Source organism: Manis pentadactyla, chromosome 9 (assembly GCF_030020395.1).
Source record: "Manis pentadactyla isolate mManPen7 chromosome 9, mManPen7.hap1, whole genome shotgun sequence".
NCBI lineage: Eukaryota > Metazoa > Chordata > Mammalia > Pholidota > Manidae > Manis > Manis pentadactyla.
Genome location: NC_080027.1, coordinates 93,864,333 through 94,441,048, shown reverse-complemented (window position 1 = coordinate 94,441,048; position 576,716 = coordinate 93,864,333). Strand labels below are relative to the sequence as shown.

At 40.7% G+C, this 576,716-nt stretch overlaps 3 protein-coding genes, 1 long non-coding RNA gene and 1 pseudogene across 10 annotated transcripts; 3 read left to right on the top strand and 2 right to left on the bottom strand.

Moving 5' to 3' along the window:
* The first annotated feature begins 112,118 nt into the window (after positions 1-112,118).
* Positions 112,119-519,082, top strand: PLD5 (phospholipase D family member 5). 7 transcript variants are annotated; one of them, XM_057507827.1, is made up of 13 exons: positions 163,929-168,924; positions 267,245-267,381; positions 324,319-324,487; positions 338,794-338,905; positions 385,966-386,093; positions 465,098-465,295; positions 471,580-471,716; positions 483,444-483,612; positions 502,612-502,726; positions 511,002-511,246; positions 515,767-515,830; positions 516,089-516,379; positions 517,715-519,082. In XM_057507827.1, the coding sequence occupies exons 1-11, from the start codon at positions 168,664-168,666 to the stop codon at positions 515,827-515,829; spliced, it is 1,734 nt and encodes a 577-aa protein (XP_057363810.1). In that variant the 5' UTR covers positions 163,929-168,663; the 3' UTR covers position 515,830; positions 516,089-516,379; positions 517,715-519,082. The 7 variants fall into 7 exon arrangements, with proteins under 7 accessions (XP_057363811.1, XP_036772590.2, XP_057363810.1 ...); XM_057507828.1 differs by lacking the exon at positions 163,929-168,924 and adding an exon at positions 112,119-112,587 and having other exon boundaries at positions 515,767-516,379; XM_057507830.1 differs by lacking the exon at positions 511,002-511,246.
* LOC130684936 (uncharacterized) lies at positions 192,281-196,695 on the bottom strand. The gene is made up of 2 exons (XR_008999316.1): positions 196,396-196,695; positions 192,281-195,752 (listed from the first exon to the last, which is right to left on the bottom strand). It is a non-coding gene; the product is annotated as an uncharacterized LOC130684936 (long non-coding RNA).
* LOC118929952 (poly(A) polymerase alpha-like) lies at positions 487,161-490,081 on the top strand (annotated as a pseudogene).
* Positions 519,083-548,711: 29,629 nt separating the features above from the next.
* MAP1LC3C (microtubule associated protein 1 light chain 3 gamma) lies at positions 548,712-551,426 on the top strand. The gene is made up of 4 exons (XM_057508222.1): positions 548,712-548,774; positions 548,879-548,926; positions 549,095-549,201; positions 551,180-551,426. The coding sequence occupies exons 1-4, from the start codon at positions 548,712-548,714 to the stop codon at positions 551,424-551,426; spliced, it is 465 nt and encodes a 154-aa protein (XP_057364205.1).
* A 21,425-nt stretch (positions 551,427-572,851) lies between these two features.
* Positions 572,852-574,054, bottom strand: BECN2 (beclin 2). The gene is given in 1 exon segment (XM_036907551.2): positions 572,852-574,054. A coding segment is annotated over 1 exon segment (1,167 nt). The 3' UTR covers positions 572,852-572,887.
* Between the last annotated feature and the right edge of the window lie 2,662 nt (positions 574,055-576,716).

Genomic DNA, 576,716 nt, shown 5'->3' with positions numbered 1-576,716 from the left:
TGATACTTACAGGCTGTGTTCTAGCCAGAAGGACATTTGAAGAAGATTTGGGGAGAGTTTGGAATAAATGTATGCATAGAAGGTTGAGACCATTTAGGGTTTGTCTGGAGTTGTAAATAAAAGGAATTGTATTGAGCTTCTGGATCAAGACCTTCTCTGGTGCTGTGGTTCTCTTGTCCTCTTGTCCTTCCTGCGGGTATGGTCATACAGTGGATAAACCGAGAGTTCAAGGAGTCACATTGCCTCCACTACCCTAGCGGGGTCTGCACCTCCGGAGAAGGAAACTTGCAGAAGATGGAGAGTGCACTCTCCTGGCACAGGGGCTTTTTGTGAATTGGCTTGAGTGTCTTGCAGTCCTAGCTGGTAATAGCTTAGTTACTAGAGTAACAAAATCTTATTTCACTCCTATGTGGTATCATGACTTGAGAAAAATTTTAAAGCTTAAGGCAAAGTCAATGAGGAGACTTTTTTGGCATATTTGAATAAAATATAAATGAATGATCTATGTAGTAGCTGTGAGCATGTCAAAGAAATGTGTAAAATAAGATGAAAGCCCCAGCTCCATAGACAATTTTTTGTTTCTCTTGAATTTTCTAGACAAACAGGACATAATAAGAAATTAGCTGAATTCTGTAAACTTGCCCTCTCTTATTTATTACTCATTATTATTTATTATTTGTGAATACTAATAGTATTTTCAAATATACAACTTACATACTCTTTTGAAAAAAATCAGAAAATATAGGAAAGAAAAAGAAAGAAAATAAATACCAATTGAATACAATTCAGTGGCATTTATAAAACTAAATAAATATCACTCATAATTTTTCACCTCAGAGATACTGAACCGTTTTTTAAAAAATCTTAACATACACACTTTTTTATAACCTTGATAACTGTAAAACAAATGGTAAAATATTTACTTTGTGTTTATATCATATGGTTTTGATCATATATAACAGGCACATCTGAAAGACACTAAAAAACCAAGAATAAATCAGTGAAAATAACCATTAAAAAGGGGTATTGTTTGAGTAAAACTATGAACCTTTTAGAAGAAAATATTGTTAGAGGCAAAATTTTCTTAAGTAAAACACAAAAAGCATGAATCAAACCAAACAACAGTAGACATCATCAAAACTAAGAACTTCTGTAAAATAGACATCTGACAAATGACTTTCATCCAAAATACATTTTGAAAACCAATCACAAGAAGACAAACAATCCCTCTATCCTATGAAGAAATGGACAAAATATTTGAACAGGAGACATATGAATAGCAATCAAGTACATGAAACAGCCTTAGTCATCAGTGAAATAGAAATGAACACCACAAAGTGATGCCACTGTATGAAAACTAGAATGACCACAGTCAAAACTACTGTGCATATTAAGTGTTGACAAGGCTGTGGAGCAACTGGAATTCTCATACACTTCTATGAGAAGGTAAGATGGTACAGCTTTGGAAAATAATCTGGCACTATTTTATTGTGTTAACATATACTAATTATACAACTGCACAATCTCACTCCCAGGCATTTACCCAAGAGAGAAATCATGTTTATAAGAAGACCCGTACCTGAATGTTCATGGCCAAAACATCAAAATAATCCAAATCTCTATCAATTGATGAATGAGTAAACAAATTGTGGAATATTCTTAGAACCAAGGAATAAGATGTTGAATACCCAGCAACATGAATAAATCCAAAAGACTTTGTGCTAAGTGAAAGATGTCAAATCCAAAAAGTACATTGCATGACTGCATTTATATGAAATACCAGCAAAGGTAGGTTGGCTGCATGATTGGAAACAGTAGTTGTGGAAGGGGCTAGTGGTTACATGACTGTCTACAAACTGTATGCTTACAAAAGATGAGTTTTATTGTTTATTAGCTATACCTGCATAAGCTAGAAAAATGTGGCGATAGATACACGAAAATTACCAAAGTGAAAAGAGCTATTGTTCGGATGCCTTGGCCATACCAAAGCCACAGACTCACAGGGAGGTTTCCTCACCCTTTCCCTTTAGAAGCAATATCACTTCTGATAGATAATGACATTTAGAAAAGCCACTTCTTTACTTTAATCCATCATTGTTGATTTGTCTTTTGTATTTACATAGCCAATATTCTATGGAGCGTTCAAGTCTTTTGCCTAAAACCTGAACCTTGTCTATTTCCAATATTTGTGAAATGAAAACAACAAAAGAAATAGGGATGGGGATAAAGGAATGAGGCTGCACAATAAGCATTATGAAATCAAGAATTTGTAACAAGAATCTAAAATGTAATAAAATCTGTAACTGTCTCTTAGCTGAAAACCTTGTGAGTCATTATATGCCTTAGAGATGTACCGATTGCTGTTTACATAATGGGAACAACTATGTGATTCAATTCAACTAACATTTACTGACTCTACAAAGTACTATATCTTTTGTGAAGTCTAGTTCAAAAGTATTAGACCTTTTGCTGGAGGTTCAATTATTGGAAGACACATGATTCCTGTCCTCAGAAGATCTAGTGGAGAGACAAGCATTCTGGCAAATATCTACAATTCAAAGATTGGTATAGTAGATCTATATCTAAATGCAATGGCAACCGGACTGAAGTAATTAACTGTGCCTAAGAATTTCAGTGATGGCCTCACAAGTGTGACAGGGGAGCTTGCATTTTACAGGTGAGCAGGAGGGAGGTCTGTGCAGAAGGAACAACAGGAACGAAAGAATGGGGTATGAATATACATAGGAGATCCAGCCTAGTATGTAGGGAAATTTTCAGAGAATTTTGAATTTTCAGGGCATAATCAAATGAGAATGGCAGGAAGAGGAGAGAATGGTGAGATACAAAGCTGGCAGGGGTCAAGCAGAGGAGGACCAGGCTGAGTGGTGCTGATTTCCTTCTACTTGAATGGAGAGCTAAAAGAGACATTTGAAAATGATGTAGTAGCTGGTCAGGGTCACCTTTCTGAGCCAGTGCTCACCCCCTCCAGCTGGGGTGCTGGCTGCTGAAGATGTACACCTGCATGGCCTCTTTGGAGAACTGTCCTTGGCCAACAGGACCTGCTTTGGTTGGGAGGTTCCTCCTCTTCCCCCACCAACATCTCAGGCCACCCACAGTCAACGTGAGGTTATGGGAAGCTACATGGCCATCCCCTTTACCTTTAGGGGAACAACCCTGTGGTTTATGCCCACAGGTCATTTCCCTGAGGATGGAGCCAGGGTAGACTTCACCCGATATCAGCCTGTCCTTCCCCAGCCCCTTCACTCCCTCCCTTGCAGGTTTTCCTGAGAGGACCCCCTCAGTAAATCACAAGCACCGCACGATTTGTCCTAGCTCCTGCTTCTAGACAACTTGACTTAAGATTCTGGGGAAGAAAGTGACCAGCTTTGTGTTTTAGAATGAGGTCTCAGCAGCATGGAAGTGGGACAGATTATAGCAGGGAGTGGGGGAAGTGCAGGGGCAATAGATTTGCGGGATGGTGAGGGCCTCGAAGGATGGGGACGGGGTGAGGGATGCCATTATCTCTTGAGCCAGGAAGTGCTCCAAGGGTGTCAAAAAGTCTAGGATGACCCTCAGGCTTTGAGAGCAATTGTGTGGATGATAAGCACTGAAGATAGATGATAAAAAAGAAGAAACACAGCTGAGAGTCAAGATGCAGACAGTTAAGCTCCATACATAAATACCTCGTGGGGCACCCAGGAGATAATGTTCAGTAATTAGTGTGAAATAAGATTCCAGAAGATTCTCAGGAGAGAGGGCTGGGATAGAACTGCAGGTGTGGGATCCATCACCATTTCATTGCTCACCAAAAGCGTAACCATGGTGGAGGAAAAGTAGGCCATGGCCCACATCTGGAGAACGAGCCCTTAAGAAACTAATGAAAGAGGGGAAGTGGCTGGAGAGATCGTGAAGGGCTCCCACATCTGCATGGAAAGAGGGAAAGAGCAGATCCGGAAAGACAGGTAATGTCCAAATAAGAGGAAAGAGGCTTTAAGGAGGAGTGAGTAATCAGCAATATTAACAACAGTGAAGAGTTGAAGGACGTGACACTAGGAGCAAGTCAGGGAGCTGGCAGTCTGGAGGCTCCAAATGACCGACACAGAACTGCTTCTCATGGTAGAGATGTTGAGCAGGGGAGTGAATGGAACACGAGATGGGAGAGGTCAGACGCTCTCAGCACAGCTTGTTCACACTGTAATTTATTTCTTTGTACTAAATACTCAGGCTACTTTTGTTCCATGGGCATAGCCAGTTTTCTCTTTGGAAGTGAACTGTGCCTGGGTCAGACAGCAGAAGCATCTCCGAGCTGGGAGGCACAAGAGGCCTAGAAGCATTTGAAAACAGTGATAAAGTAAGATCTTAGCCAGTCTATCAACCTTCCTGCTCACCCACATCTCTGCATACAGTGGCTCAAACTCTCCAAGGCCCTCGCAGTGTCCACCTGCAACAGGCATGTGGCTTACAGGCTGCCATCCTGGAACCGCAGCCAGCCTCCCTGGTGGAGGCCTAGGGTGCTGCTCTCCATCTCCAGGAATTAAAGGTCATGGGCACCCTGGGACCTGGAAAATGCATTTCCCCTGGATTGTGACAGTCCTGGGTGGATGGGGAAGAATGAAGAGAAAGCATTCAGATAAAACTGTAGTTCCAAAACTGATTTTTATTTTAAATCTTTATCTGTGTCTATCTTACAACCATCTTTCTTTTCAGCATTTCTTTATTTGTGTTTGGTTAATTCATTCATTGCTTTTCTCATTTCTGCTTCCAATTCTACAATGTACTGCCCAAGTTCAGGAAAAAGCTCAAATTCAGGAGAGTCTGTGTTGGAAATGGGGACTAAGACAGACAGGATATGCTGCTGGACCTGGATCGTGTGTCTCCTCGCTCTGCTGGCCCAGAGTATGGCCGTTGCTCAGTGGAGAGTCCTGATTGCTGCCACCTAGCTTAGCCTCCTAACACCTCTGGCTTTGCAGCTGCCCTTGGGGCTCAGGGCCAGAACAGACAAAGGATCTCACCCAGGCAGAGGGCAATGGCTCCCCAATAACGTCTAGATGCAGATAAAGAACTGCATTAGATTTCCAGCAGCCGTTCCAAACGGCCAGACAGCACAAATCAGAACTGCCGGATGGTCATGTTCCATAGGACGAATTTCCTCAGTAAGAACCAGGAGGTGGGAAGAAGCCAGTAATTTCCTGTCCCTCCCGCCCCGCATCAGAGTGCAGCAAGGTGTGGTGTTTCTGCCCAGCTTGTCTGGAAGACATTCCAGCTGCTCAAGCCCCAGCCATGTTTCTTGTGAAGCTGTGGCCAGTGGGGTAGGGCACTGCTTTCCCCTCTTCCTTGTATTATATCCCCTCTTCCTTCTCACTGGCTGCCCTGAAAATGCACCTTCCATTAAAGCCATGGCAAATAAGCTTTGTCTCAGCCTTTGTTTTCTATGGAGCCCTGGCTCTGCCTGAGATATAAACTTAGAAGAGAGAAGAGTCTTTAAAGATCATCAAGCTGAAACTCCCACCCAGCAGAGGAAGCTTTCTTTGACTTGAATGGCAATAACCTCCCAGGGAGTCAGTCCATCCATTCAATTGTGGAGAACAGTCTATGGAGATTTCTTTCTTACACTGGGACAAAAATCAGCTGTTTTTGTAACTTCTGCCCATTGGTTCTAGAGTTTACTTCTATTTGGATGTCAGGCTTTAAAGAAAAACATGATCCCACAGCTACCCATCTGAAGACACTGATCCTGAAAAATGAGACACAGAAATATACTCTGAATTCATGGAAACATGTATGAGTAAGGAAATGTGTTTTATCTATTTCTATCCAATTGCAAAAAATATAGGTGATATAACCAAAATCATGAGATTACTTTGTGAACTCTCCCCCAGTTAATCAACTGGCAATCCATGCAGTTCATGTCTTGCCTCTTTACATTGAGCTTCCCTCTCAGTGTTCCCAGCACAATTTTGGTTGAATAAAAGGAGGCCATGCTGTTACCTAATGCTTCTCTAGAGGGTGCACGTCCAGCCTGATTGCTCACTGAAGCACCTGTCACTTTCCTGCAGATCCCCTGTTCTTCCCCTGGTTTCCCACTTGTGTTCTACTGTCCTTACCACGACACTCACTGCACTGTTAGTCTATCCCTCCCAGTTTGATCGTGGCTCCTCAAAAGTGAGGGTGGTCTTCTTCATATTTCTAGTTTGCCCCCTGCCTTGGATCCCTGTGATAAAGCCCACTCCATCTACACTGTGGGCTTCAAAAACTATTCCCAGTTTCTCATCTGTAAGCTAAGACTATAAATGCAGGTAGACCTGCTTCTCTGTCGGGGTGATTATTGCTGCACGGCTGAGATAAAATATGTGCCTGATGTTTATATGAGTTTCTCTGGACTAGTGAAAGGAAATATAAAGGATAAATATTTTGACATTCCCAGGGGCCTTTGGGTAAGTGGCTTAAATTCAATTTGTGGAAAGAATGTTGTTTCTTAATTCTCTTCTTTTTAATCTTAATTCTGTGCCTCTTCTTCATTTTCTGGACAATGAAGTTCTTTTTCCTCCACAGAGAGCTCTTCGATTCCTGTCCTGGTGCCCTAAAGGTGGCCCCTGGGTTAGCGTATTTGTGTCATGTTGTAACACATCACTTCCACAAGTGGTGCTTTTTAGAAGGCAACCTGGCAATGCAAGCACAATCATGGTCTTATTTTCAACATTGTTTATTTTGCCATGTTTTCCAGAACTAAAAAATGGCATATTTATTATTTTCCCTCTATTTCTTCTGAGGATTAGTGAAGAGATACGTTTACATATGGAGATCATGCCAGTAACGTGCTCACAGCAGCCTGTGCTTCAGTTTCATTTTCTCTCAGTAGTGATGGATTTGTGCTGCTTCATCCACCTTTCGTGAGAAACAGTATGCATTGTAGAATAGCTAGCTTAATTTCAGGTTATGGTCTGCAGCCTGGAAGTAAAGTTAAGGTGCTGACCTACTTACTCCAGGATGCCTTTCAGCTGACTGGCAGGAGGACAGCGACCTGGTATGATCTGATGGACATTATGCTGTCCCCCTGAGGACAACTTGCTCTTCTTCATCCAGAACCCCATTTTGGTAGCTCAGCTTTCTCACTTCTAAAAGCTACAAGCATTCTATAAAAATATACAGAATTACCTGAAAATGTTAGTTTAGGTCATTCCAAGCTATATCATCTCTATTCTATTTTCTTTATCAAATTGATTAGCCAGTAATGGGGTGGGTCCCTAGGAGAAGATTTTGATGGGGCAGGAGCAGGAAATGAGATTCCCTGTGGGGCCTGGGATACGATAAGTGAGTAGTGCCCAGCAGGACCCCCCAGTGAGGCTAGTAGGTATAAAACAACAGAAGGTGGTGGGAGCCAGAGGTTTTGAAGGGAAGCCAGGGCCTCTGAAGGAACTTTACAGAGATATTTATGCTGTTTCACAGATTTGCCCAGAGCCAATCCTGTCAGAGAACAACATTGCTTGAAACCAAACCTCAGGAAACAGGGATTGGAATAGGGCGAGCAAAGGGCAATATCAATTTCAGCGTGGAACTCTGGCCTAGCTGTGTTCATTAGGTACAGTGTTTGTTAGAGCTGCCTGGGATATACCATGGAAACCAACCAAATAAACAACACACACACACAAACACTGCCTGAAAAGGAACCCGCTCAAATCATGTGTTTAATATTTAATGCTATCTGCAGTTGGCTGTACTTATTTCCTCTGCAGTGAGCTGGACTAAAGCAGTAGCTTCCCATCTTTAGGTAGACTGCAGAGTGTGCTGTCTTTCAACCTATGAAGTAATACTGTGCAGAGCTCTCCACATTTTCATATGAAATGACAGTGAGCCTGTATGAATGCATGAGGCTTGCTCTGCTTTCTTTAGCAGCAAGTAAAAGGCACAGGGAAAAAAATACTTTTCTCTCTGTATCTACTAGTCAGCACAGAGCTGCACTTGGCTGCAGACCTGAGCCTAGTCACAAAGGTGGGGTGACGGGAGTAATAGATATGGTCACCTTCCTCCTGTCCATAAAGGCAGTCTCTGTTTAGTACAAATCTGTGTGTACAAAGCCAGAGGACCTGAGGGTTGTGGAAAATATAGCCTTATGGTGGTGGGGAACATAGCCACCAAATAAAGGTAGAACTTAGCTGCCAACTTAAATTAAGATCTGCTTCTCAAAGAAAATCCTTCATGTTTTCTTTTGAATAAGACAGTGGACACTGTGGACAGACAGCACTGGGAAGAATCAAGGGGAGAAAGTCCCAACCAGCCTCTGCCTTCTATACAGATGGTGAGAAGACTTCCCATTGCAGCTCCTGATACTGTTTAGGATCAGTCTAAAGAGTTGTAATATAATTGCAGAGTTGTCTGTAATCAGTTTTCATTAGTGGCACAATGGTAAAAATGATAATACCAGTGAGTGATAGTCACTTGAGCTATGAAAGTAATAATAATAATAAAAGTATTAATATCCCACTTTAAAAGGAACATACCAAGAGGAACATATTTATAGATAATTAACTAGAATATGTATCTATGTATAGATATATACATCTATATATATATATATATATATATATGTGTGTGTGTGTGTGTGTGTGAATCTATCTATATATGTTTCTTCATCTCTTAAATCATGGAATTGTTCTCAGGATTAAATGTGACAATTCACTTAAAGCACTTTGAGTCTGTCATATAAATGCCTATTTTCCTTCTATAAGCATCACTGAAGAAACTGGGCAGTTAAATCTGAACAAGAAAATGAATAGAGAGCCTTCCCCTCCAAATATAACTTCCTCAAGATACCATAATCCTTTGGGGGGTAATTTAAAGTTACTCTGAGCCCCTGAGTGGGACCAATAGAATGGTTTGGATGAAGCTCAACATCTCAGGACATGCTGTGAGCCATCTCCTAGCCATGTATAGACATCCATTGATGACAGTTTGTTCCTAGTAAGCTCAAAGTAACCACTCCTCATGGTTGGTGTGTACAGGAGGTTAATCCAATGTCAGTCCGTGACTTCAAGTACTATGCCTTTTGATAACCAGTCATCCCACTATGGTGCTCAGTTGATGTTTACTGTAGTCTTCATTTCTCTCCATGTGGTCCTTCCAGATCTAGTTCTCTGATTTCTGCCCCTCTCCAACCTCTTCCAAGAATTTACGCCATCACCATCACTTTCTCATACAATGCTAATGGTATAAACTGTGTTTCCTGATCCCTTCAGAACCTTCCATTTTGAATCTCAAGAATCAATTCTGGAGGTCAAAAAATTGGAACAATAATTTTGAAATTACTTTTGCCTTCCAGCTTTAACAATGATGATTCTCCTCAAGGTTACATGCCTTCCTCTGCCTGACTAGAAAAGTAGTAAAAGGAATGGTGAAAAAATCAGGAACAAGATAAGGATGCCCACTTTCACCAATTTTATTCAACAAACTTCTGGAAGTTCTAGAAATAAAAGAGAATCAAATTGTTAAGGAAAAGGTAAATCTGTCACTATTTGCAGATGATATGACACTATATATAGAAAACTCTAAAGATTCCACCAAGAAACTATTACAACTGATTTAAATAAGGGTTCAGGATCCAAAATTAATACATAGAAATCTGTTGTATTTCTTTACACTAATAATGAACTGGCAGAAATAGAAATTAAGAAAACAATCCCATTTACAACTGCATCAAAAAGAATAAAATACCTAGCAATAAATTCAATGAAGGAGGTAAAAGATCTGTACTATGAAAGTACAAGGAATTGATGAAAGAAACTGAAGATGACACAAATAAATGGAAAGATACCCTATGCTTATGGAATGGAAGAATTAACATTGTTAAAATGTCTCTATAGAAATCTCTATAGACTCAATGCAATCCCTATCAAAATATCAATAGCATTTGTCACAGAGCTAGAACATGTGATCCTAAAATTTGTATGGAACCACAAAAGACCCCAGATAGTCAAAGCAATGTTGAGAAAGAAGGACAAAGCTGGAAGTATCACACTTCCAGGTTTCAAGCTATGCTACAAAGCTTTAGGCTGCAAGATACCACATCCACAAACAAAAATAAAGAATATTTCTATGAAGTAGTTATAAACACTTGGGAACTAAAATTTTTAACATATCATCTACAGTAACATTTAAAAACCACAAATGTATAGAGTTAAATTTAACACAAATAGGTGTAAGACCTGCCTAGTGAAAACTACAAAACATTGTTGAGAGAAATTAAAGAAGATAGGTATACCATGTTTTTGCATAAGGAGATTCAATAGTGTTAAGATAACAATTCTTTCCAAATTCATCTATAAATTCAAAGCAATCACAATAAAAACAGCAGGCATTCTTGTAGCAATTGCTTAGCTGATTCTAAAATGTATATGGTGGCTATAATAGCCAAAATATCTTCCTAAAAAAAGACCAAAGTTGGACACTTATCCTTCCTGATTTAAAGACTTACTGTAAGGTGATAGTAATCAAGATTATGTACTGGTACTGGTGTAAGAATGGACACACAGACCATTAGAACATAACAAAATCAAGCAATAGACACCTTCACATATAAAGCCAATTGATTCTGGAACAAGGGTGTCAAGATGATAAATATGGAAAGGATAGTTTTCAAAAAATAGTGCTGGAAAACTGGAAAAACATAAGGGACAAAAAGAGACCCTAACTCTTACCTCATATTATCTAGAAAACTAAACTGAAAATAGATCTGAGACCTATGTGTATAAGCTAAAACTATAAAGTATATAGAGAAAACATGAAGTGTTTGTGAGGTTAGGTAAAGTTTTCTTAGAGAGAACACAAAAAGTATGAACCATGAGAGAAGTAAATTGATGTGCTGAAATTCCTAAGATTTTTAAACTCTTCCTCTTCAAAAAGGCATTTTTAAGAAAATGAAAAGACAAACACAAGAAGAGAAAATGTTCTCAATACATAGTCCTTACAATTCTTACAAGTCAATAATAATCATTTGAATAATCCAACTAAAAATGGGCAGAATATATCAATAGACACTTCTTATCAAATGGAGAGATGGTCATCATTAATCAGCACAGAAATGCAAATTAAAACCACAATGAGATATAAATAGCTACTTTGGAAAATAGTTGAGCGATTTATTTAAAAGTTAAATACATATTTTCCATATGACCCAGCAATTTTACTCCTAGCTACTTACCCAAAAGAAATGAAAACATGCCCATGCAAAAATAAGCAAAGGGAATGTTCATAGTAACTTTATTTGTAATAGACTAAAAAACTGGAAAGAACCTAACTCCTCTTTAATAGGAAATGGCTTATTTCATAGAAACAAATAGTAGAAATTCAAAATAAAATTAGGAAAATTTTTAGAAATTTAAAATTTTGAAAAAAAGTTTGTCTTTAATAGAAAAATATGATGATATATCCATACCATGGAACACTATTCAGCAATAAAAAGGAGTGAGTTACGAATGTACGCAATGACATGAATGGATCTCAAAAGTGTATTATGTTAAATGAAAGAAGCCAGACAGAAAAGTCTATGGACTGATTCCTTTTCTGTGACATTCCCACAAAAGCCAAATTATCACAACAGGAGGCAGCAGAGTAGTAAGGCTGGCAGGAGGGTATTAGTTATGAGGAAACTTTTGAGGGTGTCAAAAATGTTTTATCTCTTGATAATGATGGGAGTTAGACAACTATATACATTTGTCAAAGTTCATTAGACTGTACACTTAAAATTACCTAGTAAATTGTATTTCAATAGACCTGATTTTAAAATGCTGGGTATATAATCTCTAATGTCTCTGTACTGTAATTAAACTCTGTTTTTTAAAATGAAACCTTTTTATTCAAACACTATCTCTGTCAGAAATTTAGAAGAAGGAGGGTAGGAGGGTGGGAGAGAGAGAGGAAGGACAGAAGGGAAGGAAGAGAGGGAGGGAGGAAGAGTGGCCGCAGCGTTTCAGAGTGAAGAGCAGTTTGAAGCCTGAAGCCCTGTCCTCAGCTCCCTGTCCCCTTCCTCTGCTGAGGGTCACCCCGAGGTCTGCTCAGACAATTGCAGAGCTGAAAGGCACACAGTCTGAGAACCACTGTTTCCAAGGATCTCTCTCAGTTCAGGAGCAGACTAGAATCTGGAAGGAGAGTGAGTGATCAAGCCATTTGAACTGAGCTTTAATATTTAATTTCTAGGTAAGTCTTCCTCAATCTAAAAACCCAGAGAGTTTGAAAGTGAAAATGCCTTTACCAGTCTGTCTAGTACGACTAAGTACCCTAAGTACCTATGAAGAAATGCCCATGTAGTAAGCCAAAGTTAAATGATAAAAGCCATAGTCATCCCATATGTCTACTAACTTAACTTCTCTAGGTGACACTTGATGATGCCATTCATGGTCTGAGACTTGGTTCTACGGTAAAACTGTTCATTACTTGAATTTATTACTAAGCTACAACCTTAGAGTACAGCAGTGGGGATATGCAGATAACTCTACAAAGTCATGGGGAGCATTTATTTCCAGCATGACTGAACCCCAGATATCTGAAGCAATAAAATGGAAACAATCATACTGTAAAACTTTAGGAACAAAACACTGGGCCAATTAACTGTGCACACGAGCGGAAGCAATTCTATCCACACAGAAAGATGAAGCCTGCTGAGCACGACTCTTTAAGACACTGAGAGGTAAAGTACCAAGTAAACCTCAGTCTTTGCTAAAACTCCAGATGCACAAGACATTAACTTTATACAAATGAAGTATTATTAACCTGTTTTTCTGAAGCTCTGTGGTAGATCTTGAAATGGCAATAAATCTGATATATTTTCTGCTCATTTTATTTTCCTCACTAAATGTGCCATAGCAACAAGGAGCTGAACTGGGAATACAAGACAATGGATTTCTCTCCTTCTCCAGCAACCATTCTCTCCATGAGAATGATCTTGGGCAGGTTATTTGAAGTCCCTGAACTTCAGCTGCCTTATTTGTAAAATGAGGTTATTGGACTAGATAACCATTGCTATTTTTGCTAGAAACAGTGCCCTCTAAAACTCTGCCAAGGTCAGTCCCACCCACGTCCACCTTCTCTTTGACACTGGCCTCACTGCATTTTAGAGACAGAAAATGCTGTGAGATGGGGTGGGGAGAAGAATGGAAGATGAAACTAAGCCCAAGACTGGTTTACAACACTCAATAAAAATTAGAACAGCAGCTGGCTTCATTTCATTTCTCCTCCCTTCCTGCCCAGGTCATATTCAGATCTGAAAGAAGCACAGAAATATTTAAGGCAGAAGAAGTCGCTTCTTCCCCACCACCAGATGTCCTCCTCTGTGAGTCTCATTGACTGCTTGAAGAGCCATGGTGAAGATGATTCTTTAGGAAGGAGAAATACTAAAAGTTCTATCCAGAAGATATTAATTGATTATCTGCTCTGTCCTAGGCACATGGCACTCATAGTCTAGAAAGGAAGGTAGGCATGCACAGGACCAGCTAATCCCTAAGCCAGCCAGCAGCCAGGGCCCAGTGGTGGGCACCCCAGCACTGGGGGCTAGGAAAGGGAAAGAACACTCAGCCCAGCCTTTCCCCCTCTCACATCTGGAACAGCATAGCTTTTCCCATTATCTGCTGGATTTTATGAAATGAAATATCTCTTTTCCAGAATTTGGGTCATTTGTCTTTGTCTTTCCATACTCAGTCATTGCCAAGCAACCTGTGAATAATCAATAAAGGCAGAATTGACTGACTGTCCTTTCTAGTTACAGATGAGATTGGGTTAGCCTTCCCAGTCACAGAGAATGTGACAGTCAGGGAGAGGATGGGACCACTCTCCACTGTAGCCTTATGTCGGTCCTGCTTTCCAACTGGCATCAACCGGGTACAGGTCATGTCCTCTTCCTGGCTCCTGATCAATATCTGTGCCCCCAGGCCACAGAATTTTCTTATCATTTCAGAAGTAGGCCTGAAAACATATGAAAGTGCATTAAAGCCCTTTCAGAAAAATAATTAGCTACCCTTTTGGGGAGGTGGCTTGTGGATTCAGGGAGAAGAAAAGGTAGAAGACAGTATGTGTAGAAAAAGTGATATTCAAATTTCTTAGGTGATTCTCTTTAGCCTAATTGTTACAACCATGAAGTTACCTTTAATGTAATCCAAATTACAATCCCTTGATCAAAACTGTGTCTACTGCCCTACCTTCAGTGGAAAGGGGAAAGCTTGGAGGGGGCCCTTGTCAATCACTGGTATCTCTAGTAAGTATGCTGGGATTAAATGTAGTCCACCTGGGCTTGAGTCACAGTGCCACTAACAGTGTGTCACTTTCTTGTCTGAACCTCTGTTCCTTTGTCTAACAGTTTTCATCTATAAAATGAAGATAATAATTGCACCTATTTCATAGGGTTATTATGAGGATTTGAGAAGATAATCCATTTAAAAATCCATTTAGTCCATTTAAAACACTTGGAACAGTAACCTGGTACATAGGAAACACTCAGAGAAAGTTAGCTGTTGTTACAGAATTTACTTGCAGTGTGTGCTCAGAGGCCATGAGGACATCTCTTCTCTTCTCTTTTAGACAATACAGATTTTTACCTTCAGAAAAACACTTGGGCTATTAAACTAGGGGCTTTGGGGACATTAAAAGTATAATCATCTCTATTGGAATACTTTTTTGCCACTTGCAAGCTGCATGATTGAGGCTTAATCTTGTTAAGCCTAAATTTCTCTCTCTACAAAGTGAGGATAATAACATCTACCCCATATGTTTGTTGGGAGGATTAAGTGAGCTAATGTATGCAACTTTCTCAGCAAGATATTTAAATAAATTGGTTGATCATGAATTCTGCTTTGCTAAGGAAAATGGTTCTTCTTGCCATCCCTGTGGATGAATTTGTCTTAAGAAGCCAAGTGGTACACACCTTATAAAACAATGTCTTCATTGGCTGTGGCTCCTGGGATTATGAGGAGGAACCTGACTCTAGGTACAGACAAATTAATTTGCTGTAAAAAGAAACATGCCTAGAAGAAATGGAAAACTTTCTAGAAAAATAAAACCTTCCAAGGCTGACCCAGGAATAAACAGAAAATCTGAATAGACCAATTACCAGAAAAGAAATTGAATTGGTAATCAAAACAACAACCTAAGAACAAAACCCCTGGACCAGATGGTTTTACTGCTGAATTTTATCAAACATTTAGTGAAGACCTAATACCCATCCTCCTTAAAGTTTTCCAAAAAGGAGAAGAGGAGGGAATACTCCTAAACTCATCAATTCAAATGCTAAAATGAGGCAAAGACACACAAAAACAGAAATTTACAGACCGATATCTCTGATGAACATAGATGCAAAAATAGTCAACAAAATATTAGCAAACTGAATTCAAAAATACATCAAAAAGATTATCCATCATGATAAAGTGGGATTCATCCCAGAGATGCAAGGATGGTACAACATTAAAAAATCCACCACCATCACCCACCACATCAACAAAAAGAAGGACTAAAACAACATGATCATTTCCAAAGATGGTGAAAAAGCATTTGACAAAACTCAACAAACATTCATGTTAAAAACTCACAAGAAAATGGGTATAGAGGGCAAGTACCTCAACATAAGAAAGGCATAAATGACAAACCTGCAATCAACATCATACTTAAGAGAAAGAAACTGAAAGTCCTTTAAGACTGGGTACAAGACAAAGATGCCCACTCTCCAAACTTTTATTCAATGTACTACTGGAATTCAAGGCCATGGCAATCAGACAACACAAAGAAATAAAAGGCATCCAGATTGGTAAAGAAGTTAAACTGTCACTGTTTGCAGATGACATGATATTGTACATAAAAAATCCCTAAAGAATCCAGTTTAAAACTACCAGATCTAATATCTGAATTCAAAAAAGTGGTAAGATACAAAATTAATACACGGAAATCTGTTGAATTCCTATACACTAATGATGAACTAGCAGAAAGAGAAATCAGGAAAACAATTCCATTCACAATTGCATGAAAAAAAGAATAAAATACATAGGAATAAACCAAACCAAGGAACTGAAAGACCTATTCTCTGAAAACTACAAGACACTCATGAGAAAAATTAAAGAAGATACCAATAAATGGAAACACATTCCATGCTTTCAGATAGGAAGAATTAATATTGTCAAAATGGCCATCCTGCCTAAAGCAATCTAGAGATTCAAAGCAATCCCTATCAAAATAACAATAACATTCTTCAACAAACTACAGAAAATAGGTCTAAAATTCATATGGAACCACGAAAGACCCCTAATAGCCAAAGCAATCCTGAGAAGGAAGAATAAAGCAGAGAGAATTACGCTTCCTGAACTTGGTATTGGCACAAGAACAGATCCAAAGACCAATGGAACAGACTGGAGAGCTCAGATATAAACCCAAGCAAATATGGTCAATTAATATATGATAAAGGAGCCATGAATATACAATGGGGAAATGACAGTCTCTTCAACAGCTGGTGTTGGCAAAACTGGACAGCTACATGTAAGAGAATGAAACTGGATTATTGTCTAACCCCATACAAAAAAGTAAACTCAAAATGGATCAAAGGCCCGAATGTAAGCCATGAAACGATAAAACTCTTAGAAAAAACATAGGCAAAAATCTCTTGGACATAAACATGAGTGACTTCTTCATGAGCATATTTCCCCAGGCAAGGGAAACAAAAGCAAAAATGAACAACTGGGACTACATCAAGCTGAAAAGCTTCTGTACAGCAAAGGACAGCACCAATAGAACAAAAAGGAATCCTACAGTATGGGAGAATATATTCATAAATGACAGATCTGATAAAGGGTTGACATCCAAAATATATAAAGAGCTCACACACCTCAAAATACAAAAAGCAAATAATCCAATCAAGAAATGGTCAGAGGAACAGAATAGACAGTTCTCCAAAGAAGAAATTCAGATGGCCAGCAGATACATGAAAAGATGCTCCACATCACTAGTCCTCAGAGAAATGCAAATTAAAACCACAATGAGATATCACCTCACACCAATAAGGATTACCACTATCCAAAAGACAAACAACAAATGTTGGTGAGGATGTGGAGAAAGGGGAACCCTCCTACACTGCTGGTGGGAATGTAAATTAGTTCAACCATTATGGAAAGCAGTATGGAGGTTCCTCAAAAAGCTTAAAATAGAAATACCATTTGACCCAGGAATTCCACTTCTAGGAATTCCCCCTAAGAATGCAGCAGCCCAGTTTGAAAAAGACAGATGCACCCCTGTGTTGATCGCAGCACTATTTACAATAGCCAAGAAATGGAAACAACCTGAGTGTACATCAGTAGATGAATGGATAAAGAAGATGTGGTACATATACACAATGGGATATTATTCAGCCATAAGAAGAAAACAAATCCTACCATTTGCAACAACATGGATGGAGCTTGAAGTATTATGCTCAGGGAAATAAGCCAGGCGGAGAAAGACAAGTACCAAATGATTTCACTCGTATGTGTAGTATAAGAACAAAGAAAAAACTGAAGGAGCAAAACAGCAGCAGAATCACAGAACCCAATAATGGACTAACAGTTACCAAAGGGAAAGGTACTGGGGAGGAAGGGTGGGCAGGGAGGAATGGGGCTGGAAGTAAGGGGGCATTAGTATGCATAATGTGGGGGGGTGCATGGGGAGGGCTGTACAACACAGAGAAGACAAGTAGTGATTCCACAGCATCTTACTATGCTGATGGACAGTGACTGCAATGGGGTATGTGGGGGAAACTTGGTGATGGGGCAAGTTTAGTAAACATAATGTCCCTCGTGTAATTGTAGATTAATGATACCAAAAAAAAGAAGAAGAACAAGTGGGACTATATCAACCTGAAAAGCTTCTGTACAGCAAAGGATACCATCAAAAGAACAAAAAGGCATCCTACAGTATGGGAGAATATATTCATAAATGACATATCTGATAAAGGGTTGACATCCAAAATATACAAAGAGTTCACACACCTCAACAAACAAAAAGCAAATAATCCAGTTAAAAAATGGGCAGAGTATCTGAACAGATACTTCTCAAAAGAAGAAATTCAGAAGGCCAACAGGCACATGAAAAGATGCTCCACATCGCTAATAATCAGAGAAATGCAAATTGAAACCACAATGAGATATCACCTCACACCAGTTAGGATGGCCTACATCCAGAAGACAAACAACAACAAATGTTGGTGAGGATGTGGAGAAAGGGAAACCCTTCTACATTGCTGGTAGGAATGTAAATTATTCAACCATTGTGGAAAGCAGTATGGAGGTTCCTCAAAAAACTCAAAATAGAAATACCATTTGACCCAGGAATTCCACTTCTAGGAATTTATCCTAAGAATGCAGCAGGCCAGTTTGAAAAAGACAGATGCACCCCTATGTTTATTGCAGCATTATTCACAATAGGCAAGAAATGGAAGCAACCTAAGTGTCCATCAGTAGATGAATGGATAAAGAAGATGTGGTACATATACACAATGGGATATTATTCAACCATAAGAAGAAAACAAATCCTACCATTTGCAACAACATCGATGGAGCTAGAGGGTATTATGTTCAGTGAAATAAGCCAGGTGGAGAAAGACAAGTACCAAATGATTTCACTCATCTGTGGAGTATAAGAACAAAGAAAAAAATGAAGGAACAGGAGAATTAATGAGAAGATGGTGGCATGAGTAGTTCAGTGGAAGTCTCCCCAAAACATTTATATTTATGAAAATACAATAAATACAACTATTCCTAAAAGAGACACCAGTGGATGCAGTACAACAGCCAGGATACATCTACATCTGCGAGAACTCAACATCACACAAAGGGGGTAAGATACAAGCCATGGCCAGGCGGGACCTGAACACTCCCCCACCCCAGAACCCAGCAGGAAGAAAGGAGTTGGAATGCTGAGGGACTGAAAGCCCAGGACTGCTAAACAACCAGCTCTAGAAATCCACACCCTGAGCACAGACACAAGGTGAACGGTTTGCTGGATATTAGAGAAACGGAAAAGCAAAACCTGCGGGCAGGTTCCCGCAACCAGCGCCCCTGAGAGAAAAGAAAAGCAAGTGCTTTTTGCAAGTCTTAAAGAGACAGGGACCCCACAGCTGGACAAAGTTGTCCCGGCACACTTAGCCAGCAGCTGGGAATCCCGGGGAACTTTAGGTGCTCTAAACCCCTGGGCAGCAGCGCAGCTCTGAAGCCCCTCATGGTACTAAGCAGCCTGCCAGCCGTTCCCCCAACTGGCGCAGACCCTGACAACAGGCCCAGTAGTGGGAGAGTGACAGTGCGCACTGGAGGGGACCGGGAGAGGCCCACGTGCACCGGCGGTGCCAGAGGGTACTGGGAGCAGGTCGTGAAAGCCTGCTGTGGCAGCAATTGAACAACCCAGGAGCGGCCCACGTGGGCAGGCAGCAGTGGTGCCAGAGGAGCCCAGGAGAGGTCCGTGGGGGAGAGGCCTGCACGCACCTGCAGCAGTGCCAGAGGGAGCAGCCGTGCTCCCAGCAGCCGAATGGAATCCCAGCCCGACACACACCACCCAGGCCAGACCCAAAGGCCACTGCTGGCACACAGCTGCCTGGCATGGACACCGCTATTGCAGAGGAGTGCACCTGGCGTGCCTGCCACTCCCCGCAGGGCTCTGCACTGCTCTGATGGAGACCCTGCCCACAGCAGCTTAAGGGATTAACCCCGTGGCTGCTCCAGGAGTGCGGGTAATGCACACAGGCAGCAGAGAAGGGCAAGGCATCCAGCAAGCAGGAAAGGACTTTCTTCTCCCAGCTGACACACCCACAACCTGCCTACAGCCACCGCTATCACCATTAAAAAGGCAAAAAAATTTAGTCCAATCCAAAATAGTTCAGACAACACCTGAGAGAGGATCTTCAGAGACAGACCTAACCACTCTCCCTGAAAAAGAATTCAAAATAACAATCATAAACATGCTGACAGAGCTGCAGAGAAATATACAAGAGCTAAGGGATTAAGTCCGGAGGGAGAGTACAGAAATGAAATAATCTCTGGAAAGATTTATAAGCAGAATGGATAAGATGCAAGAGGCCACTGATGGAATAGAAACCAGAGAACAGGAACACATAGAAGCTGATGCAGAGAGAGATAAAAGTATATCCAGGAATGAAACAATATTAAGAGAACTGTGTGACCAATCCAAAAGGAACAACATGCGCATTATAGGGGTACCAGAAGAAGAAGAGAGAGAAAAAGGGATAGAAAGTGTCTTTGAAGAAATAATTGCTGACACCTTCTCCAAACTGGGGGAGGAAATAGTTGCTCGGACTATGGAAGCACACAGAACTCCCAATAGAAGGGACCCAAAGAGGACAACACCAACACACATAAGAATTAAAATGGCAAAGAATAAGGGACAAGGACAGAGTATTAAAGGCAGCCAGAGAGAGAAAAAAGGTCACCTACAAGGGAAAACCCATCAGGCTATCATCAGACTTCTCAACAGAAACCTTACAGGCCAGAAGAGAATGGCATGACATATTTAATGCAATGAAACAGAAGGGCCTTGAACCAAGGATACTGTATCCAGCACGATTATCATTTAAATACGAAGGAGGGATTAAACAATTCCAAGACAAGCAAAAGTTGAGGGAATTTGCCTCCCACAAACCACCTCTACAGTGTATTTTAGAGGGACTGCTCTAGATGGGAGCACTCCTAAAAAGATCACAGAACAAAACACCCAACATATGAAGAATGGAGGATGAGGAATAAGAAGGGACAGAAATAATCATCAGACTGTGTTTATAATAGCTCAATAAACGAGTTAAGTTAGACAGTAAAGTAGTAAAGAAGCTAATCTTGAAACTTTGGTAACCATGAATCTAATGCCTCCAATGGCAATAAGTACATATCTTTCAATAATCACCCTAAATGTAAATGGACTGAATGCACCAATCAAAAGATACAGAGTAATAGAATGGATAAAAAAGCAAGACCCATCTATATGCTGCTTACAAGAGACTCACCTCAAACCCAAAGACAGACTAAAAGTCAAGGGATGGAAATAGATATTTCATGCAAACAACAGGAAGAAAAAAGGAGGTGTTGCAATACTAGTATCAGACAAAATAGACTTCAAAACAAAGAAAGTAACAAGAGATAAAGAAGGACATTACATAATGATAAAGGGCTCAGTCCAACAAGAGGATATAACCATTATAAACATATATGCACCCAATACAGGAGCACCAATATATGTGAAACAAATACTAACAGAATTAAAGGAGGAAATACAATGCAATGCATTCATTTTGGGAGACTTTAACACACCACTCACTCCAAAGGACAGATCCACCAGACAGAAAATAAGTAAGGACACGGAGGCACTGAACAACACCAATCTGGATACAGATCGGGAACAAGACAGGGATGCCCACTCTCCCCACTGTTATTCAACATAGTACTGGAGGTCCTAGCCATGGCAATTAGACAAAACAAAGAAATACAAGGAATTCAGATTGGTAAAGAAGTCAAACTGTCACTATTTGCAGATGACATGATATTGTACATAAAAAACCCTAAGGACTCTACTCCAAAACTGCTAGAACTAATATCGGAATTCAGCAAAGTTGCAGGATACAAAATTAACACCCAGAAATCTGTGCTTTCCTATACACTAACAATGAGCTAATAGAAAGAGAAATCAGGAAAACAATTCCATTCACAATAGCATCAAAAAGAATAAAATACCTAGGAATAAACCTAACCAAGGAAGTGAAAGACCTATACCCTGAAAACTACAAGACACTCTTAAGAGATATTATTAAAGAGGTCACTAACAAACGGAAACTCATCCCATGTTCCTGGCTAGGAAGAATTAATATTGCCAAAATGGCCATCCTGCCCAAAGCAATATACAGATTCGATGCAATCCCTATCAAATTACCAACAGCATTCTTCAACAAACTGGAAGAAATAGTTCAAAAATTCATATGGAACCACCAAAGACTCCGAATAGCCTAAGCAATCCTGAGAAGGAAGAATAAAGTGGGGGGGGATCTTGCTCCCCAACTTCATGCTCTACTACAAAGCCACAGTAATCAAGACAATTTGGTACTGGCACAAGAATAGAGCCACAGACCAGTAGAACAGAATAGAGACTCCAGACATTAATTCAAACATATATGGTCAATTAATATATGATAAGGGAGCCATGGACATACATTGGGGAAATGACAGTCTCTTCAACAGATGGTGCTGGCAAAACTGGACAGCTACATGTAAGAGAATGAAACTGAATCACTGTCTAACCCCATACACAAAAGTAAATTCATAATGGATCAAAGACCTGAATGTAAGTCATGAAACAATAAAACTATTAGAAAAAAACATAGGCAAAAATCTCATGGACATAAACATGAGTGACTTCTTCATGAACATATCTCCCTGGGCAAGGGAAACAAAAGGAAAAATGAACAAGTGGGACTATATCAAGCTGAAAAGCTTTGGTACAGCAAAGGACACTATCAATAGAACAAAAAGGCATCCTACAATATGGGAGAACATATTCATAAATGACAGATCTGATAAAGGGTTGACATCCAAAATATATAAAGAGCTCACACACCTCAACAAACAAAAAGCAAATAATCCATTTAAAAATGGGCAGAGGAGCTGAATAGACAGTTCTCTAAAGAAGAAATTCACATGGCTAAACAGGCACATGAAAAGATGTTCCACATCACTAGTCATCAGAGAAATGCAAATTAAAACCACAATGAGATATCACCTCACACCAGTAAGGATTGTCATCATCGAAAAGACAAACAACAACAAATATTGGCGAGGTTGTGGAGAAAGGGGAACCCTCCTACATTGCTGGTGGGAATGTAAATTAGTTCAACCATTGTGGAAAGCAATATGGAGGTTCCTCAAAATGCTCAAAATAGAAATACCATTTGACCCAGGAATTCCACTTCTAGGAATTCCCCCTAAGAATGCAGCAGCCCAGTTTGAAAAAGACAGATGCACCCCTATGTTTATCACAGCACTATTTACAATAGCCAAGAATTGGAAGCAACCTAAGTGTCCATCAGTAGATGAATGGATAAAGAAGAAGTGGTACATATACACAGTGGAATACTATTCAGCCATAAGAAGAAAACAGATCCTACCATTTGCAACAACATGGATGGAGCTAGAGGGTATTATACGCAGTGAAATAAGCCAGGTGGAGAAAGACAAGTACCAGATGATTTCACTCATCTGTGGAGTACAAGAACAAAGAAAAACTGAAGGAACCAAACATCAGCAGACTCACAGACTCCAAGAATGGACTAACAGTTACCAAAGGGAAAAGGACTGGGGAGGATGGGTGGGAAGGGAGGGATAAGGGCAGGGAAAAAGAAAGGGGGCATTACGATTAGCATGTATAGTGTGGGGGTGCACGTGGAGGGCTGTGCAACAGAGAGAAGACAAGTAGTGATTTTACAGCATCTTACTATGCTGATGGGCAGTGACTGTGAAGGTGTATGTGGGGGGGACTTGGTGAAGGGGGGAGCCTAGTAAACATAATGTTCTTCATGTAATTGTAGATTAATTACACCAAAGTAAAAAAAAAAAAAAATGAAGGAACAAAACAGCAACAGTTTCACAGAACACAAGAATGGACTAACAGTTACCAAAGGGAAAGGGACTAGGGAGGATGAGTGGGAAGGGAGGGATAAGGGGGGAAAAGGGGCATTATGATTAGTACACATAATGTGGGGGTGGGGACATGGGGAAGGCGGAATAACACAGAGAAGACAAGTAGTGATTCTATAGCATCTTACTATGCTGATGGACAGTGACTGTAATGGGGTATGTGGTGGGGACTTGATAATGGGGGAAATCTAGTAAACATAATGTTGCTCATGTAACTGTACATTAATGATACCAAAATAAAAAATAAAAAAAGAAAGAACCATGCCTGTGAAAGATGAATTGAACCAATCAAATACTTGGTTCTGGAAATTTTAATTGGGAAAATACCAAGAGAATTAACTGTCAGGAGTGGAATAACATAATGGGAGAGAGAATCAGATACAGTCCAGACCATGAGGGAACATGACAAATTCAAATTATGAATGAGCAAAAGCTACAGTCATGAGAAAAGATATGAAATAGAAGACAAAGAGGCCAGTAAGAGGAGACTAGGAAAAACACTTGAATATACTAGAGTACTTTTAATGATGGGATACTTGAGAGAAGATTCATAGAATTCTGCTACCTAGCTCCCTAGAATATCTTCTTTCTGAGACTGTGTCAAACTGGTTTTCATCCTTGGCTTCCCAAGCAGCCCTCCCAACCCTTATCACCAGTACCCCTTCTCCTCTGTCCATCCCCCTTCCTTTCTTGAGCTATTCTATATAAGTTCCTTGCAGCTGAGAGAATCTAACTGAAATACAGGCATGTAATCGATGTTTATTATTAGTAACTGGGAAATGTGAGTTAACCTAGTAGAACCCACAAGTAGCAGATATTGTTAGACAACTGAAGGGGAACTCTAAGAGACTGTGTTTAAATACATAGTTTAAGAGTTAGGAACACTCAAAACTCCGAAGTGAGTGGGGTGAAATCTCTGGGAAATAGTGCTAGAAATAAGACTGAATTTCTTTATCAGAAACACCAGTTATAAAGTACCCTGTTGGGAGAGTGTATGAATGGAAGGTGTGGCTGGTCACAATGGGATAAAGTCCAAAAGCCTGACCTGCCAGTGTTTATTTACTACCACCTAGGAAGAAAGACAATAAAGCCTGCACACACAAGTTTCCCAGTCACTGGGGAAATGCACTCTGCTATCAGGAGGAGAGGAGACTCTCTGCATCTCACCAGAACCAGGCAGAATATGACTTAATTAAGGCTATCTACTTAGCTCATTTCATGCTCACAAAGTAATCTTTTGATTGCTGTTTTGGCTTTCCATGTATTCTGACATGGTAAGATGGTATCAGTATGGAAGGTATGTACATTCAAATGACAGAAAAAGACAACTTTCTTCTGTAAATTAATATGTGGCTGGTCTAGTTTGGATACTCCTGTCTTTCTGAATGGACCATATCTACAGCACTGAAAAGGCTGAAAGACAAAGTTTTTAGATTTTTTTCAACAAGAAAATGCCCTTCTGAGCAATATGTTGGTAGAAGTCTTATACTCATGTGGTATGATGAAAACATATATCTGGTCTTTATTCAGACAATGAAGTCTGAAAGAGCAGATAGGATGGAAGAGCTTAGCCAAGAAGCGTCTGCTTCAGGGAAAGAGAAGCTATGGGTTTGGTGTTATGCAGTAACAAAAAATAAATATTTGGTTTTGTCTCTGGTCCCTGGCATAGAGCTCCTAAAACTGATGGAATCTCCTGAGTGATAATAGTGTCTGTTATATGCTAATGAGATGGCTCTTGGCAGGGCTCCCAGATAGCTTCTGGTTGGTGGCTGGTCACCAGAAAGACTATGCCAAGATTAGAGGGTGAGAACTTTATACCCTATCCCTTGACCTCCAAGAAAGGGAGAAAGGCTGGAGACTGAAATCAGTCTCCAAAGGCCAATGATTTAATAGACATGCCTCCTAGTGAAACCTCCATAAAGATCCCTGGACAATGAGGTGTGGGGAGCTTCAGGGTGCCCTGAGAGGGCATGGAAGCTATGTGCCCACCTCCCACCATCTGATACCCTGCCCTCTGCATCTCTTCCATTTGGCTGTTCTTGAGTTGTGTTCTTTATAATAAACTGGTAACTGTAGGTAAAGTGTTTTCCTGAGTTCTGTGAACTATTCTAGCAAATTATCAAACTTGAGATCAGGAGGGTCATGGGGCTCCCCGGACTTGTAATTGGCAGGGCAGAGGTGTGGGTAGCTTGGGCATCTAAAGAGGAGGCAGTCTCTGAGGGACTGAGCCCTTTAAAACCTGGGGGATCTGACAGTAACGTCAGGTAGATAGTGTCAGACTTAAATTGAGTTGTTGGTATCAAATACTTGAAGAATTGGCTTCTGGTAAGGAAATAACCTCAAAGCACATTATCTTTCTCTGTATCCTCTTTTTTTAACTTTCAGCACTTGGTTATTGAATGAATAGACTTTGACTCCTAGTCTAACAACACGTGTTGGGTAAACGTATGTGTGTGTTTGAGGAGAAAAGCTTCCCATTCATAACCTCAGCCATATGGATTATTGCTCCATTAGAAGAATGCAAGACAGTTTCCTGAGCTTGGGCATCAGTAGCTATTGATTATGAATTTGCCACTGCATTAGATTGCTCCAGGCTGCCATTTCTTTAGTAGTTACTGGTAGGAAAAGTGCCCAGAGAGAGATTAAGGTAAAATTAACTTATTAAAGATAAACATTTTAACAATACCACCATGTATTTGTGGTATAATTTGTAAAGAGCCTACATTTATTTTACAGTAAATGTACACTAATTTTATTTTCACAATTCTGTGAATTATGACCATACTAGACTGGGGAAGTGAAAGTTTAGGTCATAAAGCTGTTAAAAGATAAGCTAAGGCATATTAAAATTTTTTAGAGCTTTTTCTGGGCGTAAATTGATTGGAATTGGGCAGTGCTAAAACAGAAATAGTTCTGAGTGCTCAGGAGCTGGGAAAGGACTCATACAGAGAAGAGATGGAAACAAAGCAAAGAAATTATGATTGGCTATAGCATAAGTGGTTGCCTTATTTGGGAAAGCCTAGCTGGCTGTGATTCATTGTTCTCAGGTTTCTTAACCTTGAGGCATTACAGACTTAGGTTTTGGGTTGTTACACAAGCTACTGAGACATTAAAAGTCATCTCAGTTTAGTGTCCTCCTTGTTTAATTAAATTCACAAAGCTAGTAAGCTGTAGTGATCCATTTCTCCTAATGCAAATCCATTTCTCGTAATGCTGCTCCAGTATTTTCTTCCAGTAGGTGACAAAACCCCCAAACAATCATGAATCAGAGTAACCCTCCTAAACCAAGAAAGGGGTGTCATCTGTTCAGGAGTGTTGAGGACACATTCGGGAGTGTGGGCAGCAGATGAAGGACCTTATTCCAGGGTGGAGTCAAGAATAGAATAGAGCTTGGGATCCACGCATCTGCGTGGGAATATGACCATGCTATGTCTATCCCGACCCTCCTTTGCCTCAATTGTGAAGCAATCTAGAAGTCACTGAGAATGCAAAATGTGCAGTGTACAGATTGTCAACTGGAGAAAACATAATCTCTCCAGTTAAGTTTGGTTGAATGACCAGAAATAGAAAAGGAATAGAACAATATGTCTCCCTTTGAGGAAAGACAGAATGTAGATGTGTGCGTGTGTATATATATACATACATATACACACACAAAGAACTAGAATGTATATGAAAGTTCCCTGGCTCCTTCCAAAACCTATTAATATATTCCTATATCTTTAGCCATGGATTTATCCTTACCCAGAGTTCTCCTTTTCACATTTAATCTCTCCTCTATGTTCTAAAAAACCACTATTGGCTACCATTTTTTATTTCTATTTTTTTATATTCTAATAAATGAACAGCTGCTATTTATTTAGGGCTTACTATATTCCAGGCACTGAGCTTCTTATTTTTCATGTATTATCTCAATGTCTTTCCCCCAACTCTGTGAAGTAGGTATTATTATTATCCAACCTGACAAATGAGTAAACTGAGGCTTGGTGAGAATTAGCTAAAGCTTGACTCCAGATTGTCGGTCTCTGAAGCCTGTCCACTGACCACAGAGCTACACTGCCTCCAACTCAGGCCCTTTTTGCTCTCATGAGCACTGTTATTTCCTACTCCCAATAATCTCTCCCTCTCTGTGTTTCCTTCCTCTCCCTGACTTACTTCCTTCAGAAACACTGTTGCTTCTCTGTGCTCAAGAACCATCCTGTGGCTGCAGGTCTAAGTTCCAAGGAGCTCAGTGAGGTATCTCTGCTCAGATCCTTTTGCATCTCTTTAATCCTACACCTTGAACAAATCTCTCACTGAAATGTCCCCCTGCACTTTTAAAGCTGACAAGTCTAAAACAGTGCTTATTACCAATTCCTCCTTTCTAATTTCCCCATCATCAGGGATGACACTCCCATTTTTTGGGCTTCAAACCTGGGAATAGCACTGGGACCACAGGCCAACCAGTGGTAGCCTGGTGGCTTCCTCCTCCACATGCAAACCAGTAGATTGGCCAGAAATATGGCAGGGGTCAAGAGCCACAGCTTTTCCCAACAGCCTTTCTATCACCTCTAGGAAAAGCACTAAAGTGCCCTCCACAGCTTCAGCTTCTCTTTGGGACTCTCTCTTGTCCATTTGGTGTACGTTACCCCCCACCCTCCCCACCCCACATTGCTGGTGTGGCAACTTTCCGCTCCCATTCATCCCCATTTCTACAGTGCTTCCTGTGGCTGGCACTGGATGGTGTAGTGCACGATCATTACCAGTGTGTGGTAGCAGCCTGTTTGCATTCTTGGCTATTACCCTGTGGTTGCCAGTTGGGCTACCAGCATGACCCAGGGTGAGATAACCAATGGTGTGGGCCTGTGGCCTGGCTGCCCAGCCCCTGCGGGCATAAGCACCAGCTGCACAGGGCAGAGATTCCCTCTTCAGAAGCTCCTGCGTCACTGTGAGCAGCTCGGTGATGTTTTGATTATCAGGGCCTGCTTCTGCCGCATCTGGCTGCTCAAGGCACATTAGGCATTCTCATCAGACCCGCAGCGTTTCCAGTTCTGTTCGCTGGCCAGTCACAGGTTGTCTGCTAAATGTGGTAGGAGGCCAAGTTGTGGGCACTGACGTGGAAAGGGCTCCTGAAAGCAGCAGTTTGCTGAAAAAATGTTCACAGCCACACACCAGGGTAAGGAGGTGGGTTTCATTATAAATTCCCATTTCTTCAGATGCTCCATTGAGTGAGACCTTGAGAGAAAACAGGACAAGCCCTTTATCTTTTAGAAGGTTCTCAAGAAATGCACTAGCACTGAATATTTACCCAGAGGGCAAGAAGAAAAGGAGTCTTGCAAAACTGCACTCTCTCAAATGCAAATGAAGCTAAATCCCTTAAGGAAATTAAGATAGGGTGTGCTGTGTATATAAAAACTAAGAGGATCTTGCTTTGTGTTAACATCCAAAAGCCCAGTCTGGCATGCTCTCTGCGTCCTCTTAAGCATCTAAACCCCCCTCAGTGGTTTCAGACCCCCTTAGCTGGTTTCAGACATCTCCCTTCACACGAAAGCACTCGGACAAATGCCTATCTGACATCTTTTATCTTCAAACTACCCTGCAGTCCTGGCTCCTAATAATACAATCTGCTTCTTCCACAGATAACTCAGGATATTATGCATCTCAGCTTAATGCATCTGAACTCAGTGTATGAACATAGGAAACTGACCTCCTTCAGAATCAGGAAGATGCATGCATGTACCTAGGAATGGGCAAAAAGACCAGCAAATAAACATATGAACTACAACAACATTATTCCAAAGTTAGTAGGTGATATTTCCATTTCTCAAATAGAGGACAGACAATCCTTGAACAGCAAAGTAATGCTTTCCATGCGTGTTTGTACAAGAATATTCAGAAGTTATTTCCTCTGCAATGACTAGCCTTATGTATATATTGTTTCTTTCTTTCTTTTTGGCCAATGTGACTGGGGAGATTCCTAGAAATAGGATTGCTAAATTGGGAGGTAAATGAATATAATTTTTGCTAGATATTGCCTAATTCTCACTGTATGTGGTAAAAGATTAAACCTAATAGCTCAGTGACTTAACATAGAGCTGTTTTTGTTATGTCATTCAAGCTTTAGCTTCAAAACAGATCAGATGGGAGGTAGGCATGCTCAGCTGTGTAGTCACTTGGGGACCAGGCTGATGGGGGCCTCAGGCTTTATGCTGTCACCATCGCACATTCCAGCTTTACCAGGTGAGGGAGAGAGATCATGGAGAACTCAGCCAGTCTTCTATGCTGTCCACAGAGTGACATAGATCACATCTGCTCATGGCCCATTGGCCAGAACTTGCTCATGAACCTGTTGAACAGCAAAGGGTCAGGATTTGGAAGATAACATATCCTGGGTATTTGGTGAGCTCTTGCTACTCAGTCATTTGATCTTTGGGGTCATGTGCCAAGATTTTGCTACACAGATGCTCATGAAAGAGCTGTTTACAATAGAAAGAAAGGGAGGTAGAGAGAGAGGGAGGGGAGAGAAGAAGAAAAAAGAAATAATTTAGAGGTCTAACATAGGGAAGGGTGAAATATATTGTGGATTGTACACACAAAAGAAAAGCTGAGTGATGATTTGGGGCATAAACTCTTGGAGTTAGAGTGCACAGGTTACATTCTGTTTCTCTTATTTCCTAGATATGAGTACTTGGATATAATACATAAGCTAGATTTTGGTTTCTTCAGCTATATAGTGAGGTTAATAATTATGTTGATCTTTCAGGGTTATTATGAATATCAAATTTTAAAAAGAGAATTAAGTCATCATGTAAGTATAGATTAGTGATACCAAAAACAAAGCAAAAAAAAAAAAAAAAGGGCAGTTCCTGTGTGGTAACCTCCAACGAGTTCTACACAAGGGTATAAAGGGCATATAAAAGTGTAGGCAAAGGGTCTGTTTGTGTTTATACAGAGGATCAAAGCCTAATTGGGCTACCCCGAAAATGAACTAAGATACGATATGAAAAAGAACTTCCAACATCTGCACTCTCTGGAAGACTCATGCCAGAAGATGATCATCAAAAAACCCCAACAAAGATCCACGCAGTGCTACAGCTGTAGATGCACTCATCCCACCAGTTCCTGGACTTGCCATGGGAATGAGGAAGGAGATATCTAAGCTGACCTGTGCATACAGTAAAACAACAAATTTGACTGGATCTATACTGTTGGAACTCAACCAAGAATTTGGAGAAGTGCAAATTGTAGCGCTCCAAAGTCTTACAACTACAGACTATTTACTGTTAAAAGAACATATGGCATGTGAACAGTCCCCAGGAATGGGTTGTTTTAATTTGTCTGATTTCTCTCAGACTGTTCAAGTTTAGTTGGACAATATCCACCATATCATAGATAAGTTTTCACAAATGCCTAAGGTGCCTAACTGGTTTTCTTGGTTTCACTGGAGATGGCTGGTAATTACAGATATGCTTTGGTTATGTAACTATACTCCTATTATGTTAATGTGTGTGCGCAATTTAAGTAGTAGCTTAAAACCTATACATGCTGAAGTACTCTACAAGAAGATATGTCAAAGAAATAATCAATCTTCCCATGTTTTCTTCTGCCTGCTACTTCTATAGCTTTTCTTCTTCCTTCCTAATTACAACCCTTAAATAGAATTCGTGCCTCATATCAAATTTACCGAGTATCATAATTCTTCCAAGTGGTAAAGATACCTCAAGACAAATGCTGGGCATAGAAGCCACAGGGCATAAATATGCAAAGAAGTAAAAAGCTAACCTTTTCAAACGATAAGGCTTCTCTCTCACTTACCAACTTAACATTTCCCTGTATGGCCCCGGAAGATGACTGGTTAGCCAGAGACGGGTAAGATTCCTCAAGGGAGGAACAACCTAAGACAGGCACAGTCGCAGGGGGGCCATCAGGTGAGAAATTGGGGATCAACAGAGGTGAGACTTAGAACCTCACCCCCCCTGTTCTGAGAGAAATCTTCTGCATACGTGGATGTTTTATTGCCCTGGTCTAGCTTGGATTAACACATAGTCTACAGGCACACACCTGATCATCTACATGTGCTCTCTTACAACACTAAACTATGTTTTCTACCTTTATCTTGTATCTACCTACCACTTCAGCATTTTATTAAAAATAATAATAATAAAGAGAGAAATGTGGTATCCACATATAAATCAAGTATAAAAACCAAATGAGTATTCATATTTGAACTGACTGTTTATAGTTCATAATGCATGAGCAAAACCGAAAGTTTCTGTGATGACTGCCCTTGTACTGTTCACTATGTAACTTATTCATTATGTAAGTATTTGTTCTACATGTAAGAACTTGTTTGTTATGCCTCAGAAGATTGGAGACTGACGAAAATTAGGCTTGGGGTGGATTAATGATTGTGCATTGAGCACTGACTCCCCTATACAGAATTTTATTGTCGTTAACAACCACTTGATCAATAAATATGAGAGATGCCCTCACAAAAAAAAAAAAAAAAAAAAAAAAGGACAGACTTCCAATGGTAAAATAAATAAGTAACCGGGATGTAATGTATAGCATAAGGAATATAGTCAAGATATTGTAACAGCTTGGTAGGGTGATAGCTGGAACCTAGAATTATGTATATAAATGTTTTAACACTGTGTTGTACACTTGAAACTAATTAATGTAATACTGTGCGTCAACTACCCTTCAATAAAAAATAATTATTTAAAAAAAAAAAAAAGAGAATTAAAAATACTTAGTCATGAATGGTTCTAGCAAACACTATTTTTTTGCTATTATATGATGCATAAAAATATTTACTGATATGTAAGGTGTTCTCCTTATGATTTTGAAAGAAAAAGAAGCCTCAAAACTCTTTGCTTGGTATAATAATAGTTTGTTATTTAAAAATTACAGACATATGCATAAACAAAATCTGGAAGGTACACCAAAATGTAGATAACAATAACCTTCACTTTATGCTTTTCTGGATTTTGGTGTAATAAAATAGAATTCTATCAAGAAAAAGATTAAATTTAGATTAGATGTACAATATGAACCAAATTGCTTGTAGATCATGAATGTCTCCCCAACATTTTATGTTCCTATAGCTCATTGAGTAGACTGAAACTATGTCTTCAGTTACAGTTACAAAAATGTGAAATTTTATGTTTTAAGAAACTAGGCTTCCATGTAAGCAAATATACATACTGCTCATGCCCAGAGGCCTCTGGCAAGTCTCATGGATTTTTAAAGGGGAAAAAAGTGTACTTGTAAGATGGAATTGAGACCATCTTTCTTTTTTAATTGCAATGTCACTCTGGAACCCTGCTGCCTCTTCTTGCCAACATCTTCCTGAGAACAGTTGCTGTAGACACATCCCGTCACTGTGGGGTACCCTGCCTTCAGGGAATTGTCTGCCTCTAAGGATCTAAGAGAAAAATATTTCAGCAGTCCACGTGACATTTGTGTTCCAGTTGTCCTGTGACTGCCACTGCTAAGAGTTAAAACCCTGCATTCGTGCCATGAGATGTGATTTGGGGTTCCCCACAGAGTGCTGGGCTCTGAGACTTTTACCTGTAAATTGAGAGGCACTTCTGTCTTTACCAAAACATTCATTAACTGCCCAATTGGCAATTTTAGTATTTTCATTGAATGAAGATAATTTAGTATTTGATATGCCCACTAGTAATAATGACTTGTTTGTCAGTAGCTAAAGTGAATGTCAGACAATCGTGCCCATTTTTCAGATGTCATTTGTTGTATGAGATAATTGGTAAAAAAAAGAAAAGAAAAAAGAAAACTATTTTCCCTGTTTTGAAAAAGGGAGTTTCCATAGAACTCTACAGATGTTTCAACTTACCAGCTCTACCTTCCCTATTAGCTCATCATAATTCTTTCCATACAAAATCAATAAAATACTGTAGTACTTATTATCCACTAGAAAGATTCACATGTTGACTTCTATTTGTTTCTTATCTTTTCTGTATATGTCTTCTTCACTATCTGAGAAGTACCTTTGATGCAAGCCATTTATTCTCCTTCTCTTTATCACCGTCTACTAAAAAACTCATATTTTTGGATGATCAAGAAAATTATCCAATGATCAAGAGAAAGCCAGTCCACATTTTACAATTTCAAGTTTGGAAGGAATCCCAAGAAAGATCAGTTGGTTCTGGTCTTCAAGTCTAAATAACATTATCTTCCATTTTTTAAATTATGGTGTAGCAAGGAGGACACTAACCTGGTCAGTCTCCAGCACTACAAGAAACTAGCTGTATGATCTTGTGTCTGATATATCTGTGTCTCAGTTTTTTTAATGATTAAAACTAGAGAAGTAAAAAAGACCATTAGGATTCTTCCAAGTTCTAAAATTCTATGGTTCAACATACATTTGGGTTCCCAAAGATCAGCTCTGAAAACCAAATTTTTGAAATTTGCATAGTAAAATCTGATCTGAACTGACATAGCCCACTTATAGTCTAACTATTCTACTTATGGTTGGTATTTATATGCTTCACTGCCAAAAATATTAATATTAGTTATAGGAGTTGCCGTGGACACTACTGGGATTGTTATAGAATATATGGTACATGTGCCACATTACTTCTCTTAAATAGGGAAAATCCTGAATTCCAAAATATATTTTGCTTCAGGATTTGAATAAGGGATAAAGACTTGATTATTATTCTTCTGAAGATGAGAAATGGAAGTGAAGAGAAGTTAGTTAATTTGTCCAAGATCACACAGGTAGCAGATAAGGATTCAAACTCAGTCAGCATGACTTTAACTGCTCTTCATGGTTGTATTACTATATTTAATTGCCATACTAATGCTCCTATTACAAAGATGAGAAAAACAATGGTTACTTCTATTTTAAAATGTATTCTCAGCATTTAATATAACCTTCGTTCATTAAACCTGTTTACTGAATAACTGTTTTGTAGAGTTTTGTGCAAGGCTTCATGCTAATTTCTGGAGAAACAGTCACAGTTCTCAAAGTGTACATTCTAGTGGTAAGGGAAAGATAATATATCAGCAAAAAATAATAATCAAATAATTACCGACTTTGATAAGTTTATCAAGGAAGTAAACAGAGTGATAGAGAATAATAAGTTGAGGTGGAAGGAATGAGCTAGATAGTAGGTTTCCCCTTGAGGAAGTCATCTCTCACTGAGATCTAGAAGATGAGTTAGAATAAGCCATTCAAGAAGCCAAGGATGAATTTTAGGTAGAGGGAGGAGAAGGAAGGCTTGCTCTGGAAACAGAAGCTCCCTAAATCAGGAAAAACTGAAAAATGTAATGAGGTTGAAGAAGTTATTTTAACAATGAATAGAATTTAGATTTTAGTCAAAGTTCCATGAGGAGCCATTGGGAAGAGTCAAAGTGGGAAGTGATAAGATTAGAATTATGCCTTTAAAAGATCACTCTTGTACCTTCTCTTCCAATAATAGCAGTCTAAGTAATTTGGACAAACTTCTTGAACTACAAATAAACCAGCCCTTCATTTATCCTAGTCCTTACATTTTTCTTTCAAATAAAATTGCAATAAGTATACTTAGGCCATAACAAAACATTACCAGGCACATTAAAACAACATACATACACACACTCATACTTACACATCACACACACACATCAAAAAAAAGAAAAGAACTAGGGGACCTCCAGTGTTGGAACCATATTTCATAGATTTTTAATAATACTTACTATGTTCTTGTCTAGGTAGACAATTTTTAGCCAAGAGATAAAAACAATAAAAAGTGACATAGATTTGAAAGAGAATCAGATAGAAACTTTAGAATTAAAAAAACACAATAACAGAAATAAAAAACTTGATGGATGGATTTAACAGCAGATTATACATGGCTGAAGAGAGAATTAATTGGCTCAAAGTTGAAATGAAATCTTTAAAATGGTGGGAGAATATAATTGCTAACTTAGGAGATGTAACTTTAGACCATGCAGTTATGATAAAGAGTAAGAGGATATTGTTATGAGCAGCTTTGTGCCAATGCATTTGAAACTTTAATTAAAAGTAACAAATATGGACAAAAAAGCACTGATTTGACAGAAGCAACATAAAAGGAAATTCAGGGTTGGATTAAAGATGGCAGCATGAGAGGAGAGACAGAGGCTTCCTCCTAAAACTGAATATAATTAGAAAATAGAGTTGGCACAACTAATCCTGAGAGAGCAACAGGAAAGAGGACAGCACCAGACTGCACACACCTGGAGAAAAGAGCAGACCTCACTGAACGGGTAACGTACCAAAGCTGTGGCTTGGCAGGACCCGAGCCCTTCCCCCACCCCAGCTCACTGGCGGGAGGAAGAGAAACGGAGCAGGGAGGGAGTGGAAAGCTTGCGATTGCTGAATACCTAGCTCTGGAGATCTGCGCTGGGAGCACAAACCTACATTTCATGGTGCTTTCATCATACTCTTCTGATTACGGGGTTGGAAAGCTGGGACAAGTGGAATTCCTGGGGAGACTGGGATTCCGGCCACTGGTGGAAAGCAGGGATCCATGTCTGGCTGCTCTGGGACAAAAGGTTATATCTGTGTGCTCGGCCCACTGGTTCAGGCAGTGGAGACAGGCACAGCAGCCGGGAGGTGGGGAAGAGCTCTTTCCTTCCCGCAGGTACAAATACTGCTCCCCTGCGACCCCTGACATTGCTTCAGGGGCTGAGCAGCTCCAGAATAGAGCTTCTGAACAATAGAGGGCACCATAAACAAATATGAAATGCCAAAGAAACCTGGTCTAGAGTAAAATTATTAATACAACTCCCAAGAAAGATTTAAATGATATGGACCTCATGAATCTTCCTGAAAGGGAGTTCAAAATAAAAATCATCAACATGCTAATGGAGGTACAGAAAGACATCCAAGAACTCAGGAATGAATTCAGGTTGGAGACCCAATTGTTGAAGAGCACGATGGAGGGTATTAAAAGCAGGTTGGATACAGTGGAGGAGATGATAAATGAAATAGAAACTAGAGAAGAGGAAAACAAAGAAGATGAGGCACAGAGAGAAAAAAGGATCTCTAAGAATGACAGAATATTGAGAGAACTGTGTGACCAATCCAAACGGAACAATATTCACATTATAGGGAAATCAGAAGAAGAAGAGAGAGAAAGGGATAGAAAGTGTCTTTGAGGAAGTAGTTGCTGAAAACGTTCCCAGTCTGGGGAAGGAGAAAGTCTCTCAAGCCATGGAGATCCACAGATCTCCCAACACAAGGGACCCAAGGAAGACAACAGCAAGGCATATAGTAATTAAAATGACAAAGATCAAAGAGAAGGACAGACTGTTAAAAGCAGCCAGAGACAGAAATAAGATCACATACAAAGGAAAGCCCATCAGGCTAACATCAGACTTCTCAGCAGAAACCTTACAGGCCAGAAGGGAGTGCCATGATGTATTTAATGCAATGAAGCAGAAAGGCCTGGACCCAAGATTACTTTATCTGGCAAGATTATCATTTAAATTTGAAGGAGGGATTAAACAATTTCAAGATAAGCAAAAGCTGAGAGAGTTTACCTCCCACAAACCATCTCTACAGTCTATTTTGGAGGTACTGCTAAAGATGGAAGTGTTTCTAAGGTTGAATAGCTATCACCAGAGGTAATAAAACCACAGTAAAGAAAGTATAACAGTTAATTACTAAACAAATGCAAAATTAAAATAACTATCGCCGAAGTCAATCAAGGGATAGACAAAAAGTACAGAATATGATACCTAATATATAAAGAATGGAGGAAGAAGAAAAAGGAGGAGAAACAGAAAAGAACCTATAGATTGTGTTTGTAACAGCATACTAAGTGAGTTAAGTTAGACTCTTAGATAGTAAAGAAATTAACCTTGAACCTTTGGTAGCCACAAATCTAAAGCCTGTAATGGCAATAAGTACATACCTATCAATAATCACCATAAATGTAAATGGACTGAATGCACCAATTAAAAGACATAGAGTCACTGAATGGATGAAAAAACAAGACCCATCTATATGCTGCTTACAAGAGACTCACCTCAAACCCAAAGATATGCACAGACTAAAAGTCAAGGGATGGAAAAAGTTATTTCATGCAAACAACAGGGATAAAAAAGCAGGTGTTGCAGTACTAGTATCAGACAAAATAGACTTCAAAACAAAGAAAGTAACAAGAGATAAAGAAGGACACTACATAAGGATAAAGGGCTCAGTCCAACAAGAGGATATAACCATTATAAATATATATATGTACCCCAAACAGGAGCACCAGCATATGTGAAACAAATACTAACAGAACTAAAGGAGGAAATACAATGCAATACATTCATTTTAGGAGACTTCAACACACCATTCTCTCTAAAGGACAGACCCACCAGACAGAAAATAAGTCAAGACACAGAGGCACTGAACAATACACTAGAACAGATGGACCTAATAGACTCTACATCCAAAAGCAGCAGGATACACATTCTTCTCAAGTGCACATGGAACATTCTACAGAATAGACCACATACTAGGCCACAAAAAGAGCCTCAGTAAATTCCAAAAGATTGAAACTCTACCAACCAAGTTTTCAGACCACAAAGGTATAAAACTAGAAATAATTTGTACAAAGAAAACAAAAAGGCTCACAAATACATGGAGGCTTAACAACATGCTCCTAAATAATCAACGGATCAATGACCAACTTAAAATAGAGATCAAGCAATATATGGAAACAAATGACAACAACAACACAAAGCCCCAACTTCTGTGGGATGCAGCGAAAGCTGGTCCCCTGATAGGTATGTACTTACTGCCATTTCCTTAAGAGGAAAGTATATAGCAATCCAGGCATATTTAAAAAAGGAAGAACAAACCCAAATGAATAGTCTAACATCACAATTATTGAAATTGGAAACAGAAAAACAATTGAGGCCTAAGGTCAGCAGAAGAAGGGACATAACAAAGACCAGAGAAGAAATAAATAAAATTGAGAAGAATAAAACAATAGGAAAAATCGATGAAACCAAGAGCTGGTTCTTTGAGAAAATAAACAAAATAGATAAGCCTCTAGCCAGACTTATTAAGAGAAAAAGAGAATCTACACGTATCAACAGAATGAGAAACGAGAAAGGAAATATCATGACAGATCCCACAGAAATACAAAGAATTCTTAGAGACTACTATGAAAACCTATATGCTAACAAGCTGGAAAACCTAGAAGAAATGGACCATCCAAGACTGACCAAGGAAGAAACACAAAATCTAAACAAACCAATTATCAGCAAAGAAATTGAAGCGGTAATCAAAAAACTACCCAAGAACAAAAACCCTGGGCGAGATGGATTTACCTCTGAATTTTATCAGACATACAGAGAAGCTATAATATCCATTCTCCTTAAAGCTTTCCAAAAAATAGAAGAGGAGGGAATACTCCCAAACTCATTCTATCAAGCCAACATCACCCTAATACCAAAACCAGGCAAAGAACCCACCAAAAAAGAAAATTACAGACCAATATCCCTAATAAACGTATATGCAAAAATACTCAGCAAAATATTATCAAACCGAATTCAAAAATACATCAAAAGGATCATACACCATGACCAAGTAGGGTTCATCCCAGGGAAGCACGAATGGTACAACATTCGAAAATCCATCAACCTCATCCACCACATAAACAAAAAGAAGGACAAAAACCACATGATCATCTCCATAGATGCTGAAGAAGCATTTGACAGAATTCAACATCCATTCATGATGAAAACTCTCAACAAAATGGTCAGAGGGCAAGTACCTCAACATAATAAAGGCCATATATGATAAACCCACAGCCAACATCATACTGAACAGTGAGAAGCTGAAAGCTTTTCATCTGAGATCAGGAACAAGACAGGGATGCCCACTCTCCCCACTGTTATTCAACATAGTACTGAAGGTCCTAGCCACGGCAATTAGACAAAAAAAGAAATACAAGGAATCCAGATTGGTAAAGAAGAAGTTAAACTGTCACTATTTGTAGATGACATGACATTGTACATAAAAAACCCTAAAGACTCCACTCCAAAATGACTAGAACTGATATTGGAATACAGCAAAGTTGCAGGATACAAAATCAACACACAGAAATCTGTGGCTTTCCTATACACTAACAATGAACCAATAGAAAAAGAAATCAGGAAAATAATTCCATTCACAATTGCATCAAAAAGAATAAAATACTTAGGAATAAACCTAACCAAGGAAGTGAAAGACCTATACCCTGAAATCTATAAGATACTCTTAAGAGAAATTAAAGAAGACACCAACAAATGGAAACTCATCCCATGCTCTTGGCTAGGAAGAATTAATGTGAAAATGGCCATCCTGCCAAAAGCAATGTACAGATTTGATGCAATCCCTATCAAATTACCAACAGCATTCTTCAACAAACTGGAAGAAATAGTTCAAAAATTCATATGAAAACACCAAAGATCCCGAATAGCCAAAGCAATCCTTAGAAGGAAGAATAAAGTGGAGAGGATCTTGCTCCCCAACTTCAAGCTCTACTACAAAGCCACAGTAGTCAAGACAATTTGGTACTGGCACAAGAACAGAGCCACAGACCAGTGGAACAGAATAGAGACTCCAGACCTTAACCCAAACATATATGGTCAATTAATATATGATAAAAGAGCCATGGACATATAATGGGGAAATGACAGCCTCTTCAACAGATGGTGCTGGCAAAACTGGACAGCTACATGTAGGAGAATGAAACTGGATCACTGTCTAACCCCATACACAAAAGTAAATTCGAAATGGATCAAAGACCTGAATGTAAGTCATGAAACCATAAAACTCATAGAAAAAAACATAGGCAAAAATCTTTTAGACATAAACATGAGCGACTTCTTCATGAACATATCTCCCCGGGCAAGGGAAACAAAAGCAAAAATGAAGAAGTGGAACTATATCAAGCTGTAAAGCTTCTGTACAGCAAAGGACACCATCAATAGAACAAAAAGGTATCCTACAGTATGGGAGAATATATTCATAAATGACAGATCCAATAAAGGGTTGAGATGGCCAACAGACACATGAAAAGATGCTCCACATTGCTAGTCATCAGAGAAATGCAAATTAAAACCACAATGAGATATCACCTCACACCAGTAAGGAGCATCATCATCGAAAAGACAAACAACAACAAATGCTGGCGAAGTTGTGGAGAAAGGGGAACCCTCCTGCACTGCTGGTGGGAATGTAAATTAGTTCAACCATTGTGGAAAGCAATATGGAGGTTCCTCAAAATGCTCAAAATAGAAATACCATTTGACCCAGGAATTCCACTTCTAGGAATTCCCCCTAAGAATGCAGCAGCCCAGTTTGAAAAAGACAGATGCACCCCTATGTTTATCACAGCGCTATTCCGAATAGCCAAGAAATGGAAGCAACCTAAGTGTCCGTCAGTAGATGAATGGATAAAGAAGAAGTGGTACATATACACAATGGAATATCATTCAGCCATAAGAAGAAAACAGATCCTACCATTTGCAACAACATGGATGGAGCTAGAGGGTATTATACGCAGTGAAATAAGCCAGGTGGAGAAAGACAAGTACCAAATGATTTCACTCATTTGTGGAGTACAAGAACAAAGAAAAACTGAAGGAAGAAAACAGCAGCAGACTCACAGACTCCAAGAATGGACTAACAGTTACCAAAGGGAAAGGGACTGGGGAGGATGGGTGGGAAGGGAGGGATAAGGGCGGGCAAAAAAAGGGGGCATGTGTCATGTTGGGGGGGCCATAGGATGGCGTGTACAACACAGAGGAGACAAGTAGTGATTCTACAGCATCTAACTACGCTGATGGACAGTGACTGTAATGGGGTATGTGGGGGTGATTTGGTGAAAGGGGGAGTCTAGTAAACATAATGTTCTTTATGTAATTGTAGATGAATGATAACAAAATGAATTAAAAGAAGGAAATTCAGAGTCTGTGCATTCCTATAATGATGAAAGACATTGAGTCCATAATGGGAGTTTGGTTCAGATAATTTCTCTAGGGAATTCTGCCAAGCATTTCAAGATCAAATAATGCCAATAATAAAAAATTCTCCCAGAAAACAAAAAGAGGAAAAATTCCCAAACTTGTGCTTTGAAACCGGCATAACTTGGCTTTCAAAACCTGAAAAATACATTACAAAAATTCCAGAAAAAGTGTTATTCATGAATGAAATGGGGAAAAATATCAGCAAATTGAATTTTTTAACATATAAGAAGAATAAATCATGACCCAGCTGTGTTTATTCTATGAATGCATACCCTTTTGACATTAGAAAATCAATGTAATTTTCCATATTGACAGAATAAAGGAGAACTGTATGACTACCTCATTGGATGCAAATAAAGTGAAAAAAGTATATTCTGGCTTTGACAAAAATGCCTATTCTTTACAAAGTAGGAATGAACAGGAGTTTTCTAATCTGATAAAGGATATCCATTAAAAAAAAAGCTTACACCAAACATAACCTTAATGGTGGTGTGGAAAACATTCTTTCTGATATCTAAACAAAACACTAATACCCACAATTAGCACCACTGTTCTACAGCATACTGGAATTCATATTAGGGCAGTGTATCAAGATAGATAAATAAACAAGACTAAAGATGGGGAAGAAAGGAGAAAACATTTATGTAATAAGGAATTTGTCCTCTAAAGAGAGGTCTGGTCTGGCCTTTGCTCAGACTCTTGAGAGGTAACCACCAAACGCTTGGGGTCTCCTGAGTGGTAGGAGTGTCTTTGTTATTCATGGTGAGCCCCTCAGACCCCACATGATAGTTTGTGCTAATAAGGCAATTCCTGATGGTCTCCTTGGGCCATGTCATGTCAGTCTGAGCTCTGGGGTAGGGTGGCCAGAGACTGAGTTCAACCCCATGGGGAATGATTCAATCAATCATTTCTAAGCATTGAGGAACCCAGCAAAAGTTCTGGACACAGAGGCCTATGTGAGCTTCTCTGGTCCACAGGGAGAGGACGCTGGAAGCTCCATGCCTTCCCAGACCTGGACCTGAGTGTCTCTTCCTCTGAATGGTTCTAATTTGGTGGAACAATCAAACGTCCATCTAGACCTCTACTTCACTCCCAACATCAGTTCATGACTCAAGGGTGAGAAGCAAAACAATAAAATTTTGGGAGGATAATATAGAAGAATAGCCCAATATAGGAGCATATAGGAGAGCCTCATGATCAGGAGATATTTTTTAAACAACAACGAAAATAAACTAAACATAATGGAAAAATTAATTGAATACATTAAAAGAAGGGACTTCTATCCATCAAAAGTAATCATAAAGAGAAAAGGCAAGCCTGCTGAATGAGAGAATATTTGTAACAAATATAACCAACTACGGAGCTAATGTCCTGAACACATAAACAACTAAAAATCAGTAAGAAAATTCATGCATTCCAAGAGAAAATTAGGAAGAAATTTGAATAGAAAAGGGGATATTCACATGGCCAACAACCATATGGTCAAGGGTCAACTTTCTTACTCTCAGGAAAATGTGAATAAGAACCACTGTAAGTTACATGAAATGGCAAAAAGAAAGTGGAAAATATCCACACTGTCAGCAAAGATGTGGAGTAGCTGGGACTGTCACACTGTGATGGAAGGAGGGTGACTGGGTGCACTGACCTTGCAAACAGTAGTATAGAGTTAAATAGACCCTTGATCGAGCAGTTCACTCTGAGGGACACACCCAAGATGAACAGTTGCACAAATGCTGCAGACACCTGTGTGCTGAAGCTAACATGTACCAATTCAGTAGAGTCACAGATGCACCTCTTTCCAGGGCCACACTCAGCAACTTCACTTGGCACCTTGAAGCTGGTCATGGTGTAAGTATTTACACCAGGGAAATAGGCAGATGTTACCAATCAAGGCTTTTATCTGTGGAGAGCCAGTTGTCAAATATTTACCAACATACTACTGGCTTCAGAAAAATGTACTAGAACGTTATTCAAAGCATTATTTATAATATGCCAGGACAGAAGCCATCCAAGTACCATTCAAGGGAGCATGGTAAATAATTTCTAAAATGAATGCAGTGGAATATTATATGCAATAAAATGGACTAACTAGAGCTGTCATAGCATAGTAACTGTTCTAAACATAATATTGAACAGCAACAATAAAAATGGCCAAACACAGAAGCATTTCCATGGTATGATTTCACTTACATAAAGTTAAAAATTAGTTAAAGCTGAACTATAGTTTGTATGAATGCGAACTGAGGAGAAAGGTTTGAAAAAAAGCAGGGCAATGGGTACGTGATAGTCTCTTCAACAGATGGTGCTGGCAGAACTGGACAGCTACATGTAAGAGAATGAAACTGAATCACTGTCTAACCCCATACACAAAAGTAAATTCAAAATGGATCAAAGACCTGTATGTAAGTCATGAAACCATAAAACTCTTAGAAAAAAACATAGGCAAAAATCTCTTGGATGTGAACATTAGTGACTTCTTCATGAATATATCTCCCCGAGCAAGGAAAACAAAAGCAAAAATGAACAAGTGGGACTATATCAAGCTGAAAAGCTTCTGTACAGCAAAGGACACCATCAATAGAACAAAAAGGTACCCTACAGTACGGGAGAATATATTCATAAATGACAGATCCGATGAAGGGTTGACATCCAAAATATATAAAGAGGTCACGCACCTCAACAAATAAAAAGCAAATAACCCAATTAAAAAATGGGCTGAGGAGCTGAATAGACAGTTCTCTAAAGAAGAAATTCAGATGGCCAACAGACACATGAAAAGATGCTCCACATCCCTAGTTATCAGAGAAATGCAAATTAAAACCACAATGAGATATCACCTCACACCAGGAAGGATGGCCACCATCCAAAAGACAAACAACAACAAATGTTGGTGAGGTTGTGGAGAAAGCGGAACCGTTCTTCAAAAAAATAAAAATAAATAAATTTTTTAAAAAATGAATGGGGTCAGAATGTGGGTTATTATTTCCCCCAAGACCCTCGATCTACATAATTAAAAAAAGTTTCTTGAGAGCATACCCTAAGCCTCAATCAAATTGTTCCTGTTATTTTTATCAACAGACACAGCAGCTTTTAATATTTGGAGAGGACAATGTTAAAAGGATTCCTTTCATCACAGTACAAAATCTTAAGCTACCAACAATGAAACTGCCTAACTACTTAGAATATTGATTCAAAGAAATAAACTCTTCCTCTATCTCTAATTTTTCCATCTCTAATTTTTCACTGGCTCCACCTCACCAGCATTTAAGATGGCAGGCACAGAGATTAATAAAAAAAAGTAATGAATGGCTGATAAGCCATCATTCTTTCTCTTCAAGAGCATTAGAAAGATCTTCCTCACGCAGTTACAATCTGGCCTCCTGTGATTTTCACCAAGTTGCCCCCATATTGCTCTCTGGGGACACTGAGGGTCTATAGCTCAGATGATGGCCTTCAGATATTGGAGGTGGGCCTTCATGTTCCTCCTTATTCTTTCCTCCTCTAAATAAATACATCCACCTTCTTCACCTTTCCCTGGTATCACATGTTTTTCTGACTGTGTGGACCTTCTCCTGCCTCCCCTGGCTCCTCTGGTGCCACTACGCATCACACCTGGTGTTCAGACATGTGTCCTTGAGTCGTAGAAAAAAAAAGTGGGGCAGTGACAACCATGGATATTGGGGGAGTAGTTATATTCAGAGGGGAGAAAAGGGTTGTAGTTAGGAACAGCAATGGGTGGGAGAGGGTGTGACTGTGGTGCAAACAATGGTCTATTTCTTGACATTGGCTGTGGTTACACAGGTGTTTATATTACATTAAGCTGAATATTTGGTTTTCTGATAATTGTATATAAGGCATTGTGGTCAGTAACTGAATCTGCCTCTCAGGATGAAAATAAATAAGTTAATACTTGAAAAGCTCTTTGAAACACATTTGGAAGAGAAAAGCACTGATTACAAATGAATAAGTGGTGGTGGTATAAAAATAAGATTTTAAAATGGGATCTGTTCAAAGAAATGGTAATTTTGGTGTAAAAGAGTTAGAATGACATTCCACTTGGGTACAAAAATAATAGTACATACATTTTATATTAACTTAAGTCACTTTCTTTTATTCCCAAATGTAGACCAGGTCCAGTGCTAGGAACTGGTGATACCAAAGGGATAAGACATAGCCCCCATCCTTTGCAGCTAATCCAGTGAGGAAGACAATTCATTCACTCAGTTATTCATTTAATGAACATTTGTTTGGACTCTACTATGTGCCAGGAACTGGAGACTAAGAAACTTTTTCAAGAAAATACATACATCCTGGAAAGACAGAAAATGGAAACATGAGTTTTCATTTACTAGAATTCACTGGAATGAAGAAGTTTATAGCCTCATTGTAACTGCCACTGAGATAATGTCTGTTGTTTTAACTACCATTGTTCCTTAAGAAATAGTATATGCAAGTCAACCGTACAAATGGACTACCAAAGGTGAAGACAACACGTGCAAATACGTATTTCCCCAAGAATATTCTTTAATAATACTTGGTCTATAGAAATGCGGCTTTCTTATTGCAGAAAATACTTTTTCTTTGTTGAAGTTGAATAGTGATGTGTGCTAGATGTGTCAAAAAATGCTCATGCTAAATATTTTACTTCTTGGAAACTCCTGGCACCAAAGGGTAAGTTGGTTTAAACAAATAGGTAAAAAATAAGCTGATGCATTTTCATACTCATTTTCAAGGATGAGAGATTAAATAGATAAGTAGGAAATACACACACACACACACACACATACACCACCACCACCACCACCACCACTACTACTATTGGTTTGTTCAAGGAATTCTAAGCATTACACTGGAAATTTCCTAGAAGAAATCTGTTACTTCAATTCCCAAGACCTGCAAATAAAGTAAATTGGCATATGCTGATTCAACACATCTCCTTGAAGAAAATGGTCTCCCTGAGCATGATAAAAACCCACCCAGGCAGAATCTACTCCTGAACAGGGAAAAACATATTTCACCTGATAACAAGGCATTGGGAGTCTTATGTTCTCCACAGAGCTTCCTTATGTGGAGGGTCCCTTTACTATCCATTTTTTTCTTCCTTCCTGTGCCCCTTGGGCAGGATTCAGGGGAGAAAAATAAAGTACAGAGCCCTTGTACACATGAGGCTCTCAGAGAACATTAGCCATGACCAAAAATGCCAGCCAGCCAGTTGCCAGCTTCTCTGAAAGGACTGGAATGGTCCTGGTCTATCAGCCTGTGCCCGTACTTCAGGGACACGGGGCTCATTCAGCTCTCACAGACACCCCGCAACATGGGTTTGATTGTTACTCCCAGTTTACAGATAAGGAAACGTAGGCTCAGAAAGTGATTTTGCTCAGTCACATAACTTAGAGGTTAGAGCCAGGAGTGTAAACAAGGGTTGACTTCCTTTGGATACTACAGGGCCGACTGTGGGCACAAAACACCACAGATGTGACTTTACACCAGCATGTGGCTGTGTACAGTGCTACACCCCATGCTCAACTTCTCTCACAGTTCCTTCCCAGATTCTCCTAAAAACTCGGAACAGTCAGTGACCACAGACCACTATTGGCAACAGAATGCATTTTTTCGGCAGAACAAGTCTAAAGCCTAACTTGTTTGCTTATTGTTTCTTTTAGAAATCTGCGTTACAGGGGCACATGTATATGGGGCCTGACTGTGGGACTGTGGCCAGTGCATCAGGTTTAATGTGAACTCCAATAAATTTCAAAAATGAAAAACCATTATGCTAATGTCAATTAAAAGGTAGGTAACAGCAAAGGTTAATCAGTTACATCAATGTACCCCTATTTTGATTTCCCTTTCTTTCCTTTTGGACACACAAAACACAACTCTGAAATTTCAAAGTATAATGTGGAAAGAATTTTAATAGTCTAGTGAATTGCATCAGATACCATAAGTCAAATTAAGACTTTCCAAGGAGCTGTGCTATTGTAGCTCACGACTTACACCCCACTTACCTGAACTGGGAAAAAGCATTATGGATCCATGCACGCACCCAGCAATCAGTTCTTATTAACTCAACATCTGCCACATATCAGCACTGTTTTGAAGCTGAGTCACCATACAGGAGAGCATTTGTTGAACTGTAGGCAAAATAAAGATTTCATGGACGTTACTCAAGATCCATTGTGATACTTCTAAAAATAATACCACAATATACTTGAGTTTTTATTTAATGCTTGTGTTTTTTAGTATCTCCCAGAATTGAATGAGAGTAAGGGCAAAGCATGGTGAGCTCTGACTCCAACATTTGTATCCAGGTGAAATTAGTCTAACTTGCTCTGTTGTAAGGTCATCATTCTGGGCTCTTTGTTAAACTGTGAAGGTCTGGAGCTTCAAATGCTGCAGGATTTACCAGTGTTACAAGCTACCCAGAACCAGCCTAAAGTCTCTGATTATTTAGCAGGCTCTTCCCTCTTCCTGGTTGATATGGGATTATTTCTGTCTTGTGTTGCTGGATGTGGGGGAAGAACCAAGTGCCAGGTGGCTGAGTTTTGGTTTTGGGGCAGAGATGCCAGAAGCCCAGCACCCCAACATTTCCTAGAACAAAGACTGAGGGGTGCAGCACTGAGTCATCTCTCCTTTTCATTTTCCCTTCAGACCCTCTGAGATGCACAGGATTTACTATGGTATTTGGGAGTGGACTCCAAGTAAGTCTAATAGTAGGTTGGAGAATGGTTTCCATAGCCTATAGGTTTGGGCTAAAACTGTTCACCTTTGTGACAGGTTTGGGCCACAATTTTGCTTATTCCTAGTCATTTTTCTTTGGTTGGCTAAAAATAAAGCCTCCAAAATTATGGCAAGGCAAGCTGGACTTTGTCTTTTTGTGAATTCCTTCAAGAGCTCAAAGGGGAGCAGCAATTATGAAAGGCTCCCTGAACCCCAACCCCCAAATACGTAAACATTTCAACTCTGCAAAAGAGAAGGAGTTATTTAAAGATGCCCCCTGATAGAGAACATGGGTTGGGGGCAGAATAACTCAGTGGGTTGAGCCCTTGGCACTTGCTTTTCTTCCATGAGTGCCCCAACCTTCAGTCCCCTTTCCCATCTGCCCCTGGAGCCACATCCTGACTAGACTATCACAGAGCAGATCCCAGGTGATTGCTCGTCGTAGCAGTGATGCTGAGGGTATTGATGTCAGTGCTTTAATATGACTTAGCACCACTGCCTCCACCAGTCAGGCAACTCTACTTCCTCCCCCATTCGAGCAGATATCCAAGGAGCTACAAAGAGGGAGTCTGGCCTTGTCTGGATGTCATCCAGTGGCCAGGTCACTAGTAGCTTTCATCAGCTCATCAGCACTCATAGTAGAAAAAAGTTGACCTGGAATTGGGTTTGCATTTAAGTTCCACCTCTTACACTAGGTCTGGGACCTTGGAAAATTATAATTATTTTGTGAACATCTATGAGACTATGTTCCCATCACCATGTTCTTCTGGGTCTTTGTGCCCCCAGACAGGCTTCCTTTACCCACATGGCTGCAAGGATGCTGTGTTCTTATGTACTGTCTGTCCTCTGGCTACAGATGAGTGGAATGGAGGTGAAGGTAGGGTCTCTTGACCCCAGGTCAGGATCTGGATCTGGAGAGTTAAGCCCTAATTCTATTCAGTGGTAGAGGATAGCTATCAGAGACCATAATTTACCACCCCATGAAAGAACTAATAAAGAATGAAAATTACATCCAGAGAAAAACTGAGAGAAATGATGAAGTGCTGTTCCAGCCTCTTTCATATTGTTGATAATAATTCCTAAGACCCAGTTGCATCTCTACTGTTACTACAGTTTGGCTAAGATAATAAATAAATAATTTGTGTCAGAATTTGGTCACTTGAAGTCAAGAATCCTGACAAATTAAAACAAGATCTACTATTTATTGCATACCTTCTTTGATGTGCCCAGGAGGATATTTCACATACACCTATTATCTTACACATATTAACAAAAAACACTGAAAGCTGGAAAGTATAATCCCTATTTTGCACCTAGGAAAATGAGGTCTTGAAAAGTTAGTAAGTCACCCAGGGTCAAACAGTAATAACTGTCATGCTGTGCCAGGATGGGAACCCATCTGTCCAATGCATGGTTCATGCTTTATCTTGTGTGAGGTCTTGTGCCTCACTGACATGATCATTTTTCCTGGAAAATAACTTGAAACATTGACCCTAGAAAAGTTGTTCAGTCTGCCTGAGTCTAGAAATAAGATAGAGATGATGGTCCTATTCACTTTTAGGAAGAGTAAATGAGATAAAGTACATTAAAATTCTTTGTAAACTAGGAAAGTACATAAGTAAATCAGTTACTATTCTCTTGACATGAACCATTATTTTGGAGATAAGAACATGGCTCTAGGAGGACCCATCAGAAAGGTCATTCTTCTAAAAAACAAAATAAACACATGCTCTTCCTCACAGTGCTTCTCATTACCTAACTGTAAAGTGTTCTATAGTTCACAGCAAAGTCACTGTGTTTCTACATCAAAGAAAGGGAAGAACCTCTTTCTAGGCAGAAGCAATTTTGCCTTTATCATTTTTCCACTTGCCTCCTTTTTCAAGATTATTAGTCTAAGGTCTTTGCTGAGTCATAATATTTGCATTTCTCTCTTTGGGGAAGTAGTGTACAGAAAAATCCATATTAATTTGTGTTCCTTTAATTTGGAATTTATAATAATTACAAGTAGTGCTTGGCTGTAGTTTGCCTTTGCTCTATCTATGAGGAATGATGGTTTCTTAAAAGATAATCACATAATAAATATTACCTAGTAATAGTTTAAAATATGTAAATGAATAAGTATTTTTGCATATTTTTCACAGGTAACTTAGAAAATGTCTTTAATAATAACAGCTGGTACTATGTGATGAGCATGATTTATAAATGCTTTAAACAAATACATTACCTAAAAATAATTGACATGGTGATTTCAAAGCATTCTCACTTAGTCATTTAATAGCAAGAGAAATTTGTTCAGATAAATAAAAGTAAATGCACATCTAGGCACACCATAGCCAAACTGCTGAAAATCAGAGATAAAGGAAATGTCTTGAAATCATCTGGAGAAACAACACTAGGAATGACTGCTGACTTCTGGTCAAAAACAATGGAAGACAGAAAACAGGGGAATGGTATCTTTCATGCATTGAGAAAGAATTGCCAACCCAGAATTTTAAATCCAACAATATATCTTTCAAAAATGAAGGTGGGAGGCAGATTAAAGATGGCAGTGTGAGAGGTGAGACAGAGGCTAATCCTGAGAGAGCAACAGGAAAAAGGACTGCGCCAGACTGCATACACCTGGAGAAAAGAGCAGACCTCATGGAACAGGGTAACATAACAAAGCTGTGGCCCAGCGGGACCCAATCCCTTCCCCCACCCTGGCTCACTGGTGAGAGGAAGAGAAATAGAGCTGGGAGGGAGTGGAGGCCTGGGACTGCTGAATACCTAACTCTGGAAATCTGCTCTGGGAGCACAAACCTACATTTCATGGTGCTTTCATGATACTCCCGTGATTACGGGGTTGGAAAGCTAAGACAGGCAGAATTCCTGGAGAGTCTGAGACTCTAGCCACTTGTGGAAAGCAGAGATCCATATCCGGTTGCTCTGGAACAAAAGCTTATACTTGTGTGCTCGGCCCACTGGTTGAGGGAGTGGAGACAGGCATAGCAGCTGGGAAGCAGGAAACAGCTGTTTCCTCCCTGCAGGCACCAATACACTCCCCTGTGACAAACATTGCTTCAGGGGCTGAGAAGCTCCAGGGAGTAGAGCTTCTGGGCAATAGAGGGCGCCATATACAAATATGAAATGCTAAGGGAACCTAGTTCAAAATAAAATTATTAATATAACTCCTGAGAAACATTTAAATGACATTGACCTCATGAATCTTCCTGAAAGGGATTTCAAAATAAAAATCATTAACATGCTAATGGAAGTATGGAAATATATTCAAGAACTCAGGAATGAATTCTGGTAGGAAATTCCATCGCTGAAGAGCACAATGGAGGGTATTAAAAGCAGATTGGATATGGTGGAGAAGACGATAATTGAAATAGAAACTAGAGAAAAGGAATACAAAAGTTGAGGCACACAGAGAAAAAAGGATCTCTAAGAATGAAAGAATATTGAGAGAACTGGGTGACCAATCCAAACAGAACAATATTTGCATTATAGGGGTACCAGAAGAGGAAGAGAGAGAAAAAGGGATTGAAAGTGTCTTTGAGGAAGTAATTACTGAAAACTTTCCCAGTCTGGGGAAGGAGGTGGTCTCTCAGGCCATGGAGATCCACAGATCTCCCAACACAAGGGACCCAAGGAAGACAACACCAAAACATATAGTAATTAAAATGGCAAAGATAAAGGATAAGGACAGACTGTTAAAAGCAGCCAGAGACAGAAATAAGATCACATACAAAGGAAAGCCCATCAGGCTAACATCAGACTTCTCAGCAGAAACTTTACAGGCCAGAAGCGAGTGGCATGATGTATTAACGCAATGAAGCAGAAGGGCCTGGAACCAATATTACTTTGTCTGGCAAGATTATCATTTAAATTTGAAGGAGGGATTAAACAATTTCCAGATAAGCATTAGCTGAGAGAATTTATCTCCCACAAACCATCTCGACAGTCTATTTTGGAGGGACTGATATAGATAGAAGTGTTCCTAAGGTTGAATAGCTGTCACCAGAGGTAATAAAACCACAGTAAAGAAAATAGAACAGCTAATCACTAGGAAAATGCAAAATTAAATTAACTATCCCCAAAGTCAATCAAGGGATAGACAAACAGTACAGAATATGATACCTAACATATAAAGAATGGAGGAGGAAGAAAAAGGAGGAGAAACAGAAAAGAACCCTTAGATTATCCTTGTAATAGCATACTAAATGAGTTAAGTTAGACTCTTAGATAGTAAGGAAGTTAACCTTGAACCTTTGGTAGCCACGAATCTAAAGCCTGCAATGGCAATAACTACATACCTATCGATAATCACCCTAAATGTAAATGGGCTGAGTACACCAATCAAAAAACACAGAGTCACTGAATGGATAAAAAAACAAGACACATCTATATGCCGCCTACAAGAGACTCACTTTAAACCCAAACACCTACACAGGCTAAAAGTGAAGGGATGGAAAAAGATACTTCATTCAACTAATAAAAAAAAGGAGGAGTTGCAGTACTTGTATCAGACAAAATAGACTTCAAAACAACAAAAGTCACAAAAGACAAAGAAGGACATCACATAATGATAAAGGGGTCAATCCAACAAGAAGATATAACCATTATAAATATCTATGCTCCCAATACAGGAGCACCGACATATGTGAAACAAATACTAACAGAATTAAAAGGGGAAATAGAATGCAATGCATTCATTTGAGGAGAATTCAACACTCCACCCATTCTGAAGGACACATCAACCAGACAGAAAATAAGTAAGGACACAGAGGCACTGAACAACATATTAGAACAGATGGAGGTGGAGCCAAGATGGCGGTGTGAGTAGAGCAGTGGAAATCTCCTCCCAAAACCACATATATTTATGAAAATATAACAAAGACAACTCTTCCTAGAATAGAGACCAGAGGACACAGGACAACATCCAGACCACATCCACACCTGCAAGAACCCAGCACATTGTGAAGGGGGTAAGATACAAGCCCCAGCCCAGCGGGACCCGAGTGCCCCACCCCCAGCTCCCGGCGGGAGGAGAGGAGTTGGAGCGGGGAGGGAGAGGGAGCCCAGGACTGCTGAACACCCAGCCCCAGACATCCGGACCAGAGAGCAGACACAGTGCATGCATGGGGTCCTGGATACTAGGGAAGCAGGACAGCAAGACTGGTGAGCAGGTCCCTGAGGCTGGCTCCATAGGACAAAGAAAAGTGAGCATTTTTTTAAAATTATTTATTTAATTTTTTGTTTTGTTTTGTTTTTGTTATTTTTTTGCCAAGTGCTTTTTGGAAGTCTTAAAGGGACAGGGACCGCAAAACCAGACGAAAGCGCCCCAGGACACTTAGTCCAGAGGCAGGGAATCTGGGGATCTCTGGGCACTCTAACCCCCTGAGAAGCAGATAGCACAGAGGCCTCTCACGGAGATAAATAGCCTCCCAGCCGCTCCCCCTCCAAAAAGGCTCCATCATTTTGGAGCAGCGGCCCAAACCAGGCCACGCCCACAGCAACAGTGGAGATTAACTCCATAGCAGCCAGGCAGGAATCAGAAGCCCTGTCTGTGTGCAGCTGCCCAGCACAAGCCACTAGAGGTCGCTATTCTCCCAGGAGAGGAAGGCCACAAACCAACAACAAAGGAAGTTCTTCCAGCCGTCACTCGTCCCAGCTCTGCAAACTATTTCTATCACCATGAAAAGGCAAAATTACAGGCAAACAAATATCAAGGAGACAACACCAGAGAAGGAGACAGACCTAACCAGTATTCCTGAAAAAGAATTCAAAATAAAAATCATAAACATGCTGATGGAGATGAAGAGAAATATGCAAGAGCTAAGGGATGAAGTCCAGAGGGATATCACAGATGCCAGGAAGGTGATTACAGAAGTAAAATAAACTATGGAAGGATTTATAAGCAGAATGGATAAGATGCAAGAGGCCATTGATGGAATAGAAACCAGAGAACAGAAATGCATAGAAGCTGACATAGAGAGAGATAAAAGTATCTCCAGGAATGAAACAATATTAAGAGAACTGTGTGACCAATCCAAAAGGAACAATATCTGTATTATAGGGGTTCCAGAAGAAGAAGAGAGAGAAAAAGGGATAGAAAGTGTCTTTGAAGAAATAATTGCTGAAAACTTCCCCAAACTGGGGGAGGAAATAATTGAACAGACCATGGAAATACACAGAACGCCAAACAGAAAGGACCCAAGGAGGACAATGCCAAGACACATAATAACTAAAATGGCAAAGATCAAGGACAAGGAAAGAGATTTAAAGGCAGCTAGAGAGAAAATGGTCACCTATAAAGGAAAACCCATCAGGCTGTCATCAGACTTCTCAACATAAACCTTACAGGCCAGAAGAGAATGGCATTATATATTTAATGCAATGACACAGAAGGGCCTTGAACCTAGGATACTCTATCCAGCACGATTATCATTTAAATATGATGGAGGGATTAAACAATTCCCAGACAAGCAAAAGTTGAGGTAATTTGCCTCCCACAAACCACCTCTACAGGGCATCTTACAGGGACTGCTCTAGATGGGAGCACTCCTAAAAAGAGCACAGAACAAAACACCCAACATATGAAGAATGGAGGATGAGGAATAAGAAGGGAGACAAGAAAAGAATCTCCAGACAGTGTATACAACAGCTCAATAAGCGAGCTAAGTTAGGCATTAATATACTAAAGAGGCTAACCTTGAACCGTTGTTAACCACGAATTTAAAGCCTGCAATGGCAATAAGTACATATCTTTCAATAGTCACCCTAAATGTAAATGGACTTAATGCACCAATCAAAAGACACAGAGTAATAGAATGGATAAAAAAGCAAGACCCATCTATATGCTGCTTAAAGAAACTCACCTCAAACCCAAAGACATGCACAGACTAAAAGTCAAGGGATGGAAAAACATATTTCAGGTAAACAACAGAGAGAAGAAAGCAGGGGTTGCAGTACTAATATCAGACAAAATAGACTTCAAAACAAAGAAAGTAACAAGAGATAAAGAAGGACACTACATAATGATAAAGGGCTCAGTCCAACAAGAGGATATAACCATTCTAAATATATATGCACCCAACACAGGAGCACCAGCATATGTGAAACAAATACTAACAGAATTAAAGGGGGAAATAGACTTCAATGCATTCATTTTAGGAGACTGCAACACGCCACTCACCCCAAAGGATAGATCCACTGAGCAGAAAATAAGTAAGGACACGGAGGCACTGAACAACACAGTAGAACAGATGGACCTAATAGACATCTATAGAACTCTACATCCAAAAGCAACAGGATATACATTCTTCTCAAGTGCACATGGAACATTCTCCAGAATAGATCACATACTAGCCCACAAAAAGAGCCTCAGTAAATTCCAAAATATTGAAATTCTACCAACCAACTTTTCAGACCACAAAGGTATAAAACTAGAAATAAATTCTACAAAGAAAACAAAAAGGCTCACAAACACATGGAGGCTTAACAACATGCTCCTAAATAATCAATGGGTCAATGACCAAATTAAAATGGAGATCCAGCAATATATGGAAACATATGACAACAACACAAAGCCTCAAGTAATGTGGGACGCAGCAAAAGCAGTCTTAAGAGGAAAGTATATAGCAATCCAGGCATATTTAAAGAAGGAAGAAGAATCCCAAATGAATAGTCTAATGGCACAATTATCGAAACTGGAAAAAGAAGAACAAATGAGGCCTAAAGTCAGCAGAAGGAGGGACATAATAAAGATCAGAGAAGAAATAAAAAAAATTGAGAATAAAACAATAGCAAAAATCAGTGAAACCAAGAGCTGGTTCATTGAGAAAATAAACAAAATAGATAAACCTCTAACCAAACTTATTAAGACAAAAAGAGAATCAACACAAATCAAGAGAATCAGAAATGAGAATGGAAAAATCATGACAGACTCCATAGAAATACAAAGAATTATTAAAGACTACTATGAAAACCAATATGCAAACATGCTGGAAAACCTAGAAGAAATGGACAACTTCCTAGAAAAATACAACCTTCCAAGACTGACCAAGGAAGAAACACAAAAGTTAAACAAACCAATTACGAGCAAAGAAATTGAAATGGTAATCAAAAAACTACCCAAGAACAAAACCCCCAGGCTGGACGGTTTTACCTCGGAATTTTATCAGACATACAGAGAAGACATAATACCCATTCTCCTTAAACTCTTCCAAAAAATACAAGAGGAGGGAATACTCCCAAACTCATTCTATGAAGCCAACATCACCCTAATACCAAAACCAGGCAAAGACCCCACCAAAAAAGAAAATTACAGACCAATATCCCTGATGAATGTAGATGCAAAAATACTCAATAAGATATTAGCAAACCGAATTCAAAAATATATCAAAAGGATCATACACCATGAACAAGTGGGATTCATCCCAGTGATGCAAGGATGGTACAACATTCGAAATCGATCAACATCATCCACCACATAAACAAAAAGAAGTACAAAAACCACATGATCATCTCCATAGATGCTGAAAAAGCATTTGACAAAATTCAACATCCATTCATGTTAAAAACTCTCAGCAAAATGGGAATAGAGGGCAAGTACGTCAACATAATAAAGGCCATATATGATATACCCGCAGCCAGCATTATACTGAACAGTGAGAAGCTGAAAGCTTTTCCTCTGAGATCGAGAACAAGACAGACATGCCCACTCTCCCCACTGTTATTTAACATAGTACTGGAGGTCCTAGCCATGGCAACCAGACAAAACAAAGAAATACAATGAATCCAGATTGGTAAAGAAGAGGTTAAACTGTCACTATTTGCAGATGACATGATATTGTACATAAAAAACCCTAAAGACTCCACTCCAAAACTACTAGAACTGATATTGGAATTCAACAAAGTTGCAGGATACAAAATTAACACACAGAAATCTGTGGCTTTCCTATGTACTAACAGTGAAGTAATAGAAAGAGAAATCAGGAAAACAACTCCATTCACAATTGCATCAGAAAGAATAAAATGCCTGGAATAAACCTAACCAAAGAAGTTAAAGACCTATACCCTGAAAACTACAAGTCATTCTTAAGAGAAATTAAAGGGGACACTAACAAATGGAAACTCATCCCATGCTCATGGCTAGGAAGAATTAATATCGTCAAAATGGCCATCCTGCCCATAGCACTATACAGATTCGATGCAATCCCTATCAAATTACCAGCAACATTCTTCAACGAACTGGAACAAATAGTTCAAAAATTCATATGGAAACACCAAAGACCCTGAATAACTAAATCAATCCTGAGAAAGAAGAATAAGGTAGGGGGAATCTCACTCCCCAACTTCAAGCTCTACTACAAAGCCATAGTCATCAAGACAATTTGGTACTGTCATAAGAACAGAGCCACAGACCAGTGGAACAGATTAGAGACTCTAGACATTAACCCAAACATATATGGTCAATTAATATTTGATAAAGGGGCCATGGACATGCAATGGGGAAATGACAGTCTCTTCAACCAATGGTGCTGGCAAAACTGGACAGCTACATGTAGGAGAATGAAACTGGACCATTGTCTAACCCCATACACAAAAGTAAATTCAAAATGGATCAAAGACCTGAATGTAAGTCATGAAACCATAAAACTCTTAGAAAAAAACATAGGCAAAAACCTCTTAGACATAAACATGAGTGACCTCTTCTTGAACATATCTCCCTGGGCAAGGAAAACAACTGCAAAAATGAACAAGTGGGACTATATTAAGCTGAAAAGCTTCTGTACAGCAAAAGAAAACATCAATAGAACAAAAAAGTACCCTACAGTATGGGAGAATATATTTGTAAATGACAGATCTGATAAAGGCTTAACGTCCAAAATATATGAAGAGCTCACCCACCTCAACAAACAAAAAACAAATAATCCAATTAAAAAATGGGCTGAGGAACTGAACAGACAGTTATCCAAAAAAGAAATACAGATGGCCAACAGACACATGAAAAGATGCTCCACATCGCTAATTATCAGAGAAATGCAAATTAAAACCACAATGAGATACCACCTCACACCAGTAAGGATGGCTACCATCCAAAAGACAAACAACAACAAAGGTTGGCGAGGTTGTGGAGAAAGGGGAACCCTCCTACACTGCTGGTGGGAATGTAAATTAGTTCAACCATTGTGGAAAGAAGTATAGAGGTTCCTCAAATTGCTCAAAATAGACTTACCATTTGACCCAGGAATTCCACTCCTAGGAATTTATGCAGCACTCTAGTTTGAAAAAGACAGATGCACCCCTATGTTTATCGCAGCACTATTTACAATAGCCAAGAACTGGAAGCAACCTAAGTGTCCATCAGTAGATGAATGGATAAAGAAGATGTGGTACATATACACAATGGAATATTGCTCAGCCATAAGAAGAAAACAAATCCTACCTTTTGCAACAACATGGATGGAGCTAGAGGGTATTATGCTCAGTGAAATAAGCCAGGCGGAGAAAGAGAAATACCAAATGATTTCACTCATCTGTGGACTATAAGAACAAAGGAAAAACTGAAGGAACAAAACAGCAGCAGAATCACAGAACCCAAGAATGGACTACCAGGTACCAAAGGGAAAGGGACTGGGGAGGATGGGTGGGTAGGGAGGGATAAGTGGGGGGAAGAAGAAAGGAGGTATTATGATTAGCATGCATAATGGGGGGTGGGAGAAAGGGAGGGCTGTACAATACAGAGAAGACAAATAGTGATTCTACAACATTTTGCTATGCTGATGGACAGTGACTATAAAGGGGTTTGTGGGGGGAACCTGGTATAGGGGAGAGCCTAGTAAACATAATATTCTTCATGTAATTGTAGATTAATGATAACAAAAAAAAGAAAGAAAAGGGGGATTACTCCCTGATAGGATAAAACTAACTGTAAATCAACGATTAATGCATGCTTTAAATATCCTTCATTTTGATCATTTAAAGGGTGTCATATGATCAGCTATGTAAATACATTTTTCTGATAATATTCCTTTCTCTTAAAAAAAAAAGCCATTCCTGTGTGGTGATCTCCAATAAGTTCTTCACAATGGTATAAAGGGCATATCAAAGTGTGGGCAAAGGGTTTGTTTGTGTTTATACAGAGGATCAAAGCCTAATTTGGCTACCCAGAAAAAGAATTAAGATACGATATGAAGAAGAACTTCCAACATCAACATTCTCTGGAAGAGTCATTCCAGAAGATGAACATCAAAAAACTTCAACAAAGATCCTGGCGCTGTTGCAGTTGTAGCTGCATTCATCCCACCGGTTCCTCGACTTGCCATTGGAATGAAGAAGGAGATATCTAAGCTGGCCTGTGCATACAGTAAAACAACAAATTTGACTGGATCTACACTGTTGAAACTCAACCAATAATTAGAAGTGCAAGTTGCAGGGCTCCAAAATCTTGCGACTATAGACTATCTACTATTAAAAGGACATATGGGATGTGAACAGTTCCCAGGAATGTGTTGTTTTAATTTGTCTGATTTTCCTCAAACTATTCAAATTCAGTTAGACAATATCCATCATATCATTGATAAGTTTTCACAAATTCCTAGGGTGCCTAACTGGTTTTTTTGGTTTCACTGGAGATGGCTGGTAACTGTAGGTCTGCTTTGGTTATGTAGCTCTATTCCTATTATGTTAATATGTGTACACAATTTAATTAGTAGTTTAAAACCTATACATGCTTATGTTACTCTACAAAAAGATATGTCAAAGAAATAATCAATCTTCCCATGTTTTCTTCCGTCTGCTACTTCTATAGCTTTTCTTCCTCCTTCCTAATTACAACCCTTAAGTAGAATTTGTGCCTCATATCGAAATTACCGAGTATGATAATTCTTCCAAGTGGTAAAGATACCTCAAGACAAATGCTGGGCATAGAAGCCACAGGGCATAAATATGCAAAGAAGTAAAAAGCTAACCCTTTCAAACAATATTGCTTCTCTCTCACTTACCAAGTTTACATTTCCCTGTATGGCCCCGGAAGATGACTGGTTAGCCAGAGACAGGTAAGATTCCTCAAGAGAGGAACAAACTAAGAGAGGCACAGTCACAGGGGGGCCATCAGGTGAGAAATTGGGGATCAACAGAGGTGAGGCTTAGAACCTCACCCCCCTGTTTTGAGAGAAATCTTCTGCATCCGTGGATGTTTTGTTGCCCTTGTCTAGCTTGGATTAATACTTAGTCTATAGGCACACACCTGATCATCTACATTTGCCCTCTTACAGCACTAAACTATGTTTTCTACCTTTATCTTGCATCTACCTACCACTTCAGCATTTTATTAAAATAATAATAATAATAATAATAATAATAAGGTAGAAATGTGGGATTCACATATAAATCAAGTATAAAAATCAAACAAATATTCATATTTGACATGATTGTTTATAGTTCATAATGTATGATCAAAACCAAAAGTTTCTGTGATGACTGCCCTTGCACTGTTCACCCTGTAAGAACTTATTCACTATGTAAGAATTTGTTCACCATGTAAGAACTTGTTCGTTATGCTTCAGAAGATTGGAGACTGTTGAGAGTTAGGCTTGGGGTTGATTAATGATTGTGCATTGAGTCCCCTATACAGAATTTTATTGTTGTTAACAACCACTTGATCAATAAATATGAGAGATGCCCTCTCAAAAAAAAAAATATTACAGGAAAGTTTAATTGTAACCTTAAAAAAAAAAAAAAAAGAACAGATGAACCTAACAGGCATCTACAGAACTCTACACCCAAAAGCACTAGAATACACATTCTTCTCAAGTGCACACGGAACATTTTCAAGAATAGATCATATACTAGGCCACAAAAAGAGCCTCAGTAAATTTAAAAAGATTGAAATTGTACCAACCAGTTTCTTAGACCACAAAGGTATGAAACTAGAAATAAATTACATAGAGAAAATGAAATATCCCTCAAACACATGGAGGCTTCACAACATGCTCCTAAATAACCAATGGATCAATGACCAAATAAAAACAGAGATTAAGCAATATATGGAGACAAATGACAACAATAATTCAACACCACAACATCTGTGGGATGCAGCCAAGGCCGTGCTAAGAGGAAAGTACATTGCAATACAGGCCTACCACGTGAAAGAAAAACAATCCCATATAAGGAGTCTAAACTCACAATTAATGAAATTAAATAAAGAAGAACAAACTCAGTAGAAGGAGGAATATAATAAAGATTAGAGTAGAAATAAATAAAATCGAAAAGAATAAAAAAAATAGAAAGAATCAATGAAAGCAAGAGCTGGTTGTTCAAGTAAATATGCAAAATAGATAAACCCCTAGCCAGACTTATCAAGAAAAAGAGAGAGTCTACACACATAAAAAGAATCAGAAATGAGAAAGGAAAAATCATGATGGACACCACAGAAATACAAAGAACTATTAGAGAATACTATGAAAAATTATATGCTAACATACTGGATAACCAAGAAGAAATGGACAACTTTCTAGAAAAATACAACCTTCCAAGGCTGACCAAGGTAGAAACAGAAAATCTGAACAGACCAATTGCCAGCAACAAAAATGAATGAGTAATAAAAAAACTACCTAAGAAAAAAACTCCTGACCCAGATGGCTTCACTGCTGAATTTTATCAAACATTTAGTGAAGACTTAATACTAATCCCCCTTAAAGTTTTCCAAAGAGTGGAAGAAGTGGGAATACTTCCAAATGCATTCTATGAGGCCAGCATCATTCTAATACCAAAACTAGGCAAGGACACCACAAAAAAGAAAATTACAGACTAATATCCCTGATGAACATAGATGCAAAAATACTCAACAAAATATTAGCAAACTGAATTCAAAAATACATCACAAAGATCATCCATCATGATCAAGTAGGATTTATTCCAGGGATGGAAGGATGGTACAACATTTGAAAATCCATCAACATCATCCACCACATCAACAAAAAGAAGGACAAAAGCCACATGATCATCTCCATACATGCTGAAAAAGCATTTGACAAAATTCAACATCCCTTCATGATAAAAACTCTCAACAAAATGGGTAGAGAGGGCAAGTACCTTAAGTTAATAAAGGCCATGTATGACTAACCCACAGCCAGCATCATTCTTAACAGTGAGAAGCTGAAAGCTTCTCCTTTAAGATCAGAAACAAGATAAGGATGCCCACTTTCTCCACCTCTATTCAACATAATACTGGAGGTCCTAGCTATGGCAATTACACAACAAAAAGAAATAAAAGGCATCCAGATAGGCAAGGAAGAAGTTAAAATGTCCCTGTTTGCAGATGACATGATATTGCACATAAAAAACCCTAAACAATCCACTCCAAAACTACTAGATCTAATATCTGAATTCAGCAAAGTTGCAGGATACAAAATTAATACACAGAAATCTGTGGCATTCCTATACACTAACAATGAACTAGCAGAGAGAGAAATCAGGAAAACCATTCCATTCACAGTTGCATCAAAAAGAATAAAATACCTAGGAATAAACCTAACCAAGAAAGTGAAAGACCTATACCCTGTAAACTACAAGATACTCTTAAGAGAAATTAAAGAGGACACTAATAAATGGAACTTCATCCCATGCTCATGGATAGGAAGAATTAATATTGTCAAAATGGCCATCCTGTCTAAAGCCATCTATAGATTCAATGCAATTCCTATGAAAATACCAACAGCATTCTTCAACAAACTAGAGAAAATCATTCTAAAATTCATATGGAAGCACAAAAGACCTTGAATAGCCAAAACAATTCTGAGAAGGAAGAATAAAGCTGGGGACATTATGCTCCCCAACTTCAAGCTCTACTACAAAGCCACAGTAATCAAAGAATTTGGTACTGGCACAAGAACAGACCCATAGACCAATGGAACAGACTAGAGAGCCCTGATATAAACCCAACAATATTTGGTCAATTTATATACGATTAAGGAGCCATGGATATACAATGGGGGAAATGACAGCCTCTTCAACAGCTGGTGTTGGCAAAACTGGACAGCTACATGCAAGAGAATGAAACTGGATTATTGTTTAACCCCATACACAAAAGTAAACTCAAAATGAATTAAAGACTTGAATATAAGTCATGAAACCATAAAACTCTTAGAAGACAACACAGGCCAACATCTCCTGAATATAAGCATGAGCACCTTCTTCCTGAATGCATCTCCTTGAGCAGGGGAAACAAAAGCAAAAATGAACCCATGGAACTACATCAAACTAAAAAGTTTCTGTGCTTCACAGGACACCATCAACAGAACAAAAAGGCATCCTACAGTATGGGAGAATATATTTGTAAATGACATATCTGACAAGGGGTTAACATCCAAAATATATAAAGAACTTATATTCCTCAACACCCAAAAGCAAATAACTCGATTAACAAATGGGCAGAGGATACGAAGAGACAGTTCACCAAAGAAGAAATTCGGATGGTGAACAGACACATGAAAAAATGCTCCACATCACTAATCATCAGGGAAATACAAATTAAAACCACAATGAAATATCACCTCACACCAGTAAGGATGGCCAGCATTGAAAAGACTAAGAACAACAAATGCTGGTGAGGATGCAGAGAACGGGGAACCCTCCTACACTGCTGGTGGGAATGTAAGCTAGTTCATCCATTGTGGAAAGCAATATGGAGGTTCCTCAAAAAACTATAAATAGAAATATCATTTGACCTGGGAATCCCACTCCTTGTAATTTACCCAAAGAATACAAGTTCTCAGATTCAAAATGACATATGCACCACTATGCTTATCATAGCACTTTTTACAACAGCCAAGAAATGGGAGCAACCTAAGTATGCATCAGTAGATGAATGGATAAAGAAGATGTGATACATATACACAATGGAATACTATCCAGCCATAAGAAAAAAACAAATCCTACCATTTGCAACAACATGGTTGGAGCTGGAGGACATTATGCTCAGTGAAATAAGCCAGGTGGAGAAAGACAAATGCCAAATGATTTCCCTCATTTGTGGAGTAAAACAATGAAGCAAAACTGAAGGAACAAAATAGCAGCAGCCTCAGAGACTCCAAGAATGAACTAGTGGTTACCAAAGGGGAGGGGTGTGGGAGGGCAGGTGGGGAGGGAGGGAGAAGGGGATTGAGGGGTGTTGTTTAGTACACATGGTGTGGGGGATCACGGGGAGAACAGTGTAGCACAGAGAAGGCACATAGTGGATCTGTGGCATCTTGCTGCACTGATGGACAGTGACTGCATTGGGGTATGGGTGGGGACTTGATAATATGGGTAAATGTAGTAACCACATTGTTTTTTCATGTGAAACCTTCATTAGAGTGTATATCAATCATACCTTAATAAAAAAAATTTTAATCTGTATTTGCTAAAATTGCCAAATGAAGCTACTGCATCCAGCAAAAAAAAAAGAAAAATGAAAGTGATTATTGCTGCTAGAATGCAAAATGGTACAGTCTATTTGGAAGACAGCTTGGAGGTTTCTTACAAAACTAAACATACTCTTATCATATGATCCACTAATCACACTCCTTGGTATTTACCCAAAGGAGTTGAAAACTTATGTCCACACAAAACCTGCACACAGATGTTTCCAGCAGTTTTACTCATAATTGTTAAAACTTGGAAGCAACCAAATAGATGCCCTTAAGTAGATGAGTGGTACAGCAGTGATACATCCAGACAGTGGAATATTAATTAAGGATAAAATGAGCTCTTAAGCCGTTCTCAAGAGGAGTCTTTTTGCATGTTGCTAAGTGAAAGAAGCCAATCTGAAAAAGCCATATGTTATATGTATTAGTCAGGGTTCTCCAAAGAAACATAATCAACAGGACATGTATAAGGGATAGAGACAGAGCTATAGAGAGATTTATCTAGATATAGAGAGGTTTATTATAATGAATTATGACTCACACAATTATGGAGGCTAATAGGTTCCAAGATCTGTAGTCAGCAAGCTGGAGACCCAGGAAGGATAATAATGTAAGTTCTGGTCTGAACCCAAGTCCAAAGGCAGGACAGTGAGACAAAGAGCACACGTCCCCCTCACTCAGCTTCTGTTCTATTCAGACTTTCAAAGGATTGGATGAGTCCCGCTCACATTGGGAAGGGCAACCTGCTTTACTTGGTCTACTGATTTAAATGTAATCTCATCTAGAAACACCCTCACACACACCCAGAATAATGTTTAAGTATCTGGGCACCCTGTGGCCCAGTCAAGTTGACACATAAAATTAAGCACCACACTGCAATTCCACCTAGACAACATCCTGGAAAAGGTAAAACTATAGAGACAATAAAAAGATTAGGGTTGTCGGGGCTTCAGGGGAATAGGGAGAGGGATGAATAGGTAGAGCGTAGGGTATATTTAGGGCAGTGAAAATACTCCATATGACTCTGTAATGTAATACACACGAATACTCTGTAATGACATATAATGTATAACAAGTCATTATGCATCTGTTCAAAACCATGGAATGTACAACACAGAGAGAACACTAATATAAACTATGGGCTTAGTTAACAATACAGTATCAATATTGACTCATCAACAGTAACAAATATATTGAACTAACCTAAGATGCTAGTAACAGATTAGGAGGGGTTTATGGGAAATCCTTGTATTTTCTGCTCAATTTTCGTGTAAACCTAAAACCTTCTGTAAAAATTAATGTCTGCTAATTTCAAAACAAAATGAAGGTGAAATAAAACATTTTAAGGTTAAGGAAGTGGTAAAATTCCTCAAGCTAATTAGAAATGGCACCACATAGGCACTCAGATTTTTTGAAAGGAATGAAGAGTCCTGGAATAAACGTGGGTAAATGTAAAAGACTGTATTTTCCTCTAATTTTCTTCTTAATCATCCCTATTAGTCAACATAATATTACCCTGAGGTTAGTTCATGTGAATATGATGGAAAGAGACAAATTAATTTCTCAAAAATAGTGAATAATTTATATATTTTTTATTTTAAAAAGTCTCTCATCCCAACTAAGTTAAATTTATGGGAGAGTAAATTAGAAAATATGTATAATTTCTAAAAGAAAAAAGTTAGATTGTCAAATATCCATTGTTGATTTGAGTTTGATGAATTCAGCCTGGCCTATTTTGGTAGCCATGCAGGTGGGCCACTCAGACCCTCTGCAAGAGAGAAACTGTTGAAAGAATTGAAATTAGCTAACAGCCTCTAGTGCAGTACCTTCAGGATCCATTAGAGTACTCTGGCTAAGGACATGAGATCATGCTTTCCCAGGCAGCTACAGCCAATAATGGGGGTAGAGGGTTGCAGGAACAAGGTAATGCAGGGCCTTGTAGGCCACAGAAAGGGCTTTGGATTTATTGTGACTAAGATGCATAGCCAGGGGAAGGCTGGGAGCAGAGGGGAGAGACCCTGACATTTAAACAGGATCTCTTTGGCTGCTGAGAGAATGGAGTGCGGGTGAGCAAAGGCAGGCACCCTCAGGGCCTCTGTCCTCCCAATTTCTTCTGTTGAATACCTTCCTCCAGACATCAGCATCTCTAATCCACATTATTTTGAGGAATTGATTCCAAAATTGTTCCCGTTTCAAGTAAAGGTCCACTTTGCCCCATTCATGTGTGTTTATTTGGCACTTAGAGTGTTTCCTTACATCCCACAAACATTTTTATTAAAAAGCCTCCCATGCCACACACCTAGCTGTTCCATGGGATCGGCTGTACTCCTAGAAGCAGAATCCCCCTGGAATTTGTTCTTTCTGAATTTAAGAATTGAAATAAGTCATGAAATGGCCAATTAGGAAATTGGCATTGGAAAAGCAAGTCAAGATTGGGACTTGGAGACTTACTCAGTTAGGCTTTCACCAGGATGGATGCAGATAGTAAAGCGAAAGGTGGAACCAAGCTGTTCAGAGGGCAACTTCCAGGTCAGAATTGAGGAGCAGAATTTCTGGGTCAAAATTATAGGTTGAGTGTAACCTTGAGCATCACTTGACCTGTTGTTGTTTCAGTTTCTTCATCTATAAACTTGAGATGATGATAATAGCATACCCTAAAGGATGGGAGGACTGAAGGAGATGGGTTCAGTAATTTCACAACTTAGCACAGTGACATGGTACAATGACTGTTAAATTCTATCACCTTTTAAAATGTAACATATGCTCTCTCTTAGATGATAGTGCTCAAATTTTATACTTTCAGTAGATGTAATTAATTTTTGCTATATACATATATATATATATATATATATATATATATATATAAAATACATGTAATTATGTTAATTTTTAAATTCTTACTGTCTTTACCTAAAAGCTATAGACCTTCCTTTATCTAAGAGCAACTGGTATTTCTATAAGGATGGCAGGGCATGTGGAAGTCTGGGTGCATGGGTGTCTTAATCTTACTGATGTCAGAGAAAGGTTCATGCTCTATGCCTGCTGTACAACCCAAAAGAGTCTTCCCTTCATCTTGGTGTGTTAGCCCAGATGCCATCGTGGGAGTAACTGTGCAGGGATGTTATTAGGGAAAATACCTGTGGGAGGAAAAATAGGAAGCGGTAAGGCAAGCTGGAAGAAATGTCATTCTGATCCCAAGTGAAGGAGAGAGGATGGGAAGACGGAGGTAGAACGCCATCCTTCTGTCTAAGGAAGGCTCAGCAAAACCTCTGGGAAGCGACCAAGCCAAAGTGAGCCACGCGAGGAGTCCCTGACCTCAGTCTGCAAGTTTCTTCCTCTGAGCTCCAGTTCCCCAGGCACCCGGGCATGCACTGAAACGGCCGGTGGGCCACAGCTTCCAGATGACGTCCAAGTGCAATGTGGCCAACCAGGGTCAGGGGGGCTTTTTCCTGGCACACCTGAGCAGGGGGATGAGCAAGAATCAGACAGCAAAATTGCCTCATGTGGAGATTGATGCGATGTGCTTGTTAAGACTGTGGTGCATCCATGTACCAGAGTTTGTTAGCTCTGTTTATCCTGATTTTAACTGGGAGAGTTAATTCTCAAGCTTAATATTTTTCCTCCGCTTGAGTGGAATGCCAGCCTAATGAAGCGAGAACTTATCGATAAAACCTGACATGTTCCCTGTTTGTGGAGCCTTTCATGATTTATTAAGTCCTTGAACTTGTCTATTTCATAGCCATGCACAGGGCGCCTCCTGGGTGTAAGGGTAAATGAGGCAGTAGATCTGCCCTCAAAATTGATATTCTTAGGTACTTTCTGGAATGGCTACAGTTTCTCTCTTGGGGTGCGACCTGTTGGAATTCCCAAGACGAATCCCTCTAAAGGCAAGCTTGAAAGACTATACTATTATATATACGGAGAGAGAATTTAAAAATTGTTCCCGTACATTTAAAGATTTTATTTTTTTCTCCTCACTGAGAAATCTTGCAGAGGTGAGACTATACTGACCACTCAGCTTTGTCAGCCTCAGGCCCTCCCTGAGCTGCCCACTTCTCTGCTAGAAATCAGCTTCTCGGGCTTCCCATTTCATGTACTGACAGGTTCAATGTGCCTTACAATAACATTTACATCCTTCATGTCAAGCCCTGTGCTGCCTGATTGAAACTCTGGTCACATTTTGATTAAGTTTAGCCTTATTTATTCTGTGTACTCCTGCAGTGGAATTAATTATTTCTGGGGCTCCCAATGCCAGGACTGGCAGCACAATTGATGGGCACTACCTGGAGTCACACAGGAGCTGAGTATTGCTTTCCTGTGGGCCACTCCTCGAGGGATGTATTTGTCAACAAGGTTGGAAATTTCTCCACCAGATTTATACACAAGTGATCCTGAGTAGTGCAGAACATACTGAGTGCCATAAATCTAGGAAAAACTTTGCATGTTTCTCCACCCCAGGGCCCTTAATATCCTCACCCCTTCTGCTCACTAACAGCATTCCTCCTAGAAGGAAAATCTGAGTTACATTCAGAATCCATAATATTGGTAGAGTGGGAGATGTGGTTACCAAGTGTTTGAATCTGGGAATCAAGGTCTTGGAAACTTAGATTCCATTTGATACCAAGACAGATTTATTTTTCTTAGGTGTAGAAATCAAGGCCACTGTGAACATGGTAGAACTGAGACCTCATTATCACCACTTCTGGTAACAGCCCACATACTGGAAACTTGATCAGAAGTACACATTAAGTCAAGATCCCACGGAAGGTTTTCTCTCTCTAAGCAGGTCCTGTATTAATCATTCTGAGTGGTGAGCTTTACCTCTTAACAAATCCCTTACCACCATGAAGTCTCTGAATATACTCACCTATGGTGAAACCAATTAGCTTAAAGGTCAAACCAATTATCTTAAACCAATTCTCTTAAATTTCTTTTCCCCCACCTCCATTCATAGGTCTTTCAGCTTACTAGACATTCCACTTTTAGTATATGTGAGAGTCCTCTGTCATAAGTGAAGTCTGAACTTCTGGGGCTTCCATTTTCATTAGGTGGCTCTAGGTCAGACTAACTCCATGAACCAACACTGTATTATCCTATCAAGATCATATATGATAACTGACAGGTTTATTCAACCTTTGGCCTTTGCTCAGTGGACAGGAGCTGGTTGAAGGCTTATCTATCTGGGCTCAGTTACAGATGCCAGCTTCTAAATACTTATGGAAAGATTCAGGATCACTAAGAACATCCCTGATAGATCCAGTAACACTTCCAGAGACAGGCATCAGAGGGAAGCTGCAGGAGAGAAAAAGGGGTCAGCATAGCTGCAGATCTGTGACAGAGGAGGAAAGCCGGTTAGAGACATTCCAGAGGGGAAGGGTTAGTGGAGGAAATGTCCAGAAATGCAGTGTCTGGAATTTAAGCTGTCTGCTGGCCTGGACCTTGCCTAGCTGAGACCTCCAAGCCTGACACATATTCCAGCCTTGTAAGGGAGAAGCTAAAGGACAGGCAGTAAAGGGAGGTGCGATCTTCTCCCCATCATCCTGCCAGCACCTTGAAATATCTTCTACGTGCCAGAACATCAAGGGTGGTAACCCATCCTCTCTTTAGGCAGATCCAGAAGATTAAGCTGATGTTTGAGCCAGTCAGCCCCCCACGTAAAGGTCTTAAAAGGCAAGGGGCTCTGGGTAGACCTGAGCCAGGTGGGTGCTCAGCAAGATGTGGGTATGTTTCCTCCACATCTGTGGCTCCAGAACTCTGTCTGCTCAGGCTCCATCCCAACCTGCATGCCTCTGGAGAAACTGGGATCAAGAGCATCGAGGTTTATTTATCTGTAATCCGCTTTTCCTTTCCAGTACACCCCTACCTCTCCAACTCATATCCCCTAAGGTCTGAGGACATTGGCATGATTGAAGGGCCCACCTATTCCCCTCAAATCCTGCTCATTCACTGATGCCTAACATTCCTAGGTGGGGGTTAACAAATATGTGTTAGGTGGCTGTTGAAATTCACAATTTGACAAATATAACTTAAATGATGGTGCCTGTCGGGGTATCACATGGATCTTAAAGTAGATTCAGACATGGACCAGTCAACATGACTGATTGATATCAGTTAATTCTTATCTTGCTGGGGCAATGAGTTAGGGAGCAAGGACTTAAATTCCAGACGGTTGTCTCAGCAGAGGAGATGCATGAAAGGAGCTGGTATTATTTACCCATTTCTGGGTAAATAATACCATTTATCCAAGTGAAATGAAATCAGGATCTCAAAGAGACATGGGTGTGAAATCAGGATCCCGAACACATATGTGCACTCCCACAGTCCCTGCAGCATTATCTGCAGAAGACCAAGTCAAGAAGGCATTTTAGAAATCATGAGATTAGCCTCCCACACATCAAAGGGAGGTGTGTAAACCCCTCTCTACAAATAACCCAGGATGGGGAGCCCACGGCCTCATAAGCTAGTCCACTCTACTTCAGGGCAAGTCTCGTTACTCATTACAACATTTGTAGCAAGTGTTATTATTTTTATAGGCTCTGTTACTGTCCTGGCTTTGTCTCATTAAATCCTCACTGCACTCTTGAGAGGAAAGCAGGGCAGGAATTACTTCATCCACGTAGTAAGTGTTGACTGTAGAAACTCTGGACTATTGACTCCCGAACCATCGCCTGGGGCCCCACACCACTCTCTCTCATTCTATGCTACCTTCCCCACCTTCTTCCCGTATGCCTTCTTTTGAAAGGGATGAACTGTGTCCTGTCTAAGCCAACCCTTTCATATGGTCATGAGCTCCCCTTCTTTCCTGCCTTATCCATATTTCTCCTTCTGAACTGGAAAACAGCATGCAAACCTGCTCTTCTGTGTGCAAACGTTAAATTTCCTCCTGGGCCCCACACCATGATCCAGCTACTTTCTCACTTCCTAGCTCTTTTTTAAGAATACTCCAACAGTTGCTGATACTCACTGGCTCTAATCCCTTATTACCTACTGTTTCTTTCATACCTTTCTTAAAGATTTTTTAAAAATGAAAGTAAAGTGTACATAAAGGCAGTTTTTGGTATTTACCCATAGAGCCCAATCAAGATAAAGAACATTCCCCCCACCCCCAAAATTCTCCTGAGCATCTTTCTAGTTACTCTTTCCTGTCCTAGAGGCAACTACAAGTCTGAATTATTCCAGTATAAATCTCTTCCACCTATTATTTCAATGTTTTGAATTTTATATGTAAGCAATTACATGGTACCACCTCTTTTGTGTCTGGCTTCTTTGCCCAATATGGTGTGTTTGAGATTCATCTACATTGTTGCATGTATCAATAGTACATCACTTTTTTATGGTTGAGTATTGTTTCAGTTACTTTCATCCATGTTCTTATTGATGGATATTTGAATTTCCTTCCAGTTTTACACTTTTGTGAATAAAGCATCTATGAACGTTTGTGTACAAATCCTTTTGTGGACCTGTATTTTCATTTATCTCAGGTAAATATACCCAGGAGTGGAAATGCCTGATCATAGAACTGGTAAAGTTTAATTCTATCAGAAACCATCAAATCATTATCCAGTATGATTGTAACATTTTTATCTGCCCATCAGAAATGCATGCATTTCCAGTTAATTTGGTATCGTGTGAGTGTGTAATAATACGTAATTGTTGTTTGATTCTGATTTCTCTGAAGCCTAGTGATACGGAGCATCTTCTCATGTTATAGACTGTTTGTCGCCTTTTGTAAAGTATCTGTTAAATCTTTTGCTGATTTTTAAAAGATAGAGTTGTTTGTCTTATTTCTGTAATAAAAGATGTATTCATTTTCCAGTGCTCTATAACAAATTACCATAAATTCCTTACTTTACAAATAACAATAAAATACCTCCTATTTATTGGAAAATGGCCATCCTGCCTAGAGCAATCTACAGAGTCAATGCAATCCCTATCAAAATATCAACATCACTCTTCAGTGAACTAGAGAAAATAGTTCTAAATTCATATGGAACCACAAAAGACCCCAGATAGCCAAAGCAATCCTGAGAAGGAAGAAAAAAGCAGGGGGGATTATGCTCCCCGACTTCAAGCTCTACTACAAATGCACAGTAATCAGGACAATTTGGTACTGACACAAGAACAGATCCATAGACCAATGGAACAGACTAGAGAGCCTTGATATAAACCCAAGCATATATGGTCAATTAATATATGATATAGGAGCCATGGATATACAATGGGGAAATGACAGCCTCTTGAACAGCTGGTGTTGGCAAAACTGGACAGCTACATGTAAGAGAATGAAACTGGATTATTGTTTTACCCCATATACAAAAGTTAACTCAAAATGGATCAAAGACCTGAATGTAAGTCATGAACCCATAAAACTCTTAGAATACAACATAGGCAAAAATCTCTTGAATATAAACATGAGCAAGTTTTTCCTGAACGCATCTCCTCGGGCAAGGGAAACAAAATAAAAAATGAACAAATAGGACCACATCAAACTAAAAAGCTTCTATACAGCAAAGGACACCGTCAGCAGAACAAAAAGGCATCCTACAGTATGGGAGAATGTATTTGTAAATGACATCTCCAACAAGGGGTTAACATCCAAAATATACAAAGAACTCATATGCCACCACACCCAAAAGGCAAATAATCCTATTAAAAAAATAGACAGAGGATATGAACAGACACTTCTCCAAAGAAGAAATTCAAATGGCCAACAGGCACAGAAAAGATGCTCCACATCGCTAATTATCAAGAAAATGCAAGTTAAAACCACAATGAGATATCACCTCATACCAGTTAGGATGGCCAACATAGGAAAGACTAGAAACAACAAATGCTGGTGAGGATGCAGAGAAAGAGGAACCCTCGTACACTGCTGGTGGGAATGCAAATTAGTTCAGCCATTGTGGAAAGCAATATGGGTTCCTCAAAGAACTAAAAACAGAAATACCATTTGACCCAGGAATTCCACTCCAAAGAAAACAACTTCTCAGATTCAAAAAGACATATGCACCCTTATGTTTATTGCAGCACTATTTACAATAGCCAAGATATGGAAGCAACCTACTTGTCCATCAGTAAATGAATGGATAAAGAAGATGTGATACATATACATAATGAAATACTATTTGCCATAAGAAAGAAACAAATCCTACCATTTACAACAACATGGATGGAGCTAGAGGGTATTATGCTCAGTGAAATAAGTCAGGCAGAGAAAGACAAATACCAAATGATTTCCCTCATTTTGGAGTATAACAACGAAGTAAAACTGAAGGAACACAATAACAGCAGACTCATAGACTCCAAGAAGGGACTAGTGGTTACCAAAGGGGAGGGGTGGCAGAGGGTAGGGGGAGGGAGGGAGAAGGGGATTGTGGGGTATCATGATTGGTGCACATGGTGTTGGGGGGGTCACAAAGAAGACAGTGTAGCTCAGAGAAGACAAATAGGGACTCTGTGGCATCTTACTACACTGATGGACAGTGATTGCAATGGGGTATGGGCGGACTCAATAATAAAGGTGAATGTAATAACCATACTGTTTTGTTGTGAAACTTTCATAAGAGTGTATATCAATGATACCTTAATAATAATAAAAAAAGAATGTACATTTATTATCACACAGTTTCTGTAGCTCAGGAGCCTGAGCACAGGCTGTAGCTGGGTTTTCTGCCTGGAGTTGCACAAGGCCACACACAAAGGGATAATGGGCTGGCTTCTCATCTGGGACTCACTGTCGCCTTCCAAGTTCAGTCTAGCTGCTGGCAGAATTCAATTCCTTGTGGTTGCAGGACTGGGGCCCTCAGCTCCTAGAGGCCACCTCTGTCTATAGCAAATCACAACATGACAACTTGCTTCTTCAAGGTCAGCAGGAGAGCGTCTCTCCTGCTTTGAGTCTCTTTTGAAAAGCTCACCAGACAGAATAATTTCCTTAATGATTAATAGGCTTTTGTTACATCTGCAAAATCTTTCACCTTTGAGATATACTTTAACCTAATTATAGAAGTAACATCCATCATATTCACAGAGCCTGCTCATAAGTAAGGATAGCAGATTATAGTAGGCCTATACAACAGTGGATGGGAATCTGGGGACCATATTAGAATTATACCAAATAAGAATGAATATATACTAGATATAATTCCTTTGTCAGATGTATTGCAATTATTTTCTCTGAAACTATTAAGTATTTATTTGCTTCATCATACTTTTGCATGAGCAAATTTTTTAATTTTAATAAACAGTAATCCATCAAAATTTTTATTTTATGCTCAGTTATTTTTATCTCATATCTAAGAAATATTTGCCTTCCCATGTGTTATGAATATAATCTACATTTTTTTATAGAAACTGTAGTTTTAGCTTCATATTCATGTCTATGATCCATATAAAATTATTTGTATAGGGGGGGCACATGTGTATAATGTGAGTTTGGGGTGAGGTTCTCTTTCTGTCCCTATACAGATATCCATTCATTCCAGTACAACTTATTAAGAAGATTTTTATTTTTCCACTGAGTTGCTTTAATGGCTTTGCCAGAGAGCAGTCTTTGGGCCCTTTATTTTGTTCCACTGATCTATGTGTCAGTTCTAATGTGAATGGCATGTTCTCTTGATTAGTGTCACTGCAGTGCAAATCTTGCAATCAGAGAGCGTAAGTGCTCCACCAACATTCACCCTTTGAAGGATTGTTTTGACAATATCCTGCCTGGTTCCAAGTTTTCTCAGGCATATCAGAGGAGGTCCATGAAGATGAGCCTAGGAAGGGCTCGGAGCTTTTCTGTGACTGTGGCTCCCAAGGGTTCTGTACTCTCCTGCTAGTCCACACTTGCCCTTTAATCATTCACCGGAAGGGTTAACTGAATTCCTTTTTCCCACTTGTATGGTGCCCACTGGCTTTTCCTCCTACATAGATGATGAGCTGGCTCACTTCTGTCTCCAAGAAGACAGGGACATTCTTTTCTTCTGTTCCAGACTACCTTGTGACCACAGGTCTGATGGGTTCCTTAAAAATTATGACCATGTAGTTTATCTTGTTATGATGGGAGCAGTGCTCATGTGGTCTGTTGTAATATCTTCTCTTTCATTCCTGATGGAGTGATTAATCCTGATATGGTCACCCTGGTATCAGTGTGTTCTACTTTCTCTTGATCAGTCTTACCAAAGGTTCCTCTTTTTCAGTTATATTGACTTTCCTCTGTTGCTTGTATATTTTCTATTTCACTGAATTCCACTCTTACCTTTGTTGGGGGAGCATTGTGTATTTTCTTCAGTCCTTGTCCCTGCTGTGACAAAGAATTGAAAAGCAGAGACACAGTAGTGAAACAGAGTAAAAGTTTTATTTAAAGTTATTGCAAGACCGGAGGTACCAGAGGAAGGGACGGGTCTCACTGGAGGAACCCGACTAGAGTCAAATAAGGAAGAGAACGGCGAATGTCACTCAAATGATTCAATGGAAGGTCCCTAGCCACAGGTCCCGCCTAGAACATGCATCACAGTACTCTCTCCCCAGCAACCCAGCATGACCAATCATCGGTGATCACAACACCAACACCGGCCAATTAGTTCTGTCCACGTGTAAGTCCAGGGAAAGGAAATTCTGGGGCAAAATACCTCTAAAAACTAAAATCAGTCAAAGGGAGAAATAAAGTTTAAAATCCATTTATTGCTTACAAAACTGCAGTCTGGCCCATCTCTCTCTTACTCAAGCAGCCACAACACCGACCCTCCCCCTCACCTCTCAGGTACAGATAAGCCCTCAGTTGCCCAGGTAATTATCCACTGATATGGAGATGAACTTCTCCACCCCTGAAGAGAGATGCAAATGCACTAAAGCCATACTTCTTTCCACCTCTGAACGCCTATTGATATGCAGATATACTAAAGACAGGCAAGATATTCTGGAAATATTTCAATTTTACCCACACCACGATTCCCTCTGAGCTCTCCCGGCATCTTTGATAAACCTGTCACCCCTCCTGCTGCTGCTGGATCAACTTCCCTAGCCTGTGGATACGCGGACCGGTGAACCTCGCCCGGAATTGCGCTAATAAACTTTTTTGGCTCCTTTGTTGCCGCTTGCCTGGTCTGGTTTCGTTTACCTTACAGTTATTTAAAGAGGAAAAAGTAAGGCCACCTCAGCAAGGAGAGGTGCCCTGAAAGGTTGGAGAGGGAAAGTTTAAGATTAAAAGCGTAAGATAAATTCTAGCCAAAATAAGCAGGTGACGAGAGGCAACAATGGGCCAGGCAGTGTATTTGAGCACAATTCCCAGGTGAGATTCACCAGTCTGCTGGGATGCAGGCTGGGGAAGTTGCGCCCAGGAGGGGAGGTGGGGAGTTTTTAAGAAAACAGGGAAGGGAGGGGGAAGTGGGCCACGCTAGGGGTATGTGGGGGAATTTTATTTGGCTCAGGGTCGGGTGATGGGCAGCCAGAGGTCTCCTCCTTCCCGATGGAGGGGGTCTGCATCCGGGGTTTGTCAGCACGTCATGGGACTAGAATCCAGGAAGAGCTGTTCATTCCTTCCCCATACAGCACAGAGTTACTTGGTGCTGTCTCTGCTCTCCCTGCATTGTCCACGCCCTTCTCCCTCCGGTACCTCCAGCCTTACAAAAAGGTTACGCACTTAGAAAGTGTGGGCGACCCCAGAGAGAGGAGCACCCCCTGAGAGGTTTAAAAGAGAGTTTAAAGTTAAAAGGTTACACACTTAGAAAGCACAGGCGACCTCAGAAGAGCACCCCAAAAGGTTGGGGGTTCCCCCTTTTAAGGATTCCTCAGGAATGTGACTAAGGTCAGTGGGTGCAGACCTGCTAAGTGGTCTTTGAATACTTAGAACTAACTTAACACAAGGAAGTTTCTGCTCTAATTTCTCCCTGGGATTCCTGCATCTTAGTCTGGGAGCATATCAAACAGACTGCCTGCCCAGCCCCCAAGGTGGGCTGAGTTACCATCTGTTTGCTAAAGAGTAAGTTACATTTTTAACTTTCTGGGTATTAAAATACAATCTTTAAGATGGAATCCTCCCTGCCTTTTACTGTGTTGTTTACAGCTGGGCCTGCATGCTAAATTAGTTGCCTAGGTTACAAACTACTTAATTAGGGCTGCAAGGAGAAAAAAACAGCATATAGGTAAAGATTAAAAAATAACCTGGGCCTGCGTGATTAACACAATAAAGACATAGGCTCTGCTGAGGTACCCTCCTTTACCTGGGGAATATTCAAACATTCCAAGCCAAGTTACTCCTGGCTTAATTTATTAACTTTGGGTCTTTTTAGTGTACTTACCTGGCCTTTTTCTCTTTCCACTTTGCTCATATCTATTTTCCTGCCTAACACCTTGATCATTTCTTAACTTCTACTTGGATTTTGTTTTTCCTTTTTGGGCGTCTTAGCATGAAAGCTTAATCATTGATTTTAGATGGATAAAACTGAAACATTTCCAGAATATCTCGCCTGGCTTTAGTATAAAAAAATCATTGATCCTGATATTTTAGATATTTTCCTCTTATTTTAACATTTACAGTTAAAGGGTTCTAAGGACTGCTTTAGCTGATTCCACAGAATTTGATATTTTGTTTTTATCATCATTCAACTATTTTTAAGTAGTTTCTAAATCCACTTATTATTTCTTCTTTGACCTATAAATACTTTAGAGGTGAGTTCTTAATTTCCAAATATTAAAAGATTTCCCAGATACCTTGTTGTTATTCCTTTCTAATTTAGTCCTCTTTTAGTCCAAGAAGGTACTTTTTAAAGATTTCAGTCATTTGAAATCTGAGACCTTCATGACCCAGAATACAGTACCTACAGTGAATGTTCCCTGTGCACCTGAAAATAATATGCATGTGTATTTGTTTGGTATATTGTATAGTGTTAGTTAGGTTACATTTGCTGATAGTAGTTCAAATCTGCTGTACCCTTGCTGGAGTTTTTGCCCCCTTTTCCTCCTCTTTCTCCTGTTCTTTCTTCTTTTGCCTACTTGTTTTGAGAGATAAATGTTAAAGTCTCCAATTATAATTGTGGTCTTGTCTGTTTTCAGTAATGCCAGTTTGGGTTTCTTGTATTTTGAAGCTCTGTGCTCAGTGACATAGACATTCAGGGTTGTCATACCATCCTGATAAAGTGACATTTTATCATTATGAAATATCTTGCTTTATGTCTCGTATTAATATTACCACATCAGCTTTCTTATTTAGAGGTTACAGGTGTGTCTTCCACATCCTCTTATTTTTACCTGCCTGTGCTACTATATTTAAAGTACATCTTCTGCAAGCAGCATGTCGTTGTTCTTGCTTTTTAAAAATGCTTTCCAACAAATGCTGCCTTTCAATTGCGTTGTTTTAGTTTAATGCTCTGTTAATATGGTGAAGTCTAAACTACACCATCCAGTTCTTTGCTGCTGTTTGTTTATTTTCAAGAGAGCCCCAGCCATTCCTTTCATCTGGCAGTTAAACGGAGGGAGTAGCCATTCAGGTTCCTCCTGAGTTGCTTTGGGCTATAGATGTACCACAGGTTTCTTCAGATTGAGATCATCTGGGTCAGCTGCATCTCCAGCCTCCCTCATGCCACCAGTGACTTTTTAATGTTACCAGTTTTTGAGCTGAGAGAGGACTGGGCAACAGCTTCAGATATTTTTTACTCACCTTTAGATTCAACCCCAACAAGTCCCGGAACCCAAGCAATGTGATAAAGCTCTGCACTGTGTGGCCTCTGCCTCCCTTCTCGGGCTAAGCAACTGTTTTGCAGTTGTGTCAGTCTGGTTTGGTTTTTGCGTTTGAGACACTTAGAGATTCCAATCTGCCCAGCAGCCTGCTCTGCAGTCTGGGGCCTGGCTGGCTCTCTCTTGCCTCTGATAGGAGTGTCCCTTATGGTAGACCTGCTGTGCTTGCTCAGCGTGACTCTTTGGCCTTCTTTGAATGGAATCTCTCTTTAGAATTCACTCCTCAGGGCTCCTTGGCTTCCAAAGAACCTTCCCTGCTTGGCCCATAGAAAAATGGGGTTATTACTTTTCCAGGATCTTCTTGCTACAATGGAGCAAAGGTCTTTCTTACCCTTTCATGTTGGAACTGGAACCTCTCAGTGTTCTTTTCCTTTCGTGCACATGCCTCATCTTGCTTGCTTTCCCAATACTTAACCAGCACCTCTTTGCTAAGGTCAGCAATGACCTCCCTGCTGTGAACCCAATGGCCAGTCCTTAGTCTGTGTTATTTTATCTGTTTGACCACATGACAGCATTCCTCACATACCTCTTCTTTAAACACTGAGGCTGGCTCCTGGAATGTGACTCTCTACTGATTCTCCTCTAATCACCATGACTCCTTCTTTTCTCATGCCCTCTTTGCCCACATTTCCCTGCTCCTAACTGGTGGAGTGCCCCAGAGCCAGTCCTCTTTTCCGTGGGTGTTCACTCAGCTAGCTTCATGGTTTTAAGCTGCACTTTTATGTTGACAGCTTCTTCATTTACATTTAGAGCCCAGACTGGTTCCTGAACTCCAGACTTCCGTATCCAGCCACCAACTTCATATTACATGCTGATATATCATTTCACACAGCATAGTCAAAATAAACTCCTGGTTATGCCTCCAAAATCTACTCTTTCTGCATTCTTCTTCAAAAGCAAACAGCAGCTTCATTCTTTCAGTTGCTCAGGTCAAATGGCCTTGAATTCATGCTGCTGTTTTGCCCTCTCTAACAGGCACACGACCCATTAGCAAATCCTGTGTAGTGACCTTCAAATTATACCCAGAATCCAAACACCAACTTCACTGGTGTCACCCTGGCTCAACCTATGACCCTCTCTTCCCTGGAGCATTGCAGTCACTTCCTAGCCAGTCCCCTGCAGAGAGTCCCACCTACTGCCACCTCCCAGCTCCTGCTCCACCATCCGTCCCACAGAGCAGTGATGAAACTGTTAGCCCTCCTTCAGATCATCTGACTACTCTATGGAGAGCTCTCCAATGGCTTCCTCTGGCACCCAGAGTGGAGGCTAAAGACTTGCAATGGCCTACAGACCTTATTCGATTTTGCGTCCTGCCACATCCCTATCTGCTATGTTCTCTTTGCCCATTTTTTTCCAGCCACATGGGTCTTCTGGTCATTCTTCACACACAAGAAACATATTCTTGCTTCATATCTTACTCATGTTATTCTCTGTTTAAAACACTTCCTTGCCAGAAAACTCATGTTTATCCTTAATTTACATTGAGCCTTTTTGTTCCTATTGCCATGTTTAAAAGAAAAGACTTTATTTTTTGGAACAGTTTTAGGTAAACAGCAAAATTAAGAGGAAAGTACAGAAATGTCCCATATGCACCTGTTTCCACACATGCATAGCCTCCTGCACTACCAATGTCTTCCACCAGAGCAGGAGGTTTGTTACAATTGATGAGCTGACACTGACATATCATCACTCAGAATCCATAGTTTACATTATGGTTCCCTCTTGATGTACTTTCTGTGGGTTTGGGCAGATGTAAAAGACATGTTACCTGTGTCATTACAGTACCATACAGAGTATTTTCACTGCTCTAAAAATCCTCTGCACTCTGCCAATTCATCCCTCCCTCCCCAGACCCTGGCAACCACCGATTTTTTTTCCTGTCTCCACAGTTTCACCTTTTCCAGAATGTTACACAGTTGGAATCATACAGTATGCCGCCTTTTCAGAGCGACTTCTTTCACTTAGGAATAGGCATTTAAGTTTCCTCCGTGTCCTTCATGGCTGAATAGCTCATTTCTTTCTAGCACTGAATAATATTCCACCATAGGGATGTACCACTGTTTTTTTTATCCATTCATCTACTGAAGGACATCTTGTTTGCATCCAAGTTTGGCAATGAATAGAGCTGCTTAAACATCCACTTGTAGCTTTTTTCATATAGACTCAAGTTGTCAACCCCTTTGGGTAAATATCAAGGAGAGCAATTGTTGGATCCTATGGTAAGAGTAATTTAGTTTTGTAAGGAACTGCCATACTCTGTCCCACAGTAGCTGTGCCATTTTGCATTCCCACCAGCAATAAATGAGAGTCGCCATCGCTCCACATCTTCATCAGCATTCACCTTTGCCAGTGTCTGAATTTTTACCATTCTGCTGTGCATGTAGTGGCATCTCGTTGTTCCAGTTTTCTTCTCCCTGATGACATATGATGTGGAGCATTTTTCATATGCCTGTTTGCCATCTGTACATCTTCTTTGGTGGGGCATCTTCAGGTCTTTGGTCCATTTTTTAATTGGGTGGTTTGTTTTCTCATGCTTGAGTTTTAAGAGTTCTTGGCATATTTTGGATAATGGTCCTTTATCAGATAATGTGTTTTGCAAATACTTTCTCCCAGTCTGTGGCTTGCCTTCTCATCCTCTTGACATTGTCTTTCAGAGAGTCGAAGTTTTTAATTGTAATGAAATCCAGCTTATCAGTTATTTCTTTCATGGATCATGCTTTTAATCTAAAAAGACATCACCCTCTCACTCTGCCTTTCCTCCTTCCTGCCTTCCTGCTCTCCATGGCTCTGATCTTTTTGTGACATATGATGTACTTATTCATTTATTGTCCTTTCCCTCCTAGAAAGTATGCTCAGTTATGGCAAGAATTTTGTCTGTTCTGTTCACCACTGGATCACAGTGTCTAAAACAGTGATCTAGACTAACATATAATAGGGGCTCGAAAAATAATTAGTTAATAGATGAATGTGTGCCTTTTCACTATTGCTATTACATTCCATGACTCAGTCTCTCATTTATGCCTTCTAAGTGCTATGAAACTTTGAACTATAATGACATCATTTGAGGGAAACATTTCCCATATTGTTCTCATGGATTTTCCTTTCCTAGAAGCTGGTGATTAGGATTTAAGGCAGAGATAGGGGTCATACCTAACCTGGCTGGGTGTGCCTTGCTACCTCTTTGCCCCTACCCCTACTTCTGGTGCCCCTCTAATCTATTCTTTTCACTAGAGCTCTGCTTCCAGGGCATCTTTAAATATTTTGCTTCTCTGACTCAAGCCACATAGGTCCCAGGAGTAGCACAAAACCTTCTCAGCAGATGCTACATCATCTATAGAATAATAGCCACATACTTTTCCATTGTGCAAGTGCTATTATAAAAATGTCCCTGGGATAATTTGTAGTTAGGAATATGTATCAGAAATTAAAATACAATCAAACTATGCCTTTGTCCTACACAGTACTATGAAGATAAAAATAAACATAACAAATCTCATAAAATATGTATAATAAAAATTCCTGATATATAAACACTGCTATTAGCAACCTTCCTACTCTTTCCAGCCTGAAGGTGCAGGACCACTAACCTGGCAGGCAGGAAACATGTGTCCTACCTTCCGTCATTGATTATGTCACCATAGTTGTGTGACCTTAGTTATGCCACTTCCACTCTCAATTACTTGAGTCAAAACCCTTGAATTCATTTTGCCTCTTGTCTTTCTACAGTAAAGTACGTACAACACACTAGCGAACTCTGTGTGTGCAGCTTCAGCAAACCCTGTGTGGGGATGGAAGCAACGACTTCACTGTCCTCCTTTCTTGGGCTTCTGTGTGTGTTCTCTTTTCCAAGCTTAGATAATCCTGAGATCACATCCATCTCCAGAATTAGATGAGTCTATGGATTTTGTGAATCTGAGGTTCCAGAGCTTTGATTCACTATCCCAAATAATAGCATGATGTCATTCTATGCTACCACAGAAAAAGTGCGTATGTGGGCCACTTCTAACAAGCAAGGGAGGAATTTCCACTCATAATATACTCTAGTAGCTCAGACCCAGGAGCCAGAATGTGTGGAAATTTGTAAGGCCTGCTGGCTGGTGCTTCCTGAGCAGCTTTTACCTTAAATTTTTCCCCCACATTCTGCCGCAGTTTTCCAGTAATCCAGACACCAGCGGGGTGTCCTACAGTTCCACTCAATCATGACACTAATGACCCAGAGTCTGCATCAGCTGCCCACACTTCTATGCAACTTGACTAAAGCTGGGGGTTCCCGCAATTCCACCCTTTCAGTTTCTGTAATTTACTAGAATGGCTCACAGAACTCAGGAAAGCACTTTACTTTCTATTAGTGATTTATTATAAAGGATGCAACTCAGTAACAGACAAATGGAGGAGATGGATAAGGCAAGGTCTAGGGCTGGGAGAGGGTCAGAGAGCTTCCATGGTCTCTCTGGGTGCTCTGCTTTGCAGCATGTGATACATTTACCAGCCAGGGCTCTCTGCACAGAGGGATTTTTATGGAAGTTCCATTACATAGGCATGATTGATTGAATCATAGGCCATTAGTGACTAACTCAATCTTCAGCCTTTTCCTCCCTGTAGGTCTGGAAGTTTCAACCCTGTAATTATGCCTTGCTCTTTCTGGTGACCAGCCCCAATCCTGAAGCTGTCTAGGAGCCCACAGCCACCAGTTATTTCATTAGTATACAAAAGATAGTCTTATCACTCCAGAGACTCCAGGTTTTAGTAGCTGTGTACCAGAAACCCAGGCCCAAAACCCAGGACCTAAGGACAAACAGCCAATACTTATTTTTCATTTTATCACATCACCAAATCCACAGCTTCTCTTTCCCTGAGAGGGACTTTCTGGCTAGACCATTCAGTTCAATCTGTTCTTTCAAACGTCATTGTTCCTTTGTGACAAAATGGAGCCAAATTAAAAAAAAAATTTTTTTTAATCATGTTGGAAGTCAAATACAATATGAAGCCAAAAATTGTTGTAAAGGTGAGTTTCCTGTAATCATAGGCAGAAATACAAAATCTTAGCCTGATACATGGGTGAGTCTTATGCCTTCAAATAAGGCTGCACATGGTCTCAGACTGAAATCTTTGTTTGAGAAGTTAGCTGGCTTGATTAGTTAAAGCTATTTTCATTGTATGCCAATCAGAATACATTAATTTATGCTACATTAGATAGCTACCTCAAAAACATGGTAGCTTATGTTCATTTATTGTTCGTGTTATACATTCCTCTTGAGTCGGCTGGGATTTCTGCTCCTCGCCATCTCAGGGCTGGCTGGGACTCAGACTGACAGAGCAGCAACCCTGCAAAAAAGCTGCCAGTCTCCACAGTGGAGGGAAACAGCTCTGAGTAGCCGCGAGCTCTATCCTGGAATAAAATGTTTTGTCCTGTAAGTGACACCTGTAACTGCAGCACACAACTCATTGTCCAGAACTAGTCACAGGACTCCACAACCAAAACGACAGGGAGGGGGGGTGGACAGGAAGTACAGTGCTATTAGATGTCCAGAAGGTACAGAGGGGAAATATTTGATGAACAGCGTTAACAAGTACTACATGTAGCAAGTGACAGAAACACAGCGTAAACTATTTAAGAAGAAAGAATAAAACAGCTCACTCTTTATATGTAATTGATATATAATGTTATATTAGTTTCAGGTGTGCAGCAATAATGATTCAATATTTATAAACATACACTGCAAATGATCAGCACAGTAAGTCTAGTTAACATCATCATACATAGTTACAAACATTTTTTCTTCTGATAAGATCTTCTAAGATCTACTGTCTCAGCAATTTTCAAATATCTAATGCAATATCATTAACTATAGTCATTATGCTATACATTACAGCCCCAGGACTTATTTATCTTATAACTGGAAGTTTGGATCTTCAGACCACCTTCACTCATTTGGCCCACCTCCCAATGCCTGCCTCTGGCAACTGCCAATCTGTTCTCTGTATTTATGAGTTTGGAGTTTTTGTTTTAGATTCCACATGTGAGATCACGGCATTTGTCTTTCTCTGATTCATTTCACTTAGCATCATTCCTGCAAGATCCATCCATATAGTCAAAAATAGTAAGATTTCATTCTTTTATATGGCTACATAATATTCCATTGTGTATATAGACCATATTTTCTTATCCACTCATCTGTGGTTGGACAGTTAAATTGTTTCCATGTCTTGGCTATTGTAATAATGCTGTAATGAAACAGTATTTGGAGTGAAAGGTGATATGTAATTGTAGAAGTTGCAGACATTAAAAAGATGGAAGAGAATAATATGAGCAATTATATGTTAACTTATTTAACTGAAATGAATAGAGCTTAGAAAAATATATAAATGACACAAAAAGGAATAGAAACCTTACACATTCTACAATCTTTAAAGAAATTGAATTAGTAGTCAAAAATCTGCCCACAAAGAAATATCCACCACTATATGGCACTACCAATGAGGTCTGCAGGGAAAAAGATGGTAATTCTAATCTGGACAAACTCTTCCAGAAAACATTCCAGAAAAAGAGGAAAAATTCCCTAACCCATTTAATAAGGCTAGACCAATCTCAATACCAAAATCAAACCTGAACAAATATGGGAAAGAGAAATTACATACAAATCTTACTATGAAGACAGATGAGAAAACCATCATAAAAAATTAGCACACAATCCAGCAATTAGAAAAGATACTATACAATGTAGTAGCATTTAATTTATCATAGGAATGTAAGATTTATTAACAATAATAAAATTAACCTAAATCACCACATTATCTGAATAAAGGGGAAAAGATAAACCTCAATAAATGCAGAGAGATTACTGGAGAATATTCAACATCCACTCATGTTTTAAAATACTCCTAAAAATATGAAAAAGAGGGAAATTCCTTATGGTGATAAAAACATGAATGTGAGGAAACACTACACTGACTGGTGAAGCATTTACAGCATTCTCTTCAAGATCAGGCAGCGCACCAGAATGCCCACTATCATATACCAGCACTGAACACTATCCTGGGGATTCTAGTCAGCAGCACAGTTGGAAGAGAAGAAAAAACAGGGTATAAAAATCAGAAATGGTATGATGAGGAACAGAACATCCCAGTAACCTGCAAATTATTAGAATGAATAAGAATATTTGGCAAATTTATACATAATCACTATACAAAAATATCATTGCATTTTTATATGCTAGTAATAAATAGGAAATGAATAGAAAGATACTATTTATAGTAGCATCAAGGGTATGAAGTAGCCATGGACAAAGCCTAATACAACATGGCTCACATAAAGACAAATTGTATCACTTTATTGAACATGATAAATACATAAATATGATATGGTTTTATATTAAGGAGGGGTATTTTAAAGTTGTCTCCTCCAATGGGTGTATAAATTCAGTGCCATGTCCCTCAGTCAGAGCACCAGTGGGGCTTTTGGTGTAGTTCTTTCTGGCCTTTAGGATATACTGTCAGTGGGCATGCAGTCAGAATGCTAGTGTAAGTTATTTGGGTTAACAGTTTTCTTCTCAGTATTAAAAATTGATTCAGTTACATTCATTTGTTTCTGTTGACATGAAATTTAAGTGTTCTTTGAAATAATTTTTATTTCTTGTTGAATTATTTTTATTTCTTGAACATGTAATATATGAACATGGTTCCAAGGCAAAAAATATGATTAAAAGGTCTTTCTTTCCTACTCACCCCCTGAGTAGCTAATTTCACTACTTTCTGGCTTATCTTTCAGTGTGTCCTGTTGCCATATCATGCAGATACACACTGAAAAAAGGAAATGTCTTAATGGAGGTCTGAGTGAAGAAATTGTGATGCCCTCCTGCAACAGAGGGTTATAAACAGTGCAAATGGAGAGATCACAGCAAGATGTGAACATGGATGAATATCACAGGCATATAATGAAGGAAGAAGTAGTATGTTCATAAATCAGCAAAACTAAATGTTTGTTTGAGGATGCACAGATAAATGACAAAACCATAGAGTAAAGCCAGTGATAATCGTATAAGTCAGGCTAATGGTTGTCTTGGGTTTGGAGGAGAGATATGTGGTTTGGTTGAGGAAGACAGGTGGGCTGATCTGTGGTTACATGGGTGTTTTTATTCTTTATATTTGTACACAGATATATGTTATATAGTCCTCTCTTTGAAAGACATATTTGCCCATTAAAAAAAAGAATTATAGCCCAATATAATGTTTTTGACTCAAAAAAACTAGATTTTTTGAGTTTTCTTCCTAAAAATTAAACTTCAAAAGCTAGTGTTTTCTATCCAATTACCATTTTCTATATGATTACCTCTACAAATTATAATGTATTTATTGACTATTAACTCCCTGTGTCAATGTGAAACTTGTATTTAATGTTAAAATGACAAGAAGGGAAATGAAAAGTTTATTTACGTCTCTTTGTTGCCCACTGGGAAGATAATGAAGCGTGGGTTCTTTTCAGTTGTGGGATAAAGGGAATAAACCAATTATCGGATAAGGTTGCAAATTTTTCACTATGGCATTTAGGACCTGGCTAGTCTCATTATTTCAGCCAATATACCCAAGAAGGGGTAGAAAGATAAGAGAAGAAAAAAATGTCTCCTCCTTTGCTCATTTCAATTCAAAGTCTAACAAAGTCATTTTAATGGAAAGAAACCTAGAGATATTCCATATAAGGTAAGCAGTCCATCACTTTAATAGTCCTGGGATGTGGTTTTCATTCTCAGTCCTTTATATCTCTGATGCATCATATTCTAGAAGTTGTATTCCTTGCAGGCCCTGAGTCAGCTTGAGTACTTAAGTGATTTCATTAGTGGGAAGAGGAACCCTGAACTCAGTACAGTATGACTTCAACAGTAACACAATCATCTGAAGTAAGTGACCCTGGCACTTTGGAGGATCTATCGCTCATGGCATGAGTGCAAAAGGGATTAGGCACAGAGGCCAGCCCATCACCTAATGATGATCAGTGCCTGGAGATACAGCCTCCACCTGTCTAGCCTCCACTGACCATCTTAGGGAGTTAGCATGCAGGTGGGGGCAGTGCCCACTGCAGAGACCCTGTGGCTTCCCACAGAGCTTCCCTGTGGAGCTGTTATGCAGTCTTTGCCTCTGTACCTGTAGCAGCCTCCCTTAGCACTGAGAGAGGGTACATGGCAGTGTTAGGTAGAAAGATAGATGGAGCAGCCAGGGAAGAGGAAGATTAGGTTCAAGGAAAAAATTGCCCAAACTCTGCCCAGGTAAGGGGTCCCATGTGAAGACAACAAAAGCTTTGCAGGGAGATAACTTCCTTGCCTATCAGAACCAGGCCAAACCACTCCCAGCCAGATCCCAACACAGGCACAATCGAACAGAACCAAGAACTGCCCCAAACACACCTCATCATGGAAAAGGACATGTGCTGAAAGGGATGGTGATATAAATGGACCTGTCAATCAAATGACCCCACCTTGTCAATCAAAGAGGTGCCTCCTAGACTGACGAAAATTAGGCTTGGGGTGGATTAATGATTGTGCATTGAGCATTGACTCCCCTATACAGAATTTTATTGTTGTTAACAACCATTTGATCAATAAATATGAGAGATGCCCTCACAAAAAAAAAAAAAAAAAAAAAAAAACAGACTTCCAATGGTAAAATAAATAAGTAACCGGGATGTAATGTATAGCATAAGGAATATAGTCAAGTTATTGTAACGGCTTGGTAGGGTGATAGCTGGAACCTAGAATTATGTATATAAATGTTTTATCACTGTGTTGTACACTTGAAACTAATGTAATGTAATACTGTACGTCAACTACCCTTCAATAAAAAAAATAATTATCTTAAAAAAAAAAACAAAGAGGTGCCTCCTAGCCAGAATGTGATACAAAGGCTTTCTGCCTATTGGATGGGGCCTTTGTCTACCTTGTCTCTGGTCTGCTCCTCCCTTGGATTGTATTCAAATAAAACATTCGCTCTGTTTAGCTATTGTGTCTCTGCCTTTCAATTATTGTTTCGGTGGGGACAAGGACTGAGAAGGACAAACTCAACCCACAACAGCAGGACCCAGCACTTCATAAGTACATGTTAGGTACAGGATTGGAGGTATTGACATCTCTTAAAAAAAAATTCTTCAAGTTTCATCCTCTTAAATTTTCAAAGTAATTTTTTATCATTTAATGCTCTATTTTGACGTTCACAACAACCTTGCTCTCAGTAGATTGTCATGCCAATGGACAGGAAGGACTTACAGAAGCCAGAGACTTGTATTTGGGGTCCCTGGAGCAAAGAAAGAAGAATTTTGGTATATGTTAGAGTATGGCTTTCAAAATGGACTTTACTAACCTTATGAAAAATCTGTATCCAATAACTTCAGTTTTGGTTCTAGTTACCCAAAGATTAAAATTTTGCAAGGCCACCCTCTCTCCTCTCTTTATATTGATAAGCATAAATCCTCACCTTGAAGTACAGGTCTTTTGACAAGGAGAAAATGAGATCAAACTACTGCAGAGTCCTCCTTGAGCCCTAAGCCAGCCAATTCTGGCATCATTTTTTGCTCACAAGGCCGTTCTGCCCATATTCCTCTGGAATGCAGCAGCATTGGATTGATACCCTTGGTCTTTCACTCATTAACGATCCCTCCTGGAGAGGGTTACTTGGTTCTCAGAACCTTAATTCCACATCTGCAAAAGGAAGAAACAAAAGCTGACTGGGAGGACTCTCATGAGTACTAAGTACAGTGGTGGAGGTAAGGACCCTGCCTATCACAGACCTTTGGCAAGTTGCTATTTTTGTCTCTACCCTACCTGTGGGGTGCCCATGCCTTGAAAACACCCTCTGTAAGTAGCTGCAGCAGGTGGCTGAGTTATGAAGGGTTGGAAGTTGGTGGACAAGCACAGTATTTGGAGTTCGAGTATGTGGGTCTCAAAGTCTTCATCTACATGGGTGTGGAGAGGGAAGGGCTACAACTCCCAAAACTTTCCTAAAGGTCCAGAGAGGTCAAAATACTTCTCAGTGTTTTTTTTCCATCCCTAACCCAGGCGACTAACTGGCCTTTACTTGCATCAGCAAAGGTGGGACTGGCCCCTCCATGCCTCCCCGAGAATATTCAGGCAGGGTGCTGAGGGAATTCCTTACACTCAGGGAGGGAGAAGTACAGAGTGGGAGGGTTAAGGTCAGACCTCAAAACTAAGGATCACTATCAGGTCTTATTTCCTCTCCAGCACAGCTGTTAGTATCCATTAAAGTGGGAGTTGGATGGTTCCTGCCTTTGCAATCACTGGAATAATAATGGAGCCAAGGAACAAAAACCAAAACCCCCATCCTTAGCCCATGAACACTGTAGTGCTGGCTATGAATATGTGTATGTATGGGTGCATATGTGCACATACCCATACATGTGTGAAGTGGATGTATGTGTGTTTTGCAAGCAACTGTACATCCATTTAGGTAGGCATCTGTGTATGTATATGCAAAGAGCCAGATGGAGGCCATTGTTTTTGTGAATTCTATTCACATTGATGTTGATTTTGACTTTATATTTTCTTGTTCCTAAAAGCAAATTCTTATACTAAAGACATAATAGCTATGTTTTTAGGAAGCAAGAAAATATTCTAGAAGAATTTAAAAATTTTAATGTGTGTTCATGCATAATAAAGAATTATAATCTTATTAAAGAAAATGTGGAAACAACAAAAGAATAATGAATCCCTTTGAATCTCAGTGCCCTAACAATGACCATGAGCATTTTGATGTCTTTCCTTCCAAATTCCTTCCTTAAGGAATTTTCCCTTCAAAAGTCTTTTCTTTACACCTCTTGGTTATTAAAGGATGTTAAGTCAAAACATAACTCAATAATTTAACTGATAATATTAGCCATTACTTTCCCTCCCAGATTTTAAATTCTTTTAGGAATCATGTTTTATTCAACTTTGTATTTCTGATTTTCCTCTTTTTCCCCCAAGGCCTACACAGTGCCATGTACCTAACAAGTATGCAAGGAGTCCTGCTGAATCATATTTTGCATGAAAATCGTAGAAGACTTAAGAAGCTTTGGGAATAAAATTCAAGTGTCAAATGAGAGATGGGTTTTAAACTGAAGACATAATATTACAACATCTATACTATTCCCAAGAGGCAGCCTGATTCTAAGTATGCACTCAGCATTGGGATTTCCATTTTCTCACAGTTAAGATGTTCCAGCTAATTGGCTCCATTCACAGTTTGGGCAGATTCCTGTCATTCAAATCAAGTTGGCCTACAGCAATGGACTCATACAAAAGGAACATGCAAAGTAGATTTTTGTTAATAAATGTCTCTGCTTAGTCTTCAAAGGAAATGTGCTACTGGTTTTTGCATGATAAAGAGGATTACCTAAATGAAGGACTGTAGTTCACTTCTGAGTTTGCTCTGATCTGGACTGCTCTTTTGAAAAATAAAATTGGAAGGTCTTGGTTTCACTGGAGTTGTTCATCACTGCGCCTTTATTCAGTCTGCCAAAGGAGTTCCAAGTGTGCATGAATGTGCATGTGTGTGTGTGTGTGTGTGTGTGTGTGTGTGTGAGAGAGAGAGAGACAGACTGTCCCATTTTTGTCTAAAATTTTTGAACTTTATTATAATCATGATGCTAAAATAATATGAAATTCTAATAAAATCATGGTATCTTGGGTTTGATCATCTCACTGATTCCTCCTCCCAATATTAAATCTGTACAGTAGTGGTCTGTCAGCCTGCGCTGAAAGTTTTCAGTGTCGTGGAATTTTTCTACCTTCCCCTCACACTCTGCCTAAAAAAATCCATTATTGTAGAAATTTCTGAAAACTGTCTCCCTGTACCTTCTACTCACTGACATTTCTAAGGGAAAAAGCTGATGAGTTATGACTTTCCATGAAAGTCCACTTGACTTGGGGCCTATTTCCCGCCACATCCAGATCCACCTGTCCCCTCGGGCTGACCCAGGAGGCTTAGATGCTGGAACTTGGCTGAGGGGTGGCACACACACATTTGGAGATGTTCAGTGGTAGATAAAACATATTTTTCCTGGAAGGGTGGGAGAGGTATTTTAAAACCATGTAGAAGTGTGAGGATAGAGGACAGAGTGGGGTGACCTGGGTATGTGTACGGGCAATGCAGGGAGGAGAATTATAGGGCAGAGAAGGAAGACAATACCAAAACAGAGGGGCCTCTGGGAACCAGGAGGGGGCATGGAATGTGAGCATGAAAACGATTTTGAATTCAGCTTTTGAAGGCCCTGGATTTTCTGCTGGATCCCCAACACCATCATTCCTCATCCCTTAGTCTGTAGCACTGAGGTGAGGGCACCGGAAAGTGGGTTGTTCCCAGTGAGCTGGCTGCTCAGAGAAACTTACTAAAAATACTGCTGACAACAGTTACCAATGATAAGGACATGCTGAGACTTTTACCTACATCATCTCTTCCAGTGCCTGCAGCCACCCCATTAGCTTTTCTCATTTTACAGATGAGAAACTGAGAGAAGTAAAACCCTTGTTGAAAGTAAAACAAATTACTGACCGAGCCATGATGCAAACAAGATCATTTGACCTGGGAGCCCATGAGGCCGAACCGTTCCACCAGTCACTGCTTCTGTGCTGAGCACTCAGCAGCCAAGAGGTGGCGGAAGTGGTGGTGGGAGTAGCCGAGGGCTCCGTGTGTGCTCAGTACCTCCTGCCTAGCCTGCCTGTGGCTCCAGGAAGTAAGGCGGCCCCAGGAATGGCTGACATCACAGAGCAAATCCGACTAAATAATCTGAGTCCACTAGGGAAATGGAAAGAGAGGAACATTTGTTGAGAATCAGCTATATGCCCAGCTAAGTGCTGGGAGCTGAAGACAATAGCAAACCATAGAATGGATATAATAAACTGAATAATAAATAAACTCTTGGAAAACTAAAAATTGCCCATCAGAGGACCTACAGCAAAAGGATTTTATTGAATTCAATGCAAACATAGGTCTCATTCTAATTCTATGTATTAATAAGAGATGGATAAACGTCTCCAAAAACAGGCAAAAGGATTACATTAGCACTGCTCACAAGCGCCCAGCAGGCTCCTGTGCAAGTGGGACTGGACATAGAAAATGAACATGGCAGCCTTGTCCCCTCACACACATCAGACAAGATAAAGGCAAGACGGCATGTGCCACATGACACACATGAGTAGACAAACTAGAAAGAAGAGGAGAGATGCAGGTTTTATAGGAAGGAGGTGAACAGATGAGAACCATTTCACTGCCCTTGAATTGCAAGGCTCTGCTTTGCAAAACTGAAAAAAGAAAATCTTTTGTTCTTGCAGTGAAACAAGTTTCAAGCTACCTACTACAATGACTAATGATGACTGAGCTGGGGACGTGCTCTGGGAGCCATCTGTGAAGACACACTGCTTGCACTTATTTCCAGTGAGATTTACAGGGTGGAGAGCTGTTTGTTGAGCTTCAGACAAAGCGTATGTGAGACATCAGATCTTCCTTCACTGATAACTGCCTTTTGACCAAATCATCCTCCATTGTGGGTCTCCCCATGGCCTCCACTCCATCACGGGCCCTCAGCTTACCTAGTCTCTCCCTCCAAAGGCAATTCGTTTAACTCTTGGAAGCCAAATACAATTGTATTTCCAATTTTTTTTTTTTTTTTTTTTTTACAGATAATTCTTAAAAGCACCAGTGAATTCTGATTTACATGTTTTGGCCATTGCATCCTGAAAGGAAAGGAGCGACACACAGCAGCAATTCACCGGAAAATTCCGCTTTATTAGGGAAAGGTGCTGGGTTATATAGGAAGGGGCATGGGGTGATTGTGGTGTTACTTCTACGGGGCTGGTGGCTATTGGCTAGGTGCTAGGATTAAGGGGGCAAGGGGTGATTGGGCTTCAGGTGGCGCCAGTGGGAACCGAGGACCCGGAAGAGAAGCAGGAGGTTCGCCATCTTATGGGTGGGGGCCCTTCACATCCCAAGATCCTGAGCTTTGTCTCTGTAATTTCTGAATGACTTCGGATTTTTGTGTGAGAAAGCTAAAAGATTGAGGCCCAAGGGCATTGCTGAAAATTGCTAATGAGTTATATGCTAACAAGATAGAGGCACATCTGTGAGTCTCTGAGACATTTATTTTCAAAGAAAATGGAAGTGACAAAAACCGAGGTGCTAATAGTATGGAGTTAAATGGGCAACATAGCGACATGGACTCTTGAGAAGAGGCGTCTTGTGCACACAGGGATGGGGTTCCACTGTGTGGTGCCCACATGCTCTCAGGAAGCAAAGTTGATGCTGGTTGCAAGGGTTACATATCTTCCTCTCTTTTGCTGAGTCCTCTGCATAGGGACAGGCATGATAAAGCCACTTAATATCCTTATCAATAGGATAACATCCCAGAGAGTATCTGTTCTCTTGTTCATTTTCATTAGGACAAAATCCTTTAGCCAGATAAACAACGTGCTGATTTTCAGCGACATCTGTGCAAAACATGAACTAATATTTTGATGAAATAGGACTGTTGCATTATAAGGAGGTAGGGAAATGAGCCACATTTATCTCTTCTTTATTCTGTGATAAGCCATGGTGTCTGGAGAATGTTTAACAACCAGAACCTGGATGGAGGAGGTAGTGGGGAGCCCTAATTTGTAGTGTTTGCTAATTCCTATGGTGTAAATACTCTCATCATTGCTGATTCCAAGTTACTAACCTGAAGTCACTAAACACAGATCTGGGAAGAGATGTGCACAGCTGGTACTCCCCAGCCCATAGGCACCAGCTCTGGCCTGAAACGGCCTATGCAACAAACTGAGTAAGATTCTACAAGTAAAACTCAGCCCCAGAGTTAGGACTCTAATATTCTTTAAGATTGAGTCCTGAGTTAGAGAATTATTACATTTCAACTAAGATAATTGAGTTACTATAATATCATTACAGTAAGTATTGAATTTTTCATATACATTTCCTGTCCAAGTGGACCACGACACTACAACTGAGTCTAAAATAAGTACTGGCACTTAAAGCTGACTTTACACTGCCCGTATTTACATCCTGCTCTGTGCTTTCCTGGCAAGTCATAATATTCAATGCTTTGTGTAACCTCTTTTGGTAAATGATGGTAATTTCCTAGGTGAAATTTGTATTCCCAGGGGGACACTAGGAAGCAAGAGATATAATCTAGCAAGGAATCCCTTTTGAAGTATTTTTACTAGAGGATTGCTGTTGAGCCTCTCAAAATAACTCCATCCCCTTTTCCCTGGACAGTTTTTCCATGGAGTTCAAATTGCTTCACCAGAAGGTCTGGGAAAAGGGATGAGAAGACAGGCAGAGACAAACAAAAAGAAATGATTTATAAATGAAAGGAAAGATTGTTAAAAATTATTCTAAGTTTTCAGCTTTGGGACTTGAAGGAAGCAGTGAAAGTCTTGAGGTTTGAAGTCCACAGATACTAGATTAGTTCTAATAATGCAGGAAAAGGAAGAGGAGGGAGGCAGAGGAAGGGGAGAAGGTGAGGAGGGAGGGAGGGAGGGAGGGAAGGAGGGAGGGAGGAAAGGTTAAGCATCTTTCAAGCTTATACCAGGCATACAGTGTTTGCTGTCTTTTCATTTTACCCTTAGGCAGCCATCCTAATCCCCTGGCTATTTCTAGGAAATAGAAATAAAATATGTCACTCCCTTTGGTCAGCATAACATAATGTAAGACATACATTTCATGGCCACTCATGAAATTCCATCTGCTCTTCTTACCGTCTTCTGTCTTTCCCCTACTCCAGCAGGTTTTACCTTCTATGGGGAAAAGGATATACAACAAGAACTAATCTTCACAGTGAGTCATGATTTATGCAACTATTGAAAATAGAAGTATTGACTCTCAACCAATCCCACCAGCTGTGAGCTTTCCCTTCCCTCTCTGTTAGGCAAGTTAGCTCTCATGATTGTTTTCTTAGCTCTAAGAGTACAGGAGGTACAGTGTGGACGTAAAGAGCGCTAACACTCTGCCCAGTGCGCTTATCTCATGGGAGAAAGGAGGTGGTACTGGCAGAAGAAGACCGTGTGGTGGGGCGGGGGCCGCGAGCTCCTGGAGCTCTCTGTAAGGCTCCCAATGCCTGTATGAAAGGGAGTGATGTCATGGCGTTCTCAGTCACATTCTGGGACAGGCAAATTCATCATCCTGTCTCTCCGAGGGCCGCTGCTATAAGCATAGAAAGGGAATGGCACTTCATCCACCAGTTTCTGGGTACATTCTCGATTCAGATAATTTTATTGCACCCCGTGGGAACAATAAAAATCCTTCCCTTGAAAGAGCACAGAAGGCAATATTCACTATTTTTTCTCTTCCTGGCCAATTCATACTTTAAAGAAATATGATAGGAAGTGGGTCAATTGGAGACAGAGGCAAAGAAGAGAATTCCCAAGCTTCTTGTGCCTTACAGCACCATGAGATCCTTGGGGTCTTGCACAGAGCTGCTACTCAGTAAAAATTTTACTTCCTAAATAAACGAATAAATGAATGCTCAATAAAGTGGTCCAGCCTTGCCACCTGGCATCAGTCACTTGGCTGCCACACACAGAGATTTCCTCTGTATGCGAGAAGAGCAGGCAGAGGATGGGATCTGCCCTCCCATGACTTTCAGATAGTGGTTATTATTTGAATGTGGTCAGCACTTGTGACTATAGTTGCTCTTTGGTTTTATTTTTTAAGAAGTAGGGGTATTTGGCAATTAGAAAGCATTTAATTGCCTCCTCACCTTACCCATCCATTGCCCTGGGTTGGTTGTGCACACTTCCTCCTTACTTTGTCATTTTTTATTTCCTGATGGCCCAGAAAATGGAGTGATAAAAATACCTGTGTGTTTGTGAGCAAGGCTGGTGTAACAAATGGAAGCTTCAGTCAAGGGAATGACTAATTCCTGCTGATGGATGAGCAAGAAGCTGCAGTAGGAGAGACCTGGGCTCCCCTGCCTAGGTTTGGGTTCTTTGGATCGGATCAGTGGCAGTCGACACTTTTTCCAGTTGCACATAGTGGAGCTAGTTGCCTCTACATACTCTGCCCAATAATTCATTTATTAATGGGCATGGGGTTTTTAGCATAACCATGCAGCTTCCCAATCATGCATTGTGATGTGACATGTAAAAGCTATTAGAAAATCTGAAGTGCTTCCAACATACAGTATTATTACCTACACTATTTCTAATAATGATGATTATAATACAGTATGTCTTATACCTCAGTTAAGGACTTTTCTAATATATAGAAGATATTGCCCAATATCTTTCTTGGCTTTACACCTACTTAAGGCAGAAGACTGGGGACAGTGCCTTAGGGGTTCTTAACACACTGATTCACAGAGTGAGAATTGTACCAATTCTCTGCTAAATCACAGAGGAATTATTAAAATAGAACGGAGACTACAAAAACACAGGTACTCCTTGGTAACAGTAATAGGTGCTTGGTATTCAAAGCTATTTTCTCCCTTACCACTTGGTGGATTGACACTCCCGCTAGTATATTTTAAGATTTATGTATCTGAACAGGGATATGTTGATTATACTGACCTTGTATGGACTGTGTAACCTTGTGAAAATTGGCCGTCACAATTGGGAAAAGAACAGATCTCAAAGGTTCTCAAAATGCATAAGTGAGGGGAGAGTGCAGATAGTTGGGGACAAAATCATCGGGGCAAAAGAAAACATAAATATATTCGGTCAGAGAGATCATTCAGGCTCTCATTTTCAAAGTCTGACGTAAAAATAAAGAGAATGTTATTTTGAAGAGATAGGAAGGTAGACGTACTCAACATAAAGATTATATGGTACTCATCCTATACAACCCCTTATCATTTTCTCAGAAAAGATGGTTCCCTGTGCCTGCCCCCACAATAGGGGGTGCTTGCATGACTGTCACCTTTACCATGGATTCCCTCAAGGTTTCTAAAAGCAAGCAATTCTTGGCCAGAAAATTGAAAGCATTCCTTAGTGGATTCGGATGAAAAATGAGAACATAACCAGGTTCAATCCAAAAGGAGACATTGGAGGAGAATGGGACTGGGCTCACATGATTGCACATGTATTTATGCTACATAAAATCCAAGCTCCTCATTTTAAGCCAAAAATATCAGTGTCAGAATATTTCAACATAGTTTATTGGAAAAGCGGACTCTGACACTTTTTTTTCTTTATTGAATTAATGGGTCATAAAAATGTGAAACCATTTGTGATATATAAAATAAAGATTACATGGGGATTAATTCCCAAACCCAATACTCAAGGCCAGCAGTTGAGTGAAGTGTGATATTTGCAGGAACTTCTGTCAGACCTGTGTTTTAAGCAAACTAGAAATTTGGGACTGTCTTTGACAGCTGGAGTCCATTGTAAGTCAAATAAGTGATGACATGGTACAGGTGGAATACATTCAGCATGGAACATTCAGGTTATGCCTTACTGGTCATTATTTTGCTAAGATTCTGTTGGTAATGGCATATAATGTCAGTCTTGGCAGGGACAATACTTGGGAGAAATCTGCCCCTTGGGGATGTATTTTCCCCACTTATCATGTATGCCTGCCTACCTTCATTCCTACAGGCAATCTTTAAACACTTCTTGCTTAGAGCCAAAGAGGGTTTTCAGACCAGTGTGGGCAGGTGAGACGTAGTCTAATAAGACTGTATGCTAAAGGCTTCCTTAATGTATCAGAACTTCAACAATGATTGATAATAATGCCATAGTGCCAAGCATTCCCAAGGTACTGGGCCAGCCTTGCAACAGCCTACTTCAAAACCAGTTCTTATTAGCCTGTCACCTACTTCTAAGCTAGAACAGAGAAGGCAGAAAATTCATTGAGAGGGTAAAGAGGCCAGTTGGTGAGGATTTCTCAGGGGAAGGGATGTGTTCTCTGGCCACCTCAGCCAAGAAAGGGGTCTTCCAGAGAACCAGTTTGGAAACCTGAGGGGTGACTTCTGGAGTTTGGGGAACACTGGATCTAGTACCCAATCCCTTCCCGGAAATGTCTAAGATTGAAGATCATTCTTCTTGAAGAATACAAAGTCAGGGCAACACTTAAAAGGCCTGCACATCTAGGATGCCTGCTCTGATGGGCATTGATCATCCTTGAAAGATCTGTCGGGGGCGGAGCCAACATGGCGGCGTGAGTAGGACAGTGGGAATCTCCTCCCAAAAACATATATACTTTTGAAAATACAACAAACACAACTAGCCCTAAAAGAGAGACCAGAAGACGCAGGACAGTGGCCAGACTGCAGCTACACCAGCGAGAACCCAGCGCCCGGTGAAAGGGGTAAGATACAAGCCCCGGCCCGGCGGGAACCGAGCGCCCCTCCCCCCAGCTCCCGGCGGGAGAAGAATAGGCAGAGCGGGAGGGAGACGGAGCCCAGGACCGTCGAACACCCAGCCCCAGCCATCCGGGCCAGAGTGCAGACACAGTACGTGCCCAGGGGGCCCTGGATACTGGGGAAACAGGGAGTAAGACCTCTGAGCTGGTGCCGAAGCTGATGACCCTGTGACAAAGAAAAGCGGGGGCTTTTAGAAAGTCTTAAAGGGACAGGGACTTAAAAGCTTGACGGAAACAACCCAGGTCACAGTACAGCAGCTGGAAATCACAGGGAAAACCGGGTGCACTAACCCCCTGGGCAACAGCTCTGAGACCCCTCACGGAGGCAAACAGTCAAGCAGCCCCCCCATCCATTACCCTACCGGGCGCTGCGAAAGCAGAGAAGCAGCCTGAGACAAATTCCGCCCACAGAAAGGGAAATTTCTCCCTCCCGGCCAAGCAAGACACAAAGACCCACTCTACACGCAATTACCCAACACAAGCCACTAGGGGTCGCAGTTGCCCCAGTAAAGAAAGGCCAGTAGTAAGTGAAAATTTTGGCCCTCCCAGCTGACAGTCAATAGCACCTGTCAACATGAAAAGGCAAAAAAATATGATTCAGACAAGACTAACCCAGACAGCTTCGGCATCTGCTACATCTTCCCCTGAGAAAGAATCTGGGGAGATAGATTTAGCCAGTCTACCTGAAAAAGAATTCAAAACAAAAGTCATAACCATGCTGATGGACTTGCAGAGAAATATGCAAGAACTAAGGAAGGAGAATTCAGAAATAAAACAAGCTCTGGAAGGACTTCAAAACAGAATGGACGAGATGCAAGAGACCATTAATGGACTAGAAAACAGAGAACAGGAACGCAGAGAAGCTGATGCAGAGAGAGATAAAAGGATCTCCAGGAATGAAAGAATTTTAAGAGAGCTGAGTGATCAATATAAAAGAAATAATATAAGAATCATAGGCATTCCAGAAGAAGTAGAGAGAGAAAAGGGGATAGAAAATGTCTTTGAAGAAATAATTGCTGAAAATTTCCCCAAACTAGGGGAAGAAATGGCCTCTCAGACCACAGAGGTACACAGAACTCCCATGACAAGGGATCCAAGGAGGGCAACACCAAGACACATAATAATTAAAATGGCAAAGATCAAAGACAAGGACAAAGTATTACAAGCAGCCAGAGAGAAAAAAAAGGTCACCTACAAAGGAAAACCCATCAGGCTATCATCAGACTTCTCAACAGAAACCCTACAGGCCAGAAGAGAATGGCGTGATATACTTAATGCAATGAAACAGAAGGGCCTCGAACCAAGACTACTGTATCCAGCATGAATATCATTTAAATATGAAGGAGGGATTAAACAATTCCCAGACAAGCAAAAGTTGAGGGAATTTGCCTCCCACAAACCACCTCTACAGGGCATCCTACAGGGACTGCTCTAGATGGGAGCACTCCTAAAAAGAGCACACAACAAAACACCCAACATATGAAGAAGGGAGGAGGAGGAATAAGAAGGGAGAGAAATAAAGAATCATCAGATTGTGTTTATAATAGCTCAACAAGCGAGTTAAGTTAGACAGTAAGACAGTAAAGAAGCTAACCCTAAACCCTTGGTAACCACAAACTTAAAGCCTGCAATGGCAATAAATTCATACCTTTCAATAATCACCCTAAATGTAAATGGACTGAATGCAACAATCAAAAGACACAGAGTAATAGAATGGATAAAAAAGCAAGATCCATCCATATGCTGCTTACAAGAGACTCACCTCAAACCCAAAGACGCACACAGACTTAAAGTCAAGGGATGGAAAAAGATATTTCAAGCAAACAACAGAGAGAAGAAAGCAGGTGTTGCAATTCTGGTATCAGACAAAACAGACTTCAAAATAAAGAAAGTAACAAAAGACAAAGAAGGACATTACATAATGATAAAGGGCTCAGTCCATCAAGAGGATATAACCATTATAAATATATATGCACCCAATACAGGAGCACCAACATACCTGAAACAAATATTAACAGAACTTAAGGAGGAAATAGAATGCAATGCATTTATTCTAGGAGACTTCAACACACCACTCACTCCAAAGGACAGATCCACCAGACAGAAAATAAGTAAGGACACAGAGGCACTGAACAACACACTAGAACAAATGGACCTAATAGACATCTACAGAACTCTACATCCAAAAGCAACAGGATACACGTTCTTCTCAAGTGCACATGGAACATTCTCCAGAATAGACCACATACTAGGACACAAAAAGAGCCTCAGTAAATTCCAAAAGATTGAAATCCTACCAACCAACTTTTCAGACCACAAAGGCATTAAACTAGAAATAAACTGTTCAAAGAAAGCAAAAAGGCTCACAAACACATGGAGGCTAAACAACACGCTCCTAAATAATCAATGGATCAATGACCAAATCAAAATGGAGATCCAGCAATATATGGAAACAAATGACAACAACAACACTAAGCCCCAACTTCTGTGGGACGCAGCAAAAGCAGTCTTAAGAGGAAAGTATATAGCACTCCAAGCATATTTAAAAAAGGAAGAGCAATCCCAAATGAACGGTCTAATGTCACAACTATCAAAATTGGAAAAAGAAGAACAAATGAGGCCTAAGGTCAGCAGAAGGAGGGACATAATAAAGATCAGAGAAGAAATAAATAAAATTGAGAAGAATAAAACAATAGCAAAAATCAATGAAACCAAGAGCTGGTTCTTCGAGAAAATAAACAAAATAGATAAGCCTCTAGCCAGACTTATTAAGAGGAAAAGAGAGTCAACACAAATCAACAGTATCAGAAATGAGAAAGGAAAAATCACAACAGATCCCGCAGAAATACAAAGAATTATTAGAGACTACTATGAAAACCTATATGCTAACAAGCTGGGAAACCTAGGAGAAATGGACAACTTCCTAGAAAAATACAACCTTCCAAGACTGACCCAAAAAGAAACAGAAAATCTAAACAGACCAATTACCAGCAACGAAATTGAAGCGGTAATCAAAAAACTACCAAAGAACAAAACCCCCGGGCCAGATGGATTTACCTCGGAATTTTATCAGACATACAGGGAAGACATAATACCCATTCTCCTTAAAGTTTTCCAAGAAATAGAAGAGGAGGGGATACTCCCAAACTCATTCTATGAAGCTAACATCACCCTAATACGAAAACCAGGCAAAGACACCACCAAAAAAGAAAACTATAGACCAATATCCCTGATGAACGTAGACGCAAAAATACTCAACAAAATTTTAGCAAACCGAATTCAAAAATACATCAAAACCATCGTACACCATGACCAAGTGGGATTCATCCCAGGGATGCAAGGATGGCACAACATTCGAAAGTCCATCAATATCATCCACCACATCAACAAAAAGAAAGACGAAAACCACATGATCATCTCCATAGATGCTGAAAAAGCATTTGACAAAGTTCAACATCCATTCATGATAAAAACTCTCAGCAAAATGGGAATAGAGGGCAAGTACCTCAACATAATAAAGGCCATCTATGAAAAACCCACAGCCAACATTATATTGAATAGCGAGAAGCTGAAAGCATTTCCGCTGAGATCGGGAACTAGACAGGGATGCCCACTCTCCCCACTGTTATTTAACATTGTACTAGAGGTCCTAGCCACGGCAATCAGACAAAACAAAAAAATACAAGGAATCCAGATTGGCAAAGAAGAAGTCAAACTGTCACTATTTGCAGATGACATGATACTGTACATAAAAAACCCTAAAGACTCCACCCCAGAACTACTAGAACTGATATCGGAATACAGCAAAGTTGCAGGATACAAAATCAACACACAGAAATCTGTGGCTTTCCTATATACCAACAATGAACCAACAGAAAGAGAAATCAGGAAAACAACTCCATTCACAATTGCATCAAAAAAAATAAAATACCTAGGAATAAACCTAACCAAAGAAGTGAAAGACTTATATTCTGAAAACTATAAGTCACTCTTAAAAGAAATTAAAGGGGACACTAACAGATGGAAACGCATCCCATGCTCATGGCTAGGAAGAATTAATATCGTCAAAATGGCCATCCTGCCCAAAGCAATATACAGATTTGATGCAATCCCTATGAAACTACCAGCAACATTCTTCAATGAACTGGATCAAATAATTCAAAAATTCATATGGAACCACCAAAGACCCCGAATAGCCAAAGCAATCCTGAGAAAGAAGAATAAAGTAGGGGGGATCTCACTCCCCAACTTCAAGCTCTATTATAAAGCCATAGTAATCAAGACAATTTGGTACTGGCACAAGAACAGAGCCACAGACCAATGGAACAGACTAGAGAATCCAGACATTAACTCAGACATATATGGTCAATTAATATTTGATAAAGGAGCCATGGACATACAATGGCGAAATGACAGTCTCTTCAACAGATGGTGCTGGCAAAACTGGACAGCTACATGTAGGAGAATGAAACTGGACCATCGTCTAACCCCATATACAAAAGTAAACTCAAAATGGATCAAAGACCTGAATGTAAGTCATGAAACCATTAAACTCTTGGAAGAAAACATAGGCACAAACCTCTTAGACATAAACATGAGTGACCTCTTCTTGAACATATCTCCCCGGGCAAGGAAAACAACAGCAAAAATGAACAAGTGGGACTATATTAAGCTGAAAAGCTTCTGTACAGCAAAAGACACCATCAATAGAACAAAAAGAAACCCTACAGTATGGGAGAATATCTTTGAAAATGACACATCCGATAAAGGCTTGACGTCCAGAATATATAAAGAGCTCACACGCCTCAACAAACAAAAAACAAATAACCCAATTAAAAAATGGGCAAAGGAACTGAACAGACGGTTCTCCAAAAAAGAAATACAGATGGCCAACAGACACATGAAAAGATGCTCCACATCGCTAATTATCAGAGAAATGCAAATTAAAACTACAATGAGGTATCACCTCACACCAGTAAGGATGACTGCCATCCAAAAGACAAACAACAAGAAATGTTGGCGAGGCTGTGGAGAAAGGGGAACCCTCCTACACTGCTGGTGGGAATGTAAACTTGTTCAACCATTGTGGAAAGCAGTATGGAGGTACATCAAAATGCTCAAAACAGACTTACCATTTGACCCAGGAATTGCACTCCTAGGAATTTACCCTAAGAATGCAGCAATCAAGTATGAGAAAGATCAGTGCACCCCTATGTTTATCGCAGCACTATTTACAATAGCCAAGAATTGGAAGCAACCTAAATGTCCATCGATAGATGAATGGATAAAGAAGATGTGGTACATATACACAATGGAATACTACTCAGCCATAAGAAAAGGGCAAATCCAACCATTTGCAGCAACATGGATGGAGCTGGAGGGTATTTTGCTCAGTGAAACAAGCCAAGCAGAGAAAGAGAAATACCAAATGATTTCACTCATCTGTGGAATATAAGAACAAAGGAAAAACTGAAGAAACAAAACAGCAGCAGAATCACAGAACTCAAGAATGGACTAACAGGTACCAAAGGGAAAGGGACTGGGGAGGATGGGTGGGTAGGGAGGGATAAGGGGGGGAGAAGTAGGGGGGTATTAAGATTAGCATCCATAGCGGGGTGGGAGAAAGGGGAGGGCTGTACAACACAGAGAAGACAAGTAGTGATTCTACAACAGGTTGCTACGCTGATGGACAGTGACTGTAAAGGAGTATATAGGGGGGACCTGGTATAGGGGAGAGCCTAGTAAACAAAGTATTCGTCATGTAAGTGTAGATTAATGATTAAAAAAAAAAAATGCAGTTCCTATGTGGTGACCTCTAATGAGTTCTACACAATGATATAAAGGACATATAAAAGTGTAGGCAAAGGGTCTGTTTGTGTTTATACAGAGGATCAAAGCCTAATTTGGCTACCCCGAAAATGAACTAAGAAACGATATGAAAGAGAACTTCCAACATCAGCACTCTCGGGAAGACTCATGCCAGAAGATGATCATCATCAAAAAACCCCAACAAAGATCCACGCACTGCTACAGCTGTAGATGCACTCATCCCACCAGCTCCTGGACTTGCCATGGGAATGAAGGAGATATCTAAGCTGGCCTGTGCATACAGTAAAACAACAAATTTGACTGGATCTATACTGTTGGAACTCAACCAAGAATTAGGAGAAGTGCAAATTGTAGCGCTCCAAAATCTTACAACTACAGACTATTTACTGTTAAAAGAACATATGGGATGTGAACAGTGCCCGGGAATGGGTTGTTTTAATTTGTCTGATTTTTCTCAAACTATTCAAATTCAGTTAGATAATAACCATCATGTCATTGATAAGTTTTCACAAATGCCTAAGGTGCCTAACTGGTTTTCTTGGTTTCACTGGAGATGGCTGGTAATTACAGGTATGCTTTGGTTATGTAACTATACTCCTATTATGTTAATGTGTGTGCGCAATTTAAGTAGTAGCTTAAAATCTATACATGCTGAAGTTACTCTACAAGAAGATATGTCAAAGAAATAATCAATCTTCCCATGTTTTCTCCCGCCTGCTACTTCTATAGCTTTTCTTCTTCCTTCCTAATTACAACGAATTCTTAAATAGAATTCGTGCCTCATATCAAATTTACCGAGTATCATAACTCCTCCAAGTGGTAAAGATACCTCAAGACAAATGCTGGGCATAGAAGCCACAGGGCATAAATATGCAAAGAAATAAAAAGCTAACCATTTCAAACAATAAGGCTTCTCTCTCACTTACCAACTTAACATTTCCCTGTATGTCCCCGGAAGATGACTGGTTAGCCAGAGACAGGTAAGATTCCTCAAGGGAGGAACAACCTAAGACAGGCACAGTCGCAGGGGGGTCATCAGGTGAGAAATTGGGGATCAACAGAGGTGAGGCTTAGAACCTCACCCCCCCTGTTCTGAGAGAAATCTTCTGCATATGTGGATGTTTTATTGCCCTGGTCTAGCTTGGATTAACACATGGTCTACAGGCACACACCTGATCATCTGTATTTGCTCTCTTGCAGCACTAAACTATGTTTTCTGCCTTTATGTTGTATCTACCTGCCGCTTCAGCATCTTATTAAAAATAATAAAGAGAGAAATGTGGTATCCACATATAGATCGGGTATAGGAGTCAAATGTGTATTCATGTTTGGGCTGACTGTTTGTGGTTCATGATGCGTGAGCAAAACCAAAAGTTTCTGTGATGACTGCCCTTGTGCTGTTCACCATGTAACTTATTCACTATGTAAGAATTTGTTCTCCATGTAAGAACTTGTTCGTTGTGCTTCGGAGGATTGGAGACTGACGAGGGTTGGGCTTGGGGTGGATTAATGATTGTGCATTGAGCATTGACTCCCCTATACAGAATTTTATTGTTGTTAACAACCATTTGATCAATAAATATGAGAGATGCCCTAACAACAACAACCAAGAAAAAGTACACACTTCCAATTGTAAAATAAATAAGCAACCGGGATGTAATGTATAGCATAAGGAATATAGTCAAAATATTGTAACAACTTGGTATGGTGATAGCTGGTACTTAGAATTATCATGTATATAAATGTTGAATCACTGTGTTGTACACCTGAAACTAATGTAATGTAATACTGTGTGTCAACTACCCTTCAATAAAAAATAATTATCTAAAAAAAATAAAAATAAAAATAAAAAAAAAGAAAAGAAAGATCTGTCATGTTTGCAAGAAGCCTGCTTGGGCCATGAAGTGGTCCAGGAGAGGGATGCGCTTGAGGTCCCCAGCATAAAAGGGTCCTGGGAGAGAAGCTATAAGCAGCTGGCCTGAGCACACATCAGTAACAAAAAAACTGCAGAAGAGATTTCCTCTGTGAGAGAAAGACTTGGAAAGAACCCTCAAAAGTAGCCCAAGAGGGAAGAACAATTGGCATTTGGCATCTATTATACTCAGAGCATCTGGGCCAGATGACCATCGGGTCAAGAAGACTTTCTTTCCACTTCAAGCCCTTGTTCCTGATGATGGATGCAGTGCTGTACCCCGGAGATACCCCCTTTAGCAGACGTACCCCTCATCTTCCAGAGGGCTGCCCAAAGGTGGCATTCAGCTGTCACTTTCTTTGGGGATTGTGTCCGCTGAAGAAAATGGCTTTTCCCATGGTGACTATGACACATACCAGAAGTGTCCTCCACGAGCAGGGAGAGAACAGGGAGACAACTCTTTCCAGAGAAGCAGCCCATCCATGACCAGCATGGGGCACAGATGAATTCCTAGCCCCTAGCTTCATGTCTGGCCAACTCTGAAGGGCCTCCCCAAAGCTTTCCTTGCACACTAATCTTCATCTCAGAGTGCGCTTCCCTGGAAAGCTACCTGGCAACACTCCTTATCCTAGGCCTGACCTGGAGGGGCCACAAGCAGCAGTCAGTAAATGTGGAGATGAGCCATGAGCCACTTTCTCCACAGCAGGCAGGTTTCCTAGAAGAGGGGAGGACCTTTCATGCCCATTTGAAGTTATGGGATTCTTAGAATGAATCCTCTTAAAATTAAAAAATGACAAAGATAAACTATGACACATACCAGAAGTGTCCTCCACAAGCAGGGAGAGAACAGGCCCTCAGCTTGAGTTAACCAGGAGAAAGTGCACAGCTACTTTCTGCTTATTTAATGAAACTAATTACAGTAAAATACATATTAAGAACCTGGATTTTGAAATCCTTGGTGGTTTGAATTCTAAGTTCTGTCATTTATTTTTATGTGACCTTGAGCAGTAACTTAAACACTCTGAAGCCACAGTTTCTAGACTATGAAATGGAGGTAACAGTAGATTGCTGGGAGGATTAAATGAGAATGTATGCAAATCTCTTTGCACAGCCCACTCAGCACAGAGTAAACATTGAAACTTGCTCTCCTCCTGAGTAGATTCTGGGGTTTCAGCCTGTGACAAGATCTCTTAGGACAGAGAGCATGTGGAAAGTGATGTGTCAGCCAGCTCTGTCTCTTCTCACATACAAGGAGTGTGACAGAGTGAATCACAGTTTGTATAAATCACATCCCGTTTTATTTCCCATAAAAATGTAAATAGAAGCAATGATTCTTTGCACTTCAATTAGCCCGTTGCAATCACATCTTTTTCTAAATGGTTTCATGACAAATTACATTCAGTTTGTTAGACCCACTTATCAGCAAAACCAGTTATTCTCCTGCATGTGCTCAGCAGGTTCTTACGTAGTTGCTGATCCCTTTTTTTGTTATAACTTGTTTCCAGTCCTCCATTCCCTTCCTGTTTGCATTCCTGGTCTGGAGATGTGTGAATCCTCCTCTCTCTCCTGCATTGAATTCCTCAGCCAGATTTTCCAGTTAAAACTTGTTCCTACCCCTGCCCACCTGTGATTATGATTCCCCTGCAAGAATTTATAGCCTCCCTCATCCACCATTTGCAGGCAGGTGAATGTTGTGATTTCTGATGTGTGAGGTGGAGCTTTCTTCTTTGAGAACTCAAGAGTTTTGATTGCCTTTCCCCCATATTGTATACATTGACTTGAAGTTCTCTGTCAAAACTTAACGAAGTGCACATATTCAGGGGGTAACTGTTGATTTTTAGCTAATAGTTTACAATAATTCCATTTTTTCTGTCCATAAAATTTTAGTTACACAGTTATTTGGAATAATCCTAAGTACACTGATAGTTTATGCTATTAAAATTGTTATTTATGCATCTATAGTAGTGAAATAAATAATCAGACAATTCGTTGAGAGGATTGAAAGGGGGGTAGGTGCATGCATCTGTTACTGTGATGTTAACAAACTCCTCACATGTCTATGTGTAATAATGAGATTGAAGCCTGCACAGCTCATGTTATCATTCCAAAGCTGGGAATACTATCAAGTTATAACAGTAGGTCCAGGTGAGTATCAGACCCAGCCTGTGAGCTATTGGAAGATGCCCTGAGCATGTACCTTATTCCACAGTGATACCTTAGGTACATCAAATAAATTAGTATCTGTCTTAGAAAGAAGGCCTTTCTATTTTATATTTAACCCTGTTAACCCTAAGAACAAGCTTCCAGCCTCTAACCTTCTGGCTTTTTCCAACCACTCGAATCTGCCTTCTCGAAGCAGGTTGTATACCTCACGCTGTGGGAATGTATATTTTCTAACAGCACAAATTACTGTCTCATTTGGGAGCTATGATTTAGCATTTATTTTCCTGACATTTGATTATTTCTTAACATTTCCTATAAACTTATGTTATTTGTGGTTTCATTGGAGTTTACTTTTTAAGGTTGTAAATTCATTTACATCAGGGATTATGATTTCTCAGAATTTTTAATCCCCATGTTGCATATCAAACTCTAAGTACACATGAGAATTCAATACAAGTTTGTCAAGTTGAAATTCTGAGCTCAATTTAGAAAAGCCAAATTCTGTCTCTTTGCTAAGACATCCAAATACATAACCATGTTTTCTTTTTAGCATCTTATCCCCATTTGGGTCATTTTCTCCCATACATTTCCCTGAACTCACCCTCTACCTGTTACTTCCCTTGCACCTGTAGCTGTGTTACAATATTCACCTGTCTGCTTCTCTAACCCCACCAAAGTTTAAATACTTTTTAAACTTGTTCTGTTTTATTTATCTTGTGTCTCCATAGCCTAGCACACATCAGTTGTTAAAATGAATACTTTTGGAAAGAACAGGAGTGGCTTGAGCCTAATTAGAATAGAAATGTTACAAGGGGGAAATGGAAGATATTTAATATGCCCGTCCATCCTTGTATATCAATTTAATAGTTCTTATAACTTGAAACCAATCCATCAGGTTGACAAGTTGACAGGCACTCTCGGTTCATGACAGATTAACTAATTCTTCATCTATTATTTATACTCTGCCTACATCTTAAAAAGCCATTAGTAAAAAACAAAGACCAGAAAAATAACATCATTAAGACAAGGGCTTAGAAAGAACTAGAACCATGTAACAGGAAGGGAGAAGGACATCACTGGCCTGGAAACCTAAGTCCCATGAAAGCTCTAGTAATTGAGGATGAAAATTAGCTCTGAGCTTTCTGGATTTCATTGCTGGGAACTGGCTGAGTATGCTACATCCTACCTTCTAGAGACACTGTGTACTGTATAGAATTCCGCTCTCAACAGTGGACTTCGATAAGCATTGGGATGGGACACCTCGGCTTGTAATTGTCAGGAATACAAGATCTAAGAAGTCAGTAAATTCTTCTTTAGCATAAGTGAACAAATGGGGGACATCAGAGTTGTCCAAACAGTTTTATGACATTTACGAATTCCATATTGTTGGTCAATCGGAGTTCCTTGAGAGAACAAAAAGAAAAGAAAGCCAGGACCACCCCCAGGGTGGAATAAAAATATAGGAAGACACACAAAGTCCATTCTTTATGGGTGCCCAAAGGCAATAAATATGCATCATTCTCACACCACTTAATTTATGGTTTAGATTTCAGCTTTAAGAATCTAGGGATGAGTAAGAATCATGGGGTGGCTTATATCACTTAGATACTTACTTCTTTACTGTTGAACTGGGCATACTTTATATTGGATACCATGATGCATAAGGGATTTTCTCAGTTAATCTTAGTGAAGTTTACACTATCAGGGTGATTTTAAAGTATTAATTCAGTTTGAGGCTGTTAGCAAGATGTCCAAATTAAGTCACAGTTTAAGCAATTGTCTGATGGATTCAATCCATCCACACTGAGTTAGGATAATTAAGACTTTTTTCCTGCTAGAAGTTTTTAGTTGTCCTATGTGTTCAGCGAATTATTTCAACTACCGTCTTTATTTTTTTCTCAGTATAGACATTGGCTAAGTCTTTCTAACACAGTTACATATGTTGATGTGATGGATCGTCCAGAAGCCCAACTTTGTGATTAAACAAACCATAGCAACTTGACAAACGATCAGGCAAAGCAGTTTGACCAAGTCCTCTCGCTGGCTAGTCATCAACCGAGCGGACACTAGAACCTAGGTTTCTAACTCAGAAATGTCAGTGTCATCTGATGTGGCTCTCCTTGGGAGAATAAAAGGGAGCGTCTGTGTCACAGGGTAAACTGTCACCGTCGTCGCACCCTCAGATGAAAGTATGTGCAAGGCTCAAGACAACTCCCGTCCTGTGGTCAGCCTCTGGAGGGTACGGGGCGTCCTGCGCTCTGGGTCCGAGGGGCGGGAAGTTACTGAACTTCGGGCGCGGGGACGCCCAGACCGGGCGGGCCGGGGGCGGGGTCTCGGGGGAGGCGTCCCTGCGCTGGGCGAGCGGGGAGGAGCGCCGGCCAGGCGCGCACTCCTGCGGTGGTGGCCGCGTCCCGGCCGGGGCGCGGGAGGCGCGGCAGGCGCGGGTGGCAGGCCGGGAGGCGGCTCCTCACTGCGCCACCCTGCGGCCCGGCCCCTCCCACCGCACCGCCGCCGCGCGCCCGGCCGTCCGGCCCCACTCGGCGCCGCTTGGAGCCGGCGAGCGCAGCGCCCACGCGCGGCACTTGTCCTCCGAGCAGGCCCCTCGGCCCGGCTCACCCGGCCTCCCGCGCCCTGCGAGCCCCCGCGCGCCGCCGCGCCTGGTCATGTCAGCATGAACATCCGGCAGCACGAGTGGCTCTCGGCCTCCCCCCAAGAGGGCTTCGAGCAGATGAGGCTCAAAAGCCGCCCCAAGGAGCCCTCGCCGAGCCTGACCCGAGTGGGCGCGAACTTCTACAGCAGCGTCAAGCAGCAGGACTACAGCGCCAGCGTCTGGCTCCGGAGGAAAGACAAGCTGGAGCACGTAAGAGCGGCTCGCCCCGGGGCCTCGGCCCACCCGGCCCGGCCCAGCTGCACGCGCGCCTCCCCCGAGCTGGCCCGAGCGTGCAGGGACCCCGCGGTGGCCCGGCCCGGGGACAAGGGCGTCCGCGCCCTGCGTCCCACCCGGGCGCCTCCCGCACTTTACCGTCGCCAAGGACCGGAGAGCAGGGGAGGGGGGCGGGAGGGAGGTTCTTCCCGGGGCCGCCGGGCCCGCACCCCGTCCTCCGCGCGGCGCCTCGCGGTAGGGCGGTTTGCACCGTCTCTCCGTGCCTGTACGGGGCGCGCAAGAAGTGGGACGGCCGCAAGCGCGGCTCCGAGGAACCCGGCGTAGCACGGCAGTGGGCTTTAGAGGGGCGTTTTAGGGACTCTTCTGGGCTCTTCGAGTCCCTCGAGAAACTACCAAATTGACGAATCCGTGAAGTTGTCGCTGCGCGACCCAGCCCGGGTCCGCGCGCACGCCGTCAGAGTTTTCTGCAGCGTTATCCTCTGGGATGAGCAGTTGCCGATCCGCTCTACTTGTGCCCAACTAGGCGGGGATTTGCGCGTTGCCAGGAGAGAGGCTAGAGCCGGAGCGGGACACCATGCACCCCGGGACCCACCACTCTGGAGGGTGGGAGCTGCGGGCCAGACCTCCACCCGCAGAGCGCGCGCCTCCCCGGAGCGTAATGGGCGTTGGGGCTGGGCCCCTAAAGCCTCCTCTGCTGGAAGGAAAAAGTCCCTCCAAAAAGGCATTTAGTGTACGCACAGTTTAAACCAAATGTTAAAGTGAAACTCAGAGAATTATCTCGAGAATGCAGCCCAACTAGCTAAGGAGAGGAAGCTGTTTCTTCCCGCGGAGCTGCATAATCCAAATTGAGTCTGTTAATGGAATGTGGAGATTTCCTTGTATTTGGGTCACATCGCATATTATGACAGGAAGATAAGGAGAACTTCTGAAACACATCGCCTACTGCTGCACCCACCTGACTCCCATCTGCCCCCCATGCGCTTCCTCTCCTCCCGTGCTTTGCAGCAACTACCAGTTCCCAGGGGGAAACGCTCAAGGGAGTATTTCCCTCAAAATCTAAAAGGAAGATCTATGCCTCTTCTCCGAGAGCCTGATTAAATCCCTGAAAGCTCGAGTTTAAAGCTTTGAGTTAGGGAACAGGCTGTCTCGTGTGTAAAGAACCGTTTCCTATTAGCAAAAGGATGCCTCACATCCTTAAGACCAATAAAGTAACTGAAGGAGATTGCCAGGAGGGCAAGTTGTTTGAAAGGCTGCAGTATCCACTTAATGCAAACTCCAGCATTTAGCGGAGGAATGGGCGGTGATTAGTTTAAAGGGGCGGATTGCATCTTCCTGTCATTTGGCTCTGGGCTCCTGATGTTATCTGATTTTAGTACCAGGGAGAATGGATTAGCCTTAGAATGGTGGTAGGATGTATCTCATTTCAGTTTCACTCCCAATGTGTGTTCCTTTGCATCTTGTGCTTTTAGCTGATGTTTCCTTTATTCTCTTACTGGAAACCAGTAGTACGACAGCCTTCTATGATTTTGTCTCATTGAGTTCACAGAAGCTCACACTTTCTACTCACATGACTTCTCACTTTAGGTTTTCATTGAAAGTGTCTAGTCCCACCAGGGTGGGCCATGGCAGCCTCGCCTTTCTGGATGATAAAGGATGCTTGGCCCCTCCCGAGGGTTAAAGAGACCAAAGGAAGGAAGATCTGGTGGTATGAAAGCATGTGAGGATGGATACTTTTTTTTTCTTACAGTCAGATGATCCAAGAGAGCATTGCATTCATTTAAAAAAAAAATCAATCACCTCATTTGTTATTTAAATCAGTGTAGTATGCTTGTTTGCCTTCTCAAATACACCACTAGACATATATGCTGTTCTGATGTTTTCTTCTACACCTGCTTTCAATTAGGAAGGAGGCTTCTGATGAAATTTTTTGTGACATTGTCTTGCTCCTTTGAAGTATCTATATTTTAATGAAATAATATTTATGATAGTGCTATGAAAAAACTTAAATGAGCATAAAAACGTCAATTTTATTTGCATTCAAGCTCTGGGTGTTTATAACATATGTGTTGTGTACACTATGATGTTTCAGGTAGTTTGATGTGATTTCTAATTAGATACTTGAAATTTAAAAGCCTGTAACAAATGTAACCTAGTATATGATTGCCACACAAAGCATGAAAATTGACTTTATTATAGACAATATTTTGAACATATGTAGCATTTTCTGATTTACATGTTCCAGAGATTAGCCTGAGCGTGTCATGTGAAATTCAAAGGTGATATATGGTAACTAATAAAAAAACACTTCTTTGATCTGTCTGATCAATGGATGACCACTATTTTTTTAGGTTAAAAAAAAATTATGATGAAGATCATATGCATAAAAACAGTTTACTGTTACTTTGCTGGTGCTTTAAAAGCCAGTCTAGCATTAAGGGCATAAATAAGTTACAGCTTCAAATGACAGATGTATTGAGTCATTGCAGTAAGGGAATTCCCTGAAATGAAATGTGGCAATGTGTGGACTCTGTCCAGAATTCAGAGGCATTGCTTAGTCAATAACAGGGTGTAAAATGACAGCTAAAGAATATACTTCCACCCACTTAGCTGAAAGTGAGAATAATTTCTCTCTCCTTTTCTGGTTTAAAGGCTACAGAAATAATCCCCAGGTTGGACAAGAGAAAAGTGAGCTGAATTGGTCGAGGACTGGAATACTTTCAACCTATCTTTAAGTTTGATTCCTGTCATGGGTCGGTCGATACTTAAGATGAACACCATTAAGAAATTCATGTATGTGAGGGAATTCTTCCATTCTTAAGTCATGATTAGAAGCTACAAGGAACTTGTGTTCTCGGCTTTGAAACTCTACTTGGAAATTCTAGGAGAAAGTAAAATTGCTGACCATACATAAAATGTTGTCTTACTGACTACAAACAGTGCTCTTGGTTCTTATACTGTCTTGCTTCCTGTTCTGCTTCATGAGGCCTATGGCTTCTGAAGGCACTGGGTTTGGGAAATAGTGGAAATCTTTTAGAGTACCGATTCAATGTGTTGACCACCCCAGAAAACAGCGTCCCCTTAGGCTGGCATCTTTGGTGGTATATGCCCAGTTTGCACTTTTTAATTTTTTTACAGAGTGGGAAAGTGGCAGAGGCTGCTTTGCTCAGTTGCCTGCTTTTATGCCAGTCATGTGTGTAGAAGTTTCCTGATGCCATTTATGGGTATGGGGATACCTTATTTTCTCTCCTGCTTATTCAGTTAGATCTTGCCCAAGTGTGGTTAACAATAGGGTTCTGGATAGAGACCACCTCTTATTAACTCAGTGACCTTAGGCAAAGGACTCAGTCACTGTTTCATACATTCACATTCCTCCTTAAAGGGGTCACAGGTTTGCTGGGATGATTTAAAGGGACAAGTCGCATACAGACTGCAGTGACACACAGTTCCCTAATGGCAGGGGCACAACACCACAAAAGGGTCTTTTTACCTCCCACTTCTCATCTGCGCAGGTTGGCAGATACTTGGTCCATGTGGGCTGCTGTAACAGACCAGGTGGCTTGTAAACAACAGACATTGCTTTCTTACAGTTCTGAGGCTGGTCAGTCAAGATCACCGTGCCAACAGATTCCGTGTCCCGTGAGGGCCACTTCCTGTCTCATTGAGAGCTGTCTTTTTGCTGCATCCCCTCAGGAGACTTCTTTCCTAAGGGCCCTGTCCTGCCCATGAAGGCTCTAGCTTCCTGGCCTAATCACCTCCCAGAGGCCCCATTTCCAACTGCCAGCATACCAGGGGCTGGGCTTCAACCTATGAATTGTGGGTGAACACAAGCCTCCCGTCTACAGTAGCTGTGGACTTCCCTCGTCTCAGTCACCGGCCTGAGGGAAGCTCCGTCTGGATACATGTTCTCATGAATGTCAAGCAGCTAAAGGGAAGCTGGCAAATCATGTTGTGTCTCTCAGTGCCTCCACCCAGAAGTGATACATCCATTTGAGTCCTGTTTATTGGCCAAAGAAAGTTTCATGGCCCAGGCTTGCTTCAGAGGAGATGAGGCAAGGGGATGCAACTCAGAAGGAAGAGGAGGAGGACATCCGTGAGCAGTTCCTGAGGACCATCCCAACACATAAAGCACTTAGCACGGTGTGTGGCCTTAATGTGTTCAACACACAGTACCTATATGGTAATTGCTCCTTAAGTGTGGCCATGGAGTCTGGATGCTTACACCTCACCCCGAGAGCTGCCAGCCATCCCATTTGAGATCCATCCTGCACCCAGAGTGGATAGGCATTTTTTTCCAGCAAGGCCAGCTCACCATCTGGGCCTGGTAGGCTGCCTCTTTGCCTGGCTTCCAGTCTGTCCTCTGGGGGCCTGGCTCTGCCCTGGGCTGGTGGACCCTTGTGTGCACCCTGCCCAGCCATTCTGAGTCTGCCTCTGCTAGCAGAGACCAGCTCCTCACCCCATCCCCAGTCCCTGCTTTCCTTCCCAGCTCTGTGCTGGTGGAATTAACTCAAGCTATGTTTCATTTATCTGCGTGGTGGCTTAGAAAGCCTATTTACAGTTGAAAGAGAAGGAAGAAGAGATAATTTCTAAAGAATAAAGGACAGACTTTAATGTTCACACTTGTAGTGAGCCTTAATATCTTGCTTAGGGTAGTTAAATGCCTCACTTAAAAAGAAAAAAATTGTCTCCTAAGCATGAATTAGCACCTGCTTAAATAGAGCTTATGTTACCGGTGAAAAGTAGATAAATGCCAAGTGCGTCCTGGAATAAATTATTCACTTGATGAGCAAAGAACTAATGGATTGTAGCAAACGTGGTCACCATGATCTAGACTCATATTATGTAATGCCGTTTGTGTCCCACAGAGCAGATTTATGAACGTTTATATCCCACAGAACAGGTCAGTAGAGCGCCAAAGACAGAGTTCAACCTAAGGAAGTGAATCTTTAAAATGTTCCATTAGAAATCAAACAAACAAACAAGCAGGAAATATCCTCTTCTATGTTTATGTGTTATTGGCTAGACTGGATGATTCTAGTCTGACAAGTGTTTAAGAACATTATTTACCAGGATTATTTCCTGTGATTTTAAACTAGGCCCAGGAAGGATTCTCTGCCTCTCTAACTCACTGGTCAAGAAATGGAAGTTGAGATGTCTCTTGAGTGTGTTCTAATGGATCTTAGTGTGTGCATTACCGTATCGGTCTCCACTGTAGGTAGCATACATTAATTCCACTAATGGACTTCTCTTACTGTGGGTTGACATTTCAGTTTGTTTTTGAAGAAACTTTGACTTCTTTGAACTCTGTTGGGTGTGGCTTATTGACTTATTTCAGTATAATCATAGTCTATGATGTATCATATGTAATATATTTGAGAAGCTTAAAACTATTGGACTTAAGATTTCCTTTCCTCCCCTCTTCTATATAACAACCATGTACTAATTTCTGGCTAGTCTTTCTAGAAGTTTTCACTGCTCTTTACAGACTGCTGTACATATCTCGGGTTTACACCTATATAACGGATTCCAGTTCTTCTATTTTAGCATCAAAGATCAAGAAATCTGATGAATCTTCTGAACTTCTGGGACAAGGCAGTAGCTGTAATAAGTTATATTTTCATACTGAATTGATTGGTAGATGGCATAGTTAGGCAGAGGGAGAGTTTTGGGAAAGATAATCCAGAAATATTTCTTGCAGTGTATATACTAGGGACATTTAAAATAAAGAAATTGCCTGTGATTCATACTTTCACAGACTGTACAGAACAGTTCAGAATACAACATAAATTTTGAGGTACAGTGAAATGCCAAATGGTGGTTGTTAAGAGACAGACCTTTTTACCAAAAAGTACATTTTTATTTTTATCAGAAATAGAGAAAATAAGCCCAGTTTCTAAAATCACAAATTAAGCCCTTAAACAGGACTAATGGAGAATAATAAAGAACTTGGCAGAGTGCACCAGGTAGGTTTAGCTACAATGGAAAATCTCACTGTTGCCTAATATATGAGGTGGGTCCAAGCTGAACTACCTGACTTGGTATCAGGACTGGGTATCAGAGCCATCAGGTGATAATATGATTCTTTATTCTCTAAAGTACACTGTGAGCCTTGTAACTATATTGTTTTCTCTGAGTTGAGCTATTATTGTGCTCCTTCCAATAAGCTTTTAGGTCTCATTCTGCAGTAACATGAGGAGTTGAGAAGATGAGATTCATTGAAATAAAAGCACTAATTGGCAAACTCATCATCAACAGATATTGATGGAGAGTGTCTTCTATGCAAAAGACATTTTGTTAGGAGATTATGAGGACTTTGATGCAAAAATCATATATGTCCCATATACTCTGTTCCAAATGGTGGGGGATATACAAAGACTAGAGCAGAGCCCCTCTCTCAAAATGTTTACAGTTTTATAATTATAGATATAATATGATTACAGTGTGATGAATAATACAGAAAAATACAAAATAGCATAAGAACACTGTCTTCAAAGGACTTGCTTAAACAAAGTACAGTTAGAAAAATAAGTAATGTATCCTGTCTTATGTAGTAGTAATGTATTATCACAAAGTTGACTTTATTCCAGTAATGCAAAGTGGATATAAAATTTGAAAAGCAATTAGTGTAACTTATCACATTAACAGAAGGAAAGAGTAGACCCATATGATTATTTCAAAAGAAGAAGAAAAAGCATTTGATGAAATTCTATACCCACGCATGATAACATTCTCAACAAACAAGAAATAAAAGAAAACTTCATTATTCTAATAGAGAATTTCTTTAAAAGGAATCACAGATTGTCGTGAAATGTTGAAAAATTATTGCATGGATTGTGAGACAGAGATATCATCTATCATCATTTGTGTTTGACATTGTACAGGAGGTCATATCCAATGCAAGAAGGCAAGAAAAGGAAATAAAAATGTAGTAATTGAAAAGGAAGTAGTAAAATTATTGGCAGAAGGCATGAGCATGTACATTTGAAAATCCAAAATAAACTACAGATATATTTAGTGAATTAATAATATCACTGGATTTACCACAGCCACTGGAGGCAGGCAATAGGAAAAAATAATTCTACAATAAAACTAAAAACCTTTTTCCTTTACATTAGCACAAAAATATTAAATACTTAAAGAGACTGGCAAGACCTTTTTAAAATTCTCCAGATCTATAGAGTAGATACAATTCCAATTAAGTCCCAACAGGTATGCTTGGTGTGTTTGTGTGTTGTGTGTGTGTGTGTGTGTGTGTGTGTGTGTGTGTGTGTGTGTGTTAAGCTAATTCTAAAATTTACATGGAAATGCAAAGGGCCATGAATAGCCAAGAAAATCTTGATGAATAGGAACAAAGTTAGCAAACTGCTTCCAGATACCAAAATTTATAAAATTAGATGAATTAAAGCAGTGTGGAGCAAGAATAAATGGATCAATTAACAGGATAGAGAGTGTGACAGAAAGTATGTAGGATAAGTGTGTACTTTATGATTGACAGGTACTTGATTTATGTCAAAAGTGGCATGCACAGAAATGTAGTGGGAAAGAGATGGTCTCTTAAAAAATGGGGCTAAGTTAGTTGTATATCTGTATTAAAAAAAATGGATCTTGATTTCTCTTTCACACCATACCTCAAAATCATTTTAATGTGGGTTATAGATTAATTTAGAAATTGAAACAGTGAGGCTCCCAGAAAATATAATTTTAAAAAAGTCTTCATCAACTTGATCTAGCAAGAAATGAATTCTTACGCAGTTTTAATAATCCCAATCTATTATTAGTAATAGACTGGGCTACATTAAAATCAAGTAATTTTGTCTATAAAAGATTCCGTTAAGAGAGTGATAAGGTAAATTACAAAGCCAGATATATTTGTAACATATACTGTATGACAAAGAGTTTTTATCCAAAAAATATAAAAAGCATGTACAAATCAATAACAAAAACAGACAATCCAAAAGAAAAGTTATCAAGACATTTGAACAAGAAATTCACAAGGATATATCCAAATAGCCATCAAATGTATGAGAAGTTGCTTGATTTCATCTGTCATCAACAGTTAAAACAAAATTGTACACCATTATATAACTACCACAATGGCTGAAATAATATGATTGACAACAAGTGTTGTTGAAAATAAGGAACATCTGTAACTCTCATAACTTGTTGTAGGACTATAATAAATAGAACCACTATGGAAAACTGCATGCATTTACTAATTTGAACATATGTATATCTTATGACTAAGCAATTTAAATTCCAAGTATATATCAAATAAATGTGTGCACCAAATGAATGTTTATCGAAGCATTATTTTAGTAGTCTCCAATAGGATGCCTGCCTCCCTCATACCCAGTATAGTTGAATATCCTATATTCCTGTATCTTATATTCTAATAGCCAATATAGTTGAATAACAATGCATTCTAATTACTCATACAATATAATACATTAAGCAATGAAAAGACACTATATACTTATAGGTCTCTATGCAATAATGTGGCTGAGGCAGATACAGTAAGAAGTGAAAGAAGACAGATGTATACTGTATTGTTCCATTTATGTGAAGAAACAGGTGAAGCTATATTATGGATATAGAAATTAGAATTATTGATTAGTTTTGAGGGTGAAATGGGAACTAGGGAGGCTTCTGGGGTGCTGATAGTGTCTCCTTTTTTAGGAAGTGGTTATTGAGGAACATTTATTGAACTATACACTGAAGAGTTGCACACTTTATGTATATTATATTCAATGACTATTTTTAAAAAAAAGAAAAATGTATATAGTGCCCTTCTCCTTGCTTGCTGCTGATTTCTGGCTATACCTCCTCAGACTCTGTGCCTCTCCCATCCTGTTTTCTTGAGCCTTGGGCTGTGATGCTCTTTGTCACTGCTCTGTTCCTGTGGGTGACTTCCTTGTCATCCCTTGGGTGTGGCCTCTTTTCTCTCCACACCATCACCAGCTGCTTCAGGCAGCCTTCCAGGCCATCCATTGCCCATACCATGCTGTATTCTAATGGTGTGTTTATTTGCCTTCCCACTGCCTATTCACTTTTTAATGAATTCCTGTGGAGCTCTTTCAAGAGAAATTGTTCAGCGCATTGTAACCTTCTGGGTTGAGGAGCCTAGGAAGAGCTCTTGGTAGGACTGGTCTGAATCAAGGCTTTTGAATGGAATTTGGGCAGCAAATAGCCTGCTTGGAAGACCAGTGGGTTAACAAGTATGACTAGAGGACAGTGTTTATTTACAGGGAGGAATGTTGGATGTGAAACATCCACAAAGGTAGAATAGGACCAGACCTGGAAGCTTGAAGATTGAACAATAAGCCTTAGAGGTTGGGGTTTATTCTGTAAGCAAGGGAAAGTATTTGAATAGGCACCTTATTTAGCAAGTTCAGGTTTCAGAAAACCTGCTGGTGGCATGCATTGTTGAGGAACTAGTACCTGAAATTGGGGAGATCAGTGTCAAGTCCCTTAGTGGTAGAGATGGGATGTAACAAAAGGGTGTAGTAGACATAGAAAAATTGAGGAGGGACAGATGCAAGAAGTACTGTGAAATAAGCATTCATGGGACTTGGTGCCTGATTGGATGTGAGGAGTCTGAGAATGCTCATCCATTCAGCAAACATGTATTGGGTGCCAGAGATGTCCCTGCAATTGTTGGCATGATGGATACAAGGGTGAGCAAGGAAAATACCAAAAACTCCTTGAGAGTTGGATTTATGCCTTGTTCATCTTTGTATCTTGGATCCCAGCCATTTGATTATCTTAATCCTTATTATCAATGTTATTATAATCATAAATGAGCAAACATTCCAATTTCTTCTCTCTATAAGGAACTAAGCCCCAGGGTTGGAAAGATTCAAATGTACATGATTGGGCCTCTGACTTCAGATTGCTTATGGTCTAGTCCTTCAGAGCTCACCTTTAATGTCACCTCTAAAGCTAAAGCCTCGTTAGGTTCCACGCCCACGTGGTGCCATGACATCTTGGGCAGGCATTTGTTACGCTCTTAACATACCATTCTTTTAATTGCCTGATTATTTGTATTTTTCCCTCAATGGAATGTGTGAGGACAATAACAGTGTCTTATTCATAACAATGTACCTTTAATACCCAACACAGTGCCTGGTAGACATCCAAGACATCCAACATTTGTTGACTTGACCATTGGAAGAGTGAAGAGGTGAATGTATGAATATGTACTTAGAGAGGCAGGACTTAATATACATGAGTGAAAGAACAAGGTGGCATATGCTACTTGCTAGGTAAGTGCTACAGACATTAAATGCAACAAGAATTCGGGGGAAGGAACCATCAGAAACTCCATGGGGAACTACTGAAAAGGGTTATGGTCAGCATGAAATGGAGAAGATCACAGATGAGGCTGCATCTAAATCAAGTGCAGGTTGAGATTCCATCTATGTTTTTTTTAACACTTGGGAAATGGGGGTTTCATGGCCACTTTAGTGACCTATTCCAATACCTAATGCTATTGTCTACAGTGATTTTTTTGTTGTCTTAACTTTTATATATCACAGTTTTAATTAGAGTGAGAACATTAACTTTTTAATTTTCCCCAAGTACTTTCGTTTGGACTTGTTGCCATGCCTAAATCTGCCAGTTCATTATTTAGCCTTCGGCCTGCTCTGGCAGAGTGTGCTTGATCAGAGATGGTAAGACACTGCAGCAGGGAACGTGTCAGAACTGCCAAAATCCCCTCAAAGAACTCCCGGTCTTGATCATTAAGGAATTCTACAATGATTAACTGACTTGTCTGTTTCCAAACCTTTTTAATTCCCTAAGATACTGCTTTAAATCCATGACAAGTGCACACATTGCTTAAAACCTGTCCTAGAAGATTCCTAATACATCTTAAAAAAAAAACAACTTATTTTAGAATAACTTTGGATTTACAGAAACATTGTGAAGAGAGTAAAAGCATTTCCTGTACGTTCCTCACCCACTTTCAGTTTCCCTTAAATCCCAAACTCCAGACTTTATTAGAATTTCACCATTTTCAAATTAGTGTCCTTTTTCTATCCCAGGATCTAATCCAAGATAATGCATTGCATTTCATTGTCATGCATCCTTAGTCAGTCTTGATCTGTGACAGTATCTTACCCTTTCCTCGTTTTTCATGACTTTGACATTTTTTTCCAGCTTTATTGAAGTATGATTGACTTCTAAAATTTTAAGATATTTAATATGAATATTGTGATCATTTGATATATGTACACTTTGTGAAAGGATTACCACCCTCAAGTTAGTGAAAATATCCATCTCATATATTTATCTTTTTCTTTGTGTGAGAACATTTGAGTTCTATTCTCTTAGCAGATTTCAGTTATGTAACACAGTGTTATCAACAACTATAGTCACCATGTTCACCGTAGATTTTCAGACTTTATTCATCTTATAGCTGAAAGGCTATACCCTTTACCAAACTCTCCCTGTTTCCCCAAGCCCACCGCCCCTGGCCACTGCTTTTCTACATTCTGTTTTTATGAGTTTGGATTTTCTTTTTTAAGTGATACATTGGAGTATTTATTTTTCTCTATCTGGCTTTTTCACCTAGTCTAATGCCCTCCAGGTCCATCCACGTATTAGCAAATGGCAAGATTTCCTTTGTTCTCATGGCTCTGTAATATTCATATGTATCCATATATGTATGTCACATCTTCTTTATATATTGATTCACTGATGGAAACTTAGGTTGTTTCTATGTCTTGGCTGTTGAAAATGATGCTGCAGTGAACATGGGAGGGCAGGCTTCTCTCCGAGTTCCTGTCTTCATTTCCTGTGGATAGACAACCAGAATTGTGATTGCTGGACATTTGGTACTTCTATTTTTAATTTCTTGAGGACCCTCCATACTGTCCATGGGGGCGGCACTAATTCACATCCCCACCAACAGAGCATAGGGTTCCCTTTCCTTCACATCTTTGCTAATACTTGTTTCATGTCCTTTTCATAATGGCCATTCCAGCAAGTGTGAGGTAACATCTCATTGTGGCTTTGAGTTCATTTCCTTCATGATCAATGATGTTAGCACCTTTTCATGTACCTGTTGGCCATCTGTATGTTCTCCTTGGAAAATGTCTGTTCATTTTCTCATTTTTTAATAAGATTTTTTTTTGCTATTGATTCGTATGAATTTTTTATATAGTGTGGATATAAACCCCTATTGAATATATGATTTGCAAATATATTCTCTCATGGAGTAGGTTGCCTTTTCATTTTGTTGATGGTGTCCTTTACTGTGCTTTTTTTAGTTTGATATAATCCCATGTGTTTATCATTGCTTTGATTTCATTTGCTTTTGGTGTCAATTCCTGAAAGCATTGCCAAGAGAGACATCAAGGACTTACTCCTCTGTATTCTTCTAGGAGTGTGTTTTGGTCTTAGGTCTTCAATTTAAGTCTTTAATCCACTTTGAGTTGACTTTTATAATAGGTGCAAGATAAGGGTCCAGTGAAATTTGTCCAGTTTTGTGTGTAGCTCTCCAGTTTTCCCAGCATCATTCATTGTGGATACTATCCTTTCCCATTGTGTATTCTTGACTACTTTGTTGCAGATTAATTGACCATATATGCATAGGTTTATTTCTGGGCTTTCTATTCTGTCCCACTGATTTCTATGTCTGTTTTTCTGCCAATACTCTACTATTTTGTTCACTATAGCTTTGTAATATAGTTTGAAGTCAGGAAGTGTGATGCCTCCAGCATTGTTCTTTTTCAAGATTGCTTTGGCTATTAGGGGTCTTTTGTGTCCCATGCAAATTTTAGGATCATTTGTTCTACTTCTGTGAAAGTACAAAAAATCAAAATGGAATTTTGATAGGGATTGCATTGAATTTGTAGTTTGCTTTGGATTCTATGGGCATTGTAGCAACATTAATTCCTTCAATCCTTGAGCATAGAATATCTTTCCATTTACTGGTGTCTTTAGTTTCTTTTAGTGTTCAGTACAAATCTTTTACCTCTGGTTAAATATTTTCCTGGGTATTTCATTTTATTTCTTTCAATTGCAAATGGGTTTTTTTCTTAAATTCTCTTTCAGATAGTTTGTGTTAGTGTACAAAAGTGGAACTTATTTTTGTATATAGATTTCGTATCATTAAAATTTACTGAATTTGTTTATTATCCTAACAATATTTTGGTGGAATAGTTAGGGTTTTCTGTGTATATCATGTCATCAAGAAATAGAGGCAGTTTTACTTCTTCCTTTCTGATTTGGACATGCCTTTTATTTCTTTTATTCCCTAATTTTCTTTGGCTAGGATTTCCAGTATTGTGTTGAATAGAAGTGGGGAGAGTGGGCATCTTTTTCCTGTTCCTGATCTTAGAGGAAAAGTGTTCAGGTTTTCACCATTGGGTATGACATTACTGTATTCTTGTCATACATAGCCTTGGTTATGTTGAGATAGTGTTGAGAGTTCTTATCATGAACGGATGTTGAATTTTATTAGATGATTTTTCTGTATCTATTGAGATGAACATACGATTTTTATCCTTAATTTTGTTAATGTGGTGTATCATATTAATTTGTAGGTGTTAAACCAGCCTTGCATCTCTGGAATAAATCACACTTGATCACGGTATTTGATCATTTTAATGTATTGCTGAATTCAGTTTGCTAATATTTTGTTGAGGATTTTTGCATCAATGTTCATCAGAGATATTGGCCTATAATTTTTGTTTCTTGTAGTTTCCTTGTCTGGTTTTCATGCTATGGTAATGCTGGTTCATAAACTGAGTCTTGAAATGTCCCTGCCTCTTCTATTGTTTGGAAGAGTTTCAGAGGATTGGCACTAATTGTTCTTTAAATGTTTGGTAGAATTCACCAGCGAAGCTATCTTGTATGGGACTATTTTTGTTGGAAGGTTTTCAATTACTGATTCAGTCTTCTTACAAATAATCAGTCTGTCCAGGTTTCTATTTGTTCATTAGTCAGTCTTCGCAGGTTGAATGTTTCTTGGAATTTATCCATTTCTTATATGTTGTCCAGTTTGTTGGTACAGATATCCACATCTTTTTGGAATTTTGTGTTACTCCACTTCACTTTTACAAAAGACCTATATTTGTGCTCATTTTTGCTAAACAAAAAAAAATTTTCAAAGAAGATTTTCTCTTTAAAAAAAAAAAAAGGAGAAAAGAAAAAATAGTGTTCAGTGTTTGTTTTGCAGTGAGCCATTATAGAGGCAGTGTGCACCCCAAACAGCAAGACTGGCCCTGCCAAGTAACCTCCCCATGAATTATACACATCGTCTGATCATCAAGTTGCCATAGCTTTGAACTGTGTCTGTGAGCATCTGTGCTTTATCTCAATTTATTTTTTACATCTGTTAGCAAGATGTGTCCTAAGGTATCAGAAAAGACTAAGGTTTTTTTTTTTTGGTGTGGCAACACTCAAAAGTTTTTCCACATAAATTAATGCTAATTGCTTTTTCACTTTATACCATTTTGACTTAGGAAAGTTTTCATAGGCACACTCTACTTTTGAATATTGGGGGAAAATGGTACATAATTGTTCATACTGGTCTCTTATGATCCTTTGTGCTTTTTGGTGTCAGTTGTTGTGTCTCCTCTTTCATTTCTACTTGAACTCTTTCTTGTTTCTCAATGTAGGCATTTATCACTGTGAACTTCTCTCTTAAAACTGCTTTTGCCTCATTCTGTAAGTTTTGGTATGTTATATTTCCATCTTCATTTGTCTCAAGATATTTTTTTATTTCTCTTTTTATTTCTTTTTTTGACCCATTGATTGTTCATTAGCATCTTGTTTTCATCCCCTCATATTTGTGAATTTTCATTTTCTTCTTGTAATTGATTTCTAGCCATACCATTATGGTTGGAAAAGATATTGATATGTTATCAATTTCCCTAAACATATGAAGACTTTTCTTGTGGCTTAACATATGATCTTTCCTAGAGAATGTTCCATGTGTGCTTGAGAAGATTATGTTTGCTGCTGATGGATGGAATGTTCTATAGATATCTTTTAGGTTCTTCTGGTCTAATGTGTAGTTGAAGTCCAATGTTTCCTTATTGATTTTCTGTTTGGATGATCTATCCATTTTGAAAGTGGAGTATTAATGTTCCCTGCTGTTATTGTATTGCTATCTGTTTCTTCCTTCAGGTTATATTTGTTCCCTTTGTTAATATTTGATTTATATACTCAGATGCTTTTATGTTGCCTACCTGAATATTTACAAATATTATATCCTTTTGTTGGATTGACCCATTTATTACGTAATGCCATTCTTTGCCTCTTATTACAGTCTTTGTCTTAAAGTCTATTTTGTCTGGTATATTGCTACCCCAGCTTTCTTTGGGTATCCCTTTGCATGGAATATCATTTTCCCTTCCTTCACTTTCAGTTTGCATGTGTCCTTAAAACTGAAGTGAGTTTCTTGTAGGCAGCATACCTTGTGTTTTGAATCCATTCAACCATCATGTCTTTGGTTGGAGAAGTTGGTCCATTTATATTTAATTATTGATAGGTATAGACTTACTATTGCCATTTCTTAATTGTTTTCTGGCTGTTTTTTAATTCTTTCATTCCCTCTTACGCTCTCTTCCTTTGTGATTAATGATTTTCTGTAATGGTATACTGAAATTCTTTGTTTATATTTTGTGTATCTACTATAGGTTTTTGCTTTGTGGTTACCATGAGGCTTATATAAAGCATATTATATCATAACAATCTATTTTAAACTAACAACTTAGATTTGAACTGCATACTAGAGCTCTGTATTTTTACTCCCTTCCCTCATTCTTTATGTTTTTGATGCCACAATTTTTCCTTGTGTAGCTATTAAGAAATTATTATAGTTATAGTTATTTTTACTATTTTTGTCTTTTCTTACCTTCATACTGGATTTGTAAGTGATTTACCCACTACCATTTCAACACTAGAGTATTCTCATTTTAAGAAAAAGTTAACCTTTACTGGTGAGTTTTATGCTTCTATATGTTTTCCTGTTTTTAGTGTCCTTTCATTTCAGTTTGAAGAAGTCCCTTTAACACTTCTTGTATGGCTGGTCTAGTAGTAATGAACTTCTTTAGCTTTTGCTTGTCTGGAAAACTATCTCTGCTTCATTTCTGAAGGATAGCTTTGCAGGGTTGGTTGGCAGTTTCTTCCTTTAAACACTTTAAATGTGTCATGCCACTCTCTTCTGGCCTGCATAGTTTCTGCTACAAAGTCTGCTGTTAATCTTATGGGTGTTTTCTTTTACATAACAAGTTGTTTTCTTTTGGTGCTTTTAAGTTCTTTCCTTGTCTTTAATTTTTGACAATTTGTTTATAATGTGTTTCAGTGTGGGTCTTTTTGGATTTATCTTTTTGGAACCCTATAAGCTAACTGGATTTGGACAACTGTTTCTTTCCCAAGATTAGGAACATTTTTAGCCATTACTTATATGAATAAGCTTTCTGTCCTTTCCTCTCTCTCTTCTCCTTCTGGGACCCTCAATATGAATATTGAACTTGATGGTATCCTATAAGTCCCTTAAACTATCTTTGCTCTTTTTCATTTATTTTATTTTTGCTCCTCTGATTGATTGAATTCTACTGCCCTGTCTTTGTGTTTACTTACTCTTTGTTCTACTTGCTTTCTATTGTTGATGCCCTCTATTGAATTTTTTCAGTTCACTTATTGTATTCTTTAGCTCTGTGGTTTCTGTTTTGTTTTCTTCCTATATATTCTCTTTGTTGAAATCTCACTTTATTCATACATTGTTCTCCTGATCTCAGTGAGCATCTCAGTGACCAATACTTTGCACTCTCTGTCAGGTACATCATTTATCTCCATTTCATTAAGGTCTGTTCCTGGAGTTTTAGCTTGTCCTTTTGTTTGGAATATATCCCTCTGTTTCTTCATTTTTCTAGACTCTGTGTAGGATTGTGCCAGCTTTCCCATCTTGAAGGAGTGGTTTCATGTATGAGATGATCCTTATCATTCAACCCTGCCCTAGTTTTTGGTTGTCTCTCAAACGTTTGTGACTGTCCAAGCTACCTCCTTTGTTCTTAGTGGCTCAGAGTAGCTGAGGATGTGCCAAGACCTGTCAGTGTCCAAAAAGGGAGAAACTCACTCAGTCCCTAAATGCAGGCTGATTGGAAGCCAGATCCTCATCTATCAACTTTTAAAGTGGGCAAATAGACCTCTCTGGGAAAGACTTGGAGATGGGCTTTTCTGTTAGATGGGCTGTCTCTGTGTTGAGCTTTGGGGAGATAGCTTGTTAAAAACTGTTTTTTTGTCTGCTACAGTCCTGTGAAACCTGTGAACTCAAGCCCTCCTGGCCACCAGAGCCAAGCAGCCAGGAGTTCATCTGCTGGAAAGCAGCCACAAAAGTCAGGTGTTTACACAAACTCTTTTTAGCGAGACATCAGCAGTCTGGAGTGGGGACAAGGAGGAATACAAAGATGGTGCCTCCAAGTCTCTTGGGTCTCCAGAAATGATTGCAGTAAGACCCTAGATATATGTTAAATTAGAAGCCTGCCCTTCAGGCTGTAGCTTTTAATATATGTAAATTAACCTCTTTCAGGGAAAAACTGGGAGATAGGCCTTTCTATCTGTTACCTATACTCTGAGCCTTGGGGGAATAGTCATGGTGATTCCTCATGAACCCCTTAAGAACTGTTTCTTTGTTTACTGTGGGTCTTATGGGTTTTATGGATGTGAGCCCTGTTGACTTTCAAAGCTAGGTGTTTTGGGGGCCCATCTCTCAGGTGGAGTTCTTGAAAGTTGTGGTGCTCTACACTAGGTCCCTGCTCTTTGCTCCTCAGGTTGTAGCTGGGAGTTGGGAGTTCCCTCCTGACTGTATGGTGCCATGCCAGGGGTGGGGTTTATGATAAGAGTGTGTCTCAGCCTTTCCTACCATTTGAATGTGGGTTTTATCTCATTTGCCTGATATGTAGTAATAATTCATCTAGTTTCTGGATTTCCTTTAAAGGAAATAGTTCCATGAGTAGCTATAGATTTGGTATGTCCCTGGAGATTAGAGGTGACTTCAGGAGCCTCATATGTCACTATCTGGGACCAGAATCCATGACCTTTACAGTTTAAGGAGTACTACTTAGATATTTTGTAGATTGTCCCTCATTTTGTGTTTCTCTGATTTTTTTTTTTTCATTATTAGAGTAATTATGGGTTTTTGGAAAGCTATCACAGAGGTGAAGGTGAGATTTGGTCAAAATAGTGTTTGCCAGATTTCTTTCCACTTTACAGTTATTGTTCTTCCCTTTCCACAGACTATTTTTTTAAGTAAGACATTAAGTACTAAATCCCCATACTCAACAACTCCTGAACTGGGGAGTAGCTGCATTTATTATTTGGCATTTTTCTCTAAGGAAAATGTATTGTTGTACAATCACCTCTTTATGTCAGTAGATCTCTTGGATATTTATTTCATACTGAGGGTGTAAATTCTATGTTATTTGTTCCTTAAATTGTTCCCACCCTGCGTATTAGGAACACTTTCAGATTTCACCCATATTCCTTGGAAATGCCTTCATCCTTTTATTTTTTTGAACATTTCTTTACCTTCTGGTATTGCAGAATGCTCCAGGCTCACCTGGCACTTTTTCTGCCCCTCCCTAATATATTCTTAAAGATATTTTTTTTCATACAAATATTTAAAAAGGAGATATTTCATTTTCAGCCCCAACTGAGTCTACTCTCAAAAGGCTCCAGTAAGAGAAATGCTTAGTGTCATATATCCAGTGGAAGTTCAATACACATATTTTTACAAAGATGAACACCTTCATCTGAACTTTTATAAAATTCCTGAAATATCCTTAATTATAACCCATAACCCCAGCCTATGAACTCTCATTCAGGTAATGAAAAGAAGTCTGCTACTAAACAAATAACAACACATGCTGAGAGGTGCAGGATTTTATATCACATCTATTATAATGTGTGCATATATGTGTATATAGATACTCTCTTTTCTTTTTCTCCAGTATCCATGGTCTGTTGTCTGAGAATCAGTTTCTGCCCTAGGGCATTAATAACTCTCTTCATATCCCCTGGTATTATTTTACAATGCCTTTTTTCATGCTTAGAATACTTGGCCTCTGCATGGGGAGGGGAAGTCATTCACTGTCAGCCAGCACGGCTCTTCTTTTCGGAGCTAAGATACTACCCTCTGATATTTTAAATCCCCTTTGAAAACTAACTTGGAAACTTTTCAACACCAGCCCATTCATACTAAGAAAATATCTTGAAGAAGAATGAAGAAAAGGTGGGTGAAAAGAGGAAGAAATATAGTGAGATGGGCATTGAAATCATTGGAACATGTAGGGTGGGAGACACAACTTGGGGTGACATTTCAGGAGTGGGAAAGGGTAAGGAGTGTCTCCCACCTCTCACTTCAGGATGTTTCCTCCCCCTCTAGTCAGCCTGCATACCTGTGCTGCTCCTAAACATCTACCAAGGAATTCCAGCTTCATTGTTCTTCCAACTTGCTAGTTACACCATCAATGTAGGCGTATTGGGTGCTGGTTCATAAGGATACCCTTGCACACCAAAAGATTAATGTAATTACATTATGGCTGTAGCTTTTCACACACAAGGAAATATTTTTAAAAATGGAACAATGGCCAGGCAACAGTTCCCAGGACTTTTCTGTAAGTGACTTGTAAAAGGCATGCTTTACTCTTATTCTGTCTATTTTCTTTAAACAAAAACAAAGATAAATTGGGAGCCCATATCCTTTGAGTGTAAAAAAGGAAGAAAGAAAAGTGGATGCCCAGGGGCCATGTGAGCATGTGCAGTAAATCTTCTGATGCCTGGTATTAATACTTACAGAGCATGTGGGGAGGCAGTCACAAGAGGCAGGCCCTTTCCCTCTGTAACTTTTATACAGTTGCCTTTCTTATTGTATTAGGATAATTGCTTCCTATTTGGATACATCACTTAACCTGATTTTGTACTGGGTTTATTTAGACTAACTCACAGAATTGGTATTGAGATCAAGGAAAGTAACTCAGTATGCTTGGGTAAAATGTGAATGTTAGGGTATTCAGGCAAAAAAGTTTGTAGATAGAGATGAACTAAAAGGGATGGAGAAGATGTTCACCTTCATTGGTCCTTCACCTCCTTCCTGTCTTTAAATGGTGGAAGGGTAGAATGTGCTTGTGGAGGCCACAGAACATGGTGAAAAGCTTGCTGATATGGCAACTTTTAAAGGGTCTCTGGGTTTCTGATACAGTTGTATCAGTATGCTTATGATACAGCTTCATTTTCATTTGCTCATATAATAAAAGGTTTGTAAGAATGAACATATATTTCTTTGGCTTCATGCTATTGGTGACAAACTTTGAATATGATTACTATCAACAATAAAAAATAGATTTAAAATTCTTTATTGATAAAACTACTTAAAAGAAAAATTAAATGTCTTTCGTGGAGAGAGAATAATGACACCTTATATCCATTCATTAAATTTAATTCCCACCAAAATAAGTGACCAGTACCTAGCCTAGCATGTATTCTGGATCTCTTGCTTGCATGTTTTACACTACAGCACAAGAAGATAAACAGGCTCTAGAATAAAATTGTAGGGTGTCTGTGCTGTTAATACTGAAAGATAGTTCCTTTCTGGTATGAGCAGGGTAGGTTTCTAGTTAAATTTAACATTGTGTTGTTTTAACCAAAGGACTTTGTTTGTAGGAGAAGGAAATTTAATATAATCTGTGCCAGATGTAATTCCAAGATTAGCTGTCCAGTCTGAGGAGGATACCAGGTGGATTGGTTTATCATTGCATCAACATCTGTTTCTGTAGCTTGGGGTAGTTATCAGTGTGGCATAGAAAAACCAAATGGATAATTTAAAATCTAATTTACTGCCACCCATCTCTATAGCAAAAGGACTACCATTCTAACATGGAAGGGTCTTCCTCATGCAGCACCTTCCTAAAGAGAGGTGAGGGTTCCAGGAAAGCTGTGTTGAAATTAGAGGCCAGGTGGCCAGCTAGCCTTGCTCACTTTGTACAATCCCCACAATTCAGATTTACGTCCCAGAAGTTTCTAGATTACTACTTTAAATTGAACTTAAGGGTCGCTTGTAAAAACTTCAGACCAAAGTCAGACAGAGAAAGGCAGATACCATGCTATTTCATTTATATGTGGAATCTGAAAAAAAAACCCAAACAGACAAAAAAGAAATAGACCCATAAATACCGACAACAGACTGTTGGTTAACATGGGGCAGTTTGGGGGAGAGTGAAATACGTGAAGGGGGTAAAGAGGTACAAACTTCCAATTATAAGATAAATTAGTTACAGGAATGGAAGTACAACATAGGGGATATACCAATTATATTGCAATATCTTGCCATGGTAACAGGGTAACTACACTTCCCATAGTGAGCATTTAGTAATGTATATAATTATCAAATTACTATGTTATCCATATGAAACCAATATAATGTTGCACATCAGCTGTATTTCCAATAAAAACAGCAAAAATTCCTGTTGTTTACTAAAAAGGAAATGAGACCTTTGAGCTTTTTCTCCTTTCTGTGCAAATAGGTAACAAAGTTATTAAAATATTCTGCTTATTCCTATTACATTAAAAAAAATGTAGACCAAAGATATTAAATTCCTAAATGCCAAAGTCCTGCCATTCTTACAGCTTTTATAACCAGAAATAAAATTTTGAGTCTCATCACTTGAAGTGATCACAGGTTAACAGAATTTCTAGACATTAGCTTTGCTAAAGATGGCTCTTCTAAGTAGCTTAGCTGTCTGGGGGGAGATAATGAACTGCAGAGGTGGACTGTGATGTCTGGGAGATAGTACCCGTGTTGACGGTACTGGCTTCCCACTGCCCACACAACCCCCCACCCTTGGCATGGCCCTGTTGCTGCTGAGGGTGGTGGCCCCCACTGAGGTCCCCTTTCCTACTATGAGGCTGCTCTGCTGCTGTCAGTCACGTCCAGATGCTGCAGCTGGGGCTGGCACAGAGGCTGGCATCCCCTTAGCTAATGTTCCTTCCTCCTCAGTGCCATAATGTGCCAGTGTGTGCTGAAGCCACTGTTCAAGTGGGAAAGATCTCTTCCCCCGAGAGTTGTGCTCCTGCTGACCCTTTGTTACAAAGTAGTGCTGCTGTATGCTTCTAATGCCTTTGAGATTTTCTGTGAAACATCGACTTTGCTTTTTCTACCCTCACACCCCCTGGGATCCCCCAGTATTTTATGGAGACAAAACTTTAAGGCAGAACTAAGGGATAGGAGATGTGTCTTCTTCACACTGCCCCTCTCCTCCAGTGCCTGGGGCATGTCCTGATTTCTTATTCTCTTTTAGGGTAAATTCCTTCTTGGGAAGCTCACAGTTAGCTCATGCTTCAGCCCTTCCCTCATATCTGAACACTATAGGACTTGCCTGGGCTGAGTCTCGAAGCCACCTTCAGGCACCTGTCTTGGAAGTTTATCTCCTTCCTTGCAGTTAACTCTTCATGAGTGACAACATGGATGACTCAGTAAAGTGAGAGATACCACAGTCAGATAGCCCTTCCAGCCAGGATTTTCCAAAGAGAGAACAGAGAGCTTCATACAGTGCAAAGTAGAGGATTATTATTAACTTGCCAAAGAACAGCACTGAACCCTTAGAGGTTCCTCTCAGAGTTAAAATTCTGTTTGTAAAAAAATGCTTGCCCTGGATGATGTTAACAATTGATTATAATGTGTACCAGAGCTATACTATTTTTGTATGAATGGTAATAGCATCTTCATGAGTTGTGCAAACAAAATAGGAACTTTTGTGCTGTCTTAAGCAAGTGCAATATATTTGTTTTTCGTTTATTGTTTTTTACTGAAGCCTCTTTATTTTTTTGATTCCTTGTGTTTGCACCACTTTTATTGCGCCATTATTCTATTCGATGTGCTGGCAGCGGGAGGGCAAGAAAGGTAATGATTTCTCAGCAACTGGGTGGTGTGTGGGTGTGGGAGTGATCAGGCTTTGTAATCAGAAGAGAACCTGTCACCTTGTCTTTCATCTTGAGGTGTGATGGTGCTGTTTTCAATGCACAGGATCCAAAGAGATGATGACCTAGAATATTTCCATGATGTCTGGGAAATACAGTAAGATCATAAACAAAAACAAAAACAAGCAAACTAAACTACAAAAAAAGAACATCTTAAAAGAAAAAAAGGTAAAAAAATTGGCAGAAAGAAAAGGCCAGAAGGTATAGCCATGTAGATATAGATGTGAAGATAAATACAGGTAATATTTAGAACATTATTAGCATAGCTTTTTATTATTAGATTTTGCTTCCAAATTCTTTATAACCCCAAGTCTGCTTAGTTAAGCCCTTTGCTAATTTTTCTCTGCTAATTTTTGTTTCTCCAAGGAGCCTACTTGAAGCATATTGGAACCTGAGAAAAGAAGGAAATGTGTCCACAATTTTCCCTTAATTTTCTTTGCTCAGATATTAATGCACAGTAAACACATGCAAATAACTCATTTCACTAGCAATCCAAAGTATAGTACAATTTTTAACTCCTTGGGGAGGGTAAATTGTAAAAACCTTTTTTCTAGTAAGTTGAGAACATACATCCAAAGATTTAACACTGTTAAAACCGTTTCACTGGAATTTTTTTCTTTAATATATTTATTTTAAGGAAATTGTTATATATGCTTACATTTTTCTTTGAAGATGTTACTGCAACCACTTTCATTCATTTAGTGAACAAATATCTATTGACATGATGATTCTGACACCAATTTTGATGTGTGTGTCAAAAAATTCCCCTATACTGCCTGGGAGTCTTACAGTCAGCTCAATCCTGACACTAGCTGGAGATGGCATCAGATCCCACAGGTTAAGGGCTCAGCCCTGCAAGACTGTGTCCATTTCAGATACCAGTCGAAAGTCCATGTTGTTATCTGCTATGACCCATGAGAATCAGAGGTTCCCACCCTCCTTGTGTTTGGTTAGTTTTCTAGAATGGCTCACAGAACTCAGAGAAACATTTTACTTACTAGATCACCAGTTCATTATAAAAGGATATAACCTAGGAACAGCCAGATGGCAGAGCTGCCCCTGCCAGCAAGCCACTCTCCCAGAACCTCCACGCATTCACCACCTGGAAGCTCTCCTGACCCTCCCCTGTTGGGTTTTATGGAGGTGTCATTACATAGGCATGATTGATTAAACCATTGGCCCCTAGTGATTGATTCAACCTCCAGCCTCTCTTCCCTCCTTGGAGGTTGGGGGCAGGGCAGTGGTGGGTGAGGCAGACTGAAAGTTCCAACCTCCAATCACAAGCTTGGCTTCCCTGGCCACCAGCCCCCATCCTTAGGTGCTTTCCAAAGGTCAGCTCATTAATACAACAAAGGACACCTTTACTGCTCTCATCACTGGAAATTCCAAAGGTTTTAGGAGTTCCGTGCCAGGAAAGGGTATGACTAAATATATATTCCCTATTATAAATCACAGTATCTTAGACACCTACTCCATGCCAGCAGAGTTCTTGACCTGGGAGATACTCCAGGGAAGAAGCTGAAGTCAGTGGTTGTGTTGGGCTTTAATTCTGGTGGGGGAAGGGGTGATAAACTAATCCGCACCTTTAAAATTGGAAGTGCAATTGAAGACAAATAAAGCTAGGAACAGTTGTGGGGAGTGGGCGCCATTTTAATTAGGGGCATCAGGGAAAGCCTCTCCAAGAAGGTGTCATCTTAGCAGAGCTGATTTTAATGGGAAAAAGAAAAAAAATCAACAAAGGGGCCCAAAGAAACTTGGGGAGGGATTGGATATGCGTATGTCCATAGTCATCCATTGACTATCCATGAAATGTATGCAGTACTTTGTACATCTGACCCCTCAACAACTTGGAGGTTCACAGCACCAACATTTGCATGGTCAAAAATCCACTGATAACTTTTGACTGTCCCAAACTTCACCACTAATAGCCTACTGTTAACTGGAAGCCTTATGGATAACACAGTTGATTAACACGTTTGGTATGTTACATGTATTATATACTGTATTCTTACAATAAAGTTAGCTAGAGGAAAGAAAGAGATTTTTCAAATTGTTGCAAATCTCTGAAAATTTTTCCAATATAGCCATAGAAAAAAATTTTCATATAAATGGACCCATGCAATTCAAACCTGTGTTGTTTAGGGGTCAACTGTTTATCAGTAGTGCCTCAATAAAGCCGTTAAAAAAAAACTTAAATACCCCAAAACAGAGACTGTTAGATGACTTCCGATACACCCAGGCAAAGGAATGCCATACAGCAATTGGTATGGTACCGCTATAACACTTTTTCATGAATTTCAAGTGAGAAAAGAAGTTAAAAAAGCTACTTGAAATATACTTTCTGTATCTTTATGACCAGTATATTTATAATAGAGGACTATGTGCCACATAGATGGAATGAAAGATAGGGAATTATAACAGTGGTTATTTCTGGGTTGTGGGATCATGCGTAATTTTTATTCTCTACTTTTTCTTATCTGTTTTCCCCAAAAACTCTACCATCAGCAGGCATTGCCTCATACAAAGGAACTAAGAGCATTTAAAAAACCCATTCCTTCAAACTGCCTTCCTTTTGCCCCATAGGTTTGTTAGTCATCCACCAGGCAAGCGCTATGAGGGTGGTTGTCCTCTCTGAATCATTTACTTCATGTCCCCAGCATCTAGCTTAGTGCCTGATACGTGGTATATGCGTACTTTATAATAATTCTTGAATGAGTAAATACACAGAGACATGATGGAAAGCAAAGAATTACATTGTGAGCACTTCCTATATGCCAAGCCAGTGCTAGGTGCCATAAATACACCATTCCAGGCCATTCCTGCAGCAGGGGGGTGGGGGAGAATGGGATGCCCTTTAAAACTAGAACAGCTCACAGAAGCCAAGAGGCTGGACTGTGTAGAGCTGGGCTGAGACCCACATGAGTTTCCATTTTGCTGCCTCCCTGCTTCAATCCCCTGACCTGTCCCCATCCAGTGGACCTGGCCAGAAATAAAGACAATTCAGAGGTTGAGAGGTCATTTTTTCCTTCATTAGCTAAGGATAGAAGCTAGAAAGAATGAGGCCCAACTGGACTTTCATAAAACATTAAGGTATTGTTAATAGTTTTTTAAAATGTGGAGACAACATTTGATGAGATAGGCTGGCAGAGGTGAAAGAATCCTGGGTGTTGTGTGATTGGCCGGTCTGGGCTTTTGTTCTGGTTCTGTTTCCTCCGCTGTGATGTCTCTGTGTATTATATACAGTTTTGGCTGTGTGTAACAGAGTTCATGAATTGGCATGAGAGAACACTTCATTTTACATGAGTCCAGACATGGGCAGCCCACAGGCACATGGGAAGGCTGCACAACCTCCAGTTTCCCCAAGCTTCCTGCCCTGACCTCCCTCCTGTGAAGCCCTCCTTCTCAGGATCCAAGGAGGAGCACCCATATCCACACTCACTTTCTCCACCTTGGAATGGAGGAGCCAGAGAAGGGGCATGCACCCTCCCCTTTGGGAACATAACTTAGAAATGGCACCATCACATTCCCGGCCATCTCCATAGTCACATACCACACCTAGCTGCAAGGGAGGCAGACATGCAGTCCTGATTCTGGGCAGCCAGGTGTCCCGCTGCCATATAGAGGTTCTCTGAGAGCAGATTCTGGAGGAGACTTAGAGAATTCATGTCACAGTCCCTTAAGGGCTGTTATAGCATTCTGTGTGTCTTTAGGTATCCCTAAAACAAAAAAAGTATGTAAGTTATGTCGTATATACAGGGGAAAATGAAAGAGAATTACAAATGACAGCATTGATCATTTTTAAACTGCCATGTCACTTAGGCCTTTTATAGGAGCTATCTCTCAAAGTCTGATGAAGTAAAAGAAAGTGACTATATCCAGAAATGCTTCTTAAAAAACCTCCAGTGAGAACATAATCAAGGGATTGATAAAGCTGCAGCAGAAGCTTTTCAGTCCTTACCTTATGTGACATTAAATAGCAAAAACCCCATTTAAAGAAATTGTTGAAAGGGATGTGTGTGTGCCTGTGCCTACTGAAGTTGAACTGACTTTTTCAAGAGGAATTGTGTAGAGTGTTATTTTCTTCAAAGCTGCCTTCCATCTTAGTAGAGCAAAAATTCAAGCAAGGCAGGTGTTTTTCTGGCTTTATCTCCCTTCTGCAATTTAAAGGAGAATTAAGCATATGTTAGTTCTCTGATTTCTTTTGCCCATTGCAGAAATTTTCTAGTTAGAATGTAATCTGACATGTTACTGTAGCCTGTGACGTCTTCCTGGCTGTACCACGGAGACATTAAAGAATGCGCTACTTTCCCTTTAATGATAATTACAACAACAAAATAGAACATTAGAATGTAAACACTGGTAATAATTTCTTCTCTAATTTTTCATTACACCAATATGATGCCAAAATTAATAGGGGTATTGAAAGTGTATGATTAAACAAAACAACATAATGTGTGATCTGAAGACCTTTGGTAATTTCTAACATTTGAATAAATAGTGTTGAATTAAATCAATGTTCTTTATGTCACAAGACTTAACCCCAGATGAGGTTGTATTTGATTTTAAACTGGTGATTGTTCAAGATTGGAAATCCAGCTAATCACATCCTATCTTACAGGTTTTTCTTGTTAACATTCTCATTTTTTTTCCATTTTTTCTCTTCACTCACTTGTTCACTCAGTAATTTTCCATGAACACTAATATCTCTGTAAAAAAATTATGTTAAATTAATGCTAAAATAGAAATAACATCTCAGTAATATTGAAAATATTTCTCTTCAAATTTTTAGAATGTCTCTGTCTTTGCTTGTGTTTCTCTCTGGGATATTGCTTCCAATTTATGTCTTCAGTGATGTTTTCATTTATGAACTTGTTTGGAATCCAGTTCTTCTAAAAACTTTCTTTCTCTGTGCCTAGGAGAAAAGGCAACGGACCCTGCTGGGGGAAGTTGAGTGAGCATAGCCTAGGCCTCGCCCCTTCCCCAGGCCCTTGGGTGCTGGGTGCTGGTGAACAGGATCTGTGGAGCACATGCTAGGTTAACAGCCAGGGACTGGTGTGGGGAGCCCAGAAAGGGCGTTGGCAGTTAAGTAACAAAGAGATTTGGTGCCTGTCTCCAGAAGTGAGGGACTGAGTCCCATTCATATAATTTTCTGCTGAGTCTAGGTTTCAGCCAGACAGAACTGTGTGACTTGGTGAAGTGATGTGGTTTGGGAGCATTAGCATTGCATAAATAAGATGGAGTAATAGCATTATTTCCTGCTGCCTCTTAGGAATGAGGTCACTTAGAGGACAATACAGGCTCCCACTCTCAGGGGGGTCTGCAGGGGGCCAGCTGCAGGACGCGAGTCACCGACAAGGCACTGACATTAGGCAGGAGGGTTCATGGGTGGCCCAGGGAGGCAGCCATGTGGCGAGGGACTGGTGGGAGCAGGGACAGCAACTGGGTCGCTTCCCTGGGGCTGCCTCCTTACTTCCAGCTGAGCCTCGGTGGGAAGCAAAACAGTTCAGGGCGAGTTAATATGGGGAAAGATAAAAAAAAAAGATTGGGAGAATGAAAATAGGAAGGCAAGGAAGGGCAACTTGCATTTCTTTATCCATAAAGGCCAAGAAAAGTTATGTAAATTGATGGTTGTGTTAGCTGACTTTCAAGTAGTCTGATAAAAGGGTGTGGAAAGCAAACAGAGACTGTGAGACATTTTGAGATGGTTACGTAAGAACCCCGTAAAGAAATAATTGGTGATGATAGGGTGGTGTTCTCTTTCAGTTATAGAGAATCCATGGATGGGAGAGCCAGACATGACTCTGGGACAGTTTCTGGTCATTTTGGAACATAAAGTAAGCCTTGGCCAGGGTTGAGGTTGCATGCACCAGACAGGTATTTGTTTATGGAAGCCTGGTGCAGGGACTCCCTGCAGGCTGGAGATGTGATGTGCGGTGACTTGAGGCATGCAGGGGGACAGCAAAGTGGTGGGAGGCCTTGTCCGTGGAGATGGGGGTGAGCCATCTGAGCATGGCAGGAGGCTGCAGCAGAACTGCAGAGCATTTAAAGAGGCTGTCACCCGTCCAGGTGTGGCTGGTGTACAGAACAGGGGCTCTGCAGGGCACGGGCAGAAAGTGCATCATGCATGACCTATGGGAAGGTATACATGAGTGCCATTTGGCCAGAGTTAAACTGGGAAGGAAGAAAAGTTGGAGGGACACTTAATCTCAGCATCCAGTAAGGGTTGCAGGAGGGCATGGCTGCCAGGATAAATGTAATCATTAAATATGATGAAAGATAAAAAAGGGTCTTCTGAGGTGCCTGGGCTCACACTTAAGAACCACATTTTAAGGTAGAATAACTCATTGCTCAAGTCCCTTTTGGGAAAGCTTAACTCTTTACAGCCAGGTGGGCTAAGAAGGCAGCCATGGGAGATTTGTTGGAAGTTCTTCACATTATGGGTCCCTCCCTGCTGAAGTATTGCTCCAGGGGCTGGCCCCAGGAGCTGATCCCTGCCTTGCATGGAAGCCAGGAGCTCCCTCCTCGCCAGGGGAGGTGAGCATGAATAGTCTGTACTGTCCTCTGCTGAGGCCCAGGGGGAGTCTGTGGGGGAGAGGGCCAGCTTTGGTCTCCCATGTGGCCATGCAGTCCAGTTTTCTCAGGCAGGCCAATCCTCCATCTACCCCCAGATGGCTGTGGGCGTGGAGGCAGAGAGGGGAGTCTGACTTCTCCTACCTGGCTTCTGCCAATAAACCTGCCTATGATTTCTCACTGGTTCTGGGCCCATCAGTGCACTGACCAGAAGTGTGACCCTGTGCTCACCTCTTCCTCCTTCCACTCTGAGTCTTGCATGTGGATGGCTGGCCTGAGCTGGATTTAGTGCAGGTCCCTTGCACTTGTGACATTGGACGGGAACATCAGGGAAAGCATGGCTCCAGCCCCTTCATCCCTGTGGGGTTCCCTAGCCAAGACCCCAGGTTGCTCATCCCTCTATAAGAAGAGGGTGGGGATGTGACCAGGGTAAAAGCATGTATCATGGTCACAGTAAATGGCCACAGAAGACATTCTGCATAAACTTTGGAAAATTGCTTTTTCAAATCCTAAAGATAATAGTGAGGGAGTCTAAGATAGTAAGAATTGAAGTATTTGTAACTTCTCAAGTGAGCTTGAGCTAGAAATTTATGTATATGTGGTATGTTTCTTGTTTTTTCTTCTGTCATATATTTTTAAAGACAGTGTTATGGGCTGAATGTTTGTATCCCTTCCAAAGTTCATATGTTGAAATCCTAGCCCCCAGTGTGATGGTGTGAGGAGGGGGGCCTAGTGGGATGATTAGGTATGAGGATGATTAGGTATGGATCTCGCATGAATGGGCTTACTGCCCTTGTAAGAAGACGCATGAGACAGATGGTAATGGCAGATGAAACCAGAAGATGTTGAGAGCAAAATAGAACAGTGGGCTATCTGGAAAATTTTCCATGTGGAACAGAGCCCAATTCATGGAGTGATTTAATATCAGAAGTGTTTAGATATAATACATGATTACTACTTTTTTTCCTATCATTTTATGGAGTTGGGTTTTGAGCCCAGCAGAGCTAGACTGTATCCAGTATGTTTGTCTTTTCAATCTGAATGAGGCACACAGTAAACATGTAGGTGGTTTTGCACACTCATCAGCTAGATGAGGTTTCTATACTATGTCATTCTTTAGCAATGCTGTAGTGTGCATACTATTACTGCACTGTGTGTTCACATCAGTGGCTGGGCAGGAGAGACAAAGCATCGACGTAGAGTAGAGGTATTCATGGAATTCTCAGCTGTATGCCTTGGCATCAGACATCCTCATAAGAAACTATTTGGTATATTGAAAATCAGCAGACTGTGAGGTGATAAGAAAGAAATATAAGCATGATAGGCTGCTTACACAGATCAAAATGATAGTGACTAGCCAAGAGATGGATTCTGAATTTCCAACCCATGATGATCTAGAGAGCTCTTGAGCTCCAAAGCCTGTAAAAGTTTTGGTAATAGCAGATCTATATCAATGGAGGTGGAAAGGGAAGGTATAAACAAGCCAGATTTTAAGACTGTGCATGGAAATCAACTCCTCCTAACAGGATCATGGAGACAAAGTCCAACTAACATTGTGGGAAGTATTGGATCACCAAAGGATGGCTTGAAGTGAACTTTCAAAATGGAAAACATGACATGTGGAACCCTGAAAGCAGAATTTCAAGGGGAAGAGTGAGGCTCCATCAACTGGCAGATGAGACCAGAGGATGTTGAGAGCAAAATAGAACAGTGGGCTATCTGAAAAATTTTCCATGTGGAACAGACCCCAATTCATGGAGTGATTTAATATCAGAAGTGTTTAGATATAATACACAATTACTACTTTTTTTCCTACCATTTTATGGAGTTGGATTTTGAGCCCAGCAGAGCTAGACTATATCCAGTATTTTTGCCTTTTCAAGGCTTGGCAATCTTTGGAGTTTGATTTTTCCTAAGCAGGCCAATGTGTATAAATATGTATCTATACCTATATATCTCTTTCTATACCTATATTTGTCTGTCCATAAATAAGATAGAAGAGAGGAGGGTATTTGCACTTTCTCATCTAGAATCATGATGAACAACTCAGAGAGGAAAGATTTAAATTTTTTAAAAGACCTAAAAAGATTAATGAGTGTGGGTTTGGATCGTTTAATATAGAAAAGAAGAGTCTAGGAAGCATACTGAAGTAAGAATGTGAAAGGGACGAATATTCTTGTTAAGGAAAAGGAGGATGCCAAGGAGGTTTAAGCAGGCAGGGTTACTGGTGAGAATTAGGTTATATTGTTGAAGATGGTAGTAGTTTATTCCTTTTGTTTTTTAAAGAGGTTTACTTTAACAAATATTTTATTGCTTCCATGTTTATTGTTATTACTGGGATTCATTTTCAAATTTTTATCATCAATACTACTTAAATTTTTTATCAATAGACTTTTTAGATTACTTTTAGGTTTATAGAAAATCAAGCAGAAAGTATAGAAAATTTCCATTGAGTTCCTTACTCTCCCCAGTACAGTTTCCTGCTTTTAACATCTTGCATTAGTGTGGTACACTCATTCTAACTGATGAGCCAATATTGATATAGTATTATTACCTGAAGTCCATAGTTTACATTAGGGTTCACTCACTGTGGTGTATGTTCTGCGGTTTTGACAAATGTATAATGGCTTGTATCCACCATTACAACATCACACATCATAGTTTCATGACCCGAACGATCCCTGTGCTCTGCCTTCCTTCCATCTCTCTTACCCTCCCCCCAACCACAAGCCCCTAACAACCACTAATCTTTTCATTGTCTACATAGATTTGCCTTTTCCAGAATATCTTAACAGTTGGAATCATATGTAGCCTTTTCAGATTGGCTTCTTTCATTGAGCAGTATGCATTTAAGGTGCCCCCATGTCTTTTTGTGGCGTGATAGCTCACTTCCTTTTAGGAGTGAGTAATATTCCATGTGTGGATGGTACCAGATGTTTTATCTATTCATCTATTGAAGGACATGTTTGCTTCCAAGTTTGGGCACTTATAAATAAGGCTGCCATAAACATCCCTGTCTGGGTTTTTGTGTGGATGTGAGTCTTTAATTCATCTGGGTAAATACCAAAGGGTGCAACTGATGGATCACATGGTAGGAGAATGTTTAATTTTGTTAAGAACTGGCCAATCTGTCTTCCTAAGTGGCTGTGTCATTTGCATTCCCTCCAGCAAATGAATGTGAGTTCTCTTTGCTCCATATCTTCATTAGCATTCAGTGTTGGTATTGTCATTCTTTTGGATTATAGCCATTCTAATGGGTGTGTAGTGGTATTTCATTGTTTTATTTGCACTTCCCTATGACATACGGTGTTAAACATCTTTTCATATGCTTATTTACCATCTCAGTATCTTCTTTAGTGAGTTGTCTATTCAGACCTTTTTCCAATTTTTGAATTGAGTTGTTTTCTTATTGTATGCTGAATTTCAAGAGTTTGTTATATATTTTAGGTACCAGTCCTCCATCAGATGTGTGTTTGGCAAAGAATTTCTCCCAGTCTATGGCTTATCTTTTCATTCTCTTAACATTGTTTTCTACAGAAAAGAACTTCAGTGAAGTCTAGCTTGTCATTTATTTCATAGATTGTGCCTTTGGTGTTGTTTCTAAAAAGTCATTGCCAAACCAAGTTCATCTAGATTTTCTCCTATATTATCTTCTAGAAGTTTTATAGTTTTGTGTTTTACATTTAGGTCTGTGATCCATTTTGAGTTAATTGTGAAAGATGTAGATTCCTTTTGTTAGGCTGGAGGAAGGAAAAACAAGGACATGAAAACAGAACAGAGAGATGCCATAGGGGGAGAACAGACCAGACCCCAAGGTCCATACCTTATATGGAAAGGGGACAGCTCTTCCTGAATTCCATCCTTCTGATGTGCCAACTAAGACCCGAATGTCAGCCTCCTCCCTCTTGGAAGGAAAAAAAGTTTCTAGTTTTCTATTATGTCACCTTTGGCCAATCATACCTCTCCACACCCCCGAGGATAGCTTGCCCACTCCTCCCCCTCCTAATCCCTTATAAGCCCCCACCTCCCTTACTGGGTGTGACTTCCCCAGCCTGTAGTACCCAGACCGCAGAACATCACCCAGGAGTGGCATTCAAATAAACTACCTGGCCCTTTGTTGCCTCTCTTCGCCTGCTTATTTCGGCTAAAATTTATCTTACACTTTTTAAATTTTTTGTATGTAGAGTTTATCTGTTTTTTTGATTAAAAGTATAACCAATAGTATATTCTGTTGTGAAAATACTACATTTTGTTTATCATCTACCTGCTGGTAGACATTCCCGTTGTTTTTTGGCAGTTGTGATAAAGCTGTTGTGGACATTCCTAGAGAAGTCTTTATATGGACATATATTTTTATTTCTCCTAGGTAAATACCTAGAATTAGAATGACTGGGTTATTTGCTAAGTGAATATTCTTTTATTAAAAAACAGAATCCTGCCAAACTGTTTTTCAAAGTGGTGGTAACTTTTTATAAATCTACCTTCAGTGTATGAAAGTTTTATTTTCTCCTCATCTTCGCCTGCACTTCATATATTCAATCCTTCATTAATTTTAGACATTGTAGTAAGTGTGTAGTTTTAGCTCATTGTAGTTTTAGTTTGCATTTGCCTAATTACTAATGATTTTGAGCATTTTTTCGTGTTATTGACCATTTTGTATCTACTTTTGTGAAGTGTCTGTTTAGATCTTTCATACATTTTCTGACTTTTTATCTTCTTATTAATTTTAAAAGCTCTTTCTATATTTAGATATAAATATTTTGCCAGCTATGAGTAATGCACATATTTTCTCCAGATCTGTAGTTTGTGTATTTATTTTCTTAGTGATGTCTTTTATAGAGCAGCAGTTTTCAATTTTGACATTCAATTAATCTTTTTTTTCCTTTTATTATTAATGCTGCTTGTATCCTTAGACTGTTTTGCATCCCAAGAGTTATTTTTGTGTATGATATATGTAGGAGACAGTATTCATTTCTTTTTTTCCATATTGCTATCCATTTATTCCTTTTGGAAGGGCTATCCATACCCCATTGATTTTTTTTTTTTTGGCCACTATTATAAATCAATTGACCACATTTATGTTGATTGATCATTTCTGGGCTCTCTTCTATTTATTCTGTGTCACTGATCTATGTTTTATCCTTATGCCAGTACCACATTAACTTGATTACTACAGTTTTATAGTAAGTTTTGAAATTGGGGTGTATAAGCTTTGCATCTACTCATCTTCAAAGTTGTTTTGTCTATTTTAGGTCATTTTCATTTTTGTACATTTTAGAATCAACTTGTTAATTTCTACAAAAACTTTGATGGGATTTTCAGTAGGACTGCATTGAATCTATAAAATAACATAGGGACAATTAAAGCCTGAATATCCACTCCAATCTATTAATATAGTATATTTCTCCCTTTATTTAGATTTTCTTTCTTTCAGCAATATAGTTTACAGTGAACAGCCCTTATGTATGTCTTGTTAAATTTATCCTAAATCATGTATATTTCAGTGTTCTTGTAAGTTGTATTTTAAGTTATATTTGTCATTTTTTCATTGCATTTGTGAATTGTTCATTGTTCTATATACAACTGTCAATTCTCTATAAAAATACAATTCACTTTTGTATATTGATATGAGCTTATTGATCATTATTAGCTGCCAATGATAAATAACATTTCCTGTGTAGTCCATTGTCTGAATTTTTTAATATATATTTTGTTCAGTTTCCTATCTATTAACAGTGGGTGGGCAGTCTTGGTATAGCATTTCATCAGAGCCAGAAGAGGGAATTTTATGAATTTTGTTTTCCCAGAATTTATCTTATTCCACATATCCTGTTTCATATGCTACTTTTTCATTTAACTTCATCAATAAAATTTATTCATATCATTAAACTCTTCACATAAACTTCCATATATCAACTGTTTAGTCTTGTATCATAGGTATGTTCTGTACTTTGTTCAAGTATTTGTTTATTACTGAACTACTAGGTTGTTTACAGGCTTAAATACTATTACAGTAAACCTTTATGTCAGGTTTTTGTATTTTATACTTTTGTGCTTGATACTTTTTTCTAAGATAGTGATTCTCTCATAGTATTATGTTTTTTTCATGAGCATCTCTGTGAGAAGAACAAAGGATTACAATTTTGCACATCTGCCCCAATGCCTAGCCATCCATGCATGTAATAGACAAGAGTAAATTTCCCATGAACAAGCAGGACTTGGACTTCTTGAGAAATTATCAAGCTTGGTAAATAATACCTTTCATTTCTGTAAGCCTGGAACTTTTCAAGAAGCACCTATGTTGTCCTTTGGTCTCCCTGTTACTGGTTGGTTAGTAGGTTAAACAGGAAAACTGCCATGTGATGCAAAGTTAGAGGTAAGAGAGGGTTGGGTTTAGGTGCAGGGGCCTTGCTAAGAGCCCACCAGTGGTGGTGGCTGACCTGACCTTGAGGTTGTCCCAGCCCTCTGTTCCATCGTGTTCCATTTGGCAGTGTGCCCAGATTTAATGGCATTCTACAAGGTTGCTTTGAAATGGGCTTTAAAGAACATATTCTTAATATGGAGTTTTTGCACAGTAAATATTCCCAAGCCTCACCAGCTGTGGATGACAGTAGGGATACCTTTACACTTAAAACTCAATATCCAGAGCTCTGTTGGCCTATGTGCTGGAAGGAACTCAGACCACACGTTAACATTCCCAACATCTTTTAATGGAGCTCAGCGCTCAGGGTGCGGCTCCTATGCTCTTGCGGGTTCTTCTAAGGCTGGGTTCCCACTGCTGTCCCTTTGCTCCAGGCTATTCTTAATGTTCCACCTGGGCCACCACTTTCAGCAGCACCACTCTTGGCTTGTCCTAAACCTGATGACCTTGAGAGCTGGCTTACCCTGCCACAGCCACTCTTGACCACCAGTTAATGCTGCGCTTACCAGTTAAGCCTGGCCTGTCTTTGGCACTCAGCTGCTTCATCACGCTGCCCCCCACCCGCCCCACCATGCCCCTTACCTCTGAGCTGCTACTGATCTTCTCCAGGACGCCGCCCTACTCCTCTGTCATCTGTGGATATAACTCAGGACTTCAGTGGGTATTGGTGCCCAACGCACTTGCTCTAAGTTATTAGGAAATGTTCTTCTGCTGTCCTCCTTGCTTTAGAGTGGTCAAATGCCGTATTGTTAGGCCCAGAAGTGTGCAGAGTTTCGGAGGACTGCTTTGCTTGTATCCTGCTCTTCTCATGACATACACAGGGCCAGTGAGGAGCCCCGTGTTCAGTCAGGTGAGCCAGCTGCCCCCATGCAGAACCAGAAACGGCACCTCCCTCTCTCTTTGGCCCCGATTGGGATGTCTCTCTCAGGGACTCCTCACTCCCTGATCAGAGCACCTCCTCTCTCGTTCCTCCCACGCATCCCACACCAGGTCTTCATGCATGTCTGAATAGCTGTGAGCCCCAGCAGTGGACAGCTTTGCATTCCTTTCCCAGCAGTCCTACAACCTGCCTGTCAATCAACAGAGGAAACAAAATCTGCATGTCAGGGGCCGGTGGGGAGGTCCATGAGGTGTAACAGATGCATCTGAATGCCAGGTTTGGCCTAGCCTCAATCCTTGCCATGCCTGATATTTTAGGTGAAATAGCACATAAAATCCTAGCCATTTATGGGAGTGTTTTGATCTCTTGCAAGGCAGAGCTTCGTCCTGACAGTAACTGAACATCCTTTTAAGAGAGATGTCTTTTGTAATGACCATAGACCGTCAGGACTAGACGGTATCTTTAAGGTTCATGCATCCTGTTATTTGTCCTTCCTTACTCTGAGCTGGCATGCAGTAATCCCGGAAAACATGACAGTGATGTTTGCTACCTGCTGGCCTTTCAGATACTTGAAGGCGGCCCTGAGGTCTCACGGTTTCCTCTTTTCCTGAGCCCCCTCACAGGGCATGTGTCATAGTTCCCTGGGGCCGCCAGAGCCAAACACCGGCAGAGTCCCCTAACTAACAGGAAGTCGGGCCCTCACACGTGTGGGGCCTGGAGACTTCCTCAGCTGCATTCCCGGCCTCTCTCCTTGGCCTCCAACTGCCCCTCACAAGGCCCGGGGCCCTGTGTCTCTTCCTCTTCCTGTGAGGACACCAGCCATCAGTGAGGGTTTCCCCCCTGCAGGTTCCATGTAAAAACCTCATCTCCCAAGACGGTTGCTTCCTTAGGGCTGGGATTTTGAATTTGGGGGCACAGTTCAGCCCATCACACTATGGTTATCCAGCCTCCCTGATGTTTTGTTTCTTCTGCTGAAGATGCTCCAGTGAACTTGGCCAGGCAGGATACTTCTACAAACAAGCCTAGGGGAGCTTGGTTGCAGGTTTTGTTTGAAAAATTGTTGATAGCTGTTTACATTTGCTCTCAGTGTGAAGCCTTTCTTTCACTGCTCTCTCTATCTTCCTTCTTCCCCTCTTTTCTTTACTTGTTTTGCACTTCCCTGATTGTTACTGGGCCTTACCAGTAGGTCTCTTCATGATGCAGAGGAGACAGCTTAGGGTCTGTGGCTTTGCAGCATCCATTTCTCCAGCACCGTTCTTACCAGGCACTGTGTTAAATATGAGAGATTAGGAATGACCAAGAAACCACTCTGCTCTCTGAGAGCTCATGAATGAGGGGACATTGTACATATAAAGCCCTACTTATGTTGCAGAGCAATTAAGTACAGCTATCAGCAAACTGTAGAGGTAGTACAGGGAGGGTGGAATGAATGGGGCAGGCAGAGAAGACCACAGAGAGGGAGATTCAGCTGTGGGGTGTGAAAGATGATTAGGCACTTGATGGATGCAGTGGGAACTACGTGCATTTCGAGAACAACAGTATTGATGGATATAAAGGGAGAATGAGGAGTAGCAGAAGTGATGATACTGCGGTTAACAGGAGGAACTGGGCAGATGCGGGCCCTGCTTTCACTAGAGAATTTGAAGCAGAGGTATAGCTAGGCAGGTTCCACATTGGGAAGGTAGCTCTTTTGGTGAAGTGGACAGGGATGTAGAGAAAACCACTGGAAGACCACTTGAGACTCTGTTGAAGTATTCTAGGTAAGGAATCATGAGAAGCTGAATTAAAACTATGGCAGTGGACATAGAAAAGGACACAACTGAAGACTAAGTGAGACTGGAGAGACTTGGTAACACTGAATATGGACAGTGATAGTTGGTGATCTGGGTGTGTGACTTGAGTCCTGGAATGTGGTGATATTATCAGCTGAGCATAGAAAACAGTGGAGGAGCAGCTTTAAGGATGATGATCAATTCTGTCTTACCCACAGTGACCTTCGGGCTCTGTAGGAATCCAGGTGGAAAAGGCCAGTGGCAGCTAAGTAGAGACTGAGGCTTGTGTCTTTCCTTGTTTTCTCAGTTTAGACTTACCTTCCTGAAAATGCTAATTCTAGGAGGGTGTCTCCTTGGAATGAGTTCAGTACTACCTAAAGCATGAAGCTCTTATCACAGGGGTTAACAGTCCACTTGGTGCCAGGCTTATTTGTATTTGTAACTCAACAGGTTCACAGGTAATTATGTTCCACAAAATTATTGTCTTCAGAAATGGAATGTTCCCCAGTAGCTGAAATTCATTTAAAAAACTAAGCAGCACTCATTAGTTTCTATACTTGCCTCTTTCAAATTATTACTATTGTGTGGAGGTGTTTCTCAGCACTTGGAGAGAACACCAGCTCATATAAGCCCTGTGATTCCTTTTAATGCACACAACCAATGTTCTCTTTTCTTCCCTTGATGTTCTCAGGAAGATTATAGGCATTCTTGCTGGTATCCTAATTACTAGAGTTAATCTATGGCTTTTAGTGCCACTCCTTCACATATATACTTTGCAAGATTATTTTACCTTTGGGGAGAAAGACTTTTATAAAAGTTCTTTCTTAGCCATGAGGGATACATTCCAAGGCCTGAATGACTGACATTCAGTCAATGCCTGAAACCAACAATCAGTGCCAAACCCTATATATACTATGTTTTTTTGCCTGTACATACATATCTGTGATAAAGTTTACTTTATAAATTAGGCAGAGTAAGAGATTAACAACAATAATGAATAGTAAAATAGAACAATTATAACAATATATTGGCAACAAAAGTTGTATGAATGTGGTCTCTCTCTCTCAAAATGCCTGTTGTACTGCACTCACTCTTCTTGTGATTTGAGATGGTACAAGGCCGGTGTGATTGGACAAAGGGAGGTGATGTCGCTTAGGCTGCTGCTGATCTGCCGATACATCAAGGGACTCATCTGCTTTCTGAATGTGGTAATCGAAACCCCAAAAAGTTAACCTGTGGATAAGGGAAACTATTGAATATGGTTTTTATCTTCTTTTTTCCAATAGATGCTATGCTATGTTATAGTTATACTCTTATTTGATAAGCCTGGAAATAAAAAACAAATTTTTTGTGTCTAATAGCATTAGTACTGCAGCTGGCCTGTGTGACATTGATCTTTTACATTCTTTGTCCATATTGTGTGTTATCTTATTTATCTTCACTCTGGCCTTGTGTGAGGGAATAAGTACCATTTACTATTTGTAAACTGAACCAAGTGGGAGTTGTTGCATTTTACTCAAGGACATACTCAAGCAAATTTGTATTGAAACAGAGCCTGGCCTACTCTTTCTTTCTCTTCCCAATTCTGTTTCTATTTACATATTTACTTCAAATTCCTCAATCATTTTTGATGATTTTTAACCCAAAAGAATGAAATTTTACTCTTTAAATCTAGACTTGGAACTCCACCAGCGTGGAGATGTACTGCTCATTGAAATATCCTTTTGGGGCTCTTATTAAACATCATGACACTCCTGCATGCATGTAACATGCAGTTTTAGACTTAGACTTTAGCTTATACTTGAACATTCTTACTCATTTTTTTTTTTTGTAGATAATTATTTTTTATTGAAGGGTAGTTGACACACAGTATTACATTACATTAGTTTCAGGTGTACAACATAGTGATTCAACATTTATATACATGACAATTCTAGGTACCAGCTATCACCATACGAAGCTGTTACAATATCTTGACTATATTCATTACATCCCGGTTACTTATTATTTTACCATTGGAAGTGTGTACTTTTTTTTTTGTTTGTTTGTTTGTTTGTTTGTGAGGGCATCTCTCATATTTATTGATCAAATGGTTGTTAACAACAATGAAATTCTGTATAGGGGAGTCAATGCTCAATGCACAATCATTAATCCACCCCAAGCCTAATTTTCGTCAGTCTCCAATCTTCTGAGGCATAACAAACAAGTTCTTACATGGAGAACAAATTCTTACATAGTGAATAAGTTCTTACGTGGTGAACAGTACAAGGGCAGCCATCACAGAAACCTTCGGTTTTGCTCATGCATTATGACCTATAAACAGTCAGTTCAAATATGAATACTCATTTGATTTTTATACTTGATTTATATGTGGATACCACATTTCTCTCTTTATTATTATTATTTTTAATAAAATGCTGAAGTGGTAGGTAGATACAAGATAAAGGTAGAAAACATAGTTTAGTGTTGTCTTACTCATTTTTTTATATTCTCTTTGTTTCTCTTTTCTCTTTTGTATTCTTGTCTTTCTTTTTTCACATAAGATCTCAAGATACTTGGAAATAAAGAAAATAAAATTTCCTTTTTCTCTGAATTTCTCTTTTAAAATAGTCTTTAAAACTCAAATGATTCTACTGTTTTGTTTAAATAGTGGTCAAGCCTGGATTTAGTCTTGGGTACATCAAAGTTGTTTGTTTGATGGGCTCTGTAATGTGGAAAACATTCATGTTTGGAACATACATATTTTGTAAAATGGAGACTTTAAACAATGAAAAATGTCTCAGACTTTAAAAAAAATACTTATATAGAGAGAGAGTTTATTTAACTTTATTTTTGTCAAAATATAGTTTCAGGTTAGTCATTTGATCAAAGAAAATCACTGAGCAGCAGGAGACTGCTGCATTTAACAGATGATATCAGTCTCTAAGTGAGGCTCTCAACTAGACAGCTTCATATTTTGGATCTAGGTTTACACAGCTAAAAGCAGGGCTCCCTCTTAATTCCTGGAGGCTTGTGAAGGAGAACACACTTCTGCCCAGCATTTGGCCCCAGGGCTGGGCTGACAGAGTAGTTCTAGAATCCGTACCCAAACTCAAAGGGATGAAGGGCAGGTTTGCTTTCTGCCCCTTCAGCCTGCCTGGACATTAAACCACCTGCCTGTTTATTCAGACACATCTGAAAACATCCAAGCAAAGCGTATTCCTTCTTTACACATCTGCCATCTGGGAATATCTGAAAATGTGAGGTTATCCAGCCCATATATCCTCAACACATACAAACCTGGGATCACTCAGTCCCAGGCTGTTCGGCAGCAGGAAATGAGTGCAGGCTCCATTTTCCATTTGTTGCTCTTTGAACACATCCCATTTAAGTATGAATGCCTTCCATGAATGTACCACCAATGCTCTCATTTCTTTTCCTGCAATTTTAAGTGCGGTGTGCTTAGATATTTTCGCCACACTGAGGGAAATGCACAATCTTGAGGATTCCTGGAACCCAATCAACTGGTCTCTTAGAGTCCTTTAATTTCAAAAACTATGACCTGCAAAAGAGCTCAGTAAATAAGTCATTTCAACCAGTTTCTGTCACTTCACTGACTTAATTAAAGCAAACTGCTTCCAAAGACTGCACACACTAGGACAGCTAAGGTGAGAAATTGAAGAAAATCATATCGTGGTTTTTCTGCAGCCCTTTATGTAACAAACTTGATTGGCTTTAGAGTTCAGAACACAAACTTTTCCCAGTGAATGTCCCCCCCCAACAGTCATAGTTCATATAAAACTCTTGTTTCAGAAATCCACCACTGTCACTGTTTATTGTGTATGGGTAGCATTTAGCGTTCCAGCTAGGTAGGGGATATCTTTTATATCCGGTTTGTTCAGGAGTGGACTTCATGAGTTCCAAGGGGAATCAGCCATACATACTCTTTGCTTCCCACTGCCTGAAGCAGCCAGAATGGGACTGAGCCCTGAAGAACTGCCTAGGGCTGAGGAAGGTCCCCAGTAAAGTGATAAGAGTACAAGATACCCTTGAGTGACCAGCATTATTTTTTCCTGAAATAATCTCTTGCATTCTGCAACAGAAAAAGGACAGTGGGCTAGGGAAGAGGTTGAGGGACCAGCAGCAGGTTGAGGACAAGAGCTGAGAGGTCTAAGGGGCAGATGCTTCTGGGTGGGTGAGGAGGCAGAGGGACCCTGGGTGAGGAAGGCAGTCTGGGAAAGCGGCGTCTGGAAGTCTCAGGAAGTGAGACGGTGAGAGTCCCAGCCAGCTCCAGCAGAGAGTCCTGTGTGGGGATGGTGCTCAGACTCCCACGCTGCCCTTAGAGCCAGGGTGGCTTCGAAGGGCATCTGCACTGCTGAGGGTACCAGAGGCCTGGCCACTTCATCTTGCACAGACTGTCAGTGGAGGAGCCCCAGACTTAAAGGGGAATGATGCCTGTGTCTCGTGCCAGCCCTGCAAGATAGGAACAAGCACGGTTGCTCTCCTGAGCACAGCTGAGATCCTGGGCATGGAAAGAGAAGAGAAGGGCAGGAAGGAAAGACAGATTTCCTACTCATTGGGTAAGTGGAGGTGGAGGTGAGTTATAATTTGCAAAGTAAAAGAATATCACAGGGTTTTATCCATAGCTAAGCTAGCAAGGCCTGTCATGTCAATGCTACATGGCAAATCAGAACATTTGCCTCTCCTTAACCTCACTGGCCTCTCCTTATATTATTCCATCAATAACACTAGTATTATTAATAGTGAATACTATTATTCAGTATTAATAACTGGATACCTATTATGTGACCAGATTCTATAATAGGTGCTTATAGACATTTTCCTATTCTTAGAACTCTGCATGGTGAATTTTATGATTTTTGTTCTATGGAGCCTTAGATGCTAGGAGAAATTAATCAGCTTGCCCAAAGCCATCCAGGTAGGTAAGTGATGGCTCCAGGATTCAAACCGAGGTCTGTCCAATCCCATTCTCCCTTCTGGATGTTCTCATTTGCTTTCCTAATGCATCAGTTCGATCATAGGAAAGATTTTATGGGCAGATCATGAACTACAGCCTCTGAAAAACCTTGCTATCTCTTGCCTGCGCAGGCAGCATTGCTGTGGGGAAGCAGCTGTGGCTTCATGAGTTCACTTCTCAGTGCTCTGCCTCTGGACCTCCCCCATGAGCCTGTGCTCAGCGCACAGCAGCTGCTCCCTGTGCTAGTTGGGTCTCTAGCCGGGTGAGTGCATGCTCACTGCGGGGCTAGTGTGTTGAGTAAAGAGTTTCTACAAATCCATAAGAAAAGAGACAGCTCAGTAGAAAAATCAGCCAGAATGCAAGATGACATTCATAAAACAATCAATACAAATAGGCAATAAACAGTTGAAATGCTGTTCAAACTCAAAGTGTTCAAGGCCATACAAATGCAAGCACCACCATGACTGGGTCAGCTTACTGAAAAAGAGTGATTGGTAACATTGGGAGTCAGTGAGGGGCTGGAATCCAGCTGCTTGGGAGGATATAGGTAGGTGTAGCTTTTCCAGAGGTCAACTAGGCATTGCCTACCAAAATCTTAAATCCCTATGCAAGCAATCCCTCTTTTAGAAATGATCTTCAAGAGATACTGATAGATACTTTCTAGGATCATTATTGTGGCATTGTTTAAAAGAGTAAATCATCTGGATGTCCATTTCCAGGGCGGTTGTGAATCTGCTGCCATCATGATCAGTCCAGTGTGCTGGTTAAGACCATGGGCTTTGGAACCAGATTGCTTCAGTTTGAATCACAGCGCCACCTCTTACCAGCTCTATGACCTTGAGCAAGCTATTTATCATCTATATGCCTCCGTTTTCTCCTCTGTAAAAGGAATAATAAATAGTACCTATCTTACAGAGTTGTCATTAGTGACTTAGTTTAAATGTGTAAAGCACTTAGAGTCCGACACATAGTTAGCATTGTAGAAGTGTTTTCTGTTATTCTATTATTGTTTTTGCTGCTATTGTTACTATTAATTATTATTATCCTGATAAATACAATTCAGTCACTAAAGACAATGAATATTCTGACCTCAAATATTCCACCATAAAAGTGTTAAGTGAATAAAAGGATGTTGCAGAACAGTGTGTAAATGGTAGAATCCCATTTACTAAAATAAAAAATAAAATCGTGTTTTTACAAGTCTGCAAATCTATGCACAAAACTGTTAACAGTAATTAAGTAATTTGAGGAGCAGGGCAAGAGTGTAGTGAATGGGCAAAGGAAGGCTATTGTTTTATTTTATATGCCTCTAACACTCGAACTTTATTCCACGCTTATATCACTTTTGCAATGAAAAAAATAAGGGTGTTTCACCTGTGTGTGAGCATATTATGAGCATATTACAGATAGCTTGTATGCTTATTGGGTATTGATCTAATTACAGTATTAGAAAGGTTATCCAGGCAGAGCATAAACATTGCTGTGTTTGAAATTTGGTTAAATTAGAACCCCACAAATGCCTGAAATCAATAAATCACTATGAAAACTCAGCCATTTGTGGGATGTGAGTTGTTATGGAACAGCAAACACTTTGGCTAAGTGAAGAAACCTTATTATGAAAATAACAGATTTTCATTTCCTCTCTAATTTTATAACTCTTGGCAATACAACCTTTGTTGTGCTGTGAAATGATTGGAAAGTGAAATGAATGTACGCACTGAATTTCATTTTCAAAAATAAAGACATTTAGATATTGCCTAGAGACTGCAGGGCGCTGCAGCCCCCGGAAGTCACTTGCAAGGGGTGTTGCAGGGGAATATGGGGAGAGGGGTTTGCTTCAGAGCACTAGACTTGAGCACAGGTATCGCACACATGCTGAAGCCGCTCTACCACTCTCTGTAAGAGGACCTTTTGAGACGGGTGTGTCTTTGGGAATGCCTGGGAGCCCTCCTTCAGCCGGCCTGATGTCCACACACGCACACCCCCTGGTGGGCCCTGGCGGTAATAACTTCAGTGAGTGGGGCTTCCCCGTTCTGTTGCAGTTCGGACTGTCCCCGATCATCCCACGTTGTGGAGGAGGTCCAGTGCATGAAGAACATATGTCTGTATTCGTAACTCTGCTAGTTCCTTTCTCCCGTGATAAGAGATGTATGGGGCAGTTGCCAAATGACTATATTTGGTCAAGGAAGGACATTGTTTCAGGAATTCTAAGAAGACTACTCTTAATCATTTGGCAGAGCAAAGGAATTCTTCACTATAAAAACCCATATTTTCTGAGAAATTTAAACAGTACGAAAAGGTACACAGAATCCTATAACCAGTACCCACAGAATATCCAGTGTTAACATTTTGCAGTACTGAATATGCATCATTATTTTTAACTAAGGAGAAACAAGATACTCCATGTAAAAGTGCAGTCCCTTTTGTACCCATGTCCTAACAGCATACCTCTTCCTAATCGCCCACTGACAACCACTACTATCAATCTGGCTTTATGATCCAGTTTTATACTTTGAAGATCTGTTCAATGCAGTAAATATTACTGACCACTTAATGTGTGCAGGGCACTGTTCTGCACACCTGGGATACATCAAGGAACAAAATGGATGCAAGTCTTTCCCTTCATGGAACTTACATGCTGACTACGGGAGGCAACACTTTTTTTCAATTAGAGCAGCATAAGGGGGATCAGTTATGTGTATGGGGTGGGCAGGATAAGCCTCTTTTGACTAGGTGAGATTAGAACAACATTTTGAATTAGGCAAGTGGCTACTGCACCATCGGTAAGATTTTGGCCTAAGAAATAAATAGGAGTCTTCTGCAGGGTTCTGAGTGGGCAAGGGACATGGTCACTGACTGCATGTTGTGCCAAGAAGAGTTGGAGAGGGGCAGTGGTAGGATTACAGGTACTGTAGTCATCCAGAGGGCAGCGGGGCTGGCCCTGGCTGGCATGGGAGCAGGGCAGGGTGAGGAATGGTTGGATTCTGGATGTATTTTGAAAGTAGAGCCAGATGATTTATAACAGGTTTAATTTGGAGTATCAGAAAGGAGTCAAGGAAGATTCCATTTTTTTAAATTGAGGTTAAATTCACATAATCAAAATGAGCCATTTTTAAGTACAATTGAGCAGCATTTGGTACATTCACCAAATTGTGCAAAGCTGCCCTCTGTCTGGTTCATCACCCATTAGTAGTCACTCTTCATTCTCGACTTTCCCAGCTCCTGGCAGCCAGTATCTACTTCTATCTCCATGGATTTACTTGTTCTGGACATTTAATTAAATGGAATCCCATAATATGTGACCTTTTGTGTCTGGCTTCTTTCACTTAGCATAGTGTTTTCAGAGTTCATCTACATTGTAGCATGTATTAACACTTCATTCCATTGTATGGCTATACCACATTTTGCTTATCTACCCATCCACTGATGGACGTTTGGGTTTTTTCTAGCTTTTAGCTATTGTAATAATGTTGCCATGATACTCATGTACAGGTATTTGTTTGAACACCTATCTTCATTTCTTTAGGGTATATACCTTGGAGTGGGTATGCTGGCTCATATGGCTGCTGGCTTCTATGTTAAACTTTGTGAGGAACTGCCGAATTGTTTTCAAAGGTGGCTGCACCATTTTACATTCCCACCAGCAATGTAGGGGGGGTTCTAATTTCTCACATGTTTGCCGACATTTGTTATTTTCTATTACTTAAAAAAGAATATAGCTATCCCAGTGAGTGTGATTCTAAAGTTTTGGCCTACAGAAATAAAGTTGCCGTTACTGATAGAGTTGATATTCGGAAGGCTATGGGTAAAAGAGGATGAGATGGAATGATCAGTGTTCCCTGTGGTCAGGTTGACTTTGAAATGCGTCTTAGAAACTCAGGTGGCATTGTGGCATAGGTACTGGTTAAGTATGGAGTTAGAAAAGAACGGGAGGTTTGGTCTGGAGTTATAAATTGGGAGTCACTGGCATTTAATTGCTATTTAAAGCTATGGAAATAGAATATATAGAGAGAAAACCAAGGATCAAGCCCAAAGGCACTCAAATGAATAGGTTGGGTAGAGAAGGAAGGGGGCCATGCAAAGTAGACTAAGAAGGAATAGCAAGTGAGATAGATAGAAAATCAGGAGTTTGATAGACTGAAAGGCCAAGTGAAAAAAAGTGTATCAAGGAGGAGGAATGATTGGCGGCACAGTGGCTTTCAAAGGCCAGGTGTCACTGGAATGAGAATCGGATGTTAGATTTGGTGACATGGAGGTCATGGGCCACCTTCACGATAGCAGGGTCAGTGGAGTGATGGGGAATGGAGGCAGTCAGTCTAGATATTCTAGATGTTCTAGTCATTCTCCAGATTTTACTGCAGGAAAAAAAGAAATGGCACAGTGGCTGGAGGGGAAAATGGGAAGAGGGCAGGTCTTTTTTGTTTCTTCTTAGGGTGGGAGGGATAAATAGTGTCTTGTTGCTCATAGAAGTGATTCAGTATAGAGAAAAAACTGATTTTTTTTCTTGCAGAAGAGGAGATAATTACTGAAGAGGTGTCCTTGTGCAAATAGGAGGGGATGGTCTGTTGTGTCCACGTAGAGAGGCTGCCTCCAGTAGGAGCTTGGCCGGTTTGTACTTGGTAATAGGTGGAAGGCAAGTTCAGAATATTCAGATTCTGGAAGGTGGGAAGGTAAGGTTTGTGGAGTCTGCGGACGTGAAGTAAGGACAAAGATCATGAGTCGAGAGTGACAATGAGGAAGATGTTGGAAGTCTGTGGAGAGAGAAGAAAATGTGCAGTTGCCCTTTGAGAGAGTGGAGGAGCGATTGCTTGGGAACATCAGGAAGCCCTGGAAACGCAGGCATCACTGTGAGGATTGTCTCTCTGATAGGGCCCAGCTGTGCAGGTATGAGAGCAGAGACTCGCAGGTTCTAAGGCCCCGATGGCAAGCAGGGACAACAGGAGAAGGGCAGGGGAATAGAGGGCATACATGGGAGCGAATGTTTGCTGATGGGTTCTGATTTCAAGCTGGATGATGGGAAAGAGAAGACTTTAAGGGCTGAGGTTTGGGGACACAGTGCCGTGGAATATGGATGGCTCATCCTAGTGGGGCCAAAGACCATCGAAGTCAGAGAAGCAGAGAAAGTGGGAGGAGAAGATGGAGGCTGTGGGCAGAGAGTGGGATGCATGAAGTTGAGATTATGGTATGTTTGCCACTAATGGCAGAAGACTAGAGGGAGGGCAGTTACTGAAAGGGATGGTTCAAGGAAATGTGCCACCAGAACCTTGGGGAGGTCATTGACATGTATATTTAAATGTTCAAGGTTAAGACACAGGTAGTGACAGATGTCCCATCACAGTGAGCAAGAGGGAAGGGAGAATGGCCTGGAACCAGTAGGTGACGGGGCACTTGGGGCATTTAGTACAGGGGCTCTGGTCTGATGCCTTGAGATCCAAATCTGGGCCATTCTGGGGGGAAGGGAGGGAGAATGAGTAGCCTCAATGTGGCCATGAGGAGCAGAGAGGACATCACTCCCACGAGCACATGGAGCAAAAGCAGCTGCCCCTGGAGAGGACTGCTGGGGAGGCCGTGGCCCCGGGGAGAACCAGGTCTCTACTGGGGCGGGGCAGAGAGGTTGAGGAGCAGATGATGTAATAATGTAATAGATGTAGATGATATAATAAATATTTTATGAAAATAGCTAAAGAGAATATAATAACTTATATAGTAGTGTAATAGGTAGAATACAGTAGATATTATACTGCACAAATCACAGTATCATGCCATGTGTATCAGCTTTCTAAAAAGGCAATGTAGTAATTCAAAATCAGATTCTTCTGAAAGGATTGCAGTTTCCTTCCTAACATATGACCTATGACTTAGAGAATAAACAGCTGCAGACTAAAATAACTCCCACAGAGTCCCAGCACATAAAAGGCTTTCAGGAACTGTTGAATAAATTAATATAAATATCATTATGTTAGTTGAGATCAAGGGGAATATGTGGCAAAGGCTTTGCATTTCTGAGGAGATGTTCTGTTCCCTGGGAGGATTCTCATATTCCATTTAACAAATATTTGTTGGGAACTGAGCACCTGCTATGTGCTGGTATTGAACAAGACAGATAAAGTCCCTGCTTTAATGGAGCTTCAATTTAAACAAGCACAAGTCCTGAGCATACGACTAGAGTTTTGAATGAAGAGACTTCTGCCTGATTGAGATGCTTTTCCATTAGGCTCCCAAATACTAAAATCTATTTGGAAGTGAGTTCATTTTTATTTATGCATAACTAGACATTTTTGTAGCCCTACACACCTGAGGGACACAGGTGTGTTTGTGTTGTGTGTGAGGGGGGGCATTATGTTGTGTACTGTGTGTGTATGTGGGGTGTTGTGTGTTGCGTGTATAGGTGTAGGAGCAGGGGCAATGGAAAAGGGTGGGAAGAATCACATCGCTATCATCTCTCCCCTCTTCTTGACTCCTCCGCCCATCAAGCTTGACAGCCTTGAGTGTTGAGTATGAAATTCAGGGGAATTAGGAAGTTTACCTGAACCTTCCTATTTGGGAATTCACTCATCCTCTTTCTATAGATTGTAGAGTACCATTTAGATAAGTGAGTGGAATTTACTTATTAATAAAAACATGGAGAGGATCGCCAACAGTGTTCAGATATCTTTTATAGTGTTTTCTTGTCGATAGTTCCCTTTTTTGCAACACTAGAGATGTTATTTTTGTTGCCATTCAAATGTACCTACAGCAGGAATTAGAAAGACGCACCCTTGGATGCAGCAGCCAGTGGGGATTTGGGTGACCTGAACTCAGAGTGGGCCCTCGATCCCAGGTCTGTGTGCCACTGTGGAGATGTAGCCCAGAGGGCCAGATCTGCCAGTTTTTCAAGATAAAAAAAAACAAGCTAGATTTTCATGAGTTACCATTTTTTAAATGTTGGGCACTAATTCTACCATGTTTACAATATGAAGGAAGCCAGAGAAAATATTCATTCCCCAGGTGGCCAATTTGAGACCTCTGATTTAGACCATCACCAAACAAATGATATTATTTATTTATAATGTCTAATAACACCCACAGTCACTACAGGCTGTAGTTCCAAATATGCAGACTTACTGGCGGATTCATGTAGTGTGTGTAGATGCCCCCATCTTCCTCATTTTATGTTTTCCCTACTCAGGGTTCCCTAGGGCTGCACTGTCCAGTGGGACGTTCTGCAGTGATGGAAATGTTCTGAATATGTGTGTCTGACACAGTAGCCAGTAGGCACATGGCACTGTTGAACACTGGAAATGAAGCTAATGTGACCAAGGAATTGAGTTTTTATTTACTTTTAATTAATATAAACTTTAAGTTAGGTAGCCACATGTGGCCAGTGGTGACCAAGCCTTACCTTCTGGTCTCTGTACAACTTTCCTCCCCATAGAAATCCAAATTTTAGATACTGCGTTGAACTAAAGCAAGATATGCCTTTGACTTGTGAAATGGAGTAAGGAGAGAAGGGAACAGACTCACCCCAACATTGGTGGGGACCAGGGCAAAGTTTTAAACCTTGAAATATGTTAAATTTATAATTCCAGCTGACACCTTTAAATAAAATATGTCCCATCCTCTTACCTAGACAAGTATTCCTTTGTAATGGCCAGGTTCCAGTTTAGAATGCCTGGACTCCTAGGGCTTCTTCTCTGAGCATAGTGGCATGGGGAGAGCTGGCCCCTCTGTCCCCCATACCCCAGTTCCACCCTGAACCACAACTGACCTGACCAGCAACCCTGGATAGAGAGGAACTTGATCCAAGTGGGGCTCAAGGAACATCTTTGGGACACTTCTGTTCCTATGGCATGTTCCACCTATTCTCCCTTTTGGCTCTAGGCACATTTGACTTGAAGACATGTACACAGCCTTATAGAATTGCCATATAAAATAAATTCCTGTATTGATTCTGGCATAGATCCACTCTGAGACAAGCAATTGATCAGATGGGTGTCTTTCGAGACTCCACATAAGCACCCACCTCACTGCAAATTGAGGCATAATCACTTTTCTAAACAGGCTTGTGCTGAATTCTTCAGAGGCAAATTAGCACTGAGCTTGACTGCTGCTTTGAAAGAGTGTTTGAGTTGAAAAAGGGAATAGGTACAGATCCGACTGGCCAAAGGTTAATAAGGAGAGTTCACTCATTAAGCTGCTTATTTACCATCACTTAATCGTCTTTGGCAATTAACTTCCAAAGACTTTTTACTGAGGTAATCACTTATGCCAAAGGATTGGGTGGTGGGAGATAAATTACAGATTGTTTTTATTCCATTTATAGATCAATCCAGTGAGTTCCATGTGATTAAAGTCATTAGTTAAAAAATCAAGTATATTAATGCTTAGGATGTGTACCATCTAACATTTTCAGATGGTTTATACATTTTGGTAATAAGGTCTATATGCACACATATACGTGTGTGAAGAACTTGAGCAGTTTCAATTGGAGGATAGCTTTGGAAGCTGAATTTGAACAACTGATTGGTCACATTCTTTGCTAGCTGGAGGCATTTACACCCGTGTTGTAACTGGTAATAAAAGTCAGAACCCTGGAGAGCTCCACCCTTATTAGGCTGCAGCTCCCCCCTGTGGTGAAAGGAAGAAGGGCTCTTGATCCAGGACACTTGGAAAGCCAAGTGATTCCCAGGCATGGAACCAGAAGGGTAGGTAGACGGTGTGCAGAGATTTGGGGCCTCTGGTCAGCTGTCACGATTGTCTAGGACACAGACTCTATAACTTCGCTAGATAGTTTAGACTCTGTAAAGGACTCTAATATTATGATAGCTGCTACCCTCCCCAAAGGCACTCACAGTTTATTGCTGTCTTTCTAATTTTCTCCCTATTGTATCCACTTTTCATGATTAGAAACTACCTTGTATGATTTTATACATCATAAATAATACTGTAATTGAAATTAATGTGAATATCTTACTACTGAAATATGTTTACCCCTGTTTAATTAACTGTTTTTATAATATAAACATTTGGCAATATTGGGATTGGTTTTAGGAAGGGAGGGTTTCTTTCTCAGTGCTTTGACCTAATTTTTTCCTCAGCCAACTTCAATTTCAGTCTATTGAGACAGAAACCTTTGAAACATTATTGGAAACTGAAAGGCATCCCTTTTCATGCTTTATGATTCTAAGTAGATTTGCTTGAGATGAAATTTGAAAGCACATGTGATTGTTTCTAAGGGATTCTGGAATCCCAGATCCATGCTGAGCTGTCTTAGCCCCGCCACCCAAATTGCAGTGTGGGGCTGGGAAGGGGTGTCTGGGTGAGGCTAAACTTATCCAGTGACAGAGCAGAACATTGAAGCAATACAGGAAGCAAGGATTTGGAGTTAAGACAGGGAATGGGAGAATCAGGGGAAGATAAGAGTTCCCCACATGTCTCTCTATTCTTCTGAGGGGTGGACTGGCATGATTCTGCTGCTGTGGAATAATTCAGAGCCTACAGGTCTTCATTTCCTCTGGATTCTTGCCACAGGGGAACCCTAGATTGTGGTAGCAGGGAATGGGTTGCACAGCCATAGGGAGCTTCCAGTCTCTACTGACTACCTTTTGTGAAATGCCAAATAAACTTGTTAATGCAGGATCAACATTTTGAAATACTGAGAAGATAAATGATGAGAACACTTTGGAGGAAGGTAATAATGTCTTAGGCTTCTCAAATACATTTTAAGTATCTTTTAAAGGTGCAATGAAGATTTCACTAAAAAGACAATACGGGTTTGCTTTATGAGACAACGCTGAGTGAAATAGGTGCTATTTGTACATATTTGTAGACGAATTTCTCTTTCCTTATATCCTTCCAGGTTCAAAGATAGGGGGCCTTTTGCCCCAGTGTCTGAGACCCTTCATTGCTGTGCTTGGATCCTCTAGCTGGAAGGGGGTGTGGGGGAGAATGGTACCTGAGAGCTTCAAGGAAAAAGCTCTAGCTTTCTGGATGTCCACATTTTTTAAAGAAAATATACAGACTACCATTTTATAGAAAATCCCAATTTTTTTCCACTTCTCACTCTACAGATATTTCAAATATCCCTGCTGATAGTGTCTAGGGCTGGGTGTCAGTGATTCAGTGGTTCAGTGTGTTCTGACAAAATCAAGCTGAGAAGTCTTAACAATTTCCATTAACATAAGTGTCCAGGCAATTCTTGACATCAACAGAATCCTGCTTCAGTCAACAAGACAGACAATTATTCAGAAATCCTTCACATTCCCTTGTGGTTTCTGCCAAATGGCAATCAGTTTGAGAAAAAGTCCACCTTTCTTTGGGAAAAATAATGTCAAAATGCTGACCACTTCTCACTGCAGAGAAAGCACAGATTCTGCATCTGCTTAGGTTTGTGTGAGGCTCTGACACACACATAAGATGGTTCATGCTGACTTTTAATGCACCCCATTGTGAGGGCCAGATGAGAGGGCACAGCCAGGGCTGCAGGGTGCAGAAGCTGCCCTGAAGTCTGGAATGGAGCACAGTGACTTGAGGGAACTGTGAAGAATTCTTTCTGAGGGAGGTGGAAGGTGCTGTAGGAGCGTGTGGGGCCGGGAACTTCAAAGGTCCATTCATGAGCCCCTAAAGTGCCATGGTATGTGGTCTTCATTTCATCTCATAGTCATTAAGATGCCACTCCTGGGTTTTTTATGGGAATAACATGTTTACCATCTGGTTAGAAGATATACTCCTCTCCCCACAAAATAAATACAATTGATGGTGTCCAAGAAATGTCAGAAGACAGGATATGATTAAGTGTAAAGGGTTGACACAGAGGTGAATGCCAGTCACTGGAGAAATTGGTAATGAGTTGTGGCCATCAGGGCATCTTCCTGACGGAGGAAACAGTGACATTGCACTTTGAGGAACAAGTAGAAGAAAAGGAATATGTTTCACTGATGCTAGAGTAGGGGGTTTCCATTGTGTACAGACTTGGGCTGGTGGACAGGGAGGACAGGGCTCTTCTACAGGTCCCACTGCAGTCAGTGCCACCGCCTCACTCCATTCGAGGACAAGTGTAGCTGGGTCCAGTGCAGGGAACAGTGGACGCAGTGGGGTGGAGTGTCCTAGGGGGAAGACCTAGAGAGGGGCCGTGACCTGAGGCTCCAAAGGAGGTGTTGTTGGGTCCTCTCAGCTTGAGGACAGGTGTCTGATACTGCAGAGTTCAGGCCAGTCCTCTGTGGGTTTAGATGAATTCAGTAAGTATCTAAAACCTTCTGTGTGCAAGCAAGGCACTAAAACTTGGCCTCTGAAGTGGGCTTTGTGATCTGCCTACCCTATCTGCTTTTCTGTTGTAAAAGACAGCAGTTTACAGGGAGTGCGAGTGAAAGTGGTTTTCTTGGGCACTGTTGATTCAGAGCACCTTCTTGATACAGTCAGGCTTGATAAATGCCATGGACTCTTCTTAAAAATGAGAATGCTTGGCTATCAACATAAATTTTTTCCCTTGGCTTGAATTGGCTCTGGAACAAAGTTTTAGCTTTGCTGTCCTTTCTTGGACTAGCCATCCTGGGGTACAGGATCCTTTACTTTTCAGCAAGAGGAAAAGCAATCGTGAAAGGAACCCAGCCCAAGCCTGAACACATCAGGCTCTAAGCAAAAAAAATTTTACTAGTTTGTGTGACTGCCAATATTTTCAGCAATTATGGAAAACTATTTAATCTGCTAATCCATATCCAACAGTGGAGTAAGATGCTGTGCAAGGGTGCAGAAATGAACAGTGTGAACAGAGCATCTGCCCTACTGGAGTTTACAAGTGGGGAAGGAAAGGCAGGTAAACAGTCTGGCAATTAATTGGTGTTCTTGCTTACGTGCACTGTCATTTCAAAGCGTCCTGTCCTGAACTTCCATGGAGGTCCCACCTCTGCTGTATGCCAGTTGTATGATTGAATCCTTCTGAGATACTACAACTTTTGAGCAATAAAATGTCAAAACATAGGAAGAGCAAAGAGCCTAGTAGTTTAATATGGTCACATGGCCCCAGCTAGATTTAAAGCATCTGAACAGGTAGGGACCCTGTATCTGAAGAACTTCTGGTTTATTCTTCAAGTAAGGCTGTGTACCATAGACTCCTTTGATGAGCAAAGAACTTTTCTTCCCACCTGTCTGAATTTCATGGCACAACACCAAAAGACTTAGCCCACACCTAGGTACTGGGAGCACTTTGCAGTCTCCCAGCCTTTGTAGAGCAGCGGTTACCCTGGCGTGCAGGAGTGTTCCCAGCATTGCCCGTCTTCCTTCCTCTCTGTCTAGGCAGGGCTCTCCTCACTGATTGGAACAGTAGCTGTCTCTGGTCAGGTTGGAGGGATGTGAAGTCGGCACAGCGCCCGCAACCCCTAGGTCAGCTCCAGCTCTTGCTATAATTTCATCCCACAAGGCAACACAACCCCTCTCTGTTTAAAAGCAAAAGAGAGAAACAGGATTGAGTGTAGCAGCCCTCAGTAATGCTAAAATGCTAAATGAGGGGCCCGTGTTTTTAAGAGCATGGTCTAGGGGAAATTGTGAAATTGCAAGCTGCAGCCCTTTCTCTTTGAGCTTGGTTTGGCTGATTTCCAAAGCATCCAGGCCGGCAGTTGAGGGACTGAAATATAATCGGTGGCGATCCATTTGCACCACAGGAAACATTCTCTGCCTCCCTAGCTGTGGGGAACAGAACACCAGCAACAGCGCCTGGCTGCCGGACTCCGCAGGGAGGGAAGACTGGATCACAATGGTAAGAAACTCGGGAGTTTTCTACAGACCTAGTTGGTTACCTGGGAACAAATACTTAGCATCTGCTGGGAAAATGGCTGTTGGTAGCATGAGTCTGAACAGTGACTTGAGCTCTGGGGCACTGTCAGTTTTTTTCCTAGAAGGGCAGAAGCACCTTTGCACCAGAGCACTGATTTTTTGAAAAATTAGGTTCCTTTCTTATCAGGAGTAACACTGCCTCATAATTAATAAGGACTGTTTGCTGGGCTCTACCAGGGAAGGGCAGTCTCACGGTGACCTCAAATCCAAGCCCTGATTAATGCAATCTCTGAAGTGTCCTCTTTCCTTGGAATGTAATTGTAATTTCCAGGAGACTTCTTCAAAGAAATAATTGCTTGTTTTCTTGCTATTTTCCTGTGGCAGTACCAACTCATTCATACTCAGCTTTCTTTTCTCACTAGTAAATTGCCACAGCTCAGCGAGCGTCATTGTTGATTGGCGGCATTTTGGCACATTAAATATGACTCGGGCAAACTTCTAAGGGATTATTTATCTCTTAAAATTGTCATATGCAGGCAGCGACAGAAAAGCCTGTGTTTTAAAGACAGCGTTATGTGACTTTGTTGGGAGGAAGTTGGTCTGATTCACTCCAGCTAAGTGAGCATTCCCAGGGTGAGGTGTGCCTCTGTGGGAACGGGTCTTCCAAGCAGGCGCTGGAATGGGTGGTGAGAATGGCTGGGTGCTGTGTCCCCCCACACACCGTCTCTGCCATCTGGGAGCCTTCTTCAGGTGCCTCTTCCCCATCGCGTGATACAGGGACTGCAGAGGGAAGAGCGGTGTGACAGTGAAGCCCCTAACTGTTTTCTTTAAAGAATCAAGGCATGAAGGACATTGGTCATAATAAGATTGTATAACATTTAGGAGAAAATAAAACCTATTACTGTATAGAAAGAATGCCTGAAATACATTCATTTGACTGCACAGCTGATGTGTGGGAAATGATTATTCCATTTATAATCCAGATGAATGAAGACAGTGCTGATGAAGAGAATGTGGGAATTTTTAGAAGGAAGTCTGCCTTTCGAACAACTCAGAAAGGGGAATGTGCAATCCAACTTTATGAGAAATCATTTCACTTCCTCCCCTCATCATCCATCCTGGGTCACTCACTTTTAAGCAAACAGTCTGTAGAAATAGGGCTGCAAAGACCAGGCTCAGATTTTTACCTCCTTAATTAATATCTGGTACCATTTACGTTTCATCCACTTTAGAAGCTCTTCTATTCATGGAGAAGTCACAGTAAAGACTCACCTCGTTCTCCTTGACCAGTAGGATGGGTAAATATCAGCATATCCAGTGCAAAGGGGGTTAAATGAAATTAAATGGGATTCCTTAATGCTTTGGAAGGTTTTGCCTCAATTCTTGAGGCATAATATTACTTTTCTTCCCTTTATTAGCCTGTGAACGTACCTTTAAGGATTAAAAAGGACCAGCTGAAATGCAGATAGATGTCCTGCCAGCACATTTGGAACATGGGCTTGAAGCTAAACATATTGACAATCTTGTACAGGATTCAGGGAGAAGACAAGGAGCTGGTCAGGAGCTGAGATCACTTAGATGCTATAGTATGACCTAATGGAAGTATACAGACCTCCAAAGGGGTGAACTTGCCTTTGAAGTCAGGGGAAGGGACAGTGGGAGCTAAAGAGTGATTACACCAAAAAAGAGAGAGAGAGAGAGAGACTACAAGCTGTTTGCATACAGGTCATTCTCTTATTATTTTGATTAATTGCTATTTAGAGAGTTGGAAAAATTACTCAATTTTACATTAAATAAAAGCTTTGGTCTAATTAAGCTCTTCTTAACTGCAGACAGTGAAACAGTAACACTTGTAGGGATCACATCCTAACCAGCTAGCTTTTGGAAAGGGAACCTTATTTCACTTTTCCTTTTGATGAGAGTTTTTTCTCAGAGATCAGGGGGTTGGAAAACCAGTCTTTCATTGTAAGGGGAGCAAACCTGTAGATTGATTTTCATTAAGTCCCTTCCATGATGACAAGCACACCAATCATGCTTCTCATCATGCAGCTGTGACTTGTTATCTTACTATCCAAGAGAAAAGACACACGCTGTGTTTAAATCCTGCTCTTTGACCTCATTACAATCAGGAGCATGTCGGAGCTTGCTTGAGTGTTACACCAAATAAAGTCAGCCTGGCTTAGGCTCTGGCCTCTGATTTTTGTTTTACTTACAAATTTAAAAGAAATGCATATAATTAAATCCACACTACATAGTTGCAAACAAGTTTAAGTTATTTCACAACAAAGGAAACATGATTGTTTTTGAATAATATTTTACAAATATTGAGGACATGTGCTGTTCACCAAGTGTTTTGAGCGCTCAGGAAGCCTCATCATTCCTTATAAGCAGGTGTTGTTTTTATTAATTATTACTGTTCCCATTGTGCTGAGGTAAGGCACAGAGAAGTTAAGTATTTTCCTGGACACACAGCTGGAAAGAGGTAGTACCAGGGTGGGTACAAATGCAGAGCCCCAACATCTTAAACCACTTCATCATATAACCATCTAAGATATACGGGAAGGGAAGCAGTCTGAACCTTCAGCCATCCAGCCTCTAAAAATGTCAATAATTTTTTATGTTTCTCTTTTCACCTCATATCCAATCTGCTTCCAAGACAGGTCTGTTCTTCCCTGGCCTTTTTGGGTTCCCTGTCTTTTGCATCCCAACACCGTAATTCATACCTTATGTTCCCACTCTGGCCAACCTCCTTTAAACATGGAAGGAAGGCTTGAATGGCCCCAGACCTGGAGTTAAATCTCTATGTTACCCAACCATCTGTTGTGTGATTTTGGACAGTATTTTTCTAACTTTTTAACAGTTAGTGGGAATTATGATTCTTACCTGCATTGGGTCATTGGGATAATTACATAAATATGTTTGTGTAAAGTAGGAAGTTTGGTCAGGCTGCAAACCATGGCAGACAGAGGAACTGGAAGGAAGCTTTTGAAACTATTTAGGTAAAGATGATAAGGACTTAGATGAAGATGGTGGGGAGAAACTGAAATCAAAGTAGGAGAGGATGTGAATAGAAAATTCACCCTCACTGGCCACTGATTGGATGTGAAATGTGAAAAAGAAAAGCAAGGGCTCTGGCACTGAAATCTAGTAGCTCAGCAGTGAATAAAGGTCTCCAGGCTGCAATTTCTACATTACCTGGCATAATGCCTCATACATAGTAGGTTCTGTGTGTTGCCAGATGAATAAAAAAAGACATCAAAGTAGAAAAATTCTGCCTGCCAGAATACATAACAGATGACTTCTGTAGACTGTTACCCAAAGTCCAATAAGGTATTCAGAAGTGAGTGACAACAAAGTGTGTTTTGGGAATGTAGAGACTCAGTGAGGACATAAAGTGGTCTTTTGGTTATGTTCCTGAGGAGAAGGTGGATTCTGAAGATCAAAGGAGGTCATATGTGTCTCCAACCAGATTTTAGAAATTTGGAGGTGACATGTAGAGGACAAATTGGATATAATGAGAAATATGAATGGCTGCAGTGCAATTTTCTTGCTAATTAATTACCTATAGACTCATTGATCAGATAAATGGAATTGATATGAACCCTTCTCCCCTAAAAGTAAAAGCACATAGAATAAAATAAATATGGGTAATTTTATTAATTAGGATAGTCAAGGAAGGGGATCTTGTGGTGGCAAATTTTAGGGAATTGAATGTATTTGTTGGCTTTGAGTTCCTCCTTGAAGATGGTGTCAAGGGCATTAAAAAAGATAAGTTGCCCATATCAACAACCTAACGAAGATGAATAGTCTCTCTCATTTTTCCTGTGCTCTTCTGTGAGAGAACCTCACTTGATGGGCTTAAAGGAAGTACATAGCTGAAAATAAACAAATACAAACTTGGCTCACATTTTCATCCTGCTTGTCAGCCTCACGGGTACAGATGATCCATGAGGGTTACTGTACAGGTCCTGTTTGGTGAGATGCATGAGGATGTACATATGGGATGGTGGATAAAATCCCATCAAAGCTGTAGGTGGTGGAGCCTAACAATTGTAAAATCAGTGTGATAGATGAAAGACCCAACATGCAGGTGTGGGAGGGCATCCTGCAGTTTTCTTAAAGATCTCAAAAGCAGAGAGGATCTGTACTTACTGCCCCAAATGACTTTACATTGATTTTGTGCCTTTTGATGCCCTTAAAGATCAAAGGAAAAATATCATTGACTTGTCCAAGGGACTTCAATAAAGGTGGCAGCTATTATTTTTCAGTCTGAATTAACCCTTGTGAAGTGGAAATTTGGAATAGAGAGAGGTAATTCTGTCTCATCTTAATCCCTCATGACCTGATGACATCAGGACTTAAGCTTTTTGTTGGAATTACAAACTTAGTTATGTTAGAGTTTAGAATCTCAATCACAGAGTTAACTTTTTGTATCCAAGACACAAAAACATACTCAAGCTGACTCCAGTTAAGGGTAGATTTCTTACTGACACTGAAGGTATCCTAAAGCCCCATCAGGAAGTACATCCAGGTTTCTTGTGATCCTCCCCGTGATTGCAGAGAGAAATCAGGGGGCTTCTTCCCTTTCTCCCTCACTTTCTGGCCATATCTCTGCTTTTACAATGCCTACTCCATTCTCCAAAAACTCCTGCCTTTAGGTCATTCATTAACCTATCAATACACAGGACTGTCCCTCACTGGATATGCTCCCAATGGCAGCCTCAGCCCAGAGACTGAGATGCCTGGGCCCTAATTCAAATTTCCAACCATGACCCCAGAAGGCACACCCCTACACCATCTCTCAGTTGTGCACCCTGGTCCAAGCAGCAAGTCCAGAGAGCATGTTAAATGGTCCAGCTCACTTAACATAGGCCAGGTGGAGAGTGTCTGAGAAAGAACAGCATCAGTATGGACATGAAGAATGACATACCTGCTGCCTTCCATGCTGAGACTAGCACTTAAAACACCCTTCTTCCTATGCACTCTATCCTCAAGACACTCTTGTAGCCTACTCCTAGTGATGTCCAAACAATCATAAATACTACCACACTGGAGATATCCGACGAGATTATGATAGTGGACCACGCATACCTAGTGCATCCAGAGGGGAAGTTGGGGCCTTTAAAAAGGTGTGTCAGACTCCACTGATAGTATCCACAGACACCTTAGTGCTCCAAAACCCTGGTCCCCCTCCTATCTTGCAATCAGGATTAAATGATAACTTAAATACCACTAAAATGCGAAGAAAGTTTTAAAAAAAAACACAGAAAGGGGAAAAACAAGTGCAGTTTTGAAGAGTCTTTCCTTTTTAACATGAAGAAAGAGGAATACTGCTTCAGGATAGCACTATTTATCAGTCAGCAAGTCCAGAGCTTACAGTCACCTGATGGTTAGAGCATGGCCCCCAGGTCTGAATCCCAGCTCTGCTCATCACCTGATGTGTGACCTTGAGCAAGTGGCCTAACTCCTCTGTGCCTCAGTTTAGCATCCTGATGTCCCAGGCTCTCTTGTTTCAGCCATATGTTTTCTAGTAGTTCCACTTTGTAACCCAGTGAGGCTTCTCTTCTTTGTTCTTTCAAATAAATCCCTGGACTAATTTTTTTGAAAATCTCTTAGAATACATATTAAATGTAATAGAAATATATACCCATGTGGTGGTGGGTAGAACATGGTATAACCTCCTGGTGGCCCAAATTATCAGAAATAACTTTTTCCAAGAGCTGAAAATTACAGCAATGACAAGATGCATTATTGGTACCTAAGCTTATACCCAAATCCCCGTGCCCCAAGGTAGACATGTTCTATGGGTCAATAAAACATTAAATCTCTTTATAATTAACTTGATTTATAGGCTGACTGTCTTCTGTGTTACTTTGACTTTGTTTTCTTTTGGATAAAAAGCTTTCTGCACTTGAGCTTTTGTCTTTAATAATTAACACGGTTTCATTGTAAAGAAATTTTATAATACAAAAATGGTGACTCCTTAAGTAGAAGGATCAGAAAAAGTTACATATTAAAACAGTTGCTAATGGTGATCTTAATAGGAAATTACCTTACCAGTTAAACACTTAGGATGGATACATGGAAGCTGCTGGCAATGAGATGAAAATTGCAGTTCATTATTTAACAGGGCAAAAAGCTAGACATGATTGTCCATGTTTTGGAGCAGAATGAGTGCCATTCAGATGATTACAGGACAAAATAAAATCTAAGAAAAACATTTTGAAGTCAATAGGATTATTCTGCTTAGAGAATGGAAAAGCATGGGGCAACTTAATATATATATTTGAGTGTGCAAAGGACAGTGGTAGTGGAAGCTCAGGGTCAACAAGTTTCCATTTCTACCACAAACAGTGGATGGTTTTAAACAGCAGAGGGAACTTGGGTAGACATGAGGGTACTTACCTGACAAGGAGGCTATTAGACACTCTAAGGGGTTTTAAAAATTGTCACTAACATTTCTTGAGAGAACCCCGAGCACAGATCATTGTACTTACTGAATTTTTTATTGTTTTGTATTTCTTTTCTATGAATTTTTTTTAAATTAAGTCATTATTGATATACAATCCTTCGATGGTTTCACATGAGCAACATTGTGGTTACTGCATTCACCATATTATCAAGTGCCCCCCACATACCCCATCACAGTCACTGTCCAGCGTAGTAAGATGCTATAGAGTCACTACTTTTCTTTTCTGTGCTATACTGCCTTCCCTGTTCCTCCCCCTACATTATGTGTACTAATCATAATACCCTCAATCCCCTTCTCCCTCCCTTCCCATACGCCCTCCCCAACCCCTTTCCCTTTGGTAACCACTAGTCCATTCCTGGAGTTTGTGAGTCTGCTGCTGTTTTGTTCCTTCATTTTTTTCTTTGTTCTTATACTCCACAGATGACTGAAATCATTTGGTACTTGTCTTTCTCTGCCTGGCTTATTTCACTGAGCATAATACCATCCAGCTCCATCCATATTGTTGCAAATGGTACGATATGTTTTCTTATAGCCAAATAGTACTCCATTGTGTACATATACCATATCTTCTTTATCCATTCATCTACTGAGGGACATGTAGGTTGCTTCCATGTCTTGGCTTTTGTAAATAGTGCTGCGATAAACATAGGGGTGTATGTCTTTTTGAAACTGGGCTCCTGCATTCTTAGGATAACTGCCTAGTAGTGGAATTCCTAGGTCAAATGATATTTCTATTTTTAGTTTTTTGAGGAACCTCCATAATGCTTTCCATAACAGTTCAACTAATTTACATTCCCACCAACAGTGTGTGAGGATTCCCCTTTCTCTACATCCTCACCAGCATTTATTGTTTCTTGTCTTATGGATGTTGGCCATCCTAACTGATAGGAGGTGATATCTCATTGTGGTTTTAATTTGCATTTCCCTGATGAATAGTGATGTGTTGCATCTTTTCATGTGCCTATTGGCCATCTGAATTTCTTCTTTGGAGAAGTGTCTGTTCATATCCTCTGCCCATTTCTTAATAGGGTTATTTGTTTTTTGGGTGTTGAGGCATGTGAGTTCTTTATATATTTTGGATGTTAACCCCTTGTCAGATATGTCGTTTATGAATATATTCTCCCATACTAAAGGATGCCTTTTTGTTCTGCTGATGGTGTCCTTTGCTGTACAGAAGGTTTTTAGTTTGATGTAGTCCCATTTGTTCATTTTTGCTTTTGTTTTCCTTGCCCAAGGAGATGCGTTCAGGAAAAAGTTGCTCATGTTTATATTCAAGAGAGTTTGGGCTATGTTTTTTTCTAGGAGTTTTATGGTTTCATGACTTACATTCAGGCCTTTGATCCATTTCGAGTTCACTTTTGTGTATGGAGTTAGACAATAATCCAATTTCATTCTCTTACATGTGTTGCTGTCCAGTTTTGCCAACACCAGTTGTTGAAGAGGTTGTCATTTCCCCATTGTCTATCCATGGCTCCTTTATCATATATTAATTGACATATGTGTGTGGGTTTCTATCTGGACTCTTATCCTATTCCATTGATCTATGGGTCTGTTCTTGTGCCAGTACCAAATTGTCATGATTACTGTGGCTTTCTAGTAGAGCTTGAAGTCAGGGAACATAATCCCCCCGTTTTATTCTTCCTTCTCAGGATTGCTTTGGCTTTTCGGGGTTCTTTTGTGGTTCCATATGAGTTTTAGAACTATTTACTCTAGTTCGTTGAAGACTGCTGTTGGAATTTTGATAGGGATTGCACTGAATCTGTAGATTGCTTTAAGGAGGATGGCCATTTTGACAATATTAATTTTTCCTATCTATGAGCATGTTACGTTTTTCCATTTATTGGTGTCTTCTTTAATTTCTCTCATAAGTGTCTCATAGTTTTCAGAGTGCAGGTCTTTCACTTCCTTGGTTAGGCTTATTCCTAGGTATTTTATTCTTTTTGATGCAATTGTGAATGGAATTGTTTTCCTTATTTCTCTTTCTGCTACTTCATCATTAGAGTATAGGAAAGCAACAGATTCCTGTGTATCAATTTTGTATCATGCAAGTTTGATGAATTCAATTATTAGTTCTAGTAGTTTTGGGGTGGATTCTTTAGGGTTTTTTATGTACAATATCATGTCATCTGCAAACAGTGACAGTTTAACTTCTTCCTTACCAATTTGGATGCCTTTTATTTCTTTGTGTTGTCTGATTGCTGTGGCTAGGACCTCCAGAACTATGTTGAATAAAAGTGGGGAGAGTGAGCATCTTTGTCTTCTTTCTGATTGTAGAGAAAAGCTTTCAGCTTTTCACTGTTAAGTATAATGTTGGCTGTGGGTTTGTCATATATCACCTTTATTAGGTTGAGGTACTTGCCCTCTATACCCATTTTGTTAAGAGTTTTTGTCACAAATGGATGTTGAATTTTGTCAAATGCTTTTTCAGCATCTATGAAGATGATCATGTGATTTTTGTTCTTTTTCTTGATGTGGTTTATGATGTTGATGGATTTTGGAATATTGTACCATCCTTGCATCCCTGGAATAAATCCCACTTGGTCATGATGGATGATCTTTTTGATGTATTTTTTTATTTGGTTTGCTAACATTTTGTTGAGTATTTTTGCATTTATGTTCATCAGGGATATTGGTATGTAATTTTGTTTTTTTGTGATGTCTTTGTCTGGTTTTGGTAGTAGAGTAATGCTGGCCTCATAGAATGAGTTTGGAAGTGTTCCCTTCTCTTCTACTTTTTGGAAAACTTTGAGGAGTATGAGTTTTAGGTCTTCTCTAAGTGTTTGATAAAATTCAGTGGTGAAGCCGTCTGGTGTGAGGGTTTTGTTCTTAGGTAGTTTTTTCATTACCAATTCAATTTCATTGCTGGTAATTGGTCTGTTCAGATTTTCTGTTTCTGCATGGGTCAGTCTCAGAAGGTTGTATTTTTCTAGAAAGTTGTCCATTTCTTATAGGTTATCCAATTTGTTGGAATATAATTTTTCATAGTATTCTCTAGTAATTCTTTGTATTTCTTTGGTGTCTGTAGTGATTTTTCCTTTCTCATTTCTGATTGTTTATGTGTGTAAACTTTCTTTTTTTCTTGATAAGTCTGGCTAGGGGTTGATCTATTTTGTTTATTTTCTCAATGTACCAGCTCTTGATTTCATTAATTTTTTCTATTGTTTTATTCTTCTCAATTTTATTTATTTATTCTCTGATCTTTATTATGTCCCTCCTTCTACTGACTTTGGGCCTCATTCTTTATTCTTTTTCTAGTTTCAGTAAGTGTGAGTTTAGACTGTTCATTTGGGATTGTTCTTCTTTTTTGAGATACAACTGTATTGCTATATACTTTCCTCTTAGAACTGCCATCAGTGGGTCCCAAAGAAGCTATGGTGTTGAGCTGTTGTTTTCATTTGTCTCCATGTACTGCTTGATCTCTGTTTTAATTTGGTCATTGATCCATTGCTTATTTAGGAGCATGTTGTTAAGCTTCCATGTGTTTGTGTGCTTTTTTGTTTTCTTTGCACAATTTATTTCTAGTTTAATACCTTTGTGGCCTTAGAAGTTGTTTGGTACAATTTCAATCTTTTTAAGTTTACTGAGGCTTTTCTTATGGCCTAGTATGGGATCTGTTCTGGAAAATGTTCCTTGTGAACTTGAGAAGAATGTGTATCCTACTGCTTTTGAGTGGAGTGTTCTGTAAATATCTGTTAGGTCCCTTTGTTCTAATGTGTTCAGTGCCTCTGTCTCCTTACCCTTCTCTACTACTTCTTAAAAATAGGTCACAGCCCCATCTTTCTGCATTGGTGCCATGAAGTTCTACCTTAATGGGTAGAGTAGTTGTAGATGATGATGTGGTAACTTCAGTCCTATGATACCCATGTCAAGGACAGAAAAGACATAAATCAAATAATTTGATTCTTGTTTTTTGCAGCAATCATGTCCTATGAAGTCAGCAGGAATACTGAGTCATGAATCCTGACCTGTTGCTCCTAGAGGAAATGTAGGGTTAGGTTCCTGCAGACCACTGGCCACAGCATCTTCTTCCATCAATACATAACTTTGGTCTATGTGTGTTTCTGTTTAAACACACCTGCAAGTTCAGTGGCACTGGATTCATCATGCCAGCAGCACTGTAACACATGCCTGAGAAAAGCTTGTCTAACACACATTTTCCTCCATAAGGCATGTGACAACCTTCTTGTGTTTAGGAACATAAAACATCACTGCAGCACTATGCAGGGGCAATTTTCAATAGCAAAATCACCAACAAAAAGCACAAAATGCCAAAAAAAGTAAGGCTCTAAATAGATCATGGGAAGATTCTTCTTTATAGTATGAAAACTGAAACAAGAGGACAGAGCGCCACCTTGTTCAGTCTCAGCTGGGAATGTGTGTGGGGAGACTCAGTTTTCACTGCTCTGTGAACAGCTTTGAAAGCCCTCCAAGTATTCTTAAATTTTAGGCAAATTTGCAAATATGGAATTGATAAATAATAAAGACCAACCGTACTGTGTATTCTGACTTTTTCTCTGAGCAGTGATTCATCTTAACTTCAGTTTAGTATAAAAAACTCCCTGTCATGCGGCTGTTTAGAAAGAGCAAAGTCTAAAGAGATTATATGTAACGTGTATAACAGATACATGCCGCAGAACCCTTTCCATATGCTGAGAGTGCCCACTTCTCCTTCTCCATCCCCTGCTGCTCCATCATCTCACATATCCTATGTCCTCCTTGACATTTTTGCCTGGAGACTTGGAGGTCTTGGTCATTTTGAGCCTGCTGTGTCTAAAATCAATGTCTCGATCACCTCTCCTTTCCAAGCCTTGCTCTTCCCACAGCCCTCCCATGCCAGAAAAGCCCCTCCATCTTTTCAGTTGCTGAGGCTCAAACTCAGCCACGCTTGGCACTTCTCTTTTTCCACTCCACATCCAATGTATCAGCAAAGGCATCCAGAGTCTGGCCACCACCCACTGTTTCCACTGCTCCACCCTGGTCCATGCCAGGTTCACCTTCTGCTTGGGCTATGGTCATAGTCTCGTAACTTGTTCTCCTGTTTCCAGCCTTTCTACCTGCAGCTTCTCAGCATGGCAGCAGATGACCATTCTGAATTATATGCCTAGCTGGTCACTCCTCTGCCACCTAATCTGGCTGTCCTCCTCATTCTGTAACCCCATTTCCTATCACTCTCACCCTTGCTTACTCTGCCTCAGCTGTGGTGACCTCTTTGCTGCTCTTCCATTGTGATAATCACACACCTGTCTCAGGACCTTTGCAGACTCTTCCATCTGAACAGATATCCTTCTGACATCCACGTGATCTTTTCTTAAGGTCACTACTGAAATGTCACCACATAAAGCAAGCCTTCCTCCTCCCTGACTGTTACTATATCCCATCACCCTGCTGTATTTTTAAATTATTATTACCATCTGACATAATATATATTTATTAGACATTGATTGGTGGTATGATTCCCTCTACTTGATATATAAGCTACCTCATTGCAAGGACATTATTAGTTTGTTTGCTTTTGAATCAAGCATTTAGATCAGTCTGCAGATAGTAAGTGTTCAATAAATATTTGTTGAACGAATAAGTGAAAAAACAGAGAAAAACATCCTCAATATCTTAACTGGAAAGTGTAAAGTGTAGAACAATATGTTTAGATCACTCTAACAGCATAAAAATGGGGGCAACACAAACACAGATCTGTATCTTTGGGTTAACTATGAATTCCTGGGGGCACATAAAAACCCAGTAAGAATGGCTGCTTCTAGAAATGGTACTCTCAGGGTGAGAGATAGAGATGCCTGTGCGTGTGTGTTTTTTATAAAGTGTATGTAACGTCTTCCCTCCTAAACAAACCAACCAAAAGCACTACAGTAAACATTTCACCCTAATGCCCTGTGTATTTTGTGGATGAATTAAGACTTGGGGACCAGTCTGTGTTGACCCGTCCTTATAGAATAGGAGAGCTCAGGTCGTTGCTCTGTGCCTTTTTTCTCAGCTGTTTGTGTATTTTTGATAGCTTCTCTTTTTCATAAGAAGAAAAAGGATTGACATTTTGGGGTCATTCTGCTCCTTGCCATCTGCTACAGAAACTTTGGCGTGGAGATGGGATAGGCACACTGTCAAGTTGGCAGCCCTCATAGTGTGGATCCTTTAATCTGAAAAATTCCAAGTCTGTATCTGTCTTATTTTAAATGGCCACATTTTCCTGTCAAAGTCTGCCTTTTGTCCCTGGTTCTTTTCCCCCTGTGTCTTTTCCATTTGAGTTTCTTGCACCACAGATCCAACTGGGAAAACTGGATGAAAATGCCCAGGAGATGGCCTCTGTCCACCTTGTCCCTCCTTTGCATGGCCCTCTTGTGGTGCCTGCCCCTGGGACCCAGCCTGAAACACCTGACAGCCCACTAAGCTTTACACCAGGGAGCTTTCCTGGGGATCATCTTGGAAAATGCATTTCATGTGCTCCTGTGTAGTTGAACTTGAACCTCCATGTCTTATGGATAAAGATCTCAGCCATCTATTGGGGGTCTTAACCTTCAGCTCTGGATGACAGATTTCTAAACACACACCCTCCACTTATGAGCACCAAACAGGGGCAGAGGCCACACAGAGGTGTGGGTGTAGGCCCCCTCCTGTAGTATTATATGGCCCCTTACCTTTTGGATTCTGGTCTCAACTCTGGAAAGGGGCAGAGGTACGATACACTTTGATAGAAAAACAGCTGGCTGCCGTGTATCACACCTTGCTGGCTGCAGAACCCATCACTGGAATAGCCCCAATAAAGGTAATAACCACATATCTCATCTTAGGGTAGGTACAGGACAGGACCTAAAAGCCAAGGAGTGGTGGGGCACAAATGCCCACACTGGCCAAGTGGGGTGCTTACCTACAGCAGTGTAGTGCCCTCTCTAGTAGCCCCTTGAGTGAAGAACTTCAACACTTACTGAGGCCAGTGATATATACTAGTGAAAAGCAGGAAGAACTTGCTTTTGAACCATTAGTAGCAGAGAGTCCTTATCAGGAGGGAAGAGCCCCTATACCCTAAGATGCCTGATACACAGATGGCTCCAGCCATGGGCAGCCCCCAGAGTGGAGGGCCATAGCTTTCCATCCTAAGACTGAGACAATGTGGATGGAAGATGTTGAGGGGAAGAGCAGCCAATGGGCAAAGTTGCAGGCTGTGTGGCTTATGTTCAGCCAGGAGACTTCCCCCATAGTTGTCTTCACTAATTGTTGGGCTGTTTATCAGGGCTTGACTCTGTGGCTACTGACATGGTACCATGCATGCCAACTGGATGGTTGGTCACTGACCCCCTGGGGACAAGAATTGTGGCAAGACTTATGGGCCTGTGGTCAGACTGAAAGAGTTACAGTATATCATGTGACAGGTCATTTGCCACTAGCATCCCCAGGAAATGATGAAACAGATAAATTGGCCCAGATACATTTGTTAGAAGGAAAGCCTGCCTCTGATGTAGCCCAATGGTTACATCAGCATTTGTTGCATGTGGGGCAAAAGACAATGTGGGCTGTAGCCCATCAGTGGGGTTTGCTTTTGACCTTTGAAGAAGTTAGTAAAGCCCAGCAGGAGTGTGTCATATGCTCTAAATGGGACTTACACCAAGCTCCACAGCAACACGGGACAATAGCTAAGGGGTCAATACCCCTCATCAGGTGACAGATAGACTATATTGGGCCTCTACCTGTGTCAGAAGGATATCAGTATGCCATGACTTGTGTGGGCACAGCTACTAGACTTCTGGTTGCTTTTCCTACCCATTGTGCAGACCAGCAGATGACCAAAAGAGGCCTGGAGCATCTCTTTGCTGCCTATGGCCAACCAGTGTTTGGCCACCAGGATAACATCTTGCTGCCAGCACCAACTGCACTGAACCCCGGAGACTCCATTGAGTGGACGTGGCCTTGGACCTTTCAACACATGACCAATGATGGCTGGCTCTCCTGGCACCTTGGGGAGAAGGCCTGGAAGCTGGCCTCCTGTATATTCCTGGAATAACAGTAGAGTGGCCTGCAAAGGTCACAGTAGTATATCCTGAATGGCCAGAAGGTAGGAGCATCTTACCAGCGAGTTTTGTTTTATCATTATGGCCAGTGTATGTACCTCCAGTAGCATTATATATAGACCCTTCAGTAACCCCCATGGGGAAAAGAGTAAAAATGTGGAATACTAGACCTGGAAGGGACCCCCTTCCTGCTACAGTTCTATTACACGACCACTCTCTTGCATGCATCCTACCTGATGGACAAGATTTGCCTATGTTGGTGTCATTAAAACTTGTGTCTTACCACCCCTAAGGTCTTTGTGGACTGGGAACCTCCGCTAGGTTGAGGATTTTATTATAATTTTTGTTACCTGTATCAAAATCTTGTATCTTAATTTTTGTGATTATCTCAAGTTGTTAGCCTTTGTTGCTGTTGTGGAATCTGGTTACAGTGCTCCAGCTTTCTTGCACAGGGACCATTGCGGAAGATTGAGAACATGTAGATTGTAAGGCGAGAATCCTGGAGGGGTGGAGTGTGAGGAAGTTGGGGTTCCTATGGCCATGATCCTCACTGAACTTAAACCACTTGATGATGTACCTGGCCTGTTGCTAGGCTATACCCGTAGGCAATAAACTATTATTGCACTATGTATAGAGCTTGGCCCAGTGCTCTGAGCAGAGGCAGAGACACTAGTGCTCAACCTACCACAAGTAGAACAAGCCCGGTAATAAACCCTTTAACCCCAAGAACATTTTACTTTCATTTTCTTTGGTCACACTGAATCCGCAGTGAACTTGCCCAGTGCTGAAACCCATTGACAAGACAATGGCCAAATCTTCATGATGATTTACCTGCAGAAGCAATGATGAATCATGAATATAGTAAGGATATGATGATTTAGATGCCACTGGGAATATCCTTATGATAATAAGAAAAAATGGTAGTCAGTCCAAAAGCCAGTGAAAATATTTTATATAATTATCTTGGGTTGTTACTGATACCTGGAGCCATGTTGATAAATGATGAAGAATATTTCCATTCCTGTTCATAGTCCCTGCAGTTAAACGAAGGCTGCTGATTTGCTTTTCAGTGAGTTAAACTATTTCCAGAAAGCTAGTGTTCTCAAGTCAAGTGCAAGTTTTCTGCCAAACTGAAGTTAAACTGCTTTTGGCCAACATTAAAGTTGCATCCACATTAAAGGAAATTTTGTTTGGTTTTGAGGATTATTTGAACTTTTCCAAGATCAAGTTCTCCTTTTCATTTTAATATTTGTGACATCTTGTTTCCATTGGATGACTTTTTCATGGATTCACCTTTGAACTGTAGCTTGATGTTCACAGAACCAAGGCATCATAAGGCTGGAAGGGGTCGTGATGTGTCATCTTGCCAGGAGAACCACATCCATCTTCTCCGGAGAGTGGCCGCCTCTGCCTGGAACAGAGTGAGAACCTTTGCCTGGAAGCCTGGATGTCCATCACAGCCTGAGTCCGGCTGACTGAACGAACAGTCTTGTCATTTCTTCTGTTGTACTCACGAGCGCTCCGCCTGCTTTACCAGCATAAATTTTTATTATCATGGCTTTCCCCCCTCTGTTCCTCTTGGACAACTTTTTTTCCCATCGTGGAACTACAATATGAGATTATAAAGCACCAGGAATGTACAGGATAGTAGTCATGGGTTCTGGGAGCAGCTGCTTAGGTTAAATAGGACATTAAACAGATACCTGCAGCTGAGAGCTGAGCTAATTAGGGCCATGTGTTATGCTTCCAGATTTTAAAGATAACGTGACATTTTGCACAGGTAGACATCCCTGATTAACAGCTGTAAGGAGTTTCTAAACTAGGGCAGGAACAGCCATTGCTTTTCCTAACCACTGTTCACTGGTGACTCTGTACCTAGTGAAATAATTTTTGTTTTATAATAAATATTGGAAGAGTAGTTGAGCTATTTTTCTAGCTAGGGAGTAAATATGTCCTCATTTAGAACAAAACCGTGAGTCTCTGCAATTGGTTTATAAGCCAAGGCAGTTTGAAAGCAAAATAGGAAGTGATCTTGGCTTTCATTTCTGTCATCCACCAGATTTCAACAAAGTGCATTTTCATTTACTTTCAACATTTGCTGTATCAAACTGTCTAAAATAGTTATTCCTTGGAGGAGTTTTTGCTGGAACTCTACTCTTTCCTAACAGTGTGTTAGAATTCAGTGTGTCTGCTTAAAATGGAGACAATAGAAGAAAAGTATTTGCAACTTGCAGCAATTTTTTTCTGGGATGAAACTGCCATTAGCTCTGGAGAAGTTCCTCCTGTAGAATGAAGAAGGATTCAGCCCCATTTTGGTCTGATTACAGTCATTTTCTTCCCTGGTACTCCTATCTTCACAGCTCCTGTTTTTCAGACTGAAGACAGACTATTTATCAAGAACATTGAAGAATGTCCGTTAATCAGGTTTGCTCATTAAAATGGGGGCCATGAATGGGGGAACCAACAGCTGTTTTTAAAGCACACATCTGTTTCTGGTGTGGAAAAGCAGTTAAATTCATCTTTCAAGGCTCTCTGCTTTCCACTGGTTCTAGGAGGCAAGATAGAGCTGTTTTGTCAGCTGACCATCAAGCTGCTCAAAAGGATGCCTAGACTAGTCTAAGAATATATTAAAAAGCAAAGCAGTTCACTTTCCATATGGGATGATCGAGTGTCTGCTTTGTAAATGTCCAGGAGTTCAAGACCTGTGGGATCCCAAAGTACTAGGATGACTTGGAAAATCTTTCATGTCCCCATCTGCCATCGTTGTGATTTTCACTCTTCTTACAGTCAGCGTGGTATGAAAGTACTTTAATCACTGTGGAATGAACCTTTACAAGATTTCTCTGCTTGTGAATGATACATAATAGCTGGGTTAGTTTGGAAGACAGGATGCTTCCTCCTGGTGCAAGTGTAAAGAAAGTACTCAGGTGACAGTATTTCTTGGTAACGTTAATAACTGGACTATTAGTAATTTTGACAATATCCTCTGGAGTTAAACTCTGGAAACTTTCTATAGTATCCTTGTGACTTTTGATCCCCCAAATGAATGACTTAATGTACTGGGTCATACTGCTGCAGTTGATAAGTTTGTGTTACTTAGGGTAATTCTACGCTGTTGTAACAGATAAAACTCAAAATCTCAGTGAGTTTATGGAGTCAAAGTTTATTTCTTTAATTCCCCAAAGTTAATTAGTTTATTATCATGCTGAAAGACAATGCAAGGGTTTTGTTTAAACTTTGTCATATTGAAGCAGTTATAGATGCACAGGAAAGAAGTTTATTTCTTGCCAGTCAGAATCAGTTTCCTGATTGGCAAGCGGCTTTCCTCTGAGCAGAGATTCAAGGATTCGGGCTTCCTCCTTGTTGCTCTGTGTCCTTCACCAGGTGCTTTAAGGTGTTGAACTGCATCAACCCCTCAAAGGGTAACAAGCAGGGAGGGTCATGCATGAAGAGTTTTTATCTGCCAGGCCTGGCCATAGTGCCCATCACATCTCACATTCCACTGCCTGGAACCCAGACATGGGGGCACACTTACCTACCAGAAGGGCTGGGAAATGCAGCCCAACTGTGTTCCCAGGAAGAGGAGGAAACAACAATTTGTTGCTGTTCAACAATTAGTCTCTGACCTCATAGTCAAAGAATAGAGTTATGCTACTTGTTTTATTGCATTTCCTGAGTTTTAAATGGTAGAGATTGGCCTCATATTTATAGTTATTTAAAAATACTAGGAAATGTTTGCTCTATGAGGCTTTTATTTCTATGCGCGAAAGAGATTGAAAATGATCTGTCTCTGAACTGATATACAGCATCCTGAAGCAACGATCTTACTCTGCAGCCTTTGAAGAGCAATTAGCAACTTGAGTCTCCACACTAAGGCCATAGCAGTGGGTCTGCAAGAGGGGACCTGATTTAAGAGAAATTTCTCAGGTAAAATGGACAGGACTTGATGTCCCAGTGGATTTGATTTGTCACAGAGAGAGAAGAGTCCAAGATCCTTGTGAATTGTTCCCCTGAATGAGCAAAGAAATCTGGATTAAGTTTGGAAAAGAGAAGGCAGGTTAGTGACCTCTGGTTCACATATATGAAATCTAAGGTTGCTGGAGGAGATACTCTGGGAACATTTGGAAGTCACACCTGTAATCATGGTGGAGAAAGGGCTTGGGTCATCCAAATGCCAGGTGTCAAGGTCATAGGATAAACTCAGTTCACCCAGGGGACTGTGAGAAGGGGACCATGCTCTGGAGACCTCAGGCAGACTGTGACTAATAAAAGCCATTGGATTTAGCATTTAGAGGAAACCCAGCGATATCAATACAGCTGCAGGGGCAGCAGCCAGATCAAGGGGGATTGTAAAATAAATGGAAAATAAAGAGGTTGCAAAAGGAGACAGTAGTTGTGGGCAAGGGAATATAAACACGTATTTTCATTCTTAGGATCAGCACCAAGGCATAGCTAAGCAGAATACAGCCACTGGTGTTTGACAGTGCTATTATTGTATTACTGTTTTTATTGATAATTTCTTCTCTACCTTTTACATATAAAGTCCCATGATGTAAGGAATGTGTTGGCATTGATTCCACCCTGGGGAGGAATGTTTAAATTGTATCTGCCTAGGTCCAATTTTAGTAGACGATGATGGGCATGGAAGAACCAATCTCACTTGTGTGATAGAAAGCCTTTTCTGGCCCCATTTCATCTGTATGAATTCACATGCACTGTGCGCTGACTCTGCTGGGCAGTGGGAGTGCAGCAATGAACACAACAATGGCTAGCATCCCAGGCAACAGTGGGTCAGCCTGTGCCGGAGGTGACTTTCTGATCAGGCATTTACAGGGTGCCTGTGACATAATCACCTGATGGGTGAATCTCATTTTATAGATAAAGAAACTGAGGACCACATAACCTATGTGACTTGTCCAAGGTCACCAGTTAGACTCGAGTGTCTGACTATTATACCAGTACATTTAATCTCTCAGATACCTGACTATGTTATCCTGTCCTCTCAGATATGAAAAACATGCATCCCCTGCCTGCCTGGACTGTCACCTCATTGTGAGCAGGAACGTCAGCCCTTGATTCTTTTGTTCATAGTGCTTAGTACCAGAATGCAGAAACTGGGATCATGCTTTATATTTAGATTTTCTGTAGTCAAAAACTGTGTTCTCTGTCCTGTTCTGTGGGTGCCAGGTGTCCAGACTGTACTGTAACCTGTCATCGCAAAAATATTTCCAAGAGTATAAGGTAATTTGGAGGAAAATTCAACTCCATTTTTCCTAAATAAATTCCATTATTTCTTAATGAAGTATTGTGGTTACAGTTTAGAGGTCATTACATATAATAAGTAAATTTTATATATATTTGAAGTACACTTTGAAGATCCTGTCATTACTATGAAATTTTCCTTATCATAATTTGCTATGCTTATGCATTTTTTATAAAAACATATTTCAAATTATCTTGAATCGAGCCATGCGCTACATTTTCTTTTCCCTTGCCCTGGGAAGATGAACCTGATGGTGAGGTGCAAGAGACAGCTTTTTGACAAACGGGACACACCGGCCAAATGCTCCTTGTCATCATTTGGTAGCTTGCTTTGCAACAGATGTTCTCTTGCTATGCATGCTTTGCTTTGTTCCTCTGCCCTCCTTCCACCAGGCAAATATGTAGGGAGCAGAATGTACATATTTAGTGCTTACCACTTACCTGGGACAAGACTAGTTATAGTTAGTGCCTTGCTTGAGAACTAAGTGTCTCTAGCAAGAAGGGATAGAATTTTCCAGAAGAATACTTATGAAGAGGACTGAAAAGTGAGGACCATCTAGAAAATGGTGTGACAATTGGTGGATGGCGAATCTTTTGAATCAGTACAATTGCTTCCCCTCTTCAGCAGAATTTCACTGTGCTTTTGGAGACAGAATGGGGTGTGCCTTGCTTTGGGAACATGTGCTATCTCCTAAGTAAAAACTGCTGTAACACACTCACTGAAAAAAAAATTTTCATTTCTTAAGGATTCTTCATTTCCTCAGAAGGTATAGCTTGTTTTCTTCAAAGCTCAGTTCCTTTAATACACTCAAAATATATCTAAATTTACTGAAAACAACATCCTCAACAAAATTACTTACCAATGACCTTTGAAGAAACTTGCATTTGAGCAGCACTAAATCCTCCAGACATTGCTATATAAAAGCTTCCCCTGGGAACTTCCTGAAGTCCTCCCTTATTTAGTACATCAGGGACTACATGATTGTTCTCATTCCTGCTGTCCCTGCCCTATGAATGCCTGCACCCCATGGCCAGGGGTGACCCTGTGATTTGCTGTGGCAAGTAGAGCCTAATGGTGTGTGTCACAGCCCCCTTTTGAGCAGGACCATCCAAAATGATTACCAAGTTTAAATCAAAATCCCCAGTGCTCCTGTGCTTTTCTGTCATGAGAGGCCATATCTGGACAGAAGCATTCTTTCAACCTTGACACCAGAATAAGAAGATGCTTGTAACAGACCCAAACCTAACCTGCAGCCTGGACCATCAATTATTTATTTGTTTATTTATTCAGTGAGTCTTTAGGAAATGCCTAGGCCCTCATAATGCAGTGAGGGACAAAGAGATATGGTCTTCATTTTTGTTCAGCTTAAAATTAATTTAAAACCTCTTTTTTAATACTAAAAATAACTATGAATAAATTACAGGATGCAAGTTTGACATGCATTTTTTAAAAGGTAAAGTATTGTAATGCTAAGAATGTTTACAGTTCAGATGGCCCATGTCAGACAAACCACTGAGATACACACCACTGTGACCATTTCAGCACGAGAGTTTGGGAAGCATTAACTGGGAGTTGTAGGTGTGAAAGGAACTGGATAGATAGTGGGCCCAGAACCAGAAGTAGAAAGAGGGAAATTGGAGGCATTCAAGTATATATATTCAGTCCTTCCAAATAATAGATGTTTTATTGACTTTTTTTTGTTTGTTTTTGTTTGTTTGTTTTTGTTTTATTGACTTTTAAAACTTACCTTCCCATCTCCAGGAGGAGAGAGTAGAAATTTGTTTGTTTTGCTCACTGCTATATATTCATTGTCTGACTTATAACTGGGGCTCCCATAGGTGTTTGTTGAATGAATGAATGAATGAATGAATGAATGGATATACATAACATTGATGGCAAGTTGCCCTGTACTAATGGGGCTGCCATTTTGGTTTCAAGAGTGAAGTGTTCTTCACCAAAGAAGTTATCAGGAGAATCTATTGAATCAATACCTTTGTTCACAAATGGGAATTTTTGTTTTCAACCAGTGTAACAGATTGTTGCTTGTTAAAAATTGAACTGAAGGTTTTTTGTTTTTTGTTTTCAGCTGAAGGTGTTTGTTTTCATGGCTGCCAAAACTGTAGCTAATTAAGAAGACATTTAGGAATTTACTCAGAGAAGAAAGGATACATTATTGACTTGTTTCAAATTGTTAGATACAAATGAGCTCATATAGATATATCCAGAATTGTCTCCAACTCAAGAATCACTTCATGGTATGGATTTTTGTGTTGTAATAACAAAGATCATTAGTACAAGTAAAATAGCATTTTTCAACCTGCCAGTGACCAGGAACCAAAAAGTTGCTCTTTGTAGCAGAAGGTGGGGAAATTATTTCCAATAGTAATTACATTTGTCTTGTATCCTTTCTGGTTCATGTTATTAAATGAATGTGTTGACTGCTTGCAGTCTCAATGATCGATACTGATCATAGACTCATAAAACTGAGAAATCCTAGCCTTCCTGCAGCCTTCTTTGAAAGGGTCCTATTTACATATTATTTGTCAAGTAATTATACCTGAATCCTTTTCTTAAGTTACCTGTAGGAAATTATACTTCCTCCACTGAGGCTAGTCTCTTTTCTATTCTTTTCTTTTTCTTTAACATTTTATAGAGAAAATTTCAAACACATACCAAAGTAGGTAGGAGAGCATAATAAAGCTTCCACATATCCATAATGTGGCTTTAAGTTTATGGATACATGGTCATCTAATTTCCCCTGTACCTTTGCTTAAAATCTCCTATCTACTTTCTTCCACACTGAGAATCTTAGTTCTCCACAACACTGGAAATGATATGATTGGAATATTATAAACTAACTGATTTTCTCTATCACACATATATACCCAAAACAGTATCAGAAAACAGCATTTGACAGTACAGCAATACAATTACTGAAAGTATGAGTTGCAATTCTGTTCCTCCTTAGGATATATCCCACTAGGGATGCTAAGACTATTTACAGTTCAGATGGCCCATGTCAGACAAATCACTGATATACACACCACTGTGACCATTTCAGCAGGAGAGACAAAATTAGTGTTTCAGCATCATTTGTAATAGTTGTTCTTAGTGTGGTTGTACAGTGTATACACATTTATGTTAACTTCTTTTGACTCCTTTGAATTGTTTAGGTGCTGATTTTTAAAATTTAATTTTGCCTTTAATTATATCAAATATTTACACAGATCCAAAGTCAAGTCTACTAAATAAGATACTTTCAAAGAAATGTAGCTTCTAATCTTGACGCCTGTATCTGTAACTTTCTTCCTCCTTAATAAAATTTTTTTTGTTTTACCTTATGGTTTACTCCCCCATTGTTTACTTTTTTTTCATTCCTTTTTCTTTTTTAATAACTGTGTAATGTTTGATGGGATGGGAAGTCAGTGATATAGTTGATTATTTTGATTAAGGGTAAATGTTCCATAATTAACTGGCCCTCTGCCATTGGACTTCCTGGTCTTTTGATTCAGATTCCCATAATACATTCATCTTTTTATATTTGCTTACGGTAAGATAAGTTCTAACCAAAATAAGCAGGTGACGAGAGGCAACAAAGGGCCAGGCAGTTTATTTGAGCACAATTCCCGGGTGATATTCTCCAATCCGGTTATCACAGGCTGGGGAAGTCACACTCAGCAGAGCAGGCAGTGAGTTTTTAAAGAAGGTAGGGGAGGCAGAGCTTAGATTTACAGTGGCGTGAGGACTGGCTAGCCTGAGGCACATTTTTCAGGTTGGGAGGGGGCAGCAGCCGGGGACTTTGGCATGTCATCAGTATCTGATGTGCTCACCCCTCCCCCCAGTGCCTCCAAACTTACATTCCAGACTTTTGGTCATAATGGGCAATGACTTGATCTGGCTACTTCTGGCTGACAAGGGGCGTCGTGGGGGGGAGGTTTCTTAGCATGTAGTTACATTGCTCTGACTGCAAATATCTTGCCTTGCTTCCTCCAGAGGCTCTTACTTTATTCTGTCCAAGCTTATGGTCTCTGTCTCATTTTCTCCTCTACAGATAGAGACTCTAGCTGCTGCTAGGGAAAAGGGGCAATGACCGCTCTGACTGCTTCATGCTGAGAGGGGGCACATAAAGGGTGCAGTTAGGTCTCCATCAGTGGTCAGTTGAGAGGGCCTCGGAAGGTTGGCGCTTCTATTCTGGAAGGACAAACTTGATGAGATTAAGAATGCATGGCTGAATATGAGAACTAGAAATATGAAGAGTCTAATTGAGAATCATAGCCAGGTATCATGGGGAAAACAGAATTCTGGATCGAGTTTACATCTCAATGACTAGTATTAGGATTTAGTATAGATAAGACTGCATTATTGAAACAATACTTTTCTCTAAAATCACCCTTATTTTTATTAGAAGTAGCCAGATTAAGAAAATGATTAACAGTTGGCTTGATTATTTGCATAAGTGCAGCAAGAAGAGCAATTGATTACATAGGCTCTTTTAAATATGCTTTGCTGGAACTTTTTGTAAGGAATTTCAGATTGAACTTTTAGAGGCCTCTTGAGGCCAGACAGCCAAGCCAGACTTGCCATCAGGTTTTGCCTGCAGTACCTATAGATTTGGGTGAATTCCTCTCTTCTCGAGGTCTCCAAGACATCCTGAGGTTCCTGCACCTGCCAGGAATTGACCTTCCTTACTCACCTGGTAAGGCTGCTGGGAACCCTGTAAGCAAGGTACCAGGCCAGTTCTTCTAAGGGGCTTTGTTGGCTTCATATAGTCAACCTTAGTTCTTTAAAGCTGTTCATATCTGAGTTTATGCACGTTTCTCTCAGGTATGACGTCCCATTCAAAGCCTTGGTAGTAGTATAACCTGTGTTTTTAATTGGTCTTCTTACAAGGAAAGCAGATTCTTATTGAACTTGTGCAAATAAACATACTGCCATGAAATATAAAAATAGTCACTGAGAGTTTTTAAATTTTGGAGGGATCAGGTAGAGAGAAAGATAAAGTTTCAATTCTGCTTATAAAGGCAGTCATTTACTAAACTGTTGTCAGCTTAAGAGAAAAAGCTTAAAACACTTTATCAATAACATTTGAAACAAAAAGCTACAAAATCATCTTCCTTAGTTTACTTATTAATCTTATGTAACTAATACCTGTTCTGCTGAAATCTAGTTCTTTACTATTTTAGGAGTAATAAAACAGTGACTATAAATGACAAAAGACTTACAAATGACAATGGTTAAAGATATGATGAGAGCTTACTGTAAGACAGTTGACATAAGGAAATTCTGATATTTCTGTAACACAAAACATTCCGTAACAAAGTTTAGCATCATTCTCTTTGACGGTGCTTTCCAGGTAATTAAGCAGGTAATTATATATCAGATAAATAAGCTAAATTAGCCAAATACTTTCTCTAATGAGAAAAAGGTTTTCTGACATGTTCTAGGGGCTTTCTGGAAAATATCAGAGTTAACTAGAGGTAAAAGTACTTTTTTGAATTTGATTTTCAGAAGCTGTTAAAAGTTTTAAGGCACTTGCTTAAATAGCCTAAAAGAATTATAAGTCACTGTGAAACAATACTTATCTATTTTAACTAGAATGACAACAAAATACTTCAAAGGCGAATAAAGAAGGTTACACAGTTGTTAGCAAACTTTAGCTTTTAGTCCTTTTAATATTAAGATCTCATTTTCTTAAATACAACAACTCACTGAGACTTTAAGCATGAGAAACTGCTTTGATAAAACAATTAGAGAACTCATTGCAGTCTTTTAATATTAAGAGCAGACTAACTGTTAAAAAAACTTTGTCCTTTTTAACTGAAAACAAAATTCTAATTTTGCAGTGTACTTGATACCAAGACTCATTTGCTTTAATTTTATATAGCATGACCATATTAAATTCTTCTACAACCTTTCTACAACTTTTTTACATTTAGAGTTCTCCCTCTAAATAAACAGCTATACTTTAGAACAAAGTTACTTTCTTTTATCAAAAGACACATTCTTTAGCATGCAGAAATGTTTTCCTTATTACTTTAAGTAGTTTTAAATTAGAAATTAAAACCATTTCTTTCACCTTCAGTGAACACTGAAAAATAGGCCACTGTAAACTGTTACACTAGCATTCTTCAGATTGATACATCTATGAACATATATTATCATTTTTGGAAATGTGTTTTACAGTACAATTTCTCATTAGGCACAAAATATGTCCATATAACTTAGCAAACTTTAAGAATTTTGGTTACCACAAAAATTCTCAGGCTGTTTGCATATATATACACTGTTATACATTAATACAGTATTATTATTACGATGTTTATTTGCTACACTTGTTTACTTATTTTTAGCAACCATGCTAGATTACTTATAAAACTTTTACTAAACATTAGACAAAGTCAAGCTTTTCTTTAAGCATTTTCTTGAAATGTTTAACAGATAACAACTTAAATGACTTTAAGTAAATTTTGGCAGCTGATAACTATAAGGACATGTCCGTTTCAGTTCAACTTAAGTTAGCATTAATGCTTAATATTTCCTATTAGAATTTTCTGGAAATTTTATAATGTCCAATTTTCACAAGCACTTGTTTTTAAATCAATTTTTATTAATACCATCTGGAGATAGGAAAATATTTTTAATTTACACACTTAGACACACAAACATACAAACTGAGATATAACGACTAAAGTTAGCAACACTTTTTATATAAAAACATATACACAGAAAGACAAACTGATAGAAAGATTTGAGTTACTGATATTTAATTGCTTCCTTTCTTTTTAGCTTCTTGTCCATGGCTTCTGTAACCAGAGGGCGGGAGGAGCGTGTTCTGGTGAGGGAAGAGGGCGGTGAAGGCAGAAGGAGAGGGGGAGGGGGTGGTGCAGCCACCAGAAGAGGAGAGGAGCAGGAAGGCGGCGTGGCTGGGAACAAAGGACCTGAAGATGGTAGTGACACGGGATGGTAGTGACACGGTAGTGACAAAGAACTTAAAGATGATGGCAGAGAGGGGTGGGGGTAGCGAGCTGAGAGAGGTGGGAGACTAACGTCCTCTGGTGGATCTGAAAAGGAAGAAGTACTGGGCAGAGTAAGAGGCTGACAATCTAACTGGAGATTGGGCCAGGAGAACTTGGGTTGTTGAACACTTAACGTAAAGGTTTGGGTGGGAGCACAATGTCCAAAAAGCCTGCACATATGGGATTTCACTCCACTCTCCGCTCTGGTGGCAATAATTAGTCAAGTTGGTGAGGAGGCCAAAATTGAAAGTTCCCTCAGGGGGCCAGTGAGATTGATTGTCCAAGGGATACTAAGGCCCAGCCTCAGAGCAAAGAAAGACTAGCTTCTATTTGTGAACTTCCCGGGACAAATATAAAGTAGCCAAATTAGAAATGAGACACCGCAGTGGGGTCTGAGCCTCTACTTTTGAGGGCTGGTTCCCCATGTCTGCGTCACTCCCCAACTAATCCTGCTGAGAGGAGCACCCAGCGTCCCAGGCACACCAAGTCAGGGGAGACATCCTGGGAGCCTGGGTGAGGGACCTCTCCCCCATCACAGGGCCAGGGGCGGGTATCCCAGGTACCCGCAGTGGATGGGCTGGATGCCCAGGGGCTGAATGCCCTAACCTGGACGTAGCTATAATTTTGTATGGACCAGGTGAAATGGAGTTAGGAAGGGAAACAGACCAGGGGAAACTGAGAGACTCACCAGAAAATAGTCCATGCATTGGAGAGCAGGCTGAGGTTCTGGGTCGGGGAAGGAGGGGGCAGGGCCTCCGATGGCCGGTCGGGGCCCTGTGCTCACGCTCCTTCCTGGGTTTCAGCACCAAATGTAAGATAAGTTCTAACCGAAATAAGCAGGAGACGAGAGGCAACAAAGGGCCATGCAGTTTATTTGAGCGCAATTCCCGGGTGATGTTCCCCAGTCTGGCTAGTCACAGGCTGGGGAAGTCACACTCAGCAGGGCAGGCAGTGAGTTTTTAAAGAAGGTGGGGGGAGGCAGAGCTTAGATTTAACAGCGGTGCGAGGATTGGCTAGCCTAAGGCACATTATTCAGGTTGGGAGGGTGCAGCAGCCGGGGACTTTGGCACGTCATCAGTGTCCCACGTGCTCCTCCCTCCCCCCAGTGCCTCCAACCTTTCGCTTACCAGTGAATCTTTGGCATTGAATTTCCTAGAAGAGGGATTACTGGGTGGAAGCCTAAATGCATGTGTGTAAGTTTTGTTTGCCAGCTCTCCTCCATAGTAATTGTGCCATTCTACATTCCCACCAACAGGATATAGGAAAGACTGCTCCCTTAGCCCCACTAACACATCATGTCACCAGACTGGAGTTTTTGTCTGTCTAAAAGGTGAAAAAAAACTTTACCTCACTGTAGTTCTCATTTGAATTTCTCTTAATTTGAGTGAAATTTTCCTAATGTGCTAAAGAGATGTTTGCATTTCTTTGCTTCTGGAACTGTTTCCTCCAGCCTGTTTTTCTATTGAGGGATTGGTCTTTTTTTCCTTTTCTGTTTTATTAATCCTTTAACTGTGATATAAAATAGCAAATATTCCCCCCAACTTCTGCCAACAGGATAATTTCTGCCAACAAGAGTTTGTTATTTTTGTGTAATTAAATTAATCTACCATTCTTCTTATTCCATTTGGATTTTGAGTTGTCCCTAGAGAAGTTGTTCCTACTCCCAGATTCACACACATTTTCTTCTAGCTCCTGTATAGTTTAATTTATTTACATCAGACTGTTTGATCTGGTTGGAATTTATCCTGCTGTATCTGGTAAGGAAAAGGACCAATTATTTTTTTTTTCTATACAGCAATCCTGTTTCCCCAATACAAATTATAATGTCTTTCTCTTTCCCCAAACTGATTTGAGATGCAGCATTTATTGTATCCGAAATTATCATTTGGAATTTGGTAGTCCTTCTCATACTTATTATCTTGAAAACTATTCACGGGCCTGACCTATATTATTTATGCTTCTGTATGAGCCCTTTCCTCTGGGAAAAGTGAAGGAAGAAGTGGCTACAATCCTCAATCTGAAATTTCTCCATAGGAGTGAAGGTCAGAGTCAAAATGCCCTTTAGCTTTAATAGCTCAAATTTTAATGTTTCCTTCTAAAATCTCTTTCTTCTTTTCCCATAGCCCTTAAACATTTGAAAATTCCATGCTTTCACATTTCCCAAATCATATTTTCTTGTTAATCTTAACTCGCTTTTCCTAATTTCTCATACTTAAAGAGCACACCAATGCGATGTTTGCCTCCTGCATGTCCAAACCTTCCCGTCCTTTCTGTTCTTACTTCCAGTACTGTAGCTCCCTCCCTATGCACATCTCAATGGACAATTTTAATAGCTTTCTACCTGGCACTGTGATTTGCAATCTCGTCCCTTTTAGATTCATCTTCATAGCTGCCTGAGGAACCTACTTCAAACAGCTACCTGATCTGTCCTTCCTTTAATACCCTATCCTGTGCAGGACAGAATCCTGTTTCCTTAACAAGTCCTGTGAGGCCTCCCCATTCCCTCTCCTACCTTGTTCTCTGCCCTTTGTCCCTCAGAATTAGGCTTCAGCCATCCCATGCCACTCCTAGTTTATCGAATACCTCAGATTGCTTCAAATCACTTCAAGCCTCCCTCTTTGATTAAGACTATCTTCTCTGCCTGGGCTGCCTGCTTCTTCCCATATCTGCATCCTAAAGTGTCACTTCTTCCACAAAGCTATCCCTTCCCCAACACCCTCCCTCCACTCCAGCCCTGCCCCATGCTTTCACACTGTATTGAAGTTATGCTGATGCATTTATCCTTCATCTTATGGAAGTCTTGTGAGTGGGAACTAAATCTTCATGAATGGTAATGTTGGTCTTCAACACGCCAATGGAGAATAGAGTAATTATTCTTGGTGTACATCTTTATAACACTGTGTTGTATAGTGTACCTAGTGATTTATATATTTGTCCCCCTAGTTGATTATGAATATTTTGAGACATGGAATCTTTTTTTTTTTTTTCTTTTTTTTTTTTTCCTTTTTTTTTTTTTTTTTATTATTGAAGGGTAGTTGACAACAGTATTGCATTACATTAGTTTCAGGTGAACAACACAGTGATTCAACACTTATATACATGATAATTCTAGGTACCAGGTATCACCATACCAGGTTGTTACAATATTTTGACTATATTCCTTATGCTATACATTACATCCCGGTTACTTATTTATTTTACAATTGGAAGTGTGTGTATATATATATATATGTATATATGTATTTTGTGAGGGCATCTCTCATATTTATTGATCAAATAGTTGTTAACCACAATAAATTTCTGTATAGGGGGGTCAATACTCAATGCACAATCATTAATCCACCCCAAGCCTAATTTTCGTCAGTCTCCAATCTTCTGATGCATAACGAACAAATTCTTACATGGAGCACAAATTCTTACATAGTGAATAAGTTACATGGTGAACAGTGCAAGGGCAGTCATCACAGAAGCTTTCGGTTTTGTTCATGCATTATGAACTATACACAGTCAGTTCAAATATGAATATTCATTTGATTTTTAAACTTGATTTATATGTGGATACCACATTTCTCTATTATTATTATTTTTAATAAAATGCTGAAGTAGGTAGATACGAGATAAAGGTAGAAAACAGAGTTTAGTGTTGTAAGAGACCAAATGTAGATGATCAGGTGTGTGCCTGTAGACTATGTGTTAATCCGAGCTAGACGCGGGCAATAAAACATCCACGTATGCAGAAGATTTCTCTCAGAACAGGGGGGGTGAGGTTCTAAGCCTCACCTCTGCTGCTCCCCATTTTCTCACTACATGGCCCCCTGCGACTGTGCCTGTCTTAGGTTGTTCCTCCCTTGAGGAATCTTACCCGTCTCTGGCTAACCAGTCATCTTCCGGGGCCATACAGGGAAATGTTAAGTTGGTAAGTGAGAGAGAAGCCTTATTGTTTGAAAAGGTTAGCTTTTTACTTCTTTGCATATTTATGCCCTGTGGCTTCTATGCCCAGCATTTGTCTTGAGGTGTCTTTACCACTTGGAAGAATTATGATACTCGGTAAATTCGACATGTGGCACGAGTTCTATTTAAAGGTTGTGATTAGGTAGGAAGAAGAAAAGCTATAGAAGTAGCAGGCAGAAGAAAACCTGGGAAGATTGATTATTTCTTTGACATATCTTCTTGTAGAGTAACTTCAGCATGGATAGGTTTTAAACTACTAATTAAATTGTGCACACACATTAACATAATAGGAATATAGTTTCCTAACCAAAGCATACCTGTAATTACCAGCCATCTCCAGTGAAACCAAGAAAACCAGTTAGGCACCTTAGGCATTTGTGAAAACTTATCTATGATATGGTGGATATTGTCCAACTGAACTTAAACAGTCTGAGAGAATTCAGATAAACTAGAACACCCCATTCCTGGGGACTGTTCATATCCCATATGTTCTTTTAACGATAAATAGTCTGTAGTTGTAAGATTTTGGAGTGCTACAATTTGCACTTCTCCTAATTCTTGGTTGAGTTCCAACAGTATAGATCCAGTCCAATTTTTGTTTTACTGTATGCACAGGCCAGCTTAGATATCTCCTTCCTCATTCCCATGGCAAGTCCAGGAACTGGTGGGATGAGTGCATCTACACCTGTGACAGTGCATGGATCTTTGTTGGAGTTTTTTTTTTTTTTTTTTTGCTGATCATCTTCTGTCATGAGTCTTCCCGAGAGTGCTGATGTTGGAAGTTCTTTTTCATATCGTATCTTAGTTCATTTTTGGGGTAGCCAAATTAGGCTTTCATCCTCTGTATAAACACAAACAGACCCTTTGCCTACACTTTTATATGCCCTTTATATCATTGTGTAGAACTCATTAGAGGTCACCACATAGGAACTGCTTTTTTTTTTTTTTTTAATCATTAATCTACACTTACATGACGAATACTTTGTTTACTAGGCTCTCCCCTATACCAGGTCCCCCCTATATACTCCTTTACAGTCACTGTCCATCAGCGTAACAAACTGTTGTAGAATCACTACTTGTCTTCTCTGTGTTGTACAGCCCTCCCCTTTCTCCCACCCCGCTATGGATACTAATCTTAATACCCCTCTTTTTCTGCCCCCCCTTATCCCTCCCTACCCACCCATCCTCCCCAGTCCCTTTCCCTTTGGTACCTGTTAGTCCATTCTTGAGTTCTATGATTCTGTTGCTGTTTTGTTCCTTCAGTTTTTCCTTTGTTCTTATATTCCACAGATGAGTGAAATCATTTGGTATTTCTCTTTCTCTGCTTGGCTTGTTTCACTGAGCATAATACCCTCCAGCTCCATCCATGTTGCTGCAAATGGTTGGATTTGCCCTTTTCTTATGGCTGAGTAGTATTCCATTGTGTATATGTACCACATCTTCTTTATCCATTCATCTATCGATGGACATTTAGGTTGCTTCCAATTCTTGGCTATTGTAAATAGTGCTGCGATAAACATAGGGGTGCATTGGTCTTTCTCATACTTGATTGCTGCATTCTTAGGGTAAATTCCTAGGAGTGCAATTCCTGGGTCATATGGTATGTCTGTTTTGAGCATTTTGATGTACCTCCATACTGCTTTCCACAATGGTTGAACAAGTTTACATTCCCACCAGCAGTGTAGGAGGGTTCCCCTTTCTCCACAGCCTCGCCAACATTTGTTGTTGTTTGTCTTTTGGATGGCAGCCATCCTTACTGGTGTGAGGTGATACCTCATTGTAGTTTTAATTTGCATTTCTCTGATAATTAGCGATGTGGAGCATCTTTTCATGTGTCTGTTGGCCATCTGTATTTCTTTTTTGGAGAACCGTCTGTTCAGTTCCTTTGCCCATTTTTTAATTGGGTTATTTGTTTTTTGTTTGTTGAGGCATGTGAGCTCTTTATATATTCTGGACGTCAAGCCTTTATCGGATGTGTCATTTTCAAATATATTCTCCCATACTGTAGGGTTCCTTTTTGTTCTATTGATGGTGTCTTTTGCTGTACAGAAGCTTTTCAGCTTAATATAGTCCCACTTGTTCATTTTTGCTGTTGTTTTCCTTGCCCGGGGAGATATGTTCAAGAAGAGGTCACTCATGTTTATGTCTAAGAGGTTCGTGCCTATGTTTTCTTCCAAGAGTTTAATGGTTTCGTGACTTACATTCAGGTCTTTGATCCATTTTGAGTTTACTTTTGTATATGGGGTTAGACAATGGTCCAGTTTCATTCTCCTACATGTAGCTGTCCAGTTTTGCCAGCACCATCTGTTGAAGAGACTGTCATTTCGCCATTGTATGTCCATGGCTCCTTTATCAAATATTAATTGGCCATATATGTCTGGGTTAATGTCTGGATTGTCTAGTCTGTTCCATTGGTCTGTGGCTCTGTTCTTGTGCCAGTACCAAATTGTCTTGATTACTATGGCTTTATAATAGAGCTTGAAGTTGGGGAGTGAGATCCCCCCTACTTTATTCTTCTTTCTCAGGATTGCTTTGGCTATTCGGGGTCTTTGGTGGTTACATATGAATTTTTGAATTATTTGTTCCAGTTCATTGAAGAATGTTGCTGGTAGTTTCATAGGGATTGCATCAAATCTGTATGTTGCTTTGGGCAGGATGGCCATTTTGATGATATTAATTCTTCCTAGCCACGAGCATGGGATGAGTTTCCATCTGTTAGTGTCCCCTTTAATTTATCTTAAGAGTGACTTGTAGTTTTCAGAATATAAGTCTTTCACTTCTTTGGTTAGGTTTATTCCTAGGTATTTTATTTTTTTTGATGCAATTGTGAATGGAGTTGTTTTCCTGATTTCTCTTTCTGTTGGTTCATTGTTGGTATATAGGAAAGCCACAGATTTCTGTGTGTTGATTTTGTATCCTGCAATTTTGCTGTATTCTGATATCAGTTCTAGTAGTTCTGGGGTGGAGTCTTTAGGGATTTTTATGTACAGTATCATGTCATCTGCAAATAGTGACAGTTTGACTTCTTCTTTGCCAATCTGGATTCCTTGTATTTTTTTGTTTTGTCTGATTGCCGTGGCTAGGACCTCCAGTACTATGTTAAATAACAGTGGAGAGAGTGGGCATCCCTGTCTAGTTCCCGATCTCAGCGGAAATGCTTTCAGCTTCTCGCTATTCAATATAATGTTGGCTGTGGGTTTTTCATAGATGGCCTTTATTATGTTGAGGTACTTGCCCTCTATTCCCATTTTGCTGAGAGTTTTTATCATGAATGGATGTTGAACTTTGTCAAATGCTTTTTCAGCATCTATGCAGATGATCATGTGATTTTTGTCTTTCTTTTTGTTGATGTGGTGGATGATATTGATGGACTTTCGAATGTTGTGCCATCCTTGCATCCCTGGGATGAATCCCACTTGGTCATGGTGTACGATGGTTTTGATGTATTTTTGAATTCGGTTTGCTAAAATTTTGTTGAGTATTTTTGCGTCTACGTTCATCAGGGATATTGGTCTGTAGTTTTCTTTTTTGGTGGTGTCTTTGCCTGGTTTTGGTATTAGGGTGATGTTAGCTTCATAGAATGAGTTTGGGAGTATCCCCTCCTCTTCTATTTCTTGGAAAACTTTAAGGAGAATGGGTATTATGTCTTCTCTGTATGTCTGATAAAATTCCGAGGTAAATCCATCTGGCCCAGGGGTTTTGTTCTTTGGTAGTTTTTTGATTACCGCTTCAATTTCGTTGCTGGTAATTGGTCTGTTTAGATTTTCTGTTTCTTTTTGGGTCAGTCTTGGAAGGTTGTATTTTTCTAGGAAGTTGTCCATTTCTCCTAGGTTTCCCAGCTTGTTAGCATATAGGTTTTCATAGTAGTCTCTAATAATTCTTTGTATTTCTGCGGGGTCTGTCGTGATATTTCCTTTCTCATTTCTGATACTGTTGATTTGTGTTGACTCTCTTTTCCTCTTAATAAGTCTGGCTAGAGGCTTATCTATTTTGTTTATTTTCTCGAAGAACCAGCTCTTGGTTTCATTGATTTTTGCTATTGTTTTATTCTTCTCAATTTTATTTATTTCTTCTCTGATCTTTATTATGTCCCTCCTTCTGCTGACCTTAGGCCTCATTTGTTCTTCTTTTTCCAATTTCGATAGTTGTGACATTAGACCGTTCATTTGGGATTGCTCTTCCTTTTTTAAATATGCTTGGATTGCTATATACTTTCCTCTTAAGACTGCTTTTGCTGTGTCCCACAGAAGTTGGGGCTTAGTGTTGTTGTTGTCATTTGTTTCCATATATTGCTGGATCTCCATTTTGATTTGGTCATTGATCCACTGATTATTTAGGAGCGTGTTGTTTAGCCTCCATGTGTTTGTGAGCCTTTTTGCTTTCTTTGAACAGTTTATTTCTAGTTTAATGCCTTTGTGGTCTGAAAAGTTGGTTGGTAGGGTTTCAATCTTTTGGAATTTACTGAGGCTCTTTTTGTGGCCTAGTATGTGGTCTATTCTGGAGAATGTTCCATGTGCACTTGAGAAGAATGTGTATCCTGTTGCTTTTGGATGTAGAGTTCTGTAGATGTCTATTAGGTCCATCTGTTCTAATGTGTTGTTCAGTGCCTCTGTGTCCTTACTTATTTTCTGTCTGGTGGATCTGTCCTTTGGAGTGAGTGGTGTGTTGAAGTCTCCCAGAATGAATACATTGCATTCTATTTCCTCCTTTAATTCTGTTAGTATTTGTTTCACATATGTTGGTGCTCCTGTATTGGGTGCATATATATTTATAATGGTTATATCCTCTTGTTGGACTGAGCCCTTTATCATTATGTAATGTCCTTCTTTGTCTTTTGTTACTTTCTTTATTTTGAAGTCTGTTTTGTCTGATACCAGAATTGCAACACCTGCTTTCTTCTCTCTGTTGTTTGCTTGAAATATCTTTTTCCATCCCTTGACTTTAAGTCTGTGCGCGTCTTTGGGTTTGAGGTGAGTCTCTTGTAAGCAGCATATGGATGGATCATGCTTTTTTATCCATTCTATTACTCTGTGTCTTTTGATTTGTGCATTCAGTCCATTTACATTTAGGGTGATTATTGAAAGGTATGAATTTATTGCCATTGCAGGCTTTAAGTTTGTGGTTACCAAAGGTTTAGGGTTAGCTTCTTTACTATCTTACTGTCTAACTTAACTCGCTTGTTGAGCTATTATAAACACAGTCTGATGATTCTTTATTTCTCTCCCTTCTTATTCGTCCTCCTCCCTTCTTCATATGTTGGGTGTTTTGTTGTGTGCTCTTTTTAGGAGTGCTCCCATCTAGAGCAGTCCCTGTAGGATGCCCTGTAGAGGTGGTTTGTGGTAGGCAAATTCCCTCAACTTTTGCTTGTCTGGGAATTGTTTAATCCCTCCTTCATATTTAAATGATATTCGTGCTGGATACAGTAGTCTTGGTTCGAGGCCCTTCTGTTTCATTGCATTAAGTATATCATGCCATTCTCTTCTGGCCTGTAGGGTTTCTGTTGAGAAGTCTGATGATAGCCTGATGGGTTTTCCTTTGTAGATAACCTTTTTTTTCTCTCTGGCTGCCTGTAATACTTTGTCCTTGTCTTTGATCTTTGCCATTTTAATTATTATGTGTCTTGGTGTTGCCCTCCTTGGATCCCTTGTCATGGGAGTTCTGTGTACCTCTGTGGTCTGAGAGGCCATTTCTTCCCCTAGTTTGGGGAAATTTTCAGCAATTATTTCTTCAAAGACATTTTCTATCCCCTCTTCTCTCTCTACTTCTTCTGGAATACCTATGATTCTTATATTGTTCCTTTTCGTTTGATCACTCAGCTCTCTTAAAATTCTTTCATTCCTGGAGATCCTTTTATCTCTCTCTGCATCAGCTTCTCTGCGTTCCTGTTCTCTGTTTTCTAGTCCATTAATGGTCTCTTGCATCTCGTCCATTCTGTTTTGAAGTCCTTCCAGAGCTTGTTTTATTTCTGAATTCTCCTTCCTTAGTTCTTGCATATTTTTCTGCAAGTCCATCAGCATGGTTATGACTTTTGTTTTGAATTCTTTTTCAGGAAGACTGGCTAAATCTATCTCCCCAGATTCCTTCTCAGGGGAAGATGTAGCAGATGCCGAAGCTGTCTGGGTTAGTCTTGTCTGGATCATATTTTTTTGCCTTTTCATGTTGACAGGTGCTATTGACTGTCAGCTGGGAGGGCCAAAATTTTCACTTGCTACTGGCCTTTCTTTACTGGGACAACTGCGACCCCTAGTGGCTTGTGTTGGGTAATTGCGTGTAGAGTGGGTCTTTGTGTCTTGCCTGGCCGGAAGGGAGAAATTTCCCTTTCTGTGGGCGGAATTTGTCTCAGGCTGCTTCTCTGCTTTCGCAGCGCCCGGTGGGGTAATGGATGGGGGCGCTGCTTGACTGTTTGCCTCCGTGAGGGGTCTCAGAGCTGTTGCCCAGGGGGTTAGTGCACCCGGTTTTCCCTGTAATTTCCAGCTGCTGTACTGTGACCTGGGTTGTTTCCGTCAAGCTTTTAAGTCCCTGTCCCTTTAAGACTTTCAAAAAGCCCCCGCTTTTCTTTGTCACAGGGGCATCAGCTTCGGCACCCGCTCAGAGGTCTTTCTCCCTGTTTCCCCAGTATCCAGGGCCCCCTGGGCATGTACTGTGTCTGCGCTCTGGCCCGGATGGCTGGGGCTGGGTGTTCGACGGTCCTGGGCTCCGTCTCCCTCCCGCTCTGCCTATTCTTCTCCCGCCGGGAGCTGGGGGGAGGGGCGCTCGGGTCCCGCCGGGCCGGGGCTTGTATCTTACCCCTTTCACCGGGCGCTGGGTTCTCGCTGGTGTAGCTGCAGTCTGGCCACTGTCCTGCGTCTTCTGGTCTCTCTTTTAGGGCTAGTTGTGTTTGTTGTATTTTCAAAAGTATATATGTTTTTGGGAGGAGATTCCCAGTGTCCTACTCACGCCGCCATGTTGGCTCCGCCTCTCCGAGAGATGGAATCTTATTTTCCACATATCCCTAAGCCAGGGATGGAGTCTGTTACACAGAAAAGGGACTCAAGAAATGAGTGTTGTGGAGTGAAAGAACAAGAGAGACAGACCACAGCAGCAAAAGCCTTACAAAACATGACTAGGGTCAGTGCAGGGAAGTGGCAGAGGGACAGATTCAACCTTGTGTAGAGTAGGTAGAAGCTCTTGTGGGACTCATGAGGCTCGTACTATGGGGGGTTTCAGAAAAGGCTGGTCAAAAGTCCCAATGAGAAATCACTACACACCCACCAGAGTGTCTAAAATAACAGGCAGTGGTAACACAGTGCTGGTGAGGATGCAGAGACACTGGATCGCTTATACATTGCTGGTGGGAATGTGAAATGGAAAGTAGTTTGACAGTTTCTTATAAAACTATGCGTGCAGTTACCATGCAGCCAGCAACTGCACACCTGGGTGTTTATCCCAGAAAAGTAAAGACATATATTCATATAGAAACCTGTGCACAAAGGTTTAAAGTAACTTTATGTGTAATAGCCAAAAATGGGAATCAGCCCCAAACAGGTGAATGGTTAAAAAATGATGGTACATCCATTTGTATCAGTCAAGGTTCTCCAATGAAACTGAACCAAGAAAGAGATTTAGTATAAGTGATTGGCTTATGTGATTATGGAGGCTGAGAAGCCCCAAGACTTAACATTGGCAAAGTGGAAGCCCCGGAGAACTGAAGGTGTCATTCTAGACTGCAACCCGCAGGCTTGAGACCCAAGAAGAGCTGATGCTTCAGTTTCTTCATTTCAAGGCCAAAAGACAGGAAAAGGACCAATATCCCAGCTCAAGTCAAATAGAAGAAGCTACCTCTTATTCAACCATTTTTTTCTATTCAAGACTTCACCTGATTGGATGAGGCCCACCCACATTCTGGAGAGCAATCTGCTTTTCTCAGTCTATGGATTCCAATGTTAATTTCATTCAAAAATACCTACACAGACATACCCAGAATAATGTTTGACCAAATGTCAGGTACTCTGTGGCCCATTTTAGTTGATATGTACCCATCACACCATGGAATAATGCTCAGGAAAAATATAAAAACACTTGAAATAAGCAATAACATGGAAAATCTTGAGGGATTATGCTGAGAGGAAAAAACCCAACCCCAAAAGATTGCATACTGCAGGATTCCACTTATATAATATTTTTGAAATGACAAAATTAGGAACTGTTCAATATCTTGACTGTGATGGTAAATACATGCATCTACAAAAGTGATAAAATTGTAATACACATGCACACACAAATGAGTACAAGTAAAACTGGGGAAAATCTAAACATTATTGGTGGATTACATTAATGCCAGTGTTCTGGTTATAGTATTATATTATGATTTTACAAGATGTTGCCAATGGAGGACACTAGCCAAAGCGTATAAGGAATGTCTCTGTGTTACTTCTCACAACTGCATGCAAATTTGCAGCTATATCAATAAAATTTTTAATTAAAACATTGCAAATAGTCTAACTTATCCTGTAAAATCCCTAAAATAATTCATAAAATGTATTATATGGCATGTATGCTCCACCCTAATGGCTGAAATTCAGCCTTGCATTAAGGCACAAAATGTTCAATGTTCAAAAACCCAGAGCAAATCCTGGGGTAGACGTTTTCAGGGATTTTTGTAGGGAGCTCATGGGAGAGTTATGGTGGAGTGTATGATGTCCTCCCATTTGAAGAACCCATTATTATTATTATTATTATTATTATTATTATGTTTAATTATGTATTTCCCTTATCAAAGTTATCCTGGATTGTTATTTTATCTCCCAAAATGCTGGCCTGCCCCATTTCATATTAAAGTAATTGCCTCCTTATGTAGCCTTTTTAAAGTTTTTGACTTTAGTTGGATTATTGAAAAGAAGAGCACTGGGCACAGAACAAAACACTGTGCAGTACTCCAACTCTGATCCATTGGTTTCTGTTCCCTGCTAGTGTAATGTTTGGTCACCCACGCCTGTGACATAGAATCAGCACTGAGGACATTAGTAGTCCATAGGTACAGCCCCTTACAAACCTCTGAGTGCGCCAGGCATCTGAATCAGGGTTTGGTAATTTTACTGCTGAATATTTAGTGGTTCATTTGCCTCCTCTTAGTTCCTGAGTGAAAAAAGAAAGAAAATTATGTTTTAAAATGACAGTTTAAAAAACCCTAGACAGTAGTTTCCTTAACTCCTTTCATTCCGGCATGCCAATGCGTTGTGAGGTTTTTTCCTTTGAAATTTGGATTAAGGTAAAAGCAGTGTCTCTTGAAATTTGGAAGTGATGAAATAATCTTACAGGTAATAAAATTCAGAAAGGAAGCAGGTGTTCTGGTGTCTGTCCAGGCTGACCTGGTACGGTCACAGAGTCCCTGCCCTGTCCTCTGCGAGAGCCCTCAGGGAGGCAGCCATGTGTCCTGAGGGGGTTCTGTGTTTCAGCTTTGCCTGCCTGCCAGTTGCTTTCAGCTTCTGCTTGCACCAAAGAAGCCATTTTTTCCTTATGTGATAAATGAGAATGAGAGAAATTTCTTCCTCTCTAATTAGTGCTGGGATTTGCTACCATGTTAATGAAATGGACCATCTAGTTCGATTTCCTGTCCCCAAATGTTAAGCAGGTATGAGGACTTCATTTTTTCAAAGTGTTTATTGGACTCGCTATGTAGAAAACTGCTAAGATGAAAACAGGCATGGAGAGGTTGTTTTACCCCAGGGCCAATAAACCAGTAGTGAGAAAGCTGATCTGGAACCCAGGGCTGGGACTCCATCCATACAAGTCTGGGCTGAAAGGTACTTTCGCAAAAATTTTCAGGAGATGGAAACTGCCATTTTTCTGACTAGTCTCCATACAAATTAGTCCTTCTCTGGCATAAAAATCATCTTGACTTCAGAACTTAATCCAGTCTTCACTCCTCTTTCTTCAGAACCTGGCTGAGCACAATTGCTCTAAATCATCCCCCACCAAGACATGTTAATCCTCCTAGTAAGAATGGCGGGATTGGAGCTTCCACACAATTAGGGTTTTAAGTCAGTTTGCAAGATTCATTGGAAAATGTTTGTTTTTAAATGCTTTGATCTTTTAAAAGAAATTGTGAAGATCCATTCTACTCTGAAGTACTTTTCAGGTATTAAAATAATTAAGAATAGCTGTGTGTACTGATGTAGAAGAATCTTTGTAAGTTAAAAAACAAGTAACAAAAATATGTATGGTTTCATTCCCTTTTGTTTAAAAAAGATAAAAGCAAGATCCAAGCAAAACTGTATATTTGCTTGGGTACATAAAGAGATAAAAATGCCTGGAGATCTCTACAGAAATAATAGCAAACTTAACTGTGACCATCTCTGGAAAGGATGGAGACAGACAGAGGTAGGAGGAATTTGGGTGTAGGCGAATGTTAGTAGACTATTTCAGTCCTGTGTTTAAAAATAGAAATGTAGGATATATTAATTTGAGAAAGTTTACAAAAATCATTTGTAGGACCAAAAAGTAGACAAAGAAGCTGATAACAACTTTTTACAATAGCCAAGTAACCTAAGGGTCCATCAGTAGATGAATGGATAAAGAAGGGGTGGTACATATACACAATGGAATACTATTCAGCCATAAGAAAGAAACAAATCCTACCATTTGCAACAACATGGATGGAGCTGGAAGATATTATGCTCAGTGAAATAAGCCAGGTGGAGAAAGACAAATGCCAAATGATTTCCCTCATTTGTGGAGTATGACAACAAAGCAGAGCTGAAGGAACAAAATAGCAGCAGACTCAGAGACTCCAAGAATGAACTAGTGGTTACCAAAGGGGAGGGGTGTGGGAGGGTGAGTGAGGAGGGAGGGAGAAGGGGATTGAGGGGTATTATGTTTAGTACACATGGTGTGGGGGATCATGGGGAGAACAGTGTAGTACAGAGAAGGCACATAGTGGATCTGTGGCACCTTGCTGCACCGATGGATAGTGACTGCATTGGGGTATGGGCGGGGACTTGATAATATGGGTAAATGTAGTAACCATGTTGTTTTTTCATGTGAAACCTTCATAAGAGTGTATATCAATAATCTCTTAATAAAAAATTTTTTTAAAAAGCTGCTAACAACAAAAATCCGACTATAGCTTATGTTACACATACCTTCTGCTAAATGCTATTTCAGTTTGGAAGTCCTCTTGATGCCGGGGTTCTTGTTCATGAAGCTGAAGAATGAGCTTCACAAACACTCAAGGTAGGAGAGCAAGATACAGGCTTTTATTTAGAAATAAAGTGAGAGGACAGAACTCCTGGCTCACCCAGGAGGGGACAAGAGAGTCAGGGATGGTGCCTTGTCTAGGGGTTTTATAGGCAGTTGAGGATTTTTGAGAACATGAAAAAAGTTTAGGGGTATGGACTTGTTAGTTAGTCCCTGAATATTTAGAATTAATTTAACACTATCAACTTCCTGCTCTGATGATTTCTCCCTGAGATACCAGCATCTTGGTCTGGGGGCATAGGAAACAAGGCCACCTGCTCAGCCCCCAAGGTGGGCTGAGGTATTGTTTACTAAAATGTGAGTTGAGAATTTCTAACATCTTAACTTACTGGGTATTAAAATGCAATCTTATCTTTAAGGTGGAATCCTTCTTGCCTTTTACTGTGTTGTTTATGCCTGGGCCTGCATGTGAAATTAGTTTGCCCAGTTTATAAAATCACTTCATCAGATCTGAAGGAGGGAAGACAGCACATAGGCCTGGACTTCTAGCATGTTAAATTGAATCTTATACATGATTATAAATGATAAGCATAATATAAACATGTGCTGCTCTTCTTTATCTGGGGTATATTAACTGATCTCACTGAAGAATGACTCTAGAGCTGAATGCTTAACACAGAGTTTTGGTATGGCATTTCCTTGCATGTAGTTACATTGCTCTAACTGCAAATATCCTGCCTTGCTTTTTCCGGAGGCCTCACCCTACTCTAACTACACCCATGGTCCCTGTCTCACTCTTAGGGCCCCCTCACAGTGAATTGACAGCTCTTTTATTTCCTAGCCAACCTGAAAGGTCTTCCACATTTTTTGTTCCTTTTTTAATCCTAGTTCAGCATCTGTGGTTAAATTTCATTAAGTAAATCTTATTTTTAAATTGCATTAATTTCTCAGTTTAGAAATAGTGTTGAATGCTGTCCTGGAAGCTGTTAAGTGTTTGTCCAAAATCTTGATGAAGTGGAACATGTCTCTCAAAACTACTGCCAGAGCTGGCGTCTCTGAACTTTTCCCAGGTTTCTCTAAGCTTTTTGTCAAGAGCTTTCTTGGCAGCCTGCAAGAAACCTGGACCACAAACAGATAATTTTACTCTTATTTAACGCATACCATGTGCTGAATCAGCCTTTAGGGACCGAGGACATTGCTAGATGTGCATAGAAAGTAAATTTTTCATTAGCATGTGGAAAATTTTAGTTATTTTGCTCAACTGTCATTATGGTGGGAGGCAATTTTTGTTGGTAGTGCTACATGGGAGCCGGAAGACTCCTTCCAGAGAGGGAAATCCAGAAGACGGGTGCTTCTTCAGACATGCTTACCATGTAATTACAAAACAGTTCCTAGATGCCAGGCATGGCACTGAGTACCTAGAGAAAACTAAGAGGTGAATCCTTTACCATTCTGGCCAGCATTCAGCCAGCTCCAGGAGAGTGCCATGGTAAGGAGAGGTTCCTAAAAGCACAGAGGGCAGGCATGGATGTCATGCTTACAACTCAAGGTCAAATGTTGGGAATGTGAAACTCCGTCTGGATTTGGAAGATCTGTAGGAGGAAGCAATGAGAGCAGAGTACATTTCAGAGACAGGAAACCCAGGGGTGCTCAAGAAGCTACCAACGTTATCTTAAATCTTGAAATTATGAAATTGCTGGGTTTTAGGTCAGAACTGTCAAATATTGGCAAGTTCATGTGGTATGACCTACTAGTTCTTTATGACTGGAGCAAAGAGTCTTGGGGTGAGGTAAGGGGAGGTGAATTGAGAATGGTGGTGGACATGGGTGACTGGTGAAGGCAGGGCCTCTCAGCCTTCATGCTGTTGACATTTCAGGCCAGATACTTCCACGATGTGGGAGATTGTTCTGTGCTTTCTAGGGTGTTTAGAGCATCCTTGGCCTCCACCAAGTAGAGGCCAGTAGCTTCCTACCCCAATTATGAGAACTGAAAATGCTTCAGACTTTGCCAAATGTGGCGGGGGGGTAGGGGGGGAGAATCACCCAGCTGGGAAACACTGAGATAAGGGATTTGAACATAATCTTGAAACCATGGGAAAGCATTGAAGCCCATTCCTAGAGATTTGCTCTGAAATAAAATGGTTGAGCAGCAAGCAGGAAGGAAAGACAAGGGGTCCATATGGAGCAGCAGCAAAAATCAGGCAAAGGTGTAATGGAGGAAGGGAGAGACACAGGAATGTGAAGAAGAGTGGAGACTTGCAGGTTTGGGAGCTGAATCCTGTGAGTGTGTGTGTGAGTGCATGTGTATGAGTGAGAGTGTGTGAGTGTGTGTATTAGTGCATGTGTATGAGTGAGTGTGTGTCTGTATGAGAATGTGTGTGAGTGAGAGTGTGTGTATGGGTGAGAGTGTGTGTATGAGTGTGTATGAGTGTATGAGAGTGAGTGAGTGAGTGTGAGTGTGTGTGTGTGTGTGAATGTGGGGGGGCGGGTGAGTAGAAAGGAGTCTGTCCTGATGCCAGAACCGAGAGTGAGAGGCTGACAGGGTGGCGAGCGCAGTGCTGGTTGGCAGGGGTCGGGAGGCACCGTGGGCATGTGAGTGTCCAAGGAAACCATATGCAGGAGTAGCATGTGAGCAAGACCAGGGAAGCCAGGGTCAGCCCCCACCCTCTCCTTACCCCTGTCATGACATAGAAACCAATGACAGAGATTCAATCCTCTAGTCAATCTCTGACACAATTGGCTTCTGCATATTTGATGAGAATCGAGAAAATTCAATTCCTGGTACCTTGAACTTGCTGCGCTCTTTCCCATTAGAGGCTGTCTGCTGCTAATCCTGCCACCTGCTCAGTTCACACCACTCTCCATTCACCCTGTTTCTTAAAGTCCTAAACTAAGTTTGTCAGGGAAGCATGGTGGCCTTGCTGCACTCTGGATGGCTTTGGTCCCTTTCATCTCCTGCCACTGTGGGGCCTTGGCAGTGCTGTTCAGTGCTCTGGGTTCACCTCCCTGCCTCTTTGCTGTCTGACACCCCTCTCGCTGTGAGCTCCCTCGGGCAATGCCTGTCTGTGGCCCTTACCTGTCTCCAGCCTCCAGCTCTGTGCTCACTGTTTACAGTCACCCAGAAAGAGGTCAGGCCAACTATTCCCTTCTGGTGCTGATAGGGAAAGATTTACAAGGACAGCAATTTAGCCCAGGTGGCTCCTCTCTGGCTCAACCCCTCCTCAACATAAACAACAAAAAGCACTCCCTTGGTTTCCTGCTCCCCGCTCTGCTGAGCACTGGTTCCCAAGGTTCACTCCCTAAACTCCGTCCCCCTTGCCTGCTTGCTTGCTGTGCATGAAGGAATGTTACAGATACAGAAGCAGAAAGATATATATTGCTCCCTTTGCCTTTCTTCTGGGCTCAGACTTTTGGGAGATTACTCCCCTCTGAGCCTGCCGGTGTGAAATAAAGCCTCAACTTTCCAAGACCTCCGAGTGCCGCTTGGTTCTTCCATCAGTGATCCAGTCCAGGGTTTTCAGTATTTTCCATAACATTTTGTTCCCTGACCGGGAAATCCAACCACGCTGACTCCTTCTTGCCACCGGTTTGGGGCAACTGCAGGGCGGTGATGGAACAGGAGATCACAACGGAGAAGGCGCACCATGCCTGATCTTTCAGCAGTCTCCTGCCCGGTCGCCCTGGGCCAGCCCCGCTCCACTGTTCCCGCCGCCGGACTCAAGGAGGCTTGGTAGGTGAGGACCTAGTTCTAACACTGAATGCGGTAAGGCCCCGGGGCCCCTGACCCAGCCAGTCCCACCCATTGGGGTTGAAGGGGAACCTGATCACCTCCCAGAGACTTATTAGAAGTCTCACAGGTAGACATTCCCGGGGGGGAATATTTAAACTCTGGTCTGTGTGTGTGTGTGTGTGTGTGTGTGTGTGTGTGTGTGTGTGTGTGAGTGTGCAGGGCAGCTGAAGTCATTCATTCTGCACTGAATCTGTGATTCCATGGCCTGCGCTACGGAATCTGCATGGGCCCTCACCCGCTTTCACGGTCAGCCATCACAGCATATCAGTGATTCAGCTCCAGCTGACCTGGCCTGGGACTTATACAGGTGCACCTTAGTCAAGGCTGGCCAAAGTCTCCGCGAGGAGTGTGAACGGACGGGCATCTGACTGGTCTCCTCTCTAGAGGAGGCACCCGTCCCTTGTCTGTTGTTGTGGCACTGTCCTCAGACACGTCATGGGGGCAGGGCACAGTAACCCCACAGTCCTTGACACTATGATCAAGAATTTCAGGAAGGGATTTTCAGAAAACAACAGAATAAAATAACTCCTGGCAGGTTGAAAACTCTGTGTGAATCTGTATTGCCCACCTTTAGTATAGGGTGGCCTCTAGAAGGAACCCTAGATGACCCCAAAATCCGCTGAGCCTGGCGGGTCATCACTAGAGATCCAGGTCATCCTAATCAGTTCCCATACTTTAACTCCTGGTTACAAATTGCCCAGACTCTTCTCCTTTGGGTGCGATTTGCTTGCAATGGGCAAGGACGGGTAGGGTCTTAGTTGCCTCAACAAACAAACCTGCAAAGAATCAATGGAAGCCTGAGCCTCCACAAATTTTAACTGGTGACCCGGAGGAAGAGCTAATATTGCCCCTGACTTATGTGCCTCCAAGGCCATCAGCCCCCAGCCCCCTGGTCCCTGATAGCCCACCACTGTCAGCCTCCCGGCCAACTCCAGAACCAGTGAACCCACTCTTCCCCAGACCAGCAGCCAGACTGTACCCTCAGCTGGGAACAGGTGCCCTTCAGATGCCAGTGCAAGAGATGCAGGAGCCTGAAAGACATAATAAGTATGGGACCATCCAGCCCAGCCAGTCTATGTTTTACTATCAACTCTTCTCCACAACTGACACCCCATCAGAAAAGCCACAAGCCCTGGTTGATCTTATGTAATCCCTCTTCCAAATCCATCAGCCAACCTAAAAAAAACTGTCAACATCTTCTCTGTGCCCTGTTCACAATGGAAGAGAGGAGGCAGCTGGGGTCCTTGGTTGGGGTGCATAGGTTGAAATTGCTGTCCCTGAAGAGCACCCCAAGAGAGACTTCACCACCCCTGAGAGACAGCACCAGATCCACCAGTATCAGGATGCCCTCCCCCAGGGGATCAAAGCTGGGTCCAAAAAGCCTGTGAACATGACTAAAGTTTCTTCAGTCACTAAACAACCAGGAGAGTTTCCTGGGGACTATTATGAAAGACTATGTTGAACTTATCACATCTACACCCCTTTCGACCCTGAGTCACCAGGCAGCCAGCAGATGGTAAACACCTCATTTGTAGCCCAAGCTGCCCCAGACATCAGAAGAAAGCTCCAAAAGCTTGAAGGGCTTCGCTGGGATGAATATCACTCAACTGATTGAAATTGCCAACAAAGTATACATGAACAGAGAAGTTCAAGCTGACAGGGATGCTGAAAGAAGAATGAAGAAAAAGGCCAGTCTCCTGGCAGCTGCTCTTTGAAAGAGAGAGATGGGCAGAAGGCAGAGAGAAGCCAGCCACCAATACGAGGAAAGCCCAGGACCCCCTTAGCCAAAGACCAGTGTGCTTACTGTAAAGAAAAAGGGCATTAGAAGAATGAATGCCCCAACCGAGGCAAAGCCCTGAGGCCCACTCGCTGCCCGGAGGAGCCCCACAGGGAAAGGCTCACTGGCCTGGCAGGAACAGATTCAGATTGACAAGGACCAGGCTCTCTTGCACTCGGCCCCCATGAGCCCACGGTCAAAATAAAAGTAGGGTTCAAAACATGACATTTATAGTTGACACAGGGGCAGAACACTCTGTGGTCACTCTCCCTGTAGCCCCCTTCAGTGAAAAAGACTGCAACTATTCTCAGAGCCACAAAGACAGCGGCAGTACCTCTCTCACAAAAGGCGAGAGCAGGCGTCCAGGAACACCTGATCCAACTCAGAGAGGCAGGCATTCTGAGTGTCAGTCGCCCTGGAACACCCTGCTTCTACCAGTCAAAAAGCCAGGAGGAGAGTACTGGCCTGTTCAAGACCTGCGAGCCATTAACAGACTGTTTATTTACACCTGGTGGTCCCAAACCCATACACCCTCCTCAGCCAGATCCCAGAGTCTGCCAAATAGTTCACTTGCCCAGATTTAAAGATGCCTTTCTCCGCCTCAGGCTGGCCCCCCAAAGCCAGCTCTTATTTACCTTTGAATGGATTGAACTGGATACGAGGTGGCAGATGCAGTTCACATGGACGCGGCTTCCACAAGAGTTCAAGAACTCACACACTCTCTTTGGAGAGTCATTGGCTGCAGACCTTGCCAGCTTTCTGAGAGATGCCACATGCTGCACCCTCCTGCGGTATGTAGATAACCTCCTCTTTGCCAGTGACACCCAGGAAAATTGTGTAAAAGGCACAAAGGCCCTCCTGCAACTCCTGTCAGACTCAGGATACTGAGCCTCATAAAAAAAGGCACAAATCTGCCAACAGCAAGTCTGGTACTTAGGCTTCCTCTTCACCCAGGGAGAAAGGGCGCTAGGGCCAGAGAAGAAAAAGGTCATTAACTCCTTGCCCCAGCCCAGGACGAGGGGGGCATGCGAGAATTCCTAGGGGCCGCTGGGTTCTGCAGAAATCTGGATTCTGAGATTCTCAGCAATGGCAAGGCCCCTCTGCCACCTCCTGGGGGGACCAGACTGAAAGCCCCTGTCTGGACAAAAGAGGCAAGAGCCACCTTCCTGGAAATAAAAACTGCTTCAGAACAGGCACCACCCCTAGGCCTGCCAGATATAAAAAGGCCCTTCAATTTCTTCGTACATAATAAGGATAACAATTCTGCATTGCAAAGAACATCAAAAGGAAAATAACCCTATGGCACAGGAGAATTGAATGGCAGATGAAGCTGCCAAAGCAGCAGCCGGTAAGGAGGCAGGGAGAGCTCCTTCCCTCACTATGGCCCTAACACCCCGGGTAGAGGCCCCTCCACCCAGGTACACTGAAAAGGAGAAAGAGTGGGCCATAACTGAAGGAGCCACTTTAACTGAAAACGGATGGTGGATGTTGCCAGACAGACGTATCTTTGTCCCAACTGCAACTGGGAGGCAACTAGTCAGCAAATACCGCCAGCTCACCCACCTGGGAAAAACTGCACTGGAGGCCCTCCTCAAAAGCAATACTACATCAGCCAGTTGCCAGCACTATGCCGAGCAGTGAGTAGACAGTGTGTAACTTGTGCCAGAAATAATGCCTGATCTGCGCCACAACTCCCACCTGGTGTCCAAAGAATGGGAGTGGCCCCCTTTGAAGACCTTGAGATAGACTTCACGGATGTCCAGCCAAGCAGGGGACTCAGATACCTCCCAGTAATAGTGTGTACATACTCTGGCTGGGTCAAAGCCTTCCCAACCAGAACAGAACAGAGCCAGGAGGTAGCCAAAGTCCTCCTGAGAGAAATTGTGCCCTGGTTTGGCCTACCGTCCACAATCCACAGTGACAATGGGCCTGCCTTTGTAGCAGATGTAGTGCAAATATTAACTAAATCCCTCAATATTACCTGGAAATTTCACACTGCATACAGGCCACAGAGTTCAGGGAAAGTAGAGTGAATGAATCATACCCTCAAATGAACTACAGCTAAATTTTGCCAAGAAACTATCCTCCCGTGGCCAGACCTACCGCCCCTGGCTCTCCTGCAAGCTCACTGCATACCTGGAACTCAACGTTTTTCCCCTTTTGAATTAGTGTATGGACGCCCTCCCCCATGTCTAGGAAGCATCCCAGGGAACCTACACCAAATAGGAGATAAGGGAGCAAGAGAACAGCTCCAAGCCTTGGAAGCCACCCTAAATAAACAAAAGTACACCATAGAAAGAGCCCTAATCTCTCTAAGAACCCCAGTACATTCCTTCCAGGCTGGGGACTCAGTCTGAGTTAAAGCTTGGAAAAAGGACCCCCTCAAACGTCAGTGGACTGGCCCCCACATTGTTGTTCTAACTACTCCTACTGCCCTCAAGGTTGCAGGCATCACTCCGTGGGTTCATCATTCCAGAGTGAAAAGGGCCCATCATCCTGATGGAAGCATATCAGTGGGAGGCCCAGGCAGACCTCCAGATCCTCTCCACCTCTGCACCTGACGATCACCCTCTGTCTAATGGACACCTGCACACCATAGATCCTGGCTCTCATCAGAGTGGTGTCTTTTATTCTGGGCATTGGACTCTGTGCTGTTGCACCCCTGGACTGGACTATTCCTCAACAAGTTGCCCTTTCTATTGTCTATTGAGTAATCGTTAAGTTGTTTTGCCGTGCTTACCTGTCTCTCCTAGCTGAACTCAAGTCTCAGCCAGCATTTCCAAAGTACCTCTCTGTGATGTTTAACTGTACAAAAGTTATAAAGTGCATAGTGGGCCTGAAGGGAGCTACCTCCTTTCCCCCGGTGAGATTTCCTAGGCAGAACAGGCTGGCCCTTTGCTGATCCCTGCTCTAGTTGAGCTTATCAAAGAATATGTTTCCTCCATACAGCTCATGTATATGCAGAACCACTATGACCCTGTCATAAACCAGGGAGATGATGCCCCCTAAAACATAGTGTTTAAAGGAGCATCAGAGTGGGGAGTGTTGGGGGAAAATTTACGAGAACAGCAGTCCAGCCCAGGTGGCTCCCCTCTGTCTCACCCCCTCCTCAACACAAACAACAAAAAAAACACTCCCTTGGTTTCCCTCTGCTGAGCACCAGTTCCCAAGGTTCACTCCCTAAACTCCCTACCCCTTACCTGCACGCTTGCTGTGCATGTAGGAATGTTATAGATGCAGAAGTAGAAAGATAGATATTGTTCCCTTTGCCTTTGTTCGGGGCTCAAACTTTTTTGGAGATTACTCCCCTCTGAGCCCACTGGCGTGAAATAAAACTTCAAAACTCCAAGACCTCCGAGTGCTGCTTGGTTCTTCCATCAGTGATCCAGTCCAGGCTTTTTTCAGTATTTTCTGTAACAGTGCTTTTCAGAAGCATGAGTTGGAGACACTGGATTCCACATCTGGAATGTGGCTCCCGTGTTTTCTTTAATAACATAGAGTTGGAAAGAACCTCACACTTCATCTAGTTCAGCCTTCCACCAAGCGAGGACCGAGGAGAAGGAGAAAGGGAGGAAAAGTCCATCTCGGTCCCTGAGTCTCCCCTGTGGGCAAGCAGGACCCATTCCCCCCGGGGCACCCAGGCACGGATGCCTCTCAGATGAGCCCATCCATGATGGGGAGAAGCATGAAGCCCTGCTGCCTGCCTCATGGGTGGAGAGCTGCCCTTGGGGCATTAACGCCCCTCACTTCTGGGCATCCCTGCCTGTTGCAGGGCAGACTCAGGACAGAGAGCAGAAGACCTTTCGTGTGCTTGGGGGGAGATGGGAGTCCAAGAGCAGTCCAGCCGGGCCTCAGCCGCACAGCCAAAATCAGACATGACAGCTAGTGGGCCAGGGCTCCAGAGGCATAAGGTGAGCTAGTCTCCCCTGCCCAGGATGATGGCCCCTGACCTGGGAGCTCTCAGGCTTGGCACGTACCAAAGATGTTGCCTCACTCACCCTGAAGGGACATTGCACATCTTGCAGAGAGACACCCTCCTCCCCATGTCTTCCGGTTTTCAGTCCGGTGCTAGAGACATTGGATAGGTAGGCCGAGAAGCGGTTTCTAAGACTCTGCTCTAGAAATGGTGGGATAAATGGAGCCCTAATGTTCTCTCCTGTATGTGTACTCATCACTATGAAATTTATGACTGTCATAAATTGCTTGGAACTCCTGGCATCATTTGTGGCTCTTTAAAGGACTCTACCTCCACTTGCTAATCATAATAGAACTTTATTAATTCATGGAACAGGAATTAGACTCACCCCCACAGTTTCCAACCTTCTCTGTATTCGCTGCTTACTATGTGCAGTGCTATTTTTCACTTTTAAGGGAAACTGCCTCTTGTGCACATTCATGTTAGAAGTAATAAATGAGCTTGGATATTAAAAAACGAAATGTACTGGTTTATGGAAAAAATTATCTCGTGTGGGCATAGTAAACAAAAGTCTACCTTTAATCAACACATTAAATCCATATTTTATAGAATTGTACCAACAAAAATTCTATTTTTATCTATAGCCAGCTGAATAATAAATACTAAAGCTTCCAATAAATTAGTGGTATGTAAAGCAGGCAACCATATAATTTGTCTAATTATTCACATTTTAAATAATTTTCCTTTGTGTTACATAGAGCCACCATGACATCTATAATCATCTTTCTTATAGAACTCTATTTTTCCATCTTTTACAATGTACAAGAAGTCTTAAATTCAAAAAGAGCTCTTTCAAAAACTTTGATTAAGGTAGTGAAGGTCAGTGTGGTGAATGAAGATTTGTGCAAAAATGTATCTTATTTGTATTGTTCTGTTTTTATTTATGGGAACTATAAAACTGAATAATCCTGTTTGTTCCATTTATTTTCAAGTTTTCATAAATTGTATCCTACAGTTATCCTGTCACAAATGTAATTGACTAACCTTGCTCCTGAAATGTATTCTGTAGCATTTTCTCTGAACAAATGAACTTGAACTCTCTTAGTCATTTTCTCAGCAACATTGATGGTACAGAGATTGCTGGAGCATAGGAAAAAAACAAATACAAAATAAGCTGATGTTTGTGTCAGAGAACATTCTACGTGGAAAACAAATATGTTCTTTTCCCTTGACCTGAAGCATGACTCTAATCGGATCCATTCATTCACTCAACAAATGTTTACTGAACACTTCTATGTGCCAGGACCTACCCTGTCCATTTGGGGTGCAGTTGTGAGCAGGACAAGCAGGGTTCCTGCCCCCATGGGACCTACAAGCAAGAGAGTGGTGTGGGACCAAGAGTTTGATCAATAGCAGTAATGGAGGAAATAGAGCAGGTCAGGGGTACAGACCCAGGATGGAACCTTCTTCCTTCGGGATTGGACTTTCAGGGCAACCTCTCTGCGAAGTGACATGGAGTGGAGATCAGGATGATGACATGCCAGGATCTGGAAGGACAGCCTTCCAGAGTGAGGGACAGGAAGTGCAGATGGCCAGAAGGAATAACATGATGTCAACACCCATCTGGCCAGAGAAATTTGAGGTGGGAAACATAATAGGACATGGGATTGAAGAGTACGGATTCTGGTGGCTCACAGAGGCCATAGGAAAGAGGCTAGGTTTTATCCCAGGTGGAATGGGAAGTCTGTGGAGGAGGAGAGAGGTCAATATGATCCTATTTCTGGTTGCAGAAGACCACTTGTGCTTCTGAGTAGACAGTCAGCCATGGGGGCAGGAATGGGCACAGAAGGTGTTGAAGACATCTGAGCAAGAGGTGAGGGTGGCTTGGATGAGGCTGCCAGTCATGAATGTATAGAGGAAAGTGGACCAATTTTGGAATACATCTTGGAGGTCCTGTTGGGATCAATGTGGGTGGAAGTGACAGGAAAGAAGGATGGCACCCAGGGTTGGGACTCAAGCAGGATGAAAGGTGGCTCCATGAGCTGTGAGGGCAGGCTTTAGGGTGGGGTGTCAAGACTTGTGCTTTGCCCATGTATTTGAGTGGTTACCGGACAGTAGAGTAGTGGTGTTGGGTAGGTAGGTAAAGATAACAGTATGGAGCTCAGTGACGGGGGCAGGACCAGAAATAAGAATGTCAGCATCACTGCCAGGTAGATGATAGTAAAAGTACAGGGTTGGTTCTCTGCACTTTAATTATACTTTGTAGCTTCTGCTAAGTTCAGGATTTCCTTCTGGCTCCATGAATGTGGGTTCCCACTGGGCTTTCTCCCCATACTACCTGCATACGAGGCTTATGCTCATGGAGACATATTGGCAGGAGGGTCTCAGGACCTGGAAGAGCAACCTGCTGCTGGGGAAAGATCCTGGGATTTGGAATCAGGGAATGTCAGCTTCAGGTCCATGATGAGCCTCTCTTGCCTTGAGCCTCAAGTTCTTTCTCTAAAAAATAGGGGTAATAATAGGATTCAACTCATTTGATGACATTAGACTTTTTGTGTATACTTACCTGGACATAAAGACTCAATACATAGTGGATACTTCATAAATGTAGTTAAAACTGAATATTATTTTTAACCTTCTTATCTAGTGTGTAGGAACTATACATGTTCACTCCACAGCTGAGGCCTGTTGACAAGCTTGTTTTTCATCAGAGGAAGCCACCCTGGGTCTCTTCATTAAGCCTCAGTGTTTGGACAATCAGCACACCTGGACAAACCAAGCCATTATGGTCAATATGTTTTTTTAACTATTTGAGCTTTCATTGCCCAGCTCATCAGGCCCAGAGACGATAGTTAAAGCTAACAGGTCAGGGAGGATTCTTTGTTCTATGATTGCCGAGAAAATGTTTTAGAGATAAAAAGGCTTTATTCCATACTAGTTTAGCATCTACTTCCAGGGAAGAGTGGTTAGGCCCTGCTAATTTGACTTATCCAGTGCTTTTTCATTGTGTCATGTGTCTTTGTCCAGAATGCATTTAATTTGGAAGCATTCCCAAGATATGTTAAAAATGAGTGCCAACAAGAACAGACCCCACGGACCAGTGGAACAGAATAGAGACCTCAGACATTAACCCAAACATATATGGTCAATTAATATACGATAAAGGAGCCATGGACATACAATGGGGAAATGACAGCCTCTTCAACAGTTGGTGCTGGCAAAACTGGACAGCTACATGTAAGAGAATGAAACTGGATCATTATCTAACCCCACACACAAAAGTAAATTTGAAATGGATCAAAGACCTGAATGTAAGTCATGAAACCATACAACACTTAGAAAAAAACACAGGCAAAAATCTCTTGGACATAAACATGAGTGATTTCTTCATGAACGTATCTCCCCGGGCAAGGGAAACAAAAGCAAAAATGAAGAAGTGGGACTATATCAAGCTGAAAAGCTTCTGTACAGCAAAGGACACCATCAATAGAACAAAAAGGCATCCTACAGTATGGGAGAATATATTCATAAATGACAGATCCGATAAAGGATTGACATCCAAAATATATAAAGAGCTCATGCACCCCAACAAACAAAAAGCAAATAACCCAATTAAAAAATAAGCAGAGGAGCTGAACAGTTCTCCAAAGAAGAAATTTAGATGGCGAAGAGACACATGAAAAGATGCTCCACATCGCTAGTCATCAGAGAAATGCAAATTAAAACCACAATGAGATGTCACCTTACACCAGTAACAAACACCACCATCCAAAAGACAAACAACAACAAATGTTGGCAAGGTTGTGGATAAAGGGGAACCCTCCTACACTGCTGGTGGGAATGTAAGTTAGTTCAACCATTGTGGAAAGGAGTATGGACGTTCCTCAAAAAACTCAAAATAGAAATACCATTTGACCCAGGAATTCCACTTCTAGGAATTTACCCTAAGGATGCAGCACTCCAGTTTGAAAAAGGTGCACCCCTATGTTTATAGCAGCACTATTTACAATAGCCAAGAAATGGAAGCAACCTAAGTGTCCATCAGTAGATGAATGGATAAAGAAGATGTGGTACATAAACACAATGGAATATTACTCAGCCATAAGAAAAAAACAGATCCTACCATTTGCAACAAAATGGATGGAACTAGAGGGTGTTATGCTCAGTGAAATAAGCCAGGCAGAGAAAGACAAGTACCAAATGATTTCACTCATATGTGGAGTATAAGAACAAAGAAAAAACTGAAGGAACAAAACAGCATCAGACTCACAGAACCGAAGAATGGACTAACAGTTACCAAAGGGAAAGGAACTGGGTAGGATGGGTGGGAAGGGAGGGATAAGGCGGGGGGGGGAAGAAAAGGGCCATTAAGATTAGCATGTATAATGTGGAGGGAGGTACGTGGAGGGCTATGCAACAAAGAGAAGACAAGTAGTGACTCTATGACATCTTACTATGCTGATGGACAGTGACGGTACTTGCTGAAAGGGTAGTCTAGTAAACATAAAGTTCCTGATATAATTGTAGATTAATACCAAAAAAAAAATTTTTAGAAAAATTACCAATATCTTTTTCAAACACAAATCAGATTTGATAATGTTTATGTTGGATGCATGGTAATTTAGTTATTTCTTTTCACGTAACTTCTCTACTCATGGTGAGAAAACCTCCGGAACAGTTACACTTATTATAGCTTTTCTCAAGCAATTACCAAATATTTACTGAGCCCCTACTATGTGTAGAATACACCACTAAGCATGTGAGGAATGCAAATAAGTGTCATGCATATTCTTGTTCTCCAGCTCGGGAATTAATTCTTGAGAGATGGTTTAGCTCTGTGAGAAAAGAAAATTCTCCCAGAAACTTAAAATGGAAGAAACCCTATAATGCTGTCACTCCACCTCTGCCCAAAGAGATGCCCCTTCCACAGTACTTCCAATGGTGTCATCTCCCTTAGTTGACCCCTGCTAGTAAGGAGACCCACCACCTTCCTAGGTTTCCTGTTGAATTTTGGGTAACTTTGATCCTTAAAATTTTGCCCTGATAATATATATTGATCTTCTCTGTGGCTTCCCCCTGATCTTTCTGTCCCATGCCATGCCTAAAGAAAGCTGATCTGGAAAGGGCCTTATGTTTTGATAACTTGCATTTGTGCAATCCTGGAAGTTTGCCAAGGGCTTTTGCGTATTTGCTCTGTACAATAATTATGAGGAATAGGCATTATGCTCCCCATTTGAGAGAAATGGAAAATGAATCTTAGAGTTAAGTGACTAAGCCCAAGATCACACAGCTAGCATAACAAAAATTTAAAGCTTGAAGTTGAAACTCCAAAATTTATGTTCTTTCCACCAAAAAGCAGTCCCTATGGTTATAATACAAGAAATTCCAGAAAACATTTAGTGATTGATAGCCAAACACATGGTGTAAAGAGAATGTGGAGTAACATATCAGCATTCACTGGAGGTGGCTGAGGTTTTGTGGAAGAGGGTAAGCATGTTCTCTCATGCAGTGGGCTGAGTGATCACATTGGAGGTGATTTCAATAAGATGCTAGTTTCTTCAGCAGAGAAAAGCATGTTCCTGCTGTGAAATGCTTCCTGTTATTAGTTGAGCAAGAGAAACTTCCTGGAGAAATGCAGCCCTTAAGAGTTTCATAATATGTGAGCTGAATTAAGTTGTGAAATGGAATGCTAATTTGTCCCTTGGCCTACATATAATAATCTGTAATACTGGGTTGCAAAATAAGTGTTGTATTACTGGGTCCTGTGTGCACCTATGAGATGAATACATAATGTTTTCAGCTGGTCTTTTCTCTCCACATCTCATTTAAATATCCTTCATATGGCCTTTATTTGCCCCTGTTTCTTTTGAATCCATCTTTGGTTTCTGCAATTAACAGGGAAGTCCTAGTTTTGGAAAATATTTCTAAATGTTTTCTCAGGGAAGGTGCTTGAGTTTAAATATATTTAGAACTAGAACTTTTTTCTTTCATTTTACTAATTTGTGTTTTCAAGCTGTTGTCAAGTCTCTAGACTGACTTGAAGTGAACATCTGAATCTTTGGTTAACTCCTATTTCTTAATGTGTTTATTCTTTCTTTTAGTAAATTTTTGTGTACATTCCTGATCTATTCTAGGAACTCTGCAACATGTTGAGGATACAAATAAAAAAAAATGGCAAAGAAGTAGTTATAGGAAAAGTGATGTTGATATTAGAATGGCCTTAAAGGATGTGGGCAAGGAATATATTGCTATGCAAAGGTTTTCTGTTCCTAAGCCTTGGCCCCTCCTACTAGTTGTGTTTCTATTCTTGTCTTATACCTATTGAAAGAGCACATATGATGGAGTAATTGCTAGTCTTGACCCTGATCGGCATTGCTGTTCATAGTTTTTCAGTCCATCAGACATAGTCCACAGCTTGCTTGGTTTCATGTTTCTTCTCTACTAATGGGGCCTGGGAGACGGGTGGTGCCACTGGAGATAAAGAAAAGTGATTGGGTCATAGATGTGTTTTGATGTTAAAATAGACCGGACCTGGGGCACAGCCAAGACAGCGGCATGAGTAGAGCAGCGGAAATCTCCTCCCAAAACCATATATATTTTTGAAAATACAACAAATAAAACTATTCCTAAAAGAGAGACTAGAAGACACAGGAGAACAGCCAGACTACATCCACAACTGTGAGAACCCAGCGCCTCACGAAGGGGGGAAGATACAAGCTGCGGCCTGGCGGGACCCGAGCGCCCCTCACCCCAGCTCCCGGCAGGAGGAGAGGAGTCGGAGCGGGGAGGGAGAGGGAGCCCAGGACTGCTAAATACCCAGCCCTAGCCATCCGGACCAGAGCGCAGACACACAGTGCATGGTGTACTGGATACTAGGAAAACAGGACAGTAACACCTGTGAGCAGGTCCCTGCAGCCGGCGCCCCTGGGACAAAAGAAAAGCAAGTGCCCTTGGAAAATCTTAAAGGGATGGGGCCTCACAACTAGATGAAAGTGCCCCGGCGCAATCAGCCCAATAACGGGGAATCCCAGGGAACTCTGGGCACCCCAACCTCATGGAGGTCAGCGCAACTCGGAGGAGCCTCATGGTGATAAGCAGCCTCCTGCATGTTCCCCCTCCGGTGTGATTCTGCCATAGCGGCAGTGGCCACACCCACAGCAACCAGGCAGAGCTTCTTCCACAGTGGACGGGCAAGAATCAGACACCCTGTCTGCATGCAGCTGCCCAGCACAAGCTGCTAGGGGTTGCTATTCTCCCAGGACAGGAAGGCCAAAACTAGCAAGAAGGGACGTTCTCCCAGCCGACACGAGCACCAGCTCCCCACAACTACCTCTATCGCCATGAAAAGGCAGGAGAATTTGATCAAGACCAAAATCACACAGTCAACCTTTCAGAAGGAGATAGACCTAACCAATCTTCCTGAAAAAGAATTCAAAATAAAGGTTATAACCATGCTGATGGAGCTGCAGAGAAATATGCAAGAGCAAAGGGATGAAGTCCAGAGGAGACAACAGAAATGAAACAGTCTCTGGAAGGACTTAAGAACAGACTGGATGAGGTGCAAGAGGCCATTAATGAAATAGAAATCAGAGAACAGGAACACAGAGAAGCTAACACAGAGAGAGAAAAAAGGATCTCCAGGAAAGAAAAAATATAAAGAGAACTGTGTGACCAATCCAAAAGGGAAAATATCCACATTATAGGGGTACCAGAAGAAGAAGAGAGAGAAAAAGGGATACAAAGGGTATTTGAAGAAATAATTGGTGAAAACTTCCCCAAACTGGGGGAGGAAATAATCAATCAGACCACGGAAGTACACAGAACTCCCAACAGAAGGGACCCAAGGAGGACAACACCAAGACACATAATAATTAAAATGGCAAAGATCAAGGACAAGGACAGAGTTTTAAAGGCAGCCAGAGAGAGAAAAAAGGTCAACTACAAAGGAAAACCCATCAGGCTATCATCAGACTTCTCAACAGAAACCTTACAGGCCAGAAGAGAATGGCATGATACATTTAATGCAATGAAACAGAAGGGCCTTGAACCAAGGATACTGTATCCAGCACGATTATCATTTAAATATGAAGGAGGGATTAAACAATTCCCAGACAAGCAAAAGTTGAGGGAATTTGCCTCCCACAAACCACTTCTACAGGGTATTTTAGAGGGACTGCTCTAGATGGGAGCACACCTAAGGCTAAATAGATGTCACCAGAGAAAAAAATCACAGCAAAGAAAGCAGACCAACCAAATACTAACTAAAGGCAAAAAATAAAATCAACTACCCACAAAAGCAGTTAAAGGAAACACAAAAGAGCACAGAATAAAAAACCCAATATATAAAGAATGGAAGAGGAGGAATAAGAAGGGAGAGAAATAAAGAATCACCAGACAGTGTTTATAACAGCTCAATAAGCGAATTAAGTTAAGCAGTAAGATACTAAAGAACATAACCTTGAACCTCTGGTAAACACGAATCTAAAGCCTACAATGGCAATAAATACTTTCAATAGTCACCATAAATGTAAATGGACTGTGCACCAATCAAAAGACACAGAGTAATAGAATGGATAAAAAAGCAAGATCCGTTTATATGCTGCTTACAAGATACTCACCTCAAACCCAAAGACATGCACAGACTAAAAGTCAAAGGATGGAAAAACATATTTCATGCAAACAACAGGGAGAAAAAAGGAGGTGTTGCAGAACGAATATCAGACAAAATAGACTTCAAAACAAAGAAAGTAACAAGAGATAAAGAAGGACATTACATAATGATAAAAGGGTCAGTCCAACAAGAGGATATAATCATTATAAATATATATGAACCCAACACAAGAGCACCAGCATATGTGAAACAAATACTAAAAGAACTAAAGGGGGAAATAGAATGCAATGCATTCATTTTAGGAGACTTCAACACACCACTCACCCCAAAGGATACATCCACCAGACAGAAAATAAGTAAGGACACAGAGGCACTGAACAACACACTAGAACAGATGGACCTAATAGACATCTATAGAACTCTACATCCAAAACTAACAGGACACACATTCTTCTCAAGTACACATGGAACATTCTCCAGAATAGACCAAATACTAGGCCACATAAAGAGCCTCAGTAAATTTAAAAAGATTGAAATTCTACCAACCAACTTCTCAGACCACAGAGGTATAAAACTAGAAATAAATTGTACAAAGAAAGCAAAAGGCCCACAAACACATGGAGGCTTAACAACATCCTCCTATATAATCAATGGATGAATGACCAAATTAAAATAGAGATCAAGCAATATATGGAAACAAAGGACAACAGCAACACAAAGCCCCAACTACTGTGGGACACAACGGAAGCAATCTTAAGAGGAAAGTATATAGCAATCCAGGCATAGTTAAAGAAGGAAGAACAATCCCAAATGAATAGTGTAATGTCACAATTATCAAAATTGGAAAAAGAAGAAAAAATGAGGCCTAAAGACAGCAGAAGGAGGGACATAATAAAGATCAGAGAAGAAATAAAATTGAGAAGAATCAAACAATAGAAAAAATCAATGAAACCAAGAGCTGGTTCTTTGAGAAAATAAACAAAATAGATAATCCTCTAGCCAAACTTATTAAGAGAGAAAGAGTATCAACACACATCAACAGAATCAGAAATGAGAAAGGAAAAATCATGACAGACCCCAGAGAAATACAAAGAACTATTAGAGAATACTATGAAAACCTATATGCTAACAAGCTGGAAACCCTAGAAGAAATGGGCAACTTCCTAGAAAAATATAACTTTCCAAGACTGACCAAGGAAGAAACACAAAATTTAAACAAACCAATTACAAGCAAAGTAATTGAAGCAGCAATCAAAAAATTACCCAAGAACAAAACTCCTAGGCCAGATGGATTTACCTTGAAATTTTATCAGACATACAGAGAAGACATAATACCCATTCTCCTTAAAGTTTTCCAAAAAATAGAAGAGGAGGGAATATTCCCAAACTCATTCTATGAAGCCAACATCACCCTAATACCAAAACCAGGCAAAGACCCCACCAAAAAAGAAAATTACAGACCAATATCCCAGATGAACATAGATGCAAAAATACTCAACAAAATATTAGCAAACCAAATTCAAAAATACATCCAAAGGATGATACACCATGACCAAGTGGAATTCATTCCAGGGATGCAAGGATGGTACAATATTCAAAAATCCATCAACATCATATAACACATAAACAAAAAGAAGGACAAAAACCACATGATCATCTGATGAAAAAGCATTCGACAAAATTCAACATCCATTCATGATAAAAACTCTCAACAAAATGGGTATAGAGGGCAAGTACCTCAACATAGTAAAGGCCATATATGATAAACCCATAGCCAACATCATACTGAACAGCGAGAAGCTGAAAGATTTTCCTCTGAGATCAGGAACAACACAGGGATGCCTACTCTCCCCTGTTATTCAACATAGTCCTGGAGGTCCTAGCCACGGCAATTAGAAAAAAACAAAGAAATACAAAGAATCCAGATGGGAAAACAAGAAGTTAAACTGTCACTGTTTGCAGATGACATGATATTGTACATAAAAAACCCTAAAAACTCCACTCCAAAACTACTAGAACTGATATAGGAATACAGCAAAGTTGCAGGATACAAAATTAACACACAGAAACCTGTGGCTTTCCTATACACTAACAATGAACCAATGGAAAGAAATATCAGGAAAACAATTCCATTCACAATTGCAGCAAAAAGAATTAAATACCTAGGAATAAACCTAACCAAGGAAGTGAAAGACCTATACCCTGAAAAATGTAAGACACTCTTAAGAGAAATTAAAGAGGACACTAACAAATGGAAACTCATCCCATGCTCTTGGCTAGGAAGAATTAGTATCATCAAAATGGCCATCCTGCCCAAAGCAATACACAGATTTGATGCAATCCCTATCAAATTACCAACAGCATTCTTCAATGAACCAAAACAAATAGTTCAAAAATTTATATGGAAACACCAAAGACCCCAAATAGCCAAAGCAATCCTGAGAAGGAAGAATAAACTGGGGGGGATCTTGCTCCCCAAATTCAAGCTCTAGTACAAAGCCACTGTAATCAAGACAATTTGGTACTGGCACAAGAACAGAGCCACAGACCAGTGGAACAGAATAGAGACTCCAGACATTAACCCAAACAAATATGGTCAATTAATATTTCATAAAGGAGCCATGGACATACAATGGGGAAATGACAGTCTCTTCAACAGTTGGTGCTGGCAAAACTGGACAGCTACATGTAAGAGAATGAAACTGGATCACTGTCTAACCCCATATACAAAAGGAAATTCAAAATGGATCAAAGACCTGAATGTAAGTCATGAAACCATACAACTCTTAGAAAAAAACGTAGGCAAAAATCTCTTGGACATAAACATGAGCATCTTCTTCATGAACAGATCTCCCCAGGCAAGGGAAACAAAAGCAAAAATGAACAAGTGGAACTACATCAAGCTGAAAAGCTTCTGTACAGCAAAGGACACAATCAATAGAACAAAAAGGTACCCTACAGTATGGGAGAATATATTCATAAATGACAGATCCAATAAAGGCTTGACACCCAAAATATATAAAGAGCTCGTGCACCTCAACAAACAAAAAGCAAATAATCCAATTAAAAAATGGGCAGAGGAGCTGAACAGACAGTTCTCCAAAGAAGAAATTCAGATGGCCAACAGACACATGAAAAGATGCTCCACATCGCTAGTTATCAGAGAAATGCAAATTAAAACCACAATGAGATATCCTCACACCAGTAAGGATGGCTACCATCCAAAAGACAAACAGCAACAAATGTTGGCGAGGTTGTGGAGAAAGGGGAACCCTCCTACACTGCTGGTGGGAATGTAAATTAGTTCAACCATTGTGGAAAGCAATATGGAGGTTCCTCAAAAATCTCAAAATAGAAATACCATTTGTCCCAGGAATTTCACTCTTAGGAATTTACCCTTAGAATGCAGCAGCCCATTTTGAAAAAGACAGATACACCCCTATGTTTAATGCAGCACTATTTACAATAGCCAAGAACTGGAAGCAACCTAAGTGTCCATCAGTAGATGAATGGATAAAGAAGATGTGGTACATATACACAATGGAATATTATTCAGCCATAAGAAGAAAACAAATCCTACCATTTGCAACAACATAGATGAAGCTAGATGGTATTATGCTGAGTGAAATAAACCAAGCGGAGAAAGACAAATACCAAATGATTTCACTTCTATGTGGACTATAAGAGCAAAGAAAAACTGAAGGAACTAAACAGCAGAAGAACTGCAGAACCCAAGAATGGACTAACAGTTACCAAAGGGAAAGGGACTTGGGAGGATGGGAGGGAAGGGAGGGAAAGGGTAGGGAAAAAGAAAGAGGGTATTCTGATTAGCATGTATAATGTGGGGGGGCATGGGTAGGGCTGTGCAACACAGAGAAGACAAATAGTGATTCTACAACATCTTACTACACTGATGGACAGTGATTGTAATGGGGTTTTTGGTGGGGAACTTGGTGAAGGGCAGACCCTAGTGAACATAATGTTCTTCTTGTAATTGTAGATTAATGATAACAACAACAACAAAAAAAAAATAGAGAGGACCTGACTAATGAATATAAGGAAAAAAAAGTGAAGGATGGTTCCAGCAAAGCAAGACACTGGAATCACCATTAACTTACATGACCACAGAAGGAACTGACATGCTAAGTTTGAGGTATCTAGTAGATATTCATTTGGCTATTTGAGTCTAGACTTTGAGGGGGAAAGTTCCTCCTAGGTCCAAATAGACATATAAATGTCAAATTTTCAGGGGTTAGTAGTATTTGAAGTACTGAAGTTGGATAGGACCATCAGTGGAGCCAGCAAAAAAAGGAGGTCCAAAGCCTGATTTGCTAACATTTAGAAATGTGAATTATGCATGGGAACTGATAAAGGAGCCTAAGAAAGAGGGGTTGGACAAGCAGGAAGGAAAGCCAAAGAGTTCTCTCCTCAAAACTAAAGACAAAGACTCGAGGAGAGAAAGTGATGCTCTTGGCAGGTTGACTAAGTCGGGGACTGATTGCTGATTTAGCAGCATGGAGGTCATTGGCAACTTTGACAAGGAACTTTTCTATGGTCAAGTGGTAGGAATTGGGGGCAGTGAAGACAGACAAACACTTTTGAAGTACTCACTGTGAAAGCCAAAAAAGTGATGAGATGGTAGCTGGAATGGAAAGTGAAGTTGGAAGGATTTTTTTAAAAAGAACCATTGTCTGTATTGACATTTTGTTAGTAACTCTTCAGTATCCAACTGCTCTTTTTCCCCATCTATTGCAAATTTTTTTATTATGGTTATTGTAGTAAGTTTTTCTCTTACCCGCCTTGCTTGCTGTGTGAACCATAATTAGCCTCCTTTCTCTGGGTCCCCAGGTCGCCTCTCTGTGCTCTGGCCTTCTTGTCCTGTCGTCCTGGAGCTTCAGCACTGCCCCCTCCCTTTCCCAGCCCTCTCAGCCTTGCCGCATCTCATGCTCACTGATAGTCAGCTGTCCCTTTGTTCTTGTCTCTGTTGACTCTGGGCTTGTCTCCTTCATTTTGTTTCTTAATCCTCTAACAATTCCTCAGAAAAAAATTGCAAGTAACTATTCATTATGACAAAACTCAGTGTAAATCTCTAACTTGTCTGTGGTTCTGGCCAATGTCAGATTTTATTTAGCATGTACCTCAGGCAAAACAAAATAGAATCCACTTATCGAGCAAAAAGCAAACAAATTCTCTGTAAAGGTAGTGCCTGAATGCCAAGTTGTGCTGAAGTCCAGCTCCAGCAAGTCCAGGAGTCCCTGAAGGATGAACAGCGTCGGCAACTGAATGAGTGAGTGAGGACACAGACACTAGCAAAAGCTGAGCCTGGCCTTTAATGAAAAGTTGCAGTTTGATTATATACTCTTTGATTACATAAAGTAAAGTACAGATATTAATCATATCATTGACACATAGCACGGTTACATGAGTTTGGAGAATGAGATTACATCATTTGGCAGGTCTTAGAAGTTAACTTGATTCTAAGTAAGCTTTGTTTTTAGTTATTGCAGCCAGAAAACCTCACAAAGGTTAGGTAGGTGCCAGACTCTTGGTTTCTTTATAGATGACTATCTAAAGTTCACTATGCTATTGTTTTTATGTAGGGCCCTCATTCTTTAATAGCTGTGCTCCCATTCTTCATCTCCAGTAGGAAAGAAAGAGGCTCTCTCTAAAAGAATATGATGACATTTTGGCAGGCAGGGACAAATTTTATGGACTGTGCCTTGGACCCATTTTCACTAAGACTTGCAATGGAGATTTTTCTAATCTGGAGTTAGGTAATGTCCTGTTCTCATTTGTTTTATAGTTTGCCAGGCTGTTCTTTGGCGGGCTAGCCAAAGAGTATCATTTGTTCTCTGTTCCCACCTGTCACCATTAATCATTGAATGTTATTTGGAGGCCACGTAGGGGCAGGGGAAGGAACCTCGACCCGGTAAATTTTCCATATCTTTTTTCCCATAAACTTGGGTCCAGTTCTCATGGGGTCTCACTTTCCCATCATCAGGGGTTGACACAAGGGCAGTAGTGGTTTTTTCCATTTTCCTTTAGGGCCAGTACCTAAAGTTTTCAGGGATAATTGGATACGGCCTTTTCCCTGAAGGGGCAGCTTGAATTGAAACTGAAATAAGCAAATTTATTAGGAGGGGCTTTCTCAGCAGGAGGGATCTCAGGGTTGCTCCTCTGGGAAGGCCGCTGTGCAGTCCCTTCCATCCGACTGCCCGGACTGTGTCATCAGGCTGGTGGTTCGGACTGGCTCCTGACAAAGTTGAGCATAAGGAAAGCTAGTTGTTGCCTATGAAGTCAAACTTTTTTTTCCATTTTATTTTCATTAATCTACAATTACATGAAGAACATTGTGGTTACTAGATTCCCCCCTATACCACGTCCCTCCCCACAAACCCCATTACAGTCACTGTTCATCAGTGTAGGAAGATGCTGTAGACTCACTACTTGTCTTCTCTGTGTTGCACATCCCTCCCTATGCCCCCCCGCACACTATACATGCTAATCGTAAGGCCCCCTTTCGTTTTCCCTGCCCTTATCCCTCCCTTCCCACCCCTCCTGCCCAGTCCCTTTCCCTTTAGAAACCGTTAGTCCATTCTTGGGTTCTGTGAGTCTGCTGCTGTTTTGTTCCTTCAGTTTTTCTTTGTTCTTATACTCCACATATGAGTGAAATCATTTGGTACTTGTCTTTCTCTGCCTGCCTTATTTCACTGAGCATAATACCCTCTAGCTCCATCCATGTTGTTGCAAATGGTAGGATCTGTTTTTTTCTTATGGCTGAATAATATTCCATTGTGTATATGTACCACTTCTTCTTTATTCATTCATCTGCTGATGGACATTTAGGTTGCTTCCATTTCTTGACTATTGTAAATAGTGCTGCGGTAAACATAGGGGTGCACCTGTCTTCTTCAAACTGGAATGCTGCATTCTTAGGGTAAATTCCTATAAGTGAAATTCCTGGATCAAATGGTATGTCTATTTTGAGCATTTTGAGGAACTTCCATGCTGCTTTCCACAATGGTTGAACTAATTTACATTCCCACCAGCAGTGTAGGAGGGTTCCCCTTTCTCCACATCCTCGCCAACATTTGTTGTTGTTTGTCTTTTGGATGGTGGCCATCCTTACTGGTGGAGGTGATATCTCATTGTGGTTTTAATTTGCATTTCTGTGATGACAAGCTATGTGGAGCATCTTTTCATGTGTCTGTTGGCCATCTGAATTTCTTCTTTAGAGAACTGTCTATTCAGCTCCTCTGCCCATTTTTTAATTGGGTAATTTGCTTTTTGTTTGTTGAGGTGTGTGAGCTCTTTATATATTTTGGATGTCAACCCTTTATCAGATCTGTCATTTACGAATATATTCTCCCATACTGTAGGATACCTTTTTGTTTTCTTGATGGTGTCCTTTGCTGTACAGAAGCTTTTCAGCTTGATATAGTCCCATTTGTTCAGTTTTGCATTTGTTTCCCTTGACCAGGGAGATATGTTCAAGAAGAGGTCACTCATGTTTATGTCTAAGAGATTTTTGACTGTTTTTTTCTAAGAGTTTTATGGTTTCATGACTTACATTCAGGTCTTTGATCCATTTTGAATTTACATTTGTGTATGGGGTTAGACAATGATCTCTTTCTCTTACATGTAGCTGTCCAGTTTTGCCAGCACCATCTGTTGAAGAGACTGTCATTTCCCCATTGTATGTCCATGGCCCCTTTATCGAATATTAGTTGACCACATATGTTTGGGTTAATGTTTGGAGTCTCTCTTCTGTTCCATTGGTCTGTGGCTCTGTTCTTGTGCCAGTACCAAATTGTCTTGATTACTGTGGCTTTGTAGTAGAGCTTGAAGTTGGGGAGTGAGATTCCCCCCCCCACTTTATTCTTCCTTCTCAGGATTGCTTTAGCTATTTGGGGTCTTTGGTATTTCCAGATGAATTTTTGAACTACTTGTTCCAGTTCATTGAAGAATGCTGTTGGTAGTTTGATAGGGATTGCATCGAATCTATGTATTGCTTTGGGCAGGATGGCCATTTTGATGATATTAATTCTTCCTAGTCAGGAGCATGGGATGAGTTTCCATTTGTTAGTGACCTCTTTAATTTCTCTTAAGAGTGTCTTATAGTTTTCAGGGTATAGGTCTTTCACTTCCTTGGTGGTTTATTCCTAGGTGTTTTATTCTTTTTGATGCTATTGTGAATGGAATTGTCTTCCTGATTTCTCTTTCTATTAGTTTATTGTTAGTGTATAGGAAAGCCACAGATTTCTGTGTGTTAATTTTGTATACTGCAACTTTGCTGAATTCCTCTATTAGCTCTAGTAGTTTCGGAGTGGAGTCTTTAGGGTTTTTTATGTACAATATCATGTCATCTGCAAATAGTGACAGTTTAACTTCTTGTTTACCAATCTGGATTCCTTGTATTTCTTTGTTTTGTCTGATTGCTGTGGCTAGGACCTCCAGCACCACGTGGAATAACAGTGGGAATAGTAGGCATCCCTGTCTTGTTCCCGATATCAGAGGAAATGCTTTCAGCTTCTCGCTGTTCAGTATGATGTTGGCGGTGGGTTTATCATATATGGCCTTTTATTATGTTGAGGTACTTGCCCTCTATACCCATTTTGTTGAGAGTTTTTATCATGAATGGATGTTGAATTTTGTCAAATGCTTTTTCAGCATCTATGGAGATGATCATGTGGTTTTTGTCTTTCTTTTTGTTGATGTGGTGGATGATGTTGATGGATTTTTGAATGTTGTACTGTCCTTGCATCTCTGGGATGAATCCCACTTGTTCATGGTCTTTGATCCTTTTGATGTATTTTTGAATTCGGTTTGCTAATATTTTGTTGAGTATTTTTGCATCTACGTTCATCAGGGATATTGGTCTTTACTTTTCTTTTTTGGTGGGGTCTTTGCCTGGTTTTGGTATTCGGGTGATATTGGCTTCATAGAATGAGTTTGGGAGTATTCCCTCCTCTTCTATTTTTCGGAAAACTTTAAGGAGAATGGGTATTATATCTTCTCTGTATGTCTGATAAAATTTGGGGGTAAATCCATCTGGCCCGGGGGTTTTGTTCTTTGGTAGTTTTTTGATTACTGCTTCAATTTCGTTGCTGGTTATTGGTCTGTTTAGATTTTCTGTTTCTTTCTGGATAAGTCTTGGAAGGTTGTATTTTTCTAGGAAGTAGTCCATTTCTCCTAGCTTTCCCAGCTTGTTAGCATATAGGTTTTCATAGTACTCTCTAATAAATCTTTGTATTTCTGTGGGGTCTGCTGTGATTTTTCCTTTCTAGTTTCTCATTCTGTTCATTTGTGTTGACTCTCTTTTCCTCTTATAAGTCTGGCTAGAGGCTCATCTATTTTGTTTATTTTCTCAAAGAACCAGCTCTGGTTTCATTGATTTTTGCTATTGTTTTATTCTTCTCAATTTTATTTACTTCTTCTCTGATCTTTATTATGTCCCTCCTTCTGCTGTCCTTAGGCCTCATCTGTTCTTCTTTTTCCAATTTCGATAATTGTGACATTAGACCATTCATTTGGGATAGTTCTTCCTTCTTTAAATATGCCTGGATGGCTCTATACTTTCCTCTTAAGACTGCTTTTGCTGTATCCCACAGTAGTTGGGGCTTTGTGTTGTTGTTGTCGTTTGGTTCCATATATTGCTGGATCTCCATTTTGATTTGGTCATTGATCCATTGATTATTTAGGAGCGTGTTGTTAAGCGTCCGTGTGTTTTTGAGCCTTTTTGCTTTCCTTGTACAATTCATTTCTAGTTTTATGCCTTTGTGGTCTGAAAAGTTGGTTGGTAGGATTTCAATTTTTGGAATTTACTGAGGCTCTTTTTGTGGCCTAGTATGTGGTCTATTCTGGAGAATGTTCCATGTGCACTTGAGAAGAATGTGTATCCTGTTGCTTTTGGATGTAGAGTTCTGTAGATGTCTATTAGGTCCATCTATTCTAGTGTGTTGTTCAGTGCCTCCGTGTCCTTACTTATTTTCTGTCTGGTGTATCTGTTCTTTGGAGTGAGTGGTGTGTTGAAGTCTCCCAGAATGAATACATTGCATTCTATTTCCTCCTTTAATTCTGTTAGTATTTGTTTCACATATGTTGGTGCTCCTGTATTGGGTGCATATATATTTATAATGGTTATATCCTCTTGTTGGACTGAGCCCTTTATCATTATGTAATGTCCTTCTTTATCTCTTGTTACTTTCTTTATTTTGAAGTCTATTTTGTCTGATACTAGTATTGCAACACCTGCTTTTTTCTCTCTGTTTTTTGCATGAAGTATCTTTTTCCATCCCTTGACTTTAAGTCTGTGCATGTCTTTGGGTTTGAGGTGAGTCTCTTGTAAGCAACATATAGATGGATCTTGCTTTTTTATCCATTCTATTACTCTGTGTCTTTTGATTTGTGCATTCAGTCCATTTACATTTAGGGTGATTATTGAAAGATATGTACTTACTGCCATTGCAGGCTTTAAGTTTGTGGTTACCAAAGGTTCAAGGTTAACTTCTTTACTATCTTACTGTCTAACTTAAGTCACTTATTGAGCTATTATAAACACTGTCTGATGATTCTTTATTTCTCTCCTGTCTTATTCCTTCTCCTCCCTTCTTCATATGTTGGGTGTTTTGTTCTGTACTCTTTTTAGGAGTGCTCCCATCTAGAGCAGTTCCTGTAAGATGCCCTGTAGAGGTGTTTTGTGGGAGGCAAATTCCCTCAACTTTTGCTTGTCTGGGAATTGTTTAATCCCTCCTTCATATTTAAATGATAATCGTGCTGGATACAGTATTCTTGGTTCGAGATCCTTCTGTTTCATTGCTTTAAGTATATCATGCCATTGTCTTCTGGCCTGTAGTGTTTCTGTTGAGAAGTCTGATGGTTGCCTGATGGGTTTTCCTTTGTAGTTGACCTTTTTTTTCTCTCTGGTTGCCTTTAATACTTTGTCCTTGTCTTTGATCTTTGCCATTTTAATTACTATGAGTCTTGGTGTTGCCCTCATTGGATCCCTTTTCATGGGAGTTCTGTGTACCTCTGGTCTGAGAGGCCATTTCCTCCCCTAGTTTGGGGAAGTTTTCAGCAATTATTTCTTCAAAGACACTTTCTATCCCTTTTTCTCTCTCTTCTTCTTCTGGTACAGATATTGTACCATTTTGATTGCAGATATTGTTCCGTTTTGATTGATCACTCAGCTCTCTTAAAATTCTTTCATTCCTGGAGATCCTTTTCTCTCTCTCTGCATCAGCTCCTCTGCGTTCCTGTTCTCTGTTTTCTAGTCCATTAATGGTCTCTTGCATCTTGTCCATTCTGTTTTGAAGTCCTTCCAGATCTTGTTTTATTTCTGTATTCTCCCTCCTTAGTTCTTGCATATTTCTCTGCAAGTCCATCAGCATGGTTATGACTTTTGTTTTGAATTTTTTTTCAGGAAGACTGGTTAAATCTATCTCCCCAGGTTCCTTCTCAGGGGAAGATGTCAAAGATGTCAAGGCTGTCTGGGTTAGTCTTGTCTGGATCAAATTTTTTTGCCTTTTCATGTTGATAGGTGCAGTGTAGTGCTATTGACGCATCTTTCAGCTGGGAGAGTCAAGCCTCTTTCCCTTGGCTCCTGGCCTTTCTTTACTGGGACAAATGCGACCCCTAGTGGCTTGTGTTGGGCAATTGCACGTAGACTGGGTCTCTGTATCTTGCCAGGCCAGTATGGAGGAAGCTACCTTGCTGTGGGTGTGGGCAGCCTCAGGCTGCTGCTGTGCTATGGTGGGGTCCCGGAGGGGTAATGCACCGGGGCCTGTTTGGGTGTTTACCTCCGTGAGGGGTATCAGAGCTGTTGCCCAGGGGGTTAGTGCGCCCAGAGTTCCCTGGAATTTCCAGCTGCTGGATTGTGACCCGGGATGCTTCCGTCCAGCTGTGGGGTCCCTGTCCCTTTAAGACTTTCAAAAAGCACTCGCTTTTCTTTGTCACAGGGGCGCCAGCTTCGGAACCCACTCAAAGGTCTTACTGTCCTGTTTCCCTAGTATCCAGCACCCCACGCACGCAATGTGTCTGCGCTCTGGTCCAGATGGCTGGGGCTGGGTGTTTAGCAGTCCTGGGCTCCCTCTCCCTCCCCACTCCGACTCCTCTCCTCCTGCTGGGAGCTGGGGTGAGGGTTCTCGGGTCCCGCTGGGCTGTGGCTTGTATCTAACTCCTTTCTCCAGGTGCTGGGTTCTCGCAGGTGTGGATGTGGTCTGGCTGTTGTCATGTGTCTTCTGGTCTCTCTTTTAGGGATAGTTGTATTTGTTGTATTTTCAAAAATATATGTTTTTGGTAGGAGATTCCCACTGTCCTACTCATGCCGCCATCTTGGCTCCACCCCGAGACCACATTTCTTAACAGGATGTTTTTATTTTGAAAATATTTCTGTAAGAGAACACTTAATTGCTACATTGTACAGGTATTTAATTTCTTCATTGTGAATCTCAGATTAGAGAAAACAGAAGTGAAATGTTCCAGAAGTTTCTATTTTCAGATTTCCCTGACAGAATTCTTACTTAGCAAAGCCCCCAAGGTGACTTCCTATTTTTTTCTCTGCCTCCCTGGCCTCCTTTCCACTGAGCCACGGCCTCAGTGCTATGAGGAGAGGTCACATCAGAGAGAGCCATTTAAGTGGCAGGCTGCCTAGAATGCTGAACCCATGAGTCACCGAGAAGCCATCTGCCTTGTCCCAGTCAGACCCTGGATGGTCTCGCACTGAGCAGCAGGTGAGACCCTGGGTTTCCTCATTGCGGACAGAGCTCTGTGACCCAGGGTGGCAGAAACAGCATGGTCAGCACATACAGGGCACGTTGAAGGCTCCCATTTATTTCTAAATGGTTTGTTTTAGATTCCTTTGCATGGCTTTGCCTGTTGACAGGAAGACTATTCCTCCCTAGCTCTCCCCAGAACATTCCCCAAGGCAGAGCTAAATCTGCCGTGTGCCCCTGCCTCTGATTACTGTTGGCTTTATTTGCATTAAACTTCCCTTCTCAGAAGGTGGATGTCCCCTTTCAGAACAACCAGATGTCCAGCAGGTTCTGGGAACCCTTGTGGAAACCTTTATTGGGTCAGATCGGTTTTTGGTTTTTAGTTGCCTTTGCTCATGTGGTTAAAAGAATGTAGACCTTTCTGCCACTAACTTCTTGATGTCTTCCTCTCCTCCTGTAATCCAAACTCCCTCTCTAAATAATACTTTCCTTTAACTTTAATATCTCCCATGCCTTGTTTTTCAAAATCAGTTTTAAAAATTCCCCATTGGGCCTTCTTTTTCTTTTTATTACTTTCATGCATTTCAGTGATGCTAAAATAATGGTCACCCTTTTATGATAAACCCCCAAACTAAACCATAAAAAAATCTTCTTTTATGAGTTGATATTCCTGTAACCAGACATGAATACTCTAGCCAGAGCCATGACCTTGACCACTACAGAAACTTTGGCCTAATTCTTGGCTCCTCACTCTACGTACTGCCTGTTTCCCTGCCATTTCTCAGGGGCTTGTACGTGAGGAATGGAGATCATCTGCTATTAGGAAGAACATAATTTGCCTGCAGGCTAAGTCAGGCATACTTCTTAGTTGGCCTGATTGAAAACTGATTTGGTGGCAGACTGCATGTTGAAATGCAGAAATTCTACATTTTCACTGTGACAGCACAAATGTGGAATACGATATCTTTATTCTGTTATTTTATCCTTCAGTTGTGAACACATCCTCTCTATCATTTTCAATCTTTCCATAATTGGAGAATAAATGGTCACATCAGGGTCATTTTGACCTTGGCTTCACATAACTGATGCTTTGCAGGCTTTTGCTCATGAAAATTTTTTTAAAGTGTATTCTTTTATTTGCCAGCAGCATAAGGTAGCTGTAAAGTTTAAATCTTAGAATCAAGTGAGAGTTAAAAAGTTCAAGCAGAGAATAAGTAAAGACATAGCATTTGAGTGTATTTCTCCTTGTTTCTAACTCCAACTCAAGTACCACCATGCTGAGGTGTTTTCCAGTTGACCACAGTGCGTCCCTATCTGGGCAGGTTACTCATAGTGGGAACTGTCATAATTTATATAATAATTTATATCATCATTCCAAGCAGAGAACATCAACCTTGTATACACTTCACCTATAGCATACAGCAATTCTAAGCATCCTGCAGAGCACCAAACCCCTAGTTCAGATGAGATTATATGGCCTCTGCAGCTCATGAAGTAGAAGGGTAGGCACCAGCCAAGGTTAGCATGTTCAACATAAGTCCAAGGAGCTCTGAAGGGATGTTATGTATGTTAGGGGCTCAGGGTTTGTCTTAATCTCCCATGAAACAACTCTGGTCAGTGTAGAGAGACTTCTGGAATAGTGTCTGTTATTCAAGCCAGTTTGGCCTGAGTCCCATATCATTTTATATTGTTGAAGGCATAAAAGGTCTAAGTAGCATATTTGTTACTTTGTCTGCCTGCTTAGATATAGCTCAAGAAATCTTAAACAGATATTTTTTCCCTCAAAGAGCATTTGAGAGATTTTTTCGCTTGCACAGTGAGGTATTCATTACTTTTTTGATGCTTTATTAGACATTGTTTTAGATACCTTGTGTTACCATGGTAGTATCATAAATAATATCTAAACATAGTCTTTGGAAGATATACATCACATTATATTGATGACCCAGTTTGTGATGACCCAGTTGGTGTAAGTAAGTAAAACCTGTTCAGAGTGTAAGCAGTTGTAAGATGTTCATTAAATTGCGAATGCTCTTTTTATAAAGTTAGCCATAATGTAGCACGTACACCAGGGGTCAAGAATTTAAAATGTGTGAATAATTATATTTTAACAGTTTAAAAAGTATTGGTTTACTTACAAGATTAGGACATTAGTTACTACTAAAATTTGCAAAGAGGCTTGTGGTTTCTCCCAATGTCCTCTTTTCCCAGACTCCTGGTATCATTCCTGTGACCCCCAACTTCAGTTTGGAGACCCCATGCAACTCCCTGACTTCTTAATGACTATTTATTAATATTTTTAATATTATTACACCTTAACCTCTAAGGTGATTGCTTGGTTGAATCGTGTCTCCATCCAGAAAGGATAATGTGGGAGTACTACCCCCAGTACTTCAAAATGTGACTTATTTGGAGATAAGGTCTTTACAGAAGTCATCAAGTTAGAATGAGGTCGGTAGGGTGAACCCTAATCTAACATGACTGGTGTCTGTACACAAAGGGGAAATTTGGACAGAGAGACAGGCTTGCATATAGGGAAGAAACTGAAGAGAGAGGCAGAAGAGAGCTGGGGAGAGATGCCTACAGCAGCCTCCCTTGCTTCTTCAGAGGGAGCACAGCCCTGCCTACACCTTGAATTTGGGCTTCCAGCCACCAGACCTGTGAGACAAGCCACCCCAGTGTGTGGTGCTTAGTCATGGCAGCCCTAAGCTAACATACTGATACTAGCCACCATGCAAATGTCTCACTGGCCATCATTTTCTGATTCTGGCTCTTCGACATTTATTATTTTGATATTCTCCTATGAAAAGCTTTCCCTCATTATCTGGACATACAGGCATTTCTTCCTATTCCCCCTAAAAGGTAGGGCAAATGCTTGCTTTTTCCCTTGAACTATCTGTCAGTTTCTGGAACAAGGAATTAATATAACAGTTACATTTGGTGATAGAAAATTAATAGTATTCTTTTCCCTTTCTCTTTTTTTATTACCAATGGACTTACAGATTTTTAAAATTTATCTAATATTTGCAGTAAGTTATAGTTACTATTGTTTTTGCTCCTCAATGTGTCCCAAATTTGGTAGTGGAAACTTTTTTAAGAATGTTCTTGGGCCCGTTGGCCATCCAGGGCCACAGCATGTGCCAGGCTCAGTGCATTCTTTCCCTGCCTCACACCCAGAATCAGCCATTTGTCCAGGTACAATAGGAAAGGGCTTTAGGCATTTTCATTGGATAAGAGGAAGTATATATATTTTTAAAACTCATGAGTTCATTTTAATATCCTATTTCAAATTTAACATTGCAAGAATGTTTCTTAAATTATTTGGTTTTATACTTTGCTTTTCTCTTATACTTAAAATCTTGGTTCTTAATAAATGTAACTAATATCATTTTTTGCTGTATCTTACAATGTTATGGATAGTTTCAGAATTATAGTACAATATCATGCTTCTATCCATTATTCTTCTGCTTCTCATGCACAAAAGGTAACATATCATAGTCATGTCCAGGCCATTGCCTTTTTTCATATTATATTATCCTGGAGATCTCTCCAACTCAGTGCAGAGAAATCTTCTTTTTCAAGCTGTATAGTATTACACCAGTCCCCTATTGATAGGTGTTTCTTCTTCAATATCTTACTACTAAAAAGAACCCCATAAGAACAGTCTGTGTGTGTTATTTCTTTTTGTAAAGGCATATTTTCAAGGTAGATTCCTAGGGGGAATATTTCTGGGTCAGAGGGTAACTCGCATTTTTTAAATTTCCATCCTGGAAATTCCTTTAAGACAAAGGATGTTAAAGAAAAACAGGTTGTAGCCCAGATAATCATACTCACAAGAAAACTGGCTGTTCACACAGACCGGGTGATTGCCATCATTTGCTTAGATTGTTTGTCCTGGAGGGAACACTGTAAGATGAAAGGGCATGTTCTGAAGGAAGACTGAGGGGCTTGGTTTAGCCAGTGGATAGAATCCTTTGATGTCCTGGCGTTTGATGAAGCAGAAAGACTTTTGGACATGAAATCTGAAGTGGGTATAAATACTATTCTGGGGATTTTGTGGAAGCAAATGGAACAAATCTTTCTCCAGCTGCTCAGGACCGGAATGGAGAATCTGGGATCTACTCTGGACCTCTGTGAGGAGAAGGGGCCTGCAACCAGCAGTATATGGAACCCCCCACCCACCTGTAGTTTCTCTTACTAAACGATGTAGATGGGAGAAGAGAACATGATTCAATGGTGTATTTTCTTCAAAATCAGAACCGGGAAAAGTACTGTGTTATCTTGCAGCACATACAACTGGTTGGAATATTGTGCAAAGACTCTGGAGTTTCTGGAAAGATTGCAAAGGTAATACAGAAAACAAGCATGCATTTTAGAAGTTGAAAAGTGGAATTTTAAAGTCCCCTGGTAAGGTGGCTACTGAAATCGGCTTCCTGAAATAAAGTTTGCAGTGGGTTCCACGAGCAGTGTAAGAGCTTGTGTGGTGCACCCCTCTGGCTGGACAGCCCTCCGTGGCAGTGGAAGCCAAGCTTTGGGACTTTTCCTGTCCAGAAAAGGTCATACATCAGTTTCCTTATTTTAACAAACAGGTAAATAAACAGGCAGGTACATGGAAGAAACCTCAGAAAAACACAGTGGACCATTTCACAACACCTTGCCATTCCATGGCTCTGGGACACAGAGCTGTATTTAAAAAGGGGGTAAAAGCTTTTTGTGGCATATATTTAAGATTATGCATAGCACGAATACAACCTCCTTTTCAATTTAAAAAGTCTTGAGTTTTCTTGTGTTGGCAAGGATGCCCCAAATGCTAGAACTCAAGGGAAAGTACCTCGCAGATTTTGTGTTTATGAAAATCGGTACAGTTTCCACTTAAAGATTAAACTGGACACAAGCAGGGGCAGAAGCTTCTGGAGCACTAAAGGAAAGAAAAAATAAACAGAAGTGAAGGGAGGAAGAAATGTATCAATATGTAGCTTGGTCCAAGCAGAATCCCTCAAAAGGGAAAAGATGGGGGGTTGGGAAAAGGGGGAGAATGAATGATGGAAAACAAAGAAAAGGGAAAAGATCAGGACAGCGAGCAACTTCTTAAAGATACAAAAATCTTGAAAGTTAAAAGGAAATAGAATTAGTGATGATAAAAACTGAGAAGCGCTTGCTAACTAGTGGCATAAGAAAATTCAAGATAATGGACGGAGACTCCGAGGACTAGACCACCGTGGATTTCAGCAGCATGAGACAGGAAAAGAGCGAGGGAGCGACGTGCCAGACTCGGACTTAGTGGACAGCTCGCCTTTGTTTCCACTGCAAGTCAGACTCTTCTGAGGAAGCTAATTCTGCCCTCAGAACTCTCACCTCAGGTCTAAGAGAAATGATTCTACATCTGTGAATGTTTTGCTAAAAACATACCAGTCCTTGAAGAAACTTAATGAAGGAGATGTAAAATCTGTTTGAATGTAATTTAAAAATCTCAGTATTTATTTAATGGACACATATAATGAAACGTCTTACTTTCCTGGGGATAAATTATATCTATGTTTAAAGATGCTAACATATAGTAAATAAATATTTCATTAACAATTTTACATGCTTTCTATCAGGAAGGTTTCTGCTGATAACTGATTCTCCCTATTGCTAGAAAGACACTGTTCATTCACTTTTCAACACCGTGTAGCCATCCTTACTACAGTAGTCAAAGTACATTCATCCAGGTCCACTGACAATTTCCATGGACCCAAGTCCATGAGGCACTTCCCTTTCCTGATGTAGTGGACATGTCAGGACCTTCTGAGCTCCAACCCATCAACCAATTCTCCAAACCTAACTCAAACATGTTTTGGATTTTTCCACTTATTTTTATCTAAAGTCATGTGTGTCTTGATTAAACTGGTGAGTAGGTGACCTCCTGTTTTCCCTGATATTCTTTCTACTCTTGCCCTCTTAAAATCTCTTCCCCGCCAGCAGACATGGAAATCATTTTGAAGAGGTAAAGCAACCCTCTGCATTTTTACTTCCCCAATACATTTGGAGGCAACAGCAGGTTTGGAGCTAAGTGAGGAAGCTGTCAGAGAGGCAGTGGTCCAGCAGTGGGAGATTGGTTCTACATAGGGGAATTGGACAAATATGTACACATATTGAAGATAGTGGGCACCAGATTCCTTACTGTCAGCGACGGGAGTTACAAATATAAAAGGGAAAGTGTGAATGAATCTGGGATGTGATTGACATTGAGGAGATGAGTGAACTCAGGTTTTTAACATAGAGAGACACATTTCAAAATAGTGTCTCTGTGTGCTTGTGCACTGGGAGGTCCTGGGAGAAGCAATATCCCAATAACATCATGCTTAGTACTTAGATCTAAGTTTCTGATTAGTATTCTCCACTAAAACAAAATAGAAATTCTTAGAGGAAAACCTATTTCTAGGGACGGGCAGAGATATACAGCATGTGCCTGGAACATTTGGTTATGCATAAAATAGGGAAGCCCTCAAATAAAAATTAGGACAATCAAGAGGACAAAGAGGCCTGCTTGGAGGTGCTCCCAGTGGCCACAGCTGGTGACATTTAAACATCAAAATAAGTACTAACAATAACAGATAACATTGAAAAACATAGGAATCTATAGTGTGTACTAGTTAAGTGAATGAATGAATATAGGAGAGGAGAAGCTCTTCCTTTCAGTACCTTGCCAACTAATAAATCTAGAAGGAATGATAGATCAGAAAACCACCTTTTGGAAACCATAAAAGTAATAACTGATTCAAGTAAGAGTTATCACTAAAAGCTAAAACTAGCAGGTAGAAGTTTGAAGAGCAGTGTATTTATATAGTCTCAAAATATATTCCTATTAAATACTTCTTAGTTATAGCAGGGAAGTTGTGACTTTATAGTGGAGATGCCTGATGGATACCACCTTGATCAAAGACTAAACATCCTCAGTAATGGGGCAAATCTGAATTGGGCACCTCCTGGTAGAACACAACGAGAGCTCAGCATCCCTTCTCTGGTACTTCTGCCAAAAATGCATAACCTGGCTTTAATTATGAGGAGGCCATAGACAAACCCATGTTGAGGGGCATTCTTATAAATAGTTGGCCTCCAAAAATAACAAGGTTTTGAAGGTCAAGGAAGGGTCAAGAGATTAAAGGAGGCTGGGGAGATATGAAACTCAGGGTCAGTACATGCTTGCCAGCTGAATCCACTTGTAAATTGGTGAAATTTGAAAGGGGTCTGTGAGTTGGGTGGTAACACTATGTAAGTGTTAATTTCCTAATTTTGATGGTTGTTATTGTTATGCACTGTGGTTATGGAGGAGAGTGTTCTTGTTTTGGGGAAATAGGCAGCAAAGTTTTCAAGAGTAAAGTTTTCAGAGAAAAGAAGTTCAGTTACATCATGCCAGTTTCCTGCCTTATATCCTTGATGTGTTTCTGTTTTACTAAGGATAAAATGCTCATCATTAGCCATTGTTTACCAGGCCCTTAGGAGTTGTCCCTGCTTCCTGTATAATCAGTCTAATCTCCTGATTCTAACCTAGTGCATTTCCAGCTGAAGCAACAGCAAACATACAACTCATGATGTTCCCAGCCCCTGGAATCTTTCTCCTCTGACTTCACTTGGTGAGCTCCTTTGGTTCTCAGATAAAATGTCACTTCTTCCAGGAGCCCTTCCCTAACCACCCCACCCACTGGGGTGCCAGCCCCCCATCACCGTTGCAGCAGCCTGTTCTTTTTCTACACGGTGGTTTTCAACATTGCACATTACTTTGCTTATTTATTTGTTTTCTCATTTATTAGTTGTCTCTCCTATTAAAATGGGAGCTCTCAGAGGAGGGACCGTATTGGTTTTCTTTGCCCCTAACTCTCCAGGGCCTAGGATGGTGTTGAGAGAAGCTCTGAATGAAGAGAAGGGTTCATGAATGAATTTTGCTCAGCTGTGCATTGTCATCATCAGGCAATCAGGTTAGTGCAAAACCTTCCTGCAAAGTGTTTCTTTGTCAAATATCCTACTATGTGTGACAATTCATTTTTAGTTTGGGGAACTGAAGTATAGCCAAATGTATTTCACTGATTCATTTATTGTTTCTGCTGAGGTTAAGTTCTTACCTAAGGACTCAGTGATTATTGTGAAATGATAGATAATGTCATTTAACATCTTGGTTTCCTCTGCTGGAACCTTTCACTGGACCTGGGCTTTAGAGGAGGGTTTCCCCACATTTGTGACCCTTTCTGTTTCTTATACCATCTTACATATATCTGTATCTGAGACACATCCCCAGATTCCACTGTCCAAAAGTAGACTAATAGTTTTAATATCAGTCCTAAAAGAGCCTTTCTTTTGTTAAATAATTATTTCTCAATATAGTACCATTATAGAAAACCCTTTTAATAATGAGTGTATTACTCAATATTAAGCATTGCATATAAGAAAACAGAATGCCCTGTTGTTGAACAAGAGAATATATCATTTACACCTCTGGGCTTGGCCATTTCATCATTGAAAGGGTATCTCACCGCAACCCTCCTTACCGGCCCATGCAAGAGATTTTATTATCTGAAAGAGAAAATGGCTGCCCCCAGAGAGAGGGAGCAGCAGCTCGTGGGTGAGGAAGCACGCTTTTAAGGAGTAGGGGTAGGGTGTGTTCTGAGTTCGTGATTGGATCTTAAGGGGTGGGTGACCATCTGGTCGGTGGTGATTGGATCTTAAGGGATGGGGGTCTTAGCGTGCCAGAATTTGCCTTCAATCATAAATATGGCATAGAGCATGATGTCATTCCATGTCAAATGGATTTCAACTCCAGTGTGGTTTTTCATGTTAAGAAGAGGCAGCTTTTGGTTTATGAAGATGTAGTATCCCTCGGTGGGAGTGGGCAGGGCTGTGGGTTCACAGGTCACAAACAATGGGACTGTGGGCTCACTAGCACTGGTTAGTTTCCAGATCCTCCTTTGTTTATAACATTTCTGGGTTGCAGTTGGTAAGTAGGCTGTTGCATTGTTATTAATCATGTTTTTAAAACTTTCTGTACTTTATGATGATTTGACGTTTTAGGAGACTTGCTAATCCCTGAGAGCCTGCCCATCCCAGAGCTAGCTAATTCTTAGAGCAAACAACTTGCCTGAGGGCATGACTTTCAGATGTAAACCAACCATCCAGAAGCCCACCCAACCACCTCTTTTATCTAATTTTCATACACTAAGCCAATGTTTCTCTCTCCAGACCCAGGTAACAAACAACTAGAGACCATGCTGATAGCCCAGAGCCCACCAAAATTAATCAACCCATCCAATCCTAACTATGCAATTCTTGTTTAAACTCAGCTACTCTGCCTTGCCCATTCCTTCCCTCAGAGACCACAATAAAGGCTGATGCCTCCTCTTGGGAAATGTAAGTAATAAACTATTTTTTGAAGCCAATTGTCTCTTTGTCTGTCACCTTACCATACCTGAAAGAAACAAATCCCGGGTACACTTTTAAACAGCTGTACAGCACAGAAAGAAAATATGCTTTTCATCCAATCTTCAGAATCCCCAAGGATATCTGGTCTTTTTGTTTGACACATCTGGCAGCAGACACAAACTTTCTCTTACTCTTTTTAGTTCTCTCTCTCTCTTCTCTCTCTCTCTCTCTCTCTCCCTGCGAATTCATTCATAGCAGTGAGCTTTGCCTGGAGGTAGGATATGATTGTACTGTAACCTCCAGAGGAAGGCATTTTCTTCAGTTCACATGTATCTAGAAAGTTGATGTGTACAACACAGAAGGCAGGCTTTTGCACACAAGCAAGCACCAGACTATCACAAGGTCATAGCACGTCATTTGTGTTGGACAGAAAGCAAAGCCATGGAGGTACAGGATGTGTCGCCTTCCCCAAGGCAGCAGGAACACAGGCCCTTGGATGAATATGATGATGGAAAGTGGATGGTCACAAAAGTTTTGATTGAAAACTTTGATTGAAAGGTGATGTGGAATATCAGAAAGCAGAAGGGCAGAAATGAGTTAATTTAAAAGGCTTCCCAAGGGATGGTCTTACAGATGTGCTGAAGTTCGAAAATAAAGCACCTAAGATCCAAACTATTCAAAAGTTAGCGGGTCATTAGTGAGCAATTTAGAACTGAAATGAAGAAAGGGATAGACTGGAGCAGGGCTCTGGGAAGAGAGAAACTTCCAGGAAGGGAATTCGGGATGAAGGAGATTCCTTAGTGCACCCAGGATATTGCAGCTTAGTGTGGTTTGGTGAGCTTGCTCTGGTGGGTTGCATTCAAGGTCTGTTTACCAGATGCTTGTCTGAGCAAATGACTCATCGCTTGTTAATCTCCTCATCTCTAAGAAGGATAATAGTGATGCTTGTTGTTCAAAGGAGGCTTTCCAATGAAACTCCAAAGGCAGAAAAGAACACATATTTCTCCCAGGGGTGTGAGAGCATACCCACTGAAAGTGAGACATTTCTTAGTAATCTCAGGTATTAAAATACGTATGAAAACTTCTCCCTGTACTGTATTTGGAAGAGTGAAGAACTTCCTTAATGTTAGTTTCCTTTCATCTCTTGCCTAGAAATGTTTGGCTTGCTGTAGAACCCAAAGGGCCTTAGTGTTGTACAGGCTCCTCAAGAAAGCCACAGAGAGTAAATGAAGCATGTTGTTTAAACTGGGTAGCATTCATTAATATATTAGCATGGATTTATCTGTATGTTTCATTGGAAATTAAAGAAAGGTGGATCTGCTAAAAGGCAACTTGGGTGGTAGAATTTAAAAAATAGGTGTTTTAGGCAATAATCAGAGCAGAATTCAAGGGTCTCAGTCTTTGAGCATGCCCTTGTGCATGCCCAAGTGGAAAGTGGGTTGGGGACAAGCACCATCCTTAAAGTCACCACAGGGGAAAACAACTGAACTGTTGAAAGGTAAACCTGTCAGAAAAAAAAAATTGCAGCTACAAAAAATATGAAACATGAGATGTGTTTCTATTTGATCTAAGACATTGTAAAACTCAATTTTTTTTATGAAAGTAAAAAAAAAAAAGCAAAGAAACAAAGAGTTTTGCTGTAATTTAGCTATTAATTTATATTGTTATGTTTCTTGGAACACATTTCCCTCTTCACCAGCACCTGATAATTTAGCAATGACTGGTTTTGTCTCTAGCTCCTGCCCTGTGCAAACCTACACACATGGTTTTATTTGCACAATCCCTGGATATTAGGGAAATGGGCTGAAATTTATTTGAGAGGGAGCCAATACCATGTATATGCAGAGAGGAATCTGCTGAGAGGGGAGGGGAAGCAATCAAGTGCCCTGTATTTGGGTTGCACTGTATTTGGGCAGTAGGGCCATCTGAAGGGCAGCTAGGAAGGTTATGGTTAGAACACAGACTTCACCTGGAAGCAGACTGTGTGCATGTGGGTGAACTCAGTGACAGCTGTATACAAAGTGGCAAAACCAAAGTGGCTGCTCCTCTTACCTGCTATAGTGGAAGCCTTTCATCTCGATCTTTCTCTGTTGGACTACTGTCCAGCTTGTTTTCTCCTCGGCAGGAGAAGCAAGGAATGCCTTCTAAGCTCTTTATGTGTTGACTTCTTGGAATGTGGAAGAAAGTTTCTGAAGCGTGGAAGACCCAAGAGTGAGATGAGAGGGAGCCAGGGACCAAGATCTTGGACTATTAAGGGGGTTTTAAATTCGGCGGTTTTGAAGACTATTTAGGGAGAGACCTAAGTAGGGAAGCAAAGCTGATGAAGTCCAAACTCAGCAGGTGTTGGTTGTTGGGGTTTTTATTTTGAATGTTTTATCATGGTAAAATATGCATAACATAAAATTCACATGTTAGCCATTTTGAAGTGTACAGTTTGGTGGTATTAAGTGTACATTCACCTTGTGCAGCCAGCACCACCATCTGTCCTTAGGACCCTTCTCATATTGCAAAACTGAAACTCAGTGCCCTTTACACCACGGCTCCCACTCTCCCCTCCCCCCAGGCCCTGGCAACCCCATTTTCCTTTCTGTCTCTATGAATATGACTACTCTAAGGACCTCATATAAGTGGAATCATACAGTATTTGTTCTTTTTTGTTGGGCTGATTTCACTTAGCATAATGTTTTCAGGGTTCATCTGTTACTGTGGCATGTGTCATAATTTCCATTCTTTTTCAGACTGAATAATATTTCATTGTATGTCTATTTCAAAATCAATATATATATCCAAGTGGATGGATATAATTAAATATGTATGTGTTTTATCCATTCGTTGGTTGATTTGGATTGTTTTCACCTTTTGGTTATTGTGAATCATGCTGCTAATAATATGGATATATACATCTGTTAGTTCCAGCTTTCCATTCTTTTGGATATATGCCTACAAGTTGCACTGCTAGCTCATATGTGATTCTATTTTTAATTTTGGGGGAACTATCACACCATTTCCACAGTGGCTGTACCACTTTACCACCAGCAAAGCACAAGAGTTCCAGTTTCTCCACATCCCTACCAACACTGTTTTCTTCCCATTGTTTTGATACTAGCCATCCTAATGAGTATGAAGTGGTATCTCATTTTGGTTTTGATTTGTATCTCTACAGTGATGATGAGCACCAGTTGTATATCTTCTTCAGAGAAATGTCTATCCAAGTCATGTTTAATTGATTTGTTTACCTGTCTGCTGTTTGAAGGCAAATTCTGGTGCACTAAGACCCCACCCCTTAAGATCCAATCACCACAGACCAGATGATCACCCACCCCTTAAGATCCAATCACCACAGACCGGATGGTCACCCACTCCTTAAGATCCAATCACCAACGCAGAACACACCCTACCCTACTCCTTAAAAATGCTTCCTCATCCACGAGCTGCTGCTCCCTCTCTCCAGGGGCAGCCATTTTCTCTTTCAGATAATAAAATCTCTTGTGTGGGCCTGTGTCTCCTGAATGGTTCTGGGGTAAGGAGGGTCACGGCGAGATACCCTTTCATTGGTGCCGTGACTTTGGATGAGGTTCTCCCATTGACCTTGCTCTTCCTCTGGGAACCCTCACTGCCCGATCCGCCTCCACGGGCTCACTGTCCATTTCCCCGGTCACTCATCTTCTCGCCCAACACCAGCCTTCAATTTGGTAAGTCTCCCCTTCATGGTCGACTTAAATGTCCCTTTGGAACCTGGGAAGTGACCACTGAGTGTCTGGCACCCCCAAAGTCTCCTCCGGGAGAGGGGCACCCCCAACCATGACTTTAAGAGTCACGGTTGATCCCCATAGTTGACCCTTCTCTGCCTCCCCATGGTGAGAATCCTCATTCACTGAGGCCCAGTCTCCTTTTATCTGCTTGTAAACTCCTGATACCAGGTACCGAGCCTCCTCGGCGTTTTCACCTCAACTGCTTGGTTAGAGGTGGTGACAACCCCCTAACTGTGTCTGGTCTTCTCCATGACTTCTCAATCGCTCTGGGATGCCTCAGTGACTTGTGAATGGTTTAATTCTCACCATGGGATCTGGACCCTCCATTATCACAGATTCACTGCTAGGGTGCTTACTCAATAATATAAAACCCCTCCACCACACTCCAGACCTCAAACCTTTTAAGCTTATTTGCTACTGTAATGAGATCTGGCCACAATATTCCTTGGACAGTCAGCCTAAGTGGCCTCCCAATGGCTCTTTAGATCCTAAAATTCTCCGCAACTTATACAACTTCTGTGAGCACATGGGCAAATTGAAAGAGATCCCATACATACAGGCTTTCTCCTACCTCCAAACCAAGCCCCCTCTCTGTCTCCCTTGCAATCCTAAACATCTTCTCCTCTCTCTAAAAAACTTCACCCCATCACCCATCAATTCCCACCACATCCTCTGACTTTGACCCTCCTGATAACTTCTCCCTACCAATCTCAAACCCTTACAGCTCACCCTCAACCACCAGTTCCTCTCCCACCCCAACCTCCTCTGCAAGATCAAAATCCCAACCCTCCCAGCTCCCCTAATGCTGTCGCAGGAGCCGAAGTACCTCCTCCTCCTCCACAACCAGTTCCCCTTCCCTCACCCAGTCTGGCACCAAGCCCTCCAGTCACTCACTCTCAAACCCAGATCCTAGCCCCACTACGGGAAGTAGCAGGTACAGAGGGCATCGTCCAGGTCCATGTCCCTTTTTCTCTCTCCGACCTATCTCAAATTGAGAAAAGATTAGGCTCTTTCACCTCCAACCCAGCTACTTACATAAAAGAGTTCCAGTACTTAACTCAGTCATATGATCTTACCTTTCATGATATTCACATGATCCTATCCAACACACTTTTGCCCGAGGAGTGTAGGCGAGTCTGGGAACAGGCCAGAACTCACACCAATGAGGTTCACCAAACTACTCCAGCTCATCCAATTGGTGCTGAAGCGGTTCCTGACCAAGACCCTAACTGGGACTATACGGCAGGGGGAGTCACCAGTCGGGATCAATTCATCACCTGCCTTGTGGTGGGTCTCGGGAAGTCAGCCAATAAGGCCATTAACTATGAAAAACTCCAAGAGGTTATTCAGGATAAAAATGAGAATCCCTCTATGTTCCTAGACCACCTCACCAAAGCTCTTTTACAATATACAAATCTAGACTCTGAGACCCCAGATGGGAGACAATTATTAATGACCTACTTCTTCACCCAGAGTTTCCCCGACATTAAGGCTAAACTTAAACATCTAGAGAAGGGACCCTTAACCCCTCAGGCAGAAGTCCTGGCAGTGGCCTTCAAAGTATATAATGGAAGAGATGAAAAGGCCCGTAAACAAAAACATCAGATGCTGGCTAAGGCCTTTCAACCTATCCCAACCACTGGTGCTCGGGTATCCTCACTCCCTAGGAAGCAGCCAGGAGGACCTCCTGGTCCATGCTTCAAATGTGGTCAAATGGGTCATTGGGCTAGAGCCTGCCCAAATCCCCAGAAGCCCCCCGGTCCATGCCCTAAGTGCCATCAGGAGGGAAACTGGGCTGTTGACTGTCCTCACACACCGAGAGGTGCCAGGCCATCCAGCTCTAACACTTCACACACAGACCTTCTGGGTCTGGCAACTGATGATTGAGGGGGCCCAGGACTCCTCCACCCAACCACCCAACCACTACCATCACTATACAGGAGCCCAGGATAACCACTGTGGTAGTGGGTAGGCCCATCTCTTTTCTTTTGGACACCGGGGCCACCTACTCAGTCCTGAAGGAGTTTTGGGGACCTACCTCCCTCTCACAGTCCTCTATAGTCGGGGTAGAGAGCACACCTCATCAACCTTTACAAACTCCCATGCTTCACTGCATCTTTAGAGGCATTGCCCTCTCTCACTCCTTTTTGGTGATTCCCCATTGTCCCATCCCCCTTATAGGAAGAGACCTATTACACAAGGTTGGAGCTTCCATTACTTTCACTCCCGGACTGCGCCTCAACCCTGACTCGCCTTCAATCCCACTTTTACTTGCCCTCCAACCCACTGCGAACCCATCTCCCTCTCCTTTTCCTCTGCCACCCCACCTGGTCAACCCTGTAGTCTGGGATACCCTCATCCCTTCTATCGCCACCTGCCCCCCAGTAATTATCAGACCTAAGGACCCCACTCTTTTCCCTCTCAACCTCAGTACCTACTGCCCCTCAAGAGTTTATACTGGGCCTGCAGCCAATTATCCAGGAACTTTTACTCAAACAGCTCCTACGACCAGCCAAATCCCCTTACAACACCCTAATACTGACTATCAAAAAACCTAATGGCTCTTAGAGGCTACTTCAAGATTTAGGAATTATCAGTGCAGCTGTTATTCCAATCCATCCAGTAGTCCCTAACTCCTATAATTTATTATCCACTATCCCCACCTCTTCTACTTACTTCTCCGTACTTGACCTCAAAAATGCATTCTTCACGATTCTCCTTCGTCCCAATGGGACCACTTACACCTTCAACTCCACAGACTACAAATCCTCCAGTAATCTACTTTACAACCAAAACAGGACCTCCTGCATAAGGTGGCATATGTGCCCTACTCCAATAACAATGTTGCTTCTACACCAACAATTCTGGTCTCATCTGGGATGGTGCAAAACACCTCCATGAACAAGCCTCCAAACTCCTAGAAAACTCTCCTAAGAATCCGTTCCCTTACCCCTTCAATTGGCTCCTGCCCCTCCTAGCCCCTATTACCTTTATTATTATTCTCCTTTCGTTCCCTCCTTCATTAACCTATTCAAAAAATTCACTCAAAATCAAATTTTGAAAATTTCTAACCATACTGTCAACCAGTTACTCCTCCAGGGCTATCAAGGCCTTCTCATGAAGAATAATGAAACCAGCTAGATGACATCACGAATCATCTCAGGATGCCCACCCTTCCCCAACTCTACAGCAATGGCCTCGCTAACCCCAGAATCTGTGCCCCCTTCCAACAGGAAGTAGCTAGGGAATGAGATTCTATGCCCAGTGCCCCAGAGGCCCAATTAAGAAAAGAAAAAGATGGCAATGAAGGCAAATTCTGGTGCACTAAGACCCCCACCCCTTAAGATCCAATCACTAATGCAGAACACACCCTACCCCTACTCCTTAAAAATGCACTTCCTCACCCACGAGCTGCTGCTCCCTCTCTCTGGGGGCAGCTATTTTCTCTTTCAGATAATAAAATCTCTTGCATGGGCCCGTGTCTCCTGAGCCGTTCTGGGGGTAAGGAAGGTCGTGGCGAGGTACCCTTTCACTGTTGAGTAATCTATCTATGTGAGGTTGTCCTGGGCCTGGAGTCCTGTCCCTAATCTAGAATGTGAGATTCTATTGTTTAGAATGAAATGAGTGCAGCCATGCTTAGATGCTTTTGTTGGGAGAAGCTGTGTTTACTGTGAAAGAATGAGCTCTCCTCTGTGAGGCGGACAGTTGTGGAATCCCTGATTTGATGTCCTTGCAGTTCAAGTAATGCTACTTAGATGTTACAGAAGACTGGATGGCTCAGCTCCTAGGGCTGGGACCCATGTCACCTCTGAGAATGGGGGAGCATTACCCTTAGGCAAATAACTCAGCTGCCTGCACAGTGGCATCTGAGATAGAGGACAAAAGGATACCACTTTCTGTCCAGAAAGAGCCCTGAAAAAGCCACTAACCTGAGTCCCCTGCGTGCAGACTCGGCGGGGAAGGCCAGGATGCGCTTGGTAGGGATAGCCTGGGTCATCAGGCAGCTTGGGAACATTGATCCAAGGAAGAGGGTCAGGAAAGGGGAGAGCAGGAATGACAGGTATTATGCAGGTGGCTTTGTAACCTGAAAAGCCATAGTAATGGGCGCCATTAATAAGTGCACGTGTAACCCTGGTGCCAAAGTGTTGGGGTGGAGGCGTTGTTTATTTTCCTCAGTTCTTGTACCTGCCGCGACAAAGAATTGAAGGACAGAGACAGTAGTGAAGCAAAGTAAAAGTTTTATTTAAAGTTTAGTTAGAGAGAAAGAAGTGCAGGCGACCTGAGAGAGAGAGGAGTGCCCTGAAAGGTTGGAGAAAAAAGTTCAAGATTAAAAGGTTACCCACATAGCAGGTGTGGGTGACCTGAAAGAGAGGAGCGCCCTGAAAGGTTGGGGGTTTCCTCTTTAAATAATTTTTTGGAAATGTGACAAAGGGCTAGTGTGTGGGCTTGTTAAGTGGTCTCAAGTATCTTTGATGAGACATTAAGTTTCTTATCAGTCAGCCCTCTAGGTAATTGTGCAAAATTAGCTTCTCAATTGAGACTGTCTGCCCTTCCTCCAAGGTGGGCAGAGTTATTTGTTTGCTAAAGAGTATGTTAAGAATCTTTCTTCTCAAACTTCCTGTTTTTTTTCAAAATGCAATTTTGGCTTTAAGGTGGGATCACCCTGTCTTTATTATACTGTTTATAGGTGGGCCTTTTTAGCAGGCTAGAGTAAATCTTATAATGATCTAATTGACCCAATGAAGACATGGGCTGTGCTCAGAAACTTTTCTTTTTGGGGAAATATTCAAACCTTCAAGGCCAAGTTTCTCTTGACCTTTTGAGCTTTAACTGATTAACTGAGTCTTTTCTGGCTTTCTGAGTCCTTTCTACGGGACGTAACTGACCTTGTTCTCTTTCCAACCTGCTTACATCTATTTTCCTGACTAACAGAAGCAGAATCCACATCAGCCTCTGAGGAATGGAAGAATCGCAGTAGCAATGCTCCAAGGAAAGAATGTGGAAACCATGCTTATTCTTTTTCTCTTCTTTGTTCCGTGATATTCTAACATAGCTTGTGATTTTGGAGTTTGTATGGTGGTTTGTTTTGCTTTTAACGGAGTGACAAATATGTCATGGAAGGAAGAGATGAAGGATTGAAGAGCAACTGCTATTAATGACTGAGCCAAAAGAAGGTGTGTGAATGGCTTGACAGTTACTAGCGCAGCTTCCTTTCCACCTGAGACCACAGTCAATGGCATTCTCCTGGTGGAAACCGAATGCTCTGTGGCCCAGTGCTCTTGGCTCAAATATCCTTGTACTCAACCCAGCTCCCCAAAGCAGTGTGCTTATAGAGTGTCCTCCCCAAGTGGGGAAGTACCTCTACTGTGTGCCTGGCTCGTGGTGGGATTTTACCTGAGTCTTTGAAAAAGGAGATTGATAAATAAATTAATGGTAAGGAGGAGGGCCATGTGGACATGTACTCAAGCAGTAGGCAGCATTTTCCCCTATAGAGCTGTAATTAGACAAGATTTGAATTCTGTTAAATGTCTGTTAAAATCTCTACTAAAATGTGTAGCCTCTGCCCTCCCCCTCCTATTAGTGTTCTCATTCTGCTACATTATAAAATTGCATTTCTTTATCCACTGCCTCAGGATGTTGTCATTTGCATTTTTGTAGAGCCCTAGTGATGGGGCAAAGGGAAAGGCATTTCCTATGGGAAAACCCCACAGGAGCCCAGGAATTGGGGGCTGGGGGCAGAGGACCTAGAGGAGGGTGGGGGGGAACACTGCTCTGCGGGTCTGGTATTCAGCAGTGTACTCTTGGTTGGTAATATACATGGGGAGTATATATGTTACGGAAAATACTGAAAAAAAAAACCTGGACTGCATCACTGACAGAAGAACCAAACAGCACTCGGAGGTCTTGGAGTGTTGAGGCTTTATTTCATGCCCGGCGGGCCCAGAGGGGAGTAATCTACTATAAGTCTGAGCCCTGAACAAAGGCAAAGGGAGCAATCTGTATCTTTCTGCTTCCTTATCTGTAACATTCGTTCGTGCACAGCAATCGAGCAGGCAAAGGGAGGGAGTTTAGGGAGTGAATTCAGGGAGTGAACCTTGGGAACCAGTGCTCGGCAGAGCAGGAAACCAAGGGAGTGTTTTTTTTTCTGTTGTGTTGAGGGGGGCGAGACAGAAGGAGCCACTGGCTAGTCCTTGTAAATTGCTGTCCTTGTAAATCTTTCCCTATCATATATATTGGTGTATATATATTATCATATATATTGGTGTATATATATATTTTATATATATATACACACACACACACACATATATATATATATATATGAAAATATGAAACTCCGGAGGGAAAAATATGTTCCCAGCCTGGGGCAAATAAACTTTTAAAGTTGAAATCAGTCAAAAGGAGAAATAAAGTGGGGAAACCTGTTTATTGCTTACAACCAGTCATCCCCTTCTGTTCTCCCTTGTCTCTGGCAACCCAGCTGCAGAAAAAGAGATCCCACCCAACCTCTCCTGTCCAGATATGCCCTCGCTTGCCCTGTAATTACCTATTGATATGGAGATTGTAAGACCCAATGGCCTTATTCCGGTCTGCGCTTCCCCCCAGTGAGGAGACGAAGGCCACGGCAGATCGATGCAACAAGCAAGAGGTTTATCGTTATTCCAGCTAGCTGGGGTCCAAGTGTCTGCCCGACACAGCGGGTTTCAACAAGGACCCCGAGCACTCAGAGCCAAGGGTTTATATAGCATTTTCAAAGCACTTAACTCACAGTAATTTCCCACAGCTATACATTATTCTTGCAAGATATACATCATACATCCTGGGGTTAGTCAGGATAAAACCATTCTTCAATTGTCAGGGCGGACATACATCCTGGGGTTAAGCAAGAGGTCAGGGTGGACATACATCCTGGGGTTAGGCAAGAGCAGGATAAGACCATCCCTCAATTGTCAGGGTGGTTCCGCACGATAAGCTTGGTATGTAGGATTTACTGACCAAGGTTAGCTGACCAAGGGTCACCACTGCCTTATTCCGGTGTTCATGATTGATTATCTTGTTTTTCTCAGCCTTACCCAGACCCAGTTCACACATACTCATGAAATGGCTTTTAGGCCCTTAAGATGGCTACTCTTACGCTAACCTATTTCTATTCTTACAAGATGACTACTCCTCTCCACCCCTTGGAAACACCTTTTGATATGGAGATACACTAAGGCCAGGTGAGAGATTCTGGAATTACTGCAATTTTACCCACAATATACATAGCCCCTATATACTACATATAGCCACGGAAGACTTGGGAGTAAATTAGAGTCTGTCAGGGAGGGGAAGGGTGCAGAGTGAGAAGATAAAAATTCTAAGATAGCACCCTAAATATGTATGTGGGAAGTGAAACTGATGAAACTTCTTTAAAAAAGGATTTTCAAAGCAAAGCCCTTATGCAACTTCCAGTCTAGATTTTCTGATGTGGTTCCAGAATGTGGCCGTTTTTCAGGAGCTTGATAAGTCATTAGCTGAGGTAACTCTGGATCTTATGTGGGTGACCTGTTTTCTCTGGCAATGTGTCCAGGAACTCAAGATAGGAACACATTTAGATTCCTAGGAAAGTCCTACAGGCCCAGGAATGCCATCTCCGCAGCTTACAGCCAAATGTTTAACATTCATTTCTACATTAATGGACAATCGTGAGAATTTGTTAACTAAAAATTAATAATAATACCGATAATATTTTAAACTAATATTACTTGTTAACTAATAAATAATAAAATAAGCATAGCTAAAATTAAGTAGAAAACAAGGTCAAGAAACCGAAAAAGAAAAAAGTTTAGATCTATAAAACAGAACTAGAGATGTTAGATTTAGTGACCTAAATTAAATCCCTAGGCTGTCTCCAGCTGGCTGGGTCACCTGGGACAGCTCAGTAACTCAGTGTCGTTGGTCCTAAGTTCCCATCTTTCACATGGAGAGTATTTGTACCAGAACTTCTGGCTCTGTAGGCTCAACACAGAAAAATTATTATTAAGACTTGGCCCTGATTTTGTTTAAAAAAAAACTTGTCATGGTCAGTTAATTAAAAATGTGAATAATTTTAATTTATGGTTAATTATTGCATATTTACATATTACCTCTGTGGGGTGCAGATTCCCTTTAAGAGCTTATCAAATGGTACCAAAGTCCAAGTTGGAAACATATAGTACTTCTAATTTTCAAGTTTAATATTCTTTCTGTGGGTAAAATTGTAGTATTTCCAGAATATCTCACCTGGCTTTGGTACATTTGCAATACCAACAGGCGTTCAGAGGTGGAGAGAAGTATGGCTTTAGTGCATTTTCATCTTTCCTCAGGGGTGGAGAAGTTCATCTCCATATCAATGGGTGATTACCTGGGCAACAGAGGGCTTATCTGTACCTAAGAGGTGAGGGGGAGGGCGGTGTGGTTGCTGCTTGAGCAGAGAAGACAGCCTGGGACTGCAGTTTGTGAGCAATAAATGGGTTTTAAACTTTATTTCTCCCTTTGACTGATATTGGTTTTTAGAGGTCTTTTGCCCCGGGATTTCCTTTCCCTGGACTTACGCTTTCCCCAACTAAAGGTCCTGTATCCCTTTTTCTGTATTAAGATGAAATGGATTTGGTAAGGATATGATATATTTTCAATGTTACCGTAGGTAGATTTGTTTTTTGACCAAGCAAGCAATTCTTTTCAAAATAAACTGTAATGAAAACTATAGACTGACCGATGCTGATGGTAGCCCTCAGATTTTGTTCTCTCTTAATGGGTCGAATGCCTCGGCAGAGCTTAGACTATAAGCATATTCATGGGCTCTCCTTAAAGCTGCTTCTGTTGGTTCAGTTTAATGAAGACAGAGGTGTGTTCCGAGTTGGTTCCTGAGCGATCTGAAATAGTCTGTTAAGGATTTGAAAATGAATGAATCTCTTGGTAATCTGGTGTTTGGTCTCATTTATGAGGCTTCTGTGCTACCATGTAAATAGCCTTTCACTTTTGATGAGGTGAAAAATAAACAGGACTAGGGGTAGTAGTAGGATGGCCTTACATTGTTATAGTGCACTGTTTCAAAGAGACATTTAGAAATGAGTATCAGAGCCTGAAATTCTCTTGTTTGACAAATTAAAATGAAAATAACTACCTCAATTTTTCTTTTTAATAGAATTTGATAACAGAATAAATTAATAGAAGTTAATAGAAATCTGAATGTTATTACATCAAAATACTTCCAATAGCACACAAATTAACTAGAATTGCTATTTATAATTTTATCATAAAGTTCAGAGTAAAGTGAAACAAATCAATGTTGTAGATGGAGCATTTAGTATTAACTTACTAGGATCCATTCATAGTACTTGACATGGTATATTTATGCTGCTCTCTTCAGGATTGTTTTTGATGTTTAGCTATATTGTCCCAAGTTAGAGTTTCTTCTAGACTGGATTAATGTGACTATGATTGCATTACTTTAAACTTCTCTCAAAGCTTCTTTGTTTCTATTTCTGACTTACAAGGAAAATGGACAAAATGCAAAAATGTTCAATCATTTTTTCTGTTGTAAAATGAGTGACTTTAAAAAGTTTCTTAAAGGAGAGAATGATGTATCCACACAATGAAATATTATGCAACAATTTTAAATTATGCTCTAAAAGAATATTTAAAAGCTTTAAAACATGATCAAGTACCAAAAGTAGAATATAAAGCTATATATAGCATGATACCAGTATTATCAGATTGCTAGATAGGTAGATTTAGTAAAAGAAAAAACTAGAACAAAATGTTAAGTGGCAGTCATGTCTGAGTGTGACTGAATGATTTCTTTTTGTATAATATGTGTTTTTCAAAATAGTTAATAGCAAAGATTTTCTGAGTCTTCAAGTAATGAGTATCATTAAAAAGTAAAGGGCAGAAGAAAACTCAAAATCAAAAAAAATTGTTTAAAATTACTTTTAAACCCCCACAAAGAAAATAATTTACAAGATTCATATTTAAATTAATAGGATGTATTTATCATGATCCCTTTATTGTCTGAAGATGAACTAAAGGTGAGTTTGAAGAATGAACATGTATTAAGTGGGATTTAGTGTAGATGATATCTTGATTCCTCAAAGTGTGCACTCTGGACCGGGAGCACCAACATTTTCTGGGAACATGTTGCAAATGCATATTTTGGGGCCCCACCCCAGTCCTATTGAACCAGAAACTCTGGAAATGGGATCAGCATTGTGTGGTTTAACAAGCCCTCTAGGTGATTTTGATGTATGCTTGAGTTTGAGAGACACTGCTTTAGAGCTCTGAGTTCTAAGACTGACCTAGAACAATTTCTCAAAAATTGTATCCTAAAATATTTCCATTTTGCATTTCTCTCCTCCTTCTTTGTCTCATTCCTTCCTGTCCTTCCTCTGTACCTCTCTGCCTCTCCTTTACACATACTTACAGTTTTTCTTGTATTTTGTTTGTTTGCTCATATCTTTCTCTCATTTTCCCAAAATATTTGAGGCAGCTCAGAGAGGTGCATATGCAACAATATGCTGGCAACAGTGAACACTCATTTCCTGCCCTTTATTTTTCAGGTACTGTTCTAAGTACTTTACATATAGGATCTCATTTAACTTAACTATTAGCAACAACCCAATAAGACAGTTATTATTGTTGCTGGTGTTGTGGTATTACCTCCTTTTTATGGGCCAAGAAGCTGAAGCACGAAGGCTACATTAACTTGCCCAAAGGCATAAACCAGTAAGTAGAATCTAAGGTAGCTGGTTTCAAAGTCTGAGCCCTCAACCAGTTCACTATGCTGGTTCTTCAAAATCAAATTAGTGAGGAACTGGGGGTGATGGAAAATAAAGGAACAAGATAAATGCACAGTCTATTCCATAGAGTTTTATATACTTAGTAAACATGGCCAGGGATTTGCCTCTAACTCACGCAGAGAGAGAAAAAGCATGTGCTGCAAGATTTACAGTCACTAAAATATGGGTGCAAACTAATTTTCAGGAAGGCCACCATGGAGTCTGGAGAGAAGCACCTCATGTCACTGTACATCCTCAGACGTATGCCATTGTGATTTCCATTTCATTCATTCACTTTATATTTGTTTGTACGGTAATTACTTCTTCAGCACTGTCTCTTTGTTTGGCACTGTGCTCTGGCTTGAGGTAATCCCCACCTGGTGTACAAGAACAATGGTGTGTCCACCCTGGGCTTTCTGCACTTCCTCTCTGAGTGTGGAGTAGAAGACCTTAATGACAGGCAGGGAAGGACATGGATCGAGGCTCTCTTGGGGATTGAGATCTGAGGGAGGGTTAAGAGACACTGAAAGGAAACAGCCATTTGACCTGATAGTGCCTGGTCACAGAGGCACCCTTTATTCCTTAGCAACATCATTCTCTGTAATCTCAGGCTGCCCCTGGACAAACTGCACCCTGAGCTTTGAAAATTTCCTTGGTTCTTTGGAGACTATGTGGCTGTAGGAATAAAGGGCAGGAGAATGGTAGGAGAGGCACAGCCAGCTGGTTTGGACAAGGCTCTGAAGTATGTATGTCTGTACACATATGTATCTCCAAGGGAGTATGGCTGCCTGCCTGGTCAAAGATCACCCTTCACCTTCTCGAAATAAGACCGAAAAGCTGCACAAAGACTTTTAAAAATTGTTCTTTCTCTATTCTTCCCCATTCAGATTTATATAATAAATGGAGCCCAGGCAAAATTGCTTGTCCCAGTGGCCATGGCTCCTGCCCAGTAATCATGGCTGTATCTTCTACCACCTTTGGCCATGAACGCCTGGAGACAGGAGTGTCTCTAATTATACTTGGGCCTCGAAATAAGGATGTGAGTGGCTAGACTTTCAGCTTGTGTTTCTAAGTGGAAATCGTATCAAGACTATGAATGTTATGATTGTGTTTTATGTTTTGAAATGAACTATGCCAGTTAAATGGCCCATAATGCCAATATCTGATAGATCCAATAATGTGATCAATGTGCCAGAACGCAAATGAGCACCCAAGGACATCTCTCCTGAAACCATCACTGTAAAGGTCTTAGGGCAAGAGGATATAGAGTTTGATACAATATGCATAGTCTGGAAGGTGGTGGTAGTACAGGAAACAGAGAATAATCATGGAGCCACCCCATGTGCCATTTTTAATTTGCAATAATTGGTCTTGTAGTGATCTTTCCTGGACTGCTTTTGATGTGAAAGAAGAGCAGACTTGGTCACCAGTCTTGATATGGCACTTGAACTACTTAACAGGTTCTACCATAGTTAGTGGGGGTTTCAGGGCTGTGTTGAAGAATAAGCACAAATGCCCTAGACAGACAGCAGCCCTTCTCAGGCCTTGACAAAAGTAATCATTTCCCAATGGACTTCCATGGAAGCTTGAAACACTGTCAGGTCTTGAGTTTCCTAAGCAAAAGCGTTCCACTTACTCTCCTTTTTATTCTCTCTCTCCTGCAGTCCCAACAGAAGTGTATTGTGATCTTTGCCCTGGTGTGCTGCTTCGCCATTCTCGTTGCATTGATATTTTCAGCTGTGGATATCATGGGAGAGGATGAGGATGGACTCTCAGAAAAAAATTGTCAAAATAAATGTCGGTAAGAGGTAACAAACAAAAATTCTCTTTTAGGGGTGGGCAAGAATGCAAAGAGAGCCCTAGACAGCAGGGAGAAAGATGTGGTAAACACACATGCTCACCCAGCTCCCCCTTGGGTTAGGAGGACCAAGGGAATAAGAATGAATAATGATTTAATGCACTTGACACTTTGGGCATATTCTGTGCAAAGGGGTGTTTAACAAAATGCAATTCTGTAAAAAATGAAATTTCTGTAGCCCTCCATATGTGTAATTTACTTCATGACAGCCTGGCAAATCAGTGCCCCAAATGGACAGTGGACATTGGGCTAGTTGTCACATCAAATGGAAATTAAAAAGCACACACCTCAGGAAAATTTCCAGTTTAAAATTAAGGATTAAATAAATAAGTATGTCTCTGAGAAGACACAGGCCTCCTCAATGTCCCAATATAGTACATGGCTTATTTTTAATCTAGAAATTATAACGGCTTTACCATTTTATTTATGTATTATGTGTCTTCAGTTACATTAGCTAACATTTCCCTAGGGTCATTTCTGACTGGCAGAACCATCAGAGTATGGTTTTATCCCCATAAATCTCCTCATCCAACTCTTCTCTGAGCTGCTACTTTTTTTTTTCTGAGATCGAGGTCATAGGGAGGGTATAGAAAAGTACCAAAGGCTGGGGGGCAGATAGATAAGAAGTCTGTTTTTATATACATGTTGCTGCAAAGCTGATGTGAGGCCACAAAGTTATAATCATTATGAATTAAAGCTTATAACAAACTTTAATTGTGACTTTTCTCATGGACAGTGTTAGGCTAAGTGCCTCCTCTTTTCTAGCTTAAACTCAACAACAACCTGGTAATGTGTATGTGAGTTTTATCCTAGGTATTTTACCTTGAGGATTGAATGTGTGGCACAAAAAATATATGTGTGGAAAAGACAACTGAAATTTGTTTTTTGAACCCATGATGCAATATAGTCTAGTTACCGGGCAACAGTACTATATACAGAACAAAGGATCTGGGAGAAATTAGTATACATTTTAGATTTATTCCTTCATGTTCGAAAGTTGTACCTAAATACATTTCCTTTCCAGACTGGATTTGGGAGAAAAGTTGTATTGGGATTGTTAGGGAAGCAAATAGAACAATAGCAGGTTGCCATCATTTTCCTCCTGAACACTCCGTCTGCAATTCCTCGTCTAATCTTATTACATGACAGATAGAAACGTTCTGTGGGCAAGGGGCCAGTGACTCAGCCTTACCCAGTGGAATGGCTCTTCCTGTCTCCTCACCTCACTCTGTAGTGAAGACTGCTGGGTACTTTAGATGGCAAATGCCAGCCCCTAGAAAGTGACTTTATAGAAGTCGAACTATAACAACTTTCTTAAGATGAAATACTGAGGATCTTTTAACACACATTACCAGGTATTGGTATGTTGAACAAAAAAGAGCCTTAGAAATATGCCTCTTTTCATTTGGGGGGGAGTGATACTCAATTTTTAGTTTCAGTCTGTAGACCTGAATTTGGGTCTATTTCTTCCATCTCAGTAGCTAAATCCTAATGACTCAACATGGCTTCTCCCTCTATCCAGAAAATGTCCTTCCAGTTATCAATTATCCTCCTGCTTCCTTTCCCCTGGGTTGCTGGAATCGCTATCCTGGTTGCTGCATCCTGTTCTGTATGCAGCCATGTCTTCCAGAACTTGCAGCCTCTCTGGATCTTCCTGTGTGTTCTACATTCTCAGCCATGCAGTGGGCACTTCCTTATGTCTGCCCTGGTGCTATCTGGCTCCCCCAACCTCATCCTGGGGAGCTTCTACTTTTGCATCTCTCTCCAACACACAGGACAGAAGCAGGGCAACTGTGAGTCTTTCTACCCCAGCCAGTCCTGATCTCCAGTGAGACAATCCATTGTGGTACCACCTTGGCTTGGTTATCTTCATCTTGGTTTGATGGAATGTTCTTTCATCATCCACTCTCTCCTTATCATAGGCAACACCACCTTCTAACTCCCAGGACTCTCCCATCTCCTTTTGTACCTGGCCAACAGACATCCTGACCATCAGAGCCATCCCTTCCTGGGGCTCCAGGAGGAAGGCAATTCCCCGCTAGGGGCAAGTTCCCTAAGACCTGATGAAACTGAAGGAAGACAAAGGAAAGGGTAGTTTGGGAATTGAAGGTTTATTTCTCATGGCTCAGTCTCTCTCCTCCCGATCCCAGTTGCGCTGCTCTCTCTCTCCCTGCACGCTCCCAAGTCCTTTCTCTCCAGCCTGCGTGCACTGTCCTTCCCCCATCCCTTCCTGGAGGAACTCCATGGGTGGGTCCTTGGTGACTGACAGGCTCCTGACCAATTTTGTACCAGGAATGGAGGGGAGGAGAGAATGGCTGCTACTCTCTACCCATTACCCCAATGGGCAATCCCCTGAGGGACCTGTGGTTCTGCTGGGGTAAACATACTGATGTGTAAACAGGCCCTTATATGCATATCACTATCAAGGCCTGGCAGGGAGTCTTACTGAAAACTTCCAGTTACCCTATACTTGCCATCATCCTTAGTAACTCTAGAATTTATTTCCCAACACCCTGGCCTTACTGTGTTTCACCACCTTGAATCAATAGTTGTAATGTTGTCTTCACCATGGCACCTAGCAGCTCCACTTCTATCTTAACCTAATGCAGTGAACAACCACAGACTCTGAAATCAGAAAAATCTGAATTCAAACCTATATTCTACCACTTACTGGCTTGGGAAACTTGACCAAGATACTAAATATTTCATCCAATGTCTATTGACAGAGCACCAAGGACTGAACGAGGAGTTACAATGCAGTTAACAAGGCAGTTGTGGAAATACACTGTGGCTGGAACTGCAGTGGGCATGTCAGGGCGGGCTTGGGGGAGCTGCCTGACCGTGAAAGGAGGACATCTGGTCCTGGACCCCACTCCACCCTGAGGGGTTATGAAGGCTCTTTTCATTTTATTTCCCTTGAAAGTAGTAGATTAAACAGGGTCTCTCACAAGGTTTTATGAGGATTCAGTATAAGTTATAGAGACCTGGAACAAAGCATCAGGGAACTCATAACAAGCAATATATGAATATTAATCATCTCCATTTCCTTCCAAGGACTCAGAAATCCCCCACATCTCTTCATGACTAGCTTCCTTTTTCTCTCACTTCCTCACTTACTGTAAATCTTCTCTTTCTCCTGATTTAGTCTTGGGTTCTGTGAGAGTAAATAAAAACGAACTCCATGAGATGGAGTCTGTTGATTCAGGGATGGTTACAGCAAAGTGGTCAGCCACCAGCACTTGCATTTGGCAGAGACTCAAAGTCAGGCAGGCCTTGGCAGGCTTGATAGGGAAGAAGGGATGGCTTTAGGAGACTCAGTAGGAGTGTGGGTGGAGAAGCTAGAGGCTGGCTCAAGGGAATCAGGGCATCCTCTGTAGTTGGCTTTCTTCATTTGGTTCTAAGTTGGAAGTGAGGATAAAAATTAGGGAAGCGGGTAGTTGTTAATGAAGTCCTGGTCATTTGGGACCAATGGTTATAGCAGTTTTGTTTGGTTTCATGAATGGTTACTAGAGAGAGCAGCCCGATATCCTACACATCTGATGGAGAGCAGGCAGGCTCCTGGGCTGGGTGTAGTAGGTAAGAGGTTGGTTTCCAGGGCTGGTGCTGCAGGCTGTGGGTCAGAGTCCTCTTTTTTATATAGATGGCCTGGCCTTTGCCATTTGGATATTCAGTCCTCCAGGTCCCTGCACCTCCTCTGGTACTGCCAGTCATTCTGTTTCAGTTTCCTTCTTATCCACATGTAGACCATGGCAGTGTGTCCGTGATGTCTCCCACAGCATCTCAGGGACTTGCCTCTGGGATCTTTGGCCTCAGCCATGCTGCCAGTTCTGCAAGTAGGTTGACTCCTGATCCCCCATCCTGGTCTGTGGGGCAGCCTCAGCCATCACTCTAGTCCCCTTACAGCCTGCAGAGGAGTGTGAGATCCACTGTTCTTCAGTCTGGGGATGCCCCTGGTTAGAGGTCAGGCAGGTTGAGAGTGTCCCCAAGGACATCAGCACTGGTCACAGAACCTCTTGACCATGCCAGTCTCAACTCATCTGTACAGAATTCCAGCTCTCCCTCCCCTGACCTCGTCTTTTTCCACCCATGACTGCCTCAGACACTACCTCAATGTGGCACTTCCCAGATCACATGATGCTCCGCTGGCAATTATTGTTTGCCTCACTCACATCCCGTTTCCTCTTTATGCTTTCTCCTTATGGTGCCATTATCACAGAGACTGCTGCTTCCTCAGTTCACCCTTTGCTGAGAACTTATTACTTTGAAATTAAACTCCCCCTGGGTCTGTAGCTCTCCTCCCTGCTGATAGCTTCAGGAATGCATGACGTTCTGTGGCCAGCAGTTCTCCCTGTTTCGGCAGCCTTTCCCCAGAATCTCATCCCAGCACTCCTTTCGAAGCATATTGCTTTAATTCTCCTTTTCTCTGCTGACTAGCCTAGATAACTTGGTTCCCACTCTGAATCATGCTGTCCACTCTGTTTCCTCAAGTTTACATGACTTTCAGAAAATGTGTATCTCCCTATAAAAAAATACCCTATTGATAACTTTTTCTGACTTCTTGTTCTATGTATTTTCTTTTATTACTTTGCTGCTATAATACTGTACTAATAGTAATGATACCCTTGATTATCATAATTGTCCACATTCTACAATCCATAAAATAACAACTGCTCTTAACTTACCTTCCAAAGTACCTTTTAACCAACCTCAGTTGTTATGCCAAGACCCAAGATCTTTGACCTCAGTAAATGACTTTGACCCATTTCTTCCTCCCTTTGTACTGAATTTCAGGGTAGTTTACAACATTTCTCAGAACATTTTAATTGCTGATTTAGTCGCTATAAACATAAACCTCCATGTCTCTTGACTACCATTAAAACCCACATGTCAGTGGGCTGGGGGCATCTCTGGAGAGTTAAGAATGGCTTAGCTGCCAGTTCAGACTGCACACATCCTGTGGCTGGGCTATTTTATAGTGTCTCTAATTATCATTTTATACCATTCTTTTAAGAGGTAACTGATCACTGTGAAGTTCCCCACACATCACATCCCCAGGGACCAAGAGAGCCCAGTACTTCCCTCCAGATGGTCTGTGTTACAGAACATCTGCTCACCTGCCAAATGGCTGCCCTTTCAAAGGAAAAGCCTGCATTTTGTATTTTGGAGCTGCATCTGTTTCACCTCTCCTGGAGCAATCCTACTTCAGGTGCTATGGGTCATTTCTTGTCCACTTATTAGAGATGCTATTAGACTCTTGATGGAAGAGGACTTGTCTTTACCACATCTCCCTGATAAATGCACCCAGCACCTGTTCACACCCTGCTGCTCCTGCACCTCAGGCCTGATTCCCATAACAATTGGGAGATTAAGTTCTGTAGGCTGTCATTATAAAAGCTAAATAAACACAATTTTGGGTGTGTTATCACAGTTTTCTAATTTGGACATTCGCTGCCTACTATATCGAGGTTATTCTGGCAGCCCTTGCTCCAGGTCCTCCTCACGCTTGCCCCCACCCCTACCTCCTGAATCAGCCGGTGTCTGTGCAGCTACTGGCCTGGTTCTCTCTCAACCAGGGCTGTGCATATCCATTTACTGATGCCCAGTGGGTCTGAAGCATGAAGGGAATAAACCAACTCAGTTTACATACCTGATCCCTACTATTCCTGAACCCAGGAATTTTCTCTCACCCTGAAGTAAATAGACTTGAGTCTGTACAGCACGGGACCCATGTAATACTTCAGGCTGGGTAACCAATGTATAAGTTACCATCGTGGTTCTCCAGTAAGTAGTGGCCTAGGCCACCACAAAATGTATAGCTGTGGCTAGACTCACATTATAGTGGCCTCCCCTATACACATATACTTTTTACATGTACTTTCTAAATTTTTTTGATTTTTCTATGAAAAAGCTGACTTCTCTATTTCACACATTTTGTTTTCTGAATCTCCTTCTGATCCATTATTTTCTTACCTAAAATAATAAACTTTATCTACAGACATATCTATACCTGTTATATCTCCAGAGCAGGTCATACCTAATCTGGTTCATCAGTATATAACATTTCTAGAAGATGGTATTGGGAGACCTCTTTCTGCAGTGACATTACCTGCTAGTATTTGCACTTCTCATTTACTATCATGACCTCAGAGCCCCCCTGTCAGACTACTTGCTCCAGTATACTGCAAGCACTGTTTTTCCTTTTAGTGCCCAATTTGTCATTCCTTGGTGAGTGGGAGCTGTCTTTTGTACTTTGTGCCATGATCGCAGATATCTCTAAGATCTTTCTGGCAATAAGCTGTTCTAGCCCCACTTTTAATTTTCTTGCTCTAAGACATGGTATTATTTACTCGCCAATGAGCCCCTGTTCCTTTCATGGAGAATTCCACTGAAAAGCAAAATCTACATTCTAGGGTGTCATTAGATGTCCCCCAAGGGTATTGGTGATAGATACAATGACACCAGAGGAAAGACGCTTGAAATTACTTTTGTGACTTAATCTCCTATCACCTGTCTTTCCTTTCCTCCATTTCACATTATAAACATAAGAACACAGACTGTAGGGCCAAGTTACCTGTGTTTGAATCTGGCTATACCACTTAGGAGATTTGCAACCATGGGCAAGTTTCTTATTTTACTATGCCACATTTTTTCATCTGTATAAGGAAAATGATTACTATGTCTTACTTGAAAGGTTTCTGCAAGGATTAAATATATTAATGCAAGTACCTTTCATACACTAGTATCTGTCATATAACAAATACTCAGTAAATGTTGGCTCATATTCTTTTAATTAATGGACATGAAGGGACCTAAGTTCATTTCAGGTGTTCATAGTCCCTTTTAAGTTCATCTTTGCCTCAAAATGAGGACATGTTTATTTATAATCCATTTTCATTCTTTCCTCAATGTGTAAGTTTTTCCCTTTATCTACATTAACTTTCTTCTACCATACTTTATCTTGACAAAACCACCATGTTTTTAAAGTAGTGTTGCTCCCAACTTTAGAAGGCTCTGTTTGGTTTTTGACTTCTTCCTTGACATCTGAGTGCTTTTGATTGTCTAAAGAGCAAAAGAAACTTTAATCTCCACCTCCCCCCCCAGGGGAACACCAAAGAATTTAGAATCCTGGAGCACCTGGTCCCATAACCAGATCTCCAAGCGACTTCACTCTATACCCTGTTCTGGGGTCTCCATTCGAACACCCAATGAACCTACTTCCTTTCTGATTTTCTTGGTGTATTTTCCTTTTATGGTATGAGTGTCCATTTCTTACAGAATCTTCTGGGATCTCAAGAAAGAGAGGAACTACATTAAGAAGATAAGATGTTTAACTCACAAGATTAAACGGAAGTCAAGCATACGATCCATTTCTGCTTGGCCCCTCTTGTCTTTCCTTGGCTCTCAACTCCTGTCACTTTCCTACAGCCTAACCTTACTCTTCCTGAGTCCGTTCAGAGACCCCCTTAACTGAGAAGGGGGCTCCCACCTGATTGAACTGCTGCTTTCCAGCCAGCTCAGTCCCCACGTGTCTTCATTTAGCCTTCCCTCCTCCCACTTTTTCTCATAAAGAGGAGGTTTCTCTTGTCCTTTCTAAAGCTAACCTCTCTGTTGCTGCACGTAATGGACCTGTGGAAATAGATAGGGACCAAACACATAAGAAGAGCAAAGGCTGTTTATTCAGGGCTGGCTATAGCAAGAGACTCAGCCCCCAGCACTTGATTTGGCCAGACTCAAAAGTAGGCAGAGGCATGACAGGCTTGGCAGTGGAGAAAGGGCAGCTTCAGGGGCGCTGTTAGGGGGCTGCCACCCTTGGGAAGCCCAAGGTAGACTAACTAGGAGTGGGGCATCCTGTGTGATTGGTTAGGGGAGCATATTTGGCTCTGTCTTGTTGGTCCTAGGTTGGGAACAGGGGCAGCAATTGGGGAAGTTACCCAATATGAGGTCCTGGTCCTTCCAGTTACAGAAGTAATTCTTGGTTTCCTGGATTGTTGCTAGAGGTAGTAGTCTGACTTCTACATGCCTGGCTTAGAGCAGGCTGGCTTCCTGGGCTGGTTAGTGTAGATAAGAGGTTGGTTTCTTGCTCAGGTTGCTGCAGGTTGGGGTCAGAATCCTACTTTTTATATAGACGGCCTAGCTTTGTCATTTGCATATTCAGCCTCTCCTAACCTTCCCACTGTCCACTGTCCACTGTCCACTTCCAATACCTAACCCTGGTTATTCAAATCTTGTTCTCATTTCCCACTCTCCACCTTGGCAATTTCTAACTCATTCCTAGGATTCCACATCTGCCCCTCATCAGGTGTTGCTCAGGCCATGATTCCTCTCTTCCCCCTTCTGTCCTTTGCACCATCTAGTCTAGCTCCTCCTCCCAATGCAATGCTAATGTAGAGAATTCAGGGCCCTGTGGATATTGGCCAGGAGCTTATTTACTTTGCAGCTTCGCATCTGTTTGAGCCTCTCCTCACAATCAGGCACCTGCATTCTCCCAGAGACTTGGGCAGACATATCCCACCCACTTTCATGTTTCACTTCTTTGCTGCCCTCCCCACAATGCAAGGCCATTTCATTCTATGGTGGCTGTGCTGGCCTCCTGGTTGTGGTATCAGCATTTCTATCTTTCCATCATCTCCTTGGCTATGAGGCCTCTGAGCACGAGGGACTGCACCTGTTTCTCCTGCATCTTATACAGTAGCTCACACATCAAGACTGAGCAATTACTCTTTTTTTTTTTATATGAAAACAAGTATCAAATACAGGAGTAATTCTGTTCATTGAGATAATGTGTATTATTTAGAGCAATTTATTATCCCTCCATGGTAGAATTGCTTTTGGAAATAACTGGAGATTATGAGAGGAGAGCATGAAGTTTATAGATTACATTCAAGACAATATCAAGGATATGGGTTAGAACAAGAAACAGGAGTTGCTAGAATGAAATAGAATAACCTTTTTCCAACTAGCATTGAATAAATAACTTTTAGTAATAATTTGGAATGGATACTTAATTTTATTTAAGTATTTAAATAAATACTTGATTTTAAATGAAGGAAAAGAGAAGTCCTCAGACATTTAAATACAGGTGTTTTGTGCTTCTGAACCTTATTCTCACATGAAATGGCACGTTTTCATTTTAATTGCACCATAGAGTCACATAAAATTCAAATTTCCTGAATTATTGATGAGCCTAATATGCTGAGAGTACTGTTTATATTCCCATAGCTAAAATTTCAAAGATTATTTTAAAAATAATCTTTTATCTGTAGTGTTTAATGTTTAAAGGAGGAGATTCGAGAGAGCATGTTTCCTGATGGTCTGTAATTACCACTTTGGGAAGCAGCAGAAGCTAATTATTTCAAAGTTTTAATTATAATGAAACTTAATAAATGATTAACGATGTTGGCATTTCCTGTTGCCAGGTTTGTCCTCCAAAAAGATTATTTGAATGTGGTTTATATTTTTCAAAAAGTTCACAGAACCCTTATAGGCACAGCCGTGATAACTATGAGCAATACTGGGGGCAGAGCACACAGCTCTTCTTCCCACAGAGAGCACGTTTCCATTGTCTTTGCAGGAAGGACCTCTCTTAGTGACAGTAAAGAGCTCAACCCTTAACCCTGGGCAAGAGGAGCAGTGACCGAAGGCATGGGGAGGAAAATAGAACACCTAGGTGGGTGTTCCTGATGGCTGTTCTTACATTTTGCCTATATATCTGTAATTAGAAAAACTTTATAATCAGAACTTTCAATTAAAGTAATTGCCATGGTTACAAAGACTATCTTGATAAAAACCAAGTTTTCAACAGAAAATCTGTGTAAGAATTCACTGGAACTCAGCTTCCAAAGTTGTAGAACTTGTGGAATTTAGAACAGCTTAGATTTGGAATGCAATGTTTAGGAGTGGGGTCATGTTTCAGAGTAAAAACTTTGAACTGTGAGTCTAGAAGACATGGCTGCCAGAAATAAAAGATTCTGCAATTAAACATCCACTGCAAACCGGAAACTAGTTTTCAGATAATACTTACACCTGACAGAGCAATGTGTTTGGAGCCAGAGGACCTGGGGTTTGTTCCACTCCTGCCTCTTCAAGCAGACAAGTCACCTAAATGAAGCCTCACTGTTCTCACTTTTAAATTAATGACAACTGTCCTTCCACACTGTCTTGAGATAAAGATATGTTTGTGCATGTGTAGAAGATGGCAAAGTGTTATACCAAGTGAGGGGTAATATCATTCACTTTTTATTTTGAGTCACGCTTACAAAGACAGATAGCACCTAGTGCCAGAAATGTTGTATCTTGATATAAACCACAGCCTTATGAGGCTTTGACTTTTACAAAAGTAGAAACTGTAGTTTGCTAAAGCTGTATCAAGCCATTGAGAGGCTTCAGAGCCCTGGCCCTCATTGGGCAGTAGAGGTCAAGGGGCAGCGTCTGTGCAATGCCCACAGGCATGCTTGGCTTGGTGGCCTGGAGACCTGACTGCATCACAGCTTGGCCATCCCTATGTCACCTTGGTCATTTAATCTGCCTGCTTCATCTGGTGACAATAATAGTACACATGTGCCATAGAGTGTTTTTTGGGGGGTTTTTTTTTTAATACACAATAAACAAGTAGAGATGTTCACTTGTTTGAGGGGAGAATCCCCTAATGTTGGAGATCTTGTCCCTTGAGTTCAATCTATAGAGCACATCATCGTCAGCTTTGCTTGTTTATAACACCTGTATTTCCAAGCTATTCCATTAAATCCTTGAGTATATAAGAAGTTTACTGTTTATGCAGTTGGAAAATGAATATATACAGATGACAAAAAAAGACAAATGCAGTCTTACAATAAAACAGTATTTCCCTCCCACTGCAGACCCTGGGTCTCCTTACCCAGAGGCAAATACTACTAACATTTTTGTATGTCCTTCCAGAAATATGATTTTATGTATGCATGTGTGTCTATATATGTGTATAAATATGTATATATATGTATAAATACTGTGTATATCTCTGAATATCTGTCCCCTTTTTTCTCACCAATGGGAGCATATAGACATGTTTTTTCTGGTTTTTACCTACTAAGATGTATAGATCCATGGCTATATAGTGCTCATTGTATTCATTGTATAGATGTAATATAATAAGATCTTTATTTATTTAAAGAACGTTTACATTCTTGGGGGTTTTGTTGTTAGGGTAACAAGTGATGCCACAGAGGAGATATATATGTATATGTAGGAAAATATCTTTAATTTTCTCATACTGGAATTGCTAGGTCAAAGGGCATATACATTTTAAATTTGGATGGATACAAAGGGCTGTATCATTCAGAAGTAATATTGCTTGTTTTCTCCACTCTTGCCAACACTGTATATTATCAGATTCTTTATCTTTGCCAACCTGATGAAGGGACAACTGTGATGTTGTTTGTTTGTTTGTAAATTATGAGTCAGGTTGAAAATCTTTATATGTTTATGAGCCACATCTGCTTCTTCATCTGTGTCTTGGAGGTCCCTGTCCTTTGTATAACATGGTTAGGAAAAGTGTGGCTTGACAGCAGACCCAGTAAAACTGGTAAAATACCTCAGACCAATACAATGATCATCATAATGATAGTATCATTACCCAAATAAATGACATCATACACAGAGCAGATCTGTTTTATCAGAGAGGTAACGTATAATGAGATTTTTGAGCCTCTCTTTTTCATCAGATTAGAAATACCAAGCTGTAGGAGATATTCACAGTTATTATGTCTTATAGAGCATTGAAAATTGATCATTTGTGCATCTATAAAATTGATCACTATGACCTTTTTGCTTCAGTAATCATGACATTTACTGCATACAATGGACCAACCCTGTCCTCTATTGTAAATGAAGTACTCTATTCTGAGGGCTCTTGGAAATTTTGCAGGTGGAGCGTTCAGTTATCTGTCTATTAGGAAGATGCTGTCTTGTGTTTGGCATGCCATTCTCAGTGATGCTGTTGCCTGGTAACAAGAATAGAGTCAGGTATCATTTTCTTTTGTGATTGTCACGTTATCCTAGTAGTCAGGTCTTATCACACAAAGGGTCTAGAACTAGATTTCCAGGTGATGGTGGACTGTGACTGTCACAAATGACCATTTTTTCAGATATTATGTATGTGGTTTTAGTATTGCAGTGATCACTTCTTATGTACCTATGATATGCCAACTACTTTGTGATTCATACAGTAAAGCAGATACTAGTAGTATTTTGTTTTTTATGGATGAAAATGTTTATAGCTCAAAATTATTAAATTATCCACCCATTTAGTGAGGGTCAAGCTGAGTACAAATCCAGGTCTGGCTGACTCTTCAATTGTTGTTAGGCTCCAGTGGCCAAGGCAGAGCTATGTGATGAGGGCTACCCACTAGAGGTGGGCGGGGTGCCAGGCCATGACACTGCTCCGCCTTGTCCAGCACCTTGTGCCTTCCACAGGACAGGGGAGCTTGCATCACTGTGCTCTCCAGTGCTCACCTTGCGATCAGCCTCTGCCTCCACACTCTGCCGTCATTTTACCCAGCAACTCAGGTATCTTCAGTCCCTAGGCTTCAGCTGTTGATAACAGTCCCACCTTCACTTCCTGTACCTGCTGGGACAGGCCAGGAATGCTTAGGTGAAAATCTACAGTAAATTGGGGGAGGAGCCAAACTGGTGGCGTGAGTAGAGCAGCAGAAATCTCCTCCCAAAATGATACATATTTTTGAAAATACAACAAATACAACTGTTCCTAAAAGAGAGAAGAGAACATACAGTACAACACCCAGGCTACATCTACACCTGCGAGAACCCAGTGCCTCACGAAGTGGGTAAGATACAAGCTGTGGCCTGGCGGGACCCGAGTGTACCCCACAGCTCCTCAGTGGGAGGAGAGGAGTCAGAATGGGCATGGAGAGTTAGCCCAGGACTGCTAAATACTCAGCCCTAGCCGTCCGTACAGGGAGTGCAGACACACAGTGCATGGGGTGCTGGATAATAGGGAAAAGGGACAGTAAAATCTGTGAGTTGGCCCCTGTGGCCAGTGCCCCTAGGACAAAAGAATAGCAAGTGCTCTTTGAAAGTCTTAAAGGGACAGGAGCCTCACAGTTGGACAGAAGCATCCTGGTGCACTCAGCCCAGCAGCTGGGAATCCTGGGGAACTCTGGGCGCCCTAACCCCCTGGGTGGCAGAGCAGCTCTGAGGCCCCTCATGGTGATAAACAACCTCCTGCACGTTCCCCCTATGGTGCAGCACTGCCATAGAGGAGGAGCAACCTGAGGCTGGCCATGCCCACAGGAGCTGCCGAGGCGATACTTAGAAGCCCGGTCTCCGCACAGCTGCCCAGCACAAGCCATAGGGATTGCCGTTCTCACAGGAGAGGATGGCCACAAACTAGCAAGAAGGGACATTCTTCCACCTGACACATGCACCAACTCCCGACAACTACCTCTATTGCCTGGAAAAGGCACAAGAATTTCATCCAGACAAGACTAACAGAGACAACCCCTGAGAGGGAGCCTGGGGAGATAGACCTAACCAATCTTACTGAAAAAGAATTCAAAATAAAGGTCATAACCATGCAGATGGACCTGCAGAGAAAAATGCAAGAAGTAAGGGACAAAGTAGGGAGGGAGACTACATAAATAAAACAATCTCTGGAAGGGCTTAAAAGCAGAATGGACAAGATGCAAGAGGTGATTAATGGAATAGAAACCAGATAACAGGAATGCAGAGAAGCTGACGCAGAGAGAGATAAAAGGACCTCCAGGAATGAAACAATATTAAGAGAACTGTGTGACCAATCCAAAAGGAACAATATATGCATTATAGGGGTACCAGGAGAAGAAGAGAGAGAAAAAGGGATAGAAAATGTATTTGAAGAAATAATTGCTGAAAACTTCCCCAAACAGGAGGAGGAAGTAGTCACTCATACCACAGAAGCACACAGAACTCCCAACAGAAGGGACCCAAGGAGAACAACACCAAGACACATGATAATTAAAATGGCAGAGATCAAGGACTAGGAAAGAGTATTAAAGGCAGCCGGAGACAGAGAAAAGGTCACCTACAAAGGAAAATCCATCAGGCTATCATCAGACTTCTCAACAAAAACCTTGCAGGCCAGAAGAGAATAGCATGATATATTTAATAAAATGAAACAGAAAGGCCTTGAACCAAGAACACTGCATCCACCACAATTATCATTTAAATATGAAGGAGGGATTAAACAATCCCAGACAAGCAAAAGTTGAGAGAATTTGCCTCCCACAAACCACCTCTACAGGGTATTTTAGAGGGACTGCTCTAGATGGGAACACTCCTAAGACTAAATAGATGTCACCAGAGAAAATAAAATGACAGCAAAGAAAGCAGACCAACCAAATACTAACTAAAGGCAAAAAATAAAATCAACAACCCACAAAAGCAGTCAAGGAAAACACAAAAGAGCACAGAATATAACACTCAACATATAAAGAATGGAGGAGGTGGAATAAGAAGGAGAGAAATAAAGAATCTCCAGACAGTGTATATAACAGCTCAATAAGTGAGTTAAGTTAGACAGTAAGATAGTAAAGAAGCTACCCTTGAACCTTTGGTAACCACAAATCTAAAGCCTGCAATGGCAGTAAGTACATATCTTTCAAAAATCACCCTAAATGTAAATGCACTGAATGCACCAATCAAAAGACACAGAGTAATAGAATGGATAAAAAAGCAAGACCCATCTACATGATGCTTACAAGAAACTCACCTCAAACCCAAAGACATGCACAGACTAAAAGTCAAGGGATGGAAAAAGATATTTCATGTAAACAACAGGGAAAAAAAGCAAGTGTTTCAGTATTAGTATCAGACAAAATAGACTTCAAAACAAAGAAAATGACAAGAGATAAAGAAGGACATTACATAATAGTAAAGGGGTGAGTACAACAAGAAGATATAACCATTATAAATATATATGCACCAAATAGAGGAGCACCAACATATGCGAAACAAATACTAACAGAATTAAAGGAGGAAATAGAATGCAATGCATTCATTGTAGGAGCCTTCAACACACCACTCACTCCAAAGGAGAGATTTACCAGACAGAAAATAAGTAAGGACACAGAGGCACTGAACAACACACTAGAACACATGGACCTAATAGAAAGCTCTAGAACTCTACATCCAAAAGCAACAGGATACACATTCTTCTCAAGTGCACATGGAACATTCTCCAGAATACACCACATACTAGGCCGCAAAAAGAGCCTCACTAAATTCAAAAAGATTGAAATTCTACCAACCAACTTTTCATACCTCAAAGGTGTAAAACTAGAAAGAAAGTAAAAAGGCCCACAAACACATGGAGGCTCAACAACATGCTCCTAAATAATCAATGGATCAACGACCAAATTAAAATACAGATCAAGCAATATGTGGAAACAAATGACAACAAGAACACAAAGCCCCATCTTCTGTGGGACGCAGTGGAAGCAGTCTTAAAAGGAAACTATATAGCAATCCAAGCATAGTTAAAGAAGGATGAACAATCCCAAATGAATAGTCTAACGTCACAATTATCGAAATTGAAAAAAGAAGAACAAATGAGGCCTAAAGTCAGCGGAAGGAGGGACATAATAAAGATCAGAGAGGAAATAAATAAAATTGTGAAGGATAAAACAATAGAAAAAAATCAATGAAAACAAGAGCTAGTTCTTTGAGAAAATAAAGTAGAGAAGCCTCTAGACAGACTTACTAAAAGAAAAAGAGAATCAATGCACATCAACAGAATCAACCCACATCAACAGAATCAGAAATGAGAAAGGAAACATCCCAACAGACCCAACAGAAATACAAAGAATTATTAGAGACTACTATGAAAACCTATATGCTAACAAGCTGGAAAACCTAGAAGAAATGGACAACTTCCTAGAAAAATACAACCTTCCAAAACTGACCAAGGAAGAAATAGAAAATCTAAACTGGCCAATAACCAGTAACGAAATTGAAGCGGTAATCAAAAAACTACCCAAGAACAAAACCATCATGCCAGGTGGATTTACCTCAGAATTTTATAAGACATGGAGAGAAGACATAATAGCTATTCTCCTTAAAGTTTTCCAAAAAATAAAAGAGGAGAGCAAACTCCCAAACTGATTCTGTGAAGCCAACATCACCCTAATACCAAAACCAAGCAAACACCCCACCAAAAAAGAAAATTATAGACCAATATCCCTGATGAACGTAGATGCAAAAATACTCAACAAAATATTAGCAAACCAAATTCAAAAATACATCAAAATGATCATACACCATGACCAAGTGGAATTCATTCCAGGGATGCTAGGATGGCCAAAATCCATCAACATCATCCACCACATAAACAAAAAGATGGACAAAAAACACATGATCATCTGCTGAAAAAGCATTCGACAAAATTCAACATCCATTCATGATAAAAACTCTCAACAAAATGGGTATAGAGAGCAAGTACCTCAACATAATAGAGGCCATATATGATAAACCCACAGCCAACATCATACTGAACAGCGAGAAGCTGAAAGCTTTTCGTCTGAGATCGGGAACAACACAGTGATGCCTATTCTCCCCACTGTTATTCAACATAGTACTGGAGGTCCTAGCCACAGCAATCAGACAAAACAAAGAAATAGAAGGAATCGAGATTGGTAAAGAAGAAGGCAAACTGTCACTATTTGCAGATGACATGATGTTGTACATAAAAAATCCTAAAGACTGCACTGCAAAACTAGTAGAACTAATATCAGAATTCAGCAAAGTTGCAGGATACAAAATTAATACACAGAAATCTGTGGCTTTCCTATACACTAACAATGAACTAATAGAAAGAGGAATCAGGAAAACAATTCCATTCACAATAGCATCAAAAAGAATAAAATATCTAGGAATAAGCCTAACAAAGGAAGTGAAAGACCTGTACCCTGAAAACTATAAGATATACTTAAGAGACATTAAAGGGGACACTAACAAATGGAAACTGATACCATGGACTTGACTAGGAAGAACTAATATCGTCAAAATGGCCATTCTGCCCAAAGCAATATAGAGACTCGATGCAATCCCTATCAAATTACCAACAGTATTCTTCAATGAACTGGGTAGTTCAAAAATTCATATGGACTCACTAAAGACCCCGTATAGCCAAAGCACTCCTCAGAAGGATGAATAAAGTCGGGGGATCTCACTCCCCTACTTCAAGCTCTACTACAAAGCCACAGTAATCAAGGCAATTTGGTACTGGCACAGGAACAGAGGCACAGACCAGTGGAACAGAATAGAGACTCCAGACCTTAACCCAAACATATATGGTCAATTAATATATGATTAAAGAGCCATGGACATATAATGGGGAAATGACAGTCTCTTCAACAGATGGTGCTGGCAAAACTGGACAGCTACATGTAAGAGAATGAACCTGAATCACTGTCTAACCCCATACACAAAAGTAAATTTGAAATGGATCAAAGACCTGAATATAAGTCATGAAACCATAAAACTCTTAGAAAAAAGCATAGGCAGAAATCTCATGGACATAGACATGAGTGACTTCTTCATGAACATATCTCCCCTTGCAAGGGAAACAAAAGCAAAAATGAACAAGTGAGACTATATCAATCTGAGAAGCTTCTGTACAGCTAAGGACACCATCAATAGAACAAACAGGTATCCTACAGTATGGGAGAATGTATTCATAAATGACAGATCTGTTAAAGAGTTGACATCCAAAATATATAAAGAGCTCATGCACCTCAACAAACATAAAGCAAATAATCCAGTTTAAAAATGGGCAGAGGAGCTGAACAGACAGTTCTCTAAAGAGGAAATTCAGATGGCCAACAGACACATGAAAAGTTACTCCACGTCGCTAGTCTAAAGAGAAATGCAAGTCCAAACCACACTGAGATATCAGCTCACACCAGTAAGGATCACCACCATCCAAAAGAGAAACAAGAACAAATGTTGGCGAGGTTGTGGAGAAAGGGGAACCCCCCTACACTGCTGGTGGGAATGTAAATTAGTTCAACCATTGTGGAAAGCAGTATGGATGTTCCTCAAAAAGCTCTAAATAGAAATACCATTTGTCCCAGGAATTCCACTTCTAGGAATTTACCCTAAGAATGCAGCAGCCCAGTTTGAAAAAGACAGATGCACCCCTATGTTTATTGCAGCGCTATTTACAATAGCCAAGAAATGGAAGCAACCTAAGTGTCTATCCGTAGATGAATGGGAAAAAAAGGGGTCCTACATATACATAATTGAATATTATTCAGCCTAAAAAGAAAACAAATCCTACCATTTGCAACATGGATGGAGCTAGAGGGTATTATGCTCAGTGAAATAAGCCAGGTGGAGAAAGACAAGTGCCAAATGATTTCACTCATATGTGGAGTACAAGAACAAAGAAAAACTGAAGGAACAAAACAGCAGCAGACTCACAGAACCCAAGAATGGACTAACAGTTACCAAAGGGAAAGGAACTGGGGAGGATGGGTGGGAAGGGAGGGATAAGGGCGGGGAAACAGAAAGGGGACATTACAATTAGCATGTATAATGTGGGATGGGGGTACGGGGAGGCATGTACTGCACAGAGAAGTCAAGTAGTGATTCTACAGCATCTTACTCTGCGGATGGACAGTGACTGTAATGGGGTTTGTGGGGTGGACTTGGTGAAAGGGGGAGCCTAGCAAACATAATGTTCTTCATGTAATTTTAGATTAATGAAACCTAAATAAATGAATGAGTGAATTAATAATTGATTAAGTAATTAATGAATTAATTAATTAATTTGAAAAAATTTGCAGTAAATGGATACAGTAGACTAAGCTTCCCATGTCCCAGAAAGGAGCTCCAGGAAGACACATAGAGTCTGAATGACCATAGCCCCTCACAGAGCTTGCCCGTCTAATTCTTGGTCCTGTCCAAAGCTCTGGGATTCTCTCTAGATTTCCCCACTTCAAAACTTTCCTGCAGCTGGACCCTGGTCCATACCTGTCCTCCTACTCTCGGGAGGCTCTGGTCCTGAGGTCTCAGTATGCTTGCCCTGGACCCAGAGCCTTGCACAGAGGAGGATCACTTGACAGTGAGGGAATGCTGACTGTTGAAGCCTCCCCATGGATTTTGCTCCTCAAAAAAACATCTGCAGGGGATCACAGGAAGATGGCGGTCTCAGTAGTTCAGAGGAAATCTCCCAAAAACATATATATTTCTGAAAATACAATAAATACAACAACTCCTAAAAGAGACACCAGTGGATGCAGTACAACAGCCAGGATACATCTACATCTGTGAGAACTCAACATCACACGAAAGGGGTAAGATACAAGCTATGGTCAGGGAGGACCCAAACGCTCCCCCACCCCAGAAACCGGCGGGAAGAAAGGAGTCGGAAAGGGCAGGGAGTGAAAGCCCAGGACTGCTAAACAACCAGCTCTAGAAATCTGAACCTGGAGCGTGGACAGAAGGTGCACGGGATGCTGGATATTAGAAAAACGGAAAAGCAAAACCTGTGGGCAGGTCCCCGCAACCAGCACCCCTGAGACAAAAGAAAAGTGCTTTCTGCAAGTCTTAAAGAGACAGGGACCTCATAGCTGGACAAAGTCATCCCAGCACACTTAGCCAGCAGTTGGGAATCCTGGGGAACTTTAGGCACCCTAAGCCCCAGGAAGGCAGTGCAGCTCTGAAGCCCCTCACGATACTAAGCAGACTGCCAGTCGTTCCTCCAACTAGCGTGGACCCCAACACACCAACCCAGTACCGGGAGAGTGGCAGCATGTGCCAGGGGTGATGGCGCCGGAAGGGACTTGTAGCAGATTGCATGTGCCAATGGCACCAGAGGGGACCAGGAGAGGCTTGTGCGAGCCCACAGTGGTGAAGACCGAACAGCCTGGGTACAGCTCACATGCACTGGTGTCAGTGGAGCCAGAGGAGGCCAGGAGAGGTCCACGTGGGAAAGCCCTGCACACAACTGCAGCGGAGCCAGAGAGAGGAGGCGCGCTCCCAGCAGCTGACTGGAATCCCAGCCCAATGCACAGCCACCCAGGCCTGACCCAAAGGCCGCTGCTGGCACCCAGCTGACTGGCAGGGGCACCGCTATCACAGAGGAACACACGTGGCATGCCTGCCACTCCCTGCAGGGTTCCGCACTGCTCTGACAGAGACCCCACCCATAGCAGCTTAGGGGACTAACCAGGTGGCTGCTCCAGGAGTGCAGGTAACCGACACAGGCAGCGGAGAAGTGCAAGGCATCCAGCAAGCAGGAAAGGACTTTCTTCTCCCAGCTGACACACCCATAACCTGCCTACAGCCACCACTATCACCATGAGAAGGCAAAAAAATTGAGTCTAGTCCAAGATAGTTCAGACAAACCTGAGAGGATCTGCTGAGACAGACCTAACCAGTCTCCCTGAAAAAGAATGCAAAATAAAAATCATAAACATGCTGACAGAGCCGCAGAGAAATACGTAAGAGCTAAGGGATGACGTACGGAAGGAGATTACAGATGTCCAGAGGGAGATAACAGAAGTGAAACAAACTCTAGAAGGATTTATAAGCAGAATGGATAAGATGCAAGAGGCCATTGATGGAATAGAATCCAGAGAACAGGAATGCATAGAAGATGATGCAGAGAGAGATAAAAGGATCTCCAGGAATGAAACAATATTAAGAGAACTGTGTGGCCAATCCAAAAGAACAATATCCACATTATAGGGGTACAAGAAGAAGAAGAGAGAAAAAGGGATAGAAAGGGTATTTGAAGAAATAATTCCTGAAAACTTCCCCAAACAGGGGGAGGAAATAATCGATCAGACCACGGAAATACACAGAACTCCCAACAGAAGGGACCCAAGGAGGACAACACCAAGACACATAATAATTAAAATGACAAAGTTCAAGGACAAGGACAGAGTATTAAAGGCAGCCAGGAGAGAAAAAAGGTCACCTACAAAGGAAAACCCTTCAGGCTATCATCAGACTTCTCAACAGAAACCTTACAGGCCAGAAGAGAATGGCATGATATATTTAATGCAATGAAACAGAAGGGCCTTGACCCAAGGATACTGTATCCAGCACGATTATCATTTAAATATGAAGGAGGGATTAAACAATTCCCAGACAAGCAAAAGTTGAGGGAATTTGCCTCCCACAAACCACATCTGCAGGGTATCTTAGAGGGACTGCTCTAGATGGGAGCACTCCTAAAAAGAGCACAGAACAAAACACCCAACATGTGAAGAATGGAGGAGGAGGAAAAAGAAGGGAAAGAAATAATCATCAGACTGTGTTTATAATACCTCAATAAGCGAGGTAAGTTAGACAGTAAGGTAGTAAGCTAACCTTGAACCTTTGGTAACCACGAATCTAAGGCCTGCAATAGCAATAAGTACATAACTTTCAATAATCACCCTAAATGTAAATGGACTGAATGCACAAATCAAAAGACACAGAGTAATAGAATGGATAAAAAAGCAAGATCCATCTATATGCTGCTTACAAGAGACTCACCTCAAACCCAAAGACATGCGCAGACTTAAAGTCAAGGGATGGAAAAAGATATTTCATGCAAAAAACAGAGAGAAAAAAGCAGGTGTTGCAATACTAGTATCAGACAAAATAGACTTCAAAATAAAGAAAGTAACAAGAGATAAAGAAGGACATTACATAATGATAAAGGGCTCAGTCCAACAAGAGGATATAACCATTATAAATATATATGTACCCAATACAGGAGCACCAACATATGTGAAACAAATACTAACAGAATTAAAGGAGGAAATAGAAGGCAATGCATTCATTCTGGCAGACTTCAACACACCACTCACTCCAAAGGACAGATACACCAGACAGAAAATAAGTAAGGACACGGAAGCACTGAACAACACAGTAGAGCAGATGGACCTAATAGACATCTACAGAACTCTACATCCAAAAGCAACAGGATACACATTCTTCTCAAGTGCACATGGAACATTCTCCAGAATAGACCACATACTAGGCCACAAAAAGAACCTCAGTAAATTCCAAAAGATTGAAATCCTACCAACCAACTTTTCAGACAACAAAGTTATAAAACTAGAAATAAATTTTACAGAGAAAGCAAAAAAAATTTTACAGAGAAATTTTACACAAACACATGGAGGCTTAACAACATGCTCCTAAATAATCAATGGATCAGTAACCATATTAAAATGGAGATCCAGCAATATATGGAAACAAATGACAACAACAACACAAAGCCCCAACTACTGTGGGACACAGGGAAAGCAGTCTTAAGAGGAAAGTATATAGCAATCCAGGCATATTTAAAGAAGGATGAACAATCCCAAATGATAGTCTACGTCACAATTATCGAAATCGGTAAAAGAAGAACAAATGTGGCCCAAAGTAAGCAGAAGGAGGGACATAATAAAGATCAGAGAAGAAATAAATAAAATTGAGAAGAATAAAACAATAGAAAAAAATCAATGAAACCAAGAGCTAGTTCTTAGAGAGAATAAAGAAAATAGATAAGCCTCTAGCCAGGTTTATTAAGAGAAAAAGAGAGTCAACACACATCAACAGAATCAGAAACGAGAAAGGAAAAATCACGATGGACCCCACAGTAATACAAAGAATTATTAGAGAGTACTATGAAAACCTATATGCTAAGAAGCTGGAAAACCTAGAAGAAATGGACAACTTCCTAGAAAAATACAACCTTCCAAGACTGACTGAGAAAGAAACAAAATCTTAACAGACCAATAACCAGCAATGAAATTGAAGCAGTAATAAAAAAACTACCCAAGAAAAAACACCAGGGCCACCTGGGAATTTTATCAGACATACAGAGAAGACATAATACCCATTCTCCTTAAAGTTTTCCAAAAAGTAGAAGAAGAGGGAATTCTCCCAAACTCATTCTATGAAGCCAACATCACCCTTACACCAAAACCAGGCAAAGACCCCACCAAAAAAGAAAACTACAGACCTATATCCCTGATGAATGTAAAAATACTCAACAAAATATTAGCAAACCAAATTCAAAAATACCTCAAGAGGATCATACACCATGACCAAGTGGGATTCATCTCAGCGGTGCACGATAGTACAACATTCAAAAATCCATCAAGATCATCCACCACATAAATAAGGAGAAGGATAAAAACCACATATCATCTCCATAGATGCTGAAAAACCATTTGACAAAATTCAACATCCATTCACGATAAAAATTCTCAACAAAATGGGCATAGAGGGCAAGTACCTCAACATAATAAAGACCATGTATGATAAACACACAGCTAACATCATACTGAACAGCAAGAGGCTGAAAGCTTTCCCCTGAGATCAGGAACAAGACAAGGATGCCCACTCTCCCCACTGTTATTCAACATAGTACTGGAGGTCCTAGGCAGGGCAATTAGACAAAACAAAGAAATACCAGGAATCCAAATTGGTAAAGAAGAAGTCAAACTGTCACTCTTTGCAGAAGACATGACATTGCACATAAAAAACCCTAAAGATTCCACTGCAAAACTACTATAACTCATATTGGAATTCAGCAAATTTGCAGGATATTAAATTAACACAAAGATATCTGTAGCTTTCCTATACACTAACAATGAACTGATATAAAGAGAAATCAGGAAAACAATTCCATTCACAATAGCATCAAAAAGAATAAAACACCTAGGAATAAACCTAACCAAGGAAGTGAAAGACCTATACCCTGAAAACTACAAGACACTCTTAAGAGATATTATTAAAGAGGTCACCTGCAGGTGGTGCGCCTTGTCCACCTAGGTCCCCGGGAGGGGACCACACTGGGTGCTGCTATAGTGTCCAGAGCTGACTGCTCTTACCTTACTCGTTATCTGCCTGGGAACACCAAGTATCAGTTGTTCCAGTAATTTAATGAATCTCCACAGGAACTTTGCGTTATAAAATTAGCATCTTGACTTCATTAAAAATTCCCATTGAGTGTGTTAATAAGAACACTTCAATGTTACCTCTGTCCACTATGGAGAGTTGAGCTGCTTTAAATAAGGCTTTTTGTGAGTTTGATTGTCTTTTCTTCTGTATTTTTATTTTTGAAAAAAGGTAAGAGCTATAGCTAAGACGGACTGTCTCCCCATGTTTTAACATATTGCACATGTTGGACATGGGGCATTAGATTTCCCAAAGTATAAACACTGATGTCCTGTATCTCTCTGAATAGTTCTCAGTGAATGAGTACTGAGTTTGGACTTTGGTTCAAGATAGAGAGTTAATGAAACCTGAGGCAAGGGATCTTTTTAATAATCTAAGGTAGTCTCAATTTATGTGTAAATCAATCTAGTCTGGAAGGGTGATATTAAAGGTTGATTACATTGCTTTGTGTATGTTGTGTCCGTTTGTAGGCACAGGCATTAATTATTGTGTTCTTAGAAGTCTCAGTTTTTTTCTGCCTTGGGAATCACGGGATATTAAAAGGTCCTCAGAGGGCACATTTCTGGCAATTCTAGGACAGTGAACTAGGGCGAGATTTCTCAGGTGTATGTTTCATTTGTTTTTATTCTAATTTGTCTTTTGGTCCTTATTATAAATTTGGTAAAGAAGGGAGCAGTACATGTAAGAAAACAACTATTTCACTCCACATTTAGTCCCAGGGATGTCTGGAGTGGCCATCGGGTCAGGCTGGTCACGCAGACACCTCAGAGCTGACGTAATCGCTGCACATTTCTCTGTCTTTTCTTCTGGACTGGACACTTGTTGAGGAGGGGGACTGTGTCTTATGAATGTTCCTATTTGTGGAAGCTGGCACAGTGCCAGTGCATGTCCGATGCCCAGTGTGGACGATGGAAGGGGTGAAGAAATGCAATGCTGAGATAGCATGTGCCTCAGACAGAGTGGGAGCTTGAAAAAGTATTAAGTCCTGGCAAAGGAGAAAAATGGAAGAAAGAGAAGAAAAATTGGGATGCAGGGTAGTGAAAGCGAACCAGCTCAGGGGAATAAAATCTTGCAGTGTCCATTGAATGCACTGAGTAAACTTGGGAAAGCCACTTAATTCTTTTTGGTTTCTAATTCCCATCTAGAAACCGGGGAGATCATTTAACATGACCTCCAGAACCCCATTTTCCTCTAAGAATTATATGAGTTATGAAATGCCAAATAATTGATATGGCTGACCATCTATTTCACTAACATGTATAAAAAATGCCCAAATATACCCAATGAATTATTAAGCTTTTAAGATTATCTGCCAAAGTTCAATTGATTGATTTTTTTCCATCCACCAAATATTCAATCAGGGCCTATTTTCTGAAGATACAGAGGATAGTTAACAGTTTCTTTCCCCAAGAGTATGGTGAGAAGAGGTGGTCAAGCTAGAAACGAGTGCTTTGGAGCACCCAAATGCTGACATGAGCAATGCCCTTAGTGTTAAGGGATCATGGGCAGAAGCAGCTAACTCTGGGGAAACAATAGACCAGGTAACTAAATTTGAACAATTAGAGGCTTTGCCAATAAGGGTCCCAGCACATGCAAAGACTTGAAAAGGCACAGCTTTGTCACTAAAGAGCAAGCACTTGGTTCCCCAGGACTGGGGGGCAGACTGCCAGTGAGGGAGACGCAGGAGATGAGGCAAATAAGACTGACCAGAGGCAAATTGACTGACTGCCCTGTGAAGGTCAAGGTCATATGCACTATGCTGAGGAATTTGCGCTTTATTGTGATTAATTGAGAGCCCTTTAAGGGTTCACAGGAAAGTTGACAAAATTCTATTTACAGGAAAGTTGACAAAATTCTATTTGCATTTCAGGATTCATATTGTATATTAATAATAATAAGTCTGAAGTAGCGAATTTTTACATCACACTAGATGCCTGTTTTCAAATCCCCTGGATGCTTGCTAAAATGCATGTTTCCAAGTTTGAATTGAACCCTATAAAATCAGCATTTCTGTGGGTTTGGCTTAGACACCCGCATTTAAAAAACAACAAACCCTCTTACAACCTCCTCAACTTAAAGAGTAGGAACTACCCAGTAAGTGAGTGGAGACAAAGTGGCAGGGGGATCAGAAGAGCACAGAGTTTGAAGTCAGATCAACATTAATCTCAGCTCTGTCACTTAGTAGCTGTCTCATCTTAGCCAGGTTACATAGCATCTCTGAGGCTGAGGTTTCTCTTTCTATAAATGGGCTTAAATACCTGCCTCACGGAGTTCGGGTCAAGTACAACTGAGATGACATGTCGAACACCTAACGTGGTTAGAGGCATGTTGGAATCACCAGGAGAGGTCATTCAAGCCCTGGGCTCCCTAAGGTTCTGGCATGGGGTATACAGGACTCAAGAAACCCCCCAGATGATTTTGATTAGGAACCAGTAGGAATCACATAGCATATGTTAGCTCTCTGCCCCCTAAGGCAGCTATAGTGGAAATATAAGAAGAGGATACATTGAAGAGATTTTTAGAAGAGGTAATATGTAGGATGTGAAGGAATTGCCTATGTGAACCTTTAATTTTTAATTTGGGAGGTTTGTGGTGCCTAGACAGAGCTGGAGGATCTGTTCTGCTTTGAACATGGTCTCATTTTGGCCCACCTAAGTGGGGATGTCCAGAAGCTAGTGCCCACTAGGGAACAAAGGTCTCAGGAAGAAGGGGGGATGGTGATAAGGGGTGGGCTGTCAGTGGGTGGCTGAAAAGCACATGGTCACCCAGAAATGGAACAGAGAATAAAAAGAGGCCTCATACCTCACCTCCATGTCTACATCATTTTAAAGGGTTGCAGAAAAAAAAAAAAATCAAATGAACAAAATTGAAGAGAAATGGGAGTAGGAAGAGAGACAACAGGTTTTGTTTTAGAAGTACACAGTACAGAGCTTGGCAAATGCCATGGTGAAATAAGGTAAGACTGAAAGTTTCTCTAAGGGGGAGTCCTCTCTTACCAAAGGTGGGCACTCAAGTCCTGGTAGGTGGTCACGTCACAGGTGGGTCGTATAGAAACGTTGGTGAAAGGGAAAGGGGGTAGATTAAAGAAAAAAGAGGGGATGTGAACTCAACAGTGCAAGTAGGTTTATTGCTGAACCTGAGAGGGCCCCCTCTGTCTTGGCCAGCAGAACAAAGAAAAGGGGTCTCCAACATGTCAAGAGGCTTTTTATGGCCAGGGCTTTGGGTAGGCTTTTGAGGGGAGGGGTCAGGGAAAAGGTAGGCTTGGGGCTTGTCCTCTGGGGAATGCTTAGCCTCGGTAAGATGACACCTAGGTCTCTCTGAGATGGTGGGTAGGGCTTATTCGAAAGGTGGTACTCGGGTTCTATCACTTGGTATCTTGGGCTTTATACTCGTACCTGAATACTCCTTGAAGCCTTAGAGACAGAAACTGGCTGCTTGTTGCTCCTTGAGAAGGAAAAATACCTCAAGCACGTTTTGTTCTCAAGAACTATTTTATACAAAGAGGTGATGTCATAATCTAGATAAATCTGTGTCCTCTGGAGACTCAAAATGATAGTTTTTAGTACAAAAACAATAGCCACTCCTAATGGTTTCCTCTGTAGTTGGTCACGAATAATTGGCTATCCAGTTACATCTTTATTCCTTGATAGAGTAAGAATATTTTGAGATAAAGAAATTCGCATTAGAAAAGTTAAAATTCCAAGTGTGCTGAGCTGCACACAGCAGCTCATAATAATAATAGTGCATGCTAACTCTTCCTTGTACCTTAAGGATGATGGTCCTTTTGCCTCATGTATAAATTTGAAATGTGTAGTTCTGATGTTACTATTTTCAAAGAGTCACAGCCTACTTGAAATTCCCTGTCTTGAGTTTTATTATTCTGAGTTAACACCATTAACAAATACTGAGAGATCATTAGAACATTGTGCAGTTCAAATGCTAATACAAAGAATTACAGCTCACTATATTGCAAGTTTGAAACACTAGATAACAAAGAAACCTAATTTACATTGTTAAAAGATTATTTGATTCACTCACTTATTAAAATATTGATACCTATTAATTGAATGAGCTATGCACATATTTTTTTAAGACTTCAAGATGGAAAGATATCTAATAACTAAAAAAGAATATACGCAAATGCAAGTTTTTTTAATGATAACAAAGTTTCAAATAGAGAATGGGCTATACTTTTTAGATGTTTTTCTCTCCCAAGCCAGAAGAAATGGGGAAGGATCTAATGTTAAATTAACATTGGTGTATGCCAGGGATTTTAAATAATATGTTTTCACGCTTTATTAGGCTGAGAGAATTCAAGAATATCCACACACAACCAGGGGATTAGATGCCGCTCTGGGAATCCAGTCCCCACCATTAGGACTGCAATACAACCTCCTGTTCCACCCAAGGGAAGAACGGTTTTGAGCTAACATACTCTTACCTTTAGTTTGAAAATACTTACCAGATAGTTTTTGACTTTTAGAAACTAGTAAAAGTCTTTTCCAGCAAACACTTTTGAAAAAGAAAGGCATGAGCAATATAAATAATTTGATTTCTCATCAAAAATGCTATGTGACTATAACGTAATTAAGACTTTCGGCCTTATAATTGGCTCTCAGAGTAATTATGAAAGAGCTCCCAGTAAGTTCTGAGAGCTACGGCACTGGCAGGTACTGGGGCAGCTCCCCAAAGTGTAGATGTGTATTCTGCGGTTTGGTCTCTCTCTTGCTGTGGTTACTCCCAAACACAAAGCCCTTGAGTCCTGGTGTGAGAAAATGTGTAAACTACAGCAAATGGTAGAGGGGGGTGGGGGGGCGGTTTGCCAAGAACCAAAGTCCACGCTTGCCAGCCAGCATAAAAGAATTCAAAATGACCATGCAGGCTGAACCATCCTCTAGGATGGAGTCCACCCTCTGGTCTCCCCTCCCCTCCCCCGCCCCGTGGATCCCTGCGTCCCCATCAGAGCAAGTTCGTCTGTAAAGGACATTAATTTAGAATGTAGAGAAGTTTGGAAGATAATAAGCTAGAGTTTCTGCCGTTTTATAGAGAGTTTTTAGGAAGACTTTTTAGATGTGTAGGAAACTTCTAGCTTTATGCTCAGTAAGTGTTTCACAGCACAAAGTATGCACTCTGCAAATTCACTTATTTTGTTTTTAGCAAAGCATAATTTGAATCTCTTTGACTTAGCATTTTAGCTTTTAGCTTAGCTAATCTCCAAGAGCATTAGTTTCTTTAATGGAAATGTACTGCTTTTGATCATTACAATGAAGCCATCTTTCTTTTTATCCACTTTATCTGACATTATCTAGATTTATTCCCACATCGTTGATTGTATCTACAGCTATTGCTTTATTGGGGGCAGTGGTGAAACTGACATTGGTCAGTTTACCTTTTTCTGTCAAATTTTATTTTTTACTTTATGCATCTGGTGAAGATAATGATTTTAATGCTTGAGTGCAAAGATCTGACTGCAGGGAGGTACTTACTCTCTGTTGAAAATACAACGGTTTCACAGGACCCCGCCTCAGCACACCGCCTTGTCAACTTTACTTCTTTGTTCACCATGTCCTCTATGACTTTTCTGCTCCCTCCCCGCCTTCCATAATCATCTCTGACCATCTGGGAAGCCTCTGATCTTTTGTGCAGCATCCATTTAAATATTTTAATACTAGAAGAGTGGAAACCTTGTAAAAATGTAAATTTTTTTTCTACTGTTACACTGGGAGCAAAAATAAACATTGTAATGTGCTTTCCTGCTGAGTAAGGATTTTAGAAGTTTACAGGCTTGTGTGCAGAATTGTGAATGGGCTCAGCAGCACCCACACACTTGGAAGGACTTAAGCAAGGCTGCAGGTGCTGTCAGAGGGGGCCAGAGCAAAATGCATGTGCTGGTGATCATCCAGATAACCCTTGGAGAAGGTCAGGGAGACACGTTTACCCTTCCATGCAGGGGCTGCCCGCAGAGCCTGCATTATCACAGCAAGTCTGGGAACTTAAAGATGTGCCATTAGCCTTGGGATGGCAGATTCCGGTGGATAAGCCAAGGGAGGTGACTCTCAGATGCCACCTATGGAAACTACTCAATTGAAGGCAGGGCCATAATGATAACTGAAGATAGCTATCAACCAGCTTCTGTTTTGCACGCCGCATATGCCTTTATATCTGTGGGAAGTTGAAAGCCTGTAATCTTGTGATGGCACCAGTGTCATTGACAGCCAGCTAAAGTGTCTGTTCCTCCTCCCTCTGTTCAGTTTCCTCCTTTTTCCTCTGTTTTGTTTCCTTTCTCTTAAAGAGTAAAGCATTTCTCTTTAGCACACAAAAGTGTTTCTGTTAATCCAAGTAATAATAACCATAAATAATTTACTGTAGTGTTACCAAATCTTTTACTTATTTAGCAGTTATTTATTGCATACTTGCCAAATGGCAGGGATGGATAGGCATTTTTCAGTGGAGACAGAGAAGGAGACACAGAGACAGGCCAGCCTTGGGGGCTTGGGCTCTAGAGGGAGGATAGGTCCCTATGGTCATCCGGATACAAACAATAGATGATAGATGACAGATAGATAGATGATAGATAGATGATAGATAGATAGATAGATAGATAGATAGATAGATAGATAGATAGATAGATAGATAGATAGATGTTAGAAAGTGATAAATGCTGTAGAAAGAAGGGAACATGCCGTGTGAAAGTGACTGGGATCAGGGAGGGAGGGTCTGGTAAGCAACTTGCTCAGGCAGCCCCCACAGATTAGGTGAACACTGGACAACGATTTGAAGGAGGTGGATATCAGGGGCAGAGGGTTCCAGGTGGCAGGAAAGGGCGGGAGCATGCCTGGCATGTTTGAGTAGTAATAGCGGGACAGTGTGGTCAGAGCAGAGTGAACAAACCTGGCCGCTAAAGGAGATCATTTTCATGAGTGGGTGGGAGAGCCTGACACATAATCAAAGTCGGGGTTCCAAAGGCATGAAAACTTCACCCCACTCCCACCCAGCAGAGGTGTAGACACTTTCTAAAGTAACCAGGTGCTCTGTTGTTCTTTCAGGTGGTTTGTGGCATCTCTGTGACATTGGCACTTGTTATGACAATGTCTGTGTTCTGTGGCTCTAGTAACATTTTACATTTTACAGTCTCACTGATAATTTGAAGAGCAAAGGGTCTTTCTGGCTGTTAACCACAGTGAGGTTTTACAGTTAAGAAAGAGAACCCCTAAATGGTTGATCGTGGAATATTTGTCCTACTCCAAGTAGTTTGCAGCTAGATCAGTTTGCGAATCTCTGATGAGAGGGAGTTTTTCCTGCAGCCTTTTGTCAGCCCTTTAGGCAGTGGTTCTAACTTAGCTGCAGACTAGAACCATCTGGAGAACTTAAAAAAAAAAAAATACTGCTACCCAGGCCCCACCCCAAACCACTTAAATCCCAGTCAGTTATTTTATTTTAAGCTTTCCAGGTGGGTCTAATGGGCCACCAGGGACAAGAACTCCTGCTCAAGTGACCTGCCTTAAAATGATCACCAAGTTCCTATAGGTTGGTGCCAAGACTGTTTGTGTCTTATACACACTGGTTTCTGCCTCTTGATATGATCCTGCATCCCAGGGTCAGGCAGCCTTGAAAAGTTTCTTTCTGCACCTCTTCTCAGTCCTCTCACCCCAGCCAAACTTATAACTGGCTCACAGACTTCAGGTATTGAGCCAGAGCTGGTTCATGACTGAGCCCTCATCCACTGTGGCATCCTTGACAGGTCCTCCACTTGGGTGACAGCTCTGGGAAGTCAAAGAGTTGCTGGCCATTGACACCCCCTTGCCTGGAGGCCTGGCCAGCTCCGCCCAGCCACCTCCACCACTTCCTTCCCACAGTTAAATTTAGGACTTCCATCTTCATCAGCAGGTTTGTGTATAAGTGTGTCTTTAAAATGTGCTTCAAAATTGTCCTCAGGTTAGATGTTAGAGCTTTACTTTGTGTTGCACTGTTCAGCATGAACCCACAATTGCATTTAAAATAAAAAATGATCACCTACAATGTAATATGCCATAAATAAATGGTATATTAAATTTTTTGTACTTACATTTTAAATAAAAACTTCCATACAGATCAGTGTGTGCATATATGTTTGTATATGCATACATATATACACACATATATGTATTAGTGTGTATTTATCTTACTACATTAATTATTATAATCACTACAGGTAGAACCCGTGTAAGGTCACTTGACCTTGCTTGAGAAATACTCTTTTTATTGGGTGGAAAGGGATGTTAAAATGATGTTATATTGCAGTTGCAGGATAGTTTTCCTTGGTGAAATAAAAAGTAGGTTGTCCCACGGTTATTTGTCTTTAATATTACTGGTGCACAATATGAGAAAACCTAGTAACTACAAGTGAGGGCTGGAAACTCCTATAATTCACGAAGGTTTCTCCAAAGCCCCTCCAACCCTCCTTGGTTCAGGCTCAAGACCGGTCTCCAGGCTCCCAGAGGATTTGGCTCCACAGGACAGATTCATGTCCACCTCTGTCCCCGCCCATGTTGCAAGCCTAGCGTGATTTTACTTCTTAATCTCTCCTAACTCTGTGCTGAAAAACATTACTTTTCTCTGCTCCTTCCCTTTTCTCTTTTTGACACCTATTTTTCCCATTTTCTAATGAAACCCAACATTCCCATTATTTAAAAAAACAACTCTTTTTTCTCTTTAAGAGCATTTAATGTTTCCTATGGCAGGTATCCCACCAGCCCACTTGGGGGATCAATAAGGTACAAAGTTTGTTCCATGTAAAGTAAAATGCAAAATTAAACAATTTGCCTAGTAAAGCATGCAAGCCATCTGAAGGTAGAAGCCTCTTTCTTTCAGCCCCTCAAGCACACTTGCTTGGGAACTGGCCCATGAGTACCCAGGTCCTGGCAGTGCCTGCTGGCAACATCTGGCAGATGTGGCAGCAGAGGAGTCTGAAAAATAGCAAAGCAAAGTTCTTCTCCCCCTAAAGGAACACTGTGGGTGGGACTCAAGGTCCCAGTGCAGTAAAAGCACACACTCCCGGTGGATCACCTTTCTGACCTCTTTTTCCCCTGGGCAAAGGAGTGTGGTTGAACCCAGACTGCCTTGGCAGTACCCTTTCTTTGCTCACACTTGCCTTCACAGACCCAGGACACCTCCTTTCATCCCAGATAGTGCCACTCTAACATCCTTTCATATTTTTCTTCTCCTTAGGCAAAACACTTTTCAAGAATATTCCACTGTCCCAATTCCAAAGCCCCTCTTTCAGGCTGCAGATAAAAGCACCAGTAAAGCGAGCTGTTTTCTATTTCCCTGAGTAGGTCCACGAGACCTCATTCCCATCAACAATACTGTGTCAGAAGCATTGAGAAACAGGTGGAGAGTGACTTGTCATTGGTCCCCCATCAAAAGCGGTGGCATAGCCATCAGGTGGACAGGCTCTTAGCCCTAATTCTCTCCATGGTACATTTTCTTGGCTTGTATTCATGATGAAACTTTTCTCAGAAACATCTCATGATTGCCCCAGAATAGAGAAAAGAGTTTATTTTGAACACGAAACATGGCCAAGTGTTGTTTTTATGAAATGAGATTCTTAGCTATGGACTTTTTTTTTTTAACTAACTTGTGACCTAGTTCATAAGATTATCACCAGAAGCAGAGCTAACAGAACGTGGTTCTTGCTTTGCAAGGTGGAAAAATGAACAGGACATGCAAATTTTACAAGAAAATCACTCTGAGGTGCGATAGCTGACTGATTGAAGCTACTTTTTGTAATTGTTAGAATAAGAAGAGATGGAGGATGGACTTACATTTTTCTGGAAAATAATTTTGGACAAATTTTTGAATATTTCCCAACTATAAGTTCTCTATGAGAATAGTTTAAACCTTGTATGTTACATCATTGTTAATAATAGTAGTATTTGTAACCGGAGATAAATATGAGTCAAAATGAGAAAAACTAAAGTTGAGAAGCTTAGATGTCATCTCATCCAAGAGCCTCCCAGTGCAGGAGACCTTTCTCAGCCTTGACTGAAAGCCAGGAATGTTTGGTCATCTCTAGTAATATGAGCACGCTATTTCCTGAGGCAGCCAACTCCACTGTTGAACATCTCTGTTATAAATTATATTGAAAACAAAATGGCATCAGAGGCACTGATTTTAAGTGTGCTAAATGCTTAAAATATAGTTGAATGAGAACTGGTATTTAATGTGTGGTTACCATATGCTGGACACTGTGCTAAGCACTTTATATCCATTATGTGATTTACTTCTCACATCAGTCCTATAGAGGATCGTTTTTTCCACCTTTCTACACATAAGGAAATAGGCATAGAGGAGTCAAGGAATTTACCAAGATAATCCTGGCAGAAAGTGACTGAAACAGGCCTCTGTAACTTCAGAACCCAAGCTCTTAGCCATTGGCTGGACTTTTTTCCTTCAGTCCTTTTAGGTATATGTTAAATTCCTACTTCCAAAGAAGAATGAGGCTCACTTGTCAGAGAAATTTTCCCAGAGTAAGTGGAATCCTACAGCAACTCTCTGATCCTAAGCCTACGATTTATGCCAGTGTAATTCAACATGAAAGCAGCAGAGAGAATAAAAAAGTTAAATGATACATGCAATAAATTGTCAGTACAGCTGGCATCGAGGATCTGAGTGTCTTGGTGCCTGCTAGAACTGTGTTGTTTCAGTATTAGAAGTATCAAATCCCAGAGCCACAAGGTGTATGGAAGACTCCACGTGGTCAGTATGTGAACAAGCCTGAAGGAAGAACTATATTTTTTTATCTGTATTTCCTCAACATCTAGCACAGTTCTTGATCCATGGTAGGCACTCAGTGAATGTTGAGTCACTAAATACCTCTACCAAGGAATTTACAATTAATCAGGCAATTATCTTTTCTAATATTATTTATTGATATAGGTTCCATCTATTTCCAAAAGGAATTTAAGGGGTTATCCTTTACAATGTCATTTTTATTTGACTCTTTGGTTTTAACTAATAATAGTTGAGTTTTAACTAACTAGTTTTACCTTATAGACTTTCATTTTCTCTGTAAGAATACCATGGCAACATAGAGCCCCAGCTGCAGGGGTTGAAAGTCAGACTGTGAGCAGGCAAAGGCATCATCCCTGGGGTTTTTGGTCATCCAGAGCAGTCGTGGCAAGGCATATGATTATTAGCATATGCAAATCCTCAAGTAGGTAACTGCTTGACCAAAGACATGTGGCATGATAAAGAAAATCCACAGCTCTTCTATGTGTTATTGTGGGATGCAGTTAATTTACAGAAATTATGATGCATTTCTGCAAAAGAGTGTCAATGTTTTGATTTATTTAATTATTAGATTTTAAAATGTGTTTTTGTGTCTGTTGGTATGCAATAGGGGCTAACAAAGTTACTCTCCCAATGTAGGAAAAAAGTTTGTGATCAGAGATAAATAAGTATAACAATCACAATTAGGAACTTTCTGTGGAAGGGAGCCACAAGATCAATCTGTAAATACATCCAAACATCCAGAACTTCAATCGTAGTGATCTGGATATACTTTCAGCCAAGTAGAGCTGTTATATGATTCAAATTTCCAATAGGGAATTCTATCTTTTTTTGAGGAAAAATAAGGAAAGCAATAAGAAGGGAGTCAATCTGCAGTGAAAACAGAAGAAAGGGCACAAAGACAAGTCTGGTGTGGAGGAAAGGGATTTTTGTCAAGGGAACTAGAGTCCTCTTTGGCAAGTTAGTGCCTATAGTGGATGAGATGATTCAAGCTATATTGGATGAGAGACATTTCTGAAGACTAATAATTTCTCCCGTTTATTGGCTGCATTCTTACATAAGCTGTTAACTCTGAGCTTCTGTGCACCTTGTCACCAGTAAGAATATATGCTAGCTAGGACGTCTGTTCATTCCGGGCTATGGAAGATTAATATGAGGTCATCTGACTTGTATCTCTTTAAGCTTGGGTAATGCAGTACCAGATTGGAAGGCATTCCAATTTCAGTGTGCTGACCAAATCAGGTTTCTGGGTTGCAAATCTAAAAATCCAGTCCCTGAGATGGTGAATTCACGAGGTATGCCTGGATAGTCAATTGACCTCTGAGGTAGGAGTTTCCTTAGAGCAGGAGCAGGAGCCTAGGCCAAAAGGCTAATGTTCCTGTTCTCTTGCTGGTTGCTTCTTGAGCACCAGGTGATCACTAATTCTATGAAATATGCTTTTGATATCTGGCTTGGACAATTTCTGTAAGTTATGGCCATCACTGTCATCTCCTTCCCCCAGGCTATATTATCCCAACATGTTCTCAAAGATATCTTTGCAACTCATGGGCTTGTAGTGTCTTCCCAGCACAAGACCAGTGAAGCATGTTATCTAGAAAGATAGCTAAAGTCTTCTGCAAAAGTTATTGTGTCTGTTCCTCAAAATGGCAGATAGGCAAAAGTAAAGGAAGATTGATTACCTGATTGAAAATATAGAAGAACCAGTTTCAGTATTTGGCCAAACTGTGGAAAATGAGGGAGCCAAATAAGGGGCATGTGTTAATATACAGAGTTTCAAAGAGAAAAATGGTGACTTTACTCTTCTGTCTATTATGCATGAGTGTGTTAAAATTAAGCCTGATCAGACCTATATTAAAAATGAAAGTTTGTCTATATGTGCCTTCTCACATTGCCACTAGAAAAACTTCTTTAAACCTGTGGACAGGTAATGGGAATGGAATCTTCTCTTAAAAGTTGTGAATAAGCATGGCTTAGAAAACCTAAAACATAAGCGCAAAACTCTGCTTCAGATATTCAATAACATCTTCCCTTTATGGATAATGGATACCAAATAACACTGTAGAGGAAATTGGGCATAGATTAGGCAACTAGTATTTGTGGGAGTACTGGAAGTAGGTACTTTGTGTAAAGCCCAATTTAGGTAGCACTCTGCTACTCACATTAAAGTCTCCCAGTAACAGAGATAAGACAAAGATGATAATGGTCAAATTTTATTGAACTTTTATTATATGCAGAGTTTTTTACTAAATATTTTAGTATATTATCTCATTTAATCATCTCAACAACACTTTGAAGTAGGTACTATAAGAACTGAAGCTTAAGGAATTATGTAATGAAGACATCTGCCATCTTGCTGAAGACTGGGAAATGCCAGGTCTTCCAGTTGCCATAGGAAAGTCCCATGGAAACTAAATAAACAATTAGAGAATGGCTAAAATAATTTTACAAGCACTCTAAGAAATCGAAGATCTACATCAACCCAGTGAATGCCCAATCAAGAATATCCACATTCAGAACACTAGGACATTTTTTGGTATTTTTAACTCGGTTTTGTTCTTCCCTTTCCCTGGCATGGCATGGTGTAGTTTAGGGGGAGTGATAGCCAAGTTTCCAGTTCCCTTACATGAACCAGAGAGAGCAGAATGGACTGAATTTGCCATGTTCTAATCTGTCTGAGGGCTGCCTAAGGGATTGGTCTCTGTGTTGTCTAACTACAAGTTCAGACAGCCAAAAGCAGTACAGCTCAGATCCCAGGCTAGAGGAAGCCACAGGAAGCAGCAAGCATGGCTCATGGAAACCACTAAGGGACTGCAGACCTGCAGACACCCTGGGGCAAGAGATTATTGAAAAATACTATAGGACATCTAAGGCCCCAGGAATAAGCAGGGATGAGACTCATAGGGAAATTGAGACTTTTGAAACCAGCCATGAATAAAGGAGAATCAGGAAAAATAGCATACATACGGGCCCAGGGAAAATACATGTCCAGAAAACACATGAGATAATGTTAAGTCTGCACTCAAACTGATTAGTAAATGTCTTCCCTTGCCTGGAGTCTTCAAAGACTGAGAGAGGTAGATATCTTCTCAAATGTCCAATTTTCAACAAGATATCATAAGGCATGCAAAGAAATAGGACAACAGTGTCCTAAAAGGAACAAAGTACATTTTCAAAAACCATCCCTGAAGAAGCATTAGACTTACTGGACAAAGACATTAAAACAACTTTCTTAAGTATGCACAAAGAACTAAAGGGAATCAGAAAAATTATATATGAACAAAATGAAAATATCAGTAAGAAGATATAAATTATAAAATAGAACCAAACATAAATTCTGGATCTGAATAATACATTAAGTGATTTGAAAAGTTCACTAGAAGGGTTCCACATCATACTTGAGCAGGCAGAAGAAAGAATATTTGAACCTGAATACAGGTCATTTGAAGTTACTGAGTCTGAGAAGCAAAAAGAATGAAGACAGTGGACAGAACCCAAGGGACTTGTGGGACATCATCAAGTGGACCGATATGTGCATTATGGGAATCTGAGAGGGGGAAGAGAGAAAGAAAGGAGCAGAGAGATTGTTTGAAACATAGTGGCTGAAAACATCCTTAATTTGAGATATGAATATACAAATACAAGATGCTTAATGAACTCCAAGTAGGATAAAGAGACGCATCAAGAAACATATTCAAACTGTTGAAAGCTAAAGAGAGAATCTCAAAAACAACAAGAGAAAAGCCAACTTCTCACATAGAAGGGATCCCCAAAAGGATTATCAGTGGATTTCTCAGCAGGAAGTACGTAATTTGCCTGAAAATACAACTAAGAAATGGTAGACTTGAACATTTGTCCATTAGTACAAGGCTCATGTTCTTAATCAGTGGTTGTCAACGTGTGGTCCTAGATCAGAGCACCTGCATCACCCAGAAAAGGCCTGAGAAACAAAATTAATCTTCAGAAACTGGTTAGAAATGAAAATTCTCTGGCCTCACCCAGACCTCCTGAACCAGAAACCATGGAGGTGGGATGCAGCAATCTATCTTTTAATTAGGCCTCTAGATGTTTGAACTGCGCTTAATATTGTACTATAGTGGATATGCTGCTTTTAAATGCTTGAGGGTTTTTTTCTATCCTTCTTTTAAGGGATTTATATAGGACCACAATCCATTACCTGCAACTCTGAACACCAAAATAAAATTTTCCTTAGTAGTTTGTGCTGGTGATATCTTGCCTAAACTAACAATTGTCTACTTGAGGTCCATATCCTGCTTTGTATGAGTACATATATTCAGCATAAAGACATTAATATGTTTTAGTACAGGCTATTGCCACACACTCTGCTTGGGGTGTTTTGTTTACAGTGAATATACTATAAACACATGTGGCCCTAGGAATTTCATATAAAAGATTATGGATCAATTTGATGAATAAAGAACATTGGGCAGCAATTCTAGAAGCCTGAGTTCAAACGAGCCCCAGGTCTTCATTGGTTGGCGCTGCTACCTTGAAAAGCAGTGAGATCTTTTCTCTGCCTTGGCTTCTTCCTTATTAAACTAAATACTGAAGTGGCAAATCTCACAGTCCCTTCCATCACTAATCCTTAGTGGGGGCTGTCTGTGGAGCACAGATTTATGTATGGTATTTACTGGATCCTTATATTTCAGTTGCATATTATTATTCTCTTTATACTAAGATGTTATCCACCTCCCTCCTTGTCTGGGTGCGCAGAAGCTAAGTATTCTGATCACATTTATTCATATGAATTAAAAAGGAAACATTTCCCCCTTAGAAACCCAGTCATTATTGTTTGTGTTATGGAGGAGGCTAAGAAACAGGTGTAACTTCTTTTGTTTTAAGGCAGTGTTCCTAAACACTAAATTCAGGAGGATTTGGTTTCATGAAGAATGCTGGGAAAGAAGTGGAAGATTCTCATTGGGCTTTCTGGGAAGATAGCCAAGAGACAGGAGTCACATATGTCTATTCACCATTTGTAGAAGAAAGACTGTGAGGCAGATGCCAAAATTATGGACTGTCTGCTCACAGCATGTGTGCTTAGGAAACATGAGACCAGGCTGACACTGCCTGCAATGGCAACTCTAATACTTGGCAACATCCTTCTATGGTTACTGCTGTTGACTTATGTCCCAGTCACACTGGAATGCTTTTGGTTTAGAGCCTCTGCTGAGGGTGACTTTTTGCTGAAAAAACCAATCCTATAACCAAGTGAGCTTTGGCATTTAAGCATGGACACTAAAATAACTGTTGAGTGTACTGTTATCCTGATTCAAATTTTGCATGGTACATTTTGCCTTTTACAATGACAAGATGTTCTCTCTGATCTTCTTCAGGTAAAATACTTTTCCAAACTGTAAGAATACAAAAGAAAAATATTTATTCCCCTTAGACAGGACCTTGTTCAAAATACCCATATTGAGCAATAATAAAAGCCTTGGAAATTTCCACTTTCAGCCTCAATCTTGCCCATAAATGATCGATTGAATTCCAATTAGAGAATTTTTCCCATGGAGAGAAAAAAGGGGGAGGAGGTATTTTCAATGATAAAGTCTGAATTCTAGAAAAACAATCTACATGCTTCCTATAAGAAGTAACTTCTGCTTCTTGAGTGTATCCCTTTTCTCAGCTTCCATGTGCTAAGTGTTTTCTCTCCTCTCATGGAAATGCCACTGTTCCCTTGATTGCTCACAAGTTTTTACCCTTTTCTGTTTGTGCCTTAGGCATAATTTTATACCTTCTCTTCTCACTTGTCCCTTCCATTCTTCCCCCACACCCCAGATCCCAAAATAACAAATGCAGAAGGTACATGGCATGTGCAAGCCTGGGAGTGGTGGCCAGCATTCAGCCAGAGAGGAGGACAGGCATCCTTTTATTTTTCTAAACTTGAGTGACTAGGCTGTTATTATTTTCCTATAGGAAAAAGATTAAGGCCTATCTTAAAAGGTTTTAAATCCTTTAAAAATGACTAATTGCATAAGTGACTCCCACTAGTTATAGCTTGGAGGCATTAATATGTTTAGAATTTAATGTTCTTTTTTCTCATTTGACGTATTTTAAGCTGGAAGCATATTGCTGGCATTTAACTGGTTTCATTTTTATGAAAATTATTTCTGATACTATTTATAATATATACACACACATTGAGACAATTTGTAATATTTTTAATGAATTTAAATACTTTTCCAAGTTTAAAAATGTGTAATCTAGAATCTTAACTCTGGAAGGGCCTTACGGAATACCAGCAGGACCCTCATTTTATAGGTGAGTAAAATTGTTTTCAAAAAAGTGACTTGAGTAGGAGACAGACTTGGGCCTAGAACTAAGCTCCTGTGAGTCCTTGTTCAGCATTCATTCCTTTTACCGAACGCTAATCTCCTATACAGATTCTAATTATATCTCATGAATTTTTAAACTTCCAAGATTAAAGAATTACAAGATTAAAGTCTTTCATAGACTAGTTGTAATGAAAGCAAATATAAATTAGAAAGTGAATGGAAGTGAATCAGAAGCCCAAATTTATAGCTTCTAGGATGCTACTTAAATTAAAAAGTTAATTATAATATGATTATGAATGAAAGGTTTATTGCTCATTATTTAAAATATTTACATACTAATAAGCAACTTCATAGAAAGTGCCTTGATGTTCATTTTTCTTGTGTCTATAATACCTAATAACTCTATCATACTTTATAATAGGGTTCATAAGTTTTAAAATGTATCAAACTTCATCAAGAGTTCAAGTAGAGAAATTATACCCCTCAGAGCACTGAGCTCTTTTTTTAAAGGATTGGTAACAGCTGCTGGAGAAAACTGAAGCTAGATTTGGCTAATTAATGTGGCCTTTTCAGGATTAAAAGTCCATCAATGTATGAATGGAGTATGGGCAATTATTGGTAGAGGTAAGAATTATGTTTTGTTACATAGCAAAAGGAGAGCGAAGGAGAAGCCCGGCCTGCCCGTGTTTATTGGTGTCCGTGCTCACACCGCATCAGCAGCAATGCTGGGTGTGCACTTTGTACAGTCATGTGCACACACAAGAGAGGCCTCTGAGCAGGATGTGTTAAACGGGACAGATTTTGGTGCCAGACAAAATAAGATGGGAAACTGATTCTGCTACTAACCTGTGACTTTGGGCCTCTTACATCACACTGTTTCTCCAAGCCTCATGGTCTTCATCTTAAAAGTGGAAATACTAATAACTGTGCCACGAGGTGTATGATCGTGTCTGCAATGTACTTGGCACATGTGCATACCCAATAAATGTCAGCCATTGCTATCACTTGTTATCATCATTTTTGCTACTTTTCAGTCTATGGATATATTAGGGGGAAAAAACAACAGTGTTTCTCCTTTTCTATTCATAAAGAACATATGACACTTCTGGTCACCAAACATGGGAGGGTTTCCCCACACCAAGCCATTCACCGTGATACCAGCTAAGTGTCTACAATTTAACTCAATTCTGACACTGTCTGCCTGGAGATAGTGTCAGATCCCATAGATTAAGGGCTCTGTTCCACAAGACTGCCTCCCACTTCAGATGCCAATTGCATAGTAGGTCCCTGGATTACCCACAACTTCTGCCCAACTTAGCTACAAACTGGGGGTTCCCATGACCTTATATTTCATTATATTATTTGCTAAAGAATCTTACAGAACTCAGGGAAACATGTTTACCAGTTTGTCAAAGGATATGATAAAGGAGACAGATGAACAGCCAAATGAAGAGGCACATGGTGTGATGTCTGGGTGGGTCCTGAGCCCAGGAAATTCCATCCTGTGGTGTTGGGTTGGGTCCCCCTCCTGCTGTGAATGTGTTCACCCACCTGGAAGCTATGCAAACCCATATTATTTGTATTTTATGAAGGCTTCATCACATAGACATGATCATCATCATCTCCGTTTTCAGCCCCTGTGCTCTCTCTGGAGAATGGGGCGTGGGGCTGAGAATTCCAAGCTTCTCATTACGGCCTGGTCTTTCTGGTGGCCAGCCCCCACCTGGAGGCCAACCAGAGTTGTCTTATGAGAACAATAGTCACTCTCATCTCCCAGGGAATTCTAAGGATTTCAGGAGCCCTGTCAGGAACAAGGACAGAGACAATATATATTATTTCTGTTTTTTCACCATGGATAGATGGGTATTCATGTACATTTTTTCCAGGATTCATTTCCAATGTTCATGATTTTGCCCATTTCCTAATTTCACCCTATTCTGAGTGGATAGCATCCTTTTGACAGTGAAAGATCAGTTATACAAACTAGCTATTTATTCAGCTCCAAGGGAAATGCAGGCTGTTAAAATAGTACAACATAGGAGAATTTGGCTTAATATTCTGTGTCCAGACTCAATGTCACATTTGGGTGGTGGGTACACATCTCAGCTTCCAAACTCAGATTTAAAGGAATGCCACGATCATGTCACTTAATCAGACACCAAATACTCACTGGCCTGCCAAACTGATGGCTGACAGGAATCCATTCTTAGCACCAACTACCACAGGATGTACACAGACCCACGGCAGACTGTCCAGAGCCTCTCTGGTAATTTTTTTTTTTTATTGCATGTGGGTGCGTTTGTTTGGGGAACATGTTGAATTTTAATTTTGCACGTTCTTCTCTTTGATATAGAACAGAGCAAATGCTTATTTGTGCAAGCAGACATGCAAGGTTACCTTCAGAGTAGCACCTGGAGTTTCCTTTTCAATGTCATTTTAAATCTCTTGCCAGGAATGAATAAGCCCTTGAACGAACTGTGCCCTACAAACTGATTATGAGAAAGAGCAAATGGCAGCTTAGACCAGAACCCATGAGCTCCTTATTTCCTCCTCTGGGGAGCTTAGTGTGGTTTCTCATCAAAAATTAATAGAAAATGACAATTCCCGACCAGGGAGTGGGTCTCTAGGTTTTTTCGGATGACTTAAGCTTTACATGGCCTTCCTGTTTTTAGTCTGTTCCTAAAAAGAACTTGTGTGCACAGATATATGTGTGTTTTAACAAACTCACTTGCCCTTGGTAAATGATGGTTTTGTTTTGTTTTTATTGCATGTGGGTGCGTTTGTTTGGGGAACATGTTGAATTTTAATTTTGCACATTCTTCTTTTTGATGTAGAGCAGAGCAAATGCTTATTTGTGCAAGCAGACAGGCAGGGTTACCTTCAGAATAGCCCTGGTCAGGGACCACCACTTTCCAGCACAGTTTTACAGTGTGGCTGCTGATCCCTGCCAGAATGAGCCAGGTGCAGCCACAGGATGTTCTCTGAGAACCACAAGAAATTCCTTGAACATAAGCATGGGACTGGATCACAGTCGGGCCCATCCTGATGACTCAATGTCACGTTTGGGTGGTGGGTACACATCTCAGCTTCCAAACTCAGATTTAAAGGAATGCCACAATCATGTTACTAAATCGGACACCAAATCCACACTGGCCTGCCAAGCTGATGGCTGACAGGAATCCATTCTTAGCACCAACTACCACAGGATGTACACAGTCCCACGGCAGATCGTCCAGAGCCCCTCTGGTAATGCATGTTTATCAATGCCAGTTACTGCTAGAATCCATGGGCACAGCCCTGTGTCCCTTCCATTCCTGGTACAGATCAAGGTGGAGCCCCACGGCCTATGGTCCAGCCTCCCTGGTGCAGCACATGACCTCTGACCACTGGGAATTTGCCATCCGCCCAGCAGGCCTGGGCCCAGTGGAGGGTCCTGTCCTGCTGGCAAGGGTCTGCACCTGTCATAATGGGGCCTCTCCCCTCATATCCTTGTTGCTTCTCAGAGTCACTGCTCTATCCTCTACCCCTTGGTGACACACAGTGTCATACCTTCAACAGCTCAGGAATTTGGATAGCAAAATATAGAAAGGAAAAATAGTTTGTGGGCAACCTCTGCTTTCGGCCCTGAACTAAACCTCTTCTGAGGTCCTGACTTCCTCCAGATGAATCACCAAAGGAAATGCATACCTTCACACTTTGCATGCTTTGAAAGGACCATAGAAACTGGTCAAATTAATGAATGTTTGTACAGGAAAAAGCAACTGGTAACTATGGTCCACCTCGGGGCAGGGAACTAGAAGACAAAGCCACCAGGAGTGAGGGCAGAATTTGACTTGACCCTAGCGTCATCTGCATTGTTTGAATTCTCTTAACCTGTGAATGTGATGCCTTGTAAAAAAGTTTTGCTGAATCTCAATGAAATAGATTAATATATTTAAGTCCCCATCACTGAAGTGGGTCTATGGCCCTAGACTATTGCAGTGGCCTTCTGCTCCATCTCCTGCTGTGGCTCTTGTGCCCCTGCATTCCCTTTCCCCACAAAAGTCATTATAAAACTGTCTCATCAACTTTAGCATCTCAACTCAGAAGAAGCTTAAACCATATTCAGACTGTGAAAAGATGCATTTAGAAAAACTATTTTAAACCTCTGGAAATGGCACGTGTTCTGCCAAATGATGCTGACTGCCCTTGCGGGACTCGAAATATAGCAGCCAAAATTGTCTGCTGTGCTGAGTGGCCACACTGCAGCCACCAGGCCCCCTGGAGAGGCTCATGATTTAAGATTGTGATTTACGACTGCTGTGCTCCAAATGGACCACTTAGCTGACACTTTCCCTTCTTTTGAAAAATCATTCTTTGGTTCTGGAAGATGTGTCCATTGTATACAACTTCCCTAAGCAAGAAGCTGCTGGGTTCCTCTGGCCTTCCCAGCTGCTGTTTTCAAGGTTTATAAGTCTCATTGAGGCATATAAAGAATTTACCCCAAATAAGATGGGAGGCTCTTCCATAGCCAGCAGGCAGCTCCCCATTTAGCTGGTGTCAGTGGGGTGCACCTCAATCTGACACAGCCCATGATGCAGAAAAGAATTTGCCAAATGATGGGATTTATTAAAGTGTCCTCAAATTCTAAGAACTGCTGAGATGCAAGATAGAAGAGAAAGGAAGGGGAAAAAAATATATGTTGTCTCCCTTTCATGGAAAAACATTTACCACTAGCCCTGAGCAATGATAGAGCAAAGCTTAGCCTCTTTGTAGTTACCAGGTAAAATCTCATATTAAGACAATGACTCTTGCGTCTTTTTCTGGGGCTTTGTACTGGAAATGACTGATGGTAAGTCTTCAATTATTAAAAACTTCATGATGCTTTAAATTAGAGATAAGTTGAATCCAAAAGATGTGTGAGTCAAGAACTTATTTTGAAATAATAAATCCAGGGATAAATCCTGAGTTAGACCAATATCCTGTACCTCCCACCAGGTAGTGTTCAGGGGTCCTAAGGCAAAATTTGAGATCATAAAGATTCATTCAGTGTATTTTGATTTTAGAGAATAGTATTTATACATTTTAAAAATATTTTCAACCAAATTTGAAATGAAAATAATTTCCTGGATAAGTTCGGGTTAAGCAGAATATCTAATTAGCTTCGTTTCCTAATTTGCCTTGAAGTGGTCAGTTGAATTCCATCCCATCTGCAATCAGAGCTGGTAGCTTCCTGGAACGCTAGCCTGAGAGAAATCTTAAGGCCAAGGCCAGGCTCAGGAAGGAACATCGGGATTGATTATCGGTGCTTGGACTGGGCATGGGAGTGGGGAGGGGATTCATGCCTTTGTCATGCTAGCCACAACCTCTCTGTGAAGTAAGGAAGAGAACTGGGGTTCGTGGGCCATTGGGTCAGGCATTGACTAGCAGCACTGCCTGCTGTGTGATCATTTCCTCAACCTGTTCTGTCCATTGCAGTGGTTCATCCTAGATTCTGACCTGGGGTCCCTAATCCCATCAAAATATTCAGGATAATTTAATATATTAGAATCCCAACTTATGTCCAGACTCTACTTCCAGGATCTGTGAGGGGTCTTGATAAATAGCCACCTTCTCCCCGTATTGGCAGTGCTGACAAGGCATGGAGGCCGAGTAGTCACCTTTTGAGGAAGGCTACATTGGGAGATGTGCCTTCATGTGAGAACAAATGGTCTTCAGAATTGAACCACAGGATTTGGCAGGCTTGGCACCCAGCTAGAGCGAGTGCTGGATGAGGGCAAGCTTGGACATGAAGGGTTGTCCAGGCAAGACTGGTGGTGTGAGGCCATGGGTGGGAAAGTCCTCCTGAGTGGAGGAAGTTCGGAACCAAGCCTAATGTTCTTCCTCAATCTCCTAATCAGGTAATTCCCATCTCCTCCCCTGGGGCAGGATGAGTGCAGGTGAATGGGCAGAAAGGCAACATTGTGTCATACTGCTGGAGCACCCTTGAACCTGAAGATGAAATCAGGAATGGGGCAGAATTTCCCTCACTAGCACCCCTATGCTTTACCTTACGAGTATGTCCGTGTCTCCACTTTTCTCCATCTGCAGGACTCACACCCTTGTTCAAGCTCCCGTTATGTTTCACTGAAAACCTATACTATCAAAGTGACTTCTAATCTGTCTTCTGCTTGACTCTTATCTCCCTGAAACTCTGGTTTTTATGGGTAAACCATAAGAGTCAAGATAATCCTTTGTAAAAGGCCAGTCAGATCATGTCCCACATATGCTTGAGCCATTCCCTGCCCTCCATCACAACAGCATGTCTACATGTGTGCCTGTTGCAATTCAGGACATGCCACCCCATAGGGCATCTTGGCACACCTGCCGTTTTAAGCTGGGGGAGTTTGAGGATAGTAGTGCTGGATTTCAGCTCTGGAATCACTCTGGATTCAACGAGACCTGAAAATGATAACAGAGCATTGGGAAAAGAGCTCATACCCAGCTTTATTCGTGCTGTGGCTGGTGGAACACTTAGATTACATCAGCTGCATCCACATGCAGTAAGCCTGCAATTCACAGTCCACCTGGAGTACTGGGTGGAGGTCTTTATGTAGCAACACAGGCAATAATGGCTCATTGCCAACACGTGTGTAAGCATTCGCCTACACAGGCCAAGTATTACATAAGCACAAAGGACTTTGCCCTTCCCCTGAAGCAGGTCATAAATCCCTGCCATGAGAGGTGCCTTCTCAGAAAAAAGGACAGCCTTCTCTCCAAAGACAGAAGGACACACAGAGGAACCCCCAGGGCACTTCTTTTAACCTCATAGCCTTCGTGTTATCATATGGTCCAAAGACTGTCCACTCTTCGTCAAACCTAACATAGAAATGTTCAGGTTCAGCCATTTCTTTGGCTCTTCATTTCCTTGCGAAGGCTCCTGTGTCATGTGAAATTTTATTTATACTAAATACATTTGTATGCTTTGTTCTTGTAAATCTGCCTTTTGTAGCAGGGTTCCAAGAACTGAGAAGGATAGAGGAAAAAGATATTTTTCCCTTCCTACGTAATCTAGCTATGCTCAGCACCTTTGACCTTCATTCTGCCCTTTTCACCTCACCTCTTGGATTTCACCACACTGGCCTCCCAGCTGTTCTGTCCATGCTCCGACCTCATTCCTGCCTGGCTTCTTTCTCTGCTGTTGGTCCTTCCTGCCCTGCTTACTGCTTCCCCAGTTTTTGCCTCTCAGCTCAGTGTTACAGCCTCAGAAAGGCCATTTCTGGCTCTCAGTGTAAGAAAGCAGCCCACATCTGCATCTCCATGACTTCCTGCTGGTGACTTCCTGCTGGTGATTTCCCTAATACGCTCCATCTTTCTCGTGTCTGTTTGCTCACTTATGACCTGTGCCCACACCACAATGAATATAAGCCTCACGAAAGCAGAGCCTAGCCTGGTGTGCTTTACAGCACTTAGAACGGAGCTCATTGCAAATTTGGCTCTGTGTAAAGATCAGTTGAATAGAGGACAAATCCATGACCTGGAATTGTTGGACAGATTATGTCCTGAATTTTGATTTGAACAATATGGTTAAGCAGTGATTGCATCTTTTGTGAAAAACTGAATGTGAGAAAATAATTCCTACAGAAGGAGACTCTTGTTAGTCTACCTCATATTTATTGTCATGGATATCATGCTCCCTGTGGTTCATTAACCTGATTCATTGAAGGTATACTGAGCATGTGGGAAGGAAGCTGCAGTGTGTCCTCTGTCTGGATGTTTTGCTTTGAAAGTTGGAAGAGGCAATGGAGCATAGTGACTAAGAGGATATTGTCCGCAGTCACACTTCCAGGGCCTGGGTCTGGGCTCCATCATGGTTGTGCGCCCCTGGACAATGATTTCAAATTCCTTGTGGCTCAGTTTCCTCATCCATAAAACGGGAATGGTAACAGTACCTACTTCGAGAATTATTGGTACTATGAATTAATATAGTCAGTAAATGTACTTAATACAATGCTTGACACAAAAGCACTCTGTCAATTGTTCAATTAAAGTAGTAGTGGTAATAGTATAATTACTATTTTGCAAATTTCAAAGGGTATAAACTGCCTTGAATGCAAATCTGTTCTTCCACTAGACCTTGGACATTTTAACCGTTTTGCTTTCAATTCTCTGTCTTCCTACTGTGTGTCTTAGCTCTTTGAGGACAGTGTCGGTCTTTTCCTCACAAACTCCTTGATTCTTTGTTCACATCTTGGTGAAATATCGAAGGGCAGGTGCATTGAATTCCATCTTTTCTTTCTTCTTTTGACTTCAGCCTCTCTGAGCTTCTTTTTCCCCTCATAGTTCCTTCTTTTCTGGGCCAAGATCTGGAATTATGGAGCCAAGGAAAAGTGTGTCTTCCTGTCATTGTAAGTTTCATTGTCAGCATTGATGAACAAGTGGGTGGACAGAGTGAAGAGGACCTGGGAAAGCTGTCCCCTCTTCTCTGGACAAGACTGGGATCTCAATCCAAGCTGACCTTCCCTCCCAGGCAGCAGTCTTTACTGTTCAACATTATACCACTTTTTCCCTCCATAGAGCCTAAGTAAGCTGTGGCAAGCCTTCTAGGATAAGCCCCGGACCTAATCTAGTGTTATGAAATGCACTTGAGCTTGGAGGAACCTGAGTTTAAACACCAGCTCTGTAGCATTCTGTCTGGCTGGATGACACCTGGCAGCTGGGAGCCTCACTTTCTTCATCTCCAAAACTCAGATAATACCTGTCTCATGGGGCTGCTTGTTAATGATGATGTACAGTATCACTTGTGAAATTATTTTTAAACTGCAATGTGCAAACAAAGGATAATAGCTACAATTATACTGCTTCCTCTACTGCCATCCTGCCTCTCTCCAGAAAGAAAACTGTAGTGGTTCTTCACTTAATGCAATTATAGGTCTGAAATTAATGAGGCTCTTGTCTGAACTTTCTGGATTTCTGGAAACAGGGCTCTGCTATTGCCAACTTAAATTCACCATTGTGCTGTCCACAGCTGTTGTCTTCTAAAGTCAATTTAAAAGTTCATGCAAATGAGACATCTGTTGACATTAAATATGAAAGTATTCAAAAACTGAAAGAGACCTATCTCTTTCACAGGAGACAATTTGCAGGAGCCTCCATGGGCAATGTATGCAGTAATTTGAATCATAATGAATAATGACAGAATAGGTTGTAACACTTTGATTTTTAAAAATGAATCCATGAGTCCATACTCATTTCATAAAAATGAACATTTTTTTAAAATATGAAGAGGGTACTAAGAGAAAGAGCTTTGTCTTACAGAAGAATACCAACTAACAAATACAGAAGACATGATAGAAAATTATCAGCAATATAGTAAAAATAGGATATTTTCGCCATCTAAAGATGCCCTGAAGAAGTTATTTATTATTATAGAGGGAGGAAAGGGACTGTTTAGTGGAGAAATCTGGCAGATACCTCTTAACTGAGCAAACTTAACATCACCAGAAGTGACAACCAGTATCATGCAACACCTCGCATGATGCACTTTGAAAGACACAGTGTCTAGGTAGTGTTCCTGTCAAAAATACTTCACCTAAATGCAATTATGAGGCAACTGTCAAGCAAATCAAATCCAGGAATATTCAGCAAAACAACAGACCTGGGTTCTTCTAGATTATCAACATCATTGAAAACAAAACAAAGGTGAGAGAACTCTCCTAGACCAAAGAGAGGTGACAGCTGAATGCAATGAGCTACAAACAAAAAACAAAAATGAATGAAGACAAAGGACATTATTGGGACAGCTGGGAAAATTGGCATAGTAAATAATAGGACCATGTTCGTCTTAAATTTACTGTGTGATCATTGTATTTCACTTTAGAAACATGGCTTCCTTCTTAGAAATGCATGTGGAAGAATCAGAGATAAACCATTACAATATCTATAACTTACTCTTGAATTAAAGCAAACTTACATAGGTCTGTATCAACTATTTCCATGTCCAGAAGTGGCCAGTGAATCTGCCACGTGGGTAGCAAGGTATCTTCTCCTTCAGTGTCAGAGGTTCCAGTAGTTCTTTGGGAGGGTTAACTTTCGCATCGTCTATCCTGGGCTTTAATTACGGCCAGATGGCCCACAATGAGCATACAGGATCTGCATCATTTTACTTTAAGTGCAAACCTAATTGTATTGATGAATTAAAGCCGTCTGTTCAGCTTCATTGATTAATGCCATCAGATAGCCAAGATTTAAGGAATTCACTGCCCAACACCTAACATCAAGTCCCTATAACCAACCCATTGCACTAGGCTCTCTGTCCCTGTATGCACTAGGTTGTAAGTCCCTATAACCAACCCGTTGCACATTCACTCTGACAATGTCATGTAGGTCCCAGTTTATAAGACTCCTTTTAGCCAATATATGTAGAATCTTTTTAGTAACTGGGTTATTTCATTTTGAGAACTTGGAGAATTTTTTTAAATTGTAACTTTTCAGACTGTAACTTACTTTTAAAAATATCTGTCTTTGATTTAGTCCTTACAATGAAGCAGGCACTGAGCAAAGAATTTCTCATAGATTATGTCCTCTAATCTTTATAAGAACTGTTTTCTCAAAAGTGGCAACAGACTTAAAGAGGTTAGTGGTTTGTCTAAAGTTACACAGCTAATAATTGGCAGATGTGGGTTTTGGCCACCTTATTCCAAATCCTTTACTCTTAAGCATCTTTCTACAATATTATCAAAATCAACTGTGAAAATATAATATTTTATAAAGATTCTTGTGCTTGCTAAAAAAAGACCCCCACACACATCACTTTTTAAAGCTAGCAAATGGAAGGACTACATTTTTTAGTAGCTTATTAGGGGGGAACTAAAGATATTTAAGAAGGTAAACTATTGTCCCTGGATTGAAAGAGAAATTTTGATGATCCCATTAAGTTTGGCAAATAAGTACATACTATTAATAAGAACAGCTAGAAGTCTATTTTAAAATCTGAACAACGTAAAATGCTTTTTTATATTTATTTCACCTAAGCTCCCTGGACTCACAGCTCAAATCATTTGTAATCTGTCTCCAAGTACCATGACAAGAGGCATAAAAAGATTTTTGCGGTATTGTGTGTCTTTGTATAGTCAGCTTTCCCCTAGTTATTAGGTGTCAGAAAAAGTGCTACAGCCCCATGGGGCACAGTTCTTTCAGAGGTGGTAAGCAGGCATTCCAGGGATTTGCCCAAAGGTGAATTTTAATGAGGTCTGCCTACATCTTTTCTTGCTGTTGAAGTAAGATGATAACCCGGGCTGTTGCTGCATGGAAATGAGTTCTGTGTGTATGCTAATCAGATCGGGGCCCTGGAGGGTAGCCAGCTGTTGGTTGTCAAAGGATATAAAATGATAGGTCACAGAAATAAAGCAAATCATTTCAAAGCTGATTTCTGGAGGCCGTTTCTAGCAGGGCAGAAGAAGCAAGCACGGTGCCTCAGAAGGGCAGTGAAGATCTCCAGCTCATCTGGAGGCAGGGGAGGTGAGGGAGCAGGGTCGTCATTCCAGGGCTTCTCCGGGAATTCTTTACCCAAATTTAAGCATGGTCCCCAGACCTTGAGTGGTGTCTCTATTTTTATTTGTAGTATAAATTCATAATTTATTTTGGTATTTAGTAAAAACCAAATAGTGATAGATTTGGTCTGCTTTAGCTTCCAAGGAAAAAAGGAAAAAATGATGCATTGTCCATCTGATGAGTATTTCATAACCCTTCTTGCGCCATAGACCCCTTTAGCACTCTGATAAAGCATACAGACCCCTTCTTGAATACTGTCTATAAATTCATATATTAAAATACATAGAATTACAAAGGAAACCAATAATGTTAAAATAAAGTTACCAAACTATTAAAAAGACAAATTTTGATATAGTAATACCTATTTGTAAGTCCGGGGAAAGGAAATCCTGGGGCGAAATACCTCTAAAAACTGAAATCAGTCAGGGAGAAATAAAGTTTAAAATACATTCATTGCTTACAAACTGCAGTCTGGGGCCCTCTCTCTTTCCTGCTCCAGCAAAAGCAAAACCAGCCCTCCCCCTCACCTCTCAGGTACAGATAAGCCTTCTCTTGCCCAGGTAATTACCCAGTGATAGGGAGATGAACTTCTCTCCACCCCTGAGTAATGATGCAAATGCACTAAAGCCATACTTCTTGCCACCTCTGAACACGTATTGATGTGCAGATGTACTAAAGCCAAGCAAGATATTCTGGAAATATTAGGATTTTACCCACACTATTCCATACTATTTATATAATTTCTAACTAGTGTGGCAATAACTGTACCATGGTATAAAAATCCTTAATGGTGACAGAGTCACAGATTCTACTGATAGGCCGATGTTTTTTTATGCCTATGTTCCTTCCTAAAGGGAATGCTAATTTTCAGTTGGAGATTAGAGAAAATAAAGATCAGGCTCATAGATTCCCCCTGAATTCTATCCATAGATCCAGGATTTAGAACATCCATTCTAAAGATTTCTAGAAGGGATTGGGCATCCTTATTTGTATGGGGTCAGAAGCCACAGGGGGTGAAGAAATGGGTGGTGCAGTATCATTTCCAAGGGTACAAATCCTCTACCTCCCTCATCTCATGTGTTCCGTTATACCTGGGCTTCTCACCCTCTTTCTTCCTCAGCATCTTTCATACTGAAGTAAAATAAAAACTAGTCAGTTCTATCTGTTAGCAATTGTGGTACTTCAGTTTTGTTTGTTGGGGGGATTCTTTTTTTGTTTGATTTTTAAATAGATTCATTAATTGTAGGGGGAGCTGCAACTACTGAGTATCCAGGGTCATTCCTTCATGTTATATGTAGTTTCTGATAACATAGATAATGAGGCTTAAAATGTGGATAAAATTAAAACATCCAACTTCAGCCTTTGTCTGTTGCCTTCAAAGGTTTTGAAGCAGATTTTATTAACCCCTCTGCCTTTTTGACCGCCTTGCACCTTGGCTTCAGGAACACTGCCTCTCTTGCATCTCTCTTGTCTCCCTGCCTCTCTGTGGTCCCTTCTGAACCTCCTTTTCATCTGCCTCACACTCTGTCCCCAGACGGATGTACCCATTCCCCTCACATTAGGCTTGGAGCTTGTTTTTCTCTTCACTTTTTCCCTTGGCAGCCTCTCCCAATCCTCTCTCTTCCTTTCCCATGCGCCTTGTCAAATTTGTGACCCATCTTCCCTGACTTTAATGAAGCTTAGTGAATCTCCTTTGGACACTTACTGTGCTCTGGGTCGTATCTTAGTCACTGAAGCTGTAATACCAGTCCAGTGGAGCAGGTCCCTGCCTTCATACACCATCCGATCCATCAAGGCAAGTCAGCCCCGAACAAGTAATTTCAAGACAGGTGAGCAGGATGAAAGGGAAGTAACAGGACACTCTGGAGGTTGATAATAAGGGGTATCTAGCCTTGTTTGGGGCATAGGGAAGGCTGTGAGAAGAAGCAATGCTTAAATTAGGACTTGGAAGGTACTTGACGGACAGCTCAATGACTAGTGCAGGAACAGGATTGGGAGGACGGACACGAAATGTCTAGAGAGGAGAACAGGGGAGGAGAAAAGGCTATCTAGTATGGCTTTGGTGTAAAATGCAAAGAGGGCACTTGAGTCTAGTGAGGCTGTGAGAGGCAGAGCCAGACTGGTAACACTTGTCACCCATGTTGGTGGTAGGAGGGGGCACCATCCTAAGGACAGTGGGGAAGCTCAGAGGAAGTTAGCCAGGCAGCAGAGTGTTTAGATTTATATTTTTAAATGATTAGTCCAACTGTAGTATGGAAAATGGTTTGAAGGGACAAGAATGCATGTAGGGAAACCATGGGAGGTTGGTGTAGTAGCCCCAGTAAGAGAAGATATGGTGGTTCTGCAAGAAAGTCTGTCATCACTGACTCCTATCTGTCTCTCCCTCACCTTCTCCTCATACTCATTAAACATTAATCTTTTTAAAGATTTGGTTTCTAAAATCTCCACTACATGCATGCCTCTTTTTATTCCCACTGACCTAATTCAAACTTTCGTGTTCTCCTTTCCTGAGCTTTTTTTTTTTTTTTTTTTTCTTTCCTGAGCTTTTGCAACAGCCTCTGGTCTCTATCCTTCCTATCTGTCATTTGCTCCCTTCCAGGAGAACACAGGTGTGCTGTCAGAGTTTAGCCCCTGAAACAGACTTGGCTGTGCTCAAGTGCATCAAATCAAGACCAAGCTCCTCTTCCTGATTCATTGCCTCCAGCGTGGTGCCTATGGATGCCACAGCAAGCTCCTGCCCTCCTCTCCTGTCTGATGTTCCCTGTGGGTCACCAAATCACAAATACCCCAGTAGCTGTTTTACAAACTCCTCCCTCTACCTAGAATGTCTGTCCCTTCCAACTCACCCCTAGAAGTTATATCTTTGAAAACTTATTCCCACTTCCTCCCATTCCAGATGGCCTCCCAATGGGATGAGTTTTTCTTCCTGCTCGTGCTCCAGTGGTACTCATGTGATGTGCTACCCATCCAGTGAAGCTTCTTACTCTTGTCTCCCCACTTCTAAGAGTCTACCTCCTACCGGAATCATTATGCATGAGTCAGGCTTTTTCACTACATTATAGGCTCCAGAGGACTCAGGAGATGTGTCACAGGCATTTCTGTGTTGTGTACAGTGAGTTGCTTGTCCTGTGTGTATAAAGGGCTTAGCAAATGTTTGATTCAGTTGTGGGGTTCAGAGGCTGATTGGATTCCCAAATTATGAATGTTTTTGGGTCACACCCCCAAACCCATTCTGACTGTGATAGTCATCTTACATAATCATATTTTATTAAGTGTATTGTGTTTGGTTCTAAAATGGAGGTAAATTCAAAAAAATTTTTTTTCTTTAATTTAAAAATATTCATTCTAAATGGAACAAGCCTCATGAAGAGAAACAGTAATAGTTTTATTGAGAAGCACTGGATTCTCTGTGGAAACAGAAATTCATTCTATTAAGTATTTCTTGGGCCTTAATTATGTATCCAGCACCAGGGATGTCAAAACAAAAGGTCTCTGTCCTGGAGGTACTTAACATATATCTTCATAAGATTTTGGAGTTTCCCATCAAGATTTGCAGGAAAATTTACATCTCTCTGGGAAAAAACAAAAAACTGTCATTCCTTTGTTAAAACATTATGTGTCACCTGGCTAACTCAGAATTAAAAACTACACAGCCTACCCACAATGCCAAGGAGAGCCAGGCACGGTGTATATGTTGTCAATATATAAGAAAGTATCAAAAGAGAAAACACATTCATTAGGATATTGCTGATTATAGTTTATTTAGGGATTGATTATCACTTATTTTATACATTCTTTATCTCCCACTTTAGTAAAACCCTGCAACAATCAGGTTTTTAAATTTTCTTCTCAGTATCATTTTATGCCTCATGATGGGAAGCAGCAATGGAGGTGTTAAGCAATAGTAGTAGCATTTGTTATTTTTATTTTCTAGTAGTAATAAAAATAATATATTTTTAGTTTCTGAACTAGTTTTAGTATATGCCCAACCTTGTACTAGAGATATGTGGCCTTAATTTATGGCCTCAAGTACCTCACAGAAGTGATATCTTATGTAAGAGTTGCATTGCTGTAGGAAGAAAAAAAGAATACATTACTAGAGAAAAATGCTTGTGTAGGAAGCTCTGATTTTTTTTCAAGGCTTTTAAAACTGGACATGATAATCCTGAAATATGAGTGCTAACTGGGGAAAACAGAGCATAAATGCTCAGAACACAGTGGATTAGGATAGGGGAAATAGAAGAGGCCTTTGATGGAAAATATAAAATATGAGGAACATATATTCAGAAAGCATGAAGAGTATTTTTCAGATGTCTCTGTATGCATGTATAAAGTCTTCAAATTTGACTAGGTTTTGTTTCTTTGTTTTTCCACAATCTTTTCTAAGAATTGCCCTGGTGGAAAATATTCCAGAAGGCCTTAACTATTCAGAAAATGCACCATTTCACTTACCACTTTTCCAAGGCTGGATGAACTTACTCAACATGGCCAAAAAGTCTGTTGACATAGTGTCTTCCCATTGGGATCTCAACCACAGCCATCCATCAGCATGCCAGGTAAGCTGCATCCTGTGTGTGTGTGTGATGATTTTACTTAGTGCACTTTACTCTCTGTGGTATTGCCTCCACTCCTCAAGTTCAGTGAGTTTGTCCACCTTCCCCCATAGTCCACGCGCATCATCACACCTGTATGTACGTGCTATTGTTCATCACATCACTCAGGTCCTACTAGAACACCAGGCTCACAAGGGCAACCTCAGGTTCATCTGTGCACCCAGTAAACTCTGCAGCCTCACATCCAGCTATCTGCTGGGCACGCCCCACAATTCTGCTTTGCACACCTGCATGTTTGTAGTGCTTGCTCCTTACTGCCTTCCTGAGCATCTTCACCCTGGCCCTGCGCCAGGGGCTGTCTGCATATGCCGACCAGAGCGACAGGGTTTGGCCTGCCTGGAGATTAAGTGGAGTCATGTGGGCTGGGAGACTGACCTCGTAAACAGTCCCCCACACCTGCTTGCTCTTGGCCTCGCCGGTGGGCAACACCAGCATCTGGAAGGAGCTGGTTGGCCCTGGTGGGGGCGGGTGTGCCCTCAGAAAGATGGGGAACGTGCTCCTCTGCCTCCAGCCCATTGATGGCCAAGTGACAGCTGCGAATCCCACGCCCCTGGACCCCCTGGGGGCACCAGGCCAGGACTGTGATCTTCAGAGAGCGAGTGTGCCCACAGAACAGGGCGGCAGGAACCCCCTTGCTCCACTTCCCATCTCCACCCACACAGCTCTCAACCCCACAGCAGTAGTCACAGCAGGAGAACAGCGGTAGGGCTTGTCTACCACATGTCTTGGACTTTTATAGATTATATTTACAGCACCTGTTCCCAGCCTTCTTCCCCTGTCCCCATGCCAGTTGGGACATAATTGTGCAGAGATGAGGGATGGCGGGTGGAAAGCAGGTCCTTGCTGGAATTTTCCTCTTCAGGGTACAGTCTAAGGACCCCATGTCCCATCTTTCTCAGGCCATCGAGTTGTACCCTTCCGAAAAAAGAAGGTCTTGGGTGAAAGCCTACTTGACCTAAATTTTTCCTGATCTTATCTTTCAAATGGAGTAGGAAATTCAAGACTCTCCCTAACATTTCAAACTTGGGTAGCCTATCTTTGGATTTGTGAGCATGCTTTTATTTTTTACTGAGACCTTATAAACTCTGGGATATGGTCATTGATGTATTGTGTGCACACACACAAAAATGCTAAGAAAAAATAAATTCACACCCGAAGTACTCAGGTGAGCTAATTTAAATTTCTTTATGATGTGCCTGTAAAATAAAAAGTGGCTTGGGTTCACAGCTTCTTTTCTATTAATATTCCAAGGGAAATCATTATTCTGCTATAAACTCGTAAGCACTGGGATTAGCAAGAGGTTAACCTCTTTGATTCTTTTAAAATGCAGTCATGTAGACATGCATAAACCATGAACCCAGACATTATTCCCAATTATTTGGATTAAATAATGACTTTTCTTTAAAGTTATCTTACCTTAGTTTTGTTTACCTGTGTACTTCATTGTTTTCTCTCCAGATCTTCATTGCTGTGTTTCTTATTTCCCTATGGTCAATTTATGTTTTGGAGAACTTTCTTTTAAAAAGAGGATTTTTTTTCCTCATTATAATAGTATGAACTTTTTGCTATAAAAAATTTGGAAACTACAGAGAAATGGAAGAGGTACAAAATCATCCATGTGACCATCAACAAAATTTATTTTATAATCCTTTGGTACTTTATGCATTATTACATACACATGTCCATATCATAGAAAGAAATTCATATCTTAATTTTAAACTGTATACCATAAGCATCTTTCCATGTTATGACAACACTGGTAAACATTATTTTTAATTGGTTGCATCACATATAACATAGTGGATGCACCAGATTAAATTTTTATAATCATTTCTCTATTATTTCACATTTAAGCTCTTTATTTTCCTTTTTCTGAATAAGTTCCTCTGCAGTAAGTGCCTTTGTGCAAGACATGTTTTCTTTTTGCTGATTCATTCAGGATCAGTTCTCAGAGGTGGGATTAGAGGGAATCTAGGCTGCTTTTGTAAGACCATGGGACTTTCAGGGAGCGTGTAGAAACCCTTGTGTTTGGGTTTTGTTTTGGGCCAGAAGTTTGTAAAAATTCCTCTTACCCTTGGGGTTGATTAAATTTACAGAATGTGCCTTGATGTGTCTTTCCACATTACGTTAGCTTCCATCTTCAAATATCTTTCCAATATGTAGATTGAGATCTTTCTTCAAGTAGGACAGGATTTTCTTCTTCTATCTGCAGACATTTTTGCCTTTTTCCTCTTCCAGCGCAGCCATTAGCCTTGTGGCATATATCTCCTAGGTACCTGCCACCCGTTCCTCCCCTTACCCCCTCCTGTTTCTGTGTGCGCTTTAAGATGGTTCTTCCATTCAGCCTTCAGGCCATTTACTGGGGCCTCACAGGGGGCCACGTCATTCTTTAATTACTCTTCTAACTTAGTTCTCGAATTATGGGTCCTGGCTGCCCTGGGGAGCTCACACCTGTGTCAGCTCCCGTCCCGTCTCTCAGTGGCCTGTGTGCTCAGGTGCCCGCTGTGCTCAAGCACATGCTCTTGTGTTGGATCCCCTTAAATGTGCTGGTGTTTAACTTTATCAGATTATTAGTGGCTTCTTACTGTCAGTAGTGGGGCAGTATAGCTAGACCCAGTGAGGCAGCTGGAGAGCACCTCCCCCACTGATACTCCCCTGACTCCAGCCCCAGGCCCTGGGAAGCTGCCTCGGCTCCTGCCCAGCCCCATGGGGTCAGGGAGCAGAGACACCTGTGTGGGGCTGAGAAGTGCTCTTGGCCACTGGGCTCCTCAGAACCCACCTCTGCTAGAAACTGGGTGGCAGCCAGCCTCAGAACTGCTAAGTTCTCTGGGAGAATCCCGGAGCTGGGAGTAGAAGTGACTTGGGGTCACTTTCTTCCCAGAATATCCCTTCCCTTCCCAAATAAACGTAACAAAATGGTCGTGTAGAGAAAAGTGCATTGAGCAACTATCACTTCATTTCTTGGGCTTCAGTGTCCTTATGTTAGGGGAGGCATTGTGTATTTTCCTTGGTTCTTGTCCCTGCCACAACAAAGAATTGAAGGGCAGAGACACAGTAATGAAGCAGAGTGAAAGCTTTATTTAAAGTTACTTAAAGAGAGAAAAGGTATGGATGACCTCAGGGAGGAGAGGTGCCCTGAAAGGTTTAAGCTTTATTTAAAGAGAGCAAGTGCACACTTGGAGAAAGAGGAGTGTGAGCTACCTCATAGAAGAGGCGCACTGAAAGGTTGAGATAAAGTTTTAAGGCTACACACTTAGAAAGTGCAGGTGACCTCAGAGAGAGTTGCTCACTGAAAGGTTTAGGGTCTGGGGTTTTGTAGATGGTTGAAGATTTTCAGGAATGCGACACAGGGCCAGGTGCAGACCAGCCAAATTGTCCCAGAATGTTCATCTTTGTTAAGATATTTTCCTTTTTTTAACTTAACATAAGAAATATATTGCTTTGACTCCTTTCCAGGATATCAGCTTCTGTCTGGAAGTATATCTACCAAGACTGTCTGCCCTGCCTCCAAGGTGGGCTGAGCCACTGTCCGTTTGATTAAAATGCAACCTTAGCTTTAAGATAGAATTCTTCCTGAATAAGCTGGGCTTTTTAGCAGGTGCTAAAGTAAATCTTACAATGGTAGGTTCTAATTGACACAGTGAAAACATAGGCTATGCTGAGGTACATTTCTTTATCCGGGGAGTATTCAAACTTCTAGGCCAAGTTGCTCCTGACCTTCTGAGCTTTCTATCTTTAACTGGTTAACTCTCTGAGTCCCTTCTAGTGGGTTTTACTGGCCTTACTCTCTTTCCACCCTGCTCATACCTGTTTTCCTGCCTAACACTTACTTTACAAAATGAAGATATTGGCAGACTGTTGGCCTCAGAGGTACCTCCCAGCTCCAACATTCCCAGCCCCAGTGTCCTGAGGGTCCTACATCATGCCTCAGCATGAGCAAGGGAAGCAGTCAGTGTGGTTTCCAGCTGTGTGCTGTGGGGTCCTGGGGATTCTGTCCAGGAGGCAGAGAGGGATTGGAGGACAATTGGCGGGATCCTGAGGTTTTCATTTGAATGAAGTTCAGCTGCGAAAACAAGTTTGAAAACTACTGCTGTGTTCAACACACTCCTCAGAATTAGTCTTACAGAGCATGATCTCCTGATTTCCCTTTGGCATTTTAGATTTTTCCCTTCACGTTATATTTTGGCAATACAGCCTATCCACCTGTCATTCTGCATCAACAGAAACAGGCGCTACTGATAACCCCCACTCTCTGGGGATGAAAGGGTCTCCTGTGTGAAGCACCTTCGAAGTCACCTCTTCGAAGTCACCAAGGGGCTGAGCTGTGTGTCTGTCCTTAGGCCTTTCCACAGCTTCCTCCAGGCCTGTACTGCCTATCATAAAGTTTTTGCAGACATCAGAAGAAATTGGCTTAAAATAGGTCAACGTGCCTATCTTAACTATCTCTGCTGACTATCGCCAGGATGCTTTATTTGACTTTGAAACGTTGGCTAATGTTGCACACCAGAAAGGGAAAGTTTTTAAATTGCTGATGTTAAAAAGCCTAGGGGAGTTTGTTATTCCTTTAAGAAAGCATGATGAGTGAATTTAACTCCGGATGCAGTAATCCTCCCTGTAGATCTCTACATAGAGTAGGTGTTTCCTACCTTCAGAAATTAGTACTTTGAATATCTTAGCAAAAAAATGTTCTGACAGAGGGGTAAGACACTGAAAATGAGATTTTATAGAAGTTCCACACCCAAGCCCCAGTTCATTACAGTAAGCACTATAATTAAAAAATTTAAGAATCCATGGTATAGGTAATCAGCACATACTAAAAGTAAAAATATGCTTTATTTAATGACAGTCTGCCAGTAGATTGTGGAGTTTCTATTTTTATTCATGTTTGAGAATCTGGTCTTCTTCATTTTAAATCTCATAAAAATAACACAGTGGGAATCAATTGAAGGAAAAGAGCCAGAAATACAGATAGGTTAGAAGATCTCTTATGTTTCATTTGTGCTAAATATATTGTTAACCAAGAGCAAAAAAAAGCGTTTGTTTAAAAATCTGTTTAAAAAACACATCAAGCACATTAGTCCTTTCTCTGTGCAGAAGGCTTTGCTCTCAGGCTTCCCTCTTCTCTGAGGCTGAATTGCAGGAACCACTGCTCTGCATGATCTCCATTCCCTCTTCTCAGTCTCCAAATCCCTTCCATACAATCATCATCTGCAGTCCCTTCTTATCAAAGTAGAAGACTTGGCCACTCGGGGACCATTAAGACCAAAGCCTATTGCCTATCTGACCTAAGCTCTGTGGACACTATTCTGAGCCTCGCTGGCATTAAAATTTATCACAAAAATTATACACTTAGGAAAATCTTATAAGGAAAACCTTTATTTTTTTAATTTTTATTTTAGCTGTTTTTTTTCTTAATTTTTATTTTTATTTGGTTATCATTAATCTACAATTACATGAAGAACCATTATGTTTACTAGGCTCTCCCCTACCCCAAGTCCCCCCCACAAACCCCAGTACAGTCACTGTCCATCAGCATAGTAAGATGTTGTAGAATTACTACTTGTCTTCTCTGTGTTGCAAAGCCCTCCCTTTTCCCCCACCCCCCACATTATACATGCTAATCATAATACCCCCTTTCGTCTTCCCCACCCTTATCCCTCCCTACCCTCCCATTCTCCCCAGTCTCTCTCCCTTTGGTAACTGTTAGTCCATTCTTGGGTTCTGTGATTCTGCTGCAGTTTTGTTTCTTTAGTTTTTTTTTGTTCTTTTTTTCTTTTTTTTTTTTTGAAAGGGCATCTCTCATGTTTATTGATCAAATGGTTGTTAACAACAATAAAAATCTGTATAGGGGAGTCAATGCTCAATGCACAATCATTAATCCACACCAAGCCTAATTCTCGTCAGTCTCCAATCTTCTGAAGCATAATGAACAAGTTCTTACATGGTGAACAAATTCTTACATAGTGAATAAGTTCTTACATGGTGAACAGTACAAGCGCAGTCATCACAGAAACTTTCGGTTTTGATCACGCATTATGAACTATAAATAATCAGGTCAAATATGAATATTCGTTTGATTTTTATACTTGATTTATATGTGAATCCCACATTTCTCCCTTATTATTATTATTATTATTTTTTAATAAAATGCTGAAGTGGTAGGTATATGCAAGATAAAGGTAGAAAACATAGTTTAGTGCTGTAAGAGGGCAAATGTAGATGATCAGGACTGGGCCTATAGACTAAGTATTAATCCAAGCTAGACAAGGGCAATAAAACATCCACGGATGCAGAAGATTTCTCTCAAAACAGCGGGGGTGAGGTTCTAAGCCTCACCTCTGTTGATCCCCAATTTCTCACCTGATGGCCCCCCTGCAACTGTGCCTGTCTTAGGTTGTTCCTCCCTTGAGGAATCTTACCCGTCTCTGGCTAACCAGTCATCTTCCAAGGCCATACAGGGAAATGTAAAGTTGGTAAGTGAGAGAGAAGCAATATTGTTTCAAAAGGTTAGCTTTTTACTTCTTTGCATATTTATGCCCTGTGGCTTCTATGCCCAGCATTTGTCTTGAGGTATCTTTACCACTTGGAGGAATTATGATACTTGGTAAATTCGATATGAGGCACGAATTCTATTTAAGGGTTGTAATTAGGAAGGAAGAAGAAAAGCTATAGAAGTAGCAGACGGAGGAAAACATGGGAAGATTGATTATTTCTTTGACATATCTTCTTGTAGAGTAACGTAAGCATGTATAGGTTTTAAACTACTAATTAAATTGCACACACACATTAACATAATAGGAATACAGTTACATAACCAAAGCAGACCTATAATTACCAGCCATCTCCAGTGAAACCAAGAAAGCCAGCTAGGCACCCTAGGCATTTGTGAAAATTTATCTATGATATGATGGATATTGTCCAACTGAACTTGAACAGTCTGAGAGAAATCAGACAAATTAAAACAACCCATTCCTGGGAACTGTTCACATCCCTTATGTTCTTTTAACAGTAGATAGTCTGTAGTTGTAAGATTTCGGAGCACTACAACTTGCACTTCTCCTAATTCTTGGTTGAGTTCCAACAGTATAGATCCAGTCAAATTTGTTGTTTCACTGTATGCACAGGCCAGCTTAGATATCTCCTTCTTCATTCCCATGGCAAGTACAGGAACCAGTGGGATGAATGCAGCTACAACTGTAGCAGCACCTGGATCTTTGTTGAGGTTTTTTGATGATCACCTTCTGGTATGACTCTTCCAGAGAGTGCTGATGTTGGAAGTTCTTCATATCGTATCTTAGTTCATTTTCTGGGTAGCCAAATTAGGGTTTGATCCTCTGTATAAACACAAACAGACCCTTTGCCCACACTTTGATATGACCTTTATACCATTGTGTAGAACTCATTGGAGGTCACCACACAGGAACTGCTTTTTTTTTTTTTTAAAGAGAAAGGAATATTATCAGAAAAATATACCTCCATAGCCAATCATCTGACACCCTTTAAGTGATCAAAATTAAGTATATTTAAAGCATGCATTAATCATTGATTTACAGTTAGTTTTATCCTATCAGGGAGTAATCCCCCTTTTCTTTCTTTCTTTTTTTTTTTTTTTTTTGTGTGTGTGTGTGTTTCTTTTTTTGTTATCATTAATCTACACTTACATGAAGAATATTATGTTTACTAGGCTCTCCCCTATACCAGGTCCCCCCTATAAACCCCTTTACAGTCACTGTCCTTCAGCATAGCAAAATGTTATAGAATCACTACTTGTCTTCTCTGTGTTGTACAGCCCTCCCCTTTATCCCACCCCCCCATTATGCATGCTAATCTTAATACCCCCCTTCTTCTTCCCCCCCTATCCCTCCCTACCCACCCATCCTCCCCAGTCCCTTTCCCTTTGGTACCTGTTAGTCCATTCTTGGGTTCTCTGATTCCGCTGCTGTTTTGTTCCTTCAGTTTTTCCTTTGTTCTTATACTCCACAGATGAGTGAAATCATTTGATATTTGTCTTTCTCCACATGGCTTATTTCACTGAGCATAATACCCTCTAGCTCCATCTATGTTGTTACAGATGGTAGGATTTGTTTTCTTCTTATGGCTGAATAATATTCCATTGTGTATATGTACCACCTCTTCTTTATCCATTCATCTACTGATGGACATTTAGGTTGCTTCCATTTTGGCTATTGTAAATAGTGCTGCGATAAACATAGGGGTGCATCTGTCTTTTTCAAACTGGGCTGCTGCATTCTTAGGGTAAATTCCTAGAAGTGGAATTCCTGCGTCAAATGGTATTTCTATTTTGAGCATTTTGAGGAACCTCCATACAGCTTTCCACTATGGTTGAACCAGTTTACATTCCCACCAGCAGTGTAGGAGGATTCCACTTTCTCCACAACCTCGTCAGCATTTGTTGTTGTTTGTCTTTTGGATGGTAGCCATCCTTACTGGTGTGAGGTGATATCTCATTGTGGTTTTAATTTGCATTTCTCTGATAACTAGCGATGTGGAGCATCTTTTCATGTGTCTGTTGGCCATCTGAATTTCTTCTTTAGAGAACTGTCTATTCAGCTCCTTTGCCCATTTTTTAATTGGATTATTTGCTTTTTGTTTGTTGAGGTGCATGAGCTCTTTACATATTTTGGATGTCAACCCTTTATCGGATCTGTCATTTATGAATATATTCTCCCATACTGTAGGGTACCTTTTTGTTCTATTGATGGTGTCCTTTGCTGTACCAAAGCTTTTCAGCTTGATATAGTCCCACTTGTTCATTTTTGCTTTTGTTTTCCTTGCCCGGGGAGATATATTCATGAAGAAGTCACTCATGTTTATGTCCATGAGATTTTTGCCTATGTTTTTTCCTAAGAGTTTTATGGTTTCATGACTTACATTCAGCTCTTTGATCTATCTCAAATTTACTTTTGTGTATGGGGTTAGACAGTGATCCAGTTTCATTCTGTTACATGTAGGTGTCCAGTATTGCCAGCACCATCTGTTGAAGAGACTGTCATTTCCCCATTGTATGTCCATGGCTGCTTTATTGAATATTAATTGACCATATATGTTTGGGTTAATGTCTGGAGTCTCTAATCGGTTCCACTGGTCTGTGGCTCTGTTCTTGTGCCAGTACCAAATTGTCTTGATTACTGTGGCTTTGTAGTAGAGCTTGAAGTTGGGGAGTGAGATCCCCACCACTTTATTCGTCTTTCTCAGGATTGCTTTGGCTATTCAGGGTCTTTGGTGTTTCCATATGAATTTTTGAACTATTTGTTCCAGTTCGTTGAAGAATGTTGTTGGTAGTTTGATAGGGATTGCATCAAATCTGTATATTGCTTTGTGCAGGAAAACCATTTTGACAATATTAATTCTCCCTAGCCAAGAGCATGGGGTGAGTTTCCATTTGTTAGTGTCCTCTTTAATTTCTCTTAAGAGTGTCTTATAGTTTTCAGGGTATAGGTCTTTGACTTCTTTGGTTAGGTTTATTCCTAGATATTTTATTCTTTTTGATGCACTTGTGAATGGAATTGTTTTCCTGATTTCTCTTTCTATTGGTTTGTTGTTAGTGTATAGGAAAACCACAGATTTCTGTGTGTTAATTTTGTATCCTGCAACTTTGCTGTATTCCGTTATCAGTTCTAGTAGTTTTGGAGTGGATTCTTTAGGGTTTTTTATGTACAATATCAAGTCATCTGCAAATAGTGACAGTTTAACTTCTTCTTTACCAATCTGGATTCCTTGTATTGCTTTGTTTTGTGTAATTTCCATGGCTAGGACCTCCAGTACTATGTTAAATAACAGTGGGGAAAGTGGGCATCCCTGTCTTGTTCCGACCACAGAGGAAAAGCTTTCAGCTTCTCACTGTTCAGTATGATGTTGACTGTGTGTTTATCATATATGGCCTTTATTTTGTTGAGGTACTTGCCCTCTATACCCATTTTGTTGAGAGTTTTTATCATGAATGGATGTTGAATTTTATCGAATGCTTTTATACCATCTATGGAGATGATCATGTGGTTTTTGTCTTTCTTTTTGTTTATGTGGTAGATGATGTTGATGGATTTTCAAATGTTTTACCAGCCTTGCATCCCTGGGATGAATCCCACTTGGTCGTGGTGTATGATCCTTTTGATATATTTTTGAATTTGGTTTGCTAATATTTTATTGAGTATTTTCGCATCTACATTCATCAGGGATATTGGTCTGTAATTTTCTTTTTTGGTGGGGTCTTTGCCTGGTTTTGGTATTAGGGTGATGTTGGCTTCATAGAATGAGTTTGGGAGTATTCCCTCCTCTTCTGTTTTTTAAAAAACTTTAAGGAGAATGGGTAGTATATCTTCTCTGTATGTCTGATAAAATTCCGAGGTAAATCCGTCTGGCCCCGGTGTTTTTTTCTTGGGTAGTTTTTTGATTACCTCTTCAATTTCTTTGCTGGTAATTGGTTTGTTTGGATTTTGTGTTCCTTCCTTGGTCAGTTTTGGAAGGTTGTATTTTTCTAGGAAGTTGTCCATTTCTTCTAGTTTTTCCAGCTTGTTAGCATATAGGTTTTCATAGTATTCTCTAATAATTCTTTGTATTTCTGTGGGGTCTGTCGTGATTTTTCCTTTCTCGTTTCTGATTCTGTTGATGTGTGTTGATTCTCTTTTTCTATTAATAAGTCTGGCTAGAGGCTTATCTATTTTGTTTACTTTCTTAAAGAAACAGCTCTTGGTTTCACTGATTTTTTCCTATTGCTTTATTCTTCTCAATTTTGTTTATTTCTTCTCTGGTCTTTATTATGTCCCTCCTTCTGCTGACTTTAGGCCTCATTTGTTCTTCTCTTTCCAATTTTGATAATTGTGATGTTAGACTATTCATTTGGGTTTGTTCTTCCTTCTTTAAATATGCCTGGATTGCTATATACTTTCCTCTTACGACTGCTTTTGCTGCGTCCCACAGAAGTTGGGGCTTTGTGTTGTTGTTGTCATTTATTTCCATATATTGCTGGATCTTCATTTTAATTTGGTCGTTGATCCATTGACTATTTAGAAGCGTGTTGTTAAGCCTCCATGTGTTTGTGAGCCTTTTTTCCTTCTTGGTACAATTTATTTCTAGTTTTATACCTTTGTGGTCTGAGAAGTTGGTTGGTAGGATTTCAATCTTTTTGAATTTACTGAGGCTCATTCTGTGGCCTAGTATGTGAATGTTCCATGTGCACTTGAGAAGAATGTGTATCCTGTTGCTTTTGGGTGTAGAGTTCTGTAGATGTCTATTAGATCCATCTGTTCTAGTGTGTTGTTTAGTGCCTCTGTGTCCTTACTTATTTTCTGTGTGGTGGATCTGTCCTTTGGAGTGAATGGTGTGTTGAAGTCTCCTAAAATGAATGCATTGCAGTCTATTTCCTCCTTTAGTTCTGTTAGTATTTGTTTCACCTATGCTGGTGCTCCTGTGTTGGGTGCATATATATTTATAATGGTTATATCCTCTTGTTGGACTGAGCCCTTTATCATTATGTAATGTCCTTCTTTATCTCTTATTACTTTCTTTGTTTTGAAGTCTATTTTGTCTGATGCTAGTAGTGCAACACCTGCTGCTTTTTCCCTATTGTTTACATGAAATATCTTTTTCCATCCCTTGACTTTTAGTCTGTGCATGTCTTTGGGTTTGACGTGAGTCTCTTGTAAGCAGCATATAGATGGGTCTTGTTTTTTTATCCATTCAGTTACTCTATGTCTTTTCATTGGTGCATTCAGTCCATTTACATTTAGGGTGATTATCGATAGGTATGTACTTATTGCCATTTCAGGCTTTAGTTTCGTGGTTACCCAAGGTTCCAGATTACTTTCCTTAGTATCTAAGAGTCTAACTTAATTCACTGAGTTTGCTGTTTCAAACACAATCTAAAGGTTCTTTTCTATTTCTCCTCCTTTTTCTTCCTCCTTCATTCTTTATGTATTAGGTATCAAATTCTGTACTTACTGTCTATCCCTTGATTGACTTTGGGGATTGTCAATTTAATTTTGCATTTGCCTCACAATCAGTGGCTCCACCCTCCCTACCGTGGTTTTACTACCTCTGGTGACAGCTATCCAACCCTAGGAACACTTCCATCTATAGCAGTCCCTCCAAAATAGACTGCAGAGATGGTTTTTCAGAGGTAAACTCTCTCAGCTTTTGCTTATCTGGAAATTGTTTAATCCCTCCTTCAAATTTAAATGATAGTCTTGCTGGATAAAGTAATCTTGATTCCAGGCCCTTCTGCTTCATGGCATTTAATACATCATGCCACTCCCTTCTGGCCTGTGAGGTTTCTGCTGCGAAGTGTGATGTTAGCCTGATGGGCTTTCCTTTGTATGTGATCTTATTTCTGCCTCTGGCTGCTTTTAACAGTCTGTCCTTATCCTTGATCTTTCCCATTTTAATTACTATGTGTCTTGGTGTTGTCTTCCTTGGGTCCCTTGTGTTGGGAGATCTGTGGATCTCCATGGCCTGAGAGACCATCTCGTTCCGCAGATTGGGGAAGTTTTCAGCAACTACCTCCTCAAAGACACTTTCTGTCTCTTTCTCTCTCTCCTCTTCTTCTGGTATCCCTGTAATGCAAATATTGTTCTGCTTGGATTGGTCACACAGTTCTCTCAGTATTCTTTCATTTCTAGAGATCCTTTTTTCTCTCTGTGCCTCAGCTTCTTTGTATTCCTCTTCTCTAGTTTCTAGTTCATTTATCGTCTCCTCCACCAGATCCAACCTGCTTTTAATACCCTCCATCATGTTCTTTAATGATTGGATCTCTGACCTGAATTCATTCCTGAGTTCTTGGATGTCTTTCTGTACCTTCATTAGAATGATGATTTTTGTTTTGAACCCCCTTTCAGGAAGAGTCACGAGGTCCATATCATTTAAATCTTTCTCGGGAGTTGTATTAACAGTTTTACTCTGAACAAGGTTCCTTTGGCATTTCATGTTTGTATATGATGCCCTCTAGTGTCCAGAAGCTCAATTCCGGAGCTGCTGAGCCCCTGAAGCAATGTCGGGGGTCGCAGGGGAGCGGTACTGGTGCCTGGGCGTAGGAAAGAGCTGTTCCCCGCCTCCTGGCTGCTGTGCCTGTCTCCACTGCCTGAGCCAGTGGGCCGGTCACACAGGTATAAGTTTTTGTCCCAGAGCAGCCAGATATGAATCCCTGCTTTCCACAAGCAGCCGGAATCCCAGGCTCCCCAGAAACTCTTCCTGTATTAATTTTCCAGCCCGGTAGTCATGCGAGTCTGATGAAAGCACCATGAAATGTAGGTTTGTGCTCCCAGCGCAGATCTCTGGAGCTAGGTATTCAGCAGTCCCAAGCTTTCCACTCCCTCCCTGCTTCGTTTCTTTTCTTCCAGTGAGCTGGGGGTGCGGGGCTTGGGTCCCGCGGAGCCACAGCTCTGGTACGTTACCCCGTTCACTGAGGTCTGCTCTTTTCTCCAGGTGTGTGCAGTCTGATGCCCTCCTCTTTCCTGTTGCTCTCTCAGGATTAGTTGCACCAATTAAATTTTCTAATTGTATCCAGTTTTAGGAGGATGCCTCTGTCTCTCCTCTCATGCCGCCATCTTTAATCCCTTTAATCCCTGGAAAACCTTTATTTTTTATTTTGTTTTCTTCAGTTATTTTTAGACCCTACTAATAATTATCGATTGCTCAGCAGAGCCTTAGTTAAATTCAATAAAACATGTTTTAAACAAGAAGGTGAGTTTGTGCAAGTCACTTAGTTGCTGTGACCACCCCTGTAATAGCTAACACTAACGGGATGATTACCTACTACTAATGCCTTTCATCCTCACAGAAATGTTCTACAGTAAATACTAATATTATCTACATTTCACTGAGGAAGAAATTGGAGAGTACTGAGATTAAGAAATACAGCTTGGAAATTGGGAGACCTGCTGGTATCTGGATCTCATGGGGCCGAAATGGAACTGTGGAGTATTCTCTGCTCCCTCTTCACATGTACATAAATTCAGAGTTAATGAAAAAGTAAAGGAAGGATAGATTTGCACTGTAGCATTGAAATTATTGCAAGTCCACAATACTCAAAACAAATCATGTCATCTCTGTTCAAGCTACTACTCTGTTTATATAATCTCTTCTGAAAAAATTTTCCATGAATACCAATTGCTGAAGTGATTGCCTTTTAAATTTTGAATGAATGGTTTTGATTTTTGATAGGTGTATTTATGCCAATCTAAAATAGCATATTTTTGGGTTTTCTGACTTTCTTTGTCTCTGAATATTTTTTCTAGGGTCAACGTCTTTTCGAAAAGCTGCTCCACCTGACTTCGCAAAATATTGAAATCAAGCTAGTGAGTGATGTGACAGCTGATTCAAAGGTATTAGAAGCCTTGAAATTAAAGGGTAAGGCCAAGGTTGCTATGCTACTCTACCACTGGATATTCTGTTAAGATACCTTTTATTTCATTTGAAATTATACATATTTTCTTTATAATCAACAGGTTTCACTTAATACACTTTTTATTTCTCCTTTGAAAAATAGCCTGATTAAAGCCTTTAAATGAGAGAACTAATTAATCAATACCACTGGGATTTTGTAAGTAGTGTCATTGCATATTAGCTTATGCAAAATAACCCACTGACCATTAATTGATAATTAACTAGAAGAAAGAATCTTTCTCTCTGTGAAACACTTCCACGGTGTGATTAAAGAGCCACTTCTCATCAGAACAAACATTGGAGTTCTATTCTTCTCTTATCCTTCAAATGGAAGTCCTCCTCATGCTGCATGTCCTTTAAAATAATATAGTCCAATGTAAGTTTCTGCAAAACACAGCTGAATTCACAACTTGTAAGGTTTTTCCATGGGAGAATGTCATTTATGCAGCCACTTCGCTGTTGGTCTCACAGTCCCATGAAGACGGAGAATAACTATGCAATGACTTTCATTATTGTGCAGTATCTTCATGTAACTCCAGGGAGAGGAAATCCCGGGGCCAAATACCTAGCTGAAACTGAAATCAGTCAAAGGGAGAAATAAAGTTTAAAACCCATTTATGGCTTACAAACTGCCATTCGGGGGCCGCCTCTCTTCTGCTCCAGCAGAAGCAAGCCAAGCCCCCACCCAACCTCTCAAGTTCAGATAAACCCTAGGTCACCTAGGTGATTACCCATTGATATGGAGATGAACTATGGCTCTCCACCCCTGAGGAACACCTGTTGATATGGAGATGCACTAAAGCCAGGCAAGAGATTCTAGAAATACTGCAATTTTGCCCATACTCCACTAACTCAATTCTTACTTCCAAACAGATTTTATTGATTTATAAACATTTTTACCCTGAATTTACTCTCTGAACTGTAAGCTGCCAGGAGGAATTGGCAAGTGTGAGCTGGTGAACATGTTGGAGCTGCCAGGGATCCCCAGGAGAGGAGGAAGCACTGGCCCTGCAGAGTCTCCTTGTTTGACCTGTTGGCCTTGTGTCTCATGGTGTACTGTTCAGACACATGGGGTGTTTTTGCTTGTCATGTTCCATGTTATTAAGTGAAAATAACTTCTAAAATATGGAGCAGACCAGGAAGCAAATAAGTGAACCCAAGTGGCCTTTCCCTCTGCCCAAGTAAAACTAGAAGTGATAAAGCCTGCGGAAAGACATAAACATATAGAAGACGTCAGGTTGGCCAGGCACATGGACCTGTCCCAAGCCATATGGTTTTTTTCTGTGCATAACAAAACTTAGGAAATATTGCTAGGTCTGGAAAGAATTACTATGCTACTTGAGCGCTTCATAATATTTTTGAAAACTAGAAAATTCCTAGTTCAGGGGATTAACAGACACAATCCACATGGATAGGAAATGGATTATTAGTTTTCCCTGTTTAAAAAATGTGAAACTGGGTTCCTGCTGTCTGAAAATTCATTTTCTGAGACACATTTTCAGGAATGGATGACTTTGGGCTAACATGGATGCCTGCATTTGTAATTTCTCACGGAGTCTACCTGTGTGTTCTTTGCATTTGATTATCCCAGAAGCTAAAAAGCAGATGAGTTTGGAAAGGAGGGAGGCACCTGAGAGTTCTGTGACTCTTTTTATAGCCACAGAATGGCTCCTTGCCACAGTCCAGGCTAAATCTTGCAAACTCAACCAGAAGTTAAAACTAGACAGTAGTAGGGGGCCTAATGGTCTTGGGCGCTGCTACCCTAAGAGGGACTGGCTATTATTGGATTTATGGATCAAGTCCTTGTTTGCATTGCTATTATGAACTATAAATTAAAGTTTCATTGTAGCCATTGCTACTCACAAAAAAGGAAATGTTTGAATTTCACAAGCATGTGTATATATGTATGACGCAGGTCTGTTCATGTATAATAGGAGGTCTTATCACAATAAGAAAATTAATGACTTTCCTTTATAACAGGAGAACAATGAATAGGACCCTAATTTCCCATAGGTATTTTCTATGCAGGTGCAATAGGCCTTGCTGGCTTGTATTAATGTACACAGTACAACATATATACATCTTTAAAATACAGTTAATATATTTCTCTACTCTCATCCTTTGGCAGAGAATACTAAATAATAGAAGTGCATTTTACAAATGTGTTTTGTGAAACGTTTTTAAATCTGTGTTTGAATACTTTGCTTTGGGTAATCTCTTTATTTTTTTAGAGGGGGAGTTCTTGGTCTTTAGGCAAAGTTCCAGGAAGGTTTGTCCAGAAACAATCCCCAAAGGACAGATAAGCATGAGACTAGCCATGAGCAAGTTCAGCTGTGAGGACATTATTAAATGTAGAAGCTAATCTGATATATTGTGAAAAAGATTAAGAGTGGGCCTTCTGCAGGAAATCTTCACATTGTTGGTCAGAGAATATACTCTTCATGATTTCAAATACCTGAAATTTGCAGAAATTTACTGTTTAAATGTTTATGCACCAAACTAAACTTGCCTTATAAATCCTGAGGCCTTTTCATGCCTTCATAGCTTTTGGGTTTTCTTTTTACATTTCACCAGCTCTTATAGATGTCTTGACCAAAGAGAGCATCTAGAAGCTACTGTATAGTAGCTGGAAGTGGGCCAGATGTGAAATGGCATCTCACTGCCTAATGCACAAAAGGCCTCAAAGCAAGCTAAATAAGATATAGGATTGTCACTGAGTCCCCTACATATTCCTCCATATCTGTCTTCAAGTGGAGTGTGCCATCTGCTGCCAACATTTAGCTGGAAGAGTTGTGACATTTCTCTCAAGCCTATGCTCCCTGCTCATGTCTCCAGAACATGCCTTTTATGTTGCACCTCTCACCAGTCCTGCCAGTGGTCATATCACAGCAATACTAGTGAAATTTTATACTGTGGAATTTTTATTTCTGATTGTGTTTTTCAGTCATAAGCAACATATTATTTCCCAATAATACTACTGTATTTTTTAAGGCTTTATTTTTTAGAACAGTTTAAAGTTGACAACAAAATCAACAGGTAGGTCCATATACCCCCTCCCCCACACATGCAAAGCCTCCCGTTATCAACATCACTCACTCGAAAGGTACATTTTTTACCAAGGATGAACCTATATTGACACATCGTAATCACCTAAAGTTCATGGTTTGTCTTAGGATTCATTTTTGGTGTTATACATTCTGTGAATTTGGAAAATTTATAATAACAAATGCCTGTCATTATAATATCTAGAGTATTTTCATGACTCTAAAAATCCTCTGTCTAGTCATTCCCCCTACAGATCATGTTTTTAATCCTTGTATTTTATCACTTCTGTTAAAATGAAATTTATAATTAAGAATTATTTTGTGTTTGCCATTTAAAACCATAGCAATTCAGTGTACATTCTCGAATATGACAAATATTTGCCCTAGCAGTCTACCAAAAATTAAGAATAAAACAATGTAAAGTCAGAAAATATAAATTTCCTTTTGGTAAAAACCAAGCTTTTACTTGTTCATTGTCAGATAATAACTTTTTAATATAATGAGTAGTGAAATAAAACTCATAAAGGATTAGAATAAATAACCTATAAAGTCTACACTTGTTAAAAAAAAAAGCCCTTGAAACCATTCAGAATCTGAATCTCCCTTCTTAATCTCATTCTTAGTATTTCCTGTTTTGACTTCCCAAATATCCGAAAGGTAATTGTGATTTCCAAAATACAGCCGCTATTCCAGGCTGTTTCCTTGGGACTGAAACACCCTCACCCCCCTTGTCAATATGCAGGCCTTCAAGCTTCATTATAAGTCTTACCCATAATATGTCCCTTTAGACATTTCCTTTTGTCCCCAGTTGGTCTTACTACCTTCTTTTTCTCATTACTCATTCGTTATCTGGCAACCATTCCTTGAGTACCTGACTTGTGCCAGTAAGCTGGACTTTAAAGACAGACAATTGAACATGAGTGCCCCCCACCCCAACTGGCCCTGCCAACTTCAAAGAGCTCACAATTTTCTAGAGAATGCTGATAAAAGGTAAACTGAGTAAGGAGTTCTTAAAACACTGACCCAGAGTCCAGTTTTCCTGAGTCACTTTTTGCATCTAAGTCGTTGAGGCCCATGTTTTACACTTGACATCATCTCTGCCCAGTCAGGGTGTTGCTGGAACCCTGTAGCTCTGTAAGAATTCTGGAATTCCAAGAACAGATTCTTCCCTATTGTCCATTTTTTTCTAAGACCACTTCCACTCTGCTCGTTTTTTTGAAGCATACCAGAAAATGTCAAAGAAAGATTCTGACAGTAACCAGGCCTCACAATCCTTCCTCAAAGGGTCCTTAAATGGTTTGTTGACTGAATATTGAGGAGCTGTATCAGGCCACCAAGACCATGAAGTAACAACTCTGTCACAGCTGCCACCCTGTCCATAGCAGTCCTAAGAGGCATCCCAATGTCAGAGGTGCTCAGATGTGACAACGGCATGTTTTAGAATCAGGGACATATGTTATTGAGGGCTATTTTAACATTCAGCAGTAAATTAGGAAAGCCAACTTAGAAACCTTAACTTTAATAATTAAGTTAAATTAGAGTTGCTTATCCTTAATAGTGCACTGATGGAGGGAGATTCTAAAGAAGACCTGCTGCAATAGGGCTTCAGTGACCCTCAGCAAGTAGAAGTTTGGAGAATTGTGGTTGTGCTGGTTCTTAAGAAACAGAGACATCTTAACAGAACTCTTGATAGCTAATGCATTCAGTGATAGCAAGTATTCCTATTAAAACAAAGGAAAAACACTGCCAGCTTACCTGAAATAGCAAAGAGGTTACACAAATCAGTTTTCTACATGAAAGTTCTATAGGAAAACAATATAATGAAATCAGAAATTGGAAATACATTGACGAAGAGACAATCTCTAAGGGTAGGCAAAGAAGGTATCAGAAATCCTGTTCCTAGATCTATGGCATGAAGAAACTGGAGCCCACATAAAAAGAGAAGAGGTAGTCATGGAAGCATGGTTTTGAAAAGGAGAGTAACCTAAAACACTCCATGTTAAAAGTAACAACATAAAAATACAGGCAAATGATTGTACAGATGTCATCACTAAGAGGGATTGACTGCATGAATAATGTCACTCAATGCTGTTGGGACGTGGCTCATTTCTGGTGATCAGCCCAGCCACACAGAGACCCATCCTAGGGCTTGAGGGACCTCCCTACTGAACCTCCACCATGTGTCTCTCTCTTCTAGTGGGGCAGGTCACGTAGGCTCGGGAATGTTGGCCCAGCCTGTCTCATCTGGCGCATCAAGCTTCCAGTTTGTTAGAATAAACGTGTCTTTTCCTCCCAGTCCCTTTTTTCCTGCATGCAAACCTACGGTCTTTAAACCTGCCCCCAGATGACGCTGCCTGCAGACGCCTGTGACATCTTTAAGGAGCTGATGCCTGAACTATTTTATGGGGTTGTGTTTTGGTTAGCCAGAGTATTAATGTCAAGGATTGTCCTTCCTCTTTGGTCTCTTTAGATAGATAGATAAGTAAGACAGATAGACAGATATAGATGATAGGTAGATAGGTAGATGCCTGGATGGATGATAGATAATATGTAGGTAGATAGGTGATAGGCAGGTAAATACATAGAGAGATGATAGATAAATCAATCTTCTCTATATGATATTTAAAAATTAAAGATCTAGGTTTCTCAGTTTTTTTTATCTACATTGTTTCATTTCTATGATTCTTTGTTTGTGAAGGCAAAACATAGCATGTGCTCTGAGTGCACTCGCAGCTCTCCCCATCCCCTCACCTGCTCCCTTTGTGAATAAAATCATACATGTGCCAGGTGAATGGCTCAGATTTGATTTGTGGTTTGAGTAAACTAATCCCAACCTTATGCCATAGCCTTACCTACGTTGGTGAATAAAAAATAGCAAGGGGACCCTGCTGTGCCCTGGTTGGAAACCTTCAGCTCATTTCAGCTTGCCCTCTACAAAGCATTGAACAAACAGCAAATATTTCATTAGGTTTTACCTGTCACTAAATCTTACTCATTTAAGTCAGAGTTTTAATATTTGAAATAAGACTAAAGCCCTTTTACTCTCCTTAAGAACAACTCTATCTTTTTAATAAAACATCAATTATTTTTTATTTCTCCACAATTCTTTAATAACCTCTTTGAGAACAAGAAATAGACATTAGCAATTACATATATTAAATATGTAATTTATACTTTTCAAAACTATTTAGATGTTAGGATTGGCAAGCTTTTTATTGTAACTTCTCTCATAAAACTCTATAATATTGCTCGTAAAATAAAATATGGCTCTAACCAAGAGAAAATACTTTCAGATTTATGAGTCTGTGAAATGTAGAGGTTGTATCACATCAGAAGGGGAGCAAATAGCTTTGATATTAAACATGTTATTATTCCACTAATGCTTGACTTTTTTGCTGTTGTTATCATTAATCTACAATTACATGAAGAACGTTATGTTTACTAGGCTCTCCCCTTCACCAAGTCTCCCGCACAAACCCCATTACAGTCACTGTCCATCAGCATAGTAAGATGTTGTAAAATCACTACTTGTGTTCTCTGTGTTGCACAGCCCTCCCCTTTTTCCCCCACCCCCCACATTATACATGCTAATCATAATACCCCCTTTCGTCTTCCCCACCTTTATCCCTCCCTACCCTCCCATTCTCCCCAGTCCCTTTCCCTTTGGTAACTGTTAGTCCCTTCTTGGGTTCTGTGATTCCACTGCTGTTTTGTTCCTTAACTTTTTCCTTGTTCTTATACTCCACATATGAGTGAAATCATTTGATATTTGTCTTTCTCCACATGGCTTATTTCACTGAGCATAATACCCTCTACCTCCATCCATGTTGTTGCAAATGGTACGATTTGTTTTCTTCTTATAGCTGAATAATATTCCATTGTGTATATGTACCATTTCTTCTTTATCCATTCATCTACTGATGGACACTTAGGTTGCTTTCATTTCTTGGCTATTGTAAATAGTGCTATGATAAACATAGGGGTGCATCTGTCTTTTTCAAACTGGGCTGCTGCATTCTTAGGGTAATTTCCTAGAAGTGGAATTCCTGGGTCAAATGGTAAGTCTATTTTGAGGAACGTCCATACTGCTTTCCACAATAGTTGAACTAATTTACATTCCCACCAGTAGTGAAGGAGGGTTCCCCTTTCTGCACAACCTCCTCAGCATTTGTTGTTGTTTGTCTTTTGGATGGTAGCCATCCTTGCTGGTGTGAGGTGGTATCTCATTGTGGTTTTAATTTGCATTTCTCTGATAACTAGCGATGTGGAGCATCTTTTCATGTGTCTGTTTACCATCTGAATTTCTTCTTTGGAGAACTGTCTGTTCAGCTTCTCTGCCCATTTTTTAATTGGATTATTTGCTTTTTGTTTGTTGAGGTACGTGAGCTCTTTATATATTTTGGATGTCAAGCCTTTATCAGATCTGTCATTTACGAATATATTCTCCCATACTGTAGGGTACCTTTTTGTTCTATTGATGGTGTCCTTTGCTGTACCAAAGCTTTTCAGCTTGATATAGTCCCACTTGTTCATTTTTGCTTTTCTTTCCCTTCCCCGGGGAGATATGTTTATGTACAAGAGATTTTTGCCTATGTTTTTTTCTAAGAGTTTTATGGTTTCATGACTTACATTCAGGTCTTTGATCCATTTTGTATTTATTTTTGTGTATGGGGTTAGACAGTGATCCAGTTTCATTCTGTTACATGTAGGTGTCCAGTATTGCCAGCACCATCTGTTGAAGAGACTGTCATTTCCCCATTGTATGTCCATGGCTCCTCTATCGAATATTAATTGACCATATATGTTTGGGTTAATGTCTGGAGTATCTAATCTGTTCCACTGGTCTGTGGCTCTGTTCTTGTGCCAGTACCAAATTGTCTTGATTACTATGGCATTGTAGTAGAGCTTGAAGTTGGGGAGCAAGATCCCCCCACTTTATTCTTCCTTCTCAGGATTGCTTTGGCTATTCAGGGTCTTTGGTGTGTCCATATGAATTTTTGAACTATTTGTTCCAGTTTGTTGAAGAATGCTGTTGGTAAATTGATAGGGATTGCATCAAATCTGTATATTGCTTTGGGCAGGATGGCCATTTTGATGATATTAATTCTTCCTAGCCAGGAGCATGGGATGAGTTTCCATTTGTTAGTGTTCTCTTTAATTTCTCTTAAGAGTGTCTTATAGTTTTTAGGGTATAGGTCTTTCACTTCCTTGGTTAGGTTTATTCCTAGGTATTTTATTCTTTTTGATGCAATTGTGAATGGAGTTGTTTTCCTGATTTCTCTTTCTATTGGTTCATTTTTAGTGTATAGGAAAGCCACAGATTTCTGTGTGTTGATTTTGTATCCTGCAACTTTGCTGTATTCCGATATCAGTTCTAGTAGTTTTGGAGTGGAGTCTTTAGGGTTTTTTATCTACAATATCAAGTCATCTGCAAATAGTGACAGTTTAACTTCTTTTCCTATCTGGACTCCTTGTATTTCTTTGTTTTGTGTAAATGCCATGGCTAGGACCTCCAGTACTATGTTAAATAACAGTGGGGAGAATGGGCATCCCTGTTTTGTTCCCGATCTCAGAGGAAAAGCTTTCAGCTTCTCGCTGTTCAGTATGATGTTAGCTGTGGGTTTATCATATATGGCCTTTATTATGTTGAGGTACTTGCCCTCTATACCCATTTTGCTGTGAGTTTTTTTCATGAATGGATGTTGAATTTTGTTGAGTGCTTTTTCAGCATCTATGGAGATGATCATGTGGTTTTTGTCCTTCTTTTTGTTTATGTGGTGTATGATGTTGATGGATTTTCAAATGTTGTACCATCCTTGCATCCCTGGAATGAATCCCGCTTGGTCATGGTGTATGACCCTTTTGATATATTTTTGAATTTGGTTTGCTAATATTTTATTGAGTATTTTCGCATCTACGTTCATCAGGGATATTGGTCTGTAATTTTCTTTTTTGGTGGGGTCTTTGCCTGGTTTTGGTATTAGGGTGATGTTAGCTTCATAGAATGAGTTTGGGAGTATTCCCTCCTCTTCTATTTCTTGGAAAACTTTAAGGAGAATGGGTATTACGTCTTCTCTGTATGTCTGATAAAATTCCGAGGTAAATCCATCTGGCCTGGGGGTTTTGTTCTTGGGTAGTTTTTTGATTACCGCTTCAATTTCTTTGCTCGTAATTGGTTTGTTTAACTTTTGTGTTTCTTCCTTGGTCAGTCTTGGAAGGTTGTATTTTTCTAGGAAGTTGTCCATTTCTTCTAGGTTTTCCAGCATGTTGGCATATAGGTTTTCACAGTAGTCTTTAATAATTCTTTGTATTTGTGTGGAGTCTGTCGTGATTTTTCAATTCTGGTTTCTGATTCTGTTGATGTGTGTTGATTCTCTTTTTCTCTTAAAAAGTCTGGCTAGAGGCTTATCTATTGTCTTAATTTTCTCAAAGAACCAGTTCTTGGTTTTATTGATTTTTTTCTATTGTTTTATTCTTCTCAATTTTGTTTATTTCTTTTCTGGTCTTTATTATGTCCCTCCTTATGCTGACTTTAGGCTTCTTTTATTCTTCTTTTTCTTGTTTCAATAACTGTGATGTTAGACTATTCATTTGGGATTGTTCTTCCTTCTTTAAGTGTGCCTGGATTGCTATATACTTTCCTCTTAAGACTGCTTTCACTGCGTCCCACAGAAGTTGGGGCTTTGTATTGTTGTTGTCATTTGTTTCCATATATTCCTTGATCTCTATTTTAATTTGTTCGTTGATCCATTGATTATTTAGGAGCATGTTGTTAAGCCTCCATGTGTTTGTGAGCCTTTTTGTTTTCTTTGTACAATTTATTTCTAGTTTTATACCTTTGTGGTCTGAAAAGTTGGTTGGTAGAATTTCAGTCTTTTTTAATTTACTGAGGCTCTTTTTGTGGCCTAGTATGTGGTCTATTCTGGAGAGTGTTTCATGTGCACTTGAGAAGAATGTGTATCCTGTTACTTTTGGATGTAGAGTTCTATAGGTGTCTATTAGGTCCATCTGTTCTAGTGTGTTGTTCAGTGCCTCTGTGTCCTTACTTATTTTCTGTCCAGTGCATCTACACTTTGGGGTGAGTGGTGTGTTGAAGTCTCCAAAAATGAATGCATTGCATTCTATTTCCTCCTTTAGTTCTGTTAGTATTTGTTTCACATATGCTGGTGCTCCTGTGTTGGGTGCGTATATATTTATAATGGTTATATTCTCTTGTTGGACTGACCCCTTTATCATTTTCTAATGTCCTTCTTTATCTCTTGTTACTTTCTTTGTTTTAAAGTCTATTTTGTCTGATATTCTTTCTGTAACACCTGCTTTTTTCTCCCTGTTGTTTGCCTGAAATATCTTTTTCCATCCCTTGACTTTTAGTCTGTGCATGTCTTTGGGTTTGACGTTTGTTTCTTGCAAGCAGCATATAGATGGGTCTTGCTTTTTTATCCATTCTATTACTCTGTGTCTTTTGATTGGTGCATTCAGTCCATTTACATTTAGGGTGACTATTGAAAGAAAAGGACTTATTGCCATTGCAGGCTTTAGATTCGTGGTTACCAAAGGTTCAAGGTTAGCTTCCTTAGTATCTTACTGTCTAACTTAATTCGCTTATTGAGCTGTTATAAACACTGTCTGGTGATTCTTTATTTCTCTCCCTTCTTATTCCTCCTTCTCCATTCTTTATATGTTGGTTGTTTTATTCTGTGCTCTTTTGTGTTTCCTTTAACTGCTTTTGTGGGTAGTTGATTTTATTTTTTGCCTTTAGTTAGTATTTGGTTGGTCTGCTTTCTTTGCTGTGATTTCATTTTCTCTGGTGACATCTGTTTAGTCTTAGGAGTGCTCCCGTCTAGAACAGTCCCTCTAAAATACCCTGTAGAGGTGGTTTATGGGAGGCAAATTCCCTCGACTTTTGCTTGTCTGGGAATTGTTTAATCCCTCCTTCATATTTAAATGATAATCGTGCTGGATACAGTATTCTTGGTTCAAGGCCCTTCTGTTTTATTGCATTAAATATATAATGCCATTCTCTTCTGGCCTGTAGGGTTTCTGTTGAGAAGTCTGATGATAGCCTGATGGGTTTTCCTTTGTAGGTGACTTTTTCCTCTCTCTAGCTGCCTTTAATACTCTGTCCTTGTCCTTGATCTTTGCCATTTTAATTATTATGTGTCTTGGTGTTGTCCTCCTTGGGTCCCTTCTGTTGGGAGTTCTGTGTATTTCCGTGGTCTGATCGACTATTTCCTCCCCCTGTTTGGGGAAGTTTACAGGAATTATTTCTTCAAATACCCTTTCTATCCCTTTTTCTCTCTTCTTCTTCTTCTTGTACCCCTATAATGTGGATATTGTTCTTTTGGATTGGCCACACAGTTCTCTTAATATTGTTTCATTCCTGGATATCCTTTTATCTCTCTCTGCGTCAGCTTCTATGCGTTCCTGTTCTCTGGTTTTTATTCCATCAATGGTCTCTTGCATCTTATCCATTCTGCTTATAAATCCTTCCAGAGATTGTTTCATTTCTGTAATCTCCCTCTGGGCATCATCCCTTAGCTCTTGTATATTTCTCTACAGCTCTGTCAGCATGGTTATGACCTTTATTTTGAATTCTTTTTCAGGAAAACTGGTTAGGTCTATCTCCTCAGGGATTGACTCTGTGATTTTGGTCTGTATCAAATTCTTCTGCCTTTTTATGGCAATAGACATAGTTTGCAGAGCTGGCTCATGTGACAGCTGGGAGAACGTCCTTTCTTGCTGGTTTGTGGTCTTCCTCTCCTGGGAGAACAGCGACCTCTAGCGGCTTATGCTGGGCAGCTGCGCTCAGACGGGGCTTCTGATTCTTGCCCGGCCACTATGGAATGTAGCTCCGCGGTTGCTGTGGGCGTGGCCTGCCTCAGGCTGCTACTCTGATATGGCGGAGCCACGTCAGAGGGGAATCAGTCGGGAGGCTGTTTATCTCCATGAGGGGCTCCGAGCTGCACTGCTGCCCAGGGGGTTAGGGTGCCCCGAGTTCCCCGTGATTCCCCACTGCTGGGCCAAGTGTCCCGGGATGCTTCTGTTCAGCCATGAGGTCCCTGTCCCTTTAAGACTTTCAAAAAGCACTCGCTTTTCTTTGTCCAGGGCGCCAGCCACAGGGACCCGCTCACAGGTCTTACTGTCCTGTTTCCCTAGTTTTCAGCACCCTACGCATGCACTGTGTGTCTGCGCTCTGGTGCAGATGGCTAGGGCTGGGTGTTTAGCAGTCCTGGGCTCCCTCTCCCTCTCCGCTCTGACTCTTCTCTTCCCAGGGACCTGGGGGGAGGGGCGCTCAGATTCCCCCTTGGCTGTGGCTCATATCTTACCCCCTTTAAGAGGCGCTGGGTTCTCACAGGTGTGGGTGTGGTCTGGCTGTTGTCCTGTGTCTTCTGGTCTCTCTTTTAGGAAGAGTTGTATTTGTTGTATTTTCAAAAATATATATGGCTTTGGGAGGAGATTTCCACTGCTCTAGTCACGCCACCATCTTGGCTCCGGATCCATTAATGCTTGATTTTAATTTCCAACTACCTGCTCAAAATTTTACAAAAAATATTACCACAGGGTAGTTTAATAGTGAGATAGAGGCACACCTGGGTGATTCTAATTATTTTTCTCATTTCCAAATGCTAGCTATGGAGATGTCACCTGAACTCATAGGGATACAATGCATTTTAAATACTTGGCAAGCAGTGCCTATTTCTTATTACTCATCAATGTGTTCATAGAATACTTCATAGTGCAAGCTGGCCTATGGAGAAAAAAATATGCAAAGATTTCTATTTTCAGTAAAAGCTATTTCTTGTTTCTCCAGCTTTATTGAGGCATAACTGTCAAATAAAATTGTATATCTTTAAAGTGTACAACATGATGATTAAATATACATCGACTTTGTGAAATGATTACCACAATCAGGTTAATTAACATATTCATCCCCTCACATAGTTACCATTTTTTTTAATGTGGTGAGAACGTTTAAGATTGACTTTCTTAGCACATTTCAAGTACAGCAATAGTATTGTTAACTAGAGTCACCATGCTGTATATTAGATCCCCAGAACTTGTTCATCTTATAAGTGAAGGCTTGTACTCTTTGTCTAGCATCTCCCCATCTCCTCCACCCCCAGCCTCTGACAACCACTATTCTATTGTCTAAGAGTTTAAGTTTTTAAATTTCTTATATTGCAGATGTATATGAGGTAACACAGTACTTGTCTTTTCTTTGTCTGGCTTATTATGTGTCCATTATATATATAATGTCAAAGGAGACACTTAGAATAATGTCTTCTAGGTTCATCCATGTTGTTGCCAGTGTTAGGACTTCCTTCTTTCTCATGGTTGAATAATAGTCCATCATGTGCGAGTGTGCAAATATTTGTACCACAGTGGACTCTTAGGTTGTTTCCGTATCTTCACTATTGTGAATAATGGGAGTCAGGCAACTCTTCTAGATATGGATTTTGTTTCTTTTGGATATGTACCCAGAACTGGGATTTCCAGACTTTTTCCTTAGTGGCTACACCACACAAGTGTTCCCTTTTCTCCACATCCTCACCAACATTTGTTATATCTTGTCTTTTTGATAATAGCCATTCTGACTGGTGCGAGGTGATATCTCATTGTGGTTTTGCTTTGCATTTCAGTGATGATCAGTGAAATGGAGCATCTTTGCATGTGCCTGTTGGCCATCTGTCTGTCTTTGGAAAATGTCTATTCAGGTCCTTTGCCCATTTTCTAATTGGATTATTTATTTGCAATTGAGTTGGATAAGTTCCTTATATTTTTTTAGATATTAACCCCTTATCAGATATATGGTTTGCAAATATCTTCTGCCATTCTGTAGGCTGCCTTTTCATTTCATTCGTTTCCTTTTGTGTGCAGAAGTTTTTTAGTTTGATGTTATCCCACTTGTTTATTTTTACTTTTGTTGCCTAGGCTTTTTATGTATCCAGAAAAATCATTGCCAGACTAATGTCAAGGTGACTTTTTCCCTATGTTTTCTTCCTGACATTTTACAGTTGCAGGTCTTACATTTAAGTCTTTAATCAATTTCAGATTAGCTTTTGTGGGTGGTGTAAGGGGTCTAGTTTCATTCTTTTGATGATACTCTATTTTTTAATTATCATATTCTGATTTTCTTTTAGTTACATTATTTTAAAAAGGAGGAAGGGATGCTGAATTCTTTCTGTCAAATTATAAATGTGATCTTTGCCATTGCTTATTAGAATTCAAGAAGGAGATATTCATTATTGATAATCCATATTTTTATTCTCATGTTCATAGATTAGTCTACACTAAATCTTAAGGAATATATATCTTAATCTGAGACTAGGGGCAGGGGCACATATAAATTTTTAAATTAATACAAGCTGCCCCAATTTTCAACTTTGTAATTTTATAAGGTACTTTTTGAAGTGCTTGTTCCAAATAAGTGTAGCATAATTTGACATTTTTTATACTTGTTGAAGCTCTTTTACTTAGGTCTTACCTATTCATAATTTTTCCAAACACTAACTACAAATCAGTGTGGTTAAATGTGTTAATTTAAGGTAACATTAGCAAGTATATTTTAGTGATTTCCCAAGAGTAAACTTTATATTATCCTGGCTTTCATTTCCACCATTTGAGAGATTGCCATTACTAAGGAAACTGAACATTTCATAAGATCTTCGGTGTCCACGAAGGATTGTCCTCATGACTGTCTGAGGGGTCCTTGGGCAGGAGAGCAGGTTGGACTGCCCTTTATCAAGGTGCTCTGGTAGCAGCCCAGACAAAAGCTAGGCTGCCTTGCTGTCACCCAGACATGCTCTCCATTAGACTCTGCTTTCCTTTCTCACCTTCCCAGAGTGGATGCCATTTGGGCTCCTGTGGAGAACATGAAGGCTGGTGCCTTTGTTCTACTGACAGCAGTCAAACCCATTGCTAGGAATGCTGTCTTCTGCCAGTCTTTAGAGAATACCAGATATGTGGTAGCAAGGCAGGAGCTTCTTTGGACATATTATCCTTAGCACAGTAATCAGAATAACATTTAGGAGCACATACTCTGGGGTTGTATAGTCTTGAGCTGAATCTGGACCTGTCATTTACTACATGATGCAGCCCTTGGGCAAGTTACTCACTTTTTCTGAACTTCAGTGTCTTTTTTCATTAAAATGCAGATAATAACTCCTCGAGGGCTATGAGAATTAGATTAGATAATGTATAAAAAGCATCTGGTGCTGGTGCATAACTCAAGATAAACTGTTAATAAATGATAACCACCACAGCTGCTCACTCTTACCCATGTGTTTTATTTTTGCATTTGATCTGTCAGCCCCTCTTAGTCGAGACTGAATTCATTTTGGCCCCTACAGAACACACCCAGCCCTGTGATTTCTACTGAATGGAAGGCTCCTGTTCTAAACATGTCACAGATAATCCTTGAGCATGAGCTGGTACATTCACCTTACGGCTGTGCAGTGAGTCGAGCTGGTTCAGTTTGTGATGGGGATTTTGCAGCTGGCGACTCCAATGCCTCTCCATCTGTACTTTTAGGTACAGATTAGGCTGCAATTCACTGTGAACAGAGGGGTTCACTTGGTACAAATAATACAGTCACATCAGTCATACACTTACTCTGCAATACAGCATCTTGTGCTAGGAGTTTTATTTTTATCCCTAATACATGAGATGTTGGCAGGCCTGGCATTTTTCGAGGGAAATTGTATGCATATTCAGCCTTGTGACATTACAGAAGTAAGGAGAGTTTTATCTGTTCAGTCTTATGATGACTCAAGGCATTTCTATTGCACAGATAGTAAAATTTGGAGAGGGCATCCTTTAAGAGGCAAAGAGGAACACAGGTATAAACGTAAGTAAAGGAGTAAGTTAAAGTGTTCTGAAAGCCTCATGATTGCTGGGGACCCTAAGACCATCATTTTTAGCTACTAGTTTCCTGTTTGGTGATGCCAGGGTTCTTGTTCACAGAATCGAAGAATGAGCTTCACAAACACTCAAGGTAGGAGAGCAAGGCAGAGGCTTTTATTTAGAGATAAAGAAAGAGGACAGAGCTCCTGGCTCAGGCCAAGAGAGCACAAGAGAGCCCCAGGGTGGTGCATTGTCTAGGGGTTTTATAGGCGGTTGAGAGACAAAGGGCTAGGGATGTACATCTGCTAAGTGGTCCCAAAATGTTTATCGTTGCAGAGACATTAAGTTTCTTATTAGTGTTCTTGGTTATTTACAAGAATTTTACTGCTCTGATTTCCTCCTAGGATAGCAGCTTCCTGGTCTGGGAGCATATCACTCAAGACTGCCTGCTTTGCTCCCAAGGTGGGCTGAGTTATAAGAAACTTACTTTTTAACTAATTGGGTTATAAGATGCAATCTTATTTTCAAGATGGAATCCTTCCTGTTTTTACTAAGTTGTTTTGGGCTTGCTTGCTACATTGCCCAGGTTGCAAAGCATTTGTTTACGGCTGGAAGAAGAAAAGCACCACCTGGGTAAAGTCACAAAAACAAGCTGGGCCCCCCAGCAGGCCAAAGCAAATCCCACAATGGATTATTTTGCTTTTTTTTCCGGAGGCCCTCACCCAACTCTAAGTCCATGGTCCCTGTCTCATTGGGATGCCTGTTAGGCTCTGTAGGCCTCACACACCTGTGCTCTGAAGGAAAAGGACGGTTTTCCTCTTGGGTTGCTACTCGCTGCCTTTGAGCAGTTTGCGTCTTGGTGAAGTAGCCACATAGAGAATAGTCATTGCCTGCATTTGGGAGTGAGATCTTTTACTTCTGTGACTTTGTGTCTGTTTTAAAGTTCCTCACCCTGCTTTTTTTTTTATCAATGCCATAAAAACTGGAGTGAGTTAAGTTGCAAAGCTCTGTGTCTATTTTGGTTGTTTCCAGCCTGCTGCTCAGCATGAACCATCACAACTGTCTACTCTTTCAGTGCCCTCCGTCTTTGCACCATATTTTATCTTTTGTTCCATTGGGTTTCTTAACTACTCTCTTCCTATGCCTTCCTCATGAACTGGGGATGCTACCAAGTTTCTCCTCTCATCCACGGCTGGGTATTTCACAGATTGAGGTTCCTTCATGTCTCCTAACCAAATCTTCCCTCCTCATGAGCTCTTGTCTCTCTTATTAAACAAGCAGACAAACCCGAGGCTGTCAAATTGGGTCTTTCCCAACCAAAACTTTAGGCCAGTGGACTCACCACTACCCATGGCCACCTTCATCTGCTCCTGCAGCCTCAGAGGAGAGGGTGCACCTCTTCCAGGGCAGCCCTTCCACCTGTGGCATCTGGTCCCACCTTCTCAGGGATTTCATTCTGTCCTTTCCCCCCTCTTGCCTTTCGAGTTACCCTCTGCCTTATCAGCGGTGCTCTCCACTCAAGTCAGCTGGGGGAAAAGGACAAAGGAGAACTCAGTAGCATCCTCCAGACCCCTCTGCCTGCAGGCCCGCTCCTCCACGTTCAAGTGTATGCCTCTGTCTCTTCTCGTGCCCCCACACCCAGTGGCCCTCCAAGTGCAGCAGTGGCCTCTGCAGCAGGAACTCCTGTGAAACTCCTTGTCAACGTCACCAGGGGCGCTGCATGTCAGGCTCCTTGGGACGCAGTCGACCTTGCACTATGTGGCCTTTCTGCAGCTCTGAATGCCTCTGTTCCTTGGGGCTGTCTCGTCTTAGGTCCCCATGACACTCTTGGCTCCTCTTCTCTCCCATGTCTCTGGCTAGTCCTTCTCAGGCTCTTGCTGATTTTGAACATTTGATCTTTTCCTTAAATATTTGCCTTTTCTCTTTTCTTCTTCCCTGCCTTCCCTTTCCACTCTCTTCCTATATCGGTTGCTTCCCCTTCTGCAGCTCCATCATCACCCCTAGGCTGGTGGTGCATACATTGTTTCTCCCAGATGCAAATATTCAACTACAAACTCAATATGTCTTCTCAGAGAGCCTTTAAATATTTCCAAATCAACGTATCAGAATTAAACAGATTTGGCACTCCTACCCTGCCCTTGGTGTTCTTCCCTCTCTGTTGCATCTCAGAAAATGGCATGGCCATCCTTCCCCTGGTCCCAAAAAGAAGCCGAGAGACACCCCTGGCTCCCCCTTTCCCAGCCTCTACAATCAGATCAGCCCACCTTGCAGACGGGTTCTCACAGACACACTGCCTTAGCATCCCTGAAAACAGCCCTTTCCTCTCTGCACAACCACTTTATCGTTCCCCTCTTTAACGACAGCTCTCACACCCCAGCAGTGTTTCCTGCCTCCAGTCTCACTATGCCCCATTCTCCACACAGAGCTTTAAAAGATAAACTAGTTTTAAGAGATTTTAATTTAAGATTAAAAGGCTTGAGAGTTTATTGGCTCAGAAATCAATAGGAATCAGGCATCTCCAAACCAAAAGTGGGTGAGCAGTGCTCCAGCAGGAGCCAGGGGAAAAGGCTCAGAGAGAGTGCCAGAGCAAAGAAAGGAACTTGTTTGGTTGGCTAAGGCTCACAGCCTGGTTGTCTGTTTGTGGTCGGTTGTTCTTAGGTTTCACCTTCTTAACCTTGACTCATCACAGGCTTGGGTGGTTTATGTAAGCCACATGGCATTAGAAACACCTTAGTCTAACAGCCTTCTTGTCCAATTAGTTTAGCAGAATGATGCTCCTAAAAACCAGCAAACCCTGCCCTTTGATTGCCCTCACATTTGTCAGTGGCTGGCCCTCACCCTGAGTGATGCGTTCCAACATGCGGCTCACACACCATCAGTGATGTTGTTGAGGAGGTTGAGTTTATTTTCCTCATTTCTTGTCCCCACTGCAAGAAATAATTGAAGGGCAGAGACACAGCAGTGAAGCTGAGTTAAGGTTTTATTTGAAGACACTCCAGACAAGGAGTGGACCAGAGTTAATGTAGAATAAAGGCAGGTTTATTTGATTACACTCCAAGGGAGGAGTGGGATAGAGTCAAGATAGACAAAGGAAGGTTTACTTGAATAAAGCAGAGAGAAAGGAAAAATAGAGGGAGGCTCATTGAACTCCTGCTCAGCATAAGGGCACCCTTGCCAACTCCTAAGTCTGGTGTCACCTGGCATCCAGTGTCCACTTGAATCTACATGGCATGGGAACTAAGTCCCTACCACAGCAGGATTTGGGGGAGCCGCAGAGCACTGTATGGAGTGAGATTATGTTCTGAGAACTTCCCAAAGGCAAAGAAAAGAGATTCTTCCAGGCAGGCTACTTAGGAGCAGTCATACAGCTGCAGTCCTGTCCGGGTCACCCAGGTGACAGGAACTTGCAAGCCCAAATCAGAGCTCTCAGCAGCTCCTCCCTACTTACCTGAAGTAGGACAGAGAGAGTGACACACTTAAAGAAAGGCGACCGTGGGCAACCTCAGAGAGGAGGCACTTAAGGGTTTGAGGTCTATGGTTTTGTAGGGCTTTTTGGGTAAAGCCGAGAAATGTATATAAATAAATATACTAAAGGGTCAGCATAAGCTTGATGTATACAGGTGATTCATAATTCCTTTGAAGTTTTGTCTTAAGAATAGGCTTATTTAGGGGACTGTGTTTCTCTGGATTTCAGCATTCTGTATCCACATAGGTTTATTTACACTTCTGAGGTCTGTCTCCTGCCCTGGTTACAAAGTTACTTGATTAGGGGATGGAGGAAGAGGGAAAACCAGCATACAGGTTAAGTCAAAGAATAAGGTGGGCCTTTTATCAGGGTAAGTAGATTCTAATTGATACATGATGTAATTGATACAATGAAGACACAGGCTGTGCTCAGATACTTTCTCTGGGGAATATCCAATCATTCTAAATTACTCCTGGCCTTTAGAACTCAACTAATTAACTCATTAATTCTGTGAGTCCTTTCTGGCTCTCTAGTTTTACTGGTTAACTCTCTGAGTCCCTTTTAGTGGGCTTTACTGGCCTTATTCTCCCTCCACCCTGCTCATATCTATCTACTCTTCTGCCTAACAGTATGTTAGATGATTTTAGGATTTCCCAGATTTTAATGTATTTTTTAATATGTTAGGATAATAACTATTACATCAGACCCATTATTTTATGGCTATTAATACTTAGAGCAAAGAGAAGTTTTAAAAAATGGGCAATTAAAATTTGATTTCAATATAACCGAGTAAATAATAGCACAGGTAAGGTACAGACTTGGTTAAAAAGGAAAAAAGAGACAATCTTGAAATCCAGTGGCAGCTTAGAAACAGACCCTCCAGACCCGCAGCAGGGTCTCCCCAGAGGACTCTGCACAGCCTGCTATGTGAGCAGGACCACCTCCCAGGGTCAGGCATTGCCACCCTGTCATGCACATTTCTATTCTCCAGGCTTTACCCTCAGCTAGGGCCAGATGCAGTGTTACTGCCTGGCATACAAAGGCAATAAACTCATGTTTGTCAAATAAACAACCCAAGCTTTGTTGTGTGAAGCATCTCCTAGAGCATCTTTCAGATTTTCCAGTTTTAGATTAAGTCTTAAACTTCTTATTCTGTTTTTCTGTGGAAGAGACAAGGCATTGGGGTAAGTTGCTAAATTTAAAATTGGAAGATAAAGAAAAGCTGAACAATTTCATCTGGCATGATAAAAGACCTGGAGGTGAGGGTATAGCTTTCTGTGTACTAAGAGAACTATACTAAAAAGGAATTTCCCTTGTGTTTAAAGCTATGGTGGTTCTCAAATATTATGCTAATTAGTAAATGATGGTACAAGCATTTAAAAATATTAAATGCTATATATATGCTAATTTTCATAGAAATTTACATAATACCTTTCTTGTGATAGGCAATTGTAAAAATGGCATTTAATATAGTTAAATGAAGGGTTGATATAATTCAAACTACTTTGGTTTGCATTTCACTTCCTTTAATAATCTCTTGTGGAAATCAGAGGTAGGAACATTATTTTAAGGGTTCTTTTCCACATAGTCATTTGCCCAGCCGGAGGGTGAGATAGACTCATACTAAGAAGAGCATATGCAGCTTGCTGACATGTTCCAAACTCTTCATTCATTCCATGAGACTGATTAACCCCAACTTGGCCAAAGGCATGAAGTGATTTCTTCTCCACCAAAAGCTCAGTGTTAATGTGATTACCCACTCATCATTTTTTGCTATTTTTCAGCTCTCCTTGGAAAAGGGTTTAAGGGAGTGCAGAGATACATGGTTTTGTAGAATTAAGGAAACTGATAAACTAGGGATCCCCTTAAAGAAAGGGTACACGTGAAATAACTATGTAACAAATAAAACAATGAATAAATATGAAATAACTGCAAAATGACCACGTAACTATATAGAACTAGAGGCAACAGTAGTTGAGTAAGTGCTTTCACAGCGGCTATAACAACTTGATAAAAGGGCAAGGCTAAAGGGGCTGTGTCTGGTGGTGGGATTGTTGCCATTGGATGGCCCAGCCTTGGCGGACCTGAGATGGCTGAGGGTGGAGTCCTCTGCAGCCCACCCCTGCTTCTCCAGGCCTGCTTCCCCCAGGTTGCCCCAGAGGCTGCTCAGGGCTAGATTCACCAAGATCATGTACAAATATGTACATAGTAACACAGTTGTTAAATTTAGAGAGATTGGGTGAGTAACCCTCAGGGCATCCATGAGATGGAATACCACCAACCTGCAAAAATCACACAGAGGGGGAATAGCTACTGACACAGTAAAAGCATTCAGATTCTAGTGCCAAGGCAAGAGGAGCAGCCTACAGAACAGAAGCCACTGTGCTATTTCATTTTCACTCAAGGACCATCTAGTTTTTATATATATCAAGGATGTACGCTGAAGTGTTCGCTGGGGTTTCCTTTGTGTGATGACATGGCAGGTGATTTTGTTAAGGGTGTGTGTGTTGGGGGGGGTGTCTTCTGTCCAAGAATAGGGGATAGGCAAAATGCTCAGATTCTGGGACGGGGATCTGTCCCTGACCCTGCTTCTGGGGTGACTTCTGTGAGTTATTCAACCTCTCCAAACTTCAGTCTCCTGATTTCTGCAATAGGCTTATCATAATAGCTACTGCCAAAGTGGTTCTGAGCATTAATGAAATAATCCAGATAGAGTACCTGGCACACATTTTTCAACATTTTTCAAAGAACTCAGTACATTTTGTTAAGGGAGAAATGCTGTCAAGGGAGGAAAGGAAGGAAAGTGAAAGGAAGGTGGGGTGGAGAGGAAGCAGGTTCATTCTGTAGGTGCTGCCTTAGATACAAACCGGCAGCCAGGCCTGTGTGACGAGGGGCCAGCGCCACAGCCCCAGGGCCAGAGTTCTCTGCTGGGCAAGTCTCCTCTCGTGGCACGAGGCCTGAGAAACTACTCCCCCATGGCCAGCACTAGTCTCCCAAGGAAATTCCCTCATTTATATTCTAAAGGGCTTGTCAACTGAAAATGCCAATAGTTATTAATATTGGATGAGACTGAGTTAAAATTATCAGCAGGGGCTAAATTGTTCCTGTGGCTTTGAGGAGAACGTGTGCAGAGACAGGATTTAACTCATCCTGACAGACTGGAGAAGGGGTCTGTGCTTCCTCAGGAAGCCGGACTACATGCTTTCCCCGAGGAACCCACACGCCACCACCGTGCTGAGCAGGCAGCCCTTGGGTGGAGGCCACTGCATTTGACAAAGAGGCTGGGGAGTGTAATTATTCACATAGCAAAGATGATTAGAAGGCAAATGCCAACCTGTGAAAATAAAGAGTCATGCTGTTGTGTGCCTGTAAGTGAATTTCTTATAATTCCGCCTACATAGTTTGTTCAGGTTTCAGTTTGGCAAAGGCATTATGGGAAGAGCTTCTGTAGCACCTTTACTCTGGTTTTATTTTTCCTTGAATGCAAATCATGTTTATCTTTCAAATTAATCTTCTCTAAAAAGTGTGTTTTTTTTTAATTTTCCTAATTCACCCAAGTCAATAGCAGAGTTATTCAAGTTTGAAAAACAGGAGTGTCTTGTATGCACTGGAAAAATAACAGCCTGAAAATGTACTTGAAACAATTTTTGAGACTCCTGGCATAATAATCAGTAATGGCAAAATTTGTTCATAAGCTGAGTGGAGTTTTATGTGATTAAGACAGTAAAATGACTCAGTGACATTTTGGAAATAATATGGGGTTAATTAAGGTTCTGAGTTCCTTTTGAATTTCTGAGTTTGGTGTTCATCTTACTCTGATTTGGAAATTGATTTAGAACTTTATGTTCTGATTGTTGTCAGGCAGCTGCATCTAGAGAGGGTCTCTCCCTGAGCAGTAGGTAAAATTTCAACCTGTGGGGAGAATTCTTGACTCTGATTGAGAAATAATTCTTGAGCAGGTCAGACTAGTATAGGTAAGGAAGGAATTAGAGAGTACCAGGGAATGGCAGCTTCTTTGCAGGCAGCAGAGAGCAAGGCAGAAGAGAGGGAAGAAAGGGGAAAGGGAAGCTCATTGAACTTCTGTTTCTCATAGGGCAGATCCCTTGCCAACTCCTAAAGCCAGAGTCATCTGCCCTCCAGCACTGGCTTGAACCTGCATAGTATTCAGAACTAAGGCCCTGCCACCCCAGGATTTGGGGTTGCTGCAGAGCACTGGATGGAGTGAGATTATGTTCTGAAAACTTCCCTAAGGCAAAGAAAGGAGATTTTGGGGCAGGCTACAAAAGAGCATGACTGTGCAGCTGCCATCTTGTCCAGGTCACCCAGGTGATAGGAACTTACAAACCCTAATCAGAGATCTCAGTAGCCCTTTCTACTTGTCTGGAGTAGGACAGAGAGAGTGAACACTTAATGCTTAAGTCTAGAAAATAGAATGAAATAATGAAGTCAACAAAGATACATACTACTGGAAAAGCCCAGAGACAAAACACAGTAAGTTGAGCAGTAAGAAGGCTTAATTTAAGGCAAAAGTACACACTTGAAGAAAGAAGAGTGTGGGCAACCTCAGGAGGCATACCTAAGGGCTTAGGATTCTATCTTCTAAGGCTCTCAAGAATAGGACAAAGAGTAGAGGGGTGTGTGTAGGCTTGCCATATGATCTCATGATGTCTGTCTCCAGTGAGACATTGTGTCATCACCTATAGTCAGTCCTATAAGATTTACTTAACACAAGGAATTTCTTGATCCTGTTCTTCTCTAAAACAGTGATTACCCTCAAGCAGTGGGAACATATCATTTAGGACTGTTTGCCCTGCCTTAAGATAGGGTTGGTTATTGGTTGATTGCCATAAAATATGCTAGGACTTTTACCTCCTAACTCCATGGTTTTTAAAATTGAATCTTAGCCTTAAGATTGAGTTCCTTCTGTTCTCACTTTATTATTTATATCTTGGCAGTTTTTCATCGTAGGCAGGAAAAGTTAATCATGATGCTTTTCCCATGTCCCTGCCCTACCTCTTGATTGGTTGTTACTAAAACCACATTTGGAAAAAGACACCTTTGTCCAGGACTGCTTATAGCTCAAAAGTTTATATGCATTCAACAGAGTGGCTGGCCACCTACTACAGCATCATTAGAAATTGAAGTCTTCAACCCTGAATTCTCAGAACAATGGTGAACAATGCTGAGACTTCAGTAGCCCTTTCTCCAAAAGGAAGCAATGCTTTCTTTCAATGCTTTAGTCCCTAACAGCAGGTGGAAACTGCACTCTGGTTACACTCACGCCCTCAGTGGTCTCCAAACCAATGATTCTGCAAGAGATGCATATGGAAGTGCCTTCATTTAAAGCCAACACTTGGCTGGGTGAATCTGTTTCATTGTAGCTTAAGTGACCTGAGAGTTTTCACTATGTATGAATTCCTATCAATATCTAGTCTATGTCACATATTCTAATTAATTCAACTTAATGAGGCACTGTGTTGTTTGTGTCTAGTTGTCCCCCTGTGTGCTTCCTGCTTCTTGATCAGTGACCACACCTCCCTGGGTCCCCCTGCCTGATCATCAGTACTTTGTGGCAGCTCAGGTGCCTGCTGGTGGAGCTCCCCTGCAGGGGCACATTACCATACTGAGATACCGGTTAGGCGTGTAAAAATGCATCCCCTAATTTCCCATGCTGTCATAAAAAAATAAGCATTTTTCTCCATCCTGAGACATTCCCTGCTCAGCGATGGCTGACACAGCATATCAAGTGATATATACCTATCTCTCATCCCCAAAGGAAAATATACTCATTCTAAATCTGTTGTGAGACTAGAAAATGATCCAGAAAATTCAGGAGCTATAAGGAACAGAAAAGAGCTGCTGCTATGCTTCTATTACATGATGACCAGGAATTGGAAATACCAAAAAATCATGTTCTTCCAAGAAATCATAGTTTGAGGAATGTATATGCTAGTTTTACAGTCCAAGAGGTACATGGGATGTGAACAGACATGATACCACAATGTTTCAGGTAAAAAAGCAAACACTCTATTGAGCCTTTTACAGAATACTGCTAAGTGTTCTCAGTGATGCCTCAGGCAGGGAGCGATGCCCACGAGCCCTGACATGTGCCCCCTGACTTCTGTTTTTGTGCACAGCAGAGAACCATCCATCTAGAGAAGATCCAGAATAGATGGAAGCTGGCCCGGGTAGGGTTCCCAAACCCAAATGTCCCTCTTCCACATGCCTTCCATACTTCCTGGAACCAGAAGGCCCTCAGCTGGTTGAATTGAATTGAATTCCCTGCTATGTATATAGAACTCCCAGTGCTCAATAAGTCTTTAGTGGCTTGAACTTCTGGACAAGACTGGATCCTAGCTCTGCTACACTGACAGTGGGCTTCTCTGGTAATAAACATGTCTCTCTGAATTATGCATTTATTTGCCCTCTGGTTCAGCTCTGAGCTCTTCCCAGTGTACACCTCATTTTAATTTCCCCTTAGGAGAAACAGAATGTCATCCATTTCTGGGTCACAGAAAGAAGTTGTACATACTCTATTCCCTTCTCTGACCATGTTGGTCACAGATTCTTGTAAAACCACCTTTTCCAAGCCTTCTAAAGCCACAGATTCTTCTAAAACCACCCGAGCCTACCCATACCCTATACCCCCTATCCTCATCACCCCTCCCTGATCTTACACCTCTAAGTCTCCAGCAGGCCCTGGCATACCTGTCTGGAGTGTGCCAACCCACCACTGTGACACAGTAAGCAGTCTATTTGGCAGCTTCAGATGCCTCCTTTCCTTTTATGGTTCCAGGACAGTTTAGCTCGTCAGGTCAAATTGCCTGAGAAGCCATGTTTGTCACATTTATGTTGCTTCTTTGCTAGGTGATGAGTGGGGAATGAGCTTACAGTGGCTAAAGAGAGGGGTGAGGCCCAGACATTCAGTAACAATGACCTGCCCATAATCATCTGGGGGTGGAAATGTGTTCTATTCCAGATGTGCTATAAAACCTCCAGATTAGGGTAATAGCAGGATTTACTAAAAGTCCTTTGACTTATCAAAACATTTACCAACAAAAATAATACAAAAATGTCTTCAGCAATTTGCAATATAATTGTAGTTACAATAATAGTTGCATCTAACACTTAGGTATTGTTCTGTGTACTTGCCCTGCATTCTCATTCAACTTTAAGGCATCCCTAAGAGATAAATATTGCTATGATTTCCAATTTATACATAAGGAAACTGAGGCCTAGAAAGGTGAAATCATGTCCCTGAGGTCCCATGGTTAGTGGGTGATCCATTCTGTTGTGCTAATTCTTGACAGGATGACCCATGTATGTGATTTTAGTCAATATTCCTGGATCTTTTAAAATTTACTTAACATTTAGCAGAGACCTTAGAAACTTATAAAAACATACATCCTCCTCAGTTTAGCTCCTATGCCTCCTAAATTAAATGAAAAAATTAAATGGGAAAAAATTCTGAAAAATCCAGCTGTGGTCCCAAGGTATGGCAGGGACATGGAACATGCATCATGATTAACTTTTCATGCCTATGATGAAAAGTGCCAAGATACAAACAATATAGTAAGAGGAGCAGGGACTCCATCTGATGGCTAAGATTCCATTTTAAAAACCAGGGAGTTAGGAGGTAAGATTCCTAACATATTCTTTGGAAATCAATCAATAACCCACCCTATCTTAAGGCCGGTCAAGCAGTCTTAATTGATATGTTCCCAGTGCTTGAGGGAAACCACTATCTTGGAGAGTAACCAGATCATTAAATCCCTTATGTTAAATTTATCTTACAGAATTTTCTAGGTGACTGACTGTGGATAGTGATATAATGTCTCTCAACAGAGAGAGACATCATGAGACCACAAGTCAAGCCTATGCCCAACAACCCCACTGCCATATTTCCCCCATTCTTAAAAGCCTTAAAAGACAGAATCCTAAGCCTCTAAGTGAGCCTCCTTTCTGAGGTTGCCCGCACTCCTCTTTCTTTGAGTGTGTACTTTTTTGCCTTAATAAAACTTCTCACTGTTCAACTTACTGCATTTTTTCTCTTCACTCTTCCAGTGATAAGCGTCTTTGTTACTTCACTATTTTATTCTATTTTCTATACTTAAGCACAAGTCTTCACTCTCTGTTCTACTTCAAACAGGTAGTGAGGGCTACTGAGATCTCTGATTTGGGCTTGCAAGTTGCCTGGGTAATCCAGGCAGGACTGCAGCTGCACTATCATGCTCGTCAGTAGCCTGCCCAAAAATGTCCATTCTTTGCCTTTGGGAAGTTCTCAGAACATAATCTCACTTCATCCAGTGCTCTGTGGCTCCCCCAAATCCTGAGATGGTAGGGGCTTAGTTTCCATGTCATTCAGATTTAAGCAGATATTGGATGCCATGTCTCCCTGGCTTTAGGATTTTGCAAGAGATTTGTACTATGCCAAGCAGATCAGTGATCTTGCCTTTCCTGCCTCTGTTCTTCCTTGCTCTCTGCTGCCTGCAAAGCAGATGCGATTCCCTATTATTCCACTTCAATGAATCCCTTCCTTACCTACACTAGTCAGACCTGCTCAAGAATTGTTTCTCATTCAGGGTCAAGAACCCTCCCAGTCCAGGTTGAGGTTTCATCTAGTGCACAGGGAGAGACCTCCCCAGACACAGCTGCTTGACAACAGTACTGCTTTGCATGAAATGTAACTATTTTATAATATCTATTTTGAAATTTTGCAAAGCTCAGTTGTTTTCAGGAAGACAGGTTGAAGAGTAAGGACTAGCACCACTCCTAATTCCCCTGGGTAAAGGCGTGTATTGTGATGAAATAAGACAGACTTAGGTCTCAGTTCTAGCTCTGGGAACTTGACCAAATTATTTTCTGAATCATTTATCTATTGGTTTATTCTTTCTTTTGACAAATATTTATTGTGCTCTCACAATTCACCAGTGGTGAAGCACTGATGGAAATGACTTGATCCAGTTTGGATTTTTTTAAATATCATCTGGCCATTGTGCAGAAAATGGGTTACCCCCAGGCAAGAGGTAAAGGTGGCTCTGGTAGTGAAGATAGAAAGAAATAAACATATTCAAGCTGCATTTTGGAAATAGAAGACAGACTTGGAATTTGCATTGCCTTTGGGATGGGACTGAGGGAAAGAAAGAAATCAAAGATGGCCCCCAGGGTTTTAGTCAGAGCAATGGAATGAAAGGTGTTATCGTTTACTGAGATGAGAAAGATAATAGGAAAGATAATAGGAAAAAAAAACAGGCTTAGCATTTGGGATAAATACAGAGCTCTGTTTTGAGCATAGTCAACTCTGTTTTGTGTGTATTAAATATGCAAGTAGAGAGATTAATTTAGATCTGACCTCTCTTATGAAGCTAGAGCTGTAGGAAGAGCCAAGCTTACAGATACAATGTGGGGACCCGTCAGTATACAGATGGCAGTTACAGCCACAGAGGGCTAAGATTATCACTGGAGTGAGTGAAGCCATAAAGTGGGCTCAGGACCAAGCCAAAGTGGTAACATTTAAAGGCTATGTAGAACTGGAGGGACTAGTGAGAGAGACTGAGAAGGAGGAACAAGTGAAGTAGGAGAAAGAAGGGGAGAAAGGTTTTGTCTACCCTTGCTGAGAAGTACAGTTAGAGCTAAGAATAGAGATGGAGCCATTAGCTTTGGCAGCATGGAGTTCTTTGGTGAACTTAAGGGCATCCTTAACCAGACTGAAGTGGATTAAAAAATGAGTGGTTAGGTAAAGAAGTAGAGATGAGGAAGTGAACAAGTATTGATAACTCAATCCAAACATTTTGCTATGAAGAAGAACAAAGAAATGGAAGTAACCATAGGAGGAGATAGAAACCAAACTCATTAGGGAAACTAAAAGGATACTCTGGTAGCATTGAGTGCATTCAAGGTCTGTGATCATAATTTTAAATTGAAATGGATCACAAGGATTAAAGATGGTGGTGTGAGAGGTGAGACAGAGGCTTCCTTCTAAAACCGCATATAATATGAAAATATAGTTGGTGCAACTAATCTTGAGAGAGCAACAGGAAAGAGGACTGCACTGGACTGCATACACCTGGAGAAAAGAGCAGACCTCATGGAACAGGGTAACGTACCAAAGCTGTGGCCTGGTGGGACCCAAGCCCTTCCCCCACCAGAGCTCACCGGTGGGAGGAAGAGAAACGGAGCAGTAAGGGAGTGGAAGGCTTGTGACTGCTGAATACCCAGCTCTGGAGATCTGCTCTGGGAGCACAAACGTACATTTCAGGGTGCTTTCATGATATTCACATAATTACAGGGTTGGAAAGCTAATACAGGCAGAATTCCTGGAGAGACTGAGATTCCAGCCACATGTGGAAAGCAGGGATCCATATTTGGCTGCACTGGGACAAAAACTCATACCTGTGTGCTCGGCCCACTGGTTCAGGCAGTGGAGACAGGCATAGCAGCTGGGAAGCAGGAAACAGCTCTTTCCTCCCCCCAGGCACTAGTACCACTCCCCTGCGACCCCCGACATTGCTTCAGGGGCTGAGCAGCTCCATAGAGTACAGCTTCTGGACACTAGAGAGTGCCATATACAAATACGAAATGCCAAAGGAACCTAGTCCAGAGTAAAATTAATATAACTCTGGAGAAATATTTAAATGACATGGACCTTATGACTCTTTCTGAAATGGAGTTCAAAATAAAATTCATCAACATGCTAATGTAGGTACGGAAAGATATCTAAGAACTCAGGGATGAATTCCGGTCGGAGATCCAATCGTTGAAGAGCACAATGGAGGATATTAAAAACAGGTTGGATACGGTGGAAGAGATGATAAATGAAATAGAAACTAGAGAAGAGGAATACAAAGAAGCTGAGGCACAGAGAGAAAAAAAGATCTCTAAGAATGAAAGAATATTGAGAGAACTGTGTGACCAATCCAAACGGAGCAATATTCGCATATAGGGATACCAGAAGAGAAAGAGAGAGAGAAAGGGATAGAAAGTGTCTTTGAGGAGGTAATTGCTGAAAACTTCCCCAATCTGGGGAAGGAGATAGTCTCTCAGGCCATGGAGATCCACGGATCTCCCAACACAAAGGACCCATGGAAGACAACACAAAGACATATAGTAATAAAACTGGCAAAGATCAAGGGTAAGGACAAACTATTAAAAGCAGCCAGAGAAAGAAATAAAATCACATACAAAGGAAAGCCCATCAGGCTAACATTAGATTTCTCAGCGGAAACCTTACAGGCCAGAAGGGAGTGTCATGATGTATTTAATGCAATGAAGCAGAAGGGCTTGGAACAAAGATTACTTTATCTGGCAAGATTATCATTTAATTTGAAAGAGGGATTGAACAATTTCCAGATAAGCAAAAGCTGAGAGAGTTTACCTCCCACAAACCATCTCTACAGTGTATTTTGGAGGGACTGCTATAGATGGAAGTGTTCCTAAGGTTTAATAGCTGTCACCAGAGGAAATAAAACCACGGTAAAGAAAGAAGAACAGCTAATTAATAAGCAAATGCAAAATCAAATTAACTATCACCAAAGTCAATCAAGTGATAGACAAAGAATACAGAATCTGATACCTAATATATAAAGAATGGAGGAGGAAGAAAAAGGTGGAGAAAAAGAAAAGAACCGTCAGATTGTGTTTGTAACAGCATATTAAGTGAGTTAAGGTAAACTCTTAGATAAGGAAGGTAACCTTGAACCTTTGGTAACCATGAATCTAAAGCCTGCAATGGCAATAAGTACATACCTATCAATGATCATCCCAAATGTAAGTGGAATGAATGCACCAATCAGAAGACATAGAGTCACTGAATGGATAAAAAAACAAGATCCATTTATATGCTGCCTACAAGAGACTCACTTTAAACCCAAAAACATACACATACTAAAAGTGAAGGGATGGAAAAAGATATTTCATGCAACTAACAGAGAGAAAAAAGCAGGAGTTACAGTACTTGTATCAGACAAAATACACTACAAAATAAAGTAAGCACATTACATAATGATAAAGGGGTCAACCCAACAAGAAGATATAACCATTATAAATATCTATGCTCCGAACACAGGAGCACCCACATATGTGAAACAAATACTAACAGAATTAAAAGGGGAAATAGAATGCAATGCATTCATTCTAGGAGACTTCAATTCTCCACTCACTCTGAAGGACAGATCAACCAAACAGAAGATAAGTAAGGAGGCAGAGGCACTGAACAACACAATAGAACAGAGAGACCTAACAGACATCTACAGAACTCTACACTCAAAAGCAGTAGAATACACATTATTCTCAAGTGCACATGGAGGATTTTCAAGAATAGATTATATACAAGCCCACAAAAAAGAGCCTTGGTAAATTCAAAAAGACTGAAATTGTACCAACCACTTTCTCAGACCACAAAGATATGAAACTAGAAATATGCAAAGAAAATAAAAAATCCCACAAACACATGGAGGCTTCACAACATGCTCCTAAATAACCAATGGATCAATGACCAAATAAAAGCAGAGACCAAGCAATATATGGAGACAAATGACAATAATAATTCAACACCGGAAAATCTGTGGGACCCAGCCAAGGCTGTACTAAGAGGAAAGTATATTGCAATACAAGCCTACCTCAAGAAAGAAGAACAATCCCATATAAGCAGTCTAAACTCACAATTAATGAAACTAGAAATGAATAGCAAATGAGGCCCAAAGTCAGTAGAAGGAGGTACATAATAAAGATTAGAGGAGAAATAAATAAAATTAAGAAGAATAAAACAACAGAAAGAATCAATGAAAGCAAGAGCTGATTCCTTGAGAAAAAAACAAAATAGATAAACCCCTAGCCAAACTTATCAAGAAAAAAAGAGAGTCTACTCACATAAACAGAATCAGAAATGAAAAAGGAAAAATCACTATGGACACCACAGAAATACAAAGAATTAAGAGTATACTATGAAAATTTATATGCTAACAAACTGGATAACCTAGAAGAAATGGACAACTTTCTAGAAAAATACAACCTTCCAAGGCTGACCAAGGAAGAAACAGAAAATCTGAACAGACCAATTACCAGCAATGAAATTGAATTGGTAATCAAAAACCTACCTAAGAACAAAATACCTGGATCAGATGTCTTCACTGATTAATTTTATCAAACATTTAGTGAAGACCTAATAGCCATTCTCCTTAAAGTTTTCCAAAATAGAAGAGGAGGGAATCCCAAACTCATTCTATAAGGCCAGCATCACTCTAATACCAAAACCAGGCAAAAACACCATAAAAAAAGAAAATTACAGACCAATATCCCTGATGAACATAGATGCCAAAATACTCAACGAAATATTAGCAAACCGAATTAAAAAATACATCAAAAAGATCATCCATCATGATCAAGTAAGATTTATTCCAGGGATGCAAGGATGATACAACATTTGAAAATCCATCAACATCATCCACCACATCAAAAAAAAAAAGGAGAAAAACCACTTAATCATCTCCATAGATGCTGAAAAAGCATTCAACAAAATTCAACATCATTCATGATAAAATCTCTCAACAAAATGGGTATAGAGGGCAAGTACCTCAACATAATAAAGACCATATATGACATACCCACAGCCAACATTATACGTGACAGTGAGAAACTGAAAGCTTTTCTTTTAAGATCAGGAACAAGACAAGGTTGCCCACTCTCCCCACTGTTACTTAACACAGTACTGGAGGTCCTAGCCATGGCAATCAGACAACACAAAGAAATAAAAGGCATCCAGATTGGCAAGGAAGAAGTTAAACTGTCCCTGTTTGCAGAAGACATGATATTGTACATAAAAAACCCTAAAGAATCCACTCCAAAACTATTAGATCTAATATCTGAATTCAGCAAAGTTGCAGTATACAAAATTAATACACAGAAATCTGTGGCATTCCTATGCACTAACAGTGAACTAGTAGAGAGAGAAATCAGGAAAACAATTCCATTCACAGTTGCATCAAAAAGAATGAAATACCTAGGAATAAACCTAACCAAGAAAGTGAAACACTTATACTCTGAAAACTACAAGACACTCTTAAGAGAAATTAAAGAAGATACCAATAAATGGAAACACATCCTGTGCTCATGGATAGGAAGAATTAATATTTTCAAATGGTCATCCTACCTAAAGCAATCTATAGATGTAATGCAATTCCTATCAAAATACCAGCAGTATTCTTCAACTAACTAGAGAAAATTCTCCTAAAATTTATATGGAACCATAAAAGACCTCGAATAGCCAAAGCAATCCTGGGAAGGAAGAATAAAGCAGGGGGAATTACACTCCCCAACTTCAAGCTCTACTACAAAGCCACAGTAATCAAGACAATTTGTACTGGCACAAGAACAGACCCATAGACCAATGGAACAGACTAGAAAGCCCTGATATAAACCCAACCATATATGGTCAATTAATATATGATAAAGGAGCCATGGACATACAATGGGGAAATGAAGTCTCTTCAACAGCTGGTGTTGCCAAAACTGGACAGCTACATGCACAAAAATGAAACGATTATTGTTTAACCCCATACACAAAAGTAAACTAGAAACGGATTAAAGACTTGAATGTGAGGGGCGGAAGATGGCGGCGTGAGTAGAGCATCGGAAATCTCCACCCAAAACAACATACATCTATGAAAATATAACAAAGACAACCCTTCCTAGAATAAAGACCAGAGGACACAGGACAATATCCAGACCACATCCGCACCTGAGATAACCCAGCAACTCGCAAAGGGGGTAAGATACAAGCCCCGGCCCGGCGGGAGCCGAGCGCGCCTCCCCCCAACTCCCGGTGGGAGAAGAATAGGCAGAGCAGGAGGGAGACGGAGCCCAGGACTGCCAAACACCCAGCCCCCGCCATCCGGGCCAGAGTGCAGGGCCCTCGATACGAGGAAAACAGGGCAGCAAGAACAGTGAGCGGGCACTGGAGGCCGGGTGTCGGAGGACATAAGAAAAGCGCGCGACCTTTTTTTTTTTTTTTGCTTTTTTGCTGTTTTGTTTTGGCGAGCGCTTTTTGGAAGTCTTAAAGGGATAGGGACCCCAATACTAGGGAAACAGGGCAGCAAGAACGGTGAGCAGAGGCCTGAAGCTGGCACCGTAGAATAAAGAAAAACGAGCGACCACCTTTTTTTTTTTAATTAAAAAAAATTTTTTTTTTTAATTAAAAAAAATTTTTTTTTCTTTTTTTTTGGTGGTCGTTGTTTTGTTTTGGCAGGTGCTTTTTGGAAGTCTTAAAGGAGCAGGGCGGGACACTTAATCCAGAGCTAGGGAATCCGGGTATCTCTGGGCACCCTAACCCCTGGGCTGCAGGGAGCAGGGAGGCCCCTTACGGAGATAAATAGCCTCCCAGCCACTCCTGCTCCAACGCAACTCCACAATTTTGGAGTAGCTGCCCGAGCCAGGCCACGCCCACAGCAACAGCGGAGATTAACTCCATAGCACCCGGGCAGGAAGCAGAAACCCTGTTGGCACGCAGCTACGCAGCACAAGCCACTAGAGGTCGCTGTTCTCTCAGGAGAGTAGGGCCACAAAACAACAAGAAGGGAAGACCTTCCAGCCGTCACTCGTCCCAGCTCTGCAAACTATTTGTATCACCATGAAAAGGCAAAGCTACAGGTAGACAAAGATCACAGAGACAATACCAGAGAAGGAGACAGACCTAACCAGTCTTCCAGAAAAAGAATTCAAAATAAGAATCATAAACATGCTGACAGAGATGCAGAGAAATACGCAAGAGAAATGGGATGAAGTCCAGAGGGAGATCACAGATGCCAGAAAGGAGATCGCAGAAATGAAACAAACTCTGGAAGGGTTTATAAGCAGAATGGATAGAATGCAAGAGGCCATTGATGGAATTGAAGTGAGAGAACAGGAACGCATAGAAGCTGACATAGAGAGAGACAAAAGGATCTCCAGGAATGAAACAATATTAAGAGAACTGTGTGACCAATCCAAAAGGAACAATATCCGTATTATAGGGGTCCAGAAGAAGAAGAGAGAGGAAAAGAGATGGAAAGTATCTTAGAAGAAATAATTGCTAAAAACTTCCCCAAACTGGGGGAGGAAATAATCGAACAGACCACGGAAATACACAGAACCCCCAACAGAAAGGATCCAAGAAGGACAACACCAAGACACATAATAATTAAAATGGCAAAGATCAAGGACAAGGAAAGAGTGTTAAAGGCAGCTAGAGAGAAAAAGTTCACCTATAAAGGGAAACCCATCAGGCTGACATCAGATTTCTCAACAGAAACCCTACAGGCCAGAAGAGAATGGCATGATATATTTAATACAATGAAACAGAAGGGCCTTGAACCAAGGATACTGTATCCAGCACGAGTATCATTCAAATATAACGGTGGGATTAAACAATTCCCAGACAAACAAAAGCTGAGGGAATTTGCTTTCCACAAACCACCTCTACAGAACATCTTACAGGGACTGCTCTAGATGGGAGCACTCCTAGAAAGAGCACAGCACAAAACACCCAACATATGAAGAATCGAGGAAGAGGACCAAGAAGGGAGAGAAGAAAAGAATCTCCAGACAGTGTATATAACAGCTCAATAAGCGAGCTAAGTTAGGCAATAAGGTACTAAAGAGGCTAACCTTGAACATTTGGTAACCACGAATTTAAAGCCTGCAATGGCAAAAAGTACATATCTTTCAATAGTCACCCTAAATGTTAATGGGTTGAATGCACCAATCAAAAGACACAGAGTAACAGAATGGATAAAAAAGCAAGACCCATCTATATGCTGCTTACAAGAAACTCACCTCAAACCCAAAGACATGTACAGACTAAAAGTCAAGGGATGGAAAAACATATTTCAAGCAAACAACAGCGAGAAGAAAGCAGGGGTTGCAGTACTAATATCAGACAAAATAGACTTCAAAACAAAGAAAGTAACAAGAGATAAAGAAGGACACTACATAATGATAAAGGGCTCAGTCAAACAAGAGGATATAACCATTCTAAATATATATGCACCCAACACAGGAGCACCAGCATATGTGAAACAAATACTAACAGAACTAAAGGGGGATATAGACTGCAATGCATTCATTCTAGGAGACGTCAACACACCACTCACCCCAAAGGATAGATCCACTGGGCAGAAAATAAGTAAGGACACGGAAGCACTGAACAACACAGTAGAGCAGATGGACCTAATAGACACCTATAGAACTCTACATCCAAAAGCAGCGGGATATACATTCTTCTCAAGTGCACATGGAACATTCTCCAGAATAGACCACATACTAGGCCACAAAAAGAGCCTCAGAAAATTCCAAAAGATTGAAATCCTACCAACCAACTTTTCAGACCACAAAGGCATAAAACTAGAAATAAACTGTACAAAGAAAGCAAAGAGGCTCACAAACACATGGAGGCTTAACAACACGCTCCTAAATAATGAATGGATCAATGACCAAATCAAAATGGAGATCCAGCAATATATGGAAACAAATGACAACAACAACACTAAGCCCCAACTTCTGTGGGACACAGCAAAAGCAGTCTTAAGAGGAAAGTATATAGCAATCCAAGCATATTTAAAAAAGGAAGAGCAATCCCAAATGAATGGTCTAATGTCACAATTATCAAAATTGGAAAAAGAAGAACAGATGAGGCCTAAGGTCAGCAGAAGGAGGGACATAATAAAGATCAGAGAAGAAATAAATAAAATTGAGAAGAATAAAACAATAGCAAAAATCAATGAAACCAAGAGCTGGTTCTTCGAGAAAATAAACAAAATAGATAAGCCTCTAGCCAGACTTATTAAGAAGAAAAGAGAGTCAACACAAATCAACAGTATCAGAAACGAGAAAGGAAAAATTACGACGGACCCCACAGAAATACAAAGAATTATTAGAGAATACTATGAAAACGTATATGCTAACAAGCTGGGAAACCTAGGAGAAATGGACAACTTCCTAGAAAAATACAACATTCCAAGATTGACCCAGGAAGAAACAGAAAATCTAAACAGACCAATTACCAGCAATGAAATTGAAGCGGTAATCAAAAAACTACCAAAGAACAAAACCCCCGGGCCAGATGGATTTACCTTGGAATTTTATCAGACATACAGGGAAGACATAATACCCATTCTCCTTAAAGTTTTCCAAAAAATAGAGGAGGAGGGGATACTCCCAAACTCATTCTATGAAGCTAACATCACCCTAATACCAAAACCAGGCAAAGACCCCACCAAAAAAGAAAACTACAGACCAATATCCCTGATGAACGTAGATGCAAAAATACTCAACAAAATATTATCAAACCGAATTCAAAAATACATCAAAAGGATCATACACCATGACCAAGTGGGATTCATCCCAGGGATGCAAGGATGGTACAACATTCGAAAGTCCATCAACATCATCCACCACATCAACAAAAAGAAAGACAAAAACCACATGATCATCTCCATAGATGCTGAAAAAGCATTTGACAAAGTTCAACATCCGTTCATGATAAAAACTCTCAGCAAAATGGGAATAGAGGGCAAGTACCTCAACATAATAAAGGCCATCTATGATAAACCCACAGCCAACATTATATTGAACAGCGAGAAGCTGAAAGCATTTCCTCTGAGATCGGGAACTAGACAGGGATGCCCACTCTCTCCACTGTTATTTAACATAGTACTGGAGGTCCTAGCCACAGCAATCAGACAAAACAAAGAAATACAAGGAATCCAGATTGGTAAAGAAGAAGTTAAACTGTCACTATTTGCAGATGACATGATACTGTACATAAAAAATCCTAAAGACTCCACCGCAAAACTACTAGAACTGATATCGGAATACAGCAAAGTTGCAGGATACAAAATCAAAACACAGAAATCTGTGGCTTTCCTATATACTAACAATGAACCAACAGAAAGAGAAATCAGGAAAACAACTCCATTCACAATTGCATCAAAAAAATAAAATACCTAGGAATAAACCTAACCAAAGAAGTGAAAGACTTATACTCTGAAAACTACAAGTCACTCTTAAGATAAATTAAAGGGGACACTAACAGATGGAAACTCATCCCATGCTCGTGGCTAGGAAGAATTAATATCATCAAAATGGCCATCCTGCCCAAAGCAATATACAGATTTGATGCAATCCCTATGAAACTACCAGCAACATTCTTCAATGAACTGGAATAAATAATTCAAAAATTCATATGGAAACACCAAAGACCCCGAATAGCCAAAGCAATCCTGAGAAAGAAGAATAAAGTAGGGGGATCTCACTCCCCAACTTCAAGCTCTACTATAAAGCCATAGTAATCAAGACAATTTGGAACTGGCACAAAAACAGAGCCACAGACCAATGGAACAGACTAGAGAATCCAGATATTAACCCAGACATATATGGTCAATTAATATTTGATAAAGGAGCCATGGACATACAATGGCGAAATGACAGTCTCTTCAACAGGTGGTGCTGGCAAAAGTGGACAGCTACATGTAGGAGAATGAAACTGGACCATTGTCTAACCCCATATACAAAAGTAAACTCAAAATGGATCAAAGACCTGAATATAAGTCATGAAACCATTAAACTCTTGGAAGAAAACATAGGCGAAAACCTCTTAGACATAAACATGAGTGACCTCTTCTTGAACATATCTCCCCGGGCAAGGAAAACAACAGCAAAAATGAGTAAGTGGGACTATATTAAGCTGAAAAGCTTCTGTACAGCAAAAGACACCATCAATAGAACAAAAAGGTTTCCTACAGTATGGGAGAATATATTTGAAAATGACACATCCGATAAAGGCTTGACGTCCAGAATATATAAAGAGCTCACACGCCTCAACAAACAAAAAACAAATAACCCAATTAAAAAATGGGCAGAGGAACTGAACAGACAGTTCTCCAAAAAAGAAATACAGATGGCCAACAGACACATGAAAAGATGCTCCACATCGCTAATTATCAGAGAAATGCAAATTAAAACTACAATGAGGTATCACCCCACACCAGTAAGTATGTCTGCCATCCAAAAGACAGAGAACAACAAATGTTGGCGAGGCTGTGGAGAAACGGGAACCCTCCTACACTGCTGGTGGGAATGTAAACTTGTTCAACCATTGTGGAAAGCAGTATGGAGGTACATCAAAATGCTCAAAACAGACTTACCATTTGACCCAGGAATTGCACTCCTAGGAATTTACCCTAAGAATGCAGCAATCAAGTATGAGAAAGATCAGTGCACCCCTATGTTTATCGCAGCACTATTTACAATAGCCAAGAATTGGAAGCAACCTAAATGTCCATCGATAGATGAATGGATAAAGAAGATGTGGTACATATACACAATGGAATACTACTCAGCCATAAGAAAAGGGCAAATCCAACCATTTGCAGCAACATGGATGGAGCTGGAGGGTATTATGCTCAGTGAAACAAGCCTAGGGGAGAAAGAGAAATACCAAATGATTTCACTTATCTGTGGAATATAAGAACAAAGGAAAAACTGAAGGAACAAAACAGCAGCAGAATCACAGAACTCAAGAATGGACTAACAGGTACCAAAGGGAAAGGGACTGGGGAGGATGGGTGGGTAGGGAGGGATAAGGGGGGGGAGATGTAGGGGGGTATTAAGAGTAGCAGGCATGGGGGGGAGGAGAAAAGGGAGGGCTGTACAACACAGAGAAGGCAAGTAGGGATTCTACAACATTTTGCTATGTTGATGGACAGTGACTGTAAAGGGGTTTATAGGGGGACCTGGTATAGGTGAGAGCCTAGTAAACATAATATTCATCATGTAAGTGTAGATTAGTGATACCAAAAAACAAAAAAAAAAAGGGCAGTTCCTGTGTGGTAACCTCCAATGAGTTCTACACAAGGGTATAAAGGGCATATACAAGTGTAGGCAAAGGGTCTGTTTGCGTTTATACAGAAGATCAAAGCCTAATTGGGCTACCCCGAAAATGAACTAAGATACGATATGAAAGAGAACTTCCAACATCAGCACTCTCTGGAAGACTCATGCCAGAAGATGATCATCAAGAAACCCCAACAAAGATCCACGCACTGCTACAGCTATAGATGCACTCATCCCACCAGCTCCTGGACTTGCCAGGGGAATGAAGGAGATATCTAAGCTGGCCTGTGCATTCAGTAAAACAACAAATTTGACTGGGTCTATACTGTTGGAACTCAACCAAGAATTAGGAGAAGTCCAAATTGTAGTGCTCCAAAATCTTACAACTACAGACTATTTAGTGTTAAAAGAACATATGGCATGTGAACAGTCCCCAGGAATGGGCTGTTTTAATTTGTCTGATTTCTCTCAGACTGTTCAAGTTCAGTTGGACAATATCCACCATATCATAGATAAGTTTTCACAAATGCCTAAGGTGCCTAACTGGTTTTCTTGGTTTCACTGGAGATGGCTGGTAATTACAGATATGCTTTGGTTATGTAACTATACTCCTATTATATTAATGTGTGCGCACAATTTAAGTAGTAGCTTAAAACCTATCCATGCTGACGTTACTCTACAAAAAGATATGTCAAAGAAATAATCGATCTTCCCATGTTTTCTTCTGCCTGCTACTTCTATAGCTTTTCTTCTTCCTTCCTAATTACAACCCTTAAATAGAATTCGTGCCTCATATCAAATTTACCGAGTATCATAATTCTTCCAAGTGGTAAAGATACCTCAGGACAAATTCTGGGCATAGAAGCTACAGGGCATAAATATGCAAAGAAATAAAAAGCTAACCATTTCGAACAATAAGGCTTCTCTCTCACTTACCAACTTTACATTTCCCTGTATGGCCCCGGAAGATGACTGGTTAGCCAGAGACGGGTAAGATTCCTCAAGGGAGGAACAACCTAAGACAGGCACAGTCGCAGGGGGGTCATCAGGTGAGAAATTGGGGATCAACAGAGGTGAGGCTATGAACCTCACCTCCCCGTTCTGAGAGAAATCTTCTGCATACGTGGATGTTTTATTGCCCTTGTCTAGCTTGGATTAACACATAGTCTACAGGCACACACCTGATCATCTACATTTGCTCTCTTACAACACTAAACTATGTTTTCTACCTTTATCTTGTATCTACCTACCACTTCAGCATTTTATTACAAATAATAATATTAAAGAGAGAAATGTGGTATCCACATATAAATCAAGTATAAAAATCAAATGCGTATTCATATTTTTTTTTTAAATAATTATTTTTTATTGAAGGGTAGTTGACGCACAGTATTACATTACATTAGTTTCAAGTGTACAACACAGTGGTAGAACATTTATATACATAATTCTAGGTTCCAGCTATCACCCTACCAAGCTGTTACAATATCTTGACTATATTCCTTATGCTATACATTACATCCCGGTTACTTATTTATTTTACCATTGGAAGTCTGTCCTTTTTTTTTTTGTGAGGGCATCTCTCATATTTATTGATCAAATGGTTGTTAACGACAATAAAATTCTGTATAGGGGAGTCAGTGCTCAATGCACAATCATTAATCCACCCCAAGCCTAATTTTCATCAGTCTCCAATCTTCTGAGGCATAACAAACAAGTTCTTACATGGAGAACAAATTCTTACATAATGAATAAGTTACATAGTGAACAGTACAAGGGCAGTCATCACAGAAACTTTCGGTTTTGCTCATGCATTATGAACTCTAAACAGTCAGTTCAAATATGAATACTCATTTGGTTTTTATACTTGATTTATATGTGGATACCACATTTCTCTCTTTATTATTATTATTTTTAATAAAATGCTGAAGTGGTAGGTAGATACAAGATAAAGGTAGAAAACATAGTTTAGTGTTGTAAGAGAGCAAATGTAGATGATCAGGTGTGTGCCTGTAGACTATGTGTTAATCCAAGCTAGACCAGGGCAATAAAACATCCACATATGCAGAAGATTTCTCTCAGAACAGGGGGGGTGAGGTTCTAAGCCTCACCTCTGTTGATCCCCAATTTCTCACCTGATGGCCCCCCTGCGACTGTGCCTGTCTTAGGTTGTTCCTCCCTTGAGGAATCTTACCCGTCTCTGGCTAACCAGAGTATTCATATTTGAACTGACTGTTTATAGTTCATAATGCATGAGCAAAACCGAAAGTTTCTGTGATGACTGCCCTTGTACTGTTCACTATGTAACTTATTCATTATGTAAGAATTTGTTCTCCATGTAAGAACTTGTTTGTTATGCCTCAGAAGATTGGAGACTGACGAAAATTAGGCTTGGGGTGGATTAATGATTGTGCATTGAGCATTGACTCCCCTATACAGAATTTTATTGTCGTTAACAACCATTTGATCAATAAATATGAGAGATGCCCTCACACACACACACAAAAAAAGACAGACTTCCAATGGTAAAATAAATAAGTAACCAGGATGTAATGTATAGCATAAGGAATATAGTCAAGATATTGTAACAGCTTGGTAGGGTGATAGCTGGAACCTAGAATTATGTATATAAATGTTTTATCACTGTGTTGTACACTTGAAACTAATGTAATGTAATACTGTGCGTCAACTACCCTTCAATAAAAAATAATTATCTAAGAAAAAAAAAAAAGACTTGAATGTAAGTCATGAAACCATAAAACTCTTAGAAGACAACATAGGCATACATCTCCTGAATATAAGCATGGGCAACCTCTTCCTCAACCCTTCTCCTTGAGAAAGGGAAACAAAAGCAAAAATGAACTCATGGGACTACATCAAACTAAAAATTTTTGTATGGCAAAGGACATCATCAACAAAACAAAAAGTCATCCTACAGTATGGGAGAATATATTTGTAAGTGACATATCCAACAAGGGGTTAACATGCAAAATATATAAAGAACTTACATGCCTCAACACCCAAAAAGCAAATAACCTGATTAACAAATGGGCAGAGGATATGAAGAGACTGTCCTCCAAAGAAGAAATTCAGATGGCCAACAGACACATGAAAAGATGCTCCACATCACTAATCATCAGGGAAATGCAAATTAAAACCACAATGAGATATCACCTCACACCAGTAAGGATGGCCAGCATCGAAAGACTAAGAACAACAAATGCTGGTGAGGATGTGGAGAAAGGGGAACCCTCCTACACTGCTGGTGGGAATGTAAGCTAGTTCAACCATTGTGGAAAGCAGTATGGAGTTCCTCAAAAAACTAAAAATAGAAATATCATTTGACCGCAGAATCCCATTCCTTGGAATTTACCCAAAGAGTACAACTTCTCAGATTCAAAAAGACATATGCACCCCTATGTTTATCACAACACTTTTTACAGTAGCCAAGATATGGAAGCAACATAAGCATTCATCAGTAGATGAATGGATAAACAAGATGTGGTACATATACACAATGGAATACTATTCGGCCATAAGAAAGAAACCAATCCCACCATTTGCAACAACATGGATGGAGCTGGAGGACATTATGCTCAGTGAAATAAGCCAGGCAGAGAAAGACAAGTACCAAATGATTTCCCTGATTTGTGGAGTATAACAATGAAGCAAAACTGAAGGAACAAAATGGCAGCAGTCTTAGAGACTCCAAGAATGAACTAGTGGTTACCAAAGGGGAGGGGTGTGGGAGGGTGGGTCGGGAGGGAGGGAGAAGGGAATTGAGGGGTATTATGTTTAGTACACATGGTTTGGGGGTTCATGGGGAGAACAGTGTAGCACAGAGAAGGCACATAGTGGATCTGTGGCATCTTACTACACTGATGGACAGTGACTGCATTGGGGTATGGGTGGGGACTTGGTAATATGGGTAAATGTAGTAACCACATTGTTTTTCCATGTGAAACCTTCATAAGAATGTATATCAATCATACCTTAATAAAAATTTTAAAAACAAAAAATAAATTGAAACAGATCACCATGACTGTGAGGTTTTCTCCAGCAACCTGAAGCTTAAAGTATAGGGAAGGCAAAAGGTTGAACTCATTTGAGTTTGGGATTTTACCAGAAAGATATTATAGAGGGATGACCCTGACATATAAACCTGACAAGGAGCAAAGAAACCACGAGTGTGTGGTGGGCAGTGAAAGCCGTAAGGGCAGCAATTTGGAAATCTCAGTGAGGTCAGTGTGGGGGCCTAATGCTACTAAGCTGGAAGGAGAGAGGCAGAGTTCAGAAACTGTGAATCTTACAAGCACATTTCAAATATACAATTACTGGCACTAATGCCCAGGATATGATGGTGTAACTCCAGGGAGAGGCAGTCCCAGGGCAAAATATCTTGAAACCGAAATCAGTCAAAGGGAGAAATAAAGTTTAAAACTCGTTTATTGCTTACAAGCAGTCATTTCGTATCTCTAGGTCCTGCTGTGGCAGAAGCGAGCAAATCCTCCCCCCAGCCTCTCTGGTCCAGATAAACCCTTGCTTGCCCATGCAATTACCTATTAATATAGAGATGGACTACTGCTCCCACTCCTTGGAAACACCTGTTGATCCGAAGATGCACTAAAACCAGCAAGAGATTCTGGAAATATTGCAATTTTACCCACAGATGGGAATGAATTACTGTAGAGAAGGAAAGAAAAGATCAGTGGAGTTCTGAGGGCAAGATAGGTTAGGGGCCAGTGTTGACTGAGTCATCCTGTGTTGTACAAGTCAGGGACAATGCCGGAGTGGTGGATGAGGGACAGAGACAGCAAGTAATTAGGGTCTTTAATGATCGATAGAGAACCAGGAGGTGGACAGGGAGCAGTAGTGATGGCAGATACAGCCAAATGCCACAAACTTCAGGTTGCTTGGGATTTCAAAAGATGAAGGAAGAATAGTTTGAAAGTGGCAAAGGGGAGCAAAGAGAACTGCTTCACTTTCTAGCCTGAGGTTCTGAAAGTATAAGAGATAAAACAGCCTCCTAATAAGAGGACTTAATGATTTAATAGCCTTAGAATCACTGAGCAGAACTTCGATGGAATAATCTGTTTCAGATTAATCCTTCTACAGAGAACTATAAAAGCTGGATAAAATGCAGAAAGTTGTTTGAATGTATCAGAGAGCAATTTAAGCATCCAGTCCTTGGAGGATCCTGATCTGAGAGAAGGAAAATTCCATAGAATGAGCCCTGTATTTACTACCAACTCTTTTAAGGCATTTGTTAATGAAATGTGTGGGAACAAAGGTCCAACAGAAAGCAGAGATCTAGGTCTTGCTATAGTATATCAGTCATTGGAGTGAGGAGACAAAAATGGGAATTTTTTCTATACGGTGTGTGTTATTCAGTCAGAAATTACCAGGTATGCCATGCCTCAGGAACAAATTCAAGAGAAGAAAAAAGACATAAGAAACAAATCTCCAGAAGCCCAGATCCTAGAGAGGGACTTTGCCATCACTGTAAAAAAGTGTGCTGAAGAAAACAGATAATGTGGAGAATTTCACCAGGGAACTAGAATCTATTTTTAAAAAGTCACATGGAAGTTCTGGAACTAAGAAATAAAAGAGCTTCCATTTAGAATGCCATAGAAAGTTTTAATTGTGGATTAGACTCAACAGTGCTCACCAAAAATTACTCTTGTGATGAGTGGTTCCAAAATGGAGTTGCATTCACATGTCTGAGCACTTCCCTCCTAGGGCTCACAGTAATTCTGTAAGCTACATGTTCTTTTCATTTCACCCCAATTTTATAGAAGAGAAAACTGAGATGCAGGAAGCTAAGTTCTTAGCTGCACTAAATGGGATATGAGACAGATGTGTGCAAATTTAATGCTGGAGAGTCTCCCTCAAGGAAGGCTCTAGGAAATACACACCCTTAAAAATGTGTATATATATGTAGTCAACTTGGTTCTCCAAGATAGTAACATTAGTTGCCAATTCCTTATGCCTGCAATGTGACATCTTCCTCTGATAATGAGGATTCTAACCATGAAGTGAGCTGCCAGAATGCAGCCTCTTCATTAATTAACACTGAATGTCTGAAGACAGACTGCTTAGTTCATGCAGTATGTGCATATGGGCCTGTTCTTTCAAAGAAATGGATGGTTAGAAGAAATTTATTGAAAAGGCTTTGCATTGAATAGACTATATGCTCTTTTTGTGAAGTTGTAAATGCATTGTCCTGAGGCAGCAATGCATAACTGCTTGATAATTGATTATGACACATCCTGCTTAGAAGAGTTGTAAAATTCAGATTTAAAATGCATGTTTTGGTTTTAACAATAGTCTGAGTGACCTAGTTAACCATTCAAGGTTGCATTTCTGCAAGGCTTGAGTAATCCTTGCTTAAGTTAATAACTATGTGACAAAGGCCGGAAAGAGCAAATCCACATTAAATAATGAAGGGGGGAATGAAGAAGTTAAAAGCAAGAGCGGGTAAATGGTGAAAACGTATAGCAACTGTGAGAAGGCCAGTTTGTTGCCAAGGAGGGCTCTGCTACTTAACTGGACTAGTGCTTGTATTGATTGCAAAGTTGTAGGAAAATTATTCCAAAAGAAAAAGAAAACAAAGCATGGTGCACCTATGTCATTTGTATTCTTCCCTTTGGGAACAGAGGAACTTCCCTAGGGCCTGCTGTGCCCCAAACTCATGTAACTATTTGGCCTCCCTGAGTGCTGGCTGTAGTCAGTGCAAAAGGTGAGGGTTGCTCCTGGTAAGTGACTGATTGCAAACTCAGAGGCTGACCAGGATCTCCTTAACCCTCTAGGAGCCGAGGTGACCTACATGAACATGACCGCCTACAACAAGGGCCGGCTTCAGTCCTCCTTCTGGATCGTGGACAAACAGCATGTTTACATTGGCAGTGCTGGTCTGGACTGGCAATCACTGGGACAGGTAACTTTCCACATTATATGAACTCACAGTTCCATCAGCTTCAAAACTACCAGCTCCATCTACTACTCCATCACCTCTACTGAGGTTGAGGGAAATCAAACCTACAGCATTTCTTATTAAGTGTGTAGTTTGAATAGGCTCACCTTTGTTTAATGTGAAATGATAAACCCTGTCCACATCAGAATCATCTTACCAAGAAAACTTTCATTGCTTCAGCACTTTAGCAATTCAGATGCTACTCCCAGATTTATTAGATCAGGTTGGTGTGTAATTTGCATTACCCAAACCTAAATGTTCCGGATGAGATCACATCATCTATGAGATAGAGGAAAACATATTGATTCAGTACAAGGTGGTATATCTTAGAATAGTAATCACTGAGTTATTCCTTTAATAAATCTAAAGATGAAGAAGTTACCATCTTTCCCTTTGCAAATAATTAACTTCAAACATCTTGAAGATACACTTGAACAATCTTGTAATTTTCATGTACTGTTTGTGCCAGAAGTGATCTATAGGGCATTAAAAATCACCTTCTTCCTATCTGTCAACTGGTGGCAGGAGGTTCTCCATCACTGGGTGCATAGGGAGACTGGCTAGTCAACCATGTGTGCTACAGGGGCCTTGCACACTACATTTTAGCTGAATTTTTCTAATGTTAAGATCATTGAAATTACCAATTAAGTTCTACTGTACTTCTGTTTATCCCTTATGGGAGAGAAATCATTGATGTGCAGATAGACACAAGGGCCAGAACTTGTAAAAAAAAAAAAAAAACAAAAACAGTACATTGTTTAAGAGGATAACATTATATTTGTATTGTTAACTTCAGACATGTAACCATTTGCCTCTCTATTTCCACTTTTCTCCTTTTTTCCTTCTTAAACTGCCACCTTCCATGCACACATACTGCATTCTTTTTTTCCTCGTTTATGGTTGAGGCAGGTAAAAGTGCTCAGCTATGAAAGAAAGTATGCAATGGGTGAACTAAAAACTAAAATTCCAATTATGCCCCTCTCCACAGCATAGATAGTGTAGAGCCAAGGATCAACTTAATCTAGGGTTTTTTTCCCCCCTAATTTTGGATTTAAAGGGTACTCAGAGTAATTCAGTCTCAAAGCTCACACACTTGCTATTTCTAATGAGATAGTCTTCCACCCGTAAAGAAGGGAACAGTAACAGAAAATTCCACGATTCATTTTGGGATGAAGACAGCGTCAAAGACAGACAAAACATTTATTTCAGGGGGATTTTCCCCAGAGAATTAGAGTATGCTATCTACTGCTATAAAAATGGTTCTGTTGGGGGTTGAGTTTATTCTGCTTGGTTCTTGTTCCCACTGCCACAAAGAATTGAAGGGCAGAGACACAGTAGTGAAGCAGAATTAAGGTTTTACATGAATATACTCCAAGGGAGGAGCAGGCTAGAGTCATGGTATAAAAAGCCAGGTTTACTTGAATAAAACAGAGAGGAAGGAATAGCAGAGGGAGTCAAGGGAAGCTCATTGAACTCCTGCTCAGCAAAGGGCAAATCCCCTGCCAACTCCTAAAGCCAGTGTCACCTGGCATCCAGTGTCTACTTGAATCTGCATGATGTGGAAACTAAGTCCCTAACACCTCAGGATTTCGGGGAGCTGCAGAGCACTGGATGGAGTGAGATTATGTTCTGAGAACTTCCCGAAGACAAAGAAAAGAGATGCTCGGGCAGCGTGATTGTATCGCTGCAGTTCCATCCAGTTCACCCAGGTGACTGGAACTTACAAGCTCAAATCAGAGCTCTCAGCAGCCGCTCCCTACTCACTGGAGTAGAACAGAGAGTGAGACACTTGAAGGAAGGAGAGAGCAGGCAACCTCAGAGAGGAGGTGCTCTTAAGGGTTTAGGGTCTGGGGTTTTATAGGGCTTCTGGGGTAAGGATCAGCATAAAGCATGATGTACATAGGTGATTCGTAATCCCTTTGAAGTTTTGTTCTAAGAACAGGGTTATTTAGGTGACTGTGTTGGCTTCATCTCAGCATTCTTTGTTCACATCGGTTTATTTACACTTCTAAGGTCTGTCTCCTGCCCTGGTTACAAAGTTACTTGATTAGGGACTGGAGGAAGAGGGAAAAACAGCATATAGGTTAAGTTAAAGAATAAAGTGGGCCTTTTTGCAGGCTAAGTAGATTCTAATTAATACAATGAAGACATGGACTGTGCTCAGATACTTTTCATTATCCGGGGAATATCCAATCATTCTAAGTTACTCCTGGCCTTTAGAGCACAACTAATTAACTCATTAACTCTGTGAGTCCTTTCTGGCTCCCTAGTTTTATCTGGTTAACTTTTGAGTCCCATTTAGAGGGCCTTAGCGGCTTTATTCTCCTTCCACCCACTCATGATTTTCTGCCTCACAGTTCTAAACAAAATAATAGTACCAGTAACAGTAGTTGCAACAGTAACTACCATATATTTAACGCCAGGTGCTGTTCTAATCCATGTAAATGGATTATTTAAACTTCACAGTGATTCTACAAGGTAAATACTATTATTGTCTCCATTGTAAAGATAAGTAGACGAGCTCAGAATTAAGTTTCAGTATGGAGTCTTGTAGGCTAGTTCTTTCCATATAAATATTGATTCTGTGTATCCTATAGCTGATGGCCTTTCAAATATGTATATAAAAAACACTGATTATAACAACTTTGGCTACCTGAGAAACAAGTGAGACAATAATAGTATAAAGCCTTATTAATGTAGACTAGAGAAAAATATTGAAATTTGTGGGAATATGAGTTCATTTTTAGTTTTTCCTGCTTTTTTTCTTTTTTGTACTCAACAGAGCTAATCAATGTCACTTTTGCCCAGAAATTTCAGCTAGACCTGCTATGTAAAATTTGTCCTGTAGCAATATTGATTATATGTAAATTCTGCTGCTAAGTGATTTTTTTTTTTTTTAATAATTATTTTTTATTGAAGGGTAGTTGATGCACAGTATTACATTACATTAGTTTCAAGTGTACAACACAGTGGTAGAACATTTATATACATAATTCTAGGTTCCAGCTATCACCCTACCAAGCTGTTACAATATCTTGACTATATTCCCTATGCTATACATTACATCCCGGTTACTTATTTATTTTACCATTGGATGTCTGTCCTTTTTTTTTTTTTTTTTTGTGAGGGCATCTCTCATATTTATTGATCAAGTGGTTGTTAACGACAATAAAATTCTGTATAGGGGAGTCAATGCTCAATGCACAATCATTAATCCACCCCAAGCCTAATTTTCGTCAGTCTCCAATCTTCTGAGGCATAACAAACAAGTTCTTACATGTAGAACAAATTCTTACATAATGAATAAGTTACATGGTGAACAGTACAAGGGCAGTCATCACAGAAACTTTTGGTTTTGCTCATGCATTATGAACTCTAAACAGTCAGTTCAAATATGAATACTCATTTGGTTTTTATACTTGATTTATATGTGGATACCACATTTCTCTCTTTATTATTATTATTTTTAATAAAATGCTGAAGTGGTAGGTAGATACAAGATAAAGGTAGAAAACATAGTTTAGTGTTGTAAGAGAGCAAATGTAGATGATCAGGTGTGTGCCTGTAGACTATGTGTTAATCCAAGATAGACCAGGGCAATAAAACATCCACGTATGCAGAAGATTTCTCTCAGAACAGGGGGGTGAGGTTCTAAGCCTCACCTCTGTTGATCCCCAATTTCTCACCTGATGGCCTCCCTGCGACTGTGCCTGTCTTAGGTTGTTCCTCCCTTGAGGAATCTTACCCGTCTCTGGCTAACCAGTCATCTTCCGGGGCCATACAGGGAAATGTAGAGTTGGTAAGTGAGAGAGAAGCCTTATTGTTTGAAAAGGTTAGCTTTTTACTTCTTTGCATATTTATGCCCTGTGGCTTCTATGCCCAGCATTTGTCTTGAGGTATCTTTACCACTTGGAGGAGTTATGATACTCGGTAAATTTGATATGAGGCACGAATTCTATTTAAGGGTTGTAATTAGGAAGGAAGAAGAAAAGCTATAGAAGTAGCAGGCGGAAGAAAACATGGGAAGATTGATTATTTCTTTGACATATCTTCTTGTAGAGTAACTTCAGCGTATATAGGTTTTAAGCTACTACTTAAATTGCGCACACACATTAACATAATAGGAGTATAGTTACATAACCAAAGCATATCTGTAATTACCAGCCATCTCCAGTGAAACCAAGAAAACCATTAAGGCACCTTAGGCATTTGTGAAAACTTATCTATGATATGGTGGATATTGTCCAACTGAACTTGAACAGTCTGAGAGAAATCAGACAAATTAAAACAACCCATTCCTGGGGACTGTTCACATGCCATATGTTCTTTTAACAGTAAATAGTCTGTAGTTGTAAGAGTTTGGAGCGCTACAATTTGCACTTCTCCAAATTCTTGGTTGAGTTCCAACAGTATAGATCCAGTCAAATTTGTTGTTTCACTGTATGCACAGGACAGCTTAGATATCTCCTTCCTCATTCCCATGGCAAGTCCAGGAACTGGTGGGATGAGTGCATCTGCTGCTGTAGCAGTGCGTGGATCTTTGTTGGGGTTTTCTGATGATCATCTTCTGGCATGAGTCTTCCAGAGAATGCAGATGTTGGAAGTTCTTTTTCATATCGTATCTTAGTTCATTTTCGGGGTAGCCCAATTAGGCTTTGATCCTCTGTATAAACACAAACAGACCCTTTGCCTACACTTTTATATGCCCTTTATACCCTTATGTAGAACTCGTTGGAGGTTACCACACAGGAACTGCCCTTTTTTTTTTTTTTTTGCTTTGTTTTTGGTATCACTAATCTACACTTACATGACGAATATTATGTTTACTAGGCTCTCCCCTATACCAGGTCTCCCCTATAAACCCCTTTACAGTCACTGTCCATCAGCATAGCAAAATGTTGTAGAATCACTACTTGCCTTCTCTGTGTTGTACAGCCCTCCCTTTTCTCCTACCCCCCCATGTATGTTAATCTTACTACCCCCCTACTTCTCCCCCCCTTATCCCTCCCTACCCACCCATCCTCCCCAGTCCCTTTCCCTTTGGTACCTGTTAGTCCATTCTTGAGTTCTGTGATTCTGCTGCTGTTTTGTTCCTTCAGTTTTTCCTTTGTTCTTATATTCCACAGATAAGTGAAATCATTTGGTATTTCTCTTTCTCCGCTTGGCTTGTTTCACTGAGCATAATACCCTCCAGCTCCATCCATGTTGCTGCAAATGAGTGGATTTGCCCTTTTCTTATGGCTGAGTAGTATTCCATTGTGTACATGTACCACATCTTCTTTATCCATTCACCTATTGATGGACATTTAGGTTGCTTCCAATTCTTGGCTATTGTAAATAGTGCTGCAATAAACATAGGGGTGCATCTGTCTTTCTCAAACTTGATTGCTGCGTTCTTAGGGTAAATTCCTAGGAGTGCAATTCCTGGGTCAAATGGTAAGTCTGTTTTGAGCATTTTGATATACCTCCATACTGATTTCCACAATGGTTGAACTAACTTACATTCCCACCAGCAGTGTAGGAGGGTTCCCCTTTCTCCACAGCCTCGCCAACATTTGTTGTTGTTTGTCTTTTGGATGGCAGCCATCCTTACTGGTGTGAGGTGATACCTCATTGTAGTTTTAATTTGCATTTCTCTGATAATTAGCGATGTGGAGCATCTTTTCATGTGTCTGTTGGCCATCTGTATTTCTTTTTTGGAGAACTGTCTGTTCAGTTCCTCTGCCCATTTTTTAATTGGGTTATTTGTTTTTTGTTTGTTGAGGCGTGTGAGCTCTTTATATATTCTGGACGTCAAGCCTTTATCGGATGTGTCATTTTCAAAGATATTCTCCCATACTGTAGGGATCCTTTTTGTTCTATTGATGGTGTCTTTTGCTGTACAGAAGCTTTTCAGCTTAATATAGTCCCACTTACTCATTTTTGCTGTTGTTTTCCTTGCCCGGGGAGATATGTTCAAGAAGAGGTCACTCATGTTTATGTCTAAGAGGTTTTCGCCTATGTTTTCTTCCAAGAGTTTAATGGTTTCATGGCTTACATTCAGGTCTTTGATCCATTTTGAGTTTACTTTTGTATATGGGGTTAGACAATGGTCCAGTTTCATTCTCCTACATGTAGCTGTCCAGTTTTGCCAGCACCACCTGTTGAAGAGACTGTCATTTCGCCATTGTATGTCCATGGCTCCTTTATCAAATATTAATTGACCATATATGTCTGGGTTAATGTCTGGATTCTCTAGTCTGTTCCATTGGTCTGTGGCTCTGCTCTTGTGCCAGTACCAAATTGTCTTGATTACTATGGCTTTATAGTAGAGCTTGAAGTTGGGGAGTGAGATCCCCCCTACTTTATTCTTCTTTCTCAGGATTGCTTTGGCTATTCGGGGTCTTTGGTGTTTCCATATGAATTTTTGAATTATTTGTTCCAGTTCATTGAAGAATGTTGCTGGTAGTTTCATAGGGATTGCATCAAATCTGTATATTGCTTTGGGCAGGATGGCCATTTTAACGATATTAATTCTTCCTAGCCACGAGCATGGGATGAGTTTCCATCTGTTAGTGTCCCCTTTAATTTCTCTTAAGAGTGACTTGTAGTTTTCAGAGTATAAGTCTTTCACTTCTTTGGTTAGGTTTATTCCTAGGTATTTTATTTTTTTTGATGCAATTGTGAATGGAGTTGTTTTCCTGATTTCTCTTTCTGTTGGTTCATTGTTAGTATATAGGAAAGCCACAGTTTTCTGTGTGTTGATTTTGTATCCTGCAACTTTGCTGTATTCCGATATCAGTTCTAGTAGTTTTGGGGTGGAGTCTTTAGGGTTTTTTATGTACAGTATCATGTCATCTGCAAATAGTGACAGTTTAACTTCTTCTTTACCAATCTGGATTCCTTGTATTTCTTTATTTTGTCTGATTGCCGTGGCTAGGACCTCCAGTACTATGTTAAATAACAGTGGGAAGAGTGGGCATCCCTGTCTAGTTCCCGATCTCAGCGGAAATGCTTTCAGCTTCTCGCTGTTCAATATAATGTTGGCTGTGGGTTTATCATAGATGCCCTTTATTATGTTGAGGTACTTGCCCTCTATTCCCATTTTGCTGAGAGTTTTTAACATGAATGGATGTTGAACTTTGTCAAATGCTTTTTCAGCATCTATGGAGATGATCATGTGGTTTTTGTCTTTCTTTTTTTTTTTTTTTTTATTGAAGTGTAGTTGACAACAGCATGGCATTACATTAGTTTCAGGTGTACAACACAGCGACTCAACATTTATATACATGGTATTTCTAGGTACCAGGTATCACCATACCAAGTTGTTACAATATTTTGACTATATTCCTTATGCTATACATTACATCCCGGTTACTTATTTATTTTACAATTGGAAGTGTGTTTATATATATATATATATATATATATATATTGTGAGGGCATCTCTCATATTTATTGATCAAATAGTTGTTAACCACAACAAATCTCTGTATAGGGGGGTCAATACTCAATGCACAATCATTAATCCACCCCAAGCCCAATTTTCGTCAGTCTCCAATCTTCTGATGCATAACGAACAAATTCTTACATGGAGTACAAATTCTTACATAGTGAATAAGTTACATGGTGAACAGTGCAAGGGCAGTCATCACAGAAGCTTTCGGTTTTGTTAATGCATTATGAACTATACACAGTCAGTTCAAATATGAATATTCATTTGATTTTTAAACCTGATTTATATGTGGATACCACATTTCTCTATTATTATTATTTTTAATAAAATGCTGAAGTGGTAGGTAGATACGAGATAAAGGTAGAAAACATAGTTTAGTGTTGTAAGAGAGCAAATGTAGATGATCAGGTGTGTGCCTGTAGACTATGTGTTAATCCGCGCTAGACGAGGGCAATAAACATCCATGTTTGCAGAAGATTTCTCTCAGAACATAAGGGGGGAGGTTCTAAGCCTCACCTCTGCTGCTCCCCATTTTCTCACCAGATGGCCCCCTGCGACTGTGCCTGTCTTAGGTTGTTCCTCCCTTGAGGAATCTTACCCGTCTCTGGCTAACCAGTCATCTTCCGGGGCCATACAGGGAAATGTTAAGTTGGTAAGTGAGAGAGAAGCCTTATCGTTTGAAAAGGTTAGCTTTTTACTTCTTTGCATATTTATGCCCTGTGGCTTCTATGCCCAGCATTTGTCTTGAGGTGTCTTTACCACTTGGAAGAATTATGATACTCGGTAAATTCGACATGTGGCACGAGTTCTATTTAAAGGTTGTGATTAGGTAGGAAGAAGAAAAGCTACAGAAGTAGCAGGCAGAAGAAAACCTGGGAAGATTGATTATTTCTTTGACATATCTTCTTGTAGAGTAACTTCAGTATGGATAGGTTTTAAACGACTAATTAAATTGTGCGCACACATTAACATAATAGGAATATAGTTACCTAACCAAAGCATACCTGTAATTACCAGCCATCTCCAGTGAAACCAAGAAAACCAGTTAGGCACCTTAGGCATTTGTGAAAACTTATCTATGATATGGTGGATATTGTCCGACTGAACTTAAACAGTCTGAGAGAATTCAGATAAACTCGAACACCCCATTCCTGGGGACTGTTCATATCCCATATGTTCTTTTAAAGATAAATAGTCTGTGGTTGTTAGATTTTGGAGTGCTACAATTTGCACTTCTCCTAATTCTTGGTTGAGTTCCAACAGTATAGATCCAGTCCAATTTTTGTTTTACTGCATGCACAGGCCAGCTTAGATATCTCCTTCATCTTTCCCATGGCAAGTCCAGGAACTGGTGGGATGAGTGCATCTACACCTGTGACAGTGTGTGGATCTTTGTTGAAGTTTTTTTTTTTTTCTGATCATCTTCTGTCATGAGTCTTCCCGAGAGTGCTGATGTTGGAAGTTCTTTTTCATATCGTATCTTAGTTCATTTTCGGGGTAGCCAAATTAGGCTTTGATCCTCTGTATAAACACAAACAGACCCTTTGCCTACACTTTTATATGTCCTTTATATCATTGTGTAGAACTCATTAGAGGTCACCACATAGGAACTGCATTTTTTTTTTTAATCATTAATCTACACTTACATGACGAATACTTTGTTTACTAGGCTCTCCCCTATACCAGGTCCCCCCTATATACTCCTTTACAGTCACTGTCCATCAGCGTAGCAACCTGTTGTAGAATCACTACTTGCTTCTCTGTGTTGTACAGCCCTCCCCTTTTTCCCACCCCGCTATGGATGCTAATCTTAATACCCCCCTTCTTCTCCCCCCCTTATCCCTCCCTACCCACCCATCCTCCCCAGTCCCTTTCCCTTTGGTACCTGTTAGTCCATTCTTGAGTTCTGTGATTCTGCTGCTGTTTTGTTCCTTCAGTTTTTCCTTTGTTCTTATATTCCACAGATGAGTGAAATCATTTGGTATTTCTCTTTCTCTGCTTGGCTTGTTTCACTGAGCAAAATACCCTCCAGCTCCATCCATGTTGCTGCAAATGGTTGGATTTGCCCTTTTCTTATGGCTGAGTAGTATTCCATTGTGTATATGTACCACATCTTCTTTATCCATTCATCTATCGATGGACATTTAGGTTGCTTCCAATTCTTGGCTATTGTAAATAGTGCTGCGATAAACATAGGGGTGCACTGATCTTTCTCATACTTGATTGCTGCATTCTTAGGGTAAATTCCTAGGAGTGCAATTCCTGGGTCAAATGGTAAGTCTGTTTTGAGCATTTTGATGTACCTCCATACTGCTTTCCACAATGGTTGAACAAGTTTACATTCCCACCAGCAGTGTAGGAGGGTTCCCCTTTCTCCACAGCCTCGCCAACATTTGTTGTTGTTTGTCTTTTGGATGGCAGCCATCCTTACTGGTGTGAGGTGATACCTCATTGTAGTTTTAATTTGCATTTCTCTGATAATTAGCGATGTGGAGCATCTTTTCATGTGTCTGTTGGCCATCTGTATTTCTTTTTTGGAGAACCGTCTGTTCAGTTCCTTTGCCCATTTTTTAATTGGGTTATTTGTTTTTTGTTTGTTGAGGCGTGTGAGCTCTTTATATATTCTGGACGTCAAGCCTTTATCGGATGTGTCATTTTCAAAGATATTCTCCCATACTGTAGGGATCCTTTTTGTTCTATTGATGGTGTCTTTTGCTGTACAGAAACTTTTCAGCTTAATATAGTCCCACTTGTTCATTTTTGCTGTTGTTTTCCTTGCCCGGGGAGATATGTTCAAGAAGAGGTCACTCATGTTTATGTCTAAGAGGTTTGTGCCTATGTTTTCTTCCAAGAGTTTAATGGTTTCATGACTTACATTCAGGTCTTTGATCCATTTTGAGTTTACTTTTGTATATGGGGTTAGACAATGGTCCAGTTTCATTCTCCTACATGTAGCTGTCCAGTTTTGCCAGCACCATCTGTTGAAGAGACTGTCATTTCGCCATTGTATGTCCATGGCTCCTTTATCAAATATTAATTGACCATATATGTCTGAGTTAATGTCTGGATTCTCTAGTCTGTTCCATTGGTCTGTGGCTCTGCTCTTGTGCCAGTACCAAATTGTCTTGATTACTATGGCTTTATAATAGAGCTTGAAGTTGGGGAGTGAGATCCCCCCTACTTTATTCTTCTTTCTCAGGATTGCTATGGCTATTCGGGGTCTTTGGTGCTTCCATATGAATTTTTGAATTATTTGTTCCAGTTCATTGAAGAATGTTGCTGGTAGTTTCATAGGGATTGCATCAAATCTGTATATTGCTTTGGGCAGGATGGCCATTTTGATGATATTAATTCTTCCTAGCCACGAGCATGGGATGAGTTTCCATCTGTTAGTGTCCCCTTTAATTTATCTTAAGAGTGACTTGTAGTTTTCAGAGTATAAGTCTTTCACTTCTTTGGTTAGGTTTATTCCTAGGTATTTTATTTTTTTGGATGCAATTGTGAATGGAGTTGTTTTCCTGATTTCTCTTTCTGTTGGTTCATTGTTAGTATATAGGAAAGCCACAGATTTCTGTGTTTTGATTTTGTATCCTGCAACTTTGCTGTATTCCGATATCAGTTCTAGTAGTTTTGCGGTGGAGTCTTTAGGGTTTTTTATGTACAGTATCATGTCATCTGCAAATAGTGACAGTTTAACTTCTTCTTTACCAATCTGGATTCCTTGTATTTCTTTATTTTGTCTGATTGCCGTGGCTAGGACCTCCAGTACTATGTTAAATAACAGTGGAGAGAGTGGGCATCCCTGTCTAGTTCCCGATCTCAGCGGAAATGCTTTCAGCTTCTCGCTGTTCAATATAATGTTGGCTGTGAGTTTATCATAGATGCCCTTTATTATGTTGAGGTACTTGCCCTCTATTCCCATTTTGCTGAGAGTTTTTAACATGAATGGATGTTCAACTTTGTCAAATGCTTTTTCAGCATCTATGGAGATGATCATGTGGTTTTTGTCTTTCTTTTTGTTGATGTGGTGGATGATGTTGATGGACTTTCGAATGTTGTACCATCCTTGCATCCCTGGGATGAATCCCACTTGGTCATGGTGTATGATCCTTTTGATGTATTTTTGAATTCGGTTTGCTAATATTTTGTTGAGTATTTTTGCATCTACGTTCATCAGGGATATTGGTCTGTAGTTTTCTTTTTTGGTAGGGTCTTTGCCTGGTTTTGGTATTAGGGTGATGTTAGCTTCATAGAATGAGTTTGGGAGTATCCCCTCCTCCTCTATTTTTTGGAAAACTTTAATGAGAATGGTTATTATGTCTTCCCTGTATGTCTGATAAAATTCTGAGGTAAATCCATCTGGCCCGGGGGTTTTGTTCTTTGTTAGTTTTTTGATTACCGCTTCAATTTCATTGCTGGTAATTGGTCTGTTTAGATTTTCTGTTTCTTCCTGCGTCAATCTTGGAAGGTTATATTTTTCTAGGAAGTTGTCCATTTCTCCTAGGTTTCCCAGCTTGTTAGCATATAGGTTTTCATAGTATTCTCCAATAATTCTTTGCATTTCCGTGGGGTCCGTCGTGATTTTTCCTTTCTCATTTCTGATACTGTTGATTTGTGTTGACTCTCTTTTCTTCTTAATAAGTCTGGCTAGAGGCTTATCTATTTTGTTTATTTTCTCGAAGAACCAGCTCTTGGTTTCATTGATTTTTGCTATTGTTTTATTCTTCTCAATTTTATTTATTTCTTCTCTGATCTTTATTATGTCCCTCCTTCTGCTGACCTTAGGCCTCATCTGTTCTTCTTTTTCCAATTTCGATAATTGTGACATTAGACCATTCATTTGGGATTGCTCTTCCTTTTTTAAATATGCTTGGATTGCTATATACTTTCCTCTTAAGACTGCTTTTGCTGTGTCCCACAGAAGTTGGGGCTTAGTGTTATTGTTCTCATTTGTTTCCATATATTGCTGGATCTCCATTTTGATTTGGTCATTGATCCATTGATTATTTATGAGCGTGTTGTTAAGCCTCCATGTGTTTGTGAGCCTCTTTGCTTTCTTTGTACAGTTTATTTCTAGTTTTATGCCTTTGTGGTCTGAAAAGTTGGTTGGTAGGATTTCAATCTTTTGGAATTTTCTGAGGCTCTTTTTGTGGCCTAGTATGTGGTCTATTCTGGAGAATGTTCCATGTGCACTTGAGAAGAATGTATATCCCGCTGCTTTTGGATGTAGAGTTCTATAGATGTCTATTAGGTCCATCTGCTCTACTGTGTTGTTCAGTGCTTCCGTGTCCTTACTTATTTTCTGCCCAGTGGATCTATCCTTTGGGGTGAGTGGTGTGTTGAAGTCTCCTAGAATGAATGCATTGCAGTCTATATCCCCCTTTAGTTCTGTTAGTATTTGTTTCACATATGCTGGTGCTCCTGTGTTGGGTGCATATATATTTAGAATGGTTATATCCTCTTGTTTGACTGAGCCCTTTATCATTATGTAGTGTCCTTCTTTATCTCTTGTTACTTTCTTTGTTTTGAAGTCTATTTTGTCTGATATTAGTACTGCAACCCCTGCTTTCTTCTCACTGTTGTTTGCTTGAAATATGTTTTTCCATCCCTTGACTTTTAGTCTGTACATGTCTTTGGGTTTGAGGTGAGTTTCTTGTAAGCAGCATATAGATGGGTCTTGCTTTTTTATCCATTCTGTTACTCTGTGTCTTTTGATTGGTGCATTCAACCCATTAACATTTAGGGTGACTATTGAAAGATATGTACTTATTGCCATTGCAGGCTTTAAATTCGTGGTTACCAAAGGTTCAAGGTTAGCCTCTTTAGTATCTTACTGCCTAACTTAGCTCGCTTATTGAGCTGTTATATACACTGTCTGGAGATTCTTTTCTTCTCTCCCTTCTTGTTCCTCCTCCTCGATTCTTCATATGTTGGGTGTTTTGTGCTGTGCTCTTTCTAGGAGTGCTCCCATCTAGAGCAGTCCCTGTAAGATGTTCTGTAGAGGTGGTTTGTGGAAAGCAAATTCCCTCAGCTTTTGTTTGTCTGGGAATTGTTTAATCCCACCGTCATATTTGAATGATAGTCGTGCTGGATACAGTATCCTTGGTTCAAGGCCCTTCTGTTTCATTGTATTAAATATATCATGCCATTCTCTTCTGGCCTGTAGGGTTTCTGTTGAGAAATCTGACGTTAGCCTGATGGGTTTCCCTTTATAGGTGACCTTTTTCTCTCTAGCTGCCTTTAACACTCTTTCCTTGTCCTTGATCTTTGCCATTTTAATTATTATGTGTCTTGGTGTTGCCCTTCTTGGATCCTTTCTGTTGGGGGTTCTGTGTATTTCCGTGGTCTGTTCGATTACTTCCTCCCCCAGTGTGGGGAAGTTTTCAGCAATTATTTCTTCTAAGATACTTTCCATCTCTTTTCCTCTCTCTTCTTCTTCTGGGACCCCTATAATACGGATATTGTTCCTTTTGGATTGGTCACACAGTTCTCTTAATATTGTTTCATTCCTGGAGATCCTTTTGTCTCTCTCTATGTCAGCTTCTATGCGTTCCTGTTCTCTGATTTCAATTCCATCAATGGCCTCTTGCATTCTATCCATTCTGCTTATAAACCCTTCCAGAGTTTGTTTCATTTCTGTGATCTCCTTCCGGACTTCATCCCATTTCTCTTGCGTATTTCTCTGCATCTCTGTCAGCATGTTTATGATTCTTATTTTGAATTCTTTTTCAGGGAGGCTGGTTAGGTCTGTCTCCTTCTCTGGTGTTGTCTCTGTGATCTTTGTCTGCCTGTAGCTTTGCCTTTTCATGGTGATAGGAATAGTCTGCAGAACTGGGACGAGTGACGGCTGGAAGGACTTCCTTTCTTGTTGGTTTGTGGCCCTCCTCTCCTGGGAGAACAGCGGCCTCTAGTGGCTTGTGCTGCGCAGCTGCGCGCAGACAGGGTTCCTGCTTCCTGCCCGCCTGCTATGGAGTTAATCTCCGCTGTTGCTGTGGGCGTGGCCTGCCTCGGGCAGCTACTCCAAAATGGTGGAGTCGCGTTGGAGCAGGAGCGGCTGGGAGGCTATTTATCTCCGTAAGGGGCCTCCCTGCTCCCTGCAGCCCAGGGGTTAGGGTGCCCAGAGATCCCGGATTCCCTACCTCTGGATTAAGTGACCCGCCCTGCCCCTTTAAGACTTCCAAAAAGCACCCGCCAAAACAAAACAACGCCCACCAAAAAAAAAGAAAAAAAAAAATTTTTTTTTAATTAAAAAAAAAAAAAATATAGGTGGTCGTTCGTTTTTCTTTATTCTCCGGTGCCAGCCTCAGGCCTCTGCTCACTGGTCTTTCTGCCCTGTTTCCCTAGTATTGGGGTCCCTATCCCTTTAAAACTCCCCAAAAGCGCTCGCCAAAACAAAACAGCAAAAAAGCAAAAAAAAAAAAAAATGGTCGCGCGCTTTTCTTATGCCCTCAGTCGCCCAGCCTCCAGTGCCCGCTCACTGTTTTTGCTGCCCTGTTTTCCTAGTATCGAGCGCCCTGCACTCTGGCCCGAATGGCGGGGGCTGGGTGCTCGGCAGTCCTGGGCTCCATCTCCCTCCCGCTCTGCCTGCTCTTCTCCCGCCTGGAGCTGGGGGGAGGGGCGCTCGGCTCCCTCGGGGCCAGGGCTTGTATCTTACCCCCTTCGCGAGGCGCTGGGTTCTCTCAGGTGCGGATGTGGTCTGGATATTGTCCTGTGTCCTCTGGTCTTTATTCTGGGAAGGGTTGTCTTTGTTATATTTTCATAGATATATGTTGTTTTGGGAGATTTCCGTTGCTCTACTCACGCCGCCATCTTCTCTGATTTTTTTTCTGCTAAGTGATTTTTAACTTGAGCATCTGTTTTGTTTTAGAAAATGTACTTCCCCACCATCAACAACATTGATTTCCTTTGTTATTGGCTGATATTAATTGGTAGGGTCTAAAGTTCTGTGAATTCCATTTGAATGAGGCTTGAATTACTGAGGTTTAATGAGGTTTTCTCCAAAGTTTTGAGCAAGTTATCATTATTTTCTTCATTTCCTTTTATCCTTTTCCTTAGACAGACAGACATATATTCAAGTGTTGGTTTCTCTATTTGGGAAATACTCCTTTGTCTTTAATTTTTTGTTGTTTGTTTTGCAGGGAAGTAGGTTGATCTTTGAAATGTTCATTCTTTATCAGTATAGTGATTTGAATGTTCTTTCCTCTTGAAATGGATCATCTTTGTGAAATGTGATTATTTTCCCCTCCTTTAAACATGGTAATGCAGAGTAAGGATAAGCTGCACATTACTTTCTATTATTCAAGTGAAGAACCACAGCCTTGCATGTACACCCTAAGTGGGAGCTATTCCCCTTCTTGTTACAGAGAAGACCAGAAATGGAGTGAGAAAAGGCCAGGACTCACTTCTCTGTTTCACAACTTGTCAAGCTCCTTTCCTAAGGACCAGTCAACTCCTTGGGATTCGTTTAATGCCATTCTCAGTAGGAACTGAAGAATTGCAGCCTCTCAATTGTGCCATTGCATGGATCTGGGCCGTTCAGATCTGTCTGAAATAGATCCCCTCTGACATTGCCCTGGTTCTCAGCTCCCATGACACATAGTGAGAGGGAGAATAGAGAGAGTGAATGTTTCAGATATGTCTCCTTCAGCCTGAATAGACCAACCAAGTTATACTTTTAAAAGCCTGGAAGGATTATCTTGATGCTTCTAAAATATGTGGAGTAAGTGTAATAGAGGATTAAAAAATAAACTTATGTTATGGTCCATCATAAATTCACAGAAAGGAAAGCCATGAAAAAGCACTGAGCACTCTGCTAAATAACAAAAATTCAATGGGGTGAATTTAAGGGTCGAATTGGCTGTATTCAGCAGCTCATAAATCAGGTGCTCATAAACCACCCATCTAGCCCTAGAAAGGAGCTCCACCAAACTATAGAAAAGGAAAAGCTTTTAAAGATGGAGAGGGGACAGGAAAAGGAAATTATTAGCAAAGACTGCATTGTTTCAGGCAAAGCTGCCCTCCAAAGGGGAGGGAAGGGGGTCTACCAGGAGCACTATCTCACTAGTACAGACCAGGCAGTTCCATGTTGACAGGCTAAAGGTTACATTCCTGGGGGATTAAAGTACAGTTAGGTTGGGTGTTATGTCTTGGTTTGCTGATGTGGGGTTTTCCACAGTGACCCCACTTTGGGCCTGCTGTTTTCTTTTTAACAATTCCTAGTATTCTCATAAGGAGAGGCAGGTCTTCACCATGCCAGCTGTCCTTGGAAATGTTCCTTGGAGAAGAGCAGCCTTAGGTAGGTTGGAGAAAAAGCTGCAGCTTGAATAAAATGTGGCTGTTGATGGGAAAAGTTTACGCTGTCAGTGATTTCAGGCCATTTATGGGACTTCCCACATGGACTTCTTTTGAGGAAATCCACCTTCTTCCATTGGTTATAAGTTTCATAGCAGATTAAACTCCACTGTGGTCAAGGAGTTGAGAGGTGAGTGGAAGAAATCTTTGTTTCATTTTTCCAAGAGTCTACTATTTGTGTGCTAGGCAGTGAGCTAATGGTTACATACACTTCTTCCTTTATCATGGCAACCTAAAGGTGGATGTTATCCCACCTTGCAAATGAGGACAATATTGGAAAAATAAAAACAGACCAGATTCTGTTGCTGTTCTTTGCTCCTGTAAAGCAGTAGAACACTCCCTGATCTGTGTAGGAACCAGGCTTTGGGAGAAGGTTCCCATATTGTTTAGATTGATGGATAAGTTAGCAGTCTGCATCTTTCATTGCACTCCTGGTAATTTGGGGCTCAGGTATGAATCAACTCAAAGTTGGCATTTTCTCATCTTTCTGCTGCTAAACCAAGCTCTTAAGAACTAAAATAAATCATTCCTATTCTCTTAGCAATCTTTCCTATTTTCCTCTTGGGAGAGTCTATAACCTTTGACAGAGGTGGAGAGGGGACATAGCTGGAGAGGGGCAGGGTTTAAAACTCTTTTGCAGGCACACTTAACATCCCATCAGCCCCCCTGCACTGTGTGTCAGCTGCCAATGGTACTCAAGACTTCTCGTTCATCAACACCCATCCCTTCTCCTTCTCTTGCCAAACTGAGGCACAAATGCAGTTTTCTGCCTTCATTCTTTCCCCATAGTGCTCGGTGTTAGGGATAATGTTATTCCATTTAATAATCTATCCTAAATTAGTTTTGTGTCTGACTATGTGGGATTTTTCTTGGTCTACCTCATTGTGACATAAAACATTGCACAGCAGGACCCATGCATTAAAACAGATTTTAACTTGAGCCAAGTTGCGTGTGGTGCTAACAATTACATGAAGTATTATAATACATTTTCCAAGTATGAAATTAACACTATTCCATCAGCTTTATATTTTGTAAAGTTTTCTAGTGAAATCAGATTATTGCTTTAAATCTGTGATAAGCAGGAGAAATAATAAAATTAATAATCAGAGCAGCTTCAATGTGTTGAGGGCTTTCTCTCTCCTAGGCATTCTTCTGAACATTTAAAGAGTCTGAAGTCATTTCAGTTTCACAGTGACCCTTTCTTGTAAATAATACTATCTTCACTTTATTTTACAAAGGCAGAAGCTGGGACACAAATAAGTAACTTACCAAAGGTCATTGTCAGAAAGTGGTAGGCTAGAATCCATACGTGTGATGTAGCATAGCTCCACACCCCTCACTCTTATTTCACTACTAATAGTTTTTAAAAATAAATTACATTTATGGAAAAAGTACTTTCTTTCAAGATCTTGGTTGTGATGCCAAGCTGTAGATTCCCTCTTTCTTGCTCTTTTCTTTAAGAAAAGCTAACAGTGCTGTTCATCAAGAAGCAACTTCACTCATTGCTGTCTTTCTGACTGCTGACCCGTGATGGCAAGACGGAGAATGGTACCTGCAGATGTTGGCACTTGAGTTCCACAAACTCACTCCACTGCTGGGTTGAATTTCAAAGACTAGGAAGTCAGTCTGTGTGTGCTTGTCTGTTACGCTCTTCCAAAAGTTCCAGCAGCTCCTCTTGAGTCCAAGCCACAGGGAGTCTGTGGGAGGAAGGAGAATGCCACCACAGGCTTTTGCACATAGGGGTCTGGATTTGGGAATGTTGGGAGCTTCTAAAATCATTGGAGGAAACAAAAGTACAGCACAAACAAAGCAAACAAAAGACTAAGCAGTGTGTGAAGTAGAAAGAAAAGGGCACAGCAGTGTTCAAGTCACGGGGCTCTGGAGGCGTGATGGCCAACATCAGTGAAGCATGGAAGGAAATCATGAAAATCATGTCTTTAGAAAAAGTTTACTTACATAATTTTAAGTGGACTTAATGAACTCTTAAACCCGCTTAAATGAGCTGCTAACCTGGAGTTGAAGCCAGGGTTCAATATATTCATTGGTTACAAGAATCTGGCAACTCTGGAGAGTGGAGATTTTTCAACATTTTAAATATAATTAGAACAGAAACAGTCATATTTATACTCTGTTAATGTGTATTTTAATGTTAGTCCAGCTTTATTCTGAAAAGACATAAACAAACCAGCTCTTGGGGCCCATGAGCCTCCAAGCAATAAGAGGTCTTCTGGGGACTGTCAGCATCGCCGCGCTGAGAGCAAACCCTGCAGCCACCAGGGTGGATGGCTCAGCGGTTAGTAGCCTGCCGTTGTCCTGCATCTTGGGCACAAAGAGCAAACTGACCACCCAGGAATCTGCTTGGCATCAAAATCACAGAAGCTTTTAATCTTGGAACCATAAATGTATGTGTTCTATGAAGTGCTATTTCAGGTAGATAGTGATGGACATTCCCTGAGAAAAGGACTCTGTTCTCCCTAAGACTGAGAAACTGCGTTAATTTAAATAGGTTTCTTTGCCGTTCATTTCTATACTGAGCCATTAATATGCTGATGAATTTGTGACTGAGAGGATGGAGGGCAGACAGCCTTAAGTCAAACCTCTTGGGCCAAGAACTACCTTTCACAGTTAACTTTATGGATCAGATATTCGTTGAAGCCTACCTACTTCCACAAAGGCTGGTCTAAACCAATAGCCGCCTTCACAGATAAGAACACTGAGGAGAAAGGCTGGAGGACTGGGTGGGCAGATGCTAGTCATGTACACAGGACCCACGTCCCTTTGTGTCAGGTGTTAGGACTCATGAAGTTCTTTTCACCAAAAAGTGCTACCTTAAGAAAAATATGTGATGCCAAAGCTGGTAATTGTAGGATTCTGTCTCCTTAGCAACAACAACAGCAACAACAAAACTGGACAATTGGCAAGCCAGGGCTTAGTCTCTTGTGATAAAAATAATCAACAAAGTTATTGCACATTGGCTATTTTAGAGAACTGCACTAATCATGGTAGAGAGTTTGACAAAAATGACATAAATGTCAAAAATTTATAATCTGGTTTGTAAAATAAAATCTTTAAGCATTCTTTAAAGTGAATATGACCACCCAGGACATTTGCCAAGAGGGACCAGCAACATAATTTGTGAGGCCCAGGACACAGTGAAAATGTGGGACCTCTTGTTAAAAATGACCAAGAATTTCAAGATGGCAACAGGAGGGCCTTAGACCAAGTTGGGGGTCCTTCTTAGTCAGGGTCCCGAGAACAGGCCCTGGGCAGCTACACAGGCCTAATGCCATGAACTCTGGTGCTATGTGAGTAGGGTCAGCAATAAGTACTTTGGGGGCATGGGAAGAGGATACCCGTGCAGCTCAACAATGAAGGGCACAGTGAGAAGACAGGGTTGGGGCTGAGCTGTAAGTGAGGAGTTAGCAGAAGACAGACAGGGATTCTGAGAGTGAGTAAAGACTGAGTGGGAACGAGCATAGTGTGCTGGAAAATCATGAGCAATCGCTTGTGGGACCAGAGTGTCTGAGTGGGAGATCTTGGAACATAAGGTGGGTTAGGCAAGGGTAAGCTTGTGAAGGACTGTGAGTTTGGAGCACAGGGTGTAGACTCAGTCCCGTGGGCTCCCTGGGAACACTGAAGGCTGGCGTCAGGGTCAGGACAAATCCAAGGCACAGATCAGGACTGAGGAGAGCAGGAGACAGAGAGCCTGTGGCTGCAATTAGAGAGAGCAGGGATGGAACTAAATTATATAGTGTGAAGGCTGATTTTACGTGTCAGCTTGGCTGGGCTATGGTGCTCAGGTATTTAGTCAAACGCCAGTCTAGATGTCGCTGTAAAGGTGTTTGTCAGATATCATTATCACTTTAATCAGTAGACTTGAATAAAACAGATTATCACATAATCTTTTTTAAGAAACTGGGCCCTCCATCCCATTAGATGAGTGGGCCTCATCCAATCAGCTGCAAGCCTTAGGAGCCCAGACTGAGGTTTCCAGAAGGAGGAATTTGGTCTCAAGACTGCCACCTGGAATCAGCTTGACCTGTGGATTTCAGACTTGCCAGTGCCCACGGTCACATGAGCCAATTCCTTCAAGTAAACCTCTCCATATATATTTATGTATGGATGGGTGGATATATGTCCTCTGGATTCTGTTTCCCTGGAAAACTCTGACTAATGCCAATGGTGACTATAGGAACTGGCAGGAAGTACAGTGAGAGCCACAGGGTGAAGCTGTGTGACTGGCAGGTCATAAAGGGCAAGTCAGACAGACCATGGGAATGGTTTCCAGCATCTAGAACTGGGCCAACTGGGAGAAGGACCCCACTGTCATTAGAATGGGGATGCCAACAGAAAGGGGCAGTTCTGCTGTCCAGTGGGCAACTGGAGAAAAAAGCAGAGATTGACTTTTATGTAGCATCTTGAGCACCCAAATCGTGATGATTCTTTGCTGACCCTAAAGCTACTGATTTCATCATAGCTGCTATTTCTGACAATAACCATTTGGTGGAACACTGATCGGAGTCACACTCCCTCACCAAGCCGCTCACTTCTTTCTAGTTTCCCTAGGCATTGAGGTCATGCCTGACGTTAGCAGTGGGAGAGGGTGCTGAGGCCTAACCTGTCTTCCATCACCTCTTCTTGTCCCCTCTTCTTTCAATTAAAGAACAAAGGTCTGAGTTGAAGACCCAGTGGGTTGCCAGTGGGCAGGAGGGAGTCACTGTTTTATAGCACATCCTGTCACCCATCCTGTGTTCACCTCCAGCACTGAGCTGACGTTTTCCCCAGAATGTATGGGTTCCTAAAGACATATTTCAGCTCCTCGGGAAGGGGCACATTGGTAATGCAGGTAACTAGACATCAGAAGCAAAATGAAAACATCCAAACATAAGGTGATTCAACTGCAGATGAAACAGAGAACAATTAATAATCCTTAGGCAACCTTTAATGGAGGAAAACAAAGGATTAATTCTCCAGGTATATAGATTTAGACGATTACCTGGGCTGCTCAGAAAGGTCCTCTTTGCATATACATTCTAAAGTAAATGAGGGGGTGGAGGGCACAGTTTCTTACAAAGAAATGTATTAGCAAACAGCATTTTCAATCACATAGTCTTGCTTTTTTTCCTACAATTTTTAAAGTAACATTTTAGCAGATAACACTGTTCAAAAGAGGCATAAGAAGGAGATACTCTTTCCTAGTTTCCCATAGAAGACATTCTCACAAAGCCAGTCTATTATCTGTTATAACATACTTCCAATTTGTGCAGTTAAGTGAGGAATCAAGAGCATCTTTTGTCCTCTTGTGTTGGCCTTTCTTAAGCTGAGATTCAGTAAGTCATTCCCAAGTGAAACTTAGTTCCAAAGTTTTCCCTCATATGTCCCTACAATCCCAATTCCCTGAGTATGTTTCAAATGGCACGATAATTTGAGAGAAACTCCCTGCATGACATGTAAGTGTCGATACCTCAGAAGTAGCCTCCCCATGTGGACTTTGGCATGTAGTCACATGAGCCCTATGCTTCTGACAACAGAAGCTAATCTTAGACTTACTGTTCTGTCAATCTCACTATTTTTTGTTGGTTCTGACTAAACTCACTGCTTGGCATTATATGAGCATTCTGGTTGGAGTCACACAGGACTGAAATTGAATTTTTTTTCTTTTATTATTCTGTGACCCTGGGCAAGTTTTTCATTTCTCTGAGCTTCAGTTTCTTTATCTCTACAATTGGATTAATAATACCGACCTCATTCAACCATTAGCGATCAAGTGGGATATTCTCACATCCTCACACTATCCCTTCAGCATGGTTACTGCTCAATAAATTGTAGCCTTAGAGTTGATGGCAAGAAAACTATTTTTTCCTTCCTTGGTAAGTTATCTAAATCAATAGATCAAGGGAATTACAGAGGCATTAACGTGTCTTTATTATCTTTGGCAAAGATTTCATAAATCTCCCTAGATTTGTTCAAAAACATGTGATCTGGTTAATAGTACAGTGAGCTGGGACAGCCACATCCCAGGGAATGGACTAGGAGCTGTGTCGCTCTGCAGGGGGATCTTCATGTCTCTCTATAGAGCTTTACTCTACATCCTGTGCTGTTCAGTTATCACCAGTGGTCATACATAGACAGCAACTGATCAAGTTTACAAGTAGCACAAATCTGGCAGACAGAGCTAAAAACCTTGGTCTTGGGGAACAGGACTTAAAGAGATGTTAGCAAGTTAATCAGACCAATGCTAATGAGAGGAAATTGAACAGGGATGCGGAAATAAATGAGAATAAGCAACAGCTATTTATTCAGTGCTTGCCATAGCAAGGGACTCTGCCACTTCCACTTGCCTTTGGCAGAGACTCAAAGGCAGGCAGAGGAGCGGGCAGGTTTTACAGTGGAAAAGGGGTGGCACTGGATGTGACCTAATAGGAGGGAGTTGCAGGGGACTAACTAGAGTGGGCTGTACTGTGTGACTGTTTGGGGTATATAGTTGGCTTTCTCTAGTTGGTGCTAAGTTGGAAACAGGGCAAAATGAGGGAAATGGGAGAGTTATTAATCAAGTCCTGGCCATTTGGGGGCTGATAACTACAGGGGTTGTTGTGTGGCTGTCTGGGCTTGGTGGTGCAGATTGAGAGTAAGAGATCTGCTTCCATGTATGGTCTGGCTGATGCCCATTTATATGTTCAGTCTCTCAGATATAAACAAAGCCCTCCTCTTATTCCCTCATGTCTACTCTGCGCCTCCCCACCGAATGGGAGCCAGTATTGAGAATGGGAGCTGGGGTCACCTGAGGATGGGTTGGTACATGAAATTTTAGCACCTATTTTGGTACCTGGCACATCTTAGATGCCTAAAATTTTTGTATCAAATGAATGAACGCATTAACAAACTGGAGTGTGTTCCATCACCATAGAAGTCTTAAAGCCACATCACAGGACAACTGGAATCAGAGACTGGAAGTTACAGGAGCAAAGATTTTTGCATCAATGTGAGCAAGAGTTTTCTAACATTAAAGCCTCCTCCCAGCAATGGGCAGGACAACCTTGTGAGCCAGTAAATGATGACGTTTCACAGGCAGAGGCTGACCAAGAAACTCTCCAGGATTCAGTGGAGAGAATGTTATGGCACTGAAAATGGTTCAGTGTTACTAGACCATGTATTTGAGGGCAGGAAGAGATGGCAAGGGTTAAAGTAGCTCTGGTTCCTTCATCAGAGCTTACACATTGTGAGCTCAATAAATATGAGCTTACATTATCGTTGTCATCATTGATATTATTTTACACAAGTCATTCCATGTGGCAGGGGAACCTGGACAACCCCTGCTTCCCCATCCTCATGTTGGGGCCACAGCACAGGTGTGCGCATGCCCAAGAGCCCAGCCATGTGCATGCCCAAGGGCCCAGCCACACACATGCTGTATGCTGGGCTTGGTGACAGAGCAGTGACCTCCCCCAAAAGCTAGTCAACACCAATTTAGTAACATTTCTAACATTGTCCTCATGATGATTCAGGATCCATTATTCATTATGAAAATAAATTTTTATATGTAGACAGATACCACTCTAAATTACCATGGATTTTTATTCTGTTTTATTTTTAATAGTGACGTAAAATTCTTAATTGGCAAAGCTGGTTGAGTACCTCCATACAGATTTTGTTTCCTTCAACAAAAGTTTATGAAAAACAGGTCACCAGATTTCTTTGAGGGTTTATTCAGGCCTGAAAAATGCATTTATTTAAACAACTGTATTTAAAAAGATTCACTTAAGTGAATCTGTTGCATCATTTATCTGGCTTTATGTTCTTCATGTTTTAGTTGGAAAAAAACTGGATGTATTACCTTGATACAATGACTTGTGAGAGTGCTACTCTTATACCCATAAATCATTCTGCATACTTCAACTGTTACTGCTCAAGCATCAATTATTATAATTAGCTGTCACTTCAGTCCTTTATTGTTGAATTCACGAAAATGTAGCTGTCATATTTTTAAAAACCTTCCCTGATGTTTAATTCCTCCAGCAAACTGTGTGTAGAAAATTAGCTCCATGGCCTTGAACCATTGTTAACACAGCCCTGTGAACCTCCCCCACCACAAACTCTGGGCACCCTAACCCCCTGGGCAGCAGCTCTGAGACCCCTCACAGCGATAAACAGCCCCCCGCCCCTTCCCCCTCTGGCAAGGCCCCACCATAACACAGTAGCAGCCTGAGGCTGGCCACGCCCACAGCTCGAGAGCTTCCTCCATAGCGGCTGGGCAAGAAACAGAGACCCAGTCAACGCACAACTGCCCAACACAAGCCGCTAGGGGTCGCCGTTGTCCCAGTAAAGAAAGGTCAGGAGCAAGTGGAAAGGATCTTCATTCCCCCAGCTGACAGACGAGTCAACAGCATACCACTGCACCTATCAACATGAAAAGGCAAAAAACTTTGATCAAGACCAGACTAACCCAGACATCTTCCACATCCTCCCCTGAGAAGGAATCTGGGGAGATAGATTTAACCAATCTTCCTGAAAAAGAATTCAAAACAAAAGTTATAACCATGCTGATGGACTTGCAGAGAAATATGCAAGAACTAAGGAGGGAGAATACAGAAATAAAACAAGCTCTGGAAGGACTTCAAAACAGAATGGACGAGATGCAAGAGACCATTAATGAACTAGAAAACAGAACAGGAATGCAGAGAAGCTGATGCAGAGAGAGATAAAAGGATCTCCAGGAATGAAAGAATATTAAGAGAACTGTGTGACCAATTGAAATGGAGCAATATTCGCATTATAGGAGTATCAGAAGAAGAAGAAGAGAGAGAAAAAGGGATAGAAAGTATCTTTGAAGAAATAATTGCTGAGAACTTCCCCAAACTGGGGGAGGAAATGGCCTCTCAGACCACATAAGCACACAGAACTCCCATGACAAGGGACCCAAGGAGGGCAACACCAAGACACACAATAATTAAAATGGCAAAGATCAAAGACAAGGACAGAGTATTATAGGCAGCCAGAGAGAAAAAAAGGTCACCTACAAAGGAAAACACATCAGGCTATCATCAGACTTCTCAAGAGAAACCTTACAAGCCAGAAAAGAATAGCATGATATATTTAATGCAATGAAACAGAAGGGCATTGAACCAAGAATACTGTATTGAGCACGATTATCATTTAAATATGAAGGAGGGATTAAACAATTCCCAGACAAGCAAAAGTTGAGGGAATTTGCCTCCCACAAACCACCACTACAGGGTCTCTAAGGGGGACTGCTCTAGATGGGAGCACTCCTAAAAAGTGCACAGAATGAAACATCCAACATATGAAGAATGGAGGAGGAGGAATAAGAAGGGAGAGAAATAAAGAATCATCAGACAGTGTTTATAATAGCTCAATAAGTGAGTTAAGTTAGACAGTAAGATAGTAAAGAAGCTAACCTTGAACATTTGGTAACAACAAACTTAAAGCCTGCAATGGCAATAAGTACATATCTTTCAATAATCACCCTAAATATAAATGGACTGAATGCACCAACAAAAGACACAGAGTAACAGAATGGATAAAAGAGAAAGACCCATCTATATGCTGCTTACAAGAGACTCACCTCAAACCCAAAGACATGCACAGATTAAAAGTTAAGGGATGGAAAAAGATATTTTATACAAACAACAGGGAGAAAAAAGCAGGTGTTGTAATACTAGTATCAGACAAAATAGACTTCAAAACAAAGAAAGGAACAAGAGATAAAGAAGGACATTACATAATGATAAAGGGGTCAGTCCAACAAAAGGATATAACCATTATAAATGTATATGCACCCAATACAGGAGCACCAACATATGTGAAACAAATACTAACAGAATTAAAGGAGGAAATAGAATGCAATGCCTTCATTTTGGGAGACTTCAACACACCACTCACTCCAAAGGACAGATACACCAGACAGAAAATAAGTAAGGACATGGAGGCACTGAACAACACACTAGAACAGATGGATCTAATAGACATCTATAGAACTCTACATCCAAAAGCAATAGCATACATATTCTTCTCAAGTGCACATGGAACATTCTCCAGAATAGACCACATACTAGGACACAAAAAGAGCCTCAGAAAATTCCAAAAGATTGAAATCCTACCAACCAACTTTTCAGACCACAAAGGCATAAAACTAGAAATAAACTGTACAAAGAAAGCAAAGAGGCTCACGAACACATGGAGGCTTAACAACACGCTTCTAAATAATCAATGGATCAATGACCAAATCAAAATGGAGATCCAGCAATATATGGAAACAAATGACAACAACAACACTAAGCCCCAACTTCTGTGGGACACAGCAAAAGCAGTCTTAAGAGGAAAGTATATAGCAATCCAAGCATATTTAAAAAAGGAAGAGCAATCCCAAATGAATGGTCTAATGTCACAATTATCAAAATTGGAAAAAGAAGAACAGATGAGGCCTAAGGTCAGCAGAAGGAGGGACATAATAAAGATCAGAGAAGAAATAAATAAAATTGAGAAGAATAAAACAATAGCAAAAATCAATGAAACCAAGAGCTGGTTCTTCGAGAAAATAAACAAAATAGATAAGCCTCTAGCCAGACTTATTAAGAAGAAAAGAGAGTCAACACAAATCAACAGTATCAGAAATGAGAAAGGAAAAATCACGACAGACCCCACAGAAATACAAAGAATTATTAGAGAATACTATGAAAACCTATATGCTAACAAGCTGGAAAACCTAGGAGAAATGGACAACTTCCTAGAAAAATACAACCTTCCAAGACTGACCCAGAAAGAAACAGAAAATCTAAACAAAACAATTACCAGCAACGAAATTGAAGCAGTAATCAAAAAACTACCAAGGAACAAAACCCCCGGGCCAGATGGATTCACCTCGGAATTTTATCAGACATACAGGGAAGACATAATACCCATTCTCCTTAAAGTTTTCCAAAAAATAGAAGAGGAGGGGATACTCCCAAACTCATTCTATGAAGCTAACATCACCCTAATACCAAAACCAGGCAAAGACCCCACCAAAAAAGAAAACTACAGACCAATATCCCTGATGAACATAGATGCAAAAATACTCAACAAAATATTAGCAAATCGAATTCAAAAATATTTCAAAAGGATCATACACCACAACCAAGTGGGATTCTTCCCAGGGATGCAAGGATGGTACAACATTCGACAATCCATCAACATCATTCACCACATAAACAAAAAGAAGGACAAAAACCACATGATCATCTCCATAGATGCTGAAAAAGCATTCAATGCAATTCAACATCGATTCATGATGAAAACTTTCAACAAAATGGGTATAGAGGGCAAGTACCTCAAAGTAATAAAGGCCGTATATGATAAACCCACAGCCAACATCATACTGAACAACAAGAAGCTGAAAGCTTTTCGTCTGAGATTGGGAACAAGAGAGGGATGCCCACTCTTCCCACTGTTATTCAACATAGTACTGGAGGTCCTAGCCATGGCAATTAGACAAAACAAAGAAATACAAGGAATCCAGATTGGTAAAGAATAAGTTAAACTGCCACTATTTGCAAATGACTTGATATTGTACATAAAAAACCCTAAAGATTCCACTACAAAACTACTAGAACTAATATTGGAATTGAGCCAAGTTGCAGGATACAAAATTAACACCCAGAAATCTTTGCTTTCCTATACACTAACAATGAACTAATAGAAAGAGAAATCAGGAAAACAATTCCATTCACAATAGCATCAAAAAGAATAAAATACCTAGGAATAAAACTAACCATGGAAGTGAAAGACCTATATCCTGAAAGCTATTAAGACACTCTTAAGAGAAATTAAAGAGGTCACTAACAATTGGAAACTCATCCCATGCTCCTGGTTAGGAAGAATTAATATTGTCAAAGTGGCCATCCTGCCCAAAACAATATACAGATTTGATGCAATCCCTATCAAATTACCAACAGCATTCTTCAATGAACTGGAACAAATAGTTCAAAAATTCACATGGAAACACCAGACCACGGATATCTAAAGCAATCCTGAGAAGGAAGAATAAAGTGGGGGGGGGATCTCACTCCCCAATTTCAAGCTCTACTACAAAGCCACAGTAATCAAGACAATTTGGTACTGGCACAAGAACAGAGCCACAGACCAATGGAACAGAATAGAGATTCCAAACATTAACCCAAACATATATGGTCAATTAATATTCAAAAAAGGAGCCATGGATATACAATGGGGAAATGACAGTCTCTTCAACAGATGGTGCTGGCAAAACTGGACAGCTACATGTAGGAGAATGAAACTGGATCACTGTCTAACCCCATACACAAAAGTAAATTCAAAATGGATCAAAGACCTGAATGTAAGTCATGAAACCATAAAACTCTTAGAAAAAAACATACGCAAATGTCTCTTAGATATAAACATGAGTGAACTCTTCTTGAACATATCTCCCCGGGTAAGGGAAACAAAAGCAAAAATGAACAAGTGGGACTATATCAAGCTGAAAAGCTTCTGTACAACAAAGGACACCATCAATAGAACAAAAAGGTATCCTACAGTATGGGAGAATATATTCATAAATGACAGATCTGATAAAGGGTTGACATCTAAAATATATAAAGAGCTCATGCACCTCAACAAACAAAAAGCAAATAATCCAATTAAAAAATGGGCAGAGGAGCTGAATAGACAGTTCTCTAAAGAAGAAACTCAGATGGCCAACAGACACATGAAAAGATGCTCCACATCGCTAGTCATCAGAGAAATGCAAATTAAAACCACAATGAGATATCACCTCACGCCAGTAAGGATGGCTACCATCCAAAAGACAAACAACAACAAATCTTGGTGAGGTTGTGGAGAAAGGGGAAGCCTCCTACACTGCTGGTGGGAATGTAAATTAGTTCAGCCATTGTGGAAAGCAATATGGAGGTTCCTCAAAATGCTCCAAATAGAAATACCATTTGACCCAGGAATTCCACTTCTAGGAATTTACCCTAAGAATGCAGCTGCCCAGTTTGAAAAAGACATATGCACCCCTATGTTTATCGCAGCACTATTTACAATAGCCAAGATATGGAAGCAACCTAAGTGTCCATCAGTAGATGAATGGATAAAGAAGAGGTGGTACATATACACAGTGGAATATTATTCAGTCATTTGCAACAACATGGATGGAGCTAGAGGGTATTATGCTCAGTGAAATAAGCTAGGCAGAGAAAGACAAGTACCAAATGATTTCACTCATATGTGGAGTATAAGAACAAAGAAAAACTGAAGGAACAAAACAGCAGCAGAATCACAGAACCCAAGAATGGACTAACAGTTACCAAAGGGAAAGGTACTGGGGACAATGGGTGGGAAGGGAGGATAAGGGCAGGGAAAAAGAAAGGGGGCATTACGATTAGCATGTATAGTGTTGTGGGGGGGTGGGTACGGGGAGGGCTGCGCAACACAGAGAAGACAGGTGGTGATTATACAGCATCTTGCTACGCTGATGAACAGTGACTGTAGTGGGGTGTGTTGGGGGGACTTGTTGAAGGAGGGAGCCTGGTAAACATAGTGTTCTTCATGTAATTGTAGATTAATGATAGCAAAAATTTTTTTAATTTAAAATTTAAAAATTTTTAAAATTAAAATCAATAAAGAAAAAGAAAAGAACCAAAAAATATGCAATAAAGCCCTGTACAGCCCAAACTTCCCAAAGCAACAACTGTTTACTTACTGGAGCACCTCTTAGGCCTTAACCAAGATCTGCTATTCTTTAGCTCACCACCGGTCTAATTAATTTCCCAGCTATGGCCAGGAGGAAGCCATGAGTCAGAGAAGAACCCTGACAGCCCAGAACAGCGAAAACTGTCCATAGGGCAGGCATCAACACTGACCATTAAAAGCCACACATAAATTCGAAATTCCACTATTCCTGAGCCAATCAGTATATCGCAGCCCTGTGCTCACAGCCACTGAAGCCCCTGGCCTTCAGGATGACTTTAGGAGAAGGGAAAACTATTCACTCCCTAATTGTGTTTGGGACACAAGGAATGTGCTTAAATGTTTTGGGGAGCCATAGTCAAAACAGCTGAAGGTTTAGCTATAGAGCAGTGAGCTCCCAGCTCTGAGTAACCTGGATCTGTAAAGCAGGGCTGTCCAAGAGATACATACTGCCAGCCGTTAATGTGGGCCACATATGTTATTTAAGATTTCCCAATAGCAACATAAAAATGTAAAAAGAAGTCAAATAAGTGTTAATATATTTTATATAATCTCATATATCCTAAATGTTATCACTTTAATATGAGTGATATAAAACATTTAATAATGAGATTGTTTACCTTTTTTTTATAGTGAATCTTCAGAATCCAGTGTTCACTTCATGCTCACAGCACATCTTGTTCAGACTGGCCAGATTTCAAATGCTCAGAAACCACCCATGACTAGTTGTGATCTTGGTAGCACAGGTCTAGCCCGTCTCTCTCTGTCTCTCTCTCTCTCTCTCTCTCTTTCTCCTTAATGAGGAGGCAGAATATGAGTTTTCTAAGTTAATCGCAAGTCTAGAGCTAAGGCTGTTATTCTGAAGAGCTAGTTTTCTATCAGGCAAACAAACGGACTTCAGTTGGAAGGACTTCAGTTGGAAGGAGTGCCTCTGGTGCCCTAAGTTTCAGGACCTTGAAGGCTGCAGATGCTTTTCATGCCATTCCATACATGGCAGTGATGTAAATTGCTTATTGATACTTCCAGATTTATGGATTAGGCTCTGCTCCTTATAAAATGATTCTGATGTGGTTCTCAGAAGTCAAATATTTCTCACTTTATCTGCATCAGGGTGCATCCCTAACACATGCTTTGCCCACTGCAAATGCATGTCTTTCCCTGCCACATTATTTTCATTCATTCATTCAGAAGAGATTTGTTTAGCATCTACTTTGTGCCAGGCTGAACTGAAAGTGCTAGAGATAAAAAGAAGCAGAAGCTGGGTCCCTCTCCTTAAGGAGCTTACATTATACTAAAAAGATAAGCAAGTAAACAAATATTTATAATATGTTTGATGTGTGTGAAACTTAATTCGGACTAAGGGGGAGGCAGTTCCTTAAAGTAGGGGATATATGAGCTGAATTGAAGGATACATAGACAGGAGCTGGGTGAAGAAGGGGAATTAGGTTCTCCTTTGCACAGAGGCAGGAAAAGATCTGGCTTGTTCAGAGAAAAGCGGTTGCCCTTGTGGCTCTCATGCACAATGCTGCCTCAAGTGGAGGTCTTGGGGCCTCAGCTCTCATGCCAAGATGTTTGTGGAAAAATCTTTGAAGGGTTCTGGCAGAAGAGTGACAGCTGTAGAGAAATGGATTGGCCAGGGTGGGGACCTGACTGACACACCACTTAGGAAACCATTGAAGAAATGGAGAACCAAGCTCCTGGCCAAAGGAAGGGCAAAGGGCAGGGTCCCTCCTGGATGGGCGGAGCCACCCCAGACTGGCTCATCACATTTGGCTCCTCACTGTCACAGTCCCCGAAAGAAGGCTGAGCTTGGGTCAGGTATCATGAGTCAGATCAGCCCACTCACCTTCTGGGAAGGGTGTAACATCATCCCATTACTGGGATCCCCCAAATATGTAGGTGCACATTATTGACCACATATACCCAGGCACACAGAAAAGACTCTGGGAGGACACACACCATACTGTTTGCAGTGTTTGCCATTGTGGAGGAAGCAGGAGGGAAGCCTTTGGCTTTCTGCTCTAGCGACATCCACACAGCTCCAGAGCTCCTTTGTGAGCATATGTTGAACACAGATTTAAATTGAGCCATATTTTAAAATACATTGTATTTTAATTCAATTAGTTATATGTAACATAGTAAGCAGTTATTACATACATGTGTACATCTGCATCTGTATGTGTATGTGTGTATATGTGTGCATGTGTGTGTGTATATACATATACATTACACCATGATGGAGCTAGATTACCCCAATGAGGAATATTTAGGGCCCTGATCCTACATGTTGGGTCAAGACCTTTTTATGTTCCAGGGTACAAACTTCCAGTTATAAGATGAGTATGTGCTGGGATCTAATGTATAGCATGGTGACAATAATGAAGAGAACTGCATTGCCAAGAGGAGCATTACTAAGAGAGTAGATCTCAGCAGCAACACGAAGGTACCTATGTGAGGTGATGGGTGTGTTAACCTTGTGGTGGGAATCATTTCACAAGCATCAAATACTCAGACCACCACAATGCGTACCCTTAAACTGACACAATGGTATGTCAGTTACATTTCGATAAAGCTAGAAAAACAACTTTCTAATTTCCCAAGACCCTCAATGATAAGTGCCACAGTAACACTTGCCCAGGCCTGACCGTGGTGGGTGTCAGCTGTAAATGGCTTTGAGTCACGCAACTTGACTGCAACTTAGTTTATTTTTGCTTTTTGTAGACTCCACCCCAAACCAAACAAATAGAAACACCAAAAATGGCTCAGGCCACTTTAACATTCTGTTGTGTATTATCCTCTGCTCAAAGCCTGTTTGGTGTCATTTCTGCTCATCCCCTTCACATAAGACAAACTCCCATCCCCCCCCCACCGCCGCTCTCTCTCAGCCCCTTGCCTTCTCTGGGGTTTCCATGCATGAGTTACATGTGTTCACTGTTGCCTTTAAATTCTTATGTGTCCATTTCTAAACTTAAATCTTGATCAAAGCATAGGATTTGTAACAAGATGATTAGTTCTCCTCCTTGTATTTCATACTCAGTGGTCTCTCAGAGGGCATTTTTCTTGGGTTGGGAGAGGAAGGTAAATGGTCCCGCATCCTCTCTGGGGCCCTCACCAGACAAAGGTGCTCAGATGCAATTCTTAAAAATTTGGAGACATACAGGTCATGGAAGGTGCTGGAGGCCACCCTGGATCTTTCTCTAGCCAGTCTCCAAGACTGCGTCTGAAACAGATGGAAAACAGAATATTTAAGGCAGCTGTAAGTGTTTTTATCTTCAAGTTATTCTCAGTTGGCATTGTCAGTTTCTTGTCACTTGGCATTTACACTCAGAACCAATGAAAAAGTAAGAGATTGCTAAAGAGAGGACATGTCTCCTCAATTAGAGCACAAGTGCCAAAGTGGAGGAAGCTAACAGGTGAGGAAGGCCTTGGAACATTCTCTGGCAGAAAGAAGTACATTTTGGGGAGTGTTCCTCTCTTTTCCATCTTAATGCCAGCAGCCCCACGTGGCACTCTCAGAGGTGGGAAAGGGAGGGAACACAACAGACCGTGATGCCACTCTGGGCTGCTCAACCTTCCACACAAGGCCAGTGGGGAGCTGCCACTCCACCCCTCAGGTGTCACATCAAGATGGCCCATGGAGGTGGGTGACCCTAAGGACCAGACTCCCTGTAGATGGGCAAGGTAGCTGTTTCTGGCTAAATGTTCAAGAGGCTTATTTTGGTTTTTCTAAGTACTTCCAGAGATTGCTACCTCCTGGGAAGAAAAATGTGGATGAAGTGCTTTTACAACAAGTATACTGACAGTGAAGACTGGAAGGTGAGCACCCCTATCTGTGTCTACACTTAGGCTGCATGTGAAGCCAGGTCCAAAGATTTCACAGAGCTTCTCAGGAGACACTGTGAAAACCAAACAGAGAACGAACTTCATGACCATCTTGGTCCCAAGTTGCTGACATAGCTGACAGTTGACCTCCTAGCACTGAAGCTTCCCTTGGGTTCTTTAACAACAAATGCAAATAGCCATCTACTGTCATGATTTTTATTAAATCCCTGGAGAATTCCATTCTGTGGACATATCTGGAATGGGTGTGTGGTGGTCAGGGCACTCTGCTTACAGCTGGCCCAGGAGACAGAGGCCATGGTCCTGCTCCTGCTGTGCTCCTCATCTGTCAAGAGCCCTGTAGTAGAAAGATGGATGGCCCAAGTGAAGGATGGAATGCCCAGTGCCACCTGAAAGGCCACAAGCAAGTGTCACATTTCACTCGACACATCCCTGTGGCTTCTGACCTTTGACCTCAGCCTCTTTTCTTTCCTCCCTGCCTCCTGCAATCCTCAGACACTGGCCTGTCTGTCCCCTTCTTCAGTCTGGCTGTGCCCGTCCTGCTGGCAGTGTTCTGCCGCATGTCCCTTCTATTATCCTGTGCTCAGTGCAGCCATCGTCACCTCCCGGGCTTACCCAGCAGTCACTTTCTACCACATTACACCATCGTCTCTTCTTTGCAGGCAGGCATCAGCATCTAGAATTATCCCGTGTGTGTGTTTATTGCTTGCTTCCTCTAGGATGACACTCCCTGAGCACAGTGACTTTCTCCTCTCATTCAGCAGCAAGTGCCCCAAGCAGTGACACATGGAAGGTGCATGGCAAAGACCTAGTGAGACCTGACTAATGAGCACCTACCCCAGTCTGGAGAGTATTCTAGAACTTCACAGCCACATCCCTGTCCTCTACTGCCTGCTCACCACAGACTAGGAGACCCAGCTGTAACTCCAGGGAGAAGAAATCCTGGGGCAAAATATCTCTAAAACTGAAATTAGTCAAAGGCAGAAATAAAGTTTAAAACCCGTTTATTGCTTACAAACTGTGATCCAGGGCCATTTCTCTCTCCTGCTCCAGCAGAAGCAAATGAGACCTCCCCCCAACCTCTCAGGTTCAGATAAACCCTCAGCAGCCCAGGTAATTACCCACTGATATGGAGATGAACTATTTCTCTCCACCCCTTAGGAACCACCTGTTCATATGGATATGCACTAAAGCCAGACGAGATATTCTGGAAATATTACAATTTTTCTTAGGCCACACCTCCAGAAATCTTGCCTTTACAATCTATTCTTTCCCCCTCTTCTACAATGATCCCTGGGTGAGAAAAACTGGAGTACTGTGACCAGACTAATGATATACAATAGCAACAGCAATAAAATCATGATAATCCTCAAGCCAGAGGATTCAGCTAGGTTCAAAGTCCTATGCAGATTAAGTCCAAAGCTCATCCATTCCAGCAGGCAGTAGCTGAAGAGGCAGAGTTCAGAGCAATCATCACACAGCAGCTGCAGCCAGGGGGTATATCCAGGCCACAAGGACTATAGAAGAAAATAACCTTCAGGGCAATAAGGTACATGTTTTAATGACATCAGCATAGGCAAATCTTGTACATCTGGTAGGATACATGCAGGAGAGTAGTCTTGTGATAGGACAGTGGCAGGAATGGGATCTCATCCTGGTCTGGTATACCAGACATTCTCCCCACTCCCTGTGAGTTACAGATAGGTCGATATATAGGGCTACGGGAGGTACATGCACTGGCCATAAAGATAAAACAAAACTTCCCTGCAAGATACTCTTATCTCCTGGATATTTTGGGTACACTACTGTGATCTTTGGGGGCCACTCTGCTGTTAATCCTGGAATACACACGAGGCCAGCTTCCAGGCCTTTTCCCAAAGGTGCCAAAAGGGCCAGCCATCACTGGTCCATGTGTTGAAATATCCAGGGCCATGTCCATTTAACAGTGTCTCCAGGGTTTAATGCAGTAGGGACTGGCAGCAGGATGTTGCTCTTCTGACCATATTCTGGCTTCAATAACTCTTCTTTGGTTTGCACATACAGTTGTATAGGAGAGGCATGAAGGTGTGTGAGCATATCCACAGGGTTCAAAGCTCCTTTATAGGACTTCTCATTCAAATGCTGTAGCACTGACAATAAATGAACTGACCACCCAATAGACTATTGGTGTCCGACTTAAGGCCAGATTTCAACAAACCGTTGTACCTCTCTATCATGCCTGCCCCCGTAGGGTTATATGTTACATGAAACTTCCACTTTATTCCTAATTGCACCCATCCTTGTAATGCATGTCCAGTAAAGTGGGTGCCTTGATCACGCTCAATCACCTGTGACTGGCCATAGGCTGCAAAGAGATGTTCTAGGCCCCTCTTGGTTTGCTGATCTACATGACATGCAGGAAAAGCAACCAGTAGTCCAGCAGTCATGTCCGCACAATTCATGGCATACAGATATCCTTCTGATATGGGCAGAAGCCCAGTATAATCTATTTGCCACCTGACAAGGGGTATTGGCCCCTTACTATTGTCCCACGTTGCTGCAGGACTCAGTGTAAGTCCCTCTTAGAGCACACAAGGCTCTTCCTCTGGGCTCTGCTGACTTCTTCAAAGGTCAATGGCAAGCCCCACTGACAGGCTACAGCCCACATTATCTTTTGCCCCATGTGCAACAAACACTGATGCAGCCATTGGGGCACATCAGAGGCAGGATTTCCTTGTAGCCAGCGCACCTGAGCCAATGTGTCTGCGTCATCATTCCCTGGGGATGCCAAAGGCAAATGGCCAGTCACATGATATACAGTAACAGTCTTAGTCTGACCAGAGGCCCATAGTCTTCCCACAACTCTTGTCCCAAAGGGGCCAGTGACCAACTATCCAGTTGGCATGATACCACGTCAGTAGCCACAGGGTCAAGCCCCGATAGCCCAACTGTCAGTGCAGACAACTATGGGGGAAGGCTCCTGGGTGTTCATGAGCCATACTGCCTGCAATTCAGTCCATTGACTGCTCTTCCCCTCTCCATCCTCCATCCATATTGTCTCAGTCTTAGGATGGAAAGCCACTTCAGGGGCTGCCCACGACTGGAGCCACCTGTGTACCAAGCATCTTCAGATATATGGGCTTTTCCCTCCTGATAAGGACTATCAGCTACCAATGGCTCAAAAGCAAGTTCTTCCTGCTTTCTACTGGCATAGGTCACTGGCCCCAATAAGTGTTGGAGTTCTCCCCTTAAGGGGCTAGTAAAGAGGGCCCTACACTGCTGTAAATATGTGCCCCATTTGGCCAGTGTAGGTGTCTGTGCCATGCCACTCCATGGCCTTTGGGTTCAGTCTCACACCCACCCTCCAATGGGATTGGTGTTTATTATATTGGTCGGGGCTGTTCTGGCAATGGGCTCCATAACCAGCAAGGCATGGTACACAGCAGCCAGTTTCTTCTCTATCAAGGTGTACTGGGCCTCTGCTCCTTTCCATAGTTGTGACCAGATTCCAATGGGTTGGCATGTCTGTTCAAGCTGCTGCCAAAGACCCCATCCATAACCATCTTCAGTTACATGAACATCTAGCTCACAGGGTCCATTACACTCAAGGCCTGTATGGCCTTGACTGCTCACTTAGCAGCAGTAAAAGCAGCTGCACATGTCTCATCCCAGTTCCACCTAATGCACTTTCATACCAACAGGTATAAGGGCTTCAGAATTTGTGCCAAGTGTGGAATAAACACTCTGCAGTAGCCCAAAAGACCCAAAACTCTTGTAAGACTGCTCAGTGGTAGGGGTGGGGAAAGCCTGGACCTTGTTTATGACTGCTTCAGGAATAACTTTAGTTTTACCCAAACAGACAAACCTCAAGAATTTTACAGACAAACCAGGTCCCTGAACCTTGGTGCTGTTTACAGCCCATCCTTTCTCCTGTAGATGTTGCAGCAGTCTAGCAACTACCCCTTCTAAATCTGAAAGAGAATCACACGTGAGCATAATATCATCAATGTAGTGATACAACCGCACTGTTTGCAGTTTCCTCCATGTGGCCAAGTCCTGGGCTACAAGTCTGTGACAGATGGTGGGACTGTGGAGATATCCCTGTGGAAGGACAGTGAATGTCCACTGCCGGCCTTCCCATGTGAAGGCAAACTGTTCCTGGCTTTCCTGTACTATGTTAATAGAGAAGAAAGCATTAGCAAGGTCTGCTACATAATGATATATTCCCAGCTCATGCCTGAGGGTGTCCAGAACATCTGCTATAGAGGGGACAGCAGCATGCAAAGGGGGTATAACTTTATTCAATTCCCTGTAGTCCATAGTCATACAGCAGGAGCCATCTGGCTGTTTCACTGGCCACACTGCGGAATTAAAAGGACTATGAGTGGGCTTTATGATGCCCACCTTCTCCAACTCCTGTAGAGTTTCTCCAAGTTCCTTGTGCCCCCCAGGCAATTTATACTGTTCAGTATTTATCACCCACTGAGGTACAGGCAGACCTACAGGGGGGTGCCTAGCATGTCCCCTCTTTACCACATGTACCCTCAGTCTGAAGTCACCTGCAGTGGTCTGCAACCACAGGCCCTGCAGGATATCCACTCCCAAAATATATTCAGGGATGGGAGAAATGTACATAGTATACTCCTTTGGGGGTAAATGCCCTATCCCCAATGGGATTGGGGCTTTCTTCACTCTAATCGCCTTACCCCCATAGCCATCTATCACAGCAGGGGTTCTGAGAAAACACTCAGTTACGATAGATCAGAGAACACTCAGTTCCTGTGTCCACCAGTGCCAGGACACGTTGTACATTCACAGGAGACCAATGAATTGATCATTGTACATGTGGCCTCTGGGCCCCACCATGTCCCCCTAGGTGGGGGACCAGCCGAACCGCAATGCCCAATCATCCTTTTGTGAGGGTGAGGGCACAGGCAAATCCTGAGTACTGTCCCCCAGGAAGTTTTGCAGGGACGCAGGCTGGGCATGAGGCCTTGACTCTGGTTTCCGTGTCCTGGACCTCAGCGGCAGCTGGAACTGCTGCTCTGGCTTTAATTGGCGCCACAGTTCTAACAAGATTCTATTGGGCTGCCCATCAAGTTTTTCTTTCACTAACCCCAGCCTTTATCAAATCAACCCACATCTGGGTCCTCGAGACATTCACGGGGCCCTTTGCACCTCTCCTTTCAGTCATAGTCCATACTTCCCTCCATGCCCTTATTGTTTCAACCTCCCCCAGATCTGCTAAAGTGTAAGTAGCCTCACCTATGGGTTGCCTTATGTGGGAGCTATATGCAGCACCAGATTTATCATTCCTGCAGTGAACACCTCCTCATCAGAGCTCTCCATATATTTTCCAGCTAGTGGGTAAATATGGTAGATCACCGTGATTAGGCCAAACTATCCTGATGGCAGCTGTCAGCCATTCCAGGAGTGTCTGATTCCCTGAGGCATGACAGGCATTTTGTAACTGCTGCCAGAGGGAAGGGTGAGTCGGCTTACTCATCTTCATAGCCGACACAACAATGTTTTCCACACCCATATCCCAGAGGCATAAAAGCCATGTAGGCAGATAATTTATTTATTCTGCCTATACCAGACACTCATGTCCACCAGTTCATCCTGGGGATAGGGACAGATCAAAGAGTGCTCCACTACCTGGGGAGGGGGTGGCTCCTCCCCCTGAGGAGCCCACGGTTGTTTCATTTTTATTTTCTTAATTACAGCTGGGCGGGCCTTTAAAATAGGAGAGGCTGGTACCTCGCGCGGTGGCCTTGGCAGCAGATCAGCCTATGGCCCCCTCTCCTCCTCTGTTTCTGGGGCTGAAGGCACTACTCTTTCCTCCCCCACGGCCTCCTGCAATGCGGCTGCTAAGGAATCTTCTAGGAGCGTGACCTGCCTTTTCAGTAACTGACTCTCTTCCTTAACAGCATCCCCAGCTCGTCCAAGCAATGCTGAAGTGTGTGTCTCTCCTGCCAAAGTCCCTCTCTCTCCTCACTTTTCCACTATCTCAATGAAAAGAAACCTTACAATCTCAGCTGCTACATGGCCACTCAGGGCCTCTAAGCAGTCTTCTATCTCACAGAGGGCTAATTCTGCAGCTTCTGGTGTCTTCACCCTTCCCCAGTTCTGTGGAAGGCCCCACCCCTCTAGGAGGTACTGATGCTGGGGTTCTTGTTCACGAAGCCGAAGAATGAGCTTCACAAACACTCAAGGTAGGAGAGCAAGGTGCAGGCTTTTATTTAGAAATAAAGTGAGAGGACAGAGCTCCCGGCTCACGCCAGGAGGGGACAAGAGAGTCCCTAGTGGTGTGTTGTCTAGGGGTTTTATAGGCAGTTGAGGATTTTTTGATAACATGAAAAAGCTTAGGGGTGTGGACTTGCATCACCTGCCCTGTCCTCAAGGTGGGCTGGGTCATAGTCTGATTGCTGGGGCTGACAGTGGAGTCATGGGGTACGCTGATACCCTTGCAGAACACTCAAACATTCCAGGCCAAGTTGCTTCTGGCCTTTTGATCTTTAACTAATCTCACTGAAGATGTCTATATTCGTAGGTATCTTTCCCTAGAGAATTAGTGTGACCTTGACTTTACATAATGCTTAGCACAGAGTTTCAATGGGGACTTCTTTGCCCATTGTTACATTGCTCTGACTGTAAATATTCCGCCTTGCTTTTCCCAGAGGCCCTCACCCTACTCTGACTACACCCATGGTCCCTGTCTCAGTACGTTACCCTAAGCCAGTTCCCCACTAGGGCCTCACAAATTGGAAGCCCCACAGATAGGGGGAAATAACAGGTGGAGCTGCACCCTCTGCCTCTGCATCCGCTGGGGCCTCCCCACCATCCACAGGCATCTTCTCATCATCTCTAAGGGCGGCCTACCTAATGGTGACACCCATTTAGACAGATATGGAGTTCAAAGGACCTGCTGACTACCGCCAGATGTTATTCCAGGGAGAGGAAATCCAGGGGCAAAATACCTCTAAAACTGAAATCAGTCAAAGGCAGAAATAAAGTTTAAAACCCGTTTATTGCTTACAAACTGCAGACTGTGGCCATTTCTCTCTCCTGCTCGAATAGAAGCAAGTGAGACCTCCCCACAACCTCTAGGGTTCAGATAAGCCCTAGGTCGCCCCGGGAATTACCCACTGCTATGGAGATGAACTACTTCTCTCCACCCCTTAGGGATGCCTGTTCATATGGAGATGCACAAAAGCCAGGCTAAAGATTGTGGAATATTACAATTTTACCCACACCAGAATTCTTTTAGTTTTGTCTTTCAAATTAATATTTTCAATGATAAAGGACACTTCACTTTTCATTTGACAATCTAATCTAATCTCTGTTTGGAAATACTCTACAACCAGTTGCAGCTTCTCTATTAACCTAAAAGTTGCAAACTAGTAGTTAGTTTACAAAAGTTCCTATAATTCTCTCTGCAACTCTCAATCTGTCTGAATTACAAAGTATTTCTACAATCCTTTATCAAAATAGTTACTGGTACTGCATTGTCCGCAGCTCCCTCCAAGCCATTGCACGCTGCAGGCTCCGCTCAGTACTCATCCTGTGGGGCCATCACTGTGGCCGCCCTTCAGTATATCCTTATCCTCAGCCTTTCTCTCCCATCAGTTTCCCCTTGACCCTCACGCCGCTGCCTGCGATCTTAGCTCTGTGCCAGTAATGTCTTGTAGCTCAGCATCTCTAGTTTCAGATTCTTTCTCAACTCTAGATTCGACCTGCAAACACAAACTTCTAGCCTTTTATTACTCCACTACGAAGCCTGTTTTCTGTCTTAATGGCAAACGTGGCCCTCTGGTCTCCTTTTCCCCTGTGCTAACAGCTCTTGTCCCAGTTATCATCACCGGGTTTGTAAATTGACTCATTGTTTTTTAACCACCTCATCTCAGAGCTGCAGTCATCCTTAATACCTCTCTCTGTCTTTCTTCCCACCTCCCTCTCTCTCCCTCCCTCTTCCCATTCCACACATCTAGTTGATTTCTAAGAGATGAAGATCGCATCTTCTGCATGCATCCCAGAAACAGGCATCCTTCATTCTGTGCTCACACTGCAGTGTGCCCTCAGCAGCACCCTGGGCTCATCAGCCCACGAGGATGTCTTCCTGCTTCTCACTTCTCCCTGTTGTCTTTAATCCTGAACTGCACACACAGATTTCTGTTTCTAGATGAATGATACCCCTCCAGCACTCAGAAATCTCCAGGGACCCTTGTCAGCCTGATAGTCAAAGCTCGCCTCAGTTTCCCTCCCACTCTTCTTTCTAGCCGTCACCTTCCATGGCCCCATACAAGCCAAAGAACATTACCAGCTATTGTTACCTGGGACAAGGGTCCTCTCTCTCCTCTCTCTGTCTCTGCCCACTACCTGGAATGCGCTCCCCATCCCCGTGCCTGGTGACACTTCTATTCATCACATGCTCAGAGATGTAAACCATGAAGCAGATACAAAGGTTTATTTATAAAGGCTACCAAGGAAAGAAAGGACAGTAACCTTCCTAACATTAGAATGGGAAAATAAATTGTACTGCAAGAACTTAATGAAACACCCTGAAGTCATTACATATCACGTCTTCAAGAAATACTTAATGAAAAAGGCAAGTTTCAAAATTCTATATGCAGAATATATATGTTTACAAATATAGTATTAATAGTGTATGTGTCAGTTATGAATATGTTCAGCTACAAAGAAAAACAATAAAAACTCCCACCGGCTTAAATAGACCACAGTTTGGTTGTTTTGCATAACGAACAGTACTGGGGGAACAGCTCCTGGCTGACTTGGTCGTGATAGCATCAACGGCCCTGAGAGTCTCTTTTTTTTGTCTTTATCCTCTTGTCTGTTGGTCATGGGCAAAAAGTAGCTGAAACCCTGTAGTTCTCTGATCTTTGTTCCAGAAGCAAGTGGTGGGCAGGGGCACAACAGACGCAGGGTGGGGCTTCCTCCTGCTGAGGGTTTGAGTCTTTCTCTGGGAAGCAGGCTCTCCTGCTTTAGTAAGTGGATGATACACTTATTAATTTGTTTTTTTTTTTTAACCTCGGGTAATATGTGTTAAAGGGGTAGATTTTACAGTTAGAAAACCATGAGTTCAAATCCCTCATGTGCCCATGAGGAAACTGCATAATCTTTGAAAGCCTCAGTTTCCTGATCTGTAAAATGATGATTTTGTCAGGAAGGAAGGAACTTGGCTCCGTGTTGCAGGGAAGGCAGATACAGTGAGACAAGAAAGCAGAGTAAGTTTTACTGCACTCTGCAGAGTCACAGAGCAGGCCTGTCTAAGGTGAGTGGGGCCCGGATGCTCATTCTGAGGCTTCTTTTATGTGGTTTGGCAGGGCAGAGAAGTCCTTGATTGACAGCTCTTAGCCCTCTAGGTTTGTTCTGACTGGTAAAATGAGGACATGGGCTGGGCTCTGCCTGTGCTTCTGATGTTTCTTATCTGGGGGGACTCTGGACATTTCCTGAGTCACTCTTGAACCCTGTGGCTTCATCTGATTAACTCTCTGAGTCATTTCTGGTTCTCTGGTTCTATGTGATCAACTCCTTGAATCATTTTGGGGGGGCCCTTTCTCCTTTTCATCCTGCTCATTTCTGTCTTTGTGCCTAACAATTTTAGTGTTTTTCGGTGCTTTTGTGAAGATTACATGAAGTTAAATGAGAAAATAGAGAAAGGATAAGGTAGCTTTGCAATACTGAGTTCTCTTTGTCCTGAAAATTCATTAAATACTATATCTCATGGTACTTCAGTTTTGCCTTCTACATTAGCAGTGTGTTTCTTATTTCTCAGTTTCCCTAATGACTAGGTCTTTTTTTAAAAAAAAATGTTCCTTTCAGAATATAAAATAGTGCTTAGGACATAGCATATGGTCCTCCATTGTATTAAAATTAAATTCATATTTTATTAAAAATACTTGAATTATCCATTACAGGATAACTGCCAAGAAATGAATAAACCACTTTTTCCCCCACCCTCTGGGTTCTTACGTGGATAATGACTTGGAATTGTCGCCAAGAACCTATTTATGGGTAATCACTCTGAGTTGTGCTGACAGATGCTGGCTCCATCATCATCATCAAGAAGCCACAAGGGTCTAGGGGCTTCTGGGATACTGTCAACACCCCAGGCTGTGAAGTTTCTCCATTCTTTCCAAGGGAAAAAAAGAATCTCAGGTTAAATTTAAAATGCCATCCTTAAAAATAAAAAAGCAATTAATTTCACTTCAGTGATACAGACAGTGCCACTTATGTTAGAAAAAGAAAAGAGACCCATTAAAGTTCTAAGTGACAGTTAGGAGACCCTTAAGGGGATTATGGGAATGATTCTGACAAATAAATAGCTTCCTTTACATAATATCTCTTAGCCCCAGGCAAGCCTGGTGGAGCTGTCTTAGCACGGCTCTGGTCTCATCTGAAAATAAAACAAAATCTTGTTTATGGCCATCTAGAAAATAGCTACAGTTATTTTTTGCCCTCCTACCCCCAAATCAAAATTATGAAAAGAACACACAGTATTCACAGTTTGTTTTATTAATATTCCTGGTCATAATTCTCTAAATAACATGCATACAATTACTTGGTTTTGGAAGTTTCCAGTCTGATGTACTGGTGGTAATGGCTTTTACCCAGCTTCTCTCTCCCTTACTCTTCTTAGTTCCTTGTTTTTAGAAGCACCCAGCTGCTGGTAAGTTTCCACAGCAGTTGATGAGTGAAGCATTATTCATTATGGAGCCATGTGAGATTGGCTGCTTTGATTATATGGACCAGTTAGGAGGTAGGCTCATTGATTTTTTTTCAGGAGCACACTGTGACACAAATGTGTGTGTCCCCTGGGTGGATTCCAAATAAACATGGGCAGCCAGCTGGCTCAGTAAGTCACCATTGCCCAAGTCTCCAATCATGGCTTCTGGCTGATGGTGCTGGGAAGTCAGTAAACTACTTTGCTTAAGAACCCTGCTAGACTTGGAGAAGAAAATTGGGTGTTGAAGAGGGAGTCCTTGGGCTGAGTAGGGAAGTTCTTGTGGTCCACCCTGGCTCTGAATTTTAGATCACATCTGCTGATTGCCTTTCATCTCAAGAATCCATTCCTTGAGGATTTCTAATAAATTCCACTTGATAAGGATCCGATACTATTCCCCACTGACATTACTCAATCTCCATTGATATCAAAGGGAGGGGAAGGGAAACCCACTAGGATGTTATATATATTATCTCATTGAATAAATATTGAAATACACATATCAAAATGCCTTCCAGTAGAACATTTAGTCAGTATCAGTAAAAGCTGCTATTAGCTGAGCACCTCCCATATCTTAGGCCCTTTATTAGGTATCTGACCCAACTCAGGTCAGACGCCAAAGCCTTTGAGTGTAACACATACCTCACTGCCTTGTCATCATGCTGCTAAGTTTAAATAATTTCAGCTAAGCTACAGCACTTCAAATTTCAGTGAGTGCACACTGAACACTGAATATGTGATGATACATGAAACACTGAGAGTAACACATTAACTATGAACTGCTTTCCTTCACACACACACACACACACACACACACACTGAATTCTACCTACACTATGTGCAATGACTTGAAGTCAGAAACTACAGTCAGGGCAGCACATGCATAGACAAATCCATAGGAGACAGTCACCACATTCAGCGTTGGAGATACGGCAATCAAATGGGGAGGGGCACGACAGATGAAGTCCTCCACCAGTTAAAGAATGATCACTGAATTTGTTTAGCATTGCAGCATGAGGTGAACCAAATGATTTTTTGTTTGGTTTCAAATGCTCTGCAGAGGGTACATGCCCTAGAGCCTGACTGCTCCCCACTAGACTACCCCCTTGCTTTTCCACTGCCTCCCAGATAGGAATGGAACCCTCCTGACACATGCCCAGGGTGTGGAATGTTCTGCTGACTGGGGCATAAGAAATCTACTCTATAAAAATTTTCAAGAGAGAAAGTAATTCCCTGTTGGGCCTTTCTATCACACCCCATGCAACCCTCTATGAGTGCTCACCTGCAAGTGCATGTTCATACAAATTATATAAGATAAGTATGTCAACAGTTATATACAGTCATCCATATATTCTCATAAGGTTCCCTGAATACCTGACCCCTGCTCAGAAGCAGTCTGCATGTTCTCTGGGTAATTTCTGGATGTATGTCAGAACTGAAGAGAACTCTGACAGTCTTCAATATTTTTTTAGTTCTTTAGCAAAATATCTTTGCCCTGGAGTAGAATGTGACAAACTCAAAGCAAGTCATTTTTCTGAATTACAAAATGTCTTACACGTATGGAGAGATTGGTGGCTTCTTGATAGGGTCAGATTTAGTATACATTTTCTAAAGTTAATTATCATTTTTGTTGCATTCTGCATTAACACAGATTCTGCAACATGGCAGCAGCTGGTAATTCTGTGGAGATTACATTGTGATTTGAGGGTTAATTCATGCATCCCTTGCTGGCAGCATAATAAGAGCAGCCTACTCTCCAAGCAGAGAATCATTGAAATGGAACCTTGTCTTGCTTGAAAACCCATGCTTGAAAATAGTCTGAGAAAGAATAGTAATTGGGAAGTATCTAGCCTAGAATGGGTTCATGAAGAAAAATTCCCATTTTAGCAGATTCGTGTTACTCGAAGATGAATGATGGACCTCATAGATAAGAGCAATTGCACGTATAGTGTTTATCTTCAACTAAGATGCTCAGCTGCATTGTCAGGGCTCATGGGATTGTGATAAATAAATAATAAAGGAGTTCTATTCTGACTTGAGCTAGACATTGGGAGATGGAACATGGCTAGGCTAGGGCACCAATAACATGTACACAATGGTTGGAGGCTTATAATGAATATATACAGCAGATCTAGGATGTGGGCAATCACTAGCATTTCAGCACATGGACACTGGTTCAAGAGTTGATCCTAGAAGCTGGATAAGCTTTAACTTGGAAGGCTGGGTCAAAGCATTGGTCAGCACCAAGGAGAGCTCAGGGGTACATTTGTCTTCCATTAACCCATTTTATCTAGATAGATAATTGATTACCAATGTATTTTAAGAAGTGAATATTTATTCACATAATTTATGGAAATCTATGAGGTTCTCAAGAATTCCCATTCTAAAAAGAGGAAACAAATTAGATTTACCTGCTCTAATTTTAAGACCATGTAGTTGAAATTGTTTTCTGTGTTTCTGGAGCTGTTAATGGTTTGATGAGAAAGGAATCCTTCATGTGTATTCAGGTGGTCCTTCAGTAATATTCTACATTATTGATGAGGGAATTAAAGCACCCCAGACAACTGGAGTGGTTTGCAATTCTTTATTACTTACATTGTGGGCCTAAATTCATTAGGACCTTTTCCCTTCTCTCTTCTCTTTGGCTTTATAATAAGTAGCAGAGACCAAGAAGCTTCATTAATTCAACATGATTACAGAGTAACTCAGTGTGAGTGAAGTCTCATTTAAATAAGTGCTATTTTATTATTTTTAAGTGCATATATAACACATCAAACCAGCTGCAGACACAGTTTTCAAGGAGATGTTTAGCAGTTGCTGCTTTGATGAGCAGATCAATTATTTTTAAGTAGCTCAGTTTGCTCAGTGGTACTCAAAATAAGTTGGTGCATTTAAACAGATTAAAGATGTACCCTTAAAATCCTCTCACCTCACACATAATGCAAAAACATACTGTAATTCCAGTACTATTATAATCTTAAAGCTGTGTTGTTTGAAAGGAATTACATGTATTCTACCACTATTATTGTATTAATATACAATGATGTATACTAGTATTGTATGTATATTTATAGTTCTCTTTTAGAAAGTCCCAAAAGAAATTAAAAGGTGTCATATCTTTTCTCAGGTGAGGAGACCCATCCTTTGCTGTCCTCCTCTCTCTGTTCTTCCTGCTCTTTGCTCATCTTCTCTTGTTCCTTCCTCTCCCCCTTCATCTTCATTCACCTTGTTTTCCCCTCCTCTTGCTGAGTGATGGAGAAGGCAAATTCAACCCAGTCCAAGTATTGAGACACAAAAAGAAAGGGAAAATGCTGGGGGAAAGAGAGAGTAGACAGCAGGTTTCATATTATGTCCTTACTAAGACTGAGTGATGTATCTGTCCATGTTCAAAGTTCTGAAAAAGAATTTCCTTACTTCCCTAACATCTCGGTCAAGCCTCCTTACCCACTGTCTCCATGCTTTTGTTTGTTAGTTTTTGGCTTCTTTGAATTCTAATTCAATTTTTTAAAATCCACACAGGATCTCTGCCCCCTCCATGACAATCAAAACTTGAGGAAAACACTTCTTTCTTTTTTTTTCTTTGCTTATATTTCTATAGATTTCTTGATGCTTTGCATAGTCTTAAGATGTCTGTGACATCCAGAACCCAAAAACACTTGATGGACACCAGTGGATGGAAGGATTAGGATGGACTGGGTCAGAAAGCTGCAGGCTTCCTGCCAGCTATTTGGGGATGGATGAGATTGAGTACTGCTAACATGATTATTTTTTAATTTGTTTGACTTTGTTCTTTTGTGTTCAGAACATAAATGGGTGACCGTGATGTCTCTTCACTTGCCAGGTTGGAGGATAATTTTGTTGCCATGCTACCATCTCCTCCTCCGCAAATATTCTTAATCTAAAAGTAATGCATAGGCGTCAGGATTCCAGTATGACTTAATTTGTATATTCTCTCTAATTTAGCAGAAACCTATTCTGCAAGGCTTATTATTTCAAGTGAGCCAGAGCAAAGCTCCCTGGAGCTTTTTAGTGCCACAACCTTGATCCCAAAAGAGAAGCCAGGACTAAATGTTTGTTAGAAATATGCAAATGAACATACAGTAGCATTCTGTATAATTAATTGCTAGCGTCTCATCCCTAGGCAATGTTTTAATACATTAAAGTTGTCCACAGGACTAAGAAAAAGAAACACCTAAGCCTGAAAAATGACTGTACACTGGATTCCTGTGGATTTCAGGCTGGACAGTTTTGTTTGCATTTCAGCTTTCCCAGTAACAGAGTGACAATAATCACATTGACCTGTGTCCTAGGTAATGGTTGTAGTCATTGCATAGAGGCTTTTAACTGATAAATTAGTGCCTGCTCAGGGAAAATAACTGATGGAGTGTAACAATGGAAAAGCACTTTAGTAGTGATAACACTCAGCAGAAAGCATGCAGTTCATTCAGAGGAGAAAGAAATGCTCATTCCTATGGAATAAAAAGCAAAGGTTCCTGCTTCTAGTGCTCCCTGTTCTTTCACTCAGTGTTGTCAATCTTTGGAAATTTTAAGTGGAAATTTAATTTTGTGTAAGATTCAGAGGAGAATTTAACTGCCAATCCCAACTTGTTAATTGAATAAACATTGTCTTCATCTTCTTCATTTATTTTGTGTATTTTTTAAGTTATGCCAAGTATTTATTTCTTGCTTACTGAGTAGACAAGATATATCCTTTCAAACATGCAGAAGGTGACAATGTCTGTTCCACTGCCACAGTTGAGCAGCTGTGTATGTGACCCTGATATGATCAGCTTGCAGGACCCAGGGCATATGTTCAGCTTGCAGGACCAGAGCAGGAATCTCCTTCCCCTTTGCTGGGGTAGCGCTGACTCTCCGTGTGGCTGTATCTCAGTGCTTTTCATCTTGATTGAGAAATTGTCAAGATTTGGAATAGCCCTTGCTTTAAATTTATAATCTCTTCTTTCTCAATGTGTGTTATTTCTGAAAGAGATATTAACCACTAAAATGAGCAAATACAACAAGGGAAGGAAAGAAGGGAGGAGGGATAACCAGATGGTGAAATCTTCCTAAGAGTCAACTGCTCTGTTGTGTGTGCATAAGCTCTATCTGCAATATTCATGACCATCTACTATCATAGCACCTGCATAAAGACCTCTGGACAAATCTTAAAGAAGGCATTTTAAATATGCACATTGACTATTCCCCCCAGAAGTATGTTCATTATTATAATCCAGGAAACTGCAAAAAGGGACAAATACATCCAAAATCTAGCCAATTTAATATGTTTTTTCTTTTTTCTCTTCCTACCAATTGTTGTCCTTTGATACATGTACTTTTATGTAGCCATAAATAGAGTGTCTAAAGTGCATTAAAATATTTAGATTAAAAAGGCAACGAATATTGAACAAAATTTAAATATCAATAAAAATACTGATAAACCATAATCCCCCATATATTTCCATTGTTTCCTGTTTTCTTATAATAAAAGGAATCATTCTATTTATTTTGTATTTTGAAATGCTGTTTGCACTTTAACCAGAAAATGAACATTTTTTAGTTTCAATAAGCTGTATCTACAGTACCATGATTCAATAGTTTATTCCCATATAGATATATTGTATATGGCCATTTAGGTTACTGCCAATCCTTCCAATCCTCTGCTCTTCTCACTTGTACCTATTATCTCATGAATGCTCTGTTGAACAACTCAGTGACTATTGAATTAGGGGCGTGATCTTTCTAGGTCTTGATTTCTTAATTTTTAAAATAAGAGGATTCAAATACTTATTTCTAAGGAAACTTCTGATTTTAAAAGTTTCTAAGGAAACTTCTGTGAGGCTTCTACTTAGGATGAAGAAAACTGGAAAGAGCATTGCTCTAAACATAGGGGGGAAAAAAAGAAAACCAAACTCCACAAATTAACAACTTTTCTTAAATATATCAGAGTTGAGGTTGCAGGGCAAACAACTAATCCAAAACCTAAGGAAAGACAGTCACCTCCAAAGAGAGACGCGACATAAGCACTTGCTCAACTAAGGAAGATGCTGCCTCACATTGGTAAGAAGATTTCAACTAGAATTTTTAATGAGCTGTGAAAAGCAAGTGTCATCTTGCAAGAGAATACATAGCCTCTGTGGAATACAAAAAAAAGGAGAACTAGCACCCTGTCTTAGACTTTTCTCCACGGACCACACCAATTGGCAAGATCTCAATTGTAATCTGTCATCTTGGTGTCTTATGGATCTTTATATTACATATTAAGTGGGATATTATTTGGAGATTACTCTGATTAAGGAAAAAATGTATTTTAATTAATAGGATAACTAAAACCACTAAAAACATTGAAAATACTTAAGCAATGAGCTAAAATGAGATAAAATTGGAATATTGAATAATACTCAATTCAAAAGAAGAAAGGAGGAGAGGGGCGGAAGATGGCGGCGTGAGTAGAGCAGCGGAAATCTCCTCCCAAAACAACATATATCTATGAAAATATAACAAAGACAACCCTTCCTAGAATAAAGACCAGAGGACACAGGACAATATCCAGACCACATCCGGACCTGAGAGAACCCAGCGCCTCGCGAAGGGGGTAAGATACAAGCCCCGGCCCCGCGGGAGCCGAGCGCCCCTCCCCCCAGCTCCCGGCGGGAGAAGAGCAGGCAGAGCAGGAGGGAGACGGAGCCCAGGACTGCCGAACACCCAGCCCCCGCCATCCGGGACAGAGTGCAGGGCCCTCGATACTGGGAAAACAGGGCAGCAAGAACAGTGAGCAGGCACTGGAGGCTGGGCGACAGAGGACATAAGAAAAGCGCGCGACCATTTTTTTTTTTTTTGCTTTTTTGCTGCTTTGTTTTGGCGAGCGCTTTTTGGAAGTCTTAAAGAGACAGGGACCCCAATATTAGGGAAACAGGGCAGAAAGACCGGTGAGCAGAGGCCTGAGGCTGGCACCGGAGAATAAAGAAAAACGAACGACCACCTTTTTTTTTTTTAATTAAAATATTTTTTTTTTTTTTTAATTAAAAAAAATTTTTTTTTTCTTGTTTTTTTTTGTGGTCGTTGTTTTGTTTTGGCGGGTGCTTTTTGGAAGTCTTAAAGGGGCAGGGCGGGCCACTTAATCCAGAGGTAGGGAATCCGGGATCTCTGGGCACCCTAACCCCTGGGCTGCAGGGAGCAGGGAGGCCCCTTACGGAGATAAATAGCCTCCCAGCAGCTCCTGCTCCAACGCGAATCCACCATTTTGGAGTAGCTGCCCGAGGTAGGCCACGCCCACAGCAACAGCGGAGATTCACTCCATAGCAGCCGGGCAGGAAGCAGAAACCCTGTCTGCGCGCAGCTGCGCAGCACAAGCCACTAGAGGCCGCTGTTCTCCCAGGAGAGGAGGGCCACAAACCAACAAGAAAGGAAGTCCTTCCAGCCGTCACTCGTCCCAGTTCTGCAGACTATTCCTATCACCATGAAAAGGCAAAGCTACAGGCAGACAAAGATCACAGAGACAACACCAGAGAAGGAGACAGACCTAACCAGTCTTCCTGACAAAGAATTCAAAATAAGAATCATAAACATGCTGACAGAGATGCAGAGAAACACGCAAGAAAAATGGGATGAAGTCCGGAAAGAGATCACAGATGCCAGAAAGGAGATCGCAGAAATGAAACAAACTCTGGAAGGGTTTATAAGCAGAATGGATAGAATGCAAGAGGCCATTGATGGAATTGAAATCAGAGAACAGGAACGCATAGAAGCTGACATAGAGAGAGACAAAAGGATCTCCAGGAATGAAACAATATTAAGAGAACTGTGTGACCAATCTAAAAGGAGCAATATCCGTATTATAGGGGTCCCAGAAGAAGAAGAGAGAGGCAAAGAGATGGAAAGTATCTTAGAAGAAATAATTGCTGAAAACTTCCCCACACTGGGGGAGGAAGTAATCAAACAGACCACGGAAATACACAGAACCCCCAACAGAAAGGACCCAAGAAGGGCAACACCAAGACACATAATAATTAAAATGGCAAAGATCAAGGACAAGGAAAGAGTGTTAAAGGCAGCTAGAGAGAAAAAGGTCACCTATAAAGGGAAACCCATCAGGCTAACGTCAGATTTCTCAACAGAAACCCTACAGGCCAGAAGAGAATGGCATGATATATTTAATACAATGAAACAGAAGGGTCTTGAACCAAGGATACTGTATCCAGCACGACTATCATTCAAATATGACGGTGGGATTAAACAATTCCCAGACAAACAAAAGCTGAGGGAATTTGCTTTCCACAAACCACCTCTACAGAACATCTTACAGGGACTGCTCTAGATGGGAGCACTCCTAGAAAGAGCACAGCACAAAACACCCAACATATGAAGAATCGAGGAGGAGGAACAAGAAGGGAGAGAAGAAAAGAATCTCCAGACAGTGTATATAACAGCTCAATAAGCGAGCTAAGTTAGGCAGTAAGATACTAAAGAGGCTAACCTTGAACCTTTGGTAACCACGAATTTAAAGCCTGCAATGGCAATAAGTACATATCTTTCAATAGTCACCCTAAATGTTAATGGGTTGAATGCACCAATCAAAAGACACAGAGTAACAGAATGGATAAAAAAGCAAGACCCATCTATATGCTGCTTACAAGAAACTCACCTCAAACCCAAAGACATGTACAGACTAAAAGTCAAGGGATGGAAAAACATATTTCAAGCAAACAACAGTGAGAAGAAAGCAGGGGTTGCAGTACTAATATCAGACAAAATAGACTTCAAAACAAAGAAAGTAACAAGAGATAAAGAAGGACACTACATAATGATAAAGGGCTCAGTCAAACAAGAGGATATAACCATTCTAAATATATATGCACCCAACACAGGAGCACCAGCATATGTGAAACAAATACTAACAGAACTAAAGGGGGATATAGACTGCAATGCATTCATTCTAGGAGACTTCAACACACCACTCACCCCAAAGGATAGATCCACTGGGCAGAAAATAAGTAAGGACACGGAAGCACTGAACAACACAGTAGAGCAGATGGACCTAATAGACATCTATAGAACTCTACATCCAAAAGCAGCGGGATATACATTCTTCTCAAGTGCACATGGAACATTCTCCAGAATAGACCACATACTAGGCCACAAAAAGAGCCTCAGAAAATTCCAAAAGATTGAAATCCTACCAACCAACTTTTCAGACCACAAAGGCATAAAACTAGAAATAAACTGTACAAAGAAAGCAAAGAGGCTCACGAACACATGGAGGCTTAACAACACGCTCCTAAATAATCAATGGATCAATGACCAAATCAAAATGGAGATCCAGCAATATATGGAAACAAATGACAACAACAACACTAAGCCCCAACTTCTGTGGGACACAGCAAAAGCAGTCTTGAGAGGAAAGTATATAGCAATCCAAGCACATTTAAAAAAGGAAGAGCAATCCCAAATGAATGGTCTAATGTCACAATTATCGAAATTGGAAAAAGAAGAACAGATGAGGCCTAAGGTCAGCAGAAGGAGGGACATAATAAAGATCAGAGAAGAAATAAATAAAATTGAGAAGAATAAAACAATAGCAAAAATCAATGAAACCAAGAGCTGGTTCTTCGAGAAAATAAACAAAATAGATAAGCCTCTAGCCAGACTTATTAAGAAGAAAAGAGAGTCAACACAAATCAACAGTATCAGAAACGAGAAAGGAAAAATCACGACGGACCCCACGGAAATGCAAAGAATTATTGGAGAATACTATGAAAACCTATATGCTAACAAGCTGGGAAACCTAGAAGAAATGGACAACTTCCTAGAAAAATATAACCTTCCAAGATTGACCCAGGAAGAAACAGAAAATCTAAACAGACCAATTACCAGCAACGAAATTGAAGAGGTAATCAAAAAACTACCAAAGAACAAAACACCCGGGCCAGATGGATTTACCTCGGAATTTTATCAGACATACAGGGAAGACATAATACCCATTCTCCTTAAAGTTTTCCAAAAAATAGAGGAGGAGGGGATACTCCCAAACTCATTCTATGAAGCTAACATCACCCTAATACCAAAACCAGGCAAAGACGCCACCAAAAAAGAAAACTACAGACCAATATCCCTGATGAACGTAGATGCAAAAATACTCAACAAAATATTAGCAAACCGAATTCAAAAATACATCAAAAGGATCATACACCATGACCAAGTGGGATTCATTCCAGGGATGCAAGGATGGTACAACATTCGAAAGTCCATCAACATCATCCACCACATCAACAAAAAGAAAGACAAAAACCACATGATCATCTCCATAGATGCTGAAAAAGCATTTGACAAAGTTCAACATCCATTCATGTTAAAAACTCTCAGCAAAATGGGAATAGAGGGCAAGTACCTCAACATAGTAAAGGCCCTCTATGATAAACCCACAGCCAACATTATATTGAACAGCGAGAAGCTGAAAGCATTTCCTCTGAGATCGGGAACTAGACAGGGATGCCCACTCTCTCCACTGTTATTTAACATAGTACTGGAGGTCCTAGCCACGGCAATCAGACAAAATAAAGAAATACAAGGAATCCAGATTGGTAAAGAAGAAGTTAAACTGTCACTATTTGCAGATGACATGATACTGTACATAAAAAACCCTAAAGACTCCACCCCAAAACTACTAGAACTGATATCGGAATACAGCAAAGTTGCAGGATACAAAATCAACACACAGAAATCTGTGGCTTTCCTATATACTAACAATGAACCAACAGAGAGAGAAATCAGGAAAACAACTCCATTCACAATTGCATCCAAAAAAATAAAATACCTAGGAATAAACCTAACCAAAGAAGTGAAAGACTTATACTCTGAAAACTACAAGTCACTCTTAAGAGAAATTAAAGGGGACACTAACAGATGGAAACTCATCCCATGCTCGTGGCTAGGAAGAATTAATATCGTTAAAATGGCCATCCTGCCCAAAGCAATATACAGATTTGATGCAATCCCTATGAAACTACCAGCAACATTCTTCAATGAACTGGAACAAATAATTCAAAAATTCATATGGAAACACCAAAGACCCCGAATAGCCAAAGCAATCCTGAGAAAGAAGAATAAAGTAGGGGGGATCTCACTCCCCAACTTCAAGCTCTACTATAAAGCCATAGTAATCAAGACAATTTGGTACTGGCACAAGAGCAGAGCCACAGACCAATGGAACAGACTAGAGAATCCAGACATTAACCCAGACATATATGGTCAATTAATATTTGATAAAGGAGCCATGGACATACAATGGCGAAATGACAGTCTCTTCAACAGGTGGTGCTGGCAAAACTGGACAGCTACATGTAGGAGAATGAAACTGGACCATTGTCTAACCCCATATACAAAAGTAAACTCAAAATGGATCAAAGACCTGAATGTAAGCCATGAAACCATTAAACTCTTGGAAGAAAACATAGGCGAAAACCTCTTAGACATAAACATGAGTGACCTCTTCTTGAACATATCTCCCCGGGCAAGGAAAACAACAGCAAAAATGAGTAAGTGGGACTATATTAAGCTGAAAAGCTTCTGTACAGCAAAAGACACCATCAATAGAACAAGAAGGATCCCTACAGTATGGGAGAATATATTTGAAAATGACACATCCGATAAAGGCTTGACGTCCAGAATATATAAGGAGCTCTCACGCCTCAACAAACAAAAAACAAATAACCCAATTAAAAAATGGGCAGAGGAACTGAACAGACAGTTCTCCAAAAAAGAAATACAGATGGCCAACAGACACATGAAAAGATGCTCCACATCGCTAATTATCAGAGAAATGCAAATTAAAACTACAATGAGGTATCACCTCACACCAGTAAGGATGGCTGCCATCCAAAAGACAAACAACAACAAATGTTGGCGAGGCTGTGGAGAAAGGGGAACCCTCCTACACTGCTGGTGGGAATGTAAGTTAGTTCAACCATTGTGGAAAGCAGTATGGAGGTACATCAAAATGCTCAAAACAGACTTACCATTTGACCCAGGAATTCCACTCCTAGGAATTTACCCTAAGAATGCAGCAATCAAGTTTGAGAAAGACAGATGCACCCCTATGTTTATTGCAGCACTATTTACAATAGCCAAGAATTGGAAGCAACCTAAATGTCCATCAATAGATGAATGGATAAAGAAGATGTGGTACATATACACAATGGAATACTACTCAGCTATAAGAAAAGGGCAAATCCACTCATTTGCAGCAACATGGATGGAGCTGGAGGGTATTATGCTCAGTGAAACAAGCCAAGCGGAGAAAGAGAAATACCAAATGATTTCACTTATCTGTGGAATATAAGAACAAAGGAAAAACTGAAGGAACAAAACAGCAGCAGAATCACAGAACTCAAGAATGGACTAACAGGTACCAAAGGGAAAGGGACTGGGGAGGATGGGTGGGTAGGGAGGGATAAGGGGGGGAGAAGTAGGGGGGTATTAAGATTAACATGCATGGGGGGGTAGGAGAAAAGGGAGGGCTGTACAACACAGAGAAGGCAAGTAGTGATTCTACAACATTTTGCTATGCTGATGGACAGTGACTGTAAAGGGGTTTATAGGGGAGACCTGGTATAGGGGAGAGCCTAGTAAACATAATATTCGTCATGTAAGTGTAGATTAGTGATAACAAAAAAAAAAAAAAAAAAAAGGGCAGTTCCTGTGTGGTAACCTCCAACGAGTTCTACACAAGGGTATAAAGGGCATATAAAAGTGTAGGCAAAGGGTCTGTTTGTGTTTATACAGAGGATCAAAGCCTAATTGGGCTACCCCGAAAATGAACTAAGATACGATATGAAAAAGAACTTCCAACATCTGCACCCTCTGGAAGACTCATGCCAGAAGATGATCATCAAAAAACCCCAACAAAGATCCACGCACTGCTACAGCTGTAGATGCACTCATCCCACCAATTCCTGGACCTGCCATGGGAATGAGGAAGGAGATATCTAAGCTGGCCTGTGCATACAGTAAAACAACAAAATTGGACTGGATCTATACTGTTGGAACTCAACCAAGAATTTGGAGAAGTGCAAATTGTAGCGCTCCAAAGTCTTACAACTACAAACTATTTATTGTTAAAAGAACATATGGCATGTGAACAGTCCCCAGGAATGGGTTGTTTTAATTTGTCTGATTTCTCTCAGACTGTTCAAGTTCATTTGGACAATATCCACCATATCATAGATAAGTTTTCACAAATGCCTAAGGTGCCTAACTGGTTTTCTTGGTTTCACTGCAGATGGCTGGTAATTACAGATATGCTTTGGTTATGTAACTATACTCCTATTATGTTAATGTGTGTGTGCAAATTAAGTAGTAGCTTAAAACCTATACATGCTGACGTTACTCTACAAGAAGATATATCAAAGAAATACTCAATCTTCCCATGTTTTCTTCCGCCTGCTACTTCTATAGCTTTTCTTCTTCCTTCCTAATTACAACCCTTAAATAGAATTCGTGCCTCATATCAAATTTACCGAGTATCATAATTCTTCCAAGTGGTAAAGATACCTCAAGACAAATGCTGGGCATAGAAGCCACAGGGCATAAATATGCAAAGAAGTAAAAAGCTAACTTTTTCAAACAATAAGGCTTCTCTCTCACTTACCAACTTCACATTTCCCTGTATGGCCCCGGAAGATGACTGGTTAGCCAGAGACGGGTAAGATTCCTCAAGGGAGGAACAACCTAAGACAGGCACAGTCGCAGGGGGGCCATCAGGTGAGAAATTGGGGATCAACAGAGGTGAGGCTTAGAACCTCACCCCCCCGTTCTGAGAGAAATCTTCTGCAGACGTGGATGTTTTATTGCCCTGGTCTAGCTTGGATTAACACATAGTCTACAGGCACACACCTGATCATCTACATGTGCTCTCTTACAACACTAAACTATGTTTTCTACCTTTATCTTGTATCTACCTACCACTTCAGTATTTTATTAAAAATAATAATAATAAAGAGAGAAATGTGGTATCCACATATAAATCAAGTATAAAAACCAAATGAGTATTCATATTTGAACTGACTGTTTATAGTTCATAATGCATGAGCAAAACCGAAAGTTTCTGTGATGACTGCCCTTGTACTGTTCACTATGTAACTTATTCATTATGTAAGAATTTGTTCTACATGTAAAAACTTGTTTGTTATGCCTCAGAAGATTGGAGACTGACAAAAATTAGGCTTGGGGTGGAATAATGATTGTGCATTGAGCATGGACTCCCCTATACAGAATTTTATTGTCGTTAACAACCATTTGATCAATAAATATGAGAGATGCCCTCACAAAAAAAAAAAAAAAAAAAAAAAAAAAAAAAAAAAGAAGAAAGGAAAATTTTAAAGAAGCAAAAAATAGATGGAAAAATAGAAGAGCTATCAGGATTGTACATTTTAATCCACCTATATTGTCAATTACATTAACATGATTGGTTTAAGCATATCACTTAAAAGACAAAGATTGTCAGATTAGACAGAAAAGCAAGACCCTACTATATGTATTGTTAACAAGAAACCCACTTTAAATATAATTTTGCATATAATATAATATAATATGTATAAATATAATAAAGCAATAAGTATATATATAATACTATGGGAAATAAACAAATACACAATTATAACTGAAGATGTCAATATTCACCTCACACTAATTGATTAAACAAGTAGAGAGAATCGATAAGGATATGGAAAACTTGAAAAACACTGTCAAAATCTTGGTCTAATTGATGTTTATATGACACTTCATCCCCTAACAGTAGAATAGATACTATTTTCAAGTGTACCTGGAACATTTACCAAAGTATCCCAAGTCATTTGTCATAAGATAAAACTTAAATCTTTCAAAATTAAAACCATTCAAAGTATGTTTTATATCATAACAAAGTCTATGAATCTGTTAATGAAAAAGTAGAAGTCAATTTAAAAAATCTGGAAAATATCCCATATATTGATTGGGTCAAAAGGAAATCACAAGGGAAATTAGATAGTATTTTGAATTGAATAAAATTCAAAATACAACACATCAAAATGCGTGGATTCAGCTAAAGCAGTGCCTTGAAGGAACTGATAACACAAAATGCTTGTGTTAGAAAGAAGGACTCAGGTGAATGAAATCAAAAGCTGGTTCTTTGAACAAATTAACAAAATTGATTAACAGTACCCAGACTAACAAAGATGGAGAAAAGATACAAATTATAAATATGCAAGAGGAGACATAACTATAGACTTTATAGACATTAAAGAGATAATAAGGGAATACCATGATCAACTCTATGGCCATAATTTTGATGACTTAGATTAAATGATAAATTCCCTTAAGGATGCCAACTACTAAAGCTCTGTCAAGAAGATAACCTGAATGATACTTTATCTAAGTAAGGAACTTGTATATGTAGTAAATCTTTAACACAACGAAAACTCCAGGCTCAGATGGCTTCACTGGAGAATTTACTAAGTATTTAAAGAAGGAATAATAACAATTATTCAAACTCTTCCAGAATATAAAAGAGGAGGAAACATTTTTCACACCATCTTATGAAACCAGCATTTCTCAAGTACCAGAATGACATAAATACATTCCAAGAAAGGAAGACCAATATCTGTCATGAACATAAATGTGAAATTCTCAACATGTTAAATTAAACACAACAATACATAGAAAGATAGTAATGCATCATGACTGAGTAGAGTGTATCCTAGGAATGCAAGGCTGGTTCAATATTCAAAAATCAACCAATGTAATACAATATAACTAAAGACTAACAAAGCAAAATCATGAATTATAACTGGGTACAGAAAATGCCAAAATTCAAAACTAGGAGAAAAAGGAAACTTTGTTAACCTGATAAAAAAAACATTTGTCAAAAAACTTGTAATAACATCATATTTAATGGTGAAAGACCAAATGCTTTTCCCCAAAGGTCAGCAACAAGGCAAGGATATCCATTATTGTACCATCCAATACTATTACATATTGTGCTGGATGGAGGTCATAGCCAGTGTAGTATGGCAAGGAAAATAAATAAAAGACATACAGATTAGAAAAGATGAAATAAAACTGTTTCCATGTGTAGATGACATGATTGTCTATGAAAAATTCCCAAGAATCTACAAAATGGCTACAAAAACTAAGTTTAGATGGTTGCATGATACAAGGTCAGTAAACAAAACTGAATATTTCCATATACTAAAGCATTGTAAGTTCTATGTATAGAGTGTTGCTATATATAAAAATCAGTGTCCCTATATAATAACATGAATGATTAGAAATTTTAAAAAACAGTGCAATTTACAAAAGCACCAAAACCATGAAATATATAGGTATAAATCTTACAAATATTTGAAAGATATTTATGCTAAAACTACAAAGCACAAACTAAAGAAATAAAAAAGGACCTTAAAAATGAAGAGCTGTATTTGTCATTTAGAGGATGTAATATTGATATAATATCACTTCTCTCCCAACCTATCCATAGGTTCAAAATAGATCAAAATTCCAATTAAAATCTCTGCAAGACTTCTAGAGAAATTGACAAGCTGGTTCTAAAATTTATTTAGAAAGGCTGAAAAGTTACAATAGCCAAAACGGTTTTTAAATAGAAGAACAAAGTTGCAAGATTAGCACTGTCTAGTTTTCTCACTACAAAGCTAAGAAACCCAGATAGTGTTGTACAGAGAAAGGATAGACATCTAGATCAATAAAACAAAACAGAGAATCCAGAAATAGACCCACACATATAATGGCCAATGATTTTTAACAAGGGTGCAAAGGCCATTCATTTTCAACAGATGGTGCTGGCACAATTGGATATCCATATGTAAGAAAATGAACCTTGATTCAAACTTCATACATTATGTAAAAATTAACTCAAAATGGATCATAGAACTAAATATACATGATTAAACTACAAAATTTCCAGAAAAAAAACAAAGAATAAAATCACTGTGACCTTGGGTGAGACAAAGATTTCTCAGCTACAGTATGAAAAACATGATCTATAACAGGAAAATTGGATGATTGGATCTTGTCGAAGTTAAGAATTTCTACTTTTTGAAAGACACTGTTTCAAAGATGAAAATACAAGCCACAGACTGAGAAAAAATATTTGCAAATCACATATCTGATAAAGGATTTATATCTAGAATATATAAGATTTTCAAGCTTAATAAAACTCTAAAAAATGTAACAACTCAATTTTTTTAATTTTCACAATATGGGATCAGACACTTCCCATATGGATGGCAAATAAGCACATAAAATTATGTTCAATATCACTAGTCATTAAGGAAATGTATATGCAAACCACAACATGATACTGCTATACAGCTATTAGAATAACTACAGTTTTCCAAAAATAAGAAAATTAAAGTACCATATTCCAGCAAGGATGCAGAGCAATTTAGGCTAACATACATTGCTGATGGGAATGCAAAATCATACAGTTATTTTGGGAAACAGACAGTTTGGTAGTTTCTTAAAAAGTTAAACATATGCAGTTGACCCTAGAACAACATGGATTTGCACTGAGCAGCTCCACTTATATGCAAATTTTTTTCAATATTTGGAAAATTTTTTGGAGATCTGTGTCTATTTGAGAAAAATATTTTCTGTTTTCTAGCTTACTTTATTGTAAAAATACAGTCTATAATATATATAACATAAAAAATTTGTTAATCAACTTTTTATGTTATTGGTAAGGCTTCTGGTCAACAATAGACTGTTAGCAGTTAAGTTTTGGGGGAGTCAAATGTTATACACAGATTTTCAACTAAATAGGGATTCTGTGCCCCAAAACCCTGCATTCTCACTCCTAGATATTTACCCAAGTGAAATTAAAGCTACATTCTCACAAGACTGTGTATATAAATGTTTATAGAAGCTTTATTGGTGATCACCAATAAGTGAGACAACCAAATGTTTCTCAACTGGAGATGGAATAAAAAAACTGTGATACATCCCATACAATGAAATACTACTCAGTAATAAAAAGGAACACTACTGTTGTACACAGGAGCATGGATGAATCTCAAATGCATTATTCTAAGTGAAAGAAACCAGATTTAAAGGTTTTGATTTTAACCATTATTATATGATTTGATTTATATAACATTCTCACAAATGCAAAACTGTAGGAGCAAAAATAAAAGATCAGTGCCGAAGCCTGGGATTTGAAGAGGTGGGTGACTGCAAAAGAGGCAGGGGAATTTTTGTGGGTGATGGCCCGGTTCTATACCTCGATTGTAGTGGTGGTTGCAGAATGCTTATCAAAACTCTACGGGCTATGCGCTAAAAATGAGTTGAATTTTACTATATGTAAATGGTGTATTAGGGGAAAATAGATTTCTTAAACCTGTGGCTTTATAATGGTACTGGCTTCAAACATTGTCACTAAACTAAAGATTAGTTTTGAACACATTAGCTGTTTAGTAATGTGGTACAGTCTGGTGGCTCTGGATTATCTAGCAGAGACTTTTAGAAAGGGCTTCCTGTGGGTCTGTGATTACTGTGGCAAAAACAGTGCCAGTAATGGGACAAAACATTGCTGGTTTTCTGCATTCTGTACATGTGCACTGAGCTTGACTTGCCTCAGTGAGTACTGATGAGTTACTCTTACAAATTATACTTCTTGTTTCTTATACAAGCTTTTGCTGTCATTTTAACATAAGAGCCTTTTAATCCGTAGGATCACTATTTTTCTATGTCATAAAGATAATAGGAAAAAAAGTAATATCTGAAGTGTTCCTCTTCATGCTTATAAAAATGGCTGTATGCTATAAAAATTTTCAAAGGTGTATGGCCTGTTGTTAAAAAAAAATCTGAAATTCTCTGAGGAGAAACTGGAGCCATCTCTCCTAAAACAACCAAAGGAGGATTTTTATAAAAGGAGACGCTGTGATGTATTCACTGCTACCATATTGCCCATATGTGCATAAATATAATGTATCAAATATAGAAAAATAACTCCGCTCTTTCACTTGTTGAGGCACATACTAGTTACATTACCTTTTTATTAATTTCGACTCTAATTTAAAAATAAAAAGGTCACTTGGAAGCCAACAGTGAAATCTGTTGAATTGTTAAAAACTGAGTGAAGAGGAATATTTAATGACAGGAGGGAGGAAAAAATATTGAACTGTGGGGAAAGAGAATGCACCAAGAAAAAGATACTCCTTTTCTTACCTTCCTTTGCGGGCTCCAGGCTTGCTTGATGGAGGAATCCACTGGAGACTCCCCACTTGCTATTTCTGTCCCTTACTCAGCTCTCTTCCTCCTACTCAGCTTCCTGTAAGAACTACCTCTCAGAAAGACAGAAACAGAAAGCTTTGCCATAGACACTCAAGAAAATCGGCATAGGTACGAGAGGAGAGGTATCTTAATTGTCAGCTACGAGGCAACGTGGACTCTTCACTTACTCTTACAGAACTTCCCTGCTGTGTGGGCCATGCCGATCTCTTCTTTATTGAAATCCATCTCAGTCCTTTAATTAGTAAAAATGTTTCTTATCTTCTAGGACACTTAACTCTTTCAGATCATCTCCTACCTTTTTGATTAATTCTTCTTTGTCTTCTTTTGTGGGTTCTTCTTAAACATTGAGTTCTTCCCTTAATTAGTGGTTTTCTTGAAATTTCATTCATCCACTTATTCAACAAATACTCATTGAACATCCACTTTGTGCTAAGCACTGGAAATACACCAGTCAAGACAGACAAGGTCATTGCCCCAGATGAGGGACAATAAAAATAAACATGCTGATATTATAATCCATCCTGAACAGCTACACATTCATCCTGCAGGAATCATCATATCTTGTAGTGGCAGCCATTCTCACATTTATGTCACTAGCTAGGATTCCGTCCTTAAGCACGGCTCCAGAGTCCCCAGGATGCAGAGCACAGCGGTTCAGAAGAGGGATCCTGTAGCTGCCCGGACGTGTGCAAATTCCAGTTCCGCTTCTCACTAGGTGTTTGGCCTTAGCTCTGTGCCTCGGTTCCCCCACATTTTAAATGGGCATAATAATAGCACCTACTATTGTATGTTGTTCTGAGGGCCAAGGGAGTCAGTCCATGTAAAAATGACAAGGCAGTAACAAATGGTAACCAGTTTACCATTATTACTATTATCAGCACTCGGTTGTCACGGATGTACTTCAGATTCACCATGTCCACACCAGATATGCAGTGCCAATCATTCAGTTGTCACCTGCTTGGAAACCCAGGAGGTGCTTCCATCCCTTGCCCCACACCCAGTCATTTCCGAGGACCTGCCCAGCCACCCCCTGTTCTTGTAGCTCAGGACTTCATCATCTGTCCCTGCCTGCTTCTAGTTCCCTTCCCTCAAATTCAGCCTCAGAAAGTGGGGAATGTCACTTCCCTTCCTTAACTCTCCAAGCAGAATCCCCAAACTTGTGGCCTGAAGGCCAATGCAACCGTCAGATGTCTTGGTTTAGCCAATGACATCAAAACATAAAATTGAATTGGGATGTCATCCCAAATGGCATTATTATGAATGACACAGGCTCCTCAGTTCAGCCTCCCCTATTCACAGGGTTTTACATGCACTTACTTTACATGTTTGTGCTGGTCCCCAAGGCATTGAATTTCTGATCTTTAACTCCTTCAAATACAAGCCTTCAGATCTGGATCCCACCACTCACCAGCCCTTCCCCTCCCACCACTCACACTTTATGCTCCTGACATTTCTCAGCTCTCTGCCTTTGCTCCTGCCCTGTCTTCTGCTGAGCACATTCTCCCAACCCTGCTGTTGAAACTAGAGTTTCCAGATCCTTCACGATCTTTTTTCAGACCACCTCCATGAAGCCATTCCATAGCTACCTAATCCAGCAGTCATCTGCCAATCCAGCTATTAGCTAAAATAATCACAGTGTTTTTGGCAAAAGCCTATGGGTCTTCTCCTTAGAAACCTGCAGATATAAACGTCCATGCACCAAGCTCCATGCATGGTGCAGAGGCCAAGAATCCTTTTCTGATGCACTAGCTCCCTTACTTGAATTCTACAGAATGTTGGTGATATTTTCCTTAAGACATTTATCAGATTCTGGCTTGTTTCGTGGCTTGCTTTGGCTCTCCTCTCCCCATTGCCACAACCCCACATCCTGCCTGCCCCCACACACATAGTTATCCTTCAGAGACCATGACTTGCTCATAAACTTAACCTGCTTGCCTATTACAGAGCCTTGTACATCAGACATGCTCAGTATTTAACTATTGAATTGAATTGAATTATTTATAAACCCTGGATAACAGTCTATAAACTGACTAAGCCATTAACCATTTTATAAAAATTGCTTATGAGATTGGAGAAATTATCATTTCATAATTATACATGGGATAAACACCTTTCTGGTAATGTATGATTGCTAAACGGCTGTCAGTGCTATAACTGCCCTCAGACATCTAGTTTGTTTGAATTATTGATGACAGCCATGTGTTAGTAACCCATAAACATATGGAAAGAATTGAATCATTCACCATTCAATTTAGGTTCAAATGAGAACTGAAGTCATCCCACAAAGCATCTGGCCTTTTTAAAAGTTAGTTATTTCCACATTCAGGGGCATTTACTTTAATTTCTTCCCATCAGGTTACACTTATTGGCCATTTTCTCTGCCATGAATGTTAGGTGTCTCTGTGGCTCTGATACATTTTTCAAGATGCTCACAGCCCATGTTCAGGGTTTTCAGACCCTGTTGAATCTTGATACAGATTCCCACTCATGTTAGGTTTGGCCACACTTTGTATGGCTGTTGTCATCACAAAAAAATCTTGCATTTTCAAACCACCCCGGACTGGCTGATGGATAATCCTCACGACATTTCCACCTATAAGACTGTTGAAAATGTTGGCACCTATATGACTGACAATCTGGTTCCAAATAAGATAATCCAAAACCTGGGTTTTTTTAATGGTTGTTCTCAAGTCAATGTTGGTTCTATTCAGGGAAAAAAAATATTAAATTATTTGCAGTAAGTTTTTCCACTCCTACATACCTATCTCAAGGCAAGCCTTATGCAGTGGTCCTGATTTTATAGCTGTTGACCAGCCAGTTTCCAAGCAACTGTTGGGCTGCCTCCCACTCCCTTAGGGTGGGGGCTCCCCACTCCCAATCCTTAAGAAAGTGACTTCCCCATAAGCTGAAAATTTGGGTACTGCCAAAATTTTGCAAATAAATGGATGCCTTCACTGTGAGATTGTTACACGATTAGGGTCACAGATTTCTAGTTTTACCCTATTTTAAGATATTGACACTTCCTATAGCATCCCATCTCACAAGGCTGAGAGAGATCCTCTAAAAGGAGGCAGAAGTGCCCCAGGGACACAGACATGGCACCACAGCCTCCACGGAGCAGCACTGTGGGTATTTTGTGGGAGCTAAGGTCTAGGAGCCAACTGCAGAATCAGAAGAGGGCTTCCACCTCAACTGCATTTTCATACTCCAGCTTTCCCTTTGCAGTCAGCACATCAGTGCATTATGCAGTGTTGGGACACCATTCAGTGTGTGTGATGGGGAGGGTGTGGTCAAGATGAAAATACAATAGATCTGTGAGCAACGTGGATAAGTCCCAGGTACATTATGATTTGGCACAAAAGAAGGTACCTTTCAAAAATTCTAGCTAAATGTTTCCCCTACCGAAGTCAGCCTGGAAGTTGCTCAGAGAAAACATACCTGACTCAAATCAATGGGAATGGCCGCAAGAGAATGAGGTCCATATCTGTGGACATGGGAGTTCATTCCTGGAGATGCAGGAAAACAGTAAACTACACCCCTCTCTTACCCTCTGAGCTCCAAGCCATGGATGGCAGTCGAGCTATCAGCTTTATCACTGATGAAACCAGAACAGAAAACGCAATTTAATGTGTGGTTCGAATTGGGCTTCCTACTACCTTCCCCAGAATTGAACTTGCCGAAGTTAGAGGCACATCTGCTGGCTCTGCCCATGGAGGAGAGGAGGAGAGCCTCAGAGCTCCAGCTGCTCTGGGCGAGAAGCCTCTGCACTGTGCTTGCCATGTGCATCCCCCCTTGCCCTGGGAAGGCTGCTCTTTCTCCCTTGGGAGGAGTAAGTGAGTGAGCAAGACAGAGAGTAGATGGAATACTTGCAAAAGGGTGGAAGCTCTTAATCTTTGGACCAAAGCCTTAGGAGCTGGGAGCAGATGGGTCTCAAAGGCATGATGGAGAAGAGGAAGACCAAGTTACAATGTGTAACCCAGATTGACGCACAATCTTGATGTACAGTTTGTACTGGGCAGTTTTATCAGCTATTTTTATGTCAATGGTCCATCTTAAAGTAAATAAAGATAACTTTACACCTCCAGCAACTTTCCTTTGATAATCTTGTGGAGACTCCCTGAATTTCTCATTTTGCAAGCATGAAAAATGGAAAATATGTAGATGGGCAAGTTTCCTCCTTGCAAGAAGGAAGGTGGGGTGGGGGGGGGGAATCTGCTTGAGGCAGGCAGCAGCAAACATGGCACATGAGGCGCAGCAGGCCACGGCCCGGCCGAGAACCTCCTCCTGCAGAGGGCAGGTGTGGCGAAGCGTGCATCTAATTCCTCCTGAGGTATAGTCAGCTGGAATGCTGATGTAACAATAACCAAACACTCATTATTCTATGTGGCAGGCTGTGTCCCAGGGAAACTATATGTACTTGTTTAATCATCACAACAACCCTGTGAGTATTATCACCCCCACTTTACAGAGAGATTAAGAAACTTGTCAGTTACAGGCACAAAATGAACTGGCCAAAGTCACACTAGAGAAGGTGGCAGGACTGGAATTCAAGCCTGGGTTCCTTACTCTATCCACAAGTATACAGACTCCTGGGGCAGCCCACAAGAGCAAGCAGGATTGCCGACTAGCCCGGTGCTGGCCCAGAGGAGAAGCAGTGTCTCCTTTCACCATCCTGAGATGTTTCTAGAGCCTCATGGACAGAGAGGAGATGAGAACCAGTGGGCTGGAAGCATAGGTATAGCATTTCTTTGTTAAATGCTAGTTATCTCTGGCCCAGCTGGGATGGAAGTAAAGGGGCCTCAGTACTGCTCCTGGGGGCACCATTAGAAGTCCAGGGAGTTCATGTTCTGAATTACAAGGGGTGAATCAGGAGGAATGGAATAGACAGAGATCAAAATGTATCTCTGGGACAAGAGGGGGTCCTTTTTTTCTGAAAATTTTCAGAGCTTTTCTGTACTTCAAAGTCCCAAAGCAGACTCTGAGGACTAAGTTAGTTTTACAAATTATAATTGATGAATAAGAAAACCTCCAAATTCTATCCACTTGCCCCTTGTTCCCACTATTAGATGACTTGGCTTCAAAGAAGAGTAGCACAGGTGTATACATTATGTATTTTCTTTTGGAAAAGAGTCTCTATGTCTCTGGTTTCCTTCATTACCTCATTTTTGCATGAATAAGCACTATTTGCATGAAATGGGCACTATTCACATTATTGTTAATATCTTGGTGCATCAGTGAAGCTGGGTATTTATTTTGCAAACCTAAAAGGCAGATGTGGTCTGGCACAACATTTTGTCCAAAGAGAATAGATCCTTGGAGGGGTTTGGAAGGAGCATCAAATACCAGTAATGAACTGAACCCAGGACCATCTGAGCTTCTTCACTGCTCAAGAGAAGAAGACAGAGCAGGTGTGATAGGAGGTGGCGGTTGAGAATCATGTTTAACTCTTCTAAAGAAGCAGGATAAAATCAAAATACTCCACAAATAAGGAAAGCATGTTGCCACTGTGTTTCATCCCGTTCCACTCTCAGCACCACTCCTGTTCATCTCCGCCATTACTTCTCCTGTCACTCTGCTCCAGGGCTTATCTGTTGATTTCCCTTTGACTAAATAAAGCCAAGAAATGAACATGTGAATGTGAATTCCTTATAGCCAAAAGTCAAAGATGCCAAGTGAAGAGTGGAAAGTTTTTGAATCCTTATAAAAGAGGAAGCCCTGGTTAAAGGAAAAGAAGAAAAGGAATAGGGGGAGGAAGCAAGCGATACCCCCCATACACCCTACAAATGAACAAACACTGCATGGTTCTTGCACAGCCTGCCTGGGTGTAGGAGCCAGGGACCAGAAATCACAGGACATCATGCAGCAATCTTTCAAGTCACCTCCCCTTTGTGGGGGGGTTCAGTTTCCTTTATTTTGAAATAAGGTTGGACGGTCTGTTCTCTAAGGTTCCTGCATCCTCCTGTTTCTTCAATTTCTCATGTTCCTTCTGGCTGCATTATTATTCCTGTGTGGTAACAAAGAAAATAAGACATCAGGAAGTTAAGTGGTATAGATCACCACTGTGGGAGTGAAGGGCTGGAGAGCACAGCAGGAAGCTGTTTTTGAGCTGCTAAGATTCAGTTCTTTATTTTCTATCCCCAGTAACAGAAATCTCACCTTGAGGGCAGAAACAAAATCCAGTTAGAGCTGCTGGTAATTAAATTTCCTGCAGTAACTCAGAATATAAATCAGCAGCTAATTGGAGGTGGGTTAGTTGTTCACAGTTACAGGTTCTTTAGTCTTTGTCAAGAAAATTAAAGAAATGCTTATGCACATTTCAATAAAATCATGAAAAACAACAAATTGAACATCTGTAAATGATAAACTGAGCTGTGGTTAACTTGTATTAATTATTCTGAATCACAGCAAAGAAAGATGCTAATGCTTCTCCTCTTTGCTCCACTGATAAGAGCATCCGTCGGGTGTATGCTTTGGCTTCTATGTCAACAATAAAGCACCCCAAACCAGGCCTGTCTCCCTTTAGGCTGTCTCTCAGGTCCTGTGTAGAAAAGGGCTTTATTTCACTTGCTCCATTTCCCTTTATAACTACCTTCCACTAATTTTGAGAAAATAGAGAAAAACATTTCTCTGGTATAATTACATGTTTCCCCTTGTTCTTATTTTGCTTTGAAATGGAGACTATTCATTTAAGTAGAAATTCCAGGGCAGAAGAAAAGAAGACATGGGCATAAAGAGTAGGACTTGGCCCTCATCTGCAGGAAGGGTTCTCTGGTCTTATGGGTGCTCCCCTTTGTAGATATGTCTTCCTGAGGATGAGATGTGGGCACACCTTGTAGATATTGCAAGTTGCAGTCCAGGCCATCACAATAAAGTGAATATCCCAATAAAACAAGTCAAATAAAATGTTTGGCTTTCCAGTGCATGTAAAAGTTAAGCTTATATTGTACAGTTACCTACTAAATGAGCAAGGGCATTATCTCTTTAAAAAGAAAAGCATACATAAATTTATTAAAAAACACTTCATTGCTAAAAAATGCCAACCACCATCTGAGCTTTCAGTGAGTCCTAATCTTTTCTGCTGGTGGAGGTTCCTACCTCGACTGATCAGGGTGATGGTTGCTGAGGCAATCTCTTAAAATAAGACAACAGTGTAATTCACTGCAGTGATAGACTCTTCATTTCATGAGTGATGTCTCTGTAGCATGTGATGCTGTTTGATAGCATTTTACCCACAGTAGAAATTCTTTCAAAAATTTCACTCATTCCTTTTCCTTTCCTAACTGCCTTCCACTAATTCTGAGAAAAATACTTTCTTTGTCAACTAAGTTTATGTCATATTCTAAATCCTTTTTTGTCATTCCCACAATATTCACAGCACTTTCCCAGGAGCAGATTCCATCACAAGAAACCACTCTCCCATAAGAAGCAACTCCTCATCTGTTCAAGTTTTATGAGATTGCAGTAATTTAGTTGCATCCTCAGGCTCCACTTCTAATTCTAGCTATCTTACTGTTTCAAACACATGTGTAGTTACTTCCTCCACTGAGGTCTTGAACCTCCAGAGTCATCCACGAGGGTTGGAATCAGCTTCTTCCAAATTCCTGTTTGCGTTGATATTTTGATCTCTTCCCATGAATCATGAGTGTTCTTAATGGCATCTAGAATGGTGAACCCTTTCCAGAAGGTTTTCAATTCACTTTGTCCACAGCCATCAAAGGAATCACTATCTATGGCAGCCATAGCCTCACAACATGTATTCTTAAATAATAAGACTTAAAGTCAAAATGACCCCTTGATCCGTAGGCTGCAGAATGCATGCTGTGTCAGTGGGCATGAAAACATTAGTCTTCTTGTCCATCTGCGTCAGAGCTCGTGGGGGACCAGACGTATTATCAATGAGGAGTAATATTTTGAAAGGAACTCTTTTTATGAGCAGTAGGTCTTAACAGTAAGCTCAAAAAAATCGGTAAACCACTGTGTAAACAGATGTGCTCTCATCCAGGCCTTGTTGTTCCATGTCTACAGCACAGTCAGAGTAAATTTAACATAATTCTTCAGGGCCCTAGGATTTTTGAAATGGTAAATGAGCATTGGTTTCAAGTCACCAGCTGCATTAGCCCCTGGAAGAGAGTCAGCCTGTCCTTTGAAGCTTTGCAGCCAGGTGTTGACTTCTCCTCTCCAGCTATGAAAGTCCCAGATGGCATCTTCTTCCAATAGAAGGCTGCTGCTTCTACATTAAAATCTGTTGTTCAGGGTGTCCACCTTACTGAATGATCTCAGCTGTATCTTCTGGATAACTTGCTGCAGCTCTTCCATCAGCACCTGCTACTTCACCTGTACTTTTATGTTATGGAGACAGCTTCCTTCCTTAAACCTCATCAACCAACCTCTGCTGGCTTCAAGATTTCCTTCTGCAGCTTCCTCACCTCTCTCAGCCTTCCTAGAACTGGAGAGAATTAGGGCCTTGCTCTGGGTTAGGCTTTGGCTGAAGGGATGTTGTGGCTGGTTTGACCTTCTATCCAGATCACTAAATCTTTCTCCATATCAGCAATAAGGCTGCTTCCCTTTCTTATCATTTATGTGTTCACTGGAGGAGCACTTTTAATTTCCTTTAAGAACATTTTCTTTGCATCCACAAGTTGACTGGTGCAAGAGGCCTAGCTTTTGGCCAGTCTTGGCCTTGACATGCCTTCCTCACTAAGCTCAGTCGTCACCAGCTTTTGATCTAAAATGAGAGACATGTGACTCCTCCTTCTGCTTGAGCACTTTGAGGCCACTGCAGGGTTAATAAGGGGCCTACTTTCAGTATTGTTGTGCCTCAGGGAATAGGGAGGCCTGAGAAGAGGGACAGGGACAGGGAAATGGCCAGTCACTGGCGTATGCAGAACACACAACACATGTATTAGTTTGCTGTCTTATACAGGCACGGATCATGGAGCCCCAACACAATTACACCAGCCAAATCACTGATCACAGATCACCATAACAAATATAATAGTAACGAAAAAGTTTGAAATACTGCAAGAATTGCCAAAATGTGACATAGGCACAAAATGACCAAATGCTGCTGGGAAAAATGGCCCCAAGACACTTGATCAAAGCAGGATTGCCACCAACCTTCAATCTGTAAAAAATGCAATTATCTTCAAAGCTCAGTAAAGCAAAGCCCAATAAAATGAGGCATGTCTGTATTAGACTTTGTGTAGCATCATCCCAGCTTCCCTCCTCACTAGTTGTACATTTGGGCAAGTCCCTCAATCTCTGTACCTCAGCTTCCTTCCCTGTGGAATAGGTTATTGTAGGTTTAAGTGAGCACAGACTTGTAAACCACTTCAAACAGTGGCAAGTACACAGTAAGGACTGTGATAAATTAGTGCCGCTCATGTCATTTCTCCATCATCAGTAGGATGATAGCATTCCCTGGACTGTATCAAACTCAAACACTCCAAAAGGTCTCCCATGAGGTCTCGTGCGATGGACAGAATGTTACCACTGCTGTCAGTCAGATTTTAAATAAAATCATTACCCTTAGAACACACACCTTCCTGGCCAGACCCTTCAGGCTGTTTGAGGTTCTCAGCCTATACTAGCTCCATGGGTTGGTCACTGACATGATGCTCATTTTGTGGAAAAGACAATCTGGCTCCTCCTAAGAATAATTCTCCTGCAAATCATCATTAGCTGATAAGTCTCCAGCTTTTTCAAGATTATTTTATTCAGTTGAACCATTTGATCAACTGTCACCTCTGTGATTGAATTGAAAAGTCAGGGCAGCCCTTCAGGATGCCCAGCAGGCATGTGTCTGTCTTGGGAGGCTGAACAGACCTCCAGCCTACAGATGGCTGGTCTCCACCAGGTAAGGTTTGTCTTGTTGGCAAGGCAACTTTAAGAGTGCCCAGCTAGTCAATCCATCAGGTTAGCTTTTCATCCTCTGATAATCTATACATGAAAGATCTTCAGAAGCCCAAATCTGTTTTATTTTTTCCACTGACAGCATCTTAAGAAGACCTGTCCATAAATCCATCCTGAATTTTTGCTCTAGCTGAAAAATTCTGCAAAATGAAAGCCAGTTTCTTTTCTTCTTCATCAACACCAGCCTGAACCAAGTATGTATAATTAGAAATGGGTTTGAGTCATCCTAAGATTGAGAGGAAGATACTCAGAGGAAGTATAATTGTCTTTACACCTCTTGACAGAGGCCAGCTTCTTCTGTTGCTTCAGATTCTAAAGCTGTAATGTAGCCACAGAGCAGAATGCTGTCAGGGATTGCAGAGAAAAAACCATAGAAAGTAGCTTACACAACCAAGGGAAAGGAGCACTAAGTCTTTTAGAATAGAGTCATTACCAAGACTAGTAGCTGGAGAAAATCTAGATAGGGTGCATGGGGAGATGGTGCCCACCTGCATCTTAATGATGATAAATGGCTCAAAAAGACGGTCCTGGGGATGATCAATGCTGAGAACATTCATAAATATGCTTCCCTCCATCCAATCTTGCCTAACGGGACAAATATCACTCATGATGATGGTGCCATTCAATAAGCAATTTTACTTTAGTCTTCTAGTTTTTCCATTAGCTTTTAAATAATTGGCTCACCAGATTTCCAGATTAAAACCTGTGATGGTGTGCATTCTGAAACATGGTATATAACAGATACAGAGACCAGAAGAGAGAGCAACACTGAAAATGTCTCAGAAGATGTGGGCCTTGGGTTCTGGTGGGTGAAGCCTCTTCCTAAACTGCAAGCCTTTTTTGTGCCTTTCCGCGAGTGCCATTATTGCCTTCATTCATTCATCCCCCCCTGAAATACCTCCTGGCCTGGTGCCTGGGCAACTTCTTGTTGCGCTAGAGCAATATTGCATACCTACTGCCTCTGCAGTGCACTGGAGCACAGTGAACTCTAGGATACTGGAGGATAGAGTTATAGCAGTCAGGACGTGCGGGGCCCTGGGCACCGGGCCCTATGACGTGTGGCCTCACAGTGATGTGGGTGTCATGGGGGAAGGTGGTGGCACTGCCTCCAGCCAAAGCCCAGCAAGCATGCTGAGGGTGAACAAGTTGCTTGTCACAGGGAGGGAGACTGCACAGGGTGGCACTGGGATGTCTCGGTAAGTGGGTTTTAGAAAGGACTTCTTATGGGATTTGGGCTTGTGTTAGGCGATTTGGAAGAGGGTTTAAGGGAGCAGGGCTTTGCCCAGGATTGGGTACTGTCAGGAAGTAGGGGCATTTCTGTGATTGTGTTATCTCCCATGTGTATGGGAAGGGGAGTCAATCGAGGCTAACGTGCAGCTGGTGAAGAAGCAGCAGTCACGCAGATGAGGAGGATGAGGACTGTTGGCCATTTTTGTGACTCCGACAGCACTCATGTTTTTGTCTGTTCGGACGTGATTATGGAATTGCCTTGTTTTGTCTTGGTCCACCATGGACAGTCACAGAGTGGCTTAGTCTGATGTCAGTGTGCTGGCTTGTGTTTAAGAGAACCCCAGGGCACAGCTGTGAGGGGGCAGGCTAGTGCAAGCTGAAGAGACATGTTAATGCAACTCTATCTGCAAAGATGTACTCTCATTTGGCTTCCATGAAACATCTGTCTTCATCTTCCTGGAATTCCCAGAGGAACCCATGTTCTGTGGAGAGGAATGGATTGCGTCTTGAGAACGATAGTGTCCACTGACTTCAGTGAGAATCCAAGCCACATATGACCTAAGCACGCTCTATTTCAATTACAGCCTCATGCACTACATCTCCCATGCCTTTGTTGGGAATCAGACTTTGTTCAAATACTCACATTTACAGTTAGAAATACGTCTAGTTGGCAATCTCCAGCCTTTTAGCTTAGCTAACCGGTCTGATAGAAGTGTTCTGAGATCAGTAGAGCAAGTGAGCCCTTTAGCCAATAAAGTATTTCTTTTGAATGAATGAAAGTGCTGGGTAGAAAGAAACTTCTCCCAAAAATGTAGAGGTACAGACATCCTAGCAGGTGAAGGAGTGGAAACAACAGGCTAAGAAGTAAAGACTAACAGTATTCAGAGTTGAACTCGGCTACATATTAGCAAAATTACCTTGGCCAAGACTGGTGACCAGAGCCTCAGTGTTCTTATCTCTAATACAGGAAATTAGGACACCTACCTTAAAATAAGTACTGCTCTCATAAATAATGTTGATAGCTTTATGTTTTTCGTCTGTATTCCCTGCTATGCTCTATGCTTTAAGCCTCCCAAAGGCAGAAACCAAGTATACCTTGTTCTCTGCTGTAGCCTCAGAGCCTGACATGGTGCTCGGCTTGTAGAAGATCAACATAGATGCAGATGATGCAGACATAGATGTAGATTTGGAGCCAGATATAGATATAGATGGAGACGATGGAGATGGAGATGATGTAGATGTAGAGCTGGAATTGGATGTGGGTGTAAGTACAAATGTAGATGTAGATATAATAAGGTCATGATTGTAATTAACCTAGCACATACATTTTGACCACTGCTATGGATTTGAAGAGGAAACATACACTTTGCACAACACAGAGTTAAAAGTGTCCTGTCAGACACTTCAGAATGTTTCCAGAACTATCAGAATATTTCCACATTTAAAAAAAATTTTTAACACATAAATTTAATATTTGATAAAAATTAATTTTTCATTAAGAAAGGACATTTCATTTTTTACCATTCATAAAGTACCATGAACAGTGCCTTGGAGCACTTGATTCCCAAATATGGCATCTAGTTGGTATTTTAAACATGAGATAAACTTTCAAAAAAATTTTTTTATTGAAGAATAGTTGACATACAATATTATAGTAGTTTTTCAAGTGTACATCATACTGATTTGACAATTATATACATTACTAAATGCTCACCATGGTGAGTGTAGTTACCATCTGTCACCATGCAAAGTTATTACAATAGTATTGACTATATTCCCCATGCTGTACTGTACATCTCTGTGACTTATTTATTTTATAACTGGAAATTTGTACCTCTGTATCTGCTTCACTTAATGCACTCATCCTCCCCCCAATTCCTGTATGACAACCATCAATTTGTTCTTCATGTTTATGAGTCTATTTGTTTTGTTTTTTTCATTTGTATTGTTATTTAGATTCCAATATATGTAAAAATCATATGGTATTTGTCTATGTCTGATTTATTTCACATAACATAGTCATTTCTTGTGTGTTGGTCTCTGCACCCCATTGTTGGTAGGTACAGAAAGGACATTTAGAGGACACTTAGCTCATTGGCCAGTCTAAGGTCTGTCATTGATACAGATCAGTGAGCACCATGCTTGTGAAGGTCTTCTGGGTGGATCTCTGTGCATGGCCACATGGGTTTTATGTGGTCATCTCCAGGTTTGCTGTTCCAGGTCTTGGCACCAGAAGAGAGGATCTTGTTAAATTCAGGTGCTTCGGGTCAGAGGGCATCTGGCTGACCTGGAGCTAGCACCATTTATTCATTTTAAACGCCAAGTGTTCATTCAGTAAACATTTTCTAAGCATGTACTACAGCACATCACTGGAGATGAAAATACGAACCTGACGTAGTCCCTCTCTTCAGAGACTGTGGAATTACTTAGAGGAAACATACACAGAAGATTTTTTAAATTATGAGACAGTGTAAAAGCATACCACACCAGAAATATGTACCAAGTACAGTACTAGGTGAAGTAAGAAATGTGTTGGCAGAAAAGATTTAGTAAAATTAATAGCAGTAGACACCATGGGCTGTACTCTAACCTCATGCTCAGTACAGTGTACCGTGGTGATTAGGTGCACAGGCTTTTGAGATGGACAGACCAGAGCTCAAATCTCCACTCAGTTATATCATTTACTGTTGAGCAAAGAACAATTGAAGCCTCTCTATGAAATGGGAATAAACTCTGTATCTACCTGACCCACTGTCAAGGTAAGGTGCACCATATCTATTTTCTAGGGCTACTATAATAAATGACCATAAACTTGGTGGCTGAAAAGAGAAGAAATTTATTCTCTCACAGTTCTAGAGGCTAGAAGTCTGAAATCAAGGTGTTGGCAGAGCCATGCTCCCTCTAAAGGATCTGGGGAAGAATCTTTCCTTGCTTCCTTCTAAAAGGTTGCTGCCAGCAATCAATGGCATTCTCCTGTGACCTGTGTGTGTGTGTGTAGGTATGTTAGGGAGAAGCTGTGTCTCTATGTTCAAGGGTCAACTGTATATGAAATAAATACTATTTTCTCCAGAAAATGAGGTCCAGAGATGAAGTATCTTTTCCCAAATCACACAGTTAGAAAGTTGTAGAGTTGGGGACTAATTCCAGGCAGTCTGACTCCACAGTCTGTGATGTAAGCCATTCTGTCATTGCTGCATGTTTCAGGGATTCATACTGAAAGAGAGTGTTGAGGCAATAAATCTGAAGATCCAATACAAAAAAGAATATGGAAAACTTACTTATAACAGCCCAGATGTAAAAGGCAAGCAAAAGTCCCCCTTAAATATTTAAGTAAGCATTGTTAAAATGGATCTCTTCTGTGCACCATAATGTGACTACATGCTTCTGTGTGACAACTGCAAGAAAACATCTGCCATTGCATTCTTGTGCATTTTTTCTATCTTTGAAAATAACACCATCAGACGTACATGGCATTGGTGCTTTCTAATTTCACAGATGAAAGAACTGGGTGTCATCTTCTACAACTGCAGCTGCCTGGTCTTAGATTTACAAAGGATATTCGCTTTATATAGTTCATTAAAATTCAAGAGCAGAGTACCTCAGACCTGGTCCAAGCGGCTCTATGGAGTCTATGACAACGAGAAGAAACTGCAGCTTCAGTTGAATGAAACCAAATCTCAAGCTTTCGTGTCGGTGAGTGGTTGTCCTCCTTCTCCTCCACCTCCTCCCTCCTTGCCCCAAAGGTCCTTTATCAAGTTGGGATGATTGATCATGATCTTGTGTTGGGCAAAAATGAATTTGACAGATCGGTTCCATTCCATTCCTTGAAGAGTAAAAATATGTTAAAACGCTCTTAAGTACAATCATATACTGTCCCTGATGACAAGATCAATAATAAGCATTCATAATCATTACTAGTTTCTGATACGTTGTGTTTTCTGATTTGACCCACAATTGTCCCATCAGGCAGACCCTAGATCATGACCGTGTTGCACATGAAGACATTGGCACTTATCTGTAGCACAAAGACCCTCAGATGCAGGTGCCAAGACCGGCTCCAGCACCCAGACCTCTGACCTCACATCCTATTTTCAACGCCCTACATTGATGATTTTTCAGACTTGTTCTTAGCAATAGAACCCTTTGATGAAACACATCTGAGGGAACTCTGGTGTGTAAATCAGCCAAAAGCAGAGCTATTGTACCTGATTGGGACTGGACAACAGGAGGCCCACCCAGGAGGGAAAGCACAGCTCCCAGGCCTCTGGCTTCACTCAAAACCACCACCACCTCCACATCCCCGATACACACCATCCACCATCCCCACAGTGCTCCTGGGAGTGGGCAGTATACGCATCTGGCCTGCAGCCCTTGTTCTCAAACGTTGAAGTACTTCAAAGCCAGCTGGGGAGCCCCTTTAAAATGCAGATTTATAGTCCCCACTATATCTGATCCACTGGACCTGGGGTGACATCTTGGAATTTTTATTTGAATCAGGCTCCTGGATCCTGATGCTCAGATAAGCATCTCTAAACCATGCTCCAGCTGATCATGGCCATATCTCCATTGATAGCCATTGCTTTTATGCCCACAAATTTTATATCATTTAATAGCACTACACTGAAAAGTGAATTGTATCCTTTTTCCCTATTAAGATAAAAATACAATCTGGAAATTTAGAAATGCAGCAACAGAGAGAAAAGAGGAAGTTGAAGTCATTTATCTTAAATAACAAATTCACATTCATGTGAATAGCAGAAAATCGACTATGAAAGATGTTCATCACATACAGCCAATACTCCTTTCTCTTTTTCTTTTTGTATGTGTGGAGGTCAGTAACACTATAGCAAGCATATTTATAGGGCATTTTACTAATAAAATTATTGTATATATTCAATTGCATTTCTTTTCAAGACAGCCCTATAAGACAAGAAAGCCGAGATATTATTCTCAATTTGTAGATGAGTAGCAATAGGAAATTTGCCAATGAACCCTTAATCCAGATGGTAACACGGTGGCATGACACCCCAAGGGATGCTCACTCACTCACCAGGTCCAGTAGAACAGATGGGAAGCAGCAAGAAGTAAATGAATTATGAGCAAACTTCAGATAATTGCTGGATTTTGAATTCATGGTTTAAATCTTAGAGATAAGTGATTGTGGTTGTTGCATAAATTTAAATTTTGACCCTTAAAAAGGTGGGTGAATTCCCCTTTGTTGATTCCAAAGTTAACATAGCTACTCAGAGACAGGACTTAGACCTTTAATAAAATCTGCTAAAACACAACCCTTTGTAGGGCAAATTTATAAATTGCTTTTTATTAAATGGTTTGCACAAAATGAGGTGTGAAACACTTCTTCAGGTATAATCTTTTTAACTATGTAATGCTTTACTTTCTGTTTTTATTTCTTTTATTATTTTAAGCCATTTTTTTATTTTCTATTTCCTACTAATATCTAGCCTACCTTTGAATTTCAATTAAACAGATATTAATTGAACACTGTTTTTGCAGAGGTATAACATCTTACAGGTATAAAGTCAGAAAACCCACTATTGGAATCAGTATCATTTGCCCAGAACTCCCTGATTCCACCTCTGTTATAGCATTTGTCACAATTTTTAACTCTTTGTTTAATAGTATTCCCTCCCACTGTTTTATAAGTCTCTGAAGGTCATAGACTGAACTCTCTTCATCATTGATATTCCCTGCGTCTCACTCAGGTCTTCCTAAAAGCAGCAATAAACGTTGGGTTGGTTTTATTAGTAGTAATGTCAGTAAAAAAGTTCCAGGATGCCTACAGTTTTCTGAGTAATATGTTCCAAACAAATACCAGGATAAAATTATTTAAATTCAGAATATTTGTTGTAAAATATCTTAAAATAGTATAGTATATTTTTATAAACTGACAGTCCCAAGATTAAATTAACACACACACAAGAAAAAAAACTATTTGAAGGTCTTAAGAATTATCACTCCCCAAATTAGATTTTAGATGACTAGCAATTTAGCATGGTTAAATATAAAATTTAAGGTTTGATATAAATATGGATTCTTTCTAATTTCCCATGGAACACAAAAAAGTGCTTGGTTAGATTTAACAATGTGCTCTCTTGTAACACTGGACCAAATAATTCCATTTTTCTTATATTTCCCATTGAAATCAGAAGATGGGGGCAATAGTTGGCTGAATTTTTGTCCTGTTGTGGAAATTTCTTTTTAGAGTCCTTAAGATTGTGCATTTGCTTTCCGAGATAAAGACTAATTAAGTTCAAGGCCTGTTTTTATTAATCTGCTTGCTAGACAAATTTCTTTTCTTGTTCATAGTTTTGTCCAACCATCAGTCAAATATACTGAGATCTACTTAGAAAGTGAGGGTATGGACATTAAGTAGAACTTGGTGCTGCTCTGGAAAATGCCACATAGAACCTCCACTGTATATTATTAATTACATTTTTAACAGTTTTGTTGGAATATAATTTGCATACAATAAAATTCATCCTTTTAAAGTGTACAATTCAGTGGGTTTCAGTCTATAGTCACAGAGTTTTGCAGTCATCTCTACCCTCTAATTTTAGAATGTTTTTGTCACCATAAAGAAAACCGTCATACTTATTAACAGTCACTCTCCATTTTCCCCTCATCCTCACCACCTGGCAGCCACTAATCTACTTTCTGTCTCTCGGAATTTGCCTTTTCCTAGACATTTCATACAAATGGAGTTATACAATATGTATTCTTTTGTAATTTACTTCTTTCACTTAGCATAATGTTTTCAAAGTTAACTCATGTTGGAGCATTTTATGGCCAAATAATATTCCATTGCATGGATATACCACAATTTGTTTTATTGTCCATCAGTTGATGTACATTTGGGTTTGTTCCTACCTTTGTGTCTACCTTTTGGTTATTTTGAATAGTGATGCTATGAATAGTCATGTATGAGATCTTATTTGAGTACCTCTTTCCAATTCTTTTGGGTATGCAGAGGAATGGAATGGAGTGGGTAATGGGGTAACTCTATGTTGAACATTTTGAGGCCCTGACTAACTGTTTTTCAAATTGGCTGCATCATTTTACAATTCTACCGACAATAAATAAGCGTTTCAGTTTTCCCACATCTCTGCTAATGCTTGTTATTTTCTGTTTTATTTTGGCTCTCCTCCTGGTTATGAAATGGCATTTAATTGTGGTTTGGATTTGTATATTTTAATGTGCTTTTTGGCCATTTCTGCATCTTTTTGTAAAAATGTCTGTCAAACACTTTGCCCATTTTTCAGTTAGGTTACTTTCTTTTTTATTATTGAATTGTGAGTGTTCTTTATACATTGTAGATACAGGTACTTTATCAGATATATGATTTGTAAATATATTCTCCCATTCTGTGAGTTGCCTTTTCATGTTTAATTATATTTTAACATACATATTCTGGGGATGGAGTATGGATTTTTCAAAAGCTAAGAAACTGTTATGAAATAAATCAGAAACCTGCTAAGGCAAGTGTTTAATGACTTGCAAAACAAGTTATATGCATATATAAGGTACTTCCTAAGAGAGAAACATAGATTACCTAGAAGCAAGGTGCCTCCGCACCTAGGAATTAGGTGCAGCTGCAGGTATGTAGGAAACAGACTGGCAAGTGCAAAACAAGATGTGTTCACATGCAGATGGAAACACTGAGGGAAACAACCCCAACCACAAGTGGAGGTGGGGGTCATGCAAACCTCCAACAAGCATTATTTTAAGGAGCATGTCACATTCACTCTACAAATACTGATTGAGCATCTATGTGCCAAACAAGCACAGCACAAGGTGTGAGGTACAGTGGAGTAGTGGAGAGGCACACAGACAGTTGAATACAATGCAGTGTTAACACATGCTGGAAGGAAGCCCACGAAGCAGGAATCTTATTTTGATCATTGACAATGCCAAGTGCCTAGACAAGAGAGCCAAGAGTCTGGAAGGCACTCAGTAATGCTGACTGAATGAAAGCACAGGGGGTCAGTGCTGAACAGCACAGCCAGCCATCAGACCATTCTCTTATTTAAGCCTCAAGGCAAACCAGCATGAAAAGTGTGTCACTGTCATGACCCCAGTAGGAAAGGAGGCTCAGAAAGTGTAAGGGACCCTGCGCAGGCAGGAAATGTTGGCACCTGGCCTTGTATCACCATCCAAACTTGCAAGATAACAGTAAATACAAAGAGACCAACAACTCTAAATTTGTCCCCACAGAAACCAAAATCTTGTTTTTGGAACATGCAAAGAAGTTCAGGAAATGCCTAACTGAAGCATCAACATGGACATTTGGAGCTAGAGAGGCCATGAGAGCAAACGCACTGGGGCCAAGGAGATGACAGCCTGGCCGTGGCCAGGCAGTGTTTTGGTTTGGGGCACAGAGGACATGGCAGGTGGCTAATGAGGGAGGCAGAGAAAGTGGGGAGGCTGGGTGCCAGAGGCCTGGGATACATCCTCCTGAGAGGGCAGGCTGGATTCCGAGAGACCAGGAGTCCTGAGAATGCACGTGTGTGTTTCTTAAATGCCATGGAAATGAGGAAATGAGTTAGGAGGATGTGTAAAAGCCCCAGCAAACAGCACTCATGCCCCAAATGAGGGGAACAGCCATCAGAGTAAGAGGAGCGACACGACAGCGGGAAGCGGCTTCTGTCTTGGTGACACACATAGTGTCTGTATGTGTGTTGGAGAGTGTAGCACCAGTACTGGCTTTTGATTTGTTTTTTTGTTGTTTTTGTTTTGGGGGTGGGGGTTGTTTTTCTTTTCTTCCTTGCTTGCTTGCTTCAGTTTTTTTTCAAGACTTCAATGCACATCCTTATTCCAAAAGAAAGATAATGTAAATGATTAACATCTGATTGTGATACTTACCTGCCAAGCTGACATTCTGAGCAGGGCCCCCAGGAGGGTGTGTGGCCCTCAGCATGCTCCCTCCCCTACACCTCAGGAGGCTTCAGCCCACCAGTTTTGCCTGCTCTCTGTCTGAGCGGGGATTGGGGAGTCCTGCCAGCTCAGTGCAGGGGTTGTCCCACACAACTGATGAGGGACCCAATACTGCCCTCCTGGCAGCTCCAGAAACCACTTTTTCCGCCTTTTGCTATGAAACCCCTCTTGTATTATTTGTGCTCTGCCACTTGCCATGGAACATTGCTTGTCAGAGTGAGATAGGAACTACGGAAACACTATTTTCTGTCTTGTCCAAGGGGAAAACAGTGAGAAACACAAAGTATGTTTTCCCCTTTCTATAGCAACTTCATCCAAAAACATCATACTTTTATAAGATGGAAACTACTTTGAGCAACTTGAGAAAAAACCCTTAGGTATATAATTTGTATCTTTTTTTCATTTTGCTTAAATCTTTCAGAATATCCTTCTTCTCTGCCTCTCCTTAATTTGGGCATCTTAAGAATTCACTCAGTTTTTCCTCTAGAATTATTTGTTGACCTTGCTCAATAATCAGCACTTCTTTTCCTGACTTGATGAAAGATTCAGAAAAAAAAACTAAGATCTTTAGGTTGTGTATCTTGAACATTTTCATGGCCATATCATCTTTCAAATGAAATAACTTCTAGGGTAAATTGCTTGCTACATATGGTATATACATGGCAATGCCTGAGAAAATGAACAACTGTGTATGACAGGAATGTTCACTACAATCACATAAGATTAGAGCTGGAGCCCTCCTCCAAAAATCTGAGATGTGTGTATTGAAAACAGGAATTTCCTCCCTAAACAGGCATAAAGGACAGACATGAGATCCACCCTACCACACCTTGCTGTCTACACACATCTCAGCTTGGTAGAACTGTAGATGTATTTGTCTAATCTCATAAAGAACTAGAAAGTAGGTTTACAAAAATTTAGTTAAAAGCCAAGATCCATTAAAACAAATTTTTGAAAAAGACAAAAAGAAATGACCAGATAACAAAACTTAATACTCTAAAAGTTTGGTTTTTCTATCTTCACAGAATTCTCCCAAACTCTTCTGCCCTAAAAACAGAAGCTTTGACATAGACGCCATCTACAGTGTGATAGATGATGCCAAGCAGTATGTATACATTGCTGTCATGGACTACTTGCCCATCTCCAGTACAAGTACCAAAAGGTGAGTGAGTGCACATCCTCAACTCAGAATCCCACCTCCTGGCCAGGCACTGAACTGTGGCCACAGTGGAAACCAGCTGAGATGCCAAGGTGCTATCACGTCGAGTGGGTCATACACCATTCAAATCTGGTCAATGCTTGTTTGCAGCTTCTCCATGAAACATGTTCCCCACTCAATCTACTTTAAGGACTCAGGGCCTTGCCCTACAGATGTACCTGAGTAGTTTACAGTATAGGCAGGAGAGTGACTTTGGAATGAAAATTGGATTGTTTTCAACATGAAAATTATTTGAAAAATAAGGTAAGTGAAAAAAGTTATTTGAAGAAACATATTTTTGGGAAAGTATTAGTTGAGATATACCTGAGGGACATGCTGAAACTGAGTAGATTTTGTAAGATTTTGATCACAGGAGGCATCACTTTGATGTATTAACATTGGTTTTAATTAAATGCTAAATTTTCTTAATATCTTTTCAGTTTAAAGAAGAAAGATGTATTCTCAGTTAGTTCATCCCTCTGCATGAGGAAGAAAGCATCTTAGAAATGGAGGACTTTCAATCCTTTTTAATAATTCACCTTTTCAATTCTATTTCAGTAAATCATCATTGAATGCAGAAATATTTGACATAAATTTAGGGACAGAATATATGCCCCTAAATCATTACTTGCACACATGCATGGCCCCAGATAGTTCCCACTTTTTCTTTCTGGGGAACACAGAGATGTGGGTGCTTGCTGTAAATGTTTTGAATAATTCATTTAATCTGGAACAGGTTTTCAAAGTGCACATTTCCGGGAGTACAGCCTAAGACCTTTTTAATTTGGAAAATTAAAATTTTAACCTAACCATTTACTGAGGTTAAATGGTCAAGTGTGCCCTTTACTACTTGAATATTGTTCATATTGCCAACCTCACATATGCATAATATGTAACTTCTTTATGCAAATCACTATAGGATTGCAAAAGGCATATTTCTCCCAGTAAGTGATTACTCCTAATGACAGTCAAACAGCATCTTAAGCTTCAAGATGTATACATTAAAATACTTTTACTTTAAAATATTGTGTATCCTTTGAACATTCATGGGTTTTTTTCCCACATACTTTAATATTTTTTCTATCCCCCTCCCTTTTGTGTTTCTCCCACTTGTTGTTTATTTGGTTTGAGATTTAGTTTTAGACTTCAGTTTCACTTTTGGAAGATTTTGAAACATAACAGATTTCACCTGATTTTCCTATTATTCAGAAGGAGAACAAGGTCACATTTAAGGACTTACATGTTAGAATGGAATGATGATTTCTTAGAACTGACAAAATCTTTTATTTTATGATGTCCCACATAACAAAAGTAAGATCTTTCATGCACAAGGGGGAAGGAATTACTATGGAGAATCTAAACTATCTTGAAAATGTAAAAGTTAGAGAAAACTAAAAGAATGTTAAAGTACTGGAAACACATGTGAAATTTTGCATTTTGATTATTAATCTACCATTTTAGCTACTACTCAAAGAACAATTCTTTGATCATACTTACACTATTTCAAACCTGTCAATGCCTTTAGCATTCTAAATGAAAAGTCATCAGACACATAAGAAGTTCAAACATCCAGATTATAATTAAATTCTTCTCAATTATATAAGTGAAACAAATTTTAAGTCAGACTGCTCACTTGACATTACATTCTTCTGAATAAATTTTTCAGGAGTGAATTCAACTTGAATAAACAAATAGCTATTATCACATATCAGTGTGTTAACAGTCTACAGACTTAACTTTGAGCCCACAAATTGCTAAACATCCAAATGAAAAAGAAAATATTTATTTCTATTTTCCCCAATTAGAAATGGTTGAAAACATAAAAAATATATATACACTATCATTTGGTGATAGTATTAGAGGTAACTTCTACTTTCCACAGAAGTAAGAAGTAAGTTGAGCAGTGATGTGTGGCTAAATAAATCCTGCAGTAAAAAATCAGAAGCCCTATTTGATTTATTCCTTATTTAGCAATCTTGCTCTCTTTGAGAAATACATTTATTTACCTAGATCTCAGTTTGGGGTTATTCATTATTTATTTCTTCAGTCATATGAAATACATCTTCTAGAAGGAAATCAGTAAATGTGTGAAGAACCAATAAAAATATAGGCAGACAGACAAATACCAAATGATTTCCTTCATTTGTGGAGTATAACAATGAAGCTAAACTGAGGGAACAAAATAGTAGCAGACTCAACAGACTCCAAGAAGGGACTAGTGGTTACCAAAGGGGAGGGGTGTGAGAGGGCGAGTGGGGAGGGAGGGAGAAGGGAATTGAGGGGTATCAAGATTGGTGCACATGGTTTGTGTGTGGTCACAGGGAAGACAGTGTAGCTCAGAGAAGACAAATAGGGACTCTGTGGCATCTTACGACACTGATGGACAGTGACTGCAATGGAATATGGGAGGGGACTCGATAATAAGGGTGAATATAATAACCACATTGTTTTTCTTGTGACACCTTCGTAAGAGTGTATATCAATGATACCCTAATAAAAATAAATAAATAAATGTAGGCTGACAAGAATAGAGCAGGAAAACAACTTTCTTTTATCTATGCAATGTATTTTGTGAACCTCATCGGAACCACAAAACAAAAATCTAGAGCAGAGACATGAAGCATAAAAGAAGGAGAAACTGACCCACCCCAAAACTACTAGAACTAATAACTGAATTCAGCAAAGTTGCAGGATGCAAAATTAATACACATAAATCTGTTGCATTCCTATATACTAATGATGAACTAGCAGAAAGAGAAATCAAGAAAATAATTCAATTCACAATTGCATAAAAAAAAAAAATACCTAGGAATAAACCTAACCAAAGAAGTGAATGACCTATGCTCTGAAAACTACAAGACACTCATGGGAGAAATTAAAGAAGATACTAATAAATGCAAATAGATCCTGTGCACATGGATAGGAAGATAATACTGTCAAAATGGCCATCCTGCCTAAAGCAATCTACAGATTCAATGCAATCCCTATCAAAATACCAACAGCATTCTTCAGTGAGCTAGAGCAAATAGTTCTAAATTCATATGGAACCATGGAAGACCCTGAATAGCCAAAGTAATCCTGAGAAGGAAGAATAAAGCTGGGGGGATTATGTTCCCTGACTTCAAGCTCTACTACAAAGCCACAGTAATCAAGAAAATTTGGTACTGGCACAAGAACAGACCCATAGATCAATGGAACAGAATAGATAGCCAGATATAAACCCAAGCATATATGGTCAATTAATATATGATAAAGGAGCCATGGATATACAATGTGGAAATGACAACCTCTTCAACAACTGGGGTTGGCAAAAACTGGACAGCTACATGCAAGAAAATGAAACTGGATTATTGTCTAACCCCATACACAAAAGTAAACTTGAAATGGACCAAAGACCTGAATGTAAGTCATGAAACCATAAAAGTCTTAGAAGAAAACATAGGCAAAAATCTCTTGAATATAAACATGAGCAACTTTTTCCTGTATGCATCTCCTTGGATAAGGGAAACAAAAGCAAAAAGAACAAATAGGACTACATCAAGCTAAAAAGCTTCTGTACAGCAAAGGACACCATCAGCAGAACAAAAAGACATCCTACCGTATGGGGGAATATATTTGTAAATGACATATCCAACAAGGGGTTAACATCCAAAACATATAAAGAACTGACATGCCTCAACACCCAAAAAGCAAATAACCCAATTAAAAAATGGGCAGAGGATCTGAACAGACACTTCTCCAAAGAAGAAATTCAGATGGCCAACAGGCACATGAAGAGATGCTGCACGCGTTAATTATCAGGGAAGTGCAAATCAAAACCACAATGAGCTATCACCTCACACCAGTTAGAATGGCCAACATCAAAAGGACTAGGAACAACAAATTCCCTCCTACACTGCTGGTAGGAATGTAAATTAGTTCAGCCATTGTGGGAAACAATATGGAGGTTCCTCAAAAAACTAAAAATAAAAATACCATTTGACCCAGGAATTCCACTCCTAGGAATTTACCCAAAGAAAACAAGTTATCAGATTCAAAAAGACATATGCACCCATGTGTTTACTGCAGCACTATTTACAATAGCCAATATATGGAAGCAATGTAAGTGTCCATTAGTAAATGAATGGATAAAGAAGAGGTGGTAAATATTCACAATGGAATACTATTCAGTCATACGAAGAAAACAAATCCTACCATTTGCAACAACATGGATGGAGCTAGAGAGTATTATGCTCAGTGAAATAAGCCAGGTGGAGAAAGACAAGTACCAAATGATTTCTCCAATTTTTGGAGTGTAACAACAAAGCAAAACAAGGAACAAAACAGCAGCAGACTCACAGACTCCAAGAAGCGACTAGCAATTACCAAAGGGGAGGGGTGGGGGAGGGTTGGAGAAGGGGATTTGGGGGTATTATGATTAGAACACATGGAGTAGGGGGAGGATCACGGGGAAGACAGTGTAGCACAGAGAAGACAAGTAGTGACTCTGTGGCATCTTACTACACTGATGGACAGTGACTTCAATGGGGTATGGGCGGGGGGGCGCTTGATAATATGGATGAATGTAGTAACCACAATGCTTTTCATGTGAATCCTTCATAAGAGTGTATATCAATGATAGCTTAAAAAAAAAAGAAGGTTTGGGGGGGACACTGAACAAATCACCATGGAAAACTACCGTGTTACAAAGGAAGACAGAAACAGAAGGAAAAAGAAACAATAGTGAGGGAAAATAACCAGGGTAAAAGATTAAATGGCAATATTAATTCTTCACATATCAATAATCATCCTAAATGTAAATAGATTGAATTCATCAATCTGAAGGCTCGGGATTCATGGAGAGATAAAAACAAACAAACAAGCAAACAAACAAACAAAAAGAACAAGGCCCAACTATGTGCTCCCTGCAGGAGACTCACTTCAACTCTAAAGACACAACTAGGCTCAAAGTGAAGGGATGGAAGATGATATTCCACGCAAATGGAAACAAAAGAAAGGTGTATGTAGTCATACTTATATCAAACAAAATAGACTTCAAGCCCTAAAGGGTAATAAGAAAATAAAGGATGTATTTTATAATGATAAAGGGGTCAAAATCAAGAAGATATAAAAATCATAAATATACAAAAATACACTCCCAACACTCAACCACCAAAATGTATGAAGCAATGAAAAGATCTTGAGAAATACACAACAATACAATAATTATGGGGACTTCAGTTCCCTACTATCAGCAACAGTCCAGACAGAAAATCAACAAGGACACATTGGATTGGAGCCCTACTTTAGAACAAATGGACTTAATAGAAATATATGGAACACTCTATCCAATAGGAGCAGAATAAATATTCCTCTCAAGTGCACATGGAACACTCTCCAAGATAATTCATGTGATAAGCCTCAAAACCTTAGCAAATTTAAGGAAATGGGAATCATACCAACTATCTTTCCTGACCATAGTGGGATGAAACTAGAAATAAAAAGAAAGAAGAAAATGAGATTTACAAATAGTGGAAACTAAACAATACACTTCTAAATAATCTTTGGGTCAAAGATGAAGTAAAAAGGGAAATAAAAAGTTATCTCAAAACAAATGAAAATAAAAGACAACATCAAATATTGTGAGATACAAAAAAAAGCAGTTCTGAGAGGAAAGTTTACAGCAATAATCATATTAAGAAATCAGAAAAAACTCAAATAAACAACCTAACTTCATACCTCAGAAAATTAGAAAAAGAAAAAAAAAACAAACCCAAACTTAACAGAAGGAAGGAAATAATAAGGATCAGAGAAGAAATAAATGAAATAGAGACTAGAGAAACAATAGAAAATTTGATCAACAAACTAAGACTGGTTCTTCAAAAAGATAAACAAATTGGACAAAGCTTTAGCTAGACTAAGAAAAAAGATGAAAGATTCAAATAAAAATAGAAATGAAAGAGGAGACATTATGAGTGATACTATAGAAATACATAAAATTGTAAGAGACTACTATTAACAATTACATGCCAACAAATTACATAACCTAGAAGAAATGGGTATATTTGTAGCAACATACAACCCACCAAGACTGAATCAGGAAGAAATAGGTAATTTGAACAGGCCAATAATGAGTAAAGAGATTGCATCAGTAATCAAAAAATTCCCAACACAGAAAATCCCAGGACCAGGTGACCCTCACTGGAGAATCATACCAAACATTTAAAGAATTAACACCAACCTTTTCAACTCTTCCTGAATATTGAGGAGGAGGAATACTTCCAAATTCATTCTACAAGGCCAGCATTACTTTGATAGCAAAACCAGACAAGAAAACCACAGAAAAGAACACTATAGATGAAAATCCCTGATGATGTGGATGTAAAAATGAACAATTTAACAATTAATACTAAATATTAAAATTTAGCAAACCAAATTCAATAACACATTAGAAGTATTATACACCATGACCTAGTGGGATTTATCCCTGGGAGCAAGGATGGTACAACATATGCAAATCAAAAAATGTAATATGTTACATCAATAAAATTTAAGATAAAAATCATATGATCATCTCAATAGATTTGGCAAAATACAGCACCCTTTCATGATAAAGACTCTTAACAGACTGGGAATAGGAGGAGGATACTGCCACATAACAAAGGCCATATACAACAAACTGACAGCTAACATTATGCTCAACAGAGAAAAATTGAAAGCATTTGTCCCAAGATTAAGAACAAGACAGGATGTCCACTCTCACTACTCCTATTCAATACAGCACCGGAAACTCTACCTAGAGCAAGTAGGCAAGACAAAGAAATAAAAACCATCCAAATCAGATAAGGAGAAGTAAAATTATCATTATTTGCTGATGATATTATCCTACATATAGAAACATCCAGAGAATCATTAAAAAAAAAAAAACTGTTGGAATTAATCATCAATTTCAGTGAAATGGCATACAAAGTCAATGTCCAGAAATTAATTGCATTCCTTTACACTAATGATGAAATATCTGAAAAAGAAATAAGGAAAGCAATCCATTCACAATAGCATCAGAAACAATAAAGTACTTTGGAAAAAATTTAATCAAGGAAGTGATAGATCTGTACAAAGAAAACTACAAAACTTTGCTGAAAGAAATCAAAGAAGACATAAATGGAAAAACATCCCTCGTTCATGAATCAGAAGAATTAATATTTTTAAATGGCTATATTACCCAAAACATCTACAGATTCAACAAAATCCCCATCAAAGTACTAAAGGTATTCTTCACAGAAACAGAAGAAACAACAGAAACAATCCTAAAATTTGAATGGAACCACAAAAGAATCCAAATAGCCAGAGCAATCCTGAGAAAAAACAACAAAGCCAGAGTATCACAGTGTAGCTTTCAAACTATACTACAAAACCATAGTAATAAAAACAGTATGGTATTGGCACAAAATTAGATGCATCAACCAATGGACAGAATACAGAGCCTATATATGGTCAACTAATATTCAACTTGGGACCCAAGAATCCCCAGTGGGAAAAGGATAGTTTCTTCAACAAATAGTTCTGGGAAAACTGGAAAAGCATATACAGAAAAATGAAATTGGAACACTATCCCAAAAAAATCAACTCAAAACATATCAAGACTTAAAAATAAGACCTGATGTCATAAAACTAGGAGAAAATGCAGGGAAGAAGCTCACTGACATCAAGGCAATAATTTGGGGAGCATGAAATCAAAAGTACAAACAACAGCCACAAAATCAACAAATGGGAATAAATCAAAACTTAAAAGCTTCTGCACAACTAAAGAACAATTAACAAAATGAAAAGACAACCTAAAGAATGGGAGGAATAACTCGCAAACCATATATTGAAAAGGGGTTAATATCCAAAATACATAAAGAACTCAGTCAACTCAATAACATAAAAAAACAAATAAAACAATCCAATATAAAAAATGGGCATAACTCAGTAGGCATTTCTCCAAAGAGAATATCAAAATGGCCAACAGACTCATGAAAAGATGCTCAACATCACTAGTCATCAGGGAAATGCAAATCAAAACCACAGTGAGATATCATCTCACACCTGTTAGAATGGCTTCAACAGGTGCTGGTGAGAATATGATGAAACTGTAACTCTTATACATTGTTGGTGGGAATGTAAATTGGTCCAGCCACCAGGGAAACAATATGGAAGTTCCTCATAAATTAAAAATAGATGCAGCAATTCCACTGCTGGGCACCCAAAGGAAATGAAAACAGGATTTTGATGAGATATATGCACTTCCATGTTTATTACAACATTATTTACAATAGCCAAGATATGGAAACAAGCCAAATATCTATAGATAGATGAATGGATAAAAATGTTGTGGAATATATGCCCAATGGAATGTTATTCAGCCATGAAAAAGGATATCCTGCCATTTGCAGCAACATGGATGAACCTTGAACACATTATGCTAAACAAGAAGAGTCAGGCAAAGGCAAGTACTGCATGATATCATTTATATGTGAAATCTAAAAAATTAAAACGAGAGAAAACAGAGTGAAATGGTGGTTACTAGGGGGTAGAATAAGAGTGATAGTGTTTCAGGGCACAAATATGTAATGAGTAGTAAATAATCCATAGAGATCTAATGGGAAGTATAATGAATATAGACAATAACATTGTGCTGTAATTATGCAGTGTGATGAATATCACTACAAGGGACAATCATATTACAATATATGAATGTATAAAAGTAATATGCAATACCCCTTAAACTTACCCAATGTTACATATCAGATTTATTCAATAAAAAAGGAGGCCAATAAGTCATTGTGGTATTAATATTTTCATGTATGTATCATTCAACAAATATTTATTAGACATTGTGCAAGAGTGATTAAAGTATGAATAGCATATGATCCTAGAAACTCCATCCAATAGGGACAAATGGGCACAGATTAGATTATTTTAACAGTGGGGTGAATGGAACAATAGATACATGTACAGAATGTTATAAAATGCTCAGTGAAAGGGCATCTGTGGCAGTTTCAGGGGTAGTAGAAGCCAATTGGAGGAAATGCTACCTGAATTATGTTTAAAAATGTGCAGTAGTGAGTCAGAAAAAGAGTGAGAAAGGGAGGTTCCCAGGTAGAAGGGACAGCAAGAACAAAGTTTCAGGACGTGTAACAAGCTCAGTGCTAGAATATAGAGTCCAAGGCAGGATGGTGAAAGAGCAAAGTGGAGAGGGCAAGGATCAGACCAGAAGGGCAATCCCTGGGGGCTCTTGTGACTTTGGGGGGGCCTACACTGTGTTTTAGTCAAAGGATGAGATACACTTTTAGACAGATCACTTTGGTGGTCATGGAGGGTGTACTAGACAGGGACAAGGCTGGAGGCAGAGAAACCCATCTGGAGCTCTGGTAGAGGCCCAGGCCAGGCATAGCATGACTTCTGAAGTTCATGGTGACTGGCAGAAAAGAGAGCAGATGCAAAGATGATGGCCAGGCTTTTTGGGTGATTAGATGATGAAGGCTACACACAGTAGGGAAGGCTTTAAAAACTGTAGATTTGTGAATGTGAGGTTCTTGGAAACCTTATATAAGATCTTATAAAAATATCCAGAATGAAGTCTGAGAAGGGTTAGCCTGGGATGTGAATATCAGACAATAGAGGGCAGAGGAAGCCACGTGTGTGGCTGAAGCCACCAAGGAGATGGCATGTGGAGTGGGAAGAACAGAAGATGATGGGCTCCTCAGGGAATGCTGGTATTTAGAGAAGGACCCTGGAAAATAAAGAAGCAGTCCAGGAGATAAGAGGCAGAGTAGCAAAGCTTAGAGTCACAAAGCCAATGAAATAGATTTTCCAGACTAAGGGCACCATCAACAGAGCTACCTGTGTCCTAGTCTAATGGTAAAGTAAGAATTGCAGGGTGCTCATTAGATTTGCAGTTGCGGCACCACTGCTGACTTTGAGAACATTTGCAGAAGAGTGGGGGTCCAGAGGCCAGGGGCAGGAGGTTGAAGAGTATGTGTGGGTAATGAAGTCCAGTCAGATGCTCTGGGTTCTGCTATCAAGAGGTTTGTTCAAAAGAGGAAAGAGATTGAGCACCAGCTACAGAGCAATGCAGGGCCAAGGGAGGGACTCTGGATGGAGAGACTGATGCTTTTTTCTCAAACTAAGAGGAAGCTTGAGAGGCAGACGTTATTCTTAGGAAACAATGACTGATAAATGCAGGTGCCAAGGGTGGAGGGGACGGCCTGGTGAGAGGGGCCACTTTGGGGGCTGATGGTGAGAAGGATGCCTTATCCTCTAAGCTCAGAGGGAAGGGGACTAGAGGGAGTAGGAAGTTGAGGGAGGCCATGGCTGAGAGCCTCGGTTTTGTGGATGAGGGAAGAAACAAGTTCTCTTGAACAGGGTGAAGTTTAGCACCATTGCAGAAATCATTACAGAAAGGTACAGGAGGTGGAACGGACCAGCACATGTTCAGGGGCAGGCAGGCAGTGCAGAGGGCCACAGTGTGTCATACTTGCTCGAGTCTTGGCAGTAGTCCTCAGCCCTGTGGCTGTAGACACAGACCAAGGGAGTTAGAGCACCAGGACCACAGGGTTTAGATTTTTGTCAAGAGCTGGAGAGAGAGGGGTAAGTGTCCTCCAAGGGACCAGAACAGGAGCAGACTTGTCAGAGGAGGGGAACAGGAGGAGCTGATGGACAGGGAGAAGCAGAGGGTCATGCATTTGGGCCTACACCTGTGACAGAGCAGGTTTAGTGCAGGTAAGAGAGTGGAGGGGCCTGGAGAGTGGGAGGCCAGCCAGGAGGCAGAGGGGACCATGGCAGATGCAGATGACAACTGATAGGCTCAGGTCTGAATGTCATTAGCCCACAGAAGGAACTGGCCCAGAATTAGGGAAAGATTTGTGTGAGTAAACAGAGGGACACCACATGCCAGGGCTGAGGGGAGAGAGAGCAATTCGAGGCTCGTCCTTAAGATGGCGAAGTTCATTGATTTTTTTGTTTTTAATATGAGAATTCAGTGACAGCTCTATAAGTGACATTGTGCATTCTGGTGGGGATGGGGCTGTTGTGGGGGGTGGCTGGCCCCACACCGGAAACCGCAGGAAGGCTGCGGTGGAAGAGACTCAGCAGGACTTCAGGAGAAGCTGCAGCCTAAGGAAGAGTCAGGATGTAAAGGCAAAAGGTTACAGATTCAAGGAAGAGGCTGAGCAGATAGGGATGCGGATTCCAAGCCCCAGAGTAGGCAGATGCTTGGTCAGGAGAGAAACCAGTCTGGAGATAAGAGTGTGGGAAAGCTTTGGTATCCAGAAAAGAAGCTCCTTTTGTGAGCAGTTAGCAAAGAAGTGAGATTTAAGCAGCATTTGGGGAGAGATGGGTTGCCCAGGGCTCCCCACTGGAGTTCTGTAGGAAGTCAGTTCCTCACACACATATGAACTGAGGCCCAGGTAGAGCTAATGTAATGAGGGCAATGTGAGCTGGCCCTGGTGGCAGGAAGCTCATTTTAAGCTGGGGCTGGTCTCAGTACAGCATCATTTCTCGGTGCTTTAGCCCAGGAGACTTGCATTTTTTTAACATATCCTACAAGGATATTCTTATATTACAGAACATAGTAACGAGCAGGTTATGAATGTTCTTCATAGCCTAGAAAACTTCTTGTCCCAGACTAACTTTGTTTTATTTTTATCTATATGGATGTTATTTCTGCAGGACTTACTGGCCAGACTTGGACGGGAAAATAAGAGAAGCATTAGTTCTGCGAAGCGTTAAAGTTCGACTCCTTATAAGCTTCTGGAAGGAAACCGACCCCCTTACATTTAACTTTATCTCATCTCTTAAAGCTATTTGCACTGAAATAGCCAACTGCAGTTTGAAAGTTGTAAGTATTATATGGGCTATGTTATTAAATAAAAAGCATTGAGTTCCTTTGTCCACAAACACAAAAACTTCCAGTAAGAACCAGGATAACAAGCTTAGTGAAAAATACCTCAAAAGGTTGGTTCAGTAATTCTTCAAAACAATCACATGCAACAAAAGGAGACTAGAACCCAAGTTTGCTGGTGCCCTCCCAGCCTAGCCCTCTTTACACACACTTTCTGTTGCATCCTCTCCATTTTGTTTGAATTGCCTTTTTCACCTATTTTTTATTCTTATTTGTAAGACTGTGACCAATGGAGCATTGGAACATGCATGAGCACAGACTCTCCATCCTAAAGTGTCCTGGCCTGGGCTTGTGTGTTGGCTCCAGGTCTCTGTGGCCACATGCTTATCCATATTTGCATCCTTGGAGGGCGGTAAGATTGGGAACTCCCTCTCGAGTTCATCTTTGACTCTCCTCTAGTCCTCACATGTAACCCCACTTCTTCCCCTCAGGACCTTTGTACATGCTATTCCTTTGGCCTACAATGCTCTTCTCCGTGCCTTACCTGACTGATGCCCACTCGTTCTTTATAAAGGTGCCAGCTTCTCCCACCCTCCACTGCAGTCACTCACCGAATGTGCAGTGAGACCCTACTCTGTACCAGGCCCTCTTGTAGGTCCCTTAGTACTCCACCCAGTGTTTAGGGACCCAGGGTAACAGGGGCTGTAACCATCAATGCTGTTCCAGGGCTTCCAAGATGGCCCCGGGCATCCACATCAGTCAGAAGCAGAGAGATTGGAAGATGGCGTGGGAAGTATTTATGGGGTAAGCCTGGAGGTGGTGAACATGCCTTTAGCCTTCATCCCACTGCGCAGAAATCGCTCACCCAGGCACACTAATGGCAGGGACGGCTCATGAGTGTGGTCAGAAAGGCAGCTGTGTTTCCAAGAGGACAAAGGCACGTATTTGTGAATCATAACTGACATTCTGCACACCCACTAGCTGTTTTGCTCTCTTCCCATGCAGACAGCCCTCATTTCCCAGAGGTATTGCATACCTGAAGGGTAGGACTGCCCAGCGATGTGCACTTCTTGACAGCAAGTCTGTATGAGGCATCTCATAGTTTAGTGACATAGAAACTAAAAACAAAACAAGATCCAGAAACCTCCAAGCCCAGGCTAAAGTGGTACAACATACAACAGGAACAGGATAAGGACAGAAAAACTCTCCTTCCCAGACCCGCAATGACCCACAGTGCTCACTGGTCCACAGCACTTGTAAAATCTTTTAGGTCAGTATTGTGATGTATGTCGTTGTCCTCCTTCTCATTCAGATCAAGACCCAAGGTTGCTTTTAGACATAAGCAGTTAAAGGAGTTTTTGTCCTGGCTCGTGGTCCCTTTGGCAATGCAATATTCTCAGAAACTCAGTACACTTCCACTGTATTTGCTTCTAGTCATTTCCATGTGCCAGTAACCACAGCCAAAGTTTTCTTTTTTTTTTTTTCTATGTAATAACCAAACGATTAATTAGGCTTTCTTGCCCATATACTTTTGCCTGTCTCTCCCTCCTCTCTCACTTTAATAGTGTCATTCTGGCCATCAGACTTGGGTGGGAAGGTCGCACCAATTATAATTATACCAATTATCTGATCTTTACCGCAGGACTGAATCTTAACCGGCCTCAGTCACTTAAGGTATTTTTCAAACTCGTTTTCTACTCCTGAGCTCAAGGCACAGTAGGCTTTTCCAACCCCTTGAAACACCAAAATTCCAGCCTATCTGTCCTCAATCATACCTGATTGTAAACCAGAAAAATCCTTCCCTGGGCTTATTTATCCCCTCTAATAACTTTCTGAAAGTACTAATAACAGCCAACATACTACAAGCAAGTTGTGTTCCAATCTCTTGCCCTGTAGCTTGGTTTTCCTTCCAAATGAATGCAGGTTATGGTTTTACCAGATGTTTTGCCACTGCATAACATGAGTCTCCATCTTTCTACCCTGCAATACCAATTACCTGCTGCTTACTGCCCCTTTGGTAAACCATTGCTACATCATTTGTGAAGTTTCTGTTGCTGTTATGGCAGCACCCCACCTCACATTGCCTATAAGGAGTAAGTGCTTAATATTTTCTAAAGTGAAGGAATTTGTTACATTCATGAGTATATACAATTAGCAGGCCCTACATTAAATACTTTGAATGGATTATTTTATATTCACAACTACACAATGAAGCTGAAACCATTCCCTTTTTACAGACATAGAAAACGAATCTTAAAGACGTTAAGTTACCTCTCTCAAGGACACTAGCTAATAGTGGAGTAAGACTCAAATTAAGTCTTTGTAATTCCATAGCTTGAGCTCTTAAATATTATACTGTATGGCCTCTGCTTATGGAAATCATAAGTTACAAAGGTATTTTTTCGTCTTTCCTATCTATATTCAATAACTTCATATACTATACCTGCTCAAAGACTTGAGAAGCTACACATTTAAATTTATCTCTGAGAATCATCAAAAACAGATGAAATGCTCTTGACTCATGCCATTGTAATATTTTTAAAAATAAAAGACCTAAAATTCTAGAGTTTACTGTAAGTTCCCCCCAAAAATAATGTTTCTTACGTATATTTTCATTTTAATCTCCCCAACATTCTGGTAATATTAATGGAAAATGGAAATTTTTATCTCTCTTTAGCTGGTTTTTCTAAACTGAGCCAGTTGTGCACCTCTGTGGGTTCACAAAATAAGTACTGGAAATAAAAACAGGCCAATGAAGCCTCCAGCTAGCATCATACACATGGTGAAAGGTTGAAAGCTTTTCCTTTAAGATCAACAAAACAGGATGCCCATTCCCACCACCCCTATCCAACATACAGGAAATACTAGCAAGAGCAATCTGGCAATAAAAAGAAAAGGAATTGGAATTGGAAAGGAAGAAGTAAAATGTTGCTGTTTGAAGAAGACATGATTTTACATATAGAAAATCCTAAAGACACAACCAAAAAAGAAAGGTAAACCTATTCAATGAATTCACTAAAACTGCAAGATAACATGCAATTGACATACAAAAATCAGTGGCATCTCTATACACTAACAATGAAATTTCTGAAAAAGATATAAAGAAGTAAATCCCATTTACAATAGCATCAAAAACAAATACAATAGCAAAAAAATAAATAAATAAAGTACTTAGGAATAAATTTAACAAAGGAGGTGAAAGACCTCTATATTGAACCCTATAAGAAACTGATGAAAGAAATCAAAGAAGACACAAATAAATCGAAAGATATTCTGTGTTCATGGATTGGAAGAATTAATATTGTTAAAATGTCAGTACTGTCAAATGCCATCTATAGAGTCAATGTAATCCCTATCAAGATTCCAATGACATTTTTTACAGAAGTAGAAAAAAACACTCCTAAAATGTCTGTGGACCCAGGGATTGGACCCAGGGCTGAGGCAGGCCCCGCCCCCTCCCTCGCGCCTCCCCGGATTCCACCCCGGGCGGCGCGGCGGTTGCACGGGGAAAGTGACTGAACTGGGCAGGGCCTGCACAGAAGACAATGCCATTTCCAGTTACAGAACAGGGATCACAACGAACGTAGCCGCCACAGAGGCACTATGACATTACCTCTCCTATAAACTTAGCAGCCCCCAAGGAGACAGATTGCCTTCTCACACAGAAACTAATTGAGACTCTGAAGCCCTTTGGGGTTTTTTTGAAGAAGAAGAGGAACTGCAGCGCAGAATTTTAATTTTGGGAAAACTAAATAACCTGGTCAAAGAGTAGATACGAGAAATCAGTGAAAGCAAGAATCTTCCACAATCTGTAACTGAAAATGTTGGAGGAAAAAATTTTCACATTTGGATCATACAGATTAGAGTACATACAAAAGGTGCCGATATGGATGCATTGTGTGTGACTTTTTCACCTCATTCTATTAGTTGAAGTTAGAGGAAGAAGTAAAAGTTTTAAGAGCTGTTGAAGAGGCATTCGTACCAGTTATCAAACTGTGTTTTGATGGGATAGAGATTGATATTTTGTTTGCAAGATTAGCAATGCAGACTATTCCAGAAGACTTGGATTTACAAGATGAAAGTTTTTAAAATTTAGATATAAGATAAATAAGAAGTCTTAATTGTTGCAGGGTAACTGATGAAGTTTTACATCTAGTACCAAATATTGAGAACTTCAGGTCAGCTCTGAGAGCTGTCCAAATACCACAACATCTATTCCAATCTATTATGTTTCCTCGGTGGTGTTTCCTGGGCTATGCTAGTAGCAAAAACTTGCCAGCTTTATCCAAATGCAATAGCATCAACTCTTGTACATATATTTTTCTTGATTATTTTCTAAATGGGAATGGCAAAATCCAGTGCTACTGAAACAGACTGAAGAATGCAATCTTAATTTGCCTGTATGGGACCCAAGAGTAAACCCCAGTGATAGGTTCCATCTTATGCCTATAATTACACCAGCATACCTACAACAGAACTCCATGTACAATGTGTCCGTTTCAACACGGATGATCATGGTTGAGGAGTTTAAACAAGGTCTTGCTATCTCAGATGAAGTTTTGCTGAGTAAGGCAGAATGGTCCAAACTTTTTGAAACCAAACTTCTTTCAAAAGTACAAGCATTATATTGTACTTCTAGCAAGTGCACCAACAGAAAAACAACACCTAGAATGGGTGGGTTGGTGGAGTCCAAAATCTGAATGCTTGTTGGAAGTTTGGAGAAAAATGAATTTATTACACTGGCTCATGTGAATCCCCAGTCATTCCCAGCACCCAAAGAAAATCCTCACAAGGAAGAATTTCACACGATGTGGGTGATTGAGTTAGTGTTTAAAAAACAGAAAACTTGGACAGTCTCAGTGTTGATCTCACCTATGATACTCAGTCTTTCACACACACAGTTTATAGGCAAGCAATAAACAGCAAGATGTTTGAGGTGGACATGAAAATTGCTGCAGTGCATGTAAAAAGTAAGCAACTCCATCAACTACTACCTAGTCATGTGCTTCAGAAAAAGAAAAAGCATTCAGCGGAAGGTGTCAACATGTCTGTGCCTTAACCTCCTAGTGCTATGAAGACCAGTCCATTGAACAGTTCTGGCAGCTCTCAGGGCAGACATAGTCCTGCACCAGCTATAAGAGCAGCATCTGTGACCAACATACAGGCTACTGAAGTTTCTGTGCCACAAGTAAATTTCAGTGAAAGCTCAGGGGGTACATCGAGTGAAAGCATTCCTCAAACTGCCACACAACCGGCCATTTCACCACCACCAAAGCCTACGGTCTCCAGAGTTGTTTCTTCAACACATCTGGTAAACCCACCACCTAGATCTTCAGGAAATGCAACAATGAAAGTACCTAATCCTGTAGTAAAAGTCAAGAGGACATCCTCACCCCATAAAGAAGAGAACCCCAAGAAAACCAAAACAGAAAAGAATTAAACAAATGAAGATGCTCAGTGTTTTGCTTTGAGTGGACATGATAAAACAGGAACAAAGGAACAACTTGATACAGAGATGAGTACAACTCAGTCAGAAACTAATCAGGAAGCTCCTTCACTGTTGGCCTCTCAGAAAACATCCAGTACAGACCTTTCTGACATGCCTGCTCTCCCTGCAAATCCTAATCCTGTTAGCAAGAATCCAGTAAAACAGAGATTGAATTGGTAAAAAAAAAAAAACTCAGGGGTCCATAAACAATATCTGCCAACTCAACCTGTTGTCTTTAAATGCTAAAAAAGTAGAATGGAGGGTACAAGACTAAGGCATGACTGAAAAAGGATTTAGGTTATTTTGGTGACCTCCCTTACTGGGCTAATCAGCACTGGATCAGAAGTCCAGGTTAGTGTGTGAAGCCAGGAGTACTATTATTATTGTGTTAGCATTAAGTGTTTCAAAAAATTACTGCCTTCAGAAAAAAAAAACCTCAAGCTATATTTGTGTCCATAATTGGTATCTGGATTGGGTTTCTGTTTGACACATTGTTTGGAAAATTTGCAATACAAACTGGCATGAGAATTCCTTGTTCTGATGATGCACTTGTATGTATTTTTTTAATTAGAAAGTAGAACTAATTTTAGATTTTCAGCTTGATGGATTTTCATTTTTTCCTGAAGAATTTCCTTTACCATTAGTCTTCAAATTGGATGCCGTTGTGCAGTGGTTAGACTTCAGAGAAAAGATAAGAGCTAGTTCAGCCCCTATGAAGTAGCTGTAACCCTCAAAAATGAAATGTTACCTCGAGGGTATATATTTGACATTGAAAGAATAATTAGGAAATACTTGGTTCAGTGCAGTCATGATTAAGAAATGACATATTGGTTTTATTTATAGTACTGTTTAGATTGCATGAAAATCAGTGGTCAGCCAGCAAATATTTTTCTTTGAGCTTATTAAAGCTCCAGATTCATTTGCCTTCAGTCTGCTGTCTTTGAAACAAAGCTTTTTGCTCCCTCTTTATCATTTCTGCTTGTATGCCTAAAAAACAAAATGTTGGTATTTTCTTAAGCCATGATGTGAAACGAATGATCCTGCGGCCACATGGCACAGAACACTAAATTTTGGTCCCATGGCTGAAACTTCAGGGTGACTAAAAGTAATGACTGTGAAATATGATACCTGTCTTGGATGGCCATTTGATCTCTAAATATGAAGAATTTTGTATACTCCACAGAACTCCTGTCTCTAGTAAAGTTGATATTCAACTTTAAACGTGGGCTAAAAGGCATTTTCTCCAAGAATTTTAAACTAATTTTTATTTTTAAAAGGTTGACCAAAATTTATCAGTACATTTTATATGCAGAAACATTTTAAAAGAACTCTCTTGAGAACTCTTTTCTTTAAAGAAAATAATTCCTCATAATTAAGCAACAGAAAATATCCATCTTTACAAGGTATGAAGGATGCCAGATGTTGATAAACTCACTATTTCTTTAATCTGGACAAAGCAAACCTAATGGGCTTTACTGATGAACATGTTTTATGAATCCTCCATTGTGCTCCATTCTATCACATGTGAATTTTTCATGTTGTACTTCAGTTACTTAAAATCTTCCCCCTCCTTCTCAATTAATTTTCCAAATTTGGAGGGTAGTCTTTCTCCCGTTAGGCTATGCATTAATTGAGGCTTTCTTTTCACCATACTCTATAATGTCTGGTATACAACATTTCCACTTCACACGTCTTTGCTCTGCCTAGTCACTTTGCCCTTCCTCCCACCACTTAAGAAAAAAAGATGGTCATACTAACAGGTGAAGTGTACAGGTGTCTGTGTGTTTCGTGTAGCTTCAGAGTTAGATTGAAATTGCCAGGCACAAATAACCCTATTAACAAATGGGCAGAGGATATGAAGAGACAGTCCTCCAAAGAAGAAATTCAGATGGCCAACAGACACATGAAAAGATGCTCCACATCACTAATCATCAGGGAAATGCAAATTAAAACCACAATGAGGTATAACCTCACATCAGTAAGGATGGCCAGCATCGAAAGACTAAGAACAACAAATGCTGGAGAGGATGTGGAGAAAGGGGAACCCTCCTACACTGCTGGTGGGAATGTAAGCTAATTCAACCATTGTGGAAAGCAATATGGAGGTTCCTCAAAAAACTAAAAATAGAAATACCATTTGACCCTGGAATCCCACTCCTTGGAATTCACCCAAAGAATACAACTTCTCACATTCAAAAAGACATATGCACCCCTATGTTTATCGCAACACTTTTTACAATAGCCAAAATATGGAAGCAACCTAAGTGTCCATCAGTAGATGAATGGATAAAGAAGAGATGGTGCATATACACAATGGAATACTATTCTGCCATAAGAAAGAAACAAATCCTACCATTTGCAACAACATGGATGGAGCTGGAGGACATTATGCTCAGTGAAATAAGCCAGGCAGAGAAAGACAAATGCCAAATGATTTCCCTCATTTGTGGAGTATAACAATGAAGCAAAACTGAAGGAACAAAATGGCAGCAGACTCAGAGACTCCAAGAAGGGACTAGTGGTTACCAAAGGGGAGGGTTGTGGGAGGGTAGGAGGGGAGGGAGGGAGAAGGGGACTGAGGGGTATTATGTTTACTACACATGGTATGGGGGATCATGGGGAGAACAGTGTAGCACAGAGAAGGCACATAGTGGATCTCTGGCCTCTTGCTGCACTGATGGACAGTGACTGCATTGGGGTATGGGTGGGGACTTGATAATATGGGTAATTGTAGTAACCATGTTGTTTTTACATGTGAAACCTTCATAAGAGTGTATATCAATCATACCTTAATAAAAAATTAAAAACTAAAAAAAAGAAATTGCCAGGCACAGATTTAGTCTTTTCATTTTGTTTACACATCGGGGGAAAAAAATTGAGTTTATTAAACATTTCATGTAACTGCACCCAAGTTTTACCAAGCTGGAAACTTGGACCTTTCCTGTGTAGTGACTTTTTAATTCTAGATTTCGTAACCTGGAGATCAAACTGTTGCTTTCACATGATGTACATAGTGTCTCATAACTGGAGTTTGCTTTGTTTTATAGTATCTATACTCCTTGTATTTTTCAAGAGCTATTTTGTAAACAGATGATGTATTTCTCCATTGAAAACACAATAAAAAAGAAAAAACAAACAAAAAAATGTATATGGACCCACAAAAGACCAAGTAGCCAAAGAAACCTTGAAAAAGAAGAACAAAGCAGGTGGTATCACCCTTCCTGATTGCAAGCTATCCTATGTAACTATAGTCATCAAAACAGTATGGCACTAACATAAAAATAGACCAATTAAACAGTCAAGAGTCCAGAAGTAAACCTGAGCATATACAATCAACTAATATTTGACAAGGGAGTTAAGACTGCTCAGTGGAGAAAAGATAGTCTCTTCAATAAATGATGCTGGGGAATTGGACATTCACAAGTAAAAGAATGTAACTGGACCCATATCTTAAAATACTCACAAACATTAAGTCAAAATAGATTAAAGACTTAAATGTAAGACCTGAAGCCATACAACTACTAGAAGAAAACATAGTGGAAAAATTCCTTGACATGGATCATGGTAATGATACTTTGAATATGACATCTGAAGCTCAAGCAACAAAATAAAAAATAAACAAGTGGGACTACATTAAACTGAAAAGCTGTACAGCAAAAGAAATGAACTAGAAAGTTAAAAACAACCTACAAAATAGGAAAAATATTTGCAGATCATATTATCTGATAAGGGGTAAATATGTAAAACATATAAAGAACTCACACAAATCAATAGCCATAAAAACAACCCAATTTAAAAATGTGCAAAGAACATAAATTAACATTTGTCCAAAGAAGATATATGAAAGGCCAACAGGTACATGAAAACATGCTCTGCATCAGTGGTCATCACAGAGACACAAATGAACCAGTATGAGACATCACCTCACACTTGTTAGAATGGCCATCATCAAAAAGACAAGTGATAACAAATGCTGGTGAGGATGTGGAGAAAAGGGAACCTTTGTGCACTGTTGGTGGGCTTGTAAATTTCTATAGCGACTATGGAAAACAGTATGGAAGATCTTCAAAAACTTAAAAATAAAACTACATGTAATCTCACTTCCAGAAGTATAACCAAAGGTAGTGAAAACACTAACTTGAATAGACATTTGTACCCCCATGCTCACTATAGCATTATTTACAATAGCCAATGTCTGGAAACAACCTAAGTGTCCGTTAATGAATGAATGGATAAAGAAGATGTGGAACATATATGCAATGGAATACTATTCAGCCATAAAAAATGAGGAAATCCTAGCATTTGCAACACCATGGATGTACCTTGAAGACATGATACTAAGTGAAATAAATCAGAGAGAGAAAGACAATATTGTATGATCTCACTTATCTGTGGGACTGAAAACACACACACACACATACAGAAAAAGAGATCAGACATTGTTACCAGAGTCAAAGGCTAAGGGAGGGAGAAGCAGAGGAAAGTGGTCAAAGAGTTCAAACTTTTAGTTATAAAATAAGTAAGTACTAGGAATATAAAGTACACCATGGTGATGTTAGCTAGCAGTTCTGTATGATACATAGGAAAGTTGTTAAGAGAGTAAATCCTAAGAGTTTTCATCACAAGGAGAGATTGTTTCCCTTCATTCTTTGTACTGTATATGAGAAGGTGGATACTAGCTGAACCTGTGATGGTGATTGTTTCACAATACATGTAAGGCAAACCATCATACTGTAGGCTTTAAACTTTTACAGTGATATATATGCATTATTTCTCAGTAAAACCAAAGGGGAGAATAAAAAGTCTATGATTACTACTACAGATCCATTTTATAGCCTAGATTTGCAAATGAATGAAATAACCAGGAGTTGGCACCAAACTTGGTTTGGAATCAGATATCAGGGTTAGAAAAAATGCTGGCATGGGGGTGCCTTCAGATCAGGGATGGATTGTTCTGCCCGGGAAGCCAGGCAGAGACCTGGAGAATAGAGGCAGATTGTCAATACCTTTCCATGGACAAGAGAACCCTGGGGGTTGTTTCAGCTCAGGGATGGCATTTTCCAGATAAATGGAGTGGCACATGGGGCTGCAGGAAAAACCAAGAAATCTAGTCCCATCATATTCCCAGTGCCTAGTGTGATGCTGGCACAAAGCATTCAAATCATAGGTGTTGCATGAGCAGATGGATGAGTAAATGAAATCAAGGAAGGGAGCTAATGAAGGCAGAAATCTCTGTTCTCAGAGAAGAAGCTCCCCAACTCCTGGCTTTGTGTGTTTGTTTCCAAGAGGGAACTCATGGGAAAGAGACTGCAACTCACAAAGTCTTCACAGTCAGCTGGGCTTTTGTTTAATAAATTAGCACATCACTTTTGAAAGGTCTTTGCTGTCCCCTACAGTATATTAGGGTGTCTGATAGCATGTCAGTGAATGCAACATGACTGCTGTTGTCATTGTAGTCTCCCAGAAAAAGCTCTTTCCCTCTTTGGGGCCATCTTCATTTTTCTAGAGCAAATGGGTTCTCAGTAAAGCCTCAAGTTGTGATACCACCCCTGACATAAATCAGGATGTATATTTTATTCTTCTTCAAATCCGTCTTGATTCTACAATATCTTTTTCAAAAGGAAATAGCCAAGTGTGTTGTCTTGTGTTGTGATAGAATGTCCAAGGGAGGTGACTGCTGGCTCGTATCAAGCAGACGGTGGCCTCAGCACTCATGGGACCTCACAAATATATAACTATCACTTAGGAGCACTCACAGGCTATTAAATTAGGTTGAAGATTCCAGCAAGGGTACGTGTGAATCCTCCAAACGACACACTTTGCAGATGGGAACTGAGGACATAAGGTGACTTGGCAGCATTGTCTATGACCATGGTAACATGGCCCTGGGAGGATGTTCTTCTGTGATGTGTGCTAGGCAGCTCTCAGGTAGCACTTTTGGGCTGTGCACCACTGATGTTATGGGTTCGACAAAAACACAATAGAATTTCCAGGGAGGGGAGGGACCTTAGTCATAACCTACTTTATTGCCCCTTTCTCACCCCTTGGGGGAATGTGAAAACCAACTCTCATTATTTCTCCAAACCACACTTGCACACTTACAGTGTGTTCTGTTTGTCTGTTTTACGAAATGTACATCACAGTGGTTCAACAGTCTCCCTCCGCCTACCCCAACCCCTGCACACTCTCCTCCCATTTGGTAACCACTAGTCACTTCTCAGTGTCTATGAGTCTAATACTGTTTTGTTCCTTCTGTTTTATTTTGTTTGTTTGTTTGTTTGTTTGATTTATTAAGGTATCATTGATATACACTTATGAAGGTCTCACATGAAAAACATTGTGGTTACTACATTCACCCATATTATCAAGCCCCTCCTATACCCCATTGAAGTCACTGTCCATCAGTTTAGTAAGATGCCACAGTCACTACTTGTCTTCTCTGTGCTACATTGTCTTCCCCATGACCCCACCCACCCACACCATGTGTACCAATCATAATACCCTTCAATCCCCTTCTCCCTCCCTCCCCACCCACCCTTCCCCACCCCTCCCCTTTGGTAAGTTCATTCTTGGAGTCTCTGAGTCTGCTGCCATTTTGTTCCTTCAGTTTTGCTTCATTGTTATACTCCACAAAAAGAGGAAATCATTTGTTACTTGTCTTTCTCCGCCTGGCTTATTTCACTGAGCATGATATCCTCTAGCTCCATCCATGTTGTTGCAAATGATACGGTCTGTTTTCTTCTCATGGCTGAATAGTATTCCATTGTGTATATGTACCACATCTTCTTTATCCACTCATCTATTGATGGACACTTCAGTTGGTTCCATATCTTGACTATTGTAAATAGGGGTGCATATATCTTTTTGAATCTGAGATCTTGCTTTCTTTGGGTAAATTCCTAGGAGAGGAATTCCTGGGTCAAATGGTATTTTTATTATTAGTTTTTTGAGAAACCTCCATATTGCTTTCCATAATGGTTGACCTAATTTATATTCCCAATAGCAGTGTAGGAGGGTTCCCCTTTCTCCGCATCCTCGCTACCATTTGTTATTCCTATTCTTTTCTGTGTTGGCCATCCTAACTGGTGTGAGGTGATATCTCATTGTGGTTTTAATTTGCATTTCCCTGATAATTAATGATGTGGAGCATCTTTTCATGTGCCTGTTGGCCATCTGTATTTCTTCTTTGGAGAAGTGTCTGTTCAGATCCTCTGCCCATTTTTTAATTGGGTTATTTGCTTTTTGGGTATTGAGGCATGTGAGGTCTTATTTTGGATGTTAACCCCTTGTCACATATGTCATTTATGAATATATTTTCCCATACAGTAGGATGCCTTTTTGTTCTACTGATGGTGTCCTTTGCTGTACAAAGCTTTTTAGTTTGACATAGTCCCATTTGGTCAATTTTGCTTGTTTCCTTTGCCTGAGGAGATGTGTTCAGGAAAAAGTTTCACATGTTTATATTCCAGAAATTTTTGCCTATGTTTTCTTCTAAGACATTTATGGTTTCAAGACTTACAGTCAGGTCTTGGATCCATTTCAAGTTTACTTTTGTTTATGGAATTTGATGATAATCAAGCTTCATTCTCTTACATGTAGCTGTCCAGTTTTGCCAACACCAGTTGTTGAAGAGGCTATCATTTCCCCATTGTACATCCATGGCTTGTTTGTTGTATATTAATTGACCACATACGGTTGGGTTTATATCTGGGCTTTCCAGTCTGTACCATTGATCTATGAGTCTGTTCTTCTGCCAGTACCAAATTGTCTTGATTACTGTGGCTTTGTAGTAGAGCTTAAAGTCAGGGAGCATAATTCCACCCCCCCAACTTTATTCTTCCTTCTCTGGGTTGCTTTGACTATTTGGGGTCTTTTGTGGCTCCATATGAATTTTAGAACTATTTGCTCTAGTTTGTTGAAGAATGCTGTTGATATTCTGATATGGATTCCATTGAATTTGTAGATTGCTTTAGGCAGGATGGCCATTTTTGCAATATTAATTCTTCCTATCCATGAGCACAGGATCTGTTTGCATTTATTACTATCTTCTTTAATTTCTCTCATGAGTGTCTTGTAGTTTTCAGAGTATAGGTCATTCACTTCCTTGGTTAGGTTTATTCCTAGGTATTTTATTCTTTTTGATGCAATTATGAATGGAATTGTTTTCCTGATTTTTCTTTCTGCTAGTTCATCATCAGTATATAGGAATGCAACAGATTTCTGTGTATTAATTTTATATCCTGCAACTTTGCTGAAGTCAGTTATTAATTCTAATAGTTTTGGGGTGGATTCTTTAGGGTTTTTTATGTACAATGTCATGTCATCTGCAAACAGTGACAGTTTAATTTCTTCCTTACCAATCTGGATGCCTTTTATTTCTTTGTGTTGTCTGATTGCCGTGGTTAGGACCTCCAGAACTATGCTGAATAAAAGTAGGGAGAGTGGGCATCCTTATCTTCTTCCAGATCTTAAAGGAAAAGCTTTCAGCTTCTTGCTGTTAAGTATGATGTTAGCAGTGGGTTTGTCATATATGGCCTTTATAATTTGAGGTACTTGCCCTCTATACCCATTTTGTTGAGAGTTTTTATCATGAATGGATGTTGAATTTTGTCGAATGCTTTTTCAGCATCTATGGAGATGATCAAGTGATTTTTATCCTTTTTGTTAATATGGTGTATGATGTTGATGGATTTTTGAATATTGTACTATCCTTGCATCCCTAGAATAAATCCTACTTGATCATGATGGATATTCTTTTTGACCTGTTTTTTAATTTGGTTTGCTAATATTTAGTTGAGTATTTTTGCATCTATGTTCTTTAGGGATATTGGTCTGTAATTTCCTTTTTTCTTGTATGGTTTCTGTCTGTTTTTGGTATTAGCATGATGCTGGCCTCATACAATGAGTTTGGAAGTATTCCCTCCTCTTCTAGAAAACTTTAAGGAGGATTGGTATTATGTCTTCAATAAATGTTGATAAAATTCAGCAGTGAAGCCATCTGGTTCAGGAGTTTTGTTCTTAGGTAGTTTTTTGATTACCAGTTCATTTTCATTGCTGGTAATTGGTCTAGTCATATTTTCTCTTTCTTCTTGGGTGAGCCTTGCAAGGCTAGAAAGTTGTCCATTTCTTCTAGGTTATCCATTTCTTTAGCATATAATTTTTCATAGTATTCTCTAATAATTCTTTGTATTTCTGTGGTGTCCGTAGTGATTTTTCCTTTCTCATTTCTGATTCTGTTTATATGTGTAGACTCTCGTTTCTAGATAAGTCTGGATAGGGGTTTATCTGTTTTATTTTCTCGAAGATACAGCTCCTGCTTTCATTGATTCTTTCTATTGTTTTATTCTTCTCGATTTTATTTATTTATGCTCTCATCTTTGTTATGTCCCTCCTTCTACTGACTTTGGGCCTCATTTGTTCTTCTTTTTATGGTTTCATTAATTGTGAGTTTAGACTGCTTATATGGGATTGTTCTTCTTTCTGGGGGTAAGCCTGTATTGCAATATACTTCCCTCTTAGCATGGCCTTTGGTGCGTCCCACAGATTTTGCAGTGTTGAGTTATTGTTGTCATTTGTCTCCATATATTCCTTGATCTCTGCTTTTATTTGGTCATTGATTCATTGATTATTGAGGAGCATGTTGTGAAGCCTGCATGTGTTTGTGGGATTTTTCATTTTCTTTGTGTAATTTATTTCTAGTTTCACATCTTTGTGGTCTGAGAAGCTGGTTGGTCCAATTTCAATCTTTCTGAATTTACTGAGGCTCTTTTTGTGGCCTTGTATATGATGTGTTCTTGAAAATGTTCCATGTGCACTTAAGAAGAAGGTGTATCTTGCTGCTTTTTGGTGGAGTGTTCTGTAGACGTCTCTTAGGTCCATCTGTTCTAATGTGCTGTTCAGTGCCTCTGTCTCCTTACTTATTTTCTGTCTGATTGATCTGTCCTTTGAAGTGAGTGGTGTGTTGGAGTCCCCTGAAATGAATGCATTGCATTATATTTCCCCCTTTAATTCTGTTCGTATTTGTTTCACATATGTAGGTGCTCCTGTATTGGGTGCATAGATATTTATAATGCTTATATCCTCTTGTTGGACTGACCTCTTTGTTATTATGAAATGTGTTTCTTTCTCTCTTGTGACTTCCTTTCTTTTGAAGTCTATTTTGTCTGATACAAGTACTGCAACTCCTGCTTTTTTCTCCCTATTAGTTGCATGAGATATCTTTTTGCAGCCCTTCAGTTTTAGTCTGTGTATGTCATGTCTTTGCATTTAAAGTGAGTCTCTTGTAGGCAGCATATAGATGGGTCTTGTTTTTTATCCATTCAGTGACTCTATGTATTTTGATTGGTACATTCAGACCATTTACATTTAGGGTGATTATCAATAGGTACGTACTTATTGCCATTGCAGGCTTTAGATTCATGGTTTCCAAAGTTTCAGGGGTAAGTTTCTTACTAACTTTCTAATTTAACTCACTTAGTATGCTATTACAAACACAATCTAAAGGTTTCTTTCCCCCCTCCCATCTTTTTCTTCCTCCTCCATTCTTTATATATTAGGTTTCATATTCTGTACTCTTTTTCTACCCCTTGACTGATTTTGGGGGTAGTTGATTTGATTTTGCATCTGCTTAGTAATTAATTGGTCTACTTTCTTTACTGTGGTTTTATTTCCTCTAGTGATAGCTATTTAGCCTTAGGAACACTTCCATCTATAGCAGTCCCTCCAAAATACACTGTAGAGATGGTTTGTGGTAAGTAAATTCTCTCAACTTCTGCTTATCTGGAAATTATTTAAACTCTCCTTCAAATTTAAATGATAATCTTGCTGGCTGGGTATTCTTGGTTCAAGGCCCTTTTGCTTCATTGCATTAAATATATCATGCCACTCCCTTCTGGCCTGTAAGGTTTCTGCTGAGAAGTCTGATGATAGCCTAATGAGTTTTCCTTAGTATGTAATCTTTTTTCTCTTTCTGGCTTCTTTTTATACTCTGTCTTTATCCTTGATCTTTGCCATTTTAATTATTATATGTCTTGGTGTTGTCTTCCTTGGGTCCCTTGTGTTGGGAGATCTGTGCATCTCCATGGCCTGTGAAACTATCTTCTTCCCCAGATTGTGGAAGTTTTTGGCAATTACCTCCTCAAAAACACTTTCTATACCTTTTTCTCTCTACTTCTTCTTCTGGTAGCCTTATAATATGAATATTGTTCCATTTGGATTAGTCACACAGTTCTCTCAATATTCTTTCATTCCTAGAGATCATTTTTTCTCTCTGTGCCTCAGCTTCTTTGTATTCCTCTTCTCTAGTTTCTATTTCATTTACCATCTCCTCTGCTTCATCTAATCTGCTTTTAAGTCCTCCCATTGTATGTTTCATTTCAGATACTGAATTCTTCAACGTTTATATCTCATTCCTGAATTCCTCCCTAAGTTCTTGAATATTTTTCTGTAGTTTCTTGAGCATGTTTATGATTTTTATTTTGAAATCTCTTTTGGGAAGATTGATTAGTTCAGTTTCATTTAGCCCTCTTTCTGGTGTTTGTGGGATTTTGGGTGAACCAGGTTCCTTTGACATTTCATATTTGTAGGTGGTGCTCTCTAGTGCCCAGAAGCTCTACTCTTTGGAGCTTCTTAAACCCTGGGGTGATGACGAGGGTCAAGGTGAGTGGCACTGGTACCTGCCAGGGAGGAAAGAGCTCTTTCCTGCTTCCCGGCTGTAGTGCCTGTCTCCACTGCCAGGTCCAGTGGGCTGAGCTCGCAAGGAGAAGCCTCTCTGCTTTGCACTTGTAGCTGCCATAGGTTGGACCACCCTCCGGCTGACTTGGCGCTATCGTGGGAGAAGCTGGTTTGCAAGCCAGTGCCAGCTAGGCAGAAGGTGCAGCAGGCTGTATATAGGGGTGGGGGCCTTGGAGCTGTGTAGCCAGCCAGGGGGTGGAGTGCCTGAAGCTCCTGAAAGTTCTCAACCTGCTGAGCAGAGTGCACCTGGACAATTTTGTCCACCTGTCCTTTCTCCTGAGCAGTAAGCTCTGTGCAGTCCTTGCCCCTTTAGCAGCCTTCTCACTGTTCGGAAGTTTCTCAGACTCCCTGGCTTTCTTTTGTCCCAAAGTGGCCGGTTGTGGATATCTGTTTTCCACAAGTGGCTGGAATCTCAGTCTCTCCAAGTATTCCTCCTGTCTTAGCTTCCAACCCCACTAATCTCCAGAGCAACATTTAATGTAGATTCGTGCTCCCAGAGCAGATCTCCAGGGCTGGGTGTTCAGCAGTCCTAGGCCTCCACCTCCTCCCCACTCCATTTCTCTTCCTCCAGCCAGTGAGCTGGGGTGGAGGAAGGGCTTGGGTCCCTCTGGATCATGGCTTTGGTATGTTACCCTTTTCTCTGATGTCTGCTGATTTCCCCAGGTGTAGACAGTCTGCTGCAGCCTTCTTTCCTGTTGCTCTTTCAGGATTTGATGTATTTGCTGTATCTTCATATTATATGTGGTTTTGTGAGGAGGTTTCTGTCTCACCTCTCACACCGTCATCTCTAATCCTCTGTAGGGTATGTTTTGCTTTGTTTTTATATTCCACAAGTAAGTGAAATCATATGGTATTTGTCTTTCTCCACCCAGCTGAACACTTAAAGTTTTAAAACTGTACATAATTGTTTCCATTTCTAGATATCATTTTATTTTTCTTCAAAAACATGTCAGGCAAGCTGTAAGCCATTCCAGATAGATCCCATGCACATCTGAAAATGTTCAACATTTCCAGTGTGGAGATTTGAGACCTCACCTTTGATGGTGTCTCCCCAGGAGTTCAGTGGCTGTGGAAGCCTCATTCTAGGACTTCTCAATTTCAGCTGATTCCTGAGGCACAAGCCTGTGCCCTCCTGCTGTCATCTCCTCTCCTAGTTCCCCCATCCTGGGCCTGAGGTGAACTGGAAATTCAGGATTCATGGTTTGAAGTTGTGATTTTTTTTTTAAACTGCTTATTAGAAGATCTTGTCGGCCTAGGTGTTTAGATGGAAAGTATTTGTTCCTTTGGCAAAATCCTTTTTTGGCCTTTGCAAATCCCCAGTTTAATCAGCTACTCACTGACAGGGACACGCTGCTACTATAATGTATGCAACATGTAAGAATATTCATTCCACTCATTAACATGCTTGGCAGAAAGCACCCGGAGGCCGACTTCAAATGCCAGTGCACCCTGATGAATAAGACCATGAGAATTAAACAAGCTTCTGGCCCTCACCTTGTTGAAAGAATGAGTATTGTTTTCATTTTGTAGTTTAGAAGTGTTGATTATAGACCCAGCTAAGAATGCTAATTTTCTCTCTTGTTACTTATATAGACTTGGGAACAAAAACAGCTTCATCTGTATGAAGTAACAAGACTGTAGTTTGAATAACCCAATATGAGGCCTATTGTTAATTTTTGGATAAGAAACCCTTTGGTGCTCTTGAACAAAAAACCAAATGTGCTCTATTCACCTGCTTTGTTTTGTTATTTTATTTTTTTCATGTCGTCTTACAGAAATTTTTTGATCTGGAAAGAGAGAACACTTGTGCTACAAAGGAACTAAAGGATCACACCTTTCCTAAATTAAATCGCAACAAGTACATGGTGACGGATGGCGCGGCTTACATTGGTAGGTGTCGGGTTAGGAAGTCTCCTTAGGGGACCATGTGGCTTGGCGGTGGTCCACCTGCTCTTCTGTGCCCCGCGGGGCGGGAGCAGAGTCCCAGGAGCTCCTGCCAATGAGTGGGGGATCCAGGGCAGGGAGCAGGAGCGTGAAAGCAAAGAGCTCAACAACCGAACATCTCCTCTGCAGCTTGGTTCTGATACTAAGTAGGAGACCACGTAGGATGTCTTTTCACAAATGTTTTGTGCAAATTCTCTGGTCCTTTGGCCTCATTTCAGATGAGAGGAGGTAAAGGGCTTGTCAAGGTGAGGCCTGGCACCTGAGTTTTAAGTGCGGTAATATATGCAAAGTACTTTGCATAATTAAGGCCCCTGGTGCATTGACAATGCCCAACTCGTGTTAGGCATTATTATTTGGGGAACAACACTCCAGATGCAGAAATCCTACACACTGATGGGGTTATTCACTGATGTATCAAATCTATCCTACTTTCTCTCAATGTGTATGTGTCCAGGATATCCCGCCAACTGGTAGCATCACAGGGAGAGTGGATATAATCATCTATGAAACGACAGTGCATAAATCATGACACAGCAGCACAGTCCCCACTGTACAGATAAGTGGCGGTCTCAGAGAGGACAAACGTGTAGAATGAGGGATGTGAAATATGTTTTCTTTTCCAAGTTCAGTGAGAGAGTAAGAAGTATGCCTTTCTAACCTCATAAAGCTCTTTACCTTATTTGATTCTCTTAGTAACTTTGGGAAGGTGGCTTTTATCCCCTGCAGTTCAGAAATGAGGCAACTTGGGCTATAAGACCTGAGATGGCTTAACCATGCAGATATAAGGGGAAAGGGCTAGATCTGGGATCCATGGCACCCAGCCCCTCACCCCAGCAGCCCTTCGGAAGCACCCCGCCGACTTCGACTGCTGGAGAGTTACCTACCTCCTGACTCAGGGTGAAGCTGTTCTGTCTCGCTCCATTTTGGAAAGTTACGTGTCACATTAGTAGAACAGAATGTTGGAATTTTTTTGAAATGTGTATCATTAGAGTTGTTTTAAAATGTAAGTATTATTTTATCCCCATGCTGTCCCTTTTAGTTACTTAAGATATTACCGTTTGGATTTTCTCATGTTCAACTAATGAAAAATAGAATTAAATCAGCTTCTTTTTAAGCAAGTGACAAAGGCAAACTCAAAATCATTTAGTCAAAAACGTGAAATTTGGACTCAGTAAGTGGGAAGTATCGGGGTGGTTCAGGGCTCAGGCACAGCTGGATTTAGAGACTCAAATCTGGATATTTTACCTGCAGGGTTTACTTAAAGGAACGTATTGCATGTACACTGAGCAGCAACTTGTGTCTATATCCAAATGTTCTTTTAATGAGTTACATAAGTGTTTTGGAGAAAGACAAACCTCTATTTGAATTTAAGCACTCACACTCACGAGCTGGAAGATGGTGGAAAGTCTCTGTCTCTGAGCTGCTATTTCCTTGTCGGAAAAATGAGGATGATAGTAGCCACCCTTTGGTGGCAGCCTGAGGATTAAATGAGATAATATATCAAAGACTCCTGGTCTCTGTGTCTAGATCCTTAGTAAATATTGATGCCTGGCTTCCTCCCTGTTTCTTTCCATATAATACATTTTGAAAATAGATCTTATTTCTCTAGAGCAGTTAGGGTCACAGCAAAATTGAGCAGAAGATACAGAGATTTCCCATGTATCACCTGTCCCAGCAAATGCACAGCCTCCCCTACTATCAACATCCCCACCACAGTGGTAGATATGTGACAATTGATGAGCCTACATTGACACTCATTATCTCCCAGAGCCCATAGTTTACATTAGGATTCACTCTTGGTTTTGCACATTTTCTGGGTTTGGACAGATGTATAATGACATGTATCTACCATTAAAGTGTCATAAAAGAATATTTTACTGACCTAAAAATGCTCTGTGCTCTGCCCATTCATCCCTACCTACGCCCTAACCCCTGTCAACTGCTGATTTTTTTTTTTACTGTCTCTGTAGTTTTGTCTCTTCCAAAATATCATATAGGTGGAATCATACAGGATGTAGCCTTTTCAGACTGGCTTCTTTCACTTAGTAAAATGCTTCCTCCGTGTCTTTTCATGGCTTGACAGCTTGTTTCTTTTTAGTGCTGATAAGATTCTGTCATCTAGATGTACCATGGTTTGTTTATCCATTCACCTAGTGAAGGATATCTTGGTTGCTCTCAAGTTTTGGTAATTATGAATAAATGCTCATATGAACATACTCATGTAGATTTCTGTGTGGACATAAATTTTCAACTCCTTTGGGTAAATACCAAGGAGCATAATTGCTGGGTCACATGATAAGAGTATGTTTAGTTTTGTAAGAAACTACCAAACTGACTTCCAAAGTGACTGTACCACGCTGTATTCCCACCTGCCGTGAATGAGAGTCCTTGCTGTTCCCCATCTTCAGCAGTGTTTGATGTTTTCTGTGTTCTGGATTTTTTGCCATTCTAATAGGTGTGTAGTGGTATCTCATTGTTGTTTTAATTTATATTGCCCTGATGACATATGATGTGGAGCATCTTTTCATATTCATTTTTGCAATCTGAATATCTTCTTTGGCAAGGTGTCTGTTAATGTCTGTGGCACATTTTTCAATCAGATTGTTCCTTTTCTTATGCAGCTTTTAAGAGTTCTTGGTATATTTTGAATAACAGTGTTTTATCAGATGTGTCTTTGCAGATATTTTCTCCTAGCCTGGGGTTTATCTTTTCATTCTTTTGACAGTGTCCTTCACAGAGCAAACATTTTAAATTTTAATGAAGTCTAGCTTATTAATTAATGTTTTATTGAATTGTGCCTTAATTATTTTCTCTAAAAAGAATGATACTCAAGGTCATCTAGATTTCATCCATTATCTTCTAGGAGTTTTATACTTTGCATTTTACTATTAGGCCTATGATCCACTTTGAGTTAACATTTGTGACCAGTGTAAGGTCTATGTCTTAGATGCATTTTTTTGCATGTTGTTCCAGCACCATTTGTTGAAAGTTAATTTGCTCCATTCCATTGACATTGCTCCTTTGTCAAAGATCAGTTGACTGTATTTATGAGGTGTTATTCCAGAGTTCTCTATTATAATGCATTTTTAAATGAGTGCATTTACACACAACATTTTAGTAAAACATTCATTCCATAGAGTGAAGCTTAGTTCTAGTATAAAAATATTTAGAGCACCAAGAGAGAAATTTCGTTGATTATTTAAATAATTATCACCATGTTCTGGAACTGTCTTAAGTCATCACTCAGATACCTGCTGAGAATACTAAATTAAGAAAAATCCACACTAGCCCTGGCATGGAATTCTAGCTCCATTACACTTTCACAGGTCTTACAGAAGAACCCCCAAAGAGTGTAATCTCTCTCATTTTGAATTCTCCTTAGTATGTTTGAGTCAAGCTTGGCAAAGTTCCCTGGAAGATGGTTTGAATTATTTGAAGGCCAACAATGGGGGCAGTAGGTTAATTGAAGCTCAGTTAATCAAAATCCCTTCAGAAGGCTCATTGAGACCGACGACCTTCCCAGTGAGAGAGAACACTTGCACCTTGCCCATGGTATTCCTGAGGACAGCACTACTGGGGCCTAAACATGCATTCTGGAAGCTGAGAGGCAGTCTCAGAAAGAACTGGGTGACACTGCATCCTCATTGAAAAAATACTGAAGCATATACGTGAGTTTGAGGGTTAACCAAACTGTCAGATAGAAGAACATGATCACACTGGTATAGGAATGCCTCTGTAGGCCCGTGAAAGCTGTCCAGAGCTGTAATTCCTCAGAATAACCTAATTAAAGCTTTGAAAATCAATAAAGATACAGAATCTTGGCTCCACCCATTGTACTGAAGGAAACAACTGGATTTCACAGAGTGGGGCTCTAAAATCTCATCCCTCTTCTCTCCAAAGTTTCCCCCTCCCAGTGCTGCCCCAAAACACCTTTCTTTGTATGTTTCCTTCCTATGTATGAAGTCCACAAATGAATGGAGCAGAGGGTTTAGTGTAGCCTGATGCTCCGCTCCTAGTAGCTGATGGTAAAGTCCAGGGTAAAATGTAAAATTTGCACAACACATGCCTTTAGGATAGGAGGTGACATGGAATAGAAGTTAAATGTGAGCTATGAAGTCAGACCTGGCTTTGAACCTCAGCTCTGATATTTTCTCAGTCTCACCCCAGAAAAATTATTTGACCTTTCTGTGTCTTAGTTTCCTCATCAATACAGTGGAGTTAGTATTATCACCTCATAGGACTGCAGTGAACATTGAATGAGATAATGTAATGTGATAACGAATTCATGGCCTTAAGTACCTGGCACTTAGCTGTCCATATGATATCTTAGTATCTTATTGAAAAGTCCTTGAAAGGCATGCAAGAATACAGGGAGCTTTTGTTTCTGGGGTAAATGAAAGAGCCAACTGCCAGCAGACTCCAGAACAATTCTCAACCTGCCATAGCTACCACTCCCCAGTTTAGAGGTCCCAGCCTGTATTCAGCTGGCACTGAGCATTTGCACAAAGCCACAGCCTCTGAGCATGGCCATGTGTCTGAGAGCACACAGCCAGGAGCATAGCACTAGCAAGGAGACCCCAACACAATATTAGGAACCACCAGGCAGACAGTTCACTAGTGTATGGCAGTAAAATTCATCCAAAGTTATGCCTATCAAGAAGTCACTGACAGCAGTGCTGTGGTGCTTGTCCGATGGGGTGTGAGATGGAGGAGAGAGTGAGAGAATTCCTGCTCTGTGCTGACAGTATGGGTGTAGGGACCTGGAATCAGGCCCTGAAAAGAAACTTAGGAAGTAAAAGGAGAGCCAAGAGAACCACCTTCCAATATCCCAGGGGGTGCCACATGGAGGAGGTAGTTGTGTGGGGGAGATCCAGGGGCCAAGGGAGGAGAGCTGTAACAGAGCAGACACAGGCTCTCCACAGAGGTTCCTCCTCCCAGGGTCTCCTCCCATGGAGGCTGCACGGCCCGGGGACAAGGAAGCCCAGGGACCATGAGTGTAGTGTCCTCCTCAGTGGGTGCTCCTGCAGCGATGCTGACAGGCCCCTGGGGAATGGGATGTCAGGCTCGACACTGAAGAGAAACCTCTCTTCTGCTAGAACCCTCTCCCTGCTGGATGCCACGGACAAGAGATTTGGGTGGGATTTGGGGTAATGTAGCTCTTTTATCTATTCCCACCTTGAAGATGAGCTACACATGAGTGACACAGACATGGTCAGCCCCTCCAGGGACAGATTCCAGTCTTACTAACTGTTATGGGCTAAATTGTGTCCCCTCAAAATGCGTATGTTGGAGTCCTAACACCCAGTTCCTCAGAATATGACCCGTATGTGGAGAGAGGATTATTTCAGAGGCCATCAGGTTAAAATGAGATCATCAGTGTGGGCCCTAGTCCAATGTAACTGGTGTCCTTATAAAAAGGGGTATTTGGCTAATATCTGAATTCAGCAAAGTTGCAGGATACAAAATTAATACACAGAAATCTGTGGCATTCCTATACACTAACAATGAACTAGCAGAGAGAGAAATCAGGAAAACAATTCCATTCACAATTACATCAAAAAGAATAAAATACCTAGGAATAAACCTAACCAAGGAAGTGAATGACCTATACTCTGAAAACTACAAGACACTCATGAGAGAAATTAAAGAAGATAGTAATAAATGCAAACAGATCCTGTGCTCATGGATAGGAAGAATTAATATTGCAAAAATGGCCATCCTGCCTAAAGCAATCTACAGATTCAATGCAATTCCTATCAAAATACCAACAGCATTCTTCAACAAAATAGAGAAAATCGTCCTAAAATTCATATGGAACCACAAAAGACCCCGAATAGCCAAAGCAATCTTGAGAAGGAAGAATAAAGCAGGGAGAATATAAACCTGATATAAACACAACCATATATGGTCAATTAATATATGATAAAGGAGCCATGGACATATAATGGGGAAATGACAGCCTCTTCAACAGCTGGTGTTGGCAAAACTGGACAGCTACATGTAAGAGAATGAAACTGGATTCAAGTCTTTAATCCTTGAATGTAAGTCATGAAACTATAAAACTCTTGGAAGACAACATAGGCAGACATCTCCTGAATATAAGCATGGGCAACTTCTTCCTGAACCCATCTTCTAAAGAAAGGGAAACAAAAGCAAAAATGAACTCAGGGAACTACATCAAACTAAAAAGTTTTTGAATGGCAAAGGACATCATCAACAAAACAAAAAGTCATCCTACAGTATGGGAGAATATATTTGTAAATGACATATCTGACAAGGGGTTAACATCCAAAATATAGAAAGAACTTACATGCCTCAACACCCAAAAAGCAAATAACCCGATTAACAAATGGGCAGAGAATATGAAGAGACAGTCCTCCAAAGAAGAAATTCAGATGGCCAACAGACACATGAAAAGATGCTCCACACCACTAATCATCGGGGAAATGCAAATTAAAACCACAATGAGATATCACCTCACACCAGGAAGGATGGCCAGCATCGAAAGACTAAGAACAACAAATGCTGGAGAGGATGTGGAGAAAGGGAAACCCTCCTACACTGCTGGTGGGGAATGTAAGCTAGTTCAACTACTGTGGAAAGCAATATGGAGGTTCCTCAAAAAACTAAAAATAGAAATACCATTTGACCCTGGAATCCCACTCCTTGGAATTCACCCAAAGAGTACAACTTCTCAGATTCAAAAAGACATATGCACCCCTATGTTTATCGCAACACTTTTTACAATAGCCAAGATATGGAAGCAACCTAAATGTCTGTCCATCAGTAGATGAATGGATAAAGAAGAGGTGGTACATATACACAATGGAAAACTATTCAGCCATAAGAAAGAAACAAATCCTACCCTTTGCAACAACATGGATGGAGCTGGAGGACATTATGCTCAGTGAAATAAGCCAGGCGGAGAAAGACAAATGCCAAATGATATCCCTCATTTGTGGAGTATAACAATGAAGCAAAACTGAAGGAACAAAATGGCAGCAGACTCAGAGACTCCAAGAATGAACTAGTGGTTACCAAAGGGGAGGGGTGTGGGAGGGAGGGTCGGGAGGGAGGGAGAAGGGGATTGAGGGGTATTATTTTAGTACGCATGGTGTGGGGGATCACAGGGAGAACAGTGTAGCACAGAGAAGGCACATAGTGGATCTGTGGCATCTTACTACACTGATGGACAGTGACTGCATTGGGGTGTGGGTGTGGACTTGATAATATGGGTAAATGTAGTAACCACATTTTTTTTTCATGTGAAACCTTCATAAGGGTGTATATCAATCATACCTTAATAAAAAATAAAGAAAAGAATTTATTTAGATCAATGTTATAAAAAGGGAGGTATTTAGACACACAGACATGGACAGGGGGAGGACAACACAAAACGACAGGGAGAAGATGGCATCTACAAGCCGAGGAGAGAGGCCTGAGACAGATGCTTCCCTCCCACCCCTCAGGAGGAGCCAACCAGCCAACACCTTGATTTTGGACTTCTACCCCCAGAACTATGAGACAACATATTTTTATTTGTGCAGCCCAGCCTGTGTACTTTGTTACAGCAGCCCCAGTAAACAAATATGCTACCTAATACCAGGTGGGCATACTGGGGAGCCTGAGGTCATAGCACCTGCATCAATTCCTAGGCTGGAGAGCCTGATCCTAGAACCGGGAAATGATTTCCAGCCCCAGAAAGGATGGTTTTGTGTATTCTGACAGGAACTGGTTCTCTTTCTCTAGCTCAGCTTCTGCTTTGATGTAAATATTTCTGAGTACTGTGGTTTAGAATCCCTCATTTGTACATATGGATGAGTGTTGTCTCTTTGAGAAGGTAGTAGTTGTTCACAGGATGTTTAAGTGTATTCCTATATATTTTAAATGTTGCTGTATTTAGTGTGTCTTGTGAATGTCAATAAAAAATAACATTTACAAAAAAGAACAGCAGATTCCTTGTTGTGAGTTTCAAGCTGAGCAAAGCTGAAGAAAATGCCAAAATAATACGCATATATTAATGTGCCATATGTAAAGCTTCTTGAATCTTTTTTTTTTTTTTCTGAGCTGTCAACACAATTCAATCTCCCTGTCATTATTCCTGGGTGTTTTGTGTTTTTTTTTTAATAGAATCTGCTCTGTATTAACTAATATTCTACATTAAATAGGGAATTCTCCCCAGTGGAGCTTAACTGTTCACCATTATTTCCTTTGTTTGCAGGAAATTTTGACTGGGTAGGGAATGATTTTACCCAGAACGCTGGCACAGGCCTTGTTATCAACCAAGCAGATGTAAGAAACAACACAAGTATCATTAAGCAACTTAAAGATGTGTTCGAGAGGGACTGGTACTCGCCCTATGCCAGGACCTTACAGCCGACCAGACAGCCGAACTGCTCGAGTCTGTTCAAACTCAAATCCCCCTCCCACAAAGCTGCCACATACAACTCAAGTGGGAAGGACCCCGTGAGTGTATAATGCTGATGGACAAACTGACAGGACAGCTTGTATTTACTATTTATATATAAAGGTCTTGAGGAGAGAAACACATTTAATATGTCTTTTTTAGGAAAAAAGCACACATAAAAAATATTCTCTGAACACCCTGTAATATCTTAATCTAACAATATTTTAGCAGCATATACACTCAGTGTAAGACTTTTGTATTTGTTACTTCTGACAGGGAATGTCATTTCTGCTGGGAAGCTAGTTTTTACGCTGGCATACAACTTTTAAGACTTGGACGCCTCTCCCTTCCTAACTTTAGAACTCTTTCTGCCAACCCACCTGCTCAGTTCTTAGGAAGCTTAGCATGAGGTAAACTCTTTACCGTCCTTTTGAGAACTGCTGAATTCAAGAGGAGAGGGAGGATTCACCTTTCAGGAGACACTGATGGAACCAAGTAGTTATCCTCGTACACCGTCCCCACGACCAGCCGCCATCTGAGCCTGACCAGATCCATCTCATGTCAGCCTTCAGCGCTTGAAAAATGCCTTTTTTGCCTCCTTGTTTATATTCTAATACCATAGCTTTTCTTTTGTATCATTTTCTTTTCCAACAAAATGTTTTTATAATATAGTGTCCCTGTATCCACCTCACCATTAGGTCCAAGTGCCATCATATCTTCTGAAAATGTATGAAGTCCTCAGAATGGATGCAAAGCGGTAATAGCCTTCTTTAATTTTCACCTTTCAGCTGCATTGTTCCCCTACCAAACTGATATTTTAAAACCACAGCCAGCAATATGTATCCTTTCTCTCAAGCTCAGAAAAATTATGTAGCCACCTGCTAATATCCAGCAAGCTATTAAGTCTGCATTAGGAGAATAAAGTAGTCCTTCACATTTTTCGTTTAGTTTATGGTATTATAAAGGAAAGATCTCTGTGCGTCCATGCATTTTAATTTCTTTAGAGTCATTATACTGTTAAGAGTATGCCAGCAAGCGTCTGTAGAGCTATTTAATACACCTTCTGCTGTTTAATATACCAAATGCTTTTCAGAGAAATGCAATTTAAATACTGTGCTTAACATATTTTACTAAAAAACAGAAATATGGGCTCTTGTTCTATAATGTCATTGTGCAATGGTGTTTTGTATCTATACAATATATAACCCTATATTAATGGAGACTGTCGCACACTGGAGAGAGGCAGGGTCTCTTCAGAGCCCAGAGCAGGTAGCAATCAAGATGCCCAGTGTGAAAGTTGCTCCTGACTCTCTGTGGCCTGGAATAGAGTCCTGTGCTCCTTGGCCTTGGGTTTCTGTTGGTAATGTAGGGACAGTAATGCCTACCTCACCAAGATGTTGTCATGGTAGGAAATATTTATAACTTGTTTTGAAATCAAAAGAACCTATATAAATGCTAAGCATTATGATGTATAATCTCTTTCTTGAAGTAATCTTTGTAGTATTCTGATGTAACTAATACCAGGTTCTCCCAGGGAAACAGATCCACAGCTTCCAGTTGCAAATGTGGATGAACACAGCATGTCAAACCCTGCTGGGAGAGCGGATTGTTATCATTTCGATGGAACATTTTGTCATGTCACTTTGACATAAATAACATCAACAAAAGACTAGACACTGCTAGGGACTCTTCTTTGGGATGGGCTTATACATGTGTTTTCAGAGCATGGAAAAGCAATCTCAATGATTTCTTTTATTTTTAGAGACTTGACCTTTACTATGCCACAAAGAGCAACAGAGGAGCCCATGGGTCTTACCCAGTGTGTTCACATGGTGTGGAGTGGCTCTGGCTGCACATCTGGCAATCACATAACTTCCTTTCTTTCTGTTTCCAAGTATTGCTTTACTGGATATTTAACTGGTCAGTGAAGAGAGCTGGAAGAGGGCTATTTTTCAGAGAAGCAACTTTTTATGAATGAGTGGAGGATTCTTAATGGAATTCTTCATTAATAATGACAAGCCCATAAGACTAAATATTTACCATATGCCCAGTCCTCGTGTGAGTAGGGAGTCTACCCCGCCCGTTATCCCAGTAAAGATGGTTTGGTGATGTTTTAAAAAGGAAAGAAAACAAAAGAAGGCAAGTGAAGAGTAGATGTGGAGACAAACAAACATCCCAAGCTCAATCATGGGCAAAGAAAAGCACCCTGGGCTGGGTTTGAGAAGGACATCTAAAGAGTAGAGATGGTGGCCTCCCGGAGGACTTGTCAGAGCCATAACGGCCCCTTCACTGTCACTATCTTATATGTGATAGAAGATAATTTTGTCCTCTATGAAATGGCCATCATTGCCATTTCCCTCTGCACCCATCAAAAAGGTAGCACCAGGCGCTATGTCAGGGATTCTCTGCCATGCACCCGCGGCTGCAGAGCCCCGCCCGGCCCAGCAGCTCCTCCGCAGGGCCCAGGCAGAGCCCGGCCACTGACTGCAGGAGGCACTGCTGGCTTTCTGTGGCAGCCAGGAAACCAGCCCCGCACAGAGTGTCACCAGGGGGTCCGTGTCTCATACAAGAACATTTATTCCTGCAGAACTTTCTTTTACATTTGGATGTTTTGTCCACCACTCTAGACGTGGGCTCCCTCTCTTTTAGACTTTGTGCCTATGCTAAATATACTACCAGCTTCCATTCTTCCCCCACAGACAAACATGCCAGGAATTATTTCCCAGGAAGAAAAGAAGACAAAAAAAAGAAAACACTTCTATTTGAGACTATGGTATGGGCATCTGCCAGAAATTTAGAGAGGAAGGTGATTACTCACCTCCATTTTTCCCCAAAAGAACATTCCAGGGTTTATTTCCTAAGGGGAAAGTAAAAAGGAAAGCAAACACGATTTCAGACTCTGTTTTAGATTTCTGTGCTACTGACATTATTAACCTAGTACCTTATTTATTCTCAAGGATTGCTTTTAAACAGTGATTCACTATCTGAGCATTCTTCTGCCCACCGTGGAGTACAGTAGAACCTTCTGATGGGCCTTCCAGTTGGAAACTTGCAATGAGTGTCAATGCTTTGCATAGAGCCTTCCCTTCTCTCAAGCCACACAACTTTGATCCCCACCCCCAAATCAAGTAATTGATACACACTGTTAAAAATCAATTCTGTTGGCCTCCACTGCCCTGCCACTGGCCATTGGCCACTGGTATATTGAATAATTGATCACAGCTTGCCAAACCACTTCAAGATAGTGAAACATTCTGGATAATATCCATGCTCTGTAAATGCTATGCTTTGGGTACTGAAAACAATGAAAGTGAGGCACACTGACAATGTCCCCAGTATCTTTAAGGACCTTGTAAAGCGGTGCTTTGTGGATTTCCAGAGTCTCATAGAATGTAGAAGGAAAACTAGCACCTTAACTAAGTCAAAGCACACCCAGAAGAAGAAACAAAAGAGCTGTGGGGAGACTTTATGTCTGTGTAGCTCTGAGCGCCCTTTTTCTGTTCCGGCTGTGTCTGTGCTGTCATCTCATTTCTGAACTGGTTTCTGGTGAGGGGGGTCTGATCACATTTCTGGTTGTCCTTACCCTTTGACAATGTGTTCCATCACTGTGGTTGCTGGTTTGTGAAAAGTGCCTCGCTGAACCTGGGGGTGAGAAAAACTCATTTCCCACCAGCCTGTGGCTATTCTCAAGTGACTGATTCATTCTGAGTCTTCTGTTTGTTTTTAGAAACTTTTGTGGAACTACATTCAGGGGGGAAATAAATAAAAGGACTGTAAGAATGTCTTATAAGCAGCCCTGTGTAGTGTGGATGAATATTGGAATCTTTGGTTTTCTGCACTTATTCTCAATATCCTGGTTCACTTTACCATAAATCTTCTGAAGGAGAAATTGTGATAATGTCATTTGGTCTAAGGTAGATTGGATAATTTCATCCATACTCAGCATTTGTCCATTGACTATGAGGTAGCTTCTTTGCTTTTCCTTTTATATGTTGGGAAACGAATAGCTGTTTATCATTTTTACCTTATTGATTTAAATTGCTTTTTAATAGCCATGAGTTAACCTCAGTTCGTAGTCTACCTTCCCCATTTGAGAGAATTCCCATCTTTGGGCTGAATTATGAAGATAATTGCTTTTTATGGTGACTACATATGCTTCAGAAGTTTCTTAAAATAGTAAAAAGTGAATTTTGTTTTTGACCCATCAGTCATCTTGTACTTAGAGTTCTCAAAAGGTCACTGACCCCTTCTGCTTCTTTGGGCAATTGGCTGAAAAGAAATGAGATTTTATAGGCTTGTATGCATTTTCTTTTATGTTCAACTCCCAAACTTCTAATTGTGTTGCAAAGGATATCTTGAATTTAATGTTCCTTAATGTAATTAGGGTAAAGTTGTACCTGGACATAGCTATATTATTGACCTTAAGATCCCTAAATACATTGTTGTGATAAAGGGCTGAATCTAAGGGCATCATTAAAATTCTCAAACCTCTCTTATAACCAAATGCTCAATTCTTTAATAAGTAGATTTTATATGGCTTTTTCATTCTGTGAGATGAGGCATTTATTTTTCTCCTCAGCTTGATCTCAGAAACAAGCCAGTCTCCCATCAGTATCCAAGCTGTACTCTAAGGGATAGATAAGGTAAATGCAGCTGGCCCTATGGCCTGTGGTCCCAGCATTTTGTATATTTGCTCAAGGAGGCATCTCTGTAACACTATTCTTGTCTCTCTCTCTAAAAAAAGTTTGTTTTGATTATTTATTGGTTTTATAAATGACCATTTCTTAGTGAAGACCACCACAGTATTCAGGTTGTACTGTCTGACCCAGGGACAGACAAGCATTTGTGCACATGAACTCCCCTGCCTCCTGTACTTACCCACCACACTCTAATCTTTCCAGGCTGCCCATAGTTGAACACACCTGGTGTCTGCTCAATAAATCCATCCTGAGTCTCAGGTTGAGAAGATGCCTTGAAAGCCATCCAAGCCAACTCCTCCAAATGCACGAATTGCCCTCCTCCTGGGCCACTCAGAAGTTGGGGACCTGCTCAAGCCAAATGTATTTAGAGTGCTTAGTACAATATCTTTCACAAGACCCACGGAGAATAGAAGTTTATTGATTTGCTAAAGTAATTTGGAGTTGAGGCAGTCTTTTCTTTGAAAGAATGAACATGGTATAAGTATAAAATAGGTACCCTTTGCCTGTGCATACAGTAAAACAACAAATTTGACTGGATCTATACTGTTGGAACTCAACCAAGAATTAGGAGAAGTGCAAGTTGTAGCGCTCCAAAATCTTACAACTACAGACTATCTACTGTTAAAAGAACATATGGGATGTGAACAGTTCCCAGAAATGGGTTGTTTTAATTTGTCTGATTTCTCTCAGACTGTTCAAGTTCAGTTGGACAATATCCATCATATCATAGACAAATTTTCACAAATGCCTAGGATGCCTAACTGGTTTTCTTGGTTTCACTGGAGATGGCTGGTAATTATAGGTCTGCTTTGGTTATGTAACTGTATTCCTATTATGTTAATGTGTGTGCACAATTTAATTAGTAGTTTAAAACCTATACATGCTTAAGTTACTCTACAAGAAGATATGTCAAAGACATAATCAATCTTCCCAGGTTTTCTGCCGCCTGCTACTTCTATAGCTTTTCTTCTTCCTTCCTAATTACAACCCTTAAATAGAATTTGTGCCTCATATCGAATTTACCGAGTATCATAATTCTTCCAAGTGGTAAAGACACCTCAAGACAAATGCTGGGCATAGAAGCCACAGGGCATAAATCTGCAAAGAAGTAAAAAGCTAACCTTTTCAAACAATATTGCTTCTCTCTCACTTACCAAGTTTACATTTCCCTGTATGGCCCCGGAAGATGACTGGTTAGCCAGAGACGGGTAAGATTCCTCAAGGGAGGAACAACCTAAGACAGGCACAGTCGCAGGGGGGCCATCAGGTGAGAAATTGGGGATCAACAGAGGTGAGGCTTAGAACCTCACCCCCCTGTTTTGAGAGAAATCTGCATCCGTGGATGTTTTATTGCCCTTGTCTAGCTTGGATTAACACTTAGTCTACAGGCACACACCTGATCATCTATATTTGCTCTCTTACAACACTAAACTATGTTTTCTGCCTGTATCTTGCATCTACCTACCACTTCAGCATTTTATTAAAAATAATAATAATAATAATAAGGGAGAAATGTGGGATTCACATATAAACCAAGTATAAAAATCAAACGAATATTCATATTTGACCTGATTGTTTATAGTTCATAATGCGTGATCAAAACCGAAAGTTTCTGTGATGACTGCCCTTGTACTGTTCACCACGTAAGAACTTACTCACTATGTAAGAATTTGTTCACCATGTAAGAACTTGTTCATTATGCTTCAGAAGATTGGAGACTGGAGATTGTGCGTTGAGCATTGAGTCCCCTATACAGAATTTTATTCTTGTTAACAACCATTTGATCAATTAATATGAGAGATGCCCTCTCAAAAAAAAAAAAAATAGGTACCCTTTGTATACAGTGACAAAATCTGAAGATGCAGACTTTTTTTAAATTGTAAAATGCACAAATCCTAGACTACACCTCAATACATTTTTGACAGGTGGACCATACTTTTTTTTAAAGGTGCCATTTGAGAATTTAGCAAAGGTTGGTAAATGAAGCCAACTTACTGAATTTGCAATAGTCAACAATAATTTGATTTTTATCAGCAGTTTCTGAATCCTGTAATTTCATTTTTTTAATTGGCCTGACCATCTGAGAGATAATCATGTGCAAGGAGTCCAGTTAAATCATAGAGTGAAGATCATTTATGATTTATTTTTATTTCGTATGAGACAAATTAGTAAAGAAAAAGTTCCCCTATTTTTAAAATGGACATCTGACTACTAAACCCATTCTTTTTGGCCTCAGACATGTTGAAAGTTCTTAATTCCCTTATGAACTCTACCACCTCCCATGGGTGAAGAATTCTGAGGAATGGCTGAAAAATTCTGAGCTCTTTGTAAGACATGATCACGGATAAACCTGGTCTCCAATTTAGTGTCCCCACATGGGTATACAACACTTCATAGGGGCATGACCTCAATTTCCAGAATTAAAAAAATTGAAATTATATTGAAAAGACCATTCAGAAAATATGATCCAAAACCATTCATGTGATTCAGAGCTTAATTTACAATTCCATTTACTTTTACTGAAAAGTGGAGACCATCTGATTTTCAGAAAGCACATGTTATTAAAGGCAAAATCCCCCCCCAAAAAAAGTGTAAGTAAAAGAAAGGCAGCACCATAGTCCCAGGGAAGTTATGGTATTGATGGAATACTCTGAAAAATCCTCCATGAGAAAGTGTCATTGAGAAACAAAAGCTATATGTCCCCAGCAGTTAAGTTGTATATCATTATCCATATTTCCTGGGTGGATTTATGGTTTTCCTGAAGTCCTGGAAAGACCACACCCATAACTGCTGCATGAACAGAACCATGTTTCTGTCCTGTGAATTCTCCACACTGGCCACAGCTAAGTGAACTAAGGTTATAACTCGGTTATAAGAGGGTGGTGGCCTAGGAAAGAACTTGGCCTGACAGTGGTCTTGCCTGACACCTGGCCCGACCATAGCAGAGCTCCCCTCCAGGGAGCGATAGGAAGTAAATAAGGAGCAGTAAGCACCTGAAATAGACCGAGAGAGGACTAAGGCATGCTCATTAGAGCAGTTGAAACAATTAGAGTTCTCACTGACTCACCATGTCTGCTCTGAGGTTACTGGAGTAATAATGATTGATTCCTGAACATCAGAGCTGTTTTTTGTAGTTACTACTCTACTTGCTTCTCTCTCCTTTTTTGTGTATTGACACAAATAAACTCACCTTAATTGAGATAATCTGCCTGCCTGTCTATTCTTTACAGTCCAGAGGGGCCTAATGTAGTAAGGTTAAAGCTCTTCTCATTTCCAAGTAGCTGGAAGGGAGCGAGGAAATAGAAGAGGCACCACAGCACACCATGTTTTGATTAGATGTGGGTTCACAGTGGATATCTTCCTGAAAAATCACCTGGGTCCACTCCATACATGTCAACTGTCAAATCAATGGTAACTATATCTCCTAGACTCCTGCAAATGAATTCAAAGCACTGAGAATGCAAATGAAAAATCCACTTAGAAGGTGACCTCATGATAGGCACAGAGATGGCTAGAGCTGGAAGAAAAATTAGAATTCTTAAAGCCCAAACCTACCCTTTTGTGTGTGTGTGTGTGTGGTATAACTGTTATGTCACATATGTTATAAATATTATAATGGGATCTGGCTGGTGATTAGTTTGCGACTTTGGTCATAATAATGTGCTGTGTTTGTTCAGTATTTTTGCTCAGAATCTCCAAGTGCTTTGCAGAAAAGATTTTACTCACCTTTATAATATCACTTTCATAAAAGGATATCTGAATGGAGATACAAGTGAGTGAAGATATGAGGTAAGAATGCAAAAACCTACCCTTTTTTTATATGAGGAAAATGAGTCATAGAATGCGCACTGAGTTAAGTAGAAGCATATGTGTTTAAATTTAGAAATTGTTTTTAAATATGTATTCTAATGATTGACTTAATAAATGCAAAAGTTGCTACTAATATGCTGAATATTTGGGGCAAGTGCAATTTACAAGGGCAAATTACAGGGGTTTGTAGAAGACAGAAGTGAAATGACTCCTAAAAAGTCTGACAAAGGAAGACAGGTCTCTAAGATGCCACGGGAGATGTTGGAAGGGGTGGGGGGTTGTGGGTGGTGATCAAGGCAGATGAGCCTGGCATCTCTCCCTACTAAATTTGGGTAGGGATTAATAATATCAGGAGAAAGTCTGTGATTGTGTATTCTGTTTCACATGTGAGCTTCTCGTGAGCATTCATTCAAAAGGGAAAAGAATGCTATAAAAACTATTTAATCTATGGTTTGAAAACAAAATTCTTGTTTGAACTTTGTCACTCAGCCATTCAGTTTGTGGGATATATAAAAAGAATATGGAAGATAGATTCAGGTCTAAGGTCTGCTGACAGTCAATTATTGCTAAATTGGAGGTAGCCTATGTCATGCCACAGTGGGATGGTCCAATGTGTGTGTCACTATGACTAGGTGACGGACCCCAGTTATTCAATGAAGCATTAATGTGGGAGTTGTTAGGTACCATATGGATGTGATTCTAATTTATAATCAGTTTTCTTCAAGAAAGGAAAATTATTCTAGATAATCTGGATGGGTCTGGTTCAATCAGTTGGCCTCACAAGCAGAATCAAAGCTTTCCTGAAAGGGAAGATATTCCACCTATGGAAGAAATTCCACCTACAGACTGCCACATCAACTCCTGCCCACAGTCCAGTCTTCCCTTCCTGACAGCCTGCCCTGTGGATTTTAGACTTGCCTACCCAGTGTCAGTCCTTTGAGGTGAATCTATGTGTGTCCGTCTGTCTGTCTTGTTCTAGTTCAATGTTAGAACTCTGACTGATAAACACAGCAATCAACAATCCCAAAATCTTAGTGACTTAAAACCACAAGGTTTACTTTTTGCTCACAGTACATCTACACCATGTGTCAGCAAGAGTACTCTGCTCACTGTGGCCACTCAGAGACCTAAGTTGCCAGAGCAAATATTGCTGGTCACTATGTAAGAGGCAAAGTAGATTGCTGGGGGGGGTCTTACATCAGCAAGCAACTCAACCATCTGGCCAGAAAGATGCTCATGACAGCATTTCTGGAAAAGTGGAAAATCAAAAATATTTAACGAAGAATATTAATGACTAATATAGTTAATTAGGAAAATACAAACTTATCAATGAGCTTCTTATTTTGGATGAGGACAAATTCATTAAGATACAAAGTAAGAATGTTCAAGAAGGATAAAGAATGCAAGAATTCTAGGATCAGAATGACTCTGAGAAAGGAGGAAGGGAACCGAAGTGGGCCACCCTAAGCTCTGGTGTCGGTAACCAGAGAAAAGGCTACACTCTTAAAATGTACTCAGAGATGTCGAACCAGCTGACCTAATGCTTAGGTTAGGCAAGGGCAAAATAATTAGGGATGTAAGCAGTCCAAATGGCTTTCTTTGATGTGGTCCTGGGATCTAGGTATCTAGGTGAATGTCATTGCCTGTCATCATCCAAACTAAGAGAGCATAACTAAGAGAAGAATGTTCTCAGATGAGCTCTGTGAGTGTATCAACAGTTTTCCAACACAAGGAGCCTGTTTGAGAATTTCACCAACTCATCTCTTGACCTGTGGGGGTGTTTCTCTTCATTGTGGTGGTTTACTGTTCACTATCTTTGTCTCATTTTCTTCATGAAATAAAACCATCTTTTTTTTTTTTACCTATGTGTTTCCTTCCTCTTTTACACAAATAATGTATTCCTAACTCATATATTACCAATGTCTTCTAAAATTACATCCCAGGAAGCAAAGGTCCTTTTAGCAGGATGTCATATATTCCCTAAAAGACTTCTATTTTACTCCCTTCATCTTGGTTTTAAGAAATAAAAATACAACTAATGAATTGTGTTTTATATGTGAAATAACACATGGGGGAGAACCAGTCAAGGCATCTAACGTGCTGAGCACCAATTCTCTGCAATATGCAATACTAGAGCCAGTGCTGTGGGACAGACAGTAATGAATATTCCTGCCTGAAGGAATTCTATAATCTTGTATAGAAAGGAAATCCAAAGATGGGGTCCATCCATTTTGAGCAAATAACCTTTAGACATTTGCCTGTCACAATGCCCCCACCAATCTCCTCAGCAGAAGTGTAATTAAAAAACATGTCAATCCACAAGTAGTGATTTTACAGTATCTTACTACACTGATGAACAGTGACTGCGAAGGGGTATGTGGGGGGGTGCTTGGTGAAGGGGGGAGCCTAGTATACATAATGTTCTTCATGTAATTGTAGATTAATGATACCAAAATTTAAAAAAAAATGTGTCAGTCCAGGTATGTTTCCCCAGAGACCCACTGTGAGGTAGAGCAGCCATGGGAAAGGAAGAGCATCAAGCCTCCCCACACACCCAAAAGCCCAGCTGGACTGCCCCCCGCAACCATCTCACTTGTCCTCCCATCATGAGCAGCGGCACACTGAGTCCACCCTAGACCGCAGGCAAGAGGACCATCTCTTATACTGAAATTTTAACACAATACAATAACCCACTAAAATGATCTGCTTTTTGCTCTCACTATGCATCAGCAATTCTAAACAATGTCACTGACAACATACTCCTCCTGGGGGAAAACATTTTATTGGTCTAAATTCTAACCATCTAGGGCAGATGGCGCCCACTGCCCTGCTCTTGGTGTACTACTGCTAATGAGTGACACTCTCTTTAATTTCTGGTAAAGGGTAGAAAAAAGTAATTTTAATTGCCACTAATTCCAAGCAGAAACTGCATTTATTCATGTAGTCAACAAACATTTAATAATCCTGTAATAGAATCCAAGTTCTATGCTGAGCACAGGGCATACCACAATGAATAAGAGTTTCTCTTCTCACAAAAGAGCAGATTCTTCTCCAGTCTAGCCTGGGAGAGCCTCAGGTCCAATCCTAGGTGGCAGCCTCCTGAGACACCTGGGGCTGTTTGTTACATAGCAAGCGATGAGCTATATGATACACAAATGAAACATAAAAAATCTCCACCCTCTGTCCCCACCCCAGGCCACTGCAATCTTCTCTCAACTTGAATCATATTTGCAAAGTTAAAGGCCCAGTGAATTTTGTACTATTTGTCCTTTTGCCTCATGGAGGTCCACCACACCCAGGCTAGCACATGGAGAACCTTGAAACGTAAGAGCATCAGAACTTCTGCATTTATCTGATGACTATTCACTATTGTGCTGCTATCATTTACTGCTATTATAACTTACAGCTGAAGCATCTTTTCCTCTGCTTTCATGAGTGTCTGAAAGTTATGTGCTGAATATTTACTGATTCCATTGGGATCCTGGAGAACAGTGAATCATAGTCTTTTCTATAAACACTAAGGTGAGGACTTTGGCCTGGAAAAAATTTTAACACCTCAACATTGCAAAAAGTGCAGTGACTAAGATGTGAGAAATGAACTATGAGAATTTTGAAAAGAAAATGGGTAAGGATCCTCCAAGGTGCAGAAGAGGGTGTGAAGCAAATTGATGCAGGGAAGCCTGAGCCAGACCCCAACTCACATTTTCTTCCTCTGGTTAGAAGCTAATTCTCACTCCAATTCTGCTTGTGTTTAAGTAGAAATATATGTTGTCTGGACCTCTCTTTTTATTATTTTATAATATTCAATGGAGATTCCTAAATTTAAAAAATTAGCGTGTGAACTAGATTTGGAATTGGATTTTTGCCTAGTATTTATTCCCCCTCCTGCCTGATGCTGATAAGTAGCTAGCTGAGTAGTTACCCAGTGGCACTTACATAGTTGGGACTGCATTTAAACCTAAACTATACATCATATTCAAAAATGAAGATGCAAATTGCTGTGAAAGGCCCTGTGATTCCAGCAGGCAAATCTCGAGTATCCATGTCTGTTTTCTCTTAAGGAAAATAGTTTTCTGGATAAACTACAGATCCAGGCTAAGAGTCTTCAGAGAAAGCAGCAACTAAATCACAACACCAGTTCCTTCCCTTCCCTTCCATCTTGGGTAGAGGGTAGAAGGAGGGGTCTTCTCTGAACAGCATGCCCCAGAGAACCGTGATCCCACTCTTAGTGAGGATGGTGAGCCCAGGTACCTCAGAGACAATGTCAGTCTTGCAGATCATCGTGTCCACAGCACTCAGCACACAGGTGGCTCATAGTGGCATATAATAAGCTGTTATTGAATGAATCAGTGAACTGATGAATAGACATCAGAAATTAGATATTATGAAGCTGTTCTGTTTTTCTCCTCATTATTGTGATGGCACCCCTGACATACTGTTTCTTCATCCCCAGAATATCTTCTCTAGATCCTGCAGGACACATGCCAGGCCTGCATATCCCTGCACTGGCTTAGTCTCAGTATGTGTCTTGGATATTTAAGCATCTTCCTTAGTTGAGCTGCATCACATGCTTAGTTTTCATACTCAACCCAGGCCTGGGATGTGCCCTGCAGGATCTAGAGAAGTTTGGTTAGCACATTGCTTTCATCTAGAGAAGTTTGGTTAACACATTGCTTTCAAGATCATTTAAAGAGACATGCCTACATAATAACTGTTCATAAATGAAGCTGCCTCTTAAGCCATAGTACGTTTGTGGCTGATCCATCTACCTGCACTAGGGGAGAGCCTTTTGGGATTCTAGACATTGCTGATCAACTAAGGTTTGAAAACCCCAGAGCAGTGCCACTGCACAGGCCTTGATAAAGACCAGGAGTTACTCTTGCAGATGACACCTCCCTGGGGGATGCAGGCAGTTTCCACAATTGCATGCAGTATCTACAGAGCTTCCTGCACTGGCTTAGTCTCAGTGGGTGTCTTGGATATCTAAGCATCTTCCATAGTTGAGCTGCATCACATGCTTAGTCTTCATACTCAACCCAGGCCTGGGATGTGCCCTGCAGGATCTAATGAAGATATTCTGGGGAGGAAGAAACAGTATGTCAGGGATGCCATCCCATGACTCATTGGAAGATTACAGAGGGATACTTCCAGTATGCAAATGGATTCAAAATAATGAGGAGGAAAACAGAACAGCTTCATAATATCTAATTTCTGATGTCTAATTTATAATTGGGGTTTTCCATATGCTGAAATATATTATACAATAATTATGTGTTTTCCTTATCTATTTGAAATGTTCATTATGTCAAAGCTTTATACAAATGCTGAGGCAGTACACATAATTTAGTATGTTGATATGCTGTATTTTTCCTTAACTTTGATTTTTAAAGAACACTACATTTTTACACTATGACAAACCATAACACTATTTTTGTGTCCATGCAGAAACTGGGCCAGTATTTCACACATTGTTTTAATAGCCTACTATATAATAGCTGCTAAAATCTATTATTGGATATGTTCTGATGTTTTTAGAAATGTGTTTCAAAAAGATTTCCATTTGCTTCTTTAAGGAGCTGAAATGTTTCTTATCATAGCAATACTTTTATAATAAAGTACCTGGACACCTAGCTCTTCTATTGCAAGAGACCCTGTTGGAAGCAACTTTTCCAAAGAGTAGGGACATAAAGTAACCTAAGCTCCCATAACAGAAAACCAAGAATATTCTCTGCAGCTTTAACATAGTATAGATATATTTCTTGAGCAATGACACTTTGATGCTGGTGTTTTATGGAGCCCCACTCTGCCTCCTTTGGGCCCTTGGGGTCATCTCCTACCTCCCAGAAGACAGAGAAGACAATTCACCTACAGAGGAGTTGGACCTGGATGAGGCACAGTTTGTGGTGGTGTGGCCCTGTCTGACTTAAAATTCTGGTCTAATTGTATGCCCAGGAGGGAGAGGAAATGGATTTGGTGCACTAGCAGGTTCTGTCTCACTGAGTGACCGCAGTAGCTGAATATGTCCCATAATTCAGAAGGAGGAGCCCATATTGGGAAGGAGAGACACTTCTTTGTGTCATAGCAGTAGGCTGTCCTAGCTGGCTGCCGTTTGAATTCCAATTCCGTGGACTAAAAATTATGATGGATTGGTGGAAAATATGGACTTTTTAAAAATTGTCATAAAATATACATAACATAAAATTTACTATTTTAACCCTTTTTAAGTATTCAGTTCAGTGTATACTTATTTTGGTGAAACCATCACCACCATCCATCTCCAAAACTTTTCCACCATCTGCAGTTGAAACTTTCTAAACATTAAGCAACAACTCCCCATTCACTGCACACCCTGGCCGCTGGTACTCCTATAATGCTGTCTTTATGAGTTTGCTACTCTAGGAACCTTGCGGAAGTAGCATCATGAAGTATTTGTCCTTTTTTGTCTGGCTTATTTCACTGAGCATCATGCTCCACATGCACTTTTAAATAACCCATTGTTCCATTGTCCCTCTGACCCCGAGTCAAACTGAGGGTAAGTCCACAGTCCCTGGAATTCCAAGTCTGCCCAAGTCTTCTGACCTCACTGCCAGGAGTCAGGATCTGCTATGGGGAATTGCATCCCTGCAAAATTCATATGTTGAAGCCTTAACAGCTGCCATGTGACTATATTGGAAATAGGGCTTTTAAGGAGGTGATTGAGGTTAAATGAGGTCATAAAGGTGAGATCCTGATCCTATAAAACTGAGATCCGTATAAAAGAGGGAGAGGCACCAGTGTACGCTGTCCCCACCATGTGAAGGTGGCTGTCTATAAACTAGGAAGAGAGCTCTCACCAGGAACCAAACTGGCCAACACCTTGATATTAGACTTCCCAGCCTCCAAAATTATGAGAAAATAAATTTCTATTGTTTAAGCTACCCTATATGTGGTATTTTGTTATGGCAGCCTGAGCTGACTAAGACAATCTCCAACTACAAACTAAAAGGAAGAGTCCTCACTTCTGATACCAACTACAAGTTCACGGGTTCCAAAAACCACCCTCAGTTTCAGTCATTAGCTAGATGGACTCACAAATCTCACCAAAATTGTTATACTCACAATTATGGTTTATTGGAAGGAAAAGATGTGAATTAAAATCAGCCAAGGGCAGAAACAGGAGGCAGAGTCTGGGAGTGGTCCACATTCAAGCTTCCATTGTCCTTGAGAAATGTCACCCTCCTGGCATTGACATGTGACAGTATGGATATAGTATTACCAACCAGGAAGCTCACCTGAGCTTCAGTGTCCAGAGATTTTATTGCCTTGTGAGTCAGTCCCTACCAAGGGTGACAGGTGGATCTGATCGGCAAATCCTGAAGATCAGCACAAGGACCTAAGGATGGAGAACTGCAGTGTTTGCTGGGAGTACAGAAAGCCCATGTGTCCTCTGGCTCCATCTGTGTTCCTTCTGACACACATAAATGATTGTGAGCCAGTAGTGTGTCCTCTGTTCCCTGTATGTGAGTATGTTTACCCAAATGAAGACAGCTGATATGACAAAGAATTCCAAGCCAGCCAATAGCCTTGGTGACAGGATGCCAAAGATTATCCTTGTCTTTTCCTACATACTAACTCACTTTACAGCTGGGGCACAGAGGCTTGTTTTGCTTGGCCATACTTTATTTCTGTAACCTGAGGGAAGCAGAAAGTTGAAACTCTAGGAACAAAAATGAGCAGAGCTGTACTTCACTCAGATATCCCTACCATTCCAAACCCCAGAAGCTAAGGCACCTTTCTTCTTGCAAAAGGGCCATAGATCTTCCCTGCCCCCATTCCCTCACAAGGAGAAATTTCAGGGACCAAGAAGTGGGGGGGGGCCACTGGTGTGTCCTCCAAAATCTAGCACTTCCAAATCCTCCCCAATTTCAACCTTATTTAAGTCATTCTTACTCTCCAATTTCAAGCCAAATGGGCAATCATTTGTTCAGTTTTGTGGCTGTTTTTATAAGGTATGTTTAGAGAAGAAAAACCCCACTCATCTTAGACCATGTGAAGATGTGGACCAATTATTTTCAACCAGCATCCAACATCCAACAGGTACTGAGAACATAAAATGAGTCATTGCTAGCCCATGTGGACCACATGTACTTCACTTTACATGAATCGTCTCCTCTAACTCTTATGACAACACTGTGAGATGAATATTATCATCACTATTACTGATGAGGAATTTGGGGACCAGTGGGTCTTAATAACCTTCCAAGGCCATTTCCACCTAGCTATACTGGGGCAGAATCGGTGCTCAGATTCAGCTCTGTCTGGCTGCAAACCTTTGGATGTGTACACACTGTGTGCTTGCTCCATATTGTAACAGGTGCCTGGCCAAGGTAGAGTAAGAACTAAATGAAATGCAGCCTCTACCCTTTGGGAATGATGATCTAGTAAGAGCAACCCAGGCAGATACCAGTAAACATAATTAAAGGTACCCATAAACATTCTTATGAGCACTCCCTCTTTGCTAAATTTGGGATACTGCAATGATTCAACTAGATTCAACTGGAGTTACTCAAAATCAGTTTGGTGAAATGAAAACAGCAGGGGTCAGAAGGTCACCCTATCCGTTCCCAGGGTCCCCTGGTCAGTATGGGAGAGGTAGCTGAGTGAGAGGAACAACAGAGAAGAGAAGGTGTTTAAATGGAACTTTGCAAGAGGCTGGCAAATGCAGAGGAGAAAGTCTCTGACCCCAGATCAAGTGCATAACCAGTGTCCTAAGTAGGCATGAGCAAAACCCTGTAAGGAGAACAGCGACCTGTCATATGGGAAGTGTTAATGGAGATGTTCACCTGAAGGTCGTAAGACCCAGAGGGCCCTGATTACCGCCTTCAAATGTTTGTAGATCTTTTAGGTGAAAAGGAATTTACCCTCAATCTGTTTGGAACTAGGGTTGGAGAGATGTTACAAAGTGACAGATCTTAGCTGACCAGTGATAAGACCTGTCCAAGGAAATTCAGAATTTAAAAGGTACCATTCTAAGAGATTTTCAGGCATAGTAAGAACTGACAGAGACAGTGTCATAAGAAGACCCTTGTTACTCAGTGTGTGGCATGTAGACCAGGAAATCTGCTAGAAAGGCAGAAACTCAGGCCCCCCATCAGCCTACTGAGTCAGAATCTGCACATAAACAACATCCACCAGCGGTCTGAGGGCATGTTAGCTTAAGAAGCATTGTTGTGAATGGATGATCTTTGAAGTTCCCAAACCTAGGATTTTGTGTTGTGGGAAGTGAAACTGGAAAGGGAGACTGGAATTAAATCCAAAGAATCTTGACTCCAATTTTAAGGAGTAAGGAATTTTTAAGGCATCATGAAGGAAATCTTCAACTCATTTTTCTGGTGAAGGAACAGGCCATGATCAGATAATAAACCATTTGCCACCTGAGTGTACATTGAGATTATGTTGTGGGCAAAAGAATTACTTGCATTCTTTCTATATTTTCTGCTTTATTGAGCTAGATGGACACATAGTACTGTATAAGCTTAAGGTATATAGCCTAATGACTTGACTTATCTATATTGTGAAATCATTACAATAAGTTTAGTTAACATCCATCACCTCAGATAGATTTTTTTAAAAAGAAAGTAAAAGTTTTTTTCCTTGTGATGAGAACCCACAGGATTTACTCTCATAACTTTCAAATATAACATACAGCAGCGTTAACAGTCATATTTGCATTCTTACAGTTTCCAAGACATGAATGGTCTTACAGATAACCTGCCGGTGAGTGTCTGGAAAGCCTGAAAGCAGGTGGTTCTATATCTCAATGGTACAGACCTTGATTCCCTAGCACAACACTGAGAGGCATCACTCTAGCTCCCGGCTGAAAATCCATTCAGATCTGGAAGGACACACATCGAGCTCTCAGCAGTCAGGATTAAAAAGAATGGAGAAGAGAGGAGCATTTATTTTTTCTTACACACCCTGTATTATTTGGCTTATTGTAACAAGTATGTATGATACCGAACCCCACCACTACCATAAAAGTTACAAACAAAAACCCCAAATCTATAAGATGCTGATTCAAGAGAAGGAAGTGCCCACAATGAACTGGGACCTTTTTGTCTGGCATTCTCCATCACCAGAAACCCAGATTATTCATAGCTATTCTGCTGAAAGATTCTTATCTCCACTGTTCAACAGTGTGTAACAGCTGTTTACTTATAACAGATTGACTAGAAGACAAATGAGGGAAGAAAGATGGCTGTCAGAGCAAATTCCTACAAGAAATGCCCTTTCCTGGCCATCACCTGTATGTACCCTTCTGGGGTCGGCCCCCTAGCACATGTGTACAGAGAGGCACATGTACTTTGTTTTAAGTCCTCCAGAAGGTTGGGTCTCATAGGTGCACCGATATTCAACACTGGGAAAAGAAGCCTAAAAATACCACTGCAACTCATTTTATGTCTTGCAAAGTATTTTTGCACATTGGACCTCAGTTGCTCTCACGAAATCTATGGTATATCTGTAAAGGCAGATATTATTCTTAGCATTATCATTACAGCTTTGTAGATTGAGACCAGGGATCTCAGAGAGATTAATTAAGAAGAAGAAGGGAACATTTTTATACCACTATTCACTCCTGAGCAAATCATATGCAAACATACTCATTTTGAAACAACAGAATAATGATCTCATAATTTTTTTCTCTACAAACTAATCCGATGATATAAAGTGCAGCTGCTACTCTGTTAAGCATGCATGCATGGCAGTCACCGCACATGCATCACTGCTTATCACTGCTGTTGCTTAGGCATTATTATCCCTATTTGAGAAATAAAGGCTCAGAGCAGTTAAACACTGTGCTGTGGCCACAGTTTTTTTCTTTTATTGAGATATAACATGGTCACCATTTTCAATACTGGATTCAGATCCAGCTATAACTTCCAAGCCCATGTCTTGCCCTCTGAGTACTGGAAGAGTCTAGCATTACAAGAGGAAACCTCTGCCCTGGGTGCTGCCCCATGTCCATCCAGGCTTCAGTGAGACTGTACTGTCCCACCCTCCATTGTCTCAGAGTCCATCCTTTGAATAGAACCTCTCAGTTTCTATCTTGTCAAGTCACAAACAGCTGGTATTAAAATCGTTTCTTTCCAAACCACAAAATAGGTTCCTAAAGTGAAATTCAAATAGTCTTGCTATATACTACCTTGATATTTTTTTTTCTAATCATCACCCATCCCACCTACTCACTGAACTCTTGGCTGCATCAATATTCATTATGTTCAAGGAAAAAATTAGACAAGAAGCAATGTATAATGTCTCGCCTGATCACCAGCAAAGATGGCTGAGACAAAGGTTATTAGGGCCGGCAGACGGACATTTAAGGGCACTTGACTCCTATACCCAGAGTCCCTGCTCTGACGATGGCAAACGATGCTATTGGGTCTGTGTGAGCCCAAGACAGCATCCACAAAGGGAACGTGTGCTCGGTGAGACAGATTCTGAATGAACTCTGCTAGTATTGATCAAGGCTGTCCCTGCAAATCCTTTATTTGGGAAATGGGAATTGAGGAGACCCTTCCACCTACTCCTCTCATGATTATCCTTCCCTTCAAAAACACGCAGCCTGCAGGATTGGGGGGCTTTTGGTGAATTTTAGGAAGGAGATCTAGAAAACCCCAAATATCCAACTACAGAGCTCATGAAGCCCAGCAAGACATCACACTGCGGTTGTTCAGGGAGGGAGCCCATTAAGTCACCAACATTAAGCAACAGTATTGAAAAAGACTTGCACTTGTGAAGCAGAGCCCTGAAACCAGACAGGCGTTACATTACATGGAAAGAGCAGGGACAGAGAGCCAAGGATTCTCCGTGGAAGCTGACTGTGGCCTCCGCTTTCACAGCTGGCCATGAATTCTTCTGGAGCCTCAATTACATCATTTGCAGAGACAGAACAATGCCTGGGATTGCCTTGGCATTGACTTCTTATGAAATCAAATGAAATAATACATTTGGAAGTATGTGTAATATCGTACACAAACGTTGCTTATCATTAAACTGGAAAAAGGCACCCATTTTCCTACAGGGCCCAGAAGCATAGAAGATTCACATTCTCCACACAGAGGTGGGTGTGATTTTTACTTCTGATCTGGCTTCCAGGTGGGTACAGCATATGTTGGTGCTCAGTCAATAGGGAAATTGTTTTTCAACTGATGATTGAGTTGATGACAAAATGCATTATCCTAGCAATTGGAACCAAAATTTCTCTTAGGGAGGGAGAGAGATACTTTGTTTAAGAAAATGCCTTCATAAGCAGCGTGGAAGTAAATGGTGAAACTGATGACATGTGTCAGCAGAGGTCAAGGCAGCACAAGCCAAGAGCCAAACCCCTGTACACCAGCTAAGGGAAGGGAACTGGCCAGAGAAGGTGCTCCCAGCGGAGAAGGGCTGAGCCATACAGAACTTGGCAAGAGCCAGTATTCCAGAAATGACTGGAGGATATTTGAAGAGGAATAGCTAACATTGCATTTCCAAGGTGATATAAAGGTTATATCTTTCCAAGAGATATAAATCTCTGCTGCCCTGTTTTCAGTAAATCACTTACACTCATAAAGAAATGTGCTGAGACCATCTAATTCAGTGGGAGTAGGAGACTGAAGCAGAGGTGGCTGTGGGAATATAAGGCCCCTGCGAAACCCAGGAATCCTGGAAAGCAAGGATGGGAGGTGCACCATTTGGGCACAGGGAAGTGCCCCCGGCAGACCCCTGAGTCATCACAGAAGCCTCCCTCCAGCAGCTTCCTCCAGAAAACTTTGAAATGCACTGAATAAAATCAAGAAAATATCAGAGCTAGAAAAAAGTGGACCCCAGACAAGTTTCAGTGCAAAGTAGCTCTGGATTTCCAATATGGAGCAGGAGTCATGCCATGTCGTCAGCCTGCACAGTGACCTTTCAGATCTCTCCTGCTCTGCTAGAATGCCAGCCCTGGCCCTCCTGGCCCTCCTCGCCTTCTCGCCAAGGCCTGCCTCCCTACGGGCAAACATCCACCTTCAGCTCCAGCAGTTCCCTACTGTGCCTTGGACGGGGCGCATGCGCTCATCGCCCGGGCTTTCGCTCACCACGTTCAGTTCAGGCAGCGTTCAGTTCACGCAGCACGTTTCGTTCAGTGCTTGTCCGCCCACTACAGCATGGCTGGCAGTCCCAGCCGGTCCACTGGCATGGCTGGCCCCAGTTTCCTCAAACATTTCCCTCTTTGATGCTTTATCTTCCTTAAATTATTGACGGCATTTGGCAAACGGATAAGTCTGGGCCAGAGAGAAAGGGCCTGTGCATGTGCTTCAGGCCAAAAGCCCCCTAAGGAGCAGGCCTGCCTGGCTCCCCAGTGGAAAAGTGACTGCGTCACTCTGAAGTGACAGGCAGCTTGTGCATTTCCCGAGAGTGGGTGCTGAAAGCCCGGGCCTCAGCAGGTGACAGCATCTCTGACACTAACCTCAAGGAGTGACCCCAGTGGGATAAACTTAAGCTCCTTGTTACTGAAAGAATGGGTTTTCTAAGGCCAGTGGGTGACTCACTTAACCAGGGGTAATGCAGAGGGCTCTGGGACAGGCCATTACTATTTCTCTGGGACCCAGGGCCCTACATGGTGCTGGCTTCACTTCCTCATTTTCACTCTTAACTCTTAAACTCCTAGATGCTCCCAACTAGTACTTCGAAGATTTCTTTAATGCAATCATCACTTCTAAAGCCTAGTGACATGTCAGCTCTCTAGAGCCTGAGAATAAAAAGATGAGTAATAGACTACCCAGGGGAAGAACACTGCATTTATGGACTTACACTAATATTTGCTACCTGCCTGGTATGGTGTTCGGCAATTTACACATTAATAGCTCAGTTGGTCCTCATCACAATACTATTAGGCATTCTTTTCCCCACATCATGAATGAGAAAATGCAATCTCACAAGATTAAGTTACTGCCTAAGGTTACTTAGATAAGAGGGAGGAGCCAGTGTTCACAGCTGGGCCTGCCTGCCTTTGATGTGTGACAGCAGGAGAGAGAGGGGCTAAACCCCGTAGAGCCTGGGATGGCATGGCTTCCAAGACCTTAAGGGTTTTCAGGAGTTTGCTAAACAGAGAAATGGCTGTGGGGGTAGAGGGGAAGTTGAAGGGAATAGGCTGAATTTATTTTATTTTGGAAAATGCTAAAATACACAGCCACCATGTATTTGGCATTTATTGGAGCAAATGGAGATACAATGGTGAACAAAACTGCCATCTGCAGCCCTATGGGACACACAGGCTAGGAGGGAAGACTGCCATCATTCAAACAACAAGGGTGTGTATATTAAAAACTCACTGTAGAGAGAGGAGCCAAGATGGTAGCATGAGTAGGGCAGCGGAAATCTCCTCCCAAAACCATATATATTTTTGAAAATACAACAAATACAACTATTCCTAAAAGAGAGACCGGTGGAAACAGTACAACAACCAGGCTATCTACACCTATGAGAACTCAGCATCTCACGAAAGGGGTAAGATACAAGCCATGGCCCGGCAGGACCCAAATGCCCTCCCAACCCCAGCTCCCCGGCAGGAGGAAAGGAGTCAGAGCAGGGAGGGAGTGAAAGCCCAGGACTGCTAAACAACCAGCTCTAGTAATCTGCACCAGGAGCGCAGACACATACTGCGTGGTGTGCTGCATATTAGAGAAACAGAAAAGCAAAATCTGCGAGCAGGTCCCCACACTCAGCTCCTCTGAGACAAAATAAAAGCTAGTGCTTTTTGAAAGTCTTAAAGGGACAGGGGCCTAACAGCTAGACAGAAGTGTCCCAGCACACTCAGCCCAGCAGGCTGGGAATCCCAGGGAACTCCAGGCGTGGCAATGCAGCCCTGAAGCTCCCACAGCAATAAGCAGCCTGCCAGTCACTCCCGCAGCTGGAACGGCCCCCCTGACACAGCTGCGCAGTAGCTGGAGAGCAGCCGCGCATCCCCGAGGGGACAGCAGAGCAGCCCAGGAATGGCCACGCCAGGCTGCGGCAGAGGCAGAGCAGCTCAGGAGCAGCTGCGCCCCCAGTGGCACCCCAGAATATCCTCCCAGCATGCAGCTGCCTGGGCCAGATGCAAACACCGCCAATGGCGTGCAGCTGCCCGGCGCAGGCAGAAGAAACGGGGCAAGGTGCGAAGGGGTGCCACTCTTGCAGGAGAGCACAACTGGTGTACCTTCCACTCCCCGCAGAGCCCTGGGCTACTCTGACAGCGACCCTGCCCACAGCAGCTTAGGGGATTAATCTGGAGGCTGCTCCAGAAGTGCAGGTAAATGACAGGCAGTGGAGAAGGGCAAGGCGATCAGAAAACAGGAAAGGACTTTGTTCTCCCAGCTGACACATGAGCAACCTGACTATAGCTACCTCTAATGCCATGAAAAGGCAGAAGAATTTGGTCCAGTCCAAAATTACCCAGACAACCCCTGAGAGAGGGCCTGGGGAGATAGATTTAAACAATCTTCCAGAAAAAGAATTCAAAATAAGGGTGATAACCATGCTGATGAAACTGCAGAGAAAAATGCAAGAGCTAATGAATAAAGTTGGGAGGGCGAATACAGAAATAAAACAGTATCTGGAACGACTTAAGAGCAGGATGGATGAGGTGCAAGAGGTCATTAATGGAATAGAAATCAGAGAACAGGAATACAGAGAAGCTGAGGCAGAGAGATATAAAAGGATTTCCAGGAATAAATCAATATTAAGAGAACAGTGTGACCAATCAAAATGGAACAATATCCACATTATAGGGGAACCAGAAGAAGAAAGGAGAGAAAAAGGGATAGAGAAAGTGTTTTTGAAGAAATAATTGCTGAAAACTTCCCCAAACTGGAGGAGGAAATAGTCTTTCAGACTATGGAAGCTCACAGAACTCCCAACACAAGGGACCCAAGGAGGACAATACCAAGACATACAATAATTAAAACGGCAAAGATCAAAGACAAAGACAGAGTATTAAAGGCAGCCAGAGAGAGAGAAAAGGTCACCTACAAAGGAAAACCCATCAGGCTATCATCAGACTTCTCAACAGAAACCTTACAGGCCAGAAGACAATAGCATGATATATTTAATGCAATAAAACAGAAGGGCCTTGAACCAAGAATACTGTATCCAGCATGACTATCATTTAAATATAAAGGAGGGATTAAACAATTCCAAGACAAGCAAAGTTGAGGGAATTTGCCTCACACAAACCACCTCTACAGGACACTTTAAAGGGACTGCTCTAGATGGAAGCACTCCTAAGGCTAAATAGATGTCACCAGAGAAAATAAAATCACAGCAAAGAAAGTAGACTAACCAAATACTAACTAAAGGCAAAAAATAAAATCAACCACACACAAAAGCAGTCAAAGGAAACACAAAAGGGTACAGAATAAAACAACTAACATATAAAGAATGGAGGAGGAGGAATAAGAAGGGAGAGAAATAAAGAATCATCAGACAGTGTTTATAATAGCTCAATAAGCGAGTTAAGTTAGACAGTAAGATAATAAAGAAGCTAACCTTGAACATTTGGTAACAACAAACTTAAAGCCTGCAATGGCAATAAGTACATATCTTTCAATAATCACCCTAAATGTAAATGGACTGAATGCACAAATCAAAAGACACAGAGTAATAGAATGGATAAAAAAGCAAGACCCATCTATATGCTGCTTACAAGAGACTCACCTCAAACCCAAAGACATACACAGACTAAAAGGCAAGGGATGGAAAAATATATTTCATGCAAACAATAGGGAGAAAAAAGCAGGTGTTGCAGTACTTGTATCAGACAAAATAGACTTCAAAATAAATAAAGTAACAAGAGATAAAGAAGGACATTATATAATGATAAAAGGGTCAGTCCAACAAGAGGATATAACCATTATAAACATATATGCACCCAATACAGGAGCACCAACATACGTGAAACAAATACTAACAGAATTAAAGGAGGAAATAGAATGCAGTGCATTCATTGTAGGAGACTTCAACACACCACTCACTCCAAAGAACAGATCCACCAGACAGAAAAGTAAGGACACAGAGGCACTGAACAAAAAAATAGAACAGATGGACCTAACAGACATCTACAGAACTATACACCCAAAAGCAGCAGGATACACATTCTTCATAAGTACACATGGAACATTTTCCAGAATAGACTACATACTAGGCCACAAAAAGAGACTCAGTAAATTAAAAAAGATCGAAACACTACTAACCAACTTCTCAGACCACAAAGGTATAAAACTAGAAATAAATTGTACAAAGAAAACAAAAAGACTCACAAACACATGGAGGCTTAACAACATGCTAATAAATAATCAATGGATCAATGACCAAATTAAAACAGAGATCAAGCAACATATGGAGACAAATGACAACAACAGCATAAAGCCCCAACTTCTGTGGGACACAGCAAAGGAAGTTCTAAGAGGAAAGTACATAGCAATTCAGGTCTATTTAAAGAAGGAAGAACAATCTCAAATGAATATTCAAAAGTCACAATTATTGAAACTGGAAAAAGAAGAACAAATGAGGCCCAAAGTCAGCAGAAGGAGGGACATAATAAAGATCAGAGAAGAAATAAATAAAACTGAGAAGAATAAAACAACAGGAAAAATTAATGAAACCAAGACTGGTTCTTTGAAAAAATAAAAAAAATAGATAAGCCCATAGCCAGACTTATTAAGGGAAAAAGAGAATCTACACATATCAACAGAATCAGAAACAAGAAAGGAAAAATCATGACAGACTCCACAGAAGTACAAAAAATTATTAGAGAATACTATGAAAATCTATATGCTAACAAGCTGGAAAAACTAGGAGAAATGGACAACTTCCTAGAAAAATACAACCTTCCAAGACTGACCAAGGAAAAAACACAAAATCTAAACAGACCAATTACCATCAAAGAAATTGAATCGGTAATCAAAAAACTACCCAAGGAAAAAAAACCCTGGTCCAAAGGAATTCACCACTGAATTTTATCAGACATATAGAGAAGACATAATACCCATTCTCCTTAAATTTTCCAAAAATTAGAAGAGGAGGGAATACTTCCAAACTCATTCTATGAAGCCAGCATCACCCTAATACCAAAACAAGGCAAAGACCCCACCAAAAAAGAAAATTACAGACCAAATATTCCTGATGAACATAGATGCAAAAGTATTCAACAAAATATCAGCAAACCAAATTCAAAAATACATCAAGAGGATCATATACCATGATCAAGTGGGATTCATCTCAGGGAGGCAAGGATGCTACAACATTTGAAAATCCATCAACATCATCCACATCAACAAAAAGAAGGACAAAAACTACATGATCATCTCCATAGATGCTGAAAAAGCATTTGACATAGTTCAACATCCATTCATGATAAAAACTCTCAGCAAAATGGGAATAGAGGGCAAGTACCTCAACATAATAAAGGCCATCTATGATAAACCCACAGCCAACATTATATTGAACAGCGAGAAGCTGAAAGCATCTCCTCTGAGATCGGGAACTAGACAGGGATGCCCACTCTCCCCACTGTTATTTAACATAGTACTGGAGGTCCTAGCCACGGCAATCAGACAAAACAAAAAAATACAAGGAATCCAGATTGGTAAAGAAGAAGTTAAACTGTCACTATTTGCAGATGACATGATACTGTATATAAAAAACCCTAAAGACTCCACCCAAAAACAACTAGAACTGATATCGGAATACAGCAAAGTTGCAGGATATAAAACAACACAAAGAAATCTGTGGCTTTCCTATACACTAACAATGAACCAACAGAAAGAGAAATCAGGAAAACAACTCCATTCACAATTGCATCAAAAAGAATAAAATACCTAGGACTACACCTAACCAAAGAAGTGAAAGACTTATACTCTGAAAACTACAAGTCACTCTTAAGAGAAATTAAAGGGGACACTAACAGATGGAAACTCATCCCATGCTCGTGGCTAGGAAGAATTAATATTGTCAAAATGGCCATCCTGCCCAAAGCAATATACAGATTTGATGCAATCCCTATGAAACTACCAGCAACATTCTTCAATGAACTGGAACAAATAATTCAAAAATTCATATGGAAACACCAAAGACCCCGAATAGCCAAAGCAATCCTGAGAAAGAAGAATAACGTAGGGGGGATATCACTCCCCAACTTCAAGCTCTACTATAAAGCCATAGTAATCAAGACAATTTGGTACTGGCACAAGAGCAGAGCCACAGACCAATGGAACAGACTAGAGAATCCAGACATTAACCCAGACATATATGGTCAATTAATATTTGATAAAGGAGCCATGGACATACAATGGCGAAATAACAGTCTCTTCAACAGATGGTGCTGGCAAAACTGGACAGCTACATGTAGGAGAATGAAACTAGACCATTGTCTAACCCCATATACAAAAGTAAACTCAAAATGGATCAAAGACCTGAATGTAAGTCATGAAACCATTAAACTCTTGGAAGAAAACATAGGCAAAAACCTCTTAGACATAAACATGAGTGACCTCTTCTTGAACATATCTCCCCGGGCAAGGAAAACAACAGCAAAAATGAACAAGTGGGACTATATTAAGCTGAAAAGCTTCTGTACAGCAAAAGACACCATCAATAGAACAAAAAGGAACCCTACAGTATGGGAGAATATATTTGAAAATGACACATCCGATAAAGGCTTGACATCCAGAATATATAAAGAGCTCACACGCCTCAACAAACAAAAAACAAATAACCCAATTAAAAAATGGGCAGAGGAACTGAACAGACAGTTCTCCAAAAAAGAAATACAGATGGCCAACAGACACATGAAAAGATGCTCCACATCGCTAATTATCAGAGAAATGCAAATTAAAACTACAATGAGGTATCACCTCACACCAGTAAGGATGGCTGCCATCCAAAAGACAGAGAACAACAAATGTTGGCGAGGCTGTGGAGAAAGGGGAACCCTCCTACACTGCTGGTGGGAATGTAAGTTAGTTCAACCATTGTGGAAAGCAGTATGGAGGTACATCAAAATGCTCAAAACAGACCTACCATTTGACCCAGGAATTGCACTCCTAGGAATTTACCCTAAGAATGCAGCAGTCAAGTAGGAGAAAGATCAGTGCACCCCTATGTTTATCGCAGCACTATTTACAATAGCCAAGAATTGGAAGCAACCTAAATGTCCATCGATAGATGAATGGATAAAGAAGATGTGGTACATATACACAATGGAATACTACTCAGCCATAAGAAAAGGGCAAATCCTACCATTTGCAGCAACATGGATGGGGCTGGAGGGTATTATGCTCAGTGAAACAAGCCAAGCGGAGAAAGAGAAATACCAAATGATTTCACTTATCTGTGGAATATAAGAACAAAGGAAAAACTGAAGGAACAAAACAGCAGCAGAATCACAGAACTCAAGAATGGACTAACAGGTACCAAAGGGAAAGGGACTGGGGAGGATGGGTGGGTAGGGAGGGATAAGGGGAGGGAGAAGTAGGGTGGTATTAAGATTAGCATGCATGGGGGGGTGGGAGAAAGGGGAGGGCTGTACAACACAGAGAAGGCAAGTAGTGATTCTACAACATTTTGCTATGCTGATGGACAGTGACTGTAAAGGGGTTTATAGGGGGGACCTGGTATAGGGGAGAGCCTAGTAAACATAATGTTCGTCATGTAAGTGTAGATTAGTGATACCAAAAAAAAAAAAAAGGGCAGTTCCTGTGTGGTAACCTCCAATGAGTTCTACACAAGTGTATAAAGGGCATATAAAAGTGTAGGCAAAGGGTCTGTTTGTGTTTATACAGAGGATCAAAGCCTAATTGGGCTACCTCGAAAATGAACTAAGATACAATATGAAAAAGAACTTCCAACATCAGCACTCTCTGGAAGACTCATGCCAGAAGATGATCATCAAAAAACCCCAACAGAGATCCACGCACTGCTACAGCTGTAGATGCATTCATCCCACCTGTTCCTGGACTTGCCATGGGAATGAGGAAGGAGATATCTAAGCTGGCCTGTGCATACAGTAAAACAACAAATTTGACTGGATCTATACTGTTGGAACTCAATCAAGAATTAGGAGAAGTGCAAATTGCAGCGATCCAAAATCTTACAACTACAGACTATTTACTGTTAAAAGAACATAAGGGATGTGAACATTCCCCAGGAATGGGTTGTTTTAATTCGTCTGATTTCTCTCAGACTGTTCAAGTTCAGTTGGACAATATCCACCATATCATTGATAAGTTTTCACAATGCCTAGGGTGCCTAACTGGTTTTCTTGGTTTCACTGGAGATGGCTGGTAATTACAGGTATGCTTTGGTTATGTAACTATACTCCTATTATGTTAATGTGTGTGCACAATTTAAGTAGTAGCTTAAAACCTATACATGCTTAAGTTACTCTACAAGAAGATATGTCAAAGAAATAATCAATCTTCTCATGTTTTCTGCTGCCTGCTACTTCTATAGCTTTTCTTCTTCCTTCCTAATTACAACCCTTAAATAGAATTCGTGCCTCATCTCAAATTTACCGAGTATCATAATTCCTCCAAGTGGTAAAGATACCTCAAGACAAATGCTGGGCATAGAAGCTACAGGGCATAAATATGCAAAGAAATAAAAAGCTAACCATTTCAAACAATAAGGCTTCTCTCTCACTTACCAACTTTACATTTCCCTGTATGGCCCCGGAAGATGATTAACCAGACAGGTAAGATTCCTCAAGGGAGGAACAACCTAAGACAGGCACAGTCACAGGGGGGTCATCAGGTGAGAAATTGGGGATCAACAGAGGTGAGGCTTAGAACCTCACCCCCCCTGTTCTGAGAGAAATCTTCTGCATCCGTGGATGTTTTATTGCCCTTGTCTAGCTTGGATTAACACATAGTCTACAGGCACACACCTGATCATCTACATTTGCTCTCTTACAACACTAAACTATGTTTTCTACTTTTATCTTGTATCTACCTACCACTTCAACATTTTATTAAAAATAATAATAATAAAGGGAGAAATGTGGTATCCACATATAAATCAAGTGTAAAAATCAAATGAGTATTCATATTTGAACTGACTGTTTATAGTTCATAATGCATGAGCAAAACTGAAGGTTTCTGTGATGGCTGCCCTTGTACTCTTCACCATGTAAGAACTTGTTCACCATGTAAGTACTTGTTCCCCATGTAAGAACTTGTTTGTTATGCCTCAGAAGATTGGAGACTGACGAAAATTAGGCTTGGGGTGGATTAATGATTGTGCATTGAGCATTGACTCCCCTATACAGAATTTTATTGTTGTTAACAACCATTTGATCAATAAATATGAGAGATGCCCTCACAAAAAAAAAAAAAGAGTATACACTTTCAATGGTAAAATAATAAGTAACTGGGATGTAATGAATATAGTCAAGATATTGTAACAGCTTGGTATGGTGATAGCTGGTACCTAGAATTGTCATGTATATAAATGTTGAATCACTATGTTGTACACCTGAAACTAATGTAATGTAATACTGCGTGTCAACTACCCTTCAATAAAAAATAATTATCTACAAAAAAAAAAAAAAAAAAAGAATAAAATACCTAGGACTAAACCTAACCAAGGAAGTGAAAGACCTATACCCGGAAAACTACAAGACACTCTTGAGAAATTAAAGAAGACACTAACAAATGGAAACTCATTCCATGCTCTTGGCTAGGAAGAATTAATATTGTCAAAATGGCCATCCTGCCTAAAGCAATCTACTGATTCAATGCAATGCCTATCAAAATACCAAGAGCATTCTTCAACAAACTGGAACAAATAGTTTTAAAATTCTTATGGAACCACAATAGACCCCAAATAGCTAAAGCAATCTTGAGAAGGAATAAAGCTGGGGGGATCTCGCTTCCCAACTTCAAGCTCTACTACAAAGCCACAGTAATCAAGGCAACTTGGTCCTGGCACAAGAACAGACACACAGACCAGTGGAACAGACTAGAGAGTCCAGATATTAACCCAAACATATACAGTCAATTAATATATGATAAAGGAGCCATGGATATACAATGGGGAAATGACAGCCTCTTCAACAGCTGGTGTTGGCAAAACTAGACAACTACATGTAAGAGAATGAAATTGGATCATTGTCTAATGCCATACACAAAAGTAAATTCGAAATGGATCAAAGACCTGAATGTAACCCATGAAACCATAAAACTCTTAGAAGAAAACATATGCAAAAATCTCTTTGACATAAACACAAGCAACTACTTCATGAACATATCTTCCTGGGCAAGGGAAACAAAAGCAAGAATGAACACATGGGACTACATCAAACTGAAAAGCTTCTGTACAGCAAAGGACAGCACCAATACAACAAAAAGGCATCCTACAGTATGGGAGAATATATTCATAAATGGCAGGTTCGATAAAGGGTTGACATCCAAAATACATAAAGAGCTCACACACCTCAACAAACAAAAAGCAAAAAGTCCAATCAAAAAATGGTCAGAGGAACTCAACAGACAGTTCTCCAATGAAGAAATTCAGATGGCCAACAGACACTTGAAAAGATGCTCCACATCACTAGTCATCAGAGAAATGCAAATTAAAACCACAATGAGATATCATGTCACACCAGTAAGGATCACCACCATCCAAAAGACAAACAACAACAAATGTTGGCAAGGTTGTGGAGAAAGGGGAACCCTCCTACACTGCTGGTGGGAATGTAAATAAGTTCAACCATTGTGGAAAGTAATTTGGAGGTTCCTCAAAAAACTCAAAATAGAAATACCATTTGACCCAGGAATTCCAATCCTTGGAATTTACCCTAAGAATGCAGCAGCCCAGTTTGAAAAAGATATATGCACCCCTATGTTTATCGCAGCACTATTTACAATAGCCAAGAAATGGAAGCAACCTAAGTGTACATCAGTAGATGAATGGATAAAGAAGATGTGGTACATATACACAATGGAATATTATTCAGCCATAAGAAGGAAACAAATCCTGCCATTTGCAGCTGCATGGATGGAGCTAGAGGGTATTATGCTCAGTGAAATAAGCCAGGTGGAGAAAGACAAGTACCAAATGATTTCACTCATATGTGGAGTATAAGAACAAAGAAGAAACTGAAGTAGCAAAACAGCAGCAGACTCACAGAACCCAAAAATGGACTAACAGTTACCAAAGGGAAAGTGTCCCGGGAGGATGGGTGGGAAGGGAGGGACAAGGGGAGGGAAATAGAAAGGGGGCATTATGATTAACATGCATAATGTGTGTATGGGGGGCACGGGGGAGGTTGTACAGCATGGAGAAGACAAGTAGTGTTTCTACAGCATCTTACTACACTGATGGACAGTGACTGCAATGGGGCATGTGGGGTGAACTTGGTGATAGGGGGAGTCTAGTAAACAATGTTCCTCATGTAATTATAGATTAATGATGCCAGAAAAAAAAACTCACTGTAAGGAGTGGGGTAAGAGCTTAGCATTGAATTTAAGTTAGGTGGCTGGGGCAGGCAGAATAATGGCCGAAAAGGTGTTCACATCCTCATTTCCCAAACCTGTTACATGTTATGTTAGGTGGCAGGGAATAGAATTAAGGATGCTAACTGGCTGACTCTACAAGACCACCCTGGATTATCTAGGTGGCACATGTAATCACAAGGGCTTAAACAGGGACAGCTCAGGAGGGCCAGGGAAGGAGTTGTGACCCTGAAAGAAAAGGTCAGAGGTCTGAGTCATATGACTGTTGGCCTCAAAGATGGAGGAAGGGACAAGCCAAGGAATAAGGCAGCCTCCAGAAACTGGAAAAGGTAAGAAAACAAATTCTCTCCTAGAGGCACCAAATGCAGCCCGGCTGATGCCTGGTTTCAGCCCAGGGAGAACCATTTTTGACTTCTGAACTCCAGAACTGCAAGGGAGTTTAGAGCCACTAATTTGTTATAGCAGCTTAGGAACCTAACACGCTGGAAGGCCATGGAAATTTTCTATCAGGCAGTGGCTCTTGAACTGAGATCTGAAGGTACCTTTGAGACTACCTGGGTAGACAGGTAGAGTGAGGAGCCCACACACACACCCAGCAGAGGGATCAGAGCAGCCAGAGCGGATGTGGTGTCCGGGGAGGTGGATGAGCTCACAGGACCAGATAGGCAGCATTCAGCACACTGATCCTTCTAGAAGCAATGGGAATCCATTGAGGGTCGAGCCCAGGATGGCATCATTGGAATTTTGCTTTATACCATGTTAATCTCAGATTCGCCCCCTCCTTCACTCCACCTGTTTTATTGTACCCAGTACTCAGAAACACACATTAATATTAACCAGATACAATAAAAAAGGCCTGGGAGCTATTACACAATAAACCCCAAAGTCAACTACATACTATTTGTGCATTACCCCGAGACATCCTCTCCCCCCATATAAATGAGACCCCAAAAGATGACCCTAATACCAAGAAAAGTCTGGTCTACTTTGTTTTTAATGGTTGAGGTTAGAGACTATAGTAACACAAAATTTGCTTTCATACTGAAATCTAAGTAAAATTTGGAGTAATAGGCTGAGGGTTTTGTTATCTATTAAATGTAGTGTGACATCTAGTGGCCAACGTTATCAATTTCCATTTCTTCCTTCTTGGCTTGATTTAGACATCCTAGTGATAAAATATACACAGAAATCAGTAAGTAGTGAGTGGGCCTGTGTGTCAAACGTGAAGCTGCGGCTGAAGGGGGATTCAGAGATGGAAAGAGGCTGCCTCTACTCTCCATGGCGCTTGCAGATTCAGATAAAGGGCGAGGGAAGGATAGGTATTTAGATATGCTAATACTGGCTGCGGGAGCACTGTGACTCCCACCTTTAAGCAGGTGTTTGGAAACCAAATGAAGAGAGGGAGGCCTGGGCTGGGGACGTGGATTTGGGATCCATCAGAACAGGTGGTTTGTTGAGCCTAGAGTGTGAGCAGTGAACAGGAACTCCTCTGTTACCAGTACAGAGTAGTTGCGCAGCAACTATCTCCTAGTATTAACAAGCATTCAATCAAAACTGCCAAATACTTGACATCAAGAGGAAAACAGGGAGAGTCCCAGCTCTGCTGGATGAAGTTCCTGGGCCTGATAAAAGATGAAGTGTTTAACCACAGATGTTAGCATATACACATTTTATTATGGCTGAAATGTCAACTTTGGGAGCTTCTACCATGACTATAAATTTGGTGCTTTGGAGGAAAACGTTTATCTTCTCTGAGACGTTTCCAAATTGCAATATGAACAACAATTCACAGAAAGTCTATGAAGATAAATCAAGGTGATGTGTGTGAAAGAAGTATTATGCTCATGTAGTGTCTGTAGTAAGTGAGCAGCCAGCAGGCAGCTGGACAAAGGAAATGATGACACACCTTTTAGCCCCAGAGAGTGAGGCTGCACAGGAAAATCATCCCCTATTTACCAACTGCATCAATTTATCAGAAGTGTCTTCAACTGTTGTCAGTTTTGGTTACAGAGAATGATAGGTGTCTTTATGTTAATTTATGATTTGCCAGTATTTGGATAGGTTGTATGTGTGTTTCAGGTGTTAATCCTTTAATGTTTAGGGTCTGGTAATTTTATGTTTATGGCTATTTTTGTTTAATTTGACTTACCATGCATTGAGTTTATTATTATAATCTTTCCTGAAACTCTATGAATACTTTTACCAATTCATTAAAGCTTTTCTGTAAACTGGCCAGGACTACTTCACATGCTTTTTATTCAAACACAAATTTCAGCATTTTGTAAGTGAGAGAGTTTTGGTAATTTCTTATTTTTTTCCTGATGATTTTACATTTAACTTTAAACTTCACTGAAATTTAAATTCGTTTTAATTTAAAATTCTGATTTCTTCAAGATGCTTTTGAATGAAATGTTAGCCCCATTTTAATTCCTTTAAACCTAATTAAAGTCTATTTAAATATTTTACTTGGATACTACAATTTTCATTTGGATATGCTATTAATTTTAAATTACTGTATTTAATTGTAAACTTCGTGTTTCTGGAAACTTTTATTAAAAAGCCTAATTTATCATTTGAGATCTTGGCAAAATAATCTTTAAAATGTTTGTGTTCTGAAAAAAATATATAGAAATAACATTTTTAAAATATATAGAAATAATATTTTATTTCTTTGCAAAAGAAATGAGATGTCTGGAATTAATGTTACCACATGGAGTGCCAAATTTTAGGTTGGAAAATAGCCTGGGAATGTTTAACTTCATACTGATTTCTGCGATTATTTACAAAATTTTTCAGCAGTTTTTAAGTGTATTAGCTATTTCAATTAATCTTCAGAGTTTCATTTTCAGTAACTAAAAATCGAACATTTGTTGTGTCAATGCTGTTAAAACCACAGTTTTAAAACGGTGTTAGAACCAGTCAGGAACTTTGGTCAGTGTGGTGATGTCTCATTTGCAAAATTTAAGTGAATTGATTCTCACCATTGAGAATCTAGGTAACTTGATGTAGCCAACATGACAAAGAGCAGAGGGCGACTGAGAGTCAACGTCCTCAGCGTGGCCACGACTTTCCAGCCCTGTGCACGTGCCCAACAGTTATGTTCTGAGAGCCCCGTCAAGTTTTGAAGTTAACTCAAATTTCTAATCTTAGCTATCACTCCAAAGTGGAGTGTTTGGGTGATTTTACAGCTAAAAAATGCAAACCAAAGTTAAGGCTTTAAAAAGATAAATAAAGGAAAGATGGACTGCTTACTCCATGATACGAATCATCCTGTTATGCCTCCACCCACTAGAGGAACAGGTAAGGACCCATTTCCTGCTGCTTCTTGGCTTAAGCAGAGTTCCTGAGACCCAAAAATGAACAGCCCAGTGGACGTACAATTGAGGACACGAACAGAAAGGACATGACCGGCTCTTATAGTCCCATTTCCTGGCCAGGGAGGGACTGGGTTGGGAGGTTTGCTGGGGAAGAGGAGATGGTGTCAGAGAGATGGGGACTGGATGACGAGGGATCCCGAATGAGGTTTGCACTTGACTCTAGGTGAGAAGAATCATATTTAAGGTTTTTATTTTTTAAGTTTCTCCTCATTTTACGGTTCCAGGGGCAGTTACGATGTGTGATGGGTAGGAAGGCATCCATAGGGATGGTCAGGACTGAATAAATAGGATATATTTCAAGAGTGGGAATACCTCTAAGTCACTCAGTTCCTCTTTATACTGAATCCTTTCCTTGTCACAGAAAGAACCTGGGAAGCTCTCTAGTAACTAGACAAAGCCAAACAGCACATGGAGACAGTGTCAACCGTTGAGAAGAAAATCCTCTCCTACCCTTCCTGCCTCCCCTCCTCTCCAACCAGAGTCATCGTCTAGTCTCCACACCATTAGCCTCCTTATCATTCAGGGAAAGCATAACTCAGGAATAGAAGGGAGTCAGGTGGAGGCCGGGTCACGTGGGGCCTCGCCAGCTAGGGTGAGGATGTCATCACCAAAGCATCTCACATTGCCTTTGTAAAAACAATAGTGTTTATTTTACCGTGTATAGTGAATTATATTGGTTCCATCAAGGATATAAACTTTCCTTTCAAAATAAATGCACCTATATTTTCAGAAATTGAGTCAGTCTAACAAAATACTATATTAATAATAGCATGTGGAGCTACCGCCCGTGTCCTTAAGATGATATGCAAAAGATTGGATTTAAGGAGCTGTGCTTCATTCCACTCAATCTGCAAAATGCCACTCCACCAATTTGACTCACAGGACCCCAATGGCCTGTATGTACCCCAAAGTTCTAAGAAGCCATGAGCATAGTGACTTCCTCTGCCCCACAAGCAGGTAGCCATTCCATTTCCACCCTCAGAACTACCTCCTCCTGCCCACGGAGGGGAGCCAGACTGATGTCCCACAGCCCTACATAAGGGCCTCCTTCAGGCTCCTGCAGGCGCTTTGGAAGCAGCTGGCGGAATGAGTTAGGTCCTGGTTGTGGGATTTTTTTTTTTAAGTCAGACACAGACACAGCTGTTGAGCCACATGCAGACTCCACAGAAAACCCCAAGCCTCAGACCCTTCAAGCAGAGGAAGAGCTTAGGTAAAGTTTTTGATGTAGCTGTCTGGGTCACCAGAGAGAGGGGAGAGGATACAGACTTCTCTTGGCTGTTTACTGATTCTTTTGTACTTGAAATGTTCACAGCAACCAGACAGAGGAAGTTGCTGGAATCCAAGCAAAGTTCCCAAACAAGATCCCCGTAAGATCCCGATGTACTTTTTGAAAAGGGGTATATTCTGTCCCTTGAAGAAAAATCAAAACAACAAAAATAGCAAGAACAACCCAAAGTCCACTGCCTCTCCCCATTCTCAGAGGCTGGACATCAGGAGCTCTCAGCCACATTCCCCGGGGGCCTACCTCCCAACAGGTGATTGTGGAGCGCTATCCCAGGGAGAGGTCTCTGCCCCCACTGGACAAGGTCAAGTTCCTGGTCCCACAAGATCTGACTATGAGCCAGTTCCTCAGTGCCATCCAGTAGGTGACAAAGCACGATGGGGGCCGGGTGCTGGTGGGAGCGTTTCAAGAAAAGCGGGGAAAAGTTTTCTTTGTGACTAACTTTTCAGATGCCAAGAAGAGATGCTGTGAGAATTAATCTATTTTAAACAGGTGGTAGAGCACCCCAGATAACAAAACTAAAGAGAATAAAGGGCTGCCAACATTTCTAAGAATTTTCTAAAGTTGTCTTGGCTCTGAAACTAGTCCAGAGGATCCTTTCTTCCTGGGACTGTTTAAAACCCAGCCTGCATTTCCCCATAGAGACACAGTGCCTCTTTACAGCACGTGCACCTGGGGAGCAAGGACCTCTTCCAAAGGTCCCTTCATGGGTCACACTCTGAGATGACAGACACAGTGGTCCCAAAACACTCCTCACTTGGGTAAAGGAACAGCAAAAAGAAATGTAGCTCTCTTGAAAGCTTAAGAGGGATAGGTGGTGTCACGTGACACATGGATTCAATAAAAATGGTTTGGGAGTCATATGAAGACAATCCTTCTCAGGGTTGAAAGTTCAGGTGGGGCCAGCCCTTAGAAACTGGATAGCTCTTGCAGCTGGTCTCTTCAAGAGTTCATTAAGAATGTGTGTTTGTTTCTGTTTTGTATGTCTTAATGAGTTAAGAGCATCCCAACTTCTCTTCAGGGAAGCCACTCTAGTCCAGGGAGATGGGAGACCTCCATCACCCACTGCCCCGCAAAAACAACCCTTTTGAGTTCTAAAAGCCATTCTTTTCCCCTCCCAGTCAGACCCTTCTTTCTTCCCCACCACCCTGGCCTACTTCACCATCCCAAAACTTGATGCCCCACAGTGTTTACAGGGTGGCAGCTCTGTTCTGGATGTTACTTGGGCTCTGTTTATAGCAATGGACAGAACAGACAAAAACCGCAGCCCAGGCCTTCTCCCTGAGGGCGCCACAGCCTTCATCAAAAGGGAGTGTGGTGAAGGACAGGAGACGGTGGCACCGACACTGGGAACTGTCCAGTTGGAGCAGAGGTCGGGACACTCTCCCCCCACTCCCCCCACTCCCGCTGCCTACCTGCTGTTCACCCCGAGGCAGCCCTGCTGTCTTCAGAGCTAAAGCTTTTGGGTTTATGTTGGGAGGGATTATCTGGTTGTAAAATTAGTCAGGCTCTAGCCACCCCAGTCTCCCACTGCCACATGGACCTAGTGCACCTGGAGGTTCAGAGTTCTGGCCTCGAGGGGGTGGGCCGTGCCCACCTCCCAAGTGAACAGATGGAAGTGTGCTTCAGGTAAGGCTAAGCCATGACCTGTTACACCGCCGTGCTGCCCTCTACTCAGGATGAGCCGGAACTCAAATTGACTGACATTTAGAGCACGTCCAGTGGAACCTTGCTGCTGCTCTATCTCCTTGATGTGGCAGGAGAAATAGCAGCAAGAGAAAAGGGGCATGCTAGGAGGCAGTAGCTCCCTTCCAAAAGGTTATCCCAAGGCTGTTCTAATAATGAAATGCCAGAAGAAACTGTGGTCCCTTTACACCTCTGGGGATGGACATACCTTTAATTTCAGAGCAAAGAGGGGCTTATTTGCTTAGCACTTTTGTGTTGGTATGTGTCCCACGTAAAAACTGGATGGCCTTACCCTTTCAGCTCAGCTGGGAGGACTTGTGGTACCTTAATCCCAGGGAAGGAATAGGGAGCCATTGAGTGCTCCTGGGCATCGTGACCCCGTAGACCCCTGGGCTGCTTCCCAAGTCAACTAAACCAAAATGCATGGTTGGAGCCTGGGAATCTGCATTCCAACAGGCCTCTCCTGAGTAATTCCAATGCACACTAGGGTGCCAGAACCACTGCCTTTAGATTTGGGAGATGGTGTCTCTCATCTCACACAAAATACATTTACACTGGCCAAACAGAGGTAGTAAAGCTTTGGGTCAGGGCCCACCCCCTGGCCCAGCCCCTGCAGCTTCACTTTCTCCCTTTCTCCCACCTCCCGCCCCAGGAGCCGCATGGTCCTCAGGGCCACTGAAGCCTTTTATTTGCTGGTGAACAGTAAGAGCCTGGTCAGCATGAGTATGACCATGGCAGAGATCTACAGGGACTACAAGGTTGAGGATGGCTTCGTATACACGACATATGCCTCCCAGGAGAAGTTTGGCGGCTTGGGATGGTCAGCCCCCAGGGATGGGAGCTGCTCAGGGGCACACCCTGCCATCCTCTGTAGCCCACCTCAAGAACTTGTCCTCTAACCATGCATCCATGCCAGCAGGAGAGCTGGGCTTCCTGGTGGGGGAACCCAGGCGGCAGGGCCACCTGCAGTGATCGGCTCCAGCCAGGACAGGAGGGTCCCACCACCTTCACTTTCTTTTCTGTGCCCATGCTCTTGTGTGCTCCCCTAAGAAAATGCGGCAGCTCTTGGGAACTTTGTAAATAGTCTTTCCTGAGTAAGAAATGGTTGACTTCTGGATGGTTTTAGGCAAAGAGCTGGAGCTGTATTTCCAGTGTGTTCTGCGGCCAGACCAGGAGGCCCTAGGGGATTTGATTTCACCGTGTGGCGCAGCAGTCCTGAGTGTGCTGGGTCGTGGGACAGGTCTCTGTGGAACTGGGTGGGGCCAGTGTGAACAGGCTCACCTGGGGTGGGGTGGGGAGTCCTTAGAGAGATTGTGGTTCTATTTCCACGGCATGCACTTGACTTTGTTATTGTCCCTTACACCCCCGTTTGTGTCTCACAGATTCCTGCCAATGTTTTAACTGCTTAATAGAAGGTCATTTAACCCACTTGAGTGTTTACTACATGCCCAGTGTTACTCTAAGCTCCTTCCTATATGGACGCCTCAGCCCAGCTCTCTGTGGTTCATTATTGTTCCATCATTTTACCATTGAGAAAACTGAGGCTCAGACAGGTCGAAACCTTTTCCAGATCCACTGAGCACAGTCTGCTGGTATTTGTGGTCAGGCGGTCTGACTTTGGAAGCCACACTGCTAGCCCCCTCTGCTAGGGGCCCCATCCTAGACAAAGTGACCCCACTTGGCGAGCACCAAGAACCAGAGGCTTGAGCTGCCACCCAGTTACACAAACTCAGCCCATGGGGGAGAACAAGGCGCACTGGGGCATGCAGCTTTGCTCAGTGATGCAGTGACACTCAGAGGTCTGGTTTAGCAGCAGCATGAGAATGTGTGTGCTCCCAGGGAGGGCTTTCCAGGGTGTTCAGCATGAGCTGGGTTTTGAAGCATGGATAAGAGTTTGTCTAGAAAGGAGTTTTATTTATTTATATTCAATAACCATGTATTGAGCACTTACCGATCAAGGCACTATTCTAGGTCCTGAAAGCATAACTGAACAAAACAGGCAATGTCCCAGCCCTCAGGAACTCACTTTGATTCTAGAGAGGGAAGACAATATCCAAGATGAGTTCAGATGCTTATAAATACAATAAAGGAAAACAACAACAAAACAGAGTAATTGGCAGATTTAATCCATTATGTGGCATGGTCAGAGAGGCTCTTCTCTGAGGGAATGACTCTCACGTGGGCCAAAATGATGGAAAGGAGCCAGTGGTGGAGACAGAATATGCCAGGTGGAGGAAAAGGTGTCTGGAGGTCCAGAGGTCTGAGAGCCTCACAAAGCTTCCTGGGATTGACTCTGACCGTGATGAGAGGTGATTGACCTTGGACATGCACACAGCTGCCCATGCCCAGTGCTGGTCCTCTCGCTCCAGCCTTCTCCATTTCTGGCTCTTCCGTGAATCCAGTATCTAAGGTTGTCATCACATCATGTTGTGCAGAGTGCCTTCCCTGTGCTATAGGCAGTGAGCTATGCTCTGTTTGGTCTCCAAATCCTTCCTAATGGAGCTTCCCTCCCCCATCAACCTCTGGCTTGGCTAGAACAAGATGTCTCCAACTGCCTCATTTGCCATAGCATTCAGCTGACTATTGCTGTGTAACCAGCTGGCCAAAATTCATTATAAAACCATCACGACTTCATTATGCTCATGGAGTCTGTGGGTAAGGATTTCCCAGGCCAGCTCGTCTCTGCCCCATGATGTCTGGGGACTCAGCAGGTGGACTTCAATGGCTGGGAGTGACTTGAGCAGCTAAGAGCTGGGATTATCCCAAGGCCTCCTCATTCTGTCTGACCCCTGGGCTGGGATGACTCAGAGCTGGGCCCCAGCTGAGGCTGTGCACTGGGGTGGCTCCACTTGTCTCTGTCAGCCTGGGTTTCAGGAGGGATCATCCTAGAAGGAGCAGCTGGGGAGCCTGTCATTCAAGAGACCAGGACTGCAGCTGACCTGTCTGTAAGTGATGAATTCCCATCGATTTTGGTCTGGATCTTTTTCTTTATTTTCATAGCATCTACTCAGGTCAGTAAAATTAGTTGGCAATTTGTACTTCTATAAATTATGATCATGTTTCTTTTAGGCTAGTCACCCTTTTCTATAGACTTTTACAAGTTCACAAGATTGAGTAATTAACTCTTCCTATGCCATGTATATTAAAAATAATTACCCAGTTCCTTTTTATCTTGTTTATGGCAGACTTTCTCATATAGATGCTTTTTATTCTTATGTGATCTTTCCTGTGTGGCTTCCATGTTCTCAATAGAAAGCCTGTCCCAACTCCAAGATTATACAAATCTATATCCATCTGTTTAATTCTAGCACTGTGATTTCATGCTGTTGATGCTTAAATATTTGAACCAAATGGAATTTATTCTGGTAACAAAAGATAGTACCCAGGTGCCATTTTTTCTAAATGCCAATTGTTACACATACTTTTAATAAATTATCTACCCATGAGCATTTGGATTTGCTGTGACTGTGTCTTTGTCTGATCACTACAACTCAAAATGACACCTTAACACCAGGAATGATGGCCTTCCTCTTTGGATTCCCTGTGTCTCCCCATAATGCCGAGCACATTTGATAACTAACGCTTGGGGATAAGTCAGAGACGCTGCCCTGCCAACCTCAGGGGGAGGTAGCAAAATGGTTGGATGTGCTCTGAGTGGGGTTTCCCCAGTGCTTGGGTCCAACAGGGAAACCCTTCTTGCTGCTTGTTGAAATGCATTTGTCACCCTCTCCCTACTCCCGTGAAACCAAAGTGATTATGGGATCTATAGCCGATTCCAGATTCACTTGAGCACCTAGTCTCCCTTGGTCTCCCTGCTGCCTTGTGCTACAAGGGCAGAGGTGAGTGGTGGTGATACAGACCATATGACCCACAAAGCTGAAAATATTTACTCTGACCCAAACAGAAAAAGGTTACTGGACCCCTTATGCTAGGTTTACAGTCATCATGTTATCATCAAGACATCCTGGGGGATAAATCACATTAGAAAGAAGTCTTTTTAATAGTATTTTAGTCCTACATGAGGTAAGAAGAAAAGCCCTTCCAAGCCTACTGGACTCACCAACTTTGGCCCAGTCCTTGACTCAGGGTTTAATACAGACTCACACTGAAGGAGTTCTTAGGCCTGGCCCATTGTCACAGTCTCCCTCCCCTTCATGTGCCTCTGAAATACGTGTAGGCCATTTGGGAAAAGTGTGCTGTTTTCTTTCATGAACCAAGGGAACCAGTTCACAGCTTTTCCCAGCAAGCTCTCCTCAGGGTAGAAGGCCTGAGCCCCCGAGTGTGGTCTGTAAAGCTGCAGCCTCAGACTCACCTGGAAGCTTGTTCAAAAGTCAGAATCTCAGGCTCCTCCCAGAATTACCCAATCAGAGTCTGCAATTTATCCAGATACCCAGATGATTCATCAGAATTTGTGAAGCACTGGTCTAGACATTTGGGATGGTAAGTAGCATTTTCAGGCTCATTTTAAGGATGAAGAAACCAAGATTCAGGAAAATCAAATAATGTTCTTAAAGCACAGAGCCAATCAAAAAATCTGCAGATCAAACTCAGATTTGTATCATCCTGTGCCCCAGATTCTACATGGGGCATACCTACACTAAAAATGTATGTGTAAAAAATTGACATGAATAGAACCATGTTAATTAAAATAGGGCCAGAGAGGCCACTGTGGAGAAATTGCCTTACCTGCCTTTGTATGAATGGGGCCAAACAGCAATTGTTTGAGAAGTCAGCGCAAGAGCAGACATCCTGATCACAAGACTGGTGGCTGTGGGTTTTCTGACAACAGAATCATTAGTCATTGAATAACCCAGACTAGCTTAGCTTGTGAAAAACCCCATGGAAAACTTTATCCCCTTACTCATGTAATTATCGCCCCTCCCCCCCGCCACCCTGCTTCCTTTTCCTCATAAAAAACCCTGCTTTTACCCTTTAAGCGAAAACATGAGTGGGTACCAGCCTGAATCTGTGCTCCCCAAGTTGAAATTCTTTAATCCCAAATAAGTGTTTGTTTTCTTCTCATTGCAGCTCTTTATGTTCAGTTTGGCAGTTGTTTATCTGGAACTACTTAACTAGATGTCATGTATTTTTCATTTCTAAATGTGGCAGCTCCATGTGTGGCCCTAACATGGGCTATGGATAGCCTTGTCCTTTAGGACTCTAATCCTTGCACAGTATATTTTAAATAAATGGAGCTGCACCCAGCTTTAGGGGTCCCAAACCTCCCATAGGTTGTTCCCCACTTGGATTCACTGGAAAATGCCAATGTAATCTTCAAAACCAAGGACACCTGGCTTCCACCTCCCAGGCATGGATGGCTATTCCCCATCCTTCCCGCATACAAATCTTGTTCACACCTTTACTACTGCATAGCCCACAGTGTCTTAATTATTGTGATTAGTATACCTTGCCTGGCAGAATCAAAATGAATTCAGATTGCATGTGTAAATTAACAAACAAATGAATAAATCATTAAGGCAGCGAACATATTTTAAACTTCTTTATATTTACTTTTTTCAAATAGATTCCTGTTCATTTGGGAATAACTGGGAGGTTGCTAAAATACAAAAACATACTGAAAAACAGTGAAGATGTCCTAACACACCAGGACTTTGGTGTCCAAAACACATTCAGGCAAATGACTAACAAAAACCAGATACTGAGATCATGAAATCAGCTCAAGTAGGGGGAAAAATGTAATGAATAACTACAACGTTTTTGGTGATTATATTTACTCAGATTTTCTGAGACAGTTCTGAAGAGCCCTGAGAAAAAGTGATTTTCAGGATGAAATCTGAAGCTATTACCCAGTGAGTGTGGGGCAGGGAGTGGGGGTGGCTCTGTGGAGGAGGGTGGGTGTGGGTGCGGGTAGAAAAAGAGCAAGAGTTTAATCTTCAGGACTAATTGCAATAGAATTAGTTTTCTGATGGGATTGGAAACTCTAAATGCCTTCTAGAAGATAAGCCAAGTTTGAGGGCTGTGTGTGTGTGAAGTGAATTGTTGACTGCAGCCTGAGACAAAGGCCTTTTAGTGACTTAATGTCCTATTCTGGGGGATGCTGACTTCACAGTTTATATAGGTATTTGCCATTAGCTGCAGAGTCACTTAGATGGTCATTTAAAATAGAAGGCTGTCTGTCTCCAGCTATAGATATCAGTGGCCCTTTTAACTCCTGACCCTAGTTGGGCCTATCATTCCTAAATGATTTGAAGGTGAAATCTGTGGCTTACCCTCAACCTCTGGAAAACTGTGACTCCCCCAAATCTGCTGTGAGCATCTCTCAATCTGGATACTTCCAGCCATTCAGCTGAGGTCCCTGTACCAGCCCAGCATTCAGAGCCACAGAGAAGCCCCAGCAGGCCAGAGATGGGCCCCCCAGCAGTGCTGAATCCCTTGAGTGGGTCATTTGTTGGGACAGACAGGCAACCGAAGGGACAGAGAATCTAGAACGTAATTTAGGAGCATTTTCCATGTCTCAGGACCATCTTAAATATTTTCTGTCATCTTCCCTGACTCACAGGTAGATTGATTTAGTTTCAGCCAATTTGGTATTTTCTTTTTTTGTAACTAGTAAGGCATTTGACACAGAACTAAAGCTTGCCATGCAACTTCAAGTCACATCATCCTTAGGCCATACCAAGTGACTTGATTAGCAGAACGAGGCAGCCGGCCACTTGGGGGTTGTGAGCCAACCTGGGCTTGAACTTGGCTTGGATCAATCTATGGATTAAGTGCTGTAAGGTAGGAAGGGACAAGGACTCTGGTCAGGTACCAGTCACTGCAAGTGACACAAGAAGCCAGTTCCAGAGAAAACCTCCAGGAGTCAGCCAGACACTGCCTTGGGGAGGTGCATGATGCTTTGTCCTGCTCTGCCCCTTGGAGGACCTGGAAAAGGGCTGTTGACCATGTCTGGGTGGGTGGGTGTCATGGGGAGCCCAGGAGGAAGGGGAGCAGACCTTACTGTGATTAATATGACCTTACCCAACTCATTAGAGAATTGTTTTTTCTAGTTTGGGAACAATCCCAATTCTTTGGTTTTCTTTTTCATTTTCTGTCTGCTTTGATTTCTAGATGGAGGCTCCTCCAGGGCAAAGGATTAAGGGATACAGTTTTACCCTTTACTGTGGGATACTGGGTGTGGTTAATGAAGATGACTAAATTTCAGTGGAAACTAGATTGGGCTCCTTCAGAAAATGTCCCCTTTTCCCTTGGTCAAATTAGCTGGTATGTAGTCTTATTGAAAAGTGGGATACATAAGAAATGCTTGAAACAGAACAAAATGAAATTAAATCTGAAATCTGCTTCTAGCATGAAACATGGTACACATTCTCCTCGTGTTAGGAAGAGGCTTTTCTATCCCAATGCGGCAGTTTCTGGCCTCTGCAGCGGCAGGAAGCACCAGGACCCCCGTCCCACATGATCTCACATGAAGCCATAGATGAAGTCTGGAAAATGTTTTTTAATAAAGGGAATAAACATTAAGTCAATACTGGCCATATCACAGAGTTCTAAGTAATGTTGATGACCTAAGTAAAGAAAAATAATTTGGAAAATCTAGTAATAAAGGTATGTACCAGGTATGCCTGGACAGACACTGGTAGGTGTGGTCATCCCTGACCAGGGTAGAGGGAAGCACTTCGCCTGGGCTGTGTTTTTCCCTCCAGTTTTATTAAAATTGACATATAACATGGTATTACTTTAACATGCACAACATAATGATTTGATATGTTGTCATTCACCACAATAAATTTTAATTAACATCTATCACCTGGCATCATTATAATTTTTTCTTCTGATGAATATTTTTAAAATTTACTCTCTTAGCAACTTTTAAATATATAGTATTATTAACTATAGTCACCATGCTGTATTTGATGTCCCCAGGACTAATTTATCTTAGAACTGGAAGTTTGTAACTATGACCCTCTTTACCCATATCCCCTGCCCTCCAGCCCTGGCCTCTGGCAACCACCAAGGTTAATGTGGTTGATTATGTTAAGGATTAATTAGGTTTGGCTTAGCAGTTTTGGACTCATATGCAATAATAATTTAAAATCTTAATATCAAACATTTACTGGCAGCAATGAGCCAGGGGCTGAGCTAAATTCTTTGCATGAAAGATTTCCTTCAAACCTCACAATAATCCTATGAGGTGAGCACAGTGATGACCCTCATGTCAGTGATGAGGAAACTGCGAGTTTGTGAAATTAAGAAAAGCCACCAGAGAGGAGATTGGCTTAAAGATGGCAGTGTGAGAGGTGAGATGGAAACCTCTTCCCAAAACCACATATAACATGAAAATATAGCAAATACAACTAATCCTGAAAAAGCAACAGGAAAGAAGGCTGCAATGGACTGACTACACCTGGGGAAGACAGCACACCACACGGAAAAGGTTAAAGTGCCAAGCCATGATCAGGCATATTATACACAAAGAGTACAGAATATGACACCTAATATATAAAGAATGGAGGAGGAAGAAAAAGATGGAAGGAAAAAAAATAACCTTTAGATTGTGTTTGAAATGGTGTACTGAGTCAAGTTAGACTATTAGATAGTAAAGAAGCTACCCTTGAACTTTTGGTAACCATGAATTTAAAGCCTGCAGTGGCAATAAGTACATATCTATTGATAATCACCCTAAATGTAAATGGACTGAATGCACCAATCAAAAGATATACATTTACTGAATGGATAAAAAACAAGACTTGTCTACATGCTGCCTACAAGAGACTCAAGAGATGGAAAAAGATACTTGTCTGCATGCTGCCTACAAGAGACTACAAGGGATGGAAAAAGATACTTCATGCAATTAATAAGGAGAAAAAAGCAGGAGTTGCAGTACTTGTATCAGACAAAATAGACTTCAAAACAAAGAAAGTAACAAGAGACAAAGGACATGACATAATGATAAAGAGGTCAGTCCAACAAGAGGATATAACCATTACAAATATCTAAGCAACCTACATAAGAGCACCTACATATGTGAAACAAATACTACAGAATTAAAGGGGGGAAATAGAACGCAATGTATTCATCTTAGGAGACTTCAGCACACCACTTACTCCAAAGGACAGATCACCCAGACAGAAAATAAGTAAGGAGACAGGAGCACTGAACAACACATTAGAACAGATGAACATAACAGACATCTACAGAACACTCCACCCAAAAGCAGCAGGATACACATTCTTCTCAAGTGCACATGGAACATTTTCAAGAATAGATCATGTACTAGGCCACAAAAAAGAGCCTCAGTAAATTCAGATGGGTTGAGATTGTACCAACTACCTTCTCAGACCACAAAGGTATGAAACTAGAAGTAAATTATGCAAAGAAAACAAAAAATCCCATAAACACATGGAGGCTTAACAAGATGCTCCTAAATAACCAATGGGTCAATGACCTACTAAAAACAGAAATCCAGCAATATAAGGAGACAAATGAAAACAACAACTGAACACCCCAAAATATGTGGTACACAGCAAAGGCAGTTCTAAGAAGAAAGTATATAGCAATATAGGCTTACATCAAGAAAGAAAAACAATCCCGAATGAACAGTCTAAACTCAAAATTAATGAAACTACGAAAAGTACAAATGAGACCTAAAGTCAGTAGAAGGAGGGACATAATAAAGATTAGAGCAGAAATAAATAAAATTGAGAAGAATAAAACAATAGAAAGACTTAATGAAAGCAGGAGCGGGTTCTTTGAGAAAATAAACAAAACAGATATACCCCTAGCCAGAGTTATCAAGAAAAAAGAGTCTACACACATAAACAGAATCAGAAATGAGAAAGGAAAATCACTACGGAAACCACAGAAATACAAGGAACTATTAGAGAATACTGTGAAAAATTATATGCCAATAAATTGGATAACCTAGAAGAAATGGACAACTTTCTGAAAAATACAAACTTCTAAGACTGACCCAGGAAGAAAAAAAACATCTGAACAGACAAATTACCAGCAATGAAACTGAATTGGTAGCCAAAAAACTACCTAAGAACAAAACTCCTGGTGCAAATGGCTTCACTACTGAATTTCATCAAACATTTAGTGAAACCCTAATAACCATCTTCCTTAAGGTTTTCCAAAAAGTAGAATAGGAGCAAATAATCCCAAATTAAATCTACAAGGCCAGCATCACTCTAATACCAAAACCAGGCAAAGCCAACACAAAGAAAATTACAGACCAATATCACTGATGAACATAGATGCAAAAATACTCAACAAAATATTAGCAAACCAAATTCAAAAACACATCAGAAAGATCATGCATTATGATTAATTAGGATTTAAGCCAGAGATGCAAAGATGGTACATTCAAAAATCCATCAGCATCACATACCACATGAATTAAAAGGACAAAAATCACACAATCAACTCCATAGATGCTGAAAAAGCATTTGACAAAATTCAACATCCATTCATGATAAAAACCTTTAACAAAGTGGGTATACAGAGCAAGTACCTCAACATAATAAAGGCCATATATGACAACTCCACAGCCAACATCATACTTAATGGCAAAAAGCTGAAACCTTTTCCTTTAAGATCACAAACAAGACAAGGATGCCCACTCTACCCACTTTTATTACCTTTATTCAACATAGTACTGGAGGTCCTAGCCACAACAATCAGACAACACAAATAAATAGAAGGCATTCAGAATGGTAAGAAAGAAATTAAACTGTCACTGTTTGCAGATGACATGATATTTTACATAAAAAATCCTAAAGAATGCACCCAAAGACTGCTAGAACAGCTGAATTCAGCAAAGTTGCAGAAGCAAAATTAATACACAGAAATCTGTTGCATTCCTATACACTAACAATGAACTCACAGAAAGAGAAATCAGGAAAACAATTCCATTCACAATTGCATCATAAAGATTAAAATCTGTAGGAATAAACCTAACCAAGGAAGTGAAAGACCTATACTCTGAAAACTACAAGACACTCATGAGAGAAATTAAAGAAGATACCAATAAATGGAAACACATCCCGTGCTCATGGACAGGAAGAATTAATATTGTCAAAATGGCCATCCTGCCTAAAGCAATCCACAGATTCAATGCAATCCCTATCAAAATACCAACAGCATTCTTCAACGAAGTAGAGCAAATAGTTCTAAAATTCATATGGAACCATAGAAGACCCCAAATAGCCAAAGCAGTCCTAAGAAGGAAGAATAAAGCTGGAAGGATTATGCTTCCTGACTTCAAGCTCTACTACAAAGCCACAGTAATCAAGACAATTTGGTACTGGCACAAGAACAGACTCATAGATCAATGGAACAGAATAGAGAGCCCAGATATAAACTCAAGTATATATGGTCAATTAATATATGATAAAGGAGCCATGGATATACAATGGAGAAATGACAGCCTCTTCAACAACTGGTGTTGGCAAAACTGGACAGCTACATGTAAGAGAATGAAACTGGATTATTGTCTAACCCCATGCACAAAAGTAAACTCAAAATGGATCAAAGACCTGAATGTAAGTTATGAAACCATAAAACTCTTAGAAGACAACATAGGGAAAAGTATCCTGAATATAAACATGAGAAACTTTTTCCTGAACACATCTCCTCGGGCAAGGGAAACAAAATAAAAAATGAATCAATGAGACTACATCATGCTAAAATGCTGCTGTACAGCAAAAGACACCATAAGCAGAACAAAATGGCATCCTACAATATGGGAGAATATATTCATAAAGGACAGATCCAACAAGGGGTTAGTATCCAAAATACATAAAGAACTCACATGCCTCAACATCCAAAAAGCAAACAACCTGATTAAAAAATGGGCAGAGGATATGAAGAGACAATTCTCCAAAGAAGAAACTCAGATGGCCAACAAGCACATGAAAAGACGCTCCACATTGCTAATTATCTGGGAAATCCAAATTAAAACCACAATGAGATATCACATCACACCAATTAGGATGGCCAACATCTAAAACACAAGGAACAACAAATGCTGGCAAGGATGCAGAGAAAGGGGAACCCTCCTGCACTGTTGGTGGGAATGTAAATTAGTTCAACCATTGTGGAAATCAATATGGAGGTTCCTCAAAAAACTAAAAAATAGAATACCATTTGACCCAAGAATTCCACTCCTAGGAATTTACCCAAAGAATACAACTTCTCAGATTCAAAAGACATAAGCACCCTTATTTTTATCGTAGCACTATTTATAATAGCCAAGACATGGAAGCAACTTAAGTGTCCATCAGTAGATGAATGGATAAAAAAAGATGTGGTACATATACACAATGGAATGTTATTCAGCCATAAGATGAAAACAAATCCTACCATTTGCAACACTATGCATGGAACTAGAGGATATTATGCTCAATGAAATAAGCCAGGCAGAGAAAGACAAGTACCAAATGAATTCATAGGAGTAGAACTATGAAGTAAATCTGAAGGAAGCAAATAGCAGCAGACTCACAGACTCCATGTGAAACCTTCATAAGAGTGTATATCAATGATACCTTAATAAAAAAATAGAAATAAAAAAAATTTAAGTAACTTAAAAAATAAATTAATAAAATAAAATAAAAATAGAACAGACTGCCCCAGGGTGTCTTCACACTGGACCACAGCCCACATGACTTGATGATGAATCTTCTCTGAGAACCTCTGACCTCAGGGGAGTTTGGTGGAAAGTAGACTGAAAGCAGTTTCTTTGGGAAGTGACACTACTTGCTTAGAAATCTCATTGAAGACCTCAGAGATGAGCAAGCAGAGACGGCCAGGAAACAGGCTGGGGAGATTAACACTGCTAGGATTACACAAGTGCAAATATGAATCAACACAGGCTTGAAAAAGCTTTTTCTTCATTATTGTTATAATAGAAGAAAAAAAATACCTTTATTCTTTCTTGCCCCATAGTATCTTTATCCTGATGGGAAGTCATGTGAGGTCATCTGGGAACACAACTCAGCTGTGGCATACAGCTATTTGATTGTTCGCCACTGTGTGATTTTGGGGGATGATAATGGAGAGTGGGGAGGGGAAGGAATGACTCATGCACTGAAGTCAGCAAGGAGTAAAAGAGTCCATTAACCAAAAGGGTAACATCCTTCTGTTTAATATTTTGTTAATACCATTGTCTAGATACAACGTTAGATATATTTTTAAAACCAAAATATAATAGTGATAGTATCTCAATATGTGGCAGTCCTAGTCCAAGAACTTCACAAGTATTATTTCATTTAATCTTTGCAATAATCACTTTCTGTCTAGATAACAGCAAACTCTCCAATTTACCCCAAGTATTTGTTGAGCACCTAGGATCTGCCCATGGACATGGGGGTCCCAAGAGAAGAAAGGCAGACTTTGTCCCTGAGGAGTGTAGATGTAGGAGTTAAAATGTGATTACGCATATGCAAGTCAGACTGTCCACGACAGTAAACACATTTCAAACAATGAACCTGTCATTTGGAATAATAGGGAAGCATGAGCCATAAATGAAATCTTAGGTTAAAACAAATTCCAGATAGATCAAACATTCTAATGTAAAAACAATGAAACTGTACTGTATTAGGATAAAACAAAGCATGAGTGTGTAATTTTACAATCTGAGTGTAGAGACCATCTTTCCCACCATGGCACAGACCCCAGAAGCCATACAGGAAAAGACTACCAGTCTTGACCACTTAAAAACTAAAAATAAAAACCTCTGGATGAACAACCCTCTTATAAATCTCATCAAAGGGAAAACTGGGTGGAGGGGGGTTTAGATGTGTGTAACTCATAGGGCAAATTACTGATTTGTATAATATATAAAAACTTTTGCAACTCAATAGAAAAAAATAAAATTTAAAATTGTCTTAATTCAAAAAGAAAATCCATGTGGCCTATAAATACCAAATTGTTTAACAATGATTATAGAAATTCAAGTTGTAATAATGCTGAGATTTTTTTCAGGTACTGGGTTAATAAATCTTTTTTAAGTTTGATATTATCCAGTATTAATTATGCTTGTAATGGAATAGCACTTTTCATGGGAATATATATTGATAAAACCAGTTTCCCTACAACACGAGCAAGCAGGACCTCTGTGTACTTCAGAAGACCTCATTCCAGCTCTTACCTACTGCAAACCTTCCCAGTGTAGGGAAGATTCTGCGGGGTTAAGACACCCAGTTCAATCTGCTTGAACTGGTGTGTTCACATGGAAGCACAGGGCCCCTTTGTCTTGTGGAGTAGAGCTGGCCTGGGAGGAGAATGGTGGAGACAGTTTCCCACCATGGGCCCATTCTGAACGTCCCAGCCTAGACCTTCAAGGTGTTCAAGAAGTCTAAATTTGAAATTGACCCTCCAGGTGATAATGAAGGTGTATTTATCAAGGTAGGAGGATAGAACACATTTCACTGAACAGTTTGTAGCTTGACTTATTTACTTGGAGTATTTACACATATGGTACAAATGTGTTTGTGTTTCTATTCTAGGTTCTACAAGTGTTAGGGTGGGTTTGGTATAATCATTATGGAACAATTCTTAACAAAAATTTTTTCCTTGAAAATATATTCACATTTGCTCACTCAGAAATTCCCTGTCCAGAAATTTATGATGTAGAATTAGAAGGACTCACAATTTTAAGTACAAGGATGTTTGCAATGTCTTCCTAAGTATAATAATAGTAATAAAATCTGCCAAGTACTTTACTGAGCACTTTCAATCTTTTCCCTGAATCCCCACAACTACATGAGATTGATACTACTACTTCTATTTTATAAATATAGAAATTCAAGTTTAAAAAGAATACCTAGTTCACATTTATTTGGCTTATAAGTGACAGAGCTTGGGAGCTAGGATATCATTTCAACTTCCAATTATGTGAGTTTTCAAACTTAAAAAGTTTGTATATGTGTCCTACTGTACTATTTCTATTAAAAAGTTAAAGGATAAGTGAGACACAGAAAGATAAATACTATATGATCTCATTTATATATGTAATCTAAAAGAACCTGAACTCAGATATAGAGAAGAATATATTGGTGGTTGTTAGAAATGGATGGGGGAATGGGAGAGGAATGGGCAAAGGAGGGTCAAAGGTAGAAACTCCAGGTTATAATGTACAGCATGGTGACTACAGTTAACACTACTGTAGTGTATATTTGAAAGTTGCTGAGAAGGACAGAATACTTCCAAACTCATTCTATGAAGCCAGCATCACTCTAATACCAAAACCAGGCAAAGACCGAACCAAAAAAGAAAATTACATACCAATATCCCTGATAAACATGGATGCAAAAATACTCAACAAAATATTAGCAAACTGAATTTTTAAAAAATCAAGAGTATCATATTCCATGATCAAGTGGGATTCATCTCAGAGATGCAAGGATGGTACAACATTAGAAAATCCATCAACATCATCCACCACATCAACAAAAAAAAGGACAAAAACCACATGATCATCTCCATAGATGCTGAAAAAGCATTCAACAAAATTCAACATCCATTCATGATAAAAACTCTCAATAAAATGGGTATAGATGGCAAGTACCTCAACATAATAAAGGCCGTATATGACAAATCCACAGCCAATATCATACTTAACAGCAAGAAGCTGAAAGCTTTTCACCTATGATCAGGAAAAAGACAGGGATGCCCACTCTCCACACTGTTATTTAACATAGTACTGGAGGTCCTGGCCATGGCAATCAGACAACACAAAGAAATACAAGGCATCCAGATAGGTAAAAAATAAGTCAAACGGTCACTTTGCAGATGACATGATATTGTACATAAAAAACCCTAAAGAATTCACTCCAAAACGAATGGAACTAATATTCAAATTCAGCAAAGTTGCAGGATACAAAATTAATACACAGAAATCTGCTGCATTCCTATACACTAACAATGAACTAGCAGAAAGACAAATCAGGAAAACAATTCCATTCACAATTGCATCAGAAAGAATAAAATACCTAGGAATAAACCTAACCAAGCAAGTGAAAGACCTATATCCTGAAAACTACAAGACACTCTTAAGAGAAATTAGAGAAGAAACTAACAAATGAAAATTCATCCCATGCTCTTAGCTAGGAAGAATTAATATTGTCAAAATGGCTATTCTACCTAATGCAATCTACAGATTCAATGCAATGCCTATTAAAATACCAAGAGCATTCTTCAACAAACTGGAACAAATAGTCCTAAAACTCATATGGAACCACAAAACACCCTGAATAGCCAAAGCAATACTGAGAAGGAAGAATAAAGCTGGGGGGATCTCGCTTCCCAACTTCAAGCTCTACTACAAAGCCACAGTAATCAAGACAATTTGGTACTGGCACAAGAACAGACCCACAAACCAGTGAAACAGACTAGAGAGTCCAGATATTAACCCAAACATACACAGTCAATTAATAAACAATGAAGGAGCCATGGATATACAATGGGGAAATGACAGCCTCCTCAACAGCTGGTGTTGGCAAAACTGGACAGCTACATGTAAGAGAATGAAACTGAATCATTGCCTAACCCCATACAGAAAAGTAAATTCAAAATGGATCAAAGACCTGAATGTAAGTCATGAAACCATAAAACTCTTGGAAAAAAAAACATAGGCAAAAATCTCTTGGACATAAACATGAACAACTTCTTCATGAACGTATCCCCCCAGGCAAGGGAAACAAAAGCAATGATGAACAATTGGGACTATATCAAGCTGAAAAGCTTCTGTACAGCAAAGGACACCATCAGTAGAACAAAAAGTCATCTTACAGTATGGGAGAATATATTCATGAATGACATATCTGATAAAGGATTGATATCCAAATATATAAAGAGCTCACGCACCTCAACAAACAAAAAGCAAATAATCCAATTAAAAAATGGGCAGAGGAGCTGAACAGACAGTTCTCCAAAGAAGAAATTCAGATGACCAACAGACACATGAAAAGATGCTCCACATCGCTAATCATCAGAGAAATGCAAATTAAAACCACAATGAGATATCACCTCACACCAGTAAGGATCACCACCATCCAAAAGACAAACAACAACAAATGTTGGCAAGTATGTAGAGAAAGGGGAACCCTCCTATACTGCCGGTAGAAATGTAAATTAGTTCAACCATTGTGGAAAGCAGTATGGAGGTTCCTCAAAAAGCTCAAAATAGAAATACCATTTGACCCAGGAATTCCACTTTTAGGAATTTATCCTAAGAACGCAGCAGCCCAGTTTGAAAAAGACAGACGCACCCCTGTGTTTATCACAGCACTATTTACAATAGCCAAGAAATGAAAGCAACCTAACTGTCCATCAGTGGATGAATGGATAAAGAAGATGTGGTACATACACACAATGGAATATTATTCATCCATAAGAAGAAAACAAATCCTACCATTTGCAACAACATGGTTAGAGCTAGAGGGTATTATGCTCAGTGAAATAAGCCAGGAGGAGAAAGACAAGTACCAAATGATTTCACTCATCTGTGGAGTATTAAGAACAAAGAAAAAACTGAAGGAACAAAACAGCAACAGAATCACAGAACCCAAGAATGAACTAACAGTTACCAAAGGGAAAGGGACTTTGGAGGATGGGTGGGAAGGGAGGGACAAGGGGGGAAAGGGGGCATTATGATTAGCAGACATAATGTAGGAGGGCACAGGAAGGGCTGTACAACACAGAGAAGACTAGTGATTCTATAGCATCTTACTACACTGATGGACAGTGACTGTAATGGGGTATGTGGTGGGGACTTGATGATGGAGGGAATCTAGTAAACATAATGTCGCTCATGTAATTGTAAATTAATGATACCAAAATAAAAAAATAAGAAATAAGAAATAAAATACTAAAATAAAATAAGGGAAATTTGCTGAGAGAGTAAATCTTAAAAGATCTCATCACAAGAAAAAATGTTTTAACTGTGTTTGGGGATGATGTTAATGAAAGTTATTGTGATCATTGCACAATATATACATCTATCAAATCATTATGTTGTTCACCTTAAACTAATGCAATGTTATATGTCAATGATCCCTCAAAAAAAAGCACAATGAGAAAATAAGATGAAAGAATTGTGTGATGAACACATCTCTTCATCCACAAGTTTCAACATTTTACCACAATGATTTATGAATACACTTTGTTAATTTGATGAATCATTTCAAAGTATCCTGAAGACACGTTATCTTAACCTTAAATATATCACCACCTACCAAAACTATATTCTCCATCATAACCACGATACCATAATCACAAGAAAATTCACAATTCTCTACATATCTCCTAATATCAGCCTTTATTCAAGTTACCATAATTCTTCCCCCAAATGTCTCTTACATTTGTCTTTGACTTTTTTCAAACCAGGATGTACTTTAAGTTGCTGTTGTCCTCCAAAGACTCCTTGAACAAAGCTATAATGATTGGCTTTTTGCAACGGGGGAAAGAACACCATGTGGGAAGGGCTACAGGAGGCTTCTCCGAGGGCATCATGGCTGTGGTGGTTTTGCTATGGATTGGGTGCTACCAAAAAGCAAGAGGCAATGCTGTGATTTTCTTGATTTTTTTCTTGCAGCAGGGGGAACAAAGCAGGAAAGGGAGATGTTTGACCATTTTTGTGGTTTGGACAGTGTTCTTGCTTTGGTTTTCCTCCATCCCAGGGATCTGAGTTTTGGTGTTCTGTGAAGTTGTGTTCAGTTGGAGAACTCTGTAGCTAGCAGCGGTCAGGGCTGCTCAGCCAGCAGGGCAGCTGCTTTTTTCCTTTCTCAGAGTTCACATTGTATGTGGTGGTCATGTCTCATCTATCTCTTGTAACTTAATACATCCCTCCTGCTTTTTAAAAAATATTGACTGTTTTAAACCTTGGCCAGTGGTCTTATAGAAAATCTCACATTCTGGTTTAATCTGATTATTTATTTATCATGGCATTTAGCTTGTTCCAGGAAACTGGAAAACAGGTCTTAGGGCTTGGGAAGATTAAAACATTCTGGGCAATAATATTTTAGAGGTGATACTATGAGGTTAATACATCCTGTCAGGTGACATAATGTTAGACCATCTCACTATCAGTGATGTTAAATTTGATAACTGGGTAAAGTGTGGACAGCAAACTTCATTATATAGATATGTCAGTTGGCCGTTTGTCTGCGGGATGAGAGTCAGTCCTCGGCAGATCTCCTCCTCCAAGACCCTCTTTCAGGGTCTTTTGGTTATCCTTACCTGAGTCAATTATTTCAGGGGTTGTCAAATGGTTATTTCTGATTCTAGTGTTCTATCTACATTTATTAGATGACATTTCTCTATAAAGAAAAATGTTCCCTTATCAGTTGGGAATGAACTGCTGTTTCTTCTAAAGAAAGATGGTGTGCTTCATCATTCTCCCTTCAATGGTGAATTTTAAGGTAAGAATTAGCCATCTCAGTCACCTCAAATCATCACAAATGAACTTTCCCCTTCCATTTCTAGTATCACTAAGGATTCCTGGGCCTTTGCCTGTTCAATGTTTTATGAGAAATTGTAATTATTCTTCTTGATCCTCAAATTGTCTCAAATTTGACCAGTGGGGGCTCCTTCAAGTTGGCTGCTGATTCTTCTGAAATGCCCCGTTAGACTTCAATAGTTTCCTTAATTTATGGCTCAACAAAATGTTGGATTCATTTGTACATTCCCTGCCACCCCCACCCCACCACAGATCTGGAATTAGTCATTTCTCTAAAAAGTTCCCTTTCAGTGAGGGATGGTCCTTAGAAACTAGAATCTGGTTACTGCAGATATTTATAGTTCCAGGCTTAGCATTGCTTCTAAGCCTTTCCAGTAAACAGAGCTAAAAAAACAAGTACACACAGCACATACAAGAATTCATACTAATATTTCCAATTCAGATATTGATAGCTTTCTCTTACAGTATACATAAAATAATTTAAAATTATAAATCAGTAGTGCTCCAACCTATAGAACTACTGGGCAATTTTTAATATTTAATTATAGCACACTTCATCCTTAGAGTGTATCTACTAAAAATATATAGTCAGATTACTGTTTCCAAAAGTACTTAAAATAAACCTTTCTTCTGTGATTATGTTAAAATTGGATGTATTAGGCTTATTGGTTTCCACTGCTTTCAGTCTTCAGCTTTGCTTTTTATTTCTCTTGATGTATTTTTAAATTTTTTGAATATATAAAACATTAAATCATTCAAAAGTTAAAACTTGGAAAAACACCCCTGGAAGTGTGCTTTTCTTACCTGCTGGTAGGTGATGCTGGCACAGATAGCTATTCCAGATCTCCATTTTAGTTGCCTAGAAACTCATTTTCCCAAATGTGGTTTCTCTAAGGTAGTCACAGAAGGGCAAATCCTGCAAATTCTGCTTATGTGAGGGATCTAAAAGCAGACAGTAGAATGGTGGCAGCCAGGAGCTAGGGAAGGGAAAATGGGGGATTGCTATTCAGTGGCATAGTTTCAATTTCTTTTATTATAAGATAAATACATGTGCATGAGAGAATATTTATAAACCACAAAGAAGAAAATAAAATTTCCTATAATTCCCCCACTCAGTATAATTCATCGACTTATTCACTCAACTATTCACAAGAGTCTCCTGTATGGCAAGCACAATGCAGGCTGCTGGGGACATAACTGTAAGTAAGAGTGTAATTCCGCCCATGATTCAGAGTCTGCTGTCTAGAGAGGGGGTCAAATCCAGCCCACTCTCTCTTTCAGTCAATAGCTCACAATAACACAGCCCATTCATTCACATATTTTCTGTGGCTGCTTTTACACTGTAACAGCACAAGTGAGTAGTTGCTACAATTAACTTGTTGCAACAGAGACTGCATGGAACAAAAATCCCTAAGTATTCACTGTTTGTCCTTTTACAGAAAAAATTTGCCAATCCCTGGTCTAGAGGTAATTGATAACATAATTTTCTGAGCAAGGGGCTTGTCAGAGTATTCTTGGGTATTTAACAATTCAAACTATTTTAAATTCTGATTTTTGCTTATATAAACACATTTAATTATTTTTTTAACTTTGTAGTCAATGAATTTCTTAATTCACTTAATTCTAATCACTTATTTGTTGATTTATTTGGATTTTGTTACCCAGTTGTGTCATGTAACAGTAACAATTATATTTTTTCCCTTCTACCTTTTATTCTTTATTTATTGCACCAGTGAGGATCACCAACACATATTAAACAGAATTGCTGAAAGACAGTATCTTTTTCCTAATCTCCAGTGGAAAGCTTTAAATTTTTAAATACAAAATTTTCATGGAAATATCTTCACATATTCAAGGAACATATATTCTTGGAATTATTTTCTCTAAATACTTTTGAGTTTTCATATTACTTGTTGTATAACCTAATCTTTTACTTACTATTATAAGCATTGTCATTAAATATTATGAAGTTAAAAAATCCTCTGTAACATTTCATGATATTTCATCATATGCTTAGACCCTCATTCATTTAACCCATCTCCCAGCGACCAAGTAATCACCTTTCTGTTCTCATTTAAACAATGACTTCTATTTAAAGATGTTTCATGTAGATGAGATGCTGTTCTAGGCACTATCTGGGCTTCAAAGCTACAGATTTCTGGAAGTTTATAGTTAGAAGATCGGACACACTGAAGAGCACAGGCAAAGGGCAGAGGGAGGGCATTCTTAGCACGTTCAGTGTAGATATAGGACTGGTGTGAGCAGAGCCTGGGGAGGCGGCAGGGCTGAGAGCCACAGTAAAGGCTTGGGACTTTATTCTGAGAGCAGCCAAGAAGCAGGTGAACGACAGGATACAACCACATGTTTAAAAAGTCCTCTGGCTGAGTCCCTTTCAGTCTTCCGCCCTCTGTAAGGGCTCACGTCATGGCTCTTAACTGACCGTTGGATTGATCCTCAGCCTGAATGTGACCAGGCCTTTTTAGTCACCCACCCACTTAGCTCAATGACACACTTCTGACTTTTAAGTCACTGAAGAAGGTAGCATTTTATTGGAAATCTCAGGGATTAAAGAGGTGTTTACACTATACTTCACAACAGCAGAAACTTAATAATCTTTGACTATCTACTCCCCCACATACCCAAAGTTCCACTGCAATCAGTGGCCATGGCTTCTCCTCTGATCCACACCCTCAGTTCTCCCTCTACCTCCCTTGGTCCCTTTTTATATAGGAATAATCTTGTCACTGTAGTTTCATCTTTGCTGTCATTTTGAATGTCTCAGGGTGGGAAGCAGGTGGGGAGGAAAGTACCAAGAAGGAAGGACTGAGATGTGTGGGGGAAGATAGCAGGGACTTCTGGTTTGCTCTGGACGATTTGTTAATCTTAACACCTGTATGACCGTTCATTTTTAAAATCATAATCATGCAATGCCTTTCAGTTTCACAATTTAGCTGTTAATCTCCCTTGTCCTCTTAGAAAAGTTTTTTGATGGTACCTTAAGGAGACCCAGGCAAGACTCCACTTGAAATTTGTAAGCATGAGCTTAAGTGCCTTGGTTCACTGCTCCTCCACGTTCAGGTGGGTCCTGATGGAGTAGAATCCCCCACTCCCAGGGTCCTCCATCAGGCCTTTGTCCACGTGAATCCTGTAGGGCAGGCAGAGACCCAACTCACCTTTCTCAGCCTCTTCCTTGAACTGCTGCATGCAGTTCAGTAAAGCCGTCATCGCCCGGTCAAATTTGTTATACAAGAAAGAACTCTGCCCTTCCTTGCAGAACAGGGGCAGCTCAATAAGGTCATCTGCTAAAGACCTCAGATAGGAATGGTTTCCACAGGGGACCAGCTGGTACCTCTGAAACTCCAGGCCAATCGTCCTGGACAGGGCAAAGAGCAGCAAGGCAGTCTGTCCCCAGGCTGCGTTAATCTCATTCCAGGGCACGGGGACGGTGGGGAGGCAGCCCAATCTGAAGTTATTGAGGATGCCCAAGGGGCCATCGTGCCAGATCCTAAACGAGGCACCGAAGGCATCAGTTTTCTCCAGCCAGCCCACCTGGACCTGGACATGCTGCAGCCGGTTCTCCATGCTCGGCAGCTCACCCTGCAGCTCCAGTTGCTGCTGGTCTAATTTACTATAGTCCCTCTGATGCTGCTCGTCCTGCTGGTGCAGCATCTGTGTCTCTGCCTGGACCACGTCCAGGCCGGCGGCCATGCTCTGCCGGTCCTTCTCCATCTCGTCCAGCTCCCGGACCAGCCTGGCTTCCTCCAGCACCATGCTCTGCAGCCACGCACACAGCTGCACGTCCTCGGTACCCCCGGCCTACCCTGTCCCCACGCAGCACAGGAGCACCTGCCTGCCAGTCGCTGTCACCGTAAGCTGGGCATCCAGCTGCTCTAGAAGGTTGGTGCAGCCCTCACACAGCAGGTGGCCCACCTCCTTCTCACCGGAGAGGATGTCAGAGATGTCCTGAGTGGCCGTCTGGATGTTGCTGAGCGTTCTCTTGGAGCCAAGCTTCCCAAGCAGGGTGAAGGTAGCCCTGTCCCTGGACACTCCACTGTCACCAGGGAGCAGCCCGCCAGAGGCACCACCTGTCAGCTTGTCCCTCGCCATCTCTCTGGGGGCAGGGCCTCCCTCCTCTGGGGACGTAGCAAGCCTGGGAGCTGCAGGTTCCTGGATGGTGTCGGGGCCCAAGGCCTCCACAGATCAGATCAGCTGCCGGGGCTGGCTGCAGAGCTGGCAGGAGGAGCAGATGGAGGCCATGGCAGCGGGCTTGACTCCCACCCTGACTCCAGGTTTCCTCTGCCTCCCCAGTTATTTGTCTATTTATATCTTTTTAAGATCTTCAAGTGATTCTTTTAATTTTTAAGCTCCTTGAGGGGAGTAATTATTTTTAAATGCATATCTCATCTTGTCTTCTCTCCTTTAACACCTTCTGATGGGACCCTCCTTAAATGCCTCAGACCCCCTTTAGCTCCTTTTGGACCAGTGATTCTTTCTACAGGGAAAGTCTGATCATTTCACTTTCCCCTTTTAACATTTTCAAAGCATTTCTTAAGACTAATCTTTCTAAAACTAAAATCTGATCATGGTGCTCCCCTCCTTAAAAAGGTTTAATGCCCTTAAGATAAAGTCCTATCATCTTAACCTGACACCAGGCCTCTGCCCCTCCTTCCAGTTTCTTCTCCCCATTTCCTGCCATGCTCATCCCATTTCAGGCCCCTCCATGTTCCTGCACACTAATTAGATTTCAGTTCTTCCAACATATCCTACTGTTCTGAGTGGAATGCTCTTCCTTTACCTCTTTACTTGGATAAACCCTACCCATTCTTTAGGGAATTAAAATTCGGGGATTATTATCACAGCAAAAGCTGACTGATAGACAGTGTTGATTACCTTACATCCATTTTCTCTTTCAATCCTTCCAAAACAGGCAGCTGGATCTCAGATAAATATCAGAATCCATCAGATGCTGGGCTTTGGGCCCCATAATGGACATAATGTTTAATGTTTCTCGTTAAATGGCACAATGTTTAATGCTTTCCACTGAAACATGATGACTCTAGTTCTCGATGAGTAAAGCAATGGTTGACTTAGAAAAGTGGTCTTAGAGAAAGTGTTAACTGAATATTCCTTCAGTAGCCCTAGGTACCAGAGGCTCAGACCCTCCCACTAAGCAGATGCCCTAATGTGAGCTCTACATGAAGAGAGTAGCCCAGATGCCCTCACCATGCAGATGGCTGGCTGGTGACAGCCTCTCTTCTCCCTTCTCTCTGGCTGCTGTACAAATACTGTGTACTTAGGAATGGACCGTGGGCTGGCATCCCAGAAAAAAGACAATCAGGCTGCTTTCAATTCCTTTAGGGAGAAGAAAAACCAAAGGCCTATCTCACAACTCCTGCGTTCCTCTGCCAGAAAGCCTGGCTCCTCGCCTTCCATGAGTCTTGCCTGCAGGTGCGTGCATGCGGCCCTTGGGGATAAACAATGCTCTGGCATGGAGAAGCCTTGTAAGGCCCACTCATCCCTTACAAGTTGAAGCAGGAAAAGAAAAAACATCGAACAGGGGAGGCAGAGGCAGTTTGGAAATTGTCTGGGGAAGGACAGCAGGCCTTCATGGAGTCAGTTAGAAAAGGTATTTCAAGTGTGTTTTTTGAAGATACTGAGTAATACTTTTTTTTCCAAATTAACTGTCATTCAGGCCCTGAGGGCAGTTGAACATGGTCCTGTGACTGCTAAGAAACTCCTCTGATCGTGTTCAAACTCCCTCCTGTCCTGCTCTAGTGCCTGGGAACTCATCCAGCCTGACCCAGTCGCCACTGTGGTAGACTCAGAATCTGTTCTTAGTTATGCAGAATCAGGAAGTGTCTTCTCTCTAGACCACACAGAGTTATTTCCTTGAGTCTGTCCCTCCCTTTTCCCAGATGGCTTTTCAAGGGAAGTGGGGTGCTTTGGACCATGTGGGCCTCATCTTATGGAGGAGGCCTCACCTGCTCATGATTATAAAAGGCAAACATAATTTTGCTATTAACTGCTGAATTCTGTCCAGATGTCCCTTTAAAAAGTGTTGCCTTAATTTTATCACATAAGTAAAAGATGAAGGATGCTATTACAGAAAATTCAAGCACTTCTGAGGGAGGGATAACCCCCCTTTCTTTGTCTTCCACCTCTAGTCCTTCCCCCTCCCCCTAGTAACCATTTGCAAGTTTTTATTCTTCTCTCTGAGATATTGTGGTTTATAATAATAAATATATACTTAATTTTCAACTCCCTTTCTGGCACAGAATTCCCTAAGTGATGAGAGTGATAAAGGCACCTTTTGTTATATTAAGATGATTTTTGGAAGGCACCTAAGGATTGGGGCTTGTTGCCAGGAGAACAAACCATGTGATTAAAGGTTTTGAACTTTCAGCTCTATACCTTGACCTCTAGGAAAGGGCTGGAGTTTGAATCAGTCACCAATGGCCAATGATTTCATCAATCATACCTATGTAATGAAGCCTTCATAAAACCTTCGGTTTTATGGGGTTGAGAGAGCTTCTGGGTGGGTAACCCAGTTGTGTGCCCATAGAGCATGGAAGCTCCATACCCTTTCCCCATACTTGCCCTATGCCTCTCTTCCACTGGGCTTTCATAATTATATCCTTTTATAGTAACCCTGTAATCTTGTAAGTAAAGTATTTCTCTGAGTTCTCTAGCTAATAATCAAAAACCCAAGGAGGGGGTCATTGGAACATCTAAGCTACAGCTGGCTGGTCAGAAGCCCAGGTAACAACTT

Excerpts from the sequence above, each read along its gene's own strand:
- PLD5 (XM_057507827.1), top strand. The coding sequence starts at position 168,664 with ATGCTAAATGAGGGGCCCGTGTTTTTAAGAGCATGGTCTAGGGGAAAT. Across the intron at positions 324,488-338,793 it reads GCCATCCATCAGCATGCCAG|GGTCAACGTCTTTTCGAAAA; the intron begins GTAAGCTGCATC and ends TATTTTTTCTAG. Across the intron at positions 511,247-515,766 it reads ACTCAAGTGGGAAGGACCCC|CTTGATCTCAGAAACAAGCC; the intron begins GTGAGTGTATAA and ends TTTTCTCCTCAG.
- MAP1LC3C (XM_057508222.1), top strand. The coding sequence starts at position 548,712 with ATGCAGACTCCACAGAAAACCCCAAGCCTCAGACCCTTCAAGCAGAGG. Across the intron at positions 548,775-548,878 it reads AGAGGAAGAGCTTAGGTAAA|ACAGAGGAAGTTGCTGGAAT; the intron begins GTTTTTGATGTA and ends CACAGCAACCAG. Across the intron at positions 549,202-551,179 it reads CAGTTCCTCAGTGCCATCCA|GAGCCGCATGGTCCTCAGGG; the intron begins GTAGGTGACAAA and ends CTCCCGCCCCAG.